The sequence below is a fragment of the Ambystoma mexicanum genome, chromosome 11, assembly GCF_040938575.1.
Source record: "Ambystoma mexicanum isolate Mex_15411 chromosome 11, UKY_AmexF1_1, whole genome shotgun sequence".
Classification (NCBI taxonomy): domain Eukaryota; kingdom Metazoa; phylum Chordata; class Amphibia; order Caudata; family Ambystomatidae; genus Ambystoma; species Ambystoma mexicanum.
This window is the reverse complement of record NC_090934.1, coordinates 552,047,170-552,623,885: the sequence shown is the minus strand read 5'-3', so window position 1 is coordinate 552,623,885 and position 576,716 is coordinate 552,047,170. Positions and strand designations below refer to the sequence as shown.

Here is a 576,716-nt window from a genome sequence, read left to right as displayed (position 1 = left end):
CTACACGTTGTAATCTCTCAAAAGGCACCAACATTTATTCTGGATTCCAAACTTTCTCGAGAAACAGAGACCATGTGCTAATATTTTTTGTATTCTGTACAATTAAACCTCGTTATACCTGTAAACTATCTCTTGACTTCTTTCCCTAGAGGGTTTTATTCATTCTGTTGTGAGTGTTACAGGGTACAACCTTCAATTGCACAGCGCATACTTTAATTCATGCATGTCTGTTCATACTTCCTTGTGCACCTGAGGCAGCCCTCTCTACCTTCACGTGAGACAGGTGACATTGTGTGCCCATACTAAATACAAACAAGGGAACTTTCTGGACAAGCCAGACTAATCTTGGGAGGGGTGATAATGATCGGAAGCCCACAATGAGCACACACAGCAATGAACCACAAATTACTATTAGACAAGTATATATGAAAGATATCTATATATTTATTGTCGACAGGACCAATAGATAGAAGTAAAGTTTAGTTATGCAAAAACAGTTACTACACACAATACTCTACTATACACCATGTATACAATACGTTTCATAATGCGACAAATGAGGAAAACACAGTGTAAAGACTGGAGGGGGGTGTCTGTACTTCTGCTCTCTATATGGTAGAGGCACAGAGGCCCCCACCCAAGATTCTCTATTATTGGTAACATAGTCGAGCAATCAAGGTCTAGCTTCTCAGGAGGTGATACAGGCTGGTTCTTAAGTACAGTGTACTTTCCACGCAACCATAAAGGAATGTCCGCACACTGTATCAGTTAAAACACAGTCTTTATATAATTAATATTCAAAGGTATATACGATATCACGATAACGCACTGTGTGCTCGGAAAATCAACAATGGTAAATATATACAGTTCTAGAGTGGTACCACAATGATTATTAGATCTCATAAAATTGCATCAATTATATGGTCAAAATGTCACACAGATCAATAAAGAGGAAACCAGCAGTAGAGAGAGGAAGAAAAGCAAGATGGTTGAACAATTGGCAGAATGCTGGCCCCGTACCACTAGACACAGTTCTGTGTGGAGATCCCCCCACCTGGGCAACCTGTAGGATAAAGATACAAGCCCAGTCCATATATTGTTCACACTAGACTTCCCAATAGTTCTGCAACCCCAAAGTACCTGGCATTGTAGCGTTCCTCGTCGGGGAATCAACAGCCCTTCTTGAGTGCCCTCCCTTTGAGGCAGGAGTCACGGGTCATCGAACGTCCGACGGAGAACCGGTTGAGCTACGATGGAGAAGTGGCAGCTTCGTTCCTAGCGGTGCTCGTTGACGGGGATGCGTAAACGTCCTGCAAGGAAGAGGCGTGCGGGACACCTCGGTGTCGATAGTTCTGGACCGCAAAGAGTGTGAAGAACTGTGGGCCAGAAAGGGCATCGAGTCGTCGGCATCTCTGTGGTCTTTGGGTGGCGGGAAACCCACCGGCGGATGCTCCTCGGTGTGTCGCCGGTCAGGCCTTCTCTAGCAGGATACAGCAGCGACAATGCGGATGAGAGCGTCCTTGCATCAATGAAGTTCTTAGGCAAACGGGAGCACGGTGGCTCCAGTCGGCAACGGCAGTCATCGACAGTGGCGGACCACAGTCTGGGCGCTTCCCCTTGTGATTCCGCGGCAGTCCCCTTCGCGGGTCAGCAGCCTGTCGAAGGTCTGTTTACCAGGGAGCTTTGGCAAAGATCTGCTGGTGCACGATGGTCCCTCGTAGCTCAGGAAGAGGGGGCCTTACCAGGTCCTTTCTGGGTCAGTCCTCGGAGGCACAGCCGCTTTCAGATTGTGAAGGAGAGCAACAGCAATTCTTCTCGTCCAGCAGGGATTCAAGGTCAAGCTCCAGTTACTCGTCGCAGTGGACTTTAGCTTCTGAACAAGATTCCTAGCAGTGAGAGGTCCCCAGATACACTGTTGATCTCCCATTCATTCCGCTGGGTCACACTCAAACATCCAATCACAGCTAAGGACATTAAGGCAGGCAGGAAGGCAGGCAGCCAATCAGGCACATGGTGCATTTAGGCCATTCACTTCTCTCCAGACACTCACAAGTTATGTGTATTGGGACAAGTACCCAGCCATCCAACACTCCACACTGCATTCATACCGGTTTCGGGCAGGGCTGTCTCAGTCATTGTGTCAACCACCAGATACTAGACACCCACAACATAGAATGCATATTCGTCACACACTCCATTCACCCAGGTCCCACCCACAGGCATACCCACAACATACAGTTGTTGGGAAGGCTCCAGCCAGTCTGGTCAGCACTTCCCCACACTACCATGTATGGAACTTCCACCCAACAGCCAGTCAGGGGGAAGGGACAGAGTCAGGGATTGTGGGACTTCAGGAAGATCAAAGCAACAGGTGATGGAAGGTAATAGGCCATGGGGGCTATTTTGTCTCCATCAGGAATCTACCGATTCCAATGACAGGGCCTGGGCATCCCAAAATGGAGGATGCTCAGGGCACCAGTCAATTCAGCACGTAGCTGCCACCAGCCCATACCCTGCTCTGTGGGTCACACACAGGTGCCCAAAAACATACACCAGGGGCACAGGGTTGCACCCCTACCCATGGGTACCATAGGGGTATCCCATGGTTCTGGTCACCAAAACCAAAGGAGAGAGCTGCACCTCCAGGAGTCCCACGTGAACACCTGCGTGGAAAACACGACAGAACACACAATAAAAAGCATTAAAGGACAAGGATATGGAGGCCCTGTCCCTCCGATGCATTTCCAGCATCACACACAGCCACAACCTGTAAAGCAAGGAGTTGGTTAACACGCTAGGAGCATTAGAGAATTCTTCAGAGTCATTCCCTAACTTTCGAGTCCAGACCTGAGAAGTGGGTAACCTTGTGCTCAACATTCTAGTACTGAGTGAAAGCTTACGATCGTGCTGGTGAAGCAACAAGTGGTTCTTATTGGGAAGGCTGTGGCAAGTCAGGAAGGGGCCTGAGGCGATGACTGATTGGTTCCCACTATTCGAGTAGGATGTGCCCTTGGCGTCAGATCAGTTTTCAAAAGGTCAAATTATCTGGGGAGCGCAAGCTAACCCAGCTAACATCGAATACCTTTATGGGATATTTGTGCATAAACATATACCTTATTGTAGCGACTTATTGCGTCTGCGACTGGGAGGCTGTTAGGACAGTTTTTCTGAAGTTCAGATAAGGGCTTAGTAAAAGCATTCAATTGAGGCAGTCCAATACTACAATTTTAGTATAATTCTGTACCGCCTGAGGTCAGGGTAGCATAGACAGAGCAGCCAGGCTTATTTTAGGAGGGAGAGGGGGCTGTAGAATTAGTACAAGTGAAATTGTAATACAAATGGTCCAAAGAAACACTGAAACACTGTGGGCCTCATTACAAATCAGGCGGTCCGGCAATAACGGTGGCGGTAAACCCGCCGCCACCGTTGTTTCCGGACTGCCTGATCCCGACTCCTGCAGGCGGGAGATGATGTTCCCGCCAGGTTTGACCTGGCGGGTTTAACACCGCCCACCTGCAGGCGGACGAGGAAACACCGGCAGCATTACGAGATGCTGCCGGTGTTTCCATGATCCCCATTCCCATTGAGTCCAATAGGACTCAATGGGAGTGGGGATTAACACCATTCCGCCTCCGTGATTCCTGGAAAACCGGGGTTGTAATGCCCCGGTAATTCCGGGAATCACGGAGGCGGAATGGTAATACGAGTCCGGCGGTAACCAGGCAGTTTTACCGCCTCGGTTACCGCCGGACTCATAATGAGGCCCAATGTATTGAAAAAATAAATGGTTTATTTAAATAGGAGTAGGCCTAGATAAATCTGGGGGGAAATAAGTGCTATCAGTTTATATATAACCACATTTATAAAAACACAACACTATGCTTGAAAGTACACAGACCAAAGCATATAACCTTATTTGGAACACCTAACAGGAGTTCTTCCGAAGTCAAAACCATAGTTACATTTAGATTACGTTCAGTAATACCAGGGTAGTAGACCCTATCAGTTGTACCATGACAATCAGCAAGAAATCACATACTAATCAACTGGACAATATATTTCTCTGATCTAGTGAAATTCAGATACTAGGCACAGTATAAACCAGTAACTCTGATTCAGGAAAACACAGTTATTCTAGGGGAGTCGGACCTTGGGGTGTAATATTCTATTACAGTTTCTTTTCAGTTCAAATGTCACAGTGAGCAGATTTTGAAAACGGCTATAAATCATTTAAATCTGGAAGTCAACCTTCATGAAGTTCTGAATTTGGCAGACAAGGCTTGTTTGCAATGTTTTGTGGCATTGTATGTGTCCTGGGAACAAAATCAGGATCCATTCCATGAATATGCATGGCCAACACAGTCAATGTCAGATCTTTCACAAATTCAAAATCCATTTCCTAGTATATTGGCTTAGCCAACCATTCTTTGCCTCGCTTTGTAAAGGCCATGAGGTAATGAAGCATCCTGAATGTTCCTGCAGTTTTCGGTTGTTCCCACCTGATGTTCTCATTGTGCGCAAGTACAGCTAGTCTTGTTCTGGCCTCAATACTGTCTATGCTGAAATGCAACCTTTTGGGCCTGTACTTTAGGCTCATATTATGGAACACCCCCAAATCTTCAGGTTACTTGAAAGTGTTTTATCATCTTCTCAAGTGCTTTGTATGGAGGGGATCATGGCACCAACCACTTCTTCTTGCGTTCCTGCTCCTTCGATAAAGGTCCGTGTGCACATTTGTGGAAATGTTGGTTTTCTGTCCATGAGTGTACGTTGGAAAGTGTTGCATCAATGAACGCCACTTTTCAAGTAGAATTTCTAAAGAACGATTACAAGTTTTGGAGCTCCATTAAAGATGGTTGCTGATAGACAGACACCACTATAAAATATTTTCCAAACTCTTTTTTTTTAACCAGCAGCTCCAATTTATTTATTGATTGATTTGGCAACATGCTATATATCAAATTGATGCTGAATGTGTGGAAACTGCTCTTGCGTTGCCTTGGCTATTGAAATGTGCCTGTCAGTGGCTATCAGGTCTATTTGCATTCCCCTGGATTCCAGATGTTCGATGGATTTAATGAAACCATGTTACTTCATGGCCACAGATGATGTACATTCAGACACCTGCAAGATCACCGAACTCACCATGTTTTTAATTTCCATGTCTTCAAAGTGGTATGTGCAACAGTTAGCGGAAAATCCTGCACTGTCACACTGTCAGTCACCAGCTAGCCTGAAACGTTTGCCAGACAATGTACTGTCCACTGACATCTGTTTGACTTTCCAGGCATAACTAATAGCGGGGAATAAGAATTCACTTTGATATTTGTAGTACTGGGTTTTAGCAAGGAACTCAAGTCCCACAAATTGACAGAAACTGGAAATCTTACTGAAAGTTGATCCGCTGAACAGTCAAGCTGCTGAACAAAGTAGATTTCCAGCAGTGACTTTGCCGAGCATCGGTTGAGCAGACCATGAAAATGTATTATGGAGGTGGACACAGCTGGCCTGGATTTTCAGGTTGGTGCCTTGTAATACACAAGACACATTCCCTAATGGTTCCCCGCATATCTTCCCTCTTAATGTATGATCACATTTCAGCATTTGTACAGGCAGCTGTCAAATACAATTTATTTTTTATCCTTTAATGGCCAATCGTCAGGCAGTACTGTGTTTTGTGACTCGACGGTGGTGGACAATTCCCCCAAACTAAGCAAACTGAAGTCGAGATCTTGAGCAAATTCCTCAGTCAATTGCGTTGAAGCTTCAACCTCTGTGTTCAGGCTGTGATATTTCTGCATGAATTGCAGAAACTGGTAACATTTAATGTTTGTTGGGTGGAACATGTTTAAAGGGTGTAGATTGTGCCAAAGGGTCTGCGAGCAATTGCAATGCATCTTCATTGTCTTCAGTTTCATCTGGTCGAGTTTGCACAAAGTATCAATGGTCCATGGTAACTTTGTATGGTTCGCAGGTGAGATTGCATTCATTTTCCGACCCATGGCATATGCATCACGGGTTTGAATATTGACTGGACCATGCTGCGCCTCAAATAGTAGTTGCTCCATTGTGAAATCCATTTGGCAAGCGGTTGTTGTCTGAGTCTTTATACTCCTCTTCCTTCTAGGCCTCGAACAGATTTATAGAAAGACATGCTCAACGTATAGCACACATACAGAAGATATGATTTTCCAACTAAAAACATAAAATGACTAAAACATCAGCTTAATAAATTCTCCAAAACAAACTGGTTCGTTCTTTACCCTTCTTTTCATAATTTGCTTCGAAACCGTGGCCTTCTCTTTGCCGACCACAACATCAAGCTGAAAAAAGCAGCATTTTTATATGGGTTAAATCAAGCAAATTTAATTTCCATGCAAACAAATATATGTACATAATTACAAACAGAACCAACTTGACAGACTTGAAAACATTACAATATTATAAAATTGTATTCCTAATGCAATGTGATGCCTAATTGTATTTCATATTAGGTTATGTATACTTCTGGTCCCTGCGCCTCTTCTATTTCCACATATTGAGTACATTCCTTGAATAGAATAATCATTAAAAAAAAGAAAAATTAAATCGTACTGAAAATTTAAATCTTTCATCGCACAGAGCACTTCCGCACAAACTACTTTAAAAGGATTGCAAACCATATACTATAAGGTTTGTTGTTGCAACAGAAATAGAACATTCGTATGAACATACCCTCGAAAACAGTGTGCATGATTTGGTCATAATGTACATTTCATATTTCACCTGATAACCTTCCGAGATGACACATGGACTTGATCTGAGATCACCCTGCAAAAAATAGTGATTATAATGCTGCCTTCAAAAGTAGTTTGCTTTTTAATGTTTCCTTTGTACTCTATTCTGCATTAGGGAGGAAGTGTAACGTTATAATTAAAATAATTGGTTATTTATAACATTAGAACCAAAATCAGAAAAGTTTGAAAGAGTGCAAGTTTACATGCATTTGATTCTCAAAGGATATACTTTGTAGGATTTACTTTCATTCTAGCAAGTGAACTGTAAGTATGCATACCTCATTGTCTGGACCTGTTACAAAGGAGGAAGTGATAGTAGTCGAAGTTCCAGCATCCCCCTATAACACAGTACTTGTTTTAATATGGATGAAAAAGAAAAATGAAACTGAAAAAAATAGATGCAGACAATGGTACATACAGAGAGACACCCACACATGCCACTTTGTGTAAATAACCAATACTATACATAATAGTTTTCAATATGTTGAAATTCCAAGCATGACACATGCATGTAGTTCAATCGCATATATAGGGCTAGTACAATAGAATTACTTAATATGCGAGTGAGGTTGACGTTGACTCCGAAAAATGTAATTGATGCAGAATCATGAATCATGCGCCTCCAGTTTCAGTACATTGTCAGAAAATAGTACAATGGAAAAGGTAAATTAGTATTAGAAATGTAAATGATGAGGTTGTGGGAGTAGAGCCCTATTCAGGAATGCGCACGCCTAATAGTTTAAATGGCTATGAGAAAAATATTTGTTTAGCTGCTGTCGTGTAGGTGGTAAGGTGATCTACCACTATCACCTTAAAGTATTACAAATTCTTGAAAGTTACCATCTACACAGGCTGCGCTGAGTAAACCAATTTGAAAAAGCTTGCTGTGGCGAATTTTAAGCAAAAGTAGATGGGGAAGTGATCACAAATATGCGCATTTGATGTTTAATTCAAATGAAGTAGATTCACAAAAGAAGACACACATTTTTGAAAAAGTACATGTGTTCAAAAATTCAAACAGAGCAAAATAATCGCGATGACTAAAAGGATTCCATTATGCCATATGGTGCCCACATGCTAGGGTTCATGTGTTCGAAATTTGATCAAAACAAAATAGACACCAATACTAAAGAATTACTTAATATGCGAGTGAGGTTGACGTTGACTCCGAAAAAAGTAATTGATGCAGAATCATGCGCCTCCAGTTTCAGTACATTGTCAGAAAATAGTACAATGGAAAAGGTAAATTAGTATTAGAAATGTGTCCACATCCAACGATCTAAAATATCACTTTGTGGAAGTTGGTAGTGCTCACCATTGGGATACTCGACTTGTCAGTGGTTTCGTCACTGGTGAGGGTCTGTGATTCCATCAGTGTGCTCTACCTAAAGAAGGATATATCAACCTGCACATTTCAAAACATTATGCGACTTGTAAAGGGCACTATGGACGTTTTTACTAAGGGTCACATTTCAGTGATTTATTAGCGGCTCCCGAAAGCGGGGATAGATGAAGTATACTAAAGTGATACATTTGAAAATTCTGTTGAATCTGGTAACCATGGAAACTTGAATAATACAACTTTTATGTAAATAAACAGTGAAAGCTCTAAACTGTTTATGAAGATACCTTTTCAATACACTACTTTAAATAAATCAAGAGATAATAGAGAATACTTATGTATGCAGACCATCGCCGTACATACCAACATACATAACAAATTCATCCTCCACTACTCACTTGAGCCAGCATGTATCGAAATTGAGTCGGAATTGCATTTGGAAGCAATTTACGAAGAATTCTGGGTCGATGCTTTTTTGTGTACTTTGATTGTTTGTACATATCGTCGGTAAAGTGCAGGCTGCAGAGGCGAAATCGACTGGCCCTCGTGTCGTCCAAGATAGCCTCGGCTCTACTTTCAATCTCGTCCACTGGAAAAACGCAATTTGTAATTCATCTTCTTATTAAATCAATATCCTTCGGGAATGTATGTTATGTTATGTTATGTTACTTGGGATTTATATAGCACCTTATGTATCATTGGTATGATCTCAAAGCTCTGGTAGGTTGAACGCCCTCGGAAGACAGTAGAGAGAGAAAGTGTCATAAGGTGCATGTGTGCACCGGGTATGTGTGCAGCCGATGTGGCAGTTGCGTGTTAGCTGCTTCTTAGCGGTAGGTGTAGCGGTTGGGAGGTCAGGCATATGTGTTCATTCTGGAGGGATGACGCCCAGACTGATTTGTGGCTGCGTTAAGCCTGAGGAGTCGCTTAAGCTAGCGGTGTGCTCAGCTGATGTTTATTTAGGATGATGGGGAGTATGTGGCGGGTGTTAGTATGAGAACAGCTATACTGAATGTGTAATAGTATTGCTGTGTTATGCAGTATATAGTATACAGGACTGTGCCCTTAGCTTTGGCATGGCTCACAGAAGGGCAACCGATAAAGATACATGAAGGACTTCTTGAGAAGTTTGTAAGATCTGTATACATTTCTTTTATTTAATTATAACAAATAATACTGTATGAATGTGAATTAAGGAATTATAACACAGCTTTGTCTGTAAAGTTTGTTTTAAATAAAGAAAGACAACCTGTGTAATCTAGTTGAATGAACACAGCGATAACTGTCTTACAGAATTGATTGATATACCGCAACGTGTTACTCGTCCGTTTAACGAACTTTCAAGCATCAAAAGAAAACATGCTTGCAAACATGGACCACAAAACATTCCATTCTATTGCAATACACAGTGATGCAATGTGCTATTTACAGAGATCAAAATACATCAAACATTCTACAATGGTGAAGTCTTTGAGATAAATGAACATTACAATACAGGGTACATTAGGTGGAAATCGATAGAAACTTTCAGAGCAGCGATTGATGAACATGGAGAAGTAAACAGGTGACCTAACCTTACTTAGACGAACAAATGAGCCGATTCAGCAAGCAGGGGAACAAGTAACTTTGGAACAGGTATCTGGGGAACAGGTAGCTCGATGACGATATACTGTGCAGATCTCAGAAATGTTCTCCTGGTAAATGTCAAGGTTTTTATAAAGGCTTAGAAACGTGGGTGTGTATGTGAATGTGTGACATGTTCGTTGACACCCACTCAGCCTAGATGCCAATGTTTCACATCTACCATACCCACCTGCCCAGCCCTGTTGTAAGTGCACAGGCATAGGCCTGCTCGTACAGCCTATAGGGCAATAGGGCCAGGGTTGAAACACAAACCAAAATGATTGTATTGGTTCTTTTTTTAATGAACGTGGCCTACTTTTTTGGGCCTTGTTTGCCAGTTTGATGAGTTACTTCAATATGCGGTAATAGTAGTGAACACTGTTGATGAATATATATTTTTTTAATGCACAATTTGAATCAACTTTTCATCAAAATGCTCACCTTTGAGTCATATTCAAACGGTGCCCGAAAAGGAAGGAATAGCGACTTTGAACTGTGCGACACGTTTTCATTGGTGCCTGAGACAATTTTATGGCCTAGTACGACCCTGTTCATAGCTGCCAACTGCCATTGATATTAGGGAGGAGGATGGATGTGGACGAGGTGAGCGCAAAAGCCCGGAACACTGCTCAACGGACAAAAACATATGTTGATTGCAGGGATACGGTCTTGAAGAGGGGAGTCTGGCAACACTGGATCTGGCCTGGTCATGTGGACAACGCATATCATGGGCCTTGAAGGAAGCTGCCTGCAAGCGCAAGAGAGCTCACCAGACAAGATGTAGGTCCCCAACACACAGACCTGAGAGCCCACAATGGGGGCAGTCAGTGAGCTAAGGAGGGCCAGTTCCTGTTTCACGGTCCAAGTGCCCAGACAGTACAGAACTATGATAATGATGCACACCTGTTGATTTGTGACAAACACAGTAATCTTGTTTGGTTTATTTATGTTATATTTAATAAAAGCCACAGACTTGTATAGCCAACACAAAAACAAAGAGTCTGCATCATTTTGTATGATGCGTAATGTATATTTTCAATGCTACACAGAGTCTAGCTATTCAACAGCTTGTGGCATCTTGTGTGTCCACACCCACCCAGCTGCCTTTCGAGTGCATGGTCTTAGATGCAAACTACCATCGATACTGGGGAGGGAGGGGGATGGATGGACTCAAACAGGGGAGTCTGGAGACACTGGGTCTGGGGAGGCCATGTGAACAATGGTCCCTGTGCGAAACAACCCTTTGAGGTGCACATGGTGTTTGGCAACTAGAGTGTTCTCACCCACCCAGCGCCCTTGGGAGCGCACGGTCATAGGTGTGAACTGCCATTGATACTGGAGGGGGGATGGATGGGCATGAGGTGAGCGCAAAAGGCCCAGAACACTGCTGAAGGGATAGAAACATATGTTGATTGCTGTGGCGGGATCTTGAAAAGGGGAGTCTGCAGACACCGGGTTTGGGTGAGGTTATGTGAACAATGGTCCCACTGCAGAAGATCCCTTTGAAGTGTTCATGGTGTTTGGCAACTTGAGAGTTGCCACCCACCTAGCCCCATTGGGAGTGCACGGCCATAGGTGTGAACTACCATTGGTACTGGAGGAGGGATGGATGGGCATGAGGCGAGCGCAAAAGGCCCAGAACACTGCTGAAGGGATAGAAACATATGTTGATTGCTGTGGCGGGATCTTGAAAAGGGGAGTCTGCAGACACCGGGTTTGGGTGAGGTTATGTGAACAATGGTCCCACTGCAGAAGATCCCTTTGAAGTGTTCATGGTGTTTGGCAACTTGAGAGTTGCCACCCACCTAGCCCCATTGGGAGTGCACGGTCATAGGTGTGAACTACCATTGATACTGGAGGGGGGATGGATGGGCATGAGGCGAGCGCAAAAGGCCCAGAACACTGCTGAAGGGATACAAACTTATGTTGATTGCGGTGATGGGGTCTTGAAGAGAGGAGTCTGCAGACACTGGATTTCTGGATTTGGGTGAGGTTATGTGAACAATGGTCCCTGTGCGGAAGATCGCTTTGAAGAGTACATGGTGTTTGGCAACTTTAAAGTTGCCAGCAACCCAGACCCATCAGGAGCACACGGTCACAGATGTCAACTACCATTGATACTGGAGGGGGGATGGATGGGTATGAGGCGAGTGCAAAAGGCCACGAACAATGCTGACGGGACACAAACTTATGTTGATTGTGGTGGGGGGGTCTCGAAGAGGGGAGTCTGCAGACACTGGGTTTGGGTGAGATTATGTGAACAAGGGTCCCTGTGTGGAAGATCCCTTTGAAGTGTACATGGTGTTTAGCAACTTGAGAGTTGCCACCCACCCAGACCCATTCAGAACGCACTGTCATAGGTGTCAACTACCATTTATACTGGAGGGGGGATGGATGGGCATGAGGTGAGCGCAAAAGGCCCTAAACACTGCTGAAGGGACACAAACATATTTTGATTGCTTTGGCGGTGTCTTGAAGAGAGAAGTCTGGAGGATGCCTTTGCGTTGTACATGGTGTTTGGCACCTTGGCCGTTCCCACCCACCCAGTACCGGAGGGGGGATACTGGAGGGGGATGGATGGGGACGAGGTGACCGCAAAAGGGTGCCAACCATTCTTCCATGACCCTCATAGACGATTGAGTCACTGAAAATTTCAAACAACTATTCGTATATGCTCATTTGTATTTTATTTAATTTGGTGATGTTGATGGCACAAACAAACTACAAATTGTATACTTAAGGTTGCAGCACAGTGTGTCAAAATCCCCTGTACTGTCCGCTGTCACTGGGGAATTTGTCACAAATGGCTTGAACGACACAGGTGAGTATTACTCGTCGAAGGCGGGACCCAAGCGTCCCATAAAGCCACCATGTAAACGAATGGTAGGCCACCAGCCTTTACCACCTGTGAAAGAGAAACATACATATTTTAATTGAATGAACCTGATAAGTGTACCACCTTACTTGAAAATGCATCCTAAATTCTATGGCATAGATGCCTTTTGAAAAGCAACTTTCTGGAAAAATGAGCTTGGGCTTTGAAGTCCAGACACATTACAAAAGTGAACACCCATTCAAGCCAGAATGGTTTGGCCCACAGAGAAATGTTGTTTTTTAGTTGAAAGTGAAAGACACATAGCCGATGAACACTCTGATTTCCAAAAAGCGAGAGAAATGCACTCAATATACAGACTAAATTCATTTGTCAGTGATCGATCAACGTTACAACAAAGTAGGAGAAAAACATGAAATGTAGTAATCTCAGTGGTCAAAATGACATCACCTCTAGAATATACTTACTCGATACTTGGATTGAGAAGGCGAACTGTTGCGCGAAGTTCATGCATACCATCGTAATCCTCAACCCGGATCTTGTGCGGCAGGCTGCCCTGAAGTCATGCAGCTTGGTAACGCATAGCGGTGGTGTGTCTTCTTCGGCTATGTATGCTGAGCATCTAGAGTTTTCTTGGCAGCAGCAGTTCTACCCCTTGGTCGGCATGACCTCTCAACCATTGCAGGTACACCAGTTGCAAACGTCTTCCATGCGACTAGGCTCAGGCTCATGCTCTGGTAATTCATCTTCCCAACTATCATCCGATTCCCCATCGTTTCTCCATCTTTCTCTTTCCATTAGCTCCTCCTCGGAATACTCAGGCTCGTACTGGTAGGGCTGTATTGTTGTCATTATATGACAAATATTTAAATAAAACACAATTAATGAGTGAAATCAGTTCTGCTAGTGTAAGTACCTGCTCGCAGGAGCTTCATACTAGGAAGATAGCTGAACAGAGCAGAACGAGTCACGGGTGATCGAAACTAAATACAGTCAACCGGTTGACAAAGCAACTCCAATGTTGTCTGAACAGAAAGGGTCTGTTTATACTTGTAGAGCAAAGAGGCGTCCTGATATTTCCATAGAGACACGTCAATAGCTTGCGCAAAGAGAACGTTGACACAAGACGTGCATTGGCGTTGTGAAAAGGGCTGTACGCATCTAGTGATGTCAGTTTGAGGGGTGGGTGATCGGTATTCTTGCTGCGAGAGCACTTAAACTTAGGGTGAGGCATCAACAGATAAGATTAGCACAAGATGCCCGCGCCCAATCCGATGTTTTCGCATGTGTAAAAGTGAGGAAATCTAAGTTAAGATGCATAGGAAAATGTTTTAAGATTGATTATAGTATGCTTAAAAATACATGCCTGAACGATCGGGACAATAACATTTTTGCGCAAACCTCCCTTTTAACATTGCCTGACCCACCTCAGAATCAGTCTTAGAGTGTGTGTCTAAGCAGTAATGTTGAGTGAAAGTGTGAATAGAACTCCAGGTACCTGCTTTACAAATAGAATCAAGAGAAACATTTATAATAAAAGCTATAGTAGTGTTGGGAAGGGGGTGACCACCTACCACCACCTAAGCGCTTTAGAGTAAGGCAAGCTGCATTCGAAGCACTATGCTGGGCCAGGGGGGAGGGAACATAGTGGTAGGACTCCCTGAAGTCATGCCCTGAAGTCATGCAGCTTGGTAACGCATAGCGGTGGTGTGTCTTCTGCGGCTATGTAGGCTGAGCATCTAGAGTTTTCTTGGCAGCAGTAGTTCTACCCCTTGGTCGGTATGACCTCTCAACGATTGCAGGTACACCAGTAAGAAACGTCTTCCATGCGACTGGGCTCAGGCTCATGCTCTGGTGATTCATCTTCCCAACTATCATCCGATTCCCCATCGTTTCTCCATCTTTCTCTTTCCATTAGTTCCTCCTCGGAATACTCAGGCTCGTACTGGTAGGGCTGTATTGTTGTCATTATATGACAAATATTTAAATAAAACACAATTAATGAGTGAAATCAGTTCTGCTAGTGTAAGTACCTGCTCGCATGAGCTTCATACTAGGAAGATAGCTGAACAGAGCAGAACGAGTCACGGGTGATCGAAACTAAATACAGTCAACCGGTTGACAAAGCAACTCCAATGTTGTCTGAACAGAAAGGGTCTGTTTATACTTGTAGAGCAAAGTGGCGTCCTGATATTTCCATGGAGAAACGTCAATAGCTTGCGCACAGAGAACGTTGACACAAGATGTGCATTGGCGTTGTGAAAAGGGCTGTACGCATCTAGTGATGTCAGTTTGAGGGGTGGGTGATCTGTATTCTTGCTGCGAGTGCACTTAAACATAGGGTGAGGCATCAACAGATAAGATTAGCACAAGATGCCCACGCCCAATCCGATGTTTTCGCATGTGTAAAAGTGAGCAAATCTAAGTTAAGATGCATAGGAAAATGTTTTAAGATTGATTACAGTATGCTTAAAAATACATGCCTGAACGATCGGGACAATAACATTTTTGCGCAAACTTCCCCTTTAACATTGCCTGACCCACCTGAGAATCAGTCTTAGAGTGCGTGTCTAAGCAGTAATGTTGAGTGAAAGTGTGAATAGAACTCCAGGTACCTGCTTTACAAATAGAATCAAGAGAAACATTTATAATAAAAGCTATAGTAGTGTTGGGAAGGGGATGACCCCGTACCCCCCCCTAAGCGCTTTAGAGTAAGGCAAGCTGCATTCAAAGCACTATGCTGGGCCGGGGGGAGGGAACATAGTGGTAGGACTCCCTGAAGTCATGCCCTGAAGTCATGCAGCTTGGTAATGCATAGCTGTGGTGTGTCTTCTTCGGCTATGTAGGCTGAGCATCTAGAGTTTCCTTGGCAGCAGCAGTTCTACCCGTTGGTCGGCATGGCCTCTCAACGATTGCAGGTACACCAGTTGGAAACGTCTTCCATGCGATTAGGCTCAGGTTCATGCTCTGGTGATTCATCTGCCCAACTATCATCCGATTCCCCATCGTTTCTCCATCTTTCTCTTTCCATTAGTTCCTCCTCGGAATACTCAGGCTCGTACTGGTAGGGCTGTATTGTTGTCATTATATGACAAATATTTAAATAAAACACAATTAAAGAGTGAAATCAGTTCTGCTAGTGTAAGTACCTGCTCGCAGGAGCTTCATACTAGGAAGATAGCTGAACAGAGCAGAACGAGTCACGGGTGATCGAAACTAAATACAGTGAAATGGTTGACAAAGCAACTCCAATGTTGTCTGAACAGAAAGGGTCTGTTTATACTTGTAGAGCAAAGAGGCGTCCTGATATTTCCATGGAGACACGTCAATAGCTTGCGCGCAGAGAACGTTGACACAAGACGTGCATTGGCGTTGTGAAAATGGCTGTACGCATTTAGTGATGTCAGTTTGAGGGGTGGGTGATCTGTATTCTTGCCGCGCGTGCACTTAAACTTAGGGTGAGGCATCAACAGATAAGATTAGCACAAGATGCCCGCACCCAATCCGATGTTTTCGCATGTGTAAAAGTGAGGAAATCTAAGTTAAGATGCATAGGAAAATGTTTTACGATTGATTATAGTATGCTTAAAAATACATGCCTGAACGATCGGGACAATAACATTTTTGCGCAAACCTCCCTTTTAACATTGCCTGACCCACCTGAGAATCAGTCTTAGAGTGTGTGTTTAAGCAGTAATGTTGAGTGAAAGTGTGAATAGAACTCCAGGTACCTGCTTTACAAATAGAATCAAGAGAAACATTTATAATAAAAGCTATAGTAGTGTTGGGAAGGGGATGACCCCGTACCACCCCCTAAGCGCTTTAGAGTAAGGCAAGCTGCATTCAAAGCACTATGCTGGGCCAGGGGGGAGGAAACATAGTGGTAGGACTCCCGGAAGTCATGCAGCTTGGTAATGCATAGCGGTGGTGTGTCTTCTTCGGCTATGTAGGCTGAGCATCTAGAGTTTTCTTGGCAGCAGCAGTTCTACCCGTTGGTCGGCATGACCTCTCAACGATTGCAGGTACACCAGTTGAAAACATCTTCCATGCGACTAGGCTCAGGCTCATGCTCAGGTGATTCATCTTCCCAACTATCATCCGATTCCCCATCGTTTCTCCATCTTTCTCTTTCCATGAGTTCCTCCTCGGAATACTCAGGCTCGTGCTGGTAGGGCTGTATTGTTGTCATTATATGACAAATATTTAAATAAAACACAATTAATGAGTGAAATCAGTTCTGCTAGTGTAAGTACCTGCTTGCAGGAGCTTCATACTAGGAAGATAGCTGAACAGAGCAGAACGAGTCACGGGTGATCGAAACTAAATACAGTCAACCGGTTGACAAAGCAACTCCAATGTTGTCTGAACAGAAAGGGCCTGTTTATACTTGTAGAGCAAAGTGGCGTCCTGATATTTCCATGGAGAAACATCAATAGCTTGTGCACAGAGAACGTTGACACAAGACGTGCATTGGCGTTGTGAAAAGGGCTGTACGCATCTAGTGATATCAGTTTGAGGGGTGGGTGATCTGTATTCTTGCTGCGAGTGCACTTAAACATAGGGTGAGGCATCAACAGATAAGATTAGCACAAGGTGCCCGCGCCCAATCCGATGTTTTCGCATGTGTAAAAGTGAGCAAATCTAAGTTAAGATGCATAGGAAAATGTTTTAAGATTGATTACAGTATGCTTAAAAATACATGCCTGAATGATCGGGACAATAACATTTTTGCGCAAACTTCCCCTTTAACATTGCCTGACCCACCTGAGAATCAGTCTTAGAGTGCGTGTCTAAGCAGTAATGTTGAGTGAAAGTGTGAATAGAACTCCAGGTACCTGCTTTACAAATAGAATCAAGAGAAACATTTATAATAAAAGCTATAGTAGTGTTGGGAAGGGGATGACCCCGTACCACCCCCTAAGCGCTTTAGAGTAAGGCAAGCTGTATTCAAAGCACTATGCTGGGCCAGGGTGGAGGGAACATAGTGGTAGGACTCCCTGAAGTCATGCCCTGAAGTCATGCAGCTTGGTAATGCATAGCGGTGGTGTGTCTTCTTCGGCTATGTAGGCTGAGCATCTAGAGTTTTCTTGGCAGCAGCAGTTCTACCCGTTGGTCGGCATGACCTCTCAACGATTGCAGGTACACCAGTTGGAAACGTCTTCCATGCGACTAGGCTCAGGCTCATGCTCTGGTGATTCATCTTCCCAACTATCATCCGATTCCCCATCGTTTCTCCATCTTTCTCTTTCCATTAGTTCCTCTTCGGAATACTCAGGCTCGTACTGGTAGGGCTGTATTGTTGTCATTATATGACAAATATTTAAATAAAACACAATTAATGAGTGAAATCAGTTCTGCTAGTGTAAGTACCTGCTTGCAGGAGCTTCATACTAGGAAGATAGCTGAACAGAGCAGAACGAGTCACGGGTGATCGAAACTAAATACAGTGAAATGGTTGACAAAGCAACTCCAATGTTGTCTGAACAGAAAGGGTCTGTTTATACTTGTAGAGCAAAGAGGCGTCCTGATATTTCCATGGAGACACGTCAATAGCTTGCGCACAGAGAACGTTGACACAAGACGTGCATTGGCGTTGTGAAAATGGCTGTATGCATTTAGTGATGTCAGTTTGAGGGGTGGGTGATCTGTATTCTTGCAGCGCGTGCACTTAAACTTAGGGTGAGGCATCAACAGATAAGATTAGCACAAGATGCCCGCGTCCAATCCGATGTTTTCGCATGTGTAAAAGTGATGAAATCTAAGTTAAGATGCATAGGAAAATGTTTTAAGATTGATTACAGTATGCTTAAAAATACATGCCCGAACGATCGGGACAATAACATTTTTGCCCAAACTTCCCCTTTAACATTGCCTGACCCACCTGAGAATCAGTCTTAGAGTGCGTGTCTAAGCAGTAATGTTGAGTGAAAGTGTGAATATAACTGCAGGTACCTGCTTTACAAATAGAATCAAGAGAAACATTTATAATAAAAGCTATAGTAGTGTTGGGAAGGGGGTGACCCCGTACCACCTCCTAAGTGCTTTAGAGTAAGGTGAGCTGCATTCGAAGCACTATGCTGGGCCAGGGGGGAGGGAACATAGTGGTAGGACTCCACCCCGATATAATCAACACACATAGTATGGGCCAGTACACGAATAAGACTGCCATCTTGTGTTGATGTTAGTGCATTTCTGCGTAGATGTTAGTACTCATAGGAGATAAGGCCTGTGTGGAAATGTAGCATTTCTTGCACTATGCCCTAATTGCAAGACGAGGGAAATTTCCAGCCATGCCCAAGCTCCCATGAGGCACCCCCAACCGCCATAAAGCTCATTAATTGTTCTAACATTGTTGCAACAAGGTTTTTCTATTCAAAAGGAATCTCCCCTACAAGGCCGCAATCACATACAGGCATCTGGTGTGCATGTTATCTCGCACTAGCCAAAGTCTGACCTGGTCTACCCCCAGACGACCACGAGTTATAGCCTATATAAGTGACTAAGCCCCAGGATCCCTGAATTCCATGGCACCAGGTGACCTTTGACCATCACTTCTAAATTAACAAGTCTTGAATGTTCAAAAACAACAGACATTGCACGTCTTTGAGCTATAATCATGTGATCACTTTCTCCCAGAGGCTCACTGTCTCCAGAGCCCTGGTTCTCTTCAGGCTGGACCATTGCAACAGCCTCTTCCTCAACCTCCCTTCTTCTGCCCTGCGCCCTCTACAGCTTATCCAGAACAGAACCGCAAGACTTATGCTTGGCCTCAAGCCCAGGAACCGCATCTCTCAGACGCTGAAATCCCTCCACTGGCTCCCCGTGGCTGCAAGAATCAAATTCAAGACCCTTTGCATTGTTCACAAGGCTTTCTGGGGGCTGGGACCTACCTACCTGCAACGCTGCCTACCTAAATACTGTCCCTCACAAGCACGTTGACTGGCTGTCAGGTGTACCTCAGAGTCTCAATGGTCCCCAGCACCGCCCCCCAGTCCTCTTTCGCACTTGCCTCAGGGCCCTACACCTCTTCCACACTCAATGCACTTGAAAAAAGAATAGAGAGTGGCTCTCTCTGCACTTACCCCAGTCCCAAACGACCGGGTGCCCTTGACCCCCCCGCCGTGACCCTCTGTGCACTTGCTCGATCCGTACGCACCACACCTGAAGATCGTATGTCTGTTCTCCCTTGCCTTCATCCCTTAATTGCACTGTTAAAACTGCAGAATCGCTACCAGGCCTATTTGCTGTCTCCTAAACTGTTACATTTATTTTTTACTCACTTACTCTGCCTGTGCAGACTATTATCATCTCTGAATTTCAAGGGCTCTGAGTGACTGTTTGTTTTTTCCCCTTGTTCCCAACCTCCTTGAGCGCTTTGAAGCACTTGCCTGTGTATAGGCGCTATATAAATAAACAATACCAATAGCATATATAGTTCAAAACGAGGGTGTAGACCTTTGAGCCGGATGGCACGAAGGGGAGTGAGTGAAATGTGTGTGTGGAGGTCAGAGTGCCCGAGAACCTCCTTTGTGCCAGTCTTGAAGCCTGCCAGGTGCACAATATAATGATGAAGTAGCATTGTGTTAGGAGTGTACTTAAATTTGTTTGTTGACCTTCGTCGATCAGAAGAAAATTATCCCTGCAGCACCCATGTGATGGAAGACAGACGGACTGGGCTGGAACTAATGACCTGGCATCCCTTATGGAGCAGACAGATCCTGTATAGGCGCACACCAACCAGCCACGCAGGTTTTTATTGTATAGTATTACATCACGATGACCATGAGTCTCCTCTTAAGCCTCTGCTTGTACCCTTTTTCCAGCGGAATGTTCTTGGCAACAGAGTTCTTTGCTGTTGCACTCATCTTTGTGTGAGATTAAAACTTGTTATCCTTACAAGATCGACTTGGGCCTTTCTTCCCTAGTGGGTTGTATTCTCTCTGGTGTGAGAATTCAGGGGCTTGCCTTCAGTAGCTCCTGTGCCTCGAGTAGAATGTGCACTAGGCGTAAAGAGCCAAACTCTCCTAACCAGAGAGTAACCCATTTGGATGCATTTAACAATCCATCTATGAGGATATGATATGATAAGGCATTTATAATGCACCTATACACAAGTGTTTCAAGGCACGTCAAGGCAAGGGAGGGGAAACAGAGGGAAGACCGAGACAGCGATCCTACTAGGCCAGGTGACATTGAGATCACGCAAGTGCATGGGAGGGGGGAAGGGGAAAAGTGTGGGAGGGCGGTGGGGGGGGCAGCGCAGTACATAGGATAACAGTAAAATAAATAAGACAATAAATAATAAATAACAATGCGGCCAGCTGGTGGCAAGTGCAAGGGTAAGTGCAGACATCAGGTGTCAAGTGCTAGTAGGGGCTGTAGGGATACAGAAACAGTCCCTGAGTGCAAGGGTTGCCAGGGGGGCAGTGCAGGTGTGCAGCTGGCAGGGAGGGGCCATGGGCCCGAGATCAGAGGGTAACCAGGTAACCAGTGCAGTTACAGATTCAGCCAAGAGATCAGCAGGGGAGAGGAGGAAAGAAAGCAAAGGCAAAGAGGAAGGTCTTGAGGTGCTTCCGGAACCGGAGATGGTTCTCCTCAAGTTTCAGAGAGGCAGGGAGGCTGTTCCAGAGGGAGGCCCCAGCAGAGGAAAGAGATCTACCACCAACTCTCTACTTGGAGAAGCAACTGACCCTGAGGGAGGTAGAGGCGGAGGAGCGAAGAGCCAGAGAAGGAAGATATTTAGGAAGACAGAGTTGAAGGTATTGAGGCCCCAGGCCCCAGAAGGCCTTGTGGACAATGGAGCCAGTGCAGAGATTTCAGTCTTGGCTTGGACAGATATGTTCCCTGGGCTGGGCTTGAGGCCAAGGACAAGTCTTGCAGTCCTGTTTTGGATGAGTTGCAGGGGCAGAGAGTGGAGGCAAGCAGATTTAGAAAGAGGCTCTTGCAGTAATCTAGCTTTGAGAGAACCAGAGCTCTGGAGAAAGTGAGCTTCTGGGGGAAGGAGAGGAAAGGAAGAATACCTCTGAGGAGGTGCAGCTGGTAGTGTGACTTCTAAGAGACATCAGAGATGTGAGGAGAGAAGGAAAGTGTGGAGTCGAAGATGACCCTGAGGTTTTTAGCCTCACAGGTGGGAGCAGGAAGAGGGCCAAGAGAGGCCGGCCAGAGAGTGTCAGGAAAGGAGGGTAGCAGTTGTGCCGATGAGGAGAATCTCGGTCTTACTGGCATTAAGGCAAAGATCATTGGCGGCACACCACTCCTGGATGGCGGACAGACAAGCAGAGATGAGAGAAGGAGAAGAGGTGGCAGAAGGGAGCCGGAAAATGAGTTGAGTGTCATCCGCATAGCACTGAAAGTTGGGGCAGAGAGCGGCAATGTGGTGGACAAGAAGTGCCAGGTATTGGTTGAACAGCCAGGGAGAGAGGTTAGATCCCTGGGGAACACCACAGGTAGATGATAGAGATAGAGGAGAGGAAGGACCCAAGTTGGACCAGGGAGGGTCGGTCAGATTGGAAGGAGGTCAGCCAAGCCAGGGCCTGATCGGTGATTCCCAGGTTATCTCTAAGACGATTGAGCAGGATGGCATGGTTGACTGTTACAAAGGCAGAAGAGAGATCAAGTAGGATGAGGACACGGGGTGTTGGAATCAAGGTAGTAGAGCAGGTCTTCACAGATGTTCAGGAGAGCAGTTTCCATGTTTCTGGCAGATATGAAGCCAGACTGATGGTCATGGAGACGGACAACAGATTCAGAGTGAAGATTAAGCAAGGAGATGGACAGCTTTTCCAGGAGTTTGCCAAGGAAAGGAGTGATGGAGATAAGACGATAGTTAGCCTGGCAGGAAGGGTCGGCAGAGGGTTTCTTAAGAAGAGGGTGCACAAGGGAGTGTTTCAGGGGGGAGGGACTCCAGTGGTGAAGGAGTGGTTGCAGAAATCAGCCAGAGCAGCAGCCAGGGTGTTGATGTGGTCCTTGTTGGTTTTGGAGGAACAGGGGTGAACCTGTTTTGACAAGACTTTAATAGATCAGACTTATCTAGAAACCTTGTCTGAGGAGAACAGGAGAAAGGCAGAGAAGGAGGGAGGAGAGGTGGCCGAAGAAGGGCCAGACGAAGAGCAGGGAGTAGAGGGAGCAGGGGGAGAGGAAGAGAGAGAGGACAATATCTCCTGAGTTTTGGAGATGAAATGAGAAGCCAGGGCCATACAGAGGGTCTGGGAGGGGACAGAATAGGTAGAGACTGCAGCCGGATGGGCCAGCTCCTTGCAGATTTTAAAGAGTTTGGCCGAGTTGTTAGATGCCGTGGAGACGCAGGCTTGGATGTGGGCTCTTTTCTTGGTGCGGACGTAGAGCCGGCATCAGAGATTGCTCACTTAGAGACAGAGTCCCCTTCTCTACCAGCAGCAACAGATACAAATAATTGTTTTTCTTAGTGGTTTTGTCTTGTCAACGTAATACACCACTGCTCTCCTAACCTCTAGTGTATGGAGGCTTCTTATTGGTTCACATGGAACTTTGAAATGAAGCATGGGTATGTGCAGAAAACAACTTTGTCCTTATGAATAGTAACAAATGGGTCTTGAACTGAGAGTAAATACAGGATTAGGAGGTAGAGTGGGCACCGCGTAATTATAAGATAATTCAGAAATTTCACTCTTTCTTCCTCAATTATTTAAGGGGGCTCACCCTTTTAACCTAGGCACCAGGTTACAGCAATATCCACAAAGAAAGGACGGATAACTTCCATCCCTGGATGAGCTCGCTTTCAATTCCCTTGTTGGGTTTCAATCAACTTTAGAAATAATTAGTTCTTCTTTAGGTAGTTATATTTCAAATCATCAATCCACAGTTCTTTGTACGGTTTTATCAAATATTCTTATTTATTCCTGACCAGTCAGTGTCACAATATCATTGCCAATGCATTCCGGACCTCCGTCCATCATCAGGGCTGTTAACACTACTATTAATAAAGCAGTGACAATACCATCAGTGTAATCCATTCCCAATTATTCACCATGAAGTGAAATCTGTAAATTGCACATACCAGATTATAGTTGCGATCCAAAGTGAAATTCACAGAGAGCAGCAATACAAGAGACACAGAGAAATTCATTGTAGATCATTGTTTTTTTTTTTTTTTTAAACTTCTTTTTATTATTCAGCGTGGCAGCAAAACACAGGCGAACAGCGTCAGGCAATTACAATATGAATACAGTGTACATAATGTAGGTGCGCAGAGGTTACTACGCATAATAACACAATCAATGGGCACAATCACAGCATGGAAAGGGCAACAGAAGACTATGATAGGGGTGAGGACCCGAGCTGGTGGGGGGAAGTGGGTGGGGTGGAGGCATCCGGTGTCGCGATAAGATCGGACATGTAAGAGCGGAACCTGAGCCAGATATTCCTAGGCCTGGAGTGGGTGGGTTGCATATGGGACCAGGCTTCCTCAGAGTCCGAAGCCCACGTGACCGCTCTCAGCCATTGGGCATGTGTGGGAGGTATGGGGCGAAGCCAGCAGAGGAGGATGGAGCGCACCGCGAGAAGCAGGCAGAGGCCAGCTAGTTTTTTGGAATCACGGGAGAGGCCTGGGAGGTCATGAAAGAGGCATAACACCGGGGAAGGAACAATGGGATGGTCGAGCACAGCAGACACTATCGAGCAAACTGCTTCCCAAAACTGTGAGAGGCGGGGGCAGGACCAAATCATGTGAATGTAGTCAGCATCGTCTTGGCCGCATCTAGGGCAGCTGGAAGGGTGATCAATGGACATGCGATGTAGTCTGATCAGGGTGTAGTGAAACCTATGTAGTACTTTGAACTGAATGAGTTTAAACCGGGAATTGAAGGACACTCGATGTGTGCGCTCGCATAGGTGTGCCCAGCGCTCATCCGACATTTCAACACCAAGGTCTACCTCCCACGCACGCTTCAGTTTGGCAAAGTCTGGGACAGATCTGGATTGTAACATAGTATATAACCTGGAAATTTTACCCCTCGTGGGCCCGGAGGAGATGAGCTCCGCAATGGCAGGGTCGTCTGGTGGCAACGCGGGGAACGTTTGGTAATTACGCTTGAGGGTCCTGCGGAGGGATGTGTATTGGAGCCATATACTCTGGCCGCTCCTCAAGGACAAAGGGAGATCGGGCCATTCAACAAATATACCCTGGTCAAACACATCACGTAGCAACTCGTAGCCCGCATCCGCCCAGCGAAGAACCGTGCCCGGCGGAACCCGCGGGACCCCCGGGAGGAAATTCCAAAGAGGGAGGTTACCGTGGAAGGCGTAAGCAGTTCCGGCCAGCCTCCACATTTTCGCGAATGCGATGGATGTGCAGGCGACCGGGCTCTGTGAGTCCAGTGCCAAGGGAGCGGGTTGTATCACCAAGGAGCGGATGTCCCGGTCACAGACCGCAAGCTTCTCAAGGCGGACATGCAGGGGAGGGTCCGTTGTATTAAACCAGTAAGAAGTATATTGGATTTGGGATACCAGCCAGTATTTAAGAAAGTCGGGGGCACCAAAGCCCCCGTTAGACATGGGGGTGGACAGGGTATCGATTTTTAGGCAGACCGCACCCGAGTGCCGAAGAAAGGAATTCACAGTATGGGTCAAATCACTGAAGAAGCCCCCCCCCTGGCCACAAGGGTACGTTAGTGAACCTGTAAAGCAACTGGGGCAACACCACCATCTTCAACAGACCTATCCTGCCTGCCAGAGAAATCGGGAGTTTGTCCCAGACCCGGACCCTAGCCGTCAGGTGTGTGAGGTACTTCTGATAGTTTTCCTGGAAGGTCAGCACCTGCTGGCGCGTTACCACTATCCCCAAGTAGGTAAATGTGGATTGAGCCCATGTGAAACCAAGGGTGTCAGGAGGAGGGAGAGTGCATCCGTGGTCTCCGGAGACAGGGTTGACAGAGGAAGGGCATCGGGAAAGGAGTCGATCTCCGCCACTGACACCTCATCTGAGTTAGAATATAGGGTTTTGTAGAATGTGAAAAATTCCCTGTTGATGTCTTGCGAGGAGGCAGCCATGGAGCCATCAGGCCTCTCAATTCCAAGTATGTGTGGGGACCCCGTCTTGTGACGGATCAGTCGCGCCAGAAATCGACCGGGGCGCTCACCCTCCCGTATCTCCCCAAAAACCTTTGTTCACTGATCCGCGAGGGATCGGAACGTGTCCAGCTCCATCCCGATGTCAGCCAGGCTGCCCGGGGTAGAGTGAAGTGAGCATGTAGCTTCCAGGGTCAAGAGTCTGGATTCACTAGCGGCAAGATCTATCCGGATCGACTTAAGGACCCCATTCTCTTTGGACAACGCAATCCCTCTAATATAAACCTTAAAGGACTCCCATAAAGTGGCCTGAGACATTACCGAGCCCGTATTAGTCTCGAAGAACTCTTCAATCGACAGCTCAAGCTCGGAATAGAACTCCGGGTCCAGTAAGGAGAGGGGTTTCAACCTCCAGTTGCGAGTCCGGCCGGGATCAGGGCCCCAACCGATGGTAACAGTAACTGGAGAATGGTCAGACAGGGTTCTGGGAAGGATCATTAACTGTATAACGTTCTTAACCAATTCGTTGGAGATCACCCATCTGTCAATGCGGGAATAGGAATCGTGGACTGAGGAGTAGAAAGAGTAGATGCGGGAATCCGGGTAGAAGAACCTCCATGCATCCACCATGGCCAGACGGGGTAGGCATGATAGTGCAGCGTAAGCTGCCCTGGAGAGGTGACGGGGCTTGGAGCCAGATCTATCAAGAGCTACATCAAAGATTGTGTTGAAGTCACCCCCCCAGAGGATAGGAACAAGGGGGAAACCATCGAGGAGGGAGGTGACCTGCACATAAAAATCCGGGTCATCTAGATTAGGGCCATAGATGTTCAGCAGAACCACTTCCTTGTGATGAAGCATGGCATGGAGCAGCACATATCTGCCTTGGGGGTCAATTAACGAGGAGATGAGGGTGAACTTGAGACTCTTATGGATGAGGGTCATGACCCCACGGCTTTGAGTGGAGAAGTCAGTGAAAAATCTATGGGGGCCCCAGGTTTTGGCGAAGCGCATGCACTGTTCCGAGCGGGCATGTGTCTCTTGTAAAAAGAGAATCTTGGATCCGTGGTGCTCGGCCTGCAACTGGAGCTGCCTCATCTTTTTATAATTACCCAACCCCCGTATGTTCCAGCTCATAAAGGTCAGGTCACTCTCGATCACAGATGCGGTGGCATTTGAAACAGAGAAAATGTCAATAACCAATGGGCCAGATTCGCAGCCCTGCGGCAACAGTTCCTGAGTGCCACACCACAGTCCGCCTTCGCTGCCAGCGCCAACTTTTTAATAACAAAACCCCAAACATGTCCCACCCCCACCCACATCCCCCCCCAAACAGAGGGATGACAATCCCAACCCCCCTCAGCCAAAACCAAACCAGAGGCATCAGCTCCTGGGGGCCTGTAGGCCGGACTGGCCGCGTTTCTCCGGGCTGCTGCAGATCCAGTAGAACAAAAGGCGCCCACAATAGGAGTCGCATGTAACTTGGGCAAAGTACTTGTACATGGTGATATGGCACGTCTATGTAAGTTGAGCAGAACAAGCAGATTACGGGATAGAGGATCAGCATGGCCCGATGCGGGAAGGCGGCTGGGCCTGGCCGCTCCCCGTCGGGAACCTAGGGTAACTGCAGAACCGTGGTCAGAGGAGGGGGATCAGCCAGGGAAATGTTCGTCAATGAACTTGGAGGCCTCCTCTGGGATCGTAAAGAAGAACACCTGCTTAGCGTGTTCTATTCGAAGTTTGGCGGGATAGAGCATAGCGTATTTGATTGAGTGGTCTCGCAGCCTTCGTTTCACCGCTTGGAAAGTCTTACGTTCCCGTTGGACGGCTGTTGAAAAGTCCGGGTAAAGGTGAATCCTTGCGCCGCCCAGTAGTAGCTCACCTTTGAGCCTTGCGGCCCTGAGGAGGGTGTCACGGTCACGATCGTTCAGCACACGAGCTATGATGGGCCCAGGCGGTGCACCGGGCCTAGGATTAGCCGTCAGAGCGCTGTGTGCCCGCTCAATAGCGAAGTGTGGAGAAAGTCAGGCTCGCCGAGGAGCGACAGCAGTGTGCGCTGAACAAAATCTTCCATTGGCTCGTGGACTTCATCCTCGGGAACCCCGATGATGCGGAGGTTGTTGCGCCTTGAGCGGGATTCCAAGTCCTCGTTTTTCTTTTCCACCTCGAGGACTCGGTTGGAGAGGGCGATGACCTCAGAGCGCAGGGCACCCAGCGCATCCTCAGCGGAGCCGACCCGCGTCTCGACCTCCGACACCCGGCTATCAGTCCTCTCAATGTGGGCCTTAATAGAGGATATAGTGCCGTTCATGTTGTCTAATTTTGAGTGAAGTGCGGTGAAGCCCTCCCGAATAAAGTCCATCATATTTTGGGATACCGGAGCTGCATCAGATGAGGCAGCAGGGGCCTGCTCGGCAGCCTCCTCCGACGATCTCACCGCCGCCTTCGCAAACATGTTGATGGAGCTCTGTTTCCTCGTGCCCCCCTTGGTCATCCTGGCGATGCCGGAGGTCGAGGAGAAGGCAGGGGGGGCACGGACCCCGCACCTCGTAACACAGTGTGCAAAGTTTGGTTAGGAACAGGAGGCAACCAGAGGCCGTGGATCAATGAGTATAAGATATTGCGGCAGCCAGGGCAAAATGTGGAAGCTTAGCTAGCCCAGGGAGACCTGGGAGACAACGCCAGGGGAGCACAGATGCAGGAGACCACAGGGGCGGGAGGTAGCGATGTCCAGCGGTCACTGTAAAAGCAGGGGCCCAGGCGTAGATGACTGAGTACGGTGAGTAGGGGGGAGCGCTCCCCCGCTCAATGACCTGGCAGTAGGGCGGGCCGATCGCGGGCTCGAAGTCAGCAATGTTGGGTAAGGCGGGCCCCAGGTAAACAACAGATCCAGCAAGAAGTAGTGTCAACAGGAGCGCCACGGCCCACTCAGGAGATAGGGGGCCCCCCAGTGCAGGGATGCGGGCGGCCAGCGAAGATTAGGGCTCCCCCAGCAAAGCGGACAGGTGAAGATGAAACCACAAAGCAGGAGGGCCCGCAGCCTGAGCACAGCCAGCACAGGAAGGGATCGGCATCCATGGTTGCCCCAGAGTCACAGAATCAAGCCGGGGGGGGCGCGCAGAAGCACACCCCCTTTACGTACCTTTATCACTCCCGGCTCCACGTCCAAGGGCGCCGGGGTCTGCCACGGGGGGGAGGGCACCAGCAGGGTGCGGGCCAAGAGCAGAGCAGGCCCGGCCGCGGCAGCGCCGAGGAAGACCCTCCATGGTCCACGCACAGCCGCAGGCAGTCCAGGGGCCAGCGCTGGGCCGCGGCTCCAGGGGGACCTCCCGCACGAGACGGGCCCAGGTGGAAGCGGGGCCCGGGACCACGGGCACAACACAGGTCCCCCCCGGAGCAGTCGGCAGTCCCCGATGTGGGGAGGATCTCCAGTCCAGGGGAGGCGAGGAGCCGCCCAGCAGCAGCGGCCACAGCCGCGGGGCCTCCGCAGCGGTAGGAGGCAGCCCCGGGGCAAACGAGGGGTACGCGGCCACAGGAGACACAATCCCACACGGTGGGACCAAGCAGGGACAGGCAGTGAGGGACAGGGCCACGGGGCACACCGCGGCCCCTCTCCAGAGCAGCCAGAGGTCCCTGGAACGCAGGAAGGTAGGCGCATCTCCCTCAGGCCGGGTAATGGCGCGAAGCCGAGCCGACAGAGGGGGAAGGGCGAAGGGGCGCCCGGATCTCAGGATCCCCAGCTCCAATTCGAACAGGAGCAAGACCAAGTGGTGCCAGGTCCCCTCAGAGGATCAGTCGTGCCCTCCAGGGCAGGGTGCCAGATCGGGAAGGTGCCCAAAAGAGGATCGTGGGATCTGCAGACCACGGAGAGCTACGCTCAGGTGGCCATCTTGTTCGGCGCTCAACAGCGCCCCCCATTGTAGATCATTGTTATTAAGCGCTGTCTGTTATTATATTTGTTATAAGTATACTCTTAAAGATCTCTACCTGTTCATCTTCTATTCCCCAGAATGTATGTTCACCTCTGTTGTATCTACTTCTGTGCAGCACGTGTTCTGTAAATTTAAATGTCCATGTTTAACTCTCCCATATGATTGAATTATATCCCTTCTGCAACCCATCGTTTTGTCCTCCTCACCCTCATCCTTACCTTGTGCTTGCTTCGCTACACAGACGCGCTGGCTGCTCAAAAGGAGCTGCAGCCGCCTGAATTGGCGTTTATAAACGCTACTCACTAACGCGCATGTGTGCAATGTCCTGTTCCCTGCTGCTACTCACTTTCGCGTGTGTGCGTGATGTACAGTCCCGTGCTGCCGATCCTCATATTACAGAAGCTGCTTATGGTTGGCATATTTGTGTACCCAATCGCATGTACATTACTTGTTAACTATTCTTTGGGGATTAAAGATTCCGAAGATATTGTTTTGTGTATAAATGTTTCATGTATATGTGTTTTACGCGCATGCACGCACGTTATCCACTATACTAACGGGATCCCGAGCGTGCGCATGGGTCCCGAGTGTAGTGTCACTCCTATGTTCCACAAAAAGGGAGAACCTTTATGAGAATCACCTGTTTCTCTATCTATATTGCAGTACCCATTATCCTAACTTATGTATGTTCAGTTACCAGGGTAGTATACATCTATTATGTAGGTCAATCAAGGAGACCAGGAAAGCTACGATGGAATGAGCACAGATCGTGCATTCGGAACAATAATGTGAACTCAGCGGTGGCTAGACACTGGAACTCAATGAAGCACAATATCAGCCAGATGAGGATACAGGTTCTTGAAGTCATTCGACAACAAAATGCACATGAAGATTTGGGAAGAAGATTGAATCAACGAGAGTCATTTTGGATAGATCAACTTGACTCCCTGAGACCAGGGGGTATAAATGAGGAGTTGAACTTCATGTGTTTTCTGTGAAATTTTAGACAAAATGAACAATTTGAAGGAGAGTTTGCAGTAGTTTGGTAATACAGTGTGCCCAATAAAGTACCTATAGAGGATCCACGTTATATCCCGCAGGGAATCAACCCCCTGTGGGACGTAAGGCAGTGTCCCATTGCCAGGTAGTGGATGCTCATAATTTAACTATGGATATAATTGTTTAAGTCAATGGGGGAGAAAGATGTGCACTGTTGTATTTACAGGGGGAATGGGGAGAGCTATATTACATCCAAGTATACAATTTAGATTAGGATCAGTGAGTTCGTGACTAAGATATTGGTATGTGAACAACACTAGACTCAGTCCTTTTCCGATTAGAACAGGTTGTTAATCTATCTTTGAATGTATACTACCCTGGTAACTGCACATACATAAGTTAGGATAATGGGTACTGCAATATAGATAGAGAAACAGGTGATTTTCATAAAGGTTCTCCCTTTTTGTGGAACATAGGAGTGCCACTACACTCGGGACCCATGTGCACGCTCGGGATCCCATTAGTATATTGGATAACGTGCGTGCACGCGCGTAAAACATATATACATGAAACATTTATACACGAAACAATATCTTCGGAATCTTTAATCCCCAAAGAATAGTTAAAAAGTAATGTACATGCGATTGGGTACACAAATATGCCAACCATAAGCAGCTTCTGTAATATGAGGATCGGCAGCACGGGACAGCACATCACGCGCAGTGAGTAGCAGCAGGGAACAGGACATTGCGCGGATGCGCGTTAGTGAGCAGCGTTTATAAACGCCAATGGGAGAGTTAAACATGGACATTTAAATTTACAGAACACGTGCTGCACAGAAGTAGATACAACATAGGTGAACATACACTCTGGGGAATAGAAGATAAACAGGTAGACATCTTTAAGTGTATACTTATAACAAATATAATAACAGACAGCGCTTAATAACAATGATCTACAATGAATTCCTTTGTGTCTCTTGTATTGCTGCTCTCTGTGAATTTCACTTTGGATCACAACTATAATCTGGTGTGTGCAATTCTCTTTACGGATTTCACTTCATGGCGAATAATTGGGAATGGATTACAATGATGGTATTGTCACTGATTTATTAATAGTAGTGTTAAACAGCCCTTGTGATGGACAGAGGTCCGAAATGCATTGGCAATGATATTGTGACACTGACTGGTCAGGAATAAATAAGAATATTTGATAAAACCGTACAAAGAACTGTGATTGATGATTTGAAATATAACTACCTAAACAAGAACTAATTATTTCTTGAACTGAGAGTGCCTGAAGTTCTCTAAATCTCCTAATAGAGGTGATAGCCACCAGAAAAGCAGTCTTATACAACGTTTTAGGTAAATCCTTCAAAACTTGTTTAATGACCTGGAGCATAAAATGAAAGATGGATTTACATACCCCTCTCACTAATAGCCAGTGTGTAGATAGCTTAAATGATTGTAATTCCTAAACATTTGTGTATATTTCACAATACTCTTATAATTTCTTGTAGAACCTTCTTTGACTGACGGAAGAGGCTGTTGACATCCCTCATTTAGACCACTTAGCACCCAAGAATATGTTTTTAAACCCTGATCAGGCTTCGATAGAAGGGGCCTAGTATGCCCAGACCTCAAACTCCTTCATCAGATGGCGCCCACTACGCAATCTGGTGTTTTTACTCTTCTCACTAATACCCAAATGTCTAAGTCAAAAAGCCAGTCGTGCACTCAGTTGTGTAATCTGTGTTATAGCGCTGAATAAGTGTCCCAGAGAGGAAGTCCATCAGTGCATAAAACATCATCTGAATGGCGTGTCAACAAAAATTGCTGGAGAACCCTATACTCCCCTGCATTCACACTGAATGACTTCCAGGACCTCTACGTACTGTTCCTTAAAGATTTACAAACTCATTTTTAGTAAAAAGGGCATCTGTACTGTCGCAGAGGCATCAGCAGAGCCTTGACTGTTCCGCTTTCTGTGTAGCTAGGTAATTGATAAATATGCAGCATATTTTTAACTGTGTATTAATTGAAAGTTGGAGGGGGATGACTGCGATCACAATATTTGTATACTAAAGACTGCTTCAGAACGCACATAAAGACCGCTCACATAGAACCCTGAGATCTAGACTTGCCCAATTTGCCACCAGTTCTACCAGACTGAATGACATGGTATCTACAAAGTACAGCATGCTTCCTTATTGAGGAAAGTAATTCATAAGTCATAAGAAAGGTGCGACCCTCCTCGGGTTTCCCTTTATCAGATGAAGAATGATCGTTAGTGGCAGATAAGCAAAACCATTATCCCTTCACTGTTAGCAGCCATAAACTCACCCACTGCAAATATTAATATTACATTTGACATGCTCCTAAAATGGTACGCATACACATCCCCTTTGTCAATGATGCATGTACATGGCACATGTTCTGTTTTTCCACAAGCAGGCTTTCCTTTATTTACTCGGGAGTTGCCCAAAAATCAGCACATTTTGGGAGGAGGAATGCCACTGTTAATGCTATAATGCAGGAACATATTCCAACCGCCCTTCGGATATGGCTACCATCGCCCCTCAATCAAAAAAACTTGGTGAAACATTGCTTCCTGAGTGTGGCCTTGTTTTTCCAAGCAACAAAGTTGCCAGATCTTGATAAAGACATCCCCCTCAGACACTTTAGGTATAGTTGAGGAACGTGACTCTTTGTAAGGTATGGGAAGACACATATGGAGCACTGTCACCCAGCTGTAGGCACACATGTATATGGGCATGCATGAAGTAATTTTTGAATGCTGTTTCTCCTACCATTCAGATCCAGGATGAAGACACAGCAGACTACCAAGACTTAGGCCACTCAAGCCCCTCCCATGACCTTCCACTGGTGTTAAATGAAACATTGCTGTTCTGATTGCTTTACTGAGCTCTGCTTGTCCTCAAGTTAGCAAACAAGCGGATGATGCCAGTTCGTTGCTGGTTCTCCACCAGTTTGTGCCACACTTCCATAAAAGATACTAACAGACAGCCATTGATTTCCTGGATACACAATTTTACATTGCCGTCTAGGAAGGCCATGGTTTCTTCCTGAGATTCACAGCTGACAGCAACCATTAGCAGTACAAGGTATTAACAGTCAACCTATGATCTGCCCCAAGAACCATCTCCAAGTACATGGTGGTATCAATATTTCTAAGGAAGATCACCTTTACATGGCCTTCCAACAGAGGCATGTAAGAGGTGGAGCTCAGGGAGCTGAGCGGAAAGAAAGAAGAGGCGGATAGGAGCAGAAAGCACAGAGCCTTGGTTGTACCTGTAAGCATCTTGCGAGGTTCCTGTGGTCTTTATTGGTAACAAAGACTTGTGCTTGGCACCCATCATTCAAGTAAACCTTTTTAAAGTCTGTCACAGCCTCAACTGCCTATCCAGTAACCTCGACAAAATGGTATTAGGCTCGGGCTATTAGTGGTCTGGGGAACCCTGAGAACCTCGGAAACGTCTGACAGTCTTTGTACTGCTGTTGTGGCCTGTGGCCTGGGCCACTCACCCCCATACACTCTTCTGAAGAGTTGCAAAGATGCGTAGTTGCTTATTGTGAGCACCTGTTGTGGGATTTTGACACTATACACATCTGCAGTAAGGAAAGCACGCTTAGCGAAACCTTCACGCTCACCTTCCTGACAGTCAGCTATTTGTCTTTTTGCCCTGCCAGCGGGTGCCAACAGACGCTGATTTTTTAAAATCTTATATTGACTGGTCAAAGGGCTGTATCATGAAGCAAAGTGACAGAGGAGCCTTTGACTTGGATCCTTGCTCACTATGCACGATTGTCAGGAAAGCCCACCACCCGGAACACAAAACCCACATTTCAACATTTTATGTCTTGGTTACCTTGACTTGAGTAGAGGTTTTGTCAGCCACTGGCCAGTAGTGTTCTCCTGTGCTTTGTTGACCTTGTTGGTCATTTGGTCCATGATGTGATTTCCATTTAAACTTTTCAGAAAAGTGCAAAGTGCTCTCTATTATGATGGAAGCATCATTTGCATTGATGTTTAACTTTTTGCATGCATATCCACCTCTATGTAAGGGTGCGTATAAAAGCTGTGATATTGTGCAGTAGAGTTTGTCTGTGTTGAAAAGCAACAATGGGACCTGGCAAGCCCAGGTAAACAGTTGGTAGTAAAGCATGTGAAAGTTAGTGAACTCTTCCAACCTCTTGCACCTAGAATTAAAAACACTAAAAACAGAACTCCTTAATGTGCAGCACTAGTAATAGATCTTATATTTTATAGTATGTGGAGGGTCCGTTTTTTATAGGTAGCAGAACTTTCTCCGTAGAGGGATCTCTCACTCAAGTTGAAGGATTCTCTCAGCTGTACAATGACATTTAATATCACAAAGCTCTGTTCTAACTGCTGGATACCTTCTGATCCATTTGAGGGTTCACCGTGTTAGCTGAGTTGGAAGAAAATGCATTAAGTATATGAGATTTGAACATTATTCACAAACAGTGTAGTCTTGTTATATAGTTAAGGCAAACATGGGACTTAAATAGGTAGGCATCTATATATAATGCAGAAAGCATTTAGTAAAATGAGGCAGTTTTGATTTAAAATGTATTTTACAAGTAAATAATTTTGCGAGTAGTCCAGGCTTTGAGCCAGATTACCAATTGTTTTGGTAAACAAGTGAACACTGTAGGCATAGATTCTGGGCTGGGATTTATCCAATGGGGTTTTGTTTTTGTAACTAGTTCCTGATGTTCACATAAATAATAAACAATGTTCTGATGAACTCCAAGCCACTGAATGTAGCTTGATGTGGCATCCGGTGGTCTCCAGGCAAGGTCAGAAATTTCAGAGGCCTCAGGTCTCAAGTCTTGCAGAATATGTTTTGATATTCTCTGAGAGTATGTTAATGTATTTCCTCAGGGAATATGAATAAACAATCCAGAGGCTGTATAACGAGAGATTCTTGGAGGGGTTTGTGAGTGCTGTTTGAGATCATCACAGGATGCTGTTGGGGTGAAGCAGAGATGTGCTGATGACCTGCGCATGCTGGATAACTTTCTCCATTCTGATTTATGGAGGAAGGAGGGGCTCATTGCTTCTTTTTTCTGAACTGGGATTTTTGCAGCTCTACATTTTTGATGGCAGAGGCTACACAGTCATCTTCTTTTGCTTTTTGAGAGAACTATCCTTTTTTTATTGAGCTGTATCAGAAGCACCAAGCACCTAATTACAGCCACCCATTGGACTATCTTATTAGGATTTGGCTTATGCTTGCATCACAATCAATCCTACTGACACTTTTAAGGCTTTGCTATGGCCACTAGAGACCATGATGCTTTTTTCGATTGGATTTGATATTTTGAGAATTGTTTCACAATGTATTCGGTTTGTACAACTCAAGCCTCCATCCAGCTTTAGGGGCTGTCAGCTTTCAGCTCTCTACTATGTCATAAGATTGTTACAATCAATCCTATTGACACTTTTAAGGCTTTGCTATGGCCACTAGAGACCATGATGCTTTTTTCGATTGGATTTGATATTTTGAGAATTGTTTCACAATGTATTCGGTTTGTACAACTCAAGCCTCCATCCAGCTTTAGGGGCTGTCAGCTTTCAGCTCTCTACTATGTCATAAGATTGTTGTGAGTATGAGAGATGGGTTTACCTGTTTTATTATCACATTGAGAAATGGGAGAGGTATTGAAAGACAGCTCAATTCATTAGGCATCTTAGCGTGAACCAATTATAATTAAATTGCCTTTAAGAAGTTTATTTTATTTTGTATTTGATTGATTCATTAAGTAGGGGTATTGGCTAAAAAATGATAGACGTGTTTTCATTAATAACCTTCCTTATTTATTTTGTTCATTGGTATTTTAATCAAACACAGTACACATTAGCCTTTTACATATGATGCACTGAGAAACAGACAGTGCTAACAAAGAAAATACCCAAAGCTTATCGGAGAAGGATTACCAGCTTCTAGTCTCTGCTCTATAACTCAGTTTGTCCTTGTTCAAGTCAGTATAATGGCGTGTCAATAGTGATGTTGCGGAGTGGGCCAGGTACTGCGCTTACAGCCTGTGTCTCAGTAATATAGTATATGTAAATCTAACAGAGTCTACAAGGAGTGTTCATGGCGGTTTGTCAACCGAAGAGTAAGTAATAGAGTTAACAAGTGTTTTCCATGCTTCAAAGTTAAGGGTGCCTTCTGCCCCTTGTCTTTCTATTGACCTTCCCCACGCCGTAGTCTCAGCTGCACACCAGCGCTTAAATTCTTGATGCCATGTTTCAAACTGTGGACCCTTGCTGGATTTCCAGGTCATGGCTATGCATCTCTTGGCCAGTATACAAGCTAGGTCCATGTATTTGTAGACATGTTTGTGCTTACTCTGTCTTGGGTATCCACTTAGTAGGCATTCAAGTGGGTTTCACTGGAATCGCTTGATCCCAGCTACTTCGCAGGTCTGCTTAATTCATGACCAAAAACATTGTTTCTCTCCACACTCCCAAAACATGTGCATTAATTGGGCATTGTTTTGTCCACATCTCAGGCAGTTAGAGAGTATGTCTTTTTAAAATTTGGTGGCTCGAGATGGGGTCATATATGTGCGATAGTGCACGTTCACCTGTGTTAGTCTGAATGTGGCATAGGTGACACATTTTTCACAGAGCCCAGTGCCTCTGCCCACTGATTATCTTCCATTTCTAGCCCCAAGTCAGTCTCTCAACTCTTTTTTAGTTTAATTAGTTTAACACTGGTACTACCCAAGAGGCACTTGTATAGTCTGGACACGGGTCTCCAATTATCATCTAAGTCATACAGTAGTGTCAAAAGTGGGTTCGACTGCGGTTCAGCTGGCAAGTAAAGCCAGTTTCGTTTAGCTGTTCCTTCTATTCTCATATACCTCAGGAACTGCCCCCCTTGGAGTACCTCCAACTGCATGAGATCTGTCAATGCTCTGAAAGTGAAACTTTCGTACATGTCCTCCCAGGTAGCTATTCCAACATGCTCCCAACCTCAAGCATTTGTAAGGTCTTCTAAGGTTTTGGATGTACTCAGTAGGATAGGGGCATTAGGGGAATAAGGGTGCTGTAGTCGTAGTGTTTTGAGGGTTCTAGTCCAGAACTGCCTGCCCACGCTTAGTGCTACTGGTTGCATTTCATGCCGACTTACTGGGGACCATAAGGCTTCTCTGAGCAGGACAGGGCTTATCAATGTGCTGAGTAGCTTGTGTTCAGATGTGTATTTGTCTGCCACCCATTTCGCGACAAAGATCAACTGGGACGCTAAGTAGTAGTTTTCCAACCTTGGGAGTTGGACTCTTCCCTCTTCATAGACAAGTGACAGTGTGATGATCGGCAGTCTATGTCTTTTCGGTCCCCATGTAATGTCTCTAAGTGTGCTCTCTAGTTCTCTGAACAATGGGGGTTCTATGTAAAAGAGGATATTAGTGAAATTGTACAGGAGCCTGGGGAGAATAATCATTTTTGTGATGGCTACCCTGCCCATGAGGGAGAGAGGCAGCCAGGACCAGAATATCATTGATTTGCGGAGTCCCGTGGAGAGTCCAGTCTTCTCTAGTCCCCATTTGCTTTTCTTTTTCATTGAGGAGCTGCAGCAACGTTTTCGTATCAGCTTGTAATCAATGAAAGTGTTTTTGCTGTGATTTTGCTGGAGGTCCTAACTGGAGCCTTGTGCCTTTAACATGCAGCCCCTCCTATAAAAACTGACTCCGGGCGTGGAGTGCGGCGCAGAGTCCCGAAGAGAGTCCAGTCTTCTCCAGTCCACTCCACGGACGAGAACGGCAAGACAAGGTAAGAAACGTTGACGTGCAAACTGCCCACTTCTGCCTGCTCTGCACTGCACTGATCATACAATACTCTACTAATACTGTCTAGACCGTGAACCCTCGCCCAGTCTTTCATCTTGTGGTTACTGATTGCGATACGTGAAGCGTGTGAGCAGAACCCCTTACAGACGATCCTACACGTGCAATTAACCCTAAAAATCAAATACATCTTTTCCAAGAGACCCTAAAAGTCCCCCGTGAACAATGGTGAACACCATAATGCCAGTGCAAAAGGGTCCGCTGACGAGACAAAGACTTAAAACACTCTCAGCTACCGATGCCTCATTGTCTCTTGACGACAACCGAGACAACGAAATAAACCTAAATACTGCAGCACTCAGCACTCAAGTAACACCCCAGCATGTAGAATCTCCATTGGAGGGAGACGAGGTGGCACTTGCTGTACTCACCAACTTGGCGAGAGAGGGAGCTTTGCCCGAATGCACCCCCCCGAGAGATCAGCCGATATGGAGATGCAAGGCATGGCAGCTTCTCAAGACCTACATTCGCTCGAGTGCGCCCCCCCTTGAGAGACCACCCGACGTGGAGATGCGAGGCATGGCAGCTTCTTCAGCCTCTCACTGTCTGCACGCATCGACTTCAAGCAAAGCTGAGCTGAAACCATTGCCAGACGAGGCTGGACACCAAAGCGATAAATTTGAAATGGAACAAATCATAGTTCCAGACCAATCAGGCCTCCTTACGTTAAAAGAATATGATGCTGACTTCAAGAGAATCAACGGAAATCCGATGGGAAAAAACATCAATAATTGCAGAGATATTTTATTGCCGCAAACAAAGCCTCTAAATATGCAAAAGGAGGGCTGTATCAAACTTGCCCCCCCCAAAACCTTCCCTGATCGGCCAAAGGACTTCTATTGCCGGCAGGAGCGTCTTGGGGAATGAGTTGCATCAAGAGTCCTATGTAGCCGATCCTGACTCGAGCTATTCGCTCCCACTGCTTAATTGGGAATCATCCCCAAAAAAGAAAGCTCTCCTGGCAAAACAACGCTGGCAAATAAAGCATGGCCAAAGAATTAAATCTGATGACGCAAGACCCTCTGCTTTCCACACGCCGAGCGCGCGTGTAGCTCGACTCTCACTTGACATCACAGAAATAGAGCTACATATGTCAAATCACGAAAAAAGGAAAGGGGTCTTTCTGGGAACCAAGAGAAAGCATATACAATCTCATCATTCAACATCAACCCCATTGAGTACGAATTCTGTACATCCACACCCAATTCCAAAGCAAAATGGGATTCAATCAATGTCAATAAAGCAGGAGAGTCCAGCGATTAGCGATCAGGAAACTGCACCATCACTTGAAAAATCCATCGGAAAATGCCAATGTACCCCCACAAATGAATACCAACAGAATCCAATTCCGACCACAATGCTGGATCTCCAAAACATGCTAATACAACAACATCACAAGCATTGCTTCCCCTTTGGAAATTATATGAGACAAATGTGGACACAATGAAAGATCAAGCCACCTTATTGGCTCTTGGTCACTCAAAACAGATCTCCATAGAAGCATTTATAGACAAAATACAAGAATGAACGAATATTGAAGCAGAAACAAGTATCCGTTGGCAGAACAGACTGTTTGATCTCATGTGAAATGATCGTACTGACAAAATCGAATTGAACAAAATAGTAATAACTATGCTGACTCCAAACTCTATAACTGACGAATTGGCATCGATAAAACGAAGCATTGCCCAACTTAATGATCAACTTACCAATTGCTCAATTGAACTGCCATCACTCTCCAAGACAGCTCCCATGTCCTGTAACCCCAACCATGTGAATCCCCAACGAAACGGGAATGTGGAACAAATACCGTTAATTCATACCATTACTATTCAACCACCAAAGGAAACAGTAACCCAGATTAATTTAGATAAGGCTGATGAAGTGCTCCAGTCACGCCTAGACGTACAGCAAGCTGCTGACTGGAACAATTCGCTGAATGAAAACTATGACATTTTTGTGTCAAACTCAGCACAAAAAAAGGGCTTATCTGAGAAACTTGACCTTACCAGCGAACGACTCCATGAAACAGCAAAGCAGAACAATTAAACCTCTGGGACCTGCAAATAATACACTGCCGAAACTAATGAAATCCACAACAAAGCTGCAACCAGTACTGAAAATAACACTAACTGCACAGAACGCTCCAGCACAACAGAAACAAGATCATGATACATCTCATTCACCGATGAATAGTAATGACCCAAACTTGAGCTCACTGATAGTTCTCGGTCGGTATGACGAGAACGACCTGGAAGAACGGAGGGTGGACCATTTATCCTGTGAAGAGATATCAGATGACGACTTCCAAAATTCTATGGCAGACTATTCGTGTGAAGATGTGTCTAACGACAGTCTACAAAGCACTTATGAAAACCAACCTGAAACTACTGACTCATCTATCAAAGACGAAAATTCAACTTTGGAGCCCACTACACATAACAGCCCTATTCGATCTAACCCGAACGAAAAAGCGAAAGGAGCACAATTGACACGCCCAAAATTCATCAACCCTAGGAAGAAACAACTGGAGAACAGAATACAGATACAACGAGTACCCGAAGACAACGAAGGGCTAATTTTAACCAGAGCCAACAAAATACGTTTGTTCCGTGCGATTTCACAGCTGACTGCTATATCCTCTGATGATATAAAATTACTACAGTTCTTTGATGACCACGTGCTGGACGATTTGTGGGTGGATTTCCACGATCCAAAATTAATGACAAATGTACTGAAAACATCACAACTCATTACACCAACTTGTTTTTTTTTTGTGAACAATATCTTGAGCACCCTGTAACTGAAACGGAATCAGGAAGAAGACGGTAATCCGAACGAACTTCTGACTCAACACAAGAAATAAGCATTGATGAAGATCCAACCTTGCAGCCATCACACAACGAAGATGAGAGAACATGGAGCAACCACTCACAAACAAGGAAAGCGAGTATTCAGTTCTGAAAACACCCGATATGGGGAGACATGAATTACATCGAAATGTCACGATCGGAACCAGGTTCTTCCAATCATTAACAATTAATCCGTGAAAGAGGCTACGAGATCTCCCTATGTTCATGGAACACTTGAGGCCATTCTCATTACCACCAGAATATTTTAACATCTAACTGTTTTCAGATTATCTCTCTTCGAGAGACATGGCTTACGCAACAACTTGTATGTGAAGAATATCTTACCCAGATAAACCCAGTGATACAAGGACAGAAAGGTCACCTGGCTGCTGGCCTTCTGACTCTGATAAGAGTTGATGCAAATTTCAAAATCTTGGATTCCAGAAATGTAAATCTTTGGATTCAAATTACCACCTTGAGTTATCAATCTGACACTGCTACTATTGAAATACATGGACTTTCACCAACTGATGAAAAGAGCTTGACAATTGTAAATCTCTTGTGGAATCCAATAGTGTTAAACGACGAAGTCTTTATAGATGCCGTATTTACAGCTATTAACAACACCACTGGCCGCTTTCAAAAGACAGAATTTATTATATGTGGAGATTTAAACCTACACTTATATGATTGCCAAGGGAAATTCTTATACCCATGCTCTCTCACCCCCAGTGCAAGACGTTGGTCTAAAGAGATGGACTGTAGACATCTCTCGCTTATAACCAAACCTTTGAACAACAAAGGGGAAATGCAGCCGACCTGGTCAAGAGGTCCCTTGTCGGCAACCATTGATCACATGCACGCTTCTCAAGAGATAAGACAAAATCTTCTGAAAATTGACACCATTCACTCCAATAAAAGTGATCATTGGATGCAACATCTAACTTGGGCATGAAAACATCAAATAAGACCAAAACTGACGCTACCAAGAGTCGAATTGGATGAAAGACGAATGAGCTTGCGCTTAAATCCAAAACACATAAACTCACTACCTCAAATCTTCCTTGCTACGCAGCGAATCGGAATGGGTAAGCTAAACTACGAGTGGCTCTTACTGCCCTTCCAAAAAAAGGAACATATAAGACGAATCAACCTGTGCAAAACTTCCATAGCTTCAATTCTCAACAAAAAGAGAAAAAAGCAGAAATGCGTAAGAACATCAAAATAATCATCAAAAGCCAAGAAAGAAACAAACAACTCTTGATTAAAAGGGCAAAACATAAATATAGAAATTGGAGTAAAAACAATAGATACCTATTAGCTCAACAGGATGCAGAAAGAATGCTTGAAGCCTTGTCTCATATGAACACCAGGAGTTTATGGAATATTCTAAACCTGTCATGACCACTGTGAGGGGGCACAAGTTGTACCGCAAGCAGGCTCCGACCAGAGCCCTGGGGGCCTTAAAACCACGGCAAAAGGGCTCCTGGAGCCAGTCCTGGCACCTCTGGCACCAGGCACATATGTAGGAAGGAAGGGCTGTTCAAACTAGGTCCCATTTATGTACATGGGCCTTTAAATCCAACATGGAAGCACCCACACAGTCCAGTTCTAAGAACCAAGCCATGCGGTCTAGTGTTTTGGGTGTGGCAGGCCTGGAACTACTTTCCCTGGTACTACTTTACCTGGGTTATATAAACCACACCCTAACTGCAGAACACGCTTCGTGTTATTCTGCAACCCGCAGCGTGACTCTCACTGTGTCCAGCTCCTGGGCTTCAGCATCTTCCTGTAATCCTGCAAGAACAAGATTATTCCGTTTTACCTGAGAAAACACCATCCATCACTCAGCATCTCAACTGGCCTGCAATCTGTGGAAACCAAGAGAAGAAAAAATATCACTCACATGTGAGTACTAGCTAAAGGACTTCCGGCAAACTGCTACCACAGCTTCTGCTCGAACATTGCGACCTGCAGTAACGAGAAAGGGAAAAACAATATTAGAACGCGCGCTTCCAAAACATCAAATTCCATCAGTCTTCCCTGAATTCCATCTTTCTACGCCACGCTTCCATCCGGAGCACCACAGAAACATCTGCAAAGGAAAAGAGACATATTCAGGTTCGCTTTCAATATTAAACAACTGCACAGCGCTGTAACGGATTCCGGGGGCCTATTTTTCATCGCCCTCTCATCCACTTGCAGCACCAAAGCGGCCTGTGAGGAGAAGAAGAAGAAAACACAGGTTAGCTTTAAAAGACAATAAAGGCGCTGTGCTTCGCGCTTTCTCTTACCTAGAAAACGTGCCTCTCCATCCGGCACGCCAGCATCAAGACCTTCATACCTGAAAACAAGGAGATAAAGACATTAATGAATTCCCACCATAAACAGAACAAAGACTTACAATTAACAAACCTACCTGCCTACCAGCAGATTCGGGGTCACAGCAGACCTGGGCCCAAGGAAGGCGTACTGCACCACTGAAGTAACTCAGGCAGCTCGGCAACAAACGTCAAGCACCCCTGCACAAGAAACACGGGATGGATAGCTCACCCTACAAATAACTAAGGTGAGAAAAGAACCCAGTGGGAAGGAAATCGGTCAGAGGGAGGTGGGAGATTCACCCATTAGAGACAGTTATCACAAATCCTCCCTTCGGTAATTGCAGATTCATTATTCAGCACTGGGCAACTACGCATCCAGGGTTCCAGATCTCAGAGCCTTCCAGATGCCCCCGTGGATATCAGGTGAGTGTAACAAAACCAACGTGATAACACCAATGATAGATTAATTTCGGATGTACCCGAATCCAGTTGGATTACTCATTTTACAGAACTATATAAAACATGTGATTCAAACACAAAGGTGGAGGTGGAGAAACATCCGGACAGATGGTCACTTGAGTACAATCAAGAGGAAATTGCTGAAGTAATATCTAAGTTAAACATGTCTCATGCTCCCAGCCCTGACAGGCTATCTAACACGCTTATCAGACAGAATCCTCAGCATTGGATGAGACTTTGCATCCAAATTGTTCGGCCTGATCTCGGATCTAAATGCCACACCCCGAACATGGCAATCAGCAATTCTAGTCTCCATGTTTAAGCAGGGAGATAGAAAACAACCAAATAATTACCATCCTATTGCCTTGCTTGATCCGCTTGGGAAAGTGTTTGCTGCGTACTTATTGAAAAAGTTATCCAACTGGGCTGTTAACAATCACAATCAAGCAAAAAGACAAACTTGATTTGTCAAAAGGGTCGCCACCAACCTCAACTTGTTTCTATTAAATCTCGTAAAAGAAGATGCCATCCAAGGTAAAATTCAAATGTATGCGGTGTTCGTTGACCTAAAACTCGCCTTCGACATGATCAACAGACAAGCGCTTTGATCTAAATTGAAATCTTGGGGATGCCCCGCAGATATTTTGGAGCCAGTAAAATTACTATATACCAACACTAGTATTCAGATACGCATGACCGCTGATGGCATCATCTCCAAACCAATAATGACATCAAACGGCCTGAAACATGGCTGTCCCTTGGCGGCGATACTCTTTGATCTTTTTTACCGAAATCCACCTAAACTCAACGCTACAGCACTACCACAGATGATGTACGCAGACGCCATCGTGATCTTTGACAAAACACTGAGAGGTCTCCAGATATGCCTAGATCGACTCAGAGATTACATGACGCTGAACGAATTAAAGATTAATATTGAGAAAACTCAGATCATGCTGCTAACCAAGAAACAACCTAAGTCGAAGTCTTCATGGTTCCTACAACACAAAAGACTTGTCCAGGTTAACTCCATGAAATACCTGGTGGTATGGATTAATCAATCCAAATCTGAGATAGAATGGGGTGTGCATCTTAAATCTAAAGCATACACCTTGGCGAGACAAGGCATCTTCTTCCATAGAAAATATGGAACATTTTCTTTGAAACCAGTACTCACTTTTTTCCACCAGAAAGTAGTAGCGATACTCACCTATGGAGCTGAGGCTATGGTTAACCTTGACCGAGATATATGGCAGCAGCTTGAGGCCATATTCTGGCGTAAGGTGTTATCACTGCCGCCGTCTTTCCCCATGGTTAGGATTTGTTACGAGATTGCAACACAATCACTGCAGTTCATTGTACTATGCAAACATCTTGATATGTTCCGAAAAATCCAGAACAAAGATCAAGTTCCAGCTGTGGAAATTCTTTCAAATAACCCAATCGTAAGCAATACAAGCACTCTAAACAACTGGAAAAGGATTATGGAACTGGCACTTGAGAAAATCGAAATCTCAAAAGAAATGTTGATTCTGCACCAACAGCATGCGAAAAAGAATATCATGCTTAATGACTGGATCCATACAATGCAAGCCAAAACACAATATCGCATGAATCTCAACTGCATATCAGAGACTAGGCCGATTAATCAGCTTCCAAACTATCTGAAATTCTTCCCTGATAAAGATATATGTGACCTATTCCTGCGATTACACCTTAACCTATTGACAACCCGCCAACGATTGACGAAAACAAATCAACTACCAACTGGACAGGCGTACTGCAGATTTTGCAAAGACCCCAAACATCCTGAGTCTCTTTTCCATCTAATAATGGAATGCAAAGATCTGTCGGATCTGAGAAACACTCACAGAGAAATGTATTTGAAACTCACGATACAGTTGGATGCAAAACACTGATGGGACCAGATCCTCCTAGGCAATAACAACAAAATGATATTCACGATCATTCAATTTTGGAGAAATATTCTAAAGAAAGACTTGAAACCATAGGATATAAGTTCTTAGACTCTAGATTAACTCTATTTTAATACCAGTATGTAAACAAAGAATTGTATCTAAATGAAAAGATTAGAAATAAACTATAACATTTTAAATAAAAAATAAAAAATATAGATTTTTTGATGCTGTATTGAGCACGTGTGTCTCTGCCAGGGAATGTGTGATTCGTATGCCCAAATATCGGAAGGAATGTCTTTCCCATTTCAGACTCCACTCTGGTAGGACTGTTATGTTTGTGTCACGTAATCCTGCAAGGGGAAAATGGCATGACTTTTGCTTATTAAAGTCATCTAGGACCTCTAGTATTATGGGCAGTTTGTGTTGCGGTTGGCACAGGTATAATAATCTGTCGTCTGCGTACAGAGATATCAAATGTGTAGTGCCCCGGATATTAATGCCTGCTGCTACATACTCCTGTCTTAAATATGCAGCTAATGGTTCTAATGCTAGGATGTAGAGCATTAGTGAGAGCAGGCACCCATGTCCCGTTTCCCTCTGTATGTCCCACTGTTTTGATATTTGTCGATCAGTCCTTACTCTGGCCATGGGTGTGGTGTTCAGTATCTTAACCCAGCGTTTAAAGTTTGCTCCAAACCCGAAGTTGTGCAGTCCTGCATCTATCCACTCCCAGTACACAGAGTCAAATGTCTTTACGGCATCTAGAGATGCCACTACATATTGGTCCATGATGACATTGGTTTGGTTGATAATATGCTGTAGTCTGCTGAGGTTTGAGGTGGTCTTACGCCCTGGTACATATCCACTCTGATCGAAGTGTATCAGTGTTGCAATGCACAGAAGAAGGCGTATGGCCAACATGGTGGTAAGCAGTTTTACATCATAGTTTAGCACGGGTAGTAAGAGTCACGTACTGTGGCCAATTTTCCAGGTTTGAGCATAGGGACCACTAGTGTTTCTCGCATAGTGACCAGACTTTTGGAGGCGCAGCCTAATCTTCAAATTCTCCTGCTCCCGCATGTTCGGAGCATGTGTGAAGAGTGTTGGCGAGTGTGGCGTTGCTATCCCGCACTGCTTTCCCTAGCAAGAAGTCTGCCTTCTGTGGTTGTTACTGGACCAGACTTTTGGAGGCAGAGCCTAATCTTCAAATTCTCCTGCTTCTGCGTATGCGGAGCGTGTGGTGGAGGGTGTTGGCGAGTGTGGCGTTGCTTTCCCACACTGCTTTCCCTAGCAAGAAGTCTGCCTTCTGTGGTTGTTACCGGACCAGACTTTTGGAGGTAGAGCCTAATCTTCAAATTCTCCTGCTCCCGCGTTTGCGGAGAGTGTGTGGAGATTGCTGGCGAGTGTTAGCGCAGCGGGAGCGCTGACAGAGGTGATTCTCGGCGCCCCTTGCTCTATACACCCTTTACCATTAGCTTTGGCGGTCGAGGAGAAAACGAGGAGTAAACAACATACCCATTTTGGATCACTGATTCCTGCCTGTGTGTCTATGTGGAGGGTAAGACAACTTCAGAAACTATGGTTACCATCCGCTCTGATATGTTAAAAAAAAAAAAATGTCACTCTTAGAGGATTGACAATTCTTGCCAATTATTGCTGATTGGAGGGCTGAATGACCATATTGCCTGCCAGCCTTAATGACTTGTGTCCATCCCCTTTTGGAACCTTCTTTCTCCGGCTAAACAAAGCTCTGAATGCAGATAGCTTAAAGTGGGGGTTTTTTGTTATAATTCCATATACACCACTTGCCTTCTAGAAATCATTGGTACTCAGCGGTATCCCGTGGGGAGGGGACATGTGTGTGATGGAAAAGAAATATGGAGTCTTCTAGTCAAGCAGGATCACGGACCCGCCGACAGGTGAAAATGGGCTCCGTTGGTTCTGAACTGATACCTAAAATCCCTAATTTCAACTTTCACTCTCCTGCGAGATCTGTGAAAAGTCCATCTAAAAAAGGACATATAGCGAGAATTGAGGAACCTTCAACAGATACAGCTGTTTCTTCCGACTATGACTTAGTGGAGGATTCTCCAACTAATGAAAAAAGTAACCTCGTAATGGGCAGTTCAAACATCCAAATGGACCCTGAAGACATTATGGACACAAACCAAGTGCTGGGCCTTTCAAACGTTGACCTTGCATCTAAACTATCAGCAGACTTGTCAGCTCTGTCTGAAAAAATCATCACCCAAAGACGAAAGAGTCTATCATTTATAAAGGACAAACTAGAGGCACTTGAAGAAGATCAGGCTTCAAATAAAAAGTCCACCTTTATGGAGTTGAAACAATTACTCGATAGCGCGGACTCACCGCTGGCTCTAATAGGTGCAGCTCAAAATCTAGATGGCATGGATGCCGTGGATTCACTGCAGAGTCCAATAGGTGCTGTTGAAAATCTAGATGGCACGGATGGCATGGACTCACTGCTCCAAAAGGTGTAGATGAAAATCTGTCGCCAAAGCCTTATTCAATACAGGTACAAACACCTGAGAAATTGTGTAATCCTCTGGAAAATAATGAAGTGCAAAACAACATTCCTGTGGATGCTGTAAATACAGACAACTATGTCTGTTTTAATAGCACTATGGGGCTCTCACTGCCTCTTCTTCAGGAGACTCAAGTATGGATCTAAATTACAGTGATTCACATAGGGGTAAATATACAATGGAGGCCTTTCTACAGCGGATATGGCATTCCTACAAAACACAGTAATTGCCTCTATACCCTCTTCTGTAAGCTGTATGAATCTATCCATTTGGCAATCCGAGAACAAGTAAATTTAATGCATTCTTGGCAACTGAAACTGGCTAATCTAGACTTGTTCACAAGGAAATTGGAAGAACGGCTAGATGTGGAGGCTGAAACCTCCAACCAATGGCAGAGAAGGCTGTGTGATCTGGTCAGGAGTGAGACAACCGATAAAACCCTCTTGATGGATGCCCTCCTAGAAGATGGGAAATGGATGAGGGAATATTGGAAAGCAATTGAGCGGGGTAATGTCATGGTTAAAAGCATACCTTTGGTCAATCATGGAGTAGAAATGGAAACTATTGCTTCTAGGACAGCAGCCCAAGTTCAAAACATGATTGATCTGACAGAAAAAAACAATTGAGCCCCTTAAGAAAATTGCCTTCTCTATCCTCAAATCATCCTCATCCGTATTATCCAACAAAGAAGGAACTAGGGGGGGTGAAAAGGAACAGTGAGGTCCTACAGGAAAAGAAGTAAAAAAACTTGAAGCTGATGCCTAAAAAAAAGATGAATGGATCGCGAGCATTCTTGCGGAATCTACAAAATCCAAATCAGCAGGCCTCATCTGATAACACGAAAAGACCACGAAAAGAGATTAGTTTGAATCTTGGGAAACCGCATGATCCTATTATAGAAAGCGCTCAAATTCACACCGCTAGTTGCAGTATGGAAGAACTCTCATTTAAGTCAGATGAATGTCTTAGTGATCTCCTGGAGATTATAGAGGAAGATGAAGGCGCACAATGGAACATCTTTAGTGCCTCTGACTGGAAAGAAATTGAAGAACTAGAGGCTCTGATATCGCTAAAAAACAAAGAGCTAAACAAAGAAGGGTGCAGTCTTGGATACTTGAAAGTAGCCCCAATCTTTCTAACTATGGAAGATAAAAGAAAAATTGAGGATCAACACAGTGGTCGGATGTGGCGGAGTGTTAACTACATGGAGAATAGAAGACCTATGATGGCAGACCAGAGACAAACTGATGTAAAACTAAAGGCAGTTTTGAAAAGACCTGAAGTTAAAATAAAGGCAAACATTCAAGCAAAGAGAGATGCTACGCAAACAAGTAAGGCCGAACTAAATCCTAGATCAACTCAGCCTAAGAATAACCAGACAAACATCCATAATAAGTCAAAGGAAATTCCTAAACTGCTACTGACAAGGATTATAACAGACCAAAGATTCTTGTTACTTAATAGGAGTAATGTGATGAAGCTCCTACAATGTGTACCAGCATTGCGATTTATATCTACGGAAGATATAAGAGTTGTGGAATTCCCATCAGAAGATCGAGGAGACCGTGTAATTTTAAACCTAGATTCCACGCTCATAAAAGAAGCACTGCTGGAACAAAGTGAAAGATTGCTTTTCTTGGGATATGATCTTAGCGACCTTGTGCAGATGTCTCCACAGGATAATCGAGTGATAAATGGATCCTCTCAAGGGAAACAAAGCAGGACCCAGCCAATGGAATCGCCCCTTCTTAAAAAATTGGAAACTTCAAAAAAGAAACCAGAGCTGGATCTAAAAAGGCCAATATGGCCCATCTGAAAAAATTAAATATCGCAACTGGGAAGCTTCACGATCAGGAATGAAAACTGCTAACTCCGGCAATCAAAATCCAGCCAAAGCAAGAAAAGATCTTCCCGGACATAAGGACTCGAGTTGGATTGCTGGAAGTCTGGTGAAAATGGACGTGTAGATCTCTAGCAATGAATTGAATAAACAACTACGAGTGAGGTCATGGAACACTGGTGGTTTTGAGTTCCTTTTTTCAGACGAAGGGCTTATTCTTGGGGGCTATAATATTATATGCCTCAAAGAGACTTGGTTAAGAAATAAGCCCATATGTGATGGTTATGAAGTCTCTTTGAACCCTGCTTTGAAAGTGGAACAGGGTAGACCCTATTCAGGTTTATTGATCCTCATTAAAGTAGATTGCGGATTTAAGGTCATTCACTATCACATGCCCAACCCATACACTCAAATATTGGCGATAGAAAGGGCACACATAAATGGTATATCTAAATTTCTATTGATAAATGTGGATAGAGGAATGAAGGGCCTTGCTATAGAGAAGTGGCTGATGGTGATCATGGAGAAAATCAACAAATCTCTTATAGAGGGGGGTGATCTAGAAATACTAATTTGTGAAGACTTTAACTTCCGCCTTCTAACCAAGGGGGGCCTGCCCATGCACCGTGAGAATTTAGAAGGTTGCCAAGAGATGGATGGAGGAGGTTAACAGCAGAGACATGGAATTGCTGAATGGGCACACTGTGGGTGACTACCCAGGTGTGAATACCTGGAGTAATGGCACACAAACAGCCTGTTTGGATTACTGCTTTGTTTCTTCATCACCTGGGAAAATTATCTCCAGGTTTGAGGTTGTACCACTACCCCAAAGTGATAATGAGCTATTGTCTATCACCATTCTGGCTCCGATTGTCTGGACATTATGCCTCCTGTAGAGATCAATGAAGGCTTGAATAGATTAAAAATCCCCCCAGTGAAAACTTCTCTCTTGGTTGTTTGGTTAGACCAAGAAATCGACAGGGCTGAGCATCTGGTGGAATATGCCTGGACCCTGAAGGGTTTTATACAAAAAGCGAGCAAAAATGGAGTACCCCATCCAGCGCCTAATCATATGTATGATATTAAACTGGTGAATGTCTGTCTATCCCATCGGGTGGAAGTGAGGAAACTGAGACGAATAAACACTGTATCCTCTGAGCTGCTACTGAAAAAATGGAAACAAGCTTATAAAAACCGGGTACAAATTCACAAATCCATACTAGTTCAAAATGACGCTGAGAAAATGCTGCATGCAGTATGTGGGAAAACTCCTGTAATTTGTGGGACCTTATCAATAATAGGGGGTGCAGAAAGAAACACCAATTGATGGGGGGTCTGACAGAAGAAAGCTGGGTAAAACATTATACCAACCTATTTGAGGATTCCTCTGGTATACCTTTGACACCAAAGGGACGGGAACTCAGATGGTTGGTTCTTTGAATTTGACGAGGAGGAAGCAAGGTCAATGATCAGGAAGCTTACTTCATCCAGAGCTGCAGGACCTGATGGGGTCTCCAACAGTGAGATGAAAAGCAATCCTGAGGCCTGGGCTAAATTCACCTTTTCCCTACTTAAACAGGTGATGTTAAACCGGCAGGTACCTAAAATCTGGAGAGAGGCCTGGGTTGTACCTGGATTTAAGAAGGGCGATAGGACTGATCCTAAGAACTATCGTCCTATTGCCCTCCTGGACTCCCAAGGAAAGCTTTTTGCTTCTCTGATTCTTCGGGATCTCAATGCATGGGCTACTGCAATGGTAATCTTTGACCCTAGACAAACAGGCTTTCTATAGGGTGTGGGGACCTCTGTAAGTGTGTTCATTCTGAATCTGCTAAAACGGTGAACATTGGCTAGTAACACCACAATATATATGGGATTCCTAGATCTACATCAAGCCTTCGACGGAGTAAATAGGAATCCCCTATGGGCTAAATTGAAGGCTTGGGACTGCCCAGTTGACATCCTAGAGGCAATACAAGCGTTGTATACTGATACCTCTATACAGATCAGATTAGGAGCAGGTGGACTGATGTCTAGAAAGATCAAGACATTTTGTGGCCCAGAGCAGGGCTGTGCACTTGTACCCATCCTATTTAGTCTCTACCTATCTGACCTAGGCTTCTCACAAAATGATATTTGCACTTTTTCACCTAAGCTGAATGGTTGTGAGCTGCCATGGCTCCTTTATGCAGAAGATATTGTCTTCTTAGACCAAACAGATATTGGTCTACAGCGCAGACTAACAGCCTTCAATAACTATTTGAACATCAATGGCATGAAAATGAATGTAAGGAAATCACACATTCTAGTTATGACAACTGCTAGGAAAAGGAAAATAACTTTTTCATGGAAGGCTGAAGATCTGCGCTTAGGTCTCGTAGATTCCATTGTATATCTGGGAGTAAAAATTAATAGAAATATAAATGAAATCGCTCATGTGACCTGGTTGAAAACGAAATTACAAACCATGACGAATCAAGGAATTCCCATCCACAGCCACTATGGGGCCTATTGCATGATACCCATTTTTACCTTTTATCGGCAAACGTTCATACAAGTCCTTACTTATGGGGCAGAGACCTTACCAAATTTAAATAAAAAAATATGGCCACAAATGGAAGGCCATTTTTGGTGGAAGATTTTAATGCTGCCTGTGTCTCTATCTACAGCCAAAATCTGTCATGAGCTATGCCTTCCCTCTATGTCCTCCATTGTGCTGGGGAAGGACATTTCTTTTTTCAGAAAATGCATTATGTTGGATGCCCCTGCTCCTTTTGCTATGTTACACCCAGATAATGAGTCAAATGAAAAACTGTTAAATCATTGGTCTAAAATGATATGAGAGACATTACACTTCTTGCAGGTAGATATTGACTTGTTAAGGGGAAACCCTTTAAAAATAAAGTCTCTACTGGAAAGAGCTGATTGGATAAAAACATGTGAAGCGAGACCAATCACTCTGTGTTCATTCAAATGGTGGATTAAAAAAAAGGTTTCAATGATCCCCCATGTATGTAAGTTCCCTTCGCCATTCTATAGGAACCTTCTCTTTCGCTGCCGTTTGAACATTATGCCTACAAGAGAAATTCAATTCAAACGTCAGCAGAGTGAAATTGAAAATAATGTTTGCCGTTTCTGCAAGAGGAATGATGAGGGGGAATACCTCTACCACATTGCAATGGAATGCGAAAGTCTTAATGTGGAATGATAACATTGCATGGGAAATTACCTGAAAGGATCTTTAAGAATATTGGGATTGCCTATTGATTGGACAAAAAAATGGGGCATGTTTTGGCCATGCTCAAATTCATTAACTCAGTGATTGGTCTGAAACTGGGTGTGAAATAATTATGACTGATTGGACTGAAAACAAAGTATACTTTGGAGGCAGGGAAAGGACTTTGTCTGGTTGGGATTGTTGGATTTGAAAAGTTTTGCCTTTGTTTCTTTTAAACTGTTAAAGGTTTCTCCTGTACTATAATTTGCTTTTAGTCTGAAACCAATAAAACCTTTTTTTTAAAATAGTGTTCGCAAGTGTTCCAGTTTCAAAGGCTTCCTCAAAGACTTTTAAGAGTATCGGAGCTAAGGTAGATTGATATGTTTTGTGTAATTCAGCCGATAGGCCATCTCCTCCCGGTGTTTTGCCTGAAGCCAGAGAGGCTGTGGCTTCGCCTAGCTCGTGTAGTGTGAAGGAGCAGTCCAGGTGCTCCCGCTGGTTAGTGGTGAGCTTTGAGAGTTGGATCAGTGCAAACACTTCTGAGATTTCTGCAGGGGGAATTTCCGTGTTGTGGCAACATAATGCAGCATAGTAGCTAATTTATTGTCTCTTGTGCTCGACCATTGGACTGACCTTTCGTCTTGCAGTAGCGTAATTGGTGTTTTTGGGTGTTCTTTTTCCGCATAGCCAGGCTAGCAGTTTCATGGACTTATCTCCCTCTGAGTGTGTTAGTGCAATTCGAGTAGTGTAATCAAACTTTGACAGTCTTTCCCATGTGGTTCGGCATTGGGACCTTGTCTCTTCAAGTTCTCCCTCTGGGGACTGCGCGTCCAAGTGTGACGTCTCCAGATCTTTTATTTAGCCTACAGGGGCTCTAACTCCCCTCTCAGCTTTTATTGTATACCCAACCCTGGCAATAATCTCGCCTCTGGTCACTACTTGTAAGGTTTCCCATATGGTGCCCCAGCTATTTACACTGCCAATGTTATCTTGCAGGAAGGAGCTTAGCATGTGTTGGAGTTGTTCTCTGAAGGCAGTGTCCAATAAAGCATCTATGGGTATACGCCATGTTGGGACAGGGATTTTGGGTGCACCATTGTCCCATGTGACAATCAAGGGGGAATGGTCAGATATGGTGCGGCCCATGTATTCAGCACCTATTAATTCTGGTAGCTGCCCGGAGCATACGCAAACATAATCTTTTCTGGTGCACAATTTGTGTGGTGATGAATAAAAGGAGTATTCCTTATTCCCTGGGTGAAGCTCTCTCCAGACATCTACCAAATCTAGGTCAGTGATCATGGTATTTAGTGCTGCCGTTGCCGGGGGTTGGCCACCTCGGGTACGTGTGGACCTGTCTAGTGTCACATCTTGCACGCAATTGAAGTCCCCCCCATATGAAAAGAGTATCTCTATATGGGGTGATGCATGTGGATAAGGTCTGTATGTATGTGGGTATCGCATGGTTTGGGAATAAGTGTTGACTATAGATATTTCTTTGTTGCCGAGGTATGCCCGCAAGATAATGTGTCTAAGTTCAATAACTGAAATGAGAGTGAATCGGCAATCCATATGAGTACTCCGATAGCAAACCTGGAGTATGGGCTCCCATATATAGTTCCCCCCAAGCACTTCACCATTACTTTTTGCTCTTCAGCTGTTAAGTGGGTTTACTGTAGGAGGGCTATGGACACCTTTCTGTGCTGTAGATACGAATTTCTACAGATGTAAGTACCAAGACCCCTCACGTTCCATGTCAACATTTGAATGTGAGCCATGACGAATTGGCGTTATCTGTTTGTGGCAATGAGCTCTGATTACCCAGAGGTTTTTTCATGTGTAGTGGGGTACTCCTGACCGATGTGGGCCTAAGCATGGCGTTCCCCTTATCAATAAGGTTGCAATTCAGCAGGAAACTTCAACTGACCAGTATCTCTACATTGGCGGTGAGATTCAAAGCTGGCAGTTGGATGCAGTTTGGATGTGGAACAAAACGTAAACAACAAGCCCCCTAACGTGGGGTATCAACAGTGTCCAAACGGTCTTCCCTGTTCAGACTGTCCGGTGTCTCCTGGAGTTGGTAGCATTCTGAGGTACCCGTTTGTCTGACGGACAACAGAGTTGTGTTGACAGTCCATCTGGATCAGGGGGCAGTCCAGTCGTCTCTTGGTGGACTCTGCAGTTTGCTCCAGCGTGCTAGCATCAGTTTTCACGGCGTGCAACAAATCTTCTTCAGGTCTGCTTTAATGTTGTCTTGTCTTGTTCTGAATGTCATATTATCGAACTGCCATCTTGCCTAGTGTACAGCCAAGTGGATCTGCCCTTGGATTCTTCTGTTGGTTCTGGCTGTGTGGTGTAGTTTATTGTTTATGGGTTGCTGTCTTTAGGGGGGCGGCACAGGCTCCTATGTCTTGTCCCAGGGCGTCTTCTAGAACATCAATGTTGTTGTGTTCCATCCACATGGACACTGCCTCTGGGCTCTCAAAGAAATGCGACCTCCCACCATGTAGGACTTTCAGTCTGGTCGGGTATGTGAGCATTTATCTGATTCCCTTTTGTCTCAGTCTGGCCTTGACTGGCCTTTCCGCCGGGGCCTTCTAGATCTGTTGGTCTGTGGGCAGTTTTTTGTTATTTGTGCCCATATGCGCATTCTCTAGCAGTGGGGGGGGAATCTTGACATGCAGCGTTAGTCTTGCGTATGTCCCCAACAATTACATAACTGCCTGCACCCCTCTTTCCAAATATTAGTGATTGTCGTGGCCGGGGTAAATGAAGAAGTCCCCACCCCTTGGCCACACACTGGTGTGGACGATATAGCTGGGCCTGTGGGATAAGCCTGGCCAGTTCCTTACCCTGTTGCTTTGTCACTTTAACTGGCTGTTGTTCTCCAGTGACCAGGGCGTTATTTTAGCTTGCACGTTGTAATGTTGACTCCTCTACCCTGTGGATGACAGGCTTTGTCCGGCACTATGGGTATTTACGGACTTTGCCGCGCGGGCAGGATCTGCCTGAAGAGGAGCTTGTTCCTCGTATGTCAACGGAAGGGAGTGTGCGCCTCTCTCAGCGTGCCTAATTCCTTTAAATCCTTCTGTGTCCTATCTGCTTCTCCATGGGCGTAGGACATGGGGGGGACAAATCCCCCCCCACAATTGTAAGTGGGGGGGTGTAATGTCATTTATCCCACCCAGAATATGTTTGGTGTGTCGTACAGGGATCTGTTTTTGAAGTGGGGGGAGGGGGCTGCTTACTAAGCAGCCCTCTCCCCCAAGCCCCAAAGCATGGGGGCAATACCCTGGGGGCAGATGGGTGATCATCTGCCCCCAGGGAAGGGGGCAAACAAAAGCATATATATTTTTTAACGTAGTTTTGGGTGGGGGTGGGTGCGGGTGGGGCCACTAGCCACCAGGGATTTGTGTAAGGGGGTGGCCCTCTCCCTCCACCCTAAGAGGATGGGGGCACCTTATGTAGCCCTGCCTGGGGGCAGATTTCTGCCCCTTGGAAGGGGTACATGAGATGCCCACCATCCATTTGGAGTGGGGGGAGAGGCCACTGTCAATATTGGCAGAACCACCCCCCCCCGAAAATTGGGGCAGTACGTTTTGACCCCCCTGGGGGCAGATGGCCACACACATGTGCCCATTTGCCCCTAGAGAAGGGGAAAAACGAAAAGAAAAAAAAAACATTATTATAACTTGTTTTGGGTGGGGGTGGGGGGCCCGGTGGGGCCCACTAGACCACCAGGAATCTTTTGTGTTTGAAAGGGGGCCCTCTCGCCCCAACCTAAGTGGATGGGGGGCACTTTATGTAGCCCTCCTGGGGGAGGATTTCTGCCCCTAGGAAGTGGTACATGAGATGCCCCCATCCATTTGGGGTGGGGGGAAAGGCCACTGCAAATATTGGCAGAGCTACCCCCCAAGCCTGGGGCAGTACGTTTTGCCCCTCTGGGGGCAGATGGCCACACATGTGCCCATCTGCCCCTAAGGAAGGGGCAAAGCAAAAAATATATTATATATTGTTTTGGGTGGGGGTCGAGGGACCAGGAGACCCACTAGACCTCCAGGATTGTATGTGTTTGAAAGGGGGGTGGCCCTCTCCCTCCACCCTGAGTGGATGGGGGCACATTATGTAGCCCTCCCTGGGGGCAGATTTCTGCCACTAGGAAGGGGTACATGAGATGCCTCCCATCCATTTGGGGTGGGGGGAGAGGCCACTGCAAATATTGGCAGATCCGGCCTCCAAGCCTGGGGCAGTACATTTTGGCCCCCCGGGGGCAGATGGCCACACACATGTGCCCATCTGCCCCTAGGAAAGGGGCAAAACAAAAATAAAACAAATTATAACTTGTTTTGGGTGGGTGTGGGAGCCACTGAACCACCATGGATGTTATTAGTGGAAAGGGGGTGGCCCCCTCCCTCACCCCAAATGGATGGGGGCATCTCATGTAGCCCTCCCCGGGGGCAGATTGCTAGATTGGCGTTATCAGTGGGTTAGCATTTTCCTTTCGCGCCCAGGTAGGTGCACCCACACATATGAGGTACCGTTTGCGTCGAGACACCTGTGGGAACGCGGGAAAGTAGGACATCTGTTGTTGGTGGCTTGTTTCGGTGGGTGGGCAGAGGGAAATGTCTCTGAAATTTGGTGGAAAAAAACACAATTTACAGACATTTCACTCTGGACACCCACCAAAACACCCCGCCAACAACACATGTCCTACCATCCTGCGTTCCCACAGGTGTCCCAACGAAAAAGGTACCTCACATGTGTGGGTGCATCTACCTGGGCGCAAAAGGAAAAGGCTAACCCACTGGTAACCCCAAGCCTTTCGCCAGAGCAGATTTTGCTCATGTGGACAACATACAGATTTGGGCCTATGGTGTCGAAGCCACCAAGGAAAACAGGGAACCTCATGCATTTCCGAAAGATGACACCTGTGGGAATCCACAGAGGTCTGACTTTCGCAAATCAGCCCAGAATTTATTACCCAGAATCCCCGGCAAAGTCCGAAACATTACGACCACCTACATTTCGGGAAAAAAGAGGCCAAATTGGGCCGAGAGATCTTATGTAACAAAAAAGTTACAAGGGATTGAATGGCGACATACCGAAATCACCAAAAAAGGGCTTGGCAGAAATACCAGTGGCAGTTAAGGGGTTAAGACGGTAAAGCCCTAGAAGAGATATCATTTGTAAGGTTTGCACAGGAATATGTAACACCCGTGTAGAGCAGCTGCCTTAATCTTCCGGTGGGATAATATGCAGAGTGAATGCATTCAGCTTCCGATGCAACACAGCATTTTCCAGGTCAATTGGTTCAGAAAAAGTGGTGGAAAACACAATTACTGCCGCTTTTTCTAATTGGCCGGATTTTCGTGCATTTTCTGGGTGGAGTTCGGGAGCCGAGTGGACACACCAGGACCCCCTGTATTTCCTGCTCTACCAGACAAATGCAGCCTTCTCAGAATGTGCCACTTTCTCTGCGGATTGAATTGTGCCCACCCTGAGGAAGAAGTGTGAAAAACCCACAAGGGCACCGTACCCTACTCTTTCTGTGTGTGTCTCCCCCACAGGGCGACAGATGCCGACTCAGACATGGGTCATTCTCAGGTGGCAAGCCTTGTAACCTAGTTGATGTAGCAAAGGATTCCAGACTTCCGTGGCTGATAACATTAGTAGCATTGAGTTACATGCCATCTGATAGGTATGTGTGATAAAGTTGCAAAGCAGTGCTGTTAGTGACCTAAAGCAGGAGGCAATGTCTGCCCACCCTCAAAGGGTACATACGAACAAAAGTAATAGGCCCCTCCCCCATCATGGCTGTAAGGGCCAGGCTCCAAACCAGGGCAAGAATGTCCTCCAATCATCCATGCCCACGAGCAGGGTACCCCTCGTGCTCCAGGAACCCTGTTGAGCAACCTCTGTGCTTTCCAGGTGATACTAACATTATTTAAAGCCAGAAGTCTAAAAGGTAATCGCTTAATTGCAGCTGGAAATTAGCTCCTGGCATGCTCAAAATGTCTTAACCAAGTGTGACATCATCCACTTCATTTATAAGAAATATGTGTGTTCTCGCATTTCTTCATCCACTGAATTACTGTTAGAAATAAAGGCAAGAGTTGTGTCTCTTGTGTAGGCATTAGGAAGGCAGTTGCCAGCCTCTGGCATAATATGACCATGTTCTTCCAATATTGGCTAGCTGTTGCCCTCTTATGGCCAGGTAGAACCATTATGACAGTGACTGGCAAATGCCTTTCACTGCCATAATGCCTTTCCCGGGCAGACAGTAAAGCGGAAATAAGAGGCCAAATCAAGACACAGAACAAATATGATATGATATGATATTTTATTTATATCGCGCTCTTACACAGGTGTTTCAGAGCACGACCAGGCAAAGGGAGGGGAACAGGGGAGAAACAAAAACAACGATCTTACTAGGCCCAGTGACATTGAGAACGCGCAAGTGCATGAGGAAGGGAAGGAAAAAGGGGGACAGTGCATGGGGAAGGGAAAAAGGGGGAACGTGCAGTGCATAGGAGAGAAACAAAATAAATAGTAAGTACATAAATAATTAAATAGTGTTAGCAGTGGTAGTGCAGCCTGTAAGAGGCAAAGGTGCTAGGTTAGTCAGATAGGGAGTATCTGATAAGTGCAGAAGAAGAGTGGGTGGGGAACTGTATGGGTACAGACACAGGCCCCAGTGCAAGGGGTGGCCTGGAGGCAGTGCAGGAGGATGGCAGGGTAAGCAGGTACCTGTGCCCGAAGGGCAGAAGGTGGCCAGGTGCAGAGTGCAGAGGGAAAAGGGCAGATCAGCAGGGGAGAAGCGGGGCGAAGGCAGAAGCAAAGAGGAAGGTCTTGAGGAGCTTCCAGAATCGTAGATGGTTCTCCTCAAGTTTCAAGGTGGCAGTGAGGCAGTTACAAAGGAAGGCCACGGCCGAAGACAGAGATCTACCTCCAGCTCGTTTCTTTAAAAAACGACTGACCCTGAGGGAGTTAGAGGTAGAGGAGCGAAGGGCTCGAGAGGGGAGGTATTTACGGAGGGATAGTTGAAGGTATTTTGAACCCAGGCCCCAGAAAGCCTTGTGGACAATGCAAAGGGTTTTAAATGTAATCCTTGCATCCACTGGGAGCCAATGACAGTTAAGACAGACTGCAGCTGCCATTGCTGTGTTAGGGAGAATATGTTGAGTGTTCAAGCAAGGAGGTATGTATTAAGCAAGCAAGCAATGAGAGAATGGAGAGGCAAAGAAAGGCCAGAGGGGCTCTTTGAATAGGGTAACAGGGCAGAGGACCCATGCTCTGCTGTCCTAGTAACATATGAGAGAATCAAATAGATCAGGCTTTGCAGCAAATGTTAAACGAGCTCTGCATTCAGAATAACAAAGGCAAAGAAAGGCTAGGCTCAAAAGCCAGAATGAGATGGAATAAGAGGGACCAGGCTCATCCTGAGAGGCTGGCCCGGTCCTCACAGGAGCACTAGAGGGGCAGCCCACATAGCGGGCTGCCCCTCTGGTCACCCCCTTGGGTCCACATACACCCCACTTACTAGGCATCCCCCGGGTCTGACGCATCCGGCCGCAGACCTCGGGAGTACTTATATGGGAGTGGGCTTGCGATTGCTCATCCTCCTTGTTTGATGTACTCCCCACCCCCTGGAGGACAGTCAAAGCAGCAACATCACACACCTGGTCCGTCTACTCCAATAACAGGGCTTACTCACAGGCACAAGCAAGATTTCCTCTTTCTTTGAAACAACCATCCTTCCATTCCAAGAGACACACACGTCTCCTTGCCCCACACAACAAAGTTGCAACTTGCAGTTGGTAGAAAAGGCTGCAACTCCTTTATTTGGCAGGAATCCACTTACAGGTGATCTGCATCTTAACGAGCTGGCGTCCTAGCTGTGGCCCACTGGAAGTAATTGTTATTTCCTCTCTCTTACCATGAGCTCATAGATGACAAATCCAGAAATTGAACATATAAAGACATGTTCTTTGCTGCTGCATCCTTTAATTTTATTCTGTTTTCTTTTCTTCTTTTCTCTTGTTTTATACAGTGATGATATTTGTAATTTAATACGTACTGCTATTTTAATTTTAATGTTGTGAAAAGTTGAGTTCTTTGACTAAAACACAATGAATAAAGAAAGAAAGCAAAGTCCCTAAGGTGTCCCCTGTCCCTCCCCGATTTTATGTGTCTCCTACACCCCTGCGCTTCTCAGTGGTGTCCGGCTCTGTGGTGCACTGTGTGGTGCGTCCCTCCTGGTCTGCTTACCTTCTCGCCGGACTGGCTCAGTCCTTCATGTATTTCACACACTCCCCCTCCCACCTCGCGAGCTCGGTCTGATGCATGTACATTCACCCAGATTGTATCGCTCTTTGCCCATCTGTGCTTCCGCTTCAGTGGGAACAGCCCGGCAGCTCCTCGTACCACATGCTGGTTTGTTCTCCAGGTGTCTTGGCACCCAGCAGTGGTCTCCTGTCGCTGCCCTGTTGTTCTCTGGCACTCGCATCACTTCACATCACTATTCTGTCTCCCTTGCCCGCGCTGTGTTCCGGCAGCCTTTTTTTCTCCTCTTTGCCGTGTTATTGTAAGGAGCCAAGTTAGCAACACACCGGGGACAGAGTGCAGGCTGCATTTGCAGAGCACCTGCTTTGTTTAGTAGAAAAAGAACTGTGTTAAGGATCAGTTAAAGGATCAGCAGACGGAGCTTAAACTAGATTCAGCCTCACTGCATGAGCTCCAAGCCACGCCCCTTAATAACCTTCCTTATTTTGAATGTGTTATGTGCAGTTACAATGCTTTTCTATTACTTCTTTCTTTTAATAAAACTTTGCAGGAGAGGGTGAGAGCATTCACTGAGTGTTCTTTACTTAGAATTATTTCATGAACATATGTTCATGTAAATTAAGCATGGGGCATCTATGTATATTGCAGCATATTATTTTACTGTATGTATCGGTCTACTTTTTCTCCCTCCTTCCCTACTGGTTGATATGGATATTTTATTTATATTGGCTGATGTAGTCAGGCACTGATGCCTCCAGGCCCACACTGGCAACCCCGCTGGGAGAGCACCCGCTGCGGCAAACGCTTTCTCTGACTCGCCGATCCCTGCAGCCTCCTCTGCCTCTGCGAAGGCTGACGGTGACAGTCACTGAGGCTTCTCAGGGCCTGATCAACCCTCTGCAGCTGGAGCCCACTGTCACTCTTCCTCCTGCGACCGGCTGGTCACCCGGGCTGCTGTACTGTGCTTGGGGATTCTGGTGACTTGGACCGCTTCAGTCTAGTACCAATCCACTGCCCTCTGCACTCCTTTGCATGGTTTTCTATCCAGATCAAACTTTCTTGGGTGAATTTATTATGTATTACAGCCCGGGGAGAGCAGAGCTCACTCGCTCACAGTGTTTCCTCTCCAGTGGCCAACGTGAGTCCCCTAGGGGGTTGCATTTAAATAGAGTGGGAGTAGTGTTCAGAGGGTGAGGAAGAGCATTCTAGAATAAGGGAGTGAGGAGCGGAAATGCGAGGGAACTTAAGGTGTATGAGAGGTAGCAAGGAGGTGAGCTACGGATGATCATATGCAGCGAGGGGGTGAAGTAGGCAGAGAGATGGGCCAATTGATAGGTTGGGCCAAGTCTGTGTATAGCTTTGAAGATGATGAGATTGAGTTTGTACTTTGCCTTCTGTTTCTCAGATAACTAGTCTAACTGACGACAGGCTGGGGAGGAGGTGGTGAAGCAGGGATGGTGGAAGAGTGTATGGACAGCAAAGTTGAGTACTTTGTTAAGAGGTGAAAAAGCCTAGTTGGAAAGCCATGGAGTAGACTTGCACAGTAGTCAGATCGAGAAAGTGCTAAAGAGGTGTTAGGTGCTTAGCAGTGTTGAAGGGAAGAAGATGTTTTATTTTTCTGATGTTTAGCAGATTGTCTGGCCACAGTGGCAGATTTGGAGATGAAGAGCGAGAAGTTTGAGTGCAGAAGCAGAGTAGGGAAGGTAGCCAGGAGACAAGAATAGAAGAGGGTGAGAGGAAGATATAGCTTGTTTGGATGGGCAGTAGAACACTTCAGTTTTAGTGGAGTTGAGCATGAGCGAGTGAGATGCCATCCAGTATTTGATGGTGGAGAGACAGTTAGACATTTGTGACCGTAGCTCATCAGAAAAGGAGGGAAAGGAGAAGAAGATCTGAGAGTTATCAGCGAAGAGTTGGCAGAAGCTATAGAAGGAGATAAAGGTGCCAGGAGCAATGGTATAGAGAGTGAAGACACATACCACCAGTTCTTCAGATTATTGCTGCAGGGAGAGCATGGGCAGTTCAAGATGGTGCCATTTACATTGTACTGAAAACCCAGATTGTTCAACAAGGTCCTGACTCCTTTGACGGTGCACCTACGCAGGAAAGGATGTCTCTTCAGCAGTGAGCAATGATTGAACCTCATTGTATTGGCAAAACACATGCAGTCCTTAGGAGCCATACACAATATCTGCGAGATATCTGCGAGAGCTGCGAGGAGGTGCAGTCTGGCAGGAAACTCTGATCTTTTTTTTTTTTCCTGTTTGCAGTGGAAGTCTGTCTACAGTGTTTACTGCTACAAGGGCTTAAAAACCCATTTTGGCCGCGGAGCGGCCGCGAGGAGGTGCAGTCTGGCAGGAAACTCTGATCTTTTTTTTTTTTTTCCTGTTTGCAGTGGAAGTCTGTCTACAGTGTTTACTGCTACAAGGGCTTAAAAACCCATTTTGGCCGCGGAGCGGCCGCGGAGAGCTGCGAGGAGATGCAGTCTGGCAGTCTGGCCGCTGGAGCGCTGGAACACTGGGTACTGAGACTGCATAAAGTCAACATACAGCAACTTTGAAAAGGATTAAACAAAGTGTCGGTACCCTTTGTTAGGAATGGACAAAAAAACGGATACCCACCCTACCGCTCCTCCCTCATTACAATACATCTCTATTGACCCACTGTTTAAGAAACAAACAAAAAAATCATCTAGAGGAGAGTTTTGCGACACCATGGAGGACACCACTGGGGGCAACAACCCACGGTCAAAAGAACATGAAGAAATGGGCCGCGTGTTAAGGAGCAGCGCACAAAATATAAAAGAAACAGTGTTGAGCGAAACACGAAAAAAACCACTAAAGAAAACGACTGAAACCCCAATCTCGAAAATCAGCACAGCCTCTCCTCCAATACCCCCCCTCAGATGCCCCCACCAATATGTCTCACCTTGGAGAGAGGAGATGAATTCGGAGCCTGGATGCGAGGGACGTGAGCGGCCGCAGAGCTGGGAGAGGCGGGTGCCCCAGTCTCGGTCTCTGCGAGGCGAGGCCGGCGATGATGAAGGGGAGGTGTTCCCAGAGAGATCGGGGCGGGCTCCGCCGTCTCCCGCTCAGGAGGAATGGGGAAAAGGTGTGTCGGGCAGCGGTAGTGATGTGAGAGACTGTTGTGGGGTGAGGGAGAGAGGAATCGAGGCCAACCCGGAACGAGTGGCTACAGGGCCCAGTGTGGAGCCCGCGGGGAGCGGAGCTAGCGAGCCCACCACTATGCAGGGAGAGATGGTGCCTGCCGAGGGCGGGGCGAAGGAGTGCAAAGTCACAGATAGGAGCAAGGTGTCTGCACGAGTGGTTTTAGGGCTGAGCGCGGAGCTCTTGGGGAACGGAGCTCGCGGGCCCTCCACCGTGCAGAAAAAGGAAGAGACACCACTGGAGGACTTGCTGAGAGAGCAAAGAGAAACTGTCATGGAAGAAGAGCCCGCACGAGCGGTTTCAGGGCTGAGCGTGGAGCTCTTGGAGAGCGGAGCCCACGGGCCCGCTGCCGTGCGGATTGAGGAGACACCATCTGGTGGTACAGCGAAGAAGTGCAAAGCTACAAATGTAACCAGTACAAATGAAAACACACAAAAGAATACAGAGATCGAGGTGAGAAAGACAAATAAGAGGCCAGATCCACAAGATCTTCAAACATGCGAAAGTGACCTTCATCCAGTGACAGTGAGATCTGACCTACCCAGCCCGGAATGGAATCAATCAGAGCCCAGAGATGCGAGCTATCAGAACATTACCCTATCATACTCGGAGGAACAGGAAGGAGAAGATATGGATGAATTAAATATCCTGAGAGAACATAACTGGGCAAAAACACATACTTATTTACAACTAGAGAAGCAAGAAGAAGAGCCTCATCAACCAGTAACAAAACAGTTACTTGAGGACAACTTAAAAGGAAAAGAAACACAAATACTTTCTAGTCATAAAGATAATGAACTTTTAATGGACCAACAAACAAAAAGACTAGGAGGGGAAAAATACAATCCCACTGAGGCGTCGACTCCGAAAAATAGATTCCCACCAAAGCCACAAACGAAAAAAACGGGAAAACCGTTAATACCGTCAAATAACCCGATTGGAAGATTCTTTGAAAAACTTGGGAAGCCTCCGACTGTAAATCGTTTTGAGCTTTCCGATTTAGAAATCTTGGCAGGAATTCCACCATCCCCCCAAAGAAATAAAATAAACCCACTGAAGATAGAAAAGTCGACAGAGGGAGGAGTCCTACTACCACACATACGTTGGCACCCAAGCCAACCTCCTGCATGCCAAAGGACAGAAACAACTAAAACTGGCATAGACAAGAAAACTACAGAGAATAGACCTCAGGAGCACGAGAAAGATAAAAACAAATCAATACTGAAAATAGTAACATCAGAAAAGGATATCGAAAAAAAACAGGAAGACATATCAAACTCTATTCAGACAGAAGGAAACATCAAAGCCAGGGAATCATCAGAGGTAACAAATAACGAAAACCAAAAAGTGGGGTACACACAGCCAGACAAACCAGTGGAAAAAACTATTGAGATTATAGACAACGAAAATAAAAATACGAAAAAGGACAAGAAAGTGGAAGACTTGATAAAGCCAAAACCAAGCCATATGTGGAATCAAGAAGAAATAAAATTGGCAGAAGCAATACTGAACTATAAAAAAATGCTAAAACAAAGAGAGAATACTATAGGCGAGAAGCGCTCGCCGCAACATAAAAAGTTAGACATCTCGACAGATGCCTTACGAGTTTTGTTATCAACGCCACAGAAAGCAAAAATCGAAATTGGAACCCCATTGAAAAAAAAAGAAAAAAACTCACCAGTTAAAAACTCGGACATTTTACCTGTAATGTCAGCCATGACCATTGCTCTGGCACCTTTTGGGAAATTGTACGAAACAATAAATGAAACACTTAAAGATCACACTTCAGTACTAGCAGCATGCAATATGAAGTTAACTCACTTGGAAGGATACATAACAACGTTGGAGGCCTGGAAGGCCTCCACAAAGGAACAAGGCACCATGACGGATAAAATTGAGGTGTTTCAGTTTAAAAAAAAAGCAGTATCCTCTTATTCCCAAACTGACCAGAGGGAGACCAGACAAAATAGTTACGAAGAGGAACTAATAGAAACCTCAGCAGATACCAATTGTGATCTGACACCAACTAAAGAAAACGACACGAACTTAAAGAAAATGGAAAAAAAACTAAAAGTGGGACACAAAGAAACTCAGCAAACGAGGGATCAAAATGAAAATAACCCTCAATCCCAGAAACAGAAGATCTCAAAAATCAGTTCAAGTCAAAAAGATAAACTGAGCACTACAGGGTCAAAAGTACAGGAGAAACAAAACACAGAAAAAAATGCAAATTTGAGTATTTCCAAATGGATAGCTGGGATATCCCAAAAAACCAAAAATGTAGAAAGCGAATTACAAGAGATAAACATGAAAGCAAATCACAAACGGGTGGAGGAGAGCTCGTCAAATCTGTTGGACCTGAGTACATATTCGATTGAAAACTCAGAGTCAGAAATTCCTCGTCCAATTAAAAAAAAAAGAAAGGTGTCATTTATGGAAGATACCTTACCAATAACAGAACAAAGGGTCAATCACAAGCAGATACAACCAAAAGCACCTGGAAAAGAAATAAATAAAACAGATGACTTAAGCTACAGAAGAAGTCGGATAACCCCAGAAAGGAAAACGTTGTTCCGAGTGGCCAACACAAAGATAAACAAAATTGAACACGAAAAAGTCAGGGATGGCCCTGCACAGAACACAAAGGAAAAGCACGTGAGAGAATGGGCCGGATACACGCCGAATAGCGGAACACGCCACAAACAACACTTTCAATATAACAAAAATGCTCGACAATACAAACCAGAAACTTCTCCATATAGAAAAAGGACAAAAACACCAGAAAATCGAAATAAAAGAAGAGAAAAAACGAGCTCAAGTGAGAGACACTCAGAAAGAAATAAGAGATCAAACAGAAGACCTTCGGATCACCTTACACAGTCTAACCCCACCCGGACATCAACAATTTTCACTCACAAGAGCAATTCATCACGTACCTTGAAACTAGAAAAAAGTGACAAAAAGGGAGAAAAACTTTTATTAAACAGGAGAGCAACCATGAGATTACTACAAAAAGTACAGAATGGAGATCAAATCAAAAGTGTCGACCTAAACATAGTGGAATTCGCACATAAAACTAGAACGGACAGTATCTTCCTCCACATTACATCTCATACAGTGAAGAAACTGCTGTTGTCTGTGGCAGGAGATTTAGCCAAAAGAGGGTATACCTTAAGAGAAACAACTGCAGAAGAAAGAGGGCACAGAAGAGAGGATGAGTATGACACAAAAGAAAAATGTAAACACGGGACAAACGCAAAAGAAACATGGAAGACAACGCCTGTAACTGGAAGACGAACAAGAACAAAGAGAAAACACAACTATACACCGGAAAGAGAAGAGCAAAAGGAAGAAGATGAACGTCGAAAACCACGAGAAACATTAGATCAAAGTGACTTAAGAAAGAAAAAGGACAAAGAAAGAGACAAGATCAAAGAAAATTCTTCAGCCCAAGACAACCGGATACAAAATGATAAGAAATCACAAAGACTACCCCCAAAATACCCGAAAGGGCCGTTTCTGACACAGTCCGGCAGAGAAAAAGATAAACGTATCACATGTAGAAACACATCAACACAGATCCAGACGCAAGAAATAGAAAAAAACACCAATAAATGGGCATGGATTTCTACAGCACTAACAAAATATGTGAGGAAATAGCAATCAAATCGTCAATCTGACAATTTCGTTGGAGAGACGTAAAAGGAGCTACACGAGGGCAAAGAACCGGATCAAAACATCATTCTTGGCTCCTGGAACACAAGAGGCCACATTCACCTGACTCATTCAGGAGATGTCAACCTTGGCCTTTTTGACCTTATAACTTTGCAGGAGACCTGGTTATTATCTCAACCGAGCCTAGATGGTTTTGAAGTATCACTCTCGCCGGCACAAAAAGGAACACGAGGACGTCCTATCTCAGGCTTGTTGACAGCTGTAAAAACTGGCGGAGCGCTTAGAATAGTTCATAACCTGATATCATCTCTGACAATTCAGGCGACATTGCTGGAATGGAATAAAGAGGACCCCCGGCAAAAAAAAAAACCAAGGCAGGAGCTTATCCTGGTACTAAACATCTACTGGAATCCGTCAATAACAAAGACAAAAAACTTTCTAAATAAGGTGGAAAAAATCCTTACAGATACAACAGAGATGTATGATATGGACCACATCTTGATATGTGGCGATTTAAACGCCTCTTGCCTGGTATCGGAGAAAGAAAGACCAACGCACAACACGAGCAACACTCAATCAACAACGAGAGGTGCAGCATGGGTCAAACTGATGGACTCCAGGGATTTGTACAATTTAAACTCCCTTGATTCAGCCAAATCCAGAATTCCAACATGGGAAAGTGCGGGTAAAAGAAGTACAATTGACTACATCTTTGCCTCTAAAGAATTATATCTCCTAACCACAAGCTTCAAGGTAGTGAAGACTACGGCCAGTGACCATAATTTACTAACCGTAACATGGCCAGCAAAAAAAAAGGTGCCGGTGACAATGTCGAAAAATCTGGAACTAAATCAACAAGGAAACCGATTGAAAATTACAACAGAAGGCATAACTTCCATCACGGCAGCCTATAATGGACAAACGACCTTAAATACATTGAAAGCAAACTTGGATTACATGCCTCTCTTGATCCCTTATCTCCATCCACGACGTAAAAGAGTAGATGATAAAACTCATTTACATACTCACAATGAGGAATTGAGAGCAAAGAAATCAAATCTAAGAAAGGCGATTCGGCTTGCACGAACAAATCCAACACAAACAAATGTAGACCTGGCATCTAAAACTAAAAAATTGTATAAATCCTGGCTACAAGCGACACGATGGAAATTATACCAGATGGACGCAGAGAACATGTTGAGAGCAGTTTGTAAAAGGAATTCAAGAGATTTTTGGACAATCGTAAAACATAAAATCTCGCCCATGGACACAAGAATTACAAACAGTGTCGCAGAAGAAAAATGGAGTGACCATTTCACTGACCTATACAATGACCCCACTCCAGGAGAAGTAACATCGATTATCCAAGAAGAGGTCAACTGGATAGTATGCTCAGAGAAGGACATTTTGTCTAAGATTAAGAAGCTGAACAACTCCTGGGCCCCCGGACCGGACGGCATCTCCAACGCCATTCTGAAGCAGGACCCTGAAAATTGGGCTCCATTAATAGCAGAAATCTTTAGGAGATCTAGGATTTCGAGAACTATTCCGGAGACATGGAAGACTGCAAACATCGTCCCAATTTACAAAAAGGGCCCAAGAGACGATCCGAGAAACTACAGGCCAATTGCACTTCTAGATGTACTCGGCAAACTTTACGGATCATTGTTGTTGGACGAACTTCAGATATGGCAAAAAGAGGCAAAAACAACTGACCCCTTTCAATCAGGATTCGAGAAGAACCTGGGAACGTCGGTAAATATTATGCTGACCAGCATACTAAAATCAAAGGTCTTCGAGGGGCAACCACCAATATTCATTGCTTCAATTGATCTGGTGCAAGCTTTTGATCGTGTGAACAGAAAAAAACTATGGAAAAAACTGGAGAAACAAAAATGTCCATCAGCCATTCTCGCTCAAGTGAAAGCGCTATATAGTGGAACATCGATCAAAATTCGACTCAATGAAGCAGGCTTGTTGTCGGAAAATATAAAAACAAACAGAGGGGTGAAACAAGGCTGCCCCCTGGCACCGGCACTATATAAGGCCTACATAGCGGACATTGCAGATCCCGAAAATGACACCAGATCATTTCCTCCTCAAATAGGCGACTCAAAAGTGACAAGATTGCTGTATGCAGACGACATCTTATTGCTAGATCAAACAGCAATTGGTCTACAGAGACAAATAGACAGCCTCACAGCCTACCTGACTAAAAATGACTTGGAACTTAATACATCTAAAACAAAAATCCTGATCTTAGAAAAACCAGCGAGAACAAAAAAAAAAAAGAAATGGTTCGCAAACTCGGAGCCACTAGAAATAGTGAAAAGCTGTACCTACTTAGGGGTAAAACTATCGTCGAGCAAAATTGAAATATCTATGCAAGAGCATCTTATCTCCAAAACAAAAATGCTAGCAGCTCAGGCAATATCCTTGGACAGAAAATTTGGGAAATTTTCAATCCTCCCATTAATAAACTTCTATAGAGCAAAGGTAGGTCCAACTTTGACCTATGGAGCCGAGGCCATGCTATACCTGCCAAAGTCATTGTGGGCTAAACTAGAAGGTATATTTTGGCGGAGAGTACTACATCTTCCAAATTCCACTTCTGCGACAATCATTCGATGCGAATTGAGTCTCCAATCATTGGCATCTTTGGTAACAAGAAACAGTCTCCTATTCCTGGGTAAAATCATAAGGCAGCCGCGTCCTAAAATACTGGAGATAATATATCAAGAGATGAAGAGTGGAACAAACCCAATGCTATCAAGTTGGTACAGCAGACTATTGGAACAAGCGGAAAAAATTGGATGTTCTGAATGGGAAATAGAACGGATCCCGGGAAAAGTAAAGAAAAAACTGAAAATACAAGACTGGATTGAGACTTTAGATAAGACAGAAGAACTCACAATCACAACACATTACACTATGAACACCCAAAAAGTAGATGAAGTCAGAAATTACCTAAAAAAGTTCCCAGACAAACGACTGAGAACAACTTTTTTGAGAGCAAGGCTAAACATATTGAAAACCAATGAGATTCTCTTTCGAAGAAAACAGTCGACAACCAAAAACTGTAGATATTGTGAGCAGAGGGAAACCGAAACACTACGCCATCTTCTTCTTCACTGCGCAGGAACGGCAACCATGCGAACTATCCATCTCAAACCACTCAAAGATCGGTATCAAACGGCAAACGAAGAAACCTGGTGGAATATGCTAATGTGCGGCAATTCCGCATCTTTGACGGTGGCCACAGCAACCTTCTTGGAAAAATTGAAGCTGGACGAAAAAGAAATAACAACAGAGAGCTTTCAAACATCCTATTGAACAGAAAATTACAGGACAGTCCCAAAGGAAAACAGGAAACAAGGATATAAAAATTTGGACAGAATTTGTAAAAATTGTAATACAATTATATACAAACAAAATAAAAAAAATAAAAATATCCTAAACAAAAATGTCAAATGAGTGGACAAGAGAGAAGAGACCTTTGCAGTTCGGAAATAATTTCTGAACAAATAATTGAGTCACAGTCAGACAGTTCAAAGCACTTCTGGGTCTCATCTCCTTGTGCATTACCCTCACATCAATGTGGAAGCTGAAAATGAGAACACTGCCAGAAGAACTCCTAATGCAATGGATCAAGGCAATGGGGAAATGTGACAATGGGACGACTTCATCCAGATTACAGCCAGGATGCATCAGGTGGTGGGTGGCAGACCAAAAGATAACATCCTAACAAAGGCAAACCATCCCACAGGCCAGAACGGTATGTGGTGGTAGTGACAGATGTTCTACTGTGGAGATGGGTAGTGCAAGTGGGTGCCTTTTTTCGACAATGTTCCTTTAGTCAGAACCAGAAAAAAAGCTGCATATCAACAAATTGAAACGGAGCGCAGTGAAATAGCACTTGAGCAGTTTTTGCCCCAAGCCAATCGGATGTAGGTTCTGGTCAACATTACATAAACAAGCAACAGGAAACACGCTAATTTGTATTATCCAGAGAGGAAAACAAATCAGGTGATGGTTTTTGCAAATCGCTAACAGGGACTGCAGAACCTGCAAGCAAATCACCTCAGCAGAGCATTCACAGAAATACTCGTGGGAGCTGGGTCAGGTCATAGTGGACTGACTGAACTGTGGAGAATGCCACAAATAGACCTTAGTGCAATGCTGACAAATGCCAAATTCCTGAGATTCTGTCAGGCACCTGCAACAAAGATCAGCAGTGGACATGTCTGGTGTGTGCAGGCCTTGAAGAAACGTGTACCTGTCTACATGCTTTAGAAATGAAAATGCAAGAAGATTTTCGTTTTGCGGGTCTGCTCTCCATTGGCACCTATTGGCGAGCACAGGGTTTGGCGTGAGGGAACTGACTATTGCAGGTGATGGTCTGCTGAGAGCTGGTGAATTGACAGGTATGCCTTGTCCCTCTGCTCCAGTCCTGCGAATGTAAAGAAAGTACTCTGGGAACCGTCTCCTCCGTAAGGGTGGAGGGGGCGGGGGGTTGGGGTGAGGAGGGGCTGGTACAAAGGGTCATGGCCCAAGGCAGGTCACATCTAAAAGCAAAGATCATTTTGGGAGGTATGAATGCCCAAAATGTTAAATGTCAAACATGTCTGTGATACTGATTAAAAAAGAAACCATTTTGATCGAGCAATGGGAACTGACCTCTGCTCACTTTATTGGTCACAATTCTCCCCCTAACAAAATAAAATCTGTGCCTTGCAGTACGTATATACCAATTTGGACCGGTTTTGCACATCATATGGAGGCATGGGCTGTTTCTATCTCTCATGCCGAGTCTTCTCTTCATGGAGCCCAAGTCGAGGGTACACGAGGGTGGACGGAGTCACCCCACTATTTCAGAAGGCATCTTGAAATGCTAATTTCTTGTGACGCCACATTCAATTGGTATGTTAATGAATTGCCCTCACTTTTCTTTAGGACTTGACCCAATTTTAATTGGTTATTTATAATGCGCCTAATACCCAGAGGTTTCTAAGCACGGACCCGGGATCGAAATCAGGTTGTCTTGCTTCCAAGGCAAGCGTGTTGCCCCTGAGCTATCCTCCCGTGAAGTTCAGTTTGCGTTTGGGAGCAGTTATGGTAGTTTCCTGAGCCTAGGGGCTGAGCAGGGCTCCAGCATGACAAACCGTGCCGAGCTCAGCTCTGTCTTGTTCCATCCAGCCATTTTCTACGCTTCCCTGCAATGTTTAAGGTGGGTCTGCGGGGCATGTGGACAGATGCAGCATGGGTGGGCAAGAAGAAACGCAAAAGAACAATCTTCTGTACTGGCAAGGTTAGTACAAGACATTCTCTGCTCGCCAAATATCATTAGCAGTCCTCCCTTTGGCACAACAATGCTGCAGTTGTTTCTCTGCGCACCTGTGGTGGCACTTGAAGTGCTCTGTGGTACGAATCCTCATCCCTAAACACCTGGAAAAGGGTGCTTTTTTGAAGTGTAAATAGAGGTGTCTGCCTTCTTGAAAACTTAACAAAAGTGTTTTTTTATTTATGCATAATGATGGTTGGCACTAACTAGGGCTTTGAAGTACCATGATGGTAAAAACTATAGCAGGGCTTCACAAGCCCCAGGTCATTTCCCAAGTCTGTTTCTTTGATGTCTTATCATTTATTATTGGGCGGGGGCAGACACAAGTGTGAAATGGAGAGTGATAATGGCCCCTTTCCCTGACACATCCCAGCTCACTGGGAAAGGGCCACTAGTATTCCAAAGCCCCTCATTCTGTGTATTCTCTACAGGAAATGCCTGCATCATGTAAGCCTGAAACAGTGTAATGCATGCACACTTGCACAGTTTATTCAGAAGTTGCTTGTGTGAAACTAGTCTGTGATGTGAAGACAAGTAGTGCAATACACACAGATGCCTGGTTGTCTTGTGCAGGTAAGAAATGTTCAAGCATCACAGTAGTGTAATTTTTTACGACTCCTTGATTTCAGGAATAAGGGGTGTTTCAAATGAATGTTTTAAATCAAGGAAACGGGGTGTTTTCTAAAAATGGGGACGATCATGGGTACAGCTTTAATCTGAGATTGCCACCACTGGGCTCTGCTCAATGACACTGGCTGGTGTTTTGGTTTCAGTGCTTAGCATTCTGGGCTACAGCCTCTCTGCGCATTAGCCAAAGCCGCTTTGGGAAATCGGAGAGCTGTTAGCTCCTTAGTAACCAAAACGTTTATGGAGCACATTAAGCACTCCTTGGCTACAAATTGGAAGTGCGAGTGTGTAACATTCGCATAGAAGTGCTTGAAAAACAAAAGGTATCGGCAGCTATGGCAAAATGGAGATTGTGCGATTTGGGATTGACTAATATCAGGGGCGCGACTCGTGCATTATTCACTTAACTGTGTGCTGTGAGTACAAAGGCACAAATGTTTTAAGACATTAGTGTGAGAGCATTGGTGGGTTCTGGGTCGTATGTAATATGTTCACAAGTACAGTATGTTTTCTAACACATATGCAACTCTAAGACAATAGAACTCTTGCTCTGGAGACCGTATGCCACTGCTATTGGTGTCTTTAATTGGCAGTGCACACCGGAGTGCCAGGAGCCAAGGAGCCAGCTGGAAACGTTCCCTACCTCCTTCTTCCCATCCATTTCTTATACTAGTACCTCTTCCCAGTGCTCATAACAGACGCGTTGCTAGGGAATTCTAAGGGGTCTATAGCCCCGGGTCTTTTGGTTGTAGCCCAGGATAGAAGCTCAGGGTTTACAACCAAAAAACTAGCCAGCCCCCAGTACCGACAGTCCTAACAGTAGCGTAGCCCCAGATCTTTTCCAGCCCTAGCAACATCCCAGGCTCATTACATCCGCCTACTCATCCATCAAAAGTACTCTAACGCCCTTCCTTCTCTAAACTAAAAAGTATTATAATCTCACTGGTTTGCAGCTGGCTGTGAGGAAGCAGAGTGCTTGCCACTTCTGCAGGAGGAACAATTAGAGCCTTGACAGATCAACTAGCCCAAGTTTCTTTTCCCACCCAAGTGGCAAACCTGGACCTTGCGCAGGCCTTTGTCACAGTTCTGAAGACCTTGCAGAACCTTTAGGCTAATATGACAGCTTCACAAGCTGATTACATCACAATGCGTGGGGATTTTGCAGCCGCATGCCGAGAAACCATGCTCATGGCAATCCATGGTTCAGACCCTGACCTCTCAGAATGTGCCACTACCAGGTACAGTTCAACTCGCCCCAGCCCAGTTCCAGCAGCCCCAACCACTCCAGTAAAAGTTCACATTATCCATGAAGCAGTAATCCTGCTGGCTCCCACCGAACGTTCTAATGGAGATGCTGCAAAGCGTAGCCTTTTCTCATGCAGTTTCAATTGCCTTTGGCAAGCCCTGGCCAGAACCGTCTTTGAGACATCTTATTTAGCCAGTGATGTAGCTACTTGGGTGATCGCTTCCTATTTCATTTCATGTAGAACTTTTTACATATACATCTTTAAAACATAAAAATGTACAAAAATAATAAAATAGATGAAATACTATTACAGTTAAGAGAAACAGAAAACACAACCTAGTCCATTGTAACCTAAATTATAATACTTCCAAATTCAAAGACTTTTCAACTATGGAACAGACACAAAATAAGACCAGTTGCAAATGTACTAACCCCGAATTCAAACAATAGAACCAAAACTGTTCACTTTTTATTTCATCATTATCATTCACACATAAAACTACCAAAGATCTTAAATGCCTTAAATATGGCCCTAGCTGTAAAAACAACATAAGAAAACATCAACTTAAACTAATAAAAGAACTTGCAGAGGACAACACTATTACTCTTAAACCAGCGGACAAAGGCGGAGCTTTGGTCATAATGGATACCACAATGTACAATGAAGGATGCAAGAAATTATTGAGAGATGAAGAAACGTACATGCTGTTGGATAATGACCCTACCACAGCAATCAAAGAGGTGATCAAGAAGACCATTGACAAAGCTATCGACCATGATTGGATTACAGACCATATGGGTGAATTTCTACTTAAAACTTTCCAAGTTATTCCTGTACTATATGCATTACCTAAGGTACATAAGAATATGCAAGATCCACCATTCAGACCGATAGTAGCGGGCACTGAAAATATATTCCACCCATTGGCCATATACTTGGATAGGGCACTTCAGCCCCTGGTACAGAAGACGGAAACTTACTTAAAAGATACTTCACATTTTCTGAAGTTATTGGATGAATTACGGCTTAATGAATCCCCAGTTCTTCTATTTACATTGGACGTCACCAGCCTTTACACGTCTATACCACATGTAGAAGGGATAGCCTCATTGGAATGGTTCTTGTTACAACATGAGGACGTTTTAATACACAAAGAATTTGCGATTGAGATTCTCAATATTATTCTTTACAATAATTATTTTTGTTTCAACAATAAATTCTACCTCCAAATTTCAGGCACATCAATGGGCTCTTCGGTGGCCCCTGCATATGCAAATATTTTTATGTATCATTTTGAGAGGAGATTCATTCTTAACAAAGAACCTTGGAACAAAAACTTGATTTTCTGGAAACGATTTATTGATGATATTTTTGGTATTTGGAATGGGACACAGGATGAATTACAACAATTTTTTGTTTACCTCAATGGATGCCATAGAAAGATTCAGTTCACATTGGAAATAGGTAACCCACAAATACATTTTCTGGATGTGGACATCGCCAGATCAGACAACACATTCACCACAAAAATATATAGAAAACCCACATATGCTAACAGCACCTTGCATTTCGCAAGTTTTCATCCATCTGATTTGAAACAGAACTTACCTTACAGTCAATGCCTAAGAGCCAAAAGAATCACTTCAGACGCAACTCAATTGTCACATGAATTTGAAAACATGCGTACAAGATTCCAGACAAGAGGATTCCCGGATTCTACTATCAATAAAGCCATCGAACGTACCATAACCTTGGAGAGAAAAGAGCTATTGAGAGAAAAACCAAAAAAAGGAAAACACGAGATTGATACACACACTCAAATTTTCAAGTCAGGGTTTCCGGATTAAAAAGATCATTCTAAAGAATTGGGACATCATCAAGTCTGATAGCAATCTGAATAAATTATTTCCAGAACCTCCAATGTTGGCCTTTAAAAGGGGCGAAAATTTCAGAGACTCACTCATCAGAGCTGAAAAACAAAACAGCCAACAGCAAACGTTCTTGGCCAAACCAAAACATGGCACCTTTGTTTGTCTCAATTGCCAACACTGCTCGAATATTTTAAAAGGAGACTACATTCGACATCCGAACAGTGGCAAGAAAATCCCTTTAAAAGAATTTGCAACTTGTGACAGCAAAAATCTGATTTACACCTTGAAATGTCCTTGCGGCAAATACTATGTAGGTAAGACCATAAGAAAAATAAAGGAAATGCTCACAGAACATAAATCGAATATAAGAACAAGCAATCAGAAGTCACCAGTGTTTAGGCACTTTAAGGAGAACCGACACAACATCTCACAGATCCGATGGGTGGTCTTAGAAATCATGAAAAACTTGCCAAGAGGAGGAGATAATGCAAAGAGACTTGCACAAAGAGGACTATTCTGGATCCACAGACTTGACGCCCTAGCTCCCTTAGGTTTAAACGAAGACTTTTACATGGGTCCTTTTCTATAAATCTCACTAAAGACATGATCGACCTCCTAAAATGTCACTTGCAAACCATACTCTGACTCTCAGGTCCAAGAATTTTGACTCCGGTTCTTTAGAATCTCCTGATAAAATCCTTACACTCTCGGGTCCAGGATTGCTGTCCTGTGACATTTAGAGTCTCCAAATACAATTCTAATAACCCTATTAATTCTGTTGATGTTTTTTTTCCTTGTGCAATTTATTGACATAATATGTTTTAAAGATTGTGAGCTTTGGTAAAAGATAGTTCCACTGTTACTAATGGCCTTTTTCCACTACTATGTCAGTATACATTTTCCAAAACCTTATAAAATCGAATAGTTCTGACTATGTTGTGACTTCGACATCACAGTCTATCCTTGGCATTTGAGATATGTATATTCAGACTAGGACATTGACTGACATACCGCAGACTACATTTCTTTGTTTACTTCTTTTTCCATCTCTCACCACTTTAAATGCTTTTTTGCATTTTTTTAATTGACCCTTTTTTTTAAATGCATTTACTCATCACAAATCATTCAGATGTTTTCTATTAGTTAAGTCTTCTGTTAGTTTCCTCTCTACATACATCATGTTGTATGTACTTTGAATCCTTTTTTTGTCCTTATCTGTTTTAATCTTTTTCATCATTTTAGATCGTGTTTACCTTAAACGCACACACGCGTGATGACTTCACTGGTCTTCCTTCACTTAAGATCGTATTAACCTTTACCGCGCATGCGCGTGATGACGTCACGGTGTTTACACCATGACGTCACACGCTCTTACGACATGGTACGCCGATTTGTGCCGAGTATTTAAGGACTGCTGCAAATCACTTTCTTTGCAGCAGATCCTACAAGGAGACAGCACCTGCCTGAGGGCTGTGTTCTTCTGTTCTTCTCTTCTTGATATCAGAATTTCGCACAACGTGAGTATGCTTTTTGTCCCTTAATGGTCATTAGGTTTTTTCCCCCTACACGGGTCATTGAATCTCCATCTACTTCTTCTGACTTTTTCTCTAGATCACGGGCTCCCGGGCACATTTAAAATCCAGTCTAACCTTACTTAACAAAATGGCGGATCATCCGATCAGATTGGATCCGTATTCAGCATCTAATCGCCAGCCATGTTGATATCATTACTGGTAAGACATAGCCAAAGCTTCTTCTTTTCAATTTCATTTTTATGTTCTTTCCATACAAGGTTGCATCACTCATTGATGCGAAAAGATAGATGATCGTCTTCTCTATTTTTCGCTCTGACGATTGAAGCATCTTAAACCACAGGCAAAGACTCTTGACTGTAATCACTTCATAGTACCTTTTTTATATGTTTGGACATTGCTGTGCAGATAAGACATAGGCCCTCATTACGACCCTGGCGGAAAGGGGAAAACGATGGCGGAAATGCAATACCGCCATCGAATAGCGCTCGGTGCGACTATGACCCGTCACCGCAAAGTACGAAGCCATTAGCGACACCGCAGTGAACGCCAACGCTAACTGCACCAAGCACGCGCGCGCGCGCCATGCCAAACCGCAAACACCACCATGGTGCAACGGTACGCCAATTCCGACCCTAGCGGACATGTACATAACGCCATCAGGCATGGCGGAATGGACCATTCCGCCATGGCGAGAAGTACGGCATCGCGAATCAACCGTAAACGGCCCCACTGAGTGCCTGTACACCGCTCCCTGCCCACAAAGTACAACTCCCTGTAGGTGCAATGAAGTCACAATGCAACCATTGAAATGTACAAAGCACCCATGCATGCCAACGAACAAAAGAAACACAAGAGGGGCCAATGGGAGCTGCAGGGCACAGATGGCACGAATACAGAAGCCATCCCAATGGACATGACCACAGTCCCCCCCCCCGAAACGCACGCAAACACAGGCACCTGTGACCAGCAACACTCCGAAAATCACATCATTCCACCAGTCCACCTGGCTGACCGCCATCTGTCACACAAAACCCAATCCCCCGCCCCTGAGCATGACAACATCCAAACTGTCATATAGGCAGCCCCCATCCCTGACCTCACGGGCTCAGTAGGCAAACGCGCCCAGCACAGTACCACGCAACTAAACCCCGAAGCAGGAACCCAATGCAGATCTCCTCACAATACATCGCCCCACATATAGGCACATGCCACATCACTTGCAAAGAAAAACGCTACACGGCCCAAATCAGAATAGAAATTTAATGCACAACAAAATCACCAAGCCCATACAGCCATCAGGCCATGAACTCCAAAACACATTTCACCATTGTGGGCTGCATCCGCAAGAAATGACCAGCCACTACTTGTGTGACGCCCTGTCCCATCATGGTACACAGAGCCACAATCACGTACGAAAAGGCAAAAAGGAAGCGCACACAACCGCAGGGTCGTCCCAACGGGGAGCCACTAGTCCAGCTGAAAGGCCGAAATGTTGCTCCGAGCCACCAGTACTGCGTAAGGGCATGTGGGCCACTGGCGATCGTCCCATAAGATCGTAATGCTGCTCCACCGATTAACACGAAGCAGCAGGTGTCGGGAGTAAAATCCATCTGCAGGAGTGGCATACAGATGGCAGTGGCAAAAGGGGAGGAGATACCTGTCAACCAAAAGAAAAGAACAAGAACAGAATGGCCATCAGAACTGCATTCGAACAACTCACTTCAATGATCACACGAAATCCACAGCCATATGCATGCTAGCCCACTCCAAAGGATCATCACCACCCCAAAGCCACTTGCGACACATAACCATCTATACCTAGGTGTAAACACCATCACGAACGAGTGTACCTGTGCATGCGTCTGCCAAAACAGAATCCATCAGATGGGAATGTTAACGTGCATGGACACAAGTGTCTGAGGGCGCGTCGAGACAGGGAGGGCTCAACAAGGCCAGATAGACGACGGTCCCACTATGGCAGCCCTGCATCACATAGCGTAGGGGAGGCGGATAGATCCCAAGAAGCCCTGTACATGGCAAACTCCGCACCAAATCACCTGCCCATGCATCCATTCATCATTCCCTCATCCCGGGATCAAAACGCCTGAATAATTACTCACATGACATTAGAAACGTCCATTGAGTCTGTGCGTAATGCAGCCTGCTAAATCCACAGTGCCCCAGCCCGTAAATCCAGTGTTGTGAAGTAACATGTATTTGGGAATGGCCGGCCTCATCGCCCACGTAGCTATTGCGCATCCCAAACTATTCATATCAATCATTGCTCCCTCGCCATGGGCCCTGTCTCAAGGACATAGAACAATAGAACGTTATATTTGCAGTCAGACCTGTGGGCATCTCCTCGCCGCTAGCTGGAAACCGAAAGCGCCGCCCTTCGAATTCCTCATTTGCAACATCACGTCGAAAAGGCATCTGTGGCCGTTTGAAATCACTAATTATTCCATCGAGTGCGGCTGTGTGTGAAAATGGCAACTGCCTTCACCCACAAATGGGACGCCCCGCCCGTCGTTGCAACTCGGTACAGTGATGCATGAGGGCCCACCGTTACTCGAGTACTACGTTCCACTGACCCTTCACAAGTCCGTTCGCGACTGCACAGATAGTATGGCAAACAATGGGACCACAGCAGAATGAACATATCAACCAATCTTACACGCCCATCGGGCACAAATACATGATTGCAATAGCAAGATACCAATCCCCGAATTGCAGCGTAGTGCGCGGGACGTGCTCGGCCAAAGGGGAGAGCAGTTTGCACAGGTGGAATCAATCACCACAGGTGGAGGCCATACAGCCTGAAAACACATAAATTGCACAGCCAGTCTCCTCCCACAACCACAGCGAAATGCTACCGGCAGGACTCGCGATGTTGGCCCTGGGGGACCTGATAGCACTGCAAGTGCTCCGACTCCAAGAAGAAGACGAACAACAACTACAACCAGCCGCACAGAGGAGACGCAGGAGGAGGAGGAGGCCAAGGCAGGGCCAGCAAGGCCCAGCAGCACAGCCACTACCACCACGCAGGCAGCCCGCAATCCCACGCCTCCGAGCACATCCGTTCAACCTCACTGATGAGCAGATCCACACCCTCTACCGTCTGGACCGGGACACCATAGCCGCCATTGTGGACATGACACAGGCTGACCTAGTCAGCATGATAGATAGCCCAACCGCAATCCCACCCCTACTGAAGGTGGTGTCTGTACTCCACTTCCTGGCCACAGGCACCTACCAGCACACAGTCGGACAGTTGCATGGCATTTCTCAGCCACTGTTCTCACGGACACTATTCCAAGTGCTCGATGCCCTCCTGCAGCACGCAGACGACTACATCTCCCTACCACGCTCGGAGCAGGAAATTACGAACACAAAAGTGGGATTCCATGCACTTGCCGGCATACCGGGTTGCATTGGTGCCATCGACTGCACCCATGTTGAATTGGTCGTCCCACATGCCATGGAGGCCCAGTACCGCAACCGAAAACAATTTCATTCCCTGAATGTACAAATGGTGTGTGACTCCAACAGGATCATTACGCATTGTTGTGCCCGATTCCCTGGATCAACCCATGATTCCATGGTCTTGAGGAACTCTACCATACCACGCTACATGGAGCGACACGCAGGGAACAGATCCTGGCTACTCGGTGAGTCTCATTGCATGCATGATGAAGTGGGGTATGTGATTTGGCAATGTACTGGCAGGAAGGGGGGGGGGTGTGCGTACGTATCAATGGCATTCCACATCCTACGTTTATCGTCCACATACAGGTGATGCTGGATATCCACTGAAGAGATGGCTCCTCACACCAGTCCGGAACCCACGGGACCAGCATGAGGAGGACTACAACCATGCCCACTCACGTACCCGTGTAGTCATAGAACAGGCGTTCGGCCTACTGAAGACTCGTTTCCGCTGCCTGAGCAGGTCTGGCGGGGCACTCCTGTACCGCCATGAGAAGGTTGCAAAGATGGTCATGGCATGTGTCATGCTCCACAACATGTGCGTACGTAGAAATGTGCCCATGCCCCCTGACGCTGAACTGCAAGCACCGGATGATGGTCATGATGAGGGTGGGGATGTGGCAGCACCTCAAGGAGTCTGCGAGGCACCGGAGGCCCGTGACATCCGTCAGCATCTCATTGATGTATGCTTCTAGCACTCATGCCTGGTGGCTGATACATGGACACGGGACACGTGGCACTGTGTGTGTCTGGGACATGCACAAAATGGACTGTACGCCTATGATGGCCTAGTACACAAAGATCAATGTCCACACATCTCATTGGTTGATCGTGCACTGTTTATGGCATATGTGATATCATGTTGTACACCCTATCGACCCGCCACCCAAGTGAGCCCAACACACCCCCTCCACCCTCCTACCTCCCCCCCGAACACCAGTGTCCAAAGATGCTCATTGTCAGTGGGCTGTCGCTATTGCATGCCCCCTCTGCGGGTATCAGGGGCACCCCTGCCCGTGGAGCGCCGGGTCCTCCCAGATCTACGTTGGGGGCTGCCCTGGACGGAACTTGCAACGGATGATGTGTCTGCCTGCTCACGTCCATGCATGTCCCTAAGGGTTTGCGAGAGCTCAGTGAGCACACGGCGCACTGCGGCAAGTTCGGCACATACGTCTTTGGACGTCGCATGCAGTTCCCCCCTCAGGCTCTCGGTGCTACTCTCCATTTGGACTCTCAGGCTCTCGGTGCTACTCTCAATTTGTGCCCTTAGCGTCTCTGTACCTCTCTCCATTCCTGCCCTAAGTGTCTCTGTTGATGTTTCTATGTCTGCCTTGGTGCCCCCACATTCATCGGCATGGTCCTTGAGGAGTGTGGCCATTTGCTGCTGTTGGACGATTAACTTGTCGAGGGACTGTTGCCTCTGCTGGGCCATGCCCATTTGCGGGGGTGTCACAGAGGGGCTGTTGTCCTCATGTTGCCTTGCCACAGGGCTTGTGGGGGATGGCCAGTCGTCGTCTTGTGGCTGCACCTGCGTGGTATCCTCATGTTGTACGGGATGGGACAGACAGGGGGATTGGGACAGGTCATGGATGGATCTGACCTCGACATCCCCGTTTTCTGTGTCCGAGCATGCTGCCATCAATGGGGTGTCACCTATGGTGCTGCTGCCACCAGAGGCAGTGCCTTCTGTGGCATCCATTGGGGGGACCTGTGGTGGTGGTGTTGTGGGCATGCTGGCTGCTGGGGTGCCTGTTGATGTTCCCTCCTGTGTGCTGCCACCTGATTTGTGCTGCTGCCGTGTCTTGATGCATGCAGCTGAGGTGGAGGGTCTCTGGCCGTTGGTCTTGGCCCTCTTTGCAGGTGTGCTGGTAGGGGTGTCCTGTTGCTCGTCGTTTGGATCGGACCCTGTGGTGGAGTAAAGGAGAGCGAGGGTTATTGATGGGTCTGTGGGAATTGGAATGGCATAGTATCACATGCTTTGGGGTGGTACCTGAGGGTGTTTTGGGTCGGGGCCTTGGAGGTGCATTGATTTGTGTGTGGAGTGAGGGTGCAGTTGTTTGGCAGCCTGCAGTTAGGGTGTGCCTGCTGCACGTGTAGTGCGTGTATTAGGGCTTTTTTATTATTTATGTATTTATTGTGGTTTTTAACGTGCGCTATCAGGCCGATGTGTGTGGACGTTCTCCTGGACATGTGTTTCTGTTGCACTATGTGGACGCATGGTACTTCACATGGATGGACTGTGTGGATTGTTTTATCTGGCCCACCTACCTGAATCTTCGGATGTCTGCACTCCTTTCTCCATCCCTCCGACTCCCTCAATGCTCTCCATTCCGATGGTGGAGGCACAGATTTCTTCCCAGGGGGTCAACTTGATGGGTGATTCAGGACCTCCCCCGGTGGCTGTGGCAATGTTGCGGTTGGCAGAGAGTATGCTGCGGACGCGTATCCGCAGGTCGTCCCATCGCTTGCGGCATTGCTGTGGGGTGCGGGGTGCGGTCCCCACCGCACTTACCCGCTGTGCCACCAGAGCCCATATGGCCTTCTTGTTTGCAAGTGCCGTCCTGGTCATTTGCGTGGAGAAGACGACGGCAGCATTCTCCTGGAGGGTCTCTGTTAGCACGGTGAGTTCCTCACGGGAGAAGTGGACCTGCCGCTTGCGGTCGCACGCTTTCTTCGCTGCTTTTCCCATTTTTCTTGGTTTCGCTAGGGTGGTTGACGGGGTGGGGTGTGTCTCAGGGTAGTGTTTTTAGTGGTTGTGTGGTTTTAGTGTATTTATAGGTGTACGCCGGGATGTTTCCCGTTCCGGGCCCGTGTTTTAACTTCCGTTTCCGTATATTTCCGGCCACCGTACTTTCCGGTAGGCGCACACTGCGGTGACCGCTAAGTGGGGTGGCGGTATTGCACCTGGGGCGCCGTACGGCGGCGGTGTGGGCCGTTTTGGGGTCTTTTCCGCCATCGCGGACTTTGCACTTCCGCCATGCCGTGGTGCTCGTGCCCGATGGGTCGGAATGGGCCGCACTTTGCTCCTTCGTGCTATGGCGGAAACGCTATTTACGCTGTGGCGCTCCGGTCAGTCGATTTCCGCAAGGGTCGTAATGAGGGCCATAGTGTTTTTGGACTGCTGGTGTGGTATTAAGGAATGAGCACATATTGGTTTCATGATTATAGAATGAACACAAAATATGGATTTCTCTTTTTCTTTGAAAAAATGAAAATTAAGTACAAATACCTTGATTACTGTTTGGAAAATGAATCCCTTTCTTTTCGCTGGATATTGATCCAAAAATAATTAGGTGTTCTGATTTGACTAGAATTGACTATATCTGTAAATTGTATATAAGATCCTTTTGAAATAACTTGTTCTAATGTGGATTTATTTGAATGTTATGTTTTTCAGAGATTGTTTGAAAAGTTTGAAAAATTTGTGAAAAATATGAAAATTGCCCCTGAAGAAGTGAACAAATTCACGAAACGCGTTGGGCTTCCAAATAAACTATTGGATTTGCACTAAATGTACTTTTGTCTCTGTGCATATTTGCATATATACAATTGATCAAATATTGTTGATTACTTTACTGTTAAAATTTAATGGATATACTACCTCAAATTTCCATTGAATAGAATAGATCAATAATAGGACTCATTGAAGAGCCACTTACAGAGTGCGGAGGACACAAGTTCCCAGTTTTGGGAACTTGATATTTGTTTTATGTCTTTGCAATCCATATGCCAGGGCTGTCCTCTTTCTCCTCCGCACCTTAAATTCCATTATTCTCTTATGTAAAAATCCATTTACTATACATATAAAAATCAGGTATGATTGATCTACTCATATTGTCAGAACTGCCTTTGAGACATCTTATTTAGCCAGTGATGTAGCTGCTTGGGTGATCGCTTCCTATTTCATTTCATGTAGAACCTTTTACACATACATCTTTAAAACATAAAAAATTTACAAAAATAATAAAATAAATGAAATACTATTACAGTTAAGAGAAACAGAAAACACAACCTAGTACACTGTGTAACTTAAATTATAATACTTCCAAATTCAAAGACTTTTCAACTATGGAACAGACACAAAATAAGGCCAGTTGCAAATGTACTAACCCCGAATTCAAACAATAGAACCGAAACGGTTCACTTTTTATTTCATCATTATCATTCACGAAAGTACCTAGAGTGGTAATCTAGTTATCACACGACTAGGGGTCTCTGATATATGGGAGTGTTTGCAAATCCTACATGACTTATTATTGGCTGCTAAACCCAACCTTGGACCAATAATCGAGTGACCCGAAGGCTGGTTGTTGCGCAATTTTAACATTAACTTTCTTACTTTTAAATCTGGGCACTCCAGTAGATATTTTTGTACAGAGAAATATAAATAAGGCAATGCCCAACAGTGACTAAACATTCAAACTAAGGTTCCAAGCCCACTATTCATTGTATTATTAAAGGATTTCTTAAACTTGTAATAATCCTCCTTTTCCTAAGTTGTAATAATCCTCCTTTTCCTCATTGCGATTTAAAAAAAAAGATGACCTCTAAGTTTTAGGGCCATGGTCTTAAGCAATGTTAGCGCCAATTCTAATCTTAATATTTCCATTGGAGTTGACAGGGGGAGGTACAGTATATGCCTCCAGAAGCGCCCCTCCAGAACATTGAGCCAATCATAGTCAGGAAGTACTAAAGCCTCTAAGTTATATAATATGGCCAGGACAAAACATTGCATTTAAAGCTTCCTAATGCCAGTCCAACTATAACCTGCCACCCAACTAGCAAAATTAATGAGCTGTCGCTCTCTCCTAGATTTTATGGCGATCTCTTCTTATACGATTGGACGGGTGAAAGGCTGAGTTTGGGAGAACATTGGATCAAAGGTCTGCAATGTTACCTTAGATTGTGAGTTGCTGTACTTAGAGCAGGAAAACGAGGACCGGGTGACTTAAGTCATCCAATTCAACCATTTGGTGCTGGAGGCTGAATGTCCGACAGACAAAATGATGGTGTCATTGTATCATGGGTCAAGTGAGGACAATAAGGAACTGATGGCACAAATGAACTCACAGCCAAATACAGCCACAATAGATTTAGTGCTGCAATAAATGCAACATCATATCAATCGAATCACTGGCAAATCTAGCAAAAAGGGGGTAGAAGGAGGTGGGTGGCCAAGGGAACATTTGGCTGCCTAGATCATCCTTAAATCAAAACCAAAGGAAACATGCTGGGAAACAACGAGGTCTGACAATAGATGATTGTTTTGTCGGGTAATCAGTTGAAAGTCCTCACACATAGGGAACATCACTCAATTAACAGGCAGACATATAATCCTGATGGCCTCCCTAAAGTTTGAGGACAACACCCAAGAGGTTAGCATGTATGCAATCCAGAGCAAGATATCCTTTGCGCAATGCGTGGACACGAATGTGGAAAGGACCGGGCCAGCAGAGGAGAAGAGCTAAGTGGGAAGCGGCCACTAGTGTTAGGTCAAGATTTTCCATATCATCGCCGATGCCTTGGGTGTAGACATTGTGGGGTCATCTGTACAAGTACTGAAGTTGCCCAGGAGAAGGTCTGCTTTGTATAAGTATAGTAAATATTGAGTCCAATCTATCTGTTCGTTTGGAAAGGTTCAGAGATCGTGTTATGGTGTTTGGTGGACCAGTGCACAGATAGAGAATCAGGTAGGTCTAGATATATTTGGAGAGTAGGTAATTAGAGTAGCTGTGCAAGTTTCAAATGCGTGTTTTAAATGACAGGATATCATCTGATAGAATGGTAATGGCCTACGTTTTGTCTAGATCACACTTTATGTACATTACCTATTGAATTGGTTGGAATGGTTCAATATGTCCTAAGCATGTACCTTCATAAAAACATGTGATGACAAGGGAATTTGAGGAAGTTATCTAGGTTCAGATTCTGAATGATTGGGACGTTTGCAAAGGTGGATCTTGCAGCCAACTTTGTGAAGTCTGTTTTGGTGAAGTTTGCTTTTGTGCTGTTAAAAATGATGACGCTTTGTGTTTCAGGCATTCTGGGCACAGGTAAAATGGTGATTTGTGCTCTGGAATGCTTCGCTATCCTGCAGTAAGGCTGGTGTGATCAAGGGGTCGTAGGGTGATTGTGTGACTTAAGGGGTCCCCCGAGAAGTGGTTCTTGGTAGCAAGATCACTTTAGTGGATTTCTGCCTGTTTTGGTGTGGAAATGGTCATGGCATTATTTTTTTGTTGGCTCTGGTGGGGAGGGGGTGACTTACTAGGCAGTGGGAGATGAAGCATAGCTGAAGTTGCTTGCTACAATTTTCAAAGTTTGGAACATAAATCAGACACCATTAGGTTGTAATGGTTCGCTTAGAGAGCAATCTTTTTTTTGTAGTTGTTTGGTTTTGTTGGAAAGCTAACTGTGCCATTTATGTCTCGATGTCAAGTTGGCAGCTACATGAATGCCTGATGAGGGTGTGTTTGGAAAAATAGTCTCCCAGTATCAGGTGTTGGAAATATAGCAGATAGGGTCTGTGGGTAACGCCTTTGTTGACATTTTAATATTTGTCAGCATTCGGAGATTCAGGGATTACGCTGCGAGTTTTCTTTGCTTTCTTTTCTGCTACTTCATAAGAGTTGTTCTTCTCTAAGCATGCATTTCTAAGAACGGTTCTGTAGGTTTTACCGTGGGCCCCATGGGTCAAAGGCAAGTTGAGACAGCAAATCACTTAAGTGGGGGAGGGAAATTGTTATGGATGAGCTGAGTGGTTGAGAAATACTGTGTTGGTTTTGTGCTGGGGCAGTGAGTGAGTGGGGGTGATGTGTAGTAAGTACTCTGCCTGTGCTGGGCTCAGAAAGTTATATATGTTGTCGACCAATTAAAATGTGTGCCTACAAACTTTAAGGCCTCATTATAAATTGGGCTGTGCAGTAAAATGAGACGGTAATACCGTATACAACCGCATTACCGCACCACCCAACTATGAGTCTGGTGGTAAATTGGTGTATCTAAATCTGCCACCTTTCTGACAAATTTTGATGGAATTATCGCAGGCGGAATTACTGTGGCATTAATAATGCTGAAATCCCCCATGGAGTCCTATAGACGTCAATGGGAACTAAGAACGCCACCATCACTTGTAATCTGGTGGTAATACCACCAGACCAAGAGGCGGTAACAGTATTACAGTTCAGTGGTATCTCAGCAGATTTACCGCCAAGATGCCACCAAACTCGTAATGAGCCCCTTTGTCTAGCTGACCTCCATCAAGCAATGGAGGCGGCACCTATAGACTCTGTTTCTTAAATTGTACCTGCCATTATTACCTATGAACGATTTGAAGTTACATATTCACATACAAAGCACGCTGGCAAGAAATCTGGTTGATTTCACCTACTGACAAACTTTGTTATGTGCTATTTATGCGATGTTACCGCTCCACTGAATAATTGTATTCATTTATTATATTTATTTGCAAAGTGCTGAGAGGAAGCCGGTAGGCATGGAAGTACTAAGACAAGGACAGACGACTGAAAACAGTCAACCACTTAGCAGGCACATCAAAATGAGTTAGGGGAGATTTATTCAAAGGTGTAGGTCTTTAGCCTATGCTTAAAAGATAGTAGGGAGGAACAGGCTCTGAGGTTCGGTGGTAGGGCATTCCACAAACGCGGGGCTGCTATAGGAAAGCACTCATCTGAAACAAGCGTCAGTTTTGCTTTTGCAATCTGCAAGAGGTCTGCGTTATTGGACCTCAAGGTATGCATAATGAGTAGCCCGGAGAGCCAATCAGAGAGATAAACTGGGCTCTTCCCGTAAAGGCAGGTGTGTGGGTCCCAAAGGTGATCCACTTACCAATAGGTAGCCAGTGTAGGGATCTCCTCGCCACCGTAATGTGGTCACTCTTACGGAGCCCCGTCAACACTCGAACTGCATTGTTTTGTACCACTTGTAGACAATTTATTTCACATTTCGCTATGCCCTGGAGGATGCTGGAGCAGTAGTCAGTGCGGGCTCCTATGATGGCACAGGCCTGAGTAGCACAGTTAGACATGTCAAGAAAAGGTTTAATGTGAGCCAGAAGCTTAATGTAGTATGATGTGCTTGACACAAGGCTACTGATATGGTCTTTCATAGTAAGCTCTTGGTCAAGGGCCACTCCTAAAGTCTTAACTTTGCAAAGAGTTGCCAGGGTGCATTCTGCAATTTGGAAGAAGTGATAGGCAGCATCCAGTTTTCACAGTTTAGGTGCAGTGCCGACAACCATAATCTTGGTCTTTGCATCATTAAGTGCCAGTCTGTTGCACAACTTCCATGAATGCATGTGATTGTAGGTGGTGTTAATAGTCAAGGTGTCTTGAGCATGGTTGCCTGTGAGTGGTATAAGGCACTGTGTATCATCCGCATAATTGGCACATATTATGCCATTAGAGTCCAACAGGTCAACGAGAGGTAGGGTGAAAAGATTGGACAGAGTTGGTGACATGCAGGTCCCCTGCGGCACCCCACATGAAAGCACATGACCCTCAGCCATAGCTTCCTCAGGAAAGACTCTGGCCGTCCTGTTAGTCAAGAAAGAACGTGTATTAAAAGAAAAGGGCACCTTCACCTTACAGCCCAACACCTCCACTTTGCATTTTTGTATGCCGTTCCCTTTTACTGTCATTGTTTTCGTGTTTTGTGCCAGAATGTAATGACTCTGCCCTTCCCAGCACTCAGCCTTTACCTGCTCTCTACTCTACCCATCGCACTGTGACCTACCTATTTTCTATCCCTTATAGACCCCTATAACGGTGCTCAGACCTCCTCTTTCTATGTCCTCCTCTTTGTGTGCAATGTTGCTGTGACCCTCTGACCTCCGGTCCCATGTCACTGTGCCCTGCCCCATTCCCTCCCTCTTCCTGTCTAATATGTCAGTGTCTTATCCCTTCCCACCCCAATTTCTGTTTCATGTGACTTTGCAGTGGTCTTCTCTACCCCGCTTCCTGATGAAACACTCTCTGCCCATCCTGCCCTATTGTTTTGGTGCATGCCTCTTGCCACCGCCTCTATCACGGTTCCTGTCTCTTCCTGCCCCTTCTGCGCATCTCTTACCACTTCTGAGCACCCAGTACATGTATGATGTATGGTGTGTGGAAATTGCATCAACTACGAAATATCCATGGCGATGACTGACAACGAATTTGCCGCAATGGATTGGTAAAATGAGAGGTTTTAAACTTGGAAATCATATGCGCCCTTCATAAAGTAGATCCAAAGTTGTTTAGAATATCTGTTTTTTAGTACCTTTTCAGGTGGAAAACTTCACAATCCCCCAATGCGTAGTTGACTAACATGTTTGACATATGAAGAAGGATAAGAAAATAAATGCTGGGGAATTGTTCCCCTTTTCTGCCTCCACTTTCCCCTGAACAACCCCATCACCCACTGTTTTCTTCCATCAAAAGCCACAGTTCTGCTACTTCATTTAAAAAAAAAACATTTTGATCACTGTTCAGATATTAACATTTTCAACTTGGGGGATTATTAGGCAGGGTGCTCTCGTTCGGGGTCATCATGAGACCAGAGAGTGATCATGACCCCTTCAAACTTATATATGATGTTTCGGAACTAAGGGGTGAGGTCCTAGTTGCACATTCTGTGGTAAAATGTTCACAGCATTTGGCAATGATGAAATCTGTTAAATGGCATTCTTTGAATAAGGAATCTATATTGCCAGCTTTATACTCCGATTTATTACCCCTCCTGAAAGTTTACTCGAGAGGTGTTGTGGATTGCAATTATTTGTTGTTTTCTGAACAGCTAGTGACTACTGTGAAGGAGTATGTTACCTGTAAAACCAGTTATCGCAAGCCACCAGTAAAGGGGGACAGATGATAGGATAACAAATGTAGAGGGGCAAAGGTTGAACTACTTGCGGCTTTAAAAAATCTGTGTGGTAGGAATTGAGACAATAGTAAAAGGAAACGCCTAGCCTATAGGTCATTGTTTGCTACAAAAAACCATACAAAAATCAGAAATATGAGAATCACTGCAAGCTCTAAAAACTTCAATATTGTCGTGTAATAAGAGAGATTTTTGGCGGCTAGTTGCACAAGGTTCAACGTCTTCTGTGCAGACTTTTTTGATAGCAGTTCATTTATGGCTATCTCACTCCAGCTCTTTGTTTGATGCAGATATTGTGGGCACAGGCCGGTCACAGAAGCAGACTAACTATGTGGGTCTGTGAGTTATAGAGTCGGTTTCTGCTCGGCTTGAGCCCCTGAAGTTTACCGAAGGGGAGATAGAATTTACATTAGCTTGTCAGAAACCTAATAAGGCACCAGGATTGGATTTCTTGCCAATAGATTTCTTTAAGGAGGAACCATTAAAGGAATGGTTCGGTCAAAATTTTTTATTGCCCCTACGGGTCGGCCATGTGTTTTTAAGCCTAAGTCGCTCGATTTTAGAAAAATTTCCTATGGACCTTACCCGAGTTTTCGTCCATTAAACGCACATGAAAACAGGCACCAGGGAGCTGCCATTTTGTGATAATCCTATCATTTCCCCCATCGCCCTGGCTGACCTGCTTTTGCGGCACTAAATCATATCCCCCGCCCCTGAGCCTGTCATCAGCAGACGCGTACCGCCCATTTCACAACGCCAAAGCACGTCTTGTGTCAACATTCGCTGCGCTTCAGCTAATGACGTGCCGCCATGGAAATGGCAGGACGCCTCTTTCCTCAGTAAGTATAAACAGACCGTTTCACAACACACAGCAGCAGATTTTCGATTCCATTCCTCTCTCTGTGTTCCTTTGAGTATTCTGTGACTCGTTTCTGTGCTCTGGTCAGCTACTTTCGTTGCTTGTAGCCCGTGTGGACAGATACCAGTACCACCGCTATCAATTATTTTAGTTTGTGCAACACACAATGGATACAATAATGCCCTACGTGTACGAGCCCGAGTATATTGAGGAGGAACTACTGGAAAGGGAAGCACGCGAAAACGATGGGGCTTCTGACAGCAGTTGGCAGGACGAATCAACGGATGAAGACACTGGACCTAGTCGCATGGACGGTGTTTCCACCTGGTGCACATGCAATCAGTGCGAGCTAATGCCAACCGAGGAGGAGAACTGCTGCTGCTGTGAAAACTCGGGATGCGTGGCCTACATTTCGGAAGGTGTGCCACGAAGGCAATGCATCACCGAGCTGCCAGACTTCAGGGCAGCCTGCCTCACACGGTCCGTGTTGAGGATAATGATGGTGCTTATGCACGAACTTCGCGCAACTGTTCGTCCTCGTAATCCGAGTAACGAGTAAGTATACTCTGCTTGTGATGCCACTACTATTTCATGGTCTTCTACTATATCCAAAATTACATATACATATAATTGTAACGCATGAAAGTCGTTCAATAGTGTGCAGTGTCTAGATAGCATTTGTCCGAGCAGAATGCCATTAGTTACAAGAATTGTCATTGACAACAAACGTTTATTAAAATTATCTTGGTCATTTAAAAACAGTTTGTTTCATTCTTTTTCACAGGTGGTACAGGCTGGTGGCCTATCGTTCCTTTACATGGTGGCTTCACGGGAGGCTTGGACACCGCGTTCGAAGAGTGATACCCGCCTGTGCCGTTTGTGCCATATGAGAAACATTCCTGAGTGACAGCGGTCAGTACAGGGAATTTTCTCTCGCTGTGCTGCAACCTGAACTGTACAATGTGTAAACTTTTGTATTTTTGTGTCATCAAAATAAGCTACAAAATAAAACACCACATATATTTTAACAACGGTTGTTTCGATTTTTTAAATCAATCAAGTGTGTCTCCATTCAAGGATGGACGTCAGACACCTGTGCTCGGAATGGGTGAAGTTCAGGTCACTGTGAAGCGGGGTGGTCACTATCTAAGCTAACAAAATATATTATCAATAATGCATCCACTAAATAACACTTGTTCAAAGTCTTTCACTCGGTTATGTCTCTATAAAAGTCACAAATATATCAATACTATCAATGAACATTGGATTATACAGGCCTTAGGTCAAGGGTCTTGACCACTATAATACAGTGTTTGAAGTGTGGGTCTGTGCTCACAAGAATCTCTGATATGTGGCATTTGTTATTGATAGGCAACGATATACTGCAGTAGGGGTCTAATGTTAGTTGGGGATCTGCTAGGTGGCCATCATGGCGTGGTCAGTGGTCTGGCACATGAAGAGAATACCTTGCAGGGACACAGGGTCAGAATGGCAGTTACTTTCCACTGGCGAGGGTGCGTGGGCAAGGACACGTTTGTGGAGATGAAAGAGCCATGTGCATGGTTCAAGCCGGTTCACATGCAGGACCGCGATCTCAGAGAGTGATGTGTTACATTTATTAGATGTTGCAAATACCTCTGGAGTTTTCCAGTCAGAGTGGGAACGAGGCTGTGGGCCATGTGCTCTGCGCGCTGTACTATCGCAGTGAGGCCTGGTCACCAAAATGGAGTGGAAAGGGGGTACAAAAATGGACGCCACGTGTCCTTTAACATCACATAAGGGCAAGGGCGCAAATGGCCAAGGTGCCGAACAGCATGTACACTTCAAAAGGTATCCCACGCCCAGGGGCCATCGCTCACATGGCCTCCTCAGACCCTGTGTCTCCAGGCAGGCCTCCCCTGAGGCAGGCCGCCCCCTGCAATCCACATAAGTGTGTCTCCATTCAGCAGACTTCCCGTGCCTTATCTGCACGCCCCAGGCCCATCCATCCCACTCCCTCTATCAAAGGCGGTTCGCACCCGGGGATGAGCGCTGGCATGGGGGGCTGTGATGGGCGCAAACGGCCAAGGTGCCGAACAGCATGTACACTTCAAAAGGTATCCCATGCCCAGGGGCCATCGCTCACATGGCCTCCTCAGACCCCGTGTCTCCAGGCAGTCCTCCCCTGAGGCAAGCCGCCCCCCTGCAATCCACATAAGTGTGTCTCCATTCAGCAGTCTTCCCGTGCCTTATCTGCACGCCCCAGGCGCATCCATCCCACCCCCTCCATCAAAGGCGGTTCGCAACCGGGGATGAGCGCTGGCATGGGGGGCTGTGACGGGCGCAAACGGCCAAGGTGCCGAACAGCATGTACACTTCAAAAGGTATCCCACGCCCAGGGGTCATCGCTCACATGGCCTCCTCAGACCCCGTGTCTCCAGGCAGGCCTCCCCTGAGGCAGGCCGCCCCCCTGCAATCCACATAAGTGTGTCTCCATTCAGCAGTCTTCCCACGCCCCAGGCCCATCCATCCCACCCCCTCTATCAAAGGCGGTTCGCACCCGGGGATGAGCGCTGGCATGGGGGGCTGTGACGGGCGCAAACGGCCAAGGTGCCGAACAGCATGTACACTTCAAAAGGTATCCCACGCCCAGGGGCCATCGCTCACATGGCCTCCTCAGACCCTGTGTCTCCAGGCAGGCCTCCCCTGAGGCAGGCCGCCCCCTGCAATCCACATAAGTGTGTCTCCATTCAGCAGACTTCCCGTGCCTTATCTGCACGCCCCAGGCCCATCCATCCCACCCCCTCTATCAAAGGCGGTTCGCACCCAGGGATGAGCGCTGGCATGGGGGGCTGTGACGGGCGCAAATGGCCAAGGTGCCGAACAGCATGTCCACTTCAAAAAGTATCCCACGCCCAGGGGCCATCGCTCACATGGCCTCCTCAGACCCCGTGTCTCCAGGCAGGCCTCCCCTGAGGAAGGCCGCCCCCCTGCAATAAACATAATACCACGACATACACACGTCATTCATTCACAAACACACCCCTGTTTCTAATACTTTATAAACCACTTGATATGTCTCATGAGAACATCTTTGTGCTTTGCAAGTCAACTCCTGAACCTTCTACCTGAAAAGCACTGAGATCCAGGGGAGTTGCTAGGTCTGGAAAAGACCCGGGGCTACGCTGATGTTGGAACTGTTGGGACTGGCGGCTAGCTAGCCTTTTGGCTGTAGCTCCTGAGATTCTATCCGGGGCTACACCTAAAAGATCAGGGGCTATAGCCCCCTTAGCCCCCCCCTAGCAACGCCCCTGCTGAGAGCTATGCTAATCTGCTCGTCGCCGTGCTATCTGTGACCGCTTCGAGCAAACTCGTCAGTGTGCTACCTGTGGCCATCTACCTGTTCTCCTGCAACATACCGCTCGGCCTGCTGAATCCAACTGTTTGTTGGTGAAGGTAAGGCCATGTATCCTAGTCATATTTCGGTCATTTTTACATTTCAATCTATTTGCTATTACAGTACCCAATAGAGCTATGGTCATTGGTCTCATTGCTATTAACTTGAGTTTCAATTGTTATGCTATCAATAGATCTATTTATTTTCATCTGTGTCAATTGTCATCGAATTGCATCCATCGGGGGTCCAGTCTATAATGTAAGCATTGTTCCTTTTTGTGCAAGACAAAACAGAAATTTCTGTAATTTATGCAAATACTAAGCCGCACATGATGAACTGGTATAGTTCCGGCGACCAAAACAAACCTTGCATTGAGCATGGTATGGTTCATTTACTTTTTTATGACATTTTTATTCATCAAGGTTTTATAATAATCTTGATATTTACTTTTCAGAATTTTCTACAATGCCTGCCGGTTCGATTAGCGGTTGCCCTTCGAAGATCCATGCTAAATCTGAAGGCACTACAATGCATGTATTACCGAAAACTGTTGATCGAATAAGAGAATGGGTCAGACATTGCGGATATCCACTGGATGAGCTGGAAAGTAGAGTCCAACAAGTCTTTGAGGACAAGAGGGGTGATCGATACCGCATCTGCAGCCGGCACTTTCCCTTGAACATGTACATCACATCTTGGGTAACAAAGAAGAACGAACGGCGATCGACACGAAAATTGCTCGCAAACGCTATTCCCACTCAATTCATCCACAATCCGCCACTGGTGAGTCAAGTGTCTGTTTTTAGCTTTAGGCTTTGCACTAGTGTGTAGGTAGCCGAATGGATTCATTGATATTTTAGGTGTTGTTTCCAATTTGTAAAACTTTCAACATTGATATGAGTGTATAGCTTTTTGAATAATGACATTTATCAATATATTATTTTTAGATTTCATAACCCACAAACGAAATCTGTATATGGGCACAGGGAACTGTACAACAATAATTTACCTTTGCAACTTCTTGACTATCCCTTGAATCTGAAGCAAGAACATGCTACTTCCGTCACGTGCTCGCAGTTATCAACCACTTCTAGCGCGTATCAGGTAATCATACTTGGCTATTCCGCTACAGACTTGTTTTATGCATGTCAAGTAATAGTTTGTATGTATCGTGTGATTATTTTACCAATTGTTTGGTTAGTGCTTTCCAATTGATATACACCTTAGTTGTCGTCCCCTGGTGTTTGTTTTCAGTTATAATTAGTGTTATCCAAACTAATGCAAGTACTGTCTTTCAGGTAGATGCTGAAGCGTCCACCACATTGACAACAGCCCTAGATGTTCTTCAGCAGCCCCAGGTATGGATACTGACAGCTCAACTGACCGTGATCATCAGGACTGGAGCGCTTTTCGTTTGATTGTTCTACACCATGTTTCATTTGTGGTTAGCCGTTGATATGTACCTGTGCGGTCGACCCCAAGCGTGTGTTGTGTTTTCAATATTGTAATCCTTACTAATGAATTGTCAACCCATGCACTTGATGCGGAGCCTGACATTCAAGTAATTCCGGTGGAAGCGGGACCATGCGGATACGAATCGGCGCAACAGCTTTCGGAAGTGCGCACCACATTGACAACAGCCCTAGATATTCTTCAGCAGCATGAGGTATGGATACTGACAGCTCCATCGACCGTGGTCATATAACGTGATTCCATTTGCTATACTTTCTTCCCTATTAACGCAAGTACTGTGTTTCAGGGAGATGATGGAGCTTCCACTACAATCACAAGATCACATTTAGATGATGCAGATGTAAAGAAATCGGAGAAATAAGTCGATTAAATCTGATCATTTTAAAATATTCTTTGATTCTTGTAGATAATGCAACATTTGTGGTTATTTCTTTATATGTACCTGTGCCGTCGACCCCAAGTGTGTGTTATGTTTACGATATTGAAAACCATACTAACGCAAGTACTGTGTTTCAGGGAGTTGCTGATGCCTCCTCTTCAATACAATCTTTCGTGGCAGTCCATGTAGAGTCAGAGGTATGTATACTGACATCTCCATCGAACTAGGTATCAGAGCTCGACTACTTGTCGTTTGATTGTTCCACACAATGTTTAAATCGTGTTTGGCTATTGAGATGTACATGTGTGTTCGTTCTCACGTGCGTTTTACGCTAACAATATTTCGATACACAGTAATGAAAATACTATATTTCAGAGAGTCGATGGAGCCTCATTCCGTGCTGTCTATGCGGATACAGAAAATATAGTCGTTGCAGCGCAAGAGGAAGGAGAGAATGTGGATACGTATCAGAGCAACAGCGTGCAGATGTTGAAGGTCGAGTCAAAAAAGTTGTAAAGAAAAGAAACCAAAATAAGGTTAGTTACAAACAGTTCATAACTTTAGAACATTTTTTGTGCTGGGGACTATTTTATGTTTTTTTCCAGTCAATTGTACTATACTTTATCTTGTGTTTAAACTGAACATCCCTTTTCCAATCTGTCCTCTAGTTACCCGTGGGTCTATGAACTATACATACACAGACAGTGAAGCGAATGAGAGATGTTGCTTGCCAGACCATTTACACTATGGAGGCTATGGAGGAACTATTAATTCAGACGCGGCGTGTTGAGACTCGGAATGCCCATGTCCAGTGGCCAGAACATGAAATGGATGTATCCGGAGAATCTAGCAAAGTTTTATTGGACCATTGCTACAGTATGACCGCACCGCCGCAACAACATGATACTGGAAGTATTGAAGATAGCTCTGAAGTAGTCGCAGATCAATTCACACAATCTACACCCACCAAAAAATTGCCACCAAAAAAGCTGTCGACATTGTTGTGTTCTCCCATCAATGTTGAAGTAACAGATGTTGAAATGACAGAGAATGAACAAGCAGCAGCATTCACCGACGCATCAGAACTTGATAGCAGCAATATTTCTTTCAAATGTGGTGATATGTCCTCAACGTCACAGGCCGAATCAACTTTGACGCAGGATGACAGTCTAATGAAAGAGGGCAAATACATAGTATTCGACAGTTGTTTGATGGATATTATAAGTATGCTGAAATGTGGGCATTCCGTCAGAGGGAAAGTATGTGGGAAGCCATTGATTCATGTGACTCGTCAAAAACAAGGCAGTAATGTCACAATACATGCCGCCTGTAGATTACATCATACGTTCACATGGTCTGCACAACCGATGCTGGGGAAACTGCCAGCAGGCAATCTACTGTGTGCAGCTGCATCACTTTTTAGTGGCTCCAGTTTTAGAAGGTTTCGAAGGCAAACGATTCAGGCTAGCTGGCGATGGACAGTGCGACAGCCCTGGATTTTCTGCCAAGTACTGCACCTACCACTTTCAGGGCATGGATAGTAAGAAAATTGTGAGTTCGGTGGTCGTGCAGGTAACACAATGTACATCCTCAGTGGCCATGGAGAAACTAGGATTTATAAAATTAGTGGAATATCTACAATCGAGGGGAATGCACATCGACCTCATAGCCACGGACAGACCCGTTTCAATTGCCAAGACAATGAGAGAGCAGTTCCCACATATTAAACATCAATTTGACGTATGTCACCTTGCTAAATCAATCAATAAGAAAATCTCGGCTGCAGGGAAAAAAAAAGGTTTGGAAAGTATTTCAGAGTGGTCCCAGTCTATCAGCAACCATCTTTGGTGGAGCTCCAAAACTTGTGAAGGGTCAGTGGAAATACTACTTGAAAAATGGCGGTCACTGATGCACCACCGTACCAGCGTGCACCGCTGGTCAGAAAACCTACATTTCCACCAATGTGAACATGGCCCTTTGTCCCCAGTGGAGGCACGGAAGAAGAAGTGGTTGAATCCATCTTCACCGACACACCAAGCCATTGAGAAGATTGTTTTCGATAAAACTCTATCAAGAGATTTGAGGGGACTGACAGAATTCTGTCACACAGGAGGTTTGGAGGTGTTCCACAATATGTGCCTAAAGTACAGGCCAAAGCGCTTGCATTTCAGCATACAGGGCATGAGACATAGGACTCTACTTGCCGTCTTGGCCCATAACGAGAATCTCGGCCGTGAACAATCTAGGACTAAGGGTAATGTAAGGATGCCTCGCTACACTAAGGCCTTTTCAAAAAGAAGTAAGCAATGGGTGATCAAACCAGTCTATGAGGAAATGGAGTTCGACTTTGTCAAAAGCCTTATTGTTGCTGTATTAGAGAAGCACAGATATGGAATTTTGAACGTTTCTGTGCAGAGCACTGATCCATTGCCACCCAACATTGCCACTGTGCCATGTCCACCCAATGGAGAGCTGGTTGTGAAGTACAAATCCCGGTTTAAATAATTGTAATACGATTGTCTTTTTGTAAATACATTTTATTGTACAGTGTGCATACAAAGTACGCTAACCCTAACCCCTACCTTCACCATCCTGGGTGCCAAACTACATGGGTGCCATCTTTGAATTCTCTCTCTATTCACCTCATATTGCTGACCTTGTCTATATGTGTATGTATATATTTTTGTTGATGTAACTAATTTTCACAATCTCTTATAAATGCTGGGCACTGTTAACTGAGGGGAGGCTTGCGTATTGCAAATAATAAAACAAACAAACAATAAATCTCACTTTCAAATCAACTGCTCGGGTACTTTATACTTTCACCTGACCTTCCCCAAAAAATTAAAAGTCTCAATAGTTATGGTTCTTTGGGGCTTCAAAGCTCGCAGACAACGAGGACAAAATTGGGGCCTTAGAACGCGCCAAGCGAGCCGTTGCAGATGGGAGAGAAGCCAGTTCGCATTTGCACATTGAGGCGCACTACATAGATGGATTTGAAACTTCAAGTTCTCACAGATGGCTTTACTACGGGATGTTGCAAAGAAAGAATGTATGCTAATTTCTAGTGAAGGTCAGTGGCTTTGATTTTCAGCTCGTGCCCTGAAGAGGCCCACAACTCGCACTGGCAGTATAAGGTTCTATTGTTTTTTGACCTTGAGAGACAGGGACCATGCAGAAAGAACTTCATTTGAAGGGGGGTTTGGGGGGCGCAAGAACGTTTGAGACGATAAGGCAGAAAATTCTTAAACTAGACCGAGTTTCATGTTAGTTCAGTATACGAAAAATCGTCAAGAGCACAGTGGGATTTACGGACTGCATTACGCAGAGACACAATGGAAATTGCAAATATAATGTAAGTAACTCTTTAGACGCTTTTATACCAGAATGAAGAATTAATGAATGGATGCATGAATAAATGAATGAATGAAGAGCTTTGAAAAGGTTTGTGGGATCGTCCTTGTAGCGGGCACATGGGCATGCAGGTCCACATTCCACACGCATGTAGACAAAAAGTCGTTTCTCATTGTGTACCAACCTCGATTTATTTAGTTAGTTTTCGCATTGATTTTAGAGCCGAACATACTCCATTGCACTATACTTGAAAGCAAATAGTTTCAGCTCGGCCGTAATAAATAAAATGAATAATATTAATAAAGATCGGCTGGTGAGACTAATTATAAATTTTATGTTTTCAAAATAGGTACATACCCCCGTTTTGCCCCTGCCACCAGTTTCAGACACCGGCAGACGGTTTCTTCAGCCGCCAGCTGCAGCTTAATGTAAACAACTGCACCATTCTGATGATGTTATGGGACGATCGCCAAGGGCCCATATGCCCTTACACGGTACTTGCGGCTAGAAGCAACATATCAACCTTTACGCTGGCCTAGTGCCTACTTGATGGAACAGCCTTGCGGTTCAACGTGCGACAAAAGTGCCTCTTTGAACGAAAACCAACACCCTGTGTACCATAAAGGAACAGTGCGTGACTCACGATAAAATTTTAAGGATTTGCGGATAGAGATTAAAGAAAATAAATGACTTTCGGAGTTCATATGTCAATTGCTGAATATTCTATAAACATTTAATGTCAAATAAATGTACTTTACCAAATTTACCGTGTTGCTGTTTGATTTTAAAGTACAGTTTCATATTCCGAATTGTGGCGCGCTGTGTTGTGAGCTGATCTGTGTTGGTTTCCGGGTTCTGTGTGAAGTCGCGTAGAAGACGACTGGGCGCGTTTGCCTATGCAGCACAGTAACGTCACGGAGAGAGGCGGGGAATATGAATGTTTTGATAATGTCAGGCTCAGGGGCAGGGGATATGATTTAGTGCCGCAAAAGCAGATCAGCCAGGGCGATGGGGGAAATGATAGGATTATCACAAAATGGCAGCTCCCTGGTGCCTGTTTTCGCGTGCGTTTAATGGACGAAAACTCGGGTAAGGTCCATAGGAAATTTTTCTAAAATTGAGCGACTTAGGCTTAAAAACACATGGCCGACCCGTAAGGGAAATAAAAAATTTTGACCGAACCATTCCTTTAATGTGGGTACCTTTCTTGACAAAATTCTGTAATGAATTTCTTGAGGGGAACAGAATCCCTAGAAGTTGGCAAGGTTCGGCGATTATACCATTATTTAATAAGGGGGACTGAACGTCCCTTCTAACGATAGACTGATATCCCTATTAGATTCCCTCTCTAAGCTCTACGCTAAAGCATTAACCTTAAGACTTGAGTCTTGGTGTGCTGATAACAGGATCCTATCCCCAGCTCAGGCGAGGTTAAGGAAAGCTACTTCGACACTAAATCCGTCCTTCAGATTGACCCTTTTGGTGTACAAATATGTTATGCTTAGGAGGATGCCTTTATATCATTCTTTTATTGATTTACATGCAGCTTTTGATTCTGTTGGTAGGCCTCAATTATGGGACTTGTTAGAATCAATAGGGTTGCCAGTAGCATTGATTTCAGCAATATCCCAATTATATGAAAACAACTTTGCAGTTGTCTGTTGGGGCCAATGCAGGAGAGTACACTCCCCGAATTTCTATCTCAAAAGGGGTAAGGTAGGTGTGCATTATACCGCCTCTCCTATTTTCACTATTTATTAATGATATTGCTCTAGGGATTAACACCTTGGAGGCTGATGCACCGCTAGTGGGTGGCAAAAAGTGGGGTATTTAACTTTTTTCCGATTATGCTGTTTTAATTTCCAAGACCCCCTCAGGCCTACAAAACTAATTGACTGCCTTTTCAACCTACTGTCAGGATAAAGACTTACAAATTAATATTTCAAAGTCTAAAGCTATGATCTTTATCCCTAACAACTATTATATGCGCAAATCTTATTAATTTGATATGGGGAACGTTAATTTGTTAAAGGTGGAAGGCTATGTCTATCTGGAGCTATTGGTCTGCCATAAATGCAGTTGGAGCAGCCACGTAGAGAAAAGCTTAAATACCCTGATCAGGAGGGGACTGGCATTGATTAGCTTCAACAACAAATATGGAGGTAGACGTATATCCCCTGCAATGGAAATTTATAGAATGCAGGCTGTGCCTTCTGCGTTATTTGGAGCGGACTTTTGGGGATGTTCAGATACCTGTGACCTGGTTTGGGATGAAAACAGATTACTAAAGTGGCTCCTTAACCTTCCCAAAAGTGCTCTGAATTTGCTGATCAAACTTCAGCTGGGTTGGTATGGTCTGGAGTATTTGATAAAGTTGCGACTATGCCGGCGGTAAATATGGCATACAAGTGAACTTGTAGTTTACTAGGAGGGAATGAGTGACATGCTGCATCAGATTGCTGCAACAGGTCTTTCATGGCCATAATTTAATGAAAATATGGCCATATTGCTGGACCATCCTCAGTTGTGGAATGACCCCTTTCGTTGGGACATAACTATAAACTTGTTTTGAGGGAGGCGTATGACAAACGGTTTTTAAAGGAGAAATGCAAACAATAAAGGGGCAAAGGTAGTGGTTGCATTTTTAGAGTTGAAAAGTGTTTTTGTATTGGAATCTTATCTAGATATCCCTTGTAAAAGGATTCTGTACCACCTTGGTGGGAGATGCTGTGCACTTTATTTGTATTTTCCGCTAATACATCTCCACAAGGAGACATTATTTAAGACCGTTATTTGTTCAGTGGCAAACGAGGACTGTTGTTGTGGCCTATAGGCTGCTGAAAATAACAAGGGATGAAAACTGCATAGTTCTATTAATAAAGTATTTAGCCTCTGCTTGGGTGTTGCGTGTGAAATGTTTAAATTGCTGTGTATGAATTTTTCGTTTTTATGATATATACTGTACATTTTAGTGTGTTTTAAATTTGTAAACTTGTTATGGTCTCACTGAACTAAAGGATTTCAACACAAAATATCCATGGCGATGACTGACAATGAATTTGCAGCAACAGATTGGTAAAATGAGGGGTTTTAAACTTTGAAATCATATGCACCCTCCACAAAGAAGACCCAAAGTGGTTTATAATGTCTGTTTTTTAATAAAATTTTCAGGCGGAAAACTTCACAATCCCCCAGTATGTAGTTGACTAACATGTTTGACATATGAAGAAGGATAAGAAAATAAATGCAGGGGAATATTGACTCTGTTCTTTCTCCACTTCCCCCTGACCAAACCCCTAACCCACTGTTTTCTTCCATCAAAAAACACAGTTATGCTACTTCATTTTTAAGAAACATTTTGAACGCTGTTCAGGTCTTAACATTTTCAACTTGGGGGGATCACTAGGCAAGACGGGAGGAGAGTCCGTGCTGGTCATGGTCCCATGGTGGAAGGGGCTTCAGCCTCATTATCGCAATTGTAGGTGCTGCCTCATCCCATGGCTCGGGTCAATCCCATTGAGGCCATGCTACACCAAGAGCTCACCTGTGTTTGGGAGACTTTGGATGGCGCGAACAAGGGTTGGACGTTTAAACCACTGTTGACACATAAGGAGCAACCAGAGTCGGGGGTTAAATGGAGACTAAGGTTTCAGATGCTATAGTTGGCAAGGATAGGTTGGTCTTTTTATGTCATCACGTTCTGCGTATCCATGGAAAAACGTCAGATGGATTCTTTCTCCGCTGTTTAGTGAATTCACCAGATTTTCTCATCCACTGTGGCGGGACAGAGACACTCCAGGTGGCTTGGGTCTTCCTTCTCAGTGATGATGGTTGAGACTGGTCCATTCAAGCTTATTTCTTGAACTCTTGGTTTTGAAGTCCATTGTGGAAGAGAAAAAGACACAGGCCCAGCAGAGATGCCGAGGTTCTTTCATTGGTATATAATGTGCTAATGTTAGCGTTTCCAAAGATCTTCATCTGAGGAAATGTCCCTACACTGCAGGTGGTCCCTCTGCATTCTTTCGTGGACGATTTCTAGACTTCATTTCACAAACACCCTGGCAAACATGTGTGCCCACTGGGCACTGCACTCTAGTCTTTTAGAGTAGCAACCGCTGCTACTGAAGTCTTTAGTGCCCTTCTCAGGTCATTGTTTTCCATCCTGCCAGCCATATGCGTTTTTTCCAAACTTGTACACAAGCCTTCTCTCAACGCGCTCCAGTATTCCAGTTTTGTAGTAGTGCCTGAAATTGAAACAAAACAGTCACAATTAGTTAACGATGTTCTAAAAGCACATGACATACGATATCTAAATTTCTGCTAAGGAGCTCCGGTGGAATGAATTGTCAAGACATCAAGGTCGCATGCAGTCCCATGCCACTGGTGAGGGCAGAGCGCTTTGGTGTCCACTGCTGTCTAAGGGCCTCTATTAGTGTAGCTATTTGATATTTAGGGGCCATGTGGCACTAGGCATTGGAAGAACCAATCACTTCTGACCCTGTATGGGTGATGTAAAATGTGTTATGTGTATTTATGGACTGTTGTAGGGTTAGAGGTTGAAGTAATATTGGAAGGCTGAGGGAGCTTTGACTCAGGGGGTACCCTTCTGCTTGTGTGAGGGTGAATAGACGTTCGGTGCCAAGGCATCCAGTAAAAGTGCACGGTAGGAGAATGGGTTTTCAGAGGGTCTGGTCAGATGGTGTGGAGCTAGTGGCCCTGTAATGCTTTTTCCCAGTAGAGTGGTAAAGGGTAAGTGGTAGAGAGCCTGGCGTCCATATTAGCTCAGCCGGTGCTCCTACTATGGTTAGAATTTGAAGGCACTGTTGAATTATTTTCTTGTGGGAAGTTCAGATGCCATCTTTGGTTTGCAGAGGCTACAGAGGGATTTAGGGGACATCAGCCAGTGCAAGCCGATAACGAGATCTGCAAGTGCTGTGGTGGGACCTGCTGAGTTCGCTGGAGCTAAAACGAAAGAAACCTAGCTAGAAATCTGGATGAGAATTCAGGAGTGCTGGTGGAAACCACTGGATGACTGGGTCTAGTGTTATGAAAGAGTCAAATAAAAAGCTGAGAAATGTGTGGCCTTTCTATCTGTCAGCACCTTTGGACTCTCCTTGGGTGCTCTGAGGCAAGTGTAGTCCCTCTGATTGGTGTAATCACCCAATATTGCACATTGTCGATCAGTTTGTGGTGCTTTCTACCTGTCTGCCCCCTTTGCCTTGAAAAGCCAACAAGAGAACAACCTTGTTCTACTTGCACTGGTGCCAGTTATCTTCTTCGCTGCCATTTGACAATGGTGTTATGGAATGTGGCCAGACCCCAACTCCTTCCTATCCACTGCCCATCTTATTGAGGTAAATAATGTGGAGTCATGTGGACTTGTGAGATTACACAATGTTCCTTATGAACTGAAGTTGAACCGCCCTGATGTTCGTTGCTCTCAAGCAATGTTTATGGCTTCAGATTAGATACCATATGTATAACTGGGATTCATAGAGGTTCCCTTGGCCAACCACTTTGCAACCATCGCCAAAAAGGCCCGCTTGCAGATATGGTTATCACTGGGATTGGTGGGGATTTGCATAGCATAGCGAATCTTAGATTGGAACAGAGCGGCAGCAAAAGTACAAAAGTTGAATGAGCTTTCCCCAGCAATCCGATCGCATCTGCATTATATACGCGAGCTTTATGTGAAGGGTCAGAACCCTTTATCACCAGACACGGGACCTGACCCTGATTTTGTGAGGGGACATACAACAAAAATGAATCCCATTTGTTCTGTGCCCTTACGAGAGCCACTTAGGTTAAAACGTGATTGTAGACCTTCGTTCTCAGTAGAGGAGCTCGCACATTTATGATAAACTTAGAAGTTTTGGTTGTCTTAAATTTCAATACGACCATGCCAGCTGCTGCTGTAGAAAAATGTATTGCTTATATGAATTTAGAGAAACTTGATCAGTCATATACACTTTGGTCTCAGTTCTTCCCCTAGAGTTATCGACTGCTGAGCTGAGATGTTAGTTTATGCCATTGCATGTTGTGCTGATCTTCTCCTTGAGGTGTCTAGGAAACTCAGACCGCGCTTAAGAACCCTATATAAGCCAAAACTATTTCATTGGCGTACAGAAAGGAGGGAGATGAAATGCGAGTGGGTGCTGTTTGGCTATTTACACACCCACTGACTGCCCATGGCCATGCTGATCCCTAAACCATTCCCACCTACTACCTTCCCCTCGCCTGCCCAAACCACATCCTCCTGGGTTTTCTTTGAGCTAGTGTTATCAAGCAGCAATATCAGACTGTGTGCTGTATAGGTCTGTGATTGCTTTTTCTAAGCAGGATTTTGATAGTTAATGGCTTAATTGGAGCTGTAAATACACCAGTGGTGTAATAAAATTGTTAAGTGCCTTCATCCATTTGATGTATAACCAGTAAAGGTCCTGTTACAAAAGCATTGGCAAAGCCACCACCTTTGGCTTCTGTATACGTATTTCTAGCTCTTCTTTTTGCTAGTGCTTTTTTAGTTTGCTTTTGGACCTGAATGGGACGGTGTGCAGTGATTTTTTCTGAATGGAAAATAACGAACAACATTTTTACCTAAACATTTTTAACGAAGAAAATACGTTTTATGTTTATGTATATATAGGGAGTGGTGTAAGGGGTTAAAATGGGAAGGGAGGTGGTTGGTTGGGATTATAAATGAAGGGAAACGGGGGGCTTTGAACGGGGGCCCACATTTGAAAAAAATCTGTATTTTTTTCGTTCAAAATGTTTAGATCTAAAAGTGTTCGTTACTTTTCAATTCGGTAAAATGACAAGTTTCGGTTGGGTATTTTTCTCTGTTTTATTATATTCTGTTTGAGGAATACGGGGAGAGCTTTTTCAGTGAAAGAAGGCCGGCTGTGAGTACCTTCCCAGTATTAAAAATGCATACACACCTCAACAGAGTTAAAGAAATATATGTCTAATAAAGGATATAAAAAGGAAAACACATAGAAAGCTTATACAAATAAAGAAGGGCGTGGTAAATGGTATAGACGGTCTTAATAGAGGGAAAACATGTGGATAGGAGTGAAGGGACATTCCCCCATTAACCTTTAGTGAAGGAAGGAATTTTACTAAAGAATTACTGCATAGTAGCACATTAAAAGAACAGGTGAGTGGGGTCGAATGACCATAACATATATTTACTTGAAATGAAAACAGTGAAATAAGTGCATTCAGATGTGTAGCTGTGGGCTGCGACACGAGGGCTGCAAGCCATGTATCCAGGAGCCCACCTAAAACTAAAGTAGTCCATGCAAACTTGGGAACATTTTGGAGGCCCAATGGACAGCTGGTAGCAGGATACAGGTAAAGTAAAGGAAGGGGAGCGTTGCACAGGTTTATGTTTCTTAGTTCAGGGAGAAGCTTTGCATAAAATGAATTGAACCCAGTTTAACATGCCTTACAAGCCACAGAATGATAACTTTAGGGGCAGAAGCGAGACAAAGGGAATCATAGGGCCTGATTTGCACTGCGTTTCTCAATGGGGGTTTGCCATTTAAAACGTTTTGTTAATCAGGCCCCTACTGTCTATATATGTTTATTTGACCTGCACATCCCATTCTTGTGCCGCAATATCCTGCAGCCATTGTATGCATTGCATGTCTAAATCCCGACACTTGGGATTTAGCCATACAATGCTTCCAGTCTGTGCTTCACTCGGCGGTTCTGGTCTTTCACATACAGTGTGCATTGCTGTTATGCTTCTGTTATGGCGATGGTAAAAAGCGCATACAATGCAATTAAAATGGCTGTGATAGTAAAATATTGCACCATTACCCTGTAGACTATCTATGTTTTACAAAAGGGATTTGACAATCCGTGTTGGGGCCCTGCAGATAGAGCTGGTCTGGGATGGAGAGAGACTCCTAGGACATTTTTCGCCCAACGCCTGGTGAATGCGCCTTCTCGAATGTAGTGCTATAGGTTGGGAATAACTGTTACGGGTGCTATGAAGAAATGTATATTTCTCTTTTTGGTATTACCTAGATACACTGCCTTTTCCTATAATTATGTAGAGTGGTCACCATATCTTGGGCTCACTTTTGAGCCGTATTAAGTGGTAACTGTGCAAGGAAGTCCACAGAAAGGTCTAGGGGGCCCTCTACGGAGAACAACACAACCAAATTACCAGTTCTATGGGAAGGTGCCCACTCGGGAGGGTTTACAACCACATTTGAGCTCACTGTACCTTTCACAGAGGAGAAATACTCATTCGCATATCAGTCTGGTCCCACCCACTTAGGCAGCTCCCCGTCCCTTTTATGTAAGGAAGTGTCAGAGGATTTTGTGAAGTATTTTGGAAGCTACCATGGGATGTTATGAGGATGCTCTTTTCATTTATAAGATCTTTGGTGTTAACTGCCAATGTGATTTTTGTTGCCATGTTTCTTCAGCACTACTCTGGCTTGGGAAAGCTGTAAAAGGGAAACATGTTGAGCATTGATACGGCGGGAGGCCTCATGACTTACAATGAATCACTTAGAAATCAAGATGACAGGGTAACCATCTGTATGTTTTTGGGTGAAGTACATTTCCTGCAGGTTCTTGTTGATGTTGAGCTTTGGGCCCACCACTTCCCAAACTGTACTGTTCAAAGATCAGCATCTAGATGAAGATGGCTCACTGTTGCGACTGGTGCAGGTGACTAACCCTGCACAGACTTCCAGATAGAGGACGAGCAAAGTTTTATTTGATTTTTGGAAGTCAGTGCTTCTATTTTCTCATCCTTTTCTTTCATCGAGCTTCTTTTCATCCAACTCTCCTGTATATTATGTTCATTTGTTGGTTAACATTTCTGCAAAACTGTGCCAAATGTAAACATGCATTAACTGGTTTGAATGTTTTGTGAGGCACATGCATGCCACATTAGGGTCCTTCTAATGATGCTGGGATACCCTTAATATAGAGAAATGCAAAAGCGGCAGCCAAGTGTAGACAACACAGTGGTGGGATCCCTTCTAACAGCTGATTTACCTCAAGGCTCGGCTGAGTTTTTCGTATGTCATCCTGTCATTCTTCTTTTTTTGGCCCCACATCCTTGCCAAGGCCTCTGACTTGATCACCCGGAAGATGCCCAGGTCTCTGTCCTCCCAATCTACAATCCCAGGGTTGTCTCCAGGGATCAGGAGGAGATCTCGCACAAATTCCCATAAGTGGGAACTCTGCTGGCCTTCAAAGAGAAAGAGAGCAGGGTTAGCAGAAAGCCACAAACTGATTCAACAACTTGCCTGCTGAACCTAGTCCGGTTCTTTATTGGTGACGGAATATCCCCATTATTGCTGCTTGGAAAAGTTGGACTTAACATTCAACAAATTAAAAGAAAGGAGTCTAAATCATAATGCTACTGACAGATTGGGGTATGGTCAGGGTGCATGTGCGCTGAGAAGCCCTGTAATCTTAAAAATATGTTGGTTAGCTGCAAACCCAGTTGACATAGGTGTTGCCCCACACGTATTCAATATAATAGTGACACAGTAAATATCAACAATACTGATTGCGCTTAACCATAAATTGTGGGACCGGGATTTTTATGCACATGTTGTGATCATACTTGTTACAAATCTAGGTTGCCCTAGAAAACATGCCTTTGATGATTATAGTCAACACGTGTTTCGACCCCTTGGTCTTTCTCAAGACTAATTCCCTAATCAAGGCACTATAGTTTCAATATTTTAGCATACTTCTGTGCACCTTAACAAAAGAAATCAGACTCCCTGTGTTCTCGGTTATCCACACTGGCAATGGCACTCAAAGATGAAGCCACAGTTAGCCTGGACCTGGGCAGCAACACTCTTGCTTTTGCATGAATAGAAGAAAGAGGGAGGCCTCCTCCTTTAGTGTCTTTGCCCCAGGTCAGCGTGCTCATATAGAAAACAAAAAGGAAAGAGGGACTAGAGTCCCCCAGCACCCCAGACCCAAGTAGATCACAGTCAAACGGAAAGAGAAAAGCACATGCCTGATATTGTGCCTTGCGCCCATTTCAGAAGAAGGGGAGTTCTGCTCTGTACCTGCAGCCTATTGCTGGCACACCAGCATACAGAATAATAAACCCCTTCAGGTCCTCCCACGGCTAAGTGAAAATTAAGCCGCCTAGGGACAGGATAGTTTTTGCTGAAGGGGTAGCTGATTGAGTTCCTGGAACTATGAGGACTGAAGTAAAAACACATGGTTGTCCTGGGTTCCCATTCTGATAACGCACTGCTAAAGCGATCTGGGTCTGAAAAGTACTAGTACCTTGGGCCTCTTTTGGGACAAGAGCACTCTTGGTTTCTTCTAATAGAGATAAGACAGCAACTCCAGACCCGCATTCCAGGCCTCCCGTTCCTTCAGCCAATGTTCCTTGTTTTCTTTGTTTTGAGAATGATCTGTTGTGTGACTTCCTCTTACTAATCATTTTACTCTGCAACATCTGACAAAGAAGTCTGTGGGACTTCGAAAGGTAATGCTTTGTTTCCATCTTTCCATACTATTTTCAGCTAGTCCAATAAAAGGTAGCGAAACCTACATTTTGTGTGATTTTAAAACTGGACTAACATGGCGTAAAACATTTCTTTGCACTTCATCCTTATCTGCTCTTACTGAACATAGGCGCTTGAGGCTCTTAAAGGTGGTTTATGCTGGGGATCCTTTTTGCTTCTATAGGTCCCTGCATCAGCATAAACCACCTTTAAGAGCCTCACCCGCTTGTGTTCAGTAAGAGCCGATAAGGATCTGCACCAGCCGGTCTGGTCCTGTGAGTCCTGATCAGCCCTTTGCAGCTGCCCTAATTATTTTGCCACTTTAAAAAGCAACAGAAGGGAGAGACTCAGCCTGTACCCCACTGACAGCATTTCCAAAGACTGCAACAGGGAGGCCTAACTGCGCCTCACCCCAATAGCGGCCACATCCTTGGACATGGAAGGGGCCCTGACGCCTCATGCCACACGTCTACTACAGGAGACAAAGAAGGTAGGTATCCCCCTAATCCTTCATTATGGGGGAACAGACTAACCATATGAACAAGGGGGTGAATGAAGGATACTTTCTACATAAATCATGTATTTATTTCAAATTATACAATGGGACGCTAAAAAATATAGCTTTCCTCCTGACCTTAAATCACACGCTCCCAAGAACATCTACACAATTTCAAATATCCACTTTTTTTCCCTCAGCTCCCCAAAAGTGCATGCTTCAGAATAAAATGACGTTGCAATCAACACAAATCATCCTTATTAATCGGGGCAGTAAAGTGCAAGCTGCAAAAACACATACATGAAGTTAATCAATAAATCACAATATATGGAAGACCAAGGAGAAGTCACATTTGAGCTCGAGAGGTGGTGCTAGCAAAGTCTGCTCACTAGTTTCAACATCTCTAATATCCCTGCTGGGAATATGTGTTCCTCTTGCCTGAGCAGGCATCTTAATCAAAGATTTTGTAAATGCCTCAAACGGCGTCTTGGCCTCCTCTGCTCTGCTCAAGATTACTTGTCAACAGTGGTCGAAGTGTACGAAAAGAAGTAGTGGAACTATGTTCCCTGCTGGCCCATTTCTTGTCCCAAACGGTTGCATTTTGGAGGCACTGTTCAGAGATAAGACGGCCCTTGTAAACCATACTGGGTGCAGTACCACCTTCACTCCTCCTTTTTTATTTTTCACTTTTGTTGTGTCACTTTGCAAGTTTTGTCTTTACCCAACATGGCACAACACTACGCCTTCCAGCATCTTAAGCAGAAGGCCTCAACACTGTGGTATGTTTTTTAGTGGAAAAGGTCCTGCTTGATGCCGCCAGCCACAAGATGTATTCTTTGAAAGTACTCTTAAGCTCCATCACATCCTGCCTGGCAAACTCGTGATGATACCAGGATACAGCCGCCTCTGAGAACAAAAGAACCCAGGAACACTTGTGATGGGTGAAGAAATGCCCGGAGGTCCGTTGGTGCAACACACCATAGTCACAGACGAAGGAAGAGGGCTGAGTGGTACCTTAACAAGCTCCATGAAGGAACAGTTACTGACCCGGCTCAATTATAACTGTTTGCGCTAGTTGCTTTGCTCCATACATGACCACCTTGTAACCACGGTCATCTTGCACTTATCACTGTTTTGTTTTTGATTACTGTACTGTTATTCTCGCCTGTGGGAAAATTCTGCAACCTTGCATAAGATTAAGCGCCCAGTTACCTCGGGGTTTGGTGCACGGTACAAATAAAGAAACAAAACTAAACTAAACTAAACTGAAGAACATCAAGCTCCCAATTTAAAACCTCTCAAACAAGTCCTCCATAGGAAATAGCTCATTTCCATCTCCAACTCTGTGGTCCATGGAACCATCGCTCAGAGTTAAATTCCAGCATGTGACTTGCAAAAACAGAACTTTGGCGACTTGTATCTGCCAGAGAGAGATTGAGGGTGAGAAAGAGCGAGAGAGAGTGAGAGGGAGACAGTATGAAGGAGAGGGAAAGAAGAGGGAGAGAGAGGCAGACTGACTGCATGAACAGCTGCAGTGATGGACCTAATCTCCGCAACCTGCAACTGGGAGATCAGTGAAGTACATGCAGTGGAGAACCACATCAGGGTGAATGGCAAAACCCCATTCTGAACAAGATCGAGGCAGGTTTCCTTAGCTGATGTGGAAGATGTAAGAGGCCACCTGGAGGCTGGAATCATCTGGGAGTCTTGCAGCCGCTACACCTCATCAATCATGCTGGTCAGGTTGCCTTTGTCAGCCTCTTTCAATACATCTTAGAAGAACTACCGAGTATTTAAGCTGGAGATGCTGGCACTCAATTAACGGGTGACTGAGAAACTGTACGACTTTCTCTACTGGGTGAAATTCACTGGGTGGATGGACAACAACCAGTTAACCTACATCTTCAAGTTCCCCAGGTGTGATGCCACCAGACAATGCTGGCTAGTCACCCTCACCACATATACCACAGATCATTTCCAACTGATCTACCACACTAGGGTCAACAATTCTGGTACTGACACGTTGTCCCACCAGCCTCAATACCCGACATGGCAGACTAGAGTACCTTTTCAGCAGCAGCCTCTTTAACACTCCTGATCACAGCAGGGTAACTGATTGTTTTGGAGGGAATATTGCTAAATTTCCTTCCAGATACTTTGAGATCACCAGACAGTCATTGCAGGGCTCCTGCGACTGATCCTCAGTGAGTTTGGTCAAGCTCTCATCTAGCTGACTCCAGTTTCACTGCAATCTTGAGTGTCAATGAGAATGGAGCAGAAGGTCCCCATTGGCTACAGGAAAATGACAACCACTGAGAATGTAGACATTGAATGATAGATCCTGGTCATCAAAGGGGGTATCCTCTACAAGGGGCGCCACATTTGGGACCTCCTATTATATTGCCTGATGCTTTCCTGCCAGCATAGCTATGCCACTCAATGCACTTGATAACAAACATGGCTATTTTGGGACTGAGTGCATTCCAGAATTACTAAGAGCATGTTCCCACTAGCCCACGCTGGTCCTGGATCTAGAGAACTACTGTCAGTCCTGTGCCCTCTGCATTACCATGAAGTCATCCACCCATCCTGTGGACTACCTGCATTACCTACAGGGCTCTGGACTGTTGTATCCGGTCTACATTGACTTTCTGAGCCTGCAAGCTGACAGCCGCAAAGTTCGAAACATCTTTGTCATCACAGACCACTTTACTTGCTAGGCACAAGCCTATCCCACGAAGGACCAGGAGGCTGTCACCATCGCCAAGGTCCTAGTGGAGAAATTCTTCATAAACTGAAGCAGGCCATCCACACTCGGACCAGGGGACCAACTTTAAACCAAGACTGATTAAAGAAATGTATGGGATGAAAAAGCCTACAACTCTCCAAACCACCTACAATGAGATGCTCAGTCCAGAAATTCATTCACGCTCTGTTGGACACGCTGGGCACCCAGACATTAAGACATAGAATGAAGTGGAGCCAACACATTCACACCCTGGTCCACGCATACGGAAATATACCAAAATGTCGCCTCCAGAATTCCGACTGCCGAAAATTCAGACTTTTTTTATTCGACCCCCCTTACACCACATATATATGTGGGCGGGTATGGGATGTAATAAGACTATGGGTGGGCTTCTGGCGGTCTCCCCCGCACATGTATGTGGTGTAAAGGTGGTTGAAAAAGAAAAAGAAAAAAAAGTCGCTACTTTCAGCCGTCGGACTTCTGGGGGTCTCAGTAATCACACGCATACAATTGCACCCAAAATGACAGTACATGGTATTTGGTGTACTTTTTCATATTTGGGAGGGATCCAGTTGAGCTTCATTGTCTCCCCTGAGGAGGCTGCTGCCAATAACTATCTGAAATCTGCGACCAGCAAGAACAACCTAACCAAGCATACCAGTTGGCCAAAGCTGTCAGTGAGAAAGATGTGGAAAATAACAAGAGACTACACAACACAGTCACAGCCCTCCTTCGCCATCAGCATCCTGGGGACCCCGTTCTGACCCAAAGTCTGCGAAAAAGAGGGAGAAACACGCATAGTGACCACTGGGAGGATGTCGTGGCTCTACCCTGCGGTATTCCGTGGAAGAGTCTGTTACCAACAGCACACCACGAATGCTGCTTGCACCGGCGCCTGGGAGACAAACTACGTGTCCAATGTTGTCGTGGGTGGAATCGTGTCTGTGCAGCGCTGGGCTGGCCTATGCGTTTGTGCTTCCGGGTTGGAGCCAGACTCGAGCAAAAGCTACTTCAGGACTTTGCTTATCCGGGTCCAGTGCTCAACATTATTATTTTGATGTCTACCTTTCAAAGGGATTTCTGCTTGTTTGTTTGTACTGCTGTTGCCTCACGTCGTGGTTTGGTTCACTTGATCCGTTTTTTGGTTTACGGATTCAGCTGTGTATTTGAACTGCTCGTGCCTCACGTCTTGGATTGATCGTCTGCTTTCTCCCTGGCTTACTCTTCTATGAATCAACTCTTTTCTATGGGCCTGTTGGTCTCCCCCTACCTTCTTTCTTTGCTTCGGCTGGGATCTCATGGGACTTCTTGGTCCCCTTTTGGATTTGGACCTTTCTTATCTGAAAGGATTTCTTCTGCCTCATTGGAACTCATTTGAACATTGGACACTTTCTTCCCTTTGGTCTGTCCTCAAGTCGTCGGTTAGCCCCTGCATCTGTGGTCTATTTTTGTGTATACCACCCGGGGTGGATGCCTGCTCTATGGACTATGCTGCCTGCTTTGCCCTTTTAGGGGTCTTTTCATCTACAAGTGTGCAGGAATTTCTTTCCTTAGAGCCAGGGACAAAGAGGATGGGAGTTATGAGGTCCTCTTTTCGATTACTTAATGTTGCCTTTATTTATTGGACGATAAAGCCGCCATGGCCGACCATACTGCCCTTTAACTCCCTTTAGTGGCCCACGGTAATGGCGGAATGAACCGATCCACTGGCCGATACAGTCGCAGCCCCCACCCCTCACCCTTGTGCTTGATCACTAAATAACACCTGTCTGACGGCCTTACCATCTTCATCCAATTTCAATACGACTGAACCTAATTGGGGTGGTGGTCCTATCCAGGGTAGAATGTTGAAACGCCCTCTACTCATAACACCAACAACGATAAAGACAATGCAACTCATTCAGAAGGAAGCAACTTGACCAATCTGTGGCCTGAAGATATGTCAACACTCTTCACCTGCACAACAGAATGTTGTTAGGGAGAATTCTCATTCTATGGCTAATTTCCCTTACCTATAGAGTCCCCCAGCAGCTTTGCTGGATTTGAAGGGTTTGTTTTTTTCTCCTGCTAAGAGTGAGACTCTTTTTCCCACTCTAGGCTATTTTTGTGTTTAATGTCTATGGGGTTTTTCTAACCTCCATAGGAACCATCTTTATTCACATGTGTTACACAGCACCCTCCGTGCAGTGACACAGGGGTGTCGTAGTGACCCCCAAACATAGACTACATACCCTGGGACTGACTACTGTCTCCCAGGGCATGTAAAATCCCAATTGACTTTACTAGTCAATTTTTATGAACTAAACCAGTACAACCCATCTTACTCTGGAGGTACTGGAAAGGGTTAATAGGTTTTCCCTTATGTTCATTTTCGAGAGGGTACCATACAGTCCCTTTCTCAAAAGTTTCTGGCTGGTGGCAGTGGTTACTACCATAAATATTCGACCGTGAATATTTTCCTATGGGATTTTCCCATTGTTCGAGGCTACCACTTTTTCTGACATCCTCTAGCATACCGCCGGTGTATTTTAATATTAACTTTACTCCGGTAGGTTTTATTTGCCAGAACTTTAATATAACTTCTTTCTCGTACCTTTCTCTAAACTCCTAACCCAGGTCGGGGATCCTTTGTTCATCCTTTTGGCGGGTTCTGCCAAGAAGCCCTCCTTTCGGCGCCACTGAGTCTGTGGTGGGTCCATTGTGTGGGAGGGGAAGTAGGACCCCTGGACAGGGTTGCCTACGCAACCCATGTTGCACTCTATCTTGATAGGCTGGAGGGTCTCCCGCCAAGATGCCCACTCCACTGTGTGAGTGACAGCTAGGCTATATGAATGGGGATCTTTTTGCATAAAAACAGGGTCCTGAGGACTGGAAGAGCAAGACGTTGCCACTGGAACTAAGAAGCCGAAGAGGAGAGAAGCCAAAGACATCTGCAATGACTGAACCACCGGTGAAGCCCTGCTGCAGCGTCTCACCACTTTTCTCCACACGACGAGAGAAGATCTTCATCCGAAAGAGCCTTCTTCCCTTGAGCTGGTGGGGCCAACCAGTTTGCCAATCACATTCCCGGATCTGCCTTGGTCGAATCGCCAGTACCCTGTACTCGGAAGCCGGATAGCCAGACACTAGTCCACCCGGACCACGATTTAAAGGAGCGTACCTTTCATTCATCGGGCAGCACCGCGGCTGGTTTCATCCCTGGGTAGTGCAGTAACTCGAACCTTCCTCCACGACAAGAGCCTCTCTTCCTCTGCTGGATCCCCCGAACTGCAGGAACGACCAGGAACAACCGCCACCGCAGGAGCCACTTCTTCATTTTAAAGGTACATTGTTCCGCCAGGCCGCCCTTTCTTCGGGGTAGAGCTAAAGGTGTTTTAAATCCTTTACCTACCTGTTGGGTTGGCCGCCCCTCTCTCTTAACCTTGTCTTTCACCTTCTGCATCCACCTTTTCTGCAGCTACAAGACCATTTTGCTCATGGGCCCTCGCCCTGTACCACTGACTCTGGCACAGGCCTACTGACTCTGGCTAAATTTGTTAGAACTGACTTCTCTAGATTGATTCTCAACTAGAACTGTGTTGGTGCACCTACCTCATATAACTACCCTTTTTCTCCCCTCTCTTCAACCTTTTGAAGTGCTATTTTGCTCAGTTTTCATTTAAGTATTTTCTATACTGATGTACTGCCTTGCTTAAACTGGTCCACAAACTGATGGGGAGTGTTGCTAGGGTGTGTAAGAAGATATTTCTGTATAACTTGTGCTTTCCCTCCCTTGTGCCATTTGTGTTTGGTTTTCACGGTGCCGTTTTGCTCAGTTTAGACGCTTGCTCAAACTTGTCTACAATTTAACTAGGGAGTTGTGTATACTTTCTTTGACCAAATTTAACTTGCTTAAGAACTGTGATAGTTGTGTTTAACTAGAAGTGTATAAAATAAATATATATATTCTTTTTACTACAAAGCTTTGGTCAGTGTTTCCTTGTTCCACAGTGCTGAAGGCCTATTGTGTAAACCCTGAATACTGCTCATCTCCCTCTTGAGATAAGTCTGACTGCTCAGCCACAGCTACCAACTAAATCTTTGTGGTACGGACTGATACCAAAGGGGATTTATTGCTCTCACCTGTAGTCTTAATCTTCTGTAGTGCTCCCTAAGGGAACTGCTCAGGATTCTGCCTAACAAATGTGCATAGGCTATTGTTTAAATTACCTTCAAGATACTGCACCTAAAATTCGAACCCTTCAGGGCAAAGGACACCCCTGCCATATGTCTTTGTGCTCATTATCGATACTGTTTCAGGGTCTGCAAACTGTAGTACTCCAGACGTTTTGGACTACAGCCCCCATGATCCCTCACAGTTTATGCTAGCTGGGACTGATTGGAGCTATAATACAAAACATTTGGAGGGTTTAAAGTTGTAAACCACTGGGGACTCTCTATGCTGAGCTACCATGATGCCATTGCTTGGCACTTTAAATGCAAATCACCAAAAACAGAAACAACACAGAATCTTCCAGTAATTCCCAAATACATATTTTCAGAAATGTTTTCGGTAAATGATCAACATTCTTCTTATACCTCGTGCACATATCAAACGCACACACTAAAACACATAAACATGTTTCCTTTTGATGGGCTTCTGTAGTTCAGTTTATACTCACCTGACTTGGCGGTAGTATGGCTCTTTTGCTTTTTGCGGGCATCCGTGTTCAGTAACACCTTTTCATTACCTAAAATAAAGTTTGACACATATTGGGAATCGGAAAAGCAATGTTATTAAATAAGTAATGAATGAGCGTTTGAATTATTCATCATATTAAGACCTAAATGTTGTATTCCACTCTAGCTAGCATCAGGCTGGTATTTTAAACTCAGGTTAAGAATGGTTGCATACTGCAACCTAAGGTCTCTTTTTCACAAGTCATGGCCCAGGGATGACAGAGGTTTCCCAGAACTCCCTCCAGTGCCTCATTGTGTATGGGCTCTGTGAATGGTGAGGGCTGTCAGGTTTATTAACTTCCTGTTTCCAGAAATGTCTCATTCTTTATGGGCTCTGTGAATGGTGAAGGCTGTCAGGTATATGCACTTCCTGTTTCCGGATATTTGGAAGCCTGCATGGCACTGGCTGTTACATATGAAAACAGTGCAAGCCATTGGAGTACTGCATCCGCTATAGGGTCCTGTGTTTGACCACATGGTCACAAGTTCGAATCCCAGCATGTTCATTCAGCAGTTCATCATTCTGAGGTCAGTAAAATGTGTACCATTCATTTGACTAGCAATACACACCAATGCTATGACAAGACTGGAGGCGAGCATTATGCTTCAATTTCTTTTATTACTACTCCTCAGCAGTTTCAACAAACCAATAACAAAACACTGTAAAATGTCCAAAGTGGCTTTTCCTTCTTTAAACTATAATCTCCATTGTCTCTGTAGTCCATATCCCTCCATGATCAGCTATGACCACATCTTGTCTCTGAGCTCCTCCTCTTCTTTTACTGCTCTTCAAGCAGATAAGTACTATTTCTCTCTCCTCCTTATACATTGGCATAAGTGAATTTGCTTAGCAGATTCAAATGTATACTAAGTAATAGCATATGTAGAAAGCATAAAAGTTGACAAGAATGCAGATCTTAGCACGTATGATCGCAGTTAAGGGTTAACACCACTAGCTTGGTAGCGGAGATCGCGCGTAGTATATTTCAAGCACACAGTTTCGCGTTAATTTCTTTTGCTAATTACCATATCATTCTACTGTTGATACTGGCTCTGCGCCGCACCCGCTCCGTGCCGTATGACCGGCACGCCAGGGGTTTGCCTGGCGCCCGCCGAGCCTTCTGAACCCTCAGTGAGGGAGAGGAAGCATCAGAGCACTCTGGCCCCCACCTTCGTGTAGGCGGGGCCGGACCACAGGGCACGGAGCTTCTGCATCGCATTTCTACTGTGACGCGGAGAAAGTGAGAAGCCTGAACCCGCAGTCGATCACTCCCCGCTATGGAGAGTAGCTCAGATAGCGGGACTTCCAAGTGTTCACACGAAGGACATTATGATTAATGTAAGCGTAACAATGCCTGCAGCTCGTGAAACGCTGCAACAAAGCAGGCATCAAGCAGCGCAAGCTCGAGAGCAGAGAAGCTCTTGTGTCCTCACAGCCAGAGAGGAGACAGCCCCTCACGAATCACAAGGCCCCACCTAAGGGCAGTTTGGATTTATATTGCCCATCACAGGCATTAAAAACAAGATCAAGTCCGGTGCGGCCTCAAATAAAAACATTTTTTTAAAAAACTTTTAAAAGTGATTACTAATCACAGAGTTGATCTTTAAGTCCATCATTTGGAGCATCTGACTTTAGAAGTGGGCGTGCCCAGACACCTGTATCAGGTACCCAGGCACACAGCAGCCTCCCAAAATGTCGGAATTTCAATGGAGTGCAGAGGAGCAGTCATTAGACCTAGCTGCCAGCTTCAAGGAGGTGCTGGGGAATTCTCTAGTCGCTGCTGTGGCTCAAGGGGTAACACCCCTGCAAGAAACGCTGGAGACCATAGAGGCAATGCTAAACTAGCCCAAAGATAGCACCATAGGGAAAGAGTGCACGCCCTCCGAACCCTCTGAAACAGGGTCTAAGGGGAGTACTCAGGCCCGAAAGAGGAAAGCCTCTCATGACCCCCAGGGCCCGGCGGATGGGCTGAAAGAAAAGGCCCCAGAGGTTGCCGACACCTTCGCAAAGCTCAGAGAAGCATACTTGCAGCGTCAGGCGGTGCCAAGCCTCACAACCCCCACACCAGGGGAAGACATTGGTGGAGGAGATGACCCAGGCTCGGAAGAAGAGCCAACAGGAGGTGACCTGTCCTCCCACGACGAGGAAGAGACAGTTGATGATGAGGTCAAGCCCAGCGGGGTAAAGAGAACCCGCAAGGAGAAACACCTGGAGGAGGACCAAGAGGACATGTTCGATCCAGACAGCATACGAAACCCGCGGTCTTCGGACTGGCAGCCATCCCCCAGAGTTGCACAGCACATGACTGTAAGATTGAGGCAGGCCCTTAACAAAGAAGTTAGGCAGCGCCTTTGAGCGGAATGCCCCAGACCAGACCTTCCAGGAAAAGATGCAGAAACTCTCGAGCTAGACCCCAAGATGCTAACTTTTGTATCCAAGACCAGTAAAGATCCCTGGAAAGGCATCGACAGGTCATGGAAGAGTTGCCAAGAAAAAGTTCTAGACTGGGCTGGCCCGCTAGCAAAGATCATGGACGTGGCGGAGAGAGCGAAAGATACAGGGGAAGAAGTAGACCCCGACGCCCTAGCAGGCTGAGCACAGAGAGCCGCCTGCTTACTGGGAAATGCCAACTGCGCCATTGCCTCGGAGAGAAGGAGAGACTTGCTGCTGAAAATTGATCCCAATCTCAGCGACCTCGCTTCGTACGAAGCAGGTGAAGGGGCGCAAGGCCTCCTTTTCGGCGAGACCTTTGGGAAAGAGATGGACTGCTTTGTTGGTGCACATACTTAATTGGAGAAAGCCCAGGCTTCCATCTGGAAAATCTTCCTGAATAGAGTTTTTGACGGGACCGGCCGCTCCAGGGGACATGCGGCTGGTTAAAACCAGGGAGGCAGAAGACCCCCTAATCCCAGAGCACAATACTGGGAAAACAGACAACATGATTCCTTCTTCCCGGCCAGGGGACGTTTCCCTAGAGGATGGAGAGGAAGAGGAAACAGCCGAGGTCAAGGATTCACCCAAGGGGAGAGTGAGTCATTAGCCTCCAGTGGGAGGGAGGACTGGCATGTTTTTGGGAAACTGGCGCGAGCTTTCAAGCGATGCTTGGATATTGCAAATCGTGAGGGGTCTGCATCTAGAATTTATAAAGCCGCCAGTACAAGTGCCCAGACCACATCAGCAGCAAATGGCGTGCACAGAGCAGAACTGGTCAGATCATGAGCTGGCGCAGCTTGTGCAAAAGAACGCCATAGAGAGATAGCCGGGGACACCCAGTTTCGTGAACAACATGTTCCTGGTAAGAGAAGGTCCGACCAGTGATAAACCTGAAGGAACTGAATGGCTGGGTAGTGTACCACCATTTCAAAATGGAGGGCATCCACCAGCTCTGAGACTCCCTCAGGGAGGGAGACTGGCTGACGAGGCTGGACCTGAAAGACGCTTACCTGACGGCCCCAGTGTCGGAAGAGTACAGGACGTTCCTGGCTTTTCATTGGAAAGGGCAGTGTTGGCAATTCAAGACGATGCGCTTTGGTCTTGCATCAGCACCCTGGGCCTTTACCAAGCTGATGAAACCAGTGGCAGCAGCAATACGGGAAAAAGGCATGAGACTGATCATATACCTAGACGACCTACTGCTGCTGGCCGAAGACAGAGAGACGCTGGTTTACCAGACTAAATGGTTGCAGGATCTGCTCCTGTCTCTGGGATTTCTGGTGAACGTGGAGAAATCAGACACCACTCCAGCACAGAGACTAGACTTCCTAGGATTTATTCTAGGTACCAGGAAGGCCACGCTAGAGCTCCCGGCTCAGAAGATACGGGACATCAAAAGAGAAATCCGAGGATGCCTGCAGAAGCAGGTGGTTTCTCTCAGAGTACTGTCAAGGATCGTGGGTCTGTTGGCGGCTTCCATTCAAGCCATATTTCCGGGGCGTTTACACTATCAAGCGCTGCAGAGGTTAAAGATCAGACACTTGCAGCAAGCCTTGAGATATCATCAATTAGTACCTTTGGATCAGGAATCAATCACAGAACTGGAATGGTGGTTGAAGAATATGGACGCCTGGAATGGGCGAGCCATTTTTTCGGAGATCAACCAGACCTAGTCATAGAGTCAGACGCCAGTCCCCTAGGCCGGGGAGCCCGATGCGGAGACCTGCAGACAGGGGAGAAGTGGAGCGAAGAGGACATACACATGCATATCTGAGAAATAATTATCGGCAAAAGAAAGAATGGCAAAGTAGGGTATATTACCCAGAACAATCACTTCCCCCGAAAAATCTTAACAAAGTTAGTAATAGGCTTTACCTGCCATGCCCTTCTCGGGTTCATCTGCCCCTGGTGGTGGCAAATGAAGGTTATTGCGCCAGCACATCCAGCTTCCCAACACATGCCAACCATAGGAACACCTAATGCCTCCACCCAGAAGAAAGATACTACTGTATCGACCCTGGACCATAGCAGGAAGAAGAATCCCAACTGACAGGCTTTGACAATGATCATCCAGATCCATTGACTGAGGGTCCTCACAAATGGCTTAGTGCCCTAAGGCCTTTTACCAAAGTAAACAAAAAAATATTCTCACACTTTCTGAAAGTCTCAGTGAGGGTAGTCTACTGCAATACTGCCCTCTTAATATCCAATGACAAAATAAAGTGTCCTTGTCTGCTATAGTGAGGACCTGAAGAACCAACTCCTTATCAGGACTGAAAGATAAACACATTTTGGGATGAAACTCTTGGCCTGGGTGCAATATTGTCACATAAGGAATAACTCTAATCTTTCCGGTCTGTGCCGGTCCGTGTCATGCCGTATAGTGACATCTTTGTCCTCGCCATACACAGATAATATAAGCGTGCACCGAGGAGTGCCTGGAGAGTGCCGTTTGGGCTGGGATCTGCCTGCTGCTGCTGCTATAGCATTGGAATGCTGTTTACACGCAGCAAAACGAAAACTAAAGTTATTAAGTACACCACAGACTTGATAAGCCGGTCCTGGATCAGCGCACCGTTGGACCCTTATTTACACTTTTTGGACTTTCTTGATGCTTCAAGTATATCTCCGCCCACATGCCCACCTTCAATCTATATATTTGATGTGCACACGCGCGCACCAGCGCGCTCGCACCAAGGATTGCCTAGTGAGTGCTGTTTGGGCTGTTTGGCACTTTGGGGGAGAGGGTGTCAGTGGGAGTTAAATATTTTTTTTCATCCACCTTTATATACTGAAAAATGAGGAAAAAGGTCAAGGCGTTGCCTAACATCCTTACTGCACCCCTTATCTTTTCAACCAGACGTAACAGCATGTCCCTTGCAGTTGCCATGCCGTTACCTCCTTCCCCTATTAGGCTCACGCCACAAAGGGACGATAAATGTACAACTGAGGTTGAAAATACACAGGGAGGGCTCTCTGAAGTAGGCCCTGCTCCGTCTAATGAGGGAGACCTGGAAGTGAATTCCAAAATAATTTTAATAGACGCTTTGTTTTCACCTAAACCTTTATCTGCATCTGGTTGACTGTATTCCAACTCAAGCAGATCACCAAAGTGGATTGTATTTGAATACTCCTCCAATATTTAGTACTGGTGAGGTCTCATTACTAGCAATGCATATGAACAAGTGTGATGGCAATTCTAATAACTTTACTCCCTCTGCATTCCAACAATTTGTGAGCTCATCTGTGCTAATTAATGATGATTGTAATCCAGTAGTTGTAGCCATTAAGAACTTACAAGCCATGATGTGTATGGAATTTACCTCTCAAACCAGACACATATTTGCAATCAGTAATAATTTGTCCTTTACATTAGACCTTTTGAAGACTAATATTCCCCTATCTGTAATGGAACCGATTAGGCAGGAAGCACTTGGGCCCTCTCGAAAAGATAACGGCCCAGCTACTACCACGGATGCCGAAATAATTGGGAAGGGGGCGACGGATGTCCCTGTTATAGACCCTCATTCCATTGGTGATATTATGGGTAAAAGTAAAAAAGTAAAACAAAACAAAAATTAAAATTCAAAAAACGATAAGACTACCCAGGAAAAGAGTGTGTCAAATAAATTGTCTATGAAATTTATGAGGCAAGTGGGGTGGTCTGATTGTCGAGATTATGTGGAGCCTCAAGATTCCTCTTTAGAGGAGGTGGATTTGGTATGTGTGGGGGATGATAACCTTCACTTGGGTAGGGAACCTGCATCTGAAAGGGCCCTCTAGAGGATGTCCCAGTAGAGAATAGAAAGGTTGGAGCCTATGCTCCGGCCAATGGTAGACTTACGGAGGCCCTGAAAAACAAGAATAAACATCTGGTTGCTCCCTTCAGCAACCAGCGGGCGGGTCAGCTGGTTGCTCCCTCACAGAAGGAGGTTGATCATTCAGAATGGAGTAGGCTACCGCCAAAGGTACATTGCAATAACCTCCCGGAACAAAATGTAATAGATCCTTTATAGAAAGATCCTACCTTCCAGGACTACCGGAGTGTAGCGCTGAACTATATGTTCGATGTCGGGGGTCCAAGCTACTTAAAAAAGAAATACCATAATAGCACTTTTTAATGAAATTCCCTCCTTAAGACTATTGACCTAAAAATATATCATGCTTGTGGACTTAATTCATCTGAAGCGATAGGATTATGTTCGATTGGTAATACCCTCCAAAATAGTCTACGAAATACTCCTAAAGGAATCCGAAAATCTTTTAAAATTGGATACGAACTAAGGCCATTTTTGACCAAAGTTGTACCCATTGATACAAATGATGGCATGAGAGGGATAGCTTCTTCTAATACAGCAGCCCCTACCGATAGGTCGGGAAATGCTAATGATGAATTTGTAGCCGGAAACAACAAGGCTAGTCGGAGGTGGCTTGCTATGTCTCTTAGAGACTCTATAGCGCAGTTGAAGGAATTGAATGTGAAGCTTTAGCAAAAGAAGTATTTGAGCTTACTCTCGGGGAATTTACAGGGTTTTTCTTCACTATATACCAACATAACTCTGTGTAAACATTTACATAGACACTCAGTCTTTTGTCTTCAGGAAACATGGATCACGGGCCTCCCTATATTTGAGGGTTAGGAAATTGTAGTGGAGCCCGTGCTACAGGGTCCAAGGGGTCGTCCTGCTTGGAGCCTTTTGATCACTGTTCAACAGGGGACGGGAATATCTATTATTGATCATGTGATCTATGCAAAGGTGTTTTGTCAGCCTCAATTAAAATTGAAGGTCTTGCCAACGTTAATAATATCCTTTCCCTCAACATCTATTGGGACCCCGAGGAGAAGCTATCCTCTACACTTTCGAAAAAATTAACCAAATAATTGAGGAATGGCTTTTGATCTATTCAGGGGGGGACAGGTGATACTCATAGGGGACTGTAATGCGGACTGTTCCTGTTCGCTATTCTTTAATGAAGAAACCTTGTGGCAAGATACCCCTCTTCAACTATGCTTGTGGGGGCACGAAGCCAGTGAGTTACAGGATAACGAGTTAAACCGTAAATTAATCCAAGGCCTATGGCATACTAATTTGGAGGGATGGGGCCTCACTCCACTAGTATTGAATGACAGGAGCCACAGACATACGCAGGATACATGGTTTAGTGCAACATCTTCATCCTGTATTGATTTTATTTTTGTAACTAAAAATCTATTCAATATGTGGAGTTCTTTTAAGTTGACACGCACTGACCTTAGAGACCATGTGATGCTAACCTCCGATTTTCTCTGTGACAGTTGTCATCATAATACAGTATACCATTCTTCACCAATTGTGATAAACCCACAAGGCAATCGCCTAAGGAGAAAAGATAAAAAGATTACTTTCTTTAATGTGACGATTTTGAATGATTTTGACAACTCTTCACTAGAGATAAATAACTTAACATACACTGCTTTGGCCTTTAATCAAAACATCAGTGGGAAGTTGCCAAAGGAAGGTAGAAAATGGCGACCGGACTGACTGGCCAAAGTACACCTACACGGATTTAACCACATCATACAACAGAAGAAAAGACAGGCGAGGAAAGAAATTAGGTTAGTGAAAACTCTGGGATCGATTGATCTGTTGCTCATGCAGAGTAATATCAGGGGTATTAAGCAGGGATTGAGGAATTGGTTAAAGAGCTTCAGGTTCAAATTGTAACAAGTCGACAGTGAGACCATACTTTACACTTGAAATATAAACAATTTGCGTTCTTCTTGGGCCTTGCTCAACAACATAAAAAGAACACAATTCTCAATGTTAGCCAATCCAGTTAGGGAGGATCTGTGGGTTGGGCACTTTAGTGAACTATATAAAGCAGGATCCCCCTCGACCCCTATGGAACACGAAGGGAATGACAAATCCTGGGATCTTCAGTTCACCTTGTGGGATGTTGCGAATAGTATCTCTAATGCCAGTCGATCAAGAGTGGGGGGCCCTAACTCCCTCACCTATATGATATTTAAGCAAAACATTGATCTCTGCACTAGAATTCTATTCATATTGTTTACATACATCATTGAGACCCATAGAATTCCAACCTCCTGGAAAATGTCATATGTTTGCCCAATATTCAAGAGGGGGATAGGTAATCCCCAGAGAACTGCAGACCAATATCCATAATGGATGCTGATTCGAAAATATTCGTCTCAGTTATTCTGAAACATATCGAAAATTGCTGTAAGGATATGAATATTTTGGACATGTTCCAGTTGGGCTTTCAGAAAGGGATGGATACCGACTGTGGTGGATTACTACTGACTAGTCTCCATCAAAATATGGTCAGTACAAAAACGCCAACTGCCGTCTATGTGGCATCAATGGATCTGTCGAAGGCATTTGATCTAGTGGATCATAGGAAGTTATGGCAGAAACTATTCATGTTGGGCATGCCCAACTGTCTCCTATATATTCTGATTAGCCTCCATAATGAATCTTCTGTGATGGTGAGAATGAACCAGGAAGGACTTATGACTCAAGCTATCCCTACCTATAATGGACTAAGACAAGGGTGTTTGTTTGCCACAACACTCTTTTAGTTATATGTATACGATGTCGGACGACATCTAAACAAATCCCTTATGGTCTCTCCCAAAATTGGCAATATACCGATCTCATGGGCTGCTTATGCAGATTACTTTATTTTAATGGATGTAACTCCTATCCGTCTTCAGAGACTTATACATAGTTTTATGGAATATATGGAGCTAAATAATTTGATAATCCACCCTACAAATCACACTAAAGCTTTGTAGAATCCAAAAGAAGTGCTCCTTTACATGGTTCATAAATAAGAACAAGATTAAAGCCATGAGTCGTATGATCTTCTTGGGTTACCCCATTGTGGCACATCGCAGCAGAGGATTCTATAGGAATGATCTCAAAAGTAAATCACTTCTACTGGCTACACAGATGGGTAAGGTGGACAATAAATATGGACAATTTTCATTAGTACTAGCATTAAAGTTCCATGCAGCCAAAGTCATTCCCAGACTAATTTATGGTCTGGAACACTTTCCTGGCTGGATTTTGGATGAGCTTGAACGATATGAGGCATTAATATGGAGGAAGGATCTATTCCATTACCCTGCTGTGTTACTTTTTTGGCTATAAGATATGACCTGGGTACTCAGTCATTAGCCAGCTCGGTTGAGTGGAAGAATTTTGTGCTTAAGAAGAAACTATGGTCCGAACCAACATCTAATTTGTATGGCCTTTTGGGCACCAAAGGTAGGGAGGAAGAGCTAATAATAGCCTCATCCAAGAGCTATGTATGAAATGCCTATCAGTTTTAGACAAGATTGGGAGCTCAAAGTCTGTCTTACTAAACAATCCAAACTTTGTAAAAAAAGAAAAATCGGTTATATGACTAGTCTAAAACGATATATATAACTACTATTTCAAAACTCTATTGCCATATAATCTCCTATAAAAAGGAAATTGGTATTCCAGAATCATATCTTATACAATTCCCAGAAAAACGGGTCAGAAATGACTTTATGTGCTTTTGTTTCAATGTCTTCTTAACTAATGAAATACTAAATATTAGACCTGCCAAAAATATTTGCGATTCCGGTTGTTGTAGGTACTGTCAAAATAATCTTTCTCTTGAAACCCTGAAACATGTTTTGATCTATTGCTGTGCTTTAAGATCGCAGAGATTGACATTCTTTGCAAAATATGTCACTGACCTTGACTTTGTGCCACTGGACTGTTTATGGTTAAATATGCTCCATGTAAAACATGTTTCTTTGAAAATAAGTGTCTTAAGATTTTTAAATGAGTTGTGCAAATTGTACAACTAATAATGAACATCAAGATTTGTCCTAGCTTTAGTTCTAGTTTTTAGTATTTAGCTCATATTATTTTTTTTGCTTAATTAGATTGTAAATCGATTGATTAGTACGGTATTTCTTCCTTTCTCCTTTTCTTTTTCTTCTTCTTTCTTTTTTCTTTTTCAATCCTTCCTCTTTTGTCTTAGTTTGGTTTTAATGTATTTTCTTCTGTTGTTGGATATCATGACTATGTATGGCTTAATTCTGTTTTGATAGCTATGATAGGAATTACCTCTTGCTTTTTTAATGTTAATGTCTATTACGATTATGTATTGAAGGAATAGTTTTGTTTGTCATAATGTTTTTTTTATTCTTCTCTTTATTTAGTTTAAGTTACACATTACATAACTAAACATGGCAAAACAAAACATATCATTCCGACTCTGACGGAGTCAAACAACTACAACAAGTGCACTGGATCCTGATCTAGAACTGTGACATGCTTTATACATCATGTAAGCTTTTGCGGTATTGTCACTTTGCCTTTGTCATTTGTGGAGCATCCTTTTCTCCTTAGTCTATTGGGCATCGACCCATTTTTGCCATATCTTTCTGGCTTTTCTGGGGCATCATCTAGTGTTTTATACTCTTTGCTCCATCGCTGCGCACATGTTCACATCCGTGATCCATTGTTCATATCTCGGGCTTACATCAGATCCCCACAGTTGCGCTATGTTCTGCTTAATTATAGCTGTGGTGGTTGAAAAGAGGACTTTTTCGTAACGCGTCATTGTTCCTTCCTCTTCTACCCCTAATAGCAAACTCTTTGGGTCTCTGGGGACCTCTTGTCCCACCACTCTTGAGAGGTCATCACAGCACTATTGACAGTACTGCTGGATCTCGGGGCATTCCCATAATATATGAAAGAAAGTGCCCTCCATTTGTTTGCATCGTAAGCAATTGGTATCTGTCGCTTTGCCCCAGAGGTATAGCGCCACTCTTGGGTAATACACCATATGCAGTATTTTAAATTGTATTGGCCGCAGTCTCGATGAAATGGCTATTTCTCTGGTGTACATCAACATTGTGACCGATTCTTCTGGCAGGATTTCGCCCACGTCCCTTTCTCATTTAGTTTTCAGTCCTTGCAATTCAGGTGTTGCAAAGGAAGTTATTGCGTTATACATCACTGAGGTGGTTTTCCTGTCAATGCTTTCTAAAACTATGTTTCTTTCTATGGGGGTGCAGTCTGACATGTCCGTGATGAGTCTGTAATGCATGATGTAATTGTGTATATTTGAAGCGCTCTGTGTCTGGGAGGTGGAATCGCGTTGCTACGGTTTCAAAGGGTAGAAGTTTACCATCTGCAATTACATTCTCTACTTTTGTTACAACCTTCCGCACCCAGCTCGTCCATCTTGGTAGTTTGGCTGCTTCAGGGAGGTTCTTGTTTCCCCATATGGGCTGTACTGCAGTGATTTTCTTGCCCCATGTTTGTCATATTGGATGGAAATGATTTTGCTCTGTTTCAAAATTGCTTTTTCATAAAAAAACATATTTGTAAAGATTATTTTTTTAAACTATAAAAAAATAATTAAAAAAAGAACTCTAATGTAAGGAGGTCTACACAATAGGGTGCCCAGGTCACAAAGCCATAGGGCCGAAATAATGTCAATGAAAAAAAATGCCTTATAAGACATCCAAGAAATGTCAGTCTCCAAAAATGGCTCAATACAATGTTGCGAAAACAGATTGGTGTTCTTCACAAATGATATAACGATGGAATGCTTAAGAGCATGCGGCACTGCCAACTCTTTCAAGAATGAAAATCTGAAACAACTGACCAAGAAGGGCTCTATCAGAATAACCCTACCTTCTCCAACCTTGGCTAACACCCTCAGAGTTAAGGGAAATGGAGGGAAGACATATAGAGAAGGGGCAGTGCATTCACTCCCCATGGCTATAGGGTCCATATTCCGGGAACAAAACCGACTGAGGAAGCCGAGCAGTTGACTGGGAGGCAAATAGGTCTAACCAGGAACTCCTGAACACCGTGCAGATCAGCAGAACGTATTCTGGAGATAAACAGCTGTCAACAAACGGCAAAAATACTTTACTGAGCTGGTTCATCCTCATTTTCAGAATTCTAGATGTGGCAGGATGTCAGAAAATCAGATATGTTTTGGCCCATAGAAAAATGTGTTTTTCCAGGACTACCAGTGCTCTGACCTTTGCCCCCTATGATGGTTTACATATGTCATTGATACAGTGCTATTGACAGCCCTAAAGATAAGTGACAAAAGAACTACTTTTACTTTGAAAAAAGCAATACTCCCAAGAACAAATAGGAAGTAAAAAATACCTCCAACAATAATAGGAAACAAATGACACATAGGAGCCTGATTCCACCTAGACAGTTTTTTTTGTGTTTGTTCAGATCAGTTGTACTGTTGGGAAGGAGGGCCGATCGTTTCAGGCCCCACAGCGTTTTTGGATGAGACAGAGGCCTGGGAGTGTGCAATAGGAGCTAGGGGAGATTACAGGGGGAAGGACAGTGTTGCTAGGGGCCATAGTGGATGGAGGGTGCTGTACATTTTTGCTTTGGTACACATGGGAAACCAAACACCATCTTAGATTGTAGCAGCCATATTGGATTCAAGGCCTAGTTTTGTGCTGAACCCTGGGCCTGAGGCCTGAGCCACAAAAATAGAAATAAATGGTGTGCATGCGGTAATAGGATGTAGCTTGGGCAATGGTGAGAAAGGCCAGAGCTAATGATAATGATAATGATGTTTATTTATATCACGCTCATACACAGGTGTTTCAGAGCATGACCAAGCAAAGGGAGGGGAGCATGGGAAGACAAAATACAATCTTACTAGGCCCAGTGACATTAAGAACGCACAAGTGCATGGAAAAGGGGAAAAGGGGAGAGTGCGTGGGATGGTATGGTTGACTGTGTCGAAAGCAGAGGAGAGATCAAGAAGGATGAGGACGGAGGGAGTGTTGGAGTCAAGGTTAGAGAGCAGGTCTTCACGGATGTTCAGGAGAGCAATTTCCGTGCTTCTGGTAGGTCTGAATCCAGATTGGTGGTAATGTAGAGAGCCAACAGAGTCAGAAAGAAGGTTGAGCTGGGAGATGGCCAGTTTTTCCAGGAGCTTCCCCAAAAAGGGAGTGATGGAGATAGGGCGGTAGTTGGCCGGACAAGAGGGATCAGCTGTGGGTTTTTTGAGGAGAGGATGCACAAGGGAGTGCTTCAGGGGGGAGGGGAAAGAACCAGAGGCAAAAGAGTGATCGCAGAAATTGGCAAGGGCCGGAGCAAGGGTATCAACGTGGTCCTTAATAGTTTTAGAGGAACCTATTTTGATGAGGCTTTCATAGATCGGACTTGTTTAGCAACCTCATCCGGGGAGAAAAGAGAAAAGGAGGAGAAAGGGGGAGGGGGTTTGGCTGAGGGGGGGTCAGCAAGCCGGGAGGGAGAGGGGAGAGAAGGGTTGGGGGGGGACGGGTGGGGTCATCTCGCTGTTTCGCTTATTGGAGCGAAACAGCGAGACGATATTGCCTTTGGAGCAGGCGACAGGCCAGTTTGTCAGAGGATGTGCAGGAAGCCTTCCATTTCCTCTCAGCTGCCCTGCACTTGCGTTTAAGTGTAGCTAGGTCCGAGTCATACCAGGAATTGCACTTGGCTTTAGACTTCAAACGAATCCTCATGACAGGGGCAAGAACATCAACGGTAGAAGAGATAGAGGAGTAGAGCTGGGACAGGGCTGTGTCAGGGTGTGAGTCAGCCAGGGGTGAAGGAGGGGGAGAGAAGGTGGTGGTGAAAGCCTTGACTGACACACGCTTAATGGGTTGGATGTCCGAGAAGGTGGGTGGCAGTCTAGGGGAAGGCTTGGCTTGGGGGGAGGAGATGGTCAGATGGGAGGTGAGGAGGTAATGTTCACTCCAGGATAGTGGAGTGATGAGGGGAGTAGAGAGGGGGAGGCCAGAGGAGATCAAGACATCAAGTGTGTGACCAGCAGAGTGAGTCGGGCCAGAGGGGAGGATAGAGAGGGAGAGTGAGTTGCAGAGGTCACGAAAAAGCGCAGATGAGGAACAGGGAGAATCAAGATGGATATTGAGATCCCCAAGAAGGATGAGTTGAGTGGTTGAGTGGCTGCAGAGATTCATAGACCTTTCATTGTCTCACGTTGCTAGAATTCATATCCCAGAAGGAATGCGCCCTGCAAGGCCATGAGGGGGTTGAGAGCTCTCTGAAAAAAAGCAATCCCATGAGAAGGAGAGTACGAGCCTGCGACCTTCCCTGTCCCAGCTCTAAGTAATAGCACCCAAGAGCCCCCATCCCAAGACCCACAGCATTCCAAGGTACCAGTCAGTCACAGACCACTAACCATAACACTGTCAGACCCCCAATCGACCAGGAAAGATCAGAAAGCAGGGACTAGTTGCCTTCACCATAGGTCACGTGATTTGTGCTGCGAGGTACAAGGAGGGGTAAAACGACATAGCCAAAACGAGGGTGGGGAGCTTTGGACGGGTGCCAACATGTCTGGAATTGAGCTTTCGTCTATCAGATGCAATGGCCGCAAAGTATCCTACTAGCCCTTGTCTGCAGTGCACATTAGGTTAACAGCATAATTGCCAATTACCTGTATCTTTGTACCTGATGAGGTGCAAAGAGGAGCCCACATAGAGGAACATGGACAGACAGGGCTGGGACCAATGGCCTAGCATCCCTTATGGGGCAGGTAGCCTATGTAAAGGGTCGCATCAACCAGCCATTTGGATTTGTACATTATGTAACTTACATCACTGATGACACTGTGTGCCTTTATAAAGTGTTGCTCGTACTGATTTTGCCAGAACGTACTTTGCTGGCGCATTTCTATTTTTGTGGAAATAAAACACTGGGCCCTTTTCTCTAGAGCGTTCTATTTTCTCTAGTGTGAGCATTGGTGGGTTTATCTACTGTACCAATCATGCCGTTCCAGAGAAAGGACTCACTAATAATTGTATTGAATTATCGAAAGAAGAACTTTGATTTAAAAATGCATCTTTAGATCCAAAGAAGTATGTACTGCAAAAGCATATCTTTTGTAAATATATTTTTACTTGCCTGACACCACCCCATTGGGAAGAGGAACTACTTTTCTACTTGTTAAAACATTGTTACTCCCATCAAAAAATAAATAGTGAGTGAAGCACTCCCAATTGAAATCTGGAATCTTGGTGTCAGTTTGACACATTGCTGGGCTTTCCAAGATTAGAGGTAACAAGCACTGGACACCCTCAAAGATGGTCCTCCGCTCCCTCCAGTTGGATAATTTCTGAGCGTTCGGGTCACTTCATCTCCACAGAGCTGAAAACCTGAGACACAAGGCTCCTTATCAGCTGCTGGCATGCACAGTTATAAACCGTGGGGCCAGATGATGGGATCAATCTACCATTGCATCTTTTTGCTGATGTCTTCCTGGTTACTGGGATCATAGCCTTGTTGGACCATGCTGATGGTAGATCCCATCTGCTGAGTAGATGACATGAGAAAGCAAGCCTGGGGAACACAGCAGCAGTTTTTTTGCCCTGCTCCATCAGCCATATCCTGGCTGATGCCTGCTGCTGAAGGAGATTCTGCAACATGGCCCACAGCTTCTAACCTGGTTAGCTGAAGAAACCCCCCGGTGATATCACTGCAAAACTGTGCTCCTCTGAAGCATAGATATTGGTGGGTTGCAAAAAATAATTCCGATCATCCATCACACCATTCATTCCAGATGTTCAAAAAGATCTCTATTCATAGACTAGTCTACCATAGGGCATGAAAAGGCCAACCATTCTGATAGGGATGTAACATTATTCCTGAAAATGCAACCACTGTAGCTACTATCCTGGAGAATATCAAAGAACTGTTTTGAGAATAAGGGGAAGTACTTCTTACTGGTAATGCAGGCCCAGTCCAATGAACCATAGATATTGTCAGTCCTTTGGGTCGATTGGGATATGTTGATACGCATCCTGAAGCTCATGGGATGGAAGAAATTCTCCTGGTCTGACCAAAGGATTAATCTGCCAGACCGTCTCCATCTTGAAATGTGCAGCTGGAATCTGTTTGTTGAGAAGTTTGAGGTACAGAACCAGTAGACGATGTTCCCCAGATGATTTCTTGACAAGGAACACATTTGAACAGGATCTAGTGCACCTCTCTGGGACTAGAACAGGTGTAATTGTCTTCTTTAGAAATAAATCACAAATGCTCTGCACACATATCAATCTGCATTGTAGATGTTTGGGAGAGTGCATCACACCGGAGTCCAAACGAACTAAGCATTTTCTTTGATAATCTCCTTTCACCAGTTGACACACCTTTGTGTCTTGAATGAGTTCCAGCCATCTCAGGACAAAGAACCACAGAGAACCATCCACCGGCAGGTAATTAAGGTTTTAAACTCAGGACTGCTGAATCCAGTGATTTGGGTGCTGAAGACGAGGTTTGGAGTATGTTGTGTGAGAAATTTAAACTGCATGACCACCCTGGAATCTTGGGACCCCAATGGGTCTTGTTCCTGTAAAACATGCAATTCTTGATGTGGCATGTTTATCTGCGCAAGAGTGGGTATTTCCGAGAAAGGATAGATATACTTGCAATCCTCAAAATAATTATTGACTATGTTTCCAAGCTTTGGACAAAAATGCCACCCTTAAGAATAGCTTATGCAAATCAACATTCTTCTGGCTGTAATAGCTATTCCTCTTGGCTGCAATGTTGATACTCTCTGTCGAGACCACTGCTTTGATGTAATCCATGACAGTGTCTTAGAGCAGTTGAACCCGCAGCTCGATGTTCCCAAGAATTTCAGAACAGTTTGTGTCATCTTGCATGGCAATAGATACATTCTCCAAATTCTTCAGAATAGACTGTGCTAGGTAGGCCTCATAAATCCCAAGCATTTGTGGATAAATTACATGGGTGAAACCTCTAGTAAATAAGAATAGTCCAATCTAGGTATGATATACGAACAGTGAACCCACAATCTTCAGTGGCAAGAGTTTTAGAAATGGTGACACAACAGGCAATGGAGGAGGTCAGGAACTGAAAATGCTGCAAAGAGAAACATTTTGGATGTTTTTAAGAGCACTCAACCACATGGATGTCTTTCACATAATGGCATCTCGAGGTAAAATGGTAGACACACAGAGAAAAGAAATCAACTTTGTGCAACTGCATTAACCAAAATGCACTTGAAGGTTATCTCTGTCTGTTACCCAATCGACAATGGTTAATAAATAAAGTTACCAGGGGGAGAAAAGTAGTGGCCAGCCACAAATGGTTGTAAAAACTGCAGGTGGAGTAAGGACTGACTAACACAGAAGGTAAAATTGGATACAGGTATGAAATGGGCAAAACATATAGAGATGTGATAGAGATTTGATTAATGGATCAATGGATATTTATAGGCTTGTTTTGTTTCAGTGATGTCACTGTTGATGTAATAAGTGATGTCCTACATATCATGATTGTCAAACAGTCATGATACCTTTAAGTGTCATGATGGTTTGACAATCAAAATTCATGATTTTATCAATTGACAAACTAGATATGTGGTGTACGTAATTATCTGTATCTGTAAAAGATCATACGTAGGTAGCACCATACGTGGATTTCTTATCCGAATCAGAGAACATTTATCCAGTTTGGGAAATTAAGAGAAGATACTACCAGTAGCTAGTCACTGGCAGGAATCACATCAGGACGGAGAAAAAAACAGATATAGGATTCAATGAGCTGCGAAAAGCGAGATGTGGTAGTTGAGGAGGGGACCAGAAATTGCTCTTAAGACATATGGAATCCAGGATGATATGTGGTTTGAGATGTACAACCGTCCCCTTGAACCAGGAAGATGAGATTAATGTGTTCCTGTAGAAAGCAATAGTTATATGCAACGGCGCAGGGCCTCCCCAGGCGAGGCTGGGAAACTGTTGCCACAGGGCGGCATGAATCACGAGAGGGGTCAGCAGCCCTCCCATCAGGGCCAGCTCCCCTCTCATTCTGAAAGATATGGGAGACAGCAGGCTCTGGTGCTACAAAGGCAGGAGGGGTGAGGTAATGAAAATACCTCACCCTTCCAGGGAAATATATGGGTGCCTTTTTGCACCCTAGGAAGTACAAAGAGATGCCCCCCTCGGGGGCGCAGATAGTCAGCCAAATGGCTGGCCTGGGGGCTGGTACACAGCCCACACAGGGATACTACAAAGCCCTCTGGGTCCTCACTAGTCCTATATAGGAGCTGCCTTCAGTTCAGGATAAGCACAAACTGTTTGTGGACCCTGCACGGGGACCCAAACATTGGAAGGAAGTTCGCTGTGAACTCAGCGTCTTCCAGCTAATTTTATAAAGCTATTCAAACTAAGTGGCAATTGACTTTAAATTTAAGAATAACATTGTTATGTTTGGTGGGCATTGGAGTAACTTTGCTGAAAATGTTGGGGGGGACATGACATCTGAAGAAAAGGTGCCCCAGCCAAATGAATGGGGACAAAATGGTGTGCCATGAAAGTTGGGGGGGACAAACACCCCTGTGCCCCCTAAAATTACACACATTTTGGGGGGGAAATACTGCCTAGATATTAACTGTACAAGTAGAGCTGTGCATTTGGACTCCAATAGTAATTTGGTCTAATATTGCCAATTGTTTATTATGGTTTCTCATTTGACCCTAATTAGTGCAGGGCATTAAAAACAGGCCATGACTATAGGTTAAAAAACTGATACAGGCACTGTGGGTAAGATTCCATCAAGTTGCAAATGAGATGCCATTAATACACTTAATTACAACTCATGAATCCTTAGTTGATTCATAGTAGTTGCTGATAATATACCTAATTATAACTTATGAGTCCCTATTTGATTCATAATAGTGCATGACAATACACATTAGCTGCAGCAATAGGCAAAGTACATATTAGTAACTCATTTATTTTTTTGTAAATTGAATTTTATTGAGTTTTGGCACAGTCAAATATGTAATATCGCAAATCAACTTTGGGGAAATATCCCACAACAACATTTTAAATATTGAAATTCACCTTTATGACCTTATGTCCCCCCTCCCCTCCCCCACCACCCTGCATCACGGAAAAGCAATAGGAGTTTAGTCCTGGTCTCAGTGTGTCCAGTTTTCAAACATTAACACGGTTAAACTGGTGTCCGAGTGTTTCCAAGTACAATGATTACAGTCTTTCTTTTTTGAAAGTGTGTGTCTCACAAAGAACATTTACCCCGGCCGGGCTGAGTCATATTAAGCAATCCCCCAGTCACCTAATAAAACATCCAAAGGTATCACGGAATTGCTGCCACTCCAGTTCTATGGTGGCACTCCCCATGGATTGCTGCTGTGATCGTTTCCATTAGATACAACTCTCTTGCCGTCCCAGCCCATTCATTCATCGTAGGGAGTGTCGCCCTCTTCCAATATCTAGCGCAGTCTGCCCTGGCTGCCAGGAGGAGAAAGTGCTCCAGTTGAGGAAAAGCATGCCAACTGTCTCCCTGTTTCTCAAGACCAAAGAGCACCAACATCGGGTCAGACACGCACCTCCCCACCCCTCCACATCCCTAATCCAACCCAGGACTTCTGTCCAGTACATCCGCACCCTGGAACAACCCCACCACATATGACAGTAGTCTGCTACATCACCACAACCATGGCAACATTGCGGATTCACAGCTGGGAACATACTAGACAGGCGCACCGGGTCGTATTGCCAGCGATGCAGTAATTTCACCCCGTGGAGCTTATATTGGCAGCATATGGATGTCTTAAATGCCATCCGACACATCTGTCCCCACAGGTTTTCATCTAACTACCTACCGAGGTCTCTCTCCCACTTCCGATGAAGTCCCCCAACTGCACACCCCCTTGACTCCAACAGGGCCCCATAGAGATGTGAGATGAGTCCTTTGATTTCGGTGTGCCCATCTAGGACCGTTTCTACTGGTATCAAGTCCCCCTGGACCGACTCCCTCCATTTCTCAGCAGTGAAAATACCCTTCAATCTAAGATAGAGGAGCAGCGACAACTTGCCGATGCTCAGGGTATCCTCCAGCTCTTGAATGCTAATGAATTTCCCTCCCCTCCACAGTTGACCCACCCGCGCAAGTCCTCCCTCGAACCATGCCTGATATTTCTCAACCTCTGGTATTAAATCTGGTACGGGGGGGCCCAAATGTGACTCCTCAGTGAGGGCCATGTGGTGATCCCACCCATTCTGCCTCCCATGCTTAGCACCTCCCAATGGACCCCCAGAAATGGGTGTTTCCGATTCTCAGTGGAAGTCTCCCCTTAGGAACCCTGAGCCATTCCCCCACCGTTGCCGGGAGCAAATATTGGCTTTCCCATTGTTTCCTGTGATCCTCCCCCGGGGTTCACCAAGTGCAACAGCACATCGTCTGCATAGAGTCCTAGTGTGAACTCCTTGCTACCCACCTTGATCCCCTCAACCCGTGGAGCCTGCCTTAGCTGTTTGGCCAACACCTCCATCGTTAGTGCAAATAGGAGGGGCGAGAGTGGGCAACCCTGTCTCATCCCCCTCTATAGCTTAAAGGTCCTTGATAGCCACCCATTCACTGTCACGCATGCCACCGGAGCTGCGTATTGTGCCCTTATCCAACCTCAAGATCTGATCCCCACACCCAAATTTATGTAAGACCCCATCCAGAAAGCCCCAGTCTACCCGGTCGAAAGCCTTCTCGGCATCAAGGGCTACCAACACCGGGTTCCCCTCCTTCCCCACTGAGGCCTCGATCAAGTGCAATGTCTTACGTACAATATTGGCCCCTTGCCTTCCCTGAATGAACCCCGCCTGGTCCGTGCCTACCAACGTAGGCATTATACCCTCGATCCGCGTGGCTAGGACTCTGTTGTAGATTTTTGCATCTACGTTGAGTAGAGAAATGGGGCGATAGGACCTGCAACTCCTGCGGCCTTTGCCCTCTTTCGGTATCACTATTATTGACGCCTTCCCGAAGGACGGAGGGGCCCTCCCTGTGGTCAAGAAAAAATCTGCAAAGGTTTTATAGAACCCTACTGTATACCCATCTTCCCTGGGGGCCTTTCCCAGTTTGAGTCCCTGTAAGTGACTTCAATGCAGCACTCCAACTAAGTCAATGCCTAGTCTGGGATGCCAATGGAAGCCCTTATTTATATATTTTTGTGTCAAAGTTCTTAAATCTGGATGATGACCCCTTATATAACGCCCTTCTCTTTGAATCCCCCTGACCTCACTGAGTCAAGAAGTACGTTTGTTTTGCAAATTAAAAGATTTATTTGAAGAATTAAACAATATATATATCACACTTTTATGAATAAAATAATATTTGAATAGCACACTTATGAATATGGACGGTAATTAACAATGAGTAATATTGCAAAATTGACACTCTCTTTAATCACTTAGGAGTATGAATATGGAAGATACTGTAGCAGATAATACTTATGTGATTCAAGGAAATGCAATAATGGCAAAGAAGGCAACACAGAAATAACTTGATATGATTTCAATCAAAAGATAATATGGTCACTTTTTCCCCTGTGACTACTCACTCCCCCCACTATGCAGTATGAAGAGATGGGAAGGAGGGTACACAGGTTTAAAGAATACAATCAAGAATGCAGTTCAATCCCAGCTCCCCTAGCAAGCTTAGAGAAACAGGTATGATTTTACAACAGGCAAAAATACTTTTAAATGTGATTGCAATAAAAAGGAAATCTACGAAATTGATTGTAATCCACTAAAAGAGATTCAGAATGGGTGAAAGTTACTTTGGATTAGTTCAGGTCAACACTAGCAATGATTCATGAGTGATTATCAAATTGAAAACAAAATTCAGCAGTGGAAAGCAAGAAGCAGCTATTTTAACATGTGGTGAAATTGAGCTAAATTGCAATTCGCGGCACTTTTTCCGCATGCGTAAATCGCGATTACGGAAAAACTATGAGGAATTGGAATTCCCGGTTTGTTGGAAAGCTGAGGATCTTAGCTTTAAAATGACAGTTAAATTTCGCTTCTAGGACGTGCGGTTCAAAAGATACAGACGTTTTTGTGAAGGTAGATTTACAGAAATAAAGTCAAGATTTCAGAATGACAGAAGGCGCTTTTACAGATTTGAAATCACAGGATGGACACACCATTCTAAATGCAGTTCTGGACAGGTTGAAATGGATGGGATAAGATTACTTTAAACTAAGAGATTGGTTCTGTACAGTTCTAGACTAGATACTCACTCCTAGTTTTGGAATGGAATGGAAATGGGCCTCATCACCGATCTGGTCAGGTTTGGACTTCACTCGCCACCGGACGGTCTCAAGCACTGGGTCTGCTCACAGCACGGCCTCTGGTCGGGGTCTGACGGGTTCTGGATACAGCGGTTCTTTCTGGGTCTGGACCTCGGTCCTAGCACAGGGTTCTTGGCTAGAATAGAACAGCTGTTGAATGTGAGAATCAGGTTGCTGAAGTTCTGAGGCCTGCTGAGAAGGATTCAGCTTGTGAATTATGTCTTTGCTTCAAAGTTCTGGATTCTGGATTCTGGATCTTGGTTCTAGAGTCTGGTCTCTGGATCTATCTGGAGTCTCTGTCTGGATATTATCTGGATCTGGAGTCTTCCGGCAGGGTGCTGCGCCAAGAATCGGTTGAAGTGGAAAAGTGAGTGTGTCCTTGCCTGTCCTAAGCAGTCTCTTTTTATGTGTTTTCAAAGTGGGTGGGAAGGCTGATTCTACATGCCCAACCCCCTAAGGATTTGATAGGTTAGAGGATTCCCTGTGACCTGACTGGAGAAAGTATTAGCGTGTCAGAATGAGTCAGAGTGATGCTGTGTTTCACAATCTAGTGAAGAAACTCCCCTTTGCTTTTACTTAGAAAATCAATTTTTCCCAAAAACATATTTCCCAGATACACAAGTTGTTGAGAATACATATACCCCTCACAGATGAATTAAGGCAGGTCTCTGTTCAAGCCCCATGTTCCTACAAGCTTGGGTTCAGAAATGCCAACTTATTTCCATTTTCTTTCCCCAATATTGATTCTGCACCAAATTTGACACATGCATGCAGATCCTCTCTGGGCATATTACTGTACGTTTTTATGTTTCTAGCATAAACACCGTATCTACAATATTAATAAATCCCGGGGTTTGGTCTCAGAACATCATACGGCGTCCAGCTTAGTCTTGAACCGTGAGTGAATTTGTCATTTTAAGAATCCCAAAATTTCATATTTTTGTCAGCTCGGTAAAATTTGTTATAAGCAATTTTATAAAACATACATTTGCTCTCAATTGAATTCACATGTCAATCTGGTTCGCCCCCCTCCCCCCCAGAAGTTTGGTGAGTCAGATGGTCACATGGCCTGCCTTCCTGCTAGAGCAGCTGTTGTTGACAAGTCACACCCAAATCAGCATATTCTATTCAGCTGAAAGAATCCATTCTCTCTTTTTCCTGCCAGCAGGGGACAACTCCTCCTCTCCTGTTGCTAGGAAGGCCAGGTGTGAAGGGTTCCCATGGACAGAAGGAAGCTTCTTTTTTCCAGGGGGGAGGTGTGGACTCTGTTTGATCCCAGTGTGGGAACACTTTTTAACTCTGCAACCAATGTCTACTATTTGTCTTTTTCTTACAATATAACCCACATTTTTAATACATACATTAAACAATTGCTTCCTTCAAGTCATTTCAGAACATAGTTTTACATTGTCTCTTCCCCTTAGGCTTCTGATAGCCATTATTTCTTTGGCCTAGTTTGGGTTCAGTTGTTCATTTTTGCAAAGAATTGGTTTAAAATGCCAGCTTCTGGTAGTGGTGAGCAACAGTACTACACCCATTTTTGACAGCTGTCTACCTTTAAAAGGGGATTTACTTTATAGCATATGATTCTTGCTGACATTGTATTGATGTGGATTCTTACAGTAGAATAATGTGGAACACCCAACAAGAAGGTGGATTTTTTTGGTAATTTCCGATACATGATTTTAGCACATTTTTGACAATCAAGAAACGGATTCCCACACAGCTCTGTGTTGCTTTTGGCAATCAGCATTGCTTTTTCCAAGTGGTTTCAGGCTGATTTGTGGATGGCCCAATGGTGGTTTTAGGCAGTGATCTCCTGTGCTCACTAATATAGGCAAAAGTGGATGGAAGCCTATCTTTCAGATTTTTACTGCACATTTTTGGCTGGTTTTGAGCGAGCAGCATGCTTTCCAGTGGTCATTCTGATGTTTCTGCTGCCAGCAATGCAAAGTACTGTTGCAGGGCTCGGATGAGTGGGTTAATAAATCCAACATCCCGCAATCGCCTTCAACACTTCCACCCGGGTAACGCACCTTTCCAACTCTACCTTTTCAATGCGTTGAAGACAAGGCTGCAACACCTCCCCCAGATATCCATCCAATTCCTCGTCCCTAAACTCAGTTTCCTTACCATAGAGTTGTTCATAAAACTCAGCAAATTCCTGAGCCACTTCTACCCCGAGGGAGTGCAGCCGTCCATCCGAATCCTCAACCCCTTCAACCCATCTCTCAGCTCGTTGGCCCTGTAGCCTGGCCGCAGGTAAGGCATCAGCTTTGTTCCCCTTTTCGTATTACTTTTGTTTCAGGAATTGCAGACCCGCCACCACCGTTCCGATCTCAAGGTATCTCAACTGTTGACGCTTCTCCCTCGCTAACCCCAGATCATCATCTCTCTCCCCTTCCCTTTTCCTCTCCACTGACTCCAACTTGCGAATTTCCCTCCTCAGTTCTCCCGCTCACAGGGTCCGGATTCTCTTCTTGGCTGCCCCTTCCCAGATGATGAGGCCCCACCAAGTTGCTTTGGCCGCGTCCCATGTCACACCTAACTCCACCTCCCTTGTGTCGTTCAAATGGAAGAACTCCTCAATCGCCTCTAGCATTTCTTTCACAAAAGCTGTGTCCCTCAATAGGCTGCCGTTGCACCACCATAACGATTCCCGGAGCATCAGTCCCGACAGTGCCATGTCAACAAGCACCATGTCATGATCCGACCAGCTAATTGGTGAATTATCACTGTTGATGACCCTACCAATGTGCTGCTGGTGCAAGAACCAGTAGTCGATCCTTGTCCGGGATCTGTGGATTGGGGAAAAGAAGGTATAAACCTTTCTGTTGGGTGACATTCTCTCCATATGCCCACCAGCAGCTGATCGGACATATATCCCATAAGTCCCCCCTCTTGTAGCCCGAGACCCCCACTCCTGTGGTCCTGCCCAACACTATGATCCAAGGTGCGGTCTGCCCACATGTTGAAATCTCCCACCAGTAGGAGCAATCCCGGGACCCTCTCAAGTATTTCTCCCATGGCCTCCTGGAGGAATTGCATCTGCCCGTGTTTGGTCTATACACTGCAGCAATGGTCACCTGTACCCCCTCTATTGACCCAAAGACCAACAATGCTCTCCCATCTGTTTTCTTCCATACCGACGGATTGGTAATTCGGATTCCCTGGTAAGGATGATGCCCACTCACCCCTTCTTGGATGACCCGGAGGCCTAGAAGACCTGTCCAATATGTGCTCCTGGGATGTGTCTCTCTTCCTCCTGAATCAACCGCGTCTCTTGCACCAGCAGCATGTCTAAGTCCCTGTTTCGGAGTTCCCTTCCAAGCAGGTAGCGCTTGGTGGGTGAGTTGAGCCCCTTCATGGTAAGCATCCCCAGCTTCAGGACCTCGGGCCAGCCTTCTCCAACCGTGCCACTCGTCTCATTTTGAAAAACATCAACATTACTGTCAACTTAACCACTTCTCTGATCCCCCCTACCACCTCTCCCCCACCTCCCAACCCCCAAAACAAATCACCATTCATGACTCCCACTTTGCGATGGGCTACCAGAGGTAACTGCTGCTGCATCCGTCATTCCCAATACCTTCACACCCCCGCTGTTCTAAAGTTACACTTGCAGTTATTACCCACCAAATTTGCAGTGAACTCGCGGACCCACCTCCCCCTTTCAGCTGGAGCCACCCAAGTCCTTCTGCGGGGGTGTATTCAGCTTTTTTAATTTTCTGCACCCTGGCATTTTCTTCTTAGTACTCTGTGGACCCTCCGGCCCATGCTCCCCTGCCAAGGCTTTCGGGGACCCTTCCTGGCATTCTGCCGATTCTTCTCCTTTGTGGACCTGGAGTACCTGCTGCGCCTCCTAGCCACTAGTCACTTGATAGTCTGCTTCCCCTTTTTCGGATGACAGTGCGAACGGGAAGGACCAGCGATATCTAATGCCTTTGTCAGTCAACTCCTGTGTTAATGGACAACAGTCTCTTCGGCGGGCCAGGGTGAGTCCCGACAAATCCTGGAACACCCTGATAGTGTCTCCTTCTTATTGGAAACTCCCCAAATGTTTAGTCTTCTCCAGGACCTCCATTTTTTCCCTATACCTCTGGAAACGGACCAATATCGACCGCGGGCCCTTGCCCCCTCCACCTCTGCCTCTGTGGGCCCTTTCCAGCTGCACCTCCTTGCCTCCTTCCAGGGCAAAATGCTGGTTGATCAGTCCTTTCACTTTCCTTCCCACATCTATCGCTGTCTCTTCCTTCTGCTTTCCGACACCATGGATACGCAGGTTGTTCCGAAATTCCCTATTTTTCAAGTCGTCCATCTTTAGAACGGTTTCTTCTTCTCTCATCTCCAGGTCTGCCAGGCGTGCTTCGTACTTCATGTCTAGGAGGTCCATTTGTAGGTGATTGTTCTCCATTCCCTCCATCTTGTCTTCCAGCTTGTCTACTCTGCCCTTTAGGTCCCACATGGATGCTTGGATATCTGTTCGAATTGCCTTTATTTCCTGAAAAATGTCTTTCAGGTCGTCTCTGGTCAGAGCTTTTGCCGGCGCAGCTCCCCCTGTGGCCATCTTGTAATGCTTACCTCTGGTGCCTTGCAGGAGTCCCTGGTCCGGACTGTTCCGAAGCATTTCCCCCACGGAATAACTCTGCTATAATGAATATACCAGCCACTCCTTTCCCCACTGGTCCGCTGGTGAATCAAACCCCAGGGGACAGTGAGGTTGGGAGGGACCCGGATGAACTGTGAGCCTCTGCTAGGGTGTGATAGGGGGTCTGGATGAAGACCTAAAGGTAAGTAAGTGTAGGTATTCAGTATTTGTTTCCTTTGATTTCTCCCCCCGCCTCCCCTTGTCCCTCTAGGTAGGCTGGCCTACGCGTGTTGTTGGTGCTCACCGTATTAACAATGAAGAAGCCAGGAGAGGGAGATCTGGTCACTTCACTGAAGGTAGTGGTCCAGGCCGGTTGTGATGCACTGGATGCAAGAAGTATGAAGGTGAGCCTTTGCAGAATGCTGCTCTGGCGTTGTAGCGCTTTGGGTGCGAAGCACAGCTTACTTTGTCCTGTTTTCTCCTTTCAAATGCTCTGATGTGCTTTAATGAGTCTCTTTATCTCTCTCTTCCCAGGTGCGGAATCACAAAATGTGCAGGAAAAGCGATGTGGTTGAACTCTGGAGCGGGTGGGTCTGTGCACCACAGGGAACTGGGGAGGATTAGCTAGTAATTACAGTGTCTTACTATTGTCTTTCCTGTTTTCAGGAGCTGCGGTTGCTGTGGGCTTCAATCAGAGAACGGAATCTAGAAACTGAACTTCTTGCGGTGAATGAAGTTACTGGGTTGTACAGTTACGGGTCGACGACGATCCAGGTAAGTGTCAGGACAGGAGCGTGCAGTGGAATTCTTGTGCTGATGCTTCCGGTCTTCGGGTGTGTATGCCGTAAATAAGTCTGGGCGTTCACAGCACATGGATGAACAAGAGCAGTAAGCATTATACTGCTCTGGTTGGTAGCAGACAAAACGCTAAACACAGGGTGTGGCCCGGGGCACGGTTTTATAGCCTCTAGCCACGCCGAGTTAACACTACACCACCAGGGAGGTCAGCTCATTGTATCTGCCAGGGGCCATCTTAGGTACCATAGTGGGTTCTTGTTTGCCAGCCATATTGGTGTGGGTTAATGCCATTCCCATCAAACGCCAATGCCAGCCAGCCACCATACAAGTCCACCTTCTCCCTACATTGACATGGGCAGATGTCCTCCTGGTCCTACCACCCATACCTTGTGCCCTTAATGGAATCGTGACACATCTTGCCGTGTGTCGGGGGGGTTCCCCTCCCGGTTGTTCTCCGTGTTCCTACGAAACTGCTGAATCGCTTGAACCCCTGCCTGCGCTGCTCCCCTGTACACCTGCAGTCCCCAGTCCTCTGTCAGCTTAACACCCCATGAACAGTCCCTGGGTCTGGGGTACTAGCGCTTCACTGTGGGACTCCCCCGGACCACACCCTTAGCCCTGTCCGAGTTTATGGCGCACGCGAGTTTCCGGTTGCCTCCGGGCGCAAACGGCCTTGCTCATTCCCACTCCAGCTTCCCCAAGTGCCACTCTTCCCCCCGCTTGATCCTAATCCATGGACGGCTTGATGTAGGCCAGGGGGGTACCGCTGCCGGGTCTCCCCTGACATCCCCATGGACTTCAAAGAGCAGGTGTCTCTCTGGCGCTCCTCAATCTCCCCCGGTCTTTGGTAGCAAGTGCACCCCACCAGCGCCTTCTTGGGCGTCCCTAGGGTAGTCCACCCCCCTTTGCTCCACACCTTTCTCGGTGGTCTCTGTTGAGATCCAGTGGTGCTAGTTCCACAGCTATTTCGCCCCCACTCCACACTCCTGTTGTACTCTCACCACGCAGGCTCCTGCTCAACCTTTCGATCTGGCCCAGGTTTACCTGGACCTCACTTTCAGGTATATCCGGGGCAGCTCCCTCCTCTGAGCAGAGTCTATGGTTGTCCCGGACCAGGATAGGGGGTCGGGCCTCTCCTGTCGCCTCTAGGTTTCCTCTACGGCCATCTTGCTGTAGGCCTTTGTTGGGGGTTCATTCACCGCTTCCAGAGCCTGATTTCCTTTCTCGTCTCTGCACTTTTTATCCCCACCTCCTATTGATATTGTGATCCCTTTCTGTGATTGGTGGGATAATTTCACTGCCTTGTGCCTTCCCTTCATTAATGGCCCTTCTGTCCTTGGATGGTGTCTTGCCCTCCCCTAAAGCATTCCATGCGCTCCACAAAGCCTCTGGATTATATGTTGGTCTGGGGGGAGGGCAGGCTATAGCCCTGGCACACCTCTGGTTCCTTTTCACTGTCAGCCTTTGTTGTGGGTTCGGCCCTCTACCTTAATGTTGCGAGACCCCTTTGGGGCCTCTTTGATGTCTGCTGGCCGGTGGTGGGGAGGGGATGGGGGGCCGCAGCTCTGCCACGTGCTTTTTGCCCTGCGTGGAGTCAGGGATGGTAAGAGCATCCATGCACAGGGAGGGGCATCCTCGATTCCTGCTTCGGCCTCCCTCTCACCTCATTCTCTCCGAGGTCTGGTCCGGTGGTCCCGGGCGCTGTCGTGCCACTGAGCCCCACTGCGGCAGCCCTGTTGGGTGCAGCTCCTGGTGGCTCTGCCGCGGCACCACTCAGGTCCCCGGGATCTGTGTCACGTTCCCTCCAGGGACCTCCGCCACCCCCACCCAGGTGGTGCAGGGGGGCCTGCTCCTCGCCGCTTCGGGTCTCTGGTTCTGTGGACTCTCCCCTCTCTCCTTCTAGGCGAAGGGACGGCTGTCTTCTTCTTGGCGCCCTGGCCGTATTTTACCCGCACCACGTCTCGGGACCACAGCAGCTGCAATGTCGGCCCACTTTTCACGGGCGCCGACTCTTCCCCCCTCTCCTCAACAGTGGGGGGGGGGGGGTCAGCGTGCCGCACCACATGGCTAACACTGCCCTGGGGGGGGGGGCCGGAAACTTCAATTTGACTGAGCTCAGCAGGAGCAGTAGTCTCACGTGGCCATCACGGTCCGAGCCTCATATCGGTCTCCAGTAATTCATTTTTGACACATTTAGGAGCCATAACATTCTAGCATAATTTGATATACAGCGTGACCGATGCAAACATGGCAAGTTGGCGGGACGTGATAAATTCACGCTTTTCGACCCTGTGACGCAATCACGCCGCCGTTTATCAACACACAAAATGGCGGGCGCCACTGCCCTCGGAAAGCCGCTGATATCGCGGGTGAATCCATACAGGACACCACATTAAGGAGACAAGGGTTCAATCCCTAGCAAGTAAGTTTCACTCATAAGGGACAACTCTAATCCATGTTAAATATATTATTTTATATATGCTGATGTTTACTTTTTGGGGCACGGACCACACCTAACTAAAAGATGATCATTTACATTTCAGAAAGGAAACAAATCCCCAATCGGACCTAAGGCAACTTTTACCCTGATCTTTAGTGACCACCAACAATAATCTATTTACTATAGATGGCTTAGTCACTACTTAATAATATAATTATCTAGTGATGTACAAGAGATACATTAACATTATAATAACTATCACTATTGTAACCTTATAATATAATGATCTTTAGAGCAAGCTGAGAGAATCAGGATCAGCCACTACAGCAATCGTGAGAATATGAGAATTTTGCATTGGATGAGTCATGCTAAAGTTGAATTATGTATTTAGTAAACAGAACATGTCACCATAAACCTAGGGGATAATACACTGTACTTGGTACACTGGGTTGAACCAGTAATGGTTTTAAATCTATGATGGGGTGTTATAGTAATGATAGTTCAGCTATCAGCTGAAATTGACAACTTACAACAATGGATAGTTCAGAGGCACAGCTTCTCTTGTAAATACTGTAATGAGAATATAGGATTCACACATGGCGGATGGTGACTGAGGCCCAAATAATGTGAAACATGTGATAAAAGCATGCTGACATCACAAGTACTTTTCAAATTATTGAACGTTGGACACTTTGGAAATGGAGATACATGTGTTTTGCATTGATGTGCACATATTTCTTTTGTCTCTTTACAATATAATGATGCAATTATGGTATGTAACGTATTATTACCACTGTGGTGTATGTAACAGATACAATTTGCGCCATTTTTAAGCCTTGATAAGGACCCGTGGTTGAAACACGTGTTGGTTGTGGCAGCAGCCTCTGCAAGGGATGTACAGTGACCATTAGTGGCAGGGATAGGTTCTGGCAGCAGCAGCCACTGCAAGGGATGTACAGTGACCATTAGTGGCGTAAATAGGTTGTGGCAGCAGCCTCTGCAAGGGATGTACAGTGACCATAAGTGGAGTAGATAGGTTGTGGTAGCAGCCTCTGCAAGGGATGTACAGTGACCATTAGTGGCAGGGAGAGGTTGTGGCGGCAGCAGCCGCTGCAAGGGATGTACAGTGACCATTAGTGGCGTAAATAGGTTGTAGCAGCAGCCTCTGTAAGGGATGTGGCAGCAGCCACTGCAAAGGATGTACAGTGACCATTAGTGGCGTAGATAGGTTGTGGCAGCAGCCTCTGCAAGGGATGTACAGTGACCATTAGTGGCAGGGAGAGGTTGTGGCGGTAGCAGCCACTGCAAGGGATGTACAGTGACCATTAGTGACGTATATAGGTTGTGGCAGCAGCCTCTGCAAGGGATGTGGCAGCAGCCACTGCAAAGGATGTACAGTGACCATTAGTGGCGTAGATAGGTTGTGGCAGCAGCCTCTGCAAGGGATGTACATTGACCATTAGTGGCAGGGAGAGGTTGTGGCGGTAGCAGCCCCTGCACGGGATGTACAGTGACCATTAGTAACGTATATAGGTTGTGGCAGCAGCCTCTGCAAGGGATGTGGCAGCAGCCACTGCAAAGGATGTACAGTGACCATTAGTGGCATAGATAGGTTGTGGCACCAACCTCTGCCAACGATGTACAGTGACCATTAGTGGCGTAGATAGGTTGTGGCTGCAGCCTCTGCAAGGGATGTACAGTGACCATTAGTGGCAGGGAGAGGTTGTGGCTGCAGCCTCTGTAAGGGATGCACAGTGACCATTAGTGGTGTTGCATTTTTTCCGGCACCCGCGAATGGGCTAGAACCGGTCATGCCGAGCTTGGCGGACCCAGTAATTGCCCATTTGCGGGTGCTGGAATCAAGGGCCACCCCATCCCCATTCTGCCCCATAGGGCTGAATGGGGATGGGGAGGTCGGATGCACCGGCACATACAGAGTTGTCCCGTAATCCGACGTGCTCTGCTCACGGGTGCCATTACACCCGCCAGGAAAAACCTGGCGGGTGAAACGGCACCCGCGAGCAGAGCACGTAGTATGGCGGTTCGGGTACCGTAGTTCCCGGACTGCCATGCTTGTTAGTTTCGAACAAAGCACGGAAATGCTGATATAGTTTACCCTAACAAGTGCAATCCTTCAGCAGTGCCAATACGATTCTCTTAAAACATTTTCCTTCAAATATTTCTTCCATTGGTATTTGGTACCACCTAGTGGTCTTTTATGAACAATGTTCTGTATACATTCTATCGATTTGAATTGCACTTACACTCTTTTATATGGAGCCTCTTCTCTTCATTACTGCTGCAAATAGGCATTCCTGTGGGATGAATAAAGAACGCTGATGAAGTAAAGTAGCCCGGGGCAGCTGTCTTTTGACACTTTCAGTTGACGACTTGTATTCACCTGCTGGCTAGTCGACTGTACGTGCCAATTCTAAATCCCTACATCTGATTACATGGTCTACTCTTAGCTTCACTGCTTTCTATCCCTCCTGGACGCCCTCTGCTGTCCACTCCAACCCACTGCCCACTCCAACCCATTGCTGTACATTGTTTCACACCTCCCTAGTTCTCTTAGCATATTCGTATGCCTACCAAAAGCGAGAGCAGGATCCCATCACTCACCATGAGGGATATTCAGTGCTTAATTTGTAAAAAAAATAAGTTCCGGGACTCAAATATTTTCTAACACGCCCATGATACGTCAGAAGGAGCAGCTCCAAGCCCACTGTTGCCACCATCCACGGCTGCTCCCCATGCAGCCAACATATATGGTGTTAAAGCTGCAACTTCCACCTGCTTATTGTGGTTGACGGATGTACTCAGTACAGCAGAAGTGTCATTTACAAATGGCAATCAACATACACATAACATGATATACTTGTGTCGGGACATGAGACATGTTTAAGTGTGTCTTTAAACACAATCATCAATTAGGTTTTGCTCTGATTCTATAGGTGTTTATTATGTGACTGGCAGTTAAAATAATAAAGTTACCAAAACAACTCATCATAATCAAATTGTGTCTGAGACAATAAGTGCTGGGGCTCGGAAATAAGTGCCAAGGCTGAGCCCTGGCAAACACCCCCACACATTAAGCACTGGAAATAGACCAGGTGTGCTAGCCAGCCAAGTCATGACACACCCACTTCTCAAGTAAGCAGTTAATATGTTCCCGGAGTTGTTTTAACTATTCTGCAACCCATCTGGCTTTTACCCCAATGGGAGCACTGAAACCTGCCCCATCTTCATGAGAGAAGGCATTTTTAACTTTATTTTGTTTAATAATGCAGGGGTGTCTCACCGCACCTCTTTCACTCCCCTACCCTATAATCCGACCTATTATTTACCATACATATACTAAAATACCTACTATTTTCTGTCAAATAAATTAGGGCAGTTCTCATTCTTTTTTTTTGTATTATGTTATTTGTACGGATTCGCTAAATAACACCATAGTCACTGCATTACTGCTTCAGGACCTATTTGAAGCCTATGAAATGGTCAATCACCACCCGACCTTACTATCAAGGCTCAAGTCACAAATCGGCCTTAAGGCTACTACCATTAACTGGATATGCCATTATCTAAAGCATCGCTCTTCAGTTTAAAAACCAGGGAATTCAAATCCAAGACGTGACCTGTGGACGGCCTCAGGGTTCCATTCTCTCACGTTGGCTTTTAATTCATATGTTAAAACCCTGATGGGTCGAATTGATCCTGTCTAATGTACCTTCCAACTGTATGCCAATGATTCTCAGGTCCTCCTTAATGTAAATCCACAGAAGGACAATAACTACCACATCACTGATCTTCTCTAGAAATTCAGCACTGGACTATAGGCAGCAACCACTCTCTAAATACATCCAAAACAGAAATCATTTTCTTAGGCCACTGAAAGCGATCACTGGAATGGTCTAGCCTGATGGGCCAAGATCCAACTCCCTTGAACCAAGCAAAAAACCTTGGCATTCTACTGGACAATAATCTGACCCTCCAGCCTCAGATCAGTGCCTTCACACAAAACCCCCACTTCCAATTAATTATCTTGAAGAAATCATCGCTTATTTGGACATAAAACATAAAATTGAGATGACCAGGGCCTTGGCCTTGTCTTGCTTAGAATGCTGCAGTAGCCTTTACCTTGTTCGAAACAAAACCCAAACGCAAGAACTTCAACTCATCCAAAAAAAGACAGCGAGGATGATCCTAGTCCTTAAACCTTGGGATCATATATCAGCAGGTTGGTTAGCTTAGGGGCAACGTGCTCGCCTTGGAAGCAAGAGGACGCAAACAACACAGGTTCGATCCCGGGTCTGCACTTAGAAACCTTTGGGTGCGTTATAAACAACCAATTATAATTATAACATGACTCCCGATTAGTAAACAGATCATTCATAAAGCACTCTGAGCCATTTCCTGGATTATTATCAGTTACTTCAGAAATCAAATTATCAAATGCATCCCAAAGAGGTCATCCCTATCCAATGATCCATACGATGGGAGGCAGATCTCAGGCCACATTTGAGGCAAGACAGTGGAACAGTTATGCACTAACCAGGGGTGTTGCTAGGGGGGGCTAAGGGGGCTATAGCCCCTGATCTTTTGGTTGTAGCCCCGGATAGAATCTCAGGAGTTACAGCCAAAAGACTAGCTAGCCCCCAGTCCCACCAGTTCCGACATCAGCTTAGCCCCGGGTCTTTTCCAGACCTAGCAACTCCCCTGGCACTAACTCTGAAAAAGGAACCAAATTGCAAGAGAGGAGGAACCTAAAATCATGGCTCACAGAACAGGCTGTGTGAACATGGTCGCCTACAGGCTACTATGATGTTAGCAGCAAACACCCTTTTCCTCCAGGCCCAGAAATGTCTCCCTTATTTGCACTTACGTCATTATTTGCACTCGCTGTAGCCTGGCAGATTACCCTGAATCTGCATCTTTTGGCCATGAGAACGGTTAAATGCTGTACCCCTGCCAGCTCTGACCGATTGATAATATGTATGTTAATTTAACTAATGGTATTTAATGTACTAGGGCTTACCATATCTTCAGTCAGTACTCAAGATAAGCAATGAGTCGAATCTCTTATTGACAGCGCCATTTTTTGCATGACTGGGCCTGTAACATCTTTCAGCTTGGCTTTCCTTTGGCGTTCTTTCTTTACATTTCTTGTATATTTCTGTCACTTTGAAGTGGCGCCTAAGTGAGGGGACACTATACAAAACTACCAATAAAATAAAATAAAAAAAATGTCTCTATGGCAGACATCATTTGCAATGGAATCCTATGGGATCAACCCACTTTTGGCAGGTGTAATAAATTGGGGGATTCCTTAGGAAGATTAAAAAATAAAGGGGTATGCCTGCTTTAAATCCCTGGTCCCACAGGCAAAATATAGAGAGTTTGTAAAAACAAGATTGGACCAAGGGATAGAGATGACACAGAAGTTTTTTTTAAAACATAGTATCACAAATTTTAATCAATAAACACATAGTTAAATGTTATATGCAATGTTTTAAAATCATAAATCTCAATTCATCATCATATATTTCATCTATACTTCTCTCATTCCAAACTCACTCATTCATACAAAATTCTTCCTAAAAACACACATTTGGCTCTTTCCACATAATGTATCGTTCACTTAATACATATAATTCTGAAGACATAAATCAAGGTATTTTCTGCCCAGTTTTTGCTTTCGGGTGTCGTATTTGTCTGGTCAGACAGTCAACCAGAGTATCTTGTATAATCGTCGACACGTGTTTCGGTCTACATTTAACAGAGATTGCTGTTTTTCATTCTTCAGACCTTCTTCAGGACGTAAGGCGCAGACAATTGCGTCTGCCCTTGTATTATGGAACAATATATACCAATTGTAAAATCCCTATGTGTCAATTCACAGGTAGGCGACTAAGTATGCGGAATCAATCCTTCACGGTATCAATTATATAATCAAGACCAGTTCTTCGCTAATGAGCATCCCATCGGATGACTTTTCATACTTCAATTTTCTCAAAAATCAAGGTTTTTAAGATTTTGGCTCCACAGACCATTAAGGGTCTATGGGCTGTATAATAGTTGTAAAACTTTTCGCCTATTCTCCAGCGACTGTCTTCGTAAATTAGATGCACGGAGCTCAGGGTGTGTTCATCACTTCCACGATGGGAACAAATGTATCCATAGCCCAGAGAAAAAATGGCCACAGTCGCTGGAGAATAGGCGAAAAGTTTTACAACTATTTTACAGCCTTAGGAATCCATTGGTTTTACTTTGGAGTTAAATGATCCTGCTCCCATGAAACCAAGTGGTTTTTGCAGGCATAGGGGAATGGGAAGTCAGAAACGATGCTCCCATTCGGTTCTCCTCCTCCACCTCCAAAAGCCTTGAAAGTAGATGGAGGATAAACCTCAAAGGTGACTTTTGATCATATTTAGTCTTTACTGGACAAGAAATTATCTAATACATATGCATCTTAAAGTTGTGTAGCATAGGTTGAAGAATATTACATGCCACATTGTTTCTCCAAAAATGATGTCACATGACAGAGAATTTCCATTGGTTCTATCTCGTTACCTACTCCCCAAGTGGAAGGAGATGAAAGCAGAATCCGGTTAAGAGGGAGCATGCTATTGAGGAATTGAGAAGTCAGACGTTAAAATCTGAACAGGGTGGGAGAACACGTGTGCAACCGCATAGAAGGCAGAATTGCATGTGTGGGTGGGGCTTACAATGATTTCCTATGTAATTCAGGATGAAACATACACGTGCAGCATACAAGGGCTAAATATAATACATGATGCAGACACCTGTAAACTAATTTGGAAAATAAGTTTACCTGTCAGTGTTAGGTAAGATTTTCATATTGGTGATAAATCTTCCTGACTTGTGTCAATCCCAGAACTTTTTGCTTGGACTTGGTGATTATTTTCCCTTGTTCCTAGATGAACGGGAATCTTTTTTTCCACCCACTTAGTCTTTTACTCTTTTTATGGGAGACCTTTATATGTCTCTCCATAGTGTATGGGTGAAGTTATAGTTTCCTATAACATTTGGGCTTAGGCTATCCCTTTGGGCTTCCCTTTTAATTTCTCTTTAATGTGCTTGGGTGAACTACTGTTCCCAAGCAGTAAATAGGGATTTACTTTCCCTTTGAATTTTATATAGTGAGCCAGTACACCCCAACATATGTATAGTGCTGGTGGATACAGTGTATCCCCTTTTTTACTTACCTGGTAACATTTTTGCTACAATTGGAGGTTTACTTGAATGGCTGGTGGCAGTGGTTTTACCTAAGTGACTTTTTAGTCTAATTACTTGCAGGCTGTTAAATCAGCCTCCGTAATGCACAGAAAGGCCACCATTCTGCTAGAATGTGGGCTCCTTCTTTTTTGTCCATTTCCCGTGTGCTTGTTGTTTCTGAGGTCTTCTGCCATTCTAGGTGGGAATGACCTCTGTGGAAGTTTTGTCTTCGGCAGGAATCCTTTGTATTCCCCACCCAGGCTCAAGAGTGCCTGAGAAAGCAGGAAGCGAGGGAGGAGTCCAAACCTCTGCAGCCTTTTGGCTTTCACCTTACCTGAAAGGAACCCAGTCTCAAAGGGGGGCTGGCTGTCCCGATTGGACAGCAGACCATCCCTTTCTGTAAACTGCAAGGAGAATTGCAGAAGTTGTGCTGTAGTTCCTGATAAATACTCCAAACCTGGAACTTGCTGACAAGTCAACCACTGGATCTAAAACCAACAAGGAAGATGAAGAAAAGACGTCTGTAGCGATTTCCAGCAACCAAAGAGCCTGCTGTGTAACCAGAGCCTGATGTAACCCTTCCTTGTAATCGACATGGGGTCCTGAAAATGACAACTCCTACCCAGATGTCAATGAGATCCACTAGTCTCAAGAAGACCTGCATTTTGAGCCATCCCATGCGACCGTGCTGGGCTACAAACCGCCAAAACCCTGGGACCTCAAGCCTGAGTGCCGAGCATAGTCTACTGAAGTCCAAATTCATTTGAAACTTAGGTGAACTCCTCCTGAATCTCCAAAGCACAATTCGAATCCCTGAAGTCCCCTCACCAGAGTGCAGAACCGAGAGAGTGAAGAGAATTCGACTGGCGATATTCATTTTTCATCTGGCTGCTGTAAATAGGCGCCAAATCCACAGAGCCATGAGAATTCATGAAGAAACCTTTGCTGGAAGCCTCCTCTGAGGATTGCTGCTGCAGGTTCCCATTCAGTGTCCAGTTCTTTCCAGAACCAAGAATCCAGGGACCGGTTCCTGCGCTGCTGCATCCTGAAGGCATCCACTCTGAAGCTCTTCTTTTCTCTGAAGGTACTGTGTGGGCTTGGGAAATACTTACCTTAAGTCTGGCTTGCATCCTGTGAGGCTGAGTGGGTGATTCATGTGGTTGGGAGTTTGCCCATACCACTTGCCCAGGCCTCATGCTGGAACACATATAGGGAACCTCTGTGAAGTCCCTGAACACTTTAACTGTGAAAGTGAATACTTACATGTTTAATAAGATCTCCTATGGAACCTTGACTTTCCTGCAACTGAACCCTATCTCAACCTGCCTACATCTGGCACCTAGCTCATTAGGGTCCCTCTTCTGCTACTCAGAAAACTCATGCAATAGACTAGGGAAGGACTGGGTAAGGAAAGGATTCTGCCTTGAAAGTATAATGTGTAAAAGTGCTTACTTGCTAAAGAAGTTAGTGTGGTAACTGTATGTCTGTGAAAGAAGAAGTTACAAAGTGTCATCAAGTTTATGCCTACCTTTGAGTTTCATTCTGCCCCTCTAAAAAGTGCATAAGTTGCTTTACTAACTTTGAATGGTGTTTCCCTCATCTAAAAAGTAATTAGTGTTGGTACTGTGTTATAATTGCTTAACTGAATGAGTGTAAAATCTTGCCAATAAAGTTTACTTGCCTTGAATAACATCATATCATTCTTAAAGTGTAACATTGGGTGTTGCATTCCCTGGTCTGCTTCATACAGATCTAAAACAGTCTTAGGGTTTATACCTACCTTTGAGTAGCTGGAGGCTCCTTTAAAACATATGTAGGTCCTACTCACCTTAATTTGCTGCTGCTCATCTAAACTTGTAACCCTGGGTTGTGCTTCCCTGAATTGCTTGGGTGCTATTCTAAAATAGTTTCATAAAGTTCTTACTTACCTTAGAATCTGCATTATACACTTCTTAAAAGTATATTGGGTATAACTAGCTATTAGATCAAAGATAGTTATGTGCCGATAGATCACTTACGTACCTTGAAATACAATGTGTCTTTCTTAAAGTGTGTTTATTTATTTTGACATGTGTTAAGCGCACCCAACCCGGGGGCATCTGGGCGCTGGTTACATGAAGACTTGGTTACAGCAAGGTTACAGGCAAGGAGGTTAGGTAGGTACATTAATTACATTGATTACAATATTTACAGGTAGTGGTTACAAGAGATAGTAAACTAAGTGGTACATACATGGTGGAGACGGTGGTGCCGATAGTTAGAAATGTTAAGGTAAGTTTAACTGTGAAGGTCTTGTGAGAAGAGCCAGGGTTTGAGCCCTTTGAGAAAGGACCGAAGGAGTCATCAGATCGTAAGGCTACAGGGAAGCTGCTTCCCCCTGCTTTCTGTCGCCTGTATCTGGGGATGACAAGTAAGTGGCAATAGGCATCCCAGGTAGGTCTGGCTGATTGGGCCTTAGAAATGTTCCTGGATAAGTGGGTAGGTGCAGTGTTCGAGATAGATTTGTAGGTCAGTGCTAGCGTTTTGAACGTGATACGTTCTCGGATCGGGATCCAGTGGATATTATGTCTGGCTGAGGAGATGTGGTCTTTTTTGGAGATGTTTAGAGCTGCTCTTATGGCGTTGTTCTGGATGATCTGCAGTTTTTTTTTATATTGCGGGTATTGGTGCCTGCAAAGAGGGAAGTTGCAGTAGTCGATCCGGAAACTATAAGGGCTCTAGCAAAAGTAAAGTAGCTGTCGGTGGACAGGAATGGACTGCAGGCATTGATCGTTTTTGCAATGTATTATGCTGCTGATGCAACAGAGTTTACCTGTCTAATTAGAGATAGTGTGGAGTCTAAATACACCCCCAAGGTCTTTACCCCTTTAGCGACAGTGATGGTGTTCCTGTCCATGGCAAAGGTTTTGTAAGAGTTATTGAGAGTGCTTAGGCGAGATTGAGTGCCAATGAGGAGTAAGTAGTTCTGTTTTCTCATCATTAAAGGCATGGTCTAGTAAACTTTTTTATTGTCCCTACGGGTCGGCCATGTTTTTTTAAGCCTAAGTGGCTCGATTTTAGAAAACTTTCCTATGGACCTTACCCGAGTTTTCGTCCATTAAACGCACGCGAAAACAAGCACCAGGGAGCCGCCATTTTCTGATAATCCTATCTTTTCCCTGATCGCCCTGGCTGACCTGCTTTTGCAGCACTAAATCAATTCCCCCGCCCCTGAGCCTGTCATCAGCAGACTCGTACCGCCCATTTCCCAACGCCAAAGCACGTCTCGTGTCAACATTCGCTGCGCTTCAGCTAATGATGTGTCGCCATGGAAATGGCAGGACGCCTCTCTCCTCAATAAGTATAAACAGACCGTTTCACAACACACAGCAGCCGAGTTTCGATTCCATTCCTCTCTCTGTGTTACTTTGAGTATTCTGTGACTCGTTTCAGTGCTCTGGTCAGCTACCTTCGCCGCTTGTTGCCCGTGCGAACAGATACCAGTACCACCGCTATAAATTATTTTAGTTTGTTTAACACACAATGGCTACAATAATGCCCTACATGTACGAGCCCGAGTATACCGAGGAGGAACTACTGGAAAGGGAAGCACGCGAAAACGATGGGGATTCGGACGGCAGTTGGCAGGACGAATCAACAGATGAAGAGCCTGGGCCTAGTCGCATGGACGGCGTCTCCACCTGGTGCACATGCAATCGGTGCAAGCTAATGCCAACTGAGGACGAGAACTGCTGCTGCCGAGAAAACTCGGGATGCCTGGCCTACATTTCGGAATGCGAGCCACGACCGCAATGCATCACCGAGCTGCCAGACTTCAGGGCAGCCTGCCTCACACGGGCCGTGTTGAGAATAATGATGGTGCTTATGCACGAACTTCGAGCAACTGTTCGTCCTCGTAATCCGAGTAACGAGTAAGTATACTCTGCTTGTCATGCCACTCCTATTTCATGGTCTTCTACTATATCCAAAAGTACATCTACATATCATTGTAACGCATGTAAGTCGATGAATAGTGTGCATTGTCTAGATAGCATTTGTCCGTGTAAAATGCCATTAGTTACAAGAATTGTCATTGACAACAAACGTTTATTAAACTTATCTTGGTCATTTAAAAACAGTTTGTTTCATTCCTTTTCACAGGTGGTACAGGCTGGTGGCCTATCGTTCCTTTACATGGTGGCTTCACGGGAGGCTTGGACACCGCGTTCGAAGAGTGATACCCGCCTGTGCCGTTCGTGCCATTAGAGAAACGTTCCCGAGTGACAGCGGTCAGTACAGGGGATTTTCTCTCGCTGTGCTGCAACCTGACCTGTAAAATCTTTAAAGTCTTGTATTTTTGTGTCATGAAAATAAGATACAAAATAAAACACCACATATATTTTAACAACGGTTGTCTCGATTTTTTAAATGAATCAAGTGTGTCTCCATTCAAGGATGGACGTCAGACATCTGTGCTCCGAATGGGTGAAGGTCTGGTTGCTGTGAAGCAGGGTGGTCACTATCTATCTAAGCTAACATAACATATTCTCGATAATGCATGCACTAAAACACACTTGTTCAAAGTCTTTCAGTAGGTTATGTCTCTATATGACATAACCTTATGACTTGAGGCCCACAAGTCGCACTGGAAGTATAAGGGTCTATTGTTTTTTGACCTTGAGACAGGGACCATGCAGAAAGAACTACATTTGAAGGGAGTGCGCAATAACGTAAGAGACGATAAGGCAGAAAATTCAGAAACTAGACCGAGTTTCATTTTAGTTCAGTATACGAAAAATCGTTGTCAAGAGCACGGTCCGTTTTACAGACTGCTTTACGAAGAGACACAATGGAAATTTCAAATATAATGTAAGTAAATCTTTACACGCTTTTATACCGGAATGAAGATTTAATGAATGGATGCATGAATAAATTAATGAATGAAGAGCTAGGAAAAGCAAGCAAAACTGTTCGTAGTGGGCACCTGGGCATGCAGGTCCACTGGTCTCACCGATCTCGGTCCTTGGCCCAGCCACTTTTCCCTGCACTGCCTACCTGCACTACGGGACTGTCTCTGTATCCTTCAGCCCCTTCTCCCGGCATTTACCTTGCACTTGCCACCAGCTGGCCCTATTATTTAATTTGTATTCAACTAACCATGTACAGCCCTTCCCCCATGCGCGATCAGAAAGACACCTGGCCTAGTAGGATCGTTGTCTGTGTGCCCTTGTTCCCCACCTGCCTCGTCACGCCTAGAAACACTTGAGTATAGGCGCGTTACAAATGCCATATAATATATCATATCATTCCTCACGCATGTAGACTGTCGTTTATCATTGTGTGATGGCCTTGATTTATCTTGTTACTTTTCGCATTGATTTTAGAGACGAACATACTCCATTGAACTATCCTTGCAAGCAAATAGTTTCTGGTCGGCCGTAATAAATAAAATGAGTAATATTAATGAAGTTCGGCTAGCGAGACTAATTATCATTTTTTTGTTTTCATAACAGGTATTTGATCCCTTTCTGCCACTGCCATCTGTTTTGAGACACCGGAGGATGGATTCTTCAGCAGACACCTGCAGCTTCGTGTCAACAACTGGAGCACGATCACCATATTATGGGACGATCGCCAAGGGCCCACATGCCCTTACGCTGTACTAGTGGCTAGAAGCAACATATCAACCTTTAGGCTGGACTAGTGCCTAGTTGATGGAACAGCCTTCCAAAGTGATTCTTTTTACGAAAATGAACACCCTGTGTACCATAAAGGAACAGCGCGTGACTCAAGATGAAACGGAACAGTTATTGCGGATACAGATAAAAGAAAATAAATGGCTTCCGGAGTTCATATGTCAATTGCTGAATATTCTCTAAACATTTAATGTCAAATAAATGTATTTTACCAAATGTACCGTGTTGCTGTTTCATTTTAAAGTACAGTTTCACATTCCGAATTGTGACGCGCTGTGTTGTGAGTTGATCTGTGTTGGTTTCCGGGTTCTGTGTGGAGTCGCGCAGAAGACGACTGGGCGCGTTTGCCCACGCAGCACAGTAACGTCACGGGGAGAGGCGGGGAATATGAATGTTTTGATAATGTCAGGCTCAGGGGCGGGGGAATTGATTTAGTGCCGCAAAAGCAGGTCAGCCAGGGCGATCGGGGAAAAGATAGGATTATCAGAAAATGGCGGCTCCCTGGTGCTTGTTTTCGCGTGCGTTCAATGGACGAAAACTCGGGTAAGGTCCATAGGAAAGTTTTCTAAAATCGAGCCACTTAGGCTTAAAAAAACATGGCCGACCCGTAGGGACAATCAAAATATTTACTAGACCATGCCTTTAAGGCATAACCTGTGTTGTGCCATCCAGGCCTGGATGGTTTGGTATAGTTTTCTGAGTGCATTGGAGTCTGTGTTGTAGTTTCCGGAGATGGGTAGGAGGATTGGGTGTCGTCAGCATAGTTAGTGTATGTGATGCCAGGACATCAAGGGGGTCAATGAGAGGTTTGGTGTAGATATTATCCAAGGCTGGGGAGACACATGAACCTTGTGGCACTCCACAGGTAACTGGTGAAGGCGGGGCTGCCACTGAGGCAGAGAACTGTCTCATAGTGCGGTAGGAGAGGAAGGACTCAATCCAGGCAATGGCTTCGGCCGATAAGTGGGCAGCTGAGGAGAGGTGTTGGCAAAAAATGCTATGATTGACCAAGGAAAAGGCTGCTGAGAGGTCGAAGAAGAGGAGGATGGCCATATTGCCATCGTCTTTGATTTCATCCATTTGGATTTTTAAGTCCAGGAAGGCGGATTGCATTCCGTGGCTGGGGCGGAAGCCTGATTGGCGGATGCCGAGGAGTTTGTGGGTTTCGAGATGGTTTTGAATTTGCAGATAAGCTGCTCTGTCAAGTATTTTGAGAAGGAAGAGTACTGTCGTGATGGGACAGAAGTTGATGGGTACGTTGGCATCTAGTGTGGGCTTCTTAAGAAGGGGGAGTACCCACGTTTCTTTTAGATTCTTTGGGACGTTGGCAGTGGAGAAGGAGTTGTTGATTAGAGTTGTGATGATGGGGGCAAGCTCTTTGGCGCAATCTTTTATGATGGTGGCCGGGCAGTGACTCCTTGCCATATTGATAGTTTCAGTCCTTTAATGATCTTTGTGGTTTTCAGTAGCAGTGATCAGGGTGAATTTAAACCAAGGGGTGGAAGGAGAGGAGGGGGGATGCTGGTCAGGGGGCTGGTTAGGTTTTGGGAGGGTTCTATGTGTTAAAATCGTGGCAAAAATGGCTGTGGACACAAAATATCGTGGCAAAAAGGCAGTGGTTTTGCTTCCGCAATCTATGTAAATGATGCAGGGGACACCCCTGCAACCCCCGTTACCCTTAAATGGTATAATGGGGTACACCTTTAACGGGTCAAACCACAGCATTTTTGCCGCAATTTTTTGTACTGGCAACATTTTTGCCATGATTTTATCACTGCATACCGTTGGGAGTTTGTTTTTCCTAAGCAGTGATTTTGGTTTGGAGTAGGGAGATTTTGTCAAGGAGCGTGTTTTGGATATTCTTACAAAAGTTGAGATCTTTAGCTGCATTGTCCATAGGGGGAGCTGGTGTTTTGTGCTCGTGTAAGATAGCGAAGAGATCTCTTGTGCCCGAGCTGACTTCTTAAATTCTCTTGCTGAAAGTGGTGCTTTTGGTTTGCAGAATAGCTTTTTTGTACTTCTTGGAGAGGGCAATGAAATGCTGTTGTTTTAGAGGAGAGTAGGGTTTTGAGACTGTGGGCACTTGGTTTGGGTTTACGTAAGCTCAGAGGTGCTACTTTGCTGATGTCTTTGAGGAGGGTTTGCTTGTAGAGTTCGACCATGGTGTGTTCGAGTGTGTGTGCACTGTTAGTGGGAGAAGTAGGAGGAGTGTGTTGGATGGAGATATGGGGGATCATTCCGAGTTGGGCGGTAAGGGAAAAATGATGCCGGTAAAGGATTACCGGCATCGTTTACCTTTACGGGCCATTCTGACCCTCTAGACCGTTATTTACGGCGCCGTAAAGTACGAGGCCGTAAAGAGCGGTCTCGTGGCGCGTGCACGACACCCCATGCCGAAATTAGCAGCATGGCGTAAACCGGAGCTGATCCCAAGTCATGCGGACATGCAAAAAACGGCTTCTACAAGGCCGCAAAGTACCTTACCGGCATGGAGTAAATACCGGCATCGCCGAGAAGGTGTTAAGAACCCTGAGCAGTGTTTCCAAGAGGCACAGGTGCAGTCAACCAGCACAGGTGGAGGCAATGGAGTCTTGCACAGCACAAAAGGAGCACACCCACTCACAACACCCCCTCCCACATCAAGATGATACCAATTGTAGCAGGATTACTGGAGCTGGAGGCCCTGCTTGCAAGGCAGCAACGACAACAACAGCAACAACAACAACCAAAGCCCCCACCACAGAGGATACACAGGAGGAGAAGGAGGGTGAGACAGGCCCAGCACGCCCTACCGGTGCACCCACCATTACCACGCCGGCAGCCCCCAATCCCTCGCATCAGAGCCTCCCCCTTCAACCTCACACCAGAGCAGATCCACACCCTGTACCGCCTTGACCGGGACACCATCACCACCATAGTGGACCTGACACATGATGACATAATGAGCCTCATAGAAATCCACACTGCAATCCCTCCTCTACTCAAGGTAGTGTCTGTTCTCCACTTCCTTGCGACAGGCACGTAGCAGCATACAGTAGGGCACATGCATGGCATACCACAGGCCATATTTTCACATATACTCAACCAAGTGCTGGATGCCCTCATCAAACACACAGGGGACTACATATCCCTAACCCGGACACCCCAGGAGATATTGGATACATAGGTTGCCTACCATGCACTGGCAGGCATGCCAAATTGCATAGGTGCCCTCGACTGCACCCACGTGGAATTGGTCTTTACACATGCAATGGAGGTGGCGTATCACAACCGCAAGCAATACCACTCCATTGACGTCCAGATGGTATGAAATGCCAGTAAAGCCATCACACATTGCTGTGCCCGATACCCCCGATCAACACATGACCCCCTGGTCCTGCGGAACTCCATGCTACCACGCTATATGGAGCAACATGCTGGACAATCATGCCTGGCTGCTTGGTGAGTCACCTGATTGGGCCATGGCAGCGCATTGGGGCCATGAGTAGGGTGGATGCATACCCCAACTTGGTGGAAAAGGGGGGGTGCATACTACACCTGTGTGGGAATGTTGACGCCGGTGCACGATGTGCACCCCACAGAACACAGTGCCCCAAGGCAATCGATATGGCACATGACTGCCTAACCTCACAGCGATGCTAGAATGTAGAAAATACGACACTACTCGTCCGACAGGTAACCTGGCCCAATACCACAACACAAGCACCACTCATCGGTGGACCTCACACACCGTAAGGGCATCCTGCACCATGCACTGCATATGAACTATCTCGCCGCCTCCTGCATCCCACCACACAAGACAGACGTCCCTGGGAGTGCATAGAAGTGAGCCCAACAGGGATACAGCAGCGTGTCACTGGTTCTGCACACCCATAGTAGTGGTGCAAGTCAACATGGTACTGATCAGTGCAGTAAGAAGTATGCTACTGACTACAGTCAACACCCCCTGCCACCAAATCTCACAGAACCCAACACATCAATGAATTCAGGCCAACACTGCTGCACGCATATACGGTGCACGTGCAACAAGATGTGAGTGCACACCATAAGCCATCTTGAAGAAGCTACCCCTCCATCATTCCATGGCACAGGACACATACCCGGGCCAGTAATGGGGTTGATGCAACCAGGGACATGTGTGTATGGCCAGGAATAACCAGCTGCCATGCAAGACTGCTACAGTTCGCCACCATCAATGTACAAACACTTAGCTTCATTCCCCTTCCATGCAGGTGATGGTGGCTACCTTTTGAAGCCGTGGCTCATGGCCCCTATCCGCAACCCACAGAAAAGGCATGAGGAGGACTACAATCGAGCCCATACCCGTACACGGGTGGCCATAGAGCAGACATTTGGCCTATTGAAGGCACCATTTTGTTGCCACAGCCGTTCGAGTGGAGCACTCATTAACAGCCATGAGAAGGAGGACAGGATCACCATGGCATGTGTAAGGTTGCACAATATGTGCATCCGTCGGAACGTGCCACTGCCCCCTGACCTGGGACTGATACCACCAGATGATGATGAGGGGGTGGATGAATAATTGGCAGGACAGCATCACAGTGCAGATGCACAGGAGGGATGTGCCGTGTGGCAATCATTGATTGGACAATATTTCTGACACTCAACTCAGCTGAGGGTGTCAGGATGACAGGGCATCGGCACTGGTTGTGGGGATACATGTACACCATGCACTGTCAGTCATTAAAAGACACATGCACATTGATCAATGTCCACTCTGATATTTTTTTATGCACAACTGGTGTATTGGATTAGTAGGTTCACACGTGTACAACAAAACCTCCACCCTCACCCCCCTCCCCCCAACTCCCATACACACCCTCACCCCCCTCCCCCCAGCTCCCATACACACCCTCACCCCTCTCCCCCCAACTCCCATACACACCCTCACCCCCTCCCCCCAACTCCCATACACACCCTCACCCCCCTCCCCCCAACTCCCATACACACCCTCCCCCCTTCCCCCCAACTCCGCAACAGTAGTCCTGTGTGGCACATTGAGGCCACATGTGGCAGCATTGTCTATTGTTCCTGCGCCGCTGAGAATGCAGCAAGCGGCGCGCTGGGCTTGCCGGGGTGGGGGGACTGGTTGTGGGGGTGTCCTCCTGCTGAGTCGCAGGAATGGGACGTGCTGCCACAAGGGCGTCTGCAATGCGTCCAAGTGCCTCACACACACGGTTGGTGCTTTCCGTGAACACCTGACGCATTTGTCTGAGCTCCTCAAGTAACTCCAACCTGCCCTGGCGGTTTTCCTCATTGAAGTCAGTGATGAGGGCAGTGAGTTGTCCTGCACGTAGTGCTTCCTGGGATGGTGTATCATCCCGGCTGGGGATTGGGTCGACATGCCCTGACAGGGCCTCGAATGGGGTACTGGGCACGGGATCTGCATCTCCCGGTGCATCACCACGTGCACTTCGGATTGGTGTGTCACCCTCCCCAGAGTCCATGCACGACACCTGGGGGACATTGCATGGCTCGGGGGTGTATAGAGTGGGGTAGGAGTCCTCCTCTGATGCCCCACAGATGGATGAGGGGCTGTCCAGGATTTGCAGAGGGGCCGTGGCTGCCACCTCCCCAGAGATGCTGGACTCCTCTGACCTTGGTGTGGTGATTGTTGCAGGCGCTGATGCAGTGAGGGATGGGGGTGGGGCAACCTCAATAGGCCTTGGAGGAGCAGTGTTGGTTTTGTCCTTCCTGGCCGGTACGCGGTGGTCCCTGCCTTTGGCACTGGATGTGGTGGGATGGCTTCTCTCAGGCTCATCGCCCTCATGCTCACTGCCTGTGGGTGTAGAACAAAGGTACAACATGAGTGGTTGTGTGAGACGCTAATGTGATTAATGCCAGCATTCACATTTCAGTCATTTTGGATTGGTGGCATTTTGGCCGTTACTACATCATTGGTTTCTACGGATGTGTCGGATATGTACGCAGGTGTGGGAGTCACTAATCCTGGCCTGGTCATGTGCAGTCTGACTCTCACACTGCCAAGCCTGCTGCACAGTGTGCTTATTGGGATGTGCTAGTTACTGCACTGTGGTTGGTGGGCATTATGTGGTAGCACTTGTCCCTTGGTGGCAGTTGTCTTGCCATTATCAGAATGGGTGGAGGGCAGTATGACAAGGTGCATTGGACGGGGCTTGGAAGTGTATTCAACATGTATTTGCCATTGGCGGTGTTGACTTTGGACACTCACCTCATTCAGCAGACGACGGAGCCCCACACTCCATTTCACTGACGCCCTCGATTGATTCTGTGCCAATCAATGCAGCGTAAATTACGGTCACCGCTAATTAACGGACGCCGAAGCTTCGATGGCGGTGTTGTAAAGAACGTCTCGCTTCATGCCGCTAAGGGGTTTAACGGGCCCTTTAGCGGTATGCCCGGCATGGCGGAAAGCTTGTGCCCGCGAGGTCGGAATAGCCTGTAAGTAGCGGCGTGGTACCAGATCGGACTCGCTCTTTCCGCCATGCCGGTAAAAACCAATACTTACCGCCAACCTCGGAATGGCCCTCATGGTCTGTGAATTTCTTGAGAGGGGAGCCAGAACTGGTTGAGTTAGCGAGCTGTCTCAGTAATGTTGAAGTTCATGACATCGTGGTCTGGCCAGGGGCAAAGATCGTTGGTTAGAATAGTGGTGTTACAGTTGAGGTTTGCTATCAAATCTAAAGTGCAGTCTTTATCATGGGTGGGGCTTGAGATCAGGTGTGAGAAGCCTAGGGATTCAATGGTATTGGCCTGTGCATGAGCATGGGAGTCAGATGGATCATTGAAACCTAAGTTAATATCTCCCAGGAAGATAATTTTGGAAGCAGGCTTAGTGTTGGTGGAGAGGAGGTGCACAATGTCTTCCTCGAAGGAGAGCAGAGGGCCTGGGGGTCTGTAAGTTAAGTGGATTGTGAGGGTGGCTGTGGTGGACAAGGAGATTTTAACTGAGAGCAGCTGATGGATTGGTCTGGGAATTCACTAATGGGAAGGGTATTTTTAGCAATGAAGGCTACTCTGCCTCCTTTGGTTATCAGTCTGTATTTCCTGAGGATTGTGTAACCATATGGGGTGGCTAGGGAGAGGGAGGGGCCGGCAGCAGGGTGCAGCCATGTTTCTTTGATTGCTAAAAAGTCTAGTTTGTTGGTGATGATGAGTGCTCCTGTGAGGAGTGTTGTGGTGTTTGCTTTTATGACGGGGTTGGGGATAGCCTTACTGGGTGTGTGTTTTAGGCTAGTAGGGGAGGGGGGTTTGGGAGGGGTGGATGCAGTGGCTGTAGCTATGGCAGAAGTGTCTGAAATGAGTTTGGCTAGGGTGTTTTTGGCTGGGGAAGCTGCCATGGGGGAACGTGAGGGTACTGTGTGGCCGAATCCTACATTAGGTCCAGGGGCAAGTGTTGTCTTTGTGTTGTTCTTGCGGTACATGGTGGGGGGGGGGGTTGAGGCGGTCTAGTGAGGCTGGGGGTGGTGGTGGCTCTCGAGTTGAGGTGGGCATTCCTCCAAGTGTGCAGCGCGGTTGTTGTTAGTAGGTATTGTCGGCATGTAAATAGGAGAGACGCTAGTTTTCTATTTCGATGGGGGGGGGTTGAGGCGGTCTAGTGAGGCTGGGGGTGGTGGTGGCTCTCGAGTTGAGGTGGGCATTCCTCCAAGTGTGCAGCGCGGTTGTTGTTAGTAGGTATTGTCGGCATGTAAATAGGAGAGACGCTAGTTTTCTATTTCGATAGTTGAGGGTACACGGTTGACTAGGGCTTGGGCTCTGCTTATGTCTCGTGTCTTGTGGGCTAGTGGTGATTTTGAGTGACTTGGATAGAACGAGTGAGGATGGGATATCATGTGAGCTAGGGAGGTTGTTTGACATTTTTAAGGTGTGTGTTTGATGTTGTTAGAGGTGGCGTGTGATGAATGGTTGGAAAGGCAGATGGATGGCTTCAGTGCGCCCATGGCTTGGAGTGGGCAGGCTGTGGTGATGCAGGGCCTAGTGAGTGGGCCAGAGTGGTGTTGGGGGCATTATGGCATGGTGTGTCTCAGGGGAGACCTTCTTAAGGGGCTGCTTTAGTTTGCCTTGGTTAGGTAGTGGTGTTAGGTAGTGGTGTTGTGGGTTGGGGCATAAGCACAAAGGTTGGGGCTAGGTGGGCTCAGGAGTGGTGCATAAGGTGCATCGGTGGACCGTGGCTTGGGCATCTGATTGCATCTAGAATTAAGTTTTTAAGGCCAGGTGTGCAGATCAGTACAAGTAAATGCAATTTGTGAGGGCAAGTCAAGTTCAATTGTGTTAAGCACAGCTAGAAGCAATATAATGGATGACACCTAGAATCAGTTGGCAGCAGGTACATGCAAGTCAGTTAGCAGAGCACATCTAAAACCAATTTAAAAAGCGCATCTAATATCGCTTTGTAAGGCACATCTAGAATCAATTTAAAAGCACATCTAAAATCAATTTTGCTTTGTAAGGCATATATAAAATCAATTAAAAAGCACATCTAAAATCAGTTTCCTTTGTAAGGCACATCTAAATTCCATTTTAAAAGCACATCTAACATCAGTTTCGCTTTGTAAGGCACATCAAGCTCAGCTTGCAAAGTCCATGTAGAATCAATTTAAAATCATGTCTAAAATCAATTTAAATTGTGTTTTGCTTTCCCTGCTTTGCTTTGTGCATTTTTAAATAGTTATACTGTGTTTATACATATTATTGACTAGCTTGAGGCCCCTCCAGAAAGTATATGATTTTATTTACTAGCTCTGAACTGTGTTCTAAAATGTAATGTTACAAAGAGTATACTTGTAACAGGGTTGGTTTATTATGTGATTCCCTAACTGAGTATCACTGCATGACTGACAGGGTCACCTACACTTGAAATACCTATTGAATTCTAAAAGTATATCTAAACTGGTCTTATTCCCCAAAAATAATGTATTACTATCCTGAATGTATAGCCTTGGGTTTGACTTACCTGGACTTGCTTTTAGCTCCTCTAAATAAGGTTATACCTTGGTTTGCATACCATAGGCATTGAGTTGGCTTTTATGATTGTGTTTATATGATGTTATAGTACTTATTTGCCCAACAATTATCTTGATCTACTTGTATTTAAATAAACCCTTTATTTTTAAAATACATAATGTTTCAGTGTTTCTTTGGACCATATGTATTCTACAATTTCTGTGTACCAAGCTACAGCCCTCTCTCCTCCAAAAATATGCCTGGCTGCTCTGTCCATGCTATCTCATTTTCAGGTCTTTCAGCCTTATACTAAGTGTGGAGCAAATTTACTGCCTCAGATATGGTTTTCTGAAGTCTGCTACAGGTTTAGAAAAACTGTCCCAACAATCAGTTTCATCAGGACTCACACAAACTCAGCTCCTCATAAAGACAATAGCCCTCTGCACGTCTGCACAAATGCTTAGCGCCAAATTGAAGAATTCTGATAGTTGTTGGACCTGTGGCTTATTGACTCGTAGCCTCAAACATATGTTTTATGAGTGCCATAGAGTTTGAGTATCTCTAGGGCAGCACCATCCTACCTCACCATGTTGTAGGGTAAACTATTTTTAGGTCAAAAGGGATCTGGTGTGATGAACTGTGACTAAAACATATCCCGGCGGTGCTGGGATTTAAGGTCATTTCCTTAAACCTGAAAAGGGTTCAAAAAAGATCTGTCGGACCTGGAATGGTGGTGCACGGTATCCATGGCATGTAAATGAGAGAAGATCGAGGACACTTCGTTAGGCTGGGGACATGAATTCAGTTGCATATGGGTTGATGTTGAAGAGGGTATTCCCCTCGCTGGTGGGAATACCCTCTCACTTGACAGTGATGAGGTAATAAAACTACCATAATCTGGTTTTTCTTTGTAACCCACAAAACTAGTGACAGTTCACACTGACCGCCAAATAGTTTGAGACCCATGACATATCAACCAGTCTTCCAACGGTCCATGCACCTTATCACCTTTGGTAAAACAAGGAACCCGTTCCTCCAGTACCCAGCATTTATGTACCCCCCTAACCCCACCATGCACCATTCCCTCGGTCTGTGTCTTATCCCTCAAAGCTATTTGAGAAACAGGTTTGTCTACATGTCTTGGTTATACCACTCTATACTTTGGTTTTACATGCCACAGTTGTTCTGATTTCTTTGAAAAGAATTTCGTTGAAAGTATTACATTTCTTAAACCATTCAGTTTGGCCTCAAATCTTTTACCATCCAACCTGTAGAAATTGAACATGGTGTAGAACCCAACGCAATATTTATTAAACAGCAAACAAAAATACTTCTATGCTCAGTTTGTTTCTGAATCCCAGATACCTAATCACCAAAGACTTTGCAATTAAGCGAATTCTACGGGCAACACATGTGTGGCCTTGCACATCCCTTGGAACAGTACCCTAACTTTCCTAAGGCTATTGGGAGATGACTGAAAGAATCCAGATTTAACCAAGAGAGCTGTACTTTCACATAGTTCAGAGCTAGGTTGTTTCATGGCACACTCTGTCAGATTTCATTGTAAAATAACACTGGATACAAGACATATCAGGATCAACCAAGAGTTTATCCAAAATAACAGGTGGGTTACAACTGCATGCACATTAAGGGGAATGTGAAGAGGGGGGCAGATAATCAATGACAAATGAAAGTTTCATCCACAGCCGATTTGTTTTTATTTAGTGGGGAAAGTTTGCTTTAAAGGTTTGGTTTGGGATTAAGAATGGTATTAAGAGCAGTGTTTGGTTATTACTGTATTCAAATGTTGTGACAAAGGACTACAAGTCCTGTAATGCATGTAGCAAAGAAATGAAAGCCCAGACTTCTGGAGTAATTGTGTTGTGAGTTTAGCATTGAGTAGCCACACGTGATCCCCTGAAAATCGCTTGTGTGTATGGACTCAAATGACCATGGTAAAATAGTATTTTTGGTGGATCACTTTCTCCAAAAGAAACATCGACTAAAGGGAGCATTGGTTGATAAAAGGTGGTTGAGCTAAGAAATGATCACATCATTTCTATAAAAGATGCCCCGATACAGTATAAGTGCCATACCAGCATCGATCCTGTCAGCGAGATGGAACTTGAGACACACCTACTGTTGGCATTTTCAGAACTCCAAGAGTTCCCTTCTGCCAACCATGCAGTGGTCATATATGAGCGAGGGATTTTAAGTACACGGGTAGTACATGTTTAGTGCTGTTTAGTATGTGGTATGTGATGCTGACATGGCTTCATGTGGCAGAGCCACCGCCCCTGTATTGGGGCCAATGCTGCCACCTTCGCTACGTCACTCACAAAGGTAAATAGACCTTCATAACTTTTACTGAGACTTTTGTGGCTGCTGATTAATCCTCCACTCCCTGATACGCACATGCAACCGACGCTGTGTGGGGGAGGGAGGAAGATAAGCAGTGGCTAGCTATAGATTTAGGGGGAGTTTTGATATCCAAAATATTGCAGTAGTGAGTGAACCCGAAAAGAAAGTCACCCTCTGGAGAACTCTGAGATCATCTTTTGGGTATACGGGCACAGCTGGCCACTGTGAGATACAGTTTTTGTCTGATTACTTCCCCAAATACCAGTGAGTAAAAGAGCTGGTTAATCAAAGGTGTCCAAACAGAGGACATATTTGAATGTAGGCATATGATGACGCCCTTCTGCGATATGTGTTGCATGCCAGCATTGTCGTGTAGGAAGGATTGAACTTGGAACATATTTGACTTTTATCTAATGATTTCTTTTTTAGGGTTCAATCGGTTCCCCTCAGTCAAGCGTGTCCTGCTCACACATATTCATCAGGATTTAAGCATCAATTGACCACTGCATGGTTATTGAAGATGACATGGCTTCATGGAGGTCAAACAAGTAACTTGATTACTCATGAAAAACAGGGCACAAATAAAGAATTGAATTCAATTAAAGTAGTCTGCATTTAGAAGACAAACGCTGGTGGAGAGGATTGATCCGACAGCTAATATTCTTTAAGAGAATCAAAACTAAAATTGCAAAGATCCATTCCAGGCTGTCAAGCAGTGGTTTTTACAGAGGCCACTGATGTTCAACATCTGCCCCCTCGGACACAGCAAGTGGTCCCCAATTAAGATGCCCTTGAATGAACACTTAAGAAAGAGCGGCTGGTCTAAGTGGGCATGGAGAACGGAAAACGGATTACAATCGTTCAGGGCAGCCAGGGCACTAGGAAGCAGGCGATGGAAGTAAAGACGCAATCAAACTGAGTGACTGCAGCAGTCCCTGTAAGGGAGACAGTATAAAGGAGATACTATATACTGTGAACGATGCCTTAATTAGTAGATGAATACCCCCTGATGTGATTTAATACTACAAGTATCATAATACATTTGCAGAGAAATTATAGCGCAGGCTTGAGTAGTACTTGTGTGATGAAATTTTCAGAGGCTAGCCACTCTCAAGCTCCTTTAAAAAATGTTTGCTTTCAGACTCAAGTGACCACAGTGAAATACTGTAGTTGGCTGATTGCTTCCAAAATAAATCCTAAGTGTGAGTCCCATGCTGACATTGCTTGTGTAGTAGGAATTTAACCGAGGACATAGTTGGCCTTTTTAACTCCATCTATTGGTTACATTTTTGGCACTCAACCAGAAACTCTAGGGTAAGCACACCTGATTGGAACATATGCAATAGTCTTTTGTACCTACAATCAAGTAGGTGCTTATTGTTTTATATTATCAGCATTTAACTGGTGCCTTTGTTAAATAGATGAAATACAAAAGGTGGGCATCAGCGAAGAGGCTTGTACACAGCACTTCTTGCTGCTCGCTCCCCCGCACGCGCTCCAGGGTGAGTGCTATGAGTTTTTAAAGCTCTGGCGTTAATGCAGAGCTGAACACTTGCGTGCCTGAGATTGGTGTGCTCGTGTGCATGAGGGTGCAGACGAGTCGACCCCTGTTGAATGACAAGGATCACCGACTTGCAGATGATCTGATGCCAAAACAGTGTCAAGAAGTGTCTGAGATGGAAATACCCGGATGAGAACAAAAGATATTTATTTTCAAATATGGCTCTCAAGTACACTAGCCTCCAGCTGTGTGCAAAGCTGCTTCCAGGGCTACCTCGTCCAGCACACCTGTGATCGGCCTACCACGCCCTGCTTACCATCCGCAAGGCCAAATACATCTTATTTGGCAGCAGATGCCTCTGTGCACATAGTTCTAAGCTCTGTGAAACCCTTCCTCCATGCCTGAGACTTGATTCTTGGAATCGACTTCAAGACTTACCCCTTCTGCGTTGGTTATCACCTAATAGGGAAATATTCCCTATCGGTCTCTAACCTCTGGCATGCTCCTGGTGCATGAGAATGTAGCCAATGTCGCTCTGCTGATGAGTCCTATGTCTAAGGTCGACCCCACCATTAAGACATCAGCATAATACACCTTCTTGACTAGATAGCTTTCCCACCTAAATTCCCCACTAACTTCCCATGCTCCCCCATCCCCACCAATAGTGACTCACCCCAATCTACCATCTACATTTTGGTGGTATAACCACTAAAAGTAGAGAAAAGACCATTTGGGAATCGAGCAATAGGCCTTATTTATACCCAGCATGATTGCTTTTCTTTTTCTTAATATCTACTGTTCTCAGAATTAGCCCCTGCTGTCTCATGTCAGGATTGCTTGCTTCAGTCTGGGGTAATGCATATGTCATGGAATTATAAATATAATTGGTTATTTATAAGGCGCTTAAGACCCAGAGGTTTCTAAGCGCGGACCAGGCGACCAAACCTGTGTTGGTCCAGACATCTTGCTTCCAATATGAGCATGTTGCCCCTGAGCTACCCTCCCAAAACTCTTTTGTGGGGTATACGTTAGGGAAAATGTCAATCCTGAGTGTTTATGACTTAACACGTTGTGACAATCTGCTAGTACATACATATGTATACAAATAACATTTGATATTCTTGGAGGACTTGCATTGAGTGTAGATACGTGCCACTATATTTGTCCATACGCGTTTATGTGTTGTCTCTTTTGAGAACATGGGCTGCTCCGTGAGAAGTTTGGGAGAGACATCCAATTGCAGTGCATGAAACCAAGTGCTTCCTGCAGAACCCTAAATTGAACACCAGAAGGAGCTATGTGCTAATATCAGTGTCCAAAATATATACAACAGAAATGTCCATCTGAATCTATATGTTATGTATATTATGGTGATTTATGCCACGCATCATTGCCGTTTTCATGGTCTGTAGGTGCTATGGTGGATCTGAAAGAGAGGGGGATGGGTTAGGTAAGTGGGGAAAGAAGTTAAATGCAATTAAGCTTTGCTCTTTTCTTGATTCATGCAGACCGGAAGTTCCCTGAGCTCTGTGTGAGGGTCTGTTTCTAGGTGTCCTGTGTTCAGACTATGGAGGCATTTGTGTTCAGAAGGAGCATTGCATTCAAATAGTGCTGGGATGCATTGGTGAGAAGTGTAAAATGCAAGTTTATTGTAGCAGTGGAGTGTTCTGTTGTTTGTTGTCATGTGCGGGTTGATTAGCTCTATGTGTAGTTTTGTCTCAGCAATGAGGTGAAAAGGTTAGTGGGAGAAATTGTGGGCAACTTGGGGCATCCATCCAGTGTGGCATAGCCACGTCTCAGTAGTGGTTCCCTTCATGTAAGGTAGCTGTGAGAAGATGTCCAGAGGCAACCAGGAGTGGGCTGGCATCTCTGCCAGTGTATACACTGCGTAGCGACTGGTCCTTTATAAGAGTGGGGGACTACAGGGAGGAATGGGAAATATAATGCTGCAGTGGGTACTGGGAAGACAGTGAGTGAGAATAGTTCCAGAGTAGGGAGAGACCTGGCGGGGTCTCTAGGAACAACTCTGCATGCATTCCAAATATTGGAATGTAGTCAAAAATATCAACCAGGAAATCAGGAAGATAAAACAGGTCAATATTACTACCACATTTTTTCAGCAGGCCGTTTTTCTTTTGGTAGATATTTTCCAACACCATCAATGAATAACAAATTCCCACCTGAAATGTGAATAAAAATAGGCACCTACTTAAAGCTCAGCCTGCAAAAACTGAATTAATTCACCTAGAAACCCCACCAATCAGGCCCAAGTCCAGAATTGCCTGACTGACATGATGCTTGACAGATTTACGCCTCAACTCTCGCCCAGTGCAAAATCTCGTCTTTAGCATCACCTTTGACCACTCATTCAAAATTCACCTGGCTAAGAAGACCTGAGCCGCAATATGCCAGTGTGTGCGCCTACACAAAGTCAAGCATTTTACTCCTACCCCGAGTTTCAGAACAGTTGTCCAAGCCCTGGTCATCTCCCATGTGGATAGTGGCAATGCCCTAGTCACAGGAGTTCCAGATGCCCCCTTTCCCCATGAAAGCCATCCAGCATGCTGTGGCATGCCTCATCACAGGATTAAAAACAATTGCCAACATCACCCCCATCCTCAAGGAGCTTCCCTGGCTACTCCTTCAAGCAGGCATCATGTTCAAGACAGCTTGTATCACAGACAGAGCAGTCACAACTAAAACACCACTCGGCCTGGCCGAGAAATTCACCTTTCCGGAAGTCAGTGTACCACCAGAAGCCACAACATGACCAGACTGCAAAGAAAGTACAGCAAGAGCAAAGAAAACAGGACACATTTGCTATCTTCCCTGTCTCTGGAGCAAGTTGCCAATGCAGGTGAGTCTGGTCCCTCCATCCACCACTTAAGGAGCTCCTCCTCCTGTCCGGTCCCTGCTCACCCTACCAATCCCAGCTCCTCTGCTATCCCCACCTTACTTGTAACGGATGTATGTGATTTCACTGAATCCATGTCTCCAAATGTTGAAATCTTCTAATTATTTGTCTCCAAATTTCTTTTTATTATGCGGGTGGAAGACCCCACACAACCCCCCACTTCCCTCTACCTTATCCTATACCCTTACTCCACCCCCATCCATGTTTTAAAATGTAAAGACTTACCCAACCAAATTCGAAGAACAAAAACTGAAGATTTCTCATTCAGGGAAATGGTATTCGGTGAAAGGTAGGTATTTGCTTGTAACAGGAGAAATGTGTAAGGGGAAAGTGAACAAATTGAAGTGCGCTAAAACTAGCTTGTGATATAAGTAGTTTGCTGCTGCAAATACTGCACAGGAGATACCCCTATCTACTTCCAGTGATTATAAGCAAGTAATTGGTGGGTGTGCAATACTACTGCGCAGGGGACACTAAGTTCAAATTATCAGGTCTCAATGTTATTCAGTATTCAAAGGAGAAGCCATCCAAATTCGCTGTGAGAAGATGTCCAGAGGCAACCAGGAGTGGGCTGGTATCTCTGCCAGTGTATACACTGCGTAGCGACTGGTCCTTTATAAGAGTGGGGGACTACAGGGAGGAATGGGAAATATAATGCTGCAGTGGGTACTGGGAAGACAGTGAGTGAGAATAGTTCCAGAGTAGGGAGAGACCTGGCGGGGTCTCTAGGAACAACTCTGCATGCATTCCAAATATTGGAATGTAGTCAAAAATATCAACCAGGAAATCAGGAAGATAAAACAGGTCAATATTACTACCACATTTTTTCAGCAGGCCGTTTTTCTTTTGGTAGATATTTTCCAACACCATCAATGAATAACAAATTCCCACCTGAAATGTGAATAAAAATAGGCACCTACTTAAAGCTCAGCCTGCAAAAACTGAATTAATTCACCTAGAAACCCCACCAATCAGGCCCAAGTCCAGAATTGCCTGACTGACATGATGCTTGACAGATTTACGCCTCAACTCTCGCCCAGTGCAAAATCTCGTCTTTAGCATCACCTTTGACCACTCATTCAAAATTCACCTGGCTAAGAAGACCTGAGCCGCAATATGCCAGTGTGTGCGCCTACACAAAGTCAACCATTTTACTCCTACCCCGAGTTTCAGAACAGTTGTCCAAGCCCTGGTCATCTCCCATGTGGATAGTGGCAATGCCCTACTCACAGGAGTTCCAGATGCCCCCTTTCCCCATGAAAGCCATCCAGCATGCTGTGGCATGCCTCATCACAGGATTAAAAACAATTGCCAACATCACCCCCATCCTCAAGGAGCTTCCCTGGCTACTCCTTCAAGCAGGCATCATGTTCAAGACAGCTTGTATCACAGACAGAGCAGTCACAACTAAAACACCACTCGGCCTGGCCAAGAAATTCACCTTTCCGGAAGTCAGTGTACCACCAGAACCCACAACATGACCAGACTGCAAAGAAAGTACAGCAAGAGCAAAGAAAACAGGACACATTTGCTATCTACCCTGTCTCTGGAGCAAGTTGCCAATGCAGGTGAGTCTGGTCCCTCCATCCACCACTTAAGGAGCTCCTCCTCCTGTCCGGTCCCTGCTCACCCTACCAATCCCAGCTCCTCTGCTATCCCCACCTTACTTGTAACGGATGTATGTGATTTCACTGAATCCATGTCTCCAAATGTTGAAATCTTCTAATTATTTGTCTCCAAATTTCTTTTTATTATGCGGGTGGAAGACCCCACACAACCCCCCACTTCCCTCTACCTTATCCTATACCCTTACTCCACCCCCATCCATGTTTTAAAATGTAAAGACTTACCCAACCAAATTCGAAGAACAAAAACTGAAGATTTCTCATTCAGGGAAATGGTATTCGGTGAAAGGTAGGTATTTGCTTGTAACAGGAGAAATGTGTAAGGGGAAAGTGAACAAATTGAAGTGCGCTAAAACTAGCTTGTGATATAAGTAGTTTGCTGCTGCAAATACTGCACAGGAGATACCCCTATCTACTTCCAGTGATTATAAGCAAGTAATTGGTGGGTGTGCAATACTACTGCGCAGGGGACACTAAGTTCAAATTATCAGGTCTCAATGTTATTCAGTATTCAAAGGAGAAGCCATCCAAATTCGTGAATGGAGATTTTTAATTGTGTATTCAGCCGACACGTGTTTCGACCCAAGGGGTCGTCCTCAAGGCTGTCACATTAGTAAATGAAAAATACATTACAAAAAGGAAAGAAAGGATAACATAAAAAGCAAAACATGTAACAAACCATAAGTGTGTAACATGAAAATAATCAAAAAAGATATATATGTTCATTCAATTATACATACATATGTCAATATTGGTTAGGGCAAAGTTCCAGGAATACAACTGGGTGTCTCCTGGAATGTTCCCTGTAAGACAGAAAAAACTGGTTTAAGAATGCATTATGTCATCAGCATCCGGTTACTGGTCTGCTGTTGTGGATTAATGAGTTATCCATGAGTCTCACTAACATAGGAGCACTCATCTTACCAATTAAGTGCGTTTTGATGCCCTCATGGATTCGACGATATTAGTCTTTCAGTCAGTTTCAGTGAAGAAAAATGTTAATTGTAGATTCAGTACAAGGTGTCAATACCTAAGAATGAAAAAGTAAGGCCATTCTATAACAAGATCAACCCGTATAGAAAAGTGGATGGGTCATGATAATGTGAACAGTTAAACTATCTGTGGATTGTGATCACTGTTAGATTCCATAATGGATAGGATCAAGGATACTACTATTGGTTATTAGCATTAGTAGATGATACATTTTGGGAGCAGGCATCCCTTACCAACTATTTGGAAAACAAGAAAATTCCGAAAGGCCTACGAATATTAATATTCCCAAACTTTGACAATCAGGACGATCAAGATTTAGCTAACGAGGAGTGGGAATGTAATCTGGATCAAAGCTCCACAAAAATGATTAAGCTCCTTATAGAACATTAAGGCGCTTAATTGGACACTCTCTCACTGTGGAATGGCACTTTCTCAGAGGATTTTTTGGGGAAACATCACGGCATGATCTTTTGTGGGTTATTTAACTCAGAAATGGCATCTGGTGGGTCTTTACATGGACCATTTCTAAATGTATTTCTAATGATACCATTTTGAACCTGAATAAGAGCAGAACCAGCAATGCAGGCATTGACCCCATCTTAAAGTCTACTTCCCTGTCTTCTCTTCCCCCCATCTGATCGCTGTATCCATTTAACTATTGGACTATGGACTTGGAATTGGATATGTACACCCGCATTGTATAACTAATGACATATGTATGTATAATTGAATGAACATATATATCTTTTTTGATTATTTTCATGTTACACACTTATGGTTTGTTACATGTTTTGCTTTTTATGTTATCCTTTCTTTCCTTTTTGTAATGTATTTTTCATTTACTAATGTGACAGCCTTGAGGACGACCCCTTGGGTCGAAACACGTGTCGGCTGAATACACAATTAAAAATCTCCATTCACGAATTTGGATGGCTTCTCCTTTGAATACTGAATAACATTGAGACCTGATCATTTGAACTTAGTGTCCCTTGCGCAGTACTATTGCACACCCACCAATTACTTATTTGCTTGTAACACCCTGTGCTCCTCCATGATATACAGCACTTTGTTGCTGCCCAGCGAATTGTTTGCCTTATAGATCCCATGTGTAAATGTATATGTAGGGACTCAATGGATCCCATACAGGAATTAATCCATGGATGACAAACTGGAGATAGAAAAACCTGTGTCCCTGCTAGCAAATCTCAGGCATCAAGACATACAGAGGTAAGTTCTTACACCGCCATCTTGTTTAACCCTTAGCTACAGGAATGTGGGGTAATCATGTTAGTGAACCATCTAAATGTGTGTCCCCTGTCGTTTTGCCAAATCTTCTTTCTTAAAATTCTTAAAATGCGAAACATTACTTTAAAAAAAAATAAAAATGGAATGTATGTTTTTTACGAAAAACACCTGATCTCTCTAAGCTCACTCTTCTAATTATTCTTTTTTTAAAAAACGTTTCCTGTCTATTTTACTAGGTGGAAAATAATTTAATGTCATTTAAAGTAAAATCTTGAATTTTGAAGCCCAGTAAATCCAATACTGCTACCAAGAACAATGAAAATCACACTGAATAGTTAAAAACTGTAATCTGCTGCTCTCCTGCAAGACTGTCATCTACAAGGCGCTCCTCCATCACTAACCATTATCCCGGAGGTTTTTCAGAATGAAATACAGGTATTCTCCACATACTCCAGCGTAGTCGATAAAGTCCTCCTTGGTCATGCTGCAAAGCTGGGATCCAGGGATGTTAAACTGGGCGAAAGGGATGCAGTTTCCATCCAGCTTGTATTGGTCACAGCAGAACTGCAGCCAGTTGTAGACATGACGGCTCGTCCAATGCTCCGGGCGAACTGCTGTCCACTGGGCCTCTGAACCTGCAAGACATTTTATTTATTTATTTGCTTTTTCAGGTTTGTACATGACTTTAATTTTACTTGGCCTTGAAGCACTAAAAAGTGCAGGTAATAATAAGAATATTATTATTTGTTTTTATTTGTAAATTGACAAGTCTACACAAAGGATATAAGATACTGAAACACCCCTGTTTGATACATAGGTATATTAATGATATATATGCTTTATCCTCAAAAAAACACATTGCATTGTAAACACTAATTCCAATATTCTGCTAGGTATTGCATACTAAAAAACAGATCACAGCAAACATGCCCTTCATATCCCCAAAAAGCCTAAAAACATAAACTAAACGAGCATATTATTTGATAAGTTGTTTATAATGCTTTTAATACCCAGAGGTTTATAAGCGCAGACCCAGTGATCGAACCTGTGGTGCTTTCATGTCTTCTTGCTTCCAAGGCGAGCACATTGCCCCTGAGCTATCCTCCAGAGACCGCCAAAAGTACATGTATTTCAATAATGTACTTATGATCGAATAATCGTTGTAGCAGATATTAAAATGTTGCATTAATATTACAGATGTTGCATAATTTTCGAACCTCCAAAAATAGGGAAAACATCCTTCCTGGACATCCTCTTCCAGGGTTTGACTCTCATCTAACCCGGTCTATTTTCATTGGGAAAAGCTATGCATGTACCTTTTCTTTCCAGGAGTTGAAGTTGGACAATCTAAGTTTCGTATTTTCTCTCTGCTGGGGTGACCTCCTTAAAGTACATTTTGAGTAGTGGGGTGGATACCTAAATTCACATATGTGTTATAAGTGTTAATTGCCACACTCTCTTTATTTCGGCTCCAAGGTTCTATGAGATAAGAATATTGATCATTTAGATTGCATACATCGGAAATTGAGTTGACTTTTGACATTCAACTAATATGATGTCCAAATGTGTATTCTCAGTTTTGGTTTGTGCGTATTTTGTCTAGAAATCATGGGGTGCATGGAGAACAACATATAGTGGTGGCACAAAGAATGACTCGTGGGTGCTAGGAGAGGCAAGCGCAAAACAGAGCAAACCAGGCAATACATTTAAGATCATTGTAGTCTATATACATCAGATCGGGGTTCAGAATGCTGTCAGACATGGTGAATGCGGTTGGTTGAGTAACCATTGTCAATGTTTGAGGAAATGGTTCTTATGGATTGCTTTGAAGGTGGACATGCAGGTTGAATCCTGCATATCAATGGGGTGAGCCTTTGAGTGGTGTGGTCCATGGAGAGCAAAAGGCCAGAATCCTGATGCAGTGTCGGGGTGCTGTTGGGGAGATGGAGTTGAGGGTGGAGGAGCCGGTTGGAGGTATGGAAGACAACACTTTGCGCATAGTGGAAAATGGCAGCTGTGGCTCAAGCCTTGGTGTGATTTGAAAACAAGGGTGAGGAATTTATACCAGACCCTGTTGTGTACTAAGAGCCAACCTGCTTGATGTCTAAGCTGGAACTAGGGGCGAATATGGAGAGGTTGACCAAGGTCCTGGTGGGAAGTTGAAGACATGTTCCTAGTGTAAAAAGGAGAAGAGAGAGGGATGGATTAGTGTTCCTGAGGGGTTTCCTTCCAGGTCATTTTGCAGTTCCTTTTAATGCCGGCATTATAAATACTAACCACTCAATACTGATTTCCTCCCTACAATAAAGTTATGCAACGAAAATGGGTATAGATGGAAGGGGGAAAGAGAGTTAATGGAAATCACGTGGCCAACGTTTTTGCTGATGGCATTAGAAAAAAGGGCTAATCACGTTAGGTTCAAGGTTGTGTGTGAGTGAAATGTAAGGTAAGGATGGATCTTTTGGAGGGTTTACCCAATTTGACCGAAAACAAATGTTCGATCGGAGATTTGATCAAATACGAACATTACGATCAAATCTCCAATTCGAACCGCATTATAGTGAACAAGGGGAGTGGGGTGTCACCCACGCTCTTGTTCACTATAATATCAGCTGGGGTTGCGCGGGTGACCCATGCACCCGGCCACTTAAAGTTTTTTATAAAACAAAACAAAAGGAAAGGACAGTGCAGTGCCGGTTCCCCATCACAGAAGTGAAAGGGAACAGGTATTGCAGGGACACAGCGAGCCGGCGGCGCACAGCGCAGTGTGCCGCCGCAGGGTAAGTATGAGGGTGGGAGGGGTAGCGGGTGATCCGAAATGGCCATGGGAGTGAAAACCAAAAGTTGTTTGTGAACAAATAACCTTTGCTTTCTTCTCCCTCAGTCATTTTGGATTTGAACACCAGTAATGCCCTTTCGAATACTGAGCAGTGAGAATCACCCCTCAGTGGCTTGTGAGTTGGTAAAAGTGGAAAGGCGAATGGAGTGAGTGGGCCGTGATGTTTCTGACTGTAGAGCAGGGGAGATTGTTAGCAGTGGGTGGGAGGCCTACTATTTGCGAGCCAATGCTTTCAGGAACAGTGGGTGCAGCAAAATATAGCATTCAGAATAAAGCAGTGCAGCGCCATCAAGCAGCAAATACCAATAACAATAAGGTGAAGAAAATGTGGGTGACTTCAGAATAGAGAATGTTATGAATGGCAGACGTGGAGATAACTAATGTGAGCGTGCTTCGTTTGAAGCTGTGGGTGAGTGTGTGGAGTTAAAAGAGCACCATGACTCAAATAGGAGCTGCCCGCTAACTAGGGGAAGAACCAGGACTGTGCCCTGCTCGTGATGACAAAGGTGGTGGAGTGATGGGGGAGTGATGGTGGGGGTTTGGTAGTTGTGGGCTGTAGTGAGTAAGTCCATGATTAGTTGGTACTTTGAAGTTGTTGAGTCCTTAGTGGTGAGAAAGTATTGTGTACTGGGTGATGGTGATGGGATGATAAAGAACAGTTTGTGGAAATAGGTTCTAACAACATGTTATATTCTGTCGCTGGATACATTAGTTATGGCGGAATGTATTAACCTTTACAGGCCTTTCCATCAATCCTTCACAGACCTTACACACACACACACACTACACAGTCTGGGCAGGGATGGCAGCACTCAAATCTCCTGAACAGCAGGTTCTCTTGAAGTACTCAAGTGATTAGGCTCAGTGAGATGTGGAGTCTTATTTTCAGGGAGCTCCCCCATTTACTTGTCTGACTCCATCCTCTTATTCCTGCATTTATTCTCTAAGGATGGCCTCCTGGTTGAGCAAAGACGCCTACACCAAGAGTTGCGGGGCACAGATAGTGGAGCCTTCCTGGCCCACGCGACATTGAGGTTAGTAGCTCTTAATTAACCATGTAAGCTTCCAGGAAAGAAATAAGACACTAACCTTGACATGTTTAATTTCCACCAACCAAAAAAAGACAATCCACCCAAAGGGTTTAAAGCTCTGATCACTTACCGGTAATCTGCATCACTCCTGGCCCTACCCTACTCTGCCTCATCACAGTACTTACTTATGAACCATGTCAAAGTCCAATAATTGACCAGAATAGCAGAATATCCCCAGCCTCACCCCATTGACACCCTTACAAAGAAAGAGAGGCTCCTGGCACCAGTACACTCAAGTAGCCTAGAAAGCAGACCAAAAACTAAAATTTGCCCACTATATATATGGCTACGGTAGACCTCTCTTGGGCCTTCAACTGTGTAGTTCGTATGAAACTGTAAAAAAAACTCTTGATTTGGGGAATCCCTGGTGGCGATTGAAAAATATTCATTTTGTGGCACTCTGGGACCTCAGTTAATATCAGAGTTGATGAGGACTCTTTGGGTACTATTGTATCAACCTTCACTTGTTTACGACAAGGGGTGCATTCTTCCACCCAGTTTATTTCATTTATACTTGTCTGATTTCATTGATTTACTAATTTGTCAGAATACAATTTCCTCAAAGCTAGATTGTTTATTTTCCAACACTTTTATTTGCAGATGACATTGTTTCGTTAGATAAAACGCAAATTGGATTAGCGAGAGCTCTGAATTGTTTAAACTCCTATTTAAAGAATAATAATGTATGCTTAAACCCTCTTAAATTTCGTGTCTTGATAACCACCAAAAATAACTTGTGAGCGGTGGAGGGAATTAAAATGAAAATAGTTACGAGCAATATCTACCTTGGATATCTCATATCTGATGGGGTGGGGGCATGGTCCACTATTGCCTCCAGAATAGAGTTCACATTGGCACCTTTATTTGCATTAATGCAGAAATTCTATTGTAAGTATCTAATCTAATCTGACAATATAATAAAAGAGATGTATGCTTGCCCCTGTATGTTTGTCTGATGCAGTCATAGCGTCACCTGTTGTCACTGCTAGAGGGAGCTGTTGCCTCACGATGTATAGTGGTTTCTATAGTGTTAATGAAATCCTGCTCTTTGGCCTGTGTACATGGGTTTCTACACTAGTGCTAAATATTCCCTGTTTCCGTTAAGGACATTTTACTTGGGCAAAATATTGCCCTTTATTTTTTATGGGTTGGAACTGTCCACCCTCGACTGGATCAAAATCTGCACCATCGAAGGACAATTCTGGAAAAAATGACTGCACCTCCCACTTTCTTTACCCTTTGTTTTGATCAGGTATAAATTATGTATTGAGTTGTGGCAATCCTATTCTTATATTGAGTGGCAAAAATAAAGATTACTGGCAAGAATGTTGGATCCCTGCCTCTTTTGCTATTTATCGATTTGAATATTTTCGAGAAATCAGGTAATCCGCTTTTATAAAAGAGTGTGATACCATCTTAACTAATAAGGATTCAGACAGAGACCAGTTACTAGCCAATCCGGACGCTCTTAAAAAAACATAAAATTATTAAAATGGTGTAAAGATCAGGACTCAACCACTAAATAAAATGTTCAGCATGAGTATAGCAACATTCATAAACCTTGAGAGTCCCTTCCTTCATATGTGAACATCTTTCCAAATCCAACGTTCAGAAAGATCTTCATGAGATTGACAGGGTAATTCATAGAATTTCGCAGAAAAGTGTCGCAATCGGCTGGCGCAGAGTGTCCGCGTGCGATTGACTGCGCCAGGCACGTGCGATAAAACCGATTTCCGCGCACAGCGTATTCATGGATTACATGCTCCCAAACCAGCCGTGGCGCAGAGTATCGCAGCGACCCTGCAGCAGCGCCAGTAACGCCCCCAAGAACGCCCTCTCGCAAGGAAAAGCCAGCAAAATCGCTAAATCATCGCAAAGGGCTGCGCTAACTCTGGACCAGTTTACAGGGCAGCCAAACAAGGAACGCAAAGCGGGTAACGTGCATATCAGGGGTACACGTGAAGTCATACACGCGATTAGCCAGGGTACGTGTATTACAGGGGTACGCGGGAAGTTCAACACGCGATTGGCCAGGGTACGGTACGTGTATTACAGGGGTACGCGGGAAGTTCAACACGCGATTAGCCAGGGTAAGTGTATTACAGGGGTACGCGTGAAGTCATACACGCGATTAGCCAGGGTACGTGTATTACATGGGTACGCGGGAAGTTTAACACGCGATTGGCCAGGGTAGTGTATTACAGGGGTACGCGGGAAGTTTAACAGGCGATTAGCCAGGGTACGTGTATTACAGGGGTACGCGGGAAGTTTAAAACGCGATTGGCCAGGGTACGTGTATTACAGGGGTACGCGGGAAGTTCAACACGCGATTGGCCAGGGTACGTGTATTACAGGGGTACGCGGGAAGTTTAACACGCGATTAGCCAGGGTACGTGTATTACAGGGGTACGCGGGAACTTTAACACGCGATTAGCCAGGGTAAGTGTATTACAGGGGTACGCGGGAAGTTCAACACGCAATTAGCCAGGGTACGTGTATTACAGGGGTACGCGTGAAGTCATACACGCGATTAGCCAGGGTACGTGTATTACATGGGTACGCGGGAAGTTTAACACGCGATTGGCCAGGGTACGTGTATTACAGGGGTACGCAGGAAGTTTAACAGGCGATTAGCCAGGGTACGTGTATTACAGGGGTACGCGGGAAGTTTAAAACGCGATTGGCCAGGGTACGTGTATTACAGGGGTACGCGGGAAGTTCAACACGCGATTGGCCAGGGTACGTGTATTACAGGGGTACGCGGGAAGTTTAACACGCGAATAGCCAGGGTACGTGTATTACAGGGGTACGCGGGAACTTTAACACGCGATTAGCCAGGGTAAGTGTATTACAGGGGTACGCGGGAAGTTCAACACGCAATTAGCCAGGGTACGTGTATTACAGGGGTACGCGTGAAGTCATACACGCGATTAGCCAGGGTACGTGTATTACATGGGTACGCGGGAAGTTTAACACGCGATTGGCCAGGGTACGTGTATTACAGGGGTACGCGGGAAGTTTAACAGGCGATTAGCCAGGGTACGTGTATTACAGGGGTACGCGGGAAGTTTAAAACGCGATTGGCCAGGGTACGTGTATTACAGGGGTACGCGGGAAGTTCAACACGCGATTGGCCAGGGTACGTGTATTACAGGGGTACGCGGGAAGTTTAACACGCGAATAGCCAGGGTACGTGTATTACAGGGGTACGCGGGAAGTTTAACACGCGATTAGCCAGGGTAAGTGTATTACAGGGGTACGCGGGAAGTTCAACACGCAATTAGCCAGGGTACGTGTATTACAGGGGTACGCGTGAAGTCATACACGCGATTAGCCAGGGTACGTGTATTACATGGGTACGCGGGAAGTTCAACACGCGATTGGCCAGGGTACGTGTATTACAGGGGTATGCGGGAAGTTTAACAGGCGATTAGCCAGGGTACGTGTATTACAGGGGTACGCGGGAAGTTTAAAACGCGATTGGCCAGGGTACGTGTATTACAGGGGTACGCGGGAAGTTCAACACGCGATTGGCCAGGGTACGTGTATTACAGGGGTACGCGGGAAGTTTAACACGCGATTAGCCAGGGTACGTGTATTACAGGGGTACGCGGGAACTTTAACACGCGATTAGCCAGGGTAAGTGTATTACAGGGGTACGCGGGAAGTTCAACACGCAATTAGCCAGGGTACGTGTATTACAGGGGTACGCGGGAAGTTTAACACGCGATTAGCCAGGGTACGTGTATTACAGGGGTACGCGGGAAGTTATACACGCGATTAGCCAGGGTACGTGTATTACAGGGGTGCGTGGGAATCATCACACGCGATTAGGCTGGGTGGGTCCTCACAGGTGTTCCCTGTACACCCTCCACGGCCCCTGCAGGCAGTCTACAAAACAGGGGACTACCCTGCACACCTGCTCATGTCCCCCTGCACCCCCACCCCCCCAGCAGTGCAGGGGCAGCCTCCACCAGGCCCCCACTCATGTCTCCCACCACCCCCACCCTCCCGCCACCAGGGGCAGCCTCCACCAGGCCCCCACCCATGTCTCCCACCACCCCCCGCCACCAGGGGCACTCTCCACCAAGCCCCCACCCATGTCTCCCACCACCCCCACCAGTGCAGGGGCACCCTCCACCAGGCCCCCACCCATGTCTCCCAACACCCCCACCCACCAGCACTGTGGGGCACGTGGCCAGCAGGCAGTCAGGCAGCAGCAGATGGCAGGTGGGAGCATGCTCAGGGCTCTGGGGGGCAGTAATTTCGCCTCCTGGCCAGGAGCGTGGTCTCTCGTGTGTGAACGCGTGGACAGCCTGATAGGTAGTGAAATCCCACACGTCAGCAAAGGCCCTTAGCGCGTAAACCCGTCAACAGCATATGCGCGCCTATAGTCACCTGCACGTGCAGGAAATTGTTACGTGACACGTCCCAGTGTCAAAGCGTGTGATTGGTGAAAATGGATGTACACGTAGAAGTGACAAAGCGTGTGATTGGTGAAAATGGATCTACACGCAGGAGTGACAAAGCGTGTGATTGGTGAACGTACACGCCGCGTAAGTGACGCTGTACGTGTGGGCCTGTATATAAGGTACATGTAGAACACCATTTCCTTGTACGTGCTTTTCGTGGAGAGCGAGTGGGTGAAATCTGTACTTCTTGTCGTTTCACACGCGATTTACTTCACGGCGTTTCCAGTTCGTATTCCCTGTTACCTCTGACAGCTTTTTCTCTTTTTTCTCTTTTACTGGTTTACCTGGGCCTGTTCCCTCAAACAGTGTCCCCTTCTACTGTTGTCCTGTCTTCTCAGACAGCGTACACATCTTCTTTTGGCGGGGGTTTAGCCAGCCAAACGCGCTCATTCTTCACGCTCTTTTACCTGGCAGACGGTGAGTCACGCACGTATCCAACTTCTGTGCTTGCCCCGTGTGTTGCCTACCCCTTCAGAGGTCATTCTAGGCTGCGTGTGACACGCATACGTTCATTCTTGTGTTACTGGGTGCCACAGCGTAGTGCAGGTTTTTCTTTCTGCACACGTGGTCTAGGAGGGGTTGCGTGCACGTCATCTCCCTTTTTTGGGCCTCCTGTGCGTTGCGTGACCCGTCATCTTTCCCCAGGGGTTACAATCAGCCGTGCTAGAGCACTAGGGTACAATTACCATCTGGTACCCAACCCCTTTGACCCCCAATTGCCCAGGACAATTGTCTACAGCCACTCCCATACGCACATTAATATCAGTGCCATGGCTGGGAGGCGAGGATTCCGTAAGGGTGGCAAAGGTGGAAGAGCCACAAGTGGTGGCCGTGGTGGATCCGGTAGGGGACGTGGTCGTAACTTGCAGGGTGAGCCTGTCCCCCCATGTGTGGAGGACCAGTCAAGGGCACCCATCATCCCCCCCCCTCCCCCCCCTCCCCCCCTCCCGTTGAGGCTGAAGTGGCTGACACCATCCATGCTCAGCCCTTGTTGGACCAGCCCATTGTGGCACCAGACCTGGCTGACTCCATGGCTGACTTCCAGGTCAGCAGGGCTACGACACGTGCGCTGGTGCACGTTGATGCCATCATGCCACGTGGATCTGGGGCAGCAAGGTCATCTACTGCACCAAGGAGGCAGGGCGGAGTGGCTGCAGGGGCAGCTGCGGCTCCATCCACCCCAGCCCTCACACACCCAGCCAGGACAGTGTCGGTCCTAGTCCATGCTGCTGAGATTCCCCCTGACACCATCACACTCGAGCCAATGCCTGCACCAACTCCCATGCTGAGTGTGCAATCCCACACTCCTGATACAGAGTCCACCAGGGCTCCTGCCCCTAGTGTCCAGAGCGGCGCAGGACACTCAGGATCACCACCACCTTCCAAGCGGAAGAGGAAGAGTGCTCGTCCGGCACAGGCTGATGCCCCAGACACGGCTACACAGTCCGGCCCGTCCAGGAAGCCCAGCTTCACGGATGACGAACTGAATGCACTTGTCGAGTATGTGTCCGGACATGACAACGAGATGGTCATTGTTGCAGGATCCAAGACCACACCTGCACAACGCCAGGCACACTGGCAGACCGTTGCGGACATCGTAAGTGCCCTTGGAATCGTGAGGCGCACAGCCAATGATTGCTATAAGCGCTGGAATGACCTAAAGCGCAGGGCAAAGAGTAAGCTGGCCTCAAGTCATGCCGCAACTCTAGTGACTGGAGGTGGGTCTCCAGTAGTAGACATGGAACTCACTCCACATGAGTCAGTCGCTGGGACCTACGTCACGGAGGAACAGATCCAAGGCGTGGGAGATCTGGCTGATTACGAGGCATTGTCCGGTGAGTGCACATGCATGTGTGTGTCATACATGTGCATGGTGTGTGTGTGAGGGCTTCTGTTTGGGTGCCAGGAGAGAGTGTGTGCGCCTCAGTCGTATGGGTCAGCCATGTGCTTCATGCAATACTTCCTGCGCAGCTGCATTTGGCCATAGCAGTATCCCTTCTGCCAACAGTAGACATCTAGCACAACTGCACGCCAGTTGCCCTTGAAGTGTCACCTTGACACAACAGATTTGCTTATTTCTCACTGTTCATTCAGTCAGTTTGTTTGCATTCCACCACTTTCACTAGGCATGTCGCTGTCCACTAGTCACATGTCTGACATGGGTATGGTAAAGGGGAGTGACTTTGTTACCTGGATATCATTTGTACACACATGTCCCTGTGCAATTTGACCATTACAGACTGGCAGCTCCAGGTGAAAAATCTGACCTGTTAGAATCAGAAAAGCTATTACATGCGGGAACTGGACTGAATGAATAGGTGCTGCCCTCCTCTCCATCTTCACTCAATAGCAATGGTACATGCCATCTGTGTGATGGCATGTGTGTTTCACCTGCCAATCACAGGCCAATGTGTGATGCCACTGCCAGGCAGCATGCAGAAAATTTGTTCATCTTCCATCTTGGTGTCATCAGTGTGTGCCGTTTGCCTGCACTTCATACGCAGTGAGGGTGCATGCATGGGAGGGTTCTAGTCATGTGGGACATGTCAATCAAGTACTGGTTCTCTTGCTTCTCAGCCCTCAATGTGTGCCATGGTGCTAATGCCTGTTTCCAATACTTTGTTTTCATGTCTTTGCAGGGGAAGACGCACCTGATACTGCTGGGGTTGTGGAGATGGTGCAGACCCAGGAGGTGTCCCAGGGCCGACCAACCACCAGTGAGGGACGTGGTGTGGTGGTGGGGGAGAACCCACAAGTGCTGCAGGTCGTGCTCTCAAGGGGTGTCTCTGGCTGCACCTCCCCCGAGCTGTACTCAGGTGTTGATTCGGATGAGACCTACGTGCCGTCGCTGGTGAGTGTTCCAGGGAGGGATTCTGTTCTGTCTCACCCACCTGCACCAGGGTCAGTACCCTCCATGGGGATGTCAGTGTTGGCAGCTACGCCTTTGGTGGTTACGGATGCAGGGTCACACTCCGCGACATCTGATCCTGTTCCTGGGCCAGCAGATCAGAGGGGGAATGCAGTCCTGCAGCCTCAGGCAGTGCCGGCACAGCAAGGCGCAGTTCGCCTTGCCCCAGACAGGTGTGGTGCCCGCCGACGTGGTGGCCGTACGCCACCTGGCAATACCGCATGGGAGCAATCCATTTACGGTATGGCTACCCAACAGGCTGCATCATCCGAGATGATGGCTCAGGCCATGGATAGGGTGGCCACTTCCATTGTCCCCCCAGAAAGGCTGATGGAGCGACTAGAGCAGGCAACTGACTCCATCTGCCAGTCACACAGGGAGGACATGTTGGGGTCCAACAGGGACAGGCGGGCGGCACTGGCGACTCTGCAGGAGGCCATCTCCATTGAGTCCCAGGGCCACAGGGAAGCCCTGAGGCAGGAGCTCCTACACCTCAGGACGACTCTTGTTGAGCTTGAGGCTTCAACACACCAAAGGACAGAACAGCAGCTGGAGCGTCTCACCCGTACGCTCTCAGCTGAGATGCAGGCAACGAGGGCGGAGGTCCGGGCATCCCGTGAGTTGTTGCATGGGGACCTCCGCACACTCATCCTCCAGAACCAGACCTACCACACCCGCATGCTTGCAGCCATGGAGGAGCAGACTAGGGCCTTGCGTGGGCTGCCTCCCATAGTGCAACCACCTCCGGATGCAGCTGCACAGGGTGATAATAGCGACAGCAGTGACACTCCCACAATAGGGTAGCCGTGTGGGCCATGAGCCCATGGAGGTGTTTTATTTTCCCAGGATCCACACAGGTGGGTTCTGGTGTGCATCCTGTCCTCGGACCTCCTGGGTGGCCTCCCCAACCCCCCCGGGCCCATCAATGGCCATTTTTGATTTTTTCTTATTTTTATTTTTATTTTGATTTCTTTTATTCCCAATTTTTTTGGGAGGATCTGTTGGCTCCGATCTGTTGGCTCCGATCTGTTGGCTCCGATCTGTTGGCTCCGATCTGTTGGCTCCGATCTGTTGGCTCCGATCTGTTGGCTCCGATCTGTTGGCTCCGATCTGTTGGCTTCCGTGGTTCCTGTGGGCATACGCTGCATTGTGGCTGGGCACATGCAGGCTTGTAATGTATTTGGTTCAGATGCTTGGGTTTGAGTCACACACACCCCTCCTGCTTCCCGTTTCCATGGGCTTGCAAAGGGTGTGCCCAAGTGACAGTGAATTACACAGTGACGTTGGACTCCCATGACCTGTGTGGCCAGTCTGTAGTCAATACTGTGTATACATTCCTAGTGCATATTGCTGTTGTGTTGTACACTGCATGTTGCATTGATGTGTAACTCTTCTTCTGTGTCTACCTCCCAATTTGCAGGTCCCTTCCTCAAGTCCACACAAGGACCTCTAGTCTGGCGATGGGGACCATGTTGGCAGCAGTGCACCTACAACTCTACATGGCGCCAACACTGCACAGTTGGTAGTGGTGGGAGTGCAGGCATTTCCAGGTGGTGAGACTACTAATATGTTACATTTTTGATGTCATGTTAATGGTACTACGTGCTCAAGTATGTTGTTGGTCCGGCATTGCTGTGAGCATTTCAGGTGTTGCAGGTTTCTAATAGTGCCACTGTACATAGTGAGAGTGATGTCATGTTGTGGGGATTACTTTGTTTACCTGCAATTAGCATGACATGGCACGGTGTGTCGTGTGGCAGTGCTGGGGTTGGGTTGGCTGACATGGCACTGTCCTCTTGTTGCATTTTGCAAGTGGGTATTCATTTTAGCTGCTTCAATGTGTAACTTCACAAAACTGCATTGGTGGTGTCTGTGTGGGTAGGGATGCACACATTGTGACACTTCCAGGTGAACAATCTCAGGCTGACATGGAATTCCCCGTTCATTCTCCACACATTCAGGATCAGTGTCAGGTTGAGTCATCATTGATTGTCAGATGGAATGTGCCAGGGCAGTGTGCACTCCACAGGGGTGTGATTTCTATGTGAAGTAATTAGCCACTAGCTGTGTACGGGCTGCCTCCCCCCGTGCCCTTTCCCCTCCCATGCGCAGCGGCTGTGCATGTGGTTGGGGATGTGGGGCCACCACCATGTCCACGGCCAGGCCCCGGCGTGTTGCAACGTTGTGCAGGACACATGCTGCCACTATGATCCTGCACACTACTGGGGGAGCGTATAACAGCTGCCCGCCAGAACGGTCAAGGGAGCGAAAGCGTGACTTCAGCACTCCGAATGTGCGCTCCACTATGCCCCTGGTTGTAATGTGGGCTGTGTTAAATCTTACCTGGGGTGGCGTGGTGGGGTTCCGAATTGGCGTCATCATGTGGGGGCTGAGAGGGTAGGCACTGTCCCCTGTGGAGGTGGGGATTGGTATCATTGGTGAGGTTGTGACCTTGCTCAGTATCCAACATGCATGCATGTGCAGTGGCATACATACTCACCAAGCAGCCATGTATCGCCATGCCGCCCAGCTTCTAGGTCCCGGCTTAGGGTGGACATTCGGTAAATGAAGCTGTCGTGGGTGGAGCCGGGATAGTTGGCATATACTGAGGTGATGATTCCCTTGGCATTACATGCTACCTGCACGTTGATGGAATGCCAGTGCTTGCGGTTCCTATAGATGTGCTCAGATGCCCTGGGGGGACGTAGAGCCACATGGGTGCAGTCGATGGCACCTAGCACTTTGGGGAATCGTGCCACTGCGTAAAAATCCAGGGCGGCAGCATGCCTTTCTGCAGGTGTTCTGGGCAGGTATATGTGCCTGCGGACTGATGGGCGTGCAGTCATGATGTTCAAGACCTGGTGTAGGCAGCGTGACTGGGTGGCCTGTGACACCCCACCCACTATGGCACTTGTCCGCTGAAATGATCCAGTGGCTAAGAAGTGCAGTACATTGAGGACCTTCTCCAGGGGGCTGAGTGCTTGGGAGCACAGGGTGGGTGATGTGAGGTCATCCTCCCACTCAGTCACCAGGTCCAGTATGATGTGTGGTGGAAACCTGTACCTCCCATACACCTGGTCATCAGGCATCCCGAAAAGGCTGGTTCTGGGTGTGAATATTCTGGCCCTGACTATCCTCCTCCTCCTCCTTTGGTAGCCCACTGCCACTGCTGCTAGGAACGGTATGTTCATCCTGGCGTCTGAGCTTGTTATTGTTAAAGTCCGCAATTTATGCTTAGCGCGTGTTCTAGGCGAGCGTGTGACCCGCGCAGCCCTGGAATCCTGTTGCCAGTCCAATAGCGTGTGGAAATTCACACGCACCACGGGATACAGCGTGTGACCCGCGCAGCCCTGGAATCCTGTTGCCAGTCCAATAGCGTGTGGAAATTCACACGCACCACGGGATACAGCGTGTGACCCGCGCAGCCCTGGAATCCTGTTGCCAGTCCAATAGCGTGTGGAAATTCACACGCACCACGGGATACAGCGTGTGACCCGCGCAGCCCTGGAATCCTGTTGCCAGTCCAATAGCGTGTGGAAATTCACACGCACCACGGGATACAGCGTGTGACCCGCGCAGCCCTGGAATCCAGTTCCCAGTCCAATAGCGTGTGGAAATTCACACGCACCACGGGATACAGCGTGTGACCCGCGCAGCCCTGGAATCCAGTTCCCAGTCCAATAGCGTGTGGAAATTCACACGCACCACGGGATACAGGTTCGCTGACGTACTTGCGTGTGTAAGTGGCCGCGCACCCATTAAATACACGTACATAGGCCAATCGCGTGTACGCGCACTTTTGTCCAATTACACGCGATGACACTCTGACGTGCAGTATCTCCACGTGTGCCCCGTCATCACGTCCTGAGTGGGGAACACCCGTGCGGGTCACGTCACAGACGCGCTTACGCGCTGAGGGACTCTGGTCCAATAGAATCGCGTATGCGTGCTGACGCGCTTACGCGCTAAGGGCCTTTCCTCGGATTTCACGCTGACGTGCAGGATTTTCACGTGCCAAATCACTCCGTATCAAGCTGGCCACGCGAAAACACACGGAAGCCCACGCTCCTGCCCAGAAGGCCGAGTTACTGCCCCCCAGTGCCCCGAGCAGCCTCCCACGTGCCATCTGCTGCTGCCTGCCTGCCTGCCTGCCTGCTGCCACCGTGCCCTGCCATTTGGTGCCTGCACATCAGCCATCTGCAGGGGTCCAGTTGCTGTGTCCACCCCTGCTGGAACTGAAGACTCCCGACTGGTATTACATCGCTCCACAGCCCAGCCCCAGGACCCAGTTGCCCACCCACACCTGCCTCTGGGGTTGCCATGTCGGGCACTTCCACATCTGGCACCAGTGGCAACCCCAGGCCAGAGGGGCAGAGGGGCACCAGCTTCACTGTCACCGAAGTTGGTGTCCTGGTGGAGCATGTCCTGGGGCAGTATGATGCCCTCTTTGGATCGTCCCGCGCCAGCAAGGAAGGACGGCAGAGGATCTGGGCCGACTGTGTGGTTGCCATCAACGCGGAGGGGGTGGCAACCCGCGACGTCCTGAAGATCAAGAAGCGCTGGGAGGACTTGAGGTCCAGGACCCTTGTGAAGGCCCGGCGCCTCGTGGAGGGGGGCCGGGGCCGCATGAGTACCATCCAGATGAGGGTCCTGGAACGCGTACGCCCAGCGCTCCACGCCCAGATCCTTGAGAGGGAGGCCCGTCTGGAGTTGAGCGGTAAGTGTCCATGCATTACTGTGTGAGACAGGGCATGTTGCGGTGTGCTGGTTCTATGATACTTGCCTGTATGTGTGCCATAGCCCATGTATGCATGTATGTGTGCAGGGACATCATGGTAATGCATGTGCGACCAGTGATGTGTGATGCACATGGTTGTTGCATGTGTTGAAATGCCGCATGGGGAGCCCTAATCAGATTATGAACATGAGAGCATGCCAGTCTCTGTACCTGAACATGGGTGGGGGTGAGGGATGGGTGCTGATGCCAGGTACATATATGGTAGCCATGTCTGTGTGCCTGACCTGCGTGTCTGTGACTTGTGCATGCCATGGATGCATGACACATGTGTGTGACAATGCAGAGATTCAGTAAAGCAGCAAAATGACCCTTGTATCCGCTGTGTTTGGTGTGTTTGGGGCCAGATGGATGTGACTGAGGTGATGTGTGTGCATGTGATGGGCATGAGCCATGATGCATGTGAGTTACATATCATTGAATGTTTCATGAGTCCATTGGACATGCATGGAAATGTCCATGGCATGCACCATGCCTGTTACTGTGTGTGTTTTGCCTGGACTGGCCCATGTGTTGTGGAGGGACATGATGGAAGTGTACTTTGACAGTGGTGCTCATCTGCTATTGCTTCCTGTCTAGGGGACCATTGTACAGTGCCCTGATGCTTGTGTTCTTTGTCTCCCTCTACGCAGCGGCTAGTGAAGAAGAGGGCGGAGACGGCGCTGTGGAGCAAGGCGGCGGGGATGCCCCCACGGCTGCAGCGGAAGGGGTGGGTGAGCCCCCACAGGGGCCTGCTACGGTGGGAGACGGTGAGGAGCCATCCAGGTTGGTGGTTTGCACAGAGGAGGAGGAGGCCGCCACTGGGGCACACATGGGGCCTGGTGGGGGCATCCCTGCTGGTGCAAGTGGTGCAGTCCAGGGCCAGGGGCAGGAGGCAGCACAGGTCACCGTGGAGGGGCCTGTGCATGTCGCTGTCCCTGACCCTGTGAGTGCACCACCATGCACCAGCAGGGATGCCCCGTCCCAGGCCTGTCCGCAGGTAGAGGGGATGTCCATGTCACCTGACTCCCCTCCACCTGCGGACGTGGGAACCCCTGGCCGTGCGGAGAAGGTCCTGATTGGGGTCGCGTTGCGCACGGCTGCGATTCGTGATGCCGTGCGTGCTTCCCGGGAGGAGCACGCACGTCATCACGAAGTGCACCGTGCCGACGTGGCCCAATTGGGATCGGCCATGTTCGGGGGTTTCCTGCATGTGTTGGCCAATGTGGCGGCCCTCTCCTCCTCTGTGCAGGCTATCCACCAGTCGTTCTCCTTGCCGTCTTCCAGCCCAGATGCCACCAGGGCCCCCTGTGGACCTGCCCCGACCAATGCAGCCAGCTCGGTGGGGATCCCATCCCTGCCACAGTCGGGAGTCAGAGATCCAGCAGGGGTGGACACCAGAGCAACTGGACCCCAGCAGATGGAGGATGTGACGGCATCATCGGGCAGGGCACGTGCACGACGGCGTCGGTGGTTTCCATCAGCCTGGATGCCGTCGTGCTGGCACAGGCAGTTGCGTCGGAGGCAGCAGCAGGCTCAACGTGGGAGGCATCATGGCTCGGGGCCATCAACATCAGGGGTGCAGGCATCGGCCGGAGGGCAGGAGAACCCTGGAATGGGAGTGGCTTCCGTGTGGGAGAGGTTGTGCCAGCGGATAGGTGCGGAGCGGCAGCGGGCAGAGGAGGAACGGCTCACGATGGTCAGGGCGGAGGACTCCATGCGGAGGGCGCTGAGGCGGGCTGAGTGCCTCGAGGGTCTTCGCAGGGAGTTTGAGCTTGACACTGCGTTATCCCTGCGGGACCTCGGGGCCAGGGAACATGCCCGCCTCCAAGCCATTGAGCAGGAGTTCGAGGATGCCCTGGCCCATGACAACAACCAGTGAGCCGTCCGAATAGCCCGCTGCCTTTGTATATAGTTGTATAGTTAGGGTTAGGTTTCCTTTGTTTTTTTGAATTTTTTTTGGGTTGCGATTGGACAATGCACCACTTTTTTGTATATAGTTCCCTTTTTAGTTAGTAGTCAGTTAGGTTTAATTTGGTAGGGCTCATGGACCCAGGATTATCTTCTTGATTGGCTTATTTTATTTTTTCATAATTTTTTCATGGACATTCATCTTGTTTTGTTTGATTTGCTTTGTGTTTTTTCTTATTTGCTGTTCAATACATATTATTTTTTTAATCTTCAATGTGTCGTATCATCTCATTGCTTTCAGGCATGTCATGTTGGGTGTTTTGTCATTCACTTGCAGCCATTGTGTGTGACAGACATGTGTTAAATTGCATTATTTACATTGGGGGTGTAACATGTAATTGCCTTTGATATGTGGGTGGGTGTGATAGTTGGTTGGGCCTTTTGGCAGGGGAGGATGGGCATTACGGACATGATTGGGGAATGTTGGGACCCAGGTGCAGGGGGGCATGGATTGGACATGGGTGGGGGCCTGCTGGCAGGTGCCCCACAGTGCTGGGGGGTGGGGGTGGTGAGAGACATGAGTTGGACATGGGTGGGGGCCTGCTGGCAGGTGCCCCACAGTGCTGGGGGGTGGGGGTGGTGGGAGACATGAGTGGGGCCCTGGTGGAGGGTGACCCTGGTGGCTGGGGTTTGGGGGTGGTGGGAGACATGAGTTGGACATGGGTGGGGGCCTGCTGGCAGGTGCCCCACAGTGCTGGGGGGTGGGGGTGGTGGGAGACATGAGTGGGGCCCTGGTGGAGGGTGACCCTGGTGGCTGGGGTTTGGGGGTGGTGGGTGACATGAGTTGGACATGGGTGGGGGCCTGCTGGCAGGTGCCCCACAGTGCTGGGGGGTGGGGGTGGTGGGAGACATGAGTGGGGCCCTGGTGGAGGGTGACCCTGGTGGCTGGGGTTTGGGGGTGGTGGGAGACATGAGTTGGACATGGGTGGGGGCCTGCTGGCAGGTGCCCCACAGTGCTGGGGGGTGGGGGTGGTGGGAGACATGAGTGGGGCCCTGGTGGAGGGTGACCCTGGTGGCTGGGGTTTGGGGGTGGTGGGTGACATGAGTTGGACATGGGTGGGGGCCTGCTGGCAGGTGCCCCACAGTGCTGAGGGGTGGGGGTGGTGGGAGACATGAGTGGGGCCCTGGTGGAGGGTGACCCTGGTGGCTGGGGTTTGGGGGTGGTGGGAGACATGAGTTGGACATGGGTGGGGGCCTGCTGGCAGGTGCCCCACAGTGCTGGGGGGTGGGGGTGCAAGGGGACATGTGTTGGTGTTCATTAGTTCAAGGAGACATGTGCCTTTGCTGGGGGGCATGCCCATGTTGGGTGGGCTGCCTGCGGGACATGACCAGGGATGCAGGGTAGTCCCCTGTGGTGTGGGCTGCCTGCAGGGGCCGTGGAGGGTGTACAGGGTACACCTGGGAGGAGCCACACTGTCAAATCACATGTGGAACTTCCCGCGCACCCCTGAAATACACGCGCCCAGGCTATTCGTGTGTGGAACTTCCCGCGCACCCCTGAAATTCACGCGCCCAGGCTATTCGCGTGTGGGACTTCCCGCGCACCCCTGAAATTCACGCGCCCAGGCTATTCGCGTGTGGGACTTCCCGCGCACCCCTGAAATACACGCGCCCAGGCTATTCGCGTGTGGAACTTCCCGCGCACCCCTGAAATACACGCGGCCAGGCTATTCGCGTGTGGAACTTCCCGCGCACCCCTGAAATACACGCGCCCAGGCTATTCGCGTGTGGAACTTCCCGCGCACCCCTGAAATACACGCGGCCAGGCTATTCGCGTGTGGAACTTCCCGCGCACCCCTGAAATTCACGCGCCCAGGCTATTCGCGTGTGGGACTTCCCGCGCACCCCTGAAATACACGCGCCCAGGCTATTCGCGTGTGGAACTTCCCGCGCACCCCTGAAATACACGCGGCCAGGCTATTCGCGTGTGGAACTTCCCGCGCACCCCTGAAATACACGCGCCCAGGCTATTCGCGTGTGGAACTTCCCGCGCACCCCTGAAATACACGCGGCCAGGCTATTCGCGTGTGGAACTTCCCGCGCACCCCTGAAATAGACGCGCCCAGGCTATTCGCGTGTGGAACTTCCCGCGCACCCCTGAAATACACGCGGCCAGGCTATTCGCGTGTGGAACTTCCCGCGCACCCCTGAAATACACGCGCCCAGGCTATTCGCGTGTGGAACTTCCCGCGAACCCCTGTAATACACGAAGCCCGCTCCCCCAGGCCCGATCGCGTGAGGAACTTCACGCGAACCCCTGTAATACACGTAGCCCGCTCCCCCAGGCCCGATCGCGTGAGGAACTTCCCGCGAACCCCTGTAATACACGTAGCCCGCTCCCCCAGGCCCGATCGCGTGAGGAACTTCCCGCGCACCCCTCAAATTCACGCGCCCAGGCTATTCGCGTGTGAAACTTCACGCGAACCCCTGAAATATACGTAGCACGCTCCCCCAGGCCCGATCGCGTGTGGAACTTCACGCGAACCCCTGTAATACACGAAGCCCGCTCCCCCAGGCCCGATCGCGTGAGGAACTTCACGCGAACCCCTGTAATACACGTAGCCCGCTCCCCCAGGCCCGATCGCGTGAGGAACTTCCCGCGAACCCCTGTAATACACGTAGCCCGCTCCCCCAGGCCCGATCGCGTGAGGAACTTCCCGCGCACCCCTCAAATTCACGCGCCCAGGCTATTCGCGTGTGAAACTTCACGCGAACCCCTGAAATATACGTAGCACGCTCCCCCAGGCCCGATCGCGTGTGGAACTTCACGCGAACCCCTGTAATACACGAAGCCCGCTCCCCCAGGCCCGATCGCGTGAGGAACTTCACGCGAACCCCTGTAATACACGTAGCCCGCTCCCCCAGGCCCGATCGCGTGAGGAACTTCCCGCGAACCCCTGTAATACACGTAGCCCGCTCCCCCAGGCCCGATCGCGTGAGGAACTTCCCGCGCACCCCTCAAATTCACGCGCCCAGGCTATTCGCGTGTGAAACTTCACGCGAACCCCTGAAATATACGTAGCACGCTCCCCCAGGCCCGATCGCGTGTGGAACTTCACGCGAACCCCTGTAATACACGAAGCCCGCTCCCCCAGGCCCGATCGCGTGAGGAACTTCACGCGAACCCCTGTAATACACGTAGCCCGCTCCCCCAGGCCCGATCGCGTGAGGAACTTCCCGCGAACCCCTGTAATACACGTAGCCCGCTCCCCCAGGCCCGATCGCGTGAGGAACTTCCCGCGCACCCCTCAAATTCACGCGCCCAGGCTATTCGCGTGTGAAACTTCACGCGAACCCCTGAAATATACGTAGCACGCTCCCCCAGGCCCGATCGCGTGTGGAACTTCACGCGAACCCCTGTAATACACAAAGCCCGCTCCCCCAGGCCCGATCGCGTGAGGAACTTCACGCGAACCCCTGTAATACACGAAGCCCGCTCCCCCAGGCCCGATCGCGTGTGGAACTTCACGCGAACCCCTGTAATACACGAAGCCCGCTCCCCCAGGCCCGATCGCGTGTGGAACTTCACGCGAACCCCTGTAATACACGTAGCCCGCTCCCCCAGGCCCGATCGCGTGAATAACTTCACGCGAACCCCTGTGATGCACGTACCCTGCAAATCGCGTGTGACACTTCCCGCGCACCCCGGTATACATGCACACGTATTTTTTGTCAGCGGGTGTCCGTGTTTGTGGGTACCCCTTTGCACGTCATTTTTCCTGGAGGGCCACAGTATGGGACATTCATCATGGCAGTATATAGGTGCTATTTGTTGGCGCACCTTTTGGCGCACATTTCTTACAGCCGCAGAGACGCTACCGCCTCCTTTCTTGTGGCGGTCGTGTTTGTGCCTGTGCGCTGGTTTGAGCGTGCGCTTTTTTCCCCTATTCTATTCCATGAATACGTGTTGTAGGCGAGCGTGTGGGCGTTCCGCGCACTTGTGCCCTGTACTTCCCCCGTGACGCCCACGTTTTGGCAAGTTGTTCCCCATTCCGAGTGTTACGCCCGTGTTCCGCCTACTTTTATTGCGTGCGCCGCGCTATGTGCGATTTTCGCTGTGGCCTGTGCGATTTTCGCTGTGACCTGGCGCACGCTGTTAGATGGCCTGTGCGCTAACGTGCGCCGCGCACTTTTTATCGCACATCTGCTGGTTTTCTCGCACACGGACTTCCATGAATCGACGTGCGCTGCTTTTCGTGCGATTTTCGCACGTTCACTGCGATTTTCGCTATTCCACTGCGATTCGCACGTTTTTGCCCACTTGCGCCGCGCTAATTATTCCATGAATCGGCCTGTTAGAGTCAACCAGCTGGGCACCTTAGATAGATGGGGCACAATCAGGAATATTATTCCAACATTGAGATTCTGCAGGTTGTGTAAAGTGGTTGAGACTCACGAAAATCTCATCTTCTGATTGATTTTAGAGCTACATATGATGTGCAAAAGAAGTTATTTGGACGTTTCGTCTTTAGCGAAAACGTTTGGGGCAGATTATGAAATGGGAGTCAAACGTCGCTGATTTTAGCTTTGGTGTGCTGCTTAATAGCGATCCATTCTCTTTTGAGTGAAAATGTATATTCCACATAACTTACAATTTTTCAGGTCTTAAGAATAGTGTAAAGTGTGGTTGTCACTGTTTATTATACGTTCACTAACAAGTCAGGGATCTCTTTCCCCTAGAATGAATGTGGCACACAATAAAAACGTTTTTATTTCTATCATTCAGGTCCTTTTTTTTATAAGGCCTCCGACCCGTCTTGCACACACCCTCAACAAATACCCCATGCCAGAATGGAATAAGATATTTATAAATGTATTTATTTAGGCAAATTAGATTGCATCAGCCACTAATGTTGTGGCAACACAAAGACAAAATATCCTTTTTAGTAAAGTACCACCACAGAGCTGACACCAGACTATGCAGCTACAATAGCTACCTTTTACATCACCCCCCAATACAAGCAAAGAACAATTCAAAGCGCAAAAGGAAAATTAACAGAATTATACTTTTCTCCCAGCAACCCCGACCCTCCAAACTTCCATTAGGCTTGACTCTTTTGAATGGAACGCAGCGGCAGGGAGTGGGAACACAGTGGCAAAATCGTTTTTTGGGTAGTGCTCACAGAAACATTATGGGGAACAGAAAGGGAATGGGAAAATGTGTTTTGCAGAGCATAAAGGTAAAATCGGTTTAAATGGTTTAGCACAACTGCTATGGGGAAGAAGGGAAAGAAATGGGGAATTTGTTTTTCGATACCTGACAGGAACAAATAGGGCTTTCATGATTATGGTAAAACGAGAATGGGAGAATCGGTTTTAACTATGTTTAGCTCAATTGCAATGTGAGAAAGAAATTCAAATGGGAATTCGTTTTGGGAACACACGGACAATTTCGTTTTGCACTTTACCCTGGGAAAATAGGGACAATTTCGTTTTGCATTTTACAATGGGACACACATGGAAACACGGCTTTTTGAAGTTAATTATTTTGGCAAATCTTTAGGACTATGGCAGCTCACAACCCACTGGGGAAAGATTGTTGGTTTCGAATGCCAACAATACAGATCCCGTGAATTAAATGGGGGAATTAATTGATTTAATTTGATAAATAGGCTAAGAATCTACACAGGCAAACGGGATTACTCAATGGCGAAAGAACTAAGATACACAGGCAAACAGGGGCTTTTGCAATGGGAAAATATCTAAGGCAATGCTGAAAGAATACAGGGTTTATTCAATCTATGGCTTAGGGTATTTCTACTTACAGGGGAGGTCTGGACTGGACATCAGAGAGCGTCAGGGTACACTGCTGGGGACAGCCAAAGGGGATCAGTCAAAGGTCACCTCTCCTTCCTCCAACGGTCCCAGTCAGTCTTTATGTCTCCTGGCTCCACTGTAATGTTAGGCCTCTCTCTGCTGGGATGTTCATGCCAGATTTCTGCAGCAGGTCACCTCATGGAATTAGTTGGGAAAGTCTAGCTCTGAGGCCAGCTGACTTAGTTATAGTGCAAATAACATTACTAACCTGTCATAATTCCAGCAGAAGGGATTGTTTAATGCTCACTACCCCACTTCCCACTGTGTGCTGATAAGACAATGGAATGTGGGAGGCCTTTGGAACATTAGGGGAGGAGCAGACTTTATCATCTCACTTCGACAGGGGGCTCTGTCTGCTTGGGGGACTTGAAAATCTAACATGATAAGTACCTTCAATCTCCACGTTTTGACATACATGAACACATTTCTGAAAACTATGTTTTACAGCGAATCACATAAGACTAGACAGGTGTCTGTATGTCATTCCTGTGCAGCAATACAGTTTTTCTCCATTTTCTCAGGAGTCATATCAGTGAAAAATATGCCATTTTACAGACATCATAGTGATGATTACCGGCATGCTTTTACACATTTTCACATCTCTGAGAATCATGAGAAGGCCCAAATCACATTTTCCTTTATAACTTCAGTTGTGTTTATCCCACCAAAATCGTTTTTATATGGTGAGAAGGGGTTAACTTTCACCTTTAATAAAAGCTTTGAATGACTATTTTGCAATGTACAATGTCCAATTTACATGATAACATGCATTTCTCCCCTTTTAAACAATGGGCAGCTCCACCACTCATTTGCTCAGACCTCCCACCTTTTTTTAAGTTTCACTTCTGCTCTGTTCAGGCATGACGTCAGTAGTGTTTACATTAGCTCAGCCCTTCACGAGCTAACGACCAAGCTAATGCACTTTTTATGTGAATTATGACCTGGAGGTCACCAGTGCGGCAGAACAGACCCAATCGTATCTGGTTGGTCATGCCTTTCCCATCTAAGAGTATATTATTTATTGTATTAGGCTTGTATTTTTAAAACATAGGCCCTCATTCCGAGTTTGGAAGTAATTAACGGTCCTTACCGGCATGGCGTAAATAGCGTGTCCGGGCAGTCATCAGTCTGCTAATAGAGGACAATTACGACTTCACGGGCACAAGCTTTACGCCATGCCGGTAAGGTCATGATCGCCATGCCGTTAAAGGCAACTTAAAAGCCCTTAGCGGGCTCAAGCATAGCGCAGATAGCACTACCGACAAGGTCCAACGCGGCATTAGCGGTGACCGTTATTAGTGATGACCGCTAATAGCGGTCACCGCTAACAAGCGGAACCGGAAGTAGCGTCATCGCACAGGAACGGGAAGGAGCACAGTGGCCATCTTTAAAAACACAATCCATTGCCATCCTCACCACACCGGACCCATTGGACTCTGCTGTTCTTGTGAAAACATCCTCCTATTACACCACTATTCACAAGGCCTCGAAGAAAGGGAGCTGCCCGCCAGCGGAAAGAAAGATTTAATGAGGATGAGCTGCAGATGCTGGTTGACACACTGCAGGAGCATGCTGGGATAGTTTTCAGCAATAACATGAAGAGGGAGGCAATACTCAAAAAAAAGGAGGCCTAGGCACTTGTTGCTCAAAATGTCAGTGCTTTTGGGAACACCCCACGCACCATCAAAGACTGTCGCAAGTGCTGGGATGACCTGTGACTCAGAGTTCGCAATATTCTATCAGTGAACAGGAGCCACGCCATGGGAACAGGAGGAGGTCCCAGCTCACCAATCAAGCTGACCCCATGGGAGGACATCTGCGCTAGCATGATCGGGATGGAGGGGATCGAAGGTGTTGGCGAGATGGAGTGTGGCGCCACAACATCGGGTGATGGAGGTGAGTGTCCTAAGTAAACATTGTAATGCCGAGTCTGATGAAAGCCAACCAATATGTCAGTCCAAAGTTTCAAGCGATGGTCCACACACATACACTCCCAGCAAAGTAGGCAGACGCATAACAGACACATGCAGATGCCTGCTGCAAGGCAATGCCGTAACTGACACATACCACATAAAGATGTAAATGGCATGAGTCACACAGCGGGCAGGCCCCCAAAAATGTGCATGTCAGATAGCATAGCTCTTGGCCAACATGAGTGACAGCGACATATGCCTGCATAACCCACCCATGTATCAAACAACGTGCTCATCCAATCACAAATACCTATTACCCCCAATTGTGTGGATGATCAATAGTCCAAATGTATGTATGATACCTATCAAAACATCACTCATGCCGTCCCTCTCTTCGACCCCCACAGGGTCTGACCATGACAGCGATGGGCAGAATGCAACCACCGCCAAGACAACGCCCCGGAAGAGGTCCCGGGATGGCGCAAACCACCCTTCAACCTCAAGGGGATAGCCCGTGCACCAACAGGCAAGACACCCCAGGTAGCCATTACACCGGTGCCGTCAAGGCCCGTAGAGGGTGAAGCACCGCCACCACTCATAGGCCATCCTGAGGAATCAGGTGAGGCACCACATTCAGAGGAGTCCGGTTTGGCTGGGTAGGTGGCAGCCACAGCACCCCTGGCTGCGGAGGACCCACTGGATGACATATGGGTGCCCGTTGAGGACGATGTATCGGAAGTGGTCCGTACGCCAAGTCCACCGGCATCCCCCCAAATATCATCCCTCGATACAGAGCACGCCACCACCCCAGAGCAGTCTGGTCAGGAGCAGATGGAAGGGCACTTCAGTCCCATTTTGCAAGTAGGGAGGCTGAGCAGGCTGAGCAGGACAGCCAGGGACCATCAACATCCACAGGTGCACCCGCAGGGCCGCAGCGGTCTGAACATCTTACTGCCCTTGTGCAGCAATTTGTCGAGGACAACAGAATGGCCGGACAGGAGTGGCGTGAGAACTTCGCCTCTCTAGGCAGGTCCATCACGGACAACACTGCCTCCATGGCCAAATCCTTTGCAGACAACACCAGCTGCCTCTGCGAGGAGGTCTCGGCCCTCCGCCAGGTCTTAAGTTGCATAGTGGATGGCATGGAGGCAGGGCATCCCGCTACCCAATCCCAGCAGGTGGGCACACCATCATCATCCAGTTCGACCCAGACAAGCCCGCAAGACATGCCACCACCTGGACCAGGGAGTGCCAATTGAAAGTCAGGGCAGCCTCATGTAGGCATTGGACACCTGATGGGACATGTGTGGGGGAGTTGTGGGGGGAGGCGAAGGGTGGTGAGGGTGTGTGGGGGAGTTGTGGGTGGAGGGGGAGTTGTGGGGGGTGAGGGTGTGTTGGGGAGTTGTGGAGGGAGGGGGTGAGGGTGGTGGAGGGTTTTTGCACTTTCGTTAACATTGTTATATTTAATAAACCTGTTGTGTGAAAAGCAAGACCTGAGTGGACATTCATCATTGCGCATGTGTCATTTATTCATGTACAGTGCATAGTGTACATGTACCCCCACACCCAGTGCCCTCTGTCCAACTATCATGTCACCCTCTGCTGCCATGTGTGTCAGAAATATTGCGCAATCACTGGCACACAGCACATCCCTCCTGTGCATCGGCACCGCGATGATGCCTGGCCACAACTTCTTCATCCCCTTCATCATCACCAGGTGGTAGCAGTTCAATGTCAGGGGGCAGGGGCACAAGGGTACGCGTATGGGAACGATTGTAGTCCTCCTCGTGCCTGTTCTGTGGATTTTGGACAGGGGTGAGGAGCCACGGCTTCAAGGGATAGCCACTATCACCTGCATGAGAGGCAATAAAATGGAAATGTTAGTAGATTCATGATGGTCAGCTGTACTAGTCACACATGCCTAGTGTTAGGGAGATTTCTCATCTTATGGCTTATTTCCCTTACCTATAGAGTCCCCCAGCAGCTTTGCCGGATTTGAAGGGTTTGTTTTTTTCTCCTGCTAAGAGTGAGACTCTTTTTCCCACTCCTAGGCATCATTTGCTATGTGTGTTCTAGGCTATTTTTGTGTTTAATGTCTATGGGGTTTTTCTTACCCACATAGGAACCATCTCTATGCACATGTGTTACACAGCACCCTCAGTGCCGTTACACAGGGGTGTCATAGAGACCCCCAAACATAGACTTCATACCCTGGGACTGACTACTGTCTCCCAGGGCATGTAAAGTCCCCATTGACTTTACTAGTCAATTTTTATGAACTAAACCAGTACAACCCATTTTACTATGGAGGTACTGGGAAGGGTTAATAGTTTTTCCCTGGTGTTCATTTCAAGAGGGTACCGTACAGTCCCTCTCTCAAATGTTTCTGGCTGGTGGCAGTGGTTACTACCGTAAATATTTGACAGCAAATATTTCCCTATATTTTCCCTATTTCCCTCTAACATACCGCCGGTGTATTTTAATATTAACTTCACTCCGGTAGGTTTTATTTGCCAGAACTTTAATATAACTTCTTTCTCGTGTCTTCTTCTAAACTCCTAACCCAGGTCGGCGATCCTTTGTTCGTCCTTTTGGCGGGCTTCTGCCAAGAAGCACTGCTTTTGGCACCACTGAGTCTGGGGTGGGTCCATTGTGTGGGAGGGGGAGTAGGACCCCTGGACAGGGTTGCCACAGCAACCCATGTTGCACTCTGTCCTGATAGGCTGGAGGGTCTCCCGCCAAGATGACCACTCCACTGTGTGAGTGACAGCTAGGCTGTATGAATGGGGATCTTTTTGCATAAAAGCAGGGTCCTGAGGACTGGAAGAGCAAGACCTCGCCACTGGAACTAAGAAGCCAAAGAGGAGAGAAGCCAAAGACATCTGCAACGACTCAATCACCGGTGAAGCCCTGCTGCAGCGTCTCACCACTTTTCTCCACACGACGAGAGAAGATCTTCATCTGCAAGAGCCTTCTTCCTTTTATTCGTCGGGCAGCACTGCAGCTGGTTTCATCCCTGGGTAGTGCAGTAACTGAAACCTTTCTCCACGACGAGAGTCCCTCTTCCTCTGCTGAACTGCAGGAACTACCAGGAACAACCACTACCGCAGGAGCCACTTCTTCATATTAAGGTACATTGTTCCGCCAGGCCGCCCTTTTCGCGTGGTAGTGCTAAAGGTGTTTTAAATCCTTTACCCACCTGTTGGGTTGGCCGCCCCTATCTTCTAAACATTGTCTTTCACCTTCTGCATCCACCTTTTCGAATCGTTAATCAAAGACTTGACTGCAGCTACAAGAACATTTTGCTCCTGGGCCCCTTGCCCTGTACCACTGACTCTGGCAGAGGCCTATTGACTCTGGCTAAATTTGTTAGAACTGCCTTCTCTAGATTGCTTCTCAACTAGAACTGTGTTGGTGCACCTACTTCCTAAAACCACTTTTTCCTTCCCACTTTTAAAACTTATGAAGTACCATTTTGCTTGGTTTTCATTTAAGTATTGTCTATGCTAAAGTACTGCCTTGCCTAAACCTGTTCACAAACTTCTGGGAAGTGTTGCTAGGGTGTGTAAGAAGAAATTTCTGTGTAACTTGTGCTTTCCCTCCCTTGTGAGAAATTCCTAGAGTTCCATTTGTGTTTGGTTTTCACTGTGCCGTTTTTGCTCAGTTTTCACTCTTGCTCAAACTTGTTTACAATTTAACTAGGGAGTTGTGTATTCTTTTCTTGACTGATTTTAACTTGCTTTATTAACTGTGATTAATGCGTTGAACAAGAAGTGTGTAAAATAAATATATATATCTTTTTAATACAAAGCTTCGGTCAGTGTTTCTTTGTGCCATAGTACTGCAGCCCTATTGTGTAAACCCTGAATACTGCTCATCACCCTCTTGAGATAAGTCTGACTGCTTAGCCACAGCTACCAACTAAATCTTTGTGGTACGGACTGATACCAAAGGGGATTTATTGCTCATACCTGTAGTCTTAATCTTCTGCAGTACTCCCTAAGGATACTGCACAGGATTCTTCCTAACACCTGCAGATTATCGTTGCCCACATGCACATGTCCCTGGATGTATTTATGCCATTTTCAGTTTCTCAATGTGTCCTGTGCCATGGACTAATGGTGTGGGTTGCATCTTTAAGATGATACATGGTGTGCACTGATGTCTTGTTGCACATGCATTGTGTACACATACAGCTGTGTTAGTGTCAAATTAGTGAGGTGTTGTGTTCTGTGAGATTTACTTAGAGGGAGCGTTGGCAGTAGTCTGTGCAATATTGGGCAATCAGCGCTGATCATTCCCATGGTGACATGCAGCACTCCTGTGGGTGTGGCGGCCCTAGACAGTGGATTCCCTAGTTGGTTCAGTTTGATGGACTCACAGTGATGCTTGTCCTGTTTGCTGATATGCTGGAGACAGCAACATAGTGCATATGCACTGCAAGGTGCTGGATGGCGTTACGGAGAGTGACGGCCGCTGATGAGTGGTGCACGTGTTGTGGGATGTGGGGTGGTTTCCTGTTAGTCATGTAGTGATAGGTGTCGACCTTACTTCATTCATATGGGATTTGGGTGTCATGTACCGTTTGTGATGCTTTGGGGAACAGTGTTCGGTGATGTGCACATCGTGCAGTCACATCAACATTGACAGTATGGTGGTGTGTGCATCTCTCTCCCCATTTCAATGCCATGTGCCAGTCATGCAATTTACCAAGCAGTCAGGCACGTGGTCCAGCATGTCGCTCCATGAAGTGTGGTAGCATGGAGTTCTGCAGGACCATAGTCATGAGTTGATCCGGGATATCGGGCAGAACAATGTGTGATGATCTTGCTGGCGTAGCATACCATCTGCACCTTGATGGAGTGGTATTGCTTGCAGTTGCGGTACACCACCTCCATGGCATGCGGGACCACCAACTCTACGTGGGTGCAGTTGAGGGCACCTACACAAGTTGGCATGCCTGCCAGTGCATGGAAGCCAACTTCTGTATCAAATATCTCCTGGGGAGTCCGTGGTAGGGATATGTAGTCCCTTGTGTGCTTGAGGAGGGCATCCAGCACTTGGTTCAGAATGCGATAAAATAAGGGTTGTGATATGCCATGCATGTGCCCCACTGTGTGCTGGTAGGTGCCTGTGGCAAGGAAGTGGAGCATAGACACTACCTTTAGTAGAGGGGGGATGGTGGTGCGTATTTCAAAGAGGCTCACAATGTCGTCGTGTATCAGGTCCACAATGGTGGTGATCGTGTCCCGGTCCAGCCGGTACACGGTGTGGATCTGCTCAGGGGTTAGGTTGAATGGACTGGCTCTGATGCGAGGGATTGGGGGCTGACAGCGTGGTAAAGGTGGCTGCACTGGTGGGGGATGCTGGGCCTGTCTCACCCTCCTTCTCCTCCTGCGTCTACTCTGTGGTGCCGGCTGTTGTTGTTTTTGTTGTTGATGTTGTGGCAATGCAAGCATGTCCTCCAGCTCCAGTAATGCTACTACTATTGGAATCATCTTGGTGTGGGAGGGGGTGTGGTGTGTGGGTGTGCTCCTTTTGTACTGGGCCAGTCTCCATTGCCTCCACCTGTGCTGATTGTGTGCACCTGTGGCAGTTGGGAACACTGCTCAAGGCATTTTACGGTTGGTCTGCGATGCCGGTATTTACGGCATGCCGGTAAGCACTTTTTCTGCCTTCATGATGCCGTTATTTGCATGTCCGCTTCACTTGTGATCTACTCCAGTTTACGGCATGCCGCTATTGCTGGCATGATGGCCCGCGTGCCTGCGCCGATGCCGCTATTAACGGCACCGTAATTTACGATGCCGCTAATAGCGGTCAGGCTGGTCAGAATAGCCTGTTCCGGTAATCGATGCCGGTAATCCTTTACCGCCATCGTTGTTCCCTTAGCACCAACCTCGGAATGACCCCCATAGTGCTGATTGATGATGACACTGAGGCCTGTCTTCAGGACAGCAAAGGGCAAAAGAATGCTGGGGTCAGTTTCATTACTGAAGAAACAGAACTTTCATGCACCCAGCCACAAATTGCCTTTAGACTCACATTTTACTTTTAAATAAGATCTTAGAAGGCACACGTTTGAGCATATATATCTAAGTGCACTTGTCCATGGCATACAGCTGTTCGATAAGAACATCATATTAACATTTTCAGTGGTTTTGGTGAACATTTTGGTTTGCAGATTGTCACTTTGGAGGAAAAACGAAATTACATTTGATTTATTTTACACCTAAAATGAATTCTGTTTCACTGCAGATACTTGGGCACACAATTCTGGTATTTCCTTTAAGATACTGTTCACTGTGGTTTCATGGAATATCAGCACAGCCCTTCATGGATTAATCAAAATATCCTCGCCATGTGTCTTTTGCTTCCTTTATGAAGGGCAGTTCGCATATTTAGATTCTAGAAGTTTTTAGGCCCCCTTTCTCTTCTTTTTGCTTTGGTTCCATAGGCCTTATGTTGGACCTAATTTCTGTGCATGCCTGGTATTTATGGGCATGCACACCAATGACTCTGGCCTCTTTATTTCTCGCATCCAGGGGCTATTTCACCCCACATGGTGTAAAATGGTTACATGTGATTATAACGAATTGAAAAATAACAAATGCAACTTTACAAAGAAAACAAAATACAGCATTTTTTTTTTTTGAATTGGGGTGGTCCTTCCCCAAACCCCCTGTTTACCCATACTTCTAACCCCACTCTGAACTACCCGCACACCTTCTAACCCCTTACGTCCACCCCCTATATATGTACCATTCAGTATTTTTTTCAGTAAATTTGCATTCGTTATTTTCTATTCAATATAAGCACTGCAGACAGTGTTACATGACAGGCTGATTTGTTTTGATTTCATTTAATTTGTTTTTGAATGTCTGTGTTCCATAACTAATTGTTTTTGTGCCGCTTTTATTATGATGAATTGTGGAATCCACAGTCTGCTATATAATGAACTTGATTGATGTCTGTCTTTTAGTTTGTGTTAAAGTTTTTTAATCTATATGCACACAAACAAATCAAACATTTGACTTTGAGAAGCATCTGTGGAACTAGATTACACATAGTTTCAGCGAATAAAATGCTGATCTAACAAGAGTAGGAGGGAGTCTAACCTGCCGCCATCCAGGTGACCCCAGGACATTGCTGAAGAGTTTATCTATGTAACAAAAAGGAGCCCCAATCCTGTAACAAAAAGGAGCCCCAATCCTGTAACAAAAAGGAGCCCCAATCCTAATGAAACAATGTGCTTCCAGGACACCACCAAGACATTTGAGAGCGGAGGACAATGAAAAATAACAGGGGGGAGGGCTCGGGATGAAACACGTTCTTCTTTTCCAACCAATGAGTTTCCTGATGTACTAAGACTCAACGTCCTCCTTGTCTCCCAGTCTACCTGTTTCCTCAAACTATGTGTGACACTGATATAATCGGCCAATTTATAGTATCCACCCAGCAAGGACCCCAAGAGGGCACAATAACACCTTATTATAGTACATGGAAGCTGATGGGATTCACTGAGAGAGACTCGTTACCATTTTTCTATGCTCTCCAACCCCCCCCCCCCAACCTTAAGGAGGATATTTATGTAAAAAGAGCCAGGATGTCAGAAACCTCACACAATGAGTGCAGCACCGTGAATGGTGAGAGAGGCAGGAGAATACTAGGCTATCCATGGCCCTAGTTTGAAACAACCACTCCACGAAAGTCACAAGAGGTCAGAGGTGTCACTTTAATTGAACAGGAGGGGTTTGATGCCACGGCAATTATTGTGAATGCACACCCAGACCACTTCCATACACCAGGGGGTGACGATCGACCTGCCGGATGGACGAGTTAATCACAAACTCTGTATCGTCTCCAACAATGGCAAGAAAGTGTCAGCTGTCCCAGGGAAGTCAAACTCTATCGAGAGTAGTATTCATCACCTGATTCTAGACAATGTGCCAGATCCCACAGGTCCAAGATGTGACAGAGCTGAACGAGAAGGAGGGCGGGGAACCACAAGACTTCATAAGGTAGCTACTAAGGGTAGAATACGGGTACCTTTTGGGTGCTCCAAGGACTGTGTCATTCTAAGGGTGCTTGCAGCCGTCTGTTCTCAGGAGCCCACTGAGAAATACAGAGAGGCAGTGCAACAGTAATACTCTTCGGTCATGCAGTGCTGTGTATACCTTCAGGCTAATATACTTGACCTGAGTGCCGGGTCCCACCTGTACAAAATAAAAGCATACACAGGGGAAGCACACAGCCACAAACAGTGCATCCAAGGATCCCTGATTGAGTGCCCCCACCACAATATACCATCTTGCGGTACTCTCACTCCGCGTCATGCATGTGTGTGTGAGTCACCCGTTCCTGAAGCACAGAGGTGCTTGAGACTTCATAACATCAGGTTTGCGGGGCTGCCAAGCTACACAATTCGATGTGGAAGACCCAAGAAACATATTGGGGAGGCCAAGTTGGCAGCACATCCCAGAGCCCATGGACCGGTAAGCTTCCTGGTCTTTTGGAGATTAAAATGGCATTTTAAAAGAGCATAAAAGCGGCCAAGACAAGCCTGCCCCAATATTGACCTCATACTCGCTGCCTCTCCAGTCCCCCCCGGAGGAGTGTCAGCCACCCAGTTATCACAATATGGATCTCACTCTGAAACTCATGGTATTAGTCTGGGGCTGATTAAACTTCAGCGCTGCCTACCTCCCAGGTTTCTCAATCTTAGAGCAATCTACGCTCCACTGCCCCTATGGGCGTGGACACCTACTGCTTACACACTCTCTGGTCCCTGGGTGGCCCTCCCCCTCCTATGTCAATGCCTCACAGAGACTGAATGGGACATAATGCACAGCATACTAGACTCCCCAGTCTCAGCAGTGGGGGTCATACTTGGGGAAATTACGAGAGATATGAGGAGGAGACATGGGGCCCTGGATGTAATGAGATGCAGGTGGCCCCGTTCTCACTCATTCACTCCCGCGACAAAATTAACTGTTGGCTGAAACACGTGTCGACATAAAAATCTGTGGGAACAACAACATACAGACTTCTGTCACCGTGAACCAACATAGGGACTTTTTGTTAATCTTTAATGAATAGAAAGGTAACAGATTTATGACTGTTACTTGATGTGTTTAAACCAATTTTTGACAGTGTGTTGAAGAGAATATGAGTGTGAATGAGTGAAAGAGAATGAGCTACAGTTTATTATAATTCTGTTTAATAATCTGTTTTACAAAAAGTTTTTGGGAATGAAATGAAATACTTGGAAATACAAACCAAGTTAAAAAATAAAAGATATTCGTGTGTTCTGTCATCCTCTGTATACTAGTCCAAAACCCCATATTGTTACTATTTCATGACCTGTAGGACTAGGTACTTATTACAGGTACCCCTTTTGTTTTTTGCATCTCTTGTACACATACTTGATGCATTGTCCATTCTGCGTGATGCGATGAGTAGAATATGTGGTGGCCACCTATTGCACAGTGTTGTATGGCACCGTCCAGTAACCTTCAGATAGATATGCCAGCAATATGCCGCGTATGTCAAGGAGCAATACCGAAGCTGCCAAATTGTGTTTGACAGGCATGAAGGAGGCTCCAGCATAGCACAAATAATGTCGAGCACCTTCGACGTGGAAAATTAGTGGCTTCAGTACTGTCGAATGTTGAAGGTAACGTTCATGTTTCTACCTCCCAACATGACTCTCTCTCAAACTAAAATATTAAAGCTGATTCATTACAGTCCTGAAGCACCATCCACTCTGAGCTGTATATCAGGTTTACCAGGAAGCTGGATATGCAGACAATCTAATCTAATCAACAGCCAATCGGCTAACATTATCCGGTCCATCCTTATTTGCTGGGAGAAGCTGCAGACAACCTGTTAGCTGATTACCCATGCTACAGCTGAAACACAAATCCTAATGCTTGGTATGAACGAAGGGAGTTCCCATGCCCAGCAGTCAGAAAAAGCAGAACCGTTTATTGGGTGCTGGAAGGAACCCCGCGATGTTCCTCCACGTATCACATATAGCGTGATTCCACCACGGTTCCACCTCTGTTCCTTTCAGAAAGGGGGAAACTGACACATACAAAATGTTCCCTTCTGATGTTTCACTTTGGCACCAAATGGACGCTTTTTTTTGAAAATATGTTTTTATTGACATTTTGTAGGTTATTATTGCAGACATTGCACCAAAAAACAAAATTACATTTTTAGAAAGCGTACCCACCAATAACCCTTTTATCCCCCCCACCCCCCACCCCCCTAGCTGTTTAATCAAAAATAGACTCTTGTTTGCACACTTTGGAACACACTGCACAGTCCCAGAACACAGGTGATAGGCACATTTTGGGCACTTGTCCTTAGGCTCAACCTATTAAGACCCCCTTATTGGGGGGAAGAAACATGTCCCAGTTAATGGGTGCCTTTGGAGTCCCCGACTTTACAGTTCAACAGTGTTCAAAGGACAGAACCAGGTCCCCCGTGAAGACTGGGCTCTTTATGCACTGCGCTCGTATCTTTCAAAAAATGGGAGCCAGAGTTCTCCGATGTTGGTTTTAGACTCATCCAGAACGTGTGTAAGGAATTCCATGTCATAAATCGCTCGGACCTTGGTGACCCATTCCTTTTCCTGTGGCATGTTTGGGTTTTTCCATTTTTGGGCCAGGCAACACCTGGCCGCCACGAGCATAACCTGAAGCATGTGGCCCTGGGTGTCCTCCTGATCGTCCCCAACCCCAATCCCAAAGAGAAGTAACCAGGGGCAAAGGGGTCTATCTATCCCATCAACTCCCCTGATCCAGGATAGGACCTCGCCCCAATACATCTGTACCCTAGGGCATGACCACCACATATGAATGTAATCTCCAGTGGTATTTCGACATTTCCAGCAGTGTGGGTCATAGCCTGGGAGCATTCTGGATATTCTCTGGGGGGTATAATGCCATCTATGTAGGACCTTTAATGCTTGGTGTCTGTATTGGAGGGACGTGGTTGAGCGATGGGCTCGGATGCACATCTTGGTCCATCTCCTATCATCTATTGCCACGCCAAGGTCTCTTTCCCATTGCGTTCGTGCTGGAGGGGGGTCCCTTGGTATTGAAAACAAGAGGAGTCTGTACATCCGAGCTATCACCCCTCTGGAGCCCCGGGTGGAAATAATCATTTTCTCAAAATCTGTAAGGTCCCTCCTGAGAGTGTCCCCCCATGAGGGTTCTGAAAGGACTCCCTTAAGCTGGAGGTAGCGGAATGGCGACAGCCTACCCAGACCCAGAACCTCCTCGAGATCGGGGAGGGGCATGAAGGATCCACCCACCCATAGATGGCCGGCCCTAACCAGGCCCGCCTCATACCAACTCTGGTATGCTGCTGGTTCTGCTATTTTGGCCAGGAATGGTGGCGCCCAGATGCAACTCAGCGGGGAGGGCCAGGTCGTAAGCCACCTGAAGTAGCTCCCCTCCTTCCAGATCGACCAGAGAACCCCCAACACTGGGTGTTCGTGTACCCTTCTGGGAATGCATGTTCTTGGGACCCATAACTGCTCGTCGATCGTGACTGGGGCAAGAAGTCTGTTGTCCAGAGCCACCCACTGCTTCTCCGTCCCAGGATTAAAATGGTCAACCAGAATCCTTAGCTGGGATGCCCTGTAATATGCATCGAAATCGGGAAACCCCACCCCTCCCTCCTCCTTCGGTCTTGTCAAGACATCGTAAGAGATTCTGTGTTTTTTCCCCGCCCAGAGGAATCGAAGCAATACCCGCTTCATTGAGTCGAAAAAGGGCTTCGGCACCTGGGTGGGGAGCATCTGGAAGAGGAATAAGAACTTAGGGAGTATTACCATCTTAATCAGATTGAGCCGTGCCATCCATGAAAACCCCGCCGCCGCCCACCTCTCAATATCTCTCTTAACAGCAGTCCATAGTGGGGTAAAATTGCGCGCAAAGAGGTCACCCGGAATGGATGGAATTTGGATTCCCAGGTACCGGAACCCCTCCCTCTGCAGTTGGAAGGGGAGGCTATCTACATATTGCATCTCCGATTCTGGCAACTGACCCCCCACGAATGCCACAGACTTGTCTAAGTTGACCTTGTACCCGGAGAGGTTACCATAGCGCGTCAGGGCCTGTAGTAGATGAGGGATCGTCTGCGATGGTTTTGTAACGTACAGGAGAACGTCATCTGCGAACAGACTAATCTTGCAATTGGAGTCGCCCAACCGAACCCCTGTGATGGTTTCATTGTTGCGTACCGATACTGCCCAGGGTTCCATAACCAAGGCGTATATCAGGGGGGATAGAGGGCATTCCTGTCTTGTACCTCGCCCCAGGGGGAAAGGCTCTGACTTTGTCCCGTTAGCCACCACCCTGGCTGTTGGGGAGGAGTACAGTGCCGCCATCCAGCCCAGCCACCTCTGGCCCATCCCCACCGCAGACAAGACCTCTCCCATGAATTCCCAGCTCACCCTATCGAAGGCCTTCTCCGCGTCTAGTGACAGGAGCAGAGCTCCCTCGTCCCGGATCTCCCTTGAGTACAGCACATGGAGAATTTTACGCATGCTGTCCGAGGCTTGTCTGTTAAGTATGAAACCCGCCTGGTCAGGGTGAACCAATCGTGGGAGGCTCTTCTCTGGGCGAGACGCCAGGATTCTAGTGAATATCTTGGCGTCAAGATTTAAGAGGGAGATGGGTCTGTAGGAGCCACAATCCCTCGGGTCCCTTCCCGGCTTCGGGATAACCGTAATGAGGGCCTGGAGAAAGGAGGGTGGGAGCGTCTCCTCGTTTCGGATTTGGTTAAAGAGCTTGGCTAGGGGCTCCACCAGCGAAGGTGAGAACTGTTTGTAAAAATCGGCTGTGTAGCCGTCTTCCCCCGGTGCCTTGCCCACCCTCAACCTCTTGATGGCCGCCTCCACCTCGTCAACCGTTATGTCCGACTCTAGTTCCTGTAGTTCCGCCTCCGTCAAGCGGGGCGGGGGGTTTTCCTCCAAGTAAGCCCGCATCTCCTCTATTGATGTTCCTCCCTGTTTTGTATATAGTTCCTTATAATAATCTGCGAAGGAGCCCACAACCTCTGCCTTGGTATTAAGCATGGAGCCCTCCCGGCCTCTGATGGGGCCAACCCTTCTCTCCAGTCGACATCCCCTGGCTCTGCGAGCTAGCAGCGTTCCCACCCTGTCTCCCCTCTCGTAGTACCTCTGTCGTGTGTATCTCAGCTTCTTAACCACCTCCCCTATGAGAACCGTGTGTAGGGCCTGTCGTTTCTCGCTCATTTCCACTAAGATGGATTCCCTGTCCGTCCCCCCCTGGTTGAGCCTACCCCGCAAGCTTCCAAGGTCCGCCCGTATCCTGGCTTCGATGAGCCCCCTTTCCCGTTTACGTCTGGCTCCCTCCGCTATGAGGAGGCCGCGAAAGGTGGCCTTTGCTGCCTCCCACACCGTCGGCAAGTCTGTTTCCCCATTATCATTTGTTTCGAAGTATGCCGCCATTTCGCCTCTCAGGAAGTCCCTAAAGACTGGGTCTCTGAGAAGCACATCATTGCACCTCCAGTGGGTTGATCGAGGGGAGACGGGGAGACACCAGCTCGCTACTAGGAGCTCGTGATCGGACCAGGTTATCGCCTCGACTCGTGGATCCGTGGCCACCCCGCCTCCTTCCTTAGAGGTCTGGAGCAGGTCAATTCTGGTGTATGTATAGTGTGGAGGGGAGAAAAACGTATAGCCTCCCGGTTCTGGGTGTGTCGCCCGCCAAACGTCTTCCCAATAGTGTTCCCTCAGGAGAGCCTGGAATGAGATATTATCCTTGGATGTCGCCTTGGATTCAACCCCTCGGGCCGTCCACCAGTCTAGTTTGGGGTCCACTACCAGATTGAAATCGCCCCCGAGGATCATGCCCCCCTCCGCCCATTCATCAATTACCCCCATAATTTGGGTTAGGAACCTAATCTGGCCAGAGTTGGGTGCATAGAGGGTGGCCAGAGTGATACGTTCACCCTCATGAGTGCCCTTGATTGCCAGGAACCGTCCCCCAAAGCCCCTCTTGGTTACAATATTGGAGAGATGGAATATTTTATTCAGGAGGATCCCTACCCCCTCCTTCTTGGAGCTTCTGTGGGATGCCCAATAATTAGATCCAATGTCCCTTCCCCTTATGGGTGATTCCTTGCCCTGTCTATAGTGAGTTTCTTGGAGGAAGAGTACCATTAGTTGTTGTTTGCGAAACATGTTACTCGTCAGGGATCTCTTGTTCTGGGAGTTAAGGCCCTTGACATTAAGTGTGCCTATCTTGCCCTCAACCATTGTCGTATGGGGATGCCCCCTCTGTTTGTCCTGTGTCGCAGTGTTTCCCTGTAGTCTGTTTCTGCATTGCGAGCCCTAGTTTGATTCGGCTATTCCCCCCTCCCTTCCCCAGTGTTCCGCCCCCCCCTCCCCCACCCAGTCCTCCCCTCTCACCCCCTCCCCCCATTCCCTTTTCCCTTTCATTGTAAGGCGTCCGTCCACGCCCCCCAACTGGTGTCGGGGTTGGTCAACGAACCACCAAGGACTCTTACCCCAGCCCCGGGTATTGCTTATATTAGGGATCCCCAACTCTTGTTTTTCCGTCTATATCGACCCCAACCATTACCTCGGTGGGGGTAGTCAGCGCGGGAGCCAAAGAGCCCCCCGGCCCCCACACCCACCTCAAGGTTTAAACTCAGCCCCATACCGGGAAAACCACAACAAAACCATTAACATTGCATCAAACTGCTTCCCGCCCCTCAACCTGGCGGGCTAAAACTCGCGCCGACGCGGCGCCCGGCCCTGGCTCGTGAGGCCAGGCCTCAATTTCCAGCTCTGCCAGAGCTTAGAACACAGGAGCCTCCATAGCGATCCTCAACCCCCGAGAGAGTGGTATAGTCATGAGTTCGGGTGGTCCTCGGAGGCCGTTCATGGGTGTCTTGTTTTCTGGAATTTGCGAGTACCCTTGACCTTGGACTTGCCGCTGAGCTTTCCCGGACCGACCGGGCCCCTAGGGAGGTCCTGGGTGCCGCCCACTCTAACTCCAGAGGGAGCGGGGATGTCGCCAAGTAGGTCGTCTGTGGCCCTCTGGATGTCCTCCTCCGAGATCAGATGGTACTTCTCTCCCTGCCATTCAAACGATAAACTAAAGGGGTGGCCCCAGCGGTATCTGACCCCCTTCCCCTGTAGCCATCTTGTGAGGGTGCCACATTTCTTCCTCATTAGTAGGGTGAGGGCTGAAAGGTCTTGAAATATGGACACCCTAGAGTCCCCGTATTGGATGTTGCCTAAGTTCTTCGCTTTCTCTTGGATCTTGGCTTTGTCTCTGTAGTGATGCAATCTAGCCAGCACCGAGCACGGGCCCCTGCCCCCTCCGCCCGCCCGATGGACCCTATCAAATTTGATCTCGCCTCCAGCATCCTCACCCAGGGCAATCCTTATAATGTCCAGTACTTTGCCCTCCAGACCCTGTGTAGTCTCGCCCTCAGATTCCGCCAGCCCAAAAATGCGTAGGTTATTCCTCCTTTCTCTATTTTCCATGTCGTCTACTTTAAACCGAAGTTCCTCCTCCCGCCGTTGCATATCCTGGAATCTGACCTCCATTTGGGTCTCGAGAAGCGCCGTGGAGAGCTGATTATTTTCGACCCCCTCCATCCGGTCCTCGAGGGTGGTGACTTTGGTGGTAAGATCCGCCAATTTGGCCCCCATGTCCGTTCTCATCCCGCGAATCTCCTCTAGGATTATCTGGATATTGTTCTGTATAGCCCCCAGGTCGGGGGGAGGGGTAGAGGCGCCCCCCGCCGCCATCTCGCCCTCAGAAGCCACAAATTGGTATTTGGCGAGGCTCTCCCTCCAGCTCATGGGAAGAGCACTCCGGTGGGCTGTGGTTGGTGTGACCTATCCAACCCACAATTTTGATCATGGGAGGATGCAGTATGTAGTTGGCAACCCCGGAGGCGGGACGGGCAGGCGCCTGGTGGACGAATGTCCCCCCGACGACAGTCCCGGGCGGCGGGGGTAGCCACGCCAAAGCTTTCGTGTGTCGAATGTGGCCTAGTAGAGAAAATGGGGGTCCGGTGTCGGTGGGGTCCTCTGGTGTGCCTCCGGTGCCCTCTCTTCCCACAGTGTGCTCGCGGCGTCGTGTTCTGGTGGGGTGGGTGTGGGGGGAGCGGTCTGATTAACCTCCCACCAATAGTCCGTGGTCCCTTGTATTTCTCCGTGTATCTGCCTCTTTGTCGTAGGTCTCACCTCCCAGGGTTCCACCTTGATAGTCAATCTGGGTTCACCTCCCTTTTCTGCACTCTCTCTATCATCGGGGGAGGGGAGGAGAGCCAAAGCCGGGGCGAGAGAGAGGGCGGCGGGGGGGCGCGCTCCAGCGTCGGCCCCCCGGTCCATTGGTGTATTGGGGGCCGGGGCCGCTGCAGTCCCACCTCAAGCCCCGCTTGTCCCAGATGGGGAGAGTCAAGACTGGGGGGGGGCGCGCTCCTGCGTCGGCCCCCCGGGATTCACTGGTGCAGTAGGGGCTAGGGCCGCCACGGACCCGCTTCGGGCCCCGTTCGTCCCCCGAGAGGCGGCGTCCTGTGTGGCACCTGAGAGGCGGTGTCCTGTGTGGCACCAGAGCGGCACCTGCCTCTCGCGTCGGCCTCCCGTGTACGTGGGGGTGTCTGGGGTCGCTGTCCCACGTCGAGCCCCGTGCGTCCTCAGGTACGGAGGTTGAAGCCCCTCTGGACCCGTGGGTGCGCCGAGGGCGGTCTCACCTCTCGCGCCGGGCCGACACGCCACACTGCCGGTCCGGGCTTCAGGTTGTGTCCTCGCTTGGCCGCGGGTCCCGCCTCCGGTCTCTGCCTCGGCCTCCGCACTCTCCGCGTCGGGTCCCTCCTTCTCCGGGTCTGGCGCGGCCGGCGCTGCCCACGGTCGAGCTCCGCTCCAGGGTGTAGGGGGAGGGGCCGGCGGATCCCTCGAGCGGCGGAACTCGGCGATGCCTTGACGGACGAGGGTCGGAGTTGGACCCAGCTGGTGGCCGAGGGTTCCCACAATCTCGTGGGGGGGTCTCGAGGAGGGTGGGGCCCCCACTCTTCTTTGCTGCCAACGATTACCCGGGGCTGGGTACGGAGCTCTCAGCTCAGGCGGCCATGTTGCCTGCGCCCCCTGGTGGCCTCCCCAAATGGACGCTTTTAATAGTACTTAATCTTTCACAGATTCATTTTCAGTTGACATCCTGGCAATCTAAGGCGTTAAGGGCAACCAAAACGTGGTGCAGCAGTTGATCTCAAGACGGTGACCAAATAGAAAGTCAGTGGTAGCTTCACAATAGAAGGACACTGGCTTACCTCAACGGCAGCATCCAATATGCATGCATTTACAAGTGCAGCAGTGGAGACATGTGGATCTGCCATTTATAGACTGTGGCTCCCAACTGATGAACCCCTTCCAGTTCCAACCCCAGAAAAAGCTGCATCAGGGACCCCTCTGGAACCTCACGTGTGCCATTACAAGACTGCATGTCAAAGCAATTGTGAGTGCAGTAAAACTGAACTTGAATTCCCTTTTATATGTGGTCAGTGTGTAGGTGATGGATATGGCAATAGCCCACTCATGAGCGATGGCTGCCAATATGACGATACACATCAAGTTACAGGTTAAGTCACAGATGAAGAGGTTATTTCTTTTTTATTCAGAAAATAGACATTTCCATCAAAGAGTAAAACGAAATAAAAACACAAGTTGTACCTCATCAATAGTACATATATATCATAAATGAAATTATAACAAACAACACCCGTAATACATATTTTAAATAAATAAAACAAAGCATACACTATTTGATTTACAACATCTGGCTTTGCAATTGGAGGCCACTTTCAATGTAGGAGTCAGGAGTAGTTAGAAGAAGCCTAAAAGTTCTCAAAACGAGTCTCATTCCCCAGGCCCTCCGTATTGGGAAGAGAAATTTCTTTCGTAAAACAGCAAAAGCGGGACAAATCAAACCATAAAATGCTGTAGGTCATCCGCGCTATGGCATCAGCAAACACATTTACAGTTAATGATTAGATCACCCTGCGGGAAGGGCACAATATCTTTTATGAATAATACATTTGCTCTAAAACAAAGAAGAATTGCCCTTTTCCTCGGATTTGTGAACCATTGGGCATAACCTGGCTGATTAACAACAGGAACATCCTTGTAATAAAATTGTACACTTTCTTCTTGTAATCCTTTTTCCTTCCTGGAGTTCGGTGTGAAGGCAAGGAAACTATCTACCAGCAGCCTTCTCTACACGTTGCTAACAAATAGTTCCTTAAAGAAGAAGCGTTGAATGCCAAGGATGCCCAGGGAAGATCTTACATATATTGACCAAGTAGATGTACTGCAAATATGTGAGGAAATGACATCTTCTACCAGACATCTAATTAGTGACAAGTGAGGATTTCCCCATAAACACAGCCAATAAACTAATGGTTGCAATGATATGTGGTCCTCAAAATATGCCGGATCACATTCTTCATGTTTAGAATATCCTGGGAAGCCCTCAAACACACCCAACATTTTCCTTAAAAATTGATTTTCACTGACTTGGACTGCCTTTGTGGAATGATACCCCAGATGGCTGCACCATAAGCCAACAGTGGTACCAATTTGGGCTGGTAAATCTGAACAGTAAGAGCTAGTGGCAAACAACCTAATTCCATACCTTATCTCACCATTTAACCATCCATTTCAGAGGCATTCGCTATTGATTGTTTAATGTGTGAGTTCCCACATCATATCACAAGAAATCATTACACCCAAGTAAGAAAGGTGCTGACCCAATTCATTTTCCTACTTTCAATCAATACCGCATTCCCCAAAGGTTTGCTACTACCGATGCACACTACCTTTTGATTTTTCTATGTTAATTTGTAACTCTTTCTGTCCCATGTAATTATTGAATCCATTGACCAATGTTTGGAGGGTGTGCTTTGTTCTGGCCATCAAGAGTGACATCATTTGCATACTGACACACACATGTGTTCAGTCCTGCCATCCTGGAACATCACTTGGACAGTACACACGGTAGTGAGCTTATGTAGAGATTGAAGAGTAAGGGCAAAAACGCATCCTTGTCTCACTCCTCAGAGAATTGGAAATGCCTGGTTTATTTTACCTTGATTCCCTATCCTCACTCTTGCCGATAGGTTTGAGCACATTGCAGCGAGAACGTGCAAGATCACCACTGACATACCAAATGCACATAAAACTTTCCAGAGCGAGTCGCGATTGATACAGTCAAATGTAGTGGAAAGGTCCATAAACCCCAAATATATCCTACATTTGTAGCCACAAACATATTTATTCAAAACTAGACCCAGGTTCAGTTTTTGGTCGGTGTGCCTATGCCCTCCTGAAAGCCATATTGGCACTCCGATACAATCCGATTTTCTACTACCCAATCCATGATCTTTCCATGCAATGCCCGGCCAAACTACTTCGCTGAGATGTCAATTAAAGAAATTGGCTGGTAACAGACTTGTTCATGTTTGTTTCCTTTCTTAAAGATTGCTATTATAATCGCCACTTCCCAGCAGTCCGGTATGGTGTTCTGATGTATTATCATATTGAATATCAAGGTGGCATTTGGCACCTACACTGCCATTTCATACATCAAAAACTAAATCGGGACCAAATCCAGACACGTGGATTTGCCATTAGCCATCCCTGCTAAATCTCTGGCTACTTCGCTCATAGGGCCTCATTACGACCCAGGCGGCAAGGGGTTAACGGCGCGTAAAAGGTGTTGGCGCCGTTAACCCCTTACCGCCTAATTATGAGGTCCCTTTGCGGGTCCCTACCTTAACGGCTGGTTTTTACCAGCCGTTAAGGATTGGACCCGCAAAGGGACCTTGGAGGTAATTACGGTACCGCAATTTGCGGTACCGTATTACCACCGTCCCCATTGCCATTGAGCCCTATGGGGGCAAAATGGGAATGGGGAAGGGCCAATGGTGAATGGGGAATTACCGCCCCGCCAACCTTGGAATGGGGTGGTAATTCCGCCATCCACCATGGCGCAATCGTTGAAATACCGGCGTCAACCATGGCGCTAATAGCGCCATGGTTAACGCCTGGGTCGTAATGACCCCCATAGACAACACTACAATGGCTTCACTGCAATGTTCTAAATCGTGCTTGAAGGAGTATGCTTGATCAGTGTATAGATCGTATGTCCCCAACTCAACACTTTGTTCATTGTATAATGCATAGAAGTGTTGAATCCATGTGACCTCGCCTACCAGGTCTATTGGGTCATTCATGGATTTCCCATGAACGCTTAGTCTGTCAGCAATCGTTCTCCAGTATACTTTTAGGTCACCTGTGACCGCCGCTCTTTCTAATTTCAACCAAGCCTACACTGCTAGCTATAATTTCCTGATTTATAAGCTCTTATTGAAAGCTCTGGCTATAGCTGTGTCCTTGTAGTCTCTGCGATGAAGAGGTCCTTGATGATCCTAGTGAATTTGATTCACCAACTGCCCATAGACATCGTAAACATGGAAACATGACAATTCAAGTCGATGATATTTGAGACATCTTTAGATTAAGATAACATTTTAACTGACTGTCATTTCCACTAGTACTGTGTGCTATTTACAAACCAATACTTAGATTGTGTTGTAAGTAGTTTGGACTCAACATCTTTGAAACCCAGTTTTCAAGAGTAGACATTAAGTGCCATTTTTACTATTATTTTGTTATTTCTATTTAATGCAAAAAGGTTGTTTAACTAAAAATACAACATTCATATTTCATTTGTTAGCTTTCAGCCTAGTTTTGAGGGTAATGGAAACAAATGAGAAAACCTAGATAGTCAAGAAATGATTAAACTCTTTGAAAAAAGCCATGTAGTCGGGCTACATTTCGAATAATTTATATTACAATATATTAGATTTGTAAAATTTCTGCACTCTACAACTTTCATTTGACACTTTTTTGATGAAAACTATCATTTCACATATTTAAGCCATAAATATCAGAATTTCCCACTCCACTAAAAATAGAGAAATCTTATTTTCAATGTGACAGTAGCAAATTATTTCTGAGTAAAATGTCATTATTTCTATTTGTATGAAGGCCCTTTTAAAGAGGATTTTTTAAAAAAAATCCCTTTGAATCCATTACGACTTCTAGGAAAGTGTGCCAAAAACCCCAAATGGCAAACATCTTTTTCAAAATAGTGGAAAACCTGCATCTAGAATTTGGGGAATTTTCTTGGAGACACTCAGAGGGACCCCTTCACATTTTTCCATGGGTCCCACTTTTGTATTCTACTTCAAAGCGTAATTTGGCTGCACTACGATTGGGAGCAGCTTTTAACAGCGTAACCTGCTTTAGAATCCCCCACTTGTGACTGTTGTTGTGTGCCTGCTTCCGGTGCCGTGGTCTGTCCGGTCTCTGGGGATATGGGTGCTTGGAGGAGCCATGGAAACTGTGGGATATGGAACCGCTTATCAGGGCTTTTCCCAGGCCTTCAGGCATTGATTTTCCCAGCAGGCTTAGGTGTTGCCTGTGCTAGTCAGTGAGAGCTGCAAAGGTCAGCCGTAGGGCATGGATCCTCCATCTTTGCAGAGTCCGTAGATATCTGCTGGTGAACGCCACCCTCAGAGACGCTGGAGCTGGGAATGTGCTGAGGACAGGCGCGCATGCCACGCTGATGCTGCAAATGTGCACAGTTAGCAGCTTCTATGCCTCCTACTCCACTACTCCATACTAGGCTTAAGGTGAGATAGCCGGAAGTCTCCAAAAACTTCTCATGAGCCAGGACTCTGCCGAGGCTCCCCGCAGACGGCTACTACCAATTTCGCCCAAATATAATTGTATGCACCATGTGACTGGTTTTTGTGTGTCCCTTAGGTTTTTTTGTGTCCCTCTTCAGATTGGGGGTGGTGGTGAATGTGGTCTGTTGAAGGCGTGGGGTCGTTTTTGCCCTCCATTGCCCTATTCCTGCATTATTCAGGCATAGAGCAGAAGGGCGGATCTGCTTCATGCTTTCTACGTTTTCCCTGGCAGCGATTCATTGAGGCCAGAGGCGGGAAAAAACAGTCCTCAGGATTGTGATGGAGGCCATTAACACATCAGAGTGAAATCCCCCACCTGCTGGATCATGCTGTTAGCCCCCATTAGACCACTGATGACCCCGCTTGGTCTGCTGCAGGCCGCAATTATTCTGCTTTAAAACTTTTGTTTTTCTTTGTAACTTATTCTATTTTTTTAAGAGGTTGGAATACCATGTTCTCAAGACTACAAGATGTGCATTGCAGATTGTGTATTGAGTAAAAATAAAATGACTCTGCAGATGTAATGCATTTTTACATAATCCTGTATAAAACTCATTTGCTGTGAAGCCCGTGTGCTATATATTTTGGTAGCCGGTCCCTTGATGGACGATAATGAGTTCAACGGCTGGTCGACTTAGTCATCTTCGGTGATCGACTTAGTCATCTTCGGTGACATAACCCACTATCCAGCACTTTTGCCAAATATGCAAGGACTGGTGTTAGATTAGTAAATAATACCAATCCTAGCATATGTGGGGAAGGGTGCTTAGAGGTCAAAATAACGCGCCGTCAAACTCTTTCCCGTCGAGCAAAAGACATAGCTCCTATTTTTTTTTAAAGCAAAAGCAATCTACAGTGTTCTTCTTGGCAACACAGTATTCTAACTCGCCTAAAAAAGAGATAACATTACAATATACTAAGGGGGTCAATACGAGTACAGAGGTAAGGGGTTAACAGTGCCGTTAAGGATGCCGATGCCGTTAACCCCTTAGTGGTACCCGCTTAAGGACCTCGGAATGCGGCGGTAGGGGGTTAACGGCACCGGCGTCCTTACTGGTGCCGTTAACCCCTTACCGCCGCACTCGGAATGAGGCCCTATATCTATTTTGAAACTGAAGAGGATCTTCATCTCCAGTGCTGATTTAGTGCACGCAAAGCACGTGAGCTAAGGCCAGGAGCACTTTCTGCCAGATTTGGAAGCATTGCTTGAATGGTGCTCCTTACCACAGAACATCATTCATAGAATACAAAGCGCCAGTTTCACTGTGACCTCTATATGCGTGGCAAGCATTCAAGGATGTCATGGCAACTGACACTTTCGAAGGGCATGTGCACTCACGTTTGAGTAAGCTCTCTGCTGGGCACTTTACCATGCAGCAGAGCACCAGGAAAAACGAGGCATAGGTGCTGCTGTCAGTGTGGACAAGTCAATGGTAAGAGAATGCAACGCTTTGCAGGAGACCACACACAAGGTGATCTACAAGGCACTTCCATGTACAGTCCCCAGCAGTGTCCCCATCCAGCTGCCCATTTCAAAGCCACATTGGGCTTGTCTCAACCCATGGAGAGTTACATTTGTGTTTAAAATCTTGTGCCTCTGTACACACATAGCTACAATAGCCCACGCTTCACCCCTTAGGTCCTACCTTTTCTCATGTCCTGCCACTTGATGTCAAAACACACCCCTCCTAGCCCCTGCATCCCTGTGATCCAGACTTGCAATAACAAAGTAGGACACCATTTTTGTAGGTGGGAAAACGCCATGGATGCTTTATTAAGCAGTTATTTTCCAACCACATAGTCTCGGGTCCTACGCTGAGCTGGCGTCCTAACTGTTGATATGCCCCCAGTTCCATGATACCTTAGCCCTTCTGCAAGGGGGAGCAATCCTTCCCAGTCCTCATGATTCTTCCAATGTATTTGATTCTTAGGACTTATGTCATCTCCAAGCCGCTCCTTCCCTACGTTTTTGTCTCCAAGCCCCCTCCATCTTCCCCCATTTTGTCTCCAAGCCCCCTGGCCCCCGTGAGTGTCTCCAAGCCCCCCTTGCCCCCTGTTTTGTCTCCAAGCCCCCCTACCCCCTGTGAGTGTCTCCAAGACCCCCCTGCTCCCCGTTTTGTCTCCAAGCCCCCTGCCCCCTGTGAGTGTCTCCAAGCCCCCCTTGCCCCCTGTTTTGTCTCCAAGCCCCCCTACCCCCTGTGAGTGTCTCCAAGACCCCCCTGCCCCCCGTTTTGTCTCCAAGCCCCCTGCCCCCTGTGAGTGTCTCCAAGCCCCCCGCCCCCTGTGAGTGTCACCAAGCCTCCCTGCCCCGTGAGTGTCTCCAAGCCCCCTGACCCCTGTTTTGTCTCCAAGCCCTTCTTCCCCCATTAGTGTCTCCAAGCTCTCCTGCTACCTGTAAGTGTCTCCAAGCCCCCCTGCCTCCCACGAGTGTCTCCAAGCCCCCCTGACCCCCGTGAGTGTCTCCAAGCCCCCCTTGCCCCCTGTTTTGTCTCCAAGCCCCCCTACCCCAGGTGAGTGTCTCCAAGACCCCCCTGCCCCTCGTTTTGTCTCAAGCCCCCTGCCCCCCGTGAGTGTCTCCAAGCGCCCCTGCCCCCTGTTTTGTCTCCAAGCCTCCCGCTCCCTGTGAGTGTCACCAAGCCTCCCTTCCCCGTGAGTGTCTCCAAGCCCCCTGACCCCTGTTTTGTCTCCAAGCCCTTCTTCCCCTGTGAGTATCTCCAAGTCCCCCTGCCCCCTTTGAATGTCTCCAAGCCCCCCTGGCCCCATTAGTGTCTCCAAGCCCTCCTGCTACCTGTAAGTGTCTCCAAGCCCCCCTGCCTCCCATGAGTGTCTCCAAGCCCCCCGTGTCTCCAAGCCCCCCTTGCCTCATGAGTGTCTCCAAACCACCCCCACACCCTGCCCTCCATGAGTGTCTCTTTGCCCCTCTCTCACCCCCTGAATGTCTTTCAGCACCCTGTGTCCCCGTCCCCCTTCCTCCCGTTCTCCACCTCCCCCGCATCCTACCCTCCCCTCTTTCCCTTCCTTCCCTTTCCTTTCCTCTGTCTACTTATGGCAGTACCACAATTGCTGTCAGGCATAGTAATCGTTGCCGCCTGTCTTTTGTAGACACCTGCCCTTCCCTCCTTCCTCTCCTTCTCCTTGTCCTGTGAAAGTTCGGCACTACTTCGATTGCCGTCAGGCATAGTAATCGTTGCCGCCTGTCTTTTGTAGACGCCTGCCCTCCCCTCCTTCCTCTCCCTCTCCTTGTCCTGTGAGAGTTCGGCACTACTTCAATTGCCGTCAGGCATAGTAATTGTTGCCGCCTGTCTTTTGTAGACGCCTGCCCTCCCCTCCTTCCTCTCCCTCTCCTTGTCCTGTGAAAGTTCGGCACTACTTCAATTGCCGTCAGGCATAGTAATCGTTGCCGCTTGTCTTTTGTAGACGCCTGCCCTCCCCTCCTTCCTCTCCCTCTCCTTGTCCTGTGAAAGTTCGGCACTACTTCAATTGCCGTCAGGCATAGTAATCGTTGCCGCCTGTCTTTTGTAGACGCTTGCCCTCCCCTCCTTCCTCTCCCTCTCCCTGTCCTGTGAAAGTTCGGCACTACTTTAATTGCCGTCAGGCATAGTAATAGTAGCTCCCATCTTGCCCTCCCCTGCCCCCCCACCTTTTTCATTTATATCTTAGCACTTACTCATATCATTTGTCCATCGACCTCTGTTAACAGCTTGTCTGTCTACCCCCTTCCCTCCTTGTCTTCTCCTCAACCCCCCCAGCACTACCTTGATTAGTCGTTGACCTTTCTAGATGGTCACTTGTTCTGTTCCTCTCCCTATCCCTTCTCTCCACTCCCCCACACCTCCCCTCCTCCCCCACCTCTTGTCATTCATGCACTGCAACAGTTGTCGTCAGGCATAGTAATGTTAATGCTAGTCTTGTCTCCCCTTTTCCTTGCCCTCCTCTCCCTTATTGTTCCATGCACTTGTACTATCTGATATGATATGATAGTTATTTCACATTCTGATTTGTTTCAAGGACCTGTAAGAATATAACTGTATTTTCCTTTGTTCCCCACGTCCTTGAAGCGCTTTGAAACTCATTGTGTATAGGCGCTATACAAATAAACAATCATCAATCAATCAATCAATCAATCTTATGCTGGGTTAGTTCTTGTTCTAAGGACTTCCACCCCTTTACAGCTCTGCTGTTCCTAAAACCTGTTCAAGCACTACTGGGACCCAGTCCTAAAATGCTTATATGGTACCCCTTAACTTTATCAGTCAATGGGTTTAGGCCCACCTATAATTATAATTGTTCTTTTATAATGCGTTTAATACCAGAGATTCAGTTGCCTGCTCTCTTGATCTCTCAAACCTCTTTCGTGATCGCATTATACACTTTCCACCCCCCCAGGCCACAAGGCCTTCTACACCGGTCCGCAAACCACCCCCCATCCCCCGCTGATCAATTTCTTAGCCCCTCCTAGACCTCCTGTTGTACGAGATGTTGATTTGCTTTCCATCAGTCTTGTCACCTCTTACGCAATTGTTTGCAGGTCTCCAGACCTCTTACAAAATGACTTGCTTCCCAAGCCTCAAGCACATTTGCAAAACTACTTGTAAATCTTACTCAGTTACTCATTTCCCAGGTCATCTGAACATATTTACTTCCTTCCCTCATACACCCTTCATTTGATTACTAGGTTTCCCGACCTCTGTCCGTATTTCCTTTTTCCGCTGTCTCTGGAGAAAATAACTCGCTCTCTCAGGTCCAATTCCTAATTGTCGTTTTTTGACCCATACTTTACTTGCTCTCAACCCCGCCATTACTCTCCGGCAGCTACCGGTACCGGGGAACATCCTCACCCTCCTGTTCCTCCCCTTCCTGCTCCATGTTAAGACCTTAACCTTCCCCGATATTACAGGCCCCAAACCACAAACACCAAAGTGCAATGTTTTCTCTAATAAAATAGAATGCTCCTTGGCTAACTGATACATTTCACAGCTTTATTTGTCAAGTTTGGGCATAACTCCATATCGCATTCCTTGCCTCTGCATTATCCCCTTCCTGCTAGCCTTTGTCGCTCTCTCTTGCCCCTTTCTGGCTACCTGTGTAGCAACATTATTTACTCTTTTTTCCAAACAAACATTTTATTAGGTTATTCAGAATTCGGTACACATTGACGACAACATAGCACTTTTCAACAATACAAAATATCAGATAGAGCCAGAGACCAGTTTGTTCCACAGGGGACGTTGTTAGTGCTATTGTTCCGTGAGGTTTCCCTCAGAGGCTGCAAGGCTGGGGCCTATCCTGTCTCATTCCTCAGGCACTTAGTCCGCTCCACCTTGGAGCCATCGCGTTAGTGGAGGCCTCCTAGTGAGGCTTGGAAACTTTTCTGCATAGTCCATGAAGCGTGCCCATGTGCTCAGGAAGTTGTTCAGGTTACCGGAGCGGATCGCAGATACCTTCTCCGCCACTACAATTTCCCAACACTTTGTGGGCCATAGCGGGGGTGAGGGGCCGTCTGTGTTTTTCCAGAGCCGTGCCATTGCAACTTTTGCAGCCAGCAACAGATGAGTGCACAGACGCAATAGCTGCCCTGAGAGTGGAAAACCCCTCCCCCCGTTTCTTGCCCCCAGTTTTGTTGTCCCTGCTCTGGGTGAGCCTGCTTACTCATTCCGTCAATCCTATATATCTTCATCAATATTCTTCCAAGCCAGTTAAATCGAAGCTCCAATGAGGATTACCGTCACTATGGTAACGGTTAATCCCCATTCCTAGCATTGCTGTGGCCCTCTCAACCAGCACTCATAATTCAAAACATCGCCAAGCAGCCAAATATTCACAATTTTGATTCAGTCTTCCACAGTGAAAGTGACACAGTGGTTCAAAGGCACATACCGTATGTCTAATACTATAGGCAGAAGCAATGGCGCATGTGTGTAAGCACTGCAATACACATTACTTGTAAACCAAATACAGCCTTTGTCTTGTGAAAAGATTTTTCATTCAATGTTAGTAGCAAACCGTATTTAATAATACAGTATTGTTTAAAATACGCGCATGGTTTTTCTCCTGTAGTATAGCTATGTTGCACTTGTCAAATGCAAGCGGAAGTTAAGATACAAGGGCATGTTTCCGATGAAATCTCAGGACTGGCAATTAGTGCTAAACAGATGCTTTTCCCAGGGGCGTAGGAGACCCATAAAATCTGGGGGGGACAGGGAACACCTTGGGGACTTGGTGGGAGAGGGGATTGGGGGTGAGGCAGGAATTGCCTGCTCTCAGATACTCCTTTACATCTTTCCCCCGTCACTGACATGCAGTAGATTGTACAGGAGCTTAACCAAATGTATGGAAATACTTGGGTCTTAATAATATTCCCCCACAGGCCTTATTTTTCTCTTCCACCTCAGTTGGTCTGATGATCCGTTTCACTTCTTGAGTTTCTCCAGGTCTCCCAGTGATGGACCTTTAGAGAGATCTTTTATAATACTCCCACCTGCGCTTTAAGTGCAGATGCTTTATGGAGTTTCGCCAACGCATCCTATCTTATTCCACTTGAACCCTCAATGATGGAACATGAGTGTGCCCCTTTACAGCAGTGTATGAACTGCAATCATGGATAGCGGAACAAGTGCTGTTGTGAATCTCAAGGCTCTACTTTATTTTTTTCTGGGTCACCCATGGCTTATGGTGGCCTCTATTAAAACTTGTCTAAAACTCATTATTCAGCTTGTGGTGGGTACCAGAAATTCAGTTGCATCCCTATTTTCAAACAAGCATTGGCAACGCCAACCGTTGGGGATTTAAAGTAGGCATGGAAAAGGCACTTGCCAGGCACCGCCATAGTGGTATTAGGTACCCTCTGATGGTAGCAGCTGCAAAATGGTGTAAGTACCTGGACATTTAATGGTAGTGCCTGGCAAATGCCCAATACGTATACACAAACAAACACTTGCCATTGCTGGTTTTTAGCAGGACTTCAGTGAAGGAAATGCATAGTGATAATAGAGTGGCTGAAGGCATCCCTGGCTAAGGCATTTGTATTACACCAGTAGTATGTTCCCAGCCCCAATTAAGTTATTAATTACACAGGGCTTTGTAGTATGATTTGATATGATATGATATGGCATTTATAACACGCCTATACACAAGTGTTTCAAGGCGCGACGAGGCAAGGGAGGGGTAACAGAGGGAAGACAGACAACAATCCTACTAGGCCAGGTGTCATTCAGATCGTGCAAGTGCATGGGAAAGGGCAGGGGAAGGGGAAGGAGGAAAGTGTGGAGGGGGTAGGGGAATGGGACAGTGCAGTACATGGATTAAACAAGATAAATAAACAAAGTAAAAGTAAGGCCAGCAGGTGGCAAATGCAAGGGTAAGTGCAGGCAACAGGTGTCAAGTGCTGGGAGTTGGACTGTAGGGATACAGAAAACAGTCCCCAAGTGTGGGAGTTGCCAGGAAGGCAGGACAGGAGTGCGACTGGCGGGGGAGGGGGCCTGGGTCCGAGATCAGAGGGTGGCCAGGTAACCAGTGCAGTTTCAGTATCAGCCAGGAAGTCAGCAGGGGAGAGGAGGACAAAAGCAGAAGCAAAGAGAAAGGTTTTGAGGTGCTTCCGGAACCGGAGATGGTTCCCCTCAAGTTTCAGGGAGGCAGGGAGGCTGTTCCACAGGGAGGCCGCAGCCAAAGAAAGAGATCTACCACCAACTTGTTGCTTGGAGGAGCGTCTGATCCTGAGGGAGTTGGAGGCGGATGAGCGAAGAGCTTGAGAAGGAAGATATTTAACAAGAGAGTTTTGAAAGTATTGAGGCACTAGGCCACAGAAGGCCTTATGGACAATGCAGAGGGTTTTGAACTTAATCCTCACAGCCACTGGGAGCCAATGCAGAGATTTCAGTCCTGGAGAGATATAATCCCTGGGCTTGAGGCCAAGGACAAGTCTCGCAGTCCTGTTCTGGATGAGTTGCAGAGGGCATAGAGTAGCAGGCAGATTTAGAAAGAGGCTGTTGCGCCAGTCCAGCCTAGAGAGAACCAGAGCTCTGGAGACAGGTTACCTTCTGTGGGGAAGGAGAAAAATGGAAGAATACCTCTGAGGAGGTGCAGCTGGTAGTGAGACTTCTTAGAGACGTCAGAGATGTGAGGAGAGAAGGAGTGTGCAGAGTCGAAGATGACACCGAGGTTTTTGGCCTCACAGGTGGGAGCAGGAAGAGACTGACAGGAAAGGAGGGAGCGGGTGTGCCGATGAGGTGAATCTCGGTCTTACTGGCATTAAGGCAGAGATCATTGGCGGCACACCACTCCTGTATGGCGGCCAGACAGAGATGACAGAGGGAGAAGAGGTGGCTGAGGGAAGCCTGAAAGTGAGCTGAGTTTCATCCGCATAGCACTGGAAGTTGGGGCAGAGCGCAGCAATGCGGTGGGCAAGAAGTGCCAGGTATTGGTTGAACAGCCAGGGAGAGAGGTTAGACCCTTGGGGAACACACATGTAGAGATAGAGATAGAGGAGAGGAAGGACCCAAGTTGAGGAAAGAAGTCAGCCACGCCAGCTCCTGACCGGTGATCTCCAGATTATCACAGAGACGGTTGAGCGGGATGGCATGGTTGACTATGTCAAAGGCAGAAGAGAGATCAAGTAAGATGAGGACAAGGGGGAGTTGGAATCAAGGTTGGAGAGCAGGTCTTAACGGATGTTCAGGAGAGCAGTTTCTGTGCTTCTGGCAGCTCTGAAGCCAGACTGATGATCATGGAGACAACCAACACATTCAGTGTGAGGATTGAGCTGGGAGATGGCCAGATTTTCCAAGTGTTTGCCCAGGAAAGGAGTGATGGAGATTGGGCGATAGTTAGCCGGGCAAAACGGGTTGGCAGAGGTTTTCTTAAGGAGAGGGTGCACAAGGGAAGACTCCAGTAGTGAAGGAGTGGTTGCAGAAGTCGGCCAGAGCAGGAGGCCAGGAGCCAGGGAGTCAATGTGGTCCTTGATGGCTTTGGAAGAACAGGGATGAACCTGTTTTGATGAGACTTTTATAGATTGGACTTGTCTAGAAACCTTGTCTGGGGAGAACAGGGGAAAGGCAGAGAAGGAGGGGGAGAGGTGGCCGAAGAAGGGTCAGAGGAAGAGCAGGTAGTAGAGGGAGGAAGTGGCGAGGAGGAGAGAGAGGACAGGATGTCCTGAGTTTTAGAGATGAAATGAGAAGTCAGTGCTGTGCCGTGCAAACATCCCTAAGTCAATGGCTTTATCTAAACCCGAAGCACATCATATGCCATTTCTGCCCTACACCACTCTCCCTGTGTTCTGGTCTTTCCTGAACACCTCTCTCCCCTGCACACACTGGTCACCCCATGCTGCAAACCATCCCCATCTTTCATCTGCACTCCGCTCTTTTTCCCATCTCTCCCTGCCCTTGCTCCTCTCTTTTTCTGTCCTCTGCACTCCCCCACTCTACTGCACCCCAGTCCCTCACTTCCCATTCCCCCATGGCTAGAAACCCATAACTCTCATCTGTACACTTACTTACCACTTTCTCCTCAGTCTTCAGAGCACCCTCGATATCCTTGGGTGCTTTTTCTACAACTATTAGTCATGCTCCATTGTCGTACCTCATGTTGGGGTCTTCTCCAGGTCACTGTTGAGGCAAGGCCCAGCCAGTGCTGTGCACACATTCTTGTATTTATTATTTACACTATAATGCTGCTTGCCGGATGCTGCCCCCCCAACAACATGTTTGCCTCACCGGCACTGTATGTAGTGTCAATATACATACACTCATCGCTCTGTGGTGATGAAGTCCAGATATGGACCCGGCAGGGTGTTGAGGGGGGCAAGTGGGTAATCGGGGTTATAAGCCACTTGAACTTCCATAAGCTAGTGCCTTGTTCTGGATGTGTTAAGGGAACGGAAGGGAAGATGGCAACATGCTTCTTCTCACAGCAACCGCATTAATACTGCATATACCATAGGGACCCCTGGGAGCTCTGGGAGGCAAACACACAACACAAGGGAAAGGAAACAGCAACAGAGCATGGACATGAATGTGCTCTGGCACGCAGGTCGATGGGGGAAAGAGGCCCGCTAACAAGGCCATACAGTGCTGTCTCAGGTCACTGTCACCAGGTAAGTAGCACGATGTAAGGGACTGGCCTGCATTTATTTTTGGGGTGTTGAGCTGTGGGGTCAGGTCTTTGTAGTATTTACACATTAGCCTGCAGTGCAGGTCTAAGTAATTTCTAATTTCTGCATTCATGTAATACAGACTATTCTTTGTAGTCGACACGGTTTCCAAACGGTCATCCCCCTATCATTGCTTTTTAATTCTCACAAGGCGCAGGTGGCGTGGTGGTGCTCTGACCTCACACTACACTTATGGTTCCTAAATCCAAATTCAAGCTCTGCAAAGCCTAAACAAGCCCCCCGTGGACACAGGCCAACCCCTCCCTGCGACACACACCTCCCCTCAGCGACAGCCACCACAGTACCGTAGTTGGGTTCAACTGCTTCAAATGAATCCACAGACGTGTGAGCACATCCCTTTGCTCCGGGTACAGGCTGAGGCAACTTCCATTTCACACCCACTTTTGTGGCCTCACAAATGGCCTAATTATCGGGAAGACCACACTGCACAATGCACCCCATCATGAGCTTCAACATAAACAAATAGCTTAATTTTTGAAACAATGGAGACCTTCCCAGAATAGCGCTCCGGTGTATTTGCTCCAGGTATGTCACCACAAGCAAGTTTGCCTGCGGCGACCTATAAAGTGTTCCACCAGCTGGTAAAAATGGGTAAATATTGAATCCCTCTGAGCTGGGGGCTTTTTTCTGAAGTCGTATAAGTTTGCGATGCACTCGTGTGCATGTTGCGCAACACAGGGGTCTGGGGTGTTGATATATCATTTATGTTCTGTAATGAGGCTATGCAAAATGTGAACAGTGCATGCAACACATCAGGGACGTATGTATTTTACTCATTGTTTAAAAGTGCACATTGCATGCACAGAACAGCCCAAGTTAGCACTTATGTGCTGTTGGGTCACCTGCATGCAATTTGAAACCTTCACAAGGCATGGGCCGAAGCCATGTCTTTTCCTGTTATCATGAAATAAAACGAGGGTTTGATCCTCAGGTTTTTCAATTCATGATGAAACATTAAGAGGCCAGGATTCCCTGATCAGTTTGCAACACGCTGCACGTGTTTAGAAACTGTATAAATATGACGTTGGCACATTCCCCCTAATAAATCCTCCCTATGCCGGCCTGCACTGCACCAGGGAGAGGGGACCCATTTCACTTACCTTAAGTACGGTAGCTGAGGTCTCAGGAGGTCGAGTCGCAGTCACTCTCACTCTTTCTCCCTCGATATTAACACATGCTGTCAGTCACTCTCAGCAGGAGCATGCTTCACTGCCTGGCTTCTCCTTCGTTCTGGAAGCTGAGGCTGGGCAGCAGTGCACTGCGCAGAGGCACGTGCAGTTCCCCGGCCTGGGCACATTCCAAATGCACTGGCGCGGGACATGCATGAGCAAGCAGCAGAAGTTCTTGTTTTAGACCGCTGCTGCAGACAGTCTGAAGTTAACTTCTACTTTTGCATGCATGACCAGGGATGTCATTTCACAAAAATGCCTGGGGTAGCAGAAGTGACATCACACGACCCTTGATCTCTGATGACAACACAGGAGGTGATGTCAATTGACCCCAACCCGAAGTGATATCGCGGGAAGCGATGGAACTCAACCTTTCACCCTTTGACAAAACAGTAAGTGGCATCACATATCATTGTTCCCAAGTACACTATGAAAAATATGTTTACGATATCACTATAATGTGATGTGCATTTCATACAAGAATGGATCGTCATATGATCGGTTAGGATCAGTGTGTATAGACCCATATTACCAAATTACTGTGAATGCAAGCAGACGTCCATGGCCAAATGATGATGTGTTATTATATAGCACTTTCCGCTTAAGCGCTTTATATAGAAAACATATACACCCAAAATCACCCAACCTTTGTTGGTACTCATTTATGGACCTCAGAAGGATGAAAGGCTGAGTTGAGGTGTTTAAGAAAAGACTAAATCAGTGACTCACCCACTGAAGTGTGCCTGGAATGAACCTTTAATGAGTCTAGCACTTATTGTATAGAATTCCAGAAATACACATTATTTGGTTTTCCTATTCTTTCATATTTAGGTTCAGTGCTGAAAGTGTTAGACTTCTGGCACCCCTGTTCTTATTTCCTTCTTTTTTTTAGAGGCCTGAACAAGAAAGCCAGCCACTCCGGACGTAAAGATCCACATTTTTCCATTTGTTATAGGGGTAGCAAGGGAGACCACAGGGGTAGCAAGGGAGACCTCAGAGGTCACAGTTACGACCTCTGGCGACCACTAAATGACGTCCCTGCGCATGACATCTGCAGCCTGCAGTGCAGGCTGCAGACGCATTTTACATGCTGAAGTGACACAAATTCTGGGGGGGATAAATGACATAATATTCCCCCCACTTAAAATTGTGGGGGGGATTTGTCCCCCCTGTCCCCCCCATGTCCTACGCCCATGGCCTTTCCTATTGAAAGGTTTGCACCCTCAATCCATGCTGAGTACATTCAAAGGCAAGGGAGTAAGCACTCCCCTCACAGAGTCCTGATCATTCGCAAGTGAATCAGGAAGGCAAATGAATTCGTGCAAATTAATGAGCCTCTGTGGTCTGAACCCTCTCTAAACGTCTGCGAAGATGAACCATAGACACTGATGTCTTGTGTCCCAACGAAATGGAGCCCCAGTGCGTAGCTGCTTTCTCCAGAGCCCTGAAGAAATGTGCAGGCAGGTAATGTTGCCCAATGACCACGGGTTCATCAATGTGGGAAACCTGCTGCTATTTCCCCAACAATTGTGCTCTCTCCGCACCTTGTCACTCTCTTTCTCTGTGCACGCTCTCGCTCTCTCAGCGTACTGTCGTTCTCCTCACGTGCGCCGTCGCTCTCTCCCCACGTGCGCTGTCGCTGTCTCCCTTTGCGCGCTGTCACCCTCTCTTCTTGCATCTGCTGTCACTCACTATTTCTGTCCGTGCACACTGTCGCTCTCTCTCCACGCACACACTGTCACTCTCTCTCCCGGCAAGAGCAGTCGCTCTCTCTCTGGCACTCTTAAAGATATCCCTTTATTCCGTCCTCTACAACTCTCACCTTTACTCTCAGCCCTTACTTTTTCTCTTCCTTCCTCTCATACTCACTTTCTCTCTTACTCTCACCTTTTCTCGCTCATATTTCCTGTTGCTCATCACAGCGCCCTCCATCAATGGCTTTCTCCATTGCTCTATTCCCCTTCTCATTCCATTGCACACCTTCATCCCTTATCACATCCTCCTTTAAAACTTTGCACTCTCCTCCTGGCACCCTGGTGCTTAAAAATGCAACCAACAAGAGGCGCCAAAACTAGTTACACTGATTCTGGTTCTTCATTGTATTGAAATGCTGTGAGGTAAATTAGGCAATGTCGACCCCTACTGGAATATCTTTTATTTTGTCATGATGTGCTGTTACACAAAAGGTGTTAGCTGTGCAGTGGTGCTGGAACAGTTTCTGGCCAGTGGCCTTACCGCAGCAAAGTCATCGGTGTTGTAAAACATTATTTTGCTTCTGAACTAGTGAGCATTGCAAATGATCTAACGCTTTTCGTTAGAAACCTCTGTGGATGTAGGTTTGGCTTACGACGTTTTCTTTTTTAACGAAACAATAGAGCCACTGGTGTATTTTGAAGCATATTTGATTGGTTGTTTATAGAGGTTTCAGAGGTTTCTAAGCGCGGAACCGGGGATCGAACAGGTGTTGCTCCGCATCGTCTTGCTTCCAAGGCGAGCGCGTTGTCCTTTAGCTATCCTCCCGACATGTCAGACGAATGCGGTAATTTGTGGACAGTGAGGACTTCAGTAAAATGTTTGTTCACATTAAGTAATCACTCGATCCAATAGCTGCAGAGCTGACTTAGCGTCGAACAGCTGAGTTATTCAATCCTTAGCCCATGTTTGTGCCTTATAATGCTCTTTGTTTAAACGCATATTGTCATATCTTTTCTTGACTGCTTGCCTCCGTGTGCACGGGGTCCTGGGTGTCTGGTTGGTGCACGCCCTGGTGTGTGGGATATTCCTGAGCCTTCTGCCCAGTGTTTCGCTTGTGTCAGTAGGTCAGTGCTAGCTACCTTCCCCAGGGTTGGATGCCAAGGTCTCTGCCCATCTATGTCCCTGTACTTACCGCAAACTGACTGACATCCTGTGCACTCCTGTGTCTTGCAATAAAGGACACCTACCCGGAACACATTCCTCTCTTTGTCATCCTTTGGTACCTACTTAACAATATTACAAACACGTGATTGGGACCTCGTTAGTGATGGCTAATGAACTTTCAAGCCGAGGGGGTGTAAATGCTTCCCTAATTCGTCACTGAGGGAATGTGCCTGGCTACGCCCACCACCGCTCTCCCCCAGGATTCTTTTAGAGGGTGTTCACCCTCTGGCAAAGGGTGGAAAAACATGATGCTGGAGTGTGCATTTTGCATGTACGCTTTTCAATGCCGCTGATCTGAGGGCAACCACAGGAGGTTTTCGTGGCCAGGTCAGGCCTGTTGGAATATGTAAGGGCATTTCTGCACAGCAGGACACCCTGCATGTGCTCATCAAAACAAATGATTTCCCAAGCAAAAGTTGCACAGTAGAAAACGAGTGTGTGCCGCACCGCTGAAGTGCCTGATCGATTGTGCCAGTTTCAAACCTTGTTAGGTTTGAAACCCATTTCCAGGAATGCACGAAGGAAAGTAAATCAGCCACAGTGTAACATCATTTACTGTCCAAATAAAAGTAAAGTAGTCTTAATGGCAAACACTGGTATTGCCCAGGAATGTATAGTGATCGAATAATTAGGCAATTTGCTCCGGCTCCGCGGGGGCATTACCGGTTGGGTAACGCCCCCGGGGCCATAGTTAGAAGCCCGAGCGAAGCAAGCGCTTTAACAGCAACCTGGGGGGCATTATCCAACCGGTAATACCCCCCTCTGAGGGTCATATTGCCATTAGTACCCCAGCACATCCTCCCGGGGTACTAATAGCAATTTTTCTCAAGTTGAGAAACGGCGCTGCGACTGTTTCTCGACTGGAAAAAAAAAAGCAAAGATACATGGCCTCCAGGGATCGGGGAGAAGGGACCACTTGTTCAGAGCCTTGTCGGCGAGGTACGGTCCGGGCGAGGGCCAATGAGCTTGCTTGTAACAAACTCATTGACCCTCACTGGGTACTACTATCACATAAACATATGATAGAAGTCTGTGAAAGGTACTGTCTCATTAAAGGTATATTAGTTCTGCTCAAAGTGCTAATAATATATATTACCCCTGCTAGTACTGTCCTATATATTTATTACAGAAATATGGAAATCTGACCTGTCACTAGCATCACTCATAATAACCCACTGAGCTATTGTACCAGGGTTGGTATTCTGGGGGCTGCATGTTAAAACAGATATCTTTTATTATCATTATTATTGTATATTGTGATAGCGCATACCAAACAACTGAGCGCTACACGGGTCAAAAAGCAAAACATTGGTGGTGAGAATTTAGCAAGCCATCAAGTAAACATTAGTAACCATTATCACAGTACAATATACACGGATGGGGGTGTGAAGAAGATAGTCCGAACCTAATCTTCAGATTATTCCTGAACTGAAGGAGACTTGGAGCAGGCCGGATTGCCACCGGGGGGTGGGAGGGTGAAGTTTCGGAGGAAGCAAGCTTAGCATGAGATGGAGTGTTTCCTAATTTTCTCCTTGTGAGCCAGTCTAGTTTCCAGTCTGGTGATGGTCTTACCGCAGGATGACCGTGTGCCACCCATTGTTTTTAGTTGGGCCTCCAGATAGGCCAGCGTACTGGTGATGGTTGCCTTTTAGGTGAGTCACACGGTTTTGAAGCAAATCATAACTCGAATGGTGAGCCAGTGTAAGTCACGCAAGATGAGGGTGCAGTAGTTGCATTTTTAAGAGCTGGTGATGAGATGATCCGTGACATAGTGTGCTGCTTTGAGTGCAGCCAGGTGAGCAGCTGGGAGGCTCGCGCAGAGGGCATTTCCCCCGACGATGTGCAAGATCACTAGGGCCTTCACCACTGTACAGAAGCCCCAGGGCTGAAGGAAGGACTTGGTCTTGCAGAGTAGAGAGCTCTGAAAAAGGTAGGCTTGCGGACAGGTATGCTAGCAGGAATGTACGGCACACCTCTTGGAACTGCCTCTGCTCAGCCCTATTGCTGTCCAGGAGGTTAAGAAAAAGAGTTCAGACACTATACTCATTCAGTGTTTTTTCACTCTACTGCTACTGGCAATACCCGTTTGCGTTGTGCCATTGAAAAGATAGCGGCTCTACTGAGTGGTACTGGTGAGAAATACTGGTACTGTTCAATGAAAGTACAGCAACCCATCTGTGGAGTGCTTGTAATCTACCTCAAAGTATAGCAGATTAAATTCAATGGTACTGTTATGTGGGAGCTGGCCAGGGTACTGGAGGTACTCTGCCACTAGAAGAGCAGGAGTCTTGAGAAGTGTTATGAAGATGCCAGTGGAAACAGATACGTCTTCATAATGTATTTATTAGGTTATAAGAATGATAAGACCCTCAGCAACAGCAGAGGCCCCTCACTGAACCCAGGCAAACTTCAACTGACAAAGTCAGAACATTGGAAGCAAACAACAACATAAATTCTATGACCTCACTCGAACCAGAGGTAGTCAAGATTCCACAGCATAGCTCTCATGCTAATTAGAGCAACATCATAACACATCTCCCTCTTTTTCACAAAATCCCCTTCCATAACAATCCTTGCTCTTCATCACAAAATCCCCTTCCATAACAATCCTTACTCTTCACACACGAGATCTCCTCACCGTGGCAACTCTATCCTTATTCCACACTTGACCACCAGCTACACGCACTGCACCTTTCATAACGGCAACTACCCTAACTGGATCTGAGTAGAGTGAATCTCCCTTTTTCTTTACAACTCCCTTCTTTATCCTGACCCAGTCTCCACACTCCACAAGCAATTCCTTTCCACCTCTTCTTCTATTCTCACGCATAATCCATTAATTCTTCTTTTTTTTTAAGGACACCCTTCACTTCTTCGATAACAACATCCGACTCCCTGCTCCTGCTGAGCCACGGAGGACATGTCATGGAAAAAGGCTTCCGACCCCTCATGAGCTCGAATGGACACAGTCCTGTGGTGGCATGAGGCGCCATGCGCAACGTCCACATCCTATTTTGAACAGTCGCCAAATTATCGAAACCACACTCTTCCCCCATGCGAATGCTCTCCATTACGGACCTATTCAGTCTTTCAACTACTCCATTTGTCTCGGGATGGTAAAGAGCAGTTCTTTTATGTCTCACACCACATTTTTTAAAAATAATTTGGAAAGCATCCACCAACAAACTGAGCACCATTGTCAGTTAGCACGCATTCTGGCAATCCCTCACTAGCGAAAACCTCTTGTACTACCTTGACCATGCTTTCTCCAGAAATTTACCTCACAATCCTAAAATCCGCCCACCTGGAAAATAAATCCACAACCAAAACTATGAACCTTCCCCGACCATATCCTAAATCAACAGGACCCAATATGTCCATAGCTATATCATTCCAGAGTTTAGACGGAATTCCAACATCAACCAATGGCTGCTTCCTAGCCACACTCCCCTTCCCACTCTTGATACACAAATGGCATTCTGCCAACCGGTTCTCAACCTGCTTGTCGAAGCCCGGCCACCAATAATTTGTTCTCAGAACTCCTTTGGTCTTAGTAACTCCAACGTGACCACTATGCGCCAAATCAATAATTTTGTTGCGAAAACCTACAGATACTACCGCTCTATCCCACCTGAATATCATCCACAACCGACAATTCCTCTCTCACCTCCCAATAAGGTTTTATTCCTTCTGCCAACTCAGACTTATTAGGCCAATCAGTAACCACCACGTACGGGATCACCCTATTGATTATCTCATCCTTTCTCATTTCATCCAGTCACTCCTGCCTGGACCCAATTCCTTCAGTGTTCACTAACACCATTTCCATATCCTCATTCTCATCTTCCAACACATCCTGAGATGCACATCTTACCCTCGATAGACTGTCAGCAAGGGCATTATCCTTTCCAGGTATTACTTCCATTATAAAACTGTGTGCTTGCATCCTAGTGACCCATCCCGCTACTCTGCGCGAGACCTTGTCTAAACCCTTGTCTAAACATCCGGATCACGAATTCCACACCCCATACAAAATTCCTAAACAGCTCAACAGCCCAATAACATGCCAGAGCTTCTTTTTCAAGAACCAAATACCTCAACTCGGCGCCCTTCAGGCCACGTGAAGCATGCGCTATCACTTCCTCCGATCCATCCTCTTGTTTCTGTGAAAGGACGGCACCTAGACCACCCTCACTAGCATCAACAGTAATAATAGATAGTTTTCCCGTGTCAAAACACCCTAATGGACGGGCCATATCTATCTCTTCCTTGATTCTCGCAAACTCTGAATCACACTGACGATTCCAAACATAATCTGCACCCTTACTCAAAATCTTTCTCATTTCTTGTACTTTAGAGGCATAATTAACGACAAATGTTTGATAAAATTCAGTCATGCCCAAAAATGAACGTAGCTCACTTTTGGTGGTTGGTTTCTCAATTTCCTTTATGGAATGTACCATGTCCTCTTTGGGTCTTACTCCATCACACGACACCTCGTGACCCAGGTAGTCTACTTTAGATACAGCAAATTTACACTTCTCCTCCCTTAAAGTTATACCCCTCTCCTCAAAAATCTTCAACACTCTACCCAATCTCCTGTCATGCTCTTCTAGTGTTTCTCCACATACTAACACATCGTCTTGGAAGCAAAATACTCCCTTCACACCTCTGAGCAAATGATCCATAATTTTCTGAAACACTGATGAGGCTGACGCAAAACCAAAAGGCATCCTTCTGAATTGAAACACTCCATCATGAGTGACGAAAGCCGTAACTTTCCTACACCCTTCCTCTAGTTCAACTTGGTGATATGCAGACGCCATATCGAGTTTTGAAAAAACTTTGCCTTTACCAACGATGGTTAACATCTCACCCATGTTGGGTAGGGGGTGCCTATCGACTATTACACATTTATTAAGCTCACGCATTTCTACGCACAGCCTCGGATCACCCAAGCTCTTTTTGACGACCACAACAGGGGACAGCCACTCAACTCCTGCTCTCTCAATGACGCCCATCTGTAACAATTTCTCAATCTCTCTTCTAACACCTTTTCGTAAAGCGAAAGGCACGGACCTAAGTTTCGCCACAACAGATACGCTACCTTTTCTCAACATTATCTGATGTTGAAAACCTTTCACTCTCCCCAATGTCTTATAAAACACTTTCATATAATCTGTCACATACTTGCTGGAAATTGAAGAAGATGATGACACTTGCAATACTTGTTCTGCTTGATTGGGGTCAAGTCTGATGGCTAGATTCTTCTGTTCCCTCCATCCCAGTAGGGATTGACTCTTTTTGTGATATACACCTTGCCATCACATTTTCGTCCTTTAAACTCAAACTCGCACCAAACATAACCCAACAACTCAATCTTATCCTGATTTTACCCACCAGGATTTATGTCAGTTTTCACCAATTCGGACACTACACCTTCCATCTCCCTTTCAAATACACTTCTGGACACTAAAGTAATCTTTGAACTAGAATCGGCCATCATGGACACCATATGACCATTCACACTCAACACCGCATACGGACGTTCACAGTCATCTGAATTTTCACCCTCCATAACAAGATTTATAGTATTAACAATGACATTCTGCATTGGCAGCGTTATCTCCTCCTCTGATGACCTTCCGTCTTCTTCTTTGTTCACATAAAGGACCCTCCTTTGACTAGCCTGTCCAAACTGATAGTTCTTGCAACAGTTCGCAAAATGTCCTCTCCTTTTGCACTTTGCGCAAATGGCTTTGCGACCAGGACATACTATGGAAGAGGCAAAATGCGTACTGCTCGCACAACGAAAACATAGTTTTTCATCTTTTCTTTCAGATCTTTGTGGCTGATCTTGGTTCCTCTTCTCCTCCGGAGCCGATCGACTCACTTGTTTATTCTTTCCCCTTATTTTGCTCTTCGCATCCACCGCGTTCAGTATTTCAGTTTTGTTTTCCTTTGGTTCTCCCACTTCATTCTTTGATAACTTAGCCACACACGCCAGCGAATGTTCCACGTGCCTGGCAACATCCAACACTTCATCCAGATTGGGCTCATCCCTTAACAATAGTTCCTCGCGAATTCTGTTGGATCTACAGTGTGTCATGAATTGATTGCGGATGTGTTCATCAAAAGCCTCTTTGAATTTACAGGACAGTGCCAGGTGTCGCAGCGCTGTTACATATTCTTCCACAGATTCTCCATGGCCCTGTACACGCATGCGGAAATTGTATCGTTCCAATATAGTGCTGGTCTTAGGGATAAAGTGTTTGTCCAGTTTCAGCAGAGCCCGGTCAAATTCATTCGTATCATCACCACTGCCATCCCCTGAAGGTTGGGGAAGTGTTTCATATATTCTTTGTCCCTCAACCCTTAGAAATGCAACAACAATGCCAGCTTCCTCTCACTGGAATATGACGTTCCACCTGCAGCCTTCATATAATGTAGAAATCCTTTGCGCCATTGAGACCACGCAATTTTTGCTGACCCAGGGATTGGCATAAAAATCGGTGGACCGATTCCTGGTAGAGCTGCCATGCTCCTGTGGCTGGAAATGCTCTTCTTATGTCTATCTTCTTCTCCTTTCATCACCAGACACCCTGGGAACACCCCTCGAGGTGATTGGGTAATGTGGGTATCACCCACTTATCACTACCCTATTTGGTGCTGAGCTATATGCAGCACACCTTTAAATTGTTCCCAGTATTCCACTGTTGTTATTGCTGATTTCCCCACCGTTCTCTTAGTCCCCCTTCATGCTTTTCAGAGCGGGAACAGTGCCTGATGATCAGGTATGTGAGGGTTTCACGTATTCTCTCCAATTATCAAAAAAGGCTCCTCAAACGCTTCCGAAATCGCCTGTCAAAAACTCTAGTAGCTGCTTCTTATCGACTTGGAATGCGCATCTGTTACCGACAATACGGTAAGCTGTCAGCTGCTCCGTCTTGAATCTATGATGCCCTTTTTCTGCCGATCATCCGGTAATCCTCCTCCTCCTGCTTTCCCCTCCCCTTCCAGGAACAGCGCGTGGAACCGATTCACTCAGACACCGGTCATTGTGTCCGAGTGAAACAACAGCACGCCAGAAGAGCTGGAACAATGGTGCAAGGGGCCTCTCTGCACGCCGACTCGATTCTGTGAAACGCGGCCGGTGGGGAACGAAACGGAACAATGGCGGCAGGCAGCAGCAGGGCTCGGACTTCTGAGGGGCGGCGCAGGCACTTACTTGTGAACCGAAGCTGCTGGACTCTGCTTGTTGGCCACTCGATGCTGGGGTTTGGCGGCGCAGCCAATCGTGCCAATCCGAGCACGAAAGAGCCTCACACACTAGCGCCACTGCTATGCTAGGGGAATGCGGAGCGGCTGGTGTGGGATGACTGCCGGGGGTCTTCAATCAACATCCCATCCTCGTCGCCATTGTTATGAAGACGCCAGTGGAAACAGATAAGTCTTCATAATGTATTTATTAGGTTATAAGAATGATAAGACCCACAGCAACAGCAGAGGCCCTTCACTGAACCAAGGCAAACTTCAACTGACAAAGACAGAACATTGGAAGCAAACAACAACATAAATTATATGACCTCACTAGAACCAGAGGTAGTCAAGATTCCACTGCATAGCTCTCATGTTAACTAGAGCAACATCATAACAAGAAGTACAAGTAGCATCCCATTAAAAAAGCTGGAGCTCCTTTATCAGATGTTTTACTGCTGCATCCTTTTAAGTATAGTTGCCCGGATGACAAGTATCAGTACTGTTCCATTAAAGTTATGGCTGTCTTTCTAGACAAAATGAAGGTCATTTTCTAAACCTTCATAAAGCATTCCAACTTCTTTCAAAATGTCTTATTTAAGCACTTACTAGCCCCTAAGGAGGCATGTACAGGTCACGAGCAATGTATGTTAGCTAATTAAGCAGCCAGTGAACGTTTGCCAAGCAGTTTACTAAATGCTTAATGAATAAATGATCTGCTTGTAATTATCACTGCTTGGGAGATGTTACTTAAACATTCCAAATTCTTGACAAGTGCTTGAGAAATGTTAGCCAAGCAATGCGCTCTGGCTAGGGCAGTGTAGTTCCTTGAGAGGGGGGGAAAAATGGTTGAGTTTCTTGAGTCCTAGGATGAGGTGTGCTGCAACCTGCCAGAGAGCTTTCAGGGGGGGCCAGAGTAGTGGTTGTGACACCTGCCATTTAGTCATTGCCTGGGTGCGAGAGCAACATGGCCCGGATGATATGAACTGTGAAACGTCTTGGTTCACAGTTTCAATGGTGCATTCTTGGTTGCACCACAGTGCGGATAACCTGGTTTTGCTGCTTCATAGTTTCAAAAAATATTTTTCGGGAAAAACGGAACATGTGAACAGTTAACAGTTATATTTATATTTAGTAAACATGTTGGTTGTTTTGTAATTCAGGATTGACTCGCAAAGTTCAGATTTGAGCAATTTTATAAAATAAACATTTGACTGCTTACTTTCAGATTTAACTCCAGGCAGTTTATATCCAAAAAACATTCAATACGAAGACGTTCATTGACTTTCAAAATCAATAGGTCACAATTTTTAGAAGAGGCATGTGTAGTTTAGTATAGCAAATAGCAATACCACTTTAATACCCATTCAATGTTTATATTGGGTAAATGGACACCCGCAGATATATTTCTTGACTCCAGGTCTGATTTTGATGGGGAGGTTTGCAATGTCCTTATGCTGAAACTTTTAAAATCAGTTTTGGGATAGTGAGCAATTTTGATCTTTAAATCCTCCGTCAAAACCTTAGGCGTGTATCTGGACTCTTCACTCTCCATGTCCCGACAGGCAACCTCATCAGCTCTTCGACTGGTTATACCACGAAACTGATTAACACCAGCAAACCATTCCTCTCTACCCAGAACCACCTTGAAATTGCTCGTGCCCTAATGTGATCCAAATTGGATTATTGCAACTCATTACTCTGTGGCACATCAGAAGAAAACTTGCACAAACTGCAGACAATCCAAAACAATGCCCTCTGTCCTACACTGGGCATTGGCAGGCATGCTGACATCTCGGAAGCCAATAAATCTGCCCACTGGCTCCCGATTAAGGACAGAATCAAGTTCAAAACACTTTCAGTCATTCATCAATGCATTGCCAATGATGCCCCCCAATACCTGACTGAAACAATCAAAAACATTCTTCTACTAGAACAGTAAGATCAGCCTACAAACACCGTCTCCTCACACCAAGAAACAACAGGCAAAGAGCAGGAGGGGCAAGCTTCCTAGCCCGGGCACCGGCTCTCTGGAACAAGCCCCCCCCCTCTCCAAGACAAACCTTCCTACTACGCCTTCAGGAAACATCTTAAAACCTATCTCTTCAACTGACATTGGGCCTCATTACAAGTATGGTGGTAAGGCAACAACGGCGCCGCTATCACTACCGGCACTGTTGCTACTGTACCGCCATACTAGGGGTTCTGTTGCGGGCCCTGACCTGGTGCCCGTACCGGCATCCACAAGCAGAACCTGATGGTAGCAACGGTACCGTTATTAACGGTACCGTTGCTACCATCCTCCTCATTCCCATTGAGCCTTATGGGGGTTCCAATTGGAATGGGGATGTACCGGGCCCGGCACCCGCAAAAGGGCAATTACCGGGTCCGGCTGGGCCGGAATATCCTTGTAAATGCCCATTTGCAGGTGCCAAACCCGGATGTGAGTTTGGAGGTAGCCTTGCCGGTAAAACCTCGTAATGAGGCCCATTCTCTCTTCCTTCCCACACCGTTACACTTCTTCCTTTTCTTCTTCCGCAACCAGCACCTAGATGCCCCAGGGCTATGTGCGCTTCTTATAAATGTACTAAATAAATAAAATAAAATAAATAAAAAATGTGTGCCACCACAAAGGAAAGCACCTTTTGCTGCTCCTCAACTTTGACTAGCATTGACCCATGATATCACATGCTGACCATGCATCTGCTATCTCAACAAAACCTTTGCACATCATTTGCATGTTGTACAAATGAGGTAGGAAAAAAGGTTTGGAAGGTTGGCAGTTTTGAATAGGCCCCTCAAACGTCACGGACAAGACCAAATGACGCCACCATACAAGACCAAAAGCAATTCTTTAACTAGGATTCAGAGATGACAGCATATTTTAGTGATCTGTCTTGCTAATGTGTCAACTGGAAGCCAACCATCCGTAATGTGAAATAATCACACGACAGTCCACCAAAGAGAGGCCACTGTTTCTCTTGTAAGTATTACATTAGCAGCATTTTTCGTTAAAGTAAGCTCTCTCCTATGAAGGTAGGCTTAAATCCAGGTAGATATCACTTTAAAATAATAGCTACAAACTGTACAGTGCAGAGCTTGGAGGATGAACATCTGACGGAGAACAGACAATGCATATCCCTTTCTCCCTACTGACACCCACGGGGTCCTGAGCTACCGACTAAATAGTTCTACTGTGTGGGTCAGGGGGTGAGTGCTTGGGTGACTATGTGAGTGACTGAAATGAGTGGGTGGCTTAGTGAGTTAAATGTTAAAGGTATTTGTACCGCGCACTGTCACCAACAGAATTGGTCCCCAGGCGCTCAGGCAGATCTGTAAACAATAAAAGTGGGATGGGTTAGTAAGGTGAAGAAGGGAGTAGGATAGTGAGAGGAGTGGTGTTCTGTTGGCAGCTTAAACTAAGTATACACCGGGTGCTGAGCTTTGGTGCGGGTATCGGATCGGAGTAAGTCCGCGTGTGCTGTTGTTCCGGCTTATGTGTTGTTGCAGTGTTGTGAAGTGCGTGCGGCTTGTTGTGCGAGAGATGGTTGTGTGAGTTTTTTGAGTGAGATAAGTATGCAGAGTTTGAGCTTATATTGGTTAGTGGGTTACCTGACCTTTACCATGCTAGCTTTCACAGTTCTGTCTGAGTGTGGCACTTGTTGGCCCTCACATTCCCATCTAGACGCGGTGCAGGCCAATGTTTAGGACTCCATCCAGGTGTGGTCATGCCAACATTTGCACTTTTATCTAGATGCGGCGCAGGATAGTGTTTAGAGACCCGTCCAGGTGTGGGCATGCTAACATTCACAACTCTATCTGAGCGCCACGCAGGCTAATGTTCACTACTCTAGGTGTGGCGCATGTTAGCATTCGCGTTTTTCTAGGCGCGGGTATGTTATCCTTCAATCGATCCTATCCAGCCTAGCAGGCCAACGTCTATCTAGATGAGTCTGCCGGTCTGGATATGTTTGTCCGGTACGTACGCGTGGGAGAGTCACTTGAGGCTTTCGTCTGGGTCTAGGTATGTGTCAGTATCTGCAGCCTTCCTTTGTGGCTATTTTCCATGATGTCTTATGCTATGTCGAGTGGTTGGTTCTTTGGTTTGAGTGTTTGTCCAATTTGAGAGTGGTCGAGGTTGGAGTTATTTTCGTCATTGTTTTAATGTCTGGGCATTCTAGTGCGTCTCCGTTGTGGTTACGCTTTGAAGAGCCATGATTTGAGGAGTTTCCTGAATGCTAGGTGGTTTGTTGTATTCCGTATATTCTTCGGTAGGTCATTCCAGGTTTTGGGTGCCTGGTGAGAGAAAGACGATCCTCCGAGTTTTTTTCTGTTGTAGGGTTTTGGTTCCAGGCGTATGTCGGTGCTTGATCTTAGTGTTCTTGTCGGTTGGTGTAGGAATAGTTTGTCGCTTAGGAATTCTGCACCTTGTTTGTGTATTGCTCTGTGCGTGATGCACATGGCCTTGAACTTTATTCGTTGTTTCAGTGGTAGCCAGTGTAGTATTTTTAGCGCGGGTATGATGTGTTCTCTTCTGGGTAGCTTGAGGAGGAGTCTGGCTGCTGCATTTTGTATGCGTTGCAGTTTTTTTAGAAGTCGTTCGGGCATGCCCAGGTATAGGCTGTTGGCATAGTCTACTCTGGACATGATCAGAGCGATGATGGTAAGTGTTTTGTTGGCGAACGACAGGAACGGTAGGATCCTTTTTGCTGCTCGCAGGAGGAAGAAACATTTCTTGATTACCGAGTTTACTTGTGGCTCCAGAGTGAGGTTGTTATCCATCAGGAGCCCTAGGTTTTTTACAGTTGATGATGGTTCTGGTGTGTCGCCGAGCTCTCTTGGCCAGGGGATGTAGTTGATGTCTCCTCCCTTTTTTGAAACAATCATTATCTCTGTTTTGCCTGGGTTGATTTTGAGGTGGTTGAGGTTCATCCAGTTGAATATGTCACGAAGGCAATTCTCTAGTGTGGTGTTTTCTTCTCGGGTGTCTTGTATGTTGAAGATTATTTGAGTATCGTTGGCGTAGTTGTAGCATGTGAGGCCGTGTTTTTTGATGAGTCTGATTAATAGGTACATGTAGATGTTGAATAGAAGCGGGGAGAAGGATGATCCTTGTGGTACTCCACACGTGGAGACTCTGGGTTTGGATTTACAAGGTTTCATCCATATTGTTTCTGTTCTGTTTGTTAGGAAGGATTTGGTCCATAGTAGGGCAGTGTCTGTTATCCCTAGTCCTTCTAGTCTGTTTGAGGATGGCGTGGTTGACATTGTCGAAGGCTGTAGACAGATCAAGGAGAATCAGGGCGGTGCTGTTGTCTGAGTCTGCGTTTGTTTTTAGGTCGTCCCATATTGAAAGGAGAGTCGATTCTGTTCCTCTCATAGGTCTGAAGCCAACTTGTGCCTGGTCTGGTAGGCAATGCTCTTCTATGAATTCTTGGGTTATTTGGTAGACGTACGTTTCTAGCAGTTTGGCTATGTAGGGTATGTTGGAGATGGGTCTGTAGTTAGATAAGTCCTCTACGTTTCGTGTTGTGTCTTTGAGTAGCGGCTTGATGTAAGCCGATTTGAAGGCCTGTGGTACTTTACCTGCTGAGATTGAGAGGTTGAGGAGGTTCGTGTGGTATTCCAGGGGGGTTCCTTGTTTGAGAATTTTTTTGTATATGTCCGGGGGGCAAGGGTCTTCAGGAGAGCCGATTTGTTGCTTTGGTTTACCAGTTTGACGAAAGCCTCAACTGATATTTCTGGGAAGTTTCGTAGCTTGTCGTCATCTGTGTCGGTGGGGTTTGAGCTGTGAACGCTTGATCTGTTTTGTATGGTGTGTTGGATGGAGGTTATTTTGTTTTTGAAGTGGTCTCCGAGGTCCTCGCAAAGTTTCGTCGATGGGATTGGCGTGTTGTTGCAGGCCGGTGGGTTTTTTATTTCATTTATGATTTTGAATAGTTCTTTTTGAGCGTTTGGTGCTCTGAAGATTCGGTTGTCGTAATGTTTCGTCTTTGCTTTTTGTATTTCCTTTTTATATGCGCGGATCTGTTGTAGGAATTTCAATTTGTTTGCGGTGGTGTTGTCGTTCCTCCATTCAGATTCTAGTTTTTGGTTTTTCTTTTTCATGGCGTTGAGTAGTGGGGTGAACCATTTTGCTGTAGTTTTCTTGCGTGATGGGGTGAAGGGCTTTTCTTTGGCGATGTCGTCAAGGGTTGTTGCGATCCAGGTATGAAGTAGGACAACTTTTTTGTCTAGGTCTGCTTCTTCCATGGTTGATGCTTGTGGTTTGCTGAGTTCTAGGAGCTCGGTTAGGTTGGAGTTTTTGTATGGTTCTCCAATTTCTTTTCATCATGATGGGTTGCTTTTCTTGTTGCTTTTTTGTCGGAGAGGCCGTTGTGATTATGAAGGGAATAATGAGGTGGTCGCTCCAAAGTATTTGAATTGGGGGTGCCGTGGTGATGAGATCCTTGTTGGCGAAGATTGCATCAAGTGTGTGCCCTGCTGAGTGGGTTGCTCCTTTGACTAGTTGTGGTAGGTTCATGGCTGCTAGTTGGGCGGTTAAGGATTTTTGTGTGGTTGTGGTTTCTTCGTCGAACCAGATGTTGAAATCTCCGAAGACGATCAGATGATTGTACTTGATGGCTAGAGTAGTGATTGCTTCCGTGAAAGCGTCTACGAAAGTCACATCGTAGGTTGGTGGTCTGTATATCAGTATGAATTTCAGGTTGGTTTTGGGGTTTACTGAAAGTCGTAGTATTAGGGATTCGGATTTAGCGATGCTTAGTGGATCTTCCATTTTGATGGCCAGTTGTTCCTTGTAGATGATCGCTAGTCCCCCCCCTCTTTTGGATTTTCTGTTTGTTTAGATGCATTTGAAGTCTTCAGGCAGGCAGTTGTTGAGGGTGATCTTGTAGTTGTCGTCTAGCCATGTTTCGGTTACAAATAGGATGTCTATGCCTCCTTCTGACAGGAGGTCATATATTTCCGTTGAGTGTTTGGACATTGACCTTGCGTTTATTAGATTACAGTGGATTCTCTGGGTGAGATTTTGTTTTGAGGTTATTTGTTGTTCGAGTTTGTAATTGTCTGTTCGTGGGGTTTCCGCATCGATGTCGGTAGGATGAAGAACGGCGACAGCTGCTTCTTCATTGAAGCGGACTAGTAGGTTGATAACAGGGCTGATTAGTCTTGGTGTTTCTGCTGTGATGCTACTCGGATGAAGATCAGCAGTGGTTTCTTCATTGGGTCCGATTGTTGGGTGGGAGGTGGCGTTGCTGGATGTTGGTACTTCATTGTATTGTGCGGGATGTAGTGGAAATCGATGTTCTCCCTCTGTTCTTGTAATGTAAGGGGTAATGGGGTCGGAGCCCTCCAACTCTCTTGTTGAGTGCCCCCGTCTTTTTTCTGCGTGTGCCAGGAAATTCTTTGCATGATTCGAGGTTTCCGTGTTGGGGTGTCGGTGTACCGTGGTTGTTACGAGGTAAGGTGTGAGGTATAAGGATTTTTCTCTTGTGGATTTTGTTCCGGTTGTGGCTGTTATAGGCGTGTTTTCTTCCAATGGGTCTGTTTCTTGTGGGTTCTGTCGGTGTGGTGGGTTCGTGTCTCTTGTTGCACGATCTTGTTCTCTTTCTCGGCGTCCTTTTTTTGGTGTCGGGCCATTTTCCAGTCTAGGTGCAGGCGTGGTATGGTAGTTGGTCCTCTATGCTGTGCTGTGCGGTCGCAGTGACCTTGGTTTTCCTTCTCTGGATATGCTGGGGTGTTCTCTGGCTCAGTGTAGTTTTCTGTCGGTGGGTAGGGTATGTTTCCTAAGGGTGCACTGTCGGAGGAGGGGGTAAGGGTGTTAACGGTCTGCTGGTATGGGGTTTAGTTGTGTTAGGTACTGGTGGGTTTCCGGGATTGCTAGAGTACTGAACTAAGCACAATAAAATTATTTGAGAGATCTGTATAGTGGGTGAGAGTCCTATCAGTGCAATCTAAACATCACACAGTGCCGTTCGGAGACAAGGCCCCTGCTAAATTTGAGAGACCTTGATGGCCACTCTTGATGATCTAGGGCCCAAAACGATGAAATCCAAAGGGAAGCTTTCACTGAGCAGTTTATGATGGTTTCCAGCCTTTCCTGGAGAAGGCTGTGGTCGATGAGGTCAAATGCAGCTGAGAGGTCCAACAGCATCAGTAATGCTGGATGGCCTTTTTCTACCATGGCTGTGATGTTAGATTCAAGGTCGAAGAGTGCTGTCTCAATCCTGTGCTGTGCTATGAAACCCGAATGATGGATGCCTAGGATTTTGTTGTCTTCTACAAAGCTTTGCAGCTGCAGGTAGGCTACTCTATCAATGATTTTTAGAAGGTGTGCCACATTGGTTATTGGCCGGTAGTTTTTGGAAGTGGCTGAGTCTAGTGTGTTATTCTTTAGTAAGGGAGTAATCCAGGTGTCCTTCATAGAGGCGGGTACCATGCCATCCCTGAAGGATATGTTGATCATCCTGGTGATTCAGGGGGTGAGAACGTCCAAAAAATCTTTAAGGATATTGATGGGGCAGGAATGCCCAAGGCATGTGCTGGGTTTGAGGTTTGTGATAATGTCATGAACTTCTAGTTCAGTGCAATCACGAAATTCATATTTTGGGGTAAGAGGGAGATCATTCCCTTTCATAGTGATATTAGCTCTAATATGTTTTCGATGGGGTGCCAGACGGGCATTTTGGTTCGCAATGTTCAGTTGCTGATCATTGGTTTTATTCAAGAATTCATTTTGAATTGCCTGGCACCAAGCAGAATCTTTAGCGACTGGAGGAAATGGGGAGGTATGAGTTTCAAATTCTTTGAGAATCTTGAATAATTTGTTGGATGAAGATTTGGCTTTGTCAATACTTAAGTTTTGTGCCTTAGCTTTGATGAACAGATTCTTTATACTTTCGTAAGGAAATAGGGCAAGGATATTTTGCCATTCGCGCTCTAGGTCTCTTTTCATTTTTCTTGCTTCCAGGATGTTATCAATAAACCAAGATTTTGTCATGGTTTCTGCTTTTACGTTCTTTATCTTTTCGGGGCCAGGGTATCGATGGTGGTCTTGATAGCGTGGGAGAGGTGACATATCAAGTCAGATGAGTTGTCATATGTTTTTCCAGTGTCCTATCTAGAGGACAGAAGGGTGGAGAAATCGGTTGGTGAAACTTTTTTCAGGTTCCTACAATTGATGTTGGTCCTTATTTACTGTTGAGTCTGGAAGGAGCGGCAGGCAATGACAACGGCATGCTAATTAAGGAATGGTCAGACCAGGGACACACCTGGGTGTCGATGTGGGTGCCAGGTAGATTGTAGGTCAGAATTCAATCCAAGGTATGACCACATTGGTGAGTTTGGGTTTTTACCAATTGGGAAAAGCCAATCGTTTCAACGGCGGATAGTAAAGAGGACGCCTTAGAGTCATTGGGATCGTCGGCCCTTAAGCTGTAGTCACCCAGTACAATTATGGGAGAGTTAGGTTTCATGGAGTTATTTAATACTATAAGTAGTTGTTTCTCAAAGGAAGATTCCGTGGAGGTCTATAAAGGGTTAGTATAGTCAGAGAGACGTTATGGTTAAATTTAATTTTTTTTTTGCGCTGATGCAATGGTCCCCGGGAAATGCAGTGTTTCTCGGCAAAGTAGAGTGGTGTTTGATTGTGATTGCTTTATAGGTGATGCAGGCAGTCTTGAACATGATGCTTGCTTGGAGGGGTAGCCACTGCAGCTCTTTGTGGATGGAGGTGATGTGGTAGAATGTAATTAGTCCTGTGATGTCGTGCGCTAGATGCCTTTCACAGAGACCACGGTGGCATCATGAAGCTGTTTATTGGTTTCAGGTGGAATTTGTATTTAACCATCAGAATTGCAACCTTTTTATTTCTTGGACATGCAAAGTCACATATCCAAAATCTCATATGATGCAACTACCCAGTGGAAAATATTTGTAAATGATCAACTGGGATTTCCACCAGGAAAAGTCTTTACAGCAGCTGTTGAACACGAAGGTCTTTAGCTATGGCTCCCACTTAGCTCTTCTGTTATGCTGCCCCATTTCCATGCATGAAAGTGTGCACGGTAAATGGGAGGTGTATGACAGAAGCCTGGAGGGGCAGTGAAAGCTGAAGTCGCACCACGTCTAATGGCACGGTGGCATGACATTTGTGTAAATCGACTGCTGTACAGGTATTCATCTATTCTCAAAACGACAAGGACGGTTGCATCGATGGGCAGGGCATGGGAATGGGTGAAGGGATTTATTACAGGAATTGGGGCTATATTCAGGACCGTTTCTAGGGGCGGGCAACCATGGCAATGGCATAGGGCACAGTTATTGGCAAGGGGCGCAGCAGTGACATCCTGTTAAATTTCCCAGGGGAGAGCGCATGAGCCTTTGCATTTTAACAATGTAAGTGACTGTGGGGCCAGGGGTGGGAGACCGAAGTAAATGGCCAAAGGAAGGCATAATATGCTGGGAGGAATTGACATTTATTTATTGTCTTGCAGCAGGAGAGCAGGCTTATTTCTTGTTTGTGGGATATTTAGGGTGATCAAATGAGTCACCTGAACAGCTCTGGGATTTCTTTTTAAAATCATTGTTTTCTGGTATGTTAATCCAGTTGAAACAAAAAATACTACAACTCCCAGAATGCATTGATCTGTTACAGGAAAGACCATGACTGGAGAACACATGCTCGGGTGACATGGAGTCCTTGCCAGATTATGCTGTTTATTGAGGGGGGGGTGAGAAAGTAGAAAAAAGCTATTTTCTTTGTGCATTAGGTTTGTTTCTGTCCTTTAGGTTTTGAGGAAAGGGGCAAGTGATTGGAAAAATTGAAGGTTTGAAGGCTGACAGGATTGTGCTTAAGGGGATTCATTATAATTAGTTGATTTTTATAGAGCTTCATGTAGATGGCCCACTTCTACGAACTGTATTAATTAATGTTATTACTGCCCATTAATGGTACTTGATGCAATGCCCTCAGAATGATGAAGAGCTTATTCTGAGCATCCAGGGTTTCTAACTTGTCTAATGGCATTGCCTCATTCCCAAAACAAGCATGTTGCACGTGAGCTATCAATCCGGAAGGCGTTAACATTAAATACCCAGGTACTCCCACCTTTAGGCAGCTATGGCCAGGACATGCCTAGGTACATTTTCTAGATATTGCCATCCTATACTCAGCTACTCTCACCATATACCATGTGTTACCATTAAATACTCATATACTCCCACCACTTTGACAGGCACTGTTATATTTTGTCTAGGTACATATGACAAAAAGACTGCTTCACCTCATTGCCTACCTAATTATCTGGTCTTCACGTGTAGCACATTGAAAGTCGTTTCAAGGCACTGTAACCTTATTTTAATAATAGCTGGGAACTGCCTCCTTTTTCACTACGGCCTTACACTTTCCCTTAATGTCACACCCATCCTCCATTCTTCCGATGGAGCACTTGGAACGGCCTCTGAGCGCTGCGTTCACCAACTGAAGGGAGCGACTGGCTCTCGCTACACTTTCAGTTCAGAGCAAAACCGGTGGAACATAGAGGGTGGCGCAGTAATAGATGCTTTCGCGGCAGCAACATCTAGACGAGTGCCCTTCATTCAAACAACATAAACATGGAATACAGTAAATTCATTTCTGTTTTTAATATTGATATAGTTATTCGTTTTAAGTACACGTCAATAAAAGGTTATTTACATGTCAATGGTTTAATAATGTCGGAGAGGGAGTGCAGTAGAGGAGCAACAGGAGCATCAGGGCGTATCGTGGTGGTTCGCACCGGGTGTAATATTCTCTAGAAACTGCCCTGGCCATATTTTGTCAGAGCACTGAACGAAAGAAAAGACACTTGAACCCCGGACCAGAGCACCGAGAGGAGGGTATGGCGTAATGTACACATTAAAGAGGAGGGACGAGATTAGGGTTCTTTGTGGTGCTCTATACTTTTGGACTCTACTATACAGAATTACCCCATTTTCGCCTGACTATTTTCTTCCTACCCAAATTTAGTACATAAATCACATTATTCACCATAATGATGGGGGTGGGTACGATGTGTCGCCCTCATTTAAATTGTTTGCCTGTCCGCATCAATGCAACGGAAATGTGAGGCTAATATGGGTCTCCATTTATTTTAAATAAATATATTTTGTGCTCACGATGCTTGGTTTTCTTATGATTTTGAGGATTGTGACCGTCCACCCCAGTCTGTTTGCGTTGATGTATGCCTTCAGCTCAAGCTAGGTAAACAATGTCGAAACCACAATGTATTTGTATTTAAATTGCCTCTGGAAAAAATTAAATACCAACAGGTGTTTAGTTCAGCCACCATTTATTTCCTCAAATGGCTAAGATCACAGCCCCTAAAGTAAATAATTGCAGACATCAAAGGCAAGTTCATGACCAGTTCTCTGGCTTTTACTTTGGAAAGTACACACATGTGGGCCTTCCTTCCAGGGACCAGGGCTTCTACATGACCAGTGTGAGTTTCTTCTGCCAGTCTGTACTCTGTAGAGACTCCAGTGATAGTCTGTTCTTTCTTTCAGAATATCGGGGTTAACTGATTTGCCCGTTAGGCCTAATGTTATACACTTATGCCAACCATACCCAGATTCCGGTCAGAATGGACAGAAACTCAGATTCCTCACTCAACACAACTCACAATTACATCACAGAAATCCATTGCTGGACGCACAAGAAGTGGTTCAAATGGTGGCAAAACATAGGGCCGAATCAGCAACTTCAGGCTTCACCACTGGCCTCTCTCTGACCTGATTGACCATTCTTAGGTATTGGACATCCACTGTGATGATAAACCCTCATTGGCCCCTCAGAGCAACCCTGAGCTCACCTCTTGCTTCTCCCATCTGCCGATCCACGAGAATATCCTCCTCTGCGTGATATTACCTTAAGAAGTAACTTCCTGCAATGTTCTCATCAAATCCAGATTTGCATGAAATATCAGCATTCAGTTTGGCCTTTGCCACACAAAGATCTGAACACATCTTAACTGTTACAATGCCGCCTGTCCTTTCCCTCTTTAACAATAGCCAAATATATACAACCTAAATTGTACATCAAGCCTTCAATAAACAGGGCCCTTTTTCATTTTTTTCAAATGTGCTCTGCCTCGGACCATCTTCTGTCACCTCCATGCATGCACAAACCACACGCTGGAGGTCGTTCCTTCAGTATTCTTGCCTCCAGACTTCGAAACCTTCTCCTACTGCGGAGCTAGAACATATCCCGCCCCAAGGTCTTACAAAACAATCTTACAATCTGCCTGCCAACTCTATCATCCATTCGTCTCTTGTGCTCAGCATCATAGGGCCATCTCAGTGGTAAAGAATGGGTTATACGAATGCATTTCTTTATATAGTTAGGAGTTTTATATTGCACTGACATTTCACCTTTCATTCATAATCGGGCGTTTATCAATCTGGATAAAAGGAACACGTTGAAGGTCATGAGAAGGTGAATACACGCCGGCTCCTCTAAGGTGTGTAGTTGGTACGGGATATTCCTGCTTACCCAGAAGAAGTTCTGCTTCAGAGGTAACCAAAGATTTCTTGAATAGATGAGTCTTTAGACATTTCTTGAAGGCTTTTAGACTTTGTTGGTCCGTCAGCTGTGGCTTCAGATCACTACATGATTGGAATCCTAGACAATTGAAGGTTTTGTCACCGTGTTTCTTGCAGTTGCATTTGGTTTTTGTAATGTTCTTTGAGCTGTTTGATCTTAGATGGTGGCCTGGATCTTAGTGAGTGATCAGTTTGTTGATGTACTTTGGCTCTGAACCCTCCACGTCATTGCAGATGATCCAAAGAAGTTGAAGTTGAAGTAGATTTGTTGCTCTTCATAAAGCTTGTGAAGTGCTTTCAATTCTAATGTAATGTCGGATTTTCTATGTTCAGGCGTGCACATACATTTTATTACAGTGATCTAACTGAGTCGTGGTGAGTTTGATTCATTGTGTTGTCAGGTGATGAAGACATGTTTTACCATTCTGAGATGGAAGTTCATACTCTTGGTGAGGACTGCAATCTGCTGTGACAAGAATGAGTCCACAGTTCTACTTGAGAGGTTAGGGGTGCTGATCCCCCAATTCATTTGGCCAGAGGAATGCCAGCTTGCTCTCGGTTAGGCCTTGAATTATCATACTCTAGATTTTGGGCACAATTATTTATCTTTCATCTAGAAATAAATGTGTTTATAGCAGCTGGGGATATTATTGTGATGTTTTGGTTATTTTCCAGCCAGTTTTGATGTTATGCATCATTCATGTGCATATATAATTCAAGTTCATGTAGGGCGGGGGTCTGCAACCTGTGGCTCTATAGATGTGTTGTACTAGGACTCCCATGCCATGATCCCTCACCATTGACTATGCTGGCTAGGGCTGATGGTACTTGTAGACCATCACATCTGGAGAGCCAAAGATTGCAGACCCCTGTTGTACGGAAATCACCTCTGTCAGTGGTCACATCTACATGTTCGAGAGAATTGGCCAGAGGGAGGAGCCCTGTTGTCCATGGTTGGTGACTAATTTGGATGAGTAGGCAGAGTTGCCGATTTGTTAGAAAAGAAGGAATTCACCAAAGAGCTTGATCAGAGCCTCATATCATTGATCCAAGTGATTATGGAGGTTGGTGTGGTCTACTACATCATATTCAGCAGAAGGAACAAGTAAAAATAATAAATATAATAGTAGAATCAGGACTTCTGAATATACTACATCCAGTGGAGTCCACATATCCTGACGGGGGGTTTTAACCATATCCCACTTGCCAGTTCCTTAGCTCCATCACAAAGGTGGTTTAGAATATCTGCCTGGGGCTCTGGGGGTTTCTGTGGCAGAAAATATTGCTTTTACCTGACACAAGGCTTCAGAGATAGTGGATAAGGATCTCTGACCCACATCAAGCAATCCCTCTGCTCTTGGGTACCTCCAATGTTTACTGTTAGTCAGCAATACTGTTGAGGGCCTACCATTAGAATATGTATGGTTACGCCTGTGTTAACAAATCTGCATGGGAATGCCACACACAGTTTTCATTAGACCAACAATAATTCACATTTGCACTAATATATCTGTAGAACTCTTAAAATGCTCTCTCAATCGGTATTTATGTATATACAAGCCTGCAACCTGCATCCCATATCTTTCTCTTTTCTCTCTCTCTCTTTCTGCGCTCTCTCTTCCCCTGTCTCCCTCTGGCTCACTCCATGTCTCTGTCTCCCTCTCTATAAGCGAGAGTCGCGTTGTGAGCTGTGCGTTTATTAGAACCATCCAAGAGAAAACAAGGTGAAAAGCATATCTTGAAGTAGGGAATGAGGGTTTTCTCTGTTTTTCATGGTTGAAAGACAAATGAGAGAAGAGGAAGAGGAATACACAGAGGTGAAGACCAACCTGGTATTTGTAGACATACATTGTCATTGCATCTGTTGCGTGGGAACGTCACCATCACACTTAGGGTGTATTGGCTTGAGACAGGAATCGTCTTGTTATGAATAAGGTAGCCTGACAATTCAGTGACCATCTTGCAGTATATTAAAGATGTTAACTGACCAAAACAGTTCATCCAGCCGTGCTTCTAAGCTTACCAAAGCTCAGCAAAGATGGCAGCCCTAAAAAAGTATCCAGCCACCATTTAATTCAGGATTACTGGAGTTCAGTCATTAAAGTAGTCATCCAGCATTTATGCAGTCAAAAACAAGGCTTTCTAAATATGTGAAAACCTTTCTGCGTTGAAACAGGGATCAGAGTTTATCAGCACAATTGAAGAAATGCCCACAGTGTACTGTAAAAATGTAATAACACTTAAGAACAAGACACTGTGGAAGTTGCAGTCCACTGCAAATAGCTTAGTTTTTTTCTGCTGAAGTGGGATCTCGCCCTTCATGATCTGATTCGGAAAAGGAGGATGGATATGGGTTGGCAATTAGCCATATTGTTGCAGTCTGCAGTTGGGTTTTTCAGTAATGACATGACAGCGTCTAGTTTAAGGACTTTTTGAACAGATTCACGGAGGGACTACAAATTGACCAGGCTACATATGTCAGGAGCTAGAGTGTTGATCTGATTCTTGATACAGGAAGATGGTAATTGGCCGGTTAGTAAGATGGCCCCTTCAACCCTACTCATTGCAAGGCTCATATATTGCATGGTCATCAGTGCACAGGTTGTTTGAGGGCTCTACTTCCCTGGGTGCAAGAATGTAGTAAAAATGTACCTGTTTCGATTGACTTCAATTGAATCCCTGACTTAGTCTAAAAACATATTGACCCACAAAGAGTGTGGGGGGGGGGGCCAAGTGTATTTCTGATGGTTTCAGGTTCTGGAATGTTATAGAAGATCTTGAAAAGTTCCATTTTCTGATTGAACTACTGATTTATATGTCAAGCATGGTAGACTTTTTATCCTTTAGGTGGACTTGTGGTACACTCTTGTGTGGATTTTGCATTGGGTTTTGTCAGTCAAGTTCTGCATTTTCATCCATACTGCCTGCACCTTCTGGCTGCTTTACTTCAGCTATACCAGCTCCAGTCTAAGCCATTTGTTGGATGCTTTATCAACTGGTTTGGTCTTTTGAACTATATTGAAGCTAATGAGTTCTGAGAATATTAGAAGGTAGACACCCCAAACATTGTTTGGCAAATTGACTCCCCGAATTGACTCCCCCCTAGAGGGAATAGGCATTTTCACTGGTTTCCTGGAACCTTGATCATGTGCAATTCCTGACTAGGAAAAGGCTAGGTTGGCACCTGGTATGTGTTAACTATGTGTGAAGATGATAACTTCAAGGTCAGATGGATGAGAGGGGGCGCGAGCAGGATTCAGGATGGCTTCCATCATTCAAAATGTCAATGTCACAAGCAAAGAAGAGATCCACGGTGTGCACGACTATTTTGAAAGTGAGCAGATGTTTTGAGTGAAGCAAGTATGTCCAGATAACTGATGACTTCCAAAGCCTGTAAACAAGTTATTTAGTATGTCAACCTACATGTTGAAGTCCTCGGCCAACTGAACTTTTTTGAACAGAGCTTGACCAGATTGTGCAAGGCCAATCATTTGTGGGAGGAATGAGGGACAATGAATCATTAAACTGATGAATGAAGAATGACTGAAGTCTAATAATTATAATAATACACATAATACATTTCCGATATTGTAGATCAGCTCTGTGCATTGTAGTTTCTTTAGTGTAGGTATGTGCATTATGGAGACTCTGCTGCTAGTCCGTATACTCTCTATTGTTGCTCTCTATATTGTTCAGTCTACAATGTTCATATTTGCATTACATACACTGGGCTGCACATTCTAGAGTTTTCTGAAGGAAAAGATTACAAATATCATGGGCAAACTGTGGCTAGCCATGGCGAAAACATGAATGTCCTTTTTTGTCAAAACTGGTATTTGTCTGCAGATTGTAAAGCCTCTAGTCTTTATTTAAATACATTTTAGTGTGGCCAGTGTTTGACTAAGCATTGAGCACTCTCCATTTCTGCGCTGTAGAGTGTGTTGCTTGCATATTTCTACTCAGTGATAGGAATCTCAACCACTTGACAACTTCTGCCAGTCTGTTTCACTATCTCTAATACACAGTCAATGTAGTAATGTGAGCTGGTATATTCTGCAATTCTGTACAATCTGGGTGTAATACACTGCATGTGTGCTAGTCTAATTTAACTGTCCCTTATTCAATGGGCCTCATGCTGAGTTTGCCGGTCCGGAAATAAGCGTGCCGGTAAACTCAGTGGCACCCTTGTTTCCGGACTGGAAAACTACGGGCCGGCAGGCAAACTACAGGTTTACTTGCCGGTGCTGCTGTCCCCGACAGGTCTGACCCTGCCAGACACAGCAGTCACGGTAGGCAAAGCCGCCACGGAAGCACCAACACCATTTACAACAGTGCCGGTACATCCGTGTCCCCACTCCCATAGAGTCCAATGGGGATTAAAAGGGATTAACAATATTACCGGCACCTGACTTCTCGGCCGCCGAACCTGTAATAGCCTGATGGTACCGAGAAGTAAGGTGGCAGTAATTTTTTATGGGTCCGGGGGCAACCCGCCGGTAGCACTGGCAGGGCTACCGTGTGACCCGTAATGAGGCCCAATGTCTTTGTAATGTTGTCAGCTTGCATAGTTTCAACACATAGTTGCGTGAGATACAACCTGATTTTAAACTTGCCAGTCAAAATAATAATAGGTTGATGAATTGAACTGATGATAATGTCTGTAATTATGGAGAAAGTATACAGATATGTAATAATGGTCCTCATTACAGGCCTGGCAGTAACCCTGCCAGTGCTACAGGCGTGTTGCCGCCAGACCTGTAAAATATTACGGGCACCTGATTTCCCGGTGCCCCCGGGAGATTACAACTCCAGCGGCCGGGAAGTCAGGCACCAGTAATTTTGTTAATCCACATTCCCATAGAGTCCCATAGGACTCTATGGGAGAGGGAACACAGAAGCACTGGCACTGTTGTTAACAGTGCCGGTGCTTCCGTGATGGTTTTGCCTACCGTGACCACAGCGGCGTCGGCAGGCAAACCCATAGTTTGCCAGTCCGGAAACAGGGGTGCCGGTGAGCCTACCGGCAGCCTTATTTCCGGACCGGCAAACTCGGCATGAGGTCCATTGTGTGATAAGAGGCTATGGGCCTCATTACATGTCTGGTGGTATCCCTCTGGCAAATTCAGCGGGATACCACCAGACTGTAATACTGTTACCGTAACTTGGCCTGCCGTAATTACCAGCAGATTACAAGGGGTGGTAAGTGCTTGTATTCCCCATTCCAAGGAGTCCAGTAGGACTCCATGGGGGGAAGTGCCACTATTACCTGCACTGGTAATACCAACATCTTTTGGTGGTGGGGTGCTGGAATTACCAGCAGCTTGGAGCGGCAGGTAAATCCGGCCACCCCACCACCAAACTTATAGTTTGCCAACCCGGAAACATGCCAGTAAACAGAATCACTGGCACGTTAATTCCAGACTGGCAAACCTGGAATGATGCCCTAAGAGTTATGTCGATTTGTGTTGTTGTGTGCATCCAAATGGCACTCCATCTGACCCCATGGCAGTACGCAGAGCTCACAGGGAAGGAGGGAAATTGATACTGTAACCAAGCCTGTATAGAACATATTATTGACATAGCAACACATTCATTTTTCCTTGATCCCAATTAAAGTGAAAAATAATCAGTATAGCCCACATAGACATACATATATGACAGCCACATATTACCACAACACGATCATCAGTTTCCTACCTGTTTCATGATCCAGGTTTGGGAGAGTGTCTTCACTGCTCATGAATTCAGTCCATGTCATCAGTGGGTCATAGATTGTGGTACCAGACAAAAGGGCACTGTGACTGAATGAGTCCAACATCCCCCTAAGAGAAACACAGCATGCAAAGAGTGACTACCATGCCATTGACAAGGACTTCACATCCTTTCCTTCTCTTGTTGGAGTACTATTTGCAGCTGCAAGGAAATGCATGGAGTGCATTGGTACCATGAGAATGCCCTTTAGCCTCCCTGCAATCTCTGAGGCGTTGCTTTCAATTCTACAGGCTGTAATTGATGTTTCTTCTAATAATATTTAGAATGTATACAACACACGCAGCAAGCCAGATCATTAGCAGCTAATGTGAATCCACAAAAAAGAAATTTGAGCCATCTCTGTGGGAATCAAAGCTATGACCTATAGGATACAGTTGGATATCTGGAGCTTACTCACTGTATTGCTATCTCACCAAGCCATTCCCCAGTTATGGCAAAGTCTAATTTCCAGAAGTCCAACCAACATGTTTGGTGATAGGGCGATGGGAATATGTTGGTATACAAGGAACGTGAATGTAGTAAAAGTGTCCGTACGAAATATACTCGTTTGGTTTGTTTTTTTATTTGTATAGCACACAGAGCCCAAGGGCATCTACGCGCTTAGCTTAAGAATATGGTTACAGTAAGTGCAGTACAACAATTGCAGACCAAGCATACATTAGGCCTGGGAAGTGCAGGATAATACATACATGGTAAAGCTTTGCCTCTTGTGCAGGGAGCTACATCAAAGTATATATGAAGTCAAATAGGTGAAGAGAATATATATTTGGCAAAGCTTGCCTCTTGTTGTAGAGAACTACGTCAGGTACATATGAAGTCATAATAGGTGAAAGGAATATATACTTGGGCAAGCTCACCTCTTGTTGCGGGGAACTACATCAGGTACATGTGTGGACATGATAAATACAACAAACAAATACTTGGGCAAGCCCAATTCTTGTTGCGGGGACCTACATCAGGTACATATGAGGACATGATAAATACAAAGAATAAATGCTTGGGCAAGCTCAATTCTTGTTGCGGGGAACTACATCAGGTACATTTGAGGACATGATGAATACAAAGAATATATACTTGGACAGGCTCACCTCTTGTTGCAGGGAACTAAATCAGGTACATATGAGGACATGATAAATCCAAAGAATATATACTTGGGAAAGCTCACCTCTTGTTGCGGGGAACTACATCAGGTACATATGAAGTCATAATAGAAGCAAGGAATATATACTTGGGAATGCTCGCTTCTTGTTGCAGGAACTGCATCAGGTCCAAAAGGGACATCACTATACCAAAATATTGCAGTAGGTGAAGAAAGAAGATATACATAGGGGGAGCTAGCCTCTTGAGATAGAGTACGTGAGAGGGCATATGCTTACATACAAATTAGGGAAGTACAACATTTGTTTCCGTGAGAAGTGTCAGGTATGCAAACGTGAAATAACGTAAATAGCGATAGGGTATAAGTATATGACGGGCCAGAGGAAGCATAGAGGCCGCGTTAAGCACATATGCAGGCAAAAGAAAGAGGAGGGGAAGCAGAGTGTACAATCATTACATAGCGACAGGTTATTATGGTTAAAACAAAGGTGAGACTGTGGGGGCTGCAATGGAGAAGCAGTGAAGTTCAATTATTTGTAGAGTATAAACTGTGTAGCGAATAAGGCATACTCACAGTGCAATGAGCCTAAAATCCTAAACAATGATCCCAGCGAGTGTCGCAGTTGTATTAGGCAATAGCTATTACCCAGGGGTACAAATATGCGGGAGAGGAGCGAACACGCCAAATAGCACGATGTATTAATCTCAGCTAGCGGACCTAGATCCGGCAATAGCGACGAGGCAAAGGCAAGTAACAATGATCCATGACATTGCAGCTTGTAGATCAGGTGAGCGAAGTTCAGTTCTTCAATATATAATAGCAGAGTTCCAAATCGGTTGAGGATGGGATGCAGCTTGGTGAAAAGTAAGTCATAAGGCATGCAGGTTTCACAAGAGGGGGATGTGTGGGGTAATGATGAGCATTATCGGGGCAACGTAAGGCAAGAAGCCAGCAATACAGACATAGAGTGATGATCAGAGTTAGGCAGTGACACTACGTGCAGACATCTTACCTGATGTGATATCAGGAGCGCCCCTAGGTCCGTGAAGTCGGCTGCATTGGGCATCAGGTAGGCATATGCAATTTAGGCAACTCCCGGGCAAGTGCAGGGAAAAGACAGGGTGATGGCCTTAAAAGCAGGCCTTTAATGCCGGGACAGGCTAAGACTAATGGCGGAGACGGGCCTCGGTATTTGCTGGTAGCAAGGACCAATCAGGCGGCTGCAAACAGGGAAGTGCTTCTCTCCCACCAGACAGCTCAGGATCAGACGAAATAGCGGCGGCCATCTTCGAAGCTCTGGGGTCTTCATGTAATAGGTGATAGAAGTGCAGACTATGCTCGTGATGTTGGGGGCACATCCTTCCTGGGTGGGGGCACAGGGAAAAGACAGGTTGACGGCCTCAAAAGCAGGCCTTCGATGCCGGTCCCGGCTTCGCCTCATGGCTCAGCTAGGCCTCTGTATTTGCTGGTAGCAAGGACCAATCAAGCAGCTGCAAACAGGGAAGAGCTTCTCTCCCACCAGGCAGCTCAGGATCAGACAAAATAGCGGCAGCCATCTTCGAAGCTCTGACGTCTGCATGCAATAGATTGTAGAAGTGCACACTGTGCTCTATAGAGCTCTTTTTATAAGTCTTCAGAATATTGAAAGAATGGTTCAGCCCTGCTGGGAGTCAGAGGTATTCTGGAGGGAGAGAGAGACAAAATATGACCATCCTGAAGAAATGTGGCCAAGAAAATGACTTATGTTATCTGGACCTTGCTGAAATCCTTGAAGGGGACCCACAGGTTAAACAAGTTGAGAGTTTGACTTAGAAACCAATAATCTTAAAATGAAACTAAAATAAGTGGAACGAGAAGAAAAGAGGCAGAAGTAGGCTTATCAGGAGACATTGAAGGACAGGAAATGCTTTAATGAACTGGAAATGGCAAAGATTGATGTTAACAGTACTTCGGTTTCAGGATCTACTGGTGGCACTGATTCAAGCTCCTCTCCTCATCCCGGAATTCCGAGGGGCCTAGTGAGTATTTATGTCAATATATTGGACTTGTTTGTTGCTTTTGATTTAGCCTGTGAAATGTATAGCTTGAGTGTGGATGACCAGGCTGACTGTCTCCTAAGTAGACTCTGCCACAGTGGTTAGAATGACATTTTAGAGTGGCAAGCTGGTGAAAGCGGATTATATGGAGTATGAAAGAAGCACTTTTCTGCAGGTTTGGGAGAACTTCTGCCCAATACTTGAGAAGGTTCAGAGACCACAAAAAGAAGTGGAGTGCTTAATGGGGGACTTATGCTAAGTACTCCCATAAATACGTTCATGGGTGGATTGATGCCAATAAGTTACAACCTCTGAAGGAATGGCCCAACCGGCCATGCAGGAACACATTTTTGATTCATGTAACCCTGAGTTGAAGTAGCACTCGGCTGCTTCCATGGAGTTGCATCCAGAGAAGTTGGCAGTAGCTCCAGACTCATTGGTCACACATAGAGTACACCATAAGGATAAATAAGGGGCTCCTTTCAAGACTAAGGAGGACAAGAAAAAAAGGAAGGGTCAGATAAAAATCATTCCAAACAGGGCCACAAACATAAGGGGCTAAGCCACATAAAAAGTTCAACTACCATAGCAGACCTCCTGATGCCAAAGAGGATTATGGCCATACAAAGCCCCCATTCAGGAAAGTCTTTGTTAAATGTGTGGTGTGTGAGTCTGGTGACCCTGTGAAGTGTGTCCCCCAGATGTAAGGGTAAGATCCTAGCGGTCATACATTTGGATGTAACATTTTAAGATGAGGAAAATATATTTGAAAGTGCAGTCTGACTTTCTGCTAAAGGACCTATAGGTGTTCAGGTTGAAGTTTGTTTAGTGCCCTTGGAATCCTGTGAACAGCAAGTGAGAGATGCCTATAATGATGATACCAAAGAATACTTTAAGAACAGTGTCCTGATCAATGGCAGAGAATTCACTGGCATCAGAGACACTGGGCTCTGCGGGACAGAGATGTCTTCGCCCTGGTAGACCGAGAGGCAGTTGGCTAAGGATCCTCTGAAACTTCCCAAACCGGTTGATGGATTCCCTCAAAGGTTCCTAATGCATTGATATTTAATGAGAATACTGTCCATCACCCTGTCAGCACTCATAAGCAGGCCCCAGGTAGGGTGCTGCCAGGCAATGGCTTAAAACAGTTGGGTATTTTCGGTAATACAGCAGATCATCAGTAGGCCTCAGGCTAATCAGGTCATGTCCTTAACCAAGAGTAAATCTAAGCCAAAAACAATTTCAAAGGGGAAGCTCAAAGTCAAGAAGGGGAAAGAAGACTTCTATCCATTCAGCACCACAACACTGGTGCCTGACCCAACTCCTGAAGAGGAGGTGACCCCTTCTTTAGCATATCTAAGCCCTACAGGCCCCCCTGACTTGCAACAATGACTTGCTGAAGGTGGACCCTCTAAAGCAGACATTGTCAAAGGCCAAAGGGAGGGTGCCTCCCTTGACGGCTTGAGAAGACATGCCTATTCACAGTTGGAGGATGACCCCATAGGAAAATGGCTCCTGAATAGTGAGCCCATAGAGTCCACACATGAAGGTCACAGGAATTTGGTGGTGCATCAGGCTGTGAGCCCCTTCTTGCTGCCACTCAGACATGTTTCCCTTACAAGTCATATTGGTATGAAAAAGAGAAAGGAGAGGTTATCCTTATATTTCTACTGGCCTGTGATATGTGTCCCAGTGGAAGGCCACTGTAGAGGTGCTGCCACTTGTCAACTATCTGCTAAGTCTGGTACCATGGTCCAAACACATTCCAGTGCCCCTCCCTGTTGTAAGGATACCATATCACAGATCTGCTCCTTCATCGGTCCTTCATCATAGTGCTTCCCATTTGACAAATTCCTCTTTAATCACAATCTTTCTCCTTCCTCACCATCCTCCTCTTTCATAACAGTCCTTTCATCAGAGTGCTCCATCATAATCCTTCTCCTTCCTCGTTGTCCTTCACTAGTATCACATTCCTTCTCCTTTGTAATAGTCTTTCTCCTTCATCACAGTGATTTTCTTCCATCACAGCCATTTTCTTTCTTCAAAGTCATTTTATTCAATCACAGTGCTCCTTCATCACAGGCAACTAGACAGCTCTGCTTACTGCTACAGTATAATGTGTGCATCTGCCAAGGTCTGGCAGCAGTTGTCTGCTGGGACTCTATCTCATTGTGAGATGGCCAGCCTCATTATCCATAAAGCCTTGGCCCCTTGGCTGGCCTCAGATGCACTCGGCTTCCTGCGGATGGAGAAATGTGCTTTCCCCACAGGCTACCACCTTCTACTTTCGTCATGCGCCTGAGTGGCACTGATGGAAAGAGATGTAGCTGGCCTCACTTCAGCAGGATGTGAGTATGCCCGTTGGATCTTCCAGGGCCCATCCGGGCCACCTTCTGCCCTGGGCGGGGACGCCATACCTTGCTCTTTTGAATCTCACAACCACAGTCCTCAGATGAGTGTGCAGGACTACCCACGATTAAGATCCTGTGCCTCCTGTTTGCTCTTCTCCATCCTGGTCTGCTCTGTGGCTAGGCGATCTTGCTGAAGGGTGGCATAGTGCACCCGCTCCTTCATTCTGGTGCTAGGCTAGTTTTCCCACTGTCACATCTGGCCTTCACGGCGCAGAGTTTGCTGGTTGAGTGACTCCTCTACACTGCCTTTTCTGCCGCTCCTCCTGAGCTGCCCCAAAAGCGCAGTGGCACTGGAGCACCACACTTCACTCTGGTAGCATCTGGAGCATGAGGCTTGCGACGCCGCTCTTTCAGGGCCTCCTCAACAACGTGGTCCTGCTGTGGAGGCTACTGCATGCTCTGTGCTTTCCATAGCTGCCTAGGGTAATGCATGCCATCTTCTGTTGCATCCTATCCTCTCCTTCAATGTTAAACTCCAACATTTTTTTCAGCTGTTGAAGACTCATTCCCATACCAATACTTTGTGCCCTGCAGCACCAAAATTCCAAGTACCCCCTGATCATGGGATAGTCCACTTTCAGGACAAAGGTATGCACAGTGACACAGTAAGCCTACATTTAACAAGGAATAACTACTTTTAACCGATGGGATGCATATGTTTTTATTTCTTTCCTTACATTCTTACAGTGTTTCATAATGTTCGTAACCCCAACATAAAAGGGGTGTTGTTTGGGCCAGGCATTACACTTATAATCATAGATAAATACACTAACAATATAATGGGTAGACCACAATCCATGAAATCCGACAAAGACCTATTAAGACAAAGGCAATCAAAATTACAAATTCTATGAACCAGTACATGTCACTTTCTAACTCTGTCTTTGCAAATCCTACAAATCTGTTTTAATCTCGGTAATGAGGGCCTTTGTGCCTTTTGTTCGCCTCGTACACTCTTTAATAGCGTCGAGTGAAGGAACCTTTTTCCGTCTGCCAGCTAAACTTGTGGCTTTTTCTAAGACCTAACTTCTCTAGTTCCAGTCTACAAGGACTGAATAATTCGTCTACTACTACCTACTGACTGAAGTAGAGAGCCCCCACCAGCACCATTCTAGATACTATGAGACATTCGCTGATTGTATTATTGATCCAATAATAATTAGGCTACGTTGTTAAACTTCTTTCTCCTGATGAATGTTTTATACTAATGCCTTGATGAACAGAAACATGTTGAGACAACTCTCTGGACTATAAACAGAGATATCATTCTATGACACATTTATTTCAATAGAATCGGGTACTTCACTATTTGTCTTAAAAGTACAAATTGTGTTTGTTTTTTCTGTGAAAATGTTTTAACTTGCCATTGAAGCCTGTTACGTATCCCCTGTTTTTTATGTATTGGACGTTAATTATTGTATTGTGGACCACTTTATTTAATTATATGTTTTAATTTTTATGACTAATTATTAAAATTGATACCTATCTTTTAATCATGACTGGGCCCCCCACCTGAGTCATTATTAGTGCTATATATTTTTTTCTCTAGCATCTGCACATTAGCTTTGTCTTCTTATATATACTGACTACTATCCTCCCGGATATAGACAGAGTGTACACTGTTAAGTTATCTTAGTCAGTGTTATACCGGATTTCCTCTCCTTATAAGTAAGGCCTTTGTGCCAAACCAAAGTGAAATAACTGGCCAATACTTCCATTACCCTCTAATCTTTAGAGGCGGTGCTTATTCCACAGATTCCTTACATGCTTTAATATTGTATGACGCAACAAGGGATATGAACTCAATGCGATGACGCTGCTGCATGGCTGTCAAGTTTCGAGCTGGACAGTCCACTGGATGGCCCAGGAACACTTACTAACAAGCTCTTTTGCAGGGCAACCAGGAGGCAATGAGAGTGATTGGTCCCACCACTCCAAAGGGTTAAAGCACCTTCACAGGTCTTCGGAGATCATGTGGAAAGCAGGGCTCTAGCGGGACAACAGCAGGCTCAGGATGCCAACCTTCTTCTGAGGGTCTGCATTCAAGACCCCACCTCATATCCACAAGTCTGGTAAGTGCTCGCACCCAGCCAGCCAATAATGTGATCTGGCCCACTCATGCACGCCAGCAGAGGTCCAATCAGGGACCACTGTGGCTCTTATGTTCTCGTGCACAGCAGACATCCTGGCACCAGTAGTGTGGATTGGGGCCAGGTTGTCCCAGCCCACTTCCTGGGTACCCAAACACGTGACCTGCAGTAACCCGCAAAAGAAGTAGCTTTTTGTGGGCAACTATATGCCCAAAAATGAATCCTGAGTCATGAGGACCAGGGGGAAGGCCAATGGACAAAATGGCCAAAGGAGTAGGCAAACGACCTTGTGGTACACCCATGACGTACACTAGTACAGGCAGTAGCCACACGCGGTAACCACAGTATGGCTTGGTAATAAGTTACTAAAATACACAAAAAAGATTCTGCTGCCACCAGTCCATTGCTAGGCACATTGTCCAGTCACCAAAAATTCCTTAGTGGATGTCTAGGGCCCGAAAACACAAGGACCCCATTGCGCGGTACTGCAGGGTACTTTGCGCAATGATGCACTGTTACCAAAAGTGGCAACAAAGTCGTAAGACTAAGAGAAACAAAGTTTATCCTTACTGACAGCCTGAAGGACATGTCAGTTTCCCTGTAACAATGAGAAAATGCCCAGTGGAGTGCAGCTGAAGGCTGTGCTCCACTGGCAAAAGCCAGGTCAGGATGCTGAAACAAAAGCAAAAAGGTTTGTGGTCCACAAATATAGAGAAAAAGTTGCCTTTAGAGAAATGTTCCCTAACCCTTGCCCCTCCAGGACGGGGGAATTAATCCACACTGGATGAGTCTCAAGTTCAGGTTGGTTAAACATTCTGGACAACCCATCAGCATTGCTATGTTGGACACCTAGCCTGTGCTCAATAGTGAAGTCAAAGCCTTGGAGGCTAATGGACCACCTGAGCAATTTAGGATTCTCACTCTTCATGTTCATCAGCCACTTTAAGGGCCTATGGTCAGTATGCACAGTAAAGTGGATTTTATAGAGGAAGGAAAAGTTTCATAAGGGGTCACACAATGGAAAAACATGATTTTTTCACAGTTGACCACCTGAGCTCTCTGTCCTTACACTGGCCAAACTTTAGAAAGTGGCTTGTGCATTCTTTAATCCAAATGGCATTACCCTGAACTGGGAAAGCCCTTATGAGTTTGAAAATGCAGTCTACTCCATGGCATCTTCTGTCAGATAAATTTGAAAATAACCTGAGGTGAGATCAAAAGTGCTGAGATACTTGGCATCACCCAGCTTGTCTACTAATGTGTCTGTTCCTGGTAGGGGCTGAGCATCTGTCTTGGTGACCACATTCAGAGCGCTGTAATCCACACAGAACCTCAACTCAGAGGTACCTGCCTGAGACACCAGGACCACAGGACTGGACCATGGACAACTGCAGGGTTCAATTACCCCCAATCCAACATCTTGTTGACCTCAGACTGGATGTGGAACCTTACTTTATCTTACATCCTATAGATCCCACTTTTGGTAGGCACATTATCTCCACTGTTGATTTTATGTTTGCACCAAGGTGTTAAACCTGGAGTAAGTGAAAACAAGGAAGAGAATTGCCTCAGCAAAGTTCTCACCTCACCTTGCTGCTGAGGAGACAGTTGAGGAGTCTATTTGACACCCTCAATGGAGCCATCAGAAGGACTGACTTGGAACAGATCATGGAGGGGTTCAAATTCCTCTTCCTATCTGTCTGATGCGAAGAGCAGAGCAGAGCAGCTATTTCAATCCTAGGTAGGAATTACATCAGCCTATTTACATGGAAAACTTTAGGGACTTGACCAGGCCTCCCAAGGTCACTGAATAGTTCACCCCACCAAGCTGCTCCACAACTTTGTAAGGGCCTGCCCATTTATCCTGCAGGGCCCTAGGCCCGATGGGATTCATGATCAGGACTAAATGGTCTGGGGGAAATGCACAAGTGAAGCTTTGTGCTCATACCAATGATTGACCAATGCCTGATCAGCCTTCAACTTGTCACTGGCCTGAGCCATCAGTAAGGCCATCCTCTTTCTCAACCTTAGCACATAGTCCACTACATTTGTATTGACAGCAGGAGTGGGGATCTGCCATATTTCCTTTATTATAGCTAGTGGTCCCCTGATAGGGTGACCGAAGAGAAGTTCAAAGGGACTATAACCAACCCCTTTTTGAGGGACCTCCCTGTAGGAAAAGAGTAAGCATGGTAGAGGAAGATCCCACTTTCTCCTCTGGAGCTTCTCAAGAGCTCAAACCATGCTTTTGAGAGTTCTGTAAACCTCTCAATTAAGCTATTTGTCTGTGGATGATAAGCTGAAGAAAACCTTTAGGAGACCCTACACTCATTCCACATGGCTTGCATGTACCTGGAAATAAAGTTGCTGCCTCTGTCAGACACAACTTCCTTAGGGAAGCCAACCCTGGTGAAAATGCCAAGCAATGCTTTAGCAACTGACCTGGAGGTTACTGTCTTTAGTGGGATGGCTTCAGGATATCTGGTGGCATGGTCAACTAACACTAGAATAAACCTGCTGCCAGAGGATGACAATGTCAATCCCTACCCTCTCAAATGGTACACCCACTACAGGGAGTGCTACCAAGGGAGCCTGAATGGTTGCACTACTTTTTCCAGAGACCTGTCAAGTGGCACAACTCCTGCAGTGGCTTTCTATCTGCACCCCCATCTTGGGCCAGTCAAAGTGCATGGCTAACCTCGACCTAGTCTTCTTGATGCCAACATGTACTGCAAGGGGGACCTCATGCGCCAAGTGCAGGTGGAAGGATATCACTTGAATGGGGACCACCAACCTCCTATTGACTATTTCAGTGGACTCTGTGGGCTCACTATATAGGAGCCCCCCTTCCCAATACATTCTATATTTCCCATGAGGTTCACCCTCAAGGTGAGAACAAGCCTGTCTCCTAAGGCCTTTCAAATATGGGCACTCATGTAGGCCCTTACTAAACTCAGCCCTATCAGGACCACCTTCAGCAAGCAAGCTTTGCAGTTCAGGATGGTCATGGGGGTTGAGAATTTCAGTCTGCCTCTCTTCCTTGTCAGGTTCATGGGCTTGGCCAACTGCTCCCACCTCAGTGGTAGGTGAGTTGGGGGGACTATTTTCTTTCCCTCTTTTTGGTTTCTTTACTCCCTTAGCCTTGGGTTTCCCCTTTGGCCTTGGCTCAGCCTTGGACTTGGCCGAGGCAGCCCTGATCTGAGACCTAGCACAGAGTTGTTCTGCTGTATCTCCCATAAGACCTAAGTCTTTGAGATCACATCCCAACAGATCTCTCCTGTGGACTTGTGAAGAGATCTGAGGCAAGGTAAGTGTAAGTGGTTTTATTCTGGACCCCGAACAGAAACAGCGGGCAGGGCCACAACAAGAAATCAAACTGACACACCTGGAATGTTGATCTACGAGGTAGAACAACATTCCACGCGTGCCAGGCTACGATATATCTTCCCCCTTAACAACCAACACAAATCAGCATAAGTTAAGCACAACACAAACTTATATAATATAACAAACAATGCATTTCATATTTTCACGTATGATCACTGCAGTCGCTGAAAATGGAAAACAGAAACATGTTAGCGCACATAATCTCTGAACTTGATGGGAGGCCCAGACTTCCTGATTGGGCGACCTGACCAACCACAAACTACTTCATTAAGCAAACCATTACCATTGTTAGCATGCACTCCATCACTGAACGACTCATGGCCCTCGCCCCCCTCCTACAATGCCATGAGCAGAAACCACCTCTCTCGTCCGCACCACATTCTCCCCCAACTCATTTCCATGACCTTCTTGCCACTCTGGATGATAGTCCAGAATTGCACCATCCCCACCAGGATCTGGATCGTTACCCATAGGTACACCATCCCTACTACCATCCAGCACCACAATGCATTTTTTACTCCACCTTCAACCATCCTCCAGTTGCACTCCTTCCTTTTGGCACAAACCTGGGATTCTTAACACAAACCACATCTCCCACATTCACCTGTAACTCCTTTTTTCCGCTTTGACTCATCCTTACAGCCTCCTGACGCACCAACACCCTCTGTTGCACACCGCCTAGATCCATGTAACATGGGCCACCACCACCCAACGCCATGGACCTTAGTCTCGACCCCGGCTTCCTCCCTCTCATTAATTCAAAAGGTGTCTTCCCAGTGACCACCGACAGAGTCCTACGATACGCAGACAAATACTGCGTAACCATATCTTCCCAGTCAAGACCATTGGCAAGGGCAAGTTGTATTGCATTCTTAATTACACCATTTACCCTTTCTACCAGTCCATTGGCACTCGTGTTGTACAGGGCGGTACGATGATGCTCCACACCAAACTGCCTCAAGAAATTTCTCATTAGTTTGGAGACAAATTGAACACCATAGTCCGTCACTAAACTGGCCGGCACAACCTCTCTGTCAAAACATTTTTTAAGAAAAGCAATGACACACTCTGTCGTCACTCTGCCAAAAGCCGCCACTTCCACCCACCGGGAAGTATAATCAACCAACACCAACAGAAACCTGCACTCTGGTTGTAAACACTCAAATGGACCCATAATGTCCAAAGCCACCTTCGACCAAACTTCCTTCGGAATCTCCACGGGATGGATTGGCTGGGGATGAACCACCTTGCTCTTATCGCTGAGCGCACACTCACCACAATCCTTAACCATAATTTCCACCTCTCGATCCATAGATGGCCACCAATATTCCTCATGCAACCTTCTCTTGGTTAAGGAGCGACCTAAATGACCTTCATGTGCCAACGCCACCAATTTACTTCTTACACCAGCAGGCAGAAACAATTTCACACCTCTTGACACACCCCAAGGCCCTACAGCTAGCTCATCTAACACCTGGGCTTAGCTCCTTCCTTCTGGTCTACTTCTGACAGCATCCCATCCTTTGAACAGACCCTCCTTAATCCAACATAACTCAACATCCTTCTCACTTTCCGCCTCCCAATTGCCCTGTGGGAAGAATATTAGCAACGTGCATATTCACCTCTCCAACAACTTCTCAATATTTGACCCAACCACCGGTAAGCGGGATAAGCAACCAGCCACAACATTTTTTCTTTCCAGGCAAATATTCCATGGTGAATTTGTACTCTTGTAATTCCATTACCCACCTGGATATTCTTGGAGAAACCGATGCAGTGCCCCGGGTGGAAAATACATGCACCAGCGGTTTATGGTCAGTCCTGACCACGTAAGGAATGCCCCATAAAAATGTTCTAAAGTGCTTGGATGCCTACGTCACTGCTAGAGCTTCCCACTCATTCACTGAATACCTACCCTCAGCATCCCTCAGGGCTCTGGTAGCAAATGCCACAGGACCATATTCTCCATCACACCATCGCTCCAACACAGCTCCAAGCCCCACCTCGCTAGCATCCACCGTTAGAATTGTCTTACACTTGGGGTCAAACGATCTCAAACACATGATCCACTTCATCCTTTACCAAATTGAACTCCTCCTGACATTTGTCAGACCATTCAAATCTGACATACTTCTTGAGTAAGGCTCCCATGGACGCTGTCTTTTCTGCATAATTAGGAATAAACTTCACATAGTACTCTGTTAATCCTAAGAATGACCTCAACTGATCCTTGTTTATGGGCGCAGGTGTACCCTTCATAACTTGGATCAATTCAGATTTAGGACTGACACCACCAGCACTGAGGGTATGCCCTAATTATGATACCTTGGACACACCACTTGGCACTTTGACAATTTCACCGTCAGTCCCTTCTGGTTTAGCACCTTCATGACCTCATGTACTCTGTCATCATGATCAGCACGACAACTGCCCCAGACCAATATATCATCCTGAAAATAACTCACACCAGCCACACCACTAAACAACTCTTGCATAAGTTGTTGAAATACCACGGATGCCAATGCCAACCCAAACGGCATGTGGCAAAATTGGTAAGCCCCAAAAGGAGTTATAAACGAGGTCAGCGGCCTTGAATCCACATGTAAACCGATCTGATGGTAAGAAACGGATAAGTCAAAGGTTGAAAAACATGTTGCTCTGTCCATGGTCAACAATAACTCATTAATATTGGGTAACGGGTGGCGATCTACCCAAATACTGGTGTTTAACGCTCGAAGGTCCACACACATCCTCAACCCCCATCACTCTTTTTCACAAGTACCTTTGGGAACAACCATTCGGAACACTCTCAGGGTAATTCATGGAAATTCGCACAAAAGTGTCGCACGCGGCTGGCGCACAGCGTGCCCGTGCGAATGTCTGCTTCAGCCGCATGCGAAAAAATCAATTTCCGCGCACAGCGTATTCATGGATTCTCGCCTCCAAAAGCAGAAGTGGCGCAGAGTGGCGCAGCAAGCCTGCAGCAGCACCAGTTACGCCCCCAAGAACGCCTTCGCGCAAGGAAAAACCATCAAGATCGCAAAACCATCGCCAAGGGCTGCGCCAACCCTGGACCAGTTCACCGGACTGGCAAACAGCAAACGCAAATCGGGGAACGTGTATTACGGGTTTCAGGAACACGGTGCGCGAGAAGTTTCACATGTGATCGGGCCTGGGGGAGCATGTGTGTGTATTTCAGGGGTGCGTGAGAAGTTCCACACGCGAATGGGCTGGGTACGTGTATTTCAGGGGTGCGCGAGAAGTCTCACACGCGATCGGGCCTGGGGGAGCGTGTGCGTGTATTCCAGGGGTGCGTGCGAAGTTTCACACGCGATTGGGCTGGGTACGTGTATTTCATGGGTGCGCGGGAAGTTTTACACGCGATTGGGCTGGGTGCGGGTATTTCAGGGGTGCGCGAGAAGTTATACACGCGATTGGGCAGCGTACGTGTATTACAGGGGTGCGTGAGAAGTTTCACACGCGATTGAGCTGGGTATGTGTATTTCAGGGGTGCGCGAGAAGTTTCACACGTGATTGGGCTGGGTACGTGTATTTCAGGGGTGCGTGGGAAGTTTTACACGTGATTGGGCTGGGTACGTGTATTTCAGGGGTGCGCGAGACGTTTCACACGCGATTGGGCTGGGTACGTGTATTTCATGGGTGCACAGGAAGTTTTACACGCGATTGAGCTGGGTACGTGTATTTCAGGGGTGCGCAAGAAGTTTCACATGCGATTGGGCTGGGTACGTGTATCCCAGGGGTGCGCGGGAAGTTTTACACGCTCGCCTACAACACGTATTCATGGAATCGAACGTGGCCAATCCGGAAACACGTACGCCAGCAGGAAGTAGGCGTACGTCCACCCGCACAGCATAAAAGTGCACGCAAACAACAAACAAGCTCAGACGCCAGGATGAACATACCGTTCCTAGCAGCAGCGGCCGCGGGATACCGCAGGAGGAGGAGGAGGATAGTCAGGGCCAGCATGTTTACACCCAGAACCAGCCTTTTTGGGATGCCTGATGACCATGTGTATGGGAGGTACAGGTTTCCACCTCACATAATACTCGACCTGGTCAGTGAGTGGGAGGATGACCTCACATCAACCACCCTGTGCTCCCAAGCACTCAGCCCCCTGGAGAAGGTCCTCAATGTACTGCACTTCTTGGCCACTGGATCATTTCAGCGGACAAGTGCCATAGTGGGGGGGGTGTCACAGGCCACGCAGTCACGCTGCCTACACCAGGTCTTGGCCATCATCACTGCACGCCCATCAGTCCGCAGGCACATATACCTGCCCAGAACACCTGCAGAAAGGCAGGCTGTCGCCCAGGATTTCTACAGGGTGGCAAAATTCCCCAAAGTGCTAGGTGCCATTGATTGCACCCATGTGGCTCTACGTCCCCCCAGGGCAACTGAGCACATCTATCAAAACCACAAGCACTAGCATTCCATCAACGTCCAGGTAGTATGTGATGCCAAGGGAATCATCACCTCACTATACGCCAACTATCCAGGCTCCACCCACGACAGTTTCATCTACAGAATGTCTACCCTAAACCGGGACATAGAAGCTGGGCGGCATGGCGATACATGGCTGCTCGGTGAGTATAAATGCCACTGCGCATGCATGCATGTCAGATACTGAGTAATGTCACAACCCCACTAATGATACCCATCACCACCTCCCCAGGGGACAGTGCCTACCCTCTCAGCACCCACATGATGACGCCAATTCAGAACCCCACCACGCCACCCCAGGTAAGATACAACACAGCCCACATTGCAACCCGGGGCATCGTGGAGCGCACATTCGGACTGCTCAAGTCACGCTTCCGCTCCCTTGACCGTTCTGGCGGGCAGCTGTTATACGCTCCCCCAGTAGTGTGCAGGATCATAGTGGCAGCATGTGTCCTGCACAATGTTGCAACACGCCGGGGCCTGGCCGTGGACATGGTGGTGCCCCCACATCCCCAACCACATGCATGCCCGCTGCACATGGGAGGGGAAAGGGCACGGGGTGAGGCAGCCCGTACGCAGCTCGTGGCTAATTACTTCACATAAAATCACACCCCTGTGGAGTGCACACAGCCCTGGCACATACCAGCTGACAATCAATGATGATTGTAACTGACAATTATGATGTGTCAATGGACAGTCAACTGCCACAACCATACCAGCCTGAGATTGTACATCTGGAAGTGTTCCATTGTGTGCTTCTCTACCTACACAAACACCACCAATGCTGTGTTAAAAAGACACTTCTATGCTGCTAAAATCATTACCCCCTTTCAAGATACAACATGACAACAGTGCCATGTCACCCAACCCCTCCCCAGCACCGCCACCCAACACACCATGGCATGACATGCCATGTGAGAGCAAACAAAGTCATCCCCCAAACATGACACGTGTCACAAAGTACAGTGTCCCTAATGGAAACTAGCCACACACAATATGCCCACATAAATGTAGAAATAACAACACACATGACCAAATACTTACCACAATACAATCGACATAGCATAAACATGACAGTACTAAGGTAAAGGATACGTAGTCTTACAACATGAGAATGCCAGCACATCCACCACCTCCAACTGTACAGTGTTGTTGCCACGCACATCTGGAAGTCCACTGCTCACAACATGAGCTCCATCTCCAAAGTGGACGGCCTTGTGAAGACATGAGGAATGAACCTGCAAATTAGGAGGGAGACATGGATGCACAAGCACACATCAATACACCATGCAGTGCACAATACAACAACAATATGCACTAGGAATGTATACACAGCATTGACTACAGACTGCCCACACATGTCGTGGGAGTCCAACGTCACTGTGTAAGTCACTGTCACTTGGGCACACCCTTTGCAAGCCCATTGAAACTGGAAGCAGGAGGGGTGTGTGTCTCACGAACCCAAGCATCTAACCCAAACTCAGGACAAGCCTGCATGTGCCCAGCCGGAATACAGTGGATGCCCACGGGAGCCACACAAGGCAACACACTGCAACAAAAAATCAAAAATGGCCATGTGTGGGCCGGGGGAGCGGGGGGGCCACCCAGAGGTCCGAGGACAGGGTGCCCACCAACAGCCACCTGTGTGAATGTTGGGGAAAAAAAAACACCTCCATGGGCTCATGGCCTGCACGGCTACTAAATTGTGGGAGATTCACTGCTGGATTTGCTCTCCTCAACCTCTGCTGCTGCTGCCACAGGAGGTGGTGGTGCTATGGGAGACAGCCCACGCAAAGCCCTAGTTTGGTCCTCCATGGCAGCAAGCATGCGGGTGTGGAAGGCCTCGTTCTGGAGGGATATGGTGCAGATATCCCCATGCAACACCCAACGTGTTGCCCGGACCTCCACCCGAGTTGCCCAGGCCTCCGCCCAAGTTGCCTGCATCTCTGCTGAGAGCGTACGGGTGACGCGCTCCAGCAGCTGTTCCGTCCTGGTGACAGTGGAAGCCTCAAGGTCCACAAGAGTCTGCCTGAGGTGCCGGACCTCTCCCCTCAGGGCTTCCCTCTGTTCCTGGGCATCTAGAGAAATTGATTCCCTCAGATTGTCCAGGGCCGCCTGTCTGTCCCTGTTGGATGCCAACATGTCCTCCCTGACTGATTGGCAAATGGAGTCTGTTGCCTGCTGTAGTAGCTCCATCTGCCTTTCTGGGGGGACAATGGAAGTGGCCACCCTCTCCATGGCTTGAGCAATCATTTCTGATGATGCTGCCTGTTGGTTGGCCATACCGTATATGGATTGCTCCCATGCGGTATTGCCCGGTGGCGGACGGCCACCTTGTTGGCGGGTACCATACCTGTCTGGGGCAAGGCAAACTGCGCCTTGCTGTGTCGGCACTGCCTGAGGCTGCAGGACTGCATTTCCCCTCTGATCTGCTGGCCCAGGAACAGGATCAGATGTTGCGGAGTGTGGCCCTGCATCGGTAACCACCACAGGCGCACCTACCAACACTGACATCCCCATAGTGGGCTCTACCCCTGGTGCAGCTGGGTCGGACAGAACAGTATCCCTTCCATGAACACATACCTGCGAATCCACATAGGTCTCATCCGAATCAACACCTGAAAAGAGTTCTTGGGAGGTGCAGCCAGGGACACCCCTGGACAGTATGGCCTGCAGCAAGAGAGGGTTCTCCCCCACCACCAAACCACGTCCCCCACTGGTACCTGGTCGTGCTTCAGATCCCTCCTGGGCCTGCACCATCTCCTCTCCCTCAACAGCATCAAGTGCGTCATCCTCTGCAAAAACATGAAAGACAAAAAATGGAAACAGGCATTAGCACCATGGCACGCTATTAGGCCAGACAAGCTACAGTACCAGTACTTGATTTACACATGTCCCACATGACTATAACCCTCCCATGCATGCACTGTCCATGAGTTGGAAGGGGAGGAAAATGTCAGCCACTGATGACACCAAGATGGAAGAGCAACACATTAGCTGCATGCTGGCTAGCAGTGCCATCACACATTGGCCTGGGAGTGGCATGTCCAATACACATACATGACACATGCCATCACACAGATGGCATGTACCATAGGCATGTCATATATGTGACAATAGGGCAGAGTGATGCGCAGTAGAACCGGGTGAATTTCTACAATCAGCCTGAATGAACACAGCTAAATATGCAACAATGTTGTTGCAAGATGCCACTTCAAGGGCAACTGGCGAGATGTAGTGCAAAATGCCTACTGTGGGCAGAAGGGATACTGTAATACCCAAATCCCGGGGCACCGAATGCATTGGATGAAGCACATGGGTGGCCCAAAACACTCAGGCACACACACCCTGACCTGGCACTCAACCAGAACCCCTCCCACAAACAACATACACATGGATCACACACACATGCATGTGTACTCACCGGACAATGCCTCGTAATCTGGCAGTTCTCCCACACCTTGGATCTGCTCCTCTGTGACGTAGGTCCCAGCAACATGCTCATGTAGAGTGAGTTCAATGTCCTCTTGTGGAGACCCACCTCCAGTCACCAGAGTTGCGGCATGACTTGAGGCCAGCTTTTTCTTTGCCCTACGCTTAAGGTTGTTCCAGCGCTTGTAGCACTCAACAGCTGTGCGCCTCACAAACCCAAGGGCACTTATGCCGTCCGCGATGGACTGCCAGTGTGCTTGACGTCGAGCAGGTGTGATCCTACACCCTGAAGTGACCAACATTTCGGCGTCATGTTCGGACACATACTGCACAAGTGCATCCAGTTCGGCATCATTGAAGCTAGGCTTCCTTGGCGTGCCGGACCATGTAGCCGCGTCGGGGTTATCAGCCTGTACTGGACGAGCACTCTTCCTCTTTCTTTTTGTGGGTGGTGGGGATCCTGAGTGCCCTACGCCGCTCTGGACACTAGAGGCAGGAGCACCGGTGGACTGTGTAGTAGTAGTGTGCGATGGCACACTGACCACATGACTTTCTGCAGGCATTAGCTGAAGTGTGATGATGGCAGGGGGAACCTCAGTCTGATGCACCGGGACCAACACTGTCCTGGCTGGGAGAGTCAGAGCTGGGGTGGACGGAGCTGCAGCTGCCCCTGCAGCCTCCCCACCCCGCCTACTCGGGGCAGCAGATGACATGGCTGCCCCTTTACCACGTGGCCTGGTGACACTGGCTTGCGCCGCCACCCGTGGCCTAGACTTGGCGACCTGGAAGTCAGCCTGGGAGTCACCCTGTGCTAGGTCAGGTGCCACAACGGGCCGGTCCAACAAGGGCTGAGCAGGGATGGTGTCAGCCACGTTTCCCTCAACCATGGGGGGGGGGATGTGTCTCCCTGACTGGTCCTCCACACGTGGGGGCTAGGGGTAGTCTGCAAATCCTGGCCACGTCCCCTACCACGCCCACCACGCCCACCTCTTGAGGCTCGGCCACCTTTGCCACCCTTACCACTTGCTTGCCTCCCAGCCATGGCACTGATGGAGTTGTGCGTATGGGAGTTGCAGTAGACAATTGTCCTGGGCAATTGGGGATTAAAGGGGTAGGGTACTAGATGGAATTCGTACCCAAGTGCTCTAGCAAGGCTGTATGGAACCCCTGGGGAAAGATGACGGGTCACGCAACGCACAGGCACCCCTAAAACAGAAAATGACATGCACGCGACCCCTCGTAGACCACGTGCGTGGGAAAAGGAACCCGCACTACGCTGTGGCACCCAGAAACACAAAAATGAACGTATGCGTGTCACACGCAGCCTACAATGACCTCTGAAGGGGTATGCTACACACGGGGCTAGCACAGTTGGTAAATACGTGCGCGACTCACCGTCTGCCTGGGAAAAGAGCGTGAAAAATGCGCGTGTGCACGTTGGCAACACCCCCGCCAAAAGAAGATTTGTACACTGTCTGAGGAGACAGGACAAAAGGAGAAGTCAACGCTGTTTGAGGAAACAGGTCGAAGAGAAAATCAGAAAAATACTGACAGAGGTAACAGGGAGTACGAACTAGAAACGATGTGAAGTAAATCGCGTGTGAATCGACAAGAAGTACAGATTTCACCCACTCGCTCTCCACGAGAAGCACGTACAAGGAAATGACGTACTACACGTACCTTTTAAACCGCACCACACGTCCAACGTCACTTACGTGTATATGCACTGAGGCCCTATCCTCCAATTACGCGGGCTGACACTCGAACGTGCAGTTTTTGGTCTTGTAACATTCCCCCGGGTACAGGGAAACGCCCGCGCGTGTCACGTCACAGACGCCCCTGCGCTGTCAGGGCCTTTGGTCCAATGGAATCGCGTACACAGGCCAATCGCGTGTGGAACTTCTCGCGCACCTCTGAAATACACGCGCCCAGGCCAATCGCGTGTGAAACTTCTCGCGCACCTCTGAAATACACGCTCCCCCAGGCCCGATCGCGTGTGGAACTTCTCGCACACCTCTGAAATACACGCGCCCAGGCCTATCGCGTGTGGAACTTCTCGCGCAGCCCTGAAATACACGCACACAGGCCAATCACGTATGGAACTTCTCGCGCACCTCTGAAATACATGCACACACTCCCCCAGGCCTGATCGCGTGTGGAACTTCTCGCGCACCTCTGAAATACACGCGCCCAGGCCCGATCGCGTGTGGGACTTCTCACGCACCCCTGAAATACACGCACACAGGCCAATCACGTGTGGAACTTCTCGCGCACCTCTGAAATACATGCACACACTCCCCCAGGCCTGATCGCGTGTGGAACTTCTCGGGCACCTCTGAAATACACGCGCCCAGGCCCGATCGCGTGTGGGACTTCTCACGCACCCCTGAAATACATGCGCACAGGCCAATCGCGTGTGGAACTTCTCCCGCACCCCTGAAATACACACGCCCAGGCCAATCGCATGTGAAACTTCTCGCGCACCTCTGAAATACACGGGCCCAGGCCAATCGCGTGTGGAACTTCTCGCGCAGCCCTGAAATACACGCACCCAGGCCATTTGCATGTAAAACTTTGCGCGCACCCCTGAAATACACGCACACGCTCCCCCAGGCCCGATTGCGTGTGGGAATTTGGCGCACATTTTTTGCCTGCGCAGGGACGCTACCACCTGCTTTCGTGTGGCGGACATGTATGGGCCTGTGCGTGTCTTTGGCCGTGCGCTGTTTTTCCCTATTCCATTCCATGAATACGTGTTGTAGGCGAGCGTGTGGGCGTTCCGCGCACTTGCCTCCTGTACTTCCCCCGTGACACCCACATTTTCATGAGTTGTGTAACGCCCCGTGTTACGCCTACTTTTGTTATGTGCGCCGCGCTATGTGCGAATTCGCTGTGGCCTTATCGCACGGCGTTCGATGACGTGTGCGCCAGCGTGTGCCGCGCACTTTTTCAGCGCACATCCAATATTTTTCTCGCGCACGGACTTCCATGAATCGATGTGTGCTGGTTTCCCTGCGATTTTCGCACTTGCACTGCGATTTTCGCTCTTTCACTGCGAATCGCACGTTTTCGAACGCTTGCGCTGAAATTTTCGGCGCACATTAATTCCATGAATCGGCCTGTCTATTTCTTCAATGACTCCCTCAATTTTCAGCTTCTCCAACTCACACTTCAGTCCCTCTCTCGCCATAACCGGAACACTCCTCACCTTATGTACTTTGGGTACAGCTCCCCTCTTGAGAACAATGTGATGAGAAAAACCATTAAGCTTCCCCAACTTATCAGAGACCACCGCTGGGTATTTATCACTCTCTATCCAAAGTCTCTCTCTGATTTTCTGACTGCTGGTTTTCAGCATGATCTGGTCCCTTATGTATTCATCCAAAATCCCGGAAAAGTTACATGTAGCCATCAATGTTCACAAAGCTGTAACATATGAATCAATGGACTCTCCCACTCCTTGTGCTCTGGAAAAGAACGGATAGCGTTCCAAGTCTACATTGATTCTTCTTCCAAATCGTCCTTTTTCATAGGCACTTACTACTCTTTTGCCTTCCCCACAACCAGAAATGTATACATCCTCCCCTGACAAGTGGCGAAATATCCGCAGACCCTCCGTACCAATACAATTTAAAAGTGCAGCTTCTCTCACATCATTGCTGAAATTTGTGCCCCCAGCTGCTCTCAAGTATACTTTGAAAGCATCAATCCATTGATCTCATGGAGATGCTGGTTCCCCTGGTGATGGCAAGAATGCAGGGGGGCGGGGGAGGGTCTGGCAGCAGTGTGAAGCATGGTGGTAGGTAACACCCATAGCAGATGTTAGATTTGTGTATGGGTGACACCCACCCACTTCACGTAGGGGGCACTATCCCTTGTCAGAGGCACCTACACGCCTTTGCCTCTGAACCTCCTCACCAGAAATGCAGGAATATGTATGTGTAAAGCTGCACAGAACTTGCCCAACAAATCTGCCTGTGGTTATTGGAACTGCAGCGCAGACAGTGCCAATATAGATTAAATTTTACCTGTTGTATAGATCCCAGTGTCACTCCGCCTTAGGCACATCCGCCATGGATAAAAACTCACGCTTGTTTGTTTCCTGCTTACCGCAAGGTTTCCCAAATGGTACGCCTTAATATACGCTGCTTGTACTCAATTAGGAGTATGCACGTCCCTTTGACAACAAACAGCTGATCCTTCTGGGTGGCCAATCAGGAGCAACGGGAAGGCCCACTGTGTTTTTGGCGTGAGCACGCCCAGATGCCTGCAACGGCACCTCTGTGGGCCTGCGACAGCACTTCCGTGGGCATGCAATCAGGAGTAACAGGAACGCCCACTGTGTTTTCGGTGTGAACATGCCTAGCCGCCTGCAATGGCACCTCTGCCGATGGCTGAACGGGTCCTCTTGGGCCACAACTAGGACCCGGAGGAACGCCTTCACACCTCCCACGGCTCTTCTTCCTCCGTCAGCACCAGGGCCGCAGCACAGCCGCAGTGCCACCCGCTCCGATGCAGCCCCTCCTCCTCTTCTGTCTGTACCAGGGCTGCTCGGACAGTTGGGCCCTCCCCGCAGCAGACACCGGGAAGCTGCGGTCTGGACCTGCCGGGGGGCGATAATCCCTGCATGCGTGGGGCGGGGTCCAGAATTGTCGCCAGTGAAGAGATCTGAGGCACGGTAAGTGTAAGTGGTTTTATTCTGGACCCCGAACAGAAACAGCTGGCAGGGCCACAACAAGATATCAAATGGACACACCTGGAATGTTTATCTATGAGATAGAACAACATTCCACGCGTGCCAGGCTATGACAACTTGCCTCTGAACACTCACAGGTATCCTTATTACTCCACCATTCACAGCTAGAGTTAGAGGCATAACTGGGCCCTTGAGAGGGTGTCCATCAGTTAATTTAGTGGCCACCAGAAAGGATCTGGCTAGCTTCGCTGGGTTTACCAAAGTGGAATCCACTACAGTTCTGCTGGCTGCAGTGTCCCTAATGGCAGGGGATTCTACATCATTTACCATGACACTATTCTAAAGTAATGCTTTTTGTTATCAGGGATGGAAGCATATGCCTCAGCCACTCTAGGTTCCCAGGATCCCAGAGAAACTAAGACTTCTTTTAATCCCATCCCACAGGGTAAGCATTCAGAAGAGATGGATGCCCCTGTGAGTACCTCTTCCTCGTCATGCGAGAAGGCCAGATTCAGAGTGAACCAGGGTTTTGACCTTGCATCTGGGGTCTGCCTCATATGGTCATTGGCTCCACAAGCCACACAAGATCCACTGGGTCTTGGGATATAGAGAGGCTTAGAAAGTTGTGCTTGGGATGATTAGTCCCACAGCCCTGTACATGGTCATGTGACTTACCCTTTTTAAACTGTTTATGGCCCTGTTGGAATGAAGAGTTTTCAGATGTCCAACCCTGTTTCTCTTTTTGCTTCTTAACCTCTTCCTGATTTCCAGACACAGGTTGTCCTTGTGGGACACCATATGGGATACTCATAAATCAGCTGCAGTGGCCAACTTCTTCGGATCCATCTCCTTTGAGTCAACCAAATGCTGCTTAAACTAATGGGAGTAAGAGGCACACACATGATCCAGCACAACCAAATCTATCATGCCTTCAAAGTGATGACCTTATAACCTTCCATCCAACCAATCAAGCCTTTTAAAGATTAAGTAACATATGTACTATCTTTTTTTTTCTTGTACTCCCTGAATCTTTTCAAGTATTGGGCAGGAGTGTTCCTAAACTTTAAGATCAGGGTTTGCTTTAATTTAGCAAAATATTTTCTCTCAGTCGTTGAAGTTTCCACAACGGCACTGAAGCCAGATTGGGGCCGTCTACTGAGTAACCATGCAATCCTATCAGCATCTATTACTTATTGCACTTCACATGCATACTCAAACGCATTCAGCCAGTCCGTGATGTCATTTTTCTCATCAAACACACTAAGGAGATCTTTGGGAAATATAGGATGTGAGGAGGGGCCACAACCATTTCCAGCCCCTCTTGATGAGCTGTTGGCAGCTTGAAGGGTGGCAAGCTCCAACTGGTTTTCCCTATCTTTCATGTTGAACTCAAGTTCTTTTTCTCTAAGCCTAAGATTTTGTCTCTTGAGTTCCAACACAGCCTCAGCGGAAACAGCAGACACATTGGATGGAACATCATCCTCTCTCTATAATGACAGCAACAGACACATCATGACTGTTACTGGGAGCAGCCCCATCACCGTCTGCACTATCATAGGAGGGGAGAGGCATAATTCTATTTTCCTGCCAATCTACAATATTTTGGATTAGTTCTGTTTTTTTGTGCCAGAGGTTGTGATACTTCTCTCACCCTTCTTAATGCTTCAGACTTAGAAGCAACTTAAGTAATATCATTGACTGATTCCATTTTATAGGATTAGCAGGTGGTTTATATCACTGTCTAACAGAAGTCACTGTGTTACTGTGTAACTGTAATCCAGGTACTACACCAGTGTGCAAGACCAAGGTACCTCAGTTCTTATCTCACTGCTGCCACCAATCTGCTAGAATGTATTTCTAAACTCTGCTTTGGTGAACAGAGGTTTAGGAGGCAACCCTTATTAGTGAAACAAGGGACACTTCTGGGACGATAGCTAGACCAATTCACAGTAGCTTCGAGAACAGTCAAGGCTAAGTCTCAGGAGGAGTGGGGTGATCAGAGGTCTTTAATGTGCACACACAGTTAGACACCAAGGATTAACCTTAGACATTATTATATAAAAATATACAATTTATTAGGACCACAAATAAACACAAGTGAATACTGAAAAGCAATGTAAAAAAATCACAAGCAACACACTATGTAAAATATATACAGTCACTGGAGTCAATGTGATAAAGGTCTACACTCTATCAATACCTGTAAAGGAAAATGGCAGACAATCTTTATAGCATAGATAATCTTCAGAAATGAAAAATCCTCTCTTTATAAGCCCAACCTTAAGATGAGTGGAGCCTTGTGCTCAATCTTCGATGCATGTGTAAAAGCGGTTGGTCGTGTGCAAAGACACAAAAGTACTTTTCTAAGGAGCTGGAAAAGGTAGGAACAGGATCCTGAAGGGTGAAAACAGGTTCCAAGAGTCACGGGAAGATCTTCTGTGATGAACAAAGCTATTCCCAACTTTCCGAGGGCTTTAGGAAGCAGAGGCTACCCAAGCCAAGGAGAGGACTGCAAGGGAAATGCAATGGATCAACACGGGGCCACTGGTAAGTGGTTTCAGTACTCACCGGCCAAAGATCAGTTTTGGTCCAACCATGGGAGATTGGAGGGAGTCATCAGAGGCTCGATTTCTCACCCTTGATTCGGCTAGAAAGTGCACAGAGGCTGCAGTTGCAGATGCAGGTCCGGTTTGCAGCAGGAGTTGTATCTCTCGTCTTATTGAAGAATATAGAAAACACTGATGCAGCTGGCCCCAGGGCACAAGGAGGAACGTAGGGAACCTGCCTTCAATGACCATCACTGTTGCACAGTAACGCAGCGGCACCAAACTCTTGTGATCTGCTGCAACCTTCTCTATCAGGGCCCAAAGCAGCTGCAATGTAGAAATTCAGTGAAAAGGTGCTTTGCATTGCAATCTGGGATTCCCCAAAGTTTTGAGGCAAAACTTGATGCAACAATGCTCCTGCACAGGTGCCAAGGTTCAAGCTGGACAGTCCACTGGATGTCCCAGGAACACTTCTGAACTTGGGATATTGAGTGCAAAGCAGGGCTCTCCCGGGACAACAGCGGGCTCAGGGTGCCAACCTTCTTCTGCATGGTTCCAGATAGTCCTTGGGTGGGCTCAGCTCTTCTGGAAACTTGGCTCCGTCTGTTGGCTTCGGACATTTTGCTGATCTGGGAGTCTGCATTCAGGACCTCTCCTCATATCCAGAAGTCTGATGAGTGCTAGCACCAAGCCAGCCAATGAGGAGATCTGCCCCACTCATGCATGCCAGCAGTGGTCCAGTTAGGGACCACTGTGGCTCTCATGCTCACATGCACACCAGACATCCTGGCACCAGTAGTGTGAATTGGGAACAGACTGTCTCAGCCCACTTCCTGGGTACACACACACACGTGACCTGCAGCAGTCTGTGAAAGAAGCAGCTTTCGTGGGCAGCTGGATGCCCAAATAAGAAGTGCCGGGTCACGAAGACCAGGGGGAAGGTCAATAGACAAAATGGCCAAAGGAGTAGACAAAAGACCTTGCCGCACGCCCATGACGGACACTAGCCACAGTCAGGAGTCACAAGCAGTAAGCACAGTATGGCTAGGTAAAAAGTTACTATAATACAGGGAAAAGATTCAGCTGCCACTAATCCATTCCTAGGCACATTGTCCAGTCAACACAAATTCCTTAGTGGATGTCTAGGGCCCGAAAACACACAGATACCATTGTACAGTACTGTAAGGTACTTTGTGCAGTGATAAATTGTTACCAAAAATGACAACAATATCGTAAAGCTAAGAGAAACAAAGTCTGTCAGTAATGACAGCCTGAAGGATGTGTCAGTTTCCCCGAGTGAAAGCCCAGTGGAGTGCAGCTGAAGGCTGTGCTCCACTGGCAAAAGTGAGGTCAGGATTCTGAAACAAAAGCAAATTGTTTGGGGGTCCACATATACAGAGGAAAAGTTGGCTTTAATTACATTTTCCATAACGCTTCCCCTCCCCCTAACATATTACCTGTAGACATTGGTATTGTGACATGCCCATTACCAAATAATAGCAGCAGATCTCACAAAAAATTGCAGAAGATCTTACAGACATCACAAAATCATTAATGAAGATTCACAACAACGCTGACATTTAAGAATGTTTCCACAAGACCTGCAGGACTTCACTGAGTACATGTCTACAACTTGTAAATCAGACTACACACTGCAAGAAACAAGTGGGTCAAAATTCCTACGGCACCCCCTAAACACTTAGTAGAATGCATTGGATAGATGAATTGGAAGAAGCGCCAGTGGACTGCGGAGATAGATGTAGATGGACATGGTGGTAGGAAGCTTGATGGTGCTAATGATATGGTAAGACAGAAAAACACTCTGTGGGAAATTGGAGGCAAGACTTTGCTATGGTGAGAATACCAGTTAAAAAAGGACGCCATGACTATGGGATCCGGGACTACAATGGCCAGCAACACATGCATGAATCACTTGATGAATGAATGAATTCAGGTTTTATTCAGGAAATTCACTTTCCATAAAAGCATACAATAAAATGCAATTTCCAATTATGATTGGCACAAACAGCATCTGCTGGCCAAATACGTTTGGTCCCTGTCCTGATCCCAAACCTGAAGTCAATAACTTAAGTATCTGTTCAGACTATGAGCTCACACTAAAGAGTCAAATCACCTATGTGATTAAAACTTGTTTTATGATTTTAAGAAAAATCAAATACATCCGCTGGATCTTGTTCTTTTCTCATCAGGTCTTGGTTATAAACTCTCTTATTTCCTCTCGCCTAGACTATGGGAACAGTTGCCATCTAGGACCCCTGAAATATGTAATCCCACGCCCAGAGAGAATGCTAACACAGCAGGTAGGATAATAGTGAAACTCAGGAAACACAATCATAACAGTCCAGTGCTCCACTCCCTGCCCTGGCTCCCCATGGAGAAGTGGAATCATTTTTAAAGCATGTGTCTTACCAACAGATGTCTTCAACATCCGACATGTACTTCCCTAGCATCTAAATTGATCCTCTATGATCCCCATTGCTCCCCCCCCCCCCGAGGTCCAGTCTTCACTGGAAACTAACTGTTCCCAGTTATCGTAAAAAAAAGGCAAGGCAGGCGTTCTTGTCGGGTCCAAGCATCCAGATTTTGGAATTCACTTCCTGGACCACTCCAGAGAGTATCTAATCTTCTCCCCTTTAGGAAACAGCTCAAAACCCTATCTGCTTGTCTGATTCCCCCCCCCCTGTTTATGGCTTTGATTTAGCAGACACTGTCAACCTGTATAGCGCCAAGACAACTTTGGGTTATTCGTTGCGCTTAATAACCACCCACTAACATAACATTGATACAAACAAATATGCTTTTTTTAGCTATTCAGAGAAAAATAAGTCTATAACCATAACAAGTGACAATGCGACATTACCCGATCACACAAAATATAATAAAATCATCACACTCCTGATATCCCGGTGGATCCACAAACTAAGCAAAGTACAAAGTAATCAAAGCATAAAAATTAAACATATCTGAACACAAATCATAATTTCTATGTATGAGTGACTAAGATAACATCTCAAATTATTGAATCCCCTTGAATAGTCAAGTTATTACTATGTGGCAAGCTTTCCACAAAAAGCATTCCACAGGTTTTGCAGGTCAGGGGATTGTCTAAAATGTTTCTTTTTTTTTTAGCAAGGGGACTAAATGCCATTTCTGAGTTTCAGGTAAATTAAGGTAAAATCCAATAAGGGTTTGAGGGAACATTCTTCACAACAAAAGTCAGTCGCAGTAATTTGAAAAACCGCCATAGCCCTGTCACAATAGAATGTTGCAACAAATTAAAACGAAACACATATATATTCACAGAAGACATAAGGCCTCATTCCGAGTCTGGCGGTTGCACCGGACTCGGAATAATTTACCGGTGCCTGACCTGCCGGTCCCACTGGCTCATTATGAGTCCGGTGGCCGGGAAGCCAGGGCTGGTATATTTCTTAATCCCCATTCCCATTGAGTCCTATGGGACTGGGGACACCGGAGCACTGGCACCATTACCAACAGTACTGGTGCTCCCCGGAAGAGTCTGCCTACCGTGGCCGCTGCGCCATTGGCAGGCAGACGCAGAGTTTGCCGGTCCAGAAATAAGGGTGCCGGTGAGCTTACCGGATCCCTTGTTTCGAGACCAACAAACTCATAATGAGGCCCAGAGAGTAAGAGCAATTGCCAAACACATGAAGAGAGACTTTGGCAGTTCCCCATAAAAGAAAGTGGTGAAGTAGAAATTGCACCACTTCACTGTTCACAGCTTTAAATACAATATACCCTTTCTCTTGCCAAATTGAACCAAGTGTTGCCTATGTGTTGGCTATCTTGGAACCATAAATGTACACTGTAACAAATAACATAAAAGAAGTAATTACTACTACATCTGCCCTGCGACCACGGTCAACCCGGATCGGTTTATCCATCACACAGAATAAGTACTTGGTGGATAAATTCTTAGACCTGTTGGAAACATGGACCATGCCACCATACTCAGGGATTTCATATATCTTTGACTGCACCTAAACCAACCCTGCTTTACAATGAATGTTGGGCCTGAGCAGGGACCCTGCCCAAGCATAAACCATCCAAACCCTGTAACAACTCTTACGGGTTCATTCTGAGGGCGCCTCCATCTTCTGCATCAAAATGTCCACAGAAAATCATACATCGACTCATCGACTGCAGCCGTACAAGCTGTAAAACTGCATGAAGTCTCAACCACAAACATGACTTTGTAAATAAGGTAGACAGGCAGAAATATAGTCAATAAAGTTGCAACTATCTTTCCACTCGCATGTGAAAGAAACTGAAACTTAATGGACCTCCATTCCTGCTAGCTTTAACCAACTTATTTCTAATCTAGCACTCTGTCTCTGTCTCTCTACCATCTCTCTTTCGCACACTGTTTCTCTGCCTCACTCTCGCTCTGTGGGTCATCTATGTATTTGCTAGAGTCTTTCCATCCTTTGCTAAGGGGTGTTGTGTTTTTAGCGTTAAAGGTAGAAACAGAACCGCTGTATACCTAAAGGTAGAAACAGCCGGCATTTAGGAGACTTAAATTGTCATTGTATGTTTATGATTGTAATTGTACAGTTGAAGAAACTTTGATTGATTGTCATTGTATATGCTGTGCAGGAATGTCCCCATCACAATGAGGATGCATTGTCTGTACGGGGAAGATAATGAGGGCTTGGATAGGATTTGCGCTGGTTTGTGACTTACCTTGTAAATGACTCGAGGCCAGGCTGCAAGGCCTACACATGTGTAAGTTATTTTATTTATTTATTTGCTATTTTAGCAAAATTAAGAAACTGTTCCATACATTCCCTTCTCTTTCAGCTGCAGAATCAAAACCATGGTATTTCGGTTGCATGATCCGATTTTATCCAGTTGCAGAGTACCTTCCAGACAGTTCCTGAAATAGTTAACAGTCACAATCAATAGGGAGGGTTGTTCTCCTTTCAGCACCATCCGCCACCAGTCATCAGCTGACATTAGCCTATAGCTTATTAAATGGTTTCCAAAATAATGAGTCCTTTCCAAGGTAAGACCTGGACATGCGGTAAAAAGATGCAGAGGGATTCAGTTGAGTTTTTTAAATTACAGAACCTACAGGTTTTTGTCTTCATCCTTTCGATCTTACTGACAGCACTTCCATAGTTTCAAATAGGTTAAGTCAAAACCTCATGAATCTGGAAAAAGCCGTCTGGGACTTTTGCCTGCCATGCAACCTGAAGGTACAGGCAAAGTTTCTCTCAGGGAAAGCAATCAATTGTGCAGACAGGTGCTCTGGATTCTGGTGATATCCAGTGGATTGGTGACTTCACAGGGCAGTGTTTCGCAGAATAGGATGTTTGGGGTCCTTCCCACCTGTTCAGCCAGGTGCCTTGGGTACATCCTCAGATGGTGGAGTTATTGAGGGACTCACAAGGGTTTCTTCATCCTTTATCATTGCAGGGCACGATACGGGTTGATTGCATGGCACCTTACTGGGATAGATGGAGGCCAAGTGGCATTTTGAGCATGGCTGCAGAGTTGATGGAGAAATTCTGGGCTCCCAGTACGAGGTGCTCCTATAAGCCTATATGAAACTCTTGGGTCTATTGGTGTGATAGACAGGGTTGCAATCCCATTTGTGCAGTTGTATTGTCATATTACAAAGCGTACTAAATGAGGTTCTAAGACTGTTGAGTTTTTGCCACTGGCTAAAAATTGAGCTTTGTGTGTGGTGGCATGCCTTAGGAAGTATAAGCCAGTTACCAGGGGCTTGAGTACATAAAGTCATGATCTGTTTGTATCATTATATAAACCTTACATGCCTGTCAAGAGGCAAATTAGTACGTCATTCATGGTGTCGGCCCCTCCCCCGCCTATATATCGCAAGAGCGGGAAGAATATGTCCTTTGTGGCATCAGTCCCGCCTCCACTTCTACACCTATACACTAAGATAACCCTACAGACCTTATCTTGGAACAACAGAAGAAGAAATAAACTCAAGAAAAAATTAACATGCTGTAACTGAAGATGATAAGAGCACGTGACCTCACTGCCAAACTGACACATGGAGCTACAATAGATATGAAGCAGATATGCACTCACCATGAAGAAACGCAGACACTAGGTCAAACGTGCATTTAGACATGAAGAATATTGCACCATATAGACATGAAGAACATAACATAATCAATATATACACCGAAACACAACACAAACAATCTACATTTGTAGAAATGCAACGGTAAACAGTGGCCATCTTGAATAAAATGGGCAGCAAAACCACATTAGAATGGATGGGACGGGTCAAAGCAGTCTTGAAGCTGTAGGGAGATTTGAATTGCTGAATTACCTGAAATACAGATCTGTGCATGCCAGACAAGGTTACTGTAGAAGGCATATTTCTCTTAGATGAAATAGAGAACAAAACAACTTTTGAAAGCCAGGTGCCCATTGATGTAAGGCTTAATGCTGTATGATGAATGGCCCGACCAAGTCTCCAAGGGCTAAAGAGAGTAATGACACCTGTATTAATATGAGCTAAAATCCTAATAAAAGCTGAGCAGAATAATTCAAATAATTCAAAACGTGGTCTCCTCACACGTGACTTATAATTGGAGAACAGTGTCCATTCATTAACTCCAAACTCTGATAGGCTCCTGGCTTCAGTCCCAACAGATTCCCAGAGCAAGAGATGCCATTCCAGGCCAAGTTCAAAGTTAGATACCCTGGCCTAGGAAATAAGGGATGGTGTCTTATTTAATAGGAAGAAGCTGTGATGTTGGCCTGTAACTGTTGCATTAGTCAATTACTTTTTGCAAAGATGATAAAGGTAGCCATGGTGCTATTAGCACCATGGCTGCCTCCAAACCCGGGTCCGGGTTCTCTGAATGGGGACCTACCGGATCATTCCAACCTTGGAGGAACCGGTAAGTCCCCATTCAGAAAACCATTCCCCATTGCCATTCAAGCCCCCATAGGGCTCAATGGGAATGGGGAAGGAGCAAATAACGGGCCTGCTAATAGCGGGCCCGTTATTTGCTCCCTGGTCCCTTAATGGGTCCAGCTAAGAACGGCTGGTTAGACCAGCCGTTCCTGGTGGGACCCACTAAGGGACCTCGGAATGTGAAGGTAGGGGGTTAATGGCACCGGCATCCTTACCGGTGCTGTTAACCCCCTACCGCTATACTCGGAATGAGGCCTGATGTCTTTCTTACCTGTATCAGTTTAGGGCTGGTCCAAGGTGGGGCCATCAGATAGTTATATCCAATGAAAAAACGAACCCATATATTAACTATATGTAGAGAATTCCCCTAACCAATCCTTCAACCCCATAGGTTTTTGTAACCAAGATTGTAGTTTGATGTAGTCGTGATGTGTTTTTTACTTATGAACCAATGTTTTGTATTGGAGGATCAGAGAGCTCTTGAGACTTGTGTGCATATTGCTGTCCCTGCTTTATATGGATTGTTAATAAAGAAGACTTTGCCATTTACTTTGACTATTTATGTCATTGGGCGCAGGATTTCTTGGCTGTCTGTTCCGCTTGTACCAGAGGCTTTTGGTGCCCCATTACATATGATATATGATATGGCATTTATAACGCTTTTTCAAGGCGTGACGAGGCAAGTGAGAGGAACAGAAAGAAGACATAGACAGCGATCTTACTAGGCCAGGTGACACTGAGTTTAATCAAGTGCAGGGAAGGGGGAAGGGAAAAAGTGTGAGGGGAAAAGGGGAGGGGCAGTGCAGTACATGGGATCAACAGTAATAAATAAAACAAATAAATAAAACTTGTGGCTGGTGGCAAGTGCAAGGGTAAGTGTAGACATCATGTGTCAAGTGCTGGTAGGGGACTGTAGGGATACAGAAACAGCCCCTGAGTGCAAGGTTTGCCGGGGGGGCAGTGCAGGTGTGCAACTAGCGTGGAGGGGACCTGGACCCAAGATCAGAGGGTAGCCAGGTGACCAGTGCAGTTTCAGTTTCAGTCAGGGGTTCAGCAGAGGAGAGGAAGAGAGAAATCAGAAGCATAGAGGAAGGTCATGAGGTGCTTCTGGAACCAGAGATGGTTCTTACGTTTCAGACAGGCAGGGAGGCTGTTCCAGCGGGAGGCCCCAGCCAAAGAAAGAGATCTACCACCAACTCATTGTTTGGCGAAGCGAATGACCCCGAGGGAGTTGGAGGCGGATGAGCGAAGAGCTTGAGAAGGAATATATTTATGAAGAGAGAGTTGAAGGTATTGAGGCCCCAGACCCCAGAAGGCCTTGTGGACAATGCAGAGGGTTTTGAATTTAATCCTCCCAGTCACTGGGAGCCAGTGCATGGATTTCAGTCCTGGAGAGATACAATCCCTGGGCTTGAGGCCAACAAAGAGATAGTTGAAAGTATTGAGGCCTCAAGCCCCAGAAGATGGTTGGCCAGTACCCTCGAATTGTCAAAACTCCCCTCTACAACCCTGAAGACTGTGCAGTGACCTGTGGGGAGCAGTGAATCACATGTGAACTGAGGCGGTCGACAGGAGCCCCCCTGGTGAAAATCGTGCCTGGACCCCACGGGTGCCCTACAGAGTGAGGGGCGGAGTGGTCGATTGGGGGGGAAAGCATCAATACCGAAGGCCTCAGCCGATTGACAGATGTCAGTATAGAGCATCGATTTGGCAAACAAGAAGGGAGGGAGTTGTTTGTGTATATATTGGGGAATTGTGACACGATAAAGGATTCATTTATGCGAGGATACCTATAAAAAGGTTATGGAAGGGGACGTACTAAACCATGTGAAGTGGTATTAAGATGTTATGGATGAAGAGATGTCCCACAATAAGGGCAAGGAAGAGTGCATCATAGACTAAGAGGGCAGGAAGACGACTGTGGGTTTTTGTTGTATTATATTGAAGGTGCACCTATACGTGCAGTGATTGCTGGTGCCAGCGCAGGGTGAGAAGTTGTTTGAGTTGTGAAAAAGGATGCTTTGTGGATAGTGGTTTACATTGTAGAGCATGTAGAGTTGTGTTATGGACACAAACGGTGGGATCCCAAGCATGGGCAGCATTTGTGGGTCTTGCTCAGTTACTTATGTATTAAAGAAAGTTGGAATGAGATGTAAAAAATGTTGGCAACAGAGGGAAGTATTTTTGACAGGAGATTGTGAAGGAGGAATAAAGAGGTAGTAGGTTTGAAGGTTTATTAAGGTCTGGTAAGTATCGGCAGTCAAGAGTGTGACATGCCATCATGGGAGACACTCCCATTATGCTTTTACGTAAATCACTGCCTAGATCTAAAACAAAAATACATAAATACCATTCCGAATGGGTTACAGGCACAGCGGGCAAAATGTTCATGCCCTTGCCCCAGGAGGGGACCCTTTCGAAATCAGTGCTGCAACACATGATGACGTATTTGTATGCTGCAATTTGAGAAGAGATTAGCCAGTTTAGAATTGTGGAAGATGTATGGGGACGAGACAAGAGATCTGACCGTGAGGGAGTGGATGCTTAATCAGCATGAATGGGAGGGCACAGCGCCCTCAGCTCCTCCTCTTCCTCCCCAGTGTATCGATCAGTCAGACGAAGGGCATGTATTATACCCATTGAAAGAATTGAAAGCAGAATCAGGGTACACTAACCCTGTACATAACATACGCCCCACGCTTACATTAGTAAAGATGCTATAAATGGAGCTAAATTAAATAAACAAAAGCCGATGTCTATGCGCGGTGAGTATAATGAGCGCTGCAATCTGCAGGAGAGGCTGACAGAGGCTGAGGAATAGATCCAGAGACAGAAAGGAAGGCAGAGCAATAAGAGACAGCGATCACTCCGAATGATACCCTACCTCCCCAGCATACTTGCCTCGTCACCTGGGCACTAGCCTATAGTCAGTGCGTTACGTGCTCAGTGCGATGGCCACTACTGGGGAGCAGTGATCCATGCCCCTCTGCCGTACACAATGGGCGAGCTGTGAATAGTAGTCTTTGCGACCCTGCTTATTATTGTGAATACCATTGTCTGCTTCACCCTGTACAATCTGTGAGTACTACGAACATGGCACCCTACCTTTTTTATGAATACCATTGATTGCTGCACCCTGCCTATTTTGTGAATGCTAAGAACTCTGCACCCTGCCCATTCTGTGAATACTGTTGATTGCGGCACCCTGCCCATTTTGTGAATACTATGAACATTGCACCCTGCCCATTATGTGAATACTATTGATTGCAGCACCATGCCTATTTTGTGAATACTGTGAACTGTGCACCCTGCCCATTCTGTGAATGCCACTGATTGCGGCACCCTGCCTATTTTGTAATACTATGAACTGTGCACCCTGCCCATTCTGTGAATACCATTGATTGCGGCACTCTGCCTATTTTGGGAGTACTACTGATTGCTGCTCCCCTCCTATGATGTGAGAACCTCTTAGTCTCTCTCGCACCTTGCCCTTGCAAGAGCTTTTCAAGTGTGCACCTTGCCTGTCCAAGACAGAACTATTGTGGCACCTTCGCCAGCTATAGTCCTCCATAACTAGCCATGGCCCACACACCGCTGAATTCTAAGGACATTCCATTGACGCCCTTTCTACCATCCCTACTCAACGCCCAGACTAAGCCGCGTGCTCACATACCACCCTACACCTCTCATTCCAAAATTAATGTGGTCCACAACAGACACTGCTGATTGACCACACAGCCAGGAACCACCGACTAGGCCTACGTACTGCCCATCTTACCATTGCCTATAAACCTAAGGCACACAACACCAACCACACCGTCCTCGCATCCCATGCAACCAGCAAAAAACTCCACACCACATTGCCCAAACTACCCAATCCTGTTCAGAATTCTATGTCCACCCCATCCAATTTGCCCTCTTAAACGTACGCTAGCTCCCTGCTCACACCTTGGAGATCTGCGGCCTACTCACAAATTTAGAGCTTGATGCCTTGGCTATCACAGAATCATGGCTGCATGAAGCAGCGTGCCAGCTATCTCCCTAGCAATCCCACCAGGATACACCCTATTCCGGCAGATCACACTGCACTCCAAACGAGGGGGAGTGGCGCTCATAGTTAAGGATTGCCTCTTGGTAAGACAAATCAACTCTCCTATAGGGGATAACGCAGATGCCCTCACCGTACCAATATCCCTATCACCTAATTGCACGATCACCATCCACATCATATACCGGCCACCCGGCCCCCTAAATTACTTTCTACAAAACATTATCCACCTTCTCAGCAACAACTGAAAAAACATGACCACATCCTTAATACTGGGAGACCTAAACCTAGGCCTCAATGACCCAAAGGACAAACTAGCTAATTCTCTCACCAAAATGCTCTCAGATCTGGGATTTGCTCAACAAATCTCGAGCCCCACACATTCTAAAGGACGCACCCTAGACTGGGTAGCAGACCATAACTGCAACGCTGACATCAGCTCAAACACCCCCTGCCCATTGACTGACCACCACCTCATCCACTTCTCTGTCCCTGCCACCCATAAAACCACTACACCTATCAATCCTGCGCCACCTGCCCTCGCTAGGAGTGCATGTACAATAACAAAAAACAATATCCTGCAATCCTACAAACTGCAGTCCTTAAGCTCCCATTCTCCAAGGACCCCACTGCCTTGGCTGATTTGTACATTAAGACAATCAAGGAAGCAATAGATGCTGTTGCCCCTCTGGAAAAAAAGAAAGTGAAAAGTAAACTACACTCCAATTCTTGGTTCACAACTGAATTTAAAGAAATAGGCTCCCTCAAACGCATAACCCACAGGAAACCACCTTTTTGGCATACAAAAAACTTGCCACCCATTATAAAAAAAGCATCATAGCAGCCAAATCAGCCTCCTACAACTCAAGAATTACCAAAGCCAAATCTGAATCCAAAGAACTATTTGCCATTTTTAAGGAACTAGCCTCCCCAGACACCAGTGCCCAAGATCTCTTAAATAATGTATCCTGGTGCCTGGGTATCCAGTCTGCTATGCTCAATAAAATTGAACTTCTACAAAGCACAATCAAATCACAACTCTCTGCCCTACCCAAGTTGGACATGCACACCATACCATCGGGCAATCCTCACCCCACAGAAGAAAAGTCACTTTTTACATTCAGAAATGTGTCTGAAGTAGAAGTACTTGCCATCATGAAAAACATAAAACCATCCAATTGTAAGGGTGAATCCTGGCCAGCCAATCTCATCAAAGATTGCGCAGACTCTCTTACGCCCTTCCTAACCGCATTCATTAACGCCTCTTTCGCCTCCAGTGCTGTCCCAGCGTGCTTTAAGGAGGCCTGGGTTCGCCCGCTCCTGAAGACAACTATATACCCATCACCACGTACCCTTTCTGTTAAAAATCCTGGACAAAGCTGCCTACAACTAGATCCAACACTTCCTAGAAACTAACAATATCTTAGGAAAAAGGCAGTCAGGTTTTCGCCCTTGTCACGGGACTGAAATGGCCCTTCTGGATCTTAAAAACCAACTAGGTGAAATAATGGATGAAGGAAAACCTGCCCTCCTCCTCCTTCTCAACCTGTCTGCTGCATTTGACTTGGTGGACCACTCGAGCTTCTGCAGACAATTCAACAATACAGCCCAATTCTCTCAAGAAGCTACCGCCTGGGTGACCTCCTTTCTCGAAGGGAGAGCCATGAAAGTATTCTCAGAGCAGGCCTGTGCTAATCCCACTACCATACACTGCGGTGTCCCACAGGGCTCCTGCACATCTCTGACATTGTACAATCTCTTCACCCTACCGCTCTTCAACAACTTGGACAATCTCGACATAGCCTACACGAATTATGCCGACGAGACGATACCCAACTGCTCATCCCACTCACTGGCTCCTATGAAACAGATGCAGAAACACTAGGTAACATCTAGTCAAGCATGAATGGCAGCCAATGGGCGATGCCTCGATGGGAATAAAATGGAGCTCCTCATAGTAGGCAGCAAGGAAACACTCAAAATACTAGACAAACAGTACAACTAATTCAGCATTGACAATTCTCAAATTCCGGTTTCAGCAGCAATCAAAACCCTTGGGGTGTACATTGACTCCACGCTCTCAATGATGTGCCAGGTCAGCGCCATTGCTACCTCAGCGGTCTTCACGATGAAACTAATAAATGTGGTCAAACCTTAGCCTCTCCATTGCTAGGGCCACTGTTGGAGCCAAATTAGACTATTGCAACATCTTATTTTCCGGCACGTCCACCAAACATCTGGACCGACTCCAAGTGATTCAAAATAATGTGCTTAGGGCTGCCCTCAGTATGCCCAAAAGAGAACACATCACCAGAGCCAGACAAAAGGCACACTGGCTGCCAGTCAAGGAAAGAATACTCTTCAAGACGCTGTCCTTAACACACAAATGTCTTGCACGCACACCCCCCCTATCTGACAGAGAAAATCACCAGAGCAACATCAGCCAGACCCATAAGGTCACACCTCGCCAACCAGCTGAAAGTCCCCACCTTCAAAAGGGCCAAAGCAGGAGGGGCCTGTTTCTCAATCCTTGCACCCAAGTATTGTAACGCCCTCCCCACAACCCTTCGAAATAAAACATCATACCTAGCCTTCTGCAAATCACTTAAAACTGAACTCTTCAATTAGCTCTCCCTAAGATTATCACTCCTCACGCTCCCAGGACTCTCTGCAACTTAACTCTGCAAATGCTGTTTTGTGTACCTTAGTTTAGTCAATTGTATCCCGTCACCTCTCACCCTCCCTTGTCTTTTTGCATTCCATCTTATGTCACCACATTTCTCAACTGTCTGGCTATGTTTTAATGTAACCAAGAACCACAGACAGGTGCTCCTGTCATATTTTGTGTAACTAGGTAAGCACTGCTGTAACAGTGCCACAATGCTCACAGGCTGCTTTGTGAGCTTTATAAATTCAAATAAATAAATAAACAAAATAAATAAATGCACAGGGTTTTTCTGGGGCTACACATTTGGTTAAGTTTACTGATGACTTACCTATCACTATAGGAGAAAATGACCTGTCTAAGCCACTATTGTACTCCCGCAAGACAACAGTTAACATATTGGGGAGGAACTGAAGGAGTAAGCTCAACATGACCATATCCTTCACTGACCAGCGGATATTATGCTCCACTCCAAGGATTCACTATATAAATGCATGAGAATTCATAGCAGCATTTTCTGGCCAGAAAGCACAGCAGTATTCCTTTATGGGTACACATCCTGTTAGCATGGCCTCCTGTGATAAGGGGCAAAATATTGCAACTACCTGAAAAAAGGTTGTTTAGACCAGAAGTACCTCTGGATGACGAGGCAGGACAAGTGAATCCCATAGAAATAGAAGCAGTCATAGTGAGAGATGAAAGAGTGATTATTCATGGGACTGGTGATGAGGGAAAAGCATGGAGATCAGTGATTTCGCTTGACGAAGGACGCAGACTGACTGATTTATCAGATGAGGAACTGTTTAGAGATAATGATTCAGATGATGAGGTAGTTTTTTACATAAGCCTCACTTAATGTGTAAAAATTGGGAGCAGAGAATGGTATTGAGAAAAAAGACACAACCATTTGTCTGAGAAGATTTGGCACAGGTACCAAGCATACGGTTGACCAGCAGTCCATATGACGTTGGCCTTTTGAAAGGAGTAGGTGCAGTCAAAATCAAATTGAAGCTAGGAGCAATAATGTCACTTGTGAGACAGTACCCAATGTCCAAAGAAGCAGATGAAGGCACTTATGACACGATTTCTGCTTTAGTACAACTGGGACTATTAGTGCTTTCAGAATCCCCATGTACCATAGCGGTGTATCCAGTGAAGAAACAATGGGGGAATGGGTTCATGGGGATTAATACAGGACTTACGCCCCCTAAAAAATATTGCTGAGGCAGAATTTCCATTGGTCCCAAATCAAGCCACAATATTGTGCAATATACCACCCGCAGCCAAATATTTCTCTGATCCAAGTACTGTTTGCTGCCTGTTGCCTGCTGATACACCGACCCTTTGACAACTGGATTTACAGCTACCGTCATCCCTCAGCCTTCCACTGCTTTCGAGCTGCAGCACCGTCTCCTCGGCTGGAGGACGTCTTTGCTGGTAACACCAGCTTGCCTGACCTCGGGGCGTTTCCTGAACAAGCTGGTCACGCCCCCTCTAACGAGTGACGTCGCACCAAAACACTGATAAGTAAACAACCTTTGGCGCACCCGAGCCGCGCACCAAGTACCCACCAAGTACTGTTTTCTGCCTGTTGCCTGCTGATACTCTGACCCTTTGACAACTGGATTTACAGCTACCGTCATCCCTCAGCCTTCCACTGCTTTCGAGATGCAGCACCGTCTCCTTGGCTGGAGGACCTCTTTGCTGGTAACATCAGCTTGCCTGACCTCGAGGTGACTACTTGCCTTTTGTTGCTTGGGACTACTGAACTTGTGTGCCTCACAAGTTGTGTGCCACCTAAGTTGTGTGGTTGTAGACTTGTATTGGTACTCACACTCTAACTGCCATGAGCCTAACAGCGTTTCTTTATTGTTGAAGACGTTTCCTGAACGAGCTGGTCACGCCCCCTCTAACGAGTGACGTCGCACCAAAACACTGATAAGTAAACTACCTTTGGCGCACCCGCGCCGCGCACCAAGTACCCGCCAAGTACTGTCTGCTGTTCGCGGTGTGCGGCGCGGGCTGCCTTTCACTAAGGCCTCTTTCTTCTGGGCTGGGGTGCCTTTTACTAAGGCCTCTTTCTTTGGGGCTGGGGTGCCTTTTACTAAGGCCTCTTTCTTATGGGCTGTAAACCAGAAAAGCATTGTGGGCGAATAGGACCGTGTTCTTGGGGGTAACATCATACCGTGTGCCGGCTTGACTTTTCGAGCATTCCACTATTGCCTTAGGAAACTGTGGGCTGTATGCCTTTGATCCTTGGGCTGGTGGTGATCGTGGGCAAGCTTCGGTGCTTGATTTTTTCGCAAACCCAAGGTGAAGGTTGCCGCCAAACAAAGAGTGCTGTATAGGGTCTGACCTTATTGTGCATACGTTTTCTCTTGGCTTTACATCCTGGTTACGTTGGTCCCCACTGAGAACTGCTATCTGTTTGCCTTTGCAAAATAACTGTAAAGAAACAGAGATTGTCAGAAAATAAGTTCAACACAGTTCGCACCGTAGACTTGTCAATTGGCAAAGAGTATGGTTGGACTGTCTGACAAGTGTGGTGTGTGTAGGGTGTAAATAATCTTTAAGAAAGCGGATATTATCACACTTTGGAAACTTTATATTTTGTTTTTCAAAAGTTTGATTGTTGACTTTATTTTATTGCGTGTCACTTGTGCTGGTTATAAAGAACTGTTGGACCATGGTTGGGAATCTACGTAATGGGAAAAGTGTATGCAAGGATAGAGTGGATCCTGCTCTTGATGGTTCTGCGCCCATTCAGCTTCATGATTCTATTTTGAATGAGTCTTTTCCAATGCAATATGAGGTACATGGGAGAATACGTGAAATGGATGGTAACACGGTCCCATATAGCCTCCACTCTTTGTCTGTGGAACCAAATGACGAAACAGACATAGGATTGGACGCAAAATTGGACTCGCATTTGGGAACAGCGAAAAAGGGAAATGCCATACAAATGCCTATTTATATGACACCATTTAAAGGGAAAAACCTATTTGCCTCATCTAACAGGTTATCCAAAAACGAGATCTCTGATGTATCTATTATGGCTCCTGCACTTGTTAATGAGTGGGAAAAACGTTGTTGCATTTCCCTAGGGCCCTCCTCACCTGCAGTACTCCATCCTTCAGACATAGAAAGCATTTACCTACATAATGGCAATGATCAGACTCATGCTGTGGCCTCTTCTGATCATGTTTTACCCTCAATCCCACCACTTGTTGGACCTGCCACTAGCTATCCAACTAATCAAACATTGCGAGAACTATCCGGAATTGGGGTGGCGGGAGTTCCAACATCTAGAAATCGTGATGATAACACGATGGGTGATGGTGATGAAATGCTCCCCCTAGACGAAGACTCACTAACTAAAAACTCTGATATTGATGCAAACAGTGTTCTTAGTCCTACCAACATGGGTGATGGTAATGCCACATTTCCGGTTATTACTTCTATTCTGAATTTACTGGATAAGGGGCACGACCTTACCCATGTATATCTAAATTCGATCAAGGATAACATAGCTGATCTATCTGGGAAAATAAGCAACATTTAGGGTTTTATGATGGCTTATGCGACATGTCAAAATGAAAAAATGACGCTACTCGACTCTCACATATTAAAAACGGCACCTCCAATGCCTAAAATAAATCGGGACTCATCATCCCAGACTGAGGAAGCCTCTTATGCTAAGGCTTTGACCTTAGGGACTATTGGTCAAAATACAGCTCCTGGTACTTCAACAACTGTGCTCTTAAAGCTCATTCAAGCCAACTCAGTTAAAGTAGATGAAGTGCTATACCAATTAACGGTACAGCAATGTCTTGCGAGGAAAGCTTGTGACATTGATTCTTGTGAGAGAAGTCCAGTGATTGCAGCTGATGTTTTGCATGATGAATATCCAAATAGCCCAACGCCACTTGTAAACATAACAAATGTTGAGGCAGTCCAAGGACTTGCCTGAAGATGGTATGCCGCGAATTGAGTTTGACGCTAATGTTGCCAATGATATAATTAACCCTGAGAGTGAAACTGAATCTTGCAAAGATAATCCCGAAATCTTTCTCTCTCGCAAGATGAAACATGCCCAAGCAAAGGCTTTAAAAAAAATGAACCAAAAACAAAATCGTGCCCAGACTACTTATGAGTCCTCTAAGTTGCACAAAAAAAAAAGAAAAATCAAGGACCAGAAAGTAGTTCTAATGGGGTACTGGAAGCCAAGCACGTGACGAACAATAATGAGCAAACCAATGAGCTTGTGATTGATCTATCTCAGCTAAATGACGAATCAAAAGCATTATTAAACCTTGCCTTACCCAATGAGCAGAAACTAAAATGCTGAGGAGGGAGGGCTTTGGAAAAAAATATGCATTTAAATACGGGGGTGGCCTCAGATGAGACTAACACACAGAAGCAAGGGCGTTTATCTGCATTCTATCCTGTCATTAAAACTAAGACCAGCAGAAATGAAATAACTTATGTGGACAAAACATCCGCACCTATTAAAGAAATATCTCATGCGACTGTGAGCGATCTTGTCACTAAGGAGTTACAAAAATCTAGAGAGGTCACTCTTAATGTTAACCAACAAAATGTTGCAGATGTTGAATGTGGGAAAAGTGATGAACGTTCCGAAATTGTTGACGCAATAACAAAAAATATCCTAGAAAGCATTGAAAACGCTGCCAATCATCAAGATAAATATGCACAAAATCAGGGTAATCCTCCTTTAAACACCTATCAAGAGGAAAGAAATTTGGAAAACTATGAACAGCACTCACCTAAAAATTATGAGGCGGTTAATGAAGAGTGTTTGTTTTCTAGAGATGTACGTTATATATTGGGCTGGCAAAGTGATGCTCAAAGAAATGGTCAACAGAGATTGAATAGATCATTTATATTCAATGTATTCAAAGGCAGCCCGCAATTAAGGACTTTACACTCTGATGACATTGAATGGATTAGACTGGCAAATCATAATAACCTGCACATGATATGTGCTCCCCAGTCTTTAATAATTACGAGGCTACTTTGGGAACACAGGAAAGACTTTGAATTGCGTGGTTTGGAGCTATCTTTACTGCGGTCTATTGAAGAGGATGAGGCTTTTTTGGAGGCACCGTCTGTGTTTGAACAGAATAAATCCGGGGATACGAATCAAGCTGGTAGTAAGGATCAGGCAGCTGATTTTATCACCCAAATTACTACATTGGTAGATGCAGCCTCCAATTTAACATGGCTAGCCCCTTTGATGACATTCATCATCGACATGGCCGCAAAACAAAAGCAATAATAATTGTGATGACTTGAGGTTCATCTCATGAAACTGCTGTGGGATGAAAAACCTAGGCGACTGGCTTAAGGTTTCTGCCTGTATCCATTCTCCGATTGTATTGTTTATACAGGAGACAATGAGTCTGACTACTTTCTTCATTGATGGCTTTGACACTTTCAGTATACCTGCGAGGCAAGGGCTTGCTGGTCGTCCCTCAGGTGGTGTGGCAATTATGATTAGTAATTCTATTAATCATAGCTCTAAAATTTTATATTCAGCAGCGAATGTACTGGCGATTGAATTTTTTGCCTATGATCAGCCGGAGCACATATATTTATTATTATGTGTGTATTACAGTCCAGCTGTCTCCTCGATAGAAACTTTTTTGGACACACTAGATGTGATTTTCTTGGCTGCAATGGAGAGTAACCCCAACTATTTGACGTTGATTGGTGGTGATTTTAACTCCATCTGTTCTAATATGGGGTCCTGCGATAGACTGCTTGGCATCTCCAAGCACAAAGAAACTCTAATTATCAGAGGAGAAAAACTGAAACAATATCTTAGAGATTGGAATATAGTTCAGGTAGACTTTGAGTCTGGGGTGCACTCGGGTACATGGAAGAGAGGTGGAGTTTCCTCTTATCTTGATTATTTTCTTACTTCAAAGAGACTAATGGAGGGTGTAAATAAGATAACTATAATTGACACTCCTTATAGCGATCATGCGCCTATTAGCATGACTATAAAATTAGTCTTCTTCATTTTAGAAACTAATCCAATCTTTAAAATGATTAAAACCAAGCGAGTGCAACATTCAGTAGGATGGCACCCCTCAATGTGTAGACGCTTGAACTTCTTGGTCCACAGGGACTTATGGAGAGTCCCCAAAGGAGGTGACATAAATCAGAATGGTCACTTTCGAGAGGCGTGGAATAACCTGATTATAAAAAATCACCTATATTCTATTATAAACAGTGAAGGGATGTGTAATATTCGACATCCTCACGTGTTCAATGGTGAAATTGCTTCCTTAAAGCGAAATAACAATCTTTGCTTGAGAAAATTGCGAACATTTAATTTGAATACTGACTGTTACATATGTTGTAAAAAGAAAATCTGTCTAAAATATAATAACAAGATCAAATGTATTAAATACAGAAGTAAGTTATCTGAGAACCAACTAACTATAAAAGTTCTCATTTGCAAAGATACTTGTAGACTATGGTCAATTATTGATAATACAAACAGATGTGAGCAGCACGACCTAAGCTCCTCGGTATCATCAGATTCTTGGAAAACATTTATGACTGAGAAATTTAAATCACCAACACAATTTCACGACATAAACAGTGGTATTCTTAACGAACAATGTTCTGATGATTTGTCTTTTACATGGATGACATACTGGATGCTATTGGTACACTTAGATCCTCTAAAGCGCCAGGTCCTGACGGGGTGCCCTTGTGTATTCTGAAGGATGATCCGATATTCTGGGCTGCAATACTCTATACTAAATTTTCAAATATATTGGAATTTAACTGTATCCCTAAATCTTGGCAAAATGCCATTACTGTTCCAATCTATAAGAAGGGAGATCCAAATAACCCTGCAAACTTTCGGCCGATTGCCCTTATGGATGCTTCGGCCAAGGTTTTTGCCATCTGTCTACTAAAGCTGCTACAAAAGCACATCGACAAGTACGATATTTACTCAAAGTTTCAATCTGGTTTTAGAAGGAATATCGGAACTTCCCTTATTGCAATTATACTTGCTCACTTAAATTTAAAATCAAAACTGCCAGAGTCTGCACCGATATATATCGCGTCAGTAGATCTCACCAGTGCTTTTGATTGTGTAATTCGGGAAGTGTTGTGGGCAAAACTTGTGAAGCTAGGTTTCTCTCAAAGACTTATACAATTGCTCTCAATGCTTCACACAAATACTTGCTTTCAAATCAGAATAAATAAGGAGGGTGCGCTTACATCACTCATTACTTCGGAGATGGGGGTTAAACAGGGCTGCAATCTTGCGGCAACCCTGTTTAACCTGTACATCTCCGATATTGACAGACTATGGGCATGTGAGGATATGTTTCCGGTAAAATTGGGTAGTATGAAATTAGACTGGATCTGCTTTGCAGACAATATCATATTATTTGACAGGACTCTATCAGGACTGCATCTTAAATTAAACGCCTTCCATCAATATGCTGCAGATCACAATCTTGTCGCTAACCCCAAAAAATCTCAGATTATTATTTTTCATAATAGAAAAAAAATAAAGTCTTATTATTAGACAATTGCTGATGACAGTCTAGAAAGGACAGACTCCATTAGATACCTAGGATACCCTATGGCCAACACCTATTCACTTAAATCTTGGAAAGAGTTCTTAACAACAAAAACTTGTCCCCTTCTATCAATGATGAATGTGATTTATACCAAATATTGTATGTTTTTGTTGTTGCCTTTGCTGGATTTTTATTTATTAAAGGTCGAACCTATTATTCTTTTCAGTTTAGATATTTGTTTAATGAATATCGATCAGCACCTAAATTTGGTTCAAGGGACCTTATGGAAAAAAACCTTGGGGCTATCTTTAGCTATACCAAATTCGATTATTTGTCACGAATTGGGCATATCTTCACTAGCATCGAAATGGAAGTGGAGACAATTAATGAGATATACAAAAATGTTATTGCCACCTAGAAATTCCTTATATGAAGACCTAAATGTTCTCCTAATGAAGGGTGATCTTCAATCATTGGAAATATTTAAAAATCAAATGACCTCGATCTTGGATACCATCGAAGTAACTAACGAGGATCTAATACATGGGTTAGCTAGTAACAAACGTAAATTATACGAGTGGGATTGGATGATGACAATCGAAAAAAAACAGAAATATGCCCTGTACACAGAGTATGCTAGAAGATTTAGGAAGAGGGACACCCGTTCTCCACATCTAACTAGATGTCCCTATTAAAAGGTGCAAAATATCTATCTAAGATTTAGACTCAACCAATTCCCCAACATGGAGTGTATTCATAAATGGAATCACGTTAGGGAATTGATCACAGACACAAACTGTCGTTTTTGTCTTTCCAATTGCCAGATTGAAACTATTAGACATCTTGTGGTATATTGTCCATACTTTGAGGAAAAAAGACGAACGTTCCTGCGGGAATAGTTTCCCGGCCCTACCTATATTGCAAGGGCCGTCTTCTGGGAGCGTAGCATGCAGGGTGACAGTATCGGTTTGATCTTGGCCCTATCAAGGTTATTATTTAAAATCATTGAGGATCTAAAAACTAAGAACTTGGCTCTAGGATTATCTTCCTCTATAGAAACTCCATAAAGTACCTTCAAATGATGAAACTTCATATCTATTGTCTTAGTTTATATTCTACAAACGAATGAAATGATATAGCTGTGCTATCAATGTATTCAAATGTATTATTTGAGAGACTGGTTATGACATAGTGTTATTGTATTGTGCTAAAAGGGTCTCATGGAGAAGATCCTAATGTTTTAAATCTAAATCAAGAGGATACTAAATACACTCTGTGCGCAATGCATAAAATTGTAAATTCTTTGTATGCAATTTGTAAAATGTCAATAATGATAATGACTTTCTTTTTATGAACTAATTTTAAATGATGTATTAATTGAAACATTTTATTTCTTTATGTAAACTATAAACAATTTTAATAAAAAAATAAAAAAAATGTCTCTGATCATTTAAAAAATGCTTTCTTTTCAATTCCCCTTCATGAGGAGTCACAATACATTTCATTTTCATGCAGAAATGAGAAGTAGAAACGCACTAATATACCCCAAGGGTACTGTACGTCCCCTTCAATATCCAACAGAGTCCTCCAGATGGACCTCAGGAATGCACACCTTGACAGTACATTGATCCAGTATGTAAATGGCATTCTGTTGCGCAGAGAGAAAGAAGAGCAGTGCAGAAATACTCAATGCAGTTGACGACAGTCTTGGCAGAGAAGGGGTATAACGTAGAAAAGGAGAAATTACAATATTGCCAGGAAGAGGTCTTGTACATAAGGCAGTTGATATCTCAAGATGGAGGAAAGGTGACCCCTGAGAGAGCAGAAGTAATCATGAAGACACCTTAAGACAGTTAGGGAAATGCAACACTGTCTTGGCTTTTGCAGTTACTGCAGGGCGTGGGTCTTTGAAAACAGTACATACATCAGACCCCTCTTAAAAGGACTCAGGGAAGCTCAGAAAGATGACAGTGACATAGCCTGGAGAGGTGAAATGACAGAAGCAGTTGATGAATAAAAAGGGGTTATACACAGCATCCATTCTATGGATCTCTGATTACAGTGCAGAATTCTCTCTATTCTCTCATTTAAATGGAGTGGTAATGACAACAGTTTTCACACAGAAGACTACCCTAGGACACAAACCATTAGCATACTACAGTTACATTCTAGATCCAGTGATAAAAGGCCATTATCCCTGTGAATAATAATTAGTGGCAGCAGTTTTTAAAATTGAGAAATCTGTCACTATTACGATGGGCTGTTCAGTAACGCTTTATGTGGCTCATGCCCTGTTGGCCATTCTTGAGAAACCCAAAAGAACATTGACTACACAGAGAGCATCTGGGTATGAGGTGACCATCTCAATCCCAGCGATCAGAATTGTCAGGTGTAGAGTAGTGAATCCAGCAAAATTCATAGCAGAGCCAGGGGAGGAAAGAGTTTACATGCACAACTGCACCAAGTACACTGAACATTATGATGATATACCCCATGTCAAAGTAAATGCCCTAAGAGTGGGGAGCACAGCTGAAAGGCACAATGTAAAAGTAAAATAGAATGCCAACTTTGAAACAGTGGCGAGTGCAAGATTGCCTTTGCATTTTTCAGCGAAAGCAACAGAATTAGTAGCGCTTATTTTGGCACATGAAACGCATGAGGATGAGGAAGTAACATGTTTTCTGATTTTGCCTATTTGATGTCAACTGTACACACAGTACCCGTCACATTGGAAGAGGCGGAGCTTCATATGCGCAGATGGCACACCTGTGCAACATGCACCATTATTGGACAGGCTGATAAAGTACCCAGCCCACACAAAAGGGGCAGATTTCATTTCCCGACCACAACAAAGCCGCTGAGATAGAGGCCAAAAAAGCAGAGTATTTTCCCCATATATCTGAGTTTGACACATCACCTAATAAATACATACGCACTTGCAGCATGGTAATGAAAACAATCTTTAATACCTTTCCCATAGCGCAGATCATTGAATTACAGGAACATGCTGCAGCAGAAGAGCAGGATTTATGGAAGTGTAGGGGGTTCTCATTGTCCCCCACAGATGCACTCTGGTGGCAGAACAACTCCAGGAAACCAGTTATGCTCCTTGGATGACTTAATGTGGCATTAGACAAGCTGCACTACCCAGCGCACACAACACAAGAAAGTCTTACTTCCCTGATATCGGTAGAGTGGTTCATGCTGAACCTGACAGAGCACATTGCAACTTGTGTCACTAATTGCCTGATTTGCCAAAGGTTCACAGCAGGGCACACACTGCGAACAGTGAGAGGAGCAATACCATGTCCTACTGGAACTTTCCAGCATGTGTATATTGACTATGTAGATATGCTCCAATTTTGTAACAGGTACAGATATATGCTAGTAGTTGTGTGTCCTTTCTCTCGATGGATCGAAGCTGGTCCATGCATATATCCTGATGCTACATGTGCTGCGAAGTTCCTCGTATGCAAGGTCTTCCTGAGATGGGGTGTGTGCGAAGTCCTTTGGTCTGATAGTGGACCACATTTTGTAAATTAAGTCTTTGAGCACATCACATTCGTACTGGGTATTAAGCATACATTCTCCTCTGTTTATCACCCACAGGCAAACAGGATTTGTGAGCTTCGCAATAACCTTTTCAAGGAACGGATTGCAAAATTAAAAGTGACCCTGAAAAAAGGATGGCTCCATTGCCTATCCTCAGTCCTATTTGCATTATGCAATCAGCCCGGCTCAGACCATCACCTGACTCCTCACAAGCTGGTGATGGAATTCTGTGTTCATGTACCTCTTGCTCTTTTCACTCCAGTGCAAACTGATGCCCATAATGTTGCTGACGTACTTGGTTCTGAAATGCATGAATATTTGGTTGCTATGACCACAAGTGTCGTTTTTATGTCTCAACAGCTTCAAGCCCAGCAGGGAAGGTGAAAGAAAAATGAGGAAGACAGCAAGCAAATCGATCCCCAGAATTCACTCAAACCCCCCATCCTGTATCCAGGCTATAACATTTTAAGAAAACAATTTGTAAACGCTGGCCCAAACTGCACTTCAAGGCACTGTAACTCATTTAGGAGGTCTCTCCCACTGCAGTACATGTCCAAGGAAGGAGAGCCTGGCTGCACCTCGGCAACATCAAATCCTACAAAGCAGAAACCCCCCTGCTGCCTGTCTTGGAATCTGAATGTGAAGAAGAGGTGATTCAGATGCTGACATGATGAGCCATGAGGAGCAGCCAGAAGCCAGCAGACTGAGAGACAGGGAACTGATTATTCCAAATCAGCAAATGACAAGAATTGAATAAAACATTTTCCCTAAGGATTTCAGCTGCATGATTAAAAAGACAAGCACTTTTACAAGGAGAGACATTTAAACATTCAATGCTGCCTTACACACAATATTATTTGCAATGTTCTCTTAGGTAGTTAATAACTATCCACTTTTGTGAACCAAAAATGTCACTCCCAGCCCTATTTTTGGTGACCCAAAAAACATGCTTCATTCTTGAAAGAGTTCTTTTTGCTATAATTGTCTAGTTATTCTTATAAATATGAACATTTCAGAGAAAAGAGACTTTCCGAAAGAAGAAAATGGGGCTTTTCAACTCAGTGAGATATTGGCCCTCATTACGACCCAGGCGGTAAGTTACCGCCTGGGTCGTACCCTTACCACCATGGTGTAAACTATGTTTACGCCATGGTGGTTGGCGGATTTACCGCCCCATTCCAAGGTGAGTGGGGCGGTAAATCCCCATTTCCCATTTTACCCTTCCCCATTCCCATTTTCGCCCCATAGGGCATAATGGGAATGGGGAAAGGCGATAATTACGGCACCGTATATTACGGTGCCTAATTATCGCCAAGGTCCCTTTGCGGCATGGATTTTAACGGCTGCAAAAAAGCAGCCGTTAAAAGCCATCCCGCAAAGGGAACCTTGTAATCAGGCGTTAAGGGTCGGCGCCGTTTACGGCGCCGTAAACCCCTTAACGCCTGAGTCAGAATGAGGGCCATTCACTTTTATCTTTCAGGAGAAATAACACTCCATATTTGCAAAGAGTAGAGACATTAGCTATCATGCTTATTGCAATACCTTCTAATATTTTGTGAAGTTTATTTTATTCTCTTCCTGGTTATGAGAGAAATGATATATTCCATGTCCTCAAGGCAGATCATCAAAACATATCTGGAGGCACAAAAGATGATGATGTGGGGGCAGGAAAAACTCTGATAATGAATGTCCAGATGAAAAGAGTGAGATGCAATATGTTGGAAATGTCTATAGATGTGAGCAGCTATATGCCCTGCAGTGATCACCTCACTAATAACTTGTGGTATAAGCACATGAGCCAGGTGGGAGCGGAACATCTGATGCGACCTGCTATGTGTTTTTCCCTACTGCATGACTGTTTCCCGAACATTTGTAGCTACAGAATTGCCAGTACACTTGGAACACTGCCTGACATATCTTGCGACATGTATGACAAAGGGCAGTTTAAAGGTAGGAAGGTCTCAATGCTTTGGGTGAAAAAGGAATATTCTCGATGGGTGAATCATTTTATAAAAGCAGTACCCATTACCAGCGATGTTAAGCAAAACAATGAAGTAATACAGTATATATTGGCAGGCCCGAGAAGATGGGAAATAATAACTGAAGAACATCCATTTTTGAAATTGTAATGATGAAAGGGGAAGAGAAATCCCTAGGTGTTGGGAGAGAGGCCAACTCCAACTAAAAGGTCACACATTTACCAAAGAAGGATGGATCATCGGACTGGTCAGCTCTAAGGGAGAAGTGCTTACATACCAAACATGAGTAGTTGTATGCAAGATATATGACGACTGTCATTAGGATTAGGACAGGTATGTCAGAATGTTAACGTGGGTGGAGAATGTAGCAGGGCCGCTACATATACTCCTGGTGAAAAATGCATCAGTATGCATAAGAAATACAGGAACAGTGAAAGTAGGAGAAAACAATGGATGTAAGAACATTTACGATTTCATGGAATTAAAGTAGGAACAGCTGTACTAATAGACCACTATTGGGTCTGTGAGTGGAGAGAGCCATTATGAAATTGCCTCCTAATCAGGCAGGAATTTCTTCCTTAGTAACCGTGGGAACACCCACTCTTGTAGATCCCCAGAGTGACCTACAAATTGCCAACTTCCCAACTTTCGCAAGAAAAGGCAACATTATTTCTCAGCAAAATCAGAGGATACTTATGATGACATACCAGATGAGCATAGATTGTTCAGAAAAACAGCTGTGGTTTTCTCTGCTACTTTCCTCCCTTGAATAAAAACCACTGCAAATGTGAAATGGCTCCAAATTATGAGATGGGAGCTGTTGCAAACAATTAACACAACAATGAAGAGCTTTAATGCTATAAGGGAGGCGCTGAGAGCCATAAGACTTATGGCCTCAAACAGGTATGTCCTTGATCTGATAAAGGTCATTGAGGGTGGCATGTGCGCATAAATTGGCCCATCTTGCGAGACCATAATATTGTTAACAGATCGACCAACTAAAATGACAGAGGAGGTGGAAGAAATTCTAAATGATGACTGGCTCTCTTATGTATTCTCCTGGATCCCGCCCTAGCTAGCTAATGCATTGAAAATACTAATAGCCATAATAGTATTAGTGATATTGGGATTCTGCACTCTGAGAACAGCCATAAAACAATGTAACAAGATTGCTAAAAAGAGGGCAGGAATGTAAATAGTGATAAACTTGGACGCTAAAATTCATGAAGGCACACAAACTAAGGATCTACCTCATATTGACATAAAACAAAGTCCTTTCGTCCCTCCAGGATCCAAATTCTGTTATCTCCGAACCCTCATAATTACATGCAGTGTTGGGTATTCTGCAAACCAGATGCGCAGTGCTGCTATATGACCTGGAGTATTGATGAGCATATACAAAATTCAGGTGACCTGAGGGCCAAGATATGGACCTCCAAGGCGCCTTACTGGCATGAGGGCCCTAAAACAGATGCAGTTGAGGACTCGACCAGAGGGGAGAATGTGAGAGGCGAATGAATACGTCATTCATGGTGTCAGCCTCTCCCCCACCTCTGTACCCTAAGAGTGGGAAGAGTATGTAATTTATGGCATCAGTCCCTACTCCATCTCTTCACCTATACACTAAGATAACCCTACAGACCTTATCCTAGAACAATAGAAGAAGAAATAAATCTGTAAACTCAAAGAAATGAATATGCTGTTACTGGAGATGACAAGAGCAAGTGACCTCACTAACAAACTGACACACAGAGATACAATAGACATGAAGCAGATAGGCACTTACCATGAAGAAACGCAGACACCAGGTCAAACATGCATTCAAGTAAATCTTTAGGGTGCCTGGCGGGGTCCTTATATTCCTAGGTGGGTATCAGTATAAATATTAAAGAATCAGGATGAGAGATGCCAATAACAGCTGCTTGGTTTTGAACATATAATTTTATTTCAAATCGCCCCAAAAACTGTTTAGATGATTTATCAATTATTTACACAACTTTCGATAAGCACGAAAGCAACAACGGACTGGTGTGATTATATACAATGGAAATACGGGTAAGTATCAACCTCTAAAATGTTGAGGTACAATCTCCACATAAGGGCACAGGCACAAATGACAGTAGGGCAGACCTATAGTTGAACAAAGTGCACCAAGGACAGAAAATAGTCCAGGGGGTGATTAACACAAAAGTGTACACAACACTATCTACAGAACATACACACAAGGGGTTTATACAGTTGTGTCACAGGTGATCGACACTGGAGTGTTTTGGCCATGGGGGGCTGGATTCAAGCCCGTCATAGTGTTGGCCTTCATCAGGATGGATGCAAGATGTAGTTGGCCTCATGGGTGAAGTGAGTGATGTCGGAAACTGGTATTGATGTTTCTGTTTTTAGGGCTCATTCCTCTAGAGGTTGAAATGGCATTCAGGGCATTTTGGGATGATCTCGGCTAGAGGATATTCTCAAGGATGCGGATTGGTCTCAAGCTTCCATGTTTTGTCAGTTTTACTGCAAACCTCTCATGCATGCTTTGGCTGTGATTTTATCACAGCTTTGAAAGCTGCATGATGGGAGCCTTTGTGCCATGCCTTTGAACTCTGATTAGTCCTAGTATGGTTAAGATGGACAGTCGTGATTCTATTAATGGCACAGCAGTGATTATTATCCCCTCTTCCCCACCTGCTTTCATTATGTTGTTGTCTGTTTTCTTGTAGGCAATATGTGCGATCAGGGACAGATGTTTAATGGTGGTCCGGCTGCACAGTTGTGGCACTGTTGGGGTGATTTGATTTGTTCTGGTGGAGTCTGTGACGGCACTAGCAAAAAGGGGTGGGGGGGAAGATAGAAGGAGAAAAAGAACTTAGCAAGATGATAAATGATTGGTAAAGAGAGGGATAATACAATGAGGAGGGAGTTATGGGAGCAGTAGTTTTTTGTTTGTTCCTGCTGCTTAACAAATAAAGAAAAGAGTGCACTGCATAATACTTGCTTCCGTGCCATAAATAGAATCACGACTGTTCATCGTAACCATAATAGGACTGATGAGAATTGTAATAACACTGTATTAACATTGTACACTGTCTCTTTTTCAGATGTTACAATGTTCATTCGAAATGATAATTTCCAGTATATTTACACTTCCCTTACATCTCATTATTAAAATGTAGAATACAGAATAACTATTTATATTATTTTCTGATAGAAGGTTATCATTCCAAGATTGCCAGTATGGCACACACCTATCGTACTCTTGTATATCCCCATGAGAAAGAGGAAGGAAAGGCTATCACCAATTATGATTCCTGGATGAAGCGCATTTTGGAATGTAAAAATGACCTCAGGTCTTCATATCGGCCAAATATGCATTTGTTCAATAGGTTGTATGCTTGAAGTACTAAGTGCCTATTGCATACTGGGCTTGGTGCTCATTTCAATTTTCACAACACTCACACTAATGTTAAAGGGTTTGCAGCTGTATATACTCTTTCGGACAGCCTCCGAAGTAGATTGTGAGGATTACGTTGTTGTGACATGTGTCACATGATTAGGGTCAGTGGAACAATCAAGAGAGCACTTTGTAAGGGGAGGGGCTCAGAGAGCACAAAGTTTATCATGTAACCAGAGTCTAAATGTTGATCATCATCCAAGCACATATACCATATGCCAAGTGACTCAAGAAAACAGAGACCCAAATGGTAGGGGAATGACAGGATGACACAGGAGGACCCTAAACAGAGAGAAAAAAACAGCCACTGCTGAAAAAAACTTAGAAGCCACATACAAATGACCTGAAGAAAGTCAGTGTAAACAAGGGTGGACTAATACTGGCAAACCTATATCGCTATCTTGGATTAGACTGCTCACAAACAGAAAATCAAGTCAACTTCAGCACTGTTCATTTCCCTGATACACTGCACAATGGGCCAACCGTTTCATGATAGCTTACAGAACAGAGAGGAGGCGGGAGCAGACAGATTGCATCACCAGCAACGTTTCTCTAAATGCCGGCACTCACAATAATCTATAGTTGGATAAAGGTGAACAGGAAGGAATGGAAACATTGCCAAAACATACTGCGCACCATCACAGGAAACCTACAAAGATATCATATATTATCTAATTGTAGACCTAACTCCTACTCTTTACCCACAGCATAAACACATTTTAGGTCAACTATACAAAAAACTGGAGGAATCTGGTTTATTTCAGCAAATGTGATTGAAATAAAAAAATATGAAATTATCTTTTGCTAAAGAAACTGGATGTTGCCTTTATACAAGAAATACACCAACAACACAAAGAACCTGAGACCCCTTAGAGTTTGGGTATAGACTTTATTTAACAGTTGCAGAGAGAGAGGCGACTGGAACACGCATTAGCTGGAAGTATATGGACAGAAATTTAGAGTAGTGATAGTAATACACAAGGCACTCTCATCTAAAGCATTCCAAACTTTGGAGGCTGAAGATGGCATAATGCAATCTGCAAAAAACCTGGGGGGTCCTGGGAGTCGCTCTGCTGGACATTAGTCCCAGTAATGAGAGCCTTACCCAGATTCTTTAGCTCACTATCTTTCACAGAGGAGAAATATCAAAAGCATATCAGTTTGTGTCCTGCCCTGCGGCAGTCCAGCACCACAATGCTAGGCAATTCATCTCTGAACAAGAGTACCAACAGCAACCCCAGACACGTGTTTCGGTCTGGTTGGACCTCATCAGTAGGGTGGAGCTGTGCCTCTCTAAGAATAGTGAGCAAGGGGTCCACGTCTGGATTCCCCTAGTAACTTATTGTGAGACCCAAAGTTACTTAAATTATGCAAAAAATAAAGGGGGTCCAGGGAGTCCCTCTTCCACAGTGAATCTACTGGGAAAGCAAATCATGATTGGGTGGAATTTGCCTAGAAAGATAAGAAAGAAGATACATTATTGACTCTAGCCAATATAGTCATCAGAAATAAGGGGAAACAATGGATCATTGGAGGAGACTGGAACATGAGATTTGACCCATTACTAGACAGATCCAGTAGGCCAGATATGGGTGGTAACCCAGACAGAAATATATTGAAATATATCATAGACGATAGCTCACTGCTAGTACAATGCTAGAACCATGAAGTGATCACAAGAGAATACCCATTTGCCTTCATGTACAAGGTTATACCTCTTCTTATCACTTGGAACACTATTAAATGGATTGCGAAGATGCAACATTCTAGATGGAGGCATCTTAAACCATAAACTATTAGGAAGGGGAGTGGAAATACTACCGAAGAGATCAACAACGCAGTAGTGGAAATCAATACGAAGTATACTAACGGCCCACAGAAAAATGAGAACGCGAATGACACAGCAGCATTATTTATAAAGAGTTGCCATATACTCTATGTTCAGCATGCAGAACATACCTGAGAGGTGAACTATTGACAGCAGCAGTATTCTGCAGGAAACACAACCAAAACCGGCACTTGTTCTTAGAAGTGCCTGTTAACGTCAGAATTGAAGCTTTTACCAGGAACCCAAAACAACTAGACGCTCCAAGTCACATTTTCAGGGAAATGTGAACTACATCCCTTATTCAAATAAAAAACAGAACATTACTGAAACTAAAACAATATGAATGAGGCCAGATATTAACATTAATAATTAACAAAAAATAGACAATCACAAACGTAGATGCAGGCAGTGCAACCTGGTGTTCTGGTCCCTTACAAGGTAGGACAGAACCCCAGGGGACCACACAGAGCCTATTTGCGTCCCCCTTACCTTCCCTAATTAGGAAAATGAGCCCTCAGTGTGGTGGTGGCATTCCTGCAGGACACATGCAATGACAATAAATGCCTCCAAATCCAGGCTTGTCCTCACCTCAAAGGATGTCTCTATCAATGCTGATTTATTTCTACTACCCAAAGAAAAGCAAAGCACACCTGATACTCTACTACAAGATATATGCTTTTTTCCCTCTGCTCACCTTACTACCAGCAACAGCTGGGGTGGCGCTCCCAAACAAGCAACTGAGACTATGGCTCACACCAACAGAAACATAGAGCAAGATGAGCAAAAGAGAGAGAGTGAAGAGAGGGAAAGAGAGAGAGAGAGAGAGAGAGAGAGAGAGAGAGAGAGAGAGGTTTGCATATGATATGCTGTGTACAGCTACTATTCAGTACGCTTGTAAGCCCTATGGCACTCTTGACTCCTTCCTCTCTGATGATGAGCTCCTCCTCTTTGAATCCCTGCCCACTGAGGCACCTACTGTACTAATGGGTGACTTGAACCTCATGAATATGTCCAATGCCCACTGCCCATACGTGGACTCCACCCTCTCTGACCATCATCTAGACTTCATCCACAGTTAACCTACTCCATTCTGACAAAGCTCTTGAACATATCTTCCTTCTTTAACTATTCCACCCTCTCTCAATCCCTCTCCTTCTCAGCACTTTTCTTTAGACTTCTCTATTTCGAAACCCCTCCTTTCTCCTCCTTACTAAATGCCAATTTAACACCAAATCCCTGGCTCATTTACTAGTCAAAAGTAGGATTTTTTCCAACCTCTCTCCCCTCCGACCAACCCTGTTAAGCTGGCTTTTCTTGACTTTAACTAAACTCTTGCCTCTCCCAAGGAAACTCACTATCCCAATCAACCCTTTACTCCCGCTGAACCTGGACTCCAGCCCTGGATTATTCCTCTCATTTGACTTCTATGGATGTTCAAGAAGCTACACCTATGTTGCTGCCTGATGACCCACAGTCTAGTTTTCCTTGACTCCTATAAGAAATCCCTTCTTGCCATCTGCACTGTCTTGCACTTCACCAAATGTAGCCATAAAGAATTGTATTCAAGCCTTATCAACCTAGCCGAGGGCCGTTCCAGGAGTATGGGCCCTGAAGACCTAGTTAAAGGCTCAAGCTCAGCATGGGTGTTTAACAAGATCTTTAGGGCCAATAACTCCAGCTGTGGCCTGAGAGCGTTGTCTATAAATCTATTACGTGCCTTAAAAAAGGCAATCTGCTTGTTCTGGTGTTTGGGAGCTGATGAGTTCCCAACAACCACGCATGAGAGGGGAGGGGCAAGGCTTAGAAAAAGCCGGGCCGCGTCTGCCAGGTTCAGCCCAACAAAGAGGTATTAAGGGGGACGCATGGCCTCTGCCCTCCCTAAGAAGTTAAGGAGTCAGGTTAGAAGGACGGGCCATTTCATGTGCCCAATGCTACTTCGTTCAGGTGCGGCCTGTGCGCGGAGGAGAACGGTGCTAGCAAGGGGCCTCTGCCCCTCGCCACCCTCCACAATAAGCAGGTAAGGAAACGGTGGATGATTTAGGTGCCCGGACCGCGTGTGTGAGGTGTGGCCTGGGCAAGGAGGAGAGCCACACTGACAGCATGGTTGTCAGCATGGCACTCCCGTTAGGATAGGGAGCACTGCACTGAGAGCCATGGTCATGTGGCTGTCTGTGCAGTACGCCTGTGATGGGAAAGAGGGCCATGTTGAGAGCCATGCAGCACTGGCAGCCTGGCTGTCAGACCGGTGCACCCTCTCATCGTGACATCGCTGGCAGCAAGTCATTCAGTGCGGCTCTCCAGTGGTGAGAGGAAGCACCACCTTGAGGGCTGTGTCGCAAGCACAGTGAGCCCAGGGCAATTGCGAAGCTTGCTTATTGGCCAATTTGTGGGCTATACAGATTTTACATGTCATATCAGCTCATATTGCCAAGAGATTGGCCAAATGGGGAGTACTGTGTTATTCCCCCTAGGACATAATAGTAATTATGGTTTATATAGTCTCAAAGGTATATTACTAGTAGTAGTAGTTTTTCATTTAGATAGTGCCTTAATTCCATTAGTATGGCCTCAGCGCGCTGGTGGGGTGAGCGCCCTCGGGGGACCGGAGTCCAATGCATGAACATTCTCAGAAAGAATAGAATGTGTGTGAGCAGTAGACCAGTATAGGGAGTTGGGTGGGCTGGCCGTGCCCCAGTAAACTACCTATAATGGTCAGGCATATGGATGGGTGCTGGGAGGAGGTCAGGGGAGTGTAAGACACTTCTTAAGTGTCCAGATAGACTGAAATTCTTTGTTATAGGTTGTAGCTGCACTCTAGTGCAGGAGACTCGATACGTGTCCAGCTAGACCACATTTTTGTCATAGGTAATCGCTGCATTCTGATGGTAGAGATGTTGTACTTTATGTATAAGTCTGGTGTATGAATGCAAATGCGTGGATGTGGGTAGCCGTGCCTATGGCTGGTGTCCACCGAAATGGTGCTTGACTACGTACCTTGAGGCTCAGATTGGCACTTTGCCTTTGGTGTGGCTGACTGTTCAGAGTTGTCCAGTCTGCTCCTTTCTCTGTAGAATATACTGTGGAGGCACAGACTGTGACCAGGCCTAGGAGTCAGGAGGTAAGTGAGAGACAGGGAAGTTACTCAAGTTGCTGTAGGGAATAACCAGGTTTTGGGGGCCTATTTGAAGGTGAGGTAATCCTCCTTGGGGCAGATGTGTATTGGGGCGTAGAAGGCTGATTCTCCCATTCTGGTGGAGTTGCAACGGGGGATCATAAGGAGGAGTCCAGAACCAGATCTAAGGCTTCTGGTGGGTTGGTAGCATGTGAGCTTGTCCTGGAGGAATTCTGGGCCAGTATTATGGAGGGCGTGGTGTGTGATGCACATGGCCTTAAAGGTCACATGTCAGCTGATATGAAGCCAGTGTAGTACTCTGTATTAACAGAATCCTATCAGAGACTAACCCCTAGAATTGTATATGGACATGCCTCTTATATTTTGTATGAATCCAAAGGGCTGTATTGACTTGAGTCAAAATATTTTGTTGTATTCTTGGTTTACCGAATTGTCTGTCTGTTTTTGCTATGCATCTCGAATTAGGCCTCAGTTTTTGAAACACTATGGTGAATACAGGAATATGTATTTTTATCTGCAAAGCTGTAAACAGATGGAAATGCCTAAACATGTGTTTGTTGCCTGGGCCTCGAGGTGGTGAGGCTGCTAAATACTGGCTAAATATAGAGACACAGCTGCATGATTTTTTTTAGCTAATTAAGTGGAAGGTTGATTGGATTTTAGATCTAACTCAAAAAGTTAAGAAATGGGATATGTGTTAAAATGTGTCTTTAGCTAAGTAGGCTTTTTATGTTATTTAGATATAATCAGCTTCCTAGTTTAGCTCTACTGGGTCCTCGCCAGTGATCGTAGTGTTTGTGAGCGGTTTGGAGCAGTGCTCCTCTAATTAAAAAAAAGAAAATGTACCAATACTGTACTTTTATTTTAAAAGGGAACGGTTTTGTAATTGTTTCGTTTTAAAATAAAAGTGTAGGAAGACGTTGAAACTTGTACTTCATTGCATTGCGCTCAACGGCAGGTGTGTTTATTTGGGGGTTTGGATTGCAGGTGGGAGGGGAGGCTTGATGGGGTTTGTGGCGAACACGGGCAGGCCAGCAGGGAGCGTAGTTCCCTGCTGGCCTGGGAAGGACCAAACAGCAAGGCATTGTCGTTTGGTTTTGTAGCACTAGGGTTTTATTAGAATCTACTACACACCTGTTAATTCAGAGTTCATAAGACCATTTGTTCACAATAGCGAGGAACTGCATTCTGAGGCATTTTGAATACTGAAAACTGCAATCGTTAATTATTGCACTGATACATTTTTGGAATCTTGTACAAGTAACGCTGACAAACTAATTGTTAATGAATTGACAATTTAGATGAATTTGAATGCTTTATGTTGGTGATGAATTAATGTAATGTGCATAATTGTTTATTAATTGGTGGCCTCATTACGAGTTTGGTGGTGTCTCGGCAGTAAATTCACCCAGATGCCACCAAACTGTATTACCATTACCGCCACTTTGTCCGGCGTTATTACCGCCGGATTACAAGTGGCAGTGGCTGTGTAAATCCCAATTTTTTTGTCAACAGGAGTCAACAGGGCCTTTTTGGTGTAATTACTGTAGCTGTAATTCCGCTGCAGTAATTCAGCCGAAATATGGCGGAAAGCTGTTAGATTTACCTCCAGCTCATCCTCCAACTTTCCGCCAAACCTATAGTTGGCCGGTGCAGTAATGCTGCAGTATGCGATAAATCACAGTCTCAGGAGCAGAGCTCAGGGGCAACATGCTTGCCTTGGAAGCAAGGCGACACAGAGCAGCAAAGGTTCGATCTCGGGTCCGCGCTTAGAAACCTCTGGGTATTAAGCACGTTATAAATAACCTATCATATCATTTAACTTGCAATGCCCAACTTGTAATCAGGCCTATTTATTGCAACACACTTCAATAATAAAATAAAATGAAAAAATAAGATTCAGGCCGTTGCAGTTTCCACTCATTTTTTAGGAACCACATTGGGCTGTTTAGCTGGGTTTTAAGATGTTGGGATTGAATGTGTGACTTGCATGCAAAGGGGGCGGAGATTTGAAGCTACAGATGCAGACAAGAGTGCCTGAAGGCCTGAACTCTGAAGAAGAACGTGCATGTTTTCTTTATGATTGATGTGTTGTTGTTAACTCTTGCCATGCTGTTTTAGTTGAGTTGATCATTATGTGTGTACGAGTTCCCACTCATTATTTCTTGGTTGTCTGACTTTAGCATATAACTAGCGGTACCACCCGGCATAGCCCGGGTATGCACGTGGCTGTCTGCTATAGTATTGCGTATGTTTTATTCTGTCATAACTTCCTGAAAAATTGCAAAATCGGCAATCTCCCAAAATCACCTATACTGATAGCACAGGCTCCGACCCTGCCATGTGCAGGGTGAATGGGTGGGGTTGGTCAGATTTCACTATTGCCAACTCACCCTGAGCTGATATGCCGATCTTGGGTGGAAATGTAAGCCCACCAATGTTGTGGAGCTGGAGTCAACAATCGTAAAATCAGCAATCTCCAGAAACCACCTGTACTGGGAGCACAAGGCCGGACCCTGCTCTGTGCAGGGTGAATGAGTGGGGTTGGTCAAATTTCACTATCGCCAGTACACCCCACACTGGTATGCTGACCTTGGGCCACCAACTGTTATGGGGCTGGAGCCAACCCTGAACATACAAACACACTTTCACAAATATCTATACATAGATTTTAATGATGTTCTCTTACATCTATGATGCTCAATTGAAAATATGCCCATTATGGACTACAGTGCTCTGGAATATATTTATGCTGCTCTGGCCTGGTATTGTTATTATTGGCTCATGATATACTAACCAGTGTCTCCGAATTACCACCATCCAGATTAATTTCTATCTTTTTTGGAAATGGTTTGTAGAATTACATTCCAAACATGATATTGATTTAGATTTGATTTCCAAATATAAATACATTAATAATGTATATTGTGACTTTTTTTTATGTCAAGCGGCAGTGTTTAATAAGCATTGTTTGTTCAATGGTTGAATACGCACAGGATTTGTCACTTTAATTTTGCTTGTTTCATGCGCTCGACATTTTACATTAAATGTATTTACTGGTTACTTTAAATGTGAGGGCTATGCTTTGCTAAATAAGATACAGCTGTAGAGTCCATGTGACCCAGCCTTGACAAAGGATGGGTCAAAACTCTGTGAAGCATTGACTTTGGAAGGATTTTAAAATAGATATGGATTAAATGAAGCTTGAAATTTTTACCCCAGCCTTCTTTTCTACACTACGTGCTGGAACGGTGTTGCGGTACGACCGCCCTGGTCTAGTGGAGTTTCCTTTGTTTGGACTATATATGTTTATATGTAGATATCAAACAATTCAACTAGAAGATATATATATGCTAGATTAGGGAAGCCCTACATTATTTTTTCATAATTTAGAGGGAGACCACAGCAGTAGTCGAGTGGTTACAAGGGTGGTGTGATGAATTGCCACCTGGCAAGAGTGTGGAAGCCCAGGCTTTTTTGATTTTTCATTAATTAATAGAATGATGCAGGTAATTCCATCTCTGAAAGGGCAATCTGCCGATCAGATTCCCCTTTCATAAGCTTCATGGCAAAAGCATAGTGTGTACTTGTGACCTGCTGAACCAGTATCCTGATCTACTCAGCCTGCTCTACCAGTGCACAGGGCAGGTTCAGATGTCACAGGTGCCAATTTGACAGCTGCAGTGACAGCCAGGTCCCTGCAGCTCAAGGGCTGCATTTAAGATATGCACCCCTGTACCAAAACTATGATGATCACAAGAAGCCCATGCTGGTGGCAAGGAAAAGAATGGTGCATGGCCCTTCTTATAATCATGGCAGGCACATCAAATATGATATTACACATATGCCTGAACCAGCTCAGCTGTGGAAGGTGATATGTATTTTGGACAGACAGGATGATCCTGCCAAAGTGACAGGACGGGAACCTGAATGATATGCCTCCTCCTTGATCTCTTTATGAGGGAAGGGTTCTATGTTATTATGTCAAAGTAAAATTAGTTTGTGCTAATTAACTTCACTGCAATCACTTCGATTTTTTTTTAAAAAAAAGGTTTTATTTGAGGGGTCCCCCAAACCATTGTCCCCTTCACTACCACCCAAGCCCCAGACCCCGTTCTATTCCTTTAACCTAAAGTACATGTACACATTTTGAATTAATTCAAAGTGTTTGCAACAAAGTAAATTATTCCAATGAAGTATACTTCTTGAAACAACTAGAGACTGAGGCACAACAGGCTGCTGTCCTGGGCCCAGGCATCAAAGGAGCACACCAATTGAATAGGAGAAGCCTCTCACCAGGGTGCTGCATTTGTAGAGGCGGTTGATGATAGAGAGAAGGGAATGATGTAAGTGAAGACAGGAGAGGTCTTTACAGTTGTGGAAGACTTCCATCATCTTGTTTCTCTCTGCCCCTCTCTCTCCCCTTCCTGTTCCCTCCACTTTCTCTAGGGCTAAGTACTTTGGTTGTGATGTCAGAAGGGCAAAGCCCACTACTTTTCATAACAGGGATTGGACCACTAAGGCACGCTAGCTTTAGTCGTTCATCTGGGGGTATTATCTTTAAAGGAAGAGGTCTCACACAACTTCTTTGAATTATTTTACAATCATCATTTGGACTCCGACTCTTCAAGAAGATTTCATTGGGCCTCTATTGGGAGAGTTGATCTTTCCAAAGTTCTCTGCAGGTGAGGTGAAGGCAGGTGTTGCAAGGCAGAGGCAAGCTCTATTCTCTAGCCATCCTCAGGGACCATTGGGCTGAACCTGCTGCTGGAACAAGACCTGCATGTCTGCTAGCCACAACGGTACCTAGGACCTCACTATGTTTAAAGACCCCTGCAGTTTTGTGCCAGCCTCCCCATGTTTAGCAACCTAAGAACAAGGACCCATCTTGTCTCTGAGTTCCTGAAGTGGGACTCAAAGGAACCTGAGAAGTGACCGGCTGCTGGAGCAAGAACTCCCGCTCTGCCAGCCACAGGGATAACCAGGACCTCACTCTGTTGAAGGAACCCTGCAATTGTGTGCCAGCCATCCAAGTGTTTGGGAGCACGAGAAAAGGACTCATCTTGTCCCTGAGCCCCTGGATTGGGACTCACAACACCCTTAGTGCCAAGACAGCTAGGAGCCTACTTGATCTGCTTGCAGCCGTGTTTCAGAACTGTTCCACACATTTGAACCACCAGTGCCTTTTGCACTCTCCCGATCTTCGAATTCTTCGCACAGTGCCAAGAAGTCTGATTCAGTGCTGCCAGCCCACCAAGAATCACAAAAGGTACTATTTGCCTGCTAACTGCCCCCCTAGGTCCATTTCTGGGCCCTAAAGACTGGCTAAGTCACTTGTATCCATTTGTCACCCAAGAACATATCCTTTTTGAACATTGTGGTCTTTAATTGTCCTCTCTCCCCTGGCTCATTACCCAGAGGGCTGTATCTCCTATCTTTGCATATTCTCTTTTCATTCTACAAGGGTTTTTTGTAGGGATTTATAGTTAGTTAATACTGTACATGTGTGCTTGATTAAAGTATATATATAATTTATAGGTCCTTGATTGGACATTCCTTTATTTTGGACTGTTAGACTTTGCTGTTTGAGTCTCTACTGAACCACTTGCACAGTCCTCTTGAGAACATAGCTTTCCCTCTGCCCACGTTACCACAAAAGGCAAAGGAGTTATATCTCTAAACTGTGCCTGTTTTACCTTCATGATTGTGTTAGATCTTGGTGTGTTGCAGTGTGAGGGCTGAGGGGGCACTTTAGCCTCTACTCCTCCTTGTACTTTTGTCGGGCAGAAGTCAATTCGTCACAGGTGGATATGAGAGTTTGAGTGGAATGGTAGGGGAGGCTTTGGTGGATATTGCTGATATTTAGTTGCGACTTGCAGCAGTAGTGGTTGAGGTGATAAATCGGTGGAGTTTATGATTCTTGCTGAAGAGCACCCAAAGGTGATGGGCCTAAATAGGGTGCGTGATGATGGGAGTGTGAGCCTCTGTGAGCAAAAGGCAAAACACTACCAGCATCTAGGTCAGTTACTCGATCTAAGAAATATAAGATGTTTGCATGTAATGTTTACACAAAGGACTGTATCCACCTTTTTCAAGGAGAAGGCATTATTACCTCAGTAACTGCTCCTCGCTAGATTCGGGTGCTGCAACTTTTCTTGAGAGTGCACTTGTAAGGGAAAAATCTGCAACAAAACTATTTCTTTGTCATTAGTGTAATGAAAGATTTCCTACAACCTTAAGATTCGTGTAAGGGGTGTCAATCAATTGGAAGATTCGCCTTTGCCAGTGTGATTAAGGCTGTTAAGGTCATGTTGTCCAAATGTATAAACTGTGCCTTCTGAACTATGCCCATATGTAAGCTAAAATAACAATAACAAGGCTTTTATTTAGCTATTACTTTGGATTGTACAGTAAGTTGTATCCCGGCTTCTTCGGTGGATGTACTGCACAACGTATTCCATAGCTGGAAACTTATCTTTTGTGATAAAAGGTAATGTATGGTTTTAGTATCAATCAAACGACCTCCACTTCTTCCAGCCTTCTTCACTATCATAGCCTATTCCCAGGGACCGAAGAAGCCACCCATACTCTGTAAAATGTTACCTTGACACTATGAGAGAAGTGATGTCTTTCAGATACTTAAGTTATCATTACTAGTTTTGATAGAAATCAAGCCTAGATTCAGCAGCCTCCGCAGAGGCTATCTCTAAGGGCATGGTGCTATACATTATAAGTCAAGTCATCCTCTCTCAGGAAGGCCTGAGGGACTTTCCACAGGAAGGAATGCAGACATCGCATTCCTTCTTGGCAACAGTCACAGAGTTCTTTTCTTTGTTTTTCAGTAAAACAAGACACTTTGTGAAGGCCACTGTGCCTGTTTTGCAGAATCTGATTCATGAGCGATTCACAGGTGGGTGGGCTAAGTGTCTCTCAAGAGTCTGCCTTGATGCAAGTCCAGATTTTACTTTCCTCTACCTCCATTAAGCGGCTGTTGCTTTTCTGTTCTCCAAGCCACATGGAAGGCCCCATAATGGAGAAGGAACGATGCTTATGCACCATAGGTGTCTTATTATACACATACTGGATCCAAGCCCATCCCTGCTCTCGGATGAAACTGTCCATATTTTCTTGACTCAAGATGGAACAATGGAAACCGCTGTTAGCACCCTGCCGTGGGTAGGGGACAGCCAACCGATCAGGAGGCTGGAACGTGGGCTGATACTGCCCATCAAGCCCACATTCCAAGCCACCTGATGGCTGGTTTGCCCGCCTGCCATCTTCCCCACCACCCACCTTTCACTTTTTTTTAATCCGATCCTCCCACTTACCTCATGCTGCTGCCGCTCCTTCCACCCTGCTCCGTTTGGCCGCCATGGACATGGAAGTGGGGCTTTGTACTGAGCCCTGCCCTGCCATTCCATGGTACCATCTTAGTAAAGTCTTTTCTTTTTCCTGAACAGGACCCCGTGAGGCGACTCGCTCATGGAACGAAAATACTTTCGAGTTATCCCTGTCCCAGCTCATGGTACAGGTGGGAATAGCGTTAACTACTCGTTCAAGGGCTTGAACGGATGTTAACGTCCCGTAGCCCTCATTAAATGCCCTTGTTTCGCATGGGCCTTTAACTTGGGCCCCGGGCCTTTAACACCCGTTCCAGCCCCTGGAACTGGTGCTTAGTGCTTAATTAGTACATGGAGGTATTATTGACCTACTGGCCTAGTCCAGGCTGGAACTGGCCAATGGGGCAATAAGGCAATGCCCGAATCAAAAACATAACATTCTAGTGTGGGACAGTTTTTTGGGTCAAAGTGGGTTACTTTTTTGGCCCATGTGCGCCAGTTTGATAGGTTACATCACCATGCAGCTAGCAGTTTTTACCAGTTTTACTGAATAAATATTCTTTAAAATGCACAATTTGCATCACATTTTGAAAACCTCCACTTTGTTTTCCACTCAAAGAGTCTGTCACAAAAGGAATGAATTGCCATTTGCAACTTCGGCCACTTTTTCATTGGTGCCCGGGACAATTGTATGCCCCAGTCTGACTCTGGCCTAATTTTAGCCAATCAGAATCCTTGAAATGCAGTCAATAATTACAGGCATTAAGTGCATTCCACACAGTCTCACTTAAGAAGCACACAAAGAAACCACAAAAAGCATTGTTCAGGCACAGAAAATTAATCTACATTCATTACAAGTTCAACAAAAATAAAATGTACCAATTGCCTGCACAACCATGTTCCTCTCACGTGAAAACGCAAGAAAAACTGTCACCAACAGCATACAAACTGAGCAAAAGGGACTGGAGCCCATGCTTCAGGAAAATATGTCCACAGTTGCTTCTATTAACTTGCCTGAAAAACAAGACTCTCCCTCTCTAGGAGGATCTTTTTTCATCGCAATGTCAGTGTGAGAGACAACATGCTAGTATGTATTCTCCTGACCCCAGTGGTCCGAAAAAGGTCAATTGCTACCTCCTCCCACACCCATTTCGGGAGCAGTGCCATTTACAGAGGTTCAGGGAATGCTGGTGGTTGCAGACTGAGACATATGTGACACAATTTTAGAGCCGATTCAATCATTTTGTCTATCCCGGGAACCATACTTTCCTCCTGAGCATGCGTTTGATGGACACGATGCCCTGTGGCTTTCATGGGCTATCTCAACAACTCATCAGTGCAGGGCTGCCGGTAGTACTATTCTATCGCCCTTGAGCACCAGAGACAGCTCATCTGTGGATTTGGTGAGTATCTTGAGCAAGTGTCGTCCTAAAGCCTGGTTATCCTGAATGTAAGCTTCACAAGGTGACTAGCGAGAGAGTTTAGCCCTCTTGTGTGTGATTTATTATCTCCGCAATCGAGATGGCTGGTGGCACAACGTGATGGATGATACAATTTATGTAGCCATCCGCCCGGTTGCTTGATGTCTGTGAACCCGCAAGTAGGTGTCTCGAGAGAAAGTCTGCTGGGTTTTCATCCTTGCCTTGCTTGTGTAGAATTACATATGTGTACTCTTGTAGGCACAGTCCACATAGTGCTATTCTGGGTGGCTTCTGTGCTGTTGGCTTGCCGTAGATGGTGATGAAAGCCTAATGGTCTGTGATTATCGTGAAGAGCTTTCCATAGAGGAACAGATGGAAATGTTTGCACACCCACCCAACTCCTTTTGTGCTTGGGAGTATCTTTGTTCCACTACAGCGAGGGCATAGGATACAATTTTCCTTTGTGCATGATCACTTCCCGAGTGTTGAGCCAGGATTGCCCCAAGACCCACCGGGCTTGCATCCACCATAACCTTGGTATGCATGTTGGGATCGACATGCACACCGCTGCAGCAATGTCTCTATTTTGTCAACAGCCTCTTGCTCTGAAGGGCCCCATTCGAAAAGGTGCGTCGTGTTTCGTGTGCAGGCAGAGGGGGGCACTTGTTGTGGCGAAGTCCGGCAGGTACCTGGTGCGTCAGCTTGCCAAACCTAAGAATTATCTCACTTGTGCGACATTCGCTGGGCGAGGGGCATCCGTCAACGCGCAGATCTTGTCTGGATCAGGTTGGATTCCTTTTTCTGAGAAAATGTGACTGAAGAATTTTAATGTGCTCTTGTTAAAATTACATTTGTCCTTATTGAGTGTCAGGTTGGCCTTCCTGAGCACTGTGCACATTTTTTTAGGGTGGCATCATGAGCCTCCTGGGTTTGTCCGAATATTAGAATATCATCACTGTAGTTTAGACAGTGGGTTATGTGGCAGATGATTTTGCGCATTTCTTCCTGGAAGATCGTTGCGGCAGATGAAATCCCAAAGTTCACGCGTTTGTAGCGAAATAGCCCCAGGTGGGTGGTGAACGTCATGATGTATCTTGACTCTTTGCTGTGTTTAATCTGATGGTAGCCCTTGTTCAAGCCCAGGCGAGAGAAGACTGTGGCCCCATTTAGCAGGTGCATCATATCAGTGATTTGTGGTGACTGATGGTGCTCCCTGAGGATGGCTTGGTTTAGGGCCCTCATGTTCACGCGCATAGTCTAATTTGTCCTTCTGGGCCCCTTTTGGGCATTGGTACCAATGGGGAAACCTATGAGGTTGGACCTGATGTCGGTTTGATCATGTCTGCCTCCATCAGAGCGATGAGTTGCTTTTCTACCTGGTGATGAATATTGAACAGGATCCCTTTAAAGTGTTGGCCAATAGATTTTACAGACGAATCAATGTGCACTTTGATTTTCCACCCTTTTAGTTTCTCAATTCCTTTGAAGAGGTTTGGAAAATGTGCTGTTATCTTGGCTGCAGGTGAGATGTATTTGTTTGCCATAATCTGACAGAGGATGTGTATCAGTCCCATCTGAATGGCCGACTTGAAGCTTAGCACACATCCACTCACAGCTTTGGTTGCTAGCACGTGTATTAGTAGGGGATTCTCTTTGTCCTTGTGTCAGCAGGGGGTTGTAAAATCACCCAGACATGGAAGTGGTTCCTTGGCTCCATATGCATAGATGGCCACTCACGCTAACGAGGAACTCGAAGTCTTGTCCTTGTATGGATAATGGTAGAGTGGGACAGTGTGCTGATGCGGTGGGATTATCTAGGGCATCTAAGAATCCTCTTCTTTTTCGGTCCGTGCTAGAGTGAGAATCCGACTAGCTTGAGGATGGTGTGCTTCTTTTCAGGATTCACCGTCTGCCCTTGCAGCGACTGTCCAGTGATGGGGAAGTCTTTCCTCTCGGGTGGCATCTTTCTTTGTAGTGTCGTCTTTCTGGGATCCTTGTTCTTTCATCTCGATGATGTCGGGACAGCGATTTGTGACAATGAGATTTCCTTTCGGGTGAGCCAGCTCTCACTGCCTTAGGATTGCGTCATATGGCGCCCACTTGTGGAGCATATTTGGCCGATTGCTGTGGATGATCCATCATGGGGGAGATCGTACCCACACTGAAAACACTGTCTTTTCTCATTCTGAGTGTCTGATGTGACCTGTTGTTGTGAGGTGGGTTTGAAAATGTCCTCTTTCTTGATGGTTGGCGTTGACGAGATGTGGGTCTTGCTCAGCGTGGATATTTGGAGGACCAATGCAGACAGCATTCTTGCCAGTACTAGAATCTCAGCCAGCCTGTGTGGTGTCTGTAATTGTTTCTTCTTTAGTATCAGGGTCTCACAACCGGCTACGACCTCGGACTTAATGGCCTCATCGTTGTTGTACAAGTGGAATTCACAGTATTTTACCATGGACTTGAGGCGTGTCACAATTCTGTCCATACTTTTCGTCCGGAAGTTGAGTCGTGGTGTAGAACACATGTCTTTCATAATAGACGTTTCTGTGTGTTTCAAAATGTTCCTTCAATATTTTCATAAGATCATCATATTTATACTCTACATCAGGGTCCCCAACCTTTTGTGTGCAAGGAACAAAATTTGCATATCAAATTAAATGGTGAGCAACATCAGCTCTTTGACGGAACATATCAGTGCTCAGTTGGTGGAAAAATTATGGTACCACAAATCATAATTGGAATACACTTAAGACTGCTAACAGAACATTTACATGTGCAGTATTTAAGTTATCTAGACCATTTGCAATTCTAGTAAAGGAAATTTGCATGGCTGTTAACTTCATTTGGCAGTAAGTGGCTGTTTACATGAAATGTTGAGGACATTGAGCGGTCAGAAGGACATGTTCAGATAGAACCAGTAAAGTTGTTTAAAAATATGGTAGGACTGAATAAACATTACCAGGGGCTTCAGATTCTCAAGCAAAACATTTAAAAGAAATTTCATTCACTTTTTGGACAGCAAGATTTGTCACAAATGGATCACTGATAGTCAGGTGTACTTTGGGATTCTGCCTGAGGATTTTCCAGGATCTTTAGCAGCAAATGGTGCATCACTAGAATACAAGACCTGTAATACTGTTCCGATTTTGGACAGTTTTTTCTTCAGGAATGCTATGAAATGTTGCATTTCTGATTGCACACAGAGTGATCTCTATCCTCTTGAGTTAATTTTCCAATAGCCTGGGGTAGGCACCAAGAAGATGATGTCTGACAGCCGGAGGGGCTGGTTGGCGATGCCTAAACTTGACAAGAAGACATTGAAAAGAATGACTAATTCACAAGATATTGAATGATATTCTCTGAAAACTGTTAAACAGTTGCAAGGTCACAAAGGAAAATGTCAGTTTGAGTCTTTGGTTGAAAATATCCAGGACAGAGCTATTGGCAAATGGTAGCACCCAGTTCAGGCCGTCCATGTCATAGAAAGGGATTCCCCATGGTTTGATGCAGAATGTGGAGTCTCGAAAAGAAAAGAAGCTATGAATGCCTGGCCAGATTTATATTTTCAAAAGGGCATATAAAAATTGCTAAAAGACAATAAATAAAAATAATTTATTGAGAAACAAAGGGAGTTTTTGGAGATTGCCATGTTTTTTAAAGACACCAAATTGTTTTATGTTTAATACAATTGTCAAGACAGGCATTATGCAACCTCCTTGGGCGAGTAGTCCTTGGACCATCAGCCGGCCCATGGCCAGTAAGATATGTTCATAATATTTGTTGCTCAGACTGGAGGTGTACGCTCAAAGTGACAATATATTGATGTCCTCTCAAGCGGGTTTCAGGGGGGCTTAGAACAATGGACCACTGCTTCACTATGAGCACCATCATGGAGAAATATAGTAAGGTTAAGGGAGGGAGATTAATTCTGGCTTTTTCAGATTTAGAGAAAGCCTTTGATCTGATTGATAGAAACATCCTGTGGCATAAGTTCCATTTTATTTGGATTTCTAAGCGTTTAATACATCTTATCAAACTGTGATAGGCAGGCACCTCAGCGTTTGTCCGATTCACAAGATTGTGGAATTATACATTGTTTATCCCCACCAATAAAGGTGAAAAGCATGGATGTCCATTGGCCCCAATGTATTCCTTCCAGGCTTTGGTGCTAGTACTTCTCTTCGGAAAGTTAATCCACCCGTCCTGAAGAGTACATTTTATAGCATGCTTCTTTTTGCCGATAATGCCTCTATTTTGGACATTACTCCAGCAGGTCTCCAACAGGGCCTGCTATACACAAATGACTATTTTGGGGACTATAGTTTAAAGTTAAACATGATCAAAGCAAAATTGATGGTTTTCAGGAAAAGGGTGAAATGTTCTAGCTGGTTTTTAAATGAATGTAGAGATGAGGTGGTAGGCTCATTTTTATTTGAGCCTACTCTTTTCAAAGAGTGGTGCGTGTGTCACTCGTTTTAATAAGACAGCTGAAAGAGCATCATTATGGATAAAGAGTTTTTTAATATTTTATTTCAAGTTTGCAGAATTCAAATTTCACAAGTGCCTGGAGGAATATAATGGCAAAGATCTGTTCCATCATTTTTTGTGGAAGAAAAATCTTGGGTGGTTCGAAATGTCATGTTGTGGAGGGGTTGCAAAATAAATTCCAGTGCCAAATAGCAGATCTCCCTCCAGGTACACCTGGTAGCGCCTTATGAGCAGAATTGGTGGTGTTCAGTTTGAAGGTGTCGGCCCAGTTAAGATTTTTACCTTATTTTATGAAAGCACATCTGGGATTTTCTGCTAATCATAAAGTGAATTTCATTGTAATTGTGATTACAGCCTCCCAAGGTAAAGAAAAATACTTGTGGTACGTGGAATTGTAAGGCACTGTCCATTTGGATAGTGGGGTGGGATATAACTAAATTTGGCATATTAAGTCAACTCAAAACTGCTCTTAAAGCAAGAGATTATCTCAGGGGGAGAGAGGCAGATGTCCAAAATATACATAAGCTGCCCACTTTTCACCTTATATGCAGATTTACTTACACATATACGACAGCATGGAGAAATCTGTGAAATGAAATAAGATCCCCAGAATGCAGGAGGCTGATGCTAATGATACGTTTAAATGTACCCACTGCTCAATATATGAAGATGGCGTGCAAGAGGAATCACAAAGTGTTCCTGCAAAATGGGACTTCGATGAACATTTGGGGCCTTTTCTGTGAATTTATCATTGTTTCTCTGTTTTTCGTAAGCGTGGACATGCATGGAACCTATGTTTTATATAATTAATTGTAATGATAAGGCTTTTACATATACCTTTTATGAATAGGTTAAAGCTGCTTTTTTATAGTGGGGTTGTTCTAATCGATGTACATTTTATGAAATGCGATACGTTTTTAAACTTTGACAACTATTAATGGAGAAATATGAAAGAATAAACATTGATTAAGTAATACCATTACATGGTAGGCTTTACAGACCACTTCACTGGGACTTTGGAGGTTACCTCCTAAAATGTATTTTGCTATGTAATGGCATATAGTGCAGCATATAGCACCAGAGGCCTGTAACACTGGTGAAACAGTGGTTAGGGAAACATTGGGGCCTCTTTTCTCTGCCCAAAATGGTTTTCCACAGGATTTTGTGGCAAACATTGGTCAAAACCTTGAGCATTTGAAGAAAACTTCATAGAGGGGTGTGGTGGTGTCAATTAGGCATTTCGATACATTAATTGGCTCATTAATTTAAACGTATTATCAGTAACTTAAACGGATTTGAATATGGGACAAATTCATTATGAAAAATGTGGCATGTATTTGCCTTTTCTTCTGTAAAAACGAACATAATATGACAATTTTCTCCAGGACACCAACATGGGCATGTGGTTCAGTTATTATGCTCATTAATACATTTGTCAGCTGGCCAAAGTATGTGAAGATGACAAAGTTTTAACAATGACACTACAACAATAAGTAAGGACATTTTCTGAAAAAATTATTTGCATGGTAGCAACAAACTCAAATCTTGCATTTACAGGTATAAGCCAACTGGAACTACAGCAGGCCCATTGGCCACCATTCTTGTACAATACACAACTCTGTCTTGGCTACACTGCTACTGAAGTTTCCACCCTTCAGCACCTCCTTCTAGGCCTCCCTACCATGGCCCAGAGCAAGTGGCGAGCAACATTGTAGGGTACCACAAGCAACGTGTTGCTCCTAAGCTACACGTTGAGGACCACTGCTCTACATCTTCTGGTAACTCAAAGATGATGTACCGTACCTCGGGATCAGCCATGACAGTGAATAACCCGAATGATGCATTTGCCTTCTTGCAGGGCTACTGCGTCTAGGTAGGCATCATATTCTTTCATCCACCTGGTCCACCTCAGACCCAGACTGGTGGTATCTATGGTGTCAAACAGCATTATTGATGGCACCGGGAATGCATCCTTCCCTTTTTTAGTAGGGTTTGGTACAGGCCAGTCCTGGTGCTGGCCTGGCTGTGGCCTGGACATGGTGTTGTGCAAATCGAGATTTTACCCCTTGTTGATCGGTCTCACTTGTGGTCCCTTATGGTGAATTTCCTCAGGAGTATGAGGCTCTGGGCTTTGGCGGGCTGGTTTGATCAACCACAATAGCCTTAGGTAGTCTCTCTACCCCTCCCATGTGTCTCTGGGCCTTCAGTGCTATCCATGTGCTGCATGTGCTGGTGGGGCTGTCCATTGCGCTCAAATGTTCCACTCATCACCAAATGGTTCACTTCTGTTTGTGCTGAGGCATGGGATGTGCTCATCCCCCACTCCTGTGACTGCAGGTTCAGCTAGGATTCCACTGCCCTGCGTGGCTGCCCTCCTGAGCCGGCGAGGAGCGGAAGTTGCTTGCCGATATAGTGGAGTACTGTCGCTGGCTGCTGCCATGGGTTCACCTCATTGCCAGTGTTCTGCCCCACATTTTGTGGGACAGGACACTTATGTGGGCGCACAGCGCAGACAACACCAAAGAAGACTAGGTTCAGCTATCAACTGTTTTATTTGTGCGCTCAGTGCGTTCCCATTAACTTTGGTTGTCAGAGAGATGTCATGGCTGTAGAGCAGCACCTGGGAGCCAAGAAGACAGTGGCGCCGAAACCCTAGCTGGTTGTGGTAAGGAAGGCGGCAATGTGCCCGAGTGCAGCAGGGCCCGAAGCATGCTGCTGCTGTTGGGCAAGGACTGGCTGGGTGCCGCAGCAGCCCAGGGGATCCCACACTTAGAAGCACTGTTTGCGGCTCCTGGTCAGGAAGTTGGGAGGGGCCAGTCATAGGAAGACCGCTACTGCGCGGCGAGGAGCCAGCACACCGGCTTGATGGTAAACGCAGCTCCAGTACAGAGGTTCTGCTGGAGCCCGCGTATAAGGAAAATAACACACTAAGCCAACAGGTATTAATGTTGATGAATTAAGGACTCCATGGAGGCCGTGCTAATGAAAAACCCACTAAACCACCAGGGAACATTATTAATAGAAGGCCTCCAGGACTGCCTTTATGATCCACTATTCACCAGAGATTGTCAACTTGAAAAGAGGCCTACAGTGGGGCCAGACCAGTAGGGAACAACAATTCCCTGTGGCCCCTTGGAGGGTCCATGTTGTAAATGCAGCAGGCCTGCGCAGAGAAGGGGCGGGACTTACAAGCCCTTCCCATGTCACACCCTTTGGAAGACAGGTAAGGTATTGGTCAGAGTAAATTGGCTAATCAGGGGATGGGGTGGGATATTTAAAGATATGTTTGGGAAGGGGTTTTTCTGGGTTAGTTGGGTGAGGAGAGGAGGTGCAGGAGGTTGTACGAGAGACCAGAGGAGGGAAGTGCAGAAGGGGTACAAAGGTTATTGGAGAGAGGGATCTGTCGAGTGTTAGTGCATGATACTAAGGAGTAAGTGGAGTAGCATAGAAGAGCAGTCGAGAGTGTCGTTGTAAGTGGTGGCAGCGGTAGTGGAAGTAATAGAGTAGCAGGGGGACAGAGAGGTGGTAGTAGTAACCTGTAAGAAGTAGTAGCAGTAGCAGCCACAAAGAGTGATACTAGAAAGAGAAGAGGTAGAGAATCAGTGGTAGTACAGAAGTGGAAATAGCAGTTGAGAGGGAGTTGTAGTTAAGAGGCAGTAGTAGTGATAAGCAGTAGTGGAGTAAGGGCAGAGCTGTGGTGGCAGAGATAGTAGTAGCAAGGAGATGGAGTACTGGGAAGGAGGAAAAAATAGCAGCAGAGGGAGTAGAAGAGTGGTAGTTGGATGTAGTGGTAGTGGTTAGAGAAGGAGTTGAGCAGATAAGAAAAATCAAAGGGTGGAGGCAGGAAGGTGGAGTGTAACATCAAAGGGACAGGAGAGCCGTGGAGGAGGAGAACATATTGTGATGCAGTATAGGAGAGTGTCAGGTGAGACTGTGCATGAGTAACAAGTTGGTGGACCTTGGTGGAAGGTGGCACCATCTCAACTTTCCCTAGGGAACTAAGCAAGGCTAGGAGAGGGACAGCTTGAAGGCACCTACGGAGTTAGACAGCCACCGACGCAAGTGATTAAGCCAATGTTGAGACAGATAGCCGTTACCTGACAATAATACTAACATCACTGGTACGGACGCCTGGGCTAGGGATGCAGGGAAAAGACTAGGGTAGTTGAGTGAGAGAGGGACGGCCCTAGTGCCAACTTGCCCAAAACCCAGTAGACCCAGTAATCCCAATAGTTCTCAAACTGACTATCTGTATTATTGTAAATAAACACCCTTGGACTGACATATCGAGTCAGAGGGGTTGTTTGTGGCAGACCCTGTCACAGAGCACAATGAAAGGAGCACTGAGCATGCACTCCTTTCATTCGCGCGCATTCCCAAAATGCTCCTGCCACCTTATTGACAAGGGAGATCTGAGCATTTCAGGAGGCGCGGGAGAATAGCGCAAAGATATGCTGCCCAAGCAGCCTTGCATACATTAGAGACGGGAGCATGCATCCCTTCCTCTTTCTATTCCTTCTTCGACCTCTCTTCGTATCTTTCAAACTAATCTGAAGACGGTCCTCTTATCTCAGCTCTCCAATTAAATGCTGTCTTCACTGTTTTTTCCCAGAATTAATTAAACATTTTTTTGATGTACCATTTTACTTTATTTCTGTTCAGCGCTTTGGCGTAAAGAGATATACAAATAAATAAAAATACAAATACAGATGCCCTTTGTGAATTGGGCTTCTGCTTTTTTTGGCACCATGTCTGAGAATCTGGCCTCATGTCTTCTGCCCGTGTCTGCTTGAAAAGCACAATGCACCAAAAGGTTCTCCCTGACCCTTCTCTGAGCGCGGGCTCAGCTTCAGGAAGCAATGGAGCACTTTACAATCATAGGGGGAAGAACAAGGTTAGGGAGCAGAGAACAAGGGAGTGGGGATTTAACAGAAGAGGAGGGTGGGCAATTGTCAGCAATGAATCTACAAGTAACCAGGGGGGAAACAGTGGGGATCAGATCACCCAGTCTCAGCTATGGTGGGGAGTGGACAGTGCCTTCACATTGCGTCAGCTTTGGACAACAGTCACATCAGCTTTTGCTGTCTCAAAATTAGGAATGGATTTTATTCACAATTGGAATCTGACTTGATGGGCCCTTTAATGCTCGTCATGCAGAATTGTACACTCGGCATGGATGGGATGGGACCTGCCGACATATTTGCAAGAGAGCGATGCTTGAGTTATGATGCCCTGCCATTAACCCATCCCACAGTGCACAGGTCACCTTGTGAAAAAGTGAGCACAATATCCACGTTTTGATGGACCGCCTGAAAGTTTTATGCTGAGATGGTGCCATGCATTAGCTTTCGAACGCCAATAGGCTTCTTCATCAGATGATGGCCACAGAGTGAATGATTAACACGCCTCTATCCTTTACCTGAAAAATGCCTTCCATTCAGGCTTTGATCCTAGAAGCTAGGCTCGGCCCAATCTTTGCAATCCCTGTGCACACAGCTGAGACATGGCCTGTTATTGCTATCTCGCTGCCGAGAAACCAAGACCAAAAGGGACAGTGTACTCCGATTTCAGTGTAGGAATGCCAAATAAATATAAATGCACTTACCTCCTAGGTCAAGCCTCGCTTGACCATATTCTCGCTTTGGCAAATGGAAACACAACCTGACCAGTCCCTTTGCCTTACTTCATTTGGCAACTCAATCTGAAAGGTATATGTGGTATATAACGCAATAGCACCCACTGTAACAGGCATCGTAAGCTCCTCAAAATGCATGCGTGGTGTCGCTGAGGGGGCAAGCCCAGCATTTTCTGTGAGTGGAGCCCCTTGGATGTAGTCACCCCTTGCACTTATTCTTCATGAAGAGTTTCGGTTTGTTTGGGAGAATGTATATCAATCTGAGGGATAATGTATGCTGCTGACCTTGGACCTGGAGCCTTGGGACCTTGAGGTGTAAACTTCTTTGATCCAAAAAATCATGGAGGCCATTTTGCTCATGGGGAAGTGTAAAAGGCGCGCATGCAAATCTGCTAGCGTTACCGCCACCCTCTGATTTTGATGCTGGGAGCAATGCGTTTGGAATTTACCTGCTTGTTAAAACTGCTAAAAGCACGCTGCTTACATAGAAATCCCATGTAAATGCTGACTGCCATGCATGCATGACGGCTATTCTGCCTGCTTTTTCTTTTCACTTGTTACTACAAATGACAAACATCGTATGAAGAGGACCTGTGAGGTTCTGCAAAATGACCTTCTGTGTGATTCTGGGCAAACAACTTCATCTCCTCATGCTTAGCATTATTAATACGCACAAAGTGAGAACCAACGCATGACAGTAGTACACATTTGTATTCGCCTTTAGCTTTAAAACATTACAAAACACAAACATACACTAAATGAAAAGGAAACCACACTATTTTTAACATATTTTAAGTGATGTGTTGAGCGCCAGAACGGCGAAACACCTGAATTCAGGTAGAAACATTTAAAATAGGCCATTTAGTTAATGGTCTAATCATTTCTAATACTTCTTCTCCAGCACCTGTTTTCTGTAATTCAATTCCACCCCTGAAGTACTGGCATGTGCAGTGCACGCCAGCTGTCTTGCGCACTGGCACGTGCAGGGCACGCCTGCTGTCTTGCGCACTCACGTCCTCTCTTGCTTACTTCTTTTTAAATTTGTTTTACAATAAACGTTCTCTGGAAAGTACTCGCTCGTCTTTAAAGCTAGTGCTGTTCTCTATCTGTGTAGTGTGCTGTGCAGTGGAGTCATTGTGCTGAAAATGTTGGAGGGGTGATGACATCTAAATGAAAGGGGCCCCTGCCAAATGAGTGGGACAAAATAGAGTGCCACAAGAGTTGGGGGGGGGGGGGCAAACACCACCCGCCCCCTAAAATGACGCCCATGGCACTACTGTATGAAGCAAGGCACGTTGCAGGAGCCCTGTTCGGTGAACATTAAGAAAGAAAATGAATCTTACGTGCCAGCGGTCTAGCTGCGTCTGGGGTCGGAAGATGGCGCAGTGGAACGTGCGTCTATTCAAGGCCTGGCTCCTGGAGGCGGCGTGCGCCTTCTGGATGCAGTGACGCACCTGCGCAGCCTGATATGAATGGAACAATAACTTTTTTTAAACAGACAGGTTTGTTTGGTTTTTCCGGTTCTCAGACAACACACCCTTTTATGTGAAGGTAAGGCGGGCGCTGATTTCATCTCTTGGGCACCTCGATCAGTGGCTGGAGGGAGTCGCAGCCACAAGGAACAACAGTTGAGAAACATTGAGTACAGGGAGCGGCGGTGTGCTGGAGACTTGCCAGTCCGGCCTATCGTTGCACGTCGGAATAGTGTTGAATGGCGGCCAACGAGGCAGCTCACAGCGTTAACTTGCCTGTGGCAGAGATATGCGTGCAACTGACAGGTCACACGTTTGAATCAGGGCACGTTGATCCAGTCGTTTAACCTTCTGTAATCGAAGAACCCCGCTGGGTTGGAGACCGTGATACACATTGTACCAACAACCTGACATTATAAATCAGGGTTTGTCCGTGCTATATAATGTCCAGCACGAGGCTGCGGGACACCTGTTTTACACAGGCAGAGATCTCCTGTCTCTGAGCTATCATTCCTGAGAATATGGCTTTTTAGACAGGATAATAACCCACTGCCAAGTTATGGCCCGAGGCGAAGCAGGGAAAGGCTAATTATCCCAAGTGATAATTATATGAAGCTTTTTGCGCATAATACAAGTAGTGATACACAGGTTTTGGAGTGGTGGGGAAGTAGCACATACTGAAGGATTGTGTGCTGTGCTCTTTAAAATCGTGGGCCAGGGCTTCTGGCTCCTCTCTTGCTGGGCTGAGGCTGAGTGAAGTGTTAGCATGTGTCTTTCAAAATTGGTCTACTTCCCACTCTTAGCCAATCAGAATCCTTGCAAATGCAGCCGATAACTACAGGTATTGAGTGCATTTCACAAAGTCTGACTTCAGAAGCACACAAGGAAACCACAAAAAGTATTGTTCAGACACAGAAAATGAATCCACATCCGCTACAAGTCCAACAAAAATAAAACCTACCAGTTGCGTGCACAACCATGTTCCTCTCTCGTGAAAACACAAGAAAATACTGTGACCAGCATCATACAAACGGAGCAAAAGAGACTGGAACCCATGCTTCAGGAAAATATGTCCACAATTACTTCTTCTAACTTGCCTGAAAAACACGACACTCTCTCTCTAGAAGGATCTTTTTTCATGTTCATGCTTTTCCTCACTGACCACCCCTCCCAGGTTATCCTGGGATCTTTCTCCTCTCCCACCACTAACTCCACCTCCTCACTGACCGCCCTTCCCAGGTTATCATGGGCTCTTTCTCCTCTCCCACCACTAACTCCACATCCTCACTGACCACCCCTTCCAAGTTATCCTGGGCTCTTTCTCCTCTCCCATCACTAACTCCACCTCCTCACTGACCGCCCTTCCCAGGTTATCATGGGCTCTTTCTCCTCTCCCACCACTAACTCCACATCCTCACTGACCACCCCTCCCAGGCTATCCAGGGATCTTTCTCCTCTCCCACCACTAACTCCACATCCTCACTAACCGCCCCTTCCAAGTTATCCTGGGCTCTTTCTCCTCTCCCACCACTAACTCCACCTCCTCACTGACCGCCCTTCCCAGGTTATCATGGGCTCTTTCTCCTCTCCCACCACTAACTCCACATCCTCACTGACTACCCCTCCCAGGCTATCGAGGGATCTTTCTCCTCTCCAACCACTACCTCCACCTCCTCACTGACCGCCCCTCCCAGGATATCCTGGGCTCTTTCTCCTCTCACCACTAACTCCACCTCCTCATTGACCGCCCTTCACAGGTTATCATGGGCTCTTTCTCCTCTCCCACCACTAACTCCACATCCTCACTCACCACCCCTCCCAGGCTATCCTGGGATCTTTCTCCTCTCCCACCACTACCTCCACCTCCTCACTGACCGCCCCTCCCAGGCTATCCTGGGCTCTTTCTCCTCTAGCACCACTACCTCCACCTCCTCTCTAACTGCCCCTCCGAGGTTACCCCGGGCTCTTTTTCTCCTCTCCTAGCACTATCTCCACCTGTGGCGTCTTCCAGGGCTCCAACCTTTCGCCCTTGCTCTTTAACACCTACCTTGCCCACTTGCACACCTAATTTCCACCTACTCCCCTCACTCCCAGGGTTATGCAGATGACACTCAACTCTCCTTGAAACTTCACTCTGATCCTCTCCTTACTTCCTCCATCATCCTTGACTGCGTATCTGCCATTCAGTCCTGGTGTGCCTCCAATGATCACTGCCTCAATGCCGGCAAGACAGAGATCCTTCTCATTGGACTCCTGCCCTATATTTTTTCGCCTCACTCTGACCATCTTCCATGGGATCCCCCTTCATCCTTCATATGAAGCCAGAAACCTCGGAGTCATCTTTGACACCACTATCTCCTTCCTCCCTCACATTCAGGACCTTGCTTTGAAGGCCCACTTTCAACTCTACCTCCTCAAAGGAATTCTCCATTTCCTCACTTTCCCCCAGAAGTTCAATGTCTCTAGAGCTCTGGTTCGGTCTAGGCTAGACTACTGCAATAGCATTTTCCTTAATCTACCCTCTTCTTTTTATGACACCTCCAGCTAATCCAGAATAGGGCTGCGAGAAGTATCCTTGGCCTCAAGCCCAGGGACTGCAACTCTGCAGTCCTTAAAACTCTCCACTGGCTCCTGGTTGCTGCAAGGATCCAATTCAAATCCCTCTGCATCATCCATAAGGCTGTCTGGGGCCAGAGACCACGCTATATAGAACTCGCTCTCACTAAATACTCTCCCTCCAGATCTTTACATTCCTCCAGCATCAACTCTCTGTGTGTCAAGAGCTTTGCTAAACAGAGAGCTGGTGGCCGATCTCTTTCCTCAGCAGGCTCCCTACTATGGAACAGCCTCCCCCTTCCTTTTCATATTGAGCCGAATCTCCTCAAATTCAGGAAGCTCCTCAATGATTTCCTTTTCACCTCCTCCTTTGCTTCCTCCCTCCTTTGCTAAAAAAAACACAGTTGATGAGATTGGCGACCAAGGTCCTTAGGTGTCCTCTTGGGCCCTGTTCTCCCAAACCAATTGCCTTCAGCCTCTGCCCGCATCCAGAACTTGCCTTGGCACCATGGCACCCACTGACCTATGCCACCACAGGCTTGCACTTATTTATTGGCTACCCCCCGCTCACACAGGCACTTACAGCTGCTCAATCCCTAGCACTTCCCTCCTGGTACACCTAGCACTTACCCCACTCCCTCGTCCATTCTTTCTGTCCTTGCACTTGCACGTTCTGAATGCTCACAAGGCCTAGTAGGTCCGCCTCTATCTTTCATTGTCCTATTTGATTTAATTCCCATGTTCCCTCCCTGTTGCCCTGTGCATGCTTTGAAACACAATTTACTTGATCTATAAACACTTTACAAATGCAAAATATATAAATAAAGGTAAACTTATAAAACAAAATTCAAAATAAAAACCCATTTAATTTACTAACACCTTTTGTCTAGTTATTTTACTCACTATAAAAGCAATGTTTTTTTTACTTCACCAGCATAACTCTGAAATCGATATTGCTATTACCACTATCTGCTCAAAGCCTTACAGACCTTGGTATGAGGCATTGTCCCTTGGGATAAGGACCCTTCCTTAACATTTGGTCCATGGCAAACTTGAGGGCTCCGCTTTGTCCGGCTATACTGACTCGCCAACAGCTCCATAAGGCTATATTAAATATGTGGGTGACTGAGATAGCACTCAACTATGACATCTGTTTTGAAGTCGGAGGACATACATTTTAATCGTGGCAGGAACAACTCGGCCCCTAATACTTCCGAGGTCACCAAATTGAGTACCATTACATTGGATAATAATAATAATACATGTTATTACATCAATTAGAAGCAGGATGACTCGGGAATGAAGCACTATAAGAAAACATGATATTATGACAGAAGGGAATTCTGTAAATGCTCAGACCGGATAAATTATAGTAATAGGCTTCAGCTTGAGGTATTCAATCAACAATCAAGGGGTTTTAAACAACATACAAAGGCAAGTTATTTGGGTCAAATGTTTTGTGGAAGTATCTTCCTGTTTTGTCACTCCTGGGCCACAGTTGTTTGATGTTACTTCTGCTTCCCCTATGATTTTCATGCAATTACGTTGTCACTGAAAATTGAAATATTTTGTCAGTAATGATCTCACCTTTCACTAAGAGGGGAGGATGTTACAGATGTAGAAGGATGGCATTAATAGAACCCTTCCAAATGCACGTGTCCTGGCTTCTGATGGTGCGCTGTCTTCCGGAGATGCTGAGTTAGCTGGGTGACTTGAGAGCGACTGCCTTATAGATGATAAAGCAGGACTTGAAGGTGATTTGTATGTGCAGTGGGGGCCAGTGAAGGTCGATGAGGGCCGGGGTGATGTGGTCATATCTGCATAGACCTTTGATGAGGCGTGTGGCTGCGTGTACAACACTTCTCAAGTATGCACTGGACATCCAAGACTAGATCAGGAGAGCCGGGTTTTGAGTCTATGGATGTCCTTGAAGGATTCAATCTTGAGGCATAGCTGTGTGTGTCATCAGCGTATTGGTGGATGTGGATATTGTGTGTGGCTAGGAGGACTCCCAGCGGCTCCATGTATACATTGAAGATCACTGGAGAGAGGATGGAACCCTGTGGGACTCTGTAGGTGATGGGTAGCATTGGCGATCTAGAGGAGTCCATCTCAACAAACTGCTTGTGGTTGTCGAGGTAGGACTTCAACCCATGTAGGAGAAGCTTGCTGATCCCCATGCGATGATGTAGGTTGTTCGTAAGCGCCTGGTGGTCTTCTGTGTCAAAAGCGTCTGAGGGGTTGAGTAGAACCAGGAGGCAGGGATGTTGAGGGCATCGTCAACCACCTGTATGGTTGCTGTCTCCATGCTGAATCTGGGTCTGAATCCAGATTGGTACGTTTGGAGGAGATTGTTGGTGTCAATGTGTTGCTGCAGTTGTGTGACTACCGCTTTCTCGATGATCTTACCCAGGAAGGGAAGATAAGTGATGGGGCCATAGTTACAGTGGTTGACAGGATCCAGAGTGGGTTTCTTTAGTAGAGGGAGGATTTGGCCTATTTTTAGGGTCGATGGAAATGTGTCTTGAGTTAGGGAGCTGTTGATGATCTCCAGGTAGGGAAGGAGAGCTTCTGCAGGGAGGGTATTGAGAATAGATCCTGGGTAGGTTGCGAAGAATCCTACTGATGCCTCACTGAATCCTTGCCTAAAGTCTCCCCCCAGATGGCCAGGGAAAGGCAGGCGCGTCCTTATCCTAACCTTGGCGGTGATATACTGTGGGAGGATCACCTGGGAGGAAACACCACCCAGAGTGGTAAGGAGATCCTGTGGGATGAGACACAATACCTGTCCTCTGAATTGCCAAAACAGGTAATTTCATATTGCTATTATAATGTCCCTGACACCCATATACGATCAGTGAACAGGGGTACAAGTTCTGTTAAATCTGAGAAAGCCTTATTAACAGAAAGATCTTTCAAGGTATTTCAGGATAAACTCCCTCCTTACTGCCAAAGATATAATATAAAAGGATCTATGGAAAGCACCTTAAGTCCAATGTCTTCCTGCGTAACAACCAATTTTAATAGTTCATTTTTGAATGAGTTTAAGGGAAATATATCTACCCTTAAAGTTAACTTAATTGTTAAAACAGCTAATTTTGATGAAGGGGACTACAAGTCCAATAATTACAGGAGTACTGGGTTGAGGAATGGGGCTGAAGAGGCATGTAGTTGCAGTAGTCAGGCAATTAAGCCTAACAGCTCACACCAGAGGGAACCAGGGAGGCATAAAAGGCTACCTCAGGGGCAGGCAATTGGAAGGAGCTGGAACTGTGACTGGCATGCAAGCTGTAGCAGTAGTAGCAGAAGGAAGATGGTAAAAGACTGGCAAACCAGGAAGAAGTGGAAGAACAAGAGGGATGCTGGAACGTGGAGACATCAGATTTCACCTGCTTTTTCTGAGAGGGTCCTGTTCCCACAAACTCTGCAGAAGGCATGCAGGAGAGCTGTCTTTCCACATGTGAGCATGATTCATGTGGTTGCCACGCAACGAAAGTGCTGGAGACCAAGGCGATGAGAGTTGCCAAGCCGTGGGTCTCAGGAGCGAGAGGGGCTCCATAAACATGTGGCCAAACTGGAGACACCTTCACAGACAAAGGGTGTGAGTCCCTTTAAAAGCCAGAAGCAGTAGAAGTTGTGGCAGAAGTTGTGGAAGCAGTGCGACCCGCAAACCAAGTGTTAAAGAAGCCAGTGAGTGAAGCACTGCATTCTAATACCTTGCGCAAATATTGCTGGCAACAGTACCCAATTCCCTATTCACTCGCGTATGGCAAATCTTCTTGAAGAGGTGACAAAGCATCATGGCTGGGATTACCATTGGTGCTGTTTGGTTGAAGTGGAACGTGGATATTTCACCAATGAGAAGACATTTGCTATCATTGGAACTTTGGTTAACAAACCTAATTTCTTTCTTTGGTTGAACATTTGCAGGATTCACTTTGAATCCTGGGGAAAGGATATTACCCAGGACATTAGAAGGTTATTCAGAAACTGTGAATGTTGTTCATGTCATGTTTCATTGTGTGTTTTCCCTCAGCTTTAGGTAAGCAGGGAAGTCTTCAGCAGAGTAGGGATAATGAGGCATTTTTGATCATATTCCTTTTGAGAATAAAATGGTATGTTTTGATAAATCATCAAACAGTTGTCTGCCTCCCATTACTCACCCCTCACATATTGTGTCAGTAGTGGGATCCGAGTCAGCTGATACACACTGGGGTTCACTATGTATATGGAACATTCTGATCAAACAGAAGCTAAGTCAGAAAAGGGTTTGTGTGGGCCTATTCCTCCTACTCGTGCCACTTGTACTTCCCATTCAAAACCTGGTTCTAATACCTCCCTTTGTTGGAGTAAAGGTGCTTTGATTCATTTTCCATCAAAGGAACTGGGGGAATAAGAAAAGGTCCTTGTAACCATTGGCCTATAAAGATGAATGCAGGCATAACATTTTTTCGAAGACTCAGGCCAGGGTATCCTTCCCAAAAAACAATATGTTGAAAGGAATGTGTACCATAACAGGAAAGGACAAATTGATGGTGTCTTTATTACTGGAAGTCGAATTTCCCCATGTGTATATCTTCCTGTGTTATACCTAACCAAGGACCCAGATTTAAGATGTACCGTCTTATCTCTAGTGGAAAAGAATTGAGGTTTATAATTCTCAATTATTCAACCGCTACTCGTAAAATGCATCGAGGAGATAGAGTTGGCAGGTTGATGTATGATGTAGCTTGGGAGTCATGGAATCTGGAGAAGGTTATACCAACACATGCTTTGAACGAACATAGAGTTGTTTTCTACCTATAAACTTTATGACACATCCTCTGGTAACATAAAAAGGGACTATCATCGGAATACCATGTTATATTGCATTGAGAAAGAGAGTTGTTGTCCTATCCTTGAACCCCTTTATCAAGATCAGTCAATTGAGGTGTTTAGAGGAAGAATGAAACCATGATCTATCTAGGCAGATTGGGAGATCTAGTGATAGAATACCAAATGCTTGTATATCTTCCTCTCTGACAAAAAAAAAAAACAGTTTCCCACCTGGGGATAATTATAAAACATTACCTCCAGGTTTTAATATATCTCAGAAATCTAGCTCCAGAAGTTCCCAGGAAAACAGCTTGCCATTTAAAGATAGAAGGTTTTCAGATAAAGATATATCTCCTGAGTCAAGGTGTTTCAGATGTGGAAGTTTGGAACAGCATGAGTATGGACATTGATCATAACGTCCATGTAATGTCTTAAAAGATTAATGGGAAGAAGAAAAGCAAGCAGTCTCTGAGAAAAGTATGTAATCTTTAAACCTTTTCTAAATACAGGGGGTGAAGACCAATAAGATAACACGATTTGTACTGGAGAGAAAACCAATTATAGAATCCCTGTAATATTCCTGGGGAAAACACTTTGGGCTCAGTTAGATACTGGAAGTAAGCATTCTGCTGTACATGGTAGCTTTCTTCCATCTAATTGGAAACCTATGGACCGCAAATAAATACATTGTTTACGTGGTCAACTAAAGAAACATCCCTTAATCATCCTTGATGTTACTATTCTAGGAGATAATTGTTCAGTATTAGTGCAGTGGCAGTAATACCTGATAATTCCTACATCTTTGGTTTGGGTAGTGAAATACAGTTTTTTGATGAATTGATTTTCTGTGTGGCACAAATGAAATCAAGAACTAAGGAACATCTCATTACTCAAGTAAAGGGAAACAAATGCTCATACTCTCCTTGTGATTCTTGGACTCTTGTAGAATTCTTTCCCAATGACCCAGTATGGAACTGGAAAATTGATAGGCAGACTAAAAATGTGGGGGAGGCAGGTGTAGGAGAGGAACAGGAACCTCGGCCGGGAGGGCAGGTTTTAAGGGGAAGGGAATGTGAAGAATCCTGCCTAAAGACTTGTCCCAGGTGGCCAGGGAAAGGCAGACGCTTTGTGATCATTACCTTGGGGTTGGTGCACTGCGGGAGAATCACCTGGGAGAAGCCAAGGCCCAGGGTGGTGAGGAGATCCCGTGGGATGAGACGCTGTATTTGTCCTCTGAAAGAAAGTTCCTTTCTGGATTGCCAAAATAAGTAATAGCATATTGCCATTATATTGTCCCTGACCCGCATGTAAGATATGTGACCATGGGTACAAGTTATGTTAAATCAGAGCAAGCCTTATTAACAGAAGGATATTTTAAGGTATCTCAAGATAAACACCCTTCTTACACGCAAAGGTATAATGTAAAATTATCTAGAGAAAGATTACAATTCTTTTCCGACATTGCATCCATTAACAAAGTTAAAATCACAATAATACATAAAATATCATCACCCAAATTTAGTATTAGAAACATCATATGAACTAAATTACATCCCACCATAAGATATGAGTCATTTTAGAAGCTTCCTTGACGAAATTAGCTACACCAGATAAAAACATTTCATCATTACAGTTCATAAACAAATTAATTGCCCCTATGCATGTTCTTATATTATTCCTATTAAAATGCTGTCTAAGCCAGCATTTTCTTAAATGAGTTAAAAACCTACAAACCGTTAAAAAATTCATAAGATCTCCATCGCATCTCAAGCCACAAGGTCAAATCTCATCTAACCTCAGCCATGTTACTTTTGCTCGCAGAGGCAACATATGTATTTGTGCCAAAAGCAATTGCCTTTGGCTATCGGAAGCATGTAGTTTGACTATTATTGAACAGGTTGTCAGGTACATTAAAGCAGAATCATAACATTTTAATGATGATAACATAGCCACACGTTGCCGGAACGATCCCACTTCCAGCTCAATCACCCTCTTGTAAATGTTTTCAGCGCGTGTTTGGATGGACACCTTGAACAATCTCGGCCGTCAGTCCTGGGACATTAGATTAATTCCACTAGTAAACCAGCTTTTGCTGTCTCTAGTAGATTGTGTGCTAAGCTCTCTTACGGTTGCCTGTAAATTTGTGTTTATCAAGGACATATATAGCCACTTAAAAAGAAATCTAAAAACCGCTGCTCAGCCGGAAAAGAGATATTCATTAGCTCTAATTCGTAACGCGCAGCTCAGCTGGAGTGCATGCAGGCAGGCAAACTAACCTATGTAGACCCTCGTTTTTCAGATTTAATAGGCACCTACAGGGGGTAGAGCCCCACACTTCAGCGATGTAGAGGATCGCTGTATTGATCTTGGCCTGCATTACCTGCAGACATTTATCCACACCTTTGGCACCAAATTGATAATAAAAAAGCATTAGTCCACCAAAAGCCAACAAAGCCTACTTAGCTATTGTGCTTATACGACTTGTTCAGGACCCATTTTTGGCAAAGTGCAAACCCACATATCTATATTCAATCACTTCCTCAAGTGATTATTTTTCAAGGGACCACTTAAAATTGCTCTTTTTTTTCTCCAAAAACCAGAATTTTCGATTTTGCCAAATTCAGTGTCAAACCATTGGTTTTAAAATACAGGTTGGCGTATTACAAGCTCAGCTGTAAGGTATTGGGAGTTCGATCCAGCAGCACTGTGTCATCTGCATATAGCACAGCACTCAATTTGACGCCATTTAAAGAGGGGAGGAATTAAAGTGGTTTGAGCGGCCCGCGGGTTAAAATCAGAGAAATAATCAAAACAAAAGTGGACAAACCTGTTTAATCCCCCTATTGCTGCTGAACTCCCTCGAGTACCCATACCTCACGGACACCCAGAAGACCACATACAAATCCTTTATGGCTTCCAAGAGCCCAAAAGGAACCCCAAAATATTGTAACTTCTTCGATAGTAATATCTGGCTGATCGAGTCAAATGCCTTGGATTTATTTATTTAATCATTTTTTTTATCACACCTAATACTGCACCGCAGTTGGGTTTCTAAGCACGGATCCAGGATTCATACCTCTGTTGCTCTGCATGGTCTTGCTTCCAAAACCGGCACGTTTCCCCTGTGCTATCCTTCGTTGGATACGTGGAAAAAGGCCGAAAAGAGTCTTAGCTTTCTTCTATTAACGTATTTCTCAACTATTGCATTTAAAATAAAGCACTGATCGATAGCTGAGAACTGTTTTCGAAAGCCTACTTGCATATCTGAGATCACTTCATTCTCACAAGCCCAGGCATTCAGTCTCTCTCCAAACAAACAGCGTAACTCTTATAGGATGCATCAATAAATGTGATTGGGAGATAGCAGTGAAGGTCAGATAAATTGCCTTGTTTAAATAAAGGTACAATTAAACGCTTTTTCCAGGCAATAGGAAGAGCATTTAGTGTACCTGTGGAATTAAAAACCTGAACCAAAATCGGGACCCACCAATCGCTTGCTACACCATACATTTCTGCTCTAAGCCCATCCGGGCCAGCCGTCTTCCCTTTTTTGAAAGATTTTAACAGAAGCATTGATTTCAGATAGTTTGCTAGATAGCTAGATAGTTTGGGGGGGACATGCCCCTTTGTCTGAGTCCCACTAAATGTCCTTGAAATGTGTCACGCACCGTTCTGAATCAATCCTCACTTGCGCCAAAAAAGGTTATGAGAATCCGGCCTCATGTCTTTTCCCTTTTCCCCGTGTCTGCATGAAACAGGAGCAGGAAAAAGCACATTGCACCAAAGGGTTCCCCATGATCCTTCTCAGAATTGCCTTTTTTATTATTAGAATATTTATTGAGCGCGGACTCAGCTTCAGGAAGCAATGCAGCACTTTACAATCATACAGAGAAGAACAAGGTTAGGGAGCAGAGAACAAGGGAGTGGGGATTTAACAGAAGAGGAGGGTGGGCAATTGTTAGCAATGAATCTACAAGTAACCAGGGGGGGAAACAGTGGGGATCAGATCACCCAGTCTCAGCTATGGTGGGGAGTGGACAGTGCCTTCACATTGCGTCAGCTTTGGACAACAGTCACATCAGCTTTTGCTGTCTCAAAATTAGGAATGGATTTTATTCACAATTGGAATCTGACACGATGGGCCCTTTAATGCTCGTCATGCAGAATTGTACACTCGGCATGGATGGGATGGGACCTGCCGACATATTTGCAAGAGAGCATGCTTGTGTTATGATGCCCTGCCGTTAACCCATCCCACAGTGCACAGGTCACCTTGTGAAATAGTGAGCACAATATCCACGTTTTGATGGACTGCCTGAAAGTTTTATGCTGAGATGGTGCCATGCATTAGCTTTCGAACGCCAATAGGCTTCTTCATCAGATGATGGCCACAGAGTGAATGATTAACAAGCCTCTATCCTTTACCTGAAAAATGCCTTCCATTCAGGCTTTGATCCTAGAAGCTAGACTCGGCCCAATCTTTGCAATCCCTGTGCACACAGCTGAGACAGAGCCTGTTATTGCTATCTCGCTGCCGAGAAACCAAGACCAAAAGAGACAGTGTACTCCGATTTCAGTGTAGGAATGCCAAATAAATATAAATGCACTTACCTCCTAGGTCAAGCCTCGCTTGACCATATTCTCGCTTTGGCAAATGGAAATACAACCTGACCAGTCCCTTTGCCTTACTTCATTTGGCAACTCAATCTGAAAGGTATATTTGGTAGATTATGCAATAGCACCCACTGTAACAGGCATCGTAAGCTCCTCAAAATGCATGCGTGGTGTCGCTGAGGGTGCAAGCCCAGCATTTTCTGTGAGTGGAGCCCCTTGGATGTAGTCACCCCTTGCACTTATTCTTCATGAAGAGTTTCGGTTTGTTTGGGAGAATGTATATCAATCTGAGGGATAATGTATGCTGCTGACCTTGGACCTGGAGCCTTGGGACCTTGAGGTGTAAACTTCCTATGCTTGACCGAAACAAACATGGAGGTCATTTTGCTCTTTGGGAAGTCAAAAAAGCGTGCATGCAAATCTGCTAGCGTTACCCTCTGATTCTGATGCTGCCAGTAATACGTTTGGGATTTGCATCCTGCTTGAAACTGCTAAAAGCACGCTGCTTACATAGAAATCCCATGTAAATGCTGACTGTCATGCATGCATGACGACAGTTGTGCCAGCATTTTCCCCCCTTGTTTGTACAAATGACAAAAATTGTATTATGGGGACCTGTGAGGTTCTGAAAAATGACCTTCTGTGTGATTCTGGACAAATAACTTAATCCCCTCACGCCTCGGTTTATAAATGTGCACAAAGTGGGAACCAACCGCATGACAGTAGTACCGATTTGTATTCGTCTTTACCTTTAAAACATTACAAAACACAAACATACACTAAATAAAAAGGAAACCACACTTAATTTTTTAAAAACATATTTTAAGTGATGCTAAAGAACCGTGAAACACCTCACTTCAGGTAGCAACGTTTAAAATAGTCTATCTAGTTACTGTTCTAATAATATTTCTAATACTTCTTCTCCAGCACCTTTTTCTGTAAGTTAGTTCAACACACAAAGCACTGACCTGTGCACTGAACGCCGCACTCACGTCCTCTCTGACGCACTTTTTTTTAAAAACAATAAACGGTCTCTGGAAATAATTTTGCTGAAAATGTTGAGGTGGGTATGACATCAAATGTAAGGGCCCCCTGCCAAATGAGTGGGACAAAATGGTGTGCCACAAAAGATGGGTGGCGGTGGGGACAAACACACCTGTCCCCGCCCCCTAAAATGACGCCCATGGCACCATTGTATGAAGCAAGGCACGTTGCAGGAGCCCTGTTCGGTGAACATAAAGAAAGAAAATGAATCTTACGTGCCAGCGTCTAGCTGCGTCTGGGGTCGGAAGATGGCGCAGTGGAACGTGCGTCTATTCAAGGCCTGGCTCCTGGAGGCGGCGTGCGCCTTCTGGATGCAGTGACGCACCTGCGCGGCCTGATATGAATGAACAATAACTTTTTTAAACTACAGACATGTTTGTTTGGATTTTCCGGTTCTCAGACACACACACTTGTATGTGAAGGTAATGCGGGGGCAGATTTCTCCCTCCCGGCGCTGATTTCATCTCTTGGCCACATCGATCAGGCTGGAGTGAGTCGCAGCCACAAAGGACAACGTTTGAGAAACATTGTGTACAGGGAGCGGCGGTGTGCTGGAGACGTGCCAGTCCGGCCTATCGCTGCAGATCGGAATAGTGTTGAATGGCGGCCAACGGAGGTAGCTCAAAGGGTTAACGTGCCTGTGGCAGAGATCTGTGTGCAACTGACAGGTCACAGCTTTGAATCAGGGCAAGTTTATCCAGTCGTTCAACATTCTGCGATCGAAGAACCCCGCTGTGTTAGAGAAACTGATACATATTGTACCAACAACCTGACATTATAATGGGCTATATAATGTCCAGCACGAGGCTGCAGGACACCTGTTTTACTCAGGCACAGATCTCCTGAATCTGAGTTATAATTCCTGTTTTTCCTCAGGGAGGAGAATATGACTTTATAGACAGGATAATAACCCACTTCCAAATTATGGCCCAAGGCAAGCTCAGAAAGGCTAATTATCCCAAGTGATGAAGAACTCAGGTATACAAAGCTATTAGCGCATAATAAAAGTAGCGGGAGGATAGCTCAGGGGCAATGTGCTCGTCTTGGAAGCAAAACGAGACAAAGAACACCACAGGTTCGATCGCTGGGTACACGCTTAGAAATCTCTGGGCATTAAGAGTGTCATAAATATCATACACGGCTTTTGCACAGGAATCACATTTAGGAGGGGCACAGAGGGAGCCACAGAAAAAAGTAGAGGGGCCCCCTGTAAAAGGGCAACGTGTATGCTTTTCCCAAATTGACCGTAGGCAAAGTAGCCCGAGGGAGGTAAACATCGTGCATTTATACAGCAAGCAATTCTGTTGCATATATGTATATATCTTGATGTTACCGATATTGAAAATATATATGTATTTGTATTTTGGAATTTGTATTGCGCACAGAACGGACCAAACCGTATAATGGCGCTGATGGAAACATAATTCAAACAAAAAATGGTTAGACCCAAGTATAGAATCGGCAAGATATGAAAAGAACCCTGTCTAAACAAGAACGTTTTCAATGCTCTTCGGAATTGGTACAATGACCTGATGGTCCTCAACTATAGTGGTAAGGAGTTCCACAATTTTGGACCAAAAATATATATTGGTATATCTCCAAAATTCGGTATATCGCCCACCACCAGTTAAGTTCATTCATGGTTTCAGGCCTTCATGGGCAATTTGTTCAGATGTTGCCTGTAGTCATTGGCTGGTAATCAACACCTGCCATTATATGCACTTTGGAATGATACAGTGTCCATGTTGTGTCCTGATTGCATTTGCTGTAGGGGGCCTTTCACAAGTGTGCCATTAATACCCATTGTTCTCAATGCCTTTTGGTGCATCTCACATCCGGCTGCAGCTGCGGGTGCTTTACTGGAAGGTCTGTGCAGATCGCAATTGGGGCTGTGGGTTCCTTTCTCAGCAGTGTGCTTCTGTGGACGTTTTATAGAGCAAATGTAGCAAGAGCACTGAGAATATCCAGACAGGCATGTGAACTAGAGGAACACAGTGTGTGTGAGTGGGCGCACTATAACAGCAGTCAACCAGCAAACAAGATATGATCCTTTAAAGCAGTGTATTCTGCAGAGATGGAGCCACTCTGATGTCTCGAGAGCAGTGTGTCTCTTTCAGGCCAGAAGAAAGAAACAGGCTGAGCAAAGAGATTGCAAACATGCGAATGGCGGCCAGGGAAACGAGGACAGCAGATTAGATCACCAAGCCCCCTGCTTTCCTCAGCGAAGCTGTGGGCTCAACTGGGAAACCCTTGTCAGGGGCGAGCTAAGCACCAAGACCCTAATTTGAATTTCAACAATCGCTGGCCGGGTCTATTTTCACTGTGCCCTCACTCCCTCAGGCAGGGCAGTGCTCGCCTTTTCACCGAGCTGCGCATGCCTGCACACGCATGCAGTAGCAATGGCAAGCCCTGGACTCCGACTGCTGACCATCACCCCTGTGCCGCTGTCCTGTGTGCACCTTTATGGTGCATTCTTCACTGCATTTGCTGTGCTGCTATCTAGCCCCGGCGGCCGCATTGAGGCCATGTGTATTGCGGCCCTGTGTGTGTGCCATGCGGGCGGAACACAGACAGCACTGCAGAGAGAGTAGCACAGGTACGGGGGCAGGGGAGTATCCATCATTGCAAGGAGTGGGGGGGTGAGCCCCAAAAAAAGTCCTGATACTTCCTTCTGAAATGCAGTGCGCCCAATTCCATACGGTCTCATTCATGCCCCCAAACTGCCCACCCCTACCCCATTCTACATTTTTGGTAACATTAGTGGCAGATGGAATTTTAACACAACACAAAATAAAACTCTAGAATCATTACACATGGTGGAAACTCATCTATTAGAGCTTTGTCCAGGCTCTGTGGGGCAAAATACAAACCTGCTAATTTGCATATGGATTGCACCAACAGAAATGACGTCACAGAAATTGACATTGCAAGAAGCATCATCAGTTTTTGATACTTGGAGGCACCATGGAAGTGACTTTAGAATAAGTTACCATAAGTAAGCCAATTGGCTAATAACTTTGTGGTGCAAAATACCTAAATTGCACTATTATTATATATGGAGCAAATCTATAGTCATAAGGCTTTTAAAAAAAAAATAACAGCATGATATATTAACCTGAGCTATGAAGTGAATCACTTTCAGAGCTGTAGATAAGACACAGTGGCCCTAATTCATGAAATGATTTGCAAGGAAAATAGGGGGCTTGCGCGTGAAATCACGCGCAAGCGCCAGTTTGTGTATTCATGGAACACAATGAGCGGGGCTTACCAGGGACTTCCCAGGAATACGCGCATGTCCAACACGTCACTGCGACACCACAAACACCTTGTGCGAGACTCCAAGCGAAGGGGCGTTGGGTCCTGTGCAGTCACCTAAAAAGGGGGCGGAACATGTGGAATGGGGAACAACAAGCAAACATGTGGGCGTAACGAGGGATGTACCAAAGTAAAATCCTTGCAACGCCCATACGCGTGCTAAAAACCCATATTCATGGAATGGAACAGGGCTCGCCGGCGCGCAGTAAAATACATGCAAATCCTCAAACACGTACGCCACACGATAGCTGGCAGATACGTCAAGGCGCACAAAAACAGATGCATAAAAATCCCACGTGATCAACAAACGCGTGTATACAGCTACGATGAATGTACCATTTGTCGCAGCAGTGATCGTGGGACACCGCAGGAGGAGGAGGATGGCCAGGGCCCAGGTTTTTCTGCCAAGGACCAGCCTTTTTGGGATGCTTGATGACCAAGTCTATGGCAGGTATATGTTTCCACCTGTGGGAGGATGACCTTACATCACCCACCCTGTGCTCCCAAGCACTCAGCTCCTTGGAAAAGGTGCTCAATGTACTGTATTTTTTGGCCACTGGGTCATTTCAGCTGACAACTGCCATAGTTGGGGGCATTTCGCAGCCCTGCTGCCTCCACCAGGTGTTGGCAATAATGACTGCATGCCCCTCAGTCCGCAGGCACATCTACATGCCCAGAACACCTGCAGAAAGGCAGGCCATGGTCCAGGATTTTTATGGGGTGGTGCACTTCCCTAGAGTGCTTTGTGCCTTTCGATTGCACCCATGTGGCTCTACATCCACCTAGGGCAACAGAGCACATGTATCGCAATCGCAAGCACTGGCATTACATCAACGTGCAGGTTGTATATGATGCAAGAGTATCATTACATCTGTATATGCAAACTATCCAGTGTCCACCCATGATATTTTCATATTCAGAGAGTCACCCCTACACCGGGCCCTGGAAACTGGGAGGTATGGCAACACATGGCTCATTGGTGAGTATAAATGCCCGTGCACCTGCCTGCATGTCACACAGAGACAAATACACACCACTGACAAACTTTTCACATGTACAGGGGACAGTGCCTACCCTCTCAGCACCTACATGATGATGCCAATATGGAACCCTGCCACACCACCGCAGGTAAGATACAACACAGCCCACATTGCAACTCAGGCATAGTGGAGCGCACATTCGGAGTGCTCAAGTCACGTTTCCGCTCCCTTGACAAATCTGGTGGTGAGTTGCTATATGCACCACCACTAGTGTGCAGGATCATTGTGGCAGCATGTGTCCAGCACAATGTTGCAACATGGTGTGGCGTACCGGTGGACATGGTGGTGCACCTGCAACCACATGCACGCTGCATGCGCATGGCAGGTCAAAGGGCATGTGGCGAGGCTGCCTGTACCTAGCTTGTGGCTAAATGTTTCACCTAAAATCCAACCCCTGTGGAGGGCACACAGACCTGGCACATTCCAGGTGCCATTCAATGAGGACAAAGGGCCAATCATCTGGGCCCACCAAACCACCCTGAGAATGTGTCCTTGGAAGTGCAACATTGTGTGCAACCCTTAGAACTTAAACTAATTTCATGTTTTGTTTCCATAAGAAACACATAGAAGAGGGACTATGTCACTACCACCATGACAAACTAGACATCCAATCGCCTGTGTGTCACATAAACCGTCCCATATGTCACGTTAAATAATCACCAGACTGTACTATGGTATGTAATGTCAAAAGAGACAGATAAATTGCCAATACATAATACAGGTGTCTCAATGCGCTCAACGATGCATGGAACAAGTACAAAAATAACACCCACTCATAGAGATCCATAATATTCTGGACAGGAACAGTAATTTCATACTAAACTATACAACACTATCAATAGTGCATGTAACAGTGACTCTGTCGGACAGGGATTCATCATATTTTCACAAGTGCATCAATATGCCATCAGGCATGGACCGAGGACAGGGTGGAACAGACAGACACCGTACCTGCATGGTGCAATCGGAAGGAGCAAGTGCACAGATGTTCAGAGGGGTGTGGTATGCGGAGGGTGGTAACAAGTTCAGGGGTAGTTCAAGTGCAACCAGTTAGTGGATGCTTGGCTAAGTGCAGAGAGATCCAACTTTTTCTGGTCATTCCCCAAGTGCAGTGATGATGACACTAGTCCATGTCACGGAGGCATCTGGTCCACAAATTGCTGGGGTTGACAGGGGCATGTGAGACCTCGAGGCACATCAAGCAGACAGTCATCAAGCAGCCAGGACAAAAGGAAGGGAGAGAGTGAGAGAGGAGAGGGATTGCTTAGCAGGGAAGAGGTAGAGAATTGAATTGAATTGATTGTTCATTTGTATAGCGCCTATATACACCGTGTTCCAAAGCATATTCAAGGAGGGAGTGAACATGGGAGAATACAGTTACATTCTTACAAGTCCTTGAAACAATTCAGAATGTGAAAAAAAACTATCTTAACCAGCCTGGCAACATTTCGAATAGTGGAAATGCAAGGAAAAATAAGGGAGGCGACAATTGATGTAGTGCCGGAATATTAACAAGAGGAGGGGGTAGGAGGGTATGGCGTGAGGGAGAAGGAGAGGAACAACACAAGCGACTAACATACTAGGTCTGACGATGATTCAGAATAGTGCTGGAGGGGGAAGTGGGAGGAGAAGACAAGGAGGGAAGGGGGGAGACAACCAAGTTGCTATCACAAAGGTCACAAGACAAATGATAGAGTAAGTGCTAATGAGCAGTAATGGGGGGGAGGAGGAGGAGAGGACAGGTGGATGAGAAAGACAGGCGGCTACAATTACTATGCCTGACTGCAATTGAGGTAGTGCCTGAATTTAACAGAAGAGGGCAGGGGAGGAGGGATAAGGGTTGAGGGAGGAGGAGGCGGACAAAACAAGCGGCCAATGTACTAGGCCAGACGAACTTCCAGAGTAGTGCTGGAGGGGAGGGGTAGGAGAAGAACAAATGAGGGGGGGACACAGACAGGCAACTGTCATACAGGTCAGGAGGCAGGTATTAATAGCAATGTGCAAGAGAACAGATAGGGGGACACAAGGGGGGGTAACAACACACCATCAAGGGAGCCCGGAGGGGTGTAGGGGCACAAACAACCATCACGGGGGCAAGGGGCAACACACACACCCATCACGGGGGCAAGGGGGTTGAGGGGCACACACACAGTCATCACAGGGGGCAAGGGGTTGAGGGGCACACACACAGCCATCACTGGGGCCAAGGGGGTGAAGGGCGCACACACAGCCATCACAGAGGGCAAGGTGGGTGAGGGGCACACACACAGCCATCACGGGGGGAAGGGGGTGAGGGGCACACACACAGCCATCATGAGGGCAAGGCGGGAGAGGGGGGCACACACACAGCCATCATGGGGGAAAAGGTGGGTGAGGGGCACACACACAGTCATCACGGGGGGCAAGGGGGTGAGGGGCACACACACAGCCATCACGGGGGGAAGAGGGCGAGGGGCACACACACAGCCATCACAGAGGGCAAGGTGGGTGAGGGGCACACACACAGCCATCACGGGGGGAAGGGGGGTGAGGGGCACACACACATCCATCACGAGGGGCAAGGTGGGTGAGGGGGGCACACACACAGCCATCACGGGGGGAAAGGTGGGTGAGGGGCACACACACAGCCATCACGGGGGGCAAGGGGGGTCAGGGGCACACACACAGCCATCACAGGGGGAAGAGGGGTGAGGGGCACACACAGCTATCACAAGAGGCAAGGGGCAACACACACAGCCATCATGGGGGGCAAGGGGGTGAGGGGCACACACACAGCCATCATGGGGGGAAAAGGGGGTAAGGGGCACACACACAGCCATCAAAGGGGGCAAATGGGGTGAGGGGAACACCACAATGCCCCGTTCCCATGCAAACACCACTGAAGTGTCAGCAAATGCCATGCACTCACCTGTCTGTGGAACTCACCTGCCTTGCATACGATGCACACCATCTGGAGACACTCTACCTACATGGAATGCAATGCAGAGTAACAGCACAAAATACATGCACATACATGATCATAGATGACACATGAAAGAAAATATGCAGACAACACAGAGTGCAGGAGCAACACAGGGTGAAACAGGGTGAATGGCCATTGACATTGATATGTACACGAGTACAGTGTACCACACCAGAGAGAGGGAGTGAGAGAGTATCACAGAGAGTGAATAACAAGGAAATGACAGATCAAGCAGTCCATGGCCTGGTTTACTGATGTACAATGACATGCTGCACAGCACAGTCGGTGCCCCCATTGAGGTATCCACATAGGTAGCTTACACAGTGTCATGAGCTCCAATCAAATTACCACAACGCTATTGTGAGCACGCAAAGGACATATAAGAGAACCGACACATGCAGCAAAGATGACCAGCAATGAAGCATGCCCAACATGCAAGACAGTGCAAATGCTTACCAAATAACTGTGTCTGAAAGTTGTAAATCCCACATGACTTTCACCAGTAAGTGTGTTTCCTAATTTGTTAAAGGAGCAACATTGTCTGGTGGAGGGCATGAGGAGTGTGGACTTCGAATGGTGCAGAATGTCTCAGCCGGGACAGCAGTCACCACCATATCATGGATTTGTGGAACAACATGGGCGAACATATTAACACACCCATTGCACAGTATAATTGACACAGCACACACGTGCCATGGAAAAACAAAGCTATGATTACCTGCCCATGCCAACCGCTGCACCCCCATGCAAACATGCTAGATGAGTTCACTAGGCATGCCTGCACGTACACTACTGCACATGTGTAGTCCCTGATGAGTTAATAGCACACCTCAAGGTCACCCAATGACAAAAACAACAAAGACCAAAGCCAGGAAAGGGCAAAACAAAATATGACATGCCAACATCTGGCCAGGGGAGTGGAAACAATAAAATAAAAGTCCATCTTGGACCGGGGGATCCACCTAGAGGCAGGGGAGGGGAAGGGTAGATGTCAACACACCCGTGGTTGTTGATAAAAACAATTCCCTCCATGGGTACATGGACCGCACGGCTATCATGGGTTGGGAGGGCTATCGCTGCTGCCGCCACCTTCCTGTATAGAATGCGAGGGTGGTAGTGTTAAGGGAGGTTGACCACGCATGGCCCTGGCCTTCCATGGCAGCGGCCAGGCAGGACCCAGATGAATGCATCTGCAGCATGAAGCCTCAGAGGTACGCATGCAACACCTCACGGGATGCACAGAGTTCCTCTGAGATGGTATGAGTCAACAGTTGCATCTGCTGTTTGCACTGTATACTGCGGGCTACCTCTAGTACTCCTATTAAAGCTCTGAGGGCCAGTAACTCTTGCCTCAGGGTGCTTGCCTGTGGGCCCGACCCTCTCCAAGTAGGGATGCCTGCAGAGACCTCAGTTTGACCAGTTAGCTCCTGCTGCTGTCCTCCATGCGCAGCCTTTGTGAGTGGCATGTGGACCGCAATGCCTGCAGCTGGTGCTCTACCTGTGTTTGTTGGGAGAAAATGGAATTGGCCACCCTATCCATGCCCTGAGCCAACATCTCATAGGAAGCACCCTGTTGCTGTGCAACATGCAACATTGACTGCTCCCACACTGTCTCCCCAGCCGCAAAATGTCCACTACGTGTGCGTGCCCCACGCCTGCTGGACCCATGGGAGCATGGCCCTTGATGTGAAGCCACTGTCTGTGGCTGCAGGACTGCATCCCTCCCATGGTCATCCGTCCCAGGACTGGAAGCCAATAGGGTGGAGCATGGCTTTGCAGCCATAACCACCACAGACGGACGTGGCAACACAGACTGGCTCTGTGAGGGGACGTTACCCCCTGTAGACGCACAGGCTAGATCAGCACCATCAATTGATGCACTCACCTCCGACAGCTTAGAGGAATGGACATCCGGTTCACCACCAGAGTCACTGGTATCATTGGAGGTGGACTCATACTGAGTCATGCCCCAGATGGACTGTAGCACCTGTGGATTCTCATGGGCTGCCACATCACATCCTCCACTGGTGCTCTGTTGGGGCTCAGCCTCCCGTTCCTCCTCTACCTCCTCCCCTGAATCTGGTGGCTCATCACCTGCACATGGACACATAAAGACAAGAAGAATCATGTTAATTGCATCTACTGCATGCCTTGTCATCACAATGCTGTCCATTGAACCAAGGTAAAGGTTATTGCTGTGCTGGGGGTTTTAGACAGAAACGGGTTAATTCATTTGGTAACCTCTCTATGTCAAACCTCTACCTAACCAAAAATAAGGGGAAATTGCTAGTTTTTATTTAATTTATAAAAATTTCTTAAAGCAGATCGCATTCAACCATATGATAAAGAAACACCATTTAGTCAAGAATTAAATTAGTTCTGTATTCGGTTGAGTAAACAGGCAAATAATTGTTAAGCAATAGTAATGAAAAAAGAAAACAAGAACACACAGTAAAAAACAGGCATTCAAAATAATGTGTGTTGACACAAAAAAATAAAAGTTTAGTTGGAAAGGACAACTAAAAAGTACAAACCTAAATACGTATATTCATACTTCAAGAGCTGTTGACCCAAGAGCAGAGAAAGAAAAAGGGGGAAGGAAGGGGGAACAGACAGTTGAAAAGAACGGAAATAGGTAGATGTATGGACAAACCTGAAAAGAAATGGCAGTCAAGGGAGGCAGGATCATACCATCCTTGCCGTGTTAAGCAAACAAAACATTAAGCTAGACAATCAATATATGACTCATCGTCATGATAGTCACTTATCAATCCTGATCAATCATCAGGATTGTGATATTGATGCAAGTTCAATTTTTTTTAACAGAGTCAATAGCAAAACATCTCGGGAACAACTTTGTTTCCCAATGTCAAATCTGACTAGCAAAACATCTCGGACACGACTTTGTTTCCCATTCACAATGCTGTCCTGCAACACATTTACATGCATGTTAACATGTCATAATTTGGATTCACAGACTATGCACAAAAATCCCTGAGATCATGGCGTATGCAGACTTGCCATCACATCCCATTTCCCTGATCATGTAAGCACTGCACACATTGCAAATACACATGTATCTGGTTCAGCAAATCCTGTCCCATGGCAAAGCAACCAGTAGACTGAAATATGCCAATTCTGAATAAAAAAAGGATGTGCTACATGCCATCTGGGTACATGAGAACATGTCCAGACACAATCACAGTCAATCCCACTACAATTACATCTAACACAGTGTATCACTGGCACAGGGAGTGCCAGTGGCACACCAGTGTGAGTGCCAGAGGTAGTGGCACCCTCTCCACCCTTCAGGTCAAGCCAACCTCAGCACTGTCACCTACCTTCTCGGTTATCTGAACATGAAGCGTATGTCAGTTGAGGCTTTCGCCACCTCTCTCTCTCCCCTCTTCCCCTTGGCTGACTCACACCCTGACACAGACCTTTCCATGCTCCACTCTGCTATATATGATACTCTTGATGTTTTTGCTCCTGTCATGAGTATCCACTTGAAGCCCAAAGCCAAGTGCAGCTCTTGGCACGACTCAGACCTCGTCTTTCTTAAACGTAAGTGCAGGGTGGCTGCGAGGTAATGGCGTGCTTCTGGTTCATCCTCTGATAAACTGGCCTGCCGCCTGCTCCAAGGGCAATACCGGCTCTCTGTCCGCAGCAAGAAGAGAACCCACATCCAAGCCCGCATCTCCGCAGCATCTAACAACTTGGCCGGACTCTTTAAAATCTGCAAGGAGCTGGCTAATCCTGCTGCAGTCTCTACCTCTCCTGTCCCCTCCCAGGCCCTCTGCACGGCCCTGGCTTCTCATTTCATCTCTAAAACTCAGAACATCCTGTCCTCTCTCTCTTCCTCTCCTCCTCCCTCTACTCCCTGCTCTTCCTCTGGCCCTTCTTCATCCACCTCTCTTCCCTCCTTCTCTGCATTTCCCCTGTTCTGTCTCAGACAAGGTTTCTAGACAAGTACGATCTAGGAAAGTCTCGTCAAAACAGGTTCACCCCTGTTCCACCAAAACCATCAAGGACACAATTGACACCCTGGCTCCTGCTCTGGCTGTTTTCTGCAACCACTCCTTCGCCACTGGAGTCTTCCCCTCCCCCCTGAAGCATTCCCTCATCTTAAGAAACCCTCTGCTGACCCTTCCTGCCCTGCTATCTATCGTCCAATCTCCATCACTCCTTTCCTGGGCAAACTCCTGGAAAAGCTGGCCATCTCCAGCTTATTCTTCACTCTGAATCCATTGGTTGTCTCCATGACCATCAGTCTGGCTTCAGAGCTGCCAGAAGCACAGAAACTGCTCTCCTGAACATCCGTCAAGACCTGCTCTCCAACCTCGACTCTAACACCCCCTCTGTCCTCATCTTACTTGATCTCTCTTCTGCCTTTGACATGGTCAACCATGCCCTCCTGCTTAACCGTCTCCATGATAACCTGGGTATCACCGATCAGGCCCTGGCTTGGCTGACCTCCTTCCTCTCTGATCGACCCGACCCTCCCAGGTTCAACTTGGGTCCTTCCTCTCCTCTATCTCTACATGCCATGTTCCCCAGGGTTCTAACCTCTCTCTCTGGCTGTTCAACCAATACCTAGCACTTCTTGCCAACCACATTGCCGCTCTCTGCCCCAACTTTCAGTGCTAGGCGGATGACACTCAGCTCATTTTCAGGCTCCCTTCAGTCACCTCTTCTCCTTCTGTCATCTTCGACTGTCTGTCCGCCATCCAGGACTGGTGTGCCGCCAATGACCTCTGCCTTAATGCCAGTAAGACTGAGATTCTCCTCATCAGCACACCTGCTCCATCCTTTCCTGTCACTCTCTGGTTGGCCTCTCTTGGCCCTCTTCCTGCTCCCACCTGTGAGGCTAAAAACTTTGGTGTCATCTCAGACTCCACACTTTCCTTCTCTCCTCACATCTCCGATGTCTCTAAGAAGTCACACTACCAGCTGTACCTCCTCAGAGGTATTCTTCCTTTCCTCTCCTTCCCCCAGAATCTCACTGTCTCCAGAACTCTGGTTCTCTCTAGGCTGGACTACTGCAATAGCCTCTTTCTAAATCTGCCTTCCTCTACTCTCCGTCCTCTGCAACTCATCCAAAACATGACTGCGAGACTTGTCCTTGGCCTCAAGCTAAGGGACCGTATCACTCCAGGACTGAAATCTCTGCACTGGCTCCCAGTGGCGGCGAGAATTAAGTTAAAAACCCTCTGCATTGTCCACAAGGCCTTCTGGGGCCTGGGATCTTAATACCTCCAACTCTCTATTCCTAAATATCTTCCATCTCGAGCTCTTCGCTCATCCGCCTCCAACTCCCTCAGAGTTAGTCGCTTCTCCAAGCAGTGAGTTGGTGGTAGATCTTTCATCTGCTCGGGCCTCCCTCTGGAACCGCCTCCCTGCCTCTCTGAAACTTGAGGAGAACCATCTCCAGTTCCGGTAGCACCTCAAGACCTTCCTCTTTGCTTCGGCTTTCTCTCCTCCTCTCCCCTGATGATCTTGAGGCTGAATCTGAAACTGCACTGGTTACCTGGCTACCCTCTGATCTCGGGCTCGGGTCCCCCCACCCTGCCAGTTGCACACCTCACTGCCTCCCTGGCAACCCTTGCACTCAGGGACTGTTTCTGTATCCCTACAGCCCCTACTAGCACCTGACACCTGATGTCTGCACTTACCTTTGCACTTCCCGTAGCTGGCTGCACTTTTATTTATTGTCTTTATTATTTTACTGCTATCCTATGTACTGCATTGCCTCCTTACCCCCTCCCCTGCACTTGCGCGATCTCAATGCCACCTGATCTAGTAGGATCACTGTCTGTTTCTCCTCCCTTGCCTCGTTGCGCCTTGAAACACTTGTGTATAGGTGCGTTATAAATGCTATATCATATCATATCATATCATGTGGAGAGAGTGATGACGTGCTGGGAGATAGGAAGAGGGGACAGTGACACACAAGAGGGACAGGGCCATGCACCCATGGGGGGTGTGTTGAGTGTTTCAGGTCAACATGGAAGACTGCAGACAACTATCTTACGAGGGCTCAGTGCCATAGCTGCGGCAGGGATTTGCACAGTGTAGTAAAATTCTATGTCATTCATGGCGCAATGTCCCGCCCGCTGATGACCCTGCAGCTCCCTGACCCAGGGTGCAGGGGACAGCAGCATCATCTGCAGCTCCCCAACCTTTTTGGGGGTGGTGCACAGCTCTCCTTGCACATCCCCGACCCTGGCCACCTCGGCCACCTCTGCCACCTTTTCCTCTTGTGGCCTTTCCAACCATGGTACAAATGGATTTGTACAATGGGAGGACCAACAAGCAATTATCCTGGGCAATAGGAGTGAGGGGGCAAGGTACGTGATGTAAAACGTACTAGTGTGGTCCAGCAAGGCTCAATATTACCCCTGGTGAATAAATTTATGGGGCACGTAACGCACAGGTACCCCAAATATCAAAGATACGTATATGTGACCCCTCCGTAGCTCCCGTTAAAAGAAAAAGCGTTACGTGATACACTGTGGCACCCAGCAACACAAAAATGCATACACAAATCCCACAAAAGCAACTGTGATGTAAACAATGGGGGTACGCGATACACAGGGGCACCCAGAGTATGAATAATGCATACACGACTCACCGTTAGCCTCAGAACAAAAAAAGAACATATGTGGAGGCAAATCCCCCACCAAAATAAGAAGTTTGCACTCTCACAGTAGTGAACAAAATGCGTGCCACCCCAAAAATCTCCAAAATCCACATGTTCGCCCGCTCCAACTCACACATGCAGTGTAATTTTCTCCTACACACTCCTTTATCCCAAATCTGAACGTCAACGCCCAACGGCCAGCGCATGTCACGTAATTTACGCAATTAGGCCCTTTCCTCTGATTTCACGTATATGCGCTAATATCGAACGTGCGGAGTAACTGCCCATGTGAGAAATATGGAGACCCACGCTCTTGCCTGCACGCTTTTTTACCTGCCTCTTACTGCCCTGAGCTGCCGTCTATGAGCCATGTGCTGCTGCCTGCCCACTCTGAGTGTCTGCTGCCCTTCTTCCCTGCAATTTGAGTGCTTGCTGTCCAGCCATTGCCAGTGCTCCTGTCCTTGGCCCTGTGACCACCTCAGCTGATTCAGGAGATTCCCAACATGCCAGAACATCACCACCGCTCCACAGCCCAGCCCCACAACCACCTTGCCCACCCACACCTGCCTCGGGGGTTGCCATGTCTGAACAAACATCTTTTGGAGGCAAATGGCAACCCCACGACAGCGATGCAGAGGGCTGTCAACTTCACAGCCAGGGAAGTTGACAAGCTGGTGGAGCATGTCCTGGGGCATTATGATGCCCTCTTCAATGTCCCAAAGCAAGTCAGCAACGAAGGACGGAAGCTGATCTGGGACCAGATCATGGGTGCCATCAATGCAGAGGGGGTGGCACCTTGTGACTACCACCATTTGCATAAGCGCTGGGAGGACCTGAAATCCAGGACCCACAACAAGTCCTGGTGCTTCCTCCAGGCTGGTGCCAACCAAGGGGGGCGCCAGGGCCGGTTGAACACCACCGGCATGCCCTAGGCCGGACTCATCTGCAGGTGTCAGTTGTTTACACCCAGCCCGACATCCCATTGCCTGTGGATGTTGCTATTCAGGACAGAGTGGTACGCCTACTAGTGGGTATCATGAAGATGTGCGTGCTTGCACTAGTGAGGTGGCACATCATCTGGTCTGTCCTGAACTGGCTAATAGCATTCCTGGTCTTGTATGTGCTTTGTGGGCTGGCCACTAATGATATGATATGATATTTTATTTGTATCGCGCTCGTACACAAGTGTTTCAGAATGCGACCCCCTCCTCGTCTTGCTCCTCTGTGCGCCAGTCATCCTCCCGGGTGCCTTCCGGCCCAGATACCACCAGGGCCCCCTGTGCTCCAGAACCTGCCATGTCGGCCCATCTGGTAGAGATAAGATCCCTGAACTAAACAAAGTGTCTAAATTTAAAGACACTCCCGTCCCCTGCACACCATTAAAGCTGAAAAAAATCAGTCAATACAATGCTTACATTTTCAAAAGATATGTAATTGAATATTAGATACATGAACAAAAGTTGAAAACATCAATGTTTGTTAATTAAACCTTAAATTTTGCATAAATATAAATGATTTTCACATATGGCCATCGTAAAAAACAAAATGAAACAAAGAGCAACCACAGTGTTCTTATGTTGCGATGTGATTTCCAACTCTACGCGTTTCGGGGAAACTCCCCTTCTTCAAGAGTGAAAGAAATCTGCAATTACACATATACATACAATTAATAATCACCTTTACATATGTTAAACACAAAATTACCGTGAACAAATCATTATCAATCATTACTCTAAACCAGCTACAAAGCAACCTAGCTCATACTATATAGGGTCATTATCATTTTCTTCATAATCAGTAAACCAAAATTGAATACTGGTGTGACTCCAAAGCATGAAATTAGAAGCAGAATAATGGAAAGAATTACCTTTAGTATGTATTTCTGTGTGGTCTTGCATAATACATGAATATTAATCGGGTCAATACACTTCAACTGCTGAATCAGATCAAAAGGGAACAAAAAAGTTCCGGATTTAAAGGGAAGGTCATAATAGTAAAGTGAAAAAAGCTCAATTCTTACCCAGAGTTTAGAAGGGAGTAGGAATACACTCTAAATCCACAATGAAGAGACCACCAGACAACGGGACCTCTGGTGTGTATCAAGATGAAGTATATAGGAAGTAGTGAAGATCCTAGAGCAAACCATAAGACCAGTGATTAGAGTTGTAGTATCGGTATCTCCCTTATTAAGAACAACAATATCCATTTGTGGACTATCTTTGCCTCAATAGTGAAAAAACTGTCTTTTATTAGTACTGTATTCCCAAAGACTATCAATATCTTATACTGCACTCATCATGAAAAGATGGCACCGATGTTCAAAAGACTATTTTAGCCTCCTTATATTCCGAAATTGCGTACTGAAAAGAGAGACAGAAGTAAGACACAAGGATGGGTGAGTCACTCTGTCTTTAGGATCAAGTATTTCAAGTATTTATAGAAACAGTAATAATCTATGTACTTACAATTCGAAAGGCGAATCGTCTTTATAGACAGGATCTTGGGGTTGCTGTCTAATGTGCACCACACGTACGGTGTCCGCATTCGGAATGAGCCCTCTCTGCCGGTTAAAATGAAAACAGGAAGAGACGCAGTCACATGACAGAGTCATGTTACCCGGAAATTAAAGGCGAAACAAATTCAAGCGACTCGGACAGGACAGAACCTATTCCACCGAGATGTTAGTATTGCCGGAGTGAGAATAATAATGGGTGTATAGAGAACCTCGATCTATATAAACTGGGATCCCAAAAGTAAACCCCAATGGTAAGTACCGTCATGACACCGTCACATGGCCGTGTCACATGACCAAAGAACGTAACGCAGAAATAATTGAACACACCCATGGAGAGGTGCCACTCAACTCTTAAATCGATACTACGGACATCTAAAGAGATGGATGATCTCAGAAATACAAATGAAAGGAATTTATAAAAAATATAGAAAAATCAAAAAAATGAAAGTAGTGTCTAGAAAGTAGATACGGAAAAAAGACTCCAGAGTCAACAAGTAGCAGAGGGGTACATAGTGTATTAACCCTCTCAATAGATGTATTTAAACCTTTCGATTACTGATGTATCCTTCATTATCAGAACAATATGAATACTAAGTTGTCAACCAACTCATAAACCTGACATGAGCCTAACTTCTGATTATAACCAGTCCAAACCATAAGAGCCAAAATGGAGGACGATGTTCTACTGGTGAATACTTAAATGAAATAATTCAGGGAAATAAGATCCCTGCCTGAATTGGCAGTCGGCGTTGAAACAGCCGAGGTGGTCACCATGCCGATCCAAAGAACGACAGAGCAATGGCAATGGAGGGAGAGCAGGCACCCAGGAACAGGGCATGGGACGGACCCATGCCCTGCTTTGGTGCCTGCTCTCCTTCCAAATGTGGACCTTAGAACAAGGAAGTCTTCGGTGTTCGTGCAGTATGGGCAGCGAATCCGGACAAAGAGGTAGCTGGTTCTGGAGGCGAGAGCCACCATAGCCAGGGCGGAGATTGCACTGTGTCGGGCAGAGAGGCTGGCTGACATCCTCGAGGATACTTGCAGGGAGTGGGGGGGATGGAGAGGGCCATGCTAGAGTCCCTGCAAGCCCTCGAGGAGAGAGCGGAGGCCCACCTAGGGGAAGTGGACGCAGTGTTCGATGATGCCCTGGCTGAGACATTGACTGAGATTGGTGACAAGGTGGACTAGCCCACTGTCTGTGTACATAGTTTTGTAGACATAAGTTTCCTTTATTTGTTCGTTATGATGTGGAGCTAGAATCACAGATATTATTACATTTTTTATTTGTACATAGTCTGTAAGTGTAGGTTTCCTTTTAATTTGATTTCTTTTGGATTGGACTGTGGACTTTCCTCCAGGTTTTATTGTACATAGTTTTTTGGTATTTTGATTAGTGATTTAAGTGATTTCTTGGTGTAAATACATTGTTGTACACAAGGAAAAATAATTATTTTTTTCTTTTTACATGTACATCTTTTGATATTATGATTTATGATTTAATTTACAGTATGTATGGTTTGAATACAACTGTTTAATATATATTTTTTTACTCTCACAGTCATTGTCATTCACATTTATTTTTGCAGTGTGCCTGTTTGGTGGTCCATTTAGTAGCCCTGATCCTGCCCATTGTTAGTCATGTGTGGGGTTTCTAACTTGCAGGTGTTATGTTCGTGGTAGGTTTGCGGGGTGAGTATACACATGGGGCGGACCGGGAGTGGTGTGTGTAGTGGGATTTTGTGTGTACACAGGCAAATAGCATTTCCTTTCACATGTGAAGCATGACAGTGTTTTTGCTCGCACTGTGTTTGTGAGTGAGATGGGGTGGCTGTGGGAGTGTTACATGTTCAGGACATTTGCAGATGATTTGATGATTTGCTAGATGCTGTGTAACACACAGGTGGTGCTTTCCCCTTTACCAGCATGTGTTTTTGCAGTTGTCATCGTCTGTGGTGTTGGTCAACTTCTTGCAATGGGATACACTGTTGGCTGCCCATTGCAGCTGTCTCGGTGCATGGTGCTCTGTCTGATTGCCGTGCCCTTCACACATGGCCATAACAGTGATGTGTTTATTAGGGATTCTCTTCTAGGATTAGCAGCTCAATGAAGGTCAGGCTGTGGGACACCTGGCGAGTGTTTGTTCATGTGACACACATTGAGGGTGGTTTGGGATCTGTGATTGGTGAACAATGTGTCCCTAGGTATTGATGCCATGACATTGTCACATGTCCAGCAGGCACTCACATTTGCATTCAGTTGTTACATGTGCATGTTGGGAGATGGTTGCGGACAGCTATTCTGTTTGCCCAGCTGCCACACTCATGGATGTGGCCCGAGTGTATGCATTAATTTTTATTTGCAGGATACATGTTCCGGTGGATATCCTGGCTTGTGTCACTGCACGGCAGTGAAGGTGAATGACACACAATGGATGGAGGGATGATGTGTCACTTTGTAAGGGTTCATCATGCAGGTGATGTCTCATGTGAAGGGGCTGCCTGCAGGGTGGTGTCACGGGTGATGGGGCTGGGCTGGGGGTATCCCATGTGGAAGGGGTTGCGAGGTGTTTTTGCACGATTACGCTGGGGTGCAGCCAGGAATTGTGAGGTGTTTATGTGCGATTTCGCTGGGGTGTGGCTGGGATTTGCGAGGTGTTTTCACACAATTACGCTGGGGTGCGGGCCAGAATTGCGAGGTGTTTACGCGCGATTACGCTGGGGTGCGGCCAGGGATCATGGGGTGTTTTCCCGCATTTATGTTGGGGTGCGGCCGCGGATTGCAGGCTGTTTTCACACGATTACGCCGGGGTTTGGCCGGGAATTGCGAGGTGTTTTTGCACGATTATGCTGGGGTGCGGCCGGGTATCGAGGGGTGTTTTCATGCGATTTCACTAGGGGCGCTGTATGCTGGCCCAGGGATGGCGTGAAGGCTTGCGCCATGTTAGGCATTTCACTTGCTTTTTACTGCGCATGGGGGTGTGTTGGGGGCGTTACTCGTGCAGCTTGCTGTTCATTGCGCCACGGCTACGGATGCCTCTGGAAATCCATGAATACGCATGCCGTGCAAACATTTTGCTCCTTCTCAGTGCGTGGCCCTTATGCCTTTTCTGATCCAGATTCTATGAATCGGGTCCAGTGTGATTAAATGATTTGCCCAGGATCACACACTTTGGTTAAATGGTGAAACCGGGATGTGGACAATTTAAGCAACTGAGCACATCTTCCCAGGTTTAGTTGATATAGATTTTTTATTAAGGTTTTGCTTTGCATTTCATGTGCTTAAATAATACTTTATTTGTAGCAATGCATTGGAAGCAAACCACATTACATAATAACCTATCATTTCATAGTAAACTAACTATACTCTATATACATTGTCATAGAAATATGTTGAGGTATAAGAGCAGGGCTTTAGTTTTATTCTCCTCATCTGCATGCAAAGTCACAATAGCATCATGTAGATTAATGTAGCCTAAGAAATCCCCCTTGGGTTTTAAAGCCATAGTACTTTCATAAAGCATGCAAGATTATGCACCCTCTCACTTCTGATCACTCCCTCCCATTCCCATTCTAAAGGTACAAAAGTCCCTGATAATAGCCCCCCCAACGGGAGAGGTGTCCCACAGAGAAATGAAAAGTCCCTGTCTTGCCCTTGCTGCCCCCCGCTTGGTACACCACTGTAGGGGGGGCACAAGGTAGGGCACAGGTTTTAATTGGAGGGGCCCGGGCCCCCCCTTCCCCCAACCTAGTGACGCCACTGGTTTTGGAGTGGTGGTGAAGTAAGACATGATAGTTTAATCAATGGCGCTGAGTATATGCGGGCAAGGGGGTACTTGACCCTGTGCTTCTTGAAATAAAAACAAAAACAAAAAAGGAATGAGTGCTGTGCTCTTTTAAATAGTTGAATAGGGCATCTGGCTCCTCTTCTGCCGGGCTGAGGCTGGGTGAAGTGTTAGCATGCATCTTGCAAAACTGGCAAATGCTGCCCACTTCAAAGTGTGAAGGCCGCCTAATCAATGGACCCCCTGAGCCTTAATTGCTGGGTGGAGGGGCCAGGAGAGGGCCAAAGCTGCAACAAGCAAAGATTATGCGTGGACTTTGGGAGCTAAACAGTGAGATTTTGATGTACACCTGCACCCAACTGAGTATATACAAACTGATTTGTATGCTGAACAAGGCTGCGCATTACATAAAGTCTGACAAGAAGAATGCCTACCATCAGACACACCTAAATGCAGACTCCAAGCCACTTACACCCTTAACAATCCCATTCCGAGTGTTTCAGTATGCCAGCATGCCACTTGGGCTATACCCGGCGGCATTGGTTTTTCTCAGGATGAAGCTTCACAAGTTGACCAGCATGCCAATGTAGCTGCATTCCAAGATGATACTTTGGACTCTGGGTAGACAGAAAAAAACAGAACAATTCTACACCCTACATCAAGTGAAATGCCTCAAGTTATGCAAAGTAACTTGAAGCAAAATGAAGCAGAATACTAGGATACAACATTTTGGCAGATGGAATGAAGCCCAAAACGGACACTGTTGAAGTCCTTTTTAAGGCACCCAACACTGAGGACTGGCAAAATATTTCACACCTGAAGGTGGGAATCTTGAGATTGTTAAAACGGACCTATAGGTCAGTCAACTTTAAAAATATAAAGCTACTGCCCAGAAGAGGGTAAGTGATAAAGTCACCTGCTTTAATTCACTGTTTGACAAAGGCTTGCAAATTGGTGCTATAAATTATGTGAAAAACATAAACAGTGCCACAAAAAACAGAACTTTTTTATACAATTAGCAAGCTAATTGCATAGCCTAGTCATCATTTCAAAGTTTAATTTAGACACATTCTTTGAGATTCAATTTACTATGCAAGAAGCAGATTAAAAGGCAACGTGATCTTTGAAAAACATATATCTCAAAGCAAGTGCAAATTACCAATCATCAACACCTAACTGGAAACTTGTAATAGAATGTAGTCTCACCCACACTTTATTAATCATTAATTGAGATGTCTGCTGCAGTCCAGTGTCACAAAAGCAATCATTAACATAAGGTCTGTGTGAAAGACATAGTAAGTGTTCCACTGCATAATGTGCTTTTGGAAAATCAGTATGGAATAGCTCCAGTAGACTGTTTATCTAAACTGAGGGAACTTGATTAGCACAGCTATGAACCCCGAAGTCAGCAAAAACATTTCAGAAGGGAGAGATTCCTGGCATTATCAGTCACTGACAATGGCGTTCAATGGATATCATGGAAAACTGTGACATTTTCCAAAGCACGTAACATCAAGCATGGCAAACCTGCACTTTATCACCCTCAGGCCAATGGCTAAGAGGTAAGAGCAAATCATTTAATAAAAGGGGCCCTTCAGTTAGCTGCAGTGCCCGTAAAGAAAGAGCACTCTCTGCTATCACATCACACTGCTGCAAAGTCTAGACAAGATCTTAGAGAGAAAGCTTCCTCTGCTATGGAGCACACTGCTTAACCCCTAACTTGCATATCAAGGCATACATTAGTTTTCGAAAATGAATTAGCAGAGTTTGCTAATTTATATTTTCTTGATAAGCAATGTTGTGCTAATATCTTTACTCTCACCAGAAGTTATTTGTACATGAGACATAATATGAGCAACGATACAGCATTTTTGTTTACCTTTCAAGACATTAGTGAGAGGAGTGTCTGTAAAATGTAAAGGTTAGCTACATGAATGGACACAAATAAATAGATATGATAATAAGGATCTGAAAAAAGATTTAGGCTCTGTGTAGCTGGGTGCAAACAGTGTTGCACAGCACAGTGTCCTGTATATTGTATGCTTGACTGATCATTTGCTTTGTAAGGAGGAGTTCAGAAGTTGCTAAATCAAAAATAGAAATGTTAAAGGAAGTCATAGCCTGAGATTTAAGGTATTTCATTTTTTTGTAGTTTCAAATGCACATTCTGTCAAGTGTACATTACGTGTCCTGTTAGAGTTTTGAAATTAACAGAAAATATGTAGAACAGATAACCTGGGAACAAAGGCTTAATTCAATGGGCTCCTTTTTAAGAAACATGCATGTATTGGATGTGCCCTTATTGCAGCGCTAGGACAATTCTGTAGTGGCCATTACCTGCTGATCAGGCACACTGATCAGCAAGTATTGTCCTGCTTGATGTGGGTTAGCCAGACAGAAAGAGTGGTGCGCTAAATTGTAATGTAACTTAAATAACTCCAGGAGCCCTCACTGGCTAATGGACATCTTTAAGAAAGAAAAATACGTGTTTATCCTGGATAAGTTCTCATATTCTCATATTCTTGTTAAAAAAGCGCAAGAGCCATATGATGAAAGTAGAAGTTGGGTGACACACTCTGCATACAATTGTGATATTGTGATATGGAAGTGGGGTTGAAGCATCTATAAACATGAGGTCCAGTCCATCACCCAGGACGACTAGTTTTATGCATGCAATAACATTTTTAAACTAACCTCAGGAAAGAAGATTCTAAACCTACAGTAAGCTCAGTACATCAGCCATTCTTGTAAAATTACGGTGGTACCTTTAGACTGTCTTTAGACAAGAACACACACAATTTCCTTGTGTTTTAGCTGTATATTTGCTTTAGATATTGGTTATCCGATTAGTGCTTGTTGTATTGGTAATCATACAATTTCACTTCACAATTTTACTCCACAGGTTTTTATCTTCAACAGTTATGTATTAATTTCATACAATTGTTTCTATAGCTGTGATATTTGTTTTTCCATTGTTATTCATCTCTCGACACGTGTTTCCCTAGAGTGCATCCTCTGATTCATCAGGACCGGTGCTAGCGTATAAATTATACACATCGGCAGGCAGAAATGGAAGGACAGAAAGGAAAAAAGAAAAAAGGAGAGAGAGGAAGGATATGTTTAGTGATTTATGGACAGTGTTCCTAGGGCATTTTCTTTTTCTTTTGGTACATTGGTATACTATACTTAGTTATTTAATTGTACTCACCCTTGCTGCTTAATTTCTTTTAGTAGTCCTAAAAGGACTCCATTAGTAACTTTGGAGTTCATTTTTTCTTTCTGTGTTTTATAACCTTGAAAATTAAAATTTTATTTATGTAAGTAGTTACATCCATAGGGTAATCATTAACTTCCTACTATAATATTCTAAAGTACCCATGACCATATATGGCAACATCTCTATTTCTTTCATCTTTACATAGTACCAATATCTGGCAATTGGGCATCATACCAGCCTTTATACAGAGGTTCCTGGTGCTCACACGCAAAGGGTACAGCAGATTTAACCCTGTACCATCTGTCAGTGGCCCACTTGGCAAGACCTGCAAGGAGAATTTCACACTGGAAACAGGGTAGCTGGATGGAGGTTTTGTGTCCACCTTGGGTCTCAAAGAGTATTTTAGTCTCCAAGGAGGTCTTCACAGGCTAGAAAGCAGGTAAACCGGGTAGGAAACAGGAACAATCACAGTGGTCCTAACATAAGATGACATGGGTGGGATGTTTGCTCACACACCTTCCATGTGATATTTATGAATGGATCCTGAAAAAGCATTTGAAGCACTAAGAAAAACAATCTCAAAAATCTTTTTAGAAATGCAAAAAATGTATGTTATTATTCATGTGTAAAGTGCAATTGCTGCCATATACACCACCTCTTGGTGCTTGGGAATTGAACGTCAAGACAGGGAGAGGTACTAGGGAAGCAAAACCCGCACCTACCAATCCCTCACTTATGTTCAGAAACTTTTAACAACATACAAAACTATGTTAGGGGGCAAATCACTCTAATGCATCATAGTCGATGCCAACCAAAAGGCTAGGTTTTTAGGAGAACAAAGTGCCTCAAGCAGTCTCATGAGGCGATGTATACAAAATGTAAACAATTTTATTAATTCCAAAAGCAATTTAAAAAGGCAATCAGATTGCCAAAAACACAGATAAATAAACAACCATTATTTGATAATGAGTCAATTATACAGTACAGCAATATAACAGACAGTGTTATGTCTTATGGGCTTCTAATGTCATGCCCTATAAGGAATAATCAAACAAAGTGTCTTGTGCTGTGTGCAAGTTTGATCAGTCAAACACATCAAACACTCCACTCATACTGCTCTAAATTCACTCATACTCATTCTTACTTTCATCAGATTCTACCAACATGTTTCTTTCCAATTTCATGTGTGCAAAGTTATATGGAAATTCATCAGTGGCTCTCTGTAATCCACTGCATGCACTGATCTAAAAAAAATGATATATTTTTAAAAGAGACAGCAATATTCAATAAAAGCATACATCTGAGAACTATACATAAATTCTATAGTTAATGTGTCATTACACATAGGCACCACGTAACCCGAGACAGGTGGCGGTTACGGAAAGCCCATCAATTATTCTCCTGATTACCAGCGATCAGGGGCATCACCTGCAAAAGAACAGACATTGCTATAAGTGTCCATATGTCTCAAGATTGATATTTAAGAAGATCAATAATGCGTACATCTGTGTGAATCAGATGCAGCGCCGCGCAAGAGAAATGACAATTCTCTTACTGGCACATTTGAAGCAACTAGAGAGGGGTAGAGATTAGGTAAAAGTCTTATTCGAGTGATAGGTACTTCATTAGTTGGGTAAGGAAGGGTGCGAAAGACCCCTTCTGGAGGTCCAGGTGATTTTCTCTGGGTACAAGCTGCATGAAGGGTGTGATTATCGAGACCTTAATAGATCACATTCTCATTCAAGTTCCCGCTTACCAAAATAGGTTGGGGAGCAGTGTGTCGTTGTGGCACGTTTCTTCTCCCGGTCGCCAACAAGGTCATGCACATGTGCTTGTGGACCGTCATCCCGATTCAGACCAAATAGGAAACCGGTTGCTTTCTGTGCATCAGTCTTGTAATAAGTGATCTGAAGAGAGAGGCAAATGTACTATAAGACCAGGAGCCTACTCATGAAGGAACCCTAGGCATGGTCGCTAAAGTGGGGTCTTAATGTGTAGGGCCTTCAATACTGCTAGTATCCGCCTTCTACTGGAATGGTAATAGTAATAAGTGCATATGTGGTTACCTAGAGTCAGCGGTCTCACTTAGCCGAAAGAAGGTAACACCACTGGCGTGATTCTCAGGAGATCGCAGCGATTGCTGGTGGTGGCCCACTGGTGTGGTAATCCAATATAGCTAACACAGTGCCCTATTCGGGAAAGGAAAGAAAACGGCAGGTTTGTCAACAATGGAGTCTAGAGTCATGTTAGTTAACAGAGAAAGTGGAGCACCCTTAGGGGAAGAGAGTTCCACCGGTGTACCCAAAAAACAGAGTATTACCTAAAATGGGTGTTGGCCATGTGGAAAAGGCTGTTAGATATGACCCCCTTGTTTTGGAGCGGTGGGTTTCCTGACACTGGTGGAGAGACTCCTCATAGCGTGATTAGTAGTGTCCGCTCCTTCAGTGAATGGAAGTCCCGTACGCGATGCAGCAGCTGAATGTGACCGTTTTCGCCCTGGCGGGGGCGAAGGAGAAAAACTAAATAAGGCATGCATACAGCATGATGTAACATCTCCAACTTACATAATTAGCAGTGGAAGTGAGAACGCTCACCTGTTTAGGTCGGAGGTAAATATATGTAACTCAACGTATAACGTCCATTCCTATTGGTCTACCGCGTCCAGGCTCTGACCAGCTTTGTGCGTCATAATCGGCTAAAAGGCGGAAACGTCCGTTTAAAAGGCTGGATGAAGTAGAACGATGGTAAGCAATTACTGTTATGGATGATTGAATAGCCTGATGCAATTAGGCCGTAATCACTAATTGCTATGTGAGAAGAACTAAGTCAACAAGACTTAAAGTAAAAATTGGGGAACGACTGTTGGGATATCGTTCTAATCATGGTGCACAAATAGTAGTGCATTACAACGAGTCACAGTGCAAAGGCTTGTGAGATACTAAGAATGGTGGCAGAATGACAATCCAAACTGGTTTCTGAGTGATTGGCATTTCGAAATTCATCAGACTGAGTGAGCACAATGCTCAAATGTCCATGAACTGGGAGTAGGAGCAGACTGATTAACTCAACCAATCGATTTTCTCATTTAGGCCGTTCACAGCACTCTTAGTTAAAAAAAATGAGTTGTTGGGATGAGTTTGTAGATTACTGACCATTTGAAGTCGTCAGGCGCATGTATCTTATAGATCCAATGGTCAACCATCGGAGCGTTGGGAGTGCGATTTTTCAGACAGCTTTATGCTCTCCTATTCTTAGTTTAATTTTTCTGTCGGTTTTCCCTATGTAAATGAGATTCCAGGGACACCAGATTGCATAAACCACCATGGAGGAGTTGCAGTTGGTATGCAAATTCTGTTTCCAGGGAAGGCCCAAACCCAGATCTACCTCAGTGTTTTTAAAAGTGAAGCGCAAGTCGGTGCAATGACCGCATGGAAAGTGGCCCCTCACTGGTGTAAGTCCCAATTGTTCTGTCAGTGTGGTCTGTTTGGGAGGTTTAAGGCTTATGTCGTTCCTTGCCAGTTGTTCTTTGATGTTTTTGTTTCAACTGAAGGCTACCACAGGCCTGGGTACTGGGGGCTCTCCCTTTTCCAAAATCTTCCATTGTTTTAAGATGACATTTTTGATAGCATTCGAGATGTGGCAATTGAAAACAAGAATAATTTCCCCAAAACCTTCAGATGACAATGGCAGCACTATGTTTTCCCATTGCAAAGCCCATTTTTATAACCATTTTTCCAGAAACCAAATGGGGATTTCCTCCCAACCCATCAGCTTCACTCATCCAACGAAAACATCCAAATAAATCCGAGAGCAATTTTGGCCGCTGAAGGGAGAGAGAGAAGCGTGCCAAAGGACCAGCTGGGAGCTGGGTTTGTGCTAAGCACTTCTAGTGTAAACCGATCCACTGGCACAAGTAAACAACTGACAGTGTGTTCTTCATTAAGCGAGGAGACTTCATGTCACAATTAATCTGTGATATGAATGCAGAGGTGAGTGCAGGGTAATGTTTATTGTTTATAAAGTTGCCTGGGCACTTCCGGAGGTGAAGTGTCGTTCCAAGAATGTTTTTAGCCTATGAAACGTTCAGTGAAGGCCCTTTCAAACAAGTGGCAAATTGTTCTTAGTACAACAGCGTCCTGAAAGCAACATGGATGGGCACAGCAACAGGCTTAGACGTAGTCTCTTCATTAAAATTGATTAGCACTTCAGAACAGGTGCAGCAGGTTTAGGGGAATGAGAGTCTACAATGAGGTTATTCTAAGGTTATTCTGAGGTTATTCTAAGAAGCTGCCTGGGGCGCCAATCACCATGAATAAATGCTTCAATGTTTGTTGTACTGGATCAATACAAACTTTGCACAATTGTTTTGCATTATGACCCTGATGGCGCCTTACCAAAACATCTCCACAATGAACCACGTTTAACCTGATGCTTAAGAAGTTACTGCGCAAAGAACTGTCTGGGAATTTCGTCAGGTAGTTCGCAGGGCATCCTAATTCTTTTTCGCCACCCAGAAACTGGTTAACAGATGACCCCATGCGCACCTTTTCCATAGTTGTTATCCAATACATGGGCTCAAGTTTTTGTTTAATTTTTAATGGATTGGATATGAGAGTATCTACATCAAGATCAACACTAGAAAGAAGCTCTCTTACCTTACTTTCCAATAATCGAAGGATTACGGATTTGGTCTTCAACATATGACATCTAATGTTACTATATAAGGTTGTTTCTTTACCAACCGTAATATCCCGATATAGGGAGATTAATTTCCAACTGGCCATGTGCCCTAGAGATTTTAAGCCTAGTTTGTATCTAAGGCTCCAATTTGTCTTTAAGAATTGGCTGTTTTTTACAGCATTTTGAAAGTGTGGGGGGGGGGGCGGGGGAAGGGAGAGTCGATACATTGGACCTCATCTTTTGTCCACTTTTTAATAAATCCAGGCATGGACAAAGGCAATACTTTATGCTTTTGAAAACTTACTGCATCATCATTTGGTAGCTAGTGGCCTCGTGCGCGCAGGTACTGGCATCATCAATGTATTGGCATCAAATGCAAACTATTGCCACTGAAACCACCGCCATGGATTGCCATCAAACGCCAAGATATTCAATCCAATTCCACAAATGACCACAAAGTGTCCAGCTAGTCCCATTATTGGCTAGCTATTGTGGAACTGGGGTGGGAAGTGAAAACATGCCTTCTCAGCTTCCGAGCACCACCACTGCTCCCCTCTTGAATCATGCATGAGACAGACATACATGCTCTCTGCAGCATTCAGATATGCCTGTAGATGAGTCCTTTTACAGAACAACACGTTTCACGCAGAACGGTGCGCACAGCATGGAACGTTTTGTTTACAGTGCACAGTCCTGTCCATCATTCTCCTCATTCTTGTACTGTGCACCAGGGGCATTGCTAGGGGGGGGCTAAGGGGGCTATCGCCCCTGATCTTTTGGTTGTAGCCCCTGATAGAATCTCAGGAGCTACAGCCAAAAGACTAGCTAGCCCCCAGTCCCGACACTTCCGACATCAGCTTAGCCCCGGGTCTTTTCCAGACCTAGCAACTGCCCTGCTGTGCACAGAAGTTGCCAACATGTTCATTTTCCTACGGCACGTTGTTAATTGGCAAGTAGCTGGGCATTAGTGAACTGACAGTGCCATCGACTGGTTGAAAGAAATACTTGCGAGCGTTTTATTTTTACCAAGTGAACACTGTTAGCAGGGCTTTAAGTGAGGAAAGAAATTGAAGGTGGGCCCTCATGATGGGCATGGCCTGAAAAGTACATAAAACCATAGTAAGGTATGCAAACAAATATATAAATGCATGTAAGTATTTATATATTTGCATACATACCTTACCATGGTGTGGGTATTTTGCAAGCCATCTTTTATAAATTTAGAAATGTTACATATTTCTATGTTTATAAAAGATGGCTTGACAAGTACACAATTCAATCCATCTTTTATAAAGCTTTGACAATGAACAAAGCCAGAGACGTCTTTGTCTGTCGGCAGCACTTTATAAAAGATAGCTTGAATTGTGTAGTTTTCAAGCCATCTTTTATAAACCTAGAAATATTTCACAGAGTCCCCAGGTTCACCAATGGTTAAAGATGTCTCGATGACCTGGGGAGGTGCTGGGGAAACACGACGACTGTAACTTCCTCCGGTGACCCGTGGGGGGGTCACCGGAGGAAGTTACAGTGACTGACAGAAGTGCTAGACAACCACAGCAATGCTTTGGCTGCTGGTACTTCTGTCAGTTTACCTGACTTAAGGGCAGGCGCATATCTCATCACAGCTGCGGCCGTGGCGGGATAATGTGTCCCGTTGTGGTGTGGTGAGACCGGGGGGGGGGGGGGGGGCACTTCAGGGCTGGAACCGGCTTACTTAAAGTACTGACTGTTGGGATCATATTGACAATATCATTTTCGTGATTCCCATTCCTGTCTCTGGCAGGTGGGCTAGAGTCAGTGAAAGGATGTTTGCAACCCTGGAAAAAAGCAACATGCCATGACCCCCTCCAATGCAATTGAGTCACATTGGCTGCTTCTAATCTGTTTCCCTCCTACTGCTGTCCCCATTGGTGGATACCTAGTGTTGACTTGCCTTACTACTGGTCGTGGAGGGGGGGTGACCCCAACACTGCCCATATACGGGGAACTGGTGTACCCCTGCAAAGTCACTTTTGGCATGTTTTAACAAGGAATGTCTGGCCACATCGCTTTGATGCAGGTCACAAAGACAATGGAAGGATTCTAGAATGGCTGGCTGTAAAGTAGCAGCTTAACTCAACTGCTCTGGACCTCTCCCTGAAGATATATATGAAGAAATTGTTATGAGTTCTAAGAAAAAGATTGGAGAAGCTGAAAACCCTGCCTCAAAGAGACCCAAACAGGTTCCTGAGATGGAGGATACCCCTAGCCTTCGGGATGTCTACAAGACTATACTTCAAGTGGCCCAAGATGTTAGTTTTATTGAAGTTACTATGGCTGAACTCAATTTGAAGACTGGTCAGCTGGATGGCAGGGTTACAGATTTGGAAAAATACTCTCTGACTATGAGCTCCGAGATTGCGGGTAGCTTGCAAGTTTACAATAACCTGAAGTCAGATTTGGCAAAAGAAAAGGAGCAGCGCTTGGATTTGGAGTTAAGGATCAGTGCAAGGAACATCAGATTGGTTGGAGTGGAGGAGTCTGCTGGCAATGATGAGAACTTGCTTCCTTTGGTTTTTCAAGTTTTTAAGGACAGTTCTCATCGTGCTACAATCATACTGGAAGACATTGATAACATTTTTAGGATTGGAAAACACCTGGGGGACAAGGCAAGACATATTTTGGTTTCCTTTTTGAATCTCAGGTCAAAGGAACGTTTGATGAAAGCTGCCAGACTGGTTGGGAATGCCACCTTCAAAGATAAAGCTGTTTTTGTTTACCCTGATTATCCTAAGGATATATTGCTGCAGAGAAGATCTTTTCGGGGTGCTAAGATGTTGGCCAACCAGCTAGCTCTGAGGGCCTTCCTCCGTAGAAATAATGTCTTCACTATTACATTTCCTGATGGGGATAGAAGCACTTCTGATTCAGTGCAGGCACTTGATTGGTTGGAAACGTTTAAGAGAGGTCCCCCAGTGCCTTCTCCTACAGATGGATGAACTTGGCTGGCTGTTGTCCCCATTCCCCCCATACCCCCTATGTTTTTTTTTGGATTTTACTATCTCTTCAACGTTTTTTTTTTTTTACATTTGACATGTTTGGTTGCTTTAAAATGGCGCCTGATACTTGATGGCAGTTAACGTTGCGCCTTTTGAAAATCGCCTTTTTTTTCATCTTCGCTTGTGACTTACTTAGAATTCGTAGTCACGGTCTTGGTTCTGTGCCGCTTTGACTTGGTCTGAGGAAAGGACCATTCATGTGGAACGCACGCACGCACGCACATACAGTGCCTCAGTCAGCTGATCATATCAGCCACATTGTTTCCGGACTGCCCGCGTCTCCGGAGGAGCCCGTGTGCGCCTGGTGATGGTGGGCTGTGTCGGAGACAGACAGCTCGAGGAGTGCTTTGTTTATGGATGGACTGTGGAGTGAAGCGTGTCCATGGATATCTGCGCTGGGAGGTATGTGCTGCAGCCTGGGTGCTGGGAGTTCGCATTTATATGGTTGCTCCTGTCTTCCACCTCGGTCAAGCGGATCACCGAGAAATGGATGCATCGATTGCTGCTATGGTCGGCACTGTTACACACTATGTAATGGCGAGGTAGGCTAATAATGCCAACAGACGCTCAATGGCCGGCAGGTGTCAGAACGTGGAGCTTAGTTCTGGTGATTGCGGCATTGCTGCAATATATGGACAATGCACTTTGGGGGCGCTTATACTTGCATGGATATGGACTGCGACGGGTGTTTGCTGAGAGATTACTGAATCTGAAGCACTAGTTAATTGGATTTGGTTCATCACTTCAGCATTGACTGGAATTCTTCATGTGCCGGAACTACTGGAGCTTTGGAACTGGTTCACATCCTGCATGCCTTTTTGTTCCTCATGTATGCACTACCATCTGTTTTTTCTTTTACAGGTTGTTGATTCTGCATTAGTCCTTTTCTTAGTTGCAGTACTGTGCCTTATACTTTTTGGGGTTTCGATGCTGTGATGGCTATTTAAATGTTCAGTTATGCAATACTGCAGCTTTCATGTTAACGGTTTGGTACCTATTTATTTGTCATATGTTCTAATGGTGTTACTCGGGGCTGGGGGTTTTTGGGGTCTTGTGAGCTAACTTCTAGGTTTTTTTTGGGGGGTTTTGCTTCCTATTTTTTAGCAGCAGAACGAGTTGAAGCAGCTTGGCTAGTTTTTGTTCTTTCTGTGTCTTCAACTATCTTGTTTTCTGTTGGGATTTATATGACTGCAGCAATACATTGCCTCACCTCTCTGTTGTTAATGTTTACACTCAGTGACACGTTGTACAATTCATACATCGTGCACTTAATAATTTACGCGAGTGTTGATTGGATTTTTGGTAGCAGAAGGCCAGCTTTTACTGCCTAGTTCCCACCCAACCATTAGTAGACCTTACCGCTGATTTTGAAAAAGACATTTTGAGCCCCTAGTATGCCTTAAATGTTAGAAACCAAACCGGACATGCTTCGGATTGAGATTGTTGTTAGGTGCCTAGTTTTTTCTGTGGTCTATTGGTGGTTGGGGGATTTGGGGTCTTGTGGGTTGACTTGGTGGTTTTTGGGTTTTGTTTTGTTTTGCACTTTTACTATTTTTATTTTTTTTTCTTGGAAGGGTAATTGGATGCTTTTTTAGATGGTTTCTATTGTGCCTTGGGAGGGTTCCTAGGGATGGTTCCCAATGTTGTTTAAATTGTTTTTTGAGCTGAATAGACTTCACTGTCTTATCTGTTCTTTTAATTTTTTGCTAATTGTTTTTTGTTCATATTTCTGTTTGTGTTATTTTTTTTGGTTTTTCTTGTTTTGTTTTTACTTTTGATGTTTTAGACCTTCAGAGTATAATGATGGCTTTCTTCTCAGGTGGGGCATTTAATGATCTGCGTATTGTCTTTTGGAATGTGAATGGAATCTATAATTTGCTTAAGAAAAAGAAAGTGTTTCACATGTTACAGGACATGCACGCCGACATCTGTTTCTTACAAGAGACTCGTATATTGGCGGATGAGATTTCTGGGTTGGAAAAGGAGTGGTTTGGTTCTGCTTATGGCTCTTCCTTTTCATCAAGGTCAAGGGGAGTAGCCATATTGTTTCGGAAGAAACTACCTTTGAAAATTTTACGCAACTGTGCGGATGACAATGGTCGGATGATTGCCTTGTTGGTTGAGATTCAGGGGGAATTGTTAACTCTTTGCAATGTGTATGCTCCGACAGTGGATGACGGTTCCTTTTTCAGAATGTTAGCACAGACCCTTTTAGATTTAAATAATTCTAATGTTTTACTTGGGGGGGACTTTAATACTGTGGTTGATCCTATGCTAGATAGAAGTCAGGTCATGCGTGTGCTGCGTTGTGATCATCATCTTCAGGCACTTAGATTACTCTTGGACGAACACAATTTGAAAGACGCATGGCGTCTGGTTAACCTGGACAAACGTCAATATAGTTTCTTTTTCTAGTGTGCATGGTGTGTTTTCCGGACTGGATATGATTTTTATTGGTGGAAATGTGTCGGAAAGTATTGTTTCTAGTGGTATCGGCAATATTTTATTGAGTGACCATGCCCCTGTTGAGATGCATTTGAGACTTAAATTTATGTGTAAAAGAAGTTTTTCTTGGAAACTGAACATCTCTATATTATTGGATGATGATATACTGGAGCGGATTGTTTCGAAAGCAAACTATTTTGTTATGGAGAACCGCTCAGAAGAAGTCAGTGTGGCGAACACGTGGGAAGCATTTAAATGTTGTATGTGTGGTGTCTGTTTAGGGCTGTCTAGTGGTAAACGGAAGAGGGAGGAGAGAAAAAGACAGGATCTTGACCAACGTATTGGGGAGATCTCTCGGGATCTGATGCTTGATCCAACTGACTCAGTAAAATTGGCATCTTTGAAAAAGCTTAAAAAAGAAATGGAAGATTTTTTGTCACTGAGGGCTGAACGTGGTTTGTTCAATTCTAAGTGTACTTATTTCGAAAAGGGTGAACGTTGTGACAGATGGCTGGCATACCGGTTGAAGAAAAGGTTTTCAGAGTCAGCAATTGCTTCTATGGTTGACGAGGAAGGTAGAATTACATTTGATCCTAATAAAATTAACTCAATTTTTTGAGACTTCTACGAGAATCTGTATAGCAAGGAGACGGGTATTACTGGTAGGGGGGAGGACTTCTTTGGTAATTTGAATTTGCCTAGGATTCAGGATGCTGAGCGTGATCTTCTTGGTGATATGATAACGGTTGATGAGATCAAAAGTGCTATTTCAGGGCTGAATGTGAGTAAATCCCTGGGCCCAGACAACCTCACTTGTGAGTGTTATAGGATCCTCCAGAACTCGGCCTTGGAGCTCTTGAGAGATATGTTTGTTTCTAGCAAACTGGCAGGGACGTTGCCTAAAAGTACAAACCATGCGTCTATTTCGGTCTTTTTGAAAAAAGGTAAGGACTGTAACCATCCGGCTAGTTATCGTCCAATCAGTCTTATCAATACCGATAGTAAGATTCTTGCCAAGGTTCTTGCTATGCACCTAGTACAGTTCCTGTCTGCTTTGATTGATGGGGAGCAGTCTGGATTCATTAAAAATCGGTGTACGTCAAGTGATATCAGGAAATTGTTACTTACCATGGAAATGGTGGATAGATTGGGCTATGATGCCGCTGTCCTTTCCCTTGATGTGGAGAAAGCTTTCGACAGGGTCAGTTGGGATTACTTGTACTCGGTTCTGAGGAGGATGAATCTGGGTGAGGATTTTATTTCTTGGGTTGCACTTTTATATGCCAGTCCAACGGCTGACGTTAAGACTAATGGGGTGGTTTCGGAGCCTTTTTGTTTGAAACAGGGCACGCGTCAAGGTTGTCCTTTTTCTCCTCTGTTATTCATTTTACCGATTGAGCCTCTTGCAGTTCGCATCAAAAATGAACCAGATTTACAAGGTGTTGATTGTTGGAGTGTTGTACAAAAGGCTTGGCTTTATGCCGATGGCCTCTTGTTGGTGTTGCAGAATTTGGAAATGTCCCTGCCATTTCTGATGAGGATTTTGTCTGATTATCACGATTGTTCAGGATACAAAATTAACCTGTTTGCCTCTGTCAAACAGGTGTGATAAGACTCTGGTCACGGGGCTGGGGTTTACTTGGTGTGATGTGCGCTTGCGCTATTTGGGAGTATGGCTGACGTATCCTGTCTCCCGTATGGTTGATGAAAACATGGGTGTGCGTATTCGGGATGGTAAATTGGATTTGGAAAGATGGTCGTTGCTTAATCTTTCCCTGTGGGGTAAAGTCAATGCCCTGAAAATGAATTTGCCACCCAGGATTAACTTTGTATCTAGCATGCTTCCATTGAAAATTAAGCGTGTTTATTGGAGAGATCTGGACTGTCTTGTTCAGGAATTTTTGTGGGACAGAAAACCACCTAGACTCAGTCTATGGAAGTTGCAGCGTCTGGTCCATTTAGGAGGTTTAGGACCTACCATTTGGCCTTTTTTGCTCATTCTTTTATTATGTTTTTCAATGGCGAATTGGACAGCTGGGCGGTTGCAGAGTCGAATGCCTATGCCCTGGGGCCGGAAGCCTTGTTGACCACTAATACAAAGATTCCTGTAGGTAGTTTGCTAGCAACGTCATTTTTGCGCAACTCATGGATTGAAATCTTGTCATTGCTAGGTTGTGACGCATTTAAGTGTAGGAGTGCCTCTATCTGGCTGAATCCCAGGATTAGGGATAATTCCAAGACTGTTTTCAGCCTGAATGGTTCTTAATGGATATTAAACAGGTCTCTGATTTGGGTAATCGTGATCGGTGGTTGACTGCTGCTGAGCTGAGAGAGAGATGGGGTTTTGAGGGCTTGTTGGACGCTGCTTATAGACGGCTGAAGAGGTCAGTGGGTGAAGTCGACTGGTCTGACTCGTTTGATATGAATTTTTTTTCTGATGGACTCTACCGGACAGGGAGGTGGTTTAGCCAGTAGGTTACACAAGCTATTTGTGTCACATTTTCGGAGTAATGATAATTTGAGGGGAGTGTGGAGTGAGAGAATAGGGTCTGAAATTGATCTTGAGGCCTGGCAGATTATGTGTGGTAACGTCTCATTGTGTTCGCTGAATTTGAGTGAAAGGTCTCGACAAATTAAGATTCTGAATCATGTATATTGGTGTCCTGAAACATTGCATAAAAGAGGCATGACTGACAATGCTGATTGTTGGGGTTGTGTTCAGGAAGTTGGGTCATTAGAACACATGCTGTGGAGCTGTGTGAGGGTCAGGAATTTTTGGATTGAAGTTTGTGATGTGTGTACTAGGATTTTGGGTGATGGGTCTGTCCTGGATTTTAGTACAATGATCATGGGTGATGATTCGGGGATGGCTGACGTCAGCTACGCCCTTAAAAAGTGTTTTTTTAGAGCTACCATTGTTGCAAAACGGTTGTTTCTTCGAGGATGGAAAGGTCGGATCCCTCCTTCATTTGAGGAATGGGTTCAGGAAATGCACTGTCTGTCAAGAACTGAAAAATTGATTTACAAATTGAAATGTAAGTTGTCGTTATATGAGAAGATCTGGAATGTGTTTAATGATTTCTTTTAATGTTGGTGTCTTTACTTTGCCTTCTGTATATAATACTGTTTCTGTATATACTTGTAAATAAATAAATAAATAAATAAAAAAAACAAAGACAATGGAAGAACCTCTATGAGTTTATCACTGAAGCTAAACCTTGACTCAACCTACCACACACACTTTCCATCATGCTCACCTCCTGAAACCCTGTTTCCCCCTGAAAGAGCTCTTGATTTCAACAATGAAGATATACCTTTACTCACCGAACCCATTCACTTTCTGAAAGCCAAGTCCCCCGAAAGACTTCACAGTTTCATCATTGAGGATATACGTGTTCTCATCTTATTACACTCACTTCCTGTACACTCGTTCCCCTCAAAGACCTCATGTTTTCCTCACTGAGTAATCAATTTTACTTTACTTAAACTATCACACTCAGTGCCTCAAAGCCAGTTACTCTGAAAGATCTCATGGTTTCATCGTTGAAGGGTTACCTTGCACTTGCAAACCCGTGATCTGTCCACCACTTAGGCGACAGCTTTCACCTATAAAAATGGATTGGGTTGAATCCATTGTTAGGGAATATTAATGAATTATCCTCAGCTGCTTTTTCTGCCAAGCAAGTAAAATATCAGGAACGCATGAATTCTTCCACATGTCTAACTAAAACCTTTCACTTCTGTAAAAGATATAATACAATGAAACTGGCGACAACAATGTCCCATCACTAGCCGCAGCCCTGGTCTCGAATGGCTTCACACAGCATATACTCATCCCACTCACTCGAAAGGCCACATCCTGGATTGGCTCGCTGACCTCAACTGCCAAGCCTCAATCACTTCCATTCTGCCTTGCCCCTGGATGGACCACCATATCATTACGTTCTCCATTACCACTGCCACCCCCAACCCTGCCCTCCCCACCACTGCCTTCCACCGTGGAAAGGAACACTGTCAACATAACCAAAAACAGCAACTTACCCTTGCTGCAAGAGTTGCAGTCCTCAATCTTTCAGGCATCTGATCCTGCCATCCTACTATCATTGCCCCTTTTGACTCGATCACTACTCTGACCATGCTCAAACCTAAACCCGAAAAGCATCATCAAACATGATTCACCAATGACATCTGCACCATCCGCCAAAATGAACGTGAGACAGAAACCACTTGGAGGAAATCTCCTACAGACAGCAACAAAGCACGTTTTGCCTCCCTAGCAAAAACATACAAAACAGCCATACTGCAGGCTAAAAGAACCACACACATTTACAGAATCAAAACACCAAATCAAGCTCATGAGAGCTTTTCTCTCTTCTACACGAGCTAGAATCTCCCACTGCTACCCCGTCAACATGCACCAAGGATGTTGCCTGGTGTACTAGCAGGCAAACAGCTATTATCAATAAAATTGAGACTCTCCAAAAAAAGATACTCACCAAAAAATCTACTCTGGGTGATCACCCGCTTCCCCCACACACCAACATTGCTGCAACAAACTGACCAAACTTACCACAATTCCACTTCCATCAAGTCACTGTGGCTGAAGACTCTCTGCTCATGAAAGGCTTAATACCTACCCGATGCATAGGTGACCCCTGCCGCCCAGTCATTGGCATCAAGGACAGCACCTCATCATTAGCACCTTTCATCACTGCTATCATCAATGCCTCCTTCTCGTGCTGCCAAGTGCCAGCCAGCTTGAAGAAAGCCTGGGTGCTCCCCTTAATGAAGAACCCCACCCTTGATCCAGAAATGCCCACCAACGCCTGATTACCACAGTCCCATTGTTATTGAAGATCCTAAATAGAGCAACGTATATCAAAATACAATGTTACCTTGAATCTAACAACATTCTAGGCCTACGACAATCTGGCTTCAGACCTGGCCCCCGGAACTGATCAGCACTACTCAACCAAAAAAAAAACTGTTGGATGACATCAAGGACGCTGATAAGACAGCAATCCATCCTTCATCTGTTTGACCTTATTGATTGATATTGATATTTTATTTCTATTGCGCTCGTACACAAGTGTTTCAGAGCACAACAAGGCAAGAGATGGGAACAGGGGAGAACAAAACAGCGATCTTACTAGTCCCAGTGACATTGAGAACCTGAAAGTGCATGGGAGAGGGGGAGAAGTGGAAAGTGCAAAGCAGAGGAGAAACAGATAAATAACAATAAATAAATAATAAAGGCAACAAACAGTGGTAGTGCAGCCAGCAATTTGCAAGTGCTAGGTTTAAGGCAGCAGACAGGGTAGGTCTGATAAGTGCAGGAAGAAAAGGGGGGACTGTATGGGTACAGATACAGACCTGAGTGCAAGGGGTGGCCCAGAGGCAGTGCGGGAGGGTGGCAGGGTGAGCAGGTACCTGGGCCCAGAGGACAGAGGGTGGCCAGGTGCACGGTGTCAAGAGAGAACAGATCAGCAGGGGAGAGGGGGAGCGAAGGCAGAAGAAAAGAGGAAGGCCTTGAGGTGCATCCAAAACCAAAGTTGGTTCTCCTCAGGTTTTAGAGTGGCAGGGAGGCTGTTCCAGAGGGAGGCCCCAGCTGAAGACAGAGATCTACCCCCAGCTCGTTTTTTTGAAAAACGACTGACCCTGAGGGAGTTGGAGGTAGAGGAGCGAAGAGCTCAAGAGGGGAGGTATTTGCAGAGGGATAGCTGAAGGTATTTTGGACCCAGGCCCCAGAAAGCCCTGTGGACAATGCAGAGGGTTTTGAATTTAATCCTTGGATCCACTGGGAACCAATGGAGAAATTTCAGGGCTGGAGAGATACGATCCCAGGGCTTGAGGCCAAGGACAAGTCTGGCAGTCCTGTTCTGGATTAGTTGCAGAGGGCAGAGAGTAGAGGCAGGTAGATTTAGAAAGAGGCTGCTACAATAGTCCAACCTAGAGAGAACCAGAGCTTGGGATACCATGAGCTTCTGAGGGAAGGAGAGGAAAGGCAGAGTACCTCTGAGGAGGTGCAGTAGGAAATTAGACTTTTTAGAGACCTCAGAGATGTGGGCGGAGAAGGAAAGGGTGGAGTCAAAGATGACCCTGAGGTTCATAACTTTGAAGGTGGGGGTAGGAGGAGGGCTAAGGGATGCCGGCCAGAGAGTGAGGGGAAAGGATGGTGAAGGTGTGCCAATGAGGAGGATCTCCGTCTTGCTGGCATTCAGAAAAGATCATTGGCGGCACACCAATCTTGAATGGCACTTAGGCCAGAGAGAGGGAGAGGAGGTGGCAGAGGGCAGCCTGAAAATGAGTTGAGTGTCATCAGTGTAGCACTGGAAATTTGAGAAGAAAGTGGCAATGCAGTGGGCGAGAGTTGCCAGGTATTGTTTGAAAAGCCAGGGCGAGAGGTTAGACCCCTGGGGAACACCACAGGTAGAGAGGAAGATAGATGAAAGGAAGGACCCAAGTTGGACCTGGGAAGTTCGATCTGAGAGGAAAGAGGTCAGCCAAGCCAGAGCATTATCAGTGATACCCAGGTTTTCATGGGGACGGTTGAGCAGAATGGTATGGTTGCCTGTGTCGAAGGCAGAAGAGAGATCGAGGAGGATGGGGACAGAGGGAATGTTAGAGTCAAGGTTGGAGAGCAGATCTTCACGGATGTTCAGGAGAGCAGTTTCCGTGCTTCTGGCAGCTCTGAAGTCAGACTGGTGGTAATGGAGACAGCCAACAGAATTGGAATGATGGTTAAGCTGAGAGATGGCCAACTTTTCCAGGAGTTTGCCCAGAAAGGGAGTAATGGAAATTTGGCGATAGTTAGCTGGATAGGATCAGCTGTGGGTTTCTTGAGAAGAGGATGCACAAAGGAGTGCTTCAGAGGGGAGGGGAAGGGTCCCGAGGCAAAGGAGTGGTTGCAAAAATCAGCAAGGGCCGGAGCCCGGACCACCAAATCCTGTGCCAGGACCTTGCCACAGCAGCAAACTTCTTGTGGGAATCCATCACTTCCTGGCTGACAGAACTTTGCTTGTGTTCCCCAACACGTCAGCCGACTCCACTTCCCTGGTTACCTGTGGCACACCACAAGGATCCTGTGTCCCTCCAACTTTGTATACCATCTTCACAAAACTGCTTTTTCATCTGCTCAATGAGCAGGGCATCTCTCATACCAATTATGCAGATGACATGCAGGTCCTCATCCCCCTCGCCAGCAACTATGCCACTGACTACAATCGGCTGTGCTCAGTGTACCAGACACTACAGACATGGATTGCCTCTCACCTGCTGTGCCTGAATGACAACAAGACTGAGATTCTCCTTGTTGGGTTCCAAACCGTCCTCAATAAACTAGACAAAGCCTACAGCTCATTCATCATTGAGAGGATCACAATCCCAGTATCTAGCTATGTTAAGACCCTGGGAGTTCACCTGGATGCCACTCTCATGAATGCAGCAAGTCAATTCCATTGCCTCCTATGCAGCCTACATCACAAACTACTCAATGCCAGCAGACTGTTTCTCTCCCCTGACAGCTGCCTACATATTACTTGAGCGTTCATTGGCTCAAGGATTGATTACTACTCCCTCTTTGCAGGTACATCCACCTGGAATGTCAGCAAGCTACAAGTAGTCCAGAACACCCTCAGAGTTTCCATTAACATCCCAAAGCATGAGCATGTATCCGCTGCCAGAAAACAGGCTCAGTGGCTCCCAGTCAGAGAGCACATCATTTTTAAAACATTAGCCATTACTCATAAATGCATAACCAATGAGGCCCTGGCCTACCTATTGTACAGAATTAACAATATGCAGTCTACTAGACCCATCTGCTCCACGAAAACAAACAGGCTAATCACCCCAAGATTCAATCTGAAGAGAGCAGGTGGACAAATTTCCCAGTCATTGGCCCTCATTACGAGACCAGCGGTAACCGTGCCGGCAAAACCAGCAGGCTGCCTCCGGACCCATAGGTATTTATTGGCTCCAGACTTGCCGGAATTACCGGAGCCTTACAACCCCGGTGATCCCGTAATTCCAGAGCCAGCATTATGTAAATCCCCATTGCCGTGGAGTCCTTTCGGATTCCACGGGAATGGGAAAGTGGAAACACTGGCACCATGTAGTAATGGTGCGGGTGTTTCCGTGTCCGTCTGTGGCCGGTGGCGTTACGCCCACCTGGTCAGACCTGGCGGGGGTAATACCACACGGCCACAGAACTTGTAGTTAGCTGGTCTGGAAAATGGTGCCGATACGGTTTTATCGGCACCGTTATATCCAGACCGGCTAACTTGTAATGAGGCCCATTGTCTTCAAATACTGGAACTCACTGCCCCCCACGCTAAGACCAGAACAATCCTACTGGACATTTACGAAATACCTCAAGACTCTGCTGTTTGTTCAGGGTCCACTTCCATTCTAAAAGACTGGTTGCTACCAACCAACTTCAGACTTTTGTATCTCTGTAACTAAGCTGTGTAACCTTTGTAACCAGGTCCTTGATGCTCACGGGTTTAGTGTGCTATGTAAATATAAATAAATACATAAAATAAATGTCATACATTCTGCCCGCCTAGCTGTATTCATCCTCAGTAGTTTGTAAAAAGAGATGTGAAACTGCCCACGTTGAACCACATTAGTTTTAGGGAGAGTTAGGGGACACAGACTAAGAGTTAAGTCCCATCCTTGGGATGAAGGAGAGAGACATGGCGCCCTCTTAAGTCACCATGGGCTGGAGGAAACAGAGAACTAGATCACATAACAACTATTCACCAGTGCAATTGCAATATCACTAGAGCAAATATTGCCGAACTCAACAAAATATATTCTTTTCACTCATTTCTTTCACCAGGTGAATATTTGTTTTAGTCTTAATGTTTATCCTAGTCCCACTCCTTTGTTCTGTTGCAAAAATGCATTGAACGTATTTTATTCACACCGGGCAATTGTTGCTCTAGTGTTTATTGTACTTGTGCTGATGTTAAGCATCTGTAGTATGGTGCAACGTTTTTAGGGCAGAGCTAATTTTGTGGCTGGTGGTAAATTGGAGGGGATGACAACTTTTCAACATGCTACATAACACTTTTGTTGCACTGCTCATATTTTGCCTAGCAAAACTTTTGAAAAGATGCATTATATTAAAGAGACAGCATCCTCTAATCACCTCACTATTAGGTAGAGGAGCAAAGAAAGAAAGATTGGAAGGAGGAAAGACAGGATAAAAACATGAACAGTCAAAAGAATGAAATCCTTATTTGCAAAGCTGAACAAAAATAAAGAAAATAGGATGAAAGAAAAGTAAGGTTAGGACGAAGGGAGTGAGGAAAGAGAAGAGAAAACAAAAAGAAGACTCAGAAAGAAGGGATGAAAGGATGATATGAATGAAGAAACACAAGGATGCAAAAATAAAGTATTAAAGAAAGAATGAAGGAAAGGATAAAAGCAATAAGAAAGGTTGAAATAAATAAAGACAAGATGAAAGGAAAAAGAGAAAGTTTCAAAGAAAGAATGTAAGGAAAATACAGAAAAAAGAGCGCAAGGAAGGAGGAAAGAAAGAAGGAAATGAGGAAGGAAAGATGGCATGAAAGGGAGACCATAAGGATGAGCGATGAAAGAATGAAAGAAAGGGAGAGAAAAAGAAGGTACCACACAGCAAGATAGGACTAATTCAAAGGTTGGCATGGGCTCAGACCTGGCCACCCTGAAGGCCATGGGCCGACATTACCAATTACCCCAAACATAAATGATTTACAATATGTTCTGTTGACGCAGCACATCTGTGCCAAATACTGCATCTCTCAGTGCACAACCTTCAAGAGGTTTACAAAGCGCCAGTGCATACAATACACGCTTCTGAACCGAGCTAGCCGAGCTCCCACACACTTGCATGTGATCCAGCCCTGTGTCTATCCGCTATGGTATTTCCATGACATGGCTGGGGCTCGAGTACAGGTTTCATTGGGGAAAGACTGGGGAAAAACAGTTTAGGCTTCTGGGAAATCAGTAGAAAATCACATACGTTTCTCGAAGGCCAAATAGAGCTGTAATGCTGCGCGCGAGAGAGAATCGGAGGCAACAACTAAACTGTCAGGAAAACCAGCCATGTTTTCCAGAACACTGAGAGCTTTCTAACACTCGGCAGGAGCCTCGTATTGCGTGTGAGAGGCTGTAAGAAACATTTCGTACTTGTTAAGGAAATCACTTATTTATGTACTTCTCGTACTTGGGCATCAATAGGGTTCAAACACTGGGAGAGATTGTATAGTACAAATATTACGTCATCAATAGTGCTCGGGCTTGGACTTTCCAGGGATTAACCTGGAAAATGTCACCAGCTCGAACAAGAACCGTTGTGGTCAGTGAAAGTGCAATCAGAAGGACGACCAAATTCGGATATGAGAGACACATAGACTGCATTTATTTCTCAAAGCAAGTGGAGAAAGTGTAAAGGGAAGAAACCCCATTAGTCTGGTGCTATTGGCCTGGCTTGCAATCTGACCATGACGTTGGCCCTCATCTTGCCCCACATGAAAGCCCTTACTATGGCCAGCACCGTTGCCTGGCCCTCATCCCTGTACTCACTCACCCTAGCGTTCACTCTGGTTGTTACCATGCCTTCAGCATGACCCGTGACCTGCCTTCACACCACCTCTGAGCCTGCCCATCTCTCTGGCTCCCGGTGGCTGCAAGGATCAAGTTCAATACCCTTTGCATTGTCCACAAGGCTTTCTGAGGCCGGTGCTCGCACTACATCCAACTCTCTCTTCCAAAATACCTTCCTTCTTGAGCCCTTTTTTCTCAGCTCCCTTCAACTCTCTAAGGGTTAGATGCTTCTCCAGGCAGAGCATGGGGGTAGATCTCTCTCATCTGCAGGTGTCTCCCTCTGGAATGGCCTCCCTGACCCTCTCAAACTTGAGCGGGAGCACTTGAAGTTCCGGAAGCAGCTTAAATATTTCCTCTTCTCCTTTTCTGCTTTCTCTCCCCCCCCCTCAAACCCCCCTTCCCCGCTGACCTACCTGATCTACCTGTGTGCTGTACGGACTGGTTGCTTGGCTATCCTCAGAGTCCCACTGGGTACCAGGCTCTTTCTTGAGCCGTCACCCTTGCACTGCCTCTGGGCCTTCCACACACTTAGGGGCTGTAACTGTTCTCTTTGCACTACCCAGAGCCGTGCTGTCCTGGCTTCACTTACTGCATTGCTGCCCTGTTTTCCCCTCCCCTTGCACTTCCCTGCCTCCCTTTCCCCCTGCACTTTGCGTTGCCGCACTTGCACGATCTGAATGACACAAGGCCTAGTAAGATCGTTTGTCTTGTCCTCCCTCTGTCTCCCTCCCTTGTCTTGTCGCGCCTAGAAACACTTGTGTACAGGCACATTATAAATTACTTATATCATATCATGTTCTCAAACTTCTTGCCATTCTGGCCCTCTTCCTGGCATTACCCTGGCCTTAACCTGTCATGAACCTGACCCTCATACTTCCTTCACCCCAGTTGTCACCTTGCCATCACTCTGCCATATCCGGAGCCTCAGCCAACCAACAACTAGACCTGGCTCAACCATCATCATCGCCTGCATTGGCATCACATCAGCTTGCACATCACTATGAGCATTACACTGTCCATCACTGCGGCTATCACTGTGCTTTAACTTTGCCCATCAACATGCCCATCACTGTGGTCATCACTCTGCCCACCATCCTCCCCATCAATTCGGCCATCATACTGACAACACTGTGAGCATCCCTCTGCCCATTGCTCTGCCCATCACTTTACCCATCACCTTGCCCATCACTTTGGATGTCACCCTCCCCAACAGTATGACCATACACATGGGAAGTGCGAGTAAGTGCAGTCTCGCAGTGAGTCTGGACTGAGAAGGGGTGTTTTTGGAGGCTGTCATTGCTTTGCCTCTGTTCGTGCAGTTTTATCCTCACAGCCTTGATCTGGACATAACACTGTTATTGGAGTCCAGTGAGGAGTGCTTTAAGAAGTACAGAGAGTCATTTTTCTCAAAATAGCAGGCAGGAAACGGAAGTGGCAGCTACATAACCCGGCTCTGGCACGGAAGCGTGTGGAAGTACAAGTTAATGCAGTCTCGCAGTCCCGCTGCCCAACGCCTCTGGCTACTTACATTCTTCTTGCGAGTCCCATCTGTATTAGCCTGTCCCTCTGTGTTTCTTATATTTTTATACTACCTTATCAATATTTAGCTTCGTTTGCCTCTGCTTCTGCCGGTGCTATCTAATTGGTAGCATGAAAAGTCACTGTAATGTTAAATCTACTAGGACTGATAAATCCGGCACATATATGCGTTGCAGAGCAGAAATCCTCAAACTACTAAAAGAGCACGCAGCAAAGTTTCTGATGACTCCACCATTAGACTAAACACGAAAAAAGACATGTCAGTCCTAACTCCGTTGAACAACCAACAATTACTGGATTATTGACAATAACAACTCTCTGTTGAACCTGTGCCTAAATTTAGAGGGAATCTTTGGGTGTGTCTAATCCTCCGATTAATAATTCTGGCACCAATGAGTTTGATAACATCGTTGGGACCAACCTTTCAGCTATAACCGATCTGGAGCGGATTGCCACTGAGCTTGAGGACTCTTTTAATGATACCATCTCTGCCATTAGCAGTTCGGTCTCCTCTTCTCCCACATGTGCTTTCTCGAGACTTTTGAAAAGTCCTTCAGCAAATCTCTCCGCTCTATCATAACCGTGGATCTAGTATTTGGACTTTGACATGAAGAGAAGACTAGCTCGTGCGGTGGATGTCATTCTAGCCAATGGTTGCCACTCGAATTCCTGTAATACAGCTGACTCTAGTAGCTATAATGGCAGCTCTCCGTTTGGCAGTTAGTCCCACACAATGTGCTGCATCCAGAGAAAAGTCGTGTTTTAGGGCTGTTGGTTTGAAACCTAGACAGCCTTTACGGGGCACTTCTTATGATTCTTCCCTAGATGCCCCAGTGGAAGATGAGTTGGTGACCCCGGTATATGGCGAAAAAAAGAGAGGCAGATGCAAACCAAACAGGAAGCGCAGTCAAAGGAAGGCTTCTCCACTGAATACTATTTCTCATAAGGGGATTTCCAGCAAGAACTCTGCTTTTTTAGCGGAATCCAACAACAATAAGGTGCAGTGTGTGAACTCAGCCAATCGGCTTATCTTAGTGCAAGACACGTGTGTTTCAACAGAACGTGACACACAAGCTCAGTGTCTGCAAACCACGCTTGATAAATGGATCCAGGGCACGGATAAAAGCTATGCCCCTGTTTCAGAGGCTCAGAATGCGATTCCTCAGCCAATATTTAATCAAGCCGTGCGCTCCTTACAAACCCACACTTCAGGGCATACTATGACAGTGATTAATAATGCGCGCGCAGCTGGAATGCAAGATGGTTCTAATACTGAACCGTTGATAACAGGGTCGGACTGGGACAAGAAATAGGCCTGGACACCCAAAAAAAGTGGCCCACCCTCGCCTCAAAAAAGTGGCACAGCCTTCAAGGTCACCTCAAAAAGTGGCCCACCCCTGGCATCAAGAAAAGTGGCCCTAAAACCATCGTCAATGCAAGCAGACGTCCAAGGCCAAATGATAACATGTTATTGTATAGCACTTACTCTTAAGCTCTTTTTTTATAGAACAAACATGCATACAATATCACCCAACCTGTGTTGGTACTCATTTACCCACCTCAGAAGGATGAAAGGCTGAGATGGCCTTGCTGGGATTCGAACCTGCAACATGCAGATCACACACAAACATCGCAGTAGCAAGCGCTCAAGCCACTGAGCTATCAAATCAGCAATAGTAAACTGAGCAATTATTATGTAGTGGATACCATTAATAGCGCCCGTCTCCACAATCATGCGGCGTGCAGTGTGGAAAACATGCCACAGTCTGTCGCTCTACTTATCACGCAGAGTTGCGATGCCCTGTGGTGCATACCTCAATTCACTCTCTTTGGGTGGGTGTCACCAGCCCTGGCCAATGTACACCCTCACGTCAAACCCACGACCCCTCCATAGACTTTAATGTGCCTAAATCATCAAAAACAAAAACATCCAATTTCATCTGCATTGTCCATTAACCAGATTTGGAGGCCAACCATAGTAGTCTTTCCTTGCTCCTAGCTGCCAGTCACAACTCTCCACAGCAACGCCCATTCATGGCAAGCAGTGAGTAGGAGCATGCCCTGCGGGTGCGCTATCTCATGTTTTTGCCCCACATGCATGGCAGGAATGTTCCTCTTTCACCCCAACAGCATAGCTTGCTGCTCCTGGGATCTAATGATGCTGTGGTGGGCACTGGTGGAGAGGGAGTTGTAAGAGTAGTGAGCAAAAAGGGTGAAGGGGAGACGGTGGGAGAAAATGGAAGGGCAACAAAGAATGGAGCTTTGGTTATCACGGTGTGGAGCTAAGAGAGACAAAGTGAGACAGGCGGGGGGGACATAAATGATAATGATGTGTTATTTATATAGCGCCTTAATCCAAAGCGCTTTACAGAGCAAATATTTACATACAATATCACCCAACTGAACCTCGGATTACTGCAAGCTCTTCCAGTCAACACGCCATCAATCGGCACACCATTTCACAGACCGTTTCCCATTCCTAACAACTGTGCCCCAACCACATTATTGACACCCCATAAAAGTGCTTCAAGAAAACTTGCCCAACTTGTAGGTCCTCCTCCACTGCCCTTGAAAACCTCTGTAAACCTCTCTTTCCAAATGTTTTCTTTTGCTGATAGCATGAAGTGCTCTCAAAGCCTTTTTTTTGTCTGGAAACTTGTTCTACCTTCCCCTCGTCCTCCTTCCTCACTTTCCCTTCCTCCTATGTCTGACCCCTCTTTCGCGGTCATCGCACCAACTCTGATACACTCTCCCTTTAGCATGCACATTGCCCTTTCCTGCTCTCTAAAAACTCCTGTCCCCTTTCCTCCTGGGGCCACTCTACTCTCACCGCCCCCGTTCCCATCCCCAAATCCACATCCACCCTTACCCCACCTTCCAGCCTTTCCTGTGGGGCCCCATATCTCTCCCTCTGACAGCCCAGCACTGTCCATTCTCCTTTTCCTAAACTGCCAACCAACCCTCTATTTCCTCCCCTGTCAGCATGTTCCTCCTTTGAGCTCATGCCCTCGCTTTTGCTGCGGATGCCTGGGGTATGCGTTTCCTTTCCCCTTTCACCCTTGGCTGTGCTTCCATTCCTTTTCCTCTGGAACCACCTTCCACCATCACACCTCCATTCCATGTTATTTTGCCATCTGTGGCTGGACTATGCACCGTGCCCTGGGTGCATAGTGTGGGCAAGACCAACACTCCTCCCTTTTCCCCCCTTTGGCAAAAACCATCCTCTCCTCCTACCATAGCCATGGCTCCTCCCATTCATCCCCAAGGAAGTCCCACGCCTGTGACCTCTGCACGTCCTTTTATCTTCACCTCATCATAAATCTCCTACTCTTCCCAACTATCCACCTCTCTTTTCTCCACCCATTCAACCCCTTCACGTCCCAAGCCATTCCCATCCACTGAACCCTCGCTGTCATAATGCCCAACCTCTCACCACTGATGCTTGTGCCCCCCTACCACTGCGGCCCTGCACTCCCTCTCCGAGTGCAGCACTGTACCATGCTGCCAACCCTTGTCTGCCAAGTGCTCACCAAGTCCTGATCAGCTTTGGCTCTATTCCAAGATGGCCGTCCACAGTCCCTCTTCCCCTTCAGATAGCTCCAGGGAGACCATGCCCAGTCTCACCCAACTTTATTCTGCTCCCGGGGAGTGTGGGGGGTCTTGAGCCCTCATCCCAGCACCCACCTGTGCCAGGCCTCTATCACCAGGCATGGGTGTGCTTGTCGTTGATGGCCATTTCTCCTCCTGCTCTACCGTGGCCAGTCCTGAGGCTGTACCATGCCAGACCCCAATAACTTCCAATAACTCCACCCACTAGCCCCCCTTTTACTCTTACCTCTTACCACCCCTTCTAAGGCTCACCTCAAGCCTACCCCCTCACATTACCACACTACCTCTCCACTGTGACCCGCTCACCATCTTCCGCCTCAGCTACCCACAGTTCTTTGCACCGACCCCCAACTCTCCCTGACCTATCGTGAGCAGGCCCCTCCCCTGGGACTGACCCTTCTGCCCTATTTCTGGAGAAACTACACCGCCCTCCTGGGGGTTTGCGGCCCGACCCCTCTCCGAGCTGACCTCAAAGTGTTTAATATGTTCCATTTTGAAAATTATTTCCAGAGCCTCTTTTGGTTCCAGTTCCACCCATGAGAGTAGCAGTTGTGCACTATTCCGGCCTACACTCTGACAAAATGCAGCATAGCCATGAAGTGCAAAGCCCATCCACTCCCCACGCACACAGGAGAAAGCAGATGCAGACTTGATGGCGACACTCGTACTTCACAGAGAGTAGAAGTGCGGCCCAGTAGCAGCCATGAAGCCTTCCCTCGTCACACATCAAGAGTAACAGTGCACGTTTCTTTGCCTCAGTCCCCGTCTAATGTAGATTTCAATGGAGGGACTTGTCGAGCTACAGACGAGCCGATTTGCGGGAATGCTTCAGCGAGTGTACAGCACGAGGAAGCAGCACCGAGCCACACTCCCCCTTCGTAGTCCCGCACTGTCAGAAGCAGCGTGTGTGTGAACACGATGCTGGTAGATGTCACCTGCCTGGCTTTTCCTGGGCTTCTTTAATGCGAGCAGAGTGCTGAATATCATTAAAGTACCAGTAGGAGGAAGGATGAAAGGCTGAGTTGGCCTTGCCGGGATTCAAACCTGCGACCTGCAGATCACACCCAGATCACAGCAGCGAGCGCTCAACCCGCTGAGCTATCTTACGGCCATAACCGCATTTACGGCCGGTGACTCTTACCTCCTCATCTCAGCCAGGGGCATCTCTCCATCTCCGCTGCCACTGTGGGGTAGTGACTGTGTGGGTAGGGGGGGGTCGCCCGTGCCCGAGTGCCTGCGTGCCCTCCTGGGCTGGCCTCTGCTTCCCTGCTGGAGATGAGTTGACGGACTCTTGCTGTGGTGTGGAGACAGGGGCCTCGTTTACCTCGCCAATGACACTGGTCAGGTCCTCCTTTGTGCGCAGCTTCCTGCCGGCTGCAGCTCCAGTCTCCTGACCTGGGGCTGGGAGTGAGGGCTGGTGGCGGCATGGAGTCTCGCCGCATTTTTATTGGCCATGGCCAATATTAGTTGCTTTCAACTTTGCAAAGTGGCGTGCAACAAAAGTGTTGCTTGCTTCCTGCAAAGTTGAAAGCAACTTTTCGCGCCTGTGGCCAAGCCCAGCCCTGCAGGCGGCCTCCAGGCTCCTCCATCAGACTGCCTGCTGCTGCCCCAGGTCCTTCAAGGGCGAGCAGTTGCAGGAATCTGTTACTTTTTTACAAAACACTGGTAGCGGGCCGGGCTGAGGCCAGCCCGACCCACTACCAGTGTTTTGTAAAAAAGTAACACTTCCTTCACAATCACCTAGCGCCATGGTGTCAGTCTCGCGCCGACTTGCTGTCCGCAGGCCCGGATCATGCAGAGCAGATCAGCACTGCAGGCAGCCCTGAGCCAGCGCGAGACCGGCCCAGGCATAGGCTTGAAACCTGGCCCCTCGCCAGCCTCTAAGGATTTCGTATCGGCCACGGGCCGTATGGCCGCTGGGCCAATCCAAAACTGGTTGATAGATAATCCTGCACGTGTAAACTTTCCGACAAGGAACCAATAGTCAGACCAGACTGAAAGTAATCGAGTTGCTCCCTAATGCAGAGAGACGTGTTTTTAAAATTGGAGTAGAATTTTGCAACTCCTCCATAACATTCCAGCTCTTACAATAATCACGTCTACTGATATAGATTTTTTAAGTTGCCAGAGCTATATAACAGTAGTAACTGGGTGATAATTGACTTTGTTTCAGCTATTATTGTAGATCTCATTGTGCAACATTTTCAACTCACTTTCCACGGAGATTGGCAGTGATCCAAATACTACAGCTAGAGTGTCAGACGTGACTGCCTCAATAATTGACCAGCAGTGCGTCTTGACGCTCCTATCCGTCACAGACGGGTCCTTTATTCTATTCACTAGGTCCTCACTCACTCTGCTCCTGTGTTTTTGTGATTCTCTGCGTTTGTTGTTCCCACCACATTTTTCACACGTGCTGGCTGCTTTTCGATATCCCACTTTTTCTGTTTTACTCAGGTGCTTCGTGGGTGTGATGTCCATGTTATAGGTATCACGTGGGCAAGGAAATAAAGGTGTGTGGAAAGCCTGCGAAGGGGAGTTCTCGCTCAAACCTCAGAGCTGCAGTGTTTCTGTGTCCTTTTGTCCCGTGCCTGTCCGCGCTGCACTCCATGGGCCCGGCAGGCCCAGTCCCTGGCGTGAGTCCACATCACACTGGTGACGAGGTGGAATGCACAGGACACCGGACACAGCCTCATCACAGCGAGGCAGACTAACGCCGCACCGTGCTCCAGGCACCCCCAGGGTCCGCTGATTGAATCGCACCCATCCCTGATATGCCTGAGCAGCGTCAGCACGCCGGCCAACACAGAGCCCACAGCAAGCCAGCACGCTCTGTTGCCACGCCCCAGGCAACCACAGGGCCTGCTGAGAAAACTCATGTCCTCCCAGCCAGGTGCCCGGGCGTCGGCATGGAGAAGAAAAAAAGTAAATCCTTGGCCGTCATCACACGAAGTAAGTGCGCCGCGCACGCAAGGAAAAGAAAGAAAAAAAACGTGTGCCGCCGCGGCTCCATCCCGTGCCATCTCGTTATCTGACAGCCCATAGTCCCAGCAAACAAGTGGGCCACATGAACGGCCCGGCAAGGCAACACACATTAAGAATGCACCATGTTTGCCCCGTAATAGCAACACACACGGAACAAGCACCGGGGAACCCACAGAGGCCTGTGAAAAGGCCCAGAGCCACGTGGCCACACGGTGGCAGCAGCCATTAGCAGGGGAAGCACAAAAAGGCCCCAGGAAGTACCACAGTGCCAGGGCAAAACAGTGGGCACTCCCACAGCAAGCAGTCATCCAACAGAACAAAGCACAAGTGCCCCAGCCAGCATCCACACTGGCAAGGGGGCCCCACGCACGCCAGACACACGTCCAGTGCCGCACAAAGGAACACCATCATAGGAGCACAGCCAAGCACAACCCAGGCCTATCACAACATGGCGGACGACCCCACGACACCACAGAGGCAACACCACGCAGGGAATCTTCATGTAGCCTTTTCAACCCTTTGGGCCCCGCACAGGACTCCACTGGGAGCTCTGGATCCAGCAGTTCAAGCTGATCATTCTGACACGCGACATCACCAGCGAGGAGAAGAAGAGAGCCTTCCTCATGCTTAACCTGGGAACCATGGCCATTCGACTGTTCAACGCACTCTCAAACCGGGGCATGGTAGATGACTATGAAACAGCGAAGGACGTCGTCACCAAGAGGTTTAAGCCAAAAATCGGCCCTGATTTTTAATGGTTCAAGGTGAACCAGGGCAGACAGCGCCCGCAGGAGAATATCAGCGACTTCCACAGCCGATTGCGGGAGATGGCCCTCAGTTGTGATTTCCCAAACGAAGAGCTTGCGGTGAGGCAACAAGTGATACGCGGATTATCCTCATACAAGCTCACTGGACACCATACTGTCCAAGGCCCGACTACGGGAAAGAACTGACGAACACGTGTCAGAGTTGGAACAGATAATCAGCCGGCTGCCGCTAGATACTGAAACGCCACAAAACAGCATGATGACAGTAAACACCCTGCAGCAACACAGACCCCAGCAAGGGCAGCAGGCCACCAGACCGAAAAACTGCATGTGGTGTGGAGGTCACACACAGAGGTGAAACCTGCCCAGCATATGGCACCATGTGCCAAAAGTGCGGGAAAGTGAACTATTACGCAGCAGTATTAAGCCCAGAGATCACTGGCCGTGGAGGTACACCCTGGACTGGAAAAATGACAGAAGGACCTGCAGCACACAAACAAATCAGTCCAGGTAGCACGATCGCTGGCTGAGGGGACAACCAAGCAAGACGCGAGAAAGCAGGAAAGGAAGGGCCGAGCGATAGCCGGCGATGACTCCAACAGTGACAGCAGTGATGACACACAGTCGAGCAGAGAGCAATCCCCGGCATACTCAAACAGGCCCAGAAACCCCCAGTGAGAAAAAGTACACATGATATCAGCAGTGAAGCAAACTGGTGAAAAAAAATCACGCTGATGCACCGTAACAGTGGCCGACATCCCTGTAACCATGATGATCGACACAGGGGCCACCGTCAACATCATGCCGACCACCAGGTTTGACAAACTCGATCCCAAATCGCTCCTGCTGCGAAGAACCAATCTACTACACGCCAATGGCTGCAAAAAGCCCATCCCTATTTTGGGGTACTTCAAGACTGTCGTCACACATCACGGAAAGAGCTGCAAGACACAGATCCATGTCGTGTACGCATGGATAGAAACCCTGCTCAGCTGAATGACTAGAACTGATCCAATTTAACTTCGAAATCCAGTCCAAAGATATTGAGCACCTACTAAGAAAGCCCAAAAAGCGATTCAAAGGAATTGATGCCTCAAAGGCATGTCAGTAAAACTCCATATTGATCCCATGATAGAACCACGAGCAGTACGACACTGGAGAGTTTGCTTCCATATGAGGGCAGCAGTAGAAACGGAACTAAACAAGCTGGAAGACCTCCAAATTATTGAAAAGACCACCGGACCCAGCCCCCTGGGTCTCGCCTATGGTGGTCACCGCAAAGCCCAAACAACCCCAATCTGTTCGAATATGCATCGACATGTGCCTCCTGAACATAGCAATTGGAAGGGAAGGCACATTACTCCCACAATAGACGAGCTGATCGTGGACTTGACCGGTGCCACGGTCTTCAGCAAGCTGGACCTACGATCTGGATACCACCAAGTCCCCCTATCAAACAAATCACTCTACATCACAATGTTCTCATCGCATCTAGGGCTGAGAAGGTACAGCCGCCTCAACTTTGGCATATCATCGGCTGCCGAAGTCTTCCAGCACGAGATGCACAAAGTTCTCCAAGACCTCCCAGGTGTAACAAATGTCAGCGACGACATCTTAGTATATGCCAAGACAGAGAAAGAACACGTCAGGTTGGCAGCAACTCTGCAACGGCTGGAAGACTCTGGACTAACGCTACACGAGGAAAAGTGTGAGTTCGGGAAGTCCACATTCAGCTTCTTCGGCTACGTCTTCAACGAGAAGGGCCTATCCCCTGATCCAGGAAAAGTTGAAGACATCAAGAATGAACAAGCCCCAACCACAACAACTGAAGTGCAGAGCTTCCTGGGCATGGCTACCTACTGTGGGCGATTCATCCCCGACCTAGCAACTATCACCACCCCCCTGCGGGAACTTACGAAAACAAAGACAGCCAAGGAGTGGGGAGAATCCCAAGAGAACACCTTTCGGAAAATCAAAGACACCCTCTCCAGTGACGCCACCATGGCATTCTTCAATACAGCGCACACAACAGAACTGTTGATGGATGCCAGCCCAGTGAGGCTCGGAGCAGTGCTCACACAAACGGACAAAGATGGAACCATTTGTCCCATTGCATTCGCCAGCAGGGCACTCACACAGATGGAACAAAACTATGTAGCCATCATATGGGGGTGCAAGCATTTCGATGTCTATATCATGGAACACGCAGTGAAGGTGCTGATGGACCACAAGCCATTGGTCCCCATCTTCAAAGGCTCAGCGCCACATCCCCAAGCTAGAATCGAGCGCTGGATGCTCCAGTTGCAACAATTTGATCTTGAGCTGCAGTAACGGGCAGGGGCCGACAACCCAGCAGACTCCCTGTCACGACAACCCCAACCGGCCACCGCCACAGAACGCAAAGTGGCCAAGGAGACAGAGGAACAGTTGTGCTAGGTCATCGCCTGTGCCAAGCCCAAAGCCATGAGGATTGAAGAAATCACAGAAGAAACCGAGAAAGACCCCTGCCTCCAGCTCACCAGGAAGGCGATCCTGACGTGAGAGTGGAAGACTTTCCTCACAGCTGTCGCCCACAAGACGCCACAAATGCAGGAAATGATCCAGGCACTGTTTGGAATACGTCATGAACTCTCGGTATCGCTTGAGGGTCTCATCCTTAAAGGCCACCGAATAGTGCTGCCTGCTGCCCTTCACGAGGGTACCCTCAGACTGGCACACGAGGGCCGCCAAGGGATCGTCAAAACACAGGCATTCCTGAAATCCTGCATATGGATGCCACAAATACAGCAGAAACTGATGGCACTCGTCGAAACATGCACCACGTGCCTAGCCACACGCTGGCCAGGTCGTCCTGAGCCCATGGAATGTCCCGCAAGAAGCGAACGCTGCTGGGAGGCCATAAGTATTCTCATAGCTACAGCCGAGTACAGCCGATATCCTAAAGTGGAGCCAGTCAACTCGACAGATGCAGCGTCAGTGACCACCCCGCCGTAAAAGATATTTGCGGTTCACAGCATCTCCTCCTCCATAAAAAGCAACAAAGGCCCACCATTCACAAGCAAAGACTTCCGACGGTTCATCGACAGCCTAGGGATCCAGCACCACTACATCACCCCATACTGGCCACAAGCCAACGGGGACGCTGAAAGTTTTATGGCCTCCATAAACAAATCTGTGAGGATCCCAAAGGACAAATGGTAACCATGGCTGCCAGAACTCTACAGATTCCTCCGGACATACCGGCTGACTCCCCACTCGACAACTCAACTGAGCCCTGCAGCCCTAATGTTCAGAGTACATATTCAATCAGGCCTACCACTACACCACTCGTGGAGACTGCCGCCAGTGGACCAGGAGCAGATGGAACACCGACGACAAGAGCACATCTCCAGAGAGGACAGAGTGAGAGGAGCCATGCTAAGTGACCTGCAAGTAGGTGACACAGCACTCGTGAGGAACAGAGCGCAAAAAGGGAAGATGCCCCTCCCCTACGAGTGACTCCCCTGTACCCTCACTCACAGGGAACATGGCCTAGCTACCGCCACCCGAGGGCATGAGACTGTAACCCGCAATGTATCCCACTTTCAACTGACCCCCACAGCCCAATGGGAGGAATTCCGAGAGATCCAGAGCCCAACAGAGACCCGCCCCACAGGTATGGAGAGAACATCTCCAGAAAATGAACGGAGGGGAGATCCAACTCAGGAAGACCGGACATCAAGCAACTGGGACAAGAGTGCACCTAGAGCTCACACCCTCCACCGAGAGCGAGGTGAACGATATTCACTCCGGAAGCAGCTAGTACCATCCACTCGACACCAAGGTTACGTCTTGCACGGCATCTACACCCGCGCAGGAAGATGAGTGCCCAAGCAAGTTGGCGGAGACACAGCAATGAAAGAACATCCAAAGAGAGACAGAAGCAATCACTATTTACCTGTTTACTTGCATTGTTGATTTGGTTCATTCAAAGTTGGAAAGGGATATGATGTCCACGTGATAGGTATCACGTGGGCAAGGAAATAAAGGTGTGAGGAAAGCCCGCGAAGGGGAGTTCCCGCTGGGACCACAGAGCCGCATTTTGTCTGTGTCCTTTCATCCCATGCCTGTCTGCGCTGCGCTCCATGGGCCCGGTAGGCACAGTCCTTGCCGTGGGCCCATATCACAGTGGGATGTGACTGCTCAGAAGGAAGGAGGAGGAGATACTGTGCCCTAAGAGTCCATCTATGTAAATGAGAGGTCAGGCGTGCCGCAGGTGTGCAGTGACAGACTGTGAAAGTGAGTTTTTAGGTGCCTGTGTGGCAGAGTAGCTTCTTATTTGTTTATATATAGTGGAACAAGCCTTGTGTGCTTCTCTTTTTTTTACCCTCCAGTCCCAGTAATTGTATTGTGGGGGTCTGATGTGGAGAAGATGCACCTGGGAGGTACCAACATCCCTACTATACCTAATATGGTGCATACGCCAAGACCCAGCAAAGGCGCCTCCTGGAAACAGAATCGAAAAAGCCACCTCTTGAACTCACAAACTTCAAGGGCATGGATACACACAGGCAATTCACCATTAAATTGGCTATGAGAAGCCAGAGAGTGTTAGAGCATGATAGCGCTGCCCAAGAAGCTACGTTTTTTCCCACCAATGTACTGGTTCCCTTAACTCCAGATCGCCCTGTTGATGGTAGTGATTTTGCAGATGAAGCACATTGTGCACCTGATGCACCTGGTGATGTAGGTAGGAATACCCTAATGTCGGAGGCTCTATTGGACCAGACTATGTTGTCTATTCCTGTGAAACAAACTCTGGCAGCTCTAACTCAAGTTTGTTTTCAAGGGTCAATTGTATCAATACCAATAGCAGTGATGGAGGTGGAGACGCAGGGCACACAGCAGCTTCTGGACCACCAACAGAGAGATCTCCTGGGTGTGGCGGAGCCCCTACTAGCATCCAGGATGGACGAACAAACAAATCCAACTCAATCCGAACGTTCTATTTTGGAGGCTCTGGAGTGCAGAATTGATCGCTTGTGTATGGAGAATTGTGAAGGTGTGGATGATGTGTCAAACGATCCTGTGGATGTTAGAGCTGATTCAGATAAGGGTGGAGTGGCCAATCATATCTGAGGTGGTATATCTGTCCCTCGTGGCACCATTGACAGCAACAGGAAATGCCTCTACCGTGCAGTAGTTTGTTGAAATCCCTGAAGTCCACGAAGTAATTGCAGAGTGGCGTGGTACTTAAGGTGGTAGTACCCCTGGAGAAGTGGGTATCGGTCAGTGTAATAACTCCATTCTGGGGGTTTGTTATTATCTATGGGGATGCATTACTCCATCGATTGGATTTGGTTCTAAGGTGGATCCAAAAAATCTGGGATCACAGATTGTCTCACCTTAAGCCCAGCCTGAGCAAGGGGGATCTGGTGCTGTACAAGGGAGCCCTGGGGTAGATATTACATTTCCCTTTTCACAGATTATGGTGACTGCAGTGCAGCATTTGCAGGACATAGAAAATGCCTTTTGGGCACAAGAGGAAGCCTGGAGGAATGACAACGGTTGTTTGGATAAACATCTGAAAATGATTCAAAGGCTCGTAAAAGATCAATGTACACCAAAGGGTATCTATCTTGATGATGTGAGGATGAGACGCAATAAGGTGGGTAAAGCATCACAAATGCCCGCTGATTGCCAGAAGTTAGCTGTGCGACTGTCAGTTCAAAGAGATGTTGTCTTGTCCCAGGTATTGAACTCGAAATGGTCTGTCTCAGTTCTGTTATCTAATGACTAGTCAGTCCATACATCTGGGCATTCCTCTTTGGATGTGGGAGCCTGTCCCTGTAGCATTCGTCAGCCTGGAAGTGTTCTCTGAGAGGGCCTTGTTGATACAACTTTGATTGTCAAGGACCATTCAGGGCTGGTATCGGAGAAGAAAGGGCGTATTGGCTGACTCAAGAAAGGTGACTGTGTCTGATCCGGTGGAAGGATAGAGATCCACAAATCTGATTTTTACATTTAAGGGAAGGACACATGGGACTTAGAATGCCTATAAGCGTGCCATGGTTAAAACCTTGTCATACATTTTAAAGGTTAATGACATAACAAGTAGTATTTTTACCACCTGTTGAATTCTTTCTGACTGTATGTTCTGTGGGCGCTGTAACATCAGATTTGGGTTCGTAAATCCCTCTATCAGGACACACATGATTCATTGTAAAGAAGCCTTAGCCGCTGAGGGGATTGTGGTTTATTTGGATGTTGTTTTTAAGATGTGTCATTACCATGACTCTTGGCATGACCCTATTGTAGGGACTCTTCTTGTTGTGATATTGACAACCGAGGAAATGGGAGGGAGAGGTTACAAACAAGTGCGGCTTGATAAGCAGCTGATTTTGGATTGTCCTAGGGAAGTTGTTGATTATGCCTTGAAGGCTTCTGCCTTGCAAAAGAGTGCAGTTATTTCTCGGGGTGCATCAGAGAGCTTGTACCACTGTATACATTTTGCCCCCCCACCCCGTTGAGGGGTTAGATTTTGTTCCCATTTTAATAGTGGGATTACTGTTCTCTCGTGGAACCTATGGGGGTTTATAGACGATTTTCAGTGGAATGAGTTTATATCAGATGCCCAGATTATCTGTCTTCATGAGACGTGGAGTATAGATCCAGTGCACAGACTGGGTTATCAATCGTTTTTTCAACCGTGCCCAAAGGCCCATGATTGTGTAAAAAAGGGTGGGTTGATTATCTGGGTGCAAATATCACTTGGGGCTTTGTGCAGTGGTATAAATTTGTCCTGTTCTTCGGATCCTTTGCGGATTAGAATTATTTTGAAGGATAAAAGTACTCTCTAACTTCTGAATGTCTACCTGAGGCAGTCTTTGAAAGCAGTGGGGATGTTGGACAACACCTTATCACTTATAATGTAGTGTAGGTCACCTGCAAGTATAGATCAGCTGGTTGTTGCAGGTGATTTTAATTGCCAGTTTGAACCCAACCCATTGGTTAGTAGCAAGTTGAACATGAATTATGGAGATTTCCGAACTATCACTTGCGGTTCCACAGCATAATTATTCTATGGGTAGCAAGGTAGATAGTATTTTACACAGATATGGACTCATGGCATGTGATGGTTGAGTTAGAGTGGATATCCCCGCAAAAAGCACATATAGGTCAAGGTTGGCCAGACACATATTGATTACATGTTGGTGGATCTTGTGTCTTGGCATAGGGCGCTATTGAGTACAATACACATCAGACCACAACATTCAATGAGCGAGTATACCAGCATAGACCCATTGGACACGTACCATTACATTATTTCTACTACAAGCATTAGTTCCATATTTTGCAGTTATACTATATCCCCCTTAGTCATTTTTGTTCCATTTGGACGATATTGTTTTATGATTCTAGTTACATTTGCTAGAACAGCTCATGAGGAGTCTTTCGAATCCCCCTCTTGGTTGTCTCTGAGGTACGTTCGTAAAGGTGCCCAAATGTCTTTCGGTCTACTGATAGGATTAGCACTGTTCATGAATCTCTCCTCTGTGTCTTGTACATATATTAAGTCTCGTAGCCATGCCTCCTCTGTAGGGGCGGCCTTAGATTTCCATAGTTGTAGTATGTTTCTTTTCGCCACCGCACCCGCCACCGCCAGAAATCTCTGAGTTTTTACAGAGGCCTTTCCGATATCGCCCAGGAGAAATTTGTGTGGGAGGGCTGGGATCTGTAACCCTGTAATGTCACTTATTTTTACAGCTATAGCCTGCCAGAAGGATTTTATTGGGGGACATTCCCAGTACATGTGTATAGAGCATGCATTATTGTTGCCGCATTTAGGGCAGGCTGTTAGGACAGAAGGGTCATACTTGGAGATCTGTTTGGGAGTTATATGTAAGTGGTTTAGAATTGTAAACTGAATTAAACTGGTGTATCAGCAGTATCTGGACCATTGGGCGTCTTCTATGTCAGTGTGCAGGTCCCGTTCCCATCTACTTTTCATTACATTCCCGGATGGGGTGTGTTCCTGGGCCGCTTTGTATAAGATCAATACCGAGCCAGTGAATCCCTCCAGGGATAACACTGTTGTTAAGAACTCATGAATCGGTGGGGCTACAGGGAAGGACAGCCATTTCTTTTTGCATGCAGCTTTTAGTCTATAGTACTGTAGCGTGGTGACGAGCCCCTTCCCCACTTTATTATGTACTATATCCAGTGTTGCAAAATGGCCCTCTGGGAATAGGTCTCCTATTTTCATTTCCTTTTGCGGGTCCCACTGTAGAGGAGGTCCCAAATACAACCTGCACTCCAGTTGCCATTTTGAAGTACCAGGAACGTACACACCGAGATATGTGATGTATGATGAGCAAATAAACCAGCAGAGAGCCACACTAGTGCTTTGCCCAGTGCCAATCAGAAGAATAATACCTGTTGAAGTGCCAATAACCAGACAACCATGGACAGTAAGGTATCAATTGAAACAACCATACCAGCAAATGACACGAAATGAAGATTGCTTAAACACTGCCCCAGAAGAAACTCAAGAGGCCTTAATTGAAGATGAACGAACGACAACCAAAAGATGACACACAAAGACGAAATGTGATAAATAAGGATATCGTGGAACTAGAAGGAGAGATGATGTTGAAACATACAGAAACTTGAACTGCAAAGCAGGAGGATGATATTTAACCAACTAACGCCTGTACATATGCTTGTAACACAATAAGCTAAGAAACCAGTGCGGCTTGCGATGCTTAGAAGAAGAATAGAGCGGCATGCACCATTATACATAATCTACCTCAACAATGCACATTATATAGGTGCGAGTCCACTTTATACAAAAGGCAGAACTAATCCTGGTTACAAAGGGTCAAATAGGCCAGGATTCGTGTTCTAGCAAAAGGCAAGAAGAGAGGCCTGAACCGAAACTCAGCAAGAAGAAGCTCGCGCCTGGGAAGTCGAGGTCAAACCAAGAATGGGAGGTGGGTAGTAACTTCAGAGAATCGAAACTTAAGGAGCAGAGCAGCCTGCTCCGTGAAGGTCGAGATAAGGAGGCCCAGGCAGGTGGCGGCCGAAAGTAAGAATTAAATGCACAAATAGAAGGAAAACGAAGCAAATTCACGGTGTGCTAACACGTGACCAGCCAAGAGCGAAGAGGTACCAACGTCTGATGTCACCCAAAGCAGAAGATACCATAACTTTTCCTGACAAGAAGCTACAGTTTCAAGGCCAACCACAGCCAACTAATTGACACATAGCCATTCGAGTACTAATTGATGGAAGGGAGGCTGAGTGAATCTTGGGGCATCCTGTATCTGGGTGTCCATTCTGCATGCTGCTAATTAAATTGGAGATTTATGCTTGGGGTTGTAGCCAACCCAATCACAATGGACCCAATAATCTAGGGTCCTATAGCTAGTAGAATCAATGGGACATCATACTTGTGATGGCATTTCGGTGCTGGACTGCCCATGTGGGTGGGACAAAGACTGATATGCAAATGGATATTTCCCATCTGTGAAAGGTACAGTGAGCAAAATGCAGATGGCTGCGAAATCTCAATGTGGTTAACAACCACTGAACAGGTTATCATGCCTTGTTCTTCTGAGAGAGGGGCGCCTGCTACCTTTGTTGAATTCTTTGAAGGAACTTGGGTTTGGTCACCCTAGGTTACCTGGGGGTAACCAGATGTGGACTCCCTGCTCACCGTGCTTAAAGAGGCTCAGCTTCACTTCACTGATGATGCCCAACAAGGCTGAAACACGTGTATGGGGTTGCTGTTGGTACTCTTGTTCAGAGAGGAATTGCCATAGCATTTCGGTGCTGGACTGCCCATGTGGGCAGGACAAAGACTGATATGCAAATGGATATTTTCCATCTGTAAAAGGTACAGTGAGCAAAAAGCAGATGGCTGCAAACTCTCAATGTGGTTAACAACCACTGAACAGGTTATCATGCCTTGTTCTTCCGAGAGAGGGGTCCCTGCTACCTTTGTTGAATTCTTTGAAGGAACTTGGGGTTGGTCGCCCTAGGTTACCTGGGGGTAACCAGACGTGCACTTCCTGCTCAGTGTGCTTAGAGAGGCTCAGCTTCACCTCACTGATGATGCCCAACAAGGCTGAAACACGTGAATGGGGTTGCTGTTGGTACTCTTGTTCAGAGGGGAATTGCCATAGCATTTGGGTGCTGGACTGCCCATGTGGGCGGAACAAAGACTGATATGCAAATGAATATTTCCCATCTGTGAAAGGTACAGTGAGCAAAAATCAAATGGCTGTGAACTCTCAATGTGGTTAACAACCACTGAACAGGTTATCATGCCTTGTTCTTCCGAGAGAGGGGCGCCTGCTACCTTTGTTGAATTCTTTGAAGGAACTTGGGGTTGGTCACCCTAGGTTACCTTGGGGCAAATAGACGTGGACTGCCTGCTCACTGTGCTTATAGAGGCTCAGCTTCACCTCACTGATGATGCCCAACAAGGCTGAAACACGTGTAAGGGGTTGCTGTTGGTACTCTTGCTCAGAGAGGAATTGCCATTGTCATGCGGAAGCGCGATTTATCAATCAATATTCAGTTCCCACTAACCTGGATCAAGTGCGGCAGTCGACTGTGAGGAATCCCCCCCGAAATCTCTACTCCTCCGACTAATTGTAATAAGTGCTCGATGAGCAGACACCTCAGGGAAACCCTCTGGGGTAGAAAACCCTGATAGTTGGAGTCAGGTGCGTTGCCTTCTGGTAGTCAGGACGAGAAATGACAGGCACTGAATTTGCGTCGGAGTACCGGTGGCTCTCAGCTGTGGTCTTCTCTGGTGAAGGCTGGAGAGGAAGTAAGTAGAAGAGTGAAGAGTCGGAGGTAAGGTGGAATGTAAAGAAGGTAGAGGTGTAACCTGGGAGTCTGTCCGATGCCGTCTTACACTCTGCGGGGAACCCCAGACTGGATGAGAGGACTTGAAGGGAAGCCCTACAGTTGAAGAGAGGGAATACGGTAAGTCTGCTCGATGTAGTGAGGAAGAGAAATGGGGTAAGAAGTAAAGCTTACCAAGGTGGGCGGATCGTAATAACTGTTATGGGTTCTACCGCAGGAGAGGAAAGAAAAGTAAACACCGGAGAGGTCCGAGTGAGCGCGTTCAGAGCTGGAGAGGAAATAAGGGAAAGTGAGGAGAGATCGGATCAGGATGATGTATGCGAGGGATGGAAAAGATACTAAATAGAGATTTCCAAGGAATACCTAGTTTCAAACTTCGGAGCGTCAATGAAAGGAGTAGCGACGCAAAGTAGTTCAGACTCCGGCTGTTGATAAAGCAGGCTCGAGGAGCCCTGAGCAATGAATTCCACCAACACTGGAAAGCAGAAACCCATCAGAGTGGGAGGCTGTACGGCGGCCATCTTGGGTGATGAGAAAAGTATAATGGCACTGCACCGAATGTTTCCCCTACGGCGCAACCAAGACCAGCGCTTGTAGGGAGTCATGACAGCCATAGCATTTCGGTGCTGGACTGCCCATGTGAGCGGGACAAAGGCTGATATGCAAATGGATATTTCCCATCTGTGAAAGGTACAGTGAGCAAAAAGCAGATGGCTGCAAACTCTCAATGTGGTTAACAACTACTGAACAGGTTATCATGCCTTGTTCTTCCAAGAGAGGGGCGCCTGCTACCTTTGTTGAATTCTTTGAAGGAACTTGGGGTTGGTCACCCTAGGTTACCTGGGGGTAAAATGACGTGGACTCCCTGCTCACTGTGCTTAGAGAGGCTTAGCTTCACCTCACTGATGATGCCCAACAAGGCTGAAACACGTGTATGGGGTTGCTGTTGGTACTCTTGTTCAGAGAGGAATTGCCATAGCATTTCGGTGCTGGACTGCCCATGTGGGCGGGACAAAGACTGATATGCAAATGGATATTTCCTATCTGTGAAAGGTACAGTGAGCAAAAAGCAAATGGCTGCGAACTCTCAATGTGGTTAACAACCACTGAACAGGTAATCATGCCTTGTTCTTCCGAGAGAGGGGCGCCTGCTACCTTTCTTGAATTCTTTGAAGGAACTTGGGGTTGGTCACCCTAGGTTACCTGGGGATAACCAGACATGGACTGCCTGCTCACTGTGCTTAGAGAGGCTTAGCTTCACCTCACTGATGATGCCCAACAAGGCTGAAACACGTGTATGGGGTTGCTCTTGGTACTCTTGTTCAGAGAGGAATTGCCATAGCATTTCGGTGCTGGACTGCCCATGTGGGCGGGACAAAGACTGATATGCAAATGGATATTTCCCATCTGTGAAAGGTACAGTGAGCAAAAAGCAGATCGCTGCGAACTCTCAATGTGGTTAACAACCACTGAACAGGTTATCATGCCTTGTTCTTCCGAGAGAGGGGCGCCTGCTACCTTTGTTGAATTCGGTAAAGAATATTCCTTTCTAGTGGACACGGGTGCAACATGCTCGTGCGTACGTGAAGGCAAGTTCTCCTTGTCCGGCGAGGCCATAGAGTTTTACAGGAGCTCACAGTCGAGTTCCCTTTACAGACGCTCTCCCAGTCTCCATAGGAGATTGCGAAATGAATGTACCCTTATTATATTCACGTCAGACCCCAGTAAACATTTTGGGTCGAGACTTAATGACAAAATTGAACATGACGATTTCGTTCACGGAAGAGAGCATAGTATGCTCCACTCCAGGAATGCACTATTCAAACGTATGCGAAATGATTAGAGCATACTCAGGACACATAGCCATGAGAGCTATACCGTTGGAGCCAGAAGTCTTCGCATATGGCATGGGTGTGCTTATGGCAGGTTTGCCAGTCCTTGCAGATAGAACTATGAGAACCCCTGATGAGTTTTTAGTCAGACCAAGAATACCTATGCATGAGGAGGAGGGACAAGTGTTTCCCTTGATGATACACGCAGCTGCAGTACGAGAGAAAGTAGCATTGGTTGAAGGATACGATGATGAAGGCAGACAATGGTGCTCGACTAGCGCCATCGAAGAAGGGTATCGAGTGACTGATGTCACCGATGACGATCTGTTTGAAGAACAATCAGACACGGAAGAGACAAGGGTGGAAGTGAGTCTCGTACTTTGGGTAAAAATTATCAAAAGAGAAGTGCCCCAGAGAATGATGTTGGCACTGAAACGCCCAGAATATTTTGATGAGGATATAGCTAAAATACCTGTCTCAGTGTGGACTACAGGACCCTATGACGTAGGCCTCATGAAGGGGGTGGGGGAAGTGAAAATTAAATTGAAACCAGGAGCAATTTTGCTGAGAGTCAGACAATATCCCATGTCCAGAGAGGCAGACGAAGGGATTGCGAAGACAATCTCTGCGATGATGGACCAGGGCATCTTAGTGACATCAGAATCGTCATGTAATACGGCGGTTTATCCTGTCAAGAAATCAAAGGGGGGGTCTTTTCATTTAATCCAGGATTTACAAGCATTAAACGATATTGTTGAGGCCGAGTTCCCTTTAGTCCCTAACCCGGCTACAATTCTATGTAATATACCCATCGAGGCAAAATATTTCACGGTGATTGACTTGAAAAATGCCTTTTTCTCAATCCCGTTACACCGCAACTCACAAGATCTGACGTCATTCACGTTCAGACAAATGCGTCTGAAAAGCACGAGGCTGCCACAGGGGTACTGTGAGTCCCCGTCCATTTTCAACAGAGTCCTGCAGATGGACTTAAGCAATATTGCATTAGAAAGTGTCGTCTTGCAGTATGTAGATGACATCCTTATCTGCAGCATCACAGAAGAGCAATGCAGAAATGATTCGATCCAGCTATTGACTATACTGGCTGAGAAAGGATATAAGGTTGACAAGGAAAAGTTACAATACTGTCAACAGGAAGTGCTATACATAGGCCAAATAATCTCACATGAAGGGAAGAAAGTGACCCCAGAAAGGACTGAAGCCATCTTGAACACGGCTAAGCCACACACAATAATGGAAATGCAGAGCCTTTTAGGCCTGTGCAGCTATGTTAGGGCATAGCTGTTCGATTACAGCTCGTATACTAAGCCTTTACTTCAAGCCCTAAAGAAGGCCCAAATGACAAAGGAAAAAATGTAATGGTCTGAGGGGATGGAGAAAGGGTTTTCTGAACTGAAGGGAGCGATTTGTACAGCTCCAGTTCTCGGGATTTCTATATATGCAGAGGAATTTTACCTGTTCTGACACATAGATGGCAGGGTCATGATGGCAGTGCTTGCTCAAAAAACTTTGTTGGGGTACAAGCCCCTAGCATATTACAGTGGGAATCTGGATCCAGTAATGAAGGGACACTTCCCATGCGAACAAAGCTTAGCTGCCGCAGCGTTCTCCACAGAGAAGGTGACAACCATTGTAATAGGATGCTCCATGACTTTGTATGCTGAGCACTCATTATTTGCCATTCTAGAGAAACCTAAGGGCACATTAAAATCTCAGAGAGCTTCTGCTTATGAAGTGATCATATCCAACCCATCGATTAAAATAGTCAGATGTAAAATAGTGAACCCGGCTACGTTCATAGCTGAGCCAGTCACTGAAGGAGAACCTATACATGACTGTGCAAATTATGAAGAATTCTATGATGAAATCCCCAGGGTGAAAGAAAATGCCCTGGCGGGAGGGGAGATCGTCTCTACTAATGGGTCTTCGAGAATCAATCAAGATGACGGACAAAGATACACAGGCGTCGCTGTGATGAAACATATAGTGAATGGAGAATTTCGCGTACTCGTCAGTGTATGAATACCATCTCATTATTCAGCATAGGCTGCAGAATTATTGGCGTTGGTACTCGCCATTGAGAATCACTCAGACCAGGAAGTAACGGTGTACAGTGACTCCGCCTATGTGACATCAACAGTGCACGTGGGCTTAGCGCGCTGGAAAAGGAGGGGCTACCTCCGAGCAGATGGCACACCAGTGCAGCACGCAGCCCTATTGGACATGCGCCGCCCACACAAAGGGGACAGATTTTGTGTCACGCGGAAACCACGCACACAGACATGGAAGCCAAGCGTGTAGCATCCAAAAGCGAGACGGTTATGGAAGTGGAAGTGGCGTGCACCCATGAAAGGATGATGGTAGCACGAACCACACCAGAAGCCTATAGCAATTTGGGGCAAGCACAACTAATGAAAATTCAGGGGGAGGCGCTGCAGGAAGAGAAGAACCTGTGGAAAGGTTGAGGGTGTTCTTTAAACCCCTCTGACAGCTTGCGGAGGCAAGACAGCACTGGTAAACCAGTGATGCCTGTAGCCCTACTAAAAATAGTGCTGGAGCAGTTACATTACCTGACGCATATCACAAAGGAGAATCTAGCAGCAATGCTCGCGGAAGACTGGTTCATACCGAATTTAGCAGAGTATGTTGCATTCTTTATGGCGAGCTGCATAATCTACCAGCTATTCACCGCTGCGCACACATTAAAAGTAATGAGAGGAGTCATCCCCAGGCCAGATGGACCTTTTCAGCACTTGCATGTCGATTAGGTCGACATTTTTCAAGTATGCAACGGGTACAGATACTTAATTGTCGTGGTGTGTCCATTATCTAGATGGATAGAAGCAGGTCCATGTACACACCCAAACTCTACCTGTGTGGCCAAATTCCTAGTGAGTGAAGTGTTCCCTAGGTGGGGGGTTTGTGAAGTGATGAGGTCAGATAATGGGGCTCATTTTGTAAATTCAGTCTTTGAACAGATTAGCTTGCTGCTTGGTATAAAGCAGAAGTTCTCTTCGGCATATCATCCAGAGATTAATGGGATCTCTGAGAGGCTCAACGGCTTGTTAAAGGAAAGGATAGCCAAGTTGAAGCTCACTCTAAAGAGGGGATGGTTGCACTGCCTTCCTCTGGCATTGTATGCTCTTCGGAACCAACCAGGCTCTGACCATCATTTTATGCCACACGAGATAGTCACAGGGAGGAGAATGAAAACTCCCCTAACCCCTTGAGACATAGCTAGATGTGATGCCCAGTCAACCCGAGAGGTCCTGGGATCCGAAATGCAAAAGTACCTGAACTGCATGACATCCAGCCTTACTGTAATTTCAGATCAGCTGCAACAATGACGAAAAGGGTGCAGCGCAGCACAAAACACAGAAGGAGACACTACAACAGACCCAGTTCAAGGTCTATGTGTTCCACTTGTCTTCCCTGGAGATACTATGTTAGTAAGGAATCACACAAGGAAAAGGTGGGACAAGCCAAGATTCAATGGTCCTTTCATCGTGGAGGATTGCACTCCGTCAGCTGTGAAGTTGCAAGGCAGGAGAGCATGGAGTTTTCTCAATGACATTAAGCTCTATATTGGAGAAAGCCCCCTAGCTGCACCCCACCGGGAAGAGACTACAGACAACGGGGAAGAACCACAGCACATGCAGACGAGATCCATGATGAGGAAGAAGGACGCATGAGCAGCGAAGAAAAAACAAAGAACTTTTGCAAGTTGTGGCTTCACTTGGACACTTCCTCTAGACAAAAGGGGATAAGGACATAAAAAATGGACACTCTGTGCATCCTAGTTGCAGGGTGAAGAAGAAATTGCGCACATAAGCCACAACACATTTTGTTGACACGAGCTTGTGAGCTGAATCACACGTGAGCCGTGATGAGGGAAAGACTATGACAAACCTTGATCAAGGACTTTTTAATTGAAAGCAAATACAGTATCCTGATTCACACAGTACCAAGACTATGTTTTGCAGCACTTATGGTGTCCCACAGCAGAGACATCACAAAGGACGTGGTTACTTACTTCCACTTAGTGTTAGTGTCATATCCATCACTGGTGGGAAGGCTAACCAGTGTCACAGACTTTCTACAAGATCCTGACAACGAAAAGGTAATCAGAGACCTGCTTACTGTCATTACAGAAGAGTTCATCGTACTCCCGGAGTACGGTGAGAAGGACATAAATGCTTCCACCACAACCGATTCTAGATGGACTCATCACTACACTCTTCTTTCGAATAATTGAGGATTGTCCATCTATTGTCGGGAGAACAACAGACACACAGACATTCATCCGAGATCCAGCAAACACTGAACATTTGAGCCAGCTGTTGAACAAAATTAGTTATTTAGTCACACTTCACGAAACCGGACAGTGCACACATTGTTCACGTCAAGGAAAGAACACATAATCCTGAATCTCAACAAAGACTGGACGAATGTCCCTATCACTAGAAGACAGCAGATTAGAGCACAGTGGCTTTTATTCGCATAGTTGCTGACTTTCCTGAATTAGTGGGGAGACCTATCGAAGTTGACGTCCTCACATTCATTCGCAATATCGCACAATTGGGGATGCTCCTACATGGAATAATCCTCCAAGTAGAACTTTCAAATCATCGGAGAGATTATCTGGGGAGATTCTAAGAAACTTTCCGCCGAGGGACAGATCGAGGAAGCAGAGTCAAGAATCCATTTGTTATATTTTTGTTATTTTTCCCTATTTTGTCATATTGACCAGTGTCCTTTATGTCCTCCGGACTGAAGCAGATTAGAGGAGTGGACTGGGAACTCACGTATTTTGAATATGCACAGTAAAAGTGACTCATCGAAGTGTTAGTCTAATCTATTTTCTCCATATTCTAGCAAGGGAATTACATCCCGTATTAAGAGTCAATCGTCGCTCGCAAAAGGGAGAACACTTGTGAAGCACCTGACACTGTCTGAAACAAAACTGTTCGAAGCACTACATTGGGTGGGGGAACAATAACATTAACATTTGTCGAATGATTGAGATGCGGGCCCAGAACAGTAACCTGGTCCTCCCACAAGCAAAGAGACACCCTCGCTTCTCTGGAAGAAAATGCTGTCGCCTTACATATCGAACTAAAATGTAATTATGTATTATAATTGTCATTATTTTCCTGTCAGTAACGATCAGAACTGCATTTGTTATTGATGCACGAAGCATTCCAAATTCAGTACACCCACCTGATGATGTACTTATGAAATCCACAAGAGCACCCAGACCTTATATAGTCATTCCAGTCCCTAGAAAATCTGATGATAGAGTAAATGAACTTGAAATGAACATGATTATTAGTGATACACGCACATCTATGGTAACAAATCAACAGGAGAGCCGGAGTCAGGGTCGGCACGAAAAGAATGAAGATAAAGCACTGATACATACACGCACACACACACACAGAATGCACACGAGATGGGCCTGGTATCAATAACCGCAGAACCGCAAACAAAAGCAGCAGAGAAGATGAGAGTGCCTGCTAAAAAACCAGTCCCAGGAAAAAATGAGAGGAATTGAGAAGAATCAAGAGAAAGACCAACAAAAGCATTCATATCAGAAGCCCTCAAGAGGACTGAAGCGGCCTCAGAAATACTCACCGCAAAGACACAAATGTTAGTAGATCTTCTACTACCACACATAACAAGAGTAAGAAAACTACAAGAGGCACTGAAGAACAAACCGACAGAGATTGTATCTACAAGCACACATGGTCCAACACAAGGGACAAGCACCAGGTCTACAATACAGCCATATACCGGACCGGTGTTAGGCTGGGTGGCATGGGCACTTGCACGCAGCAGAGAAAAAATGCATGAGGACCAGGAAGAAGCTGACAGACGCTTGTCCACTCAAATGGCGCAGGTGAAGAGACCTATACCACGGACCGAAATACCTAAGAGTCCTCCAGCAAGAAAAAGCCATACAGATGCATTTAGGGAGGTAGTTATAGCAAACTACAGGAAGACACTAAGAATCAAAAGAAGCCTACATGAAGATAATAATGAACTAAAGGACTATCTGGATAGCACAGCACATCTGGGAAACAACATTTGGTACCAACACATGAAGGAAGTTGGAAGAAGAAATTCAGAAGGAGAACTCTTCGTCTGTGCACTCCTACCGTACAGAATGGGGAAGTCCAAGATCTTCATAGCTGTAGAAATTGATGTCTCTCGACAGCACACTGTCTCTCACACGTAGCAATGTGCAACACCAGAGGACAGTTCATAGGAAGTGATGCCTCATCGATATGGGCAACTGAAGCAGCTTATCCCGATGAAGATGATTATGTCCAGGACATCAAGACAAGAAATAGAGCCCACACTAGGAATCACGTGATCAGGTACGGGAAACCTGAAGTTAAAGGAGCAGGAAAAAGATGGGAAATAAACCCAAGGCTGAATGTCCAAGGGAAAACTCCAGAAGAGGCTCAGATCTGGAAAAACAGAGGCCAAATGCAGATTTGGGGAACAGTTCTTTTTCCAAATGGATGGGAAGAAGGAGTAGTAATCTGCCGAGCCTGGATGGTTTTTGGAGCCTGCAAGGAAGCAATAGAAAACTCACAGAGGTTGTGCAAACCTCTATGGCCACAACTTACAAAACTACTGACATGGGTCGAAGACAGAGGAGGACCTTTACAGACAGTGCCATTAGAGAGCCCCAATTGTGTTTCTGGAACAAGGGTACGAGGAAGATGGGAGAGAACCAGAACTGTGGACACATTTTTGGGACTGCAGTAATTATGGATCATTATTGGGTGTGTGGATCCAGAGCATACATATGATTGCCAAAAAACTGGGGAGGCATATGCACAATAGTGAACGTCCACGTTCCAGCACTAGTGTTCCCAAAAAGTTACCTTAAATTTTGACAGTTTCCTGAAAGCAGATGCTCACCTGAGAAAAAGGAGATCTGTGGAGCTGACATCCCAAATGAAGAGAGAACATTACTTATCTGCCAAATCAGAAGAAACATTCCATGCAATCCCATATGAACACAGGCTGTTCAGCCTCACCTCATCAGTGTTCACAACGATCCTCATGCCAAGATTCCAGGTCAGAGCAAACACTAATTGGTTGCAGATAACCAGATGGGAGTTACTGCAAACCATCAACTCGACTGTAAAGGGATTCAATGCAATCAAGGAAGAGTTAAGAGCAATCCGACTGATGACTCTCCAGAACAGATATGTACTTGACATGATCACAGCTATGGATGGAGGAGTTTGTGCAAAAATCGGAGAATCGTGTTGCACATTCATACCTTCTCACAACGAAGAAAATGGAACTTTAACAGAAGCCATTGGTATGGTGACAAACCTACAGAACCAGATGATCAATGAAACCGAAGAAGTTGACGATGACAGCTGGTTTGGATCCCTGTTCTCATGGGTACCACAATGGATGGCGGATGAGTTCAGGTTCCTAGGAGCCCTACTAGTAATGATATTACTAGGAGTTTGTATCATCAAGATAATAATCTCACAATGCCAGAAAACTGCGAAGAAAGCCATAGGGATGAAAATCATGATTGATGTCGAACCAGGATGGAAGACCAGAGACCTAACTGATGATGAAATAAGAGACTTTGTGAAGGCCAGTGAGTATGCGCCAGAAGGAACAAAGTTTCTGTATCCTAGCAAACGCAGAAACTATGAAGGAAAATGGATCTATTGCAGCCCGAATAGACAATGTCAACTAATGACATGGAATAAAGACGATGTAAAGTCAGCAGGAAGCCTGAAAGGAGTGATAACAATATGGACTCCAAAGAGACACTCTTTCACACCATCATGCACAAACCCAGAAGACAAAGAAGAAATGGATACAGAAGAACCAAGTAAGATGAATCCAAAAGAGGAAGCGGAAGTGGTCGATAAACCGACCAGTGCAGAGGAGGTCCCAAATACAACCTGCACTCCAGTTGCCCATTTTGAAGTACCAGGAATGTTCACACCGAGATATGTGACGTCTGATGAGCAAATAAACCAGCAAAGAGCCGCACTAGGGCTTTGCCCAGTGCCAATCAGAAGAACAATACCTATTGAAGTGCCAATAACCAGACAACCATGGACAGTAAGGTATCAATTGAGACAACCATACCAGCAAATGACACAAAATGAAGATTGCTTAAACACTGTCCCAGAAGAAACTCAAGAGGCCTTAATTGAAGACGAATGATGATGACACGAGGGTCCAGACAGACGTACAGATGAACGAATGACAATCAAAAGATGACACACAAAGACGAAATGTGATAAATAAGGAAATCGTGAAACTAGAAGGAGAGACGATGTTGAATCATACAGAAACTTGAACTGCAAGCAGGAGGAAGATATTTAACCAACTAAAGCCTGTACATATGCTTGTAACGCAAGAAGCTAAGAAACCACTGCGGCTTGCGATGCTTAGTAGAAGAATAGAGCGGCATGCACCATTATACATAATCTACCTCAACGAAACACATTATATAAGTGCAAGTCCACGTTATACAAAAGGCAGAACTAACCCAGGTTACTAAGGGTCATACAGGCCAGGATTCGTGTTCTAGCAAAAGGCAAGAAGAGAGGCCTGAACCGAAACTCAGCAAGAAGCAGCTCACGCCTGGGAAGTCGAGGTCAAACCAAGAATGGGAGGTGGATAGTAACTTCGGAGAATCAAAATTTAAGGAGCAGAGCAGTCTGCCCTGTGGAGGTCGAGATAAGGAGGCCCAGGCAGGTGGCGGCCGAAAGTAAGAATTAAATGCACAAATAGAAGGAAAATGAAGCAAATTCACGGTGTGACCAGCCAAGAGCGAAGAGGTACCAACGTCTGATGTCACCCAAAGCAGAAGATACCATAACTTTTCCTGACAAGAAGCTACAGTCAAGGCCAACCACAGCCAACTAATTGACACATAGCCATTCGAGTACTGATTGATGAAAGGGAGGCTGGGTGAATCTTGGGGCATCCTGTATTTGGGTGTCTGTTTTGCATGCTGCTAATTAAAGTGGAGATTTATGCTTGGGGTTGTAGCCAACCCAATCACAATGGACCAAATAATCTAGAATCCTATAGCTAGTAGAACCAATGGGACATTGTACTTGTAGCGACATTTTACATGAGTAATGTTAGAGGGAAGGGCATAGACTCCCACCTGATAAGGGTTATCCAATCCTCACACTCCATTACCATACACAGATATAGCACCTATATGTAACTTACCTTTTCCAACCAATAGAATTGCACAACACTTTTGAGTGTTATACGTCAATGATGATAAGTTTTAAGTATAAATGTTACAACCTGTATGCAGATTGTGGGAGTTGAAGCGAGACGGACCATTGCATCATTGTTGATCTCCATGTTTCCCCGTTTCTTGTACTTGTCATTAAACAGACTCCCCTTTGCTAAACCATTGAATTGTCCTTATTGATTGGTGTTGGAGTAAGAAACATGCACCCCATTCACCTCAAGGTACAGCTATCTTGCCTTAAAGCATTTGAGAGCGAGCTCTGACTCTATGGGCCGGTCAGGGGTCACTCGCACTTGTTTACACCACTTACGCCGCATGGCATTGACAAATGTTGCCTCTAAGTCGGGATGGTGCCATAGGGGAGTGTGTGGCCAATATGGGTTTTCACATCCCACTCTGGCGAATAGTGCCATCCAGGCACGGACTGTGGAACTAACCGGGTCTATTTCTTTTATATTGTCCTTCCTGATTGTGTATGGAATTGCCCGAATATCAGCCGGGGCTACAGCGAATTTCTTAGCACACACATGGGCATGCTTTTTCGGCCGTTTCCCCCCAGTATTTTGCGAAGTGCGCCTGTGCTGCGTGGAAGTATAACATGAAGTCAGGGGCCATCAGTCCCCCATTTTCATATCGCTCACAAAGCCTAGGCCATTTTAGTCTCACTGATTTCCCTGCCCATACAAAATTGACTGCTAGTTTCTTTAGCCTCTGAAAGAAGTCCCTACCCGGCAAAATGGGTATCCCGCTGAACATGTATAACAATTTGGGTACTACCACCATCTTGAGCAAGGCCATGCGGCCATACATGGATGTCGGAAGCCTGCCCCAAACTGCAAGTTTATGCTCTAGGAGTTTCAGATATGGCTCATAATTATTGGTATAAAGGGTCTGTTTGTCAGTGGACATTATTATTCCCAGGTACCGTGCTGTTGTGGGGGACCATTTAAATACCTCTGTGGCAGGGGATTGCTCTGTGGTTGGTGTAAGTGGAATTATTTCTGATTTCGTCTGGTTAATTTTGTATCCGGAGTACTCAGAGAATGTGTTTATTTCCTGCATTATTGGTGGTAGGTGTACTTCTGGGTGCCTGACGTACACCATTGTGTCGTCTGCCTATAAGGATAGTAATTGGGGGTTACTTATATTACGAATGCCCCTCCACATGTGTTCATGCCTGACCTTAGCGGCCCTACCCTCTATTGTAAGCACGAATATGAGAGGAGATAGAGGGCAGCCTTGGCAAGTGCCCCTACATAGTTCGAAAGGAGAGGACAGAGTGTTGTTAGTTCTTACCATGGCCACCGGATTCTTGTACAACATGCGGATATAGCTCTTGAATACTGGCCCGAAACCCATCTTGTCTATTTCAAACATATAGTTCCATGATACTGACTCAAACGCTTTTTCAGCGTCAAGTGTAATTGTGGCAGCTTTGGCTTTTGGGTCTCGCTGTGAAGTAATTGCAAACAATCTCCGCAGGTTCAGTGCCATCGAGCAGGTAGGAATAAACCCTGTCTGATCTGTATGAATTAGTTTGCTCATGTGCGGGAGCAGTCGATTTGCCACTGCCTTAGGAAAAATCTTCGTGTCTGAGTTTATCAGTGACAATAGGGCGGTATGATGCTGGATCCTGCGGGGGTTTTTGAGGTTTAAGGAGGACAGTTATGATTCCTTCGCTCATGGTGGTAGGTAACTTTCCCCGCTCAAGTGACTCCTCCCAAATCTCCAATAGTCTTGGGGCCAGCTCAGATTTAAACACCTTATAGAGGACGAGCGGGATGCCGTCCGACCCAGGGGCTTTACCTGCATGAAGGTCTGAAATGGCTTGTTCGATTTCTTCAGTTGTCAGCGGGAGGTCAAGCATTGATCTTTCATCGTCCCCTAATGTCGGTAATGGGAATGAGTCCATGTATGTTAGGAGGTCTGCCTGGGTAACTATGTCCGCATTTGCATATAATTTGGAGTAGAATCGCTGGAACACTTTGTTTATTTCATGTGGTGCAGTCTGTACATTCCCATCCTTGTCATTGATGGTGGTAATGTATCTTGATCCCTGTTCGGATTTTCCATTGCCTTACTCGCCTTGTTCCCTTCGCCATACTTCCGTATGTTCTGCAAGCATCGTAAGTTTCTCCAGCTGCTCTTGTATCTTTTGTAGCTGCTCCTTCCCAAAGGGCCTGGTTTGTTGAGCCTCTAAGTCCTTCAATTCCTGTTCGGTCTGGGATAGGTTTTTCCTTATTTCTCTCAAGGTGCTGCATGATGTCCCCATCAGCTGGGTTACCAGACATTTGATCGAAAAAAATTGGTCGACTGGACAATTGGTCGAACCAATTTGGTCGAAAACCAAATGGTCGAATTTTTTTTTTTTTAATTTTTACCCCCCTTTTTTTTATTTTTTTTGGGGGGTCCCCCCCAACCCCCTTTTTTTTTTAAAAAAACCCTTTTTTCCCTAAACTACAACCTTAAAAATATATATATAAATGAAAAAAAAAATTCGACCATTTGGTTTTCGACGAAATTACGTCGACCAAATGTCCTGTCGACCAATTGTTTTCGATGAAATGTCCGGACACCCATCAGCTGACCTCTCAGCCACAACTTGAATGTCTCCCACACAGAACTCAGGGTCTGTACTGTGCCTATGTTACGTTCAAAGAAATCCTCTATCTCTATTCTCAGTGGTTTTCTCACTGATTTATCCTTTAGTATGTCTTGTGGCATGCGCCAGGTGCGGGCCGTACGTTCTGAGTTTTTGGGTAACATTCTCAGGAGAAATGGGGAATGGTCCGACAATGTGCATGGTAGGACTGCGCACTGTTCCATCTGTGGCATCATTTCGGGGGCGCACAGCCAGTAGTCGATACATGAGCTGGTATCATGTACCCCTGAGTAAAATGTGTAGTCCCTCTCAACGGGTTGCAGTTCCCTCCATATGTCTGTCATGGGTAAGGTGACCATTTCCTGCTGGAGCATGAGCGCCGGTAATTGGTCTATGGTTTCCCGCAGATCGGTCCATCTCTGGGTTTAGAGTCAGATTGAGGTCACCACCCCAAATCACTTTTGCTTCACCTATTGGTGATATTAGTTCCATGATGCGAAGGTAGAACTCAGGGCTGTCTGTGTTTGGGCCGTACGTATTAACCAATATGACTTCCTCATTGGGCAGCTGGCCCCACATAATTACATAGCGGCCCTCTTCATCGGTTCGAACCTTGGACATCTGGAAGTTCACTCTCTTGTGTATTACTGTGAGGACCCCACGCACCATCGAGGAGTAGTTTGTTGCTGCTTTTGTGTGACCCCAGCTTCGTGCAAATGTGTCTGCAACTTTCTTAATAGCGTGCGTCTCTTGTAAGAATAGTATATCCACCTTATGACGGGTTGCATATGCTAGTATCTTTCTTGCTTTTATTGGGTGCGCCAGACCCACATTCCATGTGAGTAGCCTAACCCCCTGCATCTCCTGCGTCCTCAGTTGTATTATTACAGGTATTTCGCAACCTCATTCTCCGCTGAGGTATTGTCGTGTTTCTTGTGCTGTACTCAACAGTATTTTTAGTTATTGCGCTACGTCTCTACATCTGACCACGTCCTACTGCCTTAGCCGGATACTTGTTCATGATCAGAGTGTGCGCAAGTGCTTCTTGTTCATCTCCACCTGGGCAACTGGCCCAACTCCCACCCCGTCCCCCTCCCTCACCATCACCCCAACTAGACGGTGTAAAACCCACTGAACTGATCAACCTTTGAACTGGTGGGTGGCTCTGTATGGTCATGCTGCCCTCTCCGTCTGCCAACCAGACCGCCTTAAGGGCCGCCGCACCTGTATCTTCGCATATCCAGAATTTGTGTTTTTTTGGACCTTCTCATGCTTAACATCTGGTCTCATTTGTTGTGACCAGGCATTGGATCCTTTCCGTTCGCTGTTGAGGGGATATTCTGTTCGATGTACCCCATGACCTCCTCGGGGGATAAAAAAAAAAGTGTGTTTTGCCAGGGTATTGTATGCATATCTTGGCTGGGTACATCATTGCATTGGGGATGTCTCGTGCCCTCAGCGCTCTCTTGACCTGGTCGAAGTTGCGGAGAGCCACCTGTACTCCATTTGAAAAGTCGGGGTAGATGTGTATGCTTGCAGTGTCATACGTCAGGTTGCCTTTCTCACGAGACAGCCGAAGGATTGCATCCCTGTTTCGGTAGTTAAGGATACGGGCTATGACTGTACGTGGTGGTGCGCTAGGCTTCGGGGGTGGTGCCATGACCCTGTGGGCCCTCTCTATCAGGAACTGTTGTGAGAGCTGTGCATCCGGGAGGACTGCTCGGATTACTTCTTCCATGTAGACCAACATTGGAACATTGATTTGTTTTTCCGCCAATCCCATCACCCTAATATTGTTACGGCGGGACCTCGATTCCAAGTCTTCGCACTTCGTCTGTACTACCCTCAAGTGCTTCTTCATGGTCTCTATATCCTTGCTGTGGGTAGCTACAGTGTCTTCGACAGTGCTTTTCCGGTTCTCCGCCTCTAGTACCTGAGCATTCACTTGCTGGAGATCCGCCTTGATGGACGTAATGGTGGTGCCAATCTCATCCAGTTTCGAATTTACTGCGGCGAAACTGTTCTGCAATGCCACCATGTAGGGGTCTGGGGAGTCCCCTCTTGGGCTCTGTGGTTCTGGGTTGGTGGCCCTTGATGATCCGGCTGTTTGGTCTCCCATGTTGGTACTCGTTAATGCGTCCATGGGCCCCTTCCTGTTGTGCTTATTGCCTCTGGGCATATTGTGCGTGATGTAGACTGTGTTTTAACGTGTGTCCACCGACCCTTGTTATGAGTAGTCTTACTGTTCTGTGCAACTCCTGCAGTCGTGCCTAGGGGTTTAGTAGAGCTGTGCTGCAGCCGAGACGTGCCCACCCCTCAAGATCCCCCAGCCACAGCATTTCAGGTGTCCCCCTTTGCTCAGCATGGTATGTTCTTGCAGGGTAATGCGGGGGGAAAAGGCACAATGTTGTCGCCCGTGGCCAGTTGCCACCCGTATCCACTCGTGTCAGCGGTATGTGCAGCGGTTTAGTTTGTCACTCGCCTCTTTAATGGGGGTAGGATAAGCAACGGCAACAGTAATCTCCAGGGGGGGCACTCGCACCACCAGCCCCACCCGAGGGCGCAAGCCTCTTCTAGTCCTCCTTTGATCTTGGGCTGTACGGGGTGTGTGCTACCGATGACCCAGTAAGCTCGCCGCCGCCAGGGGAGGGGGTGGTGGCCCCACGGGTCGCACCGCCACCCACCTCTCTATCTGCTATATCAGTTCCCCGTAGGCCCCTCTGTGTGCCCAGGCGTACGTTGTACAATGCAGGGAGAGACCAATGCTGTCACTCACACAGCGCAGCCCATGCTGCAGTCTCAGAATGTCCTTACCCATTCAACGCATAGCCCTCTCCACTTGTCTCGAGCTTTTCTGCGCAGGCTGTAGGTAGTCAATGTGGTGGGGGAGCCGGGCCCTGACCGGCGTTCGCCGGACCATATTGGGAGCGCAGGGGGGGAGCCCACCCTCAACCCTGCCGGCCAGCTGCTAGCTCACAGCGCACACGGCGGCTGACGGGGAGGGCTAGCCTGCACCCGCTCTCGCACTCGGGTGATCTTAACAGCAGAACTGCTGCCCCTTACGCCGGGATATTCTCCACCCCCCACAGCGCGCACTTGTCCGTCTTTGTGTTTCACGGGCATCAGAGAAGGGACACTGGATAGCCTGTGCCCAGTCCGCACACTCGTCTGGGTGATCTGGGAAGGTAAGGGGGGGCACCCTCGACCTGGCCGGCCAGCCGCTAGCCCAGAGCGCCCACGGCAGCCGCCGGGTAGGGCAGCCCGCACCCGTATCCACACTTGTATATCCTCGTTGCCCCTCCAGTGACAGCCACGGACCGATCCTGTTTTAGCACCTGCCGTCTCCTTCAGGATGTTCCCCCGCCGGCAATCCGGGCCGCAGTCAGCCGTGTGTCGGTGAGGAAGGGGCAGGCGGCCTCACCAGCTCCTCCCGCTCAATCCGCCGCCCAGCACAATAAAGCAGATTTACTCATGTTTTGCAGGCTACCGTTACATCTTACCAGAGTCGGCCGGTCCCATGGGGTTGCCGCTATCCCCTCAGCTTCAGTTCGTGGAGTTAGGTCCTGGATATGCAGGATTTTCATCAGGATTTATAATTGTCAGCGGACCTACTCTATCAGGCGGCCATTTTCATTGGCGTCCGACAGCTCCCCCTGGGGCGCTCTTGTTTAAGATCACAGTGAGGAAAGAGAGCAAGCACGATCCCTTACGACTGATATATGATGTTTCAATGCGCTTGGGGGAGATAAGTGATTTACCTTCTATGGGAAAATCCACTAAGCAAATGGTAGTGTTGAAATCTGTGAAATGGTATTTATTGAATAAGGAATTTATTTTGACAGTTTTATATTCTGATTTGTTACCCATCATGAGTGCTTATGTGAGTGATAGTTCAGATTGTAATCATCTGCTATTTTATGAAAAAGTGGTGAGTGTTGTTATGGGGCATATAACCTGTGAAAACAACCCACAATCGTTATCCTCTAATAATAGGATATGGTTTGATAAAGAGTGTAGAGCAGGAAAAGTGGAATTAATCATCGCACTTCAAAATCCGAGTGGTAGAAATTGGGATGATATTAAAAGAAAGCGCTTAGATTATGAGTCATTGTTAGCTAAGAAGAAAGAGCATCTAAAAGAGAAGCGTTGGAGTGCCCTGAAATTAGCAGTGCAACCGCACAATCAGAGACATTTCTGGAGATTGGTTGCTCAAGGTAGAACGTCTTGTCAGCAGCCTATTTTAATATCGGGTCAGGAATGATTAACCTATTTTAGCTCGCTGTTTCTTTCAGAAATGTCAGGTGAAGGTCAGATCACCAGACAGGTAAATCCTGCTTTCCAGTACATCTCCAAGCCGGGTTGGACAGCTCTGTTTTTGAGCTGTTGAAATTTACAGAATGGAAGATAGAGCTTGCTTGAGCCCAACAGAAACCAAATAAATCGCTGGGCCTGGATTTTTTGCTAATTGATCGTTTAAGGAGAAGGCTCAAATATGGGTACCCTTTTTGACCACATTTTTTAATGAAGTGAGTGCTATGAATAGAATTCTCATAAACTGGCAGGGTTTGATTATCCTTCCAATATTAAAGGCCTATATCTTTATTGTATTCTGTCGCTAAATTATATTTCAAAGTTTTAACATTAAGGCTCGAGTCATGGTATCTTGACAACAGAATATTATCCCCAGCACAGGCGGGGATTAGAAAAGCTACATCAACTATTTAACAATCTTTTAGACTGTCCCTGCTTCTGGATAAATATGTGCAGCTCAATAGGATGCCTTTATATGTCACTTTTATCGATCTCCATACCACTTTTGATTCGGTTTCAATGCCTCAATTGTGGGCTTTGTTAGAGTCTATATGGGTTCCAGCAATGTTAATTCTTGCAATGTCTCAATTACAAGAAGATCATTTTGCAGTGATGCCTTGGAGCTTGACTGGCGAGTGTGCCCCCGAGTTTCCAATAAAAAAGGGATTACACAGGGGTGTGTTATGGCGCCTCTTTCATTTTCCTAATTTATTAACGACATTGCAACTGGGATAAGTAGTTTGGAAGCTGATGCGCCGTTGTTGGGTGTCTCTGCTTCAGTGTTTGAAGCTGGACTCTGGGGGTTCTCGGATAAGCATAGTTTGGTGTTGGAAGAAAACAGGATGCATAAGCACCTCTTTAACCTCCTTAACAGTGCTCCTAATTCGCCAAGTAAATTAAGGTTGGGTTGGTATGGATTGGAGTACCTGATAAAATTGCATCCATTATTTTATGGGTTAATATTATGGAATTTGAGGGAACTTGCAGTTTTTCGAGAGGGAATGAATGATCTAGTATGCCAGAAAGATGTATTACACCTTCCTTGGTTTCGATACATTACAAATATGGCCTTATTGTTGAATCTCCCTTCCCTTTGGAGTGATCCTCTTGGGATGGGCCGCAACTACAAATTTGTTGTGAGGGATGCCAATGATAAATGTTTTAGTGAGATATGTAAGCAATCACTGGGAAAAAAGGTTGTGAGTTTTTAGATTTCAAAAGTGTTTTCTCTAAGGATCCATATCTGTTATTCCTATGCGAAAGGATAGAGAAGAACCTAATGATTAAGATCAGATTAGGAATCCTAATGGTTAATCAATTTACTGCCCGATGGAATAAGCATTGTACAGATAAGCGTACCTTCTGTATCACAATGCTCGAGGATGTTAGACACTTTATTTGTATTTGTCCTTTATATATTTCCTTAAGGAGACATATTCTAAGACCATTATTTATTCAGTGACAAACGAGATCTGTTGAGGAGATCTATAGGTTGCTGAAAACAACCAGGGATGTAAATTGTGTATCTGTGTTAATGAGGTATTTAGGCTCAGCTGGGGAAGTTTGAGAGACATTTTTCAATTCTTTTTTATGAATTCATTGTGTTTTCCCACTATTTATTGTATATGTTTTAATTGGTTTTATTGTGTATTTCTATAAGTGATGTTTTATGAATCTGTACTTTTATGGCCGACTGCCAAATAAAGTTATTTTCATACAACTCACTTTCAAAGATGGGCTTTGATGTGATTTTATGCAGGAAAACACTGCAACCACACAATAGTCGGCATAATGCTGCAGGAAATAGTGGCCCTTTTGGCATTGGCCCCAAGGCCTGGTCAGCCCGCAGAGAAATTGCGTCTTCTGGCGTTAACTAACCTGCTGATGAAACAGGGAGCCACAGTGGACCATTGGGTCCTCATTTCCCTCGGTGATTGTCATCACTGACGTGACGCGACTAAATAATTTTACAAATTACCTCTTGGCACACCAAGGGATTTCGCTCATTTTTAGGTAATGCTGCAGGCCTATCCATACTGCAGTCCGCAGATGTTTTTCTTTTTCAGGAGACCTGGCTTTACAATGGTTTTCGCTTGATGGCAATACACTGATCTGGTGCCAAGCAACTATGGGAAATAAGGGTAGACCTTCTAGTGGGCTTTGCATTGTAGCCAAAGCATATCTGAAGTTATAGGATCTAGATACTCATTTTCATCCAAAGGATGTATCTGCAATGTTAGAAGGTGCTTTCACTTCTATGAATCAACTCTTGATATTAATGTATATGATCCTCCAGATGGTGTTTCCACACTTGGGATACAGCGTTATATTAAAGACACCATCAAACCCTGGATTTTGCTGGCACCTTAGTTGCTGGAGATTTTAACGCTAATTGTGATAATTGTAGTAATTCTTTTTATCCTGGTGAGGAGGAAATACATAGGTCATATACATCACTTTCCTGCTCGGGACTGTACCACTCCCAGATGGTAGACAAATGTCACAAATGGTTTGATCTCTTTCTCGCAAATCATTTTACCATTATCAATTCAGAAACTGATCAAGGGAATTCTCTGAATGCTATGCGTATGGATGGGAAGGTTCTTTCTACACTTGGTTATTACTTTGCTAATTTAAAAATTAAAACACATGTTACTTTTAATACATTGAGCAATCGCGCAACGCTAACTTTGATTATTGACATGACTAAAGTAAGACGAGTAGTGTATACACTCCCTGAGATAGAAATCAATATGCAAGGTAATAGAATTATTTGGTCAGAGGGAAATGTGGACAAGATACACTCCTTACTCAACAACTGTGGCTTTCCAGCTAGAGATCGATTGTTTATATATCGGGGGTGACATTAAATTGCTTACACATACTCTGTGGTCAAATTTGGGTAGAAGGAAGGCGGTTTTGAATAGTCCTCCAACCCACCTCATGCCATTTGATGTAATGATACATTTTGAAAAGAAGCTATTATGTGCTGCTATACGTCATATCACACGTGCTGCGTCATATCATACATTCTCGTTCTTGCACTCAGGTTGAGAAATTAAGCCAGATTAGGTCACTTTGCACACAGTACAAAAATTGGTTATGTCGAAACAAATGTATCATCAAAAATGCAAATTGGCGTTTGATTTTTAGTATACTTAGAACTAAAGATAAAAAAATATTCTGGTGACTCTATCGCACCTTTTTGGCAGGCAATGCGGCTAAGGATATCAACCCTATTTCTGAAGCTACATGGGGTGAGCATATTTATAATGTATGTTATGATAGTAATATGACTGCTCCCCTTATGGGACTTACTATCCTTCTGGCCTATTAAATGATTTTGACATCGAGGATGTAAGGGGAGCCATCATTTGGTCCAAGGTATCATGGGTGCCCGGTCCGAATGGCATCCCTGAAATTGGATTTAAAAAACAATTTGAAATTTTGGTGCAGTTTTTATTTTGTTTGTAGACCTCAATCAGACACCAAGGGGCCATACCTGCCAGCTGGCGTGCATCTATTAAAATACATTTTTTTTAAAGGGGCCTTCGTACACACCCCTCTAACTGTAGATTATTTGCATTGATTGATTCTTCTTGCAAAAATGTGTGACAAGGCCTGCTTATAGGCCATGTCAGGAAGGGGAGAGAGTCCAAACCCAAACATTCCCTGGTGCTTGCGCAAGTTTGTACAGGCCGCCTCCCATCCCCGTCTTACCTATGATGATGGTGAACACAGACAGGGGGAAAACCGCAGCGGGTGCAGCAGAGGGAAGCCATCACGTAGCAGCAGTTCGCACTTCCTCGCAGTACACCGCTGGCAGCCTAACACCAGCCGCGTGAGAAATCGGTGTAACAAAGTCTCCAGAAATCTACACACCATTCAGGAAAACAGGCCTTATTAATGAGGCTCCCATCAGCTCAACAGAGATATTAAGACTGAAAAGGCCCATTAGAAGGCCTTATGGAACAGGGACTCCAGTTCCAGCGGAACTCTTCCACTCTCCTTGCCTGAGATGCTTCCGGAAATGGGGGTGGGGCTTACAAGCCAGTTTTGAAACCTCCATAAACACCCCCCTGCCACCCCCCTTGAGTCAGGTAAGTGATTGGACGGGGTGAGGGGCCAATCCTGGGAGGGGCTGGAATATTTAAGGAGGTGTGTGTGGGTGTTTAGGTGTGGGTTAGTTGGGTGAGGACAGGAGACTGAGGAGGACGTCGAAGAGACCAGTGAGGCGAGAGAGCGACTGGAGGGTAGAGGTTATTGTTAAGGCTATTGTTAAGGAGGAGGTCTGTAGAGTGTTTGTGTGAGAGAGAGGAGTGTCAGCAGTAGAGTTAGAGTAGGGGTAAGGGTGTAAGGTAGTAGTAGTGGCAGAGGTAGTAGTGGTTGGGAATAGAGGTGGTAGGTGGTGGGAGTAGCAAGCAAAGGACATTACTAGTAGAGAGGGAGTTAGTAGTAGAAGGGTGAGCAGGGCACCACATCCCTTGAGGTCCGTGAGGGTTGAACAGGGGCTAGTAGAGGGTGTGCAGGGCATCATATCCCTGGGTGTCTATAATAGAGAGAGAGGTGTGCAGGGCACCATATGCCTGAGTATCTTGGAAGTTAGTAGGGAAAGGTAGTGTAGTAGCAGAGTGGGAACAGTAGTCGTGGTAGTAGCGGGAGGAACAACAGTGAGTGGGAGAATAGGAGTCGATACTGATAAAGAGTAAAATAGGAATTAGTATTAGAGGAATAGCAAGAGGTGGGGAAGTAGAGTGAGAAGGGGAAAAGAACAAAGGTAGAGGGATAATTGGAAGTACAAGCGGTAGTAAAGCATAGGAGTGGGATACAAAGCAAGATCGACGGGTGGAGGTGGATGGACAGTAACGTGGTGAGAGGAGAATAGATTAAGGGATCAGTACAGGAAAGGGTCAAGTATGAGAGGTTGTGAAAGAAGTGTGCGTTACACACGATTCCCTACTCCCAGAAAGACTTACCAACGACAGGAGAGGGAAAGTTAGGAGTTCCCTGGTGAGACAGGTAGCCAGCGTCTTAGGGCAAACACATATAGTCACAGTTAGAAGAACAGACAGGTGTTACGGATCTGTAGTGACTTAACAGCCCGGTAGGGATGTCTGGGGCTGGAAGGTGGGTGCAAGGCCCGGCAAAGTTGAGAGAGGAAAGGGATGGCCCTACTGCCAATCATCTGCAGTCCCTTAAACCCCAAAGAAGCTAGAACAGAAGCAGCCATTCTGAGCATTTTGTTTTTTAAATAAACACCCTTGGACTTTTCATAAGAGTCAGTGTGATTATTAGGGGAGGGCCGCCCCGTCACAAATGTTTCTACGATTCTGTTGGGAAAGGTAACATCTTGGGCAATGACATCTAATATCCTGAGAGCTCAGCAAACCGAGTTCAGAAAAGGTTGTAGTACAATACATAATATATGTTTGTTTGTTTGTCTGTTTATTCATTTGTTATGCACACCAAACCCGTGGGTAAAAAGGCGCAGTAGTATGAAGATGCAAAGCTTGCATAGTTGCAAATATACATTGAATATAGACAAATATACACAGATATACACAGAAATTACATAAGTACAGAGTATACAGAATGTGCAAATATATACAGAAATAAGATGGCCTTTGTAATCACAAGAATAAAACATACGCAGTGTGCAGAGATACGCATTGCATGTTCAAATCCTCTGTGTAACACTAAGGCACTCGGGTGAGCTGGAGCCACGGGCATAACTTAAAAGGTCAGGGGCTATGGGTCTGTAGCGATAATGTATTTTAGGACATTTTTTTCTGAAGTGTAAGTAGGGTTGGTCAGCTCACAGGTCTTGAGGCAGAGAGTTGCAGCATTTAGCAGCCTTTACAGGGAAACTGTTGACATCAATAGTGGTGAGCTTGTATTTAGTTATGGTCAGGCAATTAGCACTGCCAGCTCTGGTTAGACTGTGAACAGTTTTTCTCTGAAGCTTGGCTGTAAGGTAGCTAGGGCAGCGTTATTCAGAGCCTTGTGGGTCAATGATAGCGTCTTCAACTGTATTTTGTTGGCCTTGGATAACCATTTGTGATGGCGTCTAAGTGGGGAAATGTGGGTTCTTTTATTTATGCCTAAGACTGCTCTTAAGGCGTTATTTTGTAAAGTTTGGAGTTTATGGATAGTCGTTTTGTTAGCACTACTGTAAAGAGTATTAGAGTAATCAATTCTGGAGAGTATTAGAGCTCTAGCCAGGATCAAGCAGCTGTCTTCAGAGAGGAAAGGCTTGCCAGCGCTGAGTAGCTTGCATGTGTAAGCTGTGGAGGATTTCAGGGATTTGATCTGTTTATCAAAGGACAATGTGGAGTCCAAGTAGAAGCCAAAGGTTTTTACCTCCTTGGATACTTTAATGGAGTTCCCGTCAATATTGAATGAGGAAAGTTCCTGACCTAGTTTTATGATGTTAGCCTGTGAACGCAGAATTAGCAACTCGATCTTATCAACGTTCAAGCATGGGCCATGAGTGGCCACCCATGCTTGGATGATAAGATATACTTTGTTCACCAACCCCGCAGAAATACGGAAGAGAATCTGGGTATCATCTGCGTAATTAGTGTAGGTAATACCCAGAACGTCCAGATCATCAAACAAAGGTTTGGTGAAGATATTGTAGAGAGTTGGTGAGATGCAGGAGCCTTGAGGGACACCACACAAGATAGGGGAAGGGTCTGCGGCTGATGAAGGAGAGAAGATTCTCATGGTTCTCTCGCTCAAGAAGGATTTAATCCAATTGATACCTTCTGGTGAGAAGTGGGCAGCAGAATCAAGGTGTCTGCAGAGGACTTTGTGGTTGACCAGGTCGGATGAGGCTGAGAGATCAAGTAGGAGCAGAACTACTGACTTCCCTTTGTCTCTCAGCTCCTCTATTTGGGTCTTTGAGTCAATTAAGGCGGTTTCAGTTCCGTGTAACGGGCGGAAGCCAGATTGTCTGTTACCAAGGAGTTTATGCTGTTCAAGGTGTTTTTGAATTTTGTTATAGGCAGCTTTATCTAATATTTTGAGTAAGAATGGGACAGTGGTAATGGGCCAGTAATTGGTAGGGATGAGCGGGTCTAGGGTCTGTTTCTTCAGGAGAGGGAGCACCCAGGAGTGTTTAAGGTTGGCAGGGATAGTTCCTGTGGCAAAGGAGGTGTTAATCAGTTTGGTGATGAATGGGGATAAATCTCTGGTGGCCTCTTTAAGTCAGTGACAGGATAATTTTTTCACTTTAAATTGAAGATATTATTGTGATCTGGTGGTGAAACATTGTGTACAGGGATGTTAGGCGAGTGCAGTCGGTTCAACACTTCTTTTTTCTGCTGAATTTTGTTTTGGAGCGTAACAATTTTATTAGCTAGTGCAAGTTGGATGTCTGTACACCAGGATTTATCTTTGGTACAGATGTCGGGTGTAGCTATTGGGGACTCAGGTTCTTTCATTATGGAAAAGAGTTCTTTCATACTAGAATTGGATTTGGCAATGCACTCATCATAGGAATAACGTTTTGCCCGGCAGACTTCCTTCTTATAGTGTGAGGAGAGTAAAGTTAGCTTGGTTTTGTTCTCACTAGTGGGGCAGAGTCTCCAATTGGTTTCACTTTTTCTTTTTAAGGTGCAAAGGTCTTTGAGTTATGGTGTGAACAATTTGTTTAAATGGGCCTTAGGTTTACTAGGTCTAAGTATGAGAGGGGCAATTCTGTCCAGGGTGGTGAGCATGATATTGTTAAATTCTTCAACTAGGATGCTGGGATCAAGATTTTCTGACAATGAATTAAGGGTGGGAAGGATAGCAGGGATAATTTTCTCTATTGTAATACTTTTTTTTATTTCTGGTTAAGCACGGTGGCGCTACCTGGAGAGCCAGTGGGGTGACTCTTATGGTAGATAGGTGGAAGGACACCAGTGAGTGGTCTGTCCAGGAGAGCGGCAGGATGGAAGAAATAGTCGCTGTACAGTTGTAATCTGCTAACCAATCCAATATTCTCCCTTTTTGGTGGGTGGGTTTATTAACTTTTTGGGATAGATCTAGTGCCTTGATTGTATTGGCTATATCTATGGCGTTTTTGTCTGTTTGGTCCATAAAGCCTAGGTTGAAATCCCCTAGTAGAAGTATTTGCAAGGAAGGTTTGAGGTTGTTGGTAAGTAAGTTCTGCAGGTCCTCCTCAAAGGTACCAAGGGGACCAGGCGGTCTATATATTAAATGAATGGTGAGTGTTTGTGAGGACTATGCAATATTTAACTGAAACCACCTTTTGAAATCTGGAGAGTCTTTTGTATCTATGTTACATTGATTTTTCAGTGGCCTTTGATCGTGTTTCCCTCAGTCTACTCTGGGAGAAACTTAAAAATTGGTGTATTAATCCGGTCTTATTACATTTTTTTAAACTGAAGTATTCTGACACTACAGCAACAATAACTGGGGCGGGATGCCCTCCTCAAAAGTCGATTCAACACTAATGTCAGATTAAAGCATGGGTGCGTTTTAGCACCCCTTCTTCATAACCTCTGAGTTGCTGATATGGACATGGTCCTTACGTTTTGTAATAACTATCCTCCAAAATTAGGCAATACGCCTATCATCTGGATTTATAATGCAGATGATACGGTACCCCGTTAGGTCTTCAACATTCTTTGATGGTATTATATACATTTGCCACTAAGAATAACTTGAGGATACATTTAAAGGCCAAAATAATGATTATGGGGAAAAGGTGCAGTAGGTGCAAGTTATGACAGGTGAATGGTGAAGCCCTGGAGGTTGGGGACAGCTTTTTATATCTCAGCCTTCCCATGAAGTACGACCCAGCTACATACTGTTATGGCACCGTTATTCCTAGGAAAGACGCTAGTCAATGGCATGCAATCAAAAACTTTATGCCCAGAAAAGGAGGACATTCTATGGAGGGTCTTCTCAAAACCTACAAATTATGTGTCAACCCTGGAATATTATATCGCCTTGAAACTATCCCCACCTGCTTAGCTGCATGGTTAGATGTCATTGAAGGTAAGTTGTTACGTTATTTGCTAGGCTTACCTAGTGGTGTCCCATTTGAGGCATTAAGATTTGAACTAGGTCTCACTTTGCTCTTTGCTTTATGGCGGATAAATACATGTACATTATACGCTAAGATCTATTGGGCTAAATGTAAATCTGATTCAATTCTAGGCCTTAAAGTATTGCATTTTAATGTACTATAAAATTCATAACTTAGGTCCTCGGCAAGAAGTTCTACGTTAATAGTTTTTAGATGATCCTTTGCCATGATCTCCAATTTGCAAAATGCTGGACTGATGATTTCTCGCAGACTCAGGATCATCTAAAAAACTATCTTCTTGCTGAGGACCTAATTTACGAATTTTATAGTAAATTAAAATGTAATATTTTAGTCTGGGATCGATCAATGAACATGGAGAAGCTCTTGTTAAACACGAGATGTTTTAATTACAATAGACATAGGGGCTGATTCGTGGAATTATTTGTGCCGAAAAACGTGGATTTGTGTGCCATTCTGCCGCAAATCCCCATTTGTTTAACAAGGATTTGCGGGCAGAATGGCGCACAAATCCCTGTTTTTCGGTGCAAATAATTCCATGAATCAGCCCCATAGTTTTAATCCTGTAGCTATTTAACAAAAATGTGTGAGTCAGGGCTTAGACGTTACATATGATATCTTCGTTTAAACATTCTCACAGTTTTTTAGTACTCTGGCACATGGAAGCCCATCTGGCGAGAAGCTAGTCTGTGTTACTGAATTGGAAACGGCTCATCATATTCTTACTGATTGCTCTAAATTAATGGACCTGTCATCACAGCTGCTTTCTACTGGTTTATAGTCAAAAAGTCGAATCCAATAATGTCGAAAGTCAAAAAGTCGAAAACAAAAAGTCAAAAACAAAAATGTCGAATTTTTTTTTTGGTTGCTTTTTTTCCGAAATGGGGGGTTCCCCCCACCCCCCTTTTTTAATTTTTTTTTGTTTTACCCCTTTTTTTTACCCCCGGAGCCCAAAAAAAATATATAAATAAAAAAATAAAAAATTCGACATTTTTGTTTTCGACTTTTTGAATTCGACATTTTTGTAATTCGACATTATTGGTTCGACATTATGACTGGACACCCTTTCTACTATATTTGGAATGCAGCCTGAGTGTTATTTGCTGATTGCATGTAATTTTAGAATGCAATTTTGTCACGCTTTATACTGTGTTTATTAATAGTTGTGCAAGAGGCTGTTTATATGTAAAACCAGATGCACGTAATAATAATAAAATATAAAGAAAACATTATGGACATCATACTGCCATCACTGTGAGCATCACCCTGCAGATCAGCTAACCCATCACTATGGCCATCACTCTGCCTGTCTCCCTCCCCATCACTGTGGCCATCACCCTGCCAATCACTACCCATCGCTTCCGCATCTCTCTCATCTATGTTGCAAATCCCGGATAGGGATTTAGGATGGCAAAGACTGTTAAGAAGAGGATACGGAGAAGAAAATGATGTCTACACCAGAAGAGTTAGTGTGGTGATGCCGGATGTTGACTTTCATTAATACGATTCACATTTCAGAGAAAGCCTGGGTCAAGATAGTATTAGCAACACACCACAACAATCAGTTTAAGCGAGTGGCATGCTAACTGGCAACATGAAGCAGAACGGTGACATGCATGATAAAATGTCATGTGTTGTAGCCGGCATTTCAAATGCCAGTCACCTTTTGTTGCTGGTGTATGGAAAACCTCTTTCCAGTCAGTGTTTGCTTTTACAAATTCCTTTTGGGACTTTGACCTTCCCAGGCCTCAGATATGCCCCACAGGGCTTCTCACTGCCTTCAACTCCCACACCTATCCCCCCACCGACCCTCATGGCCTAATTCTGAGCTCTGGGGAAAAGTGGCATTTGAAAGCCGACATTCTCCCAAAAGCATTCTTAGGTGGGTGGAGGGATTCGAGGGAGGCTGTCGTGCTTTCTAGCAACGAAAGCTGGTAAAACGCATTGTTGTGGGGCCAATGATGCTACAAGCATTTCTAAAAAGTATGCTACTTTTCTGACTTATGAGTTGTTGATCCTTCAGTAAAACAGATTTTTTTTTTAGCCATCCAGGAAATACCTTTCCATACAGGAAATACTTGTGCAGTAGATGTTAATGACACTTCACAGGTGCTGTATTGGGTACGACATGATAGGTTATTTATAAAAGACCGTGCTTAATACCCAGAGCTTTCTAAGCGCGGACCCGGGGATCGAACCTGTGGTGTTCTGTGTCGTCTTGCTTCCAAGGTGAGCATGTTGCCCCTGAGCTGCGGGGTCTGCTGGGTATTTACTAAGGATGTTTTCAGGTAATAACTCAAGGACATGTTCTGATGTCGGTAGATCACATCCTTTATGTCACAGAATATGTTGCTTTTAGGAAAAGTGATTTTCTTCAATGGAACAACACTTTTCAAATTTTACACAGATCTCTGAATTGGGCACTGGGGAACAGTAGCGTCAGAATCTGACAGTCTCTTCTCCGGTTTCCAGTACCACCATCCTGAGAGGGGTGAAAGGAGTAGAAGGGAGCTGCTGTAGTTTCCAGTTCCAAAAATGGATAAGATCTATTGCTGTTGGGGCAGCACGTGCATCATGGGCACTGTAAGCATTTCTAAACGTTTGCCACTTTGCTGATTGATTAGAGTTCTTGAGCGTTCAGTAAATCAGAAAAGTGTGCTGACGTCCGGGAAATGCCTATCTTACACCGCAAAAGGCTTGTACAGTGTCTGTTAACCACATCTCAGAGGTGTCGTACTTTAGCTCCTTTTTTTAAATACAAAAGTGGGGATTTGCAAGGAGAATGGCCTCGCCTTTTCTGCCTTGCCTTTCCGATGGCCACTGGGGCCACACCACTCCATGAATCAGAGACACGCAAAAGTCAAGGCATTGATGCGACTACGCCACATTCTTTCACTGACAGAAGGTTTTTTATGGAACAAGTTGTGTTCCTCCAAAGAACAGCACGTGTCTAATGTTATACGGACCTTTGGATTGGCCCATCAGTCTTTGTTTCCTCCTGCGCCTGGGGCTCTATTCTGAGTTCCGTGTTAAATTCAAAAATGGTTGTTTTGTGTTGAAGGGACCCTTTTTTCTATATTACTCCATGTCCTGTTTTTTAAGCAAATAGGCTGTTTTGGGGCCCATTGATTGTTTGAGTTTCAAGGCTAGACCATGGCTCTTATGGCGGCTAGATGCGCTGTAGCCCAAGTGCGAGGGGACTCTCCTACGGCAGCACCACTTCAGCCACAGGAAAAATACAAGAGGAAACAGGCGCCATGGAGGTATTGCACCGATGTGACGCAGCCACATTGGCACCGTTCACAGTGCTGGAAAAATAAACAAGCTTTGTGGCAACCCGGCAGCCATCTGGCTCTGTTGCTTTTCCTGCAGGGCTTTCCTAGCGTGTGCCTGGTAATAGGAAAATAATGCCACAGCCTTCTTCATTAGAGCCATATTGAACAGTGATATCAACATATGACTACCAGAAGCCGTATTTGAATAAGATTAACATTTTGTGTGCCCCATAATCCAACTCCGCAACACTTTCGTGCAATGTCCTGAGCCTGAAAAAGTGCTCCAGATTACAGGAAATTGGCCCCTTAATGCTGCTGCTCCCACGTAACCATCTATGGCCCTTGGACTCAACGTTTACACCGTGGCAATCACTACTTCTCCCGCCACTTCCCACACCCGATTTAGAATGGGGGGAGGGGATACATAGTGGCCATGTCGCCTTTTCAGCACAGGGTTCTCATTGCCTCAGAATCAAGACCTTAACATTTGCATTTGCGCAGCTGGCGCTGCTGCGGACGCCTCTTTGCCTCTTGCGGCACCTGCCGGCCAAGTAATGCAAAGCAGACACGTTTCAAAATGCTCTGATTTATTTATGTGTCCATTTGTAAAGCGCACAAAGCCCAAAGGCAACTAGGCGCTGGCGCTTAAGGAGTTGGTTACCCTTGACTATGGTTCCAAAAGACAGAGTTACATTTACAAGACGGTGAAGTCATATATTGCTCATTCAAACGCATATATTCAAGAGAAAACTATTGAAGCCTTGGTTGAGTATGTTTCCTGTTTGTCAAGGTAGAAGTAGGTCTTCAGTGTTGGCGCGAAGGGCTGAGTGGCGGGGTGACTGCACAGGGAGGTCAGACCTAAATACTAAGTTTTTTTTATGAAGGATCAATAGGAAGTGTCATTTCTAAGTTGTCTGGGGTGTGCGTAATCACTGGAAAGCTTGTACCTCCTACTTTCTGTTTTCTGTATTTAGGTATGGTGAGCAGGTTAGTGGCGAAAGACCGGGTGGGCCTGTTGGATTAAGTTTTACAGATCAAATTACTTTGGTAGGCGGGTGCTTTGTTAGAGATACATTTATGTGTGAGCATAAGAATTTTAAATTTGATTCTGTCAGAGACTGGGAGCCAATGGATGTTCCTCCTAGTTGTTGAAATGTGATTGTTGAAGGGGATATTCAGTGCTGCTCTGATAGCTTTATTTTGTACAGTTTGTAATTTTTTGATATTTCTAATGCTAGTACCTGCAAATAATGCGTTGCAGTAGCCGATTATGGAGATTATCAGGGCTCTGGCCAGGGTGATGGAGTTGTGCGGGGAGAGGAATGGTCTGCTAGCTCTAATCAGTTTAGCTGTGTAGGCAGCAGAGGAGACTATGGCGTTGTACTGTCTTGTAGACCCCAAAGGTTTTTATTTCATTAGCAACCATAATGGTGTTGCCCTCGATGTTGAAAGATTTATAATCTTGTGAGAGATTCTATGTCAAGACGGAGGTGAGCATTAAGCTTTCTCTTCTCTTTAATTTACTCTCCAGCAGTTTCAACAAATAAATAACATTTTGTGAAAAATAACATTTCTTTTTTTTCAAACTTCAAGTCCCATCATTCCTTGTAGTTTCAGTCTCTAGTCTCTGTGACCTAGTCCTTCCTGTTCCTGTGTTCCTCCTCTTCTTTTCCTGCTCTCCAGAGATAAGTACATGTTTATTTTAGCTCCGTTATATTATGCCTTGAGAGTGAGAGTATACTGTATTTTGAGTACTGACAATGTTTTATAGGTGAGATAAATCATTTGTTAAGACTTAAAGCAGCGCAGCGCGGCGTTAAGTTTGAACGTTTTTGTTTTACACTGCGGGGAGTCGGCGGCCCCGTGCCGCACTACCCGGCTCAGCAGGGGCCAGTCGATCTCCTCACACAAGCCCGCAGCGCATGTATCCCGCTTCAGAGCGGGCGGCCCCCACCCTTGGAGGGGCGGAGCTAGCGGCGCGAGCGGGAAATCCTTGGTTTCCCGTTCACATACGCACAGAGGAAAAACCCCCACCCTCGCAGAGGTGGGGCTGAGCACGAGCACGTAGCGGCAGCTCGCGCTCATACAGAGCGAGTGTCCCCTCATTTGCGAAGGAGGAGCAAGGCCCACGGACAAGAAGGCTAATGAGAGGGCGAGCGCTCACTTGTGAGAGCCCCCACCCTTGGGGGGGCGGAGCTAAACACACAACTCAGTAAGAAGCTTCGAGTCAGAAGCACATTTTTACATCACGTAATGTTACGGAGCGTTGATAAGCTCATTTAAGGGATAAAGATTGAGTACAATCATAACGAAAGTATAATTTTCTCACGCAAAGGGCATAGAGTTTAGCCCTGAGAAGGACTGCACACCAGTAAGCAGTGCAGACAGGTGCAGCCTCGCAGAGTGGAGCAGTGGACGTGCCAATACACCTGAAAAGGTATTTGAAAGGCACCTAAACAGCACTATAATGTCGAACTTCAAGTGGAGTGATGAAGATCAAGAGGCAGTCTACCAGGAAGACTTAGCCTACAGCTTTAAAGAAGTGCTGGGAGACTCGCTCACAGAGGCAGTGGTTCAGAGGGTAAGACCCCTACAAGACAGACTACACTCTATTGAACTTTATCTGAGTCAAAAAGAAAAGAGCACCGAAGATAGCACATCCACTAGGGTCGCAAAAAAGGACCCCAAGGGGTGTAGCAAGGCCCGGAAGAGCAAAGACTCTTCTGACCCCCGGGCCAAATTGATGGGGCAGGGACAGAGGCCCCGGAGGCTTTAGACGCTTTCAGCAAACTAAGAGAAGCATTCGTGAAGAAGTCACAGGTGCCGAGCCTCAAGACCCCCGACCCAGGGGAGGATAATATGGGCAATATAGAAGGAGGTTTCCCCGAAGAGGAAACACCAGAATCCCCTACCTCCTCACAAGAAGAAGCAGACAACGAAGGGGACGAGAGTAGCCAACATCCGTCGAAGAAGAGGCTCAGAAAGCTTAATAACTTAGAAGAGGAAGAGACATCTGATATGTTCAATCCCGAAGACATCAGAAACCCAAGATCGTTCGAATCGGTGCCCTCGCCTAGGTTAGCAAAATACATGACACAGAGATTGCGAAAAGCTCTATAGAAAGAAGTTAGGCAGAGGATGAGAGCAGAATGTCTGAGACCAGAATTGCCAGGAAAGGTAGCAGAGGCGCCAGAGCTTGATCCGAAAATACTATCCTTTGTCGCAAAATCTAAAAAAGACCCAAGGAAAGGCATAGACCGTTCTTGGAAAAGCTGCCAAGACAAAGTCCTCGACATCGCAGGGTCATTAGCAAAGATTATGGATCTGGCCGAACGGGCTAAGGACACGGGAGAAGAAGTGGACCCAGGGGTCCTAGCAAACTGGGCGCAAAGGGCAGTATGCCTTTTAGGCAATGCGAATTGTGCAATTTCGTCTGAGCGCAGAAAAGGACTTCTACTTAAGATTGACAATAAATTAGGAGACTTATCGTCCTATGAAGCAGGCGAAGCGGCGCAAGGTCTCCTGTTCGGAGAAACCTTTGGTAAAGAAATGGGGAGGTTTGTGGGAACATACACCTCCCTGGAGAAGGCCCAAGCGTCCATGAAGAAAATCTTCCCCGGGAGAGTTTTTGGCGGGACCGGTCGGTCTAGGGGCCAAGCGACCGGTTGCTATCAAGCTTTCAGAAGGCCTCAAGGGAATAGAAGTAACTACTGGGAGAACAGACAGCCAGACCTTTTCTTCCCGCCAAGAGGCCGCTTCCCTAGAGGAAGGCGAGGTAGAGGACAAGGGAGAGGACACAACTTCCCCACAGGTGACAGTTTCTATACACCCACCAGTCGGGGGGAGGACAGCGGTATTCTGGGAGAAATGGCGTTCGCTTTCTACCGACGCCTGGGTTCTGCAGACAGCGAAAGGCATGCACATAGAGTTTATAGAGACTCCCTCTCAATGTCAAACACCCCATCCTCAAGCCGCGACACAAGTAGAGATAGAGCTTTTACACACAGAACTGCAGAAGCTAGCAGAGAAGCAGGCGATAGAGCGATGCGAAACACATCCAAAATTTGTGAGCAACATGTTCTTGGTCCACCGAAAAGACAAAGTGAGGCCAGTAATAAACCTAAAGGACATGAACAGATGGGTAGTGTACAACCACTTCAAAATGGAAGGAACCCATCAGCTCGGAGACCCTCTCAGGCAAGACGACTGGCTAGTCAGGATAGACCTCAAGGACGCATATTTAACGATACCAGTGCAAAGAGAATTTCGCCCATTCCTAGCGTTCAACTGGGACGGGCGATTATGGCAATTTGCCACAATGCCGTTTGGCCTAGCATCAGCGCCATGGGCATTCACGAAGATCATGAAACCAGTAGCAGCAGTGATCAGGGAGAAGGGGATACGCATGATCATATATCTAGACAACATCCTTCTGATGGCCAGCTGCAGGGAGACACTCCTTTACCAGTCAGACTGGGCAGTGAAGCTCCTGACATCCCAGGGATTCCTAGTGAATCAGGAGAAGTCAGAGATGAACCCAACCAAGAGGCTAGAATTCCTAGGGTTTGTTATAGATACCAGGTCAGCAACCCTAGAACTCCCAAACAGAAAGATAAGAGACATCAAGAGGGAAATAAGAACTTGTCTCAGCAAAATGGTTATATCACTCTGCACAATAGCACGAGTAGTTGGCCTGTTGGCAGCCTCGATACAAGCAATCTTTCCAGGGCCGCTACACTATCGAGCTCTGTAAAGGTTAAAGATAAGACACCTTCAACAGGGTCTGCAATATCACCAGTTAGTACACATCGACCAGGAATCCAGAACAGAACTGGTGTGGTGGCTGGCGAACAAGGAAGTATGGAACGGGAGAGACATTTTTGGCGATCGGCCAGACCTGATAATATAATCGGACGCCAGCAGAGCAGGCTGGTGAGCCCATTGCGGAGAGCTACAGACAGGAGGGAGGTGGAGTTCGGAAGAACTCCCAACGGCACATCAACTGTCTAGAATTACTAGCCGCATCATTTGCGATCAAGGCTTTTACGAAAGGAAAAGTGAATTCCTGTATTCTGTTGAAAATTGACAATATTTCAGCAGTCAAATACATCTACCACTTAGGAAGGACGAGATCCAAGTTATTGGCGGAGATAGCCAAAGATTTCTGGCACTCATGCCAGGAGTCAGGGATCTCAGTAGTAGCAGAATACCTGCTGGGGTCACAGAACGTGATAGCGGACTGGAACTCCAGGTACCTCTCAGACTCCAGCGATTGGATGCTGGACCGGGAGATTTTCCGACAGCTGGAAGAACGTTGGGGACCGATTCACACAGATCTGTTTGCGTCCAGACTGAAAGTACAGAAAGAGAAGTTCTACAGCTGGAGTTTGGACCCAGCAGCAGCTGGAGTGGATGCCTTCCTGCAAAACTGGAGAGAGCAGACACTCTACGCTTTCCCGCCTTTCATAATGCTGAGCAGGGTACTGGCGAAAGGGCGCAGAGAAGCAGTGAGTCTAATACTAGTAGTCCCGATATGGAAATCACAAGCATGGTTTCCAGCACTCATGGAAATGATAGCAGATTACCCGAGACTGCTACCCCAAGGAGTGAGCCTGCTCATGGACCCAGTTGGGTCATATCACCCTCTGAGAGTGAAGGGGACGCTGCCATTGATGGCGTGCAAGATAGCAGGAGACGTTGGAATCTCCCAGGCATTTCGGCGCAAGCTGCAAGCCTCATCGCCGAGTCATGGGCACCTTCAACCAGAAGGAGCTACGACGCAGCTTGGAATAAGTGGTCGACATGGTGCAGAAGGAGAAGTATTCATCCCGTTTCTGCCCCTCTAGTCGAAATACTGAATTTCCTAGCAGAGCTCCTGCAAGATGGCAAAACGTATAGAACTATAGGAGTCTATAGGTCCGCAATCTCAGCAGGTCACCTGCCATTAGAAGGAATGCCAGTGGGAGAGAACATGGCGGTGATCAGACTCCTGAAAGGAATAAGATTTAGGAAACCTCCACAGCCGAAGTACAAAGTACTATGGGACGTGTCAGTAGTGCTGAAGCAACTAGCAGACTGGCCTAGTAACAGACATCTATTGCTAGAACAGTTATCAGGGAAACTAGCCATGCTCCGATGCATGGTATCATGCAGGAGAGTAGCTGACGTTAAGGCACTAGAAGTAGACAGGAAGTCATATGGGCCGGAAGGTGTAACTTTTAACCTGGGCAAGAGAACTAAAACAGATTTGTCTACAATCACATATCCATACATGCAGGACCATCCAAAATGGTGCGTAGCCACATGCATAAAAGAGTATGAATGTCGAACAGCAGAACTGAGGCCAGTAGGGACAACACAACTTCTTATAGCGCGCAGGAAACCACACAAGGGCGTAGCATCAGCCACTATAGCACGATGGGTCAGAGATATCATGAGCCTAGCGGGCATTGACATGACTAAATTTGGTGCGCATTCAGTCAGTGGAGCGATGGCCTCCAAAGCGCTAGGGCAAGGCGCAGCTTTACAAGACATCATGAAAGCGGCAGATTGGGCTAGCGATACAACGTTCAGGACGTTTTATTTTAGACCAATCAACACGATAGCAGAAGCAGTAGTAAGAAGCTTTGAACAAGCTTAATGCTCGTCTCCGTCTTGACATAGAATGAAGATTTCCCCTGCTAATAGCGCAGGGAGCTCTTGATTCTATTAAAGACAAGGAGGCGAGCCTTAAATTCCCGACCCAGATACACAGGAAATGGAGAAAGTTAATGAAATGAACGAAGTATAAATTGCAAGTAACTATGATGACCATTTCCTCCTAGAATAGGGTGTGTATTCCCAGCCCTAACATATCTCCATTGTTATTTTCTGACATTAGGAGATGAGCAAAAGAATGGCTGAACCGCATTCTAGAAAGTTTGGATGGATCGGAACGAGTTGCAAGTTCTGAAGCAAGAGATCGATTCCGCTAAATGCAGGAAGTGCAAAGTTTGTTGGGCCCGTTGGCAAGTTAACGTTACAGAAGACTGCAGTTCAAGACAGTCAAAGAAGAGGAGGAACACAGGAACAGGAAGGACTAGGTCACAGAGACTAGAGACTGAAACTACAGGGAATGATAGGAATTGAAGTTTGAAAAAAAAAATTAAAAAATGTTATTTTTCACAAAATGTTATTTATTTGTTGAAACTGCTTGAGAGTAAATTAAAGAGAAGAGAAAGCTTAATGCTCGCCTCCTTGTCTTTAATAGAATCAAGAGCTCCCTGCGCTATTAGCAGGGGGAATCTTCATTGTTTAGTTGAGTTTTGTTTCCAATTAGTAACAGCCCGGTCTTATCGTCATTAAGACACAATTCATTAAGGGCCATCCAGGCTTGGATTGCCTGGTAGATTTTATTTAAGTTTTTGGAATCGGCGACACACAAGATCCTTGTGGAACACCACAGGTTACAGAGACCGGAGGGGCTGCTGAAGTATCCGAAAAGACCCTCATGGTCCGGTTAGAAAGGATTTGGTCTATTTGATGGCTTCAGGAGTGAAGTGGGCGGCAGTGTCAAGATGTTGGCACGGGTTATCATTATTGACCAAATCAAAAGCGGCCAAACGGTCTAGAAGAAGGAGGATGCATATGTTGCCTTTGTCTATATATTGGTCCATTTGTGTTTTCAGGTTTAGTAATGCTGTTTCTGTTCCATGGCCTGGTCTATTGTTTTAGGCCCTGAAGATTATTACATTCCAAGAATGTTTGGATCTGCAGATAGGCTGCACAGTCCAGGATTTTTAGTAAGAATGGTACGGTGGTGATAGGGCGGAAATTAGTGGGGATGTTGGGGTCTAGAGTGGGTTTTTTCAGTAAGGGTAGGACCCAAGCTGTTTTTAATCTTCCGGGACACAGTTGGTAGAAAAGGAGCTATTAATGAGGCTAGTGATCAAAGGTGCAAGTTTCGTTGCACATTCTTTTACCAAGGTTGTGGGGCAGATGTCACCCTTGCATATAGAACCTTTTAGGCCTTTGATAATATTGATAGTGTCTGAGATAAGCAAAGGTGTAAAGGCACATTTATTGATCTTGCGGTGTTCCGTTGAAGGAAGTGGCACTGAGCAAGATAGATTCAGATTGAGTTTGGATTTTTTTTGGGGCTATTTTTTGTTGAAGTAGAGAGACATTGTCGGCTAAGGCGTTTTGGATATTGGCACACCATTGTTCATTTTTTATATTATGGTCTGAGGTGGGAGCTGGTTATTCTAATTTGCGGAGAATTGTGAATAATTCTCTGGAGTTCGATTGAGACTTTGAGATTCTTTGGTTATAGACTTCACTTTTAGCTTTAGTGATTTCTTTTTTATAGTTGTTTGCTTTTGTTTGGAAGTGGGCTTTGTTCGTAGGTGTTGGAGGCTTAAGCCAGATGTTCTCTGCAGATCTTTTGGTTGTACGCATAGTGAGGATACAGGGGTGAACCAAGAGGTAATATGTGCAGTGGGTTTGGCTTTCCTAATTTTCAGCGGGGCTACTGTTTCAATAGAAGCAAGCATAATTTTATTGTAGTTGCTGACCAATATCAAAGGGTCAAGGTCAGCATGCGGCAGGTCAAGTATGGGTTTTAGGAGTGGTAACATGTTGTCTCAGTTAATGTTTTCTGTGGTTCTAGTTGGTAGCACTGGTACTGTTGTGGGGTGTTTGGCTTTTCTAGTGGTGATAGTAGTAGTGAAGATTATCATGTTGTGGTCCGACCAGCGTGTAGGAGTGTTAGAGAGAATGTCAGAGATGCAGTTGGTGTCTGCTATTCAATCTAAGATACGTCCTTTTTCATGTGTAGGTGAGCAGATTCTTTGGGTAAAGCCTTGGGCTTTCATAGCGTTGGCTAGGAGGCCTGCCCGTGTGTCCAATGGGTCGTTCAGACCTAAGTTGAAATCGCCCATGATGATGACTTTGGAGAGAGGTTTCACATTATGTGCCAGAAAGATGTAATGTCCTCTTCAAATGTGTACAAGGTGCCTGGGGGCCTATAGATAATATGTAGGGAGAGCGTGCAGGTGTGTGTGAGGGTGATTTTTAACGTGATGATTTAACCTGCATCCCTACATACAGCCCAACAAGACACAGATATTAGGCATCAATGACTAAAAAAAGCCTAAGGCTTACAGCCTCCCTAGTGTGGTGATTACCTCACACCTCAATGCCAATCCAACCAGTGACATTTCAATTCAATGGCCGTGTGTGCAACTACAAGTGCAGGCATTTAGTTTCAAAATTCGTCTGGTTATTGCTTAGTAAGAGGTGCTAGGCGAGCAGCCAGGATTATAGTAGAGAGCACGTACATACAATTATCGAACAAATGCGGGTGATCCTCTATTACAGTCAGCAGGATACGTCATTAGTTAGCATATGCGAGCCTGGATATAGCTAAATACAACATTCAACAGTGTACTAGTAAGTAAGAGGACACCTTATTCGAGGAATATATCAAGCATACAATACAAAAGGGGTCACACAAGCTACACAGAGCAGTACCAAGCAGCAGGAGGGGCTAACATAGCCATAGTGTAAAATTCAGTCTGCGACTGTCAAGCATTAGATTAGCCATTGAATTAAAGGTGCGTACAGAGTTGGCCGTCAGCACAGTGCAGATATAGGCATAGGTATGCTGTCAAATACATACATTCAAAGGATGCGCTCCAAGTAGTGTAGACAGGAGTGATCTGGAGGTAGGGGCGTGAGGCAGACAATGCGGTGTCTAGTTTCAATAGGTATTGGGGCGGATTTACAGTGTGTGAAGGCGGTCAACGCCCGGTGCTAAGATTGAGATGCGAGATTGCGGGAGGCAGCAGGATAGGGCAGAGTGGGTAGGCCCACAACCCTCAGGCATGGACAGGCACAGACAGGAATCTGGCTTTTTAGATAGGCCTTCTAGAGTGGGCCGGCTTCCGCCTGCCGGCGCACTCTATTGGTGGGTAAAGATCGTGGTGGGGCCAATCACAGCGGATCAATGCGTTGTAGCACATTGCTAGGCAACAAGGCTAGCGCATGGCATTTGCCATTTTAGAATGGTCGGGTTCAGCTTTTTCCGAATGCACGCAGTGCAATAAATGAAGCAATAGTTGCAGGGAGCAGATTTCGGGCTCATACACCATCTGCAGATGAGGTGGTGTGCAGATGATATCCTTGACGGCAATTTGGGCGTTATTCTGCTTACAACGGCAGAAGCTACAATTTCGTCAGAGGACTCTCTTGTGGAGCGATGATGGCGCAGTGAAGAGGGATGGGCTCCTGCCCTCCCTGTCAGCGGATCCTGCACAGTAACAGGCACAGGCAGGAATCTGGCCTTTTAGAGTGGCCTTCTGGAGTGGGCCGGTTTCTGCCTGCCGGCTAACTGTATTGGTGGGTAAAGATCACAGTGGAGCAATCACAGTGGATCAATGCTTTGTAGCACATTGCTAGGCGGCAGGGCTAGCGCATGACATCTGCTATTTTAGAATGGTCCGGTTCAGCTTTTTCCAAACTCTCGCACTGCAATAAATGAAGCAATAGTTGCAGGGAGCAGATTTTGGGTTCATACACCATCTGCAGATGAGGTGGTGTGCAGATGATATCCCTGGCGGCAATTTGGGCGTTATTCTGCTTACCATGGCAGAAGCTGCAATTTCTTCATTAATCCAAGTACTTCTTCATTAATCCTAGTACTAGTACTTCTTCATTAATCCTAGTACTACTCTTCCTCTCACTAGGGACTTGAATGAAGTACCAATTTCCATGACCGAAACCCATGTATATATATATATATTTTTTTAAATATTTTTTATTGGCATTTTGTTTTAAACAAGAACATTGGGACTCAACAGTGTCCCTCATCTTCCCCCGTCCCCACCCCCCCACCCCCCTCACCAGTTTTAATGTCTTTGCACTGTCTCTGCGAACCTTGGATGGTTTTATTTAGGCTGTGAACATATCAAGTATGCGGATGTTATGGGGGCACCATTGCTGTATATAGTCGCCTTGCAGAAATTCGATGGCTTCTCCCCAGTCTGTGGCGAACTTCTGTCTGTCCCCTTGAAGATCGTACGTGATGTTTTCCATAGCTACATGAGTCCAAATTCTTCGGAGCGATTCTTGGGTGGTTGGGGGGGCCTTTTGTTTCCATTTTTGCGCAATGGCCAGCCACGCTGCCATGAGGAATCCCATGAAGTTCTGTTTTTGTGTCGTTGTATAGGATTTATCTCGGGGGGCCCACATGCCGCCCATCCAAATTTCCTCTCCCAGATTGGCCGCGCCCTCAAAGATTACCTGCATTTGTGTTTTTACTTCCTCCCAAAATTGTTGTATTTCAATGCAGTCCCACCAGATATGTCTCCAGGTGCCCAATGTGTCGCATCCCCTCCAGCATATGCCTTGTGTTGCTGGGAATATTTTGTGGATTCTCTCCGCGTATAATGCCATTGAACCATTATTTTCGTCCAGGCTTCCCTCGTTTGTACTGCCCGTGTCCATTTCGGGATAACTTGCCAGAGGTATGACCATTTGTCCCTCGTAATTCGTTTCCCTAGGGTAACTTCCCATTTTTTCATATACTGCCAGGTAATGTTTTCTTCTTGGGCGTTGATGAATTTGTATAGAGTGGATACAAATTTCGATTCCCCCGTATTGGTCATGATATAAGTCTCGAATGGGGTGAGGTCTCTTGACCAGGCCTTTGTAATTCTTGGTGAAGTGAGCCAGTGGTGGAGTTGCTCATATTGATATCTGTCCCTTTCCGTAAGGCCCAGCAATTCCCGGGTGTTTTGAAAGGATCTAATTTGTTGTCCCTCAATCATATCTCCCACTTTCGTGCAGTGTGCTTTGCGCCATTTACTGAAGGAGCCTCTCTCCTGGCCTCGGGGGAAGTCTGGGTTGTCGAAGAGTGGGATGAAGGGGGCTGGGTTGATTGTCAGAGTGCCCTTTCTTGTTGCTCTGTTCCAAATTTCCATGGCGGAGCTCATGACTTCGCTGAGGTTTATGTTGTGGTGTCTGTGTTCGGGTTTCATCCAGAGGAGGTGGCGTAGATTCGCTCTTGCCACTGCTCTGTCCTGTGCCGCCCACCACTTTTCTGAGTCATCCGAGATCCATTCGTGTAGGACCCACAGTTGTGCAGCCTCGTAGTATTTCTTCATGTGGGGAAGCGCCATTCGACTTATGTGCGGTGAGTGTTTGGAGTGAGACTCTCAGAGTTTTGTTTTGCCATACGTATTTCGAGATGGTTTTGGAGAGGGTTCTAAAGAATGCCGGTGGGACCCGGATGGGGAGAGCCTGGAAGTAGTATAGTAATCTTGGTAATATTGTCATCTTGATGACTGTGATTCTGCCCCACCATGAAATTGTCAAGGGGTTCCACCTGAGTAAATCGCTTTTGACGTCTTCTAAAAGTTTGGGGTAGTTTCCTTTGTAGAGGTCCTGTATCCGCGGTGTCAATGTCACTCCGAGATATTTGACACCTGCTTCTGCTTTTTGTAGTTGGAGGTCTGTCGTTGTCTTGTATATTTCTTTCTTGTCGCCTGCAAGTGCCATCACGGATGATTTCTGTTTATTTATCTTCAAACCCGAGATCACTCCATAGTTGTCTATTTGCTGAATAAGGAGGGGAAGCGTTTTGCTTGGGTCTGCTAAAGTAAGCAGCATGTTGTCTGCATATGCCGCCGTCTTGTGCGTGTGCCCTCCCATTTCTATGCCCCTGATGTCTGGGTTCGCTCTAATCTGCGCTAGGAGGGGTTCTAGGAATATAGCATAGAGAAGGGGCGAAAGGGGGCACCCCTGTTTCGTTCCCCTGCTGATTCTGACTGTATCCGAGAGTTCTCCGTTGACTGCGATTCTGGCCATCAGGGAATTATAGTTGGCCCTTATCATGTTGATAAAGTCCATTCCCATGCCCATTTTCTGTAATGTGGCAAACAATAGTGACCATTCCACCCGGTCGAATGCTTTTTCGGCGTCCAGCGCTATTATTGCCGAGGGGATTTCCATGATTCCTGTCTTCTCTATGAGGTGTATAATTCTTCTAATGTTGTCGTGGGCTTTCCTTTTAGGGATGAAGCCTGCTTGTTCCTGGTGGATTAATTTGGGGAGTAAAGGAGCTAGTCTGTTGGCCAGGACTTTTGTATAGAGTTTGGGGTCGATATTGATTAGAGCGATTGGGCGATATGAGCCCGGAGCTTCAGGGTCTTTCCCCTTATTATGGAAGACTAGTATTTTTGCTTCATTCATTGATGGTACGATGTTACCTGAAATCTTGAAGGTGTTGAAAAGTGTAGTTAGATGGGGTGTTAATATGTCTGCGTATGTTTTATAAAATGCTGCCGTAAAGCCGTCTGGCCCCAGGGCTTTATTCCTAGGGAGGTCTCTGATTGCCTTCCCCACCTCTTCCTCCGTTATTGGTTGGTCGAGGGCCGTTTTCTCTGACGGTGATACTGTCGGAAGGGTAATCCCTGTTAGAAACGCCATTTGAGCCTCTCTACTCGGCCACTGCGACGTGTATAGGTTCTGGTAGTACTCTCGGAACTCTTCTTTTATGTCCTTCGTTTGCGTCTTCTTTTCTCCCCTCCCGTTTATCAGGGTTTTCACTGCTTGATCCTGGTGCCTGCCTTTTAGTTGTCTTGCTAGGAGCTTGTCCGCTTTATTTGATTTCATCGCATACCAGTGTTTTGCATGGAGTAGTTGCGTCTCGGCTCTTTTGGTTCTTATCAGGTCTAACTGGCTCTGAGTGTGTCGGTATGCTCTCTTCAGTTTTCTGGAGGAGTTTTTGGTCATTTCCTGCCTTATTTCTTCCAGCTTCTCCCCCAGCTCGTCCTCCCATTTGTGGATGAGCTTATTCTTCCGCACTTTTAGAGCTATTAGTTGACCCCTTATCACGACTTCCCACTTGGTGCCCTGGGTGACATCCGGGGTATCGTTGTGCTCAAAGTATTCATCTATTTTTTCCCTGATAGTTTCTCTTAACACTGGATCTTGTAATATTTCTCCTGGGAGAGTCCATAGCCACAGCCCTGAGTGGTTTCACATCTTGGGGAGGGTGATCCATAGCGGGGCATGGTCTGATAGTGATATTACGCCTTTTTCGATGTCTTGGATTTCCCCGAGTAATGCACCTGATGCCCATATGTAGTCTATTCTAGAGCTTGTATCGTGAACGTGTGAGTGATAGGTGTATCTATCCGTTGGTCCTCTGAGTCTTCTCCACACGTCATCTAGAGCCAGATTCTGCATCGCCTGTCTGAGAGCTGGTGACGGGGCCCCCTGTTGGGATGATTTTGGTTTTGAGCAATCTTCTGGTAGTTTCCATGCTATGTTGAAGTCTCCTGTGAGGATCACCTCCTCTTCCGCGAAGCTTTCGAGTTTGTTGAGTGTAGCTTTGATGAAGCCCTCCTGGCCCGTATTAGGGGCGTATAGGGTTGCAATGGTCAGATTAAGGTTGTCTATCTGGATCTTAGCAAAGACATAGCGGCCGTTTTTGTCTGCCAATGTTTCCTTGACTTGGACCTGCAGGTGGTTGGCGAATGCAATGAGGGTGCCTTTTTTCTTTTCCTCATCGTTGGATTGAATAAGCTGTTTATATCCTCTTATGCAGAGTAGATTTTTCCTCTTCTTCTGTATGTGAGTTTCTTGGAGCGTTATTATATCAAACTTTTCCCTGAATAAGAAGTGCTCTGTTTTTTTCCCCTTCACTGGCATGTTCAGCCCCCTAATATTAAAAGTTAGTATTTTCAGCCCCATTCTGTCCTCTGTTTTTGCAGTTCCTCCGTGGGGGCCTCCTGTGGTTCGCTATAGTGTGCATTTGATCCGGTGATTGAGTTTATTCCCTCCCAAACTTTCCCAAGAACTCCCCCCCCCTCCCTTCCTATCCCCCCAACAATGTCCCTGAGGAGGGCCCTGGCCCTATGGTTGCTCTGGCGTTGCGCCTTCCTTTGCTCCATGCCCTCAAAAGTCTCAGGGTGGTAGTTTGCAGGGGATCCTAAACCCTGCATGTCGCGCGATTCCACGATGGTCCCATGGACTCGCTGCGCATAGTTTTCGGCTTTTGCCCTCTTTATTGTTCCTCTAGTCTTGTAGACTCCTTCTCCGGATCTGTCTTGGCTTATTCCCTCTGGGTTCTTGATTCTAGTCTGGGTTGCGTGACTGGAGTCTCGTTCTTCTTTTTACCGTTTGCCACCCCTTCGGCTGTCTTCGTTGTTTTGGGGGTTCCCTAGTTTCTGTCGGATCTTGCTCCTTTTCCTGGCATCCCAAGATCCTCAGGCCCTCTTCGCATGTGACGCAGTGTTGTCTTTCTTCCCATGAGAATAGAAGGCCAAAGGGGAATGTCCATTTGTATCGAATTTGTCTTTCCGATAAGATCTTGGTCAGTTGGCCCATTTCTCTTCTTTTTCTGAGCGTGGATTGTGCTAGGTCTTGGAAGAGTAAAATGACTTTGCCGTTCATTCTAATTTGCTCCAAAGTCCTGGCCTCTCTCAATATTCGTTCTTTTTGTGCATATCTGGGCATGGCCACTAAGACGTGTCTGGGGCGGGACCCGGGGTCCCCTGCCCGCCGGGGGCCTACCCTGTGTATTCTATCAATGAGAATATCTTCACTGGGGTCATCCTTCAGTATGTTTTGGAACACTTGTTGTACCGCAGTGCGGAGATCTTTGTCCTCCACTGTTTCCGGCATATTTTTAATGCCTATGTTCGATCTCCTAGATCTGTTCTCCAAGTCTTCGCATTGAGTTTCGAGTTCCAACGCCAGACGTGCGAGGCGGTCTTGTGCCTCGGCCTCTGAAGTCGCCTCTTCGTCCATGTTCTGGACCGTCCTTTCCAAGTTGTCCGTCCTCTCCTCTAGAGATTGGATGTCCTTTTTTAAATCCTGTACAGCTTGTTTCAGTTCCCCCTTCATATTGTCAAATTGGGATTGCGTAGAGGCTATAAATTGGTCTTGAAGCTCCTTAAACCACTTTTTCAAATCCTCTCGTGAGGTCGCCATGTCCGCGCTTACGTCGCGATCCGCAGGGGGTCTTTCTGGCTTGAGTGTTTGGCTGCTTGCTTTATTCCCGCGTTTCCTAACCCCCAGATGTGTGTTAGGTCTTGTGTCTGTGTGGACCCTCCTTTGTTTTTGGATATAGCCTGTGACTTCTGCCTGGTCCCGGGTTTGGACATATGTGGTTTTTTCTTTCCCTATGCGTTGTCTTGGTATGGCTCTCTCTCGCCGATCTTGGAGCGTTTGTGGGGGTCCGCTTGTCTCTTCGCCAGAGCCTGTGTCCCTCTGCTCAACCGCTCCCCGGTTCTGCTTGGTCATCTGGCGTTGGGGTGTTTTGTATGGGATTGTGGGCCTGTCTCCGTAGGGGCCGAGGCGGACTCCCCGTGACTCTCATGTCCTTTTTATCCTGTCTTCCCCGGATTCGATGAGTCGCCTCAGGCCCACCTCATGGGGGGGCTCTGTTTGCTTTTGTGGGCAATTGTTGGAGGGTCCTTCTAATCCCCCTGTGGGTCCGCGGGGCGTGCGGGAGGTGCGTAAGTGGGGGGGCCCTCCCGGGATCTTCTCGCTGCTGCCGCGTACCTGTTTGCTTTGTCCCCATTCGGGGCTCCGGGCTCCGCTGGACTCGAGCGCTGCTTCTGGAGCCGCCGGACTCCGACTGCCTCTCACCGCTGAGTTTCCTTCTGCTGGGCTAGCGGAGGCGCCTTTTCTCCCTCTGACTGGCGGCTTCTCTTACGGCTGTTCCCCTCTTTTCCCGCGTTGAGACGCCGTCGCCGCCCGTCCGGTCCTCCTTGGCTGCGTCACTCCTGGAGGGGTCCCTCGCTGCTTCTCACCGGATTTCTCACCGGTGGGGGACTGGGGCCTATGTTGCACGGGTTCTTCTGCCGCTGTTGGGGGGGACGCCGATCCCGGGCTGGACACACTTCTCTCGGATGACTGCCACGGCGGCCAGTTCCAAGCGGAGCTCCGTCGGCAGGAAGGTGGGGTATTTCGGGGCCGCGGTGACGGTGCTACCGCCACCGAGGTGCTTAGTTCGGTGAGACTTCACTACCAATCTCTATCTGAGATAGGAGGGGTAATGGAGTCGTCTCGATGGGCTCATCGCAGGCTTTTGTTATTTTCTTTATTGCCGCGGCCCGAGCTGGGGGACGGAGCTACGCTCACGCACGTCTGCCCGGCTCGGCTGCCATCTTGGAATCCGAAACCCATATATATTTATCTCTGCTAAGCCCAGGCACACCTCAGTGCAGACCCTCACCTAACTCCCTTGTACCAAGTGTACCAGAACCATGGCCATGCTGGTTTAAACAATAGTGTCTAGTGAGCGTATTAAGGTCTCATCCTCTGTCTGCCTTACATATACCCTGGATAGAGACACCCTTGAACTCTGCACCCGATGCTGACATTCTCTTTGTTGATCTACCTGCACATATGGGGGCAAAACGGTGACCGGAATCGACAGAAGTTATATTAACTGTCTCACAAATCCATCTACTGGTGAATGGTCTTTAGGCCTTCTTGCATGGAAGACCCTCCCTGAAAGTGATGATCAAGCTATCTGACCTCTTAAGGCTGGCTGCCCTGCCCTGGTGAGGCGAGGCTGTTTTGACATCATGCCTGGTCCATTGTACCTCTCAGCAGGGTCAGAGTATTGAAAGAAGGCTGGTAGAATGATCTTTCGGGACAGATGGAACTTGGATGCAACCGTGGGCAAAAAAAGCCAGATCACACCTGAGAGAACAAGTGTCTGGTGACACTGTTAAATAAGGGCATTTCACACCAGAACTCACAGCACCCCAAGCTGTGCACCAAAAGGATAGTCACTAAAAAAAGACTTATTAACTTGATGTCAACTCTATTGGTTCAAATGAGGCCACCTAGCGAGCTTTCAGAAACAAAGGAAGGCCCCATGGTGGAACTCCTGAGACTGTTAACAGTCTTGATAAAGAAAAACTCCTCACAAATTTGACAACCAGTTTTTCCACCATCCGAGTTCAGATCTCAAGTTTCGCTAAAGGCTTGGACGGCCACCCTTTGAGTTCTCAGGGAAGATTCAGCCAGGCCCAAATCAATCCCTTCCTTCAGAAACTGTAGAATTGTTCATATTGGATACCGCAGAGTCAGAATCTCGCTCTTCTCCCATTAAGACCCGAAACTCTTCCAGGGCCAGTTATTACAGGTTTTTTTGAACCACTAGGGTGATTTGAGTGGAAAGATCATCCTGTCTCTGCATAACCTACCTTTGTTTCCAATCCACCCCACACCCCCTTGAAGAATATGTGAAATCTGATTCCTCAGGGGCCAGCCTGAGAGGTAATGGAAAGACTGCTAACTAGAACCTGTGGGCTATGCCTAGTTCCATACCAGCAAAAACCACAACCGTTGGGGGTAAAAATGTACCCAGAAGGATCACATCTGCTGCCGAGTGATTCATCCTGAGTACCACCTAGGTGATTCATGGAAGAGGAGGGAATGTGAATGACATGCCTTCTAAACACTTGATCGTCATATCATTTAGCTCCCATGCTCCCGACATGGGAACCTGGAGCAGAAGTGTTGAACCTGTACATTCTGTGGGAAGGCAAACAGTTGTAATGCCATGTAATCAAATCTTTTGCCCACCTGCTGGAATATGTTGGGACAAACTGCCATTCTGCAGAGGGGAAAACCATGTGTAGGTGGTCTGCTGTCACGGTGTGAGGACCCTTGATGTGGCCCAGCAAGAAGGACAACAGTTTCAACCCTGCCATTTGCTAGAGGCTCCAGTGCCCTGGAACATCGTTTGTTGATATATTCCAACACTAAGGTGTTGTCTGTTTGTAACAACACTGTTCTCCCCTGAGTTGCAGGGTACTGAAGGCTGCCGCAAGCTATCGCCAATTGGAACAGCAAGTCACTTTCTGCATCTTCCACTTCTTTTGGTTCATGTGATCCTCCACTGTGGGCCCCATCCCAGAATGTTGGCATCCGTGGAAGGCATGCCTAGCAAGCACTGCCTCATCGTGAATTCTTTTATCAGATCGACAATTCTCAACCACCATTCCAACAAGGTTCTCAGTTCCTACAATACTGGCACCAGTTATTCAAAGTGTGGCACCCAGTGCCTGTGGAAATGTTATAACAACTGTCTCAAATGGAGCCTTGCCTAGGACAACATCAACACATAGGATGCCATGTGACCCTGCACTTTTAAAAGGAGCCTGGATGTAGCCTGATAATGTTCTAGCAGTTCCCTCAGTAATGCATATACTCTGATTGTCCTGCCCTCTGGAAACATCACCAAACCCTTGTAAGTCCAGACTTGGGCGTCTACTTTGTAAGTGGTTTCAACCCAGCACTCCAACTAAGTCAATGCCTATTATGGGATGCTCAATGGAAACCCTTATTTATATATTTTTATGTCAAAAGTTTTTTTTATTTCTGGATGATGTACCCTTATATCACGCCCCTCTTTTTGAATTCCCCCCGGTCTCACTGAACCAAGAAATAGGTTTGTTTTGCAAAGTTGAAAGATTTATTTGAGGAATTGAACAATATATATATATATTCAGTAAAAAAAATGTGTTAAAGGGACGTTATGGTTAAGTTGCGCTACTAAAAACCTATGAAATTCAGTGAAAAAACGTTGTTAAAGGGACGTTATGATTAAGTTGCGCTACTAAAAACCTATGAAATTTAGTGAAAAAAACGTTGTTAAAGGGACGTTATGGTTCCAAGTAAAACTGAAAAACCCTTTAAATTTGCCAGTTATGGTAAGGTAAGTAACCATAACTCGCGCCACCACCGTGCACTGCTAAGACTAACACCCAGGACATCAAAGATGACATCACAAATGGGGGACTAAAGAAGGGAGACACAGGGCATGAGCGGGGGTGGGGGAGGAAGAAGGGAGACACAGGGCATGAGCGGGGGGTGGGGGGGAAAAGAAGGGAGACACGGGGCATGAGCGGGGGTTGGGGGGGAAGAAGGGAGACACGGGGCATGAGTGGGGGGTGGGGGGGAAGAAGGGAGACATGGGGCATGGGTGGAGGGGGAAGAAGGAAGACACGGGCATGAGTAGGGGTGGGGGTGGACATAAGGGAGACATGGGGCATGAGCGGGGGGCGGGGGGGAAGACGGGAGACACGCGGCATGAGCAGGTCGTGGGGGGGGAAAGAAGGGAAACACGGGGCATGAGCGGGGGGTGGGGAGGAAAGAAGGGAGACACGGGGCATGAGCGGGGGTGGGGGAGGAAGAAGGGAGACACGGGGCATGAGCAGGGGGTGGGGGGGAAAAGAAGGGAGACACGGGGCATGAGCGGGGGGTGGGGGGGAAGAAGGGAGACACGGGGCATGAGTGGGGGGTCGGGGGGGAAGAAGGGAGACATGGGGCATGAGCGGGGGGTGGGGGGTGGAAGAAGGGAGACACTGGGCATGAGCGGGGGTGGGGGGAGAAGGGAGACACGGGGCATGAGCGTGGGGTGGGGGGTAAGAAGGGAGACACGGGGCATGAGCGGGGGTGGGGGAGGAAAGAAGAAAGACACGAGGCATGAGCGGAGGGTGGGGGTGGACAGAAGGAACACACGGGGCATGAGCGGGGGTGGGGGGTAAGAAGGGAGACGCGAGGCATGAGCAGAGGGGTGGGGGAAAGAAGGAAGACACGGGGCATGAGCGGGGGACGGGGGGGAAGAAGGGAGACACGGGGCATGAGCGGAGGGTGGGGGGGAAAGAAGGGAGACACGGGGCATGAGCGGGGGGTGGGGGGTGGAAAGAAAGGAGACACGGGGCATGAGCGGGGGGTGGGGGTAACACGAGGGAGACACAGGGCATGAGCGGGGGGTGGGGGGAGAAGGGAGACACGGGGCATGAGCGGGGGGTGGGGGGGAAGGGAGACACGGGGCATGAGCGGGGGGCGGGGGGAATAAGGGAGACACGCGGCATGAGCAGGTTGTGGGGGGGAAGGAAGGGAGACACGGGGCATGAGCGGGGGGTGGGGAGGAAAGAAGGGAGACACGGGGCATGAGCGGGGGTGGGGGAGGAAGAAGGGAGACAAGGGGCATGAGCGGGGGGTGGCGGGAAAAGAAGGGAGACACGGGGCATGAGCGGGGGGGTGGGGGGGAAGAAGGGAGACACGGGGCATGAGTGGGGGTCGGGGGGAAGAAGGGAGACACGGGGCATGAGCGGGGTTGGGGGGTGGAAGAAGGGAGACACTGGGCATGAGCGGGGGTGGGGGGAGAAGGGGGACACGGGGCATGAGCGTGGGGTGGGGGGTAAGAAGGGAGACATGGGGCATGAGCGGGGGGGTGGGGGAGGAAATAAGAAAGACACGAGGCATGAGCGGAGGGTGGGGGGGAAGTAGGGAGACACGGGGCATGAGCAGGGGGTGGGAGGGGAAAGAAGGGAGACACGGGGCATGAGCGGGGGGTGGGGGGAAGAAGGGAGACACGGGGCATGAGCGGGGGGTGGGGGTGGACAGAAGGAAGACACGGGGCATGAGCGGGGGGTGGGGGGGGAAGAAGGGAGACACGGGGCATGAGCGGAGGGTGGGGGGGAAGAAGGGAGACATGGGGCATGAGCGGGGGGTTGGGGGGAAGAAGGGAGACACGGGGCATGAGCGGGGGGTGGGGGTGGACAGAAGCAAGACACGGGGCATGAGCGGGGGGTGGGGGTAAGAAGGGAGACACGGGGCATGAACGGGGGGTTAGGGGGTAGAAGGGAGACACGAGGCATGAGCAGAGGGGTGGGGGAAAGAAGGAAGACATGGGGCATGAGCGGGGGACGGGGGGGAAGAAGGGAGACACGGGGCATGAGCGGAGGGTGGGGGGAAAGAAGGGAGACACGGGGCATGAGCGGGGGGTGGGGGGTGGAAAGAAAGGAGACACGGGGCATGAGCGGGGGGTGGGGGTAACACGAGGGAGACACAGGGCATGAGCTGGGGGTGGGGGGAGAAGGGAGACACGGGGCATGAGCGGGGGGTGGGGGGGAGGGAGACACGGGGCATGAGCGGGGGGTCGGGGGGGAAAGAAGGAAGACACGGAGCATGAGCTTAGAAGGGAGCCATGGGGCATGAGCGGGTGGTGGGGGGAAAGAAGGGAGACACAGGGCATGAGCGGGGGGTGTGGGGGGGAAGAAGGGAGACACGAGGCATGAGCGGGGGGTGGGGGGGAAGAAGGGAGACACGGGGCATGAGCGGGAGGTGGGGGGAAAGAAGGGAGACATGGGGCATGAGCGGGGGGGTGGCGTGAAGAAGGGAGACACGGGGCATGAGCAGGGGTGGGGGAGAACGGGAGGAAAACACGGACATAAGCTTAGTGTGCAGGCGCAGATCCCGCTCCTCGGCCCTCCGCAGGCCACCGTGTGCCGATGCCGTGAGCGGGGGCTGGAGGAACAGGGGAGACACGGGGCATGAGCAGGGGTGGGGGGACAGGAAAGAGACACGGAGCATGAGTGGGAGGGGGTGGGGGAGAACGGGAGGAAAACACGGACATAAGCTTAGTGTGCAGGCGCAGATCCCGCTCCTCGGCCCTCTGCAGGCCACCGTGTGCCAATGCCGTGAGCGGGGGCTGGAGGAACAGGGGAGACACGGGGCATGAGCAAGGGTGGGGGGACAGGAAAGAGACACGGAGCATGAGTGGGAGGGGGTGGGGGTAACGGGAGGAAGACACAGGCATTACCATAGTAGCAGGCGGCAGATCCCTCGGGATAAACAAAGATGGCAGGCGTCTTTCAAAATAGACGCACTGCAAGTTTGCACCACAGCCAATGGGAAAGCACGTAACATGTCCGCGGACACCACGCACGTCGCTTGCCCAATCACTGTCCTGTCCGCGGAGCGAACAGGGAAGTGTGTCCGCGAAGCGGACACAGATATCACTAATTTTTTCTGACCTACTTTTTGGTCATTTTTTAAAAAACTATTGGACGGATTTTCACCAAATTTGCAAAAGCACGCTTTCGGGACCAAGCCGCTGCTCCTGGTCCAAATTTGGTGAAAACCCCTCCAGCGGTTTGGGCTGCAGGCGCGAGCAAATTATTTTTCCCATTCAGTCTATGGGGAAAAAAAATGTTGGGACCCCCCCTATATCTTTTCCCCCCCTGGACGAATCCTCACCAAACTTTGCAAAAAAATTCAGAGTGGGCCATATACTTTCTTTTGCAAAGTTTGGTGAGGATTCGTCCAGGGGGAGCGAAGTTATAAGCCGCCCAAAAAGTGCTCTTCCTATGGAAACAGCAACTTAACCATAACTACATGGCCACTAGCCTGGCCATGTAATATCACACTTTTATAGATATGAACAATATCTGAATATCACACTTATGAATATGAACAATGATCAGCAATGGGTGATATTACAATAATCAACAATCTCTTTAATCAATTAGGAGTAGGAATAGGACGACTAATGTAGCAGAGAATAACTTTGTGTGGTTCAAGGAAATGCAAGGATAGGATTGAAAGCAACACAGAAATAAAACCTGATATGAATTCAGTCAAAGAAAAGGTGATCACTCTTTCCCCCTGTTATTACTCACTCCCATGAGGGCACACAGGTTTCAGGAATAACAATCAACAATTGCAGTTTCAATCCCAATTCCCCCCCCAGCAAGTTTAGAGAGAACAGGATGATTTTAAAACAGGTCAATTGCTTTTAAATGTAATATGAGGTAATGGGAAAAATGCTAAAATTGATTTTAATTCGCTAAATGGGATTCAGAACTAGTGAGAGTTGCTTTGGATTGGTTCAGGGAAACACTAGCAATGATTGTAGAATGATTATCAGATGGAAAACGAAATTCAGAAGTTGAAAGCAACAAGTAGCTGTTTTTACATGTGGTGAAATTGAGCCAAATGCGAAATCGCTGCAACTTTTCAGCGCACGAAAAAACGCGATTACAGAAAAACTATCAGGAGATTTAAATTTCGTTTCTAGGACGTATGGTTCAAAAGTTACAGAGGTTTTAGTGAAGGTAGATTTTTCTCAAAAGAGTCAAGATTTCAAAATGAAAGATGCGCTGTTGAAGATTTAGAACAAAGATTTCTTAACACTAGGGAGTCTATGGAGACACACGGACAGCACAGCTACCTATCCAGAGGCGCCTACGGATGGTTTCTATCTGCCTGAGACGATTGCCTTTCTCCAGAAAATATATATTAGCGCCAAGATACTTATCACTACAATTATCACAGGATTATGTGGATGAGAGAAGAATTTAGGATAGACAAAAGAGATTCAATAATACAGTCTGGATATGTTGGAATTGGTTGGATGAGATTATGTAAGCTAAGAGATGACTATGGGCAGTTGTATGCTAAATACTCACTACTATGGCTTTGGAATGGAATGGGCCCGTCAAAGATCTGGTCAAAGATTTGGCTGGAATTCGCTCGCCACCGGACAGGTCTGAGGCGTTGGGTTCTGCTCTCAGCAAGGCCCTCTGGTCTGCACAGCCTCTTGGACTGGATCTGACGGGTTCTGGGTTACAGCTCTGCCGGACTGGATCTGGACCTTGGGTTCTAGCAAGGTTTCTTGGCCAGAGGTAACCAACACAGCACAGCTGGGCTGTTGAATTGATTAGGCCCTGTGGAAGTTTAGGGGTTAAAATCAGGTTGCAAGATTTTAAAGGCCTGCTGAAAAGGGTTCAGCTTTTGGGTTAGGCCTCTGCTTCAGGGTTCTGGAGTCTGGTTCTAGAGTCTGGTTCTGGAGATGTGTTCTTCCTGCAGAGCACTTCGCCGGTAGATCAGTGATCAGTGAAAGTGTGTGTCGCTGGGTCCTCAACAGTCCCTATTTATCCATCTTCCAAAGGGGTGGGGAGGCTGTTTGCACTATGCCCAACCCTCTAAGGATCTGATAGGTCAGAGAATTCCCTCTCTCCTGATTTGAGAAAGGAACACTGTGTCATGATGTGTCATCATGTGTCAGAGCGACACTGTGTTTAGGGTCCAGAAAAAAATCCCTCCCCTTGGTTCTTACCCAGAAAATCTATTTTTCCCCAAAAAATATACTTCCAATATGCACAACTTGTTTTTTTTTAAAACGTATTTTATTGGTTTTGATAGAAAAAAGAAAAAGAAAACGTGCAATACAACAAGAAATCAACATTGGTTTGAACTGGGGAGGAGACGGTGAGGGGGAAACAAGGGGGGGGGAACAAACAAATCAACAACAGTCTTCATGTTGTAGCAAACTTACAGTGGACGGGTGGGTTAGGGGCAATGACCCAAAGTTTCAGGAAGCAAGAGGGGTCAAACACAGGGGTGGTTCCACCAATGCCGGCATCCGAGCAGTGTCAATGCAGTGGTGTGGGACTTCAGGGGGGTTTGTAGTCAGCGCTGAAGCGTATGTCTCTGAGGAGGGCCTTCCATGATTCCAAAGTGCCACCTTCGGTTTCGCCACTGTTCGTGATTCCTTCCTGCCAGGCCCTGGTTTCAGCTGTTGTCCATCTCTCGAGTTCTTTGAGCCATCTCTCTTGCCTGGGGCCCGACGGCGTCTTCCAGGCCATCGCTATTGTTCTTTTAGCCAGGATACATGAGATGTCCATTAATTTAACAGCGTGCTTGGATTTGCTAGGTCTGGGGTAGGTCCCCAGGAGGCACTCGCCAGGAGTCCATTCGTATCTTGTCATTCCGGCGTCCATGCAGGTCTGTTTGGCCTTGGACCACAGTGCCATCGCCTTGGTGCAGGTCCAGAACATGTGAATCACATCTGCTTTATCATTCCCGCACCAGGGGCATGCAGGGGAGGATGTCTTATTGAAGGAGGCAACCCTATGTGGGGTCATGTATGTCCTGTAAAGAACGTTCAATTGGATCTGGCCAAACCTGGTGTTCCTGGATACTTTTTTGGGAAATATCAGCGCTCTTTCCCATTCTTTATCTGAAATCGGGGTCTCAAGGTCCGCCTCCCATTTTGTCCTCAGATCTTCGCATTTAGGGTTGGTTTTATCACATAGTCTGCTGTAAAGCCTGGAGACAGGTCTCCAGCCGTCCGAGAGGTCATGCATCTCTTGTAGCAGAGGGTCAGGGGAGGGCTCCTCCGGCCATCCGGTCCATTGTTTCTTAGCAGTTTGTTTGAGGCGATGGTACCAGAGGAACTGGCCCGGGGGAATTCCATCGGCAGCCTTAAGAGATTCGAAATCCCTGAATTCTCCCTCCTCATACATGTCGCTCCATGTGTAAATGCCGGCCTCTTCCCACCTCCTTGCCGTAGAGATGTCTGCAGCCGTTCGACAGGTGTCTGCTAGGATGGGATTGTCCGGAGAGTATGGGTGTCGTATTCGCCTGATGCAGCAGGACCTGGCCCATATCTTTCTTCCCAGGTCAATCACCATGGAGGGGACCGGGGGTTGCCATGTAGGGTGCCATAGGATCTCCTTGGGGATCACATTGTCCGAGGGTTGCCTCAGCAGTTCGGTCTCTGCTGAAGGCTCATCCGAGAGCCATCTCGTTATGTGACTCAGCTGGGCAGCCAGGTAGTACAACTGGAGATCCGGTAACTTTATTCCGCCTTCTTTGTGTGGAAGAGAGAGGACGGACAGCGACAGTTTATGCCTGTGTGGGCCCCAAAGGAAGTCCCTGATGATGGCCTCCAGCTTCTTGAAGAAGGACGGTCTAATGTAATGGCAAATGTTTACGAAGAAATACAGGAATCGGGGGAGTACGATCATCTTGACAATCGCTGCCCTGCCCACCATGGCCAATGGGAGCTTGGACCAAAACTTTATAGAACTTCGGAGACTCGTGATGGCGGCCTCGGTGTTGTGTTCATGCATGAGTAGCGGGGTGTGGCTTATGTTGATCCCCAAATAACGGAACTGGACCAGTTGCCAGCTTATTCCTATCTCTGGGAGATTGTTTTCCGGAATGTTGCGTAAGCCCGCCAAGGGGAAGGCAGAGGACTTATTCCTACTAAAGCGGATCCCTGAGTACTTCGCATAGTTGTCCAGTATCTCCAACGCGGTTGGCGCGTTAACTTCGGGGGAGCTTAGGTAAAGAAGGACGTCGTCTGCATACAAGGATATTATGTGGTGTGCATTGCCCACCTTAATGCCAGCATCGAAAAGCTGCTGCCTGAAGTATAATGCAATCGGTTCCAGGCCCAGTATGTACAGCATGGGTGATAACGGGCAGCCCTGCCTTGTTCCCCTTTGTATATCCCAAGCCGCTGAAACCACTCTTCCCGTTCTTACTCTCGCCGTCGGGGAATTGTAGAGGACCTCAACCCACCTGATGAAGCCCCCTCCAAAGCCAAATCTTCTCAGGACCTCCCTGATCCACTCCCAGTATATGGAGTCGAAGGCCTTGATGGCGTCGAGCGACAACACCGCCAGGTCCTCGTCCCTGTCATATGTTTCGGCCATTACATGCTGCAACCTCCGGAGGTTAGCAGTGGTGTTGCGCCCAGGAACGAATCCGTTCTGATCTTCGTGAACGATGGAACCCACCACCCTGGCTAGCTTGCGGGACAATATGGATGTGAGGATCTTGGCATCGTAGTTTAGCATAGCCAGAGGGCGATAGGACTCACAGTCGGTGGGCGATTTGTGTGGCTTGAGCATGGGGACTATTATGGTTTCCTTCATGGTGTTGGGGAGAATCCCATCCGTGTGTGCCTCCTGGTAGACCTCGTGGAGAACTGGGGCAAGGATGGACTCATACGCTTTATAGAACTCAGGTGGGAGGCCGTCACTGCCAGGGGCTTTGTTGTTGGAGAGGGACCTGATTGCCCCTTGAACGTCCTCAAGAGTGATCTCGGTTTCCAGCTCCTCTCTCTGCTCGAGCGAAATGTGGGGAAGTTCTATCTCCTCGAGTGTGTCTATGATGTCTGCAGCAGGAATCTGGGTCTTGTGGGTATACAGTTCTGTGTAGAATTTAGCAAAGGCTTCATTGATCCCTAGCTGAGTCGAGTGGGATGACCCATTAGCGTCCCGTATCTCCACTGGGAGATGTTTGGGGTGTTCCCGTTTGCAGAGCCATGCTAGTAGTCTTCCCGGTTTGTCCGATTCTTTATGAGATCTGGCGGTGTGCGTGGCGAAATCAAATTTTTCCAGTCTTTCCCATGCCTGCTGACATTCTGTGCGGGCTTCCCTCAGCTTGGTCTCTGTCTCCATAGAGTTGTCGCATGTGGACTCCAGTCGGGAGATCTCATCTTCCTGTGCTTCCAGGGTTCTCCGCAACTGCCTGCGAGTTCCGCCGGCTCTCGATATGATTTCGCCTCTGGTCACCACCTTCATTGCTTCCCATAATGTGCCCCAGGAGGGGACCGAACCGATGTTGTTCTCCAAGTATTCTTCCAATTTTTCGGCAAGGGTTTCCCTGAACTCGAGGTCCGCAAGTGCCGCGGTCGGCATCCTCCACATGGGGATCGGGGGTCTGGGGCCTCTCATTTGCCATAACATGGTCAGTGGGGAGTGGTCGGAGATCGTCCGCCCCAGGTATTCTGTGGTTGCTATGTGTGGGGTAAGTTCCTTATTGATGAACAGATAGTCAATTCTTGTGTGAACTCCGTGTGGAGCTGAGTAGTGGGAGTAGGACCTGTCGGTCGGATGTTGTTCCCTCCAGATGTCCACTAAGTTGAGTTGCTCCAGAGTTTCCCTCAAGGCACCGGATGTGAGGCTGCTCGGGCGTGGGGGGGGCAGCGATCTGTCTGCACTCGTGTCAGCAACACAGTTGAAGTCCCCTCCCCATATGAAGGTGCGGTCCCGGTACCGAGTCAGCTTCGTTATCAATGTGGCGAGGTACGCCGATATCCCGTGATGAGGGAAGTAAGAGTTGATGAAGCAGACTGGGGTTTGTTCCAATGTGCCCCAAATCGCTGTGAATCTCCCTTCTTTATCTTGTTCACTTCCCTCCATCTGGAAGGGGACGTCCGGGCTTATCCATATTAGCACCCCTCTGGCGTATTTAGAGTAGGGGGACCCTCTAACAGTCCCAGCCCATCGGTCTGCAATTTTAGACATGGCCTCCGTCGTGAGGTGAGTCTCTTGAAGGAGTGCAATGGAGATTTTCTTCCTCCTGAGGTAGGACTGTATACGATTGCGCCTGAGGTATGAGCCCATGCCCCGCACATTCCAGGTCATTACAGTAAGCTGTGCCGCCATCCGGTTCGAGTTTCAGATTTGGTGTGGGACTCTGGGGTCCGACTCCACTTTAGTCTTGTTCGGGTGGGCTGCAGGGGGGATACCACTGCATTTCGTTCATCGGTGTCATGTCCCAGACCCATCTCGGTCTGCGTTGGCAAAAGAGGCATGAAGACTGTACAACTAATAAAACTAACAACAAAACTTAAACTGGTGCGCCCAGCAACTACAACATTGTCGCGGTGCTCAGGCGCTCTCGAGCCGTCGGAGCCCATCCGGGAGTCGGGCGCGAGCTGGGTCAGGCGGGTGCCCAGACCGGGTAAATACTACGCTGGGGGTGGGGCAAGGGCCTGGCGGCAGAGCCGAACGAGGCCGTTTCCAAATGAAAGAACTGTAGTTGGATTACCTTCTGTATTCCGGTCTCACGTGCGATGTTTCTTACATGGGGGTCGCTGGGGGGTTAGGTCTCAGTCTGTGAGTTGTCCTTGCCATCCGCCAGGTTATTATCCTCAAGCCACATGTTGGCCGCATCTGGGTTCTCGAGAAATACCACTCTCTCCTTGTAGACAACCCTTAGGCGCGATGGATAAAGTAGTCTATATTTTAGGTTCAGTTGTCGGAGCCGGGCTTTTATCGGGACAAATGAGTTCCGCTCTCTTTGTACCTTCTGCGTGTAGTCCGGATAAATGGAGATTTTGGAGTCTCCTCGCTCGATGGGGCCCCCCTCCCTGGATCGCCGTAAGATAGTTTCTCTGTCCTGAAAGTTCAGTATCTTAGCGATTATGGGTCTGGGGTGCGATCCGGGGGGAGGGCGCCTCTGAAGGGATCTGTGGGCCCTTTCGACAGAGAATCCCTGGGTCAATTTGCCGGCCCCTATTTCTTGTAGCAGAAGGGTTTCGACGAAGGATGTGGTATTTACTCCCTCGTTCCCCTCCGGGACCCCCAGGATCCTAATATTGCTCCGTCTGGCCCGACCTTCGGCCTCCTCCGCCTTTTCCTCCAAAAAGGTGACTTTCCTCTTCAGGAGGACAACTTCGGACTTTATGGCTGTGATGGCCGTGGAGGCTTCCTCTGCCGACTGTTCAACGGTCGCGACCCTCTCCGTTAAGTTGCGAGCGTCCTGGCGGATCAGTTGAATATCGACTTTGAATTCGTCGATCTTGGAGTCTATATGCGTCTTTAGCGAGGCTATAGCATCAAGTATCTGAGAGTGGTTATCGGCCGCCACCTCTTCGCTCGACTGGGCAACTTCAGAGGAGCTGGCCTTGGATTGAGTGGGGGTCTTCGCCCTGGTGGAAACAAAGGAGTCCATGGTGGCGGCTCTGGTCTTGTTCTTGGCGGCCATCTTGGAGCGATGGTTGCGGGTGTTTTTAGGCCTCAAAAGTTAGTTCACTTGTGAGATCACTGGTGGGGCCCTTCACCTGGCCAAATATCGGGCCGTGAGCTGTGGTCTGCCCCCGTGTGTGATGGTGTGGTCCGTAGAGGTGGTCTCTAGAAGAGCGGAGCCTCTCTTTTGCTGCTGCCTCTCCCCGCCGGGCCCTGGAATCCGTTGGGGGAGGGGGTACCCCTCGCAGGCACCGCTATGCTGTGCGGGGCGCCATCTTGGATCCAGTAAGAACGGGAGGGGGGGAGAACCGATTCAGGGCCACCGGAGTCTCAGGGGGGTCCAATTTGGTGGGCCCAACAACTATTCAGGTGCAGGGCTGCTTCGCCCAACCGCTCGTTCCTTCTCAGAAGTCGGGGTCGCACGCGAGCCGGAGAAAAAGGATCAGGAAACGGCGTCTCGGCCGGAGCTCGGCGGATCAGCTACCGCTCGCCATCGGCGCCAAGCCACGCCCCCGCACAACTTGTTAATAATACATATTTACATGCCAGATTGACTAAGGTACGTTTCTGTCCAAGCCTCCTCTTCCTACGAGTTTTGGTTCACAAATGACAATTTTTCTTGCTTTTGGGCGGTTACTCAGTGTCAGTTCTGTACCAATTTTTACACATGCATACACATGCCACCTGGGCATATTCCTGGAAATGTTCAGGTTCCTAACATAATCACAATTGCTAGAATATGAACTTTTTCGTGGTTCAGTCTCTGAAAGTCGCAAAATTTCCAGAGTAGTTTTTACTTGTGAGCAATATTTTCATTTTAATAATCTCTAAGTTCCATATTTTTGTCAGTTCGGTACAATATTTTATGTCTTTTCCCAAAACATACAGTTACTTCAGTTTCAAATCCACATTTTCAGTCTGGCCCGCCTCTAAGGCTTGGCTGAGCCAAAGAGTAACAAGGGCTTGTCTTCCTGGGCAGTTGGTGTCAGTCACACCCGAATTAGCATTTTCTTTCAGTTAAAGGAACCCATTGTCTCTTTCTCAGAGCAGCAGAGGAAGTCTACTCCCCTTCTCATTAGCAACCCCATGAGATATTCTCTCCTTTTGGTGGGAATGAACAGGGTGGTGTGTTCTCAGTGGTGGGAAACCTCTTTGAAGTTTTAGCTGAATCATGTTAACTTATAGTCAATTGTGAAATTGTTCCTTGTGAAAAATGAGTTACAAATTTAAAATAAGCAAACATATCTTCAATTCCAGTCTTTTTCAACATGAATTCAATGTGTGGCACCCTATATTGCATTTGATGGAAGTCTCTTCTTTCGCATATTTAGCTTTTGAGACACAAGTTTCACCTGACAGATTTAGAGATCGCCAGCGTCTGATGGAGGCGAGTAACGGTATTGCACCCATTTTTGACATATTTCTTTCCAGCAAGTATCTTTAAAAGTGGATTTTGTTCTGATAAAATATACTTCTGCTGACATTATATTTATGTGGATTCTTGAAGTAGAATGATGTTCAACACCCCACAAGGAGGTTGGATCTTTTGGGTGGTTTGTGAGCCATGATTTTTGCAAATTTGACAACCAAGAAAAACGGATTTCCACTCAGCTCTTTGTTTCTTTTGCAACTATTTTGCTCTGTGGGCAGCCAAATGATGGGTTTTGGCAGTGGTTTCCTGTGTTACCACTGACATAGGCAAAAGTGGATGGAGGCCTATTTTTCAGATTTATCCTGCTCATTTCTGGGTGATTTTAGCAAGCAGAATGCTTTCCGGTGGCCATTCTGATGTTCCTGATGCAAGCAATGCACAGGCATGTTGCAGGGCCTGGAAGAGTGGTGTAAAAACATCCCACAACTTGTTCTTTATAAACACCACTGATCATAAAGTCCTGCATGTACTTCCACACATGACTGTTCAGTTGGTCTAGGGAAGATGCCCTGAGTATCCAGTTGTCTAGGGAGGGGAATGTTTGGATACCCTGTGTGCAGGAAAGCTTCCTTCCACTGGACCTAGGACCTTTGTAAGCACCAAAGGTACTGCCTCTAGTCCAAAGAGAAGGACTCTGGATTGGAAATGCTGCCCATTCACTGCACCCCGAACGAACTTCTGATGTTTCCACCATATTGGTACATGGAGATATCCATCCTGGAGGGTCATGAAGGCAGGAAGTCTACTTTGCTGGATTTGTGGTGTTATCTTCTGCAGGCTTTCCCTCTTGAAGTGTCACATAGCCACACAAAGATTCAGATATCTGTCTGAACTCCCCATAAGGTTTGGGTAGTAGGAGTATCATGGAGTAGAACCTTTCTCCTCCTTCCGCCTGGCTAATCTTCTGAATTCTGTCGCAGCTCCTGCATGTTCTGGACCATGCCTTTGCTCTTGGCTGTGCCCCAAGGAAGTGGGGTATGAACTGCTCCTGAGGGCATGGAGTTGAGGAAGATTCCATTTTGTGTACGCATCTCGCTGGCCAGTTTGCCCAGACATCTATTGGGATTTTGCTCCCTGTTTCTGAGAACCGTTTCCCCCACTTGTCTGTCGCCAGGATTTCCGATTGCTTACTAGATAGGAGGGTTACCCTCATTTCAGAGTAGTCTCCCTCTATTTCCCTTTGCCCAGGTTCCTTTTCAAACCCTTGCTCTACATTTAATGCATGGTGTAATTTCTGGAATGTATCAAGTTGTTGTTGCTTTTTGCATCTGGCTTCCTGCGGAGCACACTTGTCAGTCTTGAAGAAATTATGGAATTTGTCCTCGACTGTATCCCCAACGAGCACCTGTCCTTCAATGGGATCTTTATGGCTGCTGACCTTTGGTGAGATTCTGTATTCCAATACCTGATATGCAGCTGGCCGCGACCTGTGATGGCTGTATCGATGAACATAGCTGAGGACTTCACTCCTTTGCATGCCAATTCCTATTTGAATTCCAATGGGTTCCTCATGGCTTGGACCACAAGTGCTGTCTGCTCCTTTGTTCAGAGGTTTTGTTATTCTTGTTACTCCCAAGAGCCATTTCTGCCATGTGTGACACATACATATTACCTTTGTGATACATGAGACCCTACTTACACCCTATTAAGGGCCGAGTCCACTTTTATGTCCACTGGTCTCTGCCCACCTCCTCCGGAAACATTGATCTACGCCCACAAAACAGGGCAGGGTTGTGTCAATGTGGATCACCTGCAGCAAGGTCTCCTTCTCTCCTTTCAGGGCATATAGATTTGCCATGAATCTGGCTCTGTTAACCCTGTCTTGATCTCTTAATTGATTGAACTTTTCATCTATCTCCTGAAGTAGTTGCCTCTCTGCTTTTACTGTATGCTTAAATGTGCAGAGGAGGATGTCTACCGTTCTTTTCCCTGTAAGGAGCTGCTGCTTGATCCTGGAATCCCATGTATTCTGAGACCCACAACAGTACTCTGGCCACAGCTTCTTCATCCAGGAATTTTCTTTTTTGATCACCCTCCTGGGATGCTTCAGAGCCACTTGTTGAAGAAGACATGGCAGAGGAGGGGCTGCAAGTGCATGTCGAGGGAGTTTTCTGGACTCCTTTCTTTGTTTTGTTGCTCCTCTTCCTTTCAAGACTTTTGAAAAAATCGATATCATTTGTTTTAAGAAACAGTGCCACCTGCTCCTTTTTCCTCTTCTGCACCTCCCTCCTCTTTGCTTCTGAAAGTATAAGGACGTGTTGGCTCGCATTCCATCTTCCTCTGTGTCCTGCATCTTTTCATGGTCTGTTTTCCTTTTACAAGTCAGCATTTTCTATACTCGTACTCGCGTGATCGACTCATCACTGGACACCCCTGATTCCTGATAGATTTGGAGGCAACAGTGGTAATGGCAGACATTGTGACTTCAGGAGTGCCTTCTGCAGTAGTAACAATGTGGATGTGGACTTCGGTACACACGCAGAGGTTTGACCACTAAGATGAGTCAGCATTTAGTTACTTGCTGTTTAGATAATCAAAGGAACCTATTGGTACCGCCGCAGCTATAGACATAGGCCCTCATTACGACCCTGGCGGAATCCGAAAAACGATGGCGGAAATGCAATACCGCCATCGAATACCGCTCGGTGCGACTATGACCCGTCACCGCAAAGTACGAAGCCATTAGCGACACCGTAGTGAACGCCAACGCTAACTGCACCAAGTACGCGCGCGCCATGCCAAACCGTAAATACCACCATGGCGCAAGGGTACGCGAATTCCGACCCTAGCGGACATGTACCTAACGCCATCAAGCATGGCGGAAAGCACCAATCCGCCATGGTGAGAAGTACGGCATCGCGAATCAACCGTAAACGGCCCCACGGAGTGCCTGTACACCGCTCCCTGCCCACAAAGTACAACTCCCCGTAGGTGCAATGAAGTCACAATGCAACCGGTGAAATGTACAAGTCACCCATCCATGCCAACGAACAAAAGAAACACAAGAGGGGCCAATGGGAGCTGCAGGGCACAGATGGCACGAATACAGAAGCCATTCCAATGGACATGACCACAGTCCCCCCCCCAGAAACGCACGCAAACACAGGCACCTGTGATCAGCAATATTCCGAAAATCACAACATTCCACCAGTCCACCTGGCTGACCGGCATCTGTTACACAAAACCCATTCCCCCGCCCCTGAGCATGACAACATTCAAACAGTCATATTGGCAGCCCCCATCCCTGACCTCACTGGGCTCCGTAGGCAAACGCGCCCAGCACAGTACCACGCGACTAAACTCCGAAGCTGGAACCCAATGCAGATCTCCTCACAATACATCGCTCCCCAAATAGGAATATGCCACATCACTCGCAAAGAAGAACGCTACACGGCCCATATCAGAATAGAAATTTAATGCACAACTAAATCACCAAGCCCATACAGCCATTAGTCCATGAACTCCAAAACACATATCACCATTGTGGGCTGCATCCGCAAGGAATGACCAGCTACTACTTGTGTGACGCCCTGTTCCATCATGGTACACAGAGCCACATTCACGTACGAAAAGGCAACATGGAAGCGCACAGAACCGCAGGCCCGTCCCAATGGGGAGGCACTAGTCCAGCTGAAAGGCCGAAATGTTGCTCCGAGCCACTAGTACTGCGTAAGGGCATGTGGCCCATTGGCGATCGTCCCATAAGATCGTAATGCTGCTCCACTGATTAACACGAAGCAGCAGGTGTCGGGAGTAAACGCCATCTGCAGGAGTGGCATACAGATGGCAGTGGCAAAAGGGGAGGAGATACCTGTCAACCAAAAGAAAAGAAAAAGAACAGAATGGCCATCAGAACTACATTCGAACAACTCACTTCAATGATCACACTAAATCCACAGTCATATGCATGCTAGCCCACTCGAAAGGATCATCACCACCCCGAAACCACTTGCGACTCATAACTATCTATATCGAGGTGTAAACACCATCACAAACGAGTGTACCTGTGCATGCGTCTGTCAAAACAGATTCCATCAGATGGGAATGTTAACGTGCATGGACACAAGTGTCTGAAGGCGCGTCGAGACAGGGAGGGCTCAACAAGGCCAGATAGACGATGGTCCCACTATGGCAGCCCTGCATCACATAGTGCAGGGGAGGCGGATAGATTCCAACAAGCCCTGTACATGGCAAACCCTGTATCAAATCACCTGCCCATGCATCCAATCATCATTCCCTCATCCTGTTATAAAAACGCCTGAATATTTACTCACAAAACATTCGAAATTTCCATTGAGTCTGTGCGTTATGCAGCCTGCAAAATCCACAGTGCCCCAGCCCGTAATTCCAGTGTTGTGAAGTTACATGTATTTGGGAACGTCCGGCCTCATCGCCCACGTCACTATTGCGCATCCAAAACTATTCATATCAATCATTGCTTCCTCGCCATGGCCCCTGTCTCAAGGACATCGAACAAAAGAACGTTATATTTGCAGTCAGACCTGTGGGCATCTCCCCGGCGCTAGCTGAAAACCGAAAGCGCCGGCCTTCGAATTCCTCATTTGCAACATCACGTCGAAAAGGCATCTGTGTCCGTTTGAAATCACAAATTAATCCATCGAGTGCGGCTGTGTGTGAAAATGGCAACTGCCTTCACCCACGAATGGGACGGGCCGCCCGTCGGTGCAACTCGGTACAGTGATGCATGAGGGCCCACCGTTACTCGAGTACTACGTCCCACTGACCCATCACAAGTCTGTTCGCGACTGCAAAGATTGTATGTGAAACAATGGGACCATAGCCGAATGTACATATCAACAAATGTTACACGGCCATCGGGTACAAATACATGAATGCAATAGCAAGATGCCATTCCTCGAATTGCAGCATTGTGTGCGGGACGTGCTCGGCCAAAGGGGAGAGCAGCTTGCACAGGTGGAATGAATCACCACAGGTGGAGGCCATACAGCCTGAAAACACATAAATTGCACACCCAGTCTCCTCCCACAACCACACCCACTCCGAAATGCTACCGGCAGGACTCGCGATGTTGGCCCTGGGGGACCTGATAGCACTGCAAGTACTCCAACTCCAAGAAGAAGACGAACACCAACTACAACCGGCCGCACGGAGGAGACGCAGGAGGAGGAGGAGGCCAAGGCAGGGCCAGCAAGGGCCGCCAGCACAGCCACTACCACCACGCAGGCAGCCCGCAATCCCACGCCTCCGAGCACATCCGTTCAACCTCACTGATGAGCAGATCCACACCCTCTACCGTTTGGACCGGGACACCATAGCCGCAATAGTGGACATGACACACGTTGACCTTGTCAGCATGATAGATAGCCCAACCGCCATCCCACCCCTACTGAAGGTGGTGTCTGTACTCCACTTCCTGGCCACAGGCACCTACCAGCACACAGTCGGACAGTTGCATGGCATTTCTCAGCCACTGTTCTCACGGACACTATTGCAAGTGCTCGATGCCCTCCTGCAGCACGCAGACGACTACATCTCTCTACCACGCTCGGAGCAGGAAATTACCAACACAAAAGTGGGATTCCATGCACTTGCCGGCATACCGGGTTGCATTGGTGCCATCGACTGCACCCATGTGGAATTGGTCGTCCCACATGCCATGGAGGCCCAGTACCGCAACCGAAAACAATTTCATTCCCTGAATGTACAAATGGTGTGTGACTCCAACAGGATCATTACACATTGTTGTGCCAGATTCCCTGGATCAACCCATGATTCTATGGTCTTGAGGAACTCTACTATACCACGCTACATGGAGTGACACGCAGGGAACAGATCCTGGCTACTAGGTGAGTCTCATTTCATGCATGATGATGTGGGGTATGTGATGCGGCAATGAACTGCCAGGAAGGGGGGGGGGGGTGTGCGTGCGTAGCAATGGAATTCCACATCATACGTTTATCGTCCACATACAGGTGATGCTGGGTATCCACTGAAGAGATGGCTCCTCACACCAGTCCGGAACCCACGGGACCAGCATGAGGAGGACTACAACCATGCCCACTCACGTACCCGTGTAGTCATTGAACAGGCATTCGGCCTACTGAAGACTCGTTTCCGCTGCCTCAGCAGGTCTGGCGGGGCACTCCTGTACCGCCATGAGAAGGTTGCAAAGATGGTCATGGCATGTGTCATGCTCCACAACATGTGCGTACGTAGAAATGTGCCCATGCCCCCTGACGCTGAACTGCAAGCACCTGATGATGGTCATGATGAGGGTGGGGATGTGGCAGCACCTCAAGGAGTCTGCGAGGCACCGGAGGGCCGTGACATTCGTCAGCATCTCATTGATGCATGCTTCTAGCACTCACGCCTGGTGGCTGATACATGGACACGGGACTCGTGGCACTGTGTGTGTCTGGTACATGCACAATATGGACTGTACGCCTATGATGGCCTAGTACACAAAGATCATTGTCCACACATCTCATTGGTTGATCGTGCACTGTTTATGGCATATGTGATATCATGTTGAACACCCTATCGACCCGCCACCCAAGTGAGCCCAACACACCCCCTCCACCCTCCTACCTCCCCCCCGAACACCAGTGTCCAAAGAAGCTCATTGTCAGTGGGCTGTCGCTATTGCAAGCCCCCTCTGCGGGTATCAGGGGCACCCCTGCCTGTGGAGCGCAGGTTCCTCCCAGATCTACGTTGGGGGCTGCCCTGGACGGAACTTGCAACGGATGACGTCTCTGCCTGCTCACGTCCATGCATGTCCCTAAGGGTTTGTGAGAGCTCAGTGAGCACACGGCGCACTGCGGCAAGTTCGGCACATACGTCTTTGGACGTCGCATGCAGTTCCCCCCTCAGGCTCTCGGTGCTTCTCTCCATTTGGACTCTCAGGCTCTCGGTGCTACTCTCCATTTGTGCCCTTAGTGTCTCTGTACTTCTCTCCATTTCTGCCCTGATGTTTCTATGTCTGACTTAGTGCGCCCACATTCATCGGCATGGTCCTTGAGGAGCGTGGCCAGTTGCTGCTGTTGCACGATTAACTGGTCGAGGGACTGTTGCCTCTGCTGGGCCATGGCCATTTGCGGGGGTGTCACAGAGGGGCTGTTGACCTCATGTTGCCTTGCCACAGGGCTTGGGGGGGATGGCCAGTCGTCGTCTTGTGGGTGCCCCTGCGTGGTATCCTCATGTTGTACGGGATGGGACAGACAGGGGGAATGGGACAGGTCATGGATGGATCTGACTTCGACATCGCCGTCTTCTGTGTCGGAGCATGCTGCCATCAATGGGGTGTCACCTATGGTGCTGCTGCCACCAGAGGCAGTGCCTTCTGTGGCATCCGTTGGGGGGACCTGTGGTGGTGGTGTTGTGGGCATGCTGGCTGCTGGGGTGCCTGTTGATGTTCCCTCCTCTGTGCTGCCACCTGATTTGTGCTGCTGCCGTGTCTTGATGCGTGCAGCTGAGGTGGAGGGTCTTTGGCCGTTGGTCTTGGCCCTCTTTGCAGGTGTGCTGGTAGGGGTGTCCTGATGCTCGTCGTTTGGATCGGAGCCTGTGGTGGAGTAAAGGAGGGCGAGGGTTATTAATGGGTCTGTGGGTATTGGAATGGCATTGTATCACATGCATTGGGGTGGTACATGAGGGTGATTTGGGTCGGTGCCTTGGAGGTGCTTTTATTTGTGTGTGGGGTGAGGGTGCAGTTGTTTGGCAGCCTGCAGTTAGGGTGTGCCTGCTGGACGTGTGGTGGGTGTTTTAGGGGTTTTAGGGGTTTTAGGGGTTTTTAATTATTTATGTATTTATTGTGGTTTTAAGGTGCGCTATCAGGGCGATGTGTGTGGACGTTCTCCTGGACATGTGTTTCTGTTGCACTATGTGGACACATGGTACTTCACATGATTGGACATTGTGGATTTAGCATTGTTTTATCTGGGCCACCTACCTGATTCTTCTGATGTCTGCACTCCTTTCTCCATCCCTCCGACTCCCTCTATGCTCTCCATTCCGATGGTGGAGGCACAGATTTCTTCCCAGGGGGTCAACTTGATGGGTGATTCAGGACCTCCCCCGGTGGCTGTGGCAATGTTGCGGTTGGCAGAGAGTATGCTGCGGACGCGTATCCGCAGGTCGTCCCACCGCTTTCTGCATTGCTGTGGGTTGCGGGGTGCGGTCCCCACCGCGCTTACCCGCTGTGCCACCAGAGCCCATATGGCCTTCTTGTTCGCAAGTGCCGTCCTGGTCATTTGCGTGGAGAAGACGACGGCAGCATTCTCCTGGAGGGTCTCTGTTAGCACGGTGAGTTCCTCACGGGAGAAGTGGACCTGCCGCTTGCGGTCGCACGCTTTCTTCGCTACTTTTCCCATTTTTCTTGGTTTCGCTAGGGTGGATGACGGGTTGGGGTGTGTCTCGGGGTAGTGTTTTTAGTGGTTGTGTGGTTTTGGTGGTTTTATAGGTGCACGGCGGGATGTTTCCCGTTCCGGGACCATGTTTTAACTTCCGTTTCCGTATATTTCCGGTCACCGTACTTTCCGGTAGGCGCACTCTGCGGTGCCCGCTGTGATGGGTGGCGGTATTGCACCTAGGGCGCCGTACGGCGGCGGTGTGGGCCGTTTTGGGGTCATTTCCGCCATCGCGGACTTTGCACTTCCGCCATGCCGTGGTGCTCGTGCCCGATGGGTCGGAATGGGCCGCACTTTGCTCCTTCGTGCAATGGCAGAAACGCTATTTACGCTGTGGCGGTCCGGTCAGTCACTTTCCGCCAGGGTCGTAATGAGGGCCATAGTGTCAGGAAAAGAAGGTCAATCAAGAAAGAGGATGTATGGCCCACACTGGGTCTGCTCTGTCCTCCTATCCAAATAGTCCTGTGGTCTCTAGCCTCACTTCATCAGCAAAAAGTAGGAAGTGGTGGCTTGTTCATGTACTGGTCCATTGCCAATTTGAATGGCACAGTTTCAGGTGATACAGAAAAGGGGGAGGGGCTAGAGCACAACATCTATACTCTATGCAACATTTACAGGACAGAAAAGACATAATTTAGTATGACACTCTGTAAGCTTTCATGGGATGAATTAATATGAGAAAGTGAGGAACAATACCAGCAGTGAATATGAAAGCAAGCATACAGCCATAAGAAAGTGGCACAATGACTTCATGACTTGGTCCTTTGAGGACTGTTATGCAAGAGGTGGGGTTGCTGATGGTACTCTTGTTGAGAAGGGATTTGCCATAGCATTTCGGTGCTGGACTCCCCATGTGGGCAGGACAAAGATTGATATGCAAATGGGTATTTCCCATCTGTTAAAGGTACAGTGAGCTAAAGTGTGGCTACGGACTCTCGAGTGGATACCTTATCAAAGAACAGGTCAATGGGCGTGTTTGTTCTCAAAGAGAGGCGCCTATGGACTATTTTTTGATGGCTTAAGGGACTTAGGTTTAGTCACCCTAAGTTTCCTAGGGTCATCCAGACGTGGACCCCTTGCTCACTGTGGTCAGAGAAGCACAGCTCCACCTCACTGATGAGGCACAACAAGGCTGAAACATGTGTATGGGGTTGCTGTTGGTACTCTTCTTCAGAAGGGAATTGTCATAGCATTTCGGTGCTGGAATGCCCATGTGGGCGGGACAAAGACTGATATGCAAATGGATATTTCCCATCTGTGAAAGGTACAGTGAGCTAAAGTGTGGCTGCAGACTCTGGAGTGGGAACCTTCCCAAAGAACGGGTCAATGGGCCATGTTCAATGAGCCATGTTCGTTCTATCGCAGAGGGGCGCCTATGGACAATTTTTTTACTGTTATACATACAAGAGTAATGTCAGCTCTGGCAAGATCAACATGAGAACGTAATGCTGTTGTGGTTCATGATTGTAGAGGTCCACGAGGGTACATTTGGAGGCAGAGGACCTTTATGCGTCCGAACACGCATATGCCGTCCACTGGTATTAAGAATGAGCTGTCAACAGCAAAGTCGGGCCTTTGCAAACAGCTAGGAGCCTGATCTTAACACTGAGCCTGCATAATTGTCCCAAAAACTGCCAATGCGTATGCTGACCAACATGTCTGTTAAATTTTCTAGGAAATCATATGTTTAGTTCTCCTTTGTAATAGTCCGTACTACCCTAGAAGCCATATTGTCATGCAATAAGCACATTGGGGGCCATTTTTTTCTGAACCTTACCTTGCATGACCCTATCACTTTCTGCATAGCTGCTTGTTTCTGTTTCCATTCTGTCTTTGTGAGATAATACTTTTTGAAGGCCTTTGTTATGCCTTCGGAAGAGTGCGGATAGGGCTGCCCAGCCACCTTCTGGTTTGCCCTCACTGCAATATGAAGAAGACTCGAACATAGCTGCAATGGTGCAGCTCTGTGTGCGTGGCATCTGTTACACGTAGTGGAGACCGGTGTTGCCCCATCTAGCTCAGGGATGCCAGGGGCTAGTGACTCAATTTGGTGATGCAATGTAGCGTAATGCCCGAGGATTATATATGGTGAGGTTGGTGTAGATGAGGCATTGGTAAGCAAGATGACCAGCATTGCCAATCTTGTGCTTAGAAGTCAAAGATAGCATCAGTGACACTGGACGGACGGTGGAGATGGGTTTAACGGGTGGTTTGAGGGATAGCATGAGGAGTTAATGTTATTCAACTCTTATAAGGCGCAACTCGCCCCAAGGTCTCAGTGCGCAGCAAGTAAGAAGTAAAACCGAGAGTAGAAGAGCCACGGAAAATGCCTGGGAAGACACCGGAATCACTGGAAAGGCCTAATCATCAGAATTAAAAAGAAATGGTTTGAGGGATTTCTTGAAAGGGAGAAACTCTGAGAAGAGCTGTAGAGAGACGGGAGAGAATTCCAGAGGCGTGGAGCAACAGAATCAAAACTAGTGCCTCCGTAGCGAATAAGCCTGTATCGTGGCGAATAAGCCTGTATCGTGGCTGTTCAAGTTTGTTTAAGTTACTGAACCGAAGTGAGCGGGAAGTAAGAGAAAGCTTGAACCTAGTCTTCAAGTAGGATGGCACATTTTCGGTAAGCCACGTGTAAGTAAGAGACAACACTTTGTAGGTAATACAGTGCTTAACAAGAAGCCAATGTAGATAATTACGTGTTTCAGTGACGTGATTCCTTCTCAAGAGGCCGCACACTGCTCCAACAGCATTATTTTGCACAACCTGCAAGGAGGCCAGGTTAGACTGAATGGTGTCAGCCAAAAGGCTATTGCCGTAGTCAAGTTTGGAATTGAGTTGTTGGTTCAAGAGCGGAGGGCTGTGTTGTGGGATAGCATAAAAGGCAGGTGATGCAGCAGGTAATGGAGGGGTGTTTGTGAGGTAACATGAGGGTATAGGGAGGCATGGAGGCATATGTTTTGGAATAGCAGAAGTGCCTGGGATAGAGAGGTATGCTCTGGGGTAGAATAAAGGGTTTGGGGTGGAGGGTAGAAACCCTTGTATATACTTCAGACGACAAGAGTGTGGGTAATAAAGGGTGTGTATGCAACAAGTACACCTTAGAAGCATTGTGTTTTCTTCCATCATGTTTTTTATTGCCTTCATTTGCATGGGGAACAGGTATACATGGCCAGTCCATAACCATGGTCTGGTCAGGAACCTTCGAACGTCTAGTGGAATTGTCCACACGTGCACATCATCATACTGGTTGATCCTCTACCTGATGGAGTATGTGGAAGTGACAGACATGTTTACACAGCATGGTAGGGGACACTGACATCGTGGTACATGAGCTAGAGGAGACTGCATGGGAAAATCATAGGGATATATGCACAACAATTCCCCTTAGACTGAGGTTAGTGTCTGTCGAACAGTTCAATGCAACAGCCACCTGTCTGCTCTTGGTGGGCACATGGTCTGGCCTTTTACAGCCAAGCCAAGAGTTTCATGTGAGCTCACCTTGGTTATGTGCTGTCATGAGACACTTCTAGGAAATAGCAGATATTCCCTGGAGAATCAGTGCCCTCAAAAGTACACATGGCTGGTTGTGCCAAACCCAAGGCAGGGAGCTAGACTGCAGGAAAGTAAAGGTGATACACACCTTCTATGCACAAATAACTGGTGCGCCTCCCCAAGACATTTCCAACAAGCCATCCATTCCAGGACTTCAAAAAAAGTTCCACTAAAAAATCCTATCGCATAATCCAGCCTTTCAACTCATCCGATTGAGGATGTCCCACATCTGCCGCTTTTTCCTCTTCCTCGTCACTGCCAGGTGGTGGGTTTTGAGGTAGTGGGTTGAGGACATGCCTCCTGATGGACAGGGTATGTAACATACAGCATGCAATGTGAAAGTCACCCACGTGTTGTGGTGCAAACATCAGTACACCACCTGTTCAATACAGACCTCAGAACCTAGCCCCAGAGGTGCCTGAAGGCCCTCTCAATTGTGTATCTGGCATGGATGAGTACAGCGTTGTACCACCTTTCCGCTGGGTTGGGGGGGTTTTGATACCGCGCATGCATCCCCTTTATTCCTCTTGCATACACCCCCTTTGATTTTCCTGAATTCCCACTGCATGCGCTCCTTTATTTGTCTCTGTGTACACCCCTTTCATATTCCCTATATCCCCTCTGCATAAATCCTCCCCCCTTCATTTTTGCTGTATTCCCACAGGATACACGCCCTTATTTATCTGACTGTACATTCACTGGTGCAATTAAAAGCCATGCATGTTGCCCTTTGTGGGTGCTGTTGTCTATTACCTTGGCATCATGAGTCTAGCCTGGAAAACGGGTACAACAGGGGGTGATGGTTAGTGCTTTAGCACAGGAAATCTGCACACTGGAGGCGTGTTGCATTTTGCGATGCCTGTAGACTTACCCCCATGCTTGGGGAGGCACCAGAAGGATAGGTTGTTAGTCTGGGGCTCCAGTGAATCCAGCACATTGGGCAATATCCTAGAGTCGCCCTTTGATGGCATTCATGGCTTCCCTTGAGGTGGGTACTACAATGTGAGCTGCAGCATGACGATGGAGGGCCCATAATAGGCGAGCACACATGAACATGTTCAATGTGACATGCAATGCAACATGCCCACCAAGTGTTGGAAGGCGACAGTAGCAAGGAAATGTAGGACTGACACCAACTTCAGTAGAGAGGGTATGGCTGTGTGTATGCTAATCTGACTTTCCACATCCCGCTGTGTGAGCTCCAGCATTTCCAGGACAGTATCCCTGTGTTTAGACTCTAACCCCCCCAGCACCAATTGCAAACTGTTTGGCTATTTACCCATTTTTTTGTTAAAAGTATGCTCTACAATGCAACATTTTAACCCATTATTTATAAAAAATCACAGGGGGAAACCCCCCCGAACTCCCTTTTTTGGTTCGGGCTCCCTCACTATGCTCGGTCGCTATGGCATTTTTGGGGGAAATAGTTATGCCCCTCCACATAAAAAAAATCACCAGCCGCCACTGGCCCTCAGACTGTGTTGTGAACGGGATGGGGGAACCCAGGGACTATGGTGGGAGCACAATGGGCGGGAACCATGGGATAGTGATGGGAGCAGAGTGGGGAGAGCCCAGGGTGTGATGGGGTGGGGAGAGAACAGCGAGTGGTTAGGAGTGGGATGAGAGAGCCAAGCGACTGTGATGGGAGCAGGTGACAGTGCGCAATACATACTGTCCATTTGGCATTTCTGGGGGGTCCCGACCTGCCCAAATTTTTCTCAGGGGGGCCCTGGCTAAAAAAGTTTGAAGACCACAGGTTTAGAGGGTTTGTAGTGGGCTGCCTGTAAATGCGCATGGGAAAGGTCTTACTCTCTGGAGGTGTCTTCTCGTTCCCCTCTTTGCCCATGGTGCCCTCTGTTGCTGTATGGCATCAAATCTTCTGCCTTCGAATACAAAGAAAAGATCTTCAATGTGGAGTGACAGTGCTCAGCCTGACCTCATTACCACCTGCTCAGAATAGCCTGGTGTTTACCTGATGATTTAATTCTGGTTGCCCACATCAGGTGTTATCGGATGTGGTGTGTGTCCTCTATCACATCAGGAGGTTAGCACAGGGACAACATGCTCACCTTGGAAGCAAGACGATGCAGAGCAACACAGGTTCGATCCCCGGGTCCGCACTTAGAAACCTCTGGGTGTTAAGCGAGTTATAAATAACCTATCATGTCACATGCCTTAGTTGCCTGTGCACTACTTTCATGTGTGGACATCCCCTCTGAATAGCGTGGAGGGGTAAAACGTGGTATTCTGAAATAACACAAGTTTGTACCATTACCTCTAAACGAGGCCGTTTACATTTCCCAACTCTTCACCTCATGCAAATGCATCTGTTTGGAGAATGAAAACATGGCAATGTGTTTTTTAGGTTCTTTCATGGTAGGTCCATCCTATAAAACCACTCCTTGTCCAGCATCTTAAGGGTGAGTTGGAGTCTGTTCCTCTCGTGCATCCTTCATGCCCCTCGTGGATGTCTTCCTTTTATGGTCTGTTGTCTTGATTTCCTGCACTATATTTCATAGTGGGGAGGACATGTACAGGACTACGTGCAGCGATTCGTAAACACAATAAAAGAATATTGCACAGAGACATTCCAATTTCCTCTTTGGCCCAGGCGGAAGGCCAATTTGCATGCTAAAGTGGAGCTCATTATTAAGCAGCATCCCCTTCCTTTGTTTCCAAAGGGAAATGCAAATGGAGTGTTCTCTCCACATTAGTTGTGCAACTGTGCTTTGGGAGTTGGCTGTTTGCTTTGGCAGGCCCTAATTAGGCGTTCGTGTGCTCAATTAGTTGTATTGTTTTAACACAATGTGGTGCCTTTTCTGAAGTAATGTTCTCTTATTATACACTTGTACTGAGGCAAGACTGTCACATCCCGAATACCACGAATGCAGAGGCAAAGAAGCACACACAGCAATTGCTGATGCTCAAGCAGGACTGCGTACAATTGTGCATATTCCACAATGCTTGGAGATCTGTACCGAGAAATGCACATATGCAAATGCGTGTGGAATATGGTTCCTCCACCAAGCCGTTACAGAGAACCAATGAACATGCATGCCTTGATGCATAGATACCTCTTGCATGTTGCATGTTCCTTGGATATGTTATGGTATGATAAGATAGGTTATTTATAAAGCGCTCAATACCCTGAGGTTTCTAAGCACGGACCCGGGGATCGAACCTGTGCTGCTCCGTGTCGTCTTGCTTTCAACGCGAGCACGTTGCCCCTGTGCTATCGCCCCGAGACAAATGGCCAGTGACGGGCATGGCAGCAGCACCACCGCCCAGCTTTTTGTGCATGTCCACTTACACAGGGACATTACACAATGTTGTGGGTTGTACAGAAGTGCTTGTGAAATCCGGCACCACCCTTAGTCAATCGACCCGAGACCTTTAAGAGCAAGCATTGGTAATGCCAACAGTTTGTGCCTTTGATACAACTGTTGGATTTGCCAATGCTTGTTTTTAACAGGACTTCATTGAAGGGCACACAAAGTGCTTATAAATCCAGTGGCTGAAGGCAGACGTGTAAAAATATTATTACACCAATAGTGGGTTTCCAACTCTAATTAAGTAATTAACTCTCAGAATGCTTTGGAAAAACACTGGCAGGTACTTGAGTGCAAAGTTTGATGGTAAAGTTTGATTAAAGTGATCTCAAAGAGTTTCCACAAGAAGGTGTTTTGGGGCGGGGAGGGGAAATAACTGGGTGGGAATGGCCATAGGGATTAGCATGGTCAATGAGAGTCCTTGGGTGGGCACATAACCAAACAACACCTACAGGCTGTGTGCCCCTCCTCATGTGCCATTCCTCCCTGTCTGAACTCTAATGCAATAGTTTTGGTTTATAGGTGTCACAAACGCCGCCTAATAGCCCAAACTAAAAATGTTCTAGTGCCCCCAACCCACTGGTTTGTTTGGGATCCCTCGCTATTCTTTGCCACAGGCATTCACTACCGGCAAATGTTTGTGGATCCCCTTTAAAAAGGTTTATCAGTCACTACTAATGGAAAGTTTATGATTAATAAGAACTATTGGCTTTGTGATGGAAAACCATAGACATGGGTTGCCAAGGATTGTGATCCGTCAGTCAGGATGCACAGCTCCCTTTTGCAGTGGAATCAAGCCTTATTTCCATGTGGTATTCCACTTTCTGAAGGCATGATAGGTGACAACGATAGTTTTGAGGGTGGCCCTGAGCAGTTCCATTGGTTTAGAATTATTGAAAATCTTCCACCTGGTATGGTTCAGTTGTCCATAGGTCTTTCATGGGAAGTATGATTTTGCTTATTGTACTGTAGTTTTGTGTTCTGTTTCCTTGGTGATGAGGCATATAGTAGCTTAACAAGCAGTTGACTGCCCTTTGAACCTTGCCATCAGATGTGGTTGTTCATATATTGTGCACAACATAGGGGGTCTTGGTGATTTAGTCTAACACAACCTTTGTTCCTCATCACCTTCTTTTTTGTCCCTCCAATAATGTGCTTGCCCACAGCCTAATCTCATGTACCTATCTGTCATGATGCCTACCCCCGGCGACCCAGACCAAGTTCAGCAACCCCGGAAGCAGGCATCAAGTTATTCCAAGCAAGCCCAACAACCCCTGCTAGGGGCTATTTGGGTGCAGTCCTGGTGTCTATGGCGCCAGGCTCATATGAAGAGTCATTCCTGGCCCCATAGGCGCCAGGCTCATAGATTAAAACTTACCTGATGCAGACCATGCTGCAAACTTACCTGATGCAGACCATGCTGCAATAGCTCCAAGCTAAAAGAGGCTTGGAAGGGACTACTTTACCTAGTGTTATGCTTGAACTAAAATGGCGCTGGTGCGCAGTGCATTCTGGGAGCGCTCATAGCCATGATGGATATTTACTTCATGCCGCAGTGAAAAGCTGCACGCATTTTGCTGAGAGGTAGATTCACGGTGCTGAAGAAAACATGCTTTCCAAACCTGGTATGCAGTCAAGGACATTGCTGCTGGGAAAGCTAACTTTGTTATGTCTTGTTATGAGCTATGGGACTGTTTTTCCTGGTGCTTGTTTTTAGAGGAGGGAGGCACTATGCTCCTTGAGGGTACTGTCGGTTGACCCAGCTGGCAACCAACGGCTGCTCATCAATGCGCAAGTGCGTTGCCAGAAGGTTCGAGAAATCGCCACCCCTTTTCGGAGTGTGCATATATGCGGAACCCCGGGGGTGGTCAGGTGGGACTTCAACCGGAGGGGGACGCTGTCGTCCGACATTCCTGTGAGCTGTTGTGCTCTCGGCCTGGCTGTTATCGGGGTCTTCCAGCCGCTTCTGGCGAGATGAGGAATCCAGTTACTCTCACGGTGATGTATTTCCTTTTGAATTCTTTGCTTCTTCTGTGATCTATGTCTATGTTTCTTCTGTGTTTTATTTCTATGTTATCACTGGTTGCTTCTAAGCTTTGAATAAATAGCCGTATAAGTGCTTATTATTCTCTAAGAGTGTGTGGTTGCAAGTTATTGCATCTTTCTGCGTTCAAAGTATTGGGTCTGTAATTGCATTGGTGATCTATGATTTTCCGTGCACTCTGGGAGAGGAATACATTTTTGGCGTCACAAACAGGATATTTGTGATGAATTGTTCCAAATCTTCAAGAATCTGTTTGAACGTAGATAGGATTTGGTTACTTTGCAACCGAAAGTGATTTGGCAGTGAGTATTGAACAGTTAAGCTGTTTTTTTTCCTTTGCCAGTGTGTGCATGCTTGTGGGAGTGATTGCAGTGTGGAAAGAAAAAAAAATATATAGATATAAAGGGGTTTTGTTTTGTTTGCGATAATGAGTAGTTTGTTCAAGAAAAAGAGCGTTACCGATGGCGGTGAATGTTCTGATGTTATCATTCCAGGCTGGACTAAGAGTCCATATGATAAATTGGCCCAGGCGTGTGGTGCAAGGCTAAGTGAAACATGGGATCAGGGACTGGGTGATGCTGATCCATCTGATGTAATGGTATGCTTGCAACAAGTTCCAGTGGAACGTGGCAGAGAATGCGCTGCATTAGGTAGGCGAGGCTGGGTTCTTTTGCATGCTTATAGGAAAATACATCAAATGGAGGTGGAAATGAAAAATGAGGTTTCGCGATTAGAAAGAGAGCTGGCTTCAGAAAGGCAGACTGCGTTAATGCAGCAGATTCAAATGAAACTTTTTAAAGATAAGGCTGACACATATCAGGCTGTGGCCGAGAGGGCAGCAGTCAGAGTAGCCCGGTATGAGAATAGGAAAAGAAGGGGAGGGGTCAACAAAAGAAAGGTGGCAGCTGTAATCACTACCGCCGGTGTAGACTGGGATCCGGATAAGTGGGATGGTGATATTTTTGACTCAACCAGTCTAGAGAGTAGTTCCGCAAATGAGTCCGACCCCAAAATGGAAATGAAGCAGAAAACAGTGGCGGCTAAGCCCGTTAGAAGACGGCGAACCGGACCCCACCCGCAGAATCCTGCAGGCGGAATGGTGGATTTAACCACGCTGGAGGATTAGACCCAGCAGGAGGTTGGGGAAATTATTACCCGTTTGAGGCAAAAATCAGGGGAATCTTTATTGACATGGATGGTGAGATTGTTAGATGGGGGTGCTGCAGGGTTGTTGGTAGATTCCACAGATTCACCGCGTTTTTTACCCCTGTCAACTGACACCAATGTACAGGAGGTCTTAAGGGCAGGACCGCCCCCTGATGACAATGGTCACGATGCACAGGTGTCTGTTGCACCTAATAGCCCAAGCGTGTAACCGTAAATACCCCATTACCACAGATTGGCCTAGTGAAGAAAAAGTGGTATACTTTGAGAGAGGCAATTCAAAAAGTCAGAGAGCATGCTATGAAAGAGGCAATTCACGTAGATGCTCCAGGAAACATGGGAGCCGTGCCGCTCTCAGTTTCAACTCGAAACATGGTGATTAGAACTGCGCCACCCGCATACAAAGTGTCACAAGATAGCAGAGACTCCCGAGTGTCCCGAAAGGACATGTTTTTGGCTTTGTTAAAAGACGGAGTGCCACACGAAGAGATTGATGGCATTGAAACCCGAGTAATGTATGAATTATAGAAAAAAAGAGGACTTGCAGCCAAAGAGCGCTATAAACAGGTTAAGAAACAGGTAGTAACCAAGCCACAGGGGGACACCTCACCTTCTGCTCCTCCTGCGGAAGAACAAGAAGAAGTGTCTATGGGGACACCTTCCCCGTACCAGCCAACATACGCTGATTTGAGAAAGGTGGTGAGTGCAATGTTAGAGGCGGAGTCGAGACACACTCATTCGAAATTTGACTAGGGCTATGGCCAAGCTCCAGCAGCGTCTGCTCGCATAAAAGTTGATAGGCGGCCCCATGTTGATGTTAAGATTTTTTGGGGGCCAGGAAATACACAAGAGGTGCGAGCATTGATAGACACTGGGGCGGAGGCCTCTCTGATTCATGGCAATCCAGCACGATTTAAAGGCAAACAATTTACTATTACAGGTCTCGGGGGAAAGGAGACCCCCGCAGTACAAACGAAAGTGGAGATGAAAATAGGCAATTTGAATAGGCAGAAATATGAAGTGTTGATTGTCCTGATATCTGAATATATAATTGGCTTTGACATTCTGGAAGCGTTAACTTTGGGACTTGGCGGTAAAACTTACCAGTTTGGGGTGAGTGCATTGATCTGTACACCCATTACCGTAGGCAAATTGAAGATGCCCCCAGTGCAAGTGCCTGTGGCAACCAAGCGGGTAGCAATGAAGCAATACAGCATTCCTGGGGGGCACAAGGAAATTTCAGACACTATCAAAGAGTACGTGGAGGCGGGTGTGTTACGCCCTGTCACCACCGCATGGAACAATCCTCTCTGGCCTATTAAAAAGGGGGATGGGTTGTGGAGGATGACGGTGGATTACCGGGAGTTGAATAAACACACTCCTCCTTTAGTGCCCGCAGTCCCAGATGCCATTACCTTGATTGAGAATGTCCAAAAGTTTGAGGGAACTTGGTATGCAGTGATCGATTTAGCCAATGCATTTTTCTCTGTACCAGTTGCTGAAGAGTGTCAAGAGCAGTTTGCATTTTCTTGGAGTGGACGTCAGTACACCTTTACAAGGCTACCTATGGGGTATATACATAGCCCGACTATCTGTCACCGGCTGGTGGCAGAGCACTTAGACAAGATACCTTGTAAACCTGACATACAAATCTCTCATTACATTGCTGATATTTTGATTCAGGGCAAGGATGAGCACAGTGTGCAAAGCCAGTTAGATGTCATCATGGAAGGATTGAAAAAGGAAGGGTGGGAGATTAACCCGAATAAAATTCACGGCCCGGCTGAAACAGTGATATTCCTAGGGATTCAGTGGCATCATGGGCATCGAGAAATGGTGCCAAAAGCCTGATAGAAAATTCTTGAATTCACCACTCCAATGAACAAAAAGCAAGATCACACAGTTTATAGGGCTGTTTGGGTTTTGGAGATAGCACATTCCCCATTTAGGGCAGATATTGGCCCCCCTCTACCAGGTGACATGCAGGAAATATGAGTTTCAGTGGGGGGAAGAGCAGCAGAAAGCATTTGAGCTGGCGAAAGACAACGTGCAGCAGGTGCTTGATTTATGGCCATTGAAGGAAGGCGAAGTGGAATTAAATGTGTCTGTACAAGACAATTATGCTAACTGGAGTGTGTGGCAGAAACAGGACAGGAAACGTGTGCCATTGAGGTTTTGGAGTCGTAAGTTGCCCGATGCTGGCAACTCATACACTCCATTTGAGAAGCAGTTGCTGGCGTGTTATTGGGCCCTTGTTGATCGAGAGCAAATGACGGTGGGCCATGATGTATTGATGAGACCAGAAATACCAATCATGCAATGCGTACTGAGCTCTCCTAAAACGCACAGAATAGGACATGCTCAAGAAGCCAGCATAATTAAATGGAAATGGAACATTCAAGACAGAGCCAAATCAGGGAAGGGTGGAGTTGCAAAATTACATGAGCAAGTAGCCAACATACTGCCCTCCGATTACATACCACCGGAAGTGCCTGAAAAACGCGAGTCTCCCGTGAAATGGGGAGTACCTTACGGTGATTTGACCGTGGAACAAACAGAGCATGCTTGGTTCACGGATAGCTCAGCCCGATATGTGGGAACTGAGCGATACTGGAAAGCAGTGTTGTACTATCCCAAGACAAAAAAGATGTTCACAACGTCAGGGAAAGGGAAGAGCAGTCAGTTTGCAGAGCTTTACGCAGTTTGCCAAGCATTGAAACAAGAAACCCCTGGTCAGTGTTATGTGTACACAGATTCATGGTCAGTGGCGAATGGATTGACAGTGTGGTTGCCAACCTGGCAAAAGAATGGGTGGAAGATTCATTCAAAAGAGTTGTGGGGAAAAGAACTGTGGCAAGATATTGCAGAAATGTTATTACAAAGTGAAGTCACTGTGTATCATGTGGAGGCGCATTGTGCCACAGGCTCATTAGAACTTTGGTTTAATTCTGTTGCAGACGAACACACAAAGATTTCATCTGTGGATGCGGAGGCTCAGAAAGACGATTTGGAGGGTTTGGCCAAGTGGGCTCACCAGAAATGTGGGCACCTTGGAGAAAAGGCTACTATCAGGTGGGCACAAGCTCGAGGAATCAGTCTTCCTTTAGAGATAGTGAAAACAATCATTTTGCAATGTCCAGTATGCCAACACCAACAGCATAGACCTATCCCTCAGATTGTTCGGGGTACATTGCGAAGAGGAAACTACCAGGTCAAATTTGGCAGATTGATTATATCGGTCCCATGCCAATCAGTAAAGGTTTTCAGTATGCATGCACTATTGTAGATACATACTCAGGATATCTGATGGTTTTGCCGTGCAAGCGTACAACACAACTGAACACCATCAGGTTGTTAGATCAGATCATACTACATTATGGAGTGCCTTTGCAGATTCAAAGTGACAATGGGTCACATTTCAAAGGCAAACTAGTACAGGAGTACTGCCAGGAAAAGAGCATTGAGTGGTGTACCACGTGCCTTATTACCCTGCTGCTTCAGGTTTGATTGAATGAATGAATGGGTTGTTGAAAGAACAGCTGCGCAAATCTGGAGATGGCAATTTGGCAGGTTGGCGTGATCGTGTGTTTGATGCGGTGCAAGTATTAAACAATAGGCCTGTGAATGAGCATGAAACTCCTTTGATGCGACTAATGACTCCTACTTTACAGGTTCAACCCAATTCAGTCAGAGAAACCCTATTGTACTGGGAAATTACCCCGGGTTCTTTAGCTCCCTATCGGGCGACTCCAGAGTCAGCAGGAGTAGGCTTGCATTCCCATGAAGAAATCAGATTAGACCCAAGAGGGATCGTTGTAATTGAAACAGGGATTGGAGTACAAATTCCCCCAGAGCATACGGGATGGATTTCCCCTAGATCTGGCCTAGCATTGAAGGGAGTTCAAGTGTTGGGAGGGGAAATTGATGCTGATTACCAAAGCGAGATCAAAGTCATCCTGATGAATAGTGGGGACCAATTGTTATCGATCCACAAGGGTGATCGGGTGGCCGAATTGATCATCATTCCCGTTAAGTTGTCCATGATTAAGAAGGGGGAGCCTCCTACAGTGTTAACTACCCATGGGGATCGTGGTTTTGGCTCTTCAGACAGTATGGTACCGGGTGCGAAGGTGTGGGTGGAAAGGCCAAGTGGTCCACCAGTGCCCGCAGATGTCATTGCATCATGCAAGGACCAAGTAGTTTTAGTCATGGAGCCCGGTAGAAAGAAATGGTAATATGTGCCCGCAGACAAATGTTACCTGAGAGAGTGATGTACAACACTGATATATTTTTTCTGGGTTTGCCTTGTAGATCCTGTGTCTGGCTGCCTGCTGTAATTGCAGTACTAAATGGACTCCACTTGGGAGAGTTAAACAGCATGCTGCTACCAACGAAAAATGTCACATCTGTGCCAGTGATCATGGGGATACTGATAGTGATGAGTAATGTTGTCCAAAAGCAGCCTTATGCCGATGCCGAAAAGCCAGCCAGACCGAAGACATGGATTTGTGAAATGCGGCAAACACGTCAGGAGAAAGTGAAAACAACCTTGATGCCAGTCATGCGAGAGGCATTTTCAGGACGGCGAAGACATTCTCCCATGATTACGCAAAGGGAGAATATGTGGATATACCTGGCACAGCAGGTGCTCAACATAACGCACTTTTGCCTTACTGATGTGCCCAATGCTGAAGTTTTACTAACTACGTGCTTAGTGGCAGTGCCGACGCATGTTCCAGTTCTAAAGCATATTTTCGGCGTCACACACAATGATTCTTTGGTTCAAGATTCTGATATTAGGCAATCTTTTTCCGTTTATGAGTACTGCAGATTTTGCCAAGAAACCTATTGCAAATGGAGAAATTTGACACGTGTCATTAACTATAATATAACCCAAGGTGATGTATGCTACTTTATGACATGCAATGCACAAGAAATTGGCAAATGCCAACAGCTCGATTTAACCAAACAGCAAAATCATACAATGTTTGAGCAACGATTATGTTTGCGAGTGCCACGCACATGTACCAGTGTAAATAATACAATGGGCCTCATTACACGGTAGTTGGTAAGGGTTTACCGGTACCGGTATTTTACCGGTACCGGTAAATCCTTACCGCCTCACTACGAGGTCCCTTTGCGGGTTGGGGAATTTAACACCTGCTTTTTGCAGGCGTTAAAAACCAACCCGCAAAGGGACCAGTGGAGCTAATTACGGACCCGCAATTTGCGGTACCGTAATTAGCACCTTCCCCATTCCTATAGAGCCCTATGGGGCAAAAATGGGAATGGGGAGGGGCAATGGTGGAAGCGGGAATTACCGCCCCGCCAACCTTGGAATGGGGCGGTAATTCCCCTTTCCACCAAGGCGGTGCCGGTATTTTAACGGCATGAACCATGGCGCTAATAGCGCCATGGTTCTCCGCCTACCGTGTAATGAGGCCCTATGTCTTGTAATCATACAGTGATAGCTGCCAGTTATTTGAATCATGTGAAACTTCCAACAGGATGGCTTTTTTCATGTGGCAACATCACATACACTTATATTCCAGCTAACATTTCCAGAGGTCCATGTGCTTTAACTAGATTAGGACTAATGATGTTTCCTTTACAGCCAGCGATAACTCGAGGCAAAAAGTCAACTTTCGAGTCTGTGGGTCTATCTCCCGATTGTGATTCATATGTACATTTGTTATCAGAAGCTGAGGTTCTAGCATTAACCCTTTCATTAGTGGGAGTTTGGGGCTTAGCTGCTGGGGGTTACAAATCTTTGATGAAATTAGCATGTTTAGTAGTCAAAGGCCTTAATCATACTTCTCAGGCATTAGAAGAATTACTCCTTGATAGTCAAGTTATTAGAAAAGCAACTTTGCAAAACAGAGCTGCTGTTGATTATCTATTGCTAAAGCATAATTTAGGGTGTAACGCAGTTGAAGGTATGTGTTGTTTCAATCTAAGTGACCATTCACAATCCATTGAAAGTCATATTCGAGGTTTGAGGGATCTCATTTCTCAAGTGTCCCAAGATCATACTGGGAATTGGTGGGATTGGTTATTTTCATGGATTCCTGATATTGGGGGTACACTACGTTACGCTTTTGCTTGCATTTGCATTATATTAGCTATCATAATAGCTTGTTGTTGTTGTATTCAATGCATTCCTAATTTAGTTATAATATTTCGTCGGTTTCGGAGACCGGCTTCTCTGCCACTGGGCTATGGAAGGTAAATATCCAAGGGTGGAATTGTTATGCTTGAACTAAAATGGCGCTGGTGCGCAGTGCATTCTGGGAGCGCTCGGAGTCATGATGGATATTTACTTCATGCCGCAGTGAAAAGCTGCACGCATTTTGCTGAGAGTTAGATTCACGGTGCTGAAGAAAACATGCTTTTCAAACCTGGTATGCAGTCAAGGACATTTCTGCTGGGAAAACTAACTTTGTTATGTCTTGTTATGAGCTATGGGACTGTTTTTCGTGGTGCTTGTTTTTAGAGGAGGGAGGCACTCTGCTCCTTGAGGGTACTGTCGGTTAACGCAGCTGGCAACCAACGGCTGCTCATCAATGCGCAAGTGCGTTGCCAGAAGGTTCGAGAAATCGCCACCCCTTTTCAGAGTGTGCATATATGCGGAACCCCGGGGGTGGTCAGGTGGGACTTCAGCCGGAAGGGGACGCTTTCGTCCGGCATTCCTGTGAGCTGTTGTGCTCTCGGCCTGGCTGTTATCGGGGTCTTCCAGCCACTTCTGGCGAGATGAGGAATCCAGTTACACTCACGGTGATGTATTTCCTTTTGAATTCTTTGCTTCTTCTGTGATCTATGTCTATGTTTCTTCTGTGATTTATTTCTATGTTATCACTGGTTGCTTCTAAGCTTTGAATAAATAGCCGTATAAGTCTCATTATTCTCTAAGAGTGTGTGGTTGCAAGTTATTGCGTCTTTCTGCATTCAAAGTATTGGCTCTGTAATTGCATTGGTGATTTATGATTTTCCGTGCACTCTGGGAGAGCAATACACCTAGGGACTATTTTTTACTTGGGTGGCGCTGGGGAGGAATACTTACCTGGGACTACATTGGAGGCTATTTAAACCACACCCGAAGAGCAGCACGCGCTTTGCGTTATTCTGCATCCAGCAGCGTAACGCTCACGTGCCTGCAAGTCTGCATCCAGTCTTCTACCACGCCCGCCTCGAGTCTGGAGCTCCTAGAAAAAGGGAGAAAGAAGGAGAAAAGGTTAGAACAAGAGCAATACCTTTGATCCTTACATGAATTCCCGATCCATCGCGCCTTCGAGCTGGAAGAAAGAAGTTATTTTATGCGCGTCGCCTCGCCTGCTGCAGCGCCACGCTGACCTCACTGGCCTTCGCAGCATCTTCACATTCCACTGCATCCTTCTGCATGTTCCCGCCGCACTCCGGCACCTAAGGGGAAGACAAGAACAGCAAGGTGAGCCAAGGGAATACACAGAGGCAATATTAGTTACCCCCCCATAGACTTACCTGATTTTACCACTGGGGGTACTATTCCTCTTCACGGGTCGGCGCAGCTTCCACTGCATCCTCGCCGAACCCCGGCCCTTAAGGGGAAACAAAAGGACAGCAAGGTGAAACAAAGGGACAAACAAGGGGAAACCTCCTCACCACAATAGACTTACCTGATTTTACTGCCGGAGGCATTATTCCCCGAGACTTCATACTTTCTCTCAGCGCCGGAATAAGGGAGAAAGCAACAGGTTACAAATCAACATTATTTTATTGAACTGTGTTGGATAATACGAATCCTTACCTGAATGTTACCGGTTGCCACGAGGAACTCTTCGCTAGGGTCAAGCTGCAACCTGCAAGGAATCGGACAGAGTGAAAGTCAGACATTTGAACTCTTACGAACTACATACTTACAGCATCTTGCCGGGAATCTCAGAGTCAATATTGTTCTGGAACTCACCAATTCCTTCGAGCCAGTGAAGCAACTGGTTATCTACGCGCCCCTGCGCTCAATGCAGGATGGAGAGCTCATCTTTCCAAACCATCAGGTGAGACTATAAGAGGGGACATCAAAGGTGATCAGTGGGGAGAATAGCGGGAGTGGGGGGGTTAACGCTCAACTCCACGGGTGGTTAATTCCCTTTTTCCATTTGCAGAAGAATACTCCTACGGGCCAAGCAAACGAAGCAAGGTGGGCCAGTCCAGTCCGTCATCTCGGCACTATGCGTCACATTGGTGGAGACCGCAGCTGTCCAGTTCAGATCGACGCTCCTGTGGGAACCAGGTGAGCGTAACACTATCATCTCCTCTCTCCCAAATCCATAGATCAAGGTCGGACAACACCCTGGCAGGGCCACAAAATGCCACTTGTCGGACAAGGTTAGGCACCCTAAGACCAGTACGGTGATCGATGGGCACAGTATAAACATTTCATAACATAACACATTTGTCCATAGCAAGCACCGCTCACACACTGGGACTGCAATGGCAAAAGGGACTACAATGGTAAAAACGCTTGCCATACATATGACAGAGCACTTAGAAAGAATCAATCCATTAACACGTCATCTGGGATAACATCATTATGATGGCTATAAAGCCTTTGCATATTACAGTGATAATATATTTTCTGATGGCTTTATTTTTCATGGTAATGGGAAACAACGTGGCATTTTAACAGTAATGGTTTTGGAAGCCTATTAAGCAATTCGCAAATCTAAATTAATAACCCAGGCAGTTTTCTTATTTAAGTATGCAAGTCCCAGTACATATTTTTAAGGAATTGTGCCTCGTTAATTCTCGCATGGATAAAAAGCAATGTCAAGGACTGCCTATTGGATATAAAAATACAAGGATTTGTTTAAATATTTTGGCTTGTAAGTAGGTTTTGGGCCCGCAGCTGTCATCATGGGGGCACTCCGTTTATGCCATGTGAGTGTCACGTTCTTCCAAGGCAGTGAATGTAAAAGGAGGAAGGGTGCAGCTCAAGGACAGCAGCTCAAGGGCGTGCCTTTGGCAGCCAGAGCAACGGCTGCAAGAGCTGCTCGCGGGGGTGTTGCTAGGTCTGGAAAAGATCTGGGGCTACGCTAATGTCGGGACTGGTGGGACTCGGGGCTAACTAGCATTTTGGTTGTAGAACCTGAGCTTCTATCCGGGGCTACAACCAAACGACCTGGGGCTATAGCACCCTTAGCCCCCCTAGCAACGCCTCTGGCTGCTTGGATGAGCAGGCGGGTTCCCTTTTCACCGATCAATGGAGCTGTAGACGTCCATGGGCATTATAAAATCATTTCTTAGGCTATTCGCCGTCTATGGAAAGGAGGCAATGAAAAGAGGATTGGGCAGGGGGGCGGGGTTGCTGCTCATCAGTCTCCTCCTCGGCTGGTTTGCTTTGGTCAGTGGGCAACAATGACACATCTGTTCTTTTCTACCATTGCAGGCGTTTCGGAGGCTATGGGCGGCGATATGGGATTGTTGTCACATTAAATCGCCATAGTGGCACCCTCTCCAGAGGAAGCCCCGGTTTGCGGATTCTGCGGGAGCGCGTGCAGGAGTTCCTCCATGTTCAGAAGTGGAGGTGGCAGACAGCTCCCTGCGGTGGTTGACATGCAAAGAATGGCGTCTGAGCCTGCGCCTGCAGCCTTTTCACTCGGGACCTTCCCCAGAAGGGGCTTGCCGCTCCACCCTGAACCCTCCCACCTTTTATCTCACACACGCACGTGGGCTGCATAGAAAGAAGAATGTGGTGATATGATGGGCAAACCTGCTTCTGTGACAAATCTTTCTAGTGTTGACAGTTGCTTCCACACCTCATCAGTGCAAGTCACAGTGCCATTGCCACCATCCGTGCAGCCCTGAAATGTGCGTGTGGGGCAACATGTTGTAAACACACAGACCTTCCCCTTTAGATATAGTACTTGTACCCATTCCTTTACTTTACCCTGCCTGATATTATACTTCATGCATTAGTAGCCATGGGATCTCGTGGTGGGGACCCGGGAAGTGTTGGAGGACCGTGGGGTGGGAGGGGTTCGGGTGCCAGGCTTCGCTTCCATTAGCAGTTTTCAGAGTGACTATTGTCAGACGATATGGACAGTTTACCCTGTTTTGCTTTTTCTTTACATCATTTTACAGAAAGCAAAATATGCTTCTATTTGGGAGTTAAAATTACAAAGGCCACAATGGAAAATGAAAAAAAATGTTTTTCTATTCACTAAAAATTATAGTTAGAAATTACAATAACATTTGACATCATGTGTTTGAAAAAATATAAATCTCCAATTGAATCTTATCTAATTGACTTTGCTAAAGAAATGTGGCTCCCTTTGGAGGACGCACGGTATCTTTTCCATTCAAAGATGGCCACTGGTTTTGCCTTGTTTCCAACGTGCTTCCTTAGAGACAGTGATCCAAGATGGCTGTCGCCATTGAAGAGCTCAGAACTCAATGAGTTCCGAGATGGGCAGGAATGGGTGGGATTAGCCAAAAGGATTAGCATGCTAAGCGTAGGGAATGAGGGGGATTCAATAACCAAACAACTGTGAATCCCTCCTCAAATGTCATCTCAATTGAAAAGCATTACAGACCCGCATTCAAAGCCCATATTTGAAGTGCTTCTGTAAAAGCTCTTATTTTAATGACAATAGTTTCCGCTTCAAGGTAGCGCTTTCAGTGCCACCTATTAGCCCAAACTAAAAAGAATTCTGCATCTCTGAAAAACAAAGATGGGGAGCCTTCCTCTTTTAGTGGCATATTCTGCACATTTAGGGTGAGCCCAACATTCAGACAAAAGATGCACAGCCCAACCTATTAATAGGTAATTGTCTGGCGAGAGCGTCTGAACTTGGCCTATTCATTGGTTCCCACAGAGACTGAGCCAGCCATGTGGTTGGAAGAGCAAAGGCCCCCGGACATACTGATAAGGTTGCAGGCAGGAGGCAGCACTCTGCACTGATGCTTGTTCACAAAGCCAGAAAGTCTCGGTCCACATATAGGTTTCCATAAGTGACCAATCTATGTGAACGTTGGCAAATCATTCTACCCAAATGGATTTTATTTGTTTGGCTATCCAAATTGGAAGCACCGAAATGTGATTTTGTGAAGTGTGCATTCCAACAAAAACTCTGCTCATACACGATTTACCAGACGACATAGTTTTCTCCACATATTTTGAGCAGTTGTGTATTTATATAGTGTGCGGCATAGTCTAAATTGTCCCTTCACTTTATCATTTTTCAAGGGATCATCACTTATGAGCCATGGCTTTCTTCTATCAGAAATGTGAAATAAATAAAGTATTACAATGTTTGATGGGCAAAGAAAGTTGCTTAAACCTTCACTGTGTAATGAGTCTGGTCTGCCAGCACAATTTATTTTTTTATTTATTGGGCATTTGAAAGGCGCTTATACTTCAAGTAAATTGTGTTTCAAAACACTCACTGGGCAACAGGGATGGAAGTTGGGAATAAAAATCAAATATAACAATGAAAGACAGAGGCAGACCTATTAGGCCTTGTGAGCATTCAGAATGTGCAAGTGCAGAGAGAGAGAGAGATAAGGGATGAGGTACTGGGGTGATGGGGTTAGTGCTAGGTGTACCAAGAGGGAAATGCTAGGGGGGTGAGCAGCCATAAGTGCCTAGATGAGTGGTCATCTGCCAATAAATAAGTGCAGGCATGTGGTGGCATAAACCAGTGGGTACCAAGGCAAGTGCTGGTAGCGGCAGAAGCTGAAGGCGATTGGGGATGGGAGGCTAGGGGCCAAGAGGACACATGAGGGCTCTGGTCACCAATCTCAGCAGCTCTGCAGCTCTGGAGTTTAGCATAGGACCGAGGAAGGGAAGGAGGAGGTGCCCCAACCTCCTATGTCCTGCCTCCTATGTCCTGCCCCAATTTAAGGGCTGGGGGTATCCATCTGCTGTAGAGTTTGTATTTATTCATTGTGCCCTCACAGCAACAAAAAGAAAACAAAAAAAATCTTACAGTTTTAGGATAATAGAACTAGATATCAAGGAAAAATAAAAATAATCTGATTCAGTACATACATTAAAATACATTCACAATGAGGGTGACAGCATGAGTCAACCGGTAACATATATAAGCATTAACCTTCATGGTCTGCATTATTTGAATCCCTCTCAGCAAGGTTAGGTCTAAAATGGGATCAGATATGCATGGGTCTAGCGGATATATGTGATATATCATAGTAGATCCCCTCCACCTCATTAACTTTTACCAATTCGTGAAACCATTGGCCAACAGTTGAAGCCGCTTTATTCATCCATCAAATCGCTATACATTTTGGAGCCAGTAACAGAGCTAGTACAATAAATCTACCAGTCAGGAACGTGAGCAGAGGAGGGAGATCAAGCAGACATGTTAGTGGGAATTCTATAATGTCTGTGGATGTAATTACTGCAATGTTATTTGTAACATCAAACCAGAACTGTCCAATTGTAGAACAGGACCATGTCATATGCAAGAAGTAAGCATCAAGTTGTTTGCATTTTGCAGTGATGCCCATCTGGTGTTCTTGAAAGGGTCTAACAGTGTGCGATGACAGACCCCATTGATGGTAAGAATCGTTGCCAACACATGTGGCAGAGCTATCATCTTCTCCAACTTTATATGCTGAGGTACCTGGGGAGGCCTCTACCAATATATTGCATGATGAAACATGCAAACCCAGGTGTATGCCTCAAAATTAGGGACATTTATCCGACCTTTGTGATAGGGCAATGTCAGTGTGTCCCAATCAACACACAGTGTCTTTCTGGCCCACACAATCTGAATTGGTATTGATCGAAGATCCGCAAAGAATGAAGCAGTGAGGTTGATAGGAATATTTACAAACAAGTATAAGAATTTAGAGAGAAGGATCATTTTAATGAGAGAAATCCTTGCCATGAAAGAGGCAACTTGACCACCCCACAGGTTTAAGTCACGTTTCGAGTAACAGTGGTCATAATTCTGGGAATACAACAGAGTGGTGGTATGTGCAAGGCTAACTCCCAAATATCTGACCGTAGGCGGTGGCCACCTAAATCGCTTGCAGGACTGCCCCATCTGTGTAGTACATGTCAGTGGAAACAGCTCAGATTTACTCCAATTAACCAACCAAACTCCACTATTTCGTCTGCGATTTGATGAGAGTTTTGCTCAGGATATTTGACAAATACCATCAAATCATGCACATACAACAAAAGCACTACACTTTGATCATAAAGTCTTGAGGCCCCTATCTTTGTGATGCTGTCTAAGGATCGAGCAAGTGGTTTGATGGACAAAGCGAATAATATCGGGGAAGCAGACAGCGCTGTCGTGTACCTCGGGATGATGCAAAAGACTTGGAAGGGATTCCATTTGCATACACTCAAGCAGAGGGATTAGTATATAGCTATTTCACTAGAGATTTGAAACACAAGCCCACCCACATTCTAGTAAGCAATTTAATCATGAATATTCATTCTAGTGAATCAAAGTCCTTTTCGGCATCAAGAAAGGCAGCAACTGCTGGGATTGCAGGGTCACTCAATAACATGATATTGAACATTTTCCTCAAATTGTGGGATGTGGTATAAATCCAGACTCATCGTCAATGACCATATCAGGAAGAAGGGGGAGTACTTTAGCAAATATTTTGTGTCTAGGTTTAGCATTGACAATGGCCTAGACGATCTGCAATAATGTGGGTCTTTATTGGGGTTCGGGGAAACACCAATATACTGGCTTCATTTGGGGTAGCAGGAAGTTTCACAATCTCCATCACCATGTTACATAGAATGAACAGTTCTGGTACCATTATGTCCATGTAGCCCTTATAAAACTCGGCCGTAAGTTCGTCAGGACCAGAGGCTTTACCCGCGTGAATTTCTGCGATCACCACCTTAATCTATTCTATCTGTATCAGAATGTCTAACAAGGCCCTCGGTTCATCATTCAACCAGATCAATCTATCTCTTTTGAAATATGTGTGTAGATGCTCCAAGGCCCTATTTAGTATAGAAGAGTACAAAGCTGAATAGCACTGATGGAAAATCGAGTTAAAAGCCTCAACGTGTATCATGATAGCCCCAGTTGAATACCTCATAGTAGTGATATCTGTGCTGTCCTTGTCCAGTTTAACCAGGCTAGCCAATAATTGTCCTGACTTGTCAGCTTCCGCGTATCTCGTCCCATTGGTCTGTAATTGCACACTTTAAATTCTCTGTCTGCCATGTGGTAGAATTCAACAAGGTGTGTATTTATTTTTTTATTTTGGCAATTGTAAAGCGCACCGAACCCAGAGGCAAAGGGTGGGTGCTGGCAACAGTAAGCGCAAGGTACAGACAACCAATAATAGTACAAATAATAAATAATGCATGATAGTTTTTCAGGCTGGGAGGAGCAGGGTAGCTTCACAAAGTTAGAATTATTGCTTAAAAATTCATGTTTTGAGGCCTTTATGGAAGGACCAGAAGGAAGATTCAGATCTTAGAGAGAGGGGGTGGGCATTCCATGGTTCAGCAGTCATGACTGGGAAGCTTCTGCCCCCTGCTTTTTGGAGATTTAATCTGGGGACAGAAAGGAAGTGCGATTGGGTAGGACTGTTGGATTGTGATTTAGAGATTTTTCTAGATAAGTATCTACGGGCTGTGTTTGACAAGCATTTGTGCATTGGAGAGAGTATTTTGAACAAAATGCATTTGCAAACAGATAGCCAGTGGGCATTACGCCTTGCAGGTGAAATGTGCTCGTTTTTTGCAATGTTTAAGGCTGCTCTCAGAGCATTATTTTGTAACATCTCTCGGTTTTTTTATATTCCGAGTGGTTGAGCCTACAATTAGGGCATTGCAGTAGTCTATCCTGGATAGAATGAGGGCTCTGGCATTCGTGATACAGTTTTCAGGGGTCAGGAAAGGTCTGCAGGCATTGATAAGTTTAGAAGTGTATTCTGTTGCAGAGGCTATGGTGTTTACATGTGTCTTTAGAGAAGGCGAGGAGTCCAAGTAGGCTCCCACGGTTTTTACTTCTTTGGAGACTGGGATGATATTTGCATCAATGACAAAGGATTTATAAGCTTTGTTAAGTTTATTTAGATGCATTTGTGATCCTATGAGGAGCAGCTGCGTTTTCTCGTCGTTTAGGCATAGCACATGTTGTGCCATCCATGCCTGGATGGTTTGTTAGATTTGGCTTAGTTCCTAGAGTTGCTATTGTAGTTTCCTGAGATGGGCAGGGCGATCTGTTTGCCATCTGCATAGTTAGTATAGGAAACACCCAGATTGTCAAGGAGGTCAAATAGATGTTTAGTGAATATATTATAAAGCCTTGGGGAGACACACGAGCATTGGGGAACTGCACATGTGACTGGGGCTGGTGGGGCAGCTGCAGAGGTGGAAAAGAGGAAAAGACCCTCATTGTTCAGTTAGATATGAAGGACTCAATTCAAGCTATCGCTTTGGTGGAAAAGTAGGCTGCTGAGGATAGGTGTTGACCTAGGATTTTATGGTCTACCAAGTCAAATCCTCCAGAGAGGTCGACCAAGATGAGGATGCCAAGATTGCCATTGTCTTTGATCTCGTCCATTTGGATTTTTAAATCCAGGAGTGGTGATTCCGTTCCATGACCTGGGCGGAAACCGGATTGTCGTAGGCCAAGGAGGTTGTTTGTTTTAAGGCATTTTTGTATTTGTAGGTATGCAGCTCTGTCTAAAGTTATGAGTAGGAAGGGGTCTAATGTTGGCTTCTTGAGGAGAGGGAGTACTCATGTGTCTTTTAGATTGGTTGGTATGTAGCTAGAGGAGAAAGAGTTGTTGATAAGTGAAGCAATGAAGGGGGATTGCTCTACTGCACAGTCATTTATGAGTGAGGTTGGACAGATATCTCTTTGGTATCTGGATGAGTTCAAGCCTTTTGAGGACAGAGACCGGAGTGAACTCAAATAGGTGCGTGTGAGAGGAGGTGGGGTCCAAGGTATGGTGTTGCCTCAGTTAGTGGCAATTTGTTTTTTTTGCCACAATGTTCATTTGTAGTAGAGAGATTTTGTCTAAAAGTTCCTTTTGAATGCTAGAGCACCAGGTGATGTCTTTAAGGCAACTTCCAGGCAGGGAAACTTGTGATTTGAGTTCTTACAAAATAGCGAAGAGTTCTTTCGTACCTCAGTAAGCCTTTTCAATTCGCTCATTGTAGGTTGAACTCCTTGCATGGAGAATGGCTTATTTGTACATTTTGGACAGTGAGGTGAAGTGTTCTTTGTTGGCAGCTGAAGGTGCTTTTTTCCAAGAAGACTCAGCTACTCGTTTAGTTGCACTTAGTGCTTTGAGGTTTGGGGTGTACTAAGCATTTATGTGAGCTATTAGTTTTGGTTTGCATTTACTCAGAGAAGTTACATTGATGATGGTGGTTAGGAGGGTATGGTTATACCATGGAACTAGGGTCATTGGTTGAGTGTAGGTAGTCGGTTAATGGTTGTAGCAGCGGGAGCTTATTAGCTGGGTTGATATTCTGGGCATTTTTCGAGAGGGATGCTAATGCGGGTTGCGGCGTAGTGCTAGTTAAGTTATTCATGGGAATAGTGAATAAGATAACAATGAGGTCAGACCAGGAACACAGAGCATTGGAAATGATGTTGGTGTTGCATGGTCTCTGCCAGCCATTCTAGCGTATGACCTTTGTCATTAGTAGGGCGTATGATACGTTGGGTGAAGCCCATACCTTCGATAGAGTTGGCTAGGGCAAATGTATATATGTCTAAAAGGACATACGGTTGGTCAGTGGTTGCATGATATTCATAAAGTATATTCAACTGTGCCTCACAGGCTTCAAGTTCTCTGTGCACCAATTTCAGTAACCTAACTTTTTTCACCAGACATATTCCTCTAATGACCACCTTAAAGGTCTCCCATAATGACTTATAATTAGGAACCGACTGCTTATTACTTTGAAAATATTGAACAATCTATTCCCTTACTTCAGACCTGAACACCAGCTCGGACGTAGATTCAGCTTTGAATCTCCAAGTGGCTGCGCAGGGGGCTCTGGCTTTAATCTGAACTATCAAGTGGATGGACAGGTGCATGATCAGAAAGAGTATGAACCAGTTTCTCACATTTTATATTTCTATTCAATAAAGTGGTATAGCCCAGCCACATGTCCATTCTAGAGTAAGAGCTGTGAACAGACGAGCAGTAAGTGTACCCACTCACGTTCATGTGCATTGATCTCTAAACATCCACCAAATGCAGTGCAGTGCCATACAAGCATCATGGACGGCATGTGTCGCATTGAGTGCCCATGACCCAATGCAGAAAATCTATATAGGTGGTCTTGTAATATGACATTTAAGTCCCCACCTATCACTAATTCGTGGTCAGCGTACATTGTATATTTATCGCATAGGGTTGGAAAAAAACTGGTTTAAGTCTGGTAGGTGTATAAACATTCAATATCAATGTGTCCACTGCATCACACTACCGTGAAGTACCTACCTTCAACATCCGTTAAAAAGTCTTTCAGTCTAAAATCAACAGTTTTACATATTAAAGTTGACACCCCTCTAGAGTATGTTGAATAATCAGAGTGCCAGAATCGGTCCCTCCACTCATTGGCCTGGAAATAAAGACATGTTTCAGCAAATGCATTTCCTGTAGCAGAATAATATCTGCCCCATGGCATGGGAGATCTGCGAGGACCTTACGAGTTTTAAATCAAGTAATTTAACCTACGACTATTGCAGGTTATATATTGAACAGAGAGCATTGCTCACCACGAAAAGCATTCAGATGTACACCATTCTTGACACATGCTAGAAGCAAACAATAAACATACTGGTGATATCCTACTAGGACATACCTTTGGGAAAATTGTAAGGCATGGGAACATTTATAAGTTATATGAACCCATATCCCTCCTCCCCTCTCCCGCTCACAAGCGTACCCAACTTGCCAGCAAACAAAGCAATTTTTCCCCAAAATACATTCTGAAACAAAATATAGTAAAACAACACTAAAAACAAAAAAAGAAAAGTCACAAATTGTCTTTGTGGGGGCGGGTCGATACTCTCGCACAAGTCTCAGGAGATTCAGAAGTCATGCCCACATGACTTTACCAGGCCAGCCATAAGGGAGCATAACAAATACCCAGGAGATATCAGCGATACGCTCAAATCTCAATAATAGTGGAGGTACAAAAATCCATGGCATCCAACAGAGATGTGAAGAAGTGAGACTTATTTGCGTAGATGATTTTAAACTTAGCAGGAAATAACATTGCATACACAATCTGTTTGACTTGTAAATATTTCCTCAGATCAACAAAGGTTTTCATTGATGCCTGCACAGCGGGGCTGAAGTCTGAGAAGATTTGAAGGTTAGCCGATTCAAATTGTAGTGAGCCCTTTTCCCTGGCTTCTTTGAGGATTAAGTCTCTATCACGAATGTTAAAGATTCTAGCATTAATAGACCTAGGCAGCTGTCTAGCAGCTGGTCTGGGGTCCAAAGATCTATGCGCCTGTTCAATCTGGAAATGTGAAGAAAAGACAGGATTGGCCAGAATTGGCGGTAGGTTTTTTCCAGAAAGAATTCCATGCGACCAGTGCTTGATGATTCTGGGAGGCCCAGAAGTTGTACATTATTACAACGCTATCGATTTTCCAATTCGTCGGTCTTAGTTTGTGATGCCTTGAGGTCAGAGCGTAAGGACTTCACAGCTGTCTCCAACTCCATAATAAGGTCTTCGGTCTTTGAGATTCTCTGTTCTGCCTCCGTCAATCTGCTACACATCTTGTCAATCTTAGCATTAGAATTTTCCACATTTATTGATAGAGTATTTATCTTGTCACCAATCACCCAATGCTCTTTTTTACATTACAAAGGGCCAAAGCAGCTGGATCTTCCAGAGCACTCTGTTGACATTCATCTTCGCTATTATGCAGGTTTGGATCACCCGGGCTCACAGGTTGTAACACCTTTTTAGTATAGTTATACAGTTTGGCCAATTTCTTCGAGGATTTACTTTTGGTAGCCATTGCCAATAAAAACAGTATTGAGAGTGTACCCCGGGGCGTCGGGTTCACACTGCAGGATACTGTAGATCATCTGATGTTGTCATATGTGGCATAGGGGTTAACTGCATCCACTTAAGGCCTCACTTCTAACCATATAATAGAGCTGCCACAGTAGCAGGCTCCAGTTGCACTGCAAACAGGCTATTAATCTGCCAGAGTAAGAAGAACTCACTTTGGATCCATCCAGACTTAAACACCCTTCACAGCATTACCTCATGCCATGAAGATGATGATCAGATAGAGGCTCCTTGCCTGGTGTGCACAAGTTGTATATCAGCAGCCGCATGGCTTGTATACTGGAGTATGGGCAACAGTCAGCTTTAGCGTTTAAGCAGGAGGCCTTACCGATTCATTAATATGAGCAGGAACCACCACCACACCTCTGTACTCCCTCCTGGTATGGACCTGCTGCCCTAGCTCAATGGCGTGTAGACACTGGCATGGCCGCACAGAGTGCTTCTCCTTCGCTGCCGCTCACCAACGGGACCAGACCCTCCTTTTTGTTCAATCTGTGAGGTGATCTGACTCTCATGGTAGTGATCACTTGGGTCTCCAACAAGCTGTAGGTTGTGCTCTGCTCCCCGCCGCCTGCAGTACCCGGGGCACAGCTGTTACTCCTGTGCTCACAGGAAACCCTACAGAGGTTCTCCTCCCAAGCGGCACTTTTCACTACCAAACTCGAACAGAATGCTCTTCAGCACCTACAGATCTTGTATCTCTCCAGCATGGTAAAGGGGTAATGCTCAATCAGAAGGATATTAAGAGGATACAATGTGCAGGAAGAAGAGCTCTAGTGAAGAGGAGGCACCTTAGCAGCTCTGCGACAGTGCCCCCCCCCTGCTGTAGAGTTTGTGAGTGGGGCAGGGCCACATTGGTCTTAGGAGAGGCGATGGTTGTCTAGACCTGAGGCTTGCCACCTACCACATATTGCTTTCATTTTTATCCCCTCAAGGACATGTGGGTGCTGTCTGCTGGGTCACTTGGAAAATCTCCCCTAAGGTACGCCTGCTAGCACCTCTGTTTGTTGTTTTCCTGTCCCTCCCCAGATAGGATGGACATGCCAATGCAATGTTAGTATTTTATCAGCCTCAGACGGGTGACATGCTTTTCCGCCTTATCCAGTATACAAACTTGTGGAATGCATCCTACACACAGATCGCGGCAGAAGCTGCACCAACTAAATTAGATACTTTACAAATAATATTAAAACTGTCTAGTCTGTGGGTTTACCTACATAAGGGTAGGTGAACAAAAGAAGGGCTGGTACATGATTAATGTAATTATGGAAGGGAAGTGGGGTAGCATTACAAAAAAAAACAATGCAATGTAATGTAACTGTGTTTTGCCTAGCACAACTTCTGTCATTTGGGTGGCCTCCTGCTGCTACACAAGTGATGAATGCAAGGCGTTGCATTCATCATAAACACTATAATTTCTCTGGAAGCCTTCTATGCCATCATCTTGTGTCTACCTTTGCCATTACAGAAGAAGATAAGCAATTTGCATATCAGTCTTGGTCCTTTTGCCGTGCTGGTGGGATAGCTTTTGGAAGCTACATTTGGAGGGGGGCGGGTCGGGGTGTGGAAGAGGGGCCTGCATCTCAAGCTTGGGTATCCACCACTATTTACTTGAGTTTTAAAGCTTGAAAAACGGGTATTTCACAGTATCAAACAAGAGCTCATGAGTTTATGACGAATTAGCAAGACATTTATAAAGGACCACTTCTAAACACCTTTATTTGGTTAAGGGAAGTGATTGAAATATGACATAAAAAACATTTTTATTCTAATGTGAAAAATTCTCCATTTGACAGCTGCTACCTAGGCATACAACTCACTCTCCCCCTGCCGTAAGGCCAGTTTGCCACATGCCCACAGCGCACTATTACTCGCCAAGACTGTATTATCATTATCCAATGTCTGGTGCAGAATGGACATGTTGTGGTCTGCTTGTTCTGGGCTGTCCAGTTTGCCTGCTGTGGCACGTCACCTGTCTTTACCTTTTCTTAAAGAATATGCTGACATTAAGCATTTTTAGCAGTATTCAATGCACTAAAATGAAGGACACGACACCGGAGGGATAAATGGTACGTCTTTCTTTATTCACTTGCAAACCTTAACTAAACTTCTTCCCTCTCAACTCCTCCCCCTCCTTCCTCGCTCCTGCTTCCAGTCTAGCACTTGTATCTCTCTTAAAGGTACTGTAAGATTGGGTACTTCACTCATTTTATGATATGGGGATCGGCTTTCAAATAGGAATAGTATCAAGTTTAAAGTTTATGGGTGGAAAGCTGAATATCCCTCTCTTTGTCCAAAAATCATTTTTTTAAATGTATTTTTAAAAAAATATTTGATGACAAAATGATTGACCTTTTGTCAATACTGGTTAATACATTTTCTCCACCACAAAGTGTTTTCACACTAAGAATTTCTTTTGTACTATCAGATGTACATAAAAACAACACCAAAATTCAAGATAAAATACATAAAAAAAAACAGAAAAAATTTAAGGGAGTGGGGTTAGTAGGTGACTTTAAACCTTCATTCTGCAATTTAACAGTTTGAGAAAAACGATAGGAAAGAGACTACTGCACAAACACTGTCATATTTCTAACATCTTTCACTTGGTATATAATTCACAGGGCTGTGAGTATCATCTGTAAGTCACATGGATCTAAATCGCCCCGAAAGGAAGTAGAAACATGTAAACTTCGGCATTGGTTCTGGCTAAGATTATAAATATATTATTAGTCAGTAAGAAACTAACAGAAAATGAAGTGATATTAGTATATGTGAAAAATGAACACTGATTAAATCTGGCATCATAATATAAGAAACTCATTGAAACGAAGGTGCTTGTGCATAAGAAAGATATTATATGGTGATACAGCACAACAACATCATTAAGATGTTCGTTTGGACACAAAAAAGATGGGTATTCTTTGTGCTTTGTTTTTCCAGCGGGTACAAGTTAACTGAGTCGGCCAGATGTGCAGACCTTCACAAGCCGAAAATAAACCACAACCATTTACAAGTAAGAAAACTGTAAACAAATTTTCTTGGCCATGCCTGGACGTGGATAATTAAAGCATGGAACAATAAAATAGCAGTGAAAGCCTGCATGATAAACAAATTGTTTAGGACAACGTACAAGCTTTCCTTCCTAATTCAATATGATAACATCATATAATGAAATTGTCAACAAACAGTGGTTAAGGAAAAATATGCAAAGTACTAAGACATGTGTCTGGTTATTTTAAGTTATTGCTATAGACAGAAAAGTAAAGATCTGTCTTGTGTATTTCTCTTGATAGGAAATGATTGATTAAAGTTCCACGAGAAGCGCTACAAAAGAAATTGAACCTAATGGCATCCCACAAATAGATTGGGGCACCAGGTTGGTATACCATCAATGTATAAATAAACTATACCAAAAAAGGAATTTTGAGGTAATTAATACAACTGAGTTATTTCTTCCATGGTAGGGAGACATGAAGGAAAAGTTATCCTTCTGTGATCACTTGATCGACTCTGCTCTTGTCGAAATCTCACCTGCGAATAAGGTTGGTGACATTTCTTTTAATTAAAGAAATGGTCAACATAGGGGTGACCAATTATTTTCTCTTTACCACAGGTTTTTAAACAATTGTTTTGTATTAATTTGTAGTGCAATCATCATACTGACAATCAAGGGGTATATGCGATTTATTCCTCAACAAAGACATTTTCCTGTCCTGAAGAAGGCCACCAAATTTTTTTTGAAAACGAGTACTAGAGATAGTACTTGATTTACAACATGGCTGAAACATATGTCGACTATCGAGGAGACTCTAATTAGTTAGTCTTACTATTATTATTTTTTTGTAATCTTTATTTGTCATTTTCAAACAAGCACATGCAAGACATTACAATACAAATCAAACAGTAGAAGTGAGAAAACTATATATCCTAGCACATACAACTATTAAATATCAACTATGCCCCAGAAATAATTCATAAACTAATTAAGTAAATATTCATCAGGGCAATAATTACTAATCTTAATAACATCAATTCAACTACAAAGAGATTGTCCACATTCCCAAACACTGAGACAAACACCCATTATATGCTAAAATTAGGACCTGTAATGGCCTTCTTGGAAATCTGATAGATACGATCATATCTAGTCTGTCTAACATCTCACGCCAGAAGGCTAGAACTCTGGGACAATACCACAGCATATGAAGTAACATCCCTTCTCTTTCCCACATCACCAACATGTACCATCAGCTACCAACACTAAGTTGCACATGCGCTCGGGCATCCAATATAATCATCCTAAACATTTTTTGGTGGATAAGTCGTAGTTTGAGATCCAGTTTACTACTGTGTCCAACCTTCCACATATGCCCACAAATCTCATCAGTGAAAGTACAACCTAAGTCGACTTCCCACTTCCATTTCAGGTTACTCCATGATTCTAACATTGGATCATTCTCTGTCATGAGCTTCAAGTATGTGGAAACTCTACGCAGCGATAAACAAAATATGGTCCATCCTGCCGGTTCTTTCTCCATTGGTGTAGAGATAACATATTGAAAATCCGGATCAAGAGACACTTCAATTCCCAAAACCTATTCCTTTCCCTTCTACCTAAATGGAACAACTCTTGAAGCTCCTCAAAAGACAACATGTGTCCATCCCGCATTAAATCATCTATTGATAAGATCTCCTTTGAAATCCAGCTTCGCCAATACAGAGTCTTGTTCCAAAGCTGCAATGCAGGATTATGCCAAATAGACGACTTGTGATTTAAAAACACATTCCCATTAAATTTAATTAGCCACCATGTCAACAAATCTTTGGTCGCTCTAACAGATGCTAGTGTAACAGCCCCCCTAGGTAGCCTTTCCATAGAAAAGATACTGCCCAATTGAAACTCTAATAAAGCATCTCTCTCAATTGCCAACCAGATTGGTTCCTGTTCTGTCCCCGCTGTCACATATAGGGCTTCTTTCTTCAAGATAAATCCCCTGTAGTAATATTCCAAGTTTGGATATCCAAAATCCCCCTCTTTAATATCTCGCAACAAAATAAACTTTGGAATCTTCTGAGCTTTTTTCTCTCCCCAGAGAAAATCTAGAAAGACCCGATCAATTTCCTTAATTAATTTCTTTGAGAAGTTAAGGGGTATTGATTGCATTATGTATAAGACCTTTGGTAAGAGTGACATTTTAATCGTATTAATCTTTGCCCAGATCCCTAAATCCAACCTTGACCTTGACCATTTCCTAATATCTCTCCTAAGACTTTCTACCAGTTTAGTCACATTCAATCTTACCATCTTTCATATGTCTTTGATAAGAAAGATCCCCAAATATTTTACATGCGTCTCAGACCACCTACAGTTCCATTTAACAAAATCTCCCCTTCTTGCAGCCATTGAAAGCGGGAACACCTCTGTTTTATCCCAAATGTTCTTATAACCTGGAAACTTACCCACCCTTTTAAGGAGTTCTTTAAGAATGACACTGCCCCTTTCTGGATCCGAGAGTACCACCATCATATCATCAGCGTATTAAAGTACTTTAACTTCATTTAGCCCACAATTCAATCCACTTCTCCTCTACTCATTCCATATCAGGGTTACCAATGGTTTCAAGGCAATGTTAAATAGAAATGGCGGTAAAGGACATCCTTGCCTAGTTCCTCTAGCAAGATTAAAGGCATCTGATAACACATTATTAACCCAGACACGCGCCTTAGCAGAACTCTGTAGACAATGAATCATCCCCACAAATCTACTTCCAAAACCCATTTTCTCCATCGTAAATATCAGGAAGGTCCAGTTCACCCTGTCAAATGCCTTCTCAGCATACTTAAAAACCAGAGCGTCATTGACAGGTTCATTACGATGAAGACTTATTATATCCACTAGTGTCCTGATGTTGTCATAGCCAAATCTATTCTTCATGAACCCCACCTGAGATTCATTAATTATTTTCCCAATACAGCCACTCAGTCTATTTGCCATTATTTTGGTAAATATTTTGATATCCATATTTAACAAAGATATCGGTCTATAATTCCTGCACTTTCTACTGTCTCTCCCTTCTTTCGGTATTAATGTAATCATGGCCTCAGTCATTGATTGGCACAATTACTCTCCTTGTAAGAAGGAATTAAACAACTTACATAAAACTGGGGCTAAAAAGTTATCGAATTTGCTATAGAATTCCACTGGCAGACCATCTAAACCCGGAGATTTCCCCAACTGGAGTTGCCCGATTGACAACAAAACCTCATCAATTTCAATATCAGCTCCTAAAGCCCTACTATCATCCAATTACAGTTTCTTCATGTCAATATGCTCAAATAGGCTCTACAGATCTTGCCGCAATACTGATTCTCCTTCTTTATATAATTTTTCATAACAATTTTTAAAGCCTGCACAAATCTCTGTACTCTTCCACACTAATCGATTATTTTCATCCTCAATTCCCTGAACAAATGATCTCCCACTCATATACTTAAACCTACTCGCCAATAATCGGCCACTCTTGTCACCAGTTTCCCAATACTTAAAATAGGCCCCGTTCTGCCAGCAAGTTGGTTGCATTTGCCAGGGTTTCCAAACATGATTCATCTCAAACCTATCCTTAGCTCTTCCTAATCGAGCATATTTTTGTTGCAAATTTGACAATTTCACTTCCAACATGCTCAGCTCACTCATGGATCCTTTAGGAAATGGAGATTAAAGACAGGGATATTGGAGGAGAGGAATGTATAAGGATTACTGTCTAATATAACCCAATTTGTTTAGATAAATGAGGACTCTGCAGGTCAGGGGATTGTATAGGACTTTTTTAAAGCAACAATCAGAGGTGATATGATTAATTGGACCTCTTGCCTTAGGAAGAAATCCATGAGTAGTCTTACTATTTTTGGAGAACAGTTCAGGTCAACCATTGGATGATTTAGATCCATGTGACTGACAGATGATACTCACAGCCCTTTGAATTATATACCAAGTGAAAGATGTTAGAAATATGACAGTGTTTGTGCAGTAGTCTCTGTACTATCGTTTTTCTCAAACTGTTAGATTGCAGAATGAAGGTTTAAAGTCACCTACTAACCCCACTCTGTTTCATTTTTTTCTGATTTTTTAAATGTATTTTATCATTATTTATAAGATAGCTCAGCGGGTTGAGCGCTCGCTGCTGCGATCTGAGCGTGATCTGCAGGTCGCAGGTGTATTGCTCTCCCCCGAAAAGTGCACGGAACAACCATAAATCACCAATGCAATTATAGAGCAAATACTTCAACCCATAAACAGACAGACACAATAACTCACAGCCGCGCACTCTTTAGAAGATAATCAGCTCTTTACGGCTATTTATTCAAAGATTAATAGTACATAGAAATAACTCATAAAAATAATAAGGACATAGATCACAGAAACAGCAAGGAAGTCAAAAAGAAATACATCACCGTGAGCGTAATAGAATTCCTCATCTCGTCCAGAAGCGGCTGGAAGACCCCGGGGACAGCCGGGCCAAGAGTACCACAGCTCACAGGAAGGCCAGACGGAGCGTCCTTCTCTGGCTGAAGTCTCACCTGACCCTCTCTGGGTTTCCGCATATATAAACACTCCACAATGGGGAGTTAATTCTCGAACATTCTGGAAATTGCACCTGCGCAGTTGAGGAACAGCCGTCGGTTGCCAGCTGGGTCAATCGGGAGCTCCCCTCAAGGAACGCAGGGCCTCCCTGCTCTAAAAACACACTCCACGGAGAACAGTAGCAAGCCATAACAACGTTAGCTTTCCCAGCAGAAATGGCCTTGACCGCATACCAGGTTTGGAAAAGCATGTTTGTTTCAGCTCTGTGAATCTAACACTTCAGCAAAATGTGTGCAGCCTTTCACTGCGGTGTGAAGTAAATATCCAACATGGCTCCGAGCGCTCCCAGAATGCATTGTGCACCCGCGCTGTTTTGAATCAAGCATGAATCAAGCATAACAATTCCACCCTTTGGATACTTATCTTCCATAGCCAGGTGGCACTGGAACTGGTCTCTGAAACCTATGAAAGATTAAAACTAAATTGGGAACACATTGAAGGCAACAATAACAAGCAATTATAATAGACAGTATAATAAAAATGCAAGCAAAAATGTAACGTAGTGTACCCCCAATATCAGGTATCCATGAAAATAACCAATCCCACCAGTTTCTGTTACGATCTTGAGACACTTGAGAAATGAGATCCCTCAAACCTTGAATATGACTTTCAATGGATCGTGAGTGGTCACTTAAATTGAAACAACACAAACCTTCAAAGGCATTACACCCTAAATTATGTTTCAGCAATAGATAATCAACATGTCATGATGCCCGCTCCCGGGGAGCCGGTTCAAGCCCTGCGTCCCCGAAAGCGGACATCCAGTCCCCAAGGAAGGACCCAGCAACCCCATATAGGGGCACTTTGGACAGTGTCTTGGCGCCTATGGCGCCAGGCTCATAAAAGACATCAGTCCTGGCGCCATAGGCGCCAGGCTCATTATGGATTTTGCTTGGGTGCACTTACCTGATGCAGACCATGCTGCAGGATCCCGGCCTCCTTGAGGCCTGAAAGGAACTACTTTACCTGTGGGACTAATTTACCATCCGGGCGTGGTCGGGGCAGGATACATACCTGATTGGAGGAAGGATACATACCTGGAACTTCTTCCAAGGCTATTTAAACCCCACCTGAACAGCCACACGTGCTTCGCGTTGTTCTGCATCTAGCAGCTGGACGCTCACCGTGTCTGCTCCTGCATCCTGACTTCTGCCACGCCTGCCAGCATCCTGGATCACCTGCAAAGGAAGAGAAGAAGAGAACAGAAGAAGGAAAAGTCCTTACCTGCTAAATCCGCATCCCGGAGACATCTCGCCGACAATCCTGAAAAGGAAGACTTTTATTTAAAAGCTCATTGCATCGATCGCTGCAGCGCCGCATTCCACTCACCTTTACTGGGTGCCTCCATGTTCAGCAGCGATCATCCGGATTTGCAGTCACGCCCCAGCGCCTAGGGAGAAAAAGACCAGAACAAAAGGTGAGAGAGAGAAGGGAATAAGGAAAGCTAAATCTCCATGTTAAGACTTACCTGTTGATTCATTCCCTCTTCATTTCGGGTCCGCGCCGCATCCTGGCATTTCCGGACCCCGGCCCCTAAGGGGAAAAAGAGACATCAGCGTTAATGAGCGAATGAAAAGACATTACCAAAAAACGCTCATTAAAGACTTACCTGATTTCTACAAGGATTTCACCTCTCATCTCGGGTCGGTGCCTGTTCCCCGGCATTCCGTACCCCGGCCCCTAAAAAGACACTAGCATTAGTACATTAATGCATGGACACAAGGGGAACCTCTTATCAAAAAACTTACCTGGAAGCCAAGCAAGTTTGGTTCTCACCAATCCGAAAATCCAGTGAAGTAACTGGATACCAACGCGCCCCTGCATCAGAAGCAGGATGGAGAGCTCGTCCTTCCAGACCCTAAGGTGAGACGCTACGAGGAATCACAGAAGGGTTTCGAGGAGGGTGAGAGGGGAAAGTGGGAGGCTGGTTGCATTACCCTGCAGACAGTTAATCCCCTATTTTCGCCTACAGAAGGATACTTCTGCGAGCCAGACAAGCCAGATTTGGGGGCCCGGTCCAGTCCATCTTCCGGACCCTGCGCATCACCTTAGAAGAGGTCACAGCAGCGCGAACCAGGCCAGCGCCTCCGTGGGAGTCAGGTGAGCGTTACAGAACGTGAAGCCTTCCTACAAATTCCCACCCAGGCGCTATGGAAAGTTCTGAGACTGATCAGTTGGCCCAATTACTGGGGGAATTACGGGCCGAAGTACATGCCGCTCGTCAAGAGACTAATGCCCTCAGGAGGGAATTAATAATATCAAAGGAAAGAACTGATGACCTGGCCAGACAGCTTTTGCAAGGTCAAGCTGGGCAAACTCCTCTACCCGGTTCCGGAGGGAACCCTGCTCCTGTGGTTTCCAGTAACCCTGTGCAGATTAATCTACCTGGAAACATGCCGCTGGCCCCACCCAAACGCTTTGCTGGGGACCCCAAACGATTCGCCGTATTCATGAATCAGTGTCGTTTGCACTTCCTATGCAGACCTAGGGCCTTCCCTAATGATCAGACCAAGGTAGCCTTTGTATTGTCATATCTCAGCGGCTGCGCTGCCGATTGGTCAGTTCCACTGGTTACTCAAGATGACCCGATTCTCCGTGATTTTCAAAGGTTTCAAGCAAGCATGGAAAGGTTATTTGCTCGACACTCTCAGGGGCAGGCTCTGGATGACGAACTTCTATCCCTGCGACAGGGCAATCAGGACCTCCTATCCTATATTGCAACCTTTAATAGACTAATTGTGGAAACGGGATGGCCAGAGGATAAAAGAGTCACGTTGTTTTATGGAGGCCTACGCAGAGAACTTAAAGATGTCTTGGCCCAAGTTGTAAATCCGCCCCAAGAATGCACAGAGTATATAGACTTAGTGGTCCAATTGGATCACAGACTTCAAAACAGAAAAGCAGATCGGTCCAGGTTTGAGACCCGGGTGTTGGTCAAGACCCATGCTAATCCCAAGGGAGTTGATGTCTCTGAGCCTATGCAAATTGGAGGGGTTAAAGGACCCTTAACGCAAAAGGAACGTGAAAGGAGGCGGTAGTTAAAATTATGTCTTTATTGTGGGAATTCTGGACACTTTCTACGAGATTGCCCAGCAAAACCGCCCCGAAAGGCGGTAGGAGCCGCTGATAAAAACCATGAAGACTCTGTTTCGGGAAACGACTCCGCCCGACAAGTGTAGGGGTCCGCTTGCCGAGCTTGAAAACTAACTCTCAGACCTCGCATTTCATTGTGCCAATGGTTCTCGTAGATCCAGAACAGCCTAAGCGGTTGCATGCAATAAAGGCATACATCGATAGTGGGGCTATTGGAAACTATGTGGATCGTGAATTGGTCTCTAGAATTAACCTCCCTCTCCGTCCTAAAACCAGCAAAGATGTCATCACCACAGTCGATGGAACTGAAATTGCCTCTGGACCGGTAACACATTCCACTACTGAGGTGACTCTTATTGGTCCCGACGGCCATCGGGAGGGTGTTGTGTTTGATGTAATCAAGGCTCCACAGTTTCAGGTTATTCTTGGAATCCATTGGTTAGAGACACATAATCCTCGAATTGATTGGCGAGCTAAGAGAATAACCTTCCCGGATTGTACACAAACCTGCTACCCAGAAAACCTGAACATTAATCTAGCATCTGTAACCTCTGCCTCCATGCAACTACCTCCGGAATACCAAGACTTTCAGGACGTCTTCCAAAAGGAACAGGCCAACACGTTACCTCCTCACAGATCGTACGATTGCCAAATCGATCTGGTGCCCGGTGCACAACCCCCTTGTAGCAGGATTTAAGCCCTTACCGAACCTGAGAATCTGCATTTGAGACAATATTTGGATCAATACCTAGCTAATGGTTTTATTCGCCCGTCAAAGTCCCCGGCATCCTCGGCTTTGTTCTTCTTGCCCAAAAAAGAAGGCGACCTTTGAACTTGTTTCGTCTACCGCGCATTGAACTAGATAACGGTTAAAAACCGTTATCCTCTGCCTCTGATCCCTGAACTCCTTGACCAGGTGAAGGACGCTTGCATATACACCAAGTTAGATCTCCGGGGGGCTTATCATCTGGTACGAGTTAAAGAAGGCGACGAATGGAAAACTGCCTTCCGTACTAAATACGGATTATTCGAGTACCAGGTGATGCCTTTCGGATTGTGTAACGCGCCGGCTGCCTTCCAATACTTCATGAATGATGTCCTTCGGGAACTCATCGATGTTTGTGTTGTCGTATATATCGATGACATTCTGGTGTACTCCTCTTCGGAATCTGATCACAGAAAACACGTCAGGGCAGTACTTGAAAAACTGCGCCAACACAAACTATTTGCTAAATTGGAGGAATGTGTTTTCCATACCACAGAAGTCGAGTTTCTAGGTTTCATCCTGACACCCAAAGGAGTCCGAATGGACTCAAGAAAAGTGGATGCCATCCTCAAATGGCCATCACCTAGCTCTGTAAAAGGAGTTCAAAGCATGCTCGGCTTTGCCAATTTCTATCGTAGGTTTATCCCGGAATTTTCACGCGTGGTACAACCCATTACTGCACTCTTGAGAAAAAATAAACGTTTTGAATGGTCTGAAGAAGCCGAGCAGGCCTTTCAGGATTTAAAAGCTAAGTTTACCTCCACACCTATATTGAAACACCCGCGTCCAGATCTCCCTTATGTCGTCGAGACTGACGCATCCAGCCTACCCATGGGAGCTGTCCTGTCCCAAAGAGATCCCGAAACCAACCAACTGCATCCTGTAACATTTTGGTCCAGAAAATTCTCGGCACCCGAGGTTAATTATGCAATCACGGACAAAGAACTGTTAGCCATTAAGTCCGCTTTTAAAGCCTGGCGGCATTATCTGCTTGGCGCTCGACATACCATCACAGTGATCACTGACACCGGAATTTACAGTATTTGAAAACCGCCAAGGCTCAGTCATCACGGCAGCTCCGATGGGCTTTGTTTTTCGCTGAATTTGATTTCGTGATTACCTATTGACCTGGCTGCAAGAATGGCAAAGCAGATGCCTTATCCCGAATTGGAATGGGAGAATCTGATACAAACTCAGAACCAGTACCAATAATTCCCGAACAGAGGATTCTAGGCATGACTTCGTTACAGACGCTTGAAGACATTCAAGCCAGAGTGAAACAACTCCTGGACCCTACAACCTTACAGGATTGGATACAAAAGATATCAGACTTTACCATAGATAATAGTTTACCTTATTTTCAAGGACGCTTATTCCTGCCACATAAGGAATTACACGAACTAGTTATTTCCGGTTATCATGATGCATTAATAGAGGGACACCCCGGTATTGCCAAGACAGAGGAAAAGGTGAAACGACAATTTTGGTGGCCCTCTTGGCGAAAAGATGTTAATTCTTTTGTGATGTCCTGTGGTGTTTGCGCCCAAAATAAAAGTCAAAAGAAAAGACCAGCCGGTCTCCTTCAACCTCTAGACATACAGCCAGCACCCTGGCACACCCTATCAATGGATTTTATTACGGACCTGCCTCCTCGTTCGGGGTACAATACTATTCTGGTAATTGTGGATTTGTTTTCCAAAATGGCCCACTTTATTCCTTTGAAAGGTTTACCTTCAGCTTCTGACCTAGCCAAAGAATTCCTCGAAAATATTGTTCGGCTACATGGATTCCCATCTATACTAATCTCTGACCGGGGAAGCCAATTCATTTCCCACTTCTGGCGCAAATGTTGTCAAATGGCGCAGATCGACGTAAGATTATCGACCAGTCACCACCCTCAGACCGATGGTCAGACCGAGAGGACAAATCAGACCCTTGAGCAATACTTACGGTGTATGTTTCAGCAATCTGAAAGCAACTGGAAAGACATTCTTTGGATAGCCGAATATGCATATAATAATTCGGTACACTCTGGAACTGACCACAGTCCTTTTTATACTTTGTTTGGGCATCACCCTCGAACCTCAAACCTTGACTCACCTCAGAACCTAGGAATGCCTGCAGTAGAACATCTGCATTCTACAATTACCCAAGCCTTCAAAGAGGCAACTACGCATTTACAACAAGCCAAGAGAAAATACAAGGAGAATGCTGATCTACATCGGAGTGAAGCACCTCCGTATCAGATTGGGGATCAAGTGTGGTTAGCTACCAGACATTTACCACTCAAAGGGCCTCGAACTTTTAACCCAAAATATCTGGGACCTTATTCTATTACGGCAATAATTAACCCAGTGGCTGTTAAACTTGATTTACCAGCTAGTATGCAAATTCACCCTGTTTTTCATGTGTCACTTCTGAAACCAGTGGCACCCGGAACCCGACTACTCAAACCTCCAGAACCTATTCTAATAGATGGGGAGCCCGAATTCGAAGTGAAGAACATTTTAGACTCAAAAATGTTTAGGTCAAAACTGTTCTACCTAATTGATTGGAAGGGGTACGGACCTCAGGAGAGGTCGTGGGAACCCAGCGACCATGTGCATGCACCTCGATTAGTCAGGAAATTCCACCGACTCTTCCCAGACAAACCAAAACCCCCGCAGGGAACAACCTTGGGAGGGGACTTGGGGGGGAGTGCTGTCATGATGCCCGCTCCCGGGGAGCCGGTTCAAGCCCTGCGTCCCCGAAAGTGGACATCCAGTCCCCAAGGAAGGACCCAGCAACCCCATATAGGGGCCCTTTGGACAGTGTCCTGGTGCCTATGGCGCAGGCTCATAAAAGACATCAGTCCTGGCGCCATAGGCGCCAGGCTCATTATGGATGTGCTTGGGTGCACTTACCTGATGCAGATCATGCTGCAGGATCCTGGCCTCCTTGAGGCCTGAAAGGAACTACTTTACCTGTGGGACTAATTTACCATCCGGGCGTGCTCGGGAAGGATACATACCTGATTGGAGGAAGGATACATACCTGGAACTTCTTCCAAGGCTATTTAAACCCCACCCGAACAGCCACACGTGCTTCGCGTTGTTCTGCATCTTGCAGCTGGACGCTCACCGTGTCTGCTCCTGCATCCTGACTTCTGCCACGCCTGCCAGCATCCTGGATCACCTGCAAAGGAAGAGAAGAAGAGAACAGAAGAAGGAAAAGTCCTTACCTGCTAAATCCGCATCCCGGAGACATCTCGCCGACAATCCTGAAAAGGAAGACTTTTATTTAAAAGCTCATCGCGTCGATCGCTGCAGCGCCGCATTCCACTCACCTTTACTGGGCGCCTCCATGTTCAGCAGCGATCATCCGGATTCGCAGTCACGCCCCAGCGCCTAGGGAGAAAAAGACCAGAACAAAAGGTGAGAGAGAGAAGGGAATAAGGAAAGCTAAATCTCCATGTTAAGACTTACCTGTTGATTCATTCCCTCTTCATTTCGGGTCCGCGCCGCATCCTGGCATTTCCGGACCCCGGCCCCTAAGGGGAAAAAGAGACATCAGCGTTAATGAGCGAATGAAAAGACATTACCAAAAAACGCTCATTAAAGACTTACCTGATTTCTACAAGGATTTCACCTCTCATCTCGGGTCGGTGCCTGTTCCCCGGCATTCCGTACCCCGTCCCCTAAAAAGACACTAGCATTAGTACATTAATGCATGGACACAAGGGGAACCTCTTATCAAAAAACTTACCTGGAAGCCAAGCAAGTTTGGTTCTCACCAATCCGAAAATCCAGTGAAGTAACTGGATACCAACGCGCCCCTGCATCAGAAGCAGGATGGAGAGCTCGTCCTTCCAGACCCTAAGGTTAGACGCCACGAGGAATCACAGAAGGGTTTCGAGGAGGGTGAGAGGGGAAAGTGGGAGGCTGATGCATTACCCTGCAGACAGTTAATCCCCTATTTTCGCCTACAGAAGGATACTTCTGCGAGCCAGACAAGCCAGATTTGGGGGCCCGGTCCAGTCCGTCTTCCGAACCCTGCACATCACCATAGAAGAGGTCACAGCAGCGCGAACCAGGCCAGCGCCTCCGTGGGAGTCAGGTGAGCGTTACACAACAGCAGCTCTGTTCTGCAAAGTTGCTTTTCTAATAACTTGACTATCAAGGAGTAATTCTTCTAAAGCCTGCGAAGTATGATTAAGACTTTTAACTACTAAACACGCTAATTTCAACAAAGATTTGTAACCTCCAGCAGCTAAACCCCAAATACCTACTAATGAAAGGGTTAATGCTAGAACCTCAGCTTCTGATAGCAAATGTACATGTGAATCACAGTCAGGAGATAGCCCTACAGATTCAAAGGTTGACCTTTTACCTCGAGTTATTGCTGAGTGTAAAGGAAACATCATTAGTCCTAATCGAGTCAAAGCACATGGACCCCCAGAAATGTTAGCTGGAATATAAGTATATGTAATGTTACCACATGAAAAGAGCCATCCTGTTGGAAGTCTCACATGATTCAAATGACTAGCAGTTATCACTGTATGATTGCAAGACATAGGGCCTCATTACACGGATGGCGGTAAGGATTTACTGGTACCGGTAAAATACCGGTACCGGTAAATCCTTACCGCCTTACTACGAGGTCCCTTTGAGGGTTGGGGGATTTAACGCCTGCTTTTTGCAGGCGTTAAAATCCAACCCGCAAAGAGACCTCAGAGCTAATTACGGCACCGCAAAATTGCGGTGCCGTAATTAGCGCCTTCCCCATTCCCATAGTTCCCTATGGGGCAGAAATGGGAATGGGGAAGGGCAATGGTGGAAGGGGGATTTACCGCTCCTCCAACCTTGGAATGGGGCGGTAAATCCCCTTTCCACCAAGGCGGTGCCGGTATTTTACCGGCATGAGCCATGGCGCTAATAGCGCCATGGCTCACCGCCTACCGTGTAATGAGGCCCACAGTGTTATTTACACTGGTGCATTTGCGTGACATTCGTGAACATAGTCTCCTCTCGAACGTAGTGTGATTATACCGATTGGTCAACTCTATTTGTCTGCATTTACCAATTTCTTGTGCCTTGCACGTCATAAGGTAACACACATCACCTTGGGTTATATTGTACGTAATCACACGTGTCAAATTTCTCCATTTCTTTCAGTCTCTTGGCAGAACCGACAATATTCATAAACTGAAAAAGATCGTCTAATGTCTGAGTCTTGAACTAAAGAATCATTATGTGTGACGCCGAAGATATGCTTTAAAACCGGAACAGGCGTCGGCACCGCTACTAAACACGTAGTCAATAAAGCTTCAGCATTGGGCACATCAGTAAGACAAAAGTGTGATATGTTAAGTACTTGCTGTGCCAGATATATCCACATATTCTCTTCTTGGGTGATCAAAGGAGAGTGCTTCTTCCTACCTACAAAGGTCTTCTGCACGGCTGGCATCAAGGTTGTTTTCACTTGCTTCTGATGTGTTTGTCGCATTTCACGGATCCATGTCTTCGGTCTGGCAGGCTTTTCGGCACTGGCATAGGGCTGCTTGGGGACAACATTATTCATCACTATCAGTATCCCCTTGATCACTGGCACAGATGTGACATTTGTCGCTGGTAACAGAAGATTGTTTAATTCGCCCAAATGGAGTCCATTTAGTGCCACAGTTACACCAACCAGACCCAGGATCTACAAAGCAAACCCAGAAAAGAGATATCAGTGTTGCACATCACTCTACGTAACGTAGTGTACCCCCAATATCAGGTATCTATGAAAATAACCAATCCCACCAGTTTCTGTTACGATCTTGAGACACTTGAGAAATGAGATCCCTCAAACCTCGAATATGACTTTCAATGGATCGTGAGTGGTCATTTAAATTGAAACAACACATACCTTCAAAGGCATTACACCCTAAATTATGTTTCAGCAATAGATAATCAACAGCAGCTCTGTTCTGCAAAGTTGCTTTTCTAATAACTTGACTATCAAGGAGTAATTCTTCTAAAGCCTGCGAAGTATGATTAAGACTTATAACTACTAAACACGCTAATTTCAGAAAAGATTTGTAATCTACAGCAGCTAAACCCCAAACACCTACTAATGAAAGGGTTAATGCTAGAACCTCAGCTTCTGATAGCAAATGTACATGTGAATCACAGTCAGGAGATAGCCCTACAGATTCAAAGGTTGACCTTTTACCTCGAGTTATCGCTGAGTGTAAAGGAAACATCATTAGTCCTAATCGAGTCAAAGCACATGGACCCCCAGAAATGTTAGCTGGAATATAAGTATATGTAATGTTACCACATGAAAAGAGCCATCCTGTTGGAAGTTTCACATGATTCAAATGACTAGCAGTTATCACTGTATGATTGCAAGACTTACAGGCCGATTCATGGAATTAATGTGCGCCGAAATTTCCGACGCAGATGTGCCAAAACGTGCGAATCGCAGTGCAAGTGCGAAAATCGCAGGGAAACCAGCGCACATCGATTCATGGAAGTCCGTGCGCGAGAAAAATATTGGATGTGCGCTGCAAAAGTGCGCGGCGCACGCCGGCACACAGGTCATCCAACGGCATGCGCCACGGCCACAGCGAAATCGCACATAGCGCGGTGCACATGACAAAAGTAGGCGGGACACGGGGCGTAACATTCAGAATGGGGAACAACGCATGAAAATATGGGCGTCACGGGGGAAGTACAGGAGGCAAGTGCGCGGAACGCCCACACCCTCGCCTACAACTCTTATTCATGGAATCGAATAGGGCAAACCAGCGCACGGTCAAAGACGCGCACAGGGCCAAACAAGTCTGCCACAAGAAAGCAGGCGGTAGCGTCCCTGCGCCTGAAATAAATGTGCGCCAAAATGTGCGCTAACAAAAAGCACCTATATACAGTTCTGATGAATGATCCATACTGTGGCCCTCTAGGACAAATGAGGTGCAAAGGGGTACGCGACAAACACGGACACCCGACAAACACGGACACCCACTGTGTGAAAAATAGCGTGTGCGTGTATTTCGGGGTGCGTGGGAAGTTCCACACGCGATTGGCCTGGGTACGTGTATTTCGGGGTGCGCGGGAAGTTCCACACGCGATTTCAGCAGGTTACGTGTACTTCGTGTGCGCGGGAAGTTCCACACGCGAATCCAGCAGCCTACGTGTATTTCGGGGGTGCCGGGGAGTACTACACGTGAATTGGCCGTGTGGGTCCTCCCAGTTGTTCCCTCTACATCCTCCACGGCCCCTGCAGGCAGCCCACACCACAGGGGACTACCCTGCACCCCTGCACATGTCCCGCAGGCAGCCCATCCACCATGGCCATGTCCCCCAGCCAACCCACATGTCACCTTGCACTACTGCCCACCAACGCATGTCTCCCAGCACCCCCACCGCCCAGCATCCAGGGGCACCCTCCACCAGGCCCCCACTCATGTCCAACCCATGTCTCCCTGCACCCCCACCCCCAGCAGTCAGGGGCACCCTCCACCAGGCCCCCACTCATGTCTCCCAGCACCCCCACCCCCCAGCATCCAGGGGCACCCTCCACCAGGCCCCCACTCATGTCCAACTCATGTCTCCCTGCACCCCCACCCCCCAGCAGTCAGGGGCACCCTCCTCCAGGCCCCCACTCATGTCTCCCTGCACCCCCACCCCCAGCATCCAGGGGCACCCTCCACCAGGCCCCCACTCATGTCCCCCTGCACCCCCACCCCCAGCATCCAGGAGCACCTGCCTACGGGGTGGCACAATTCCCCAAAGTGCTAGGTGCCATTGATTGCACCCATGTGGCTCTACGTCCCCCCAGGGCATCTGAGCACCTCTATAGAAACCGCAAGCACTGGCATGACATCAACGTCCAGGTAGTATGTGATGCCAAGGCAATCATCACCTCAGTATATGCCAACTATCCAGGGTCCACCCACGACAGCTTCATTTACAGGATGTCAACCCTAAACCGGGACATGGAAGCTGGGCGGCATGGCGATGCATGGCTGCTTGGTGAGTATAAATGCCACTGCACATGCATGCATGTCAGATACAGAGTAATGTCACTACCCCACTAATGATACCCATCACCACCTCCCCAGGGGACAGTGCCTACCCTCTGAGCACCCACATGATGACGCCAATTCGGAACCCCATCACGCCTCCCGAGGTAAGATACAACACAGCCCATATTGCAACCCGGGGCATAGTGGAGCGCATATTCGGAGTGCTCAAGTCACGCTTTTGCTCCCTTGACCATTCTGGCGGGCAGCTGTTATACGCTCCCCCAGTAGTGTGCAGGATCATAGTGGCAGCATGTGTCCTGCACAATGTTGCAACACGCCGGGGCCTGGCTGTGGACATGGTGGTGCCCCCACATCCCCAACCACATGCACGCCCGCTGCGCATGGGAGGGGAAAGGGCACGGGGTGAGGCAGCCCATACGCAGCTGGTGGCTAATTACTTCACATAGAAATCACACCCCTGTGGAGTGCACACAGCCCTGGCACATGCCATCTGACAATCAATGATGACTCAATCTGACAATGATGATGAATGAAGGGACAGTCAACTGTCAGAACCATAGCAGCCTGAGATTGTTCACCTGGAAGTGTCACAATGTGTGCATCCCTACCGACACAAACACCACCAATGCAGTGTCATCAAAAGACACACTTCTATGCAGCAAAAATGAATACCCACTTGCAAAATACAACATGAGAACAGTGCCATGTCGCCCAACCCCTCCCCGGCACCGCCACACAACACACCATGGCATGTCATGCTATGTGAGAGCAAACAACGTAATCCGCACAACATGACACAAGTGTCACAAAGAACAGTGTCCCTAATGGAAACTGGCCACACATGAAATGCTCACAGTAATGCAGGACCAACAACACACATTACCAAATATTTAGCAATAATACAAATCACCTACACAACCTCAAACCTACCATAAACATGACAGTACGGATTTAAAAAATTGGTAGTCTCACTACCTGATAATGCCAGCTCTTCGACCACTTCCAACTGTACAGTGTTAGCGCCACGCAAAAGTGTAGGTGCACTGCTTACAACATGGACTCCATTTCCAAAGTAGACCGCCTTGTGAAGACATGAGGAATGGACCTGCAAATTAGGAGGATGAGATGGATCCAGTGTACAATACAACAACAATATGCACTAGGAATGTATACACAGTATTGACTACAGACTGCCCACACAGCAAATGGGAGTCCAACGTCACTGTGTAAGTCAATGTCACTTGGGCACACCCTTTGCAAGCCCATGGAAACGGGAAGCAGGAGGGGTGTGTGTCACACAAACCCAAGCATCTAACCCAAATTCAGGACAAGCCTGCATGTGCTCAGCCACAATACAGCGTATGCCCACGGGAGACACACACAATCAAAAATCAAAAATGGCCATGTATGGGCCAGGAGGTGTGGGGGAGGCCACCCAGGAGGTCTGAGGACAGGGTGCACACCAAAACCCACCTGTGTGGATTTTGGGAAAGAAAAAAACACCTCCATGGGCTCATGGCCTGCACGGCTACCCTATTGTGAGAGAATCGCTGCTGTCGCTCTCCTCACCCTCTGCAGCTGCATCAGGAGGTGGTGGTACTATGGGAGGCAGCCCACGCAAAGCCCTAGTCTGATCCTCCATGTCAGCAAGCATGCGGGTGTGGAAGGTCTGGTTCTGGAGGATAATCGTGCGGAGGTCCCCATGCAACAACTCACGGGATGCCCGGACCTCCTCCCGAGTTGCCTGCATCTCAGCTGAGAGCATACGTGTGAGCCGCTCCAGCTGCTGTTCTGTCCTCGTGTCAGTTGAAGCCTCAAGCTCAACAAGAGTCACCCTGAGCTGACGGAGTTCCACCCTCAGGGCTTCCCTGTGGCCCTGGGACTCAATAGAAATGGCTTCCCGCAGAGTCTCCAGTGCCGCCCGTCTGTCCCTGTTGGACGCCAACATGTCCTCCCTGTGTGACTGGCAAATGGAGTCTGTTGCCTGCTGTAGTTGTTCCATCAGCCTTTCTTGGGGGACAATGGAAGTGGCCACCCTATCCATGGCCTGAGCCATCATCTCAGATGATGCTGCCTGTTGGTTTGCCATACCGTATATGGATTGCTCCCATGCGGTATTGCCAGGTGGCGTACGGCCACCGTGTCGGCGGGCACCACACCTGTCTGGGGCAAGGCGAACTGCACCTTGCTATGCCGGCACTGCCTGAGGCTGCAGGACTGCATTCCCCCTCTGATCTGCTGGCCCAGGAACAGGATCAGATGTTGCGGAGTGTGACCCTACATCCTTTGGACCTACCAACACTGACATCCCCATTGAGGGTTCTACCCCTGGTGCAGGTGGGTTGGACAGTACAGAATCCCTCCCAGAAACACTTACCTGCGACGGCACATATGTCTCATCATCCGAATCGACACCTGAATAGAGCTCGGGGGAGGTGCACCCAGAGACACCCCTTGAGAGAATGGTCTGCAGCAAGTGTGGGTTCTCACCCACCACCACACCACGTCCCTCACTTGTGCCCGGTCAGGCCTGAGACCCCTCCTGGGTCTGCACCATCTCCACAACCCCAGCAGTATCAAGTGCGTCATCCCCTGCAAAGACATGAAAGAAAAGAAATGGGAACAGGCATTAGCACCATGGCACACAATTAGGGCTGAGAAGCAACAGAACCAGTACTTCATTGACACATGTCCCACATGACTATAACCCTCCCATGCATGCACCGACACTACGTATGAAGGGGAGGCAGATGGCACACATTGATGACACCAAGATGGAAGACCAACACATTTGCTGCATGCTGGCTAGCAGTGCCATCACACATTGGCCTGTGATTGGCATGTCCAATTCACATACATGACACATGCCATCACACAGATGGCATGTACCATAGCCATGTCACACATGTGACAATAGGACTGAGAAATGCCTAGTGAAAGTGGTGGAATGCAAACAATCAGCCTGAATGAACACAGAATAATACGCAACAATGTTGTGGCAAGATGACACTTCAAGGGCAACTGGCGTGATGTTGGGCTAAATGTCTACTGTTGCCAGAAGGGATAATGCAATACCCAAATCCTGGTGCCCAGAATGTATTGGATGAAGAACATGGGTGACCCAAACCACTCAGGCGCACACACCCTCACCTGGCACTCAATCAGAAGCCCTCACACACACACCATGCACATGGATGACACACACATGCATGTGCACTCACCGGACAATGCCTAGTAATCTGGCAGGTCTCCCACACCTTGGATCTGCCCTCCGTGACGTAGGTCGCAGCAACATACTCATGTGGAGTGAGTTCAATGTCCTCTGCTGGAGACCCACCTCCAGTCACTAGAGTAGCGGCATGACTCGAGGCCAGCTTTTTCTTTGCCCTGCGCTTTAGGTCATTCCAGCGCTTGTAGCAATCATTAGCTGTGCGCCTCACGAATCCAAGGGCACTTATGATGTCCACGATGGTCTGCCAGTGTGCCAGACCTTGTGCAGGTGTGGTCATGCATCCTGCAGTAATCACCATTTCATGATCATGTGCGGACACATACTCCACAAGTGCATCAAGTTCGGCCTGATTGAAGCTGGGCTTCCTTGGCGGGCCGGACTGTGTAGCCGTGTCTGGGGCATCAGCCTGTACTGGACGAGCACTCTTCCTCTTCCGCTTGGAAGGTGGTGGGGATCCTGAGTGTCCTACGCCGCTCTGGACTTGGGGCAGGAGCCCCGGTGGACTGTGGACTAGGAGTGTGGGAATGAACACTCACCATGGGACTTGGTGCAGGCATTAGCTGAAGTGTGATGTAGTCAGGGGGAACGTCAGCAGGATAGACTGGGACCGACACTGTCCTGGCTGGGAGACTCAGAGCTGGGGTGGATGGAGCCGCAGCTGCCCCTGCAGCCTCCCCAACCTTCCTACTCGGGGCAGCAGATGACATAGCTGCCCCTGATCCACGTGGCCTGGTGACACCAACGTGCACCGCCACACGTGACCTAGACCTGCTGACCTGGAAGTCAGCCATGGAGTCACCCTGTGCCAGGTCTGGTGCCACAATCGGCTGGTCCAACAAGGGCTGAGCAGGGATAGTGTCAGCCACGTTGCCCTCAACCAGGGGGGGGCATGGGTGTCCCTGACTGGTCATCCACACATGGGGGGCTAGGGGCACCCTGCAAGACCCGGCCACGTCCCCTACCGTATTCACCACACCCACCTCTTGAGGCTCGGCCACCTTTGCCACCCTTACCGCGTGCTCGCCTCCTAACCATGGCACTGATGTTGTAGTGCGTATGGGAGTTGCAGTAAACTATTGTCCTGGGCAATTGGGAGTCAAAGGGGTAGGGTACTAGATGGAATTCGTATCCTAGTACTCTAGCAAGGCTGTATGTGACCCCTGGGGGAAGATGACGGGTCACGCAATGCACAGGCACCCCAAAAAAGGGAGATAATGTGCACGCAACCCCTCCTAGACCACGTGCGTGGGAAAATAAACCTGCACTACCCTGTGGCACCCAGAAACACAAAAATGAACATATGCGTGTCACACGCAGCCTAGAATGACCTCTGAAGGGGTACGCGACACACGGGGCAAGCACAGATGTTAAATACGTGCGCGACTCACCGTCTGCCTGGAAAAATAGCGTGAAAAAGACGCGCGTGTGCGTGTCGGCAACACCCCTGCCAAAAGAAGAATTGTACGCTGTCTGAGGAGACAGGACAACAGAGGAAGTGAACGCTGTTTGAGGAAACAGGCCCAGGAAAAAGACAAAAAGAGAAAAAGCTGTCAGAGGTAACAGGGAGTACGAACTTGGAACACCGTGAAGTAAATCGCGTGTGAACCGAAAAGAAGTACAGATTTCACCCACTCGCTCTCCACGAAAAGCACATACAAGGAAATGGCGTTCTACACGTACCTTTTAAACATGCCCACACGTCCAGCGTCACTTCCACGTGTACGCGCTAAGGCCCTATCCTCCAATTACATGAGCTGACACTCTGACGTGCAGTCATTGGACGTGTAACATGCACCCGTGTACAGGGAAACGCCCGCGCACGCATGTCACAGACGCGCATACCCGCTGAGGCCCTTTCCACCAATTACACGCTTTGACACTCTGACGTGCTTATTTTTTCTACGCGCCATGGAAAACGCACGTGCGCGTAACGTCATATATGCGCCTACACGCTGGGGGCCTTTGGGCCAATTAATTCGCGTACGTGTGCTGACACGCTTACGCGCTAAGGGCCTTTCCTCGAATTACACGCAGACGTGCTGGATTTTCACGTGCCAAATCACTCCGTATCAAGCTGGCCACGCGTAAGCACACGGAAGACCACGCTCCTGCCCAGAAGGCCGAATTACTGCCCCCCAGAGCCCCGAGCACGCTCCCACCTGCCATCTGCTGCTGCCTGACTGCCTGCTGCCCACGTGCCCTGCCATTTGCTGCCTGCACATCAGCCAGGGGTGATGCTGCTGTGACCACCCCTGCTGGAACCGAAGACTCCCAACTGGGATTCCATCGCTCCACAGACCAGCCCCAGGACCCAGTTGCCCACCCACTCCTGCCTCTGGGGTTGTCATGTCAGGCACTGCAACATCTGGCACCACTGGCAACCCCCCGCCAGAGAGGCAGAGGGGCACCAGCTTCACTGCCACCGAAGTTGGTGTCCTGGTGGAGCAAGTCCTGGGGCAGTATGATGCCCTCTTCGGAAGTTTGCACGCCGACAAGGAAGGACGGACTTGGATCTGGACGGACATCGTGACTGCCATCAACGCGGAGGGGGTGACAGTCCGACTATTCCATCATGTCAAGAAGCGCTGGGAGGACTTCAGGTCCAGGACCCTCAACAAGGCCCAGCGCCTCTTGAAGGCAGCGGATGCTAAGGGGTGCCGGGGCCACTTGTTGGAAGATCAGATGAGGGTCCTGGAACACATATCCCCAGCGCTCCACGTCCAGGTCCTTTAGAGCCAGACCCATCTGGAGTCGAGCGGTAAGTGTACATGCATCCTGATTGTAAGCTGTGCGTGTGGTGGTGTGCCAGTAGTGTGCAGGTTGCACATGTGTTTTTATGGGGCCAAGTATGGGGGGGGTGTACAGGGCCGTGAGGCTAACACATGCGAGGGCTCTCATGTGTGAGACATGGATGGTGCTTGTGTGTGTAGGCTTGCATGCCAAATGCAGATGTGTGGGCACACATGTTTGAATGAATGTGTATGTAAGTAGGCATGTTTGTGATGTCACACATGGATGTTGGTTTCAGCTGCATGTATCTGCACTGTGTACATGTGCATGTGTGTGTATTTGACAAGGGTGCAACAGTGATGCAACATGGATGCATGTGACTCCGGGATGTGGAAGACTGATTGGCAGATGTGACATGGATGCCGATCTCAACACTGCGACAGTTGGCAGAGGTGTACACATGCATGCAAGTGTGGTGGTGTGTGTGCATGTGTTGTGCACTCCCTGTGTTGCATGTGATGTCTGGCTCACCTTTGGCTGCTCATGCTGTTGTATGTGTATGGATGGTGCTGGCTGTTGCGATATGGCTGTGGTATGGCTCATGTGTGCGAGTTGAAATGACATGTGTGTTGGCGATTGTGATGCCATGTCTGAGGTTTGCCAATGCCACTCATGTACAACTGTCATGTGTGTATGTGTCCATTGTACAGTGCCCTGATGCCTGTGTTTTATTTCTCCCTGTCTGCAGCGTCAACTGATGAAGATAGCGGAGAAGGTGCTGTGGAGCACAGCGGCAGGGATCGCACCGCCAGCCGGAGACGGAAGGCCCGGCTCCCCTCCCAGGTTGTCATCTCGTCGGGGAGTGAGGAGTCCGGTGCCATGTCCCAGGCCGCAGCTGCCGGGGGGAGGTCCAAGAGGCGGAGGTCGGAGTTGGACTCCTCGGCAGCAGAAGGGGCAGCTGGGACCCCACAGGGCCCAACGGGGGAAGATGGCACGCAGTCATCCAGGTTGGTGGGGGGTTTGGTGGAGGAGGAGGCCGTGCAAGCGACAGAGATGGGGTCTGGAGGTCGGGATTCCACTGGTGCTAGTGTTGCAGTGCAGGACCAGGGACAGCAGGCAGCACAGGCTGCCACGGAGGTGCCTGTGTGCAATCCTGTCCCTGATCCTGTCACTGCATCATCTTGCACCAGCAGGGATGCCTACGTCCAGACCCATTTTCAGGCAGGGGATGAGCATACAACAACTGGCCTTCCTCTGCCTGCGGACGTGGCTATCCAGGTACGGGCTGAGCCTGTCCTGACTGGTGTGGGGTTGCGTCAACGGGCCATGCGAGGTGACCTGCAGTCTTTTCATGAGGAGACTGAACGTCATCTCGAATGGCTCGTTGACTGTGTCGGCCTACTGGGACAGGTCACCCAGGCCGGATTCCTCCATTTGCTGGAGCTTGTTCCGACCCCCTCTTCAACTGAACACCCTATGCGCCAGTCGTCCTCCGTGCCATCTTTCCACCCATTTGTCACCTGGGTGCCCTGTGGAGCTGCCACAGTCGGGAGTCGGAACGTCCAGCAGGAGTGGCCACATCAACGACTGCACCCCGGCCGGTGGAGGATGTGCAGGCAGCAGGAGCCAGGGCACAGGCACAGCAGCAGCAGCAACGAGTTGGGAGCCATGATGGCTCGGGGCCTTCGACATCGGAGGGGCAGGCATCGGCCGGAGGGCAGGAGGACCCAGGACGGGAAGTGTCTTCCGTGTGGCAGCGGTTGGGCCACGCCATAGATGCGGAGCGGCAGCGGCCGGAAGAGGCACGTCTCACGATGGTCAGGGCGGAGGGCCCTGAGGCGGGCCGAGTGCCTCGAGGCAATCCGCAGGGAGTTGGAGGAGTACATGTCGTAATCCCTGCGGACCCTCAGGGCCATGGAAGAGGACCGCCTCTGGGACATTGAGCAGGAGTTCGATGATGCCCTGGCCCGGAACATCCAGAAGTGAGCCGTCGGACTAGCCCGCTGCCCTTGTAAATAGTTCTTTAGTGTTAAGTTTCCTTTTGGTTTTGGGGCGCTTGGACAATGCCCCAACTTCTTGTATATAGTTCTTCATTAGGTAGGATTTTATTTTATAGGTTTCATTTAAAGGATTGGGCACATGGACCCTGGATGTTCACTTTGTACATAGTTTGACAATGGATTTGGATTGTTGATTTTTTTTTTCCCATGGATCAATGGTTTTTTATTATTTTTGCACCTTGGATTTATTTTCTCAGACTGACACTTTGGAGACTTGCTTTTGGATTGCTTTTCATTTGGATTTCATGCATCTTTTTCATTTATTGGACATGCTGGATTTCATTTATTATTTCCATTTTCTTCTGTTCCATTTCATTTCCTTGCTTTTCTGTTTAATACATTATCATTTGGTACTTCAATGTGTGGTATTCTCTCTTTGGTTTCATGCATGTCACAATGTGTGTTTTATCATTCACGTGCTGTCATTGTGTGGGTTTGACGGATATATGTTGATGTGCAGACTAGCCATTTGGGATGCATCATGTGCTGGTGATTTATTTGTGGGGTGGATGTCATACCTGGTGGTGTGTTCGGACGGGGGTGGCGTAGGCAGTGTATTGAGGGGCCATGGGGGCCATGATTATGGATCATCATGAGGTGTTGGGGGGACATGTATGGGGGCCTGCTGGCAGGTGCCCCACAGTGCTGGGGGTGGGGGTGCTGGGAGACATGTGTGGGGGCCTGGTGGAGGGTGCCCCTGACTGCTGGGGGGTGGGGATGCAGGGGGACATGAGTTGGACATGAGTGGGGCCCTGGTGGAGGGTGCCCCTGGATGCTGGGGGATGGTGGTGCAGGGGGACATGAGTGGGGGCCTGGTGGAGGGTGCCCCTGACTGCTAGGGGGTAGGGGTGCAGGGAGATATGAGTTGCACATGAGTGGGGGCTTGCTGGCAGGTGCCCTGCACTGCTGGCGGGTGGGGGTGCTGGGAGACATGAGTGGGGGCCTGCTGGCAGGTGCCCTGCACTGCTGGGGGGTGGGGGTGCTGGGAGACATGAGTGGGGGCCTGCTGGCAGGTGCCCTGCACTGCTGGGGGGTGGGGGTGCTGGGAGACATGAGTGGGGGCCTGGTGGAGGGTGCCCCTGGATGCTGGGGGGTGGGGGTGCTGGTAGACATGAGTTGGACATGAGTGGGGGCCTGCTGGCAGGTGCCCCACAGTGCTGAGGGGTGGGGGTGCAGGGGGACATGAGTTGGACATGAGTGGGGGCCTGCTGGCAGGTGCCCTGCACTGTTGGGTGGTGGGGGTGCTGGGAGCATGAGTGGGGGCCTGGTGGAGGGTGCCCCTGGATGCTGGGGGTGGTGGTGCAGGGGGACATGATTGGGGGCCTGCTGGCAGGTGCCCTGCACTTCTGGGGGGTGGGGATGCAGGGGGACATGAGTGGGGGCCTGGTGGAGGGTGCCCCTGGATGCTGGGGGGTAGGGGGGCAGGGGGACATGATTTGGACATGAGTGGGGGCCTGGTGGAGGGTGCCCCTAGATGCTGGGGGGTGGTGCAGGGGGACATGAGTGGGGGCCTGGTGGAGGGTGCCCCTGGATGCTGGGGGGTGGTGGTGCAAGGGGACATGAGTTGGACATGAGTGGGGGTCTGCTGGCAGGTGCCCTGCTCTGCTGGGGGGTGGGGGTGCTGGGAGACATGAGTGGGGGCTGCTGGCAGGTGCCCTGCACTGCTGGGGGGTGGGGTTGCTGGAAGACATGAGTGGGGGCCTGGTGGTGGGTGCCCCTGGATGCTGGGGGGTGGTGGTGCAGGGGGACATGAGTGGGGGCCTGCTGGCAGGTGCCCTGCACTGCTGGGGGTGGGGGTGCAGGGGGACATGAGTGGGGGCCTGGTGGAGGGTGCCCCTGGATGCTGGGGGGTGGGGGTGCAGGGGGACATGAGTTGGACATGAGTGGGGGCCTGGTGGAGGGTGCCCCTGGATGCTGGGGGGTGGGGGTGCAGGGGGACATGAGTTGGACATGAGTGGGGGCCTGGTGGAGGGTGCCCCTGGATGCTGGGGGGTGGGGGTGCAGGGGGACATGAGTTGGACATGAGTGGGGGCCTGGTGGAGGGTGCCCCTGGATGCTGGGGGGTGGTGGTGCAGGGGGACATGAGTGGGGGCCTGGCGGAGGGTGCCCCTGGATGCTGGGGGGTGGTGGTGCAGGGGGACATGAGTTGAACATTTGTGGGGGCCTGCTGGCAGGTGCCCTGCACTGCTGGGGGGTGGGGGTGCTGGGAGACATGAGTGGGGGCCTGCTGGCAGGTGCCCTGCACTGCTGGGGGATGTGGGTGCTGGGAGATATGAGTGGGGGCCTGGTGGAGGGTGCCCCTGACGGCTGGGGGGTGGGGGTGCTGGGAGACATGAGTTGGACATGAGTGGGGGCCTGCTGGCAGGTGCCCTGCACTGCTGGGGGGTAGGGGTGCTGAGAGACATGAGTGGGGGCCTGGTGGAGGGTGCCCCTGACTGTTGGGGGTCTGGGGGTTCTGGGAGACATGAGTGGGGGCCTGGTGGAGGGTGCCCCTGACTGCTGGGGGGTGGGGGTGCGGGGAGACATGAGTTGGACATGAGTGGGGGCCTGGTGGAGGGTGCCCCTGGATGCTGGGGGGTGGGGGTACAGGGGGACATGAGTTGGACATGAGTGGTGGCCTGCTGGCAGGTGCCCCACAGTGCTGGGGGGTGGGGGTGCTGGGAGACATGAGTTGTTGATAAGTAGTGCAAGGTGACATGTGGCTTGGCTGGGGGGCATGCCCATGGTGGATGGGCTGCCTGCAGGACATGACCAGGGGTGCAGGGTAGTCCCCTGTGGTGTGGGCTGCCTGCAGGGGCCGTGGAGGGTGTAGAGGGAACACCTGGGAGGACCCACACGGCCAATTCATGTGTAGTACTCCCCGGAACCCCTGAAATACACGTACCCTGCTGAATTTGTGTGTGAAACTTCCCGCGCACCCTGAAATGCACGTACCCTGTAGGATTCGCATGTGAAACTTCACGCGCACCCCGAAATACACGTACCCAGGGCAATCGCGTGTGGAACTTCCCGCGCACCCCTGAAATACACATACCCTGCTGAATTCGCGTGTGAAACTTCCAGCACACCCCGAAATACACGTACCCTGAAGGATTCGCGTTTGAAACTTCACGCGCACCCCGAAATACACGTACCCAGGCCAATCGCGTGTGGAACTTCCCGCGCACCCCTGAAATACACGTACCCTGCTGAATTTGTGTGTGAAAATTCACGCTCACCCGAAATACACGTACCCAGGCCAATCGCGTGTGGATCTTCCCGCGCACCCCGAAATACACGTGCCCTGATGGAATCGCGTGTGACACTTCACGCACACCCCTGAAATACACGTACCCTGTTGGGATCGCGTGTGAAACTTCCCACGAACCCCTGAAATACACATTCCCCGCTTGGCGTTTGCTGTTTGGCAGCCCTGTAAACTGGTCCAGGGTTAGCGCAGACATTTGTGATGAATTGGGGATTTTGATGGATTTTCCTTGCGCGAGGGCGTTCTTGGGGGCGTAACTGGCGCTGCTGCAGGGTCGCTGCGCCACTCTGCACCACGGCTGGTTTTGGAGGCTAAAATCCATGAATACGCTGTGCGATGAAATGGATTTTATCGCACGCGGCTGGTGCAGTGTATCGCACGGGGACACTGTGTGCCAGACGCGTGCGCCACTTTTGTGCGAAATTCTATGAATTACCCAGATAGTGTTATTTACACTGGTGCATTTGCGTGACATTCGTGAACATAGTCTCCTCTCGAACGTAATGTGATTATACCGATTGGTCAACTCTATTTGTCTGCATTTACCAATTTCTTGTGCCTTGCACGTCATAAGGTAACACACATCACCTTGGGTTATATTGTACGTAATCACACGTGTCAAATTTCTCCATTTCTTGTCAGTCTCTTGGCAGAACCGACAATATTCATAAACTGAAAAAGATTGTCTAATGTCTGAGTCTTGAACTAAAGAATCATTATGTGTGACGCCGAAGATATGCTTTAAAACCGGTACAGGCGTCAGCACCGCTACTAAACACGTAGTCAATAAAGCTTCAGCATTGGGCACATCAGTAAGACAAAAGTGTGATATGTTAAGTACTTGCTGTGCCAGATATATCCACATATTCTCTTCTTGGGTGATCATAGGAGAGTACTTCCTCCTTCCTACAAAGGTCTTCTGCACGGCTGGCATCAAGGTTGTTTTCACTTGCTCCTGATGTGTTTGACGCATTTCACGGATCCATGTCTTCGGTCTGGCAGGCTTTTCGGCACTGGCATAGGGCTGCTTGGGGACAACATTATTCATCACTATCAGTATCCCCTTGATCACTGGCACAGATGTGACATTTGTCGCTGTTAACAGAAGATCGTTTAATTCGCCCAAATGGAGTCCATTTAGTGCCAGAGTTACACCAACCAGACCTAGGATCTACAAAGCAAACCCAGAAAAGAGATATCAGTGTTGCACATCACTCTCTCAGGTAACATTTGTCTGCAGGTACATATTGCCATTTCTTTCTACCAGGCTCCATTACTAAAACCACTTGATCTTTGCCTGATGCAATGACATCTGCTGGCACTGGTGGGCCACTTGGCTTTTCCACCCACACCTTTGCACCCGGTGCCATACTGTCTGAAGAGCCAAAACCGCGATCCCCACAGGTAGTTAATACTGTAGGAGGCTCCCCTTTCTTAATCATGGACAATTTAATGGGAATGACTACCAATTGGGACACTCGATCATCCTTGTGGATTGATAACAATTGATCCCCACTATTCATTAGGATGACTTTAATCTCGCCTTGGTAATCAGCATCAATTACCCCTCCCAATACTTGAACTCCCTTCAATGCTAGGCTAGATCTAGGGGCAATCCATCCCATATGCTCTGGGGGAATCTGTACTCCAATTCCGGTTTCAATGACAACTATTCCTCTTGGATCTAATCTGATTTCTTCATTGGAATGCAAGTCTACCCCTGCTGACTCTGGAGTTGCTCGATAGGGGGCTAAAGAACCTGGTGTAACTTCCCAGTATAACAATGTTTCTCTGACTGAATTGGGTTGAACCTGTAAAGTAGGAGTCATTTCTTTCGTGTCACCTTGTAGAGGGGGGGCAATATCTGCCCTAAATGCGGAATGTGCTGTCTCCAAAACCCAAACAGTCCTATAAACTGTTGAGCTTGCTTTTTGCTCGTTGGAGTGGTGAATTCAAGTATTTTCTGTCAAGCTTTTGGCACCATTTCTCGATGCCCATGATGCCACTGAATCCCTAGAAATATTACTGTTTCAGCTGGACCTTGAATTTTACTCGGATTAATCTCCCACCCTTCCTCTTTTAATCCTTCCATGAGGACATCAAGCTGACTTTGCACACTGTACTCATCCTTGTCTTGGATCAGAATATCATCAATGTAATGAGAGATTTGTATGTCAGGTTTGCACGGTATCTTGTTTAAGTGCTCTGCCACCAGTCGGTGACAGATAGACGGACTGTGCATGTACCCCATGGGTAGTCTCGTGAAAGTGTACTGACGTCCACCCCACGTAAATGCAAACTGTTCTTGACACTCATCAGCAATTGGCACGGAGAAAAATGCATTAGCTAAATCGATCACTGCATACCAAGTCCCCTCAAACTTTTTGACATTTTCAATCAAAGTAATAGCATCTGGGACTGCGGGCACTAAGGGAGGAGTGTGTTTATTTAACTCCCTGTAATCCACCGTCATCCTTCATGACCCATCTCCCTTTTTAATAGGCCAGAGTGGATTGTTCCCTGAGGTGGTAATAGGGCGTAATACACCCGCCTCCATGTACTCTTTAATAGTGTCTGAGATTTCTTTGAGCCCCCCAGGAATGCGCTATTGTTTCATTGCTACCCGCTTGGTTGCAACTGGCACTTGCACTGGGGGCATCTTCAATTTGCCTACAGTAATGGGTGTACAAATTAATGCACTCACCCCAAACTGGTACGTTTTACCACCAAGTCCCAAGGTTAGCCCTTCCAAAATGTCAAAGCCAATTATATACTCAGTTATCGGGACAATCAACACTTGGTATTTCTGCCTCTTTTAAGTGCCTATTTTCATCTCCACTTGCGTTTGCACTGCGGGGGTCTCTTTTCCCCCTGAACCTGTAATCGTAAACTGTTTGCCTTTAAATCGTGTCGGATTACCATGAATCAAAGAGGCCTCCGCCCCGCTATCTATCAATGCTCGCACCCCTTGTATGTTTCCTGGCCCCCAAAAAATCTTAACATCAACATGAGGCCGCCTATCCACCTTTATGCGGGCCGACGCTCCCGGAGCTTGGCTGAAGCCCTAGTCAAACTTTGAATTAGTCTGACTTGACTCCGCCTCTAACATCGCACTCACCACCTTTCTCAAATCAGCGTATGTCAGCTGGTACGGGGAAGGTGTCCCCATAGACCCTTCATCTTGTTCTTCCGCAGGGGGAGCAGTAGGTGAGGTATCCCCCTGTGGCGTGGTGACTTCTTGCTTCTTAACCTGTTTATAGCGCTCTTTTGCTGCAAGTCCTCATTTTTTTTATAATTCATACATTACTCTGGTTTCGATGCCATCAATTTCTTCATGTGGCACACCATCTTTTAACAAAGCCAAAAACATGTCTTTTCGGAACACTCGGGAGTCTCTGCTATCTTGCCGCCTGCCTTCAGTTCTTCTCTCACCATGCCCCTCTCTCTCCCGTGGCTTGTTATCGCTCTTATCCCACTCTCCCAAATCTGCAAGTTGCCAAATGGCATCTGCTACCTCATCAGTAGCCTTGCCCGTCATGCCTACGAGCAAAGTCATAATGACACTTTTGTATGCGGGTGGCTCATTTCTAATCACCATGTTTCGAGTTGAAACTGAGAGCGGCACGGCTCCCATGTGATCAGGAGCATCTATGTGAATCGCCTCTTTCATAGCATGCTCTCTGACTTTTTGAATTTCTTCTCTCAACGTATACCACTTAGTTTCTTCACTAGGCCAGTCTGTGGTAATAGGGTATTTACAGTTACATGCTTGGGCTATCGGGTGCAACAAAGACACCTGCGTATCTTGACCATTTGCGTCAGGGGGCGGTCCTGCTCTTAAGACCTCCTGTACATTGGTGTCAATTGACAGGGGTAAAAAACACAGTGAATCAGTAGAATCTACCAACAACCCTGCAGCACCCCCGTCTAGCAATCTCACCATCCATGTCAATAAAGCTTCCCCTGATTTTTGCCTCAAACGGGTAATAATTTCCCCAACTTCCTGTTGTGTGTAATCTTCAAAAGTGCTTAAATCCACCATACCACCACCAGGATTCTGCGGGTGTGGTCTGGCTTGCCGCCTTCTAACAGGCTTCGCCACCACTGTTTTCTGTTTCGCCTCTGGTTTGGGTTCAGACTCCTCTGCGGAACTACTTCTAGACTAGTCGAATCAAAAATATCACCATCCCATTTGTCCGGATCCCAGTCTACACCAGCGGTAGCGATTACAGTTGCCACCTTTCTTTTGTTGACCCCTCCCCGTCTTTTCCTATACTTATATCGAGCGACTTTGACTACTGCCCTCTCGGCCACCGCCTGATATGTGTCGGCCTTATCTTTAAACAATTTCATTTGAATCTCCTGCATTAACGCAGTCTGCCGTTCTGGAGCTAGCTCTCTCTCTAATCGCAAAACCTAATTTTTCATGTCCACTTTCATCTGATGTATTTTCCTATAAGCATGCAAAAGAACCCAACCTCGCCTACCTAATGCCGCACATTCTTTACCACGTTCTACTGGAACTTGTTGCAAGCATGCAATTACATCAGTCGGATCGGCATCTCCGAATCCTTGATCCCAAGTCCCACTTAAACCGGCACCACATGCCCATGCCTGAGCCAATTTAACATATGGACTCTTAGTCCAACCTGGGATAACAACATCAGAACAGTCACCGCCAGCGGTAACATTCTTTTTCTTGAACAAACTATTCATTATCGCAAACAAAACGAAACCTCGTTGAACCTATATATTTTCTTCTCCTCACTACAATCACTCCCACAGGCACTCAAATACTTAAACAAGGAGGAAAAAAAAAAACTTCACTTACACAACAACCAAATCCTATCTACGTTTCAACAGATTCTTGGACACTCTGAACAATTCATTACGAGCAATCCTGTTTGTGACGCCAAAAATGTATTGCTCTCCCCTGAAAAGTGCACGGAACAACCATAAATCACCAATGCAATTATAGAGCAAATACTTCAACCCATAAACAGACAGACACAATAACTCACAGCCACGCACTCTTTAGAAGATAATCAGCTCTTTACGGCTATTTATTCAAAGATTACAAGTACATAGAAATACCTCATAAAAATAATAAGGACATAGATCACAGAAACAGCAAAGAAGTCAAAAAGAAATACATCACCGTGAGCGTAATAGAATTCCTCATCTCGTCCAGAAGCGGCTGGAAGACAGCGGGGACAGCCGGGCCGAGAGTACCACAGCTCACAGGAAGGCCAGACGGAGCGTCCTTCTCTGGCTGAAGTCTCACCTGACCCCCTCTGGGTTTCCGCATATATACACACTCCACAATGGGGAGTTAATTCTCAAACATTCTGGAAATTGCACCTGCGCAGTTGAGGAACAGCCGTCGGTTGCCAGCTGGGTCAATCGAGAGCTCCCCTCAAGGAACGCAGAGCATCCCTGCTCTAAAAACACGCTCCACGGAGAACAGTAGCAAGCCATAACAACATTAGCTTTCCCAGCAGAAATGGCCTCGACCGCATACCAGGTTTGGAAAAGCAAGTTTGTTTCAGCACTGTGAATCTAACACTTCAGCAAAATGTGTGCACCCTTTCACTGTGGTGTGAAGTAAATATCCAACATGGCTCCGAGCGCTCGCAGAATGCATTGCGCACCCGCGCCATTTTGAATCAAGCATAACAGCAGGTTTGAATCCCGGCAAGGCCAACTCAGCCTTTCATCCTTCCGTGGTCGATAGATGAATACCAATTTAGGTTGGGTGATATTGTATGCAAATATGTGCTCTGTAAAGCGCTTTGGATTAAGGCACTATATAAATAACACATCATTATCATTATCATTATCATCTTGAACGTTGGTGTTGTTTTTATGTACATTTGATAGTACAAAATAAATTCTTAATGTGAAAAGACTTTGTGGTGGAAAAAATAAATTAACCAGTATTAACAAAAGATCAATCATTTTGTCACCTCTCTCTTAAAGGGGCAGCGACCTATAACATCACCCCTTTACAAATGTTCAAACGTCGGACTTAACACTCGTCTACCAAGCGAGCAGGACTTCTGGTATGCGCTTCTTTCACTGTGTCCTGATGGTCCTGGTAGTTCAATTGGACCTTGCACTAGGTGTCGGCCCCATTCCAGGGGAATTCACATGTCATCTGTAGCTCACTTGGCTCAGGGTCTGTTTCTGGAGGGGATAACTCAGGTTCCTCTCTTTTGATGTGGTGTTTGAACTGCAAACTGTTCCATGTGATTCTCATTCTGAGTCTTGGGCTGTCACCATGGTTCCTTCGATGATGACCACGTTTAGCGGTTTCTGTGAGTATCTTGCATCGGTTTTCTTTGTCATGGTCTGTTGGACGAGTACTTCATCCCCCATTTAGAAATCTTTGGGCACGGCTCTCCTTCTCATGTCTGAGTCCATTTTTGACCATTCTTTTCTTTCAGTGTCCCTCCATATGATTTCCAAGTTCATTTCCTCATGTGCTCTGGTATTCCTCACGATGCGGGTGTGGACTTCATAGCACATCATCAGTTCTGTGGGTGTCTTATTGGTGGCCTCATGCAGTGTATTATGATAGTCTCATAGTAGCCTGCACAGTGCTTGATGTGGGTTGGTGCCTTCGATGAAAGCTCTGTGGACTGTATTTTTAATGGAGGCGATGAATCGTTCAGCCATTCCATTGGCCTGTGGCCATCTGGAGGTGATCCTTTGGTGCGTAAATCCTATGTGCTTGCACATTTGTGGCTGTTGAAAGGAGGTCTTCTGTCAGATTTGATGGACCGTGGGATACCCCACTCACTGAGTAATTCATCGAACGTCGTGGCCACTTGTTGTTGTCACCCTCTTGGCAATGGGGAATCTTGAATATTCATCGAATAATAGTAAAAGGAATTTGCCCGACTCCGTCGGACCATAAAAATCGTCTGCCACTCTGTCCCATGGCTAGTCTGGAATATGTGTCAGCTGTAGCTGGATGGGGTTTGTCCGCTCGTGCCATGCATTCACATGACAGGCAGTTCTTGACCCAGCTGTCCACAAGTGAGTAAAACAAGGGGAACCATACGTGACATCTCAGCTGCTTTTTCGTGTTGTCGGCTCCTCAGTGCCTGTCATGATCTCTGCTTCCAAAAGGTCAGGGTTTTCCCAACTCCCTTGGAAGCAGATTCATAACCCAGGTTCCGAGTGCCAACCAGTCCCAATTGGGACCTTTTGGACCCAGTCCTGGCGCCAGTGGCACCAGGCTCATAAATATGCCCAGTCCCAGCGCTGGAAGCGCCGGGCTCATAATGCTTGGGTGGACTTACCTGCAGCAGACCATGCTGCTTACTTGCCTGCCAGTTGAGCCTCTGATCCTCTTCTGTTTGGAACTACTTTTCCTGTTGGGTGGGGCAGGAGCCACTCCTTAGGTTCAGAACACTGGAACTCTTCTGGAAAGCAGGAACTCTTTTCTTTCCTAGGCGTGGCTGTGGAAGGAGACACCTAAGCACTACAGGAGGCTATTTAAACCACACCCGATGGATGAATCTTGCTTTGCATTATTCTGCATCCTCTGCAGCAGAACGCTCATCGTGTCTTCTGCATCTGATCCTAGGCCTAAGGAAAAAGGCTTACCATCCTGAATCCAGTCTTCAGCAACACCTATAAAGACAAGAAAGAACAGGTTAGCATTACGGTCTTCAGTGACAGCTCTTCACTTACCTGGGCCATCGGCTGTCACCATCGCCTCGCGCTGCATTCTGAAAGACAAAGGCTTACCTACTCTTCGTGCGCTCCGGAGGTCTTCACACTGCATTCCGGCATCTGAAAGTCAAAAGCTTACCAACTCTTCGCACGCTCCGGAGGCCTTCGGCGCTGCAGCCCGCATCTGAAAGACAAAACAAGGTGCGTTCAAAGACATTGGGGAACTTTAATACTCACGTGCCATTACTCCTTTCCACATCTAACCCAGTGGGTATTCCGGCACCCTGCAGCCGCTCCGAACTTGTACCTGCAAAATAAAAAGACAGTTAGAGCGCATCGTGAAGCAGGCAACAAGCGCTTACTTACGTGCTTCCAGGCGCTTCTATTCATCACATGGGCTCCATCTTCAACTCACTTCAGCCCGTCATCCACCATCGCCGGAACCCTGCAAAACAAGAGACATCATTACTAAAGACTTTAAAGACATTAGAATTACTCGAAACTTACCGTTCGTGCAGTAAACGACGGACAGCAGTCCTCTGAAGTCAAGAGGCCTGCTCCCCTTATCCAGTGAAGAAACTGGTTACAGCACCCTGCCCCGAGGCAGATGGAGAGCACAGCGTTCACTTACCTAAGGTGAGAGCGTTAACCTTCGGGGTTCTACAGGAGAAGAGAAAGGGAAGAAGAGAGAGACATTCAATAACCCAGTTCATTAATCCCATATTTTCTGTCTGCAGACATCTTACCCTTCGAGTCAAACATACAGTGCACAGAGGTCCAGCCCAAAGAGCCAGCCGTGTGTTACACATCACCTTTGAAGATACGGTATACGCCCAGTCAAGACCGGCGCCTCTACGGGAATCAGGTGAGCGTTACAGAATGCAAAGCCTACCACAAAACTCCCGTCCAGGCGCTATGGAAACCTCGGATACCGACCAACTAGCCCAGTTACTTGGGGAACTAAGGGCAGAAGTGCATGCAGCCCGTCAGGAAACGAACGCTCTAAGAAGGGAACTGATTATTTCCAAGGAGCGAACAGATGATCTCGCTAGACAATTGCTACAGTCACAAGCCGGACAGACCCCGTTCCCCGCATCTGGGGGAAATCTTCCTTCTACATCCTCTATGAATCCAGTGCAGATCAACCTACCTGGGAATGTACCTCTGGCTCCGCCCGAACGATTTTCTGGTGACCCAAAGAGGTTTGCAGTATTTATCAATCAGTGCCGGTTGCATTTCTTATGCCGGCCAGCAGCCTTTCCAACTGATCAAGCTAAATTAGCTTTCGTGCTTTCGTACCTTAGTGGCAATGCGGCAGACTGGTCGATCCCTCTAGTAAATCAAGATGATCCGGTTCTCCATGATTTTCAAGCTTTTCAGCTCAGTATGGAAAAACTGTTCGCAAGACATTCACAGGGGCAGACCTTGGACAATGAGCTTCTTTCGTTGCGACAAGGTAATCAAGACCTTTTGGCTTATATTGCGTCTTTCAACAGACTGATAGTGGAAACTCAATGGCCTGAGGACAAAAGGATTACGCTGTTTTATAGAGGTCTACGTGGAGAGCTCAAAGATGTGTTAGCCCAAGTAGTGAATCCCCCACAAGATTGTTCGGACTATATAGACTTAGTCGTTCAAATAGATCACAGACTGCAGAACAGGAAGGCCGATCGTTCCAAGTTTGATGCTCGAGTATTTTCCAAACCGCCAACTCCTTCCAAAGGAGTAGACTCCGGGGAACCCATGCAAATAGGGGGTCTGAAAGGTCCTCTAACACAAAAGGAGCGGGAAAGGAGAAAACAGTTGCAATTATGCCTCTATTGCGGAAACCCAGGGCACTTTCTTCGAGACTGTCCGGTGAAACCTGCTAAGAAGGCAGTAGGAGCTGCAGTTACCAAAGTTACAAACTCTGAGCAGGGAAACGACCTCGCCCGACAAGAATAGAGGTCCTCTTGCCGAGCGTGAAAACCAGTTCCGTGACCTCGCATTTCGTGATACCTATGGTCCTCATTAGCCCTGATAATCCGGATCGATTACATGCAATTGAAGCTTACGTCGACAGCGGTGCTATCAGCAATTATGTGGATCATGAAATGGTTTTGAGGATGAATCTAACTCTTTGTCCCAAGGCTGTAAAGGATGTCATTACTACGGTGGATGGTACGGAGATAGCCTCCGGGCCAGTAACGCATACCACTCAAGAAGTGACGCTAATAAGTCAAGATGGACACCATGAGATGATTGTGTTCGATGTGATCAAGGCCCCTCAGTTTCAGATTATTCTAGGAATACCTTGGTTAGAGAAACACAATCCTCTGATCGATTGGCGAGCAAGAACGGTCCAGTTTCCAGAATGTGTCTCTACTTGTCACCCTCCACCTGGTGTTGCACTGGCAGCAATTTCTTCAGAGACTCCCCAGTTACCTCCCGAATACCTAGAATATCAAGATGTTTTCCGGAAGGATCAGGCTAACTCTCTACCTCCTCATAGGTCTTATGACTGCCAGATAGACCTGATACCTGGATCTACTCCTCCTTGTAGTAGAATTTATGCCCTCACCGAGCCTGAGAATCTTCACCTTCGACAATACCTGGATCAATACCTGGCAAATGGGTTTATTCGTCCTTCCAAGTCCCCTGCTTCTTCAGCTTTGTTCTTCGTTCCAAAAAAGGAAGGAGACCTTAGAACTTGTATAGATTATCGCTCCCTGAACCAGATCACCGTTAAGAATAGATATCCGTTACCTTTGATCCCTGAACTCCTGGACCAAGTCAGAAAAGCATGCATATATATAAAGCTGGATCTTAGAGGAGCTTACCACTTGGTACGAGTAAAAGAGGGCGATGAATGGAAGACGGCCTTCCGCACCAAGTATGGGCTATTTGAATATCAGGTCATGCCCTTCGGACTTTGCAATGCCCCGGCCGCCTTTCAATATTTTATGAACGATGTCCTCAGAGAGCTCATAGATGTGTGTGTTGTTGTTTACATTGACGACATCCTCGTTTATTCTTCATCGGAATCTGAACATCGGAAACACGTGAAAATGGTCCTCGAAAGATTGCGTCAGCACAAACTTTTCGCTAAGTTGGAAAAATGTGTTTTCAACGTGACTGAAGTTGAATTCTTGGGATTCATATTATCAACTGGCGGAGTGCGTATGGATTCAAAGAAGGTCGATGCAGTTCTCAAATGGCCATCACCATCCTCCGTAAAAGGTGTGCAAAGCATGTTAGGCTTCGCTAACTTTTACCGCAGGTTTATCCCCGAATTCTCTCGAATAGTCCAGCCCATCACTGCCTTGTTAAAGAAAAACAAACGTTTTGAATGGTCTGCCGAGGCGGAACAAGCTTTCCAGGATTTGAAGACTAAATTTATCTCTGCACCAATCTTAAAACACCCTCGCCCCGAACTCCCCTACATCGTGGAAACTGATGCTTCAAGCCTTGCCATGGGGGCAGTTGTATCACAGAAGGACCCGGTAACCAATCAGTTGCATCCCGTGGCATTTTGGTCCCGCAAATTCTCGCCTCCTGAAATCAATTACACGATTACTGACAAGGAACTTCTGGCTATCAAGTCTGCCTTTAAGGCTTGGCGGCATTATCTGCTGGGGGCCCGACACACCGTTACTGTGATTACGGATCACCGAAACCTGCAATATTTGAAAACCGCAAAAGCCCAATCCTCTAGACAACTCCGTTGGGCATTATTCTTTGCCGAGTTTGACTTCATAATTACCTATCGACCTGGTACAAAAAACGGTAAAGCTGATGCCCTTTCTCGGATGGGAGTGGAAGAACACTTGATCAACCCTAAACCTGTACCAATCATTCCCGAACAAAGAATTCTGGGTGTAATCGCCACAGAATCCATAGAGGAAGTTAAGGATAAATCCAGGCAACTTGTAACTGCAGCAGACATACAGAATTGGCATCTGCAAGGAAAGGACTTTGCAGTAAAGGACAACTTATTGTATTTCCAAGAACGATTATACCTACCCAGCACAGATTTACAGAAAGAAGTAATCTCTTGTTATCACGATTCTTTAATGGAAGGACATCCCGGTATAGCCAAGACCTCAGAAAAGATCAAGCGCTACTTCTGGTGGCCGTCTTGGAAAAAAGATATCAGAGACTTTATACTGTCCTGTGGAGTATGCGCCCAAAACAAGAGTCAAAAGGAAAGACCAGCAGGCCTCTTACGCCCTATTGACATCCCACCTCGCCCTTGGCATACGCTTTCTATGGACTTCATCACCGATCTACCTCCATGCTCCGGATACAATACGATTCTAGTAATCGTGGACTTATTCTCCAAGATGGCGCATTTCATTCCGCTCAAAGGCTTGCCAACAGCAGCAACTCTGGCCCGAGAATTTCTCGAAAACATCGTCCGACTGCACGGTTTTCCTTCGGTTCTAATTTCGGATCGAGGTAGTCAATTTATTTCTCATTTTTAGCGAAGTTGCTGTCGGTCGGCTCAAATTGATGTGAGACTATCGACCAGTCACCACCCTCAGACCGACGGACAAACCGAGAGGACCAATCAAACTCTGGAACAGTATTTACGCTGCATGCTGCAACAAACTGAAAAAACTTGGAAAGACATCCTTTGGATAGCCGAATATGCCTACAATAACTCTGTCCATTCGGGAACTGGGAAAACCCCGTTTTTTTCTTTTGTACGGCAGTCACCCTCGAACCTCGGAGTTGGATCCCCTCCAAGATCTTGAAACACCAGCAGTAGACTACCTGCATTCTACAATCACCCAAGCCTTTAAGGAAGCTGTTTCTCACCTTCAAAGGGCTAAAGAACAATACAAGAAAGGAGCAGATCAACATCGGAAGGAAGCCCCTCAATATTGAGTAGGGGATCAAGTCTGGTTATCCACCAAATATCTACCTCTAAAAGGGCCACGCACATTCAACCCAAGATACCTTGGTCCCTATTCCATCACTACCATAGTAAACCCAGTAGCGGTCAAGTTAGACTTGCCCCCGCACATGAAGATACATCAGGTCTTCCACGTCTCTCTATTAAAACCCGTGCAACCTCAAACCCGACTAACTAAATCTCCAAAACCTATCCTAGTTGATGGGGAACTCGAGTTTGAAGTCAAAAGCATTCTGGACTCCAAGATCTCCAAATCTAAACTATTTTACCTAATTGACTGGAAAGGCTACGGCCCCCAAGAGAGATCCTGGGAACCTGCTGAATATGTCCACGCTCCTCGCCTAATCAAAAGATTTCACCGAACATTTCCTGACAAGCCAAAACCCCCGGAGAAGCCCGGTTTGGGAGGGGCCTTGAGGGGGGGTACTGTCATGATCTCTGCTTCCAAAAGGTCAGGGTTTTCCCAACTCCCTTGGAAGCAGATTCATAACCCAGGTTCCGAGTGCCAACCAGTCCCAATTGGGACCTTTTGGACCCAGTCCTGGCGCCAGTGGCACCAGGCTCATAAATATGCCCAGTCCCAGCGCTGGAAGCGCCGGGCTCATAATGCTTGGGTGGACTTACCTGCAGCAGACCATGCTGCTTACTTGCCTGCCAGTTGAGCCTCTGATCCTCTTCTGTTTGGAACTACTTTTCCTGTTGGGTGGGGCAGGAGCCACTCCTTAGGTTCAGAACACTGGAACTCTTCTGGAAAGCAGGAACTCTTTTCTTTCCTAGGCGTGGCTGTGGAAGGAGACACCTAAGCACTACAGGAGGCTATTTAAACCACACCCGATGGATGAATCTTGCTTTGCATTATTCTGCATCCTCTGCAGCAGAACGCTCATCGTGTCTTCTGCATCTGATCCTGGGCCTAAGGAAAAAGGCTTACCATCCTGAATCCAGTCTTTAGCAACACCTATAAAGACAAGAAAGAACAGGTTAGCATTACGGTCTTCAGTGACAGCTCTTCACTTACCTGGGCCATCGGCTGTCACCATCGCCTCGCGCTGCATTCTGAAAGACAAAGGCTTACCTACTCTTCGTGCGCTCCGGAGGTCTTCACACTGCATTCCGGCATCTGAAAGACAAAAGCTTACCAACTCTTCGCACGCTCCGGAGGCCTTCGGCGCTGCAGCCCGCATCTGAAAGACAAAACAAGGTGCGTTTAAAGACATTGGGGAACTTTAATACTCACGTGCCATTACTCCTTTCCACATCTAACCCAGTGGGTATTCCGGCACCCTGCAGCCGCTCCGAACTTGTACCTGCAAAATAAAAAGACAGTTAGAGCGCATCGTGAAGCAGGCAACAAGCGCTTACTTACGTGCTTCCAGGCGCTTCTATTCATCACATGGGCTCCATCTTCAACTCACTTCAGCCCGTCATCCACCATCGCCGGAACCCTGCAAAACAAGAGACATCATTACTAAAGACTTTAAAGACATTAGAATTACTCGAAACTTACCGTTCGTGCAGTAAACGACGGACAGCAGTCCTCTGAAGTCAAGAGGCCTGCTCCCCTTATCCAGTGAAGAAACTGGTTACAGCACCCTGCCCCGAGGCAGATGGAGAGCACAGCGTTCACTTACCTAAGGTGAGAGCGTTAACCTTCGGGGTTCTACAGGAGAAGAGAAAGGGAAGAAGAGAGAGACATTCAATAACCCAGTTCATTAATCCCATATTTTCTATCTGCAGACATCTTACCCTTCGAGTCAAACATACAGTGCACAGAGGTCCAGCCCAAAGAGCCAGCCGTGTGTTACACATCACCTTTGAAGATACGGTATACGCCCAGTCAAGACCGGCGCCTCTACGGGAATCAGGTGAGCGTTACAGTGCCCTTCATGTGCTGTTTTGATGACCTCGGCTCTAAGTGTTGCGGGATGATTAGACAACACCCTCTTAGCAGACTAGAGTGGTCCTTGACTGCTAGCTCTGTCTCTACACTCGCAAGTCTCTCAGGCTCTTCTTTGCAGACCTCCAGATGGTTTTGGATTGTGCAATCGTGATCCTTCCATTTATTGTTGCACGTCAGGCCGATGGCCAGTGCCATGGACGGGTCAGCTGTGGATGCAGCTGCAATGGCCTCAAGTGATATTGCAGGTGGTAATGCGTTGGTGGCCATTTAATTGATGTATTCCGTGTCACCGTTGTTAGAGGTTGGTGCTCCTGCTGGGTTACAGGAGAGGTAATCTGCCAGATTCTGGTCTCTGCCGGGCCTGTGGATGATGGTATAGTCGTATTTCTGCAATCTGATGCCCCATCTTTCTATCTTGGGCGGCATCTTTGTATGTGGATTGCCTGATGGTCTGTGATCAGCATGAATCCCTTTCCAATGATGAAATAATGGAAATGTTTGCAAGCCCAGATTGCTGCCAGGCTTTCCCCGGCCTGCGAGTACACGGACTCTTTGGCTGACAAGGCTCTGATCGCATAAGCGGCGATGTTTCTGGGGTGTGTATCGGCTCCGCTTGTCTGTGCCAGGATGGCTCCGAGTCCCACTCGGCTTGCATCAACTGTAATTTCTGTGTTCCAATTGGGATTGAAATATGCCAGGCAGAGCCCCTCAGCTAGGGTCATCTTAATGGAGTCAAATGCTCACTGGCTGTCCTTAGACCATTCAAACGCCGAGTCTTTTTGCAGCAACCTCCTCAAGGGCTCGGTAAGGGACACATAGTGTGGGATGTAGTGTGCGCAATAGCCGGCTATGCCGAGGAATGATCGTACATCTGCTGCTTGTACTGGTTCTTGTAGGTTGGTGATTGTACTGTCTTTGTCGGTCAGGTGTCATGCTGTCGTCGGAGAAAATGTGGCCAACATTTTTTAGCTTTCTCTTGCTGAAACAGCACTTCTCTAGGTTGAGTGTCAGGCCGGCTTCATGTAGTGCTACACATGTCACTAGCAGACCTGTGTCGTGTTCCTCTTGTGATGCATCGAACATGAGGATATCGTCG

General features: G+C 46.4%; 1 protein-coding gene across 1 annotated transcript; it reads right to left on the bottom strand.

Annotated features, from left to right (window-relative positions):
• Positions 1 to 105,291: 105,291 nt before the first annotated feature.
• On the bottom strand, positions 105,292 to 375,986 carry LOC138505019 (ETS-related transcription factor Elf-5-like). Its single transcript, XM_069625369.1, has 8 exons — positions 375,906 to 375,986; positions 366,919 to 367,037; positions 271,916 to 272,040; positions 183,931 to 184,164; positions 153,295 to 153,345; positions 120,568 to 120,636; positions 111,178 to 111,373; positions 105,292 to 106,400 (listed from the first exon to the last, which is right to left on the bottom strand). Exons 1-8 carry the CDS (start codon positions 375,984 to 375,986, stop codon positions 106,304 to 106,306), a joined length of 972 nt encoding a protein of 323 aa, XP_069481470.1. The 3' UTR covers positions 105,292 to 106,303.
• Between the last annotated feature and the right edge of the window lie 200,730 nt (positions 375,987 to 576,716).

Bases quoted from the DNA above. Each gene is read 5' to 3' on its own strand.
- LOC138505019 (XM_069625369.1), bottom strand. From the start codon at position 375,986: ATGACTCAGTATGAGTCCACCTCCAATGATACCAGTGACTCTGGTGGT. The intron at 184,165-271,915 runs GTAGGAAACTGA...AATGTCTTGCAG, and splicing joins AAACCTGGATCATGAAACAG to GTTCAGAGGCCCAGTGGACA. The intron at 153,346-183,930 runs GTTAGTGATGGA...TTCATCCCACAG, and splicing joins GAAAAACCTCCGGGATAATG to GAATGCCTATTTGCAGCAGT.